General features: G+C 37.3%; 1 protein-coding gene across 1 annotated transcript; it reads right to left on the bottom strand.

Annotated features, from left to right (window-relative positions):
• Positions 1-169,817: 169,817 nt before the first annotated feature.
• tmem47 (transmembrane protein 47) lies at positions 169,818-414,868 on the bottom strand. Its single transcript, XM_039745192.1, has 3 exons — positions 414,529-414,868; positions 312,947-313,087; positions 169,818-176,690 (listed from the first exon to the last, which is right to left on the bottom strand). The coding sequence occupies exons 1-3, from the start codon at positions 414,752-414,754 to the stop codon at positions 176,512-176,514; spliced, it is 546 nt and encodes a 181-aa protein (XP_039601126.1). The 5' UTR covers positions 414,755-414,868; the 3' UTR covers positions 169,818-176,511.
• Positions 414,869-576,716: the final 161,848 nt, after the last annotated feature.

Raw genomic sequence — 576,716 nt, 5'->3', positions numbered from 1 at the left:
GACCATCACAGTAAAGCATCCACTTTTTACTCCAGTGCTAGGGACTGATAAAATCAACAAGAGCATCTGTGTATAAAGAACAATAACTGCCAGAAACAAAACCAAATGATGGAGGTTTGAATACAGAATTCAGGAATCAGATACGTGAACAAGCAGTGGAAATGAGAGTAACTATCACAATTCCTGCAGAACCAGTCAAAAAAAGATTTTTGCAATCCAAGGTGTGTAGATATTATAAGTATGAAATATTCTCCCCTGCAAAAGATATTTACTTTATTTTGTCAGGAATTCATACCTTACTAGGAACAATTTCTATGGATGTTTTTTGTGAAAGTATTCATTAGTACGACTAAGTTTCTATTTAAATTTGAGTGACATGTTTACAGTATGTGCAGCTACTTCATCTACTTTTTATTCTTCTATCACTGAAACTAATGCACAGGTGTTTAGATTTGTAAACAAAAGCACTTCAGTTACAATCTGTAAAGAAATATAGTTTTCTTACACAAATAACATTATTCTTCACTATAGTTTTCACTATTATAATTACCAGCAGAAAAATAATGCCACAATTCCTTTTCTTCCTGCTAGGTAATTTTGGGTGACAATACATTAATGTGGAGTTTTTCAGAAATCATGCAAAACATTATTACTTTCATTAATAATTCAGATTACTTTGTTAGATTTATCTGATTAATGGTTAACATGTTTCAAAATATATATTTCTGCCTATGTTCAGGTTTATGCTATTAGTTAGAAAATAATTTTTATGAAGTATATGTATTTTTTCATAGGTTTATGCCAACATTAGCCTGTCAATATATTTATTTATCCTTACTGTAGGTCTTTGAATTTGTCATGGTGGTGCAAAGAATAGGGGTGATCTATATAGGGACACTCCAACCTAAAATAATGCCAAATAGACCAAAGTATTATAAATATTACAAGGAAAGCACACGGGATGAAAGAACAAACATGAATACATAAAAAGAAGAAAGAGTGTAAAGCAAACCTTGATGCCTCTGCACACCTATCAATCCAGGTCTAAGTACCTGTCTGCTAATCCTAGTATCCCTGGAGCAAATGTCAGACAGTCCTTGGGCCATAAGTGATTCTGGGGCTTGGCCATATGCAAAAATGGAATGTAGTTTAAAGCCATATTAACAAACGGTAACTGAATGTGACTTTTAGAGGTGAGTTTGGTCAACTTATTAAAAAATACATGTCAGAAGCTGAAAGAGAAACAGAGGAACTACAAGTGAGAAAAAGTGTTCTTGTGAAAGGTACTTTAAGACAGACAAGTTGGTGAGCCAACCTAATTAACAGTCCCGGTAGCAGCCTCTGGCATCCTTCGTCCCAGTGTATTCAGTTAGACATAAATGGCCAGGGGTCAAATTTATAAAACTTGTGTATGCAGAAAAAGTGGCTGCAAATTTGTGTATGCAACTCTCCATGCAAACATCGGGATTAATAAAGGAAAACTTGACAGGAGAACTTGTGCATATGTACAGCAACTCTAACTAATCCATATGCAACATTTCAGAGAAAGTGGAAAATGACACCCTTAATAAAGAAGGGAATACAGCCAACCAGCTAAATGATGACTCACACGTATAATAATGCATATTACTGGGCTGTTATTATAATGTGCATTGATATGACAAACATATTAAATCTCAAACTTGATGAATGTGATGTATAGATTTTAGTTGCCTTTTAATAGAGTGAATGCTGTGTTTTTGCAATTAAGAACTAGGTATTCCACAGGTTATATCAGCTACCTTTTGTCACTTCTCAGGATTAGAAACCAATACAATTACTTCTTGCCAATAACTGCATTAGGTTAAAGCACTGGTGTGATTCACTCCCTGTGTATAGAAATGTATAAATATCATGCTGTACATCCTATTTATAAACTAATAGTTTAACTGGGCTTGTTTGGCAGTACTTGAAGAGTATGCAAATGGTCATATATGAAGTGAACAAGCTTTTTGGGCCCGGCAGGATTTTTTTTTTTGCCCAATATGATGACTTACTTATGAGCCGATTTAGCCTTCCAAGAGCCTTTAGCCTTGGCATTAGAAAGACAGGCTGCCCAAAATCAGGCTATACCTGTTCATATCCAGGCTTTAGCAATGGCTGGCTTTCTTGAAACAGGCAACTAATAGAAGGAACTTGCCAGTAGATCAGGAATATTTCCACCAAGCTTCAGCTCCATCATGTGTGCTCTGCTGTAAGCTATTAACCGACTCAAAAAGCACTGCAATCACTTTCTGTATGGTGAGGGTGTACATGTCAGTATCTAAAGGCAATTTGCAGCAGTGTCTAGTTTTCCAAATGTAATCGGGGCAATTGGCTACACTCATATTGCAATTAGAAAAGCTACTTTAATTAATCATAAGCACATACACTCCATTAAGTCATCAGTGATGCCAAGATGAGACTGACACATATCATGGTCAGCCATTGATTCATTTATTTTGAGGTAAAGGTGTTAGAAGACTCGCTGATGGTGCCATACATGATGGCTGAAACCTCAGTTTTTCAAATGACCTAGTATTTATTGTAACAGCAGTCATGTCATTAAATGTACAAGGTGATAATGTCTGCCGACTCAGACACTGCTAACTTATGTCTCTCCCCAACCTCTAAAACACAGCGAAGCGTTGTTGCTGTCGTGAGAATGGTCTTGTGTGCTCAGTTGTGGAGCGCACCACAGGACTCCTCAAACACAAGATATCATTGTCTGGATGCATCAGGTGGGAGGCTACTCTACCAGCCAATGACGGTCTGTAGCATTGTTATTTATTGTATGCACAGGGCTACATAACGTGACACATTATAATAATCTTCACTGATAAGGATCCAGATGACCCCACACCCTACCCAAGTACTGACAACTGTATATATTGAACTAGTGTAGTTTTTTTACTCAAAGACATATGTTAACTGTTTTACCTGGTTCTTCTGCAGCTGTCTTACCTGTCACATCTGTATGCTCTGGCACAATGTCACATACTATATTAATGCATCTCCATTTTTTCTCCTTCCTGTTGCACTCAGACTCTGCTGGTGATAAGTGATCTGCTTCTTCAACTGAGGTTGAACCTTTTTTTTTTATTTCCAGCTTGGTGTGGCTGGTAGTTCTCATAGCATTGACATCAGCAGTAACATGTTGCCATTCAACATATTTTCACTTGTTGGTGACACCTGCACTTAAGCCACCAAATTAAGAATCTTTGTGTACCTCTACTTCAGAGAGGAGAACCACTACGTTGCAGTCTTAGGGTGGCTACTGGACAGGGTTTGTGGCACTTTCACATATGCATATTTACATGATGATTTGCAAAAGGTGAATTGTATATAATTGTTCGTACACCCAGTTTTATAAATCAGATTTTTTTTTTTTTTTTTGCTGTACACAACCTTCATGTTCTAATCCATACAAAGTTTTATAACTAAGACTCCTAACATCTAAAGCATCAGACATTCTTTCTGTACTACATAAAAGACAATATACTCCCTTTTGGTATCATGTTGCAAACTCTAACGTCACCTTCCTGGCTTCTCTCTCTTTTAGTAAGCCAAAAATCTCTGGAAAATGCAAGGTTGCCTTCCCTGTAGTGTCCTGGAGGAACACTGAATATTTTCCTCTAGTCTGGGTCTTTCAGTCATGTGAACTAATGCCCCAAAATGTTATCTTTAAGGGGCATCAGCCATTAGCAGGGCTTATTTCTTTTTGACTATTAGAGTCTTGTAAGGCACTGCCATCATCTCATACCCCCTTTTTCTCCCTACAGTCCTTACCCAAATCATGTCTAAGATTTTTGCTATATGATTTATAAGGATGAATGCTATTTACAAATCTTTTTCAGATAAGCAACAGGATGCAAAAAAACTAATGTAGCTGCTACATTTAAATTGCAAATGTTTTGTTAACATTGTATACAACACTTTATCTCAAATGATTATTTGTTTCAGTAAGTTACTGTAAGCTGTGACAGCAGGAGATAATTTATTGTGTCCATTTTCTTTTAAAATATGGCATGGTTGATGTGACATGCTAACTGTTCATAGCTCTCTTCCTTGTTTTCTGTTTTCTTTGTTATTTTATCACTATTTGACCAAACTATGCTATGAAATTTAATAAGAAATCATCAATCTGCACACAAGTGTAAAATGTTGAAACAATGCTCAGTAGGGATAAACAAAATATATATCTATAGATTTAGGATTTTAAAATTGACATTTTTCTGTTACAAAATTTGAAGATATTCATGAATTCAGTCTACAATATAGCATCAAATATTAAGTAGCAGAGGAATTATGCCTTCTTCCAACATCTAATCAAGTGTAGGTTAAAGGTAGAAAAATAGCCTCAGAGCTGTTACGGTCCCAGCGGTAAATGCAGTTGTTATCCTTCAAGTCTTGCTTTTATCTACAGTTCACTTTGTGTCTGTCACATAAGCTGCTACAAAAATGACTTTGTCATGAGTTTAGCTTAAATATTGCATTTCCTGTCTATGTGTGAAATCAGTGTAGCCCAGCAGTCTGCCTTTTATTGATAAAACTTCATTGTTCTCTGATATTGATCACAAATACAACATTATCAATATGTAATATTTGTCACTGAAACACTTTATTACATAAACTCCTAAATGCTTTCTTTATATTGAAGGGCTGGTGCCAGGGAAAATTCTATTAGGGGCATCTGAAATTCTGAAGGATGCTATGATATTTTATTTAAAACAGATGTTACAACTACCCAAGTGAAATTACAGAATAATGCCAGAAATTAGCAGTGTTGTACAGTAACAAAGTAGAAATACCTTATTATTGTAGTTTATTATGTTTTGAGGATACTTTACTTCAGTATAACATTTTCTGTCTACATTTAAATTTGCATCACTATATTTTCAAGCAAAAATAGCTTCTTTAACTCAGATATATTTTACTAGACACATTTGTTACTATAATATTAAACAGAAAACATAACCAGAAAAACATCATTGATGAAATCTGTGGCCACATTAAAATTACCAATTACATATATGACATAGATGTTTTGTTTGTTAACACTGGGCATGCATGCATTGCAGGAAAAATCCTTGAAGAGGATAACACCACCCAGCCAGTGGAGTTACCGTAAAACTGTAGCACTCAAACTGTACAAAGCACAACTGAGAGGCATACAGGTAGGTAATAAGAACAAGTACCATGGAAAGCAGCTCTTCTAACCTGACTATGTGAGAATATGATTTTATTCTATGAGGAGTGACCAGTCAGGGAACAATGAGCAGGAGCTAAACAGGGAAGTGAATAATAAGTACTAACAAATCAGAACATTAGGACACTCTAGATGGGAACAGGCCATTCAGTCCAACAAAGCTCGTCAGTCCTATCCACTTATTTCTTCCAAAAAACATTGAGTCGAGTTTTGAAAGTCCCTACCATCTGATTGTTTAACACACTATTTGGAAGCTTATTTCAAGTGTCTGTGGTTCTTTGTGTAAAGAAAAACTTCCTAATGTTTTGCGAAATTTACCCTTAACAAGTTTCCAACTGTGTCCCCGTGTTCTTGATGAGCTCATTTTAAAATACAAGTCTCGATCCACTGTACTAATTCCCTTCATAATTTTAAACACTTCAATCATGTCACTTCTTAATCTTCTTTTGCTTAAACTGTAAAGGCTCAGCTCTTTTAATCTTTCCTCATAATTCAACTCCTGTAGCCCTGGAATCAGCCTAGTCGCTCTTCTCTGAATCTTTTCTAGCGTTGCTATGTCCTTTTTGTAGCCTGGAGACCAAAACTGCACACAGTACTCAAGATGAGGCCTCACCAGTGCATTATAAAGGTTGAGCATAACCTCCTTGGACTTGTACTCCACACATCATGCTATATAACCTAACATTCTGTTAGCCTTCTTAATGGCTTCTGAACACTGTTTGGAAGTTGATAGCTTAGAGTCCACTATGACTCCTAAATCCTTCTCATAAGGTGTACTCTCGATTTTCGACCGCCCATTGTGTATTCAAACCTAATATTTTTACTTCCTATGTGTAATACTTTACATTTACTGACATTAAATTTCATCTGCCACAAATCTGCCCAAGCCTGTATGCTATCCAAGTCCTTCTGTAATGATATAACGGATTCCAAATTATCTGCTAATCCACCTATCTTGGTATCATCTGCAAACTTAACCAGCTTGTTACTTATATTCCTATCTAAATCATTTATATATATTAAAAATAGCAGCGGCCCTAGCACTGACCCCTGTGGAACACCACTCTTAACATGGCCAGTTCTGATGAGGTTCCTCGCACCATCACCCTCTGCTTCCTGTGTCTGAGCCAATTCTGCACCCATCTAAAAACATCACCCTGAATTCCCACTTCTTTTAACTTGATGCCCAACCTCTCATGTGGCACCTTATCAAATGCTTTCTGAAAGTCCAGATAAATAATATCATAAGCTCCACTTTGATCGTATCCTTTTGTTGCCTCCTCATAGAATTCCAACATGTTAGTAAAACACGACCTCCCCTTCTGAACCCATGCTGACTGTTCAGAATAACTCCTGTCCTTGTCATGTGTTGCTCAATCTTATCCTTAATAATTCCTTCCATTAATTTTCCTGTGATGCTTGTTAAGCTTACTGGCCTATAGTTGCTTGGATCTGCCCTGTCACCCTTTTTATATAATGGGATGATATTTGCCATTTTCCAGTCCTTTGGAATCTCTCCAGTGCACAGTGACTTCCTAAAAATATGTGTCAAGGGTTTATATATGTACTCACTAGCCTCCTTAAGAACACGAGGATAAATATTATCTGGGCCTGGTGATTTGTTTGATTTCATCTTATTTAATCTGAGCAGCACTTCTCCCTCTACAATTTCCAAATCCCTCAGTACCTCCTTAGTAGTTTGTTTACCTCTGGCAGGTTATCCACTTGCTCACTTGTAAACACCTCAGAAAAATGTAAGTTTAGGGCATCTGCTATTTCATTGTCTGTATCTTTTAATTCCCTTTACTATTCCTGATGAACTTGACCTCCTCCTTAACTGTTCTTTTACTACTAAAATACTGAAAGAATCTCTTGGGGTCTTCTTTCGCCTTATCTGCTATATTCCTCTCCAACTGTCTTTTAGCCTCTCTGATATCCTTCTTAATGGTTGCCCTCATGTTCTCATACTCTACGGTTCTCTTTGCAGTCATTAGTCTTATATGCCTTATACAGCAGTTTTTCCTTTGCAACTTCTTTTTAAATCTTTATTAATCCATCGTGGAGTTTTTTAGTTTCCTATTACTTCCAAATTTAGGTATGTATCTGTCCTGCATTACATGTAAAACATTTTAAACCTGTTCCACTGCTCCTCGACTGTCTCCACATTTAAAAGCTTATCCCAGTCTATCCTACTTAGACTTTGTCGCATCTGCTCAAAATTAGCCCTACTAAAGTTCAACTTAACAATTTTAGTCTTTGCATCTGTACTCTTACAAAATACTGAGAATTGTATTACATTATGGTCACTTGACCCTAGTGGTTCAATCACCTCTACACCCTCAATTCTATCCTGATTATTACAGAATACTAAATCCAGATAGGCTTCACCCCTTGTTGGTGCTTTAACATGCTGTGTTAAAAACAGTCACGATTACTTCTAAAACTCCTGCTCTTGTGCTCCTCCATCTGTAAGGTTATCCCAGTTAATATTTGGATAATTAAAGTCCCCATGACTATAATATCCCCTGTAAACTTGCCTTTTGATATTACTAAAAGATGTGTGTTGAAATTACTGTCTGAATTGGGTGGTCTATAACACACTCCTAAAATGAGACCTTTTCCCTAATATTTTCCAGGCAAGCCACATGTCCTCACTAAGATGGGGCTCATCATCCAACTGAAGATGACTTACATTTAATTCCTGTTTGGCATAAACAGCAACCCCACCTCCTTTTCTGTTCTGTCTATCCTTCCTAATAATGTGTAACCCTCTATGTTACACTCATCCCCATCTTTGTTATTTAGCCAGGTTTCCGTTATTGCTATAATATCATAATTATGCTCTGCTACATACAACTCCAACTCACTTACCTTATTTTTGATACTTCTAGCATTAAGGCAAGCTATTTTTAATGTGTTAATCCTTCTATCTTTACGTGTTTGCTTAAAATTTACATTACTATGCATTTTTATTTCTACACCATTGTTTGTTCTTCCATGTATAGATCTAAATCTGGCCTGTCCTAAACTCCCTGCCCCCATTCCCTAGTTTAAACAATCCTCGACTAGCCTACACATACGCCTCCCCAATACATTGGTGCCCCTCCGTTCAGATGTAACCCGTCACACGAACAGGTCCCACCTGTTCCAAAAGGAGTCCCAATGCCCCATAAACCTATACCCTTCTACCCTGCACCAAGATTTAAGCCTTCTAATCTCCTCAATCTTACCTGGACTGGCGTGTGGCACAGGCAGAACTTTCGGAGAAGACTATCTTGTCAGTTCTGCTCCTCAGCTTGGTACCTAACTCTTTGAATTTGGATCGCAGAACTGACAGACTACCCTTATGTATGTCATTTGTTCCAACGTGGACAATGACAACTGGATCCACCCGCTCTGGCCAAGAGCCTATCCACCCTTCCAGGAGGTCTCCCACCTGTGCTCCCGGAAGGCAACACACGTGCACTCTCTCTCTCTGGAGCACACCTGCGCTTCAATCCCCCTAATGATTGAGTCCCCAACTATCACTACCTCTCTCTTTTTGGGAACTGGTTTTGAGGTGGCCCGTTGGGGCTCCTCAACCCTGCCTACCACCTCAGAATTATCAGAGTCACCGTCCAGCTCCGCCAGGACATGATAAGGTTAGACACTTCTAATTCTGGGGTTGATGCCCCGGACAGTGTGCACCCTTTACCTTACGCCTTGTGACCGTGACCCACCTATTCCTACCTGTCTGGTCTGGAATCTCCTCCGCCACCTTAGGGGTGCACACTATCTCTAAAGGACACCTGGGCCAAGTCCGCCAATTCTCTATTACAACGCAGGTCAGCCAACTCCTCCTCCAGTTCAGCGACCCTGAGCTCGAGGTGCTGGATCAGCTGGCATCTCTTGCAGATGTAGCCCTCATAGACAACTGGCTCTTCCAAACCATCATCTAAAAAGTCCAACATCCAACAGGACTTGCATTGCACTGGCCTCATTATTAAAATTTGATTTGGGATTACTAAGCTGCCTTAACTATATATTTTTTTTCTTAAAATTAAATTTATTCTTCTTTCGGTTGCTCCTTAACTTAAATGGTAACACTAAGATCTTCTACAGATATTTTACACCTTTTCCCCTTAAGCTCCTGTATTGTTCTCCCTCTCAGCTGCCTGCTATTTGTCTTTCTATGAGGTTAACTTTACTTTTCTCTGTCTCTTCTAACTTTGCGCTCTCTTACTTATAAGCTCTTCACTGCACTGTTTGTATTCCCCCGTATTAATGAACCAATACGCTGTCGCCCACTTAACTGTTCTGCCTCTGGACCGCTAAGGACTGTTTAATCTAAAATAAACAAATAAATAAAACTTTACTACCTTATTTGCTCCTACTGCTCCTTGTGCCTGATCGGTGTCTTAACGCAGGCCGCTTACCTGTGCACTACTGAGTTTCCACCTTTTACTGCTTTGAAGTCAGCCGCAGCCTTTTTTTCTTTTCCTTTAAACTAAGGAATCGCAGTTTTGCTTACAAATGCCGATATCAGTTTCTGCTGCTTTCTACCCTACCTCCTCGAAGCTAATTCAAATACAGATAACAAGAACAAGAACAGGTACAAGTACAAGTAACTTTTCCAAGCGCACCTCCAAACACCCAGCTACTTTTGCTCTTGTGCGATTTGAGTCTGTGTTTTTAAAAGTGTACGATTTCGCCAATCTACAATTAAGGCCGAGTGAATTTTTTCAAAAGTGTTGTATACGACTGTGAATAGCATTTTCAAAATCTCCATTTTTGGGGTTAGAAATGCCTGAGTATTTGTCTTCATTAAATCAAGTAACAATTTATCTTTTAAAACCTAAAAAAGGTTTTGAATGACTGGATCTAAGATCATCAAGGTCTCCAGTATGTTCATGATGTTCATGATGTGTTCACCAAAGCACATAGTCATCACTTCAAGATAACACTTTATAATTTTCAGAAAATAGCCTTTTATTGTACTCCTCAATGTCATGCTCATTTGGATAAAATGTTCCCTCAAGCATGCACTCCTTCAGGACCTTGAACTCCAGTAGCTTTTAGAAGCAGCATCTGTGCCTTGGCAGTTTGCCCACATTTTAGCAAATTCACCATTAATTACAATTACAATACAACCAGAATCAGTTTCAATTCAGCAAACAACAGTGATCAGAATAACTCATTCAGTTTGCAACAACTTATTGGGTGATTGTGGATCTATAAGACTTTATAAATCATACTGACAGAAAATTTAAAGTTTGGATGAGTAATTTCCTTGAGTACTCTTACAGCTTCAATTTTTACATCAGTGTTGTCACTTTTGGTGATTTAAGCTTCTGTCAAAGTATCAGTTAGTATGTTCAAAAATTTCAGTTCAGTGTCTAAGTGACCACTCCATCTTTGATCTAATAACTGTTTCAGAATTGCTCCAGTGTACTGTGCCCTCTTCTTGGTTATCAGTTGAATAGAATGGCACACCTCAAATGTAGTTCATCAGAGACAAGAAATTCAATACTGTGTATAGCTGATAACACATAAAGCCTGTTTTGAGCAAACTGTCCGCCATTAACTAATGCTGAAATTTGTCGCCTGTGGAAAACAGCATCTGTGATTTTTTCTAAAGATAATATACATATGATATTTTTTACGGTTAGCATGCATGCATAATCCTCTAACCTTGTCTGTAGCATGCATCCAATTAGAAAACCTAGTACTCTTGAAAATTGAATCATTCCAAATTTTCTACATGTAAAATAAAAACCTGCCTCTGCCTATGTATTAATATTTGTATTCTTCCATTACCTAATGTCCATATTTACAATGCTAACAAACTCAACACCATGATTAGTTACCTTGTGACCCCTTGAAGTACAACACACACTCAAATCAAGTAGGCCCACCCACCTGACATATTCCAGCCACCAACAAGGTTGTTACTTCTGGCTGAATTAGATGTTAGTGTTGATACCTAACAAATGAAAAAGTACAACTGTTTTCAGTGCAAATGTTCAGCAAGCGAATGTGTTAAAAACTCCTTTAACCCAAAGCTTAATAGGCAGCTCAGTTTAATTGGGCAGGTGACACTCTCATTTGCACCTCATGGTAGCAACCCTATTGTTTTATAAATCTTAAGGACAAAGTAAATTTAAGACTTTGCAACATTCATTTCTACATAAATGTATATTTTCATGGAGACAACTGTGTTCCCAAAGGTAGCTGCAGGAACACATTTAGAAACACTTGCAGTAAATATATCAAAGAGGCAAACCATTTCCTACCTTAAGCATTGAAATAAATTACCAACTAGAAAGATCAGAACTGTTTACATAGATTCATAAGATCAATCAAGAATATAAAATGTTGTCTAATCATATGATTTGCAAAAAAGGTTTTACTAAACAACAGATTTTATATGGCAAAGTTGCAGGTCTGCATGACTCTCCTGTTTTGAGTAGTTTTTTAGATTAGGCTTTGTTAATGCTTGTCAGTTTTGAGTAGTTTGGACAAGACAACATTTTACCAAAAACTCTGTGTCGGGTATTAATTACTGTCTTTCCTATGAAGAATAAAAACGTTCTCAAGCAGGCATTTTACAGACCAATTTTGTTACTTAACAATGATACTAAGATCATGGTGAAATTTTTAGCTAAAATTACTTAGGTAGTGCTCTCTTTCATAATATCACAATACCAAACTGAAATTGTTATACTGTATATAGGCACTGTTGAAGAGTATAATCTTAATTTCAGTATAAACTTTAACTTTAATTTTCATATTTCTGTACTTTTCTGTTAAATGATGTTATCTGTTAAACTAAGCTAAGTAGTAAGCAGCAGGAGAAGCACTGACCTTTGAAAAGGCAGATGACAATACTTGTAGATAAGAAGCTGGACCATTCTGGAACAAGGCAGATGATGGGCCTGATCAGAAAAAAAAACTATAAAACTCTTGTAGTCAGGATTCAGATATTAGGCATAATTAAAGTTATGTTCGAGTGTCTCAGTTCTTCCTTCAAAATTACAAATAATTCCTTATTTCTGTAAGACAAATTGTAACAGTTGTCATGTGTTTTTGCTGTCATTGTCTGGTTGTATCTATCCATCATTACTTTAAATGGCACAGAATATGAATAGACATTAGAAACTTGGGGATTACCTAGGAAGGAGCACCTGACTGAAAGGGGAGGGACTGAACAAACCTAAAAAGGTTCGAAGGTACAGTAGCAAGAAAAGAAAGAGAGAGGCAAAGAACAGATTCAGAAAGAAAGTTGTGGATATTACAGGGAAAACTGAAGGTGTCAGGTGAACATGGGTTCATTTTTGTAGAAGGCAGGGGGATTAGAAACATAAACGATCCTGCAGTGTTGGAATTTTGTAATTAGCTGATTTACTTTTGGATGTATTTTGCACTATAGTTAGAAAATCACCCAAAAAATCCCGGACCATCAAGAAGTGTGCGAACAGACGACATGAAGAATCGCCTTCGTGCTGAACTGGAATCATCCCAGCATAAATCAAAGTCATCCAGATGATCTGGATCTGCATAATTAGATCTGGACCACCCTGTATTTACAATAACAGTTTTATTTCCAGTCATACATTTTGCTTCTGATGGTGTGATGTATGCGTATTGTGTGGATAGTAGGAATGTAGTGTTTTTCACTTGTACCCCAGATCATTTAGTTATTTATTTTCATTTTACTGCCTCTTTAGCAATCAGTAGCTTATATTTTAATTGTGCCATCCCAGAGTGGGAAAAGGGTCTTAAGGTGTGGTACAAATAATTAAGCCTGTTGTTTTTCTTCAACAACACTTACTGTTTAGTCTTCAGCAACTGTTTTAAAAAGTACATGACACTACGATACATCAGTTAACAGATGTCTTGTTATTTCTGGATACAGAAAAGGTTTTGAGAGGTTGGAATGGTGATGTCTTATTACTGTACGACTTAAATTGGATGTGGACCTAATTTATCTGCATGGATAAAAATTCTATCTTTCAGCCAAGAAGCCTTTTCTTGTGAAAACAATATCTAGTCTGATTATTTCATATTAGGAAACAACATCAGACAGTGCTGTCCAATACCAACAACTGCAACTGCTTCAGAGCCCTTGTCTATCTATTGTTTGACATAGCAAGAGATATGGGGAAATTTAAGTGAAGGAACTAAACAAAAATTATGCTGATAATATGCTCCTCAATCATTGTTAATTGCATGAAATGTATTTGAAGAATTCCGCTGGATTCAAAATTAATCTGAATAAGAATGTATTTTTTTGCAGTCATCTCTCTTGCATGCCAGGTTTAACTAGATTAATTTTGTTAATTATCAAGAAAGCTCAGATTTGCATGAAATAATGTCACAAGAAAATATAAAGATACATTTAAAATTTTATTTCTGCATTACGATAGAAGGTATTAAGTAAGGCTATAATAGGTGTCTCTTTCAGAATATTAACAGATCTCATTTGTTCATTGGGAATATACTGTAAAAATGCTACCAATTACAAAGACAACTCTGGAAAGATATAAAACAAATGGTAAGATGACATTATGCAAAGAACTGCACCTGCATGGTTAGCTTTTGAAAATAAATTTTATTCAAGCTCACTTTTTATACAGACTACTTGTATTGTACACTACTGACTTAAAATATGGGACTGATTTAGGAAACACCTTAAGGCAAAGATTAATCATATATTTAATCCTGATGATAATATATTGCAGTCTTCTTACACAGTTTTGAAATAATGGAAGCCATTTGGTATTTGGACCTATAGAGACCTCCAGTGTGAGAATATCTTTACATCCTTTTACAAGACACAAGTCAAATGTAGACTTCCAAGAACACACAATTCTTGATGTACAATTTTTAACATCTAGCCATAAATATATATTTCCTAATAATTGCAAAGATATTGGCAGTATTTATCATGTAATTTCACCATACTGTATGCAATTTTAGGCAATGAAGGTAAAAGGACTTTCAATTAATGTCTCAGCTGAAAATAGAATTCTTTTACTAATGTTTGTATTTATAATATTCAGTCTTCTTCGTTTTGTGAAAAAAAACATGGAACAATGTCATCATGCTCTGGCTTCATTAGGCCATATTATTTGAGAATGTTTCACACCTTTTTGTGAAAAGTATTTCCTTATTTGTCAGATAGCGCTTGATTCAAAATTGCTCCTCATCCCCTAATAATAATATGTTGAGTAACAGCAGATGGGATAAAGTTTTCCAATGCTAAATATATTGTAATCTTACATATTATACTTTACTGTCTGTGTCAGTTTGTTTTGTTTAACTGAGAAAATCCAAAACCTCTTTCTGCATTTCAATGGGAAAAAATTGTATCTAACAATTATTTAAAACTTACAAATAGTCATTTTTTTCTTATGAGGAATTAGTGCAAAGCTTTTTCAGAAATAGCCAAGGATTAATTAATGTTGTTTTAAAATGGTCTCTTGTTCCTCTGTGTTTTTAATGTGTTGATGTCTTAATATACGTGAAGAATTATCATATAATAGGCATTTAATCTATATGGTCCTCCGTGAACTGGGTAGGGGTAAAGTATTAAAGTTTGACTGTAGTTTTAAGACTCTTTCATATGTACTGTGTACTCTTGATTGAATTGTGTTTTGCTTATAATATAACTTTAATATATATATATATATATATATATATATATATATATATATATATATATATATATATATATATTGTGAAGACGTAATGAGAGACAACACACTCATAAAGATTTGGGGTGTTAGCCCTGTGTAGTGTACAGTCCAAAGCAGCTTTTTACGAAAGATACATTCAGAAAGAATCGAACAGAGGACAATATTTCAGTAGGTGAATGGATTTTTATAGTGATGCTGGCAGGAAATTAGATTCAGAGGGAATGTCTGGAAAAGGGTCGGGCGGAAATGGAATATTAAAGCCAGAAGTGCAGTCATCAGGTGCGGTCAGAATTAATGGCTTGGTTATCGTTTGCGTGGAATCGTCTGCCAGTCTTCAAAACGATGTGTTCATTCTTCCGTTTTTCTGTTGAATGAGAAAGATATTATTGCCACGTACAAAACCTGCTTCCTTTGTGTTGTCATGCGTCATTGAGCCCGACAGCTGCTCCCTAAGCGTGCATGTCACAATATATATATATTTTTAAAGAGAAGTTATTATGTATTCCATTAGCATAGAAAGATCTCATGATTCTTTCACAAATAAATAAATGTGTTTTAAATGTTAAACCAGGTGTAACTACTAGGTTGTATTGTTTTGCATAGTGGGGCTGCTCACTCAACTCTGGAAAGGCTATGACCTATTTTGAAATTCTCATAACATTTGTTACAGAGTTATAAGATGCAAAGCGATGATGATGTTTTTCTTCTTTGCTTTTCTATCAGGGTGGTTGTTACCTTAGATACTGTGTAGAATTTGTTAACCTCCACCAGGGCAATTTGTAGTTGCTACTCAACCAACCATGCACATTCTGGAAAAAAAATTACATGTGGACACAAACAGAACATTGAAACCTTAAATAAAGATAGATATGGGTTTGGGAATTCAAACCCAAATACCTGAAATCTCCACACCATGCTTAACTATATAGAATGGCACTGTTTTGTGAAGGAATTTTTTTCAGTATATACTGTACCTGATGTTACACATTGTGTCTGAATCAAACTTTTATTTACCCTAACCTTTTTTTTGCCAAAATATTTATCAAATAATGTAATTAATCTAAACTGTGTAAAGTTTTAGATTTCTTCACATAATATTTGTGATATCAACCAACTTTGTGGTGTAAGTAGGAAATAATTTCTGCCGTTCATGGACATTTTAACTGTCTTGAAATTTTAACTCTTTTAAAATTAATATTCCCAATCTTCTTCTTATGAAACTGTTCAGTTTTAGGTAATAGGATAATGGAAACAGGAGTGGTTTACAGTATTTTACATTTCCTAATGATAAAATTGGCCCTGCACAATGGGATCTTCAATGATAATGAAATTATATATTTTTTTTCCTTTTGTGAGTTATTTTGACAGCTGCTTGATCTTCACAGTTTAATGATAAACGAGAGAGATATATTTATTGTAAATCAATTGGAGTACACAGACGGATGTCATCAAACTAATTGAGTGAATTTTTACTGTGATTCTCTGTACCTAAGATAAATTTGCTTTGCTGGAGCCAATGGGGATTTTTCTGGTTAACAGAAAACACGCAACATAAACCATGTTCTCCTTCACGGTCATTTACTGTCAGTGTCTCTAAGCTATGAAATGAATCACCTCTACATTCCTGTATTCAAACAGGCCCTTATGGATAAAGCTTCATGTCAGTCAAAATGTGCAATGTGAGAAAAGAGTGGTGGTACAGATGGCTTAGCTATCTGTTCTCCTCAGTTTCATGTTTTTATTATTTTAAGGACAGTGTTTTTGTATGAAAAAAGTATCATTTTCACAGATTCTCTACAATATATAATATAATGGTTGTATAGTTTGTTTACTTGCAACCTGTTGGTATTACTGCTGTTCTCATGGAGTATTTATATGACTTCTGAGTGTTGATAGCTTTTGATCACTCTTTATCCTCCATCTTATCAATCCCATACTTCAATCAAGTGCAGCAGACTTAAAGTATATGCATTTAATTGAAATTAAATTAAATTGTAAATACTGTAGAAACACTATTTGGTAGGTTTACTCTCAGCTGTAGTATCATCATCTACTTCACAAAATGCCACCATACATAGATACTTTGAAGAATACAATTATTAAACAGACTTATTGCTGAAATATGACATTTTATAAACAGAACTACCAAAAAGACAGCTCTAGTAATGAATTCAATATAAATAATTTTTTGCTGGTATCATGAAGCAGCAGGCATGTACAGTAAGTGTCGCTGAGACATCAACAATTTTATCGGTGACAGAGAGACAAAAAAAATAAGTGGAGTTGAAAAGCTAGCCAGTTATGAAGGTGTTATATTATTGCTCCAAGATTGCCTTACTAATTTTCAACCATACAGTCAGTGACAACCTGCCTACATTAAACAGTCCCAGTTTAAAACTTCAACAAGCTTAAGAAATGAAAAGAAAGCCGTTTATTCAGAAAGCAAAGCCTACAAAATTCCACATTTTTCCAGTTTTTCCAGATTCACTGAAAAACTGATTTGGCTCCTCATTGTGAATATCTGACACATCACAATTTAATCATAAATGTTCAGAGTTCATTCCCTATACTGGAAAGTTAAAGAGGGAAGTTTCAATTTGCATACAGTTTCATAAATTTGACGCTAAAATTAGTTTCTCTGGTGATTTTGCAATTGTGAAGAGTGAAATTTTTAGGTGTTTAAAGATTTTTTTGTAATTGAAAACATGGAATATCATTGGTTAAAGACTTATTTACATTTATTTGTTTACCTATGTTACTTTCAACAACAACGTAATGCAGGTAATCCCCTACACATCACTAAAATCAATTCTGCTTTATGCCTCTTATTCACATCATCATGGAAGTACAGTGTGTTTTATGAAAATGTAACATGCTGCATATTTTTCACACAAAGACACACCAAAAAGGAACATCCCCATGTTTTTCTTCCCACGGGAAAACTCATTATAAAGAAAGTCACTTGCCAACTCTCCTCCCGCCGTTACCTAGCAACCTCCTTTTCCTGTGTATTGATTCCATCAAATGAGAGTACACACGCTCCATGCGTCATGGGGAATTCAGTTTAATTATATCTGCAATGTATCTGTAGAATAGTGATCATCAAGGTTGTCATTATAATTAACAACCAGAAAACCACAACCCATACCTGATGGCTCAAGAATATAGTATGTCCACACATATTATTTGGAAACCAGTAACAGTGTACTACACGATAACGTGCAATGAATACACTTCACTTGAGCATTCCTAGTTTTCATACTCTTTCTCTATATGTTTAGCATTCCTAGGTTGATGCGCTTGCTGCTTCCTGAGCAGCTCTTCTTTTCTCCACCCTAGCGGCCCGCTGCTTCTCTTCTTTCGTCGGCATCTTTTCATGTTAAAACTGATTAAGTTAGTTTTTGTGTTGCTATTACTTAGTACGTTTTCTTTAATTTTTCACTTACTGGCACTTAGGTCTTCAATCTGCCTCAAGAATGATTAGCGAAGATGGTAGGGAATGAGAACGGCGCCCATACGCATGCGCCGCACAGCCACCCTGCTGCACACTGCCAAGAATTGATTCTAAAATAAAATAAAAAGAAAAATAATAATAAAAGTCATCACCCCAAAAGCGGATAGTAGACATCATGTAGTATACAGTATGTGTACCAAATTTCAAGTCAATAGGTGTTTTGCGAGGTACAGGTGATTTAAAATCCTGGACACGGTAGCATATTATATAAGAAGATGAGTCTGGTGATTTTTTTTTTTTTTTACTAGTGATTTTATTTAAATACCAAATTACAGGCTACGTCTAGATAGCAAATAAACTCTTTCTTGGGTTTAAACCATGAATTTTAGAAATGAAAAGTTGGAAGTGAAACATCATTTATTTTGTGAATCTTTTTTTTGTGAGGGAAAACAATAGAGATTACTGAGAATCCTCCAAAAGCACAGGGATTGGTTTGTCATTGGACATTTAAATATAAAACAAGGTTAGAATTTTTATTAAAAATAACATTTTTCCCCCCATTTATTAATTTTTAATGATGCCTTTGTAACAGCCGACCACTTACTCAGCCGGCAGCTACACCTCCAAGACCTGTGGCCTGGATAAATTACTGAGATTGAATCTTATATATCAAGCCGTACCTCTAACAAATAACAAAACATAATTTTCCCCACAATCAACAGATTAAATATAGGCACACAAAAGCAGATATGTAAAATTAAGTAATTAATTATATTAAATGAAATAACAAAAAATACAACTTTCACACATAAAAATATATATATATATATGCATATACCTCCACCAAAGCAACAACGTGACACCACCATATATTTACACAACAAACCCTCCCTTGCCCCTGTAACATATAACAAACCACAACGAATAATAATAATGAATTAACTATGGAATGAATGATCGTGAGTTCGAGTATAAAACTGTCCTGAATACGGAAGACTGTTCACCAGATAAGTGATGTGTTTGAATTTCCTGGGAAAAAAAAAATGGAGCAACCTCACCGTGAATCCCCGGCGTGGGGTGGACAATGTAGTTCAACCCCGGGGTCTCTGGGGATGATTGAAATGATGTAAGTCTGGCAGAATGAAAAACAAACAGGATCCCAAAGTGCGATGTAGAAAAATAGCAGGTACTGGTGGTTCATGGTAATGAATTGCGATCTCCGTCTTTCTCCTCTTTTTTCTCTGTTCCTTCCTGATTGCTCATATAGTGATGAGCTGGTTGTACTTGATTATGATTGAAAACAGGTGCTTTCCATCTTGGGGCTGTGATCTCTTTCCATCATCCATCTCCCCTGTATTTACGGAGATGACATTCACTGACTCACACAAACAGCAAACGGGATGATGGAAACAAAACACACTTAGTACTAACATTGACAACACTATACTCTGTGGCCCCGCTACGTTCCCCCCAACCTTTTACAAGGGAGGGCCGAAGTACGGCTTGATATTGGCCACATGAATAGTGTCAAGCTTGGAGTTAGTGCCGATACCCCCTTGAATTTGGAAATTAACTGGACCGGTCTGTTTCATGATTACTGTTGGACCTAACCATTTAGGTGCAAGTTTGGCGGAGAACCGCTTGCTGGCATCCGAGAGGTGGTGGGCTCTAGTCCAGACCAAGTCACCCGGCTTGAAGTGTGCTTCCTTCCGCCGGGCATTATATAACCGGGCATGTCTGGATGTCGATTCCACCAACTTCTATTGGATTCTCTGCCGAAATTCTTCTAGCTTCAAAGTGTTATTGTGGAGGGTGATTTGTGAACTAGGGGCTCCGGGTAAGAGTCGGTCGAACGGGCCCTTCAAGTGTCTGCCCAGCGCCACCAAAGCAGGCGTTTCACCTGTGGCTTCGTGCCCCACGGTGTTCAGGGCAAACCGGAGCTCAGGGAGAAATTTATTCTGGTCCTGATGGCGTTCACGCACATAAAAGGCAATCATGTGCTTCAGGGTCCGGTTCACTCATTCAGTTATGTTAGCCTGGGGATGGTATGCTGTAGTAAGATTTTTCTTCACTCCCCAGGCTGTATAGAGATCATGAAGGACTGAACTCGTAAACTGGGGACCCCCCAGCGGGTGAATATCTCATTCTTCAGGGTGGAGCTCACCTTACTGGCACAGGCATCTGTTAGTTCAAATAGCTCCACACACTTAGAGAAATAATCCACTACCACCATCAGGACAGCGTTTCGGGAACTGGTCATTGGGAATGGCTCCATCAAATCGACCCCCAAAGTCCTTCCTGGTCCAACTGCGATCGTCGACTGTTACATCCCTGATGGTTTACCAGGTGGGTTCTTCAGCTGTTGACATGTGTGGCAGTTCTTTACGTGGTGGCAAACATCTGTCCGGACTGATGGCCACCACGCCACCCCCAGAATCTTCAGGAGGGTTTTCATCCGACCAAGATGACCACCTAAAAGGCTGTCATGAAAAAAGTTCAAAAACTAGGGGAGGAGCGCCTCCGGGACCACAAGTTGATGGACCAAGGATGATGGAACAGATCTATAAATAACTCCCTGGAGGTCCACAAAGAGTATTCTGGTCGGTGCACTGGCTATCCAGCTCCTTCCGAAGATTTTGGCAGAAAGTGCTGGAAGCTTGTGCTTTGGCCAGATCGTAGAGAATACTAGGTAACGATGGAAATACCTTCTTTGCTTCTGCCAAGCACACCATCCCCGAGGACTCTGATGCCCTAGACAGAGCATCAGGCACGATGTTGCTACAGCTCTTTCACTATGACACCTTGAAGGTGAAATTCTGGAGGCGCAGTACCCACCCGGTCAGTCCGGAAGATGTCTTCGGGTGATTAAACACCCAGGTCAGAGCATGATGGTCTGTGTACACTTCAAAATCAACCCCTTCAAGAAAGTGCTTCCATTTTTCCAGGGCCCACACAACCGCCAGGCACTCCTTTTTGCTGTTGAGTAATTGAGGTCGGCGCCATGCAGCGGTCACGAAGCATATGCGATGACGGGCTCTTCCTTGTCCTTCTTTTGGATGAGCATGGCCCTGAGCTCCAGGTTGCTGCCGTCAGTGTGTACTTGAAAAGGGAGCCACGGATCGGGCTGGGTCAGGGCTAAATATTTTAGCAGTAAAACAACAGTCATTTAGTAAGTGAGGAGTATTAGTAACAGAGAAGAGGTAGAGAGAATGACTTTAGGGACCTTCAAACTTGACTTAAATTGTATTTTCGATAATCTAGATGAATAGGATTTGCTGAGCTTGTTGGATTGAATGACCTATTCTTTTAACAATTGTTGTAATATTGTGATGTTCCTATTTACATTTGTTCTTTTCTAAGTTTCATATAGGCCACTGTGACATTTTTTAAACTTTACCTAGAAATGTTACAGTTTTGTTCAAATATATGTAAACCTGATTAGTCACCAACTATTATTCTAGGTCTAAGACATATTACACTATCATAGGTTTTGGCACAATTGACTAAGCAATTTATTTTATATATGGATTTGAAAACTTTGATAATGTGTGAGGGTATTTCTCTTACATAATTCAGTTAAAACAATATCTAAAATGTTTTCAGATTTGCAGAAATGTGATGAAAGAACTTCATCATTACATTCTGATTATAAATAAAGCACTGGGATTGTTATTGTTTTCTCAATATCTTACATTTTCAATCTGAAAACATTACATTCATTTTTACTTACAATAAACAGATGGCACTTAGTTTTATTTATATACTGAACTGAATATATTGAGCCTTTAATTAATTACTTATATAAGTTGAAACTGTTAATGGTAAAAGCTGTATGTCTTTAAACACAGGAGCAAAGACATTACTTTCCAGCAATGCTGCAAACTAAATCAACGTGAGCTTAGGTATCACCTTTGACAGTAATCTATTACTTAGTGTTCACAGTACTGAGTCCTGAAGAATTCACTATTTTCAGCAAAGAAATATAAGGGAAATGTAGTTGTTTATAACAATAAATTTCAAGGAATTTACAATTGAATGATCTTAGGGAATCATTGGAAAAGGATCTGTCAAATGGGATTTCAGATAAAGAACGGACTTCTTCCGGGTAAGTCAAAAGTTATCTGCAATATATTTATAAATGAACATATCAGATTTCCTTCAGCATAATTTTTTCCTAGATTATTAACACATCTAGATGCCATTTTTCAAGAACCATTTCACAAGCACATTCAGCAGCATCAGCAGTAGTCACCATGGAGTAATCTGCTTGGTCAATGCTTAAGCTAAAGACTTCAAAATGTACGGTGTATTATTGTGGGATGTCCAGAAGGAAAGGACAGCCAGTTGGTTAAATTCAGCTAAACTCTAATTTGACTTGTCTGAAGGACTGTGAGGCCACTACAGATTTATCTCTTCCTGGAAGTGTTACGTACATTGTTTTTCTTTTTTCCCAAAGGTTAACTGTTTTTATCTCTTATTAATTAAAATTCTGACATAGATAGATAAATAGATAGATGGATAAATAGATAGATACTTTATTAATCCCAAGGGGAAATTTAGCAAAAAGATTAGGTTCACCGACAAAAGCCATATGAGCGCCGACAAAACTGCGATGGACAAATGAGCACCGACAAACTTGCTAACTTGGTTTTGATAAATGCGCGGCGACAAAATCACCACGACAAAATCGTGAGAGAGGCCAAGAGAGTGGGACGCGTACGTGCGCATTATGTACACATTATGTGCTAGGTTATAACTGTTATAACTGCTGATGGCATGCCGCGAACAAATAACTCAGTCGAGGGTTGGCATAACGCGTCGTATACAAAGAGGAATTACCAGCAGTCAGGCAGCCAGCAAGTCTAAATACGTTCAGCTATCAAGACGTCTTGCTGCAATTCTTCCTACATATGCAGGGCGTGATCTTAAGGACTATCTGCGTGCCGTGTCTCATAATATTGACTTCTAAAATAAACATTATTATATATGCTTTAAACTAGTAATTCATATTTAATGAAACTTTCGCGATTTTGTCGGGGCGATTTTGACGCCATGTTTTAATGGGCGCTATTTTGTCGGCGCTCATATGTCTATCGTGCAAATGTCGGGTCACTAAAGATTATGGGTACATTTTACTATGTTTTTATTTAAATACGGGTGCATATGTATTTAAATGTTGTTGTTATGTACTTTTCTTTTGATGTGTTGTATCTTTAATTCTGTTTAGGTGCTCTAAGCCTGTTGTCAGTGAAGAGTGCAATATAAGCATAAATAGAATTGCATTGCATCTAGGAAATTGTCAGGTTGAATTTTCTGTGATACTTGACTCCTGCTTTATTCCCCTGTGCTCTTGACTTGGCAATATACCAGTAAATTCCTTGGCTAGCCTCAACACATGAAAGCAACTGTTAAATTGTACACTGTAGCTGTATGTTGATGACATTATTTTAGTTTTAGGCAATGCTCCAATAAATCTTTCAAATATCCTGATTTTAGTTGAAATCTTTGAAGTTATTTTAGATTATAAAGTTAACTGTTCAGTCATTGTAAATTGCAACCATGTATGTAAATCTGCATATCTCCTTTTCTACTTGACTGTCAAAAATCAGTTCAGATATCTTAAAAGTTGATATTAATGATTTTCAAACATGGTCATGTTCTCAAACTATAACTATATTTCCAGCTTTTTCCTGATTTAGTTTAGTGAGTTAAAAAATATGTGGTACCACCCTGGGATAACACAGGGTGCTCTTGCTAACAGCACCAAGAAATGCCTGTTGAGGGCAACCGAGCCAGAGAAGCCCTGCCTCTTCTGGTGCACCCGGTGTAAAAGGAAGACTCCCTAGAAGATGGCATCTCATTTAGACCCGTGAGCTTGAATATCAGGAATTACTCTAGACCAGTGCTATCTAAGAATGCTACTAGACGGCTGTAGAAGGGTATAAGCCAACCATTTGTTGTAGCACCATAATGCACGTGTTTTCATTTCTTTTTGTTTGGTTTGAATTAAACAGTGTTTGCCTGGTTGGCACACCAACATTTTGGGACCCACTCTGCCTCATCACTCGCCCCACTGCAATATATATTGTCACACATGCACATCTGAGGATTACCTTACTGGCTTATATTTGGTAAGCAATACCACCCCGGGACAAGAGGGAGGCACTGTCGCTAATGGTATTGTATCATTCTGTTCCCAGAGCACATAGAAGACCCCCACTGAGGTTAACTCACTCCACCTCCTCTGGTTGAAGGACTATCTATATATTAGGGGAGTTTATGTGGACAAAAACTCAAATAGAGATGGAGCACAACTCCAGACCTGAAACCAGGGCAGAGAAAGCATTTTATTGTGCTTTTATTCATTAATTAGATGGGGCAACCCAGCTGGTGTGCCAACATTTATTTTGGATCCTGTGTTATACCTTGCACGACTACTATATATACAGTACTAGCAGAATACCCGCGCTTCGCAGCGGAGAAGTAGTGTGTTAAAGAAGCAATGAAAAAGAAAAGGAAACATTTTGAAAATAACGTAACATGATTGTCAATGTAATTGTTCTGTCACTGTTGTGAGTGATGAGTGTTGTTGTCATATATATATATATATATATATATATATATATAAATATATATATATATATTTTTACACACACATAAACATATATATATACATATCTATACATATACACATATATATACACACACACATATATACATACATATATATATATCTACATATATATATACATACATAAACATACACACATACATACATACATACACACACATATATACACACAAATACATATATATATATACATACATACACACACACATATTATATACAGTATACAGGGTGAGCCAAAAAGATGTACCACAATTCAAAAATTAGGTGCTCCTACACATTCAACAAAAATGCTACAAGATTAAATATATTTCATTACAACACAAGAAAGGGTATACAAAATAGATTTTTTTTACTGTGTTTTAAAAATTATGTCTTCAAGGTGGTGGCCATCATTAGCGATACACTCTTTGAGACGATTTCTGAATGCTCGCATGACTCGTTCGGCCAATGCAAGGGGAATAGCTGCAGTTTCATGGCGAATAGCATCCTTGAGGGATTCAAGGTTTTGAGGTTGGTGTGTGTAAACCTTCAACTTGAAATTGCCCCACAAGAAGAAATTGCATGAAGCAAGATCAGGCAAACATGAAGGTCACCCGACATCTCTGTGCAGGGAGATCAGCTTCCTCGGAAACATCTTCCACAAAACTTGCATGGATCTCCATGCCATATGAGCTGTTGCTCCTTCCTTTTGAAACCAGACATCCATCCCATCCATTTCTTCCAGCTGGGGCCACAAAATGTTTTCTAGCATTTCAATGTGACGTTTTGAAGTGACGGTGACCCCTTCCTCAAAAAAGTAAGGGCCTACAATGCAAAATTCTGCAATGGTGCACCAAATTTTAACACACTTCATTGTGCAGGGGTCTTTGATGAAGTTTCCAATGGTTGCTTTCAGCCCAATAGCGAAAGTTTTGCTTATTTATGCAACCATTCAAATGTAAGTGTGCTTTGTCACTGTACATGATGATGAAATCTCGATGAACGGTTTGCAGAATGTTCGCACACAACTCTCTACAGCTCTTCCAGTCTCTCTAAGTGAGTTCCTGCACTGCCATAAATTTGTATGGATGGAAATTATGGTCCTCATGCAAAATCCTCCTCAAAGACGTGTTGGAAATGCCTAAGGCATGTTTCCGCGCTGAATGTCTAGGACACTGCAAAATTGATGCCCTTACAGCTTGGATGTTTTCAGGCTTTCGTACAGTCTGAGGACAGCCTGGAGGTTTTCTGTTCTGTTGTACCTGTCTGTCTAAATTTAGCCACCCACTGAAGAATTGTTTTCTGATTTGGGACTTCACCGTTAGGAGGAATGCCGAATTGCCTTCGGATGGTACATTGCTTAGTGATAATGGATTTGTTGTTTTTGAAGAACGCTTTGGCAACGAAACCACTGCGCACCAGACCAAGGCACGTTGCCGACTGAAAACTACAAGGGATCACCTATCAAAGGACTGCCACCCCAACCTACTTGGCCCTGCGCAATGACCTTAAGAAATGTGGTACTTCATTTTGGCTCACCCATATATACACTCACCTAAAGGATTATTAGGAACACCATACTAATACGGTGTTTGACCACCTTTCGCCTTCAGAACTGCCTTAATTCTACGTGGCATTGATTCAACAAGGTGCTGAAAGCATTCTTTAGAAATGTTGGCCCATATTGATAGGATAGCATCTTGCAGTTGATGGAGATTTGTGGGATGCACATCCAGGGCACGAAGCTCCGTTCCACCACATCCCAAAGATGCTCTATTGGGTTGAGATCTGGTGACTGTGGTGGCCATTTTAGTACAGTGAACTCATTGTCATAATCAAGAAACCAATTTAAAATGATTCGAGCTTTGTGACATGGTGCATTATCCTGCTGGAAGTAGCCATCAGAGGATGGGTACATGGTGGCCATGAAGGGATGGACATGGTCAGAAACAATGCTCAGGTAGCCCGTGGCATTTAAACGATGCCCAATTGGCACTAAGGGGCCTAAAGTGTGCCAAGAAAACATCCCCCATACCATTACACCACCACCACCAGCCTGCACAGTGGTAACAAGGCATGATGGATCCATGTTCTCATTCTGTTTACGCCAAATTCTGACTCTACCATTTGAATGTCTCAACAGAAATCGAGACTCATCAGACCAGGCAACATTATTCAGTCTTCAACTGTCCAATTTTGGTGAGCTTGTGCAAATTGTAGCCTCTTTTTCTTATTTGTAGTGGAGATGATTGGTATCTGGTGGGGTCTTCTGCTGTTGTAGCCCATCCGCCTCAAGGTTGTGCGTGTTGTGGCTTCACAAATGCTTTGCTGCATACCTCGGTTGTAACGAGTGGTTATTTCAGTCAAAGTTGCTCTTCTATCAGCTTGAATCAGTCGGCCCATTCTCCTCTGACCTCTAGGATCAACAAGGCATTTTCGCCCAAAGGGCTGCCGCATACTGGATGTTTTTCCCTTTTCACACCATTCTTTGTAAACCCTAGAAATAGTTGTGTGTGAAAATCCCAGTAACTGAGCAGATTGTGAAATACTCAGACCGGCCCGTCTGGCACCAACAACCATACCACACTCAAAATTGCTTAAATCACCTTTCTTTCCCATTCAGACATTCAGTTTGGAGTTCAGGAGATTGTCTTGACCAGGACCACACCCCTGAATGCATTGAAGCAACTGCCATGTGATTGGTTGATTAGATAATTGCATTGATGAGAAATTGAACATGTGTTCCTAATAATCCTTTAGGTGAGTGTATATATGCACATACTGTATATGTCTTGCTACTTGTAAAAGGAAATTATATAGCTACCTCTTGGGCCAGACTATACATTACAGATTCTTGAGCACTCTGATACAGTATCTAGTCACATGTTTTCATACTTTTTGTAATTTTTTTTACTTTTCAACATCACTCCAACTTTCAATTTCAAATTATTGTTTAATATTTTTATGTAAAAAGTTGGCCCACCTAATCATATATTTGTCAACTCCATGGATCCTTTGTTTCACTGAATGGTTCCCTCAACCTTGCATTTTTCTTGAACTTCACAACCTCAATTATCCATCTTATTATTGAAAAAACAAGGATTCAAGGACTGTCTAAGTGTCTAAGCACTTTACATCATAAAAGCACATAAAATACAAAATATGAGATGACAAAACTGAATACAGAACGAAACTACATGAAGTAGAACAAGATACAGTATACAGTAAATGTATTCAATTAATTAATAAAAATAACTAAGCAGAATTAAAAACTTTTTCAAGTAAAAAAGCCACAAGTCTGGATCTGAAAATTGCTAAACCCTGCAGCTACATAATTCTGAAAAGAAATAAATTCCAAAGTTTAGGAGCATTACAGGTGTAGGCACAAGCACCAAAGGTTTTACCTATATTTTGAAACCACAAGAGGAGAATCAACAGAGTAAAGAGGTCTTTTTGGCACACTGTGGTTTATCAAAATTGATAAACATTATGGAGTTTAGCCTTGATGGTTAAAGGCAAAACTTTGAAATGAATGTACTTTTCAATTGGAAGTCATTTTACTTGGCACAAAACCAGTAATTCATCTTTATATGTGTCAAAAGACAACTTGCTAAATTCTGTATTTAAAGATTCTATGTGGATCGTTTTGACAGACTGCTAAATCAATCAGTAGAATAATCCAAACGAGAAAAGATAAAAGCATGAAGTAGTATTTTAGCAGCAGCAAAACATACGTATGGATGAATGTGTGTGATGTTCCTTAAATGGAAGTATGCAGATTTATAAGTGACTTTTATTTGTGCATTAAAACAGAGTTCAGAGGTGTTGGTGAAGCCATCAGGGGACACTATCTCCCAAAATGTGAGAGAGACAGGGGCACTGGGCTATAGAAACTGGTGCCATCTTTCAGATAAGACGTAAAAATGGAGATCTTGACTCTGTGGTCATAAAAGATATCTGGGCATCTTTTGAAAACAGTAAAGTGTTTTCCGATGTTCTGTCTAAATTAACCACCACAGCCTAACTATCTAACTGGTTAACTATCTTTCTCACCACCTAATAGCTAATGTATGGTGAGCATACTAGCTCAAAAATGTCTGCTGTTGCATCTATGTGTAGGAATATTTGATTGATTAATAATCAATAAGACAGCCACCCACAAGGACACCATAACAATGTAGGATTTGACAAAGAAATTTTAACATGGTCAATTAATTATTAGTTTTGCCTTCTACAATACAAGTAATTAATCCAATAATTCAACAAGGCTCCTACTTTATTTACCATGCCTTTCTCTGTTGTAGGAGGGGGTCTCCAGCCTTTAGACTTATATCAAGGTAACTAAGTCACACTAATTTTTAGAAACAGAATAATACAATTTATTGATAAACACAAGTACAGAAGTATGACAAACCCATATATAAATATATTGAAATATAAGACTGGATACATACAGATAAACAAATAACATATACTCTGGCTGTTTACTGGTTATTTAGAGTTCTACTTTACTTTTATCTTGGAACAGATAAATATTTTGATGATACCATGTTTTAATGTTGTGTGGAGTTGTTGCTTTGCTTTTGATTTTGTTCACATGTACGATTCTTCCTGCATTGGAGTGCACTCTTTGTCTTTGCTGCATGATCCTTATTAGTGCTGTGTTAATGCTTGCTTGCCCTCTTTGTTGTACCGTCTGCATTTTAGTGAAAAGCATTATTCTTTCTGGCACAAGAGTGTAGATGCTTAAGTTCCCCTCTTCAAGTGATGGCTGCTTTACTGTTTAGCTTGGCAAACTGGGTCTCAGGTTCATGTTCAGAAAGATTGGAGACTTTCACTTTTTCAGCTTCTCATGGAGAGGGAAGCTCATATGTTCTTAAGTTTCAGAAGGTCATTGTGCATATTTCCCCATTCCTAAGAAAATCTTACAGAGGTTGCCCCAAGATAATCCCCAGGTAGTTGAGTGACCGTCCAGCAAATATCCGTGAGAGGCCTTCTTCAGGATAGTGCAGAGAGTTTTAAAGGAAGGAGGAACCTTCTCCTGATTGGATTAAAGTCACATCCAGTTAAAAAAATCTTTTAATTGGTGGTGGGTTATTCTGTCCATCTTAGTTATCATCCCTTGAATTATAGGTCTTTGTTAGTGCTTGAGTCCATTTCGTGCCTTCAAGAGGTCCGCAAAAGGGCATCTGGAGAGCTGTCAGTGCTGATTTACATCTTTGTTATCAGATGAAGTCCAGTCAGATCGTGGTACAAGCTGGTTGTTCAGTCACTTAGCTTGGAATGCAAGTTGAAGTTTTGTGCAGCTCGATGCCTGCATCCTTGTTAAATCTGCTTTCTTAACAAGTGTGGTGTGCCATTAGAGCCTAGCAGAATGGGCAAAGTTCTACTCTGATGGATGCTACACATTGGTGATGGCTCCCCACTGTCTAAGTAAGCGTTCAGTAGGTTATAAAAGCATTATATAAATGTAATTAATAATAATAATAATAAATATCACACCCAGGTTATGCACAGACAAGCTAAAATTTTATTTTATTTTTGTCTAAAATTAAATCATTGTAACATAAAGTTTTCAGATTTTTAAATGATTCTACACATAAAACCTAAGCTTTGTCTGCATTTCCACAAAACAAAAAAACTTCAGCTTGCCCAAAAGTTTAATTTGATGGAAGCAATCTGAAAATATAGCGAAGTAACTTGAAGTGTCCTTATTGATTGCCATTTAAAGTTGAACATCGTTAACATAAATGTGGAATTGCAAACCTGCATCATGAATAATATTCCCTAAAGGAAGTATATATAGAAGAAACAAAATAAAAAATAAATATAATATTAAGCTTTTAGGAATCCCACAGCAAAATGGTACAGATGCAGATTTTTTCACAGCAATATACTGATCGTGATATGACAAATAAGACGATAACCATTATGGAACAGTACATGAGCATTCCTGCACATTTTGTCTAACTAATAAACAAAGGCACTAATGACTCTTAGTCTGAAGGGAAAGGGCACCTAGTGCTGGGGGACATCTATTTAGTGTCTTGATGTGTTAATACCTTAAGGGTCCTAGAACGTTTATCTTAGACTATGAAGAGTAGAGTTCTTTCATTGAGCTGAGGTAGACATATGTGTATTTGGATGATGTGATCAGTCAGTTAAGCAAGTGATGGCAATTGTAAAAGGGGTCAGCTCTGTTCTGAGACAAACTTCACGTGCTACACTTTTAGGAAATCCATCCATCACTTTTGAGCGTGAGAGAAACAATCTTATTCCTGTTATTTTGTTTTATACAAATATTACAAGACTATTTTGTTCAGGGATGGTATAATATTCTCTGCACATAGTGCCAGTGCTTTGTGACTTCTCATTTTTGAATTTAGAGTTTGATCAGAACTTGACACTTAGTCTGTTTGTAGCCCAATATAGTCCGTACAAGGACAGATCATTCATCTACAAACAAGTGGACTGCCAGAGTACGAAGATGATGGCAGAGTAATTCATTCTTGTCAATTTTAAGTCAGTGATTTGGGAGAATCAAGACACCTCAGGTTTAGTTCATGAAAGTAAAAAGCAAAACAGTGTTTTTAATATATATTGGTCCAAACATAATTTGACCAAAAAAATGAAATTACTGGTGTCACACACGTGCGCTTAGGAGGCAGTCAACAAGTCCGGAGGTGAGGAATTTATTGTCTGACGAAGGGTTGCATTATGGTACTGATATCTCTCTTTCCACCTTTTCAGAGCCAAGGAAGAAAAATAATCCACACTCACTAACAATAACTCCCATATCAGAAACTGGCTCCACAACAATATCCTCCTACAAATCAACCTCACTTCCGACTCCCGTCGATGACATCACTTCCGGTCCATTCTGATGACGTCACTTTTCTGGTCCCACAATGATGACGTCACTTCTGGCCCCGCAATAATGACTTCACTTCCGGCTCAGACTGATTATATTACTGCCGGCACAGACTGATGACGTCACTTCCTGCCAATTCATTTCCTTCAGTCATTTTTTGTCTCTATAAAAACGACCATTACAGCTCTGTTTTCTGTCTGTTGTGTGATTTTCAAATTGCATTTTGACTGATTTTGAACATCGATTATTATACGGGGCAATTCCCCAACTCTTTAAGATTGTTTTTGTGATCTTCATTTATCACACTGGTCAACCTAATGTTATGTTAAAATTTGCTTAATATTTAGAGCTCTGCATTGTTTTAAATTGCTCAACAGGAAACTTCAACATTGCAAGACATTCATATATCATTTCACCGTGAAACCTCATATTTCCCGTTACTCCATGCAGGTTCCAGACTCTATCAAGGCTGCCCGTGAGTTGAAGTCTTAGCAAGCAACTTTGCTGGAAAGAAAAACAGGATCCTCTGGAGAGAACTTCACTGAGGTGATCTTAAGATTTTTACTGGCTTCCATCTGACATACAAGTGCTTTCTGAAGATGCAGATAAGGTATCAGAAATGGCCCCACATTAAAGGGACTCTGCAGCCTCTGCCAGTTGAGTGTAGAGTCACAGGAAGAATAGAGATGAAGGCTCAGCTGGCAGCCTAGAAGGAGGTCAGGATGTTGATAGAAGTTTGTGAAAGGTAGAAAGGTGTCAAGATGACATTGGGGGTTATGCAAGTGCCATTTAGGGAACTATTGTGTACAGTAAGGCCCAGTTAATTCTATATGTTAATTCTATATTTAGTCAGCTTATTTTACCCTTCCTTATAAACAGCATTTAGAACAATAAATATTCTTTTTATTGGATTTCATTGCTTGAATATATATGTTTCAGGTACAAATAGTTACTCAGTAGCAATTCTGCATGGATGACAATTCTTATTTGTTAATTCTTCTCTGTTTTAAACCTTTGCTCTGTAACTTTCAAATGCTACTTTTACTATTGTAAAATTTGCCAGAAATTGTTTGGATATTTTTACTTTGATATTCAGTCCACAGTTCGGTCGAACTCTCTTTAAAATATGATTAAGATGATGTTTTAAACTCAAGGCTGTAAAGTAGGTGACTTTGTAAAATTTGTAAATGGACACTGTCTCTTGGACTGTACGTTCAAAGCTATTACACCCATGACATAATTTTATTATGGTAAAAAAATGGGCATAGCTTTGATTTAATCAACCCATCAAATACTTTATAGGGCAAAAAAGAGACAAGGCTTTCTGTCAAATAATTTAATTTTTCATGATTTTGTTTTGTGATGTTTATATTCATGAAATGTACTGTTCAAGGTCTGCAGTCCTGAATGTGCTGGGATTTCAGCTACATTAAAAGAAGCTGGATTTGCCACTTAACCTTGGACCAGGTTGCTAATCAGCATTTTGCATTCCTCTGGCAATTGATGAAGATCTTTTCTGTCCAGATGTATAGTATTTCTCATGAACATTACATTCTTATTGCTTCAGGCTATAGTCCACTGCTCTCATTAGTATATTTAATAAATGTTTTACTTCTGGCCTTTATGTTGCTTTTTCTTCTTGTGTAGGTTTTCTGTTTTAATATTTTTTACTTCAGCACCCAACATTTTGTACATAATATGCAGTGTAGGTAAGATCAAGTTAAAATAGTGATGTACTTCAGTGATTCAACATCTGATTATTAGAGTTCACATAATGGATACCAATGAAGTGCAAAATAGCCAGTCGTCTAAAACATTTTTCTATAAAATGATCTCATCAAAATAACTCTTTAATGTTATTTAAGATTAATATCAAACAGTTGTGTCACATATTCCTTTCTTATTTTATTTAGAAACCAGAAAATAAACCCCAATGAAATGCTGAAGTCATATCAAAACGTTATCATATCCTGCCACACTCATAGAAATATAATAACTGTGTTGGTTAGAAAACACGCAGAGGCAGTGGCCACCCTGTTTATTACACAGCCGCAACTGAAGGACAGTAGTGCGCTGATGATGTTACCTTCACAGGGGACTTTCCTAAAAAGTCAGTCAATATAATGTAAGTGGCTTAACCAGCATGCTTCCCTGAGTTGTCTGAATTCTGCATTTCTTGCACTCTGTCGAGTTGCATGCTTGTGTTGACTCCTGGGTCATTGTTGACTCTTGACAAAAATCTGAGAGTTCCATTCTGTTTAACACAGGGCAGGGGTTGCTCTCCAAGATGGTATTTTTACAGTAGGTGATCAGACCTGATAGCTGCAATGACTGATCTCTTTCTTGTTCTGTTGAAATGTGTTCCAGGAATAAACCACTTATGAACAGAACTATATCAATGCTTTCATGTAATCAATTTCCAAAATGTTTGACATAAGCCTAATTAAATTTAAACTCTATGGGAACAATTTGTCTTTGCAAGACAGTTTTCATTTCAGGTTGCCATGGATGCCTATTTTTATCATTTTGAGTAGTATAATTTAGAATTCTTGCATATTTCAAAATGTACATTATATTATGGGAGAATTTACACTTTTATTTTACTCTAATATTTATGATCTTTTTTTACTGGTTTAGATTTTAACTTTTGTCCCTTAAGTCAAGAGGACTGGCTCTACATGCTAGTCTAATTACTAACATTGCCAGTTAGAAAGGTGGTGTGACTGCTAAGTAGTTATAAGGTAATATCTTTTGAATGTTGCTTTTGTTGTGCTTCAGTTAGAGATGTGACTGCATAGACTCACTGGCTATGTTCACATTACTGGCTGAAGGGAGTCAAATCCAATTTTTTTACCTTATTGTGACACAAATCTGATGTTTTCAGGGATATGTGGACACAGAAATCCAATCTTTTCAAATCAGATTTAAGTCACTTTCATATGTAGATCCAGAATGCCGCAATTCATGTCCATGCGACATGAACGAGAATGGAATTCATGTGATTTGTTTGCCTATACACATGGGCTGAGCACTGCCATTATCAGCAGTGCAGCAAAAAAACAATGGAGGAGGACTACAGCTATGATCCCATCATTGCTGGCTACTTCTTCATATCCTTTGGTGTAGCAGTGCAGTGAAAACAGCAAATGCTACCTGGCTGGCTTTTTTTCCCCTTCACAACATAAAAATGTACTGCTGACAAACTGTTTGCTGTGCTCCAGAGTAAAATAAGATGCATACACTAGCTACTGGCGCGTTCAATGTGTTGGTTTTAATACCACAAGCCGTCTCACAAATATGAAGGATTTTGTTGTTGGTGACGCAGATGACTCGTGCACAGACGTATCAATGTGCACACGCGTGCCATCTCGGAGCACAAATGTGTTCACATTAAAGTTTAATACAGGTCACTCATATTTATGAATGTGAACCATCAAAATAGACAAATCCGATCCGAGAAAATAGAACAATGAGGTTTGTAATGCGAACGTAGACATTGTGAAAATGAGATTCAGATTGACTTTCCTTATTTTATTTAATGCACTGTGTTTCAGCTCCACTTTTGGACTGCTTTAGTGAAGCATAATGTATGGGCATGCTTTACCTTTATTTAGTTTGATTATGAAAATAAATAAAGGAATATTAATTAAAACTGGGTTTGCTGTAGCCCAATGTAAAAGAACAGCCTGGTAATAAAAATGGTTCTACGTGAATTATAAAGCTGAAGGACCTCATTTTGAACATAAAAGTCTAACATGAAGGATTCAAGAGTGAAATGAGACTAAACATGGTTTTAACATATATAACAGAATAGACTGATGAAAAGAAACAATGGAATAAAAGAAAATAACACATTTTAAGGTACCATGGCCTTAGCTTCATATTTCTATGTGAACGCTACTATCCATTGAGATGTCCAAGTGAAGTTTTCTCTCCTCCTGTTTTAAGTAGATCCCGCAGAGCTGCCAAAACATGAGTGTCCATTGATGTTAATAATAATAATAATAATAATAATACATTTTATTTATATAGCACTTCACAGAGTTTAGGAAGAACAGAAGGGTATACAGTATATAGCATTGTAGTAAACCAAATCAATAAATAAAGAAGAGTAAGGTAGTAAATTCAGAGAAAAGCCTAACAGACAACATAATTGATGGTCTACCACACACACATACAGGTTACATGAGCATCTTGACCTAGAGGTAAACTGAGAGAAGGGTAATAAAGTCAGGTAGAGCTGAAAGCCTTCCTGAACAGATGAGTTTTGAATTGTTTTTTAAAAGAATTCATGGAGTCAGCTGACCTGATTAAGTCTGGGCGCTATACAGCTGAAGGCCCTGTCACCTATGGAGTATAGATTAGTGTGGGGCACAACAAGATTGCCAGAATCAGAGAACCTTAGTGGACGGAGAGGCACATAGTGATGGAGAAGGTCACTGATGTAGTTTGGTGCAAGGTAGTTTAAGGCTTTGTAGTTAATTAGTAGAATTTTATATTCGATTCTGTAAGACACAGGGAGCCAGTGAAGGTGAAGCAGGATGGGTGTTATGTGCTTGCTGCTGCTGGTTTGAGTAAGGACTCTTGCTGCAGAGTTTTGAATAAGCTGGAGCTGTGATATAAGATTAGAAGGGGCACCTGCCAGCAGCGAGTTACAATAATCGATGCGGGTTGTGATAAAAGCATGGACAAGTTTCTCGGCATTGGAAAAGGAGATGAAGGAGTGAACACAGGGTATGTTACGGAGGTGAAAGTAAGAAAGATTCTTAATGTGATTTATGTGGGCGGAATAAGAAAAGGAGGAATCAAAAATGACACCAAGATTCTTGGCAGTAGAGGCAGGTCTGATGTGATCACCGCCAAGATTGACTGGGAAGGAGCTCATTTTATTAAGTTACACTTTAGTCCCAAATTGCAGGAGTTCAGTTTTGTTGCAATTTAATTTGATAGAGTTCTGCTCCATCCAGGTTTTATTTTCACTGAGTCAAGTTGTGAGCTGAGAAAGCTCTGAAGTTCCATTTTTAACATTGAAATAGAGTTGAGTATTGTCTGCATAAAAATGATAACACAGTCCAAAGCTTTGAATAATATGGCCAAGGGGAAGCATATAAATACGGAACAGAAGAGAGCAGAGGACAGAGCCCTGAGGCACTCCATGTATGACTGGTGCTGAGCTGGATCTGCTGTTGCCAAGGCTAACAAACTCTTGCCTATCAGTCAGATAGGACTTGGACCACTGGAGGGCAGTGCCAGAGATACCCAGCATGTTCTCCATTCTGGACAGTAGAACGTCATGTCTGACAGTGTCAAATGCTGCACTGAGGTCTAACAGAATTAATATGCTGGTTTGTCCAGAGTCTGCTGCCATAAGCAAATCATTGGTTACCCGTAGCAGAGCAGTTTCACAGATGTGCTGTGCCCTGAAACCAGATTGAAAGGGTTCCATCAAATTATTAGAAGTTAAGTAGTTGGTGAGTTGGAAAGCTACAGCACACTCAAGAACTTTTGACAGAAAAGGTAAGTGGGAAATAGGCCGAAAATTGTTAAGATTGTCAGCATCAAGGCCAGACTTTTTTTAACATTAGGGTTACAGAAGCACTTTTAAAAGTGAGTGTCAAGGGATGAGTATATTATTGTTGTAATAGTCGGGATTATGGCATGAAGGCAGGATTTAACCCCTTGTTGCCTAACTTTATTTACAATTATATAAAAAAGAAATGTGTGTTTTTGCTGTCAAGCAGATGCTAAATTATGAGGAGATTGTTAATTTGAATATAGCACACAAGTAAACAATAAGCTGGCATGTATTTTTATTTTAGTACAACTTTCCTCAAATTTGAACAATTTCTCGAAATTAGCTGCCAAAATCCACGTGCACAGCCACACCAACACTTCGCTTCCATCAGGTGGATTTAGTTTCCACTACGACTACTAGAGGGCGTGACCAGTGCTTCCAATACAATCCTTGGTACATACTGAATACATATCAATTGGCATTGACGGCATACATATGCCACCTCGGCTGCATTCAGGCTGGAAGCGGTTTGTAGCGATTTTGCGACAATCGCCTACAAGGGGTTAAGTAGTGTGGTGGGGATGGGGTCCAGTACACAAGTAGTCAGCCTCATCTTACAAAGCAGGTCATTAACAAAAGCAGATGTGACTGGTGAGAACTTAGAGATAAGATATAAACAGATGATGTATTTATGTTAGTTGAATTATTTAGATCTTTAATTTTGTTACAGAAAAAGTGGAGGAATTTCTCACAGACTTCAGTAGAAGAGGTAATTGGACCAGATGCAGGTTCGAGTAGTTTATTAACTACAGAGAACAAAACCTTTGGGTTGTCATGGCCACTTTCTATTATTCTGCCATAATAGGTGTTCTTGGCAGCAGTTAGTGCTTCTCTGCAAGCTCTTTGGTGGTCAGAGCCTGGATGTGCATGATGTGGCCAGTCTTACGTGACATTCACTCAAGGTGTCGGCCAGCTGCTTTCATAGATCACAATTCTAAATTATACCAAGGAGTTAAACACTTAAAGGAAACCTCCTTATGTTTTAAAGGAGCTGTTTTATCTAATGCTGAATGAAGAGCTGTGTTATAGTGGTCAACAAGACTATGTAGTGTTGACGGAATAGGTGCAGACAGTAAAAGATCAGAAATGGATCCAGAAAGAACAGAGGGAAAGATATTTTTAAGGTTTCTGTAAGAAATTTGTCATTTACAGGTAAGAGGAGGGAGAGGTAATGAGACAGTGAAACGTACTGCTTTATAATCAGAGAGTCCCAAATCAGTGCTGTAAATGTTGGCAACAGATAGTCCAGAAGTACAGATTAGATCCAATATATGACCATCGGAGTGGGTGGGAAAATCAACATGTTGTGTCAAGTCAAAACAGTCCAGTAAGGATAGGAATTCATTTCTCAGTTTAGATGTGGGGATTTCAGTATGGATGTTGAAATCACCAAGAAGGATGACTCTCTGGAAAAAGGAACTTAAGTGGGTTAATACTTCAGTCAGATCAGATAAGAAGGATGCATTGTATTTTGGAGGATGATAAAGAACAATGAGTGAGACAGGACCTAAATTTCATTATTAGTTTAAGAGCCAGACACTTGAAAGACAATGGACAATCAATTGGGATTCTTTTGATATTCTTTTGTTATTAAAATCTACTTTGACAATTAGTGCAAGTCCACTGCCTTGTCTTGAGCTACGAGGCTCTGTGAGGAAAGTGTAACCAGGAGGTGTCACCTCCGTGAGAGATGAAAATTCATTCGGTCTCCATTAAACACAGTATATTAAGTTTGATGTCAATGATGAATTCTGAAAGCACCAATGCTTTGCCATTAAGAGATCTTGAAATTTAACAATGCAGTATTAGTTAATGTGGCTTCTTTTTGCACAAAGCCGGGACCAGAGTTTTTCACATACTGTAAATTTGGCACATTGGCACTTCTATTTCCAGGGACATGAGTAGTTCCTGAGCAAATGCTGCCGGTGATCTTTTCATTAATTTCTCTTCCTGGGCAAGTAAAAGCTAAGAGCAACTCAAAATGCTATTGCTCACCCATCACATTACTTCTGTAATCATATGGCAGACATCCTAGCCTTGAAAAAAATATTTCATGGAGAGAGGAGCTGGGCAGCACTATAAGTGAAAAACTTGCAGCTATAAAACTAAATAATTCTCTTTTTATTTTTTAGACCAAGGGTATCAATGTCTGAGCAGAATGTTTTGGACTGTTCAAGGCCTTTTTTATCTTTAGTATTTTGTTTAAACTGAATAAGTGCTACAAGGAAATGAATCATTGGAGTTCACCAGACAAAAATATACACTGTCAATAGCAAAAAAGCATGGCTAGAAATGAACATCTTAAAGCCATTTTAGAGGCTTTGGCAGTTAGAACATACTGTAGCATTACAATGGATGGATTCTCTGTTCTTTACATGGTTTTTTTTAAGGTGGCTCTCTGTCCTTAAAAGGACTGTTCACATTTTGTTACACGAGTTGGTAAAAAGCATGCAACTTTGCAGGCTTGCCAATTATATAGGTGCCCCTACCAGTTGTGATATAACGGCAGCTCATACTTGGGTGACTCATCCCTCTCATATATATTGCCATGCCAGCATAAATGAAACAGATCTAAGTTGTACTGAGTGCCAAGGACAAGCAACAGAAGCACTAGGGGACTGGAGAGTGAGATGTGGTCTCATTATTCTATAGGTGACCCAGAAGACATTACAAAGACCCAGAAGACATTACAGAGTGTGACTCTTCTTATAGACGTATGAGGCTACAGCAGGCTGAACCTGGGATAAAGACGTGGCTCACTAGGGACAGCATGGAATTCCAAACTAGGAAATTGAGGACTGACAGTAAGATGGCAAGGAGGAGGAAGTGGCCTTTTTTGGTTAGCTAAAAGTTCCATAGTGCAGTACATAGTAGCTTGGTGTCCTTGTAACAAAAGTATGGTAGTAAATGACCCCAAAAGTGGATCTGTGGGACAATGTGTAAAGCTACTTTGATCTCAGAGATTCATTGAGTTTAGACCTGAGAGGGGAGATGGGGCAAGGGCTTAACATGCAGGAGGAAGAGAAGCCAACTTCCAGAGACTTGGTGAGAAAGAGACGAGCACTACATAACAGGTAAAGATTAAAACTTGTAGAGGCTGATGCAGAGAGGCTGCAGATTTGTTGTTTTGTTCATAATTTGGTGTCTTATCAAGTCAAATCAAATCAAAATGTATTTATAAAGCACAATTTTAAAACACCATAAGTGTAAACCAATGTGCTGTGCAATAAAATCAAAAAATATCAATAATAAATCAGTAAACAAACAAAGGACAAAAATTACATAAATACTAAAACAAATAAGTTAAATGAACCGATTAGAAGATAAACAATTTACAGAAAAACAATGGATATATAAAAATTAATAAATCATTAATAAAATTGATACCAGAGTTACTCATATACAGTTAAAAGCAATCGAAAACAAGTGTGCTTTAAGTCTTGATTTAAACATTTGAGTTGATGAAGCTAACCTAATTTCAATTGGCAGAGCATTCCATAACTTTGGTGCTAGAACTACAAAGGCACAATCACACGAGACACTCACAGAAGGCAGCATCTCATTCTGGACCCACAATCGAAACAGAAGGCGTGCCAAACTAGACCTGACTAGTCAGTGATTCCCTGCAGTGGGCAGTTTATGCTTTGTTATTGCACCATCGTTTGCTGTTTTAGTTTAAAACTTTAAAATTTCAATTTGCTATTAAATGAGGTGAATCAGTTGGCACCCCAAAATTTCTTCAGTCAAATTGTCACAACCAAAATTACCACAAATTAAATTGATTTAAAAATGTAGCTAAGACATAACTAATGTAGCTAGTGGCTATTTACTGTTTGAAATGATTGATTAATAATTTATTATTCACATTTGACTGCTAAGCCCCATTTTCAGTAGCCATTTTTCCAGCATCCTAATGGTAAACTCTCAAAGCTCATCTTTCATTAATCACATTTACATGCTAAGTGGTTATTAAAGAAACTTTTGCAATTGTGTTAGTATTGCAGATCCCTGTTATTATGTACACTAAGGAAAAGTAATTGTCTTACCTTGCATTCCTAGGAACTGGCATTCCTAAATTCAATTCTGGAATTTAAAATTGCCACAAGGACACAGCTCTCTTAAAATACACATCAGTCTATTGTTGTTCAGCAAAATGAAGGTTATTCCGTGCAATAGACTTCCAAGGAACTATGTGAATAGTAAATTATAAATCAGTTATTTCAATTATTAATAACCATTACTCACATTAGTAATGTCTTAGGTGTATTTTTAAATCAATTTAATGGTATCTTAATAAAAAATTATAATTTTCTATCAAAAATGTGAATCATTCTGTGTGATTCCAAACTTTTTAATGCTAGTGTATTTTTCCTACAATTTGCGAGATTAAATGATGAACATTTAATAATGGTGGGTACTGTACCAGCAACAATGTAGTTTAGAGCCTAGTATTTTAATTATTAGGTTACACAGCATATAAAAAGCAACAAAATCCTGTTTTTTATTTTAGTGAAAATGTTAATTTCCTAATATATATGTTTAGCTTGATTTACTGCTAAAAATGCAAACTTATTTGTTGCCATTTGCCAAAGGACATTTGTTCATACTCACATAGTGAAAAAAAAACTCTCTCAGCATGTGCAATTTAAAGCAATCAAGCTGTGCCTAAATATTATTTTTAATCAGAATCATAATAACCCTTTTATGATTACCTGTATCGAAGTAAAGTGCACTTTATACAAAAATTATTTTTAGGAGTTTGTCTATATGGGAATAATTTTTCTCCTATTTTTTTCTGCAATGAAAATACATCTTTTGCACTCATATAATAGTTACTTCAGCTTTTAGTTTAACTGTCACAGTAAAATGGGCTTACAGTTTTATGACTGCATTTTCATTTATAATCTTCATATTTATTAATTCAGTAATACCCTGTTGTATGGATAACTGTATTCTTTCATCTTTTAGCTAGTGATGTTATACATTTTTTTGACTAGTAGTGCCACTGTAATTGTTATATCCATAAACCTCTGTGCTTGTTTATTGTCCACTATCTGGGTTTTCTCTGGTTGTTCCTCAGATTTCCTTATTCTGTTTTTAATGTCTTTTGCCATTCATCATTTTTATTCACCCTGCCTCCATTTCAACATCCTGTTCAACCTCCATAGACAGATATGACCAATGGAGTATATAATTTGGGATTTACATGTTGTGCCACAGATGAGTTTGGTATTGAAGTAAAGATTTTAATGTCGTATTACCTTTCTGATCCCTACCAATTTTGGTCCCTTTCCACAATATGCACATGAAGAACGAGCTCTTTCTAATTCCAGATACAGGGTAATTACTAAAACATATCCATTAATAAAGAACATAAAATCAGTATCTACAAACTGTTCATAGTTTTATTTAAAAAGCATGATTTTAATTTATATTTTATTCTGAGAAAAATTGTTTGGTAGAAAAGTGGTGGTACATGTCCAAGAGCAGCCTCTTCTCATGTGCTACAAATACCTGTTGTCGTGGTGAAAAATTGTCACCAGAAGGCTTTTTAGTTGAAAATGAAGGCTATTAGGACTCAGGATTGGCAACCAGAGTTTTAAAGCTTTATTGCAATAAAACAACACAAAAAATAACACAGACTCAACTCAATATGGCCAAATTGAGCTGAGCCCCGTACAGTTCAGCAATCGAAGTTTATATAACAATTTCTTATCACTCCGACCTTGCTCAATTAGCTCCTTTGCTGTTTTTCTCTGACTCCCTTCTACACCTGTCCGGCCAATTTCTCGAGTTCTCATGGGAACCATCATTATCTCCTGACTTTCCCTGCAGCTGGCTTCTGTTATTTCACTGTGTATTGTCCAATTTTTAGTTTCTGTTTTTGCTTATTTCTTTCACTGGCCAAGCCCAGTACAGACGTTCTTCCTTTTATGGGCTTTCCTGTCATCACTTCCTCTTTCTCTGACTTGAGCCGGTTTGTCTGATGCCCAAAGCTAAGCTTTAATTAAAAAGAAATATGGCATGTGCCTTTGTTTAATTATTTGCTTGGCATGCTTGATTTGCTTTAATTTCTGCGCTAAAGTTAATTTCTAATATATTCTTCTATATTTATTTATGCTAGTGCCTGAATATACTAATTTTACTTTCATGCATTACACCATTTTGACCTTGTTTATAGCAAAAGCCTTTTGCTGTCTTTTTGCTGATTCACCAATCCAGCTGGTTTTTCACATGTCTACCAAGCCTACCTTGTTCTTAGCTTCCTATCTTGTCCACACAGGTGTCCGGGCAGTTTCTATGCGTCTTTCCTGTCCTGCTGTGTCCTTTCCCACACGCAATTCTGCCTCAAGCTTTAAAAAATAATGCTATATGACTATGTTTTTTTAGTTAACCATTTGCTTGACTTATCTTATTTGCTTGACATTCTAATTTATGCTTAATCTAATATTTAGAAGCTTTTAATTACATTTTATGGCTATTTATGCTAATATGCCATGTATGCTAATATATACATTTTTCTCTTCTATACTCTTTAACATAAATAACTAAAGGATTTAGGCCCCAGAATAATGGTAAGCAGATACACTTTATTCTATTCAGTTTTGTGTGGTTTTGTTCAGTTTCTCACTAGGATAGCAACTAGAACTGCATAAATGCAAAGTTTGACACATAGTGTTTTGAAAGCATATTAGATTAAATAAACTGACATCATTTCCCATCATTGTCTTTTTGCGGCTGTGTTAGTCTGTGGGAAGAAGGTAGTTTTACATGAGGTTAGTTAAAAAAAAAACACTAAATTATGTTCCTTGAGTACTGAGTCATAAATTTACCATTTTAAAGATCTTCCTAAAAATGTCTAGCCAATAGCAAATACAAATGAAAAATGTAAATTTTGCCAGATGCTATTTTTTTTTTATAAAGCCTGTTTGGAAAAATGCCATTGTCAATTCAATCATTTATTGATTTCTGCCATTTCTTATATGCATCATGTTAGTGACTCAGTCCGTATTTTTTTAAAATGTGTTCCCCAAAGCCATTAAGTAAGATGGAGTCCTCTTGGCTCTCATATATATCCTTAACAAACATCAACTCTATATGCACCTTATCAGAGAAGTAGAACCTGAGTAAATCCAGGCATTGCCTGCTTATAAAACTGAGGATTAACTGAATAAGACTTGCTTGAATTAACATAGTCTTACAATCAAGGCTCACTTGGTTTCACTAACACAGTGTTTACTGTTAATTCAAGATGGGTTTAAAGAACATTATTTCATTCTATTTCGGTTAAGGAAAAATTAATTTTACATAGTACTGTATCTTCAAAATGTCTCCTTGATTGCATGAATATCATGAAGTACCAGAAAGAAAAATCAAGAAATATTAATAAACCTCTTCAGCTCAAAGCAAACTCTATGAACTACCAACATATAGGTGCTTTTCCAAGACTCTGTGCATCACTAAGACTGTACAGAAATGCACTACACATAAAGAACACAAATGGATGCAAACTGTGCAACTCTCAAACATTTGCTGTGGTTGAGCTGACCTTACAATGTATGGCTTCAGGTAATTGTGTATAAAATTGGTGGATGCAAACCTCTCCTAGAGATTGTCATCAGGAAATAGATCTTGACCCAGGTGATGTAAAAGCCCAATGTGCAATCCAATCTCTCTTATCTATCAGATTTTAAATGAATGTGTAAGCTATGGATGATCTTCAGGGCCATGTGGAGTATACTGACTTTCTGTAAATTGAATCTAACTACAAGCATATTCACTGCATGCAGTTCATCAGTACAAGTACCCGAACGTAACTAGGAAATTTTGCAATGAGGGTTTCAATGTTAATAATAGATGATTACAGTAATTACAAAATATTTTGCCTTTTTAATATAGCGAAAAGAGAACAATATGGAGTATTCTAAAATTTTTAAAAACGTTGAATGCAATTAATTATTGAGGTGCATCAGATAAAATGTACTTGATACTGCCTACCTGTTTAACTAGGAAATCCTGACATTCGTATCAGTACATTTAGAAGATAGTCTTGTACAACATTTAATGTTATATTTTGTTTTCTGATAACAGTTTAAAAATAAGTCTTATTACTGTGAATTAGGTATTTACTTAATAGGTCTAAATAATTTGGGATTTTACATAATACTTGATGGCATAAGAGATGTTACTAGAATGTATCATTTATCTCTATTCTAATTGGAATCAATTCAAATATATTTAGATTTGTTATGTAAATCTACCTAAGTTGTAAGGCACTGCTTTGATAGTTTTAGTCAATCTTCCCTGTTACATTGAAGAAGAACACAGGGGGCTCCACCAGTTGGTGTGAACAAAGAAAATCCATTTTGAAGTTCATTTATAATGATGGGTCAAGACTCTTCTTTATCTACTAAAGATTCATTTTTATCTATCTAAGTATGTTCTGCAACAGGTGTGCAATGCAATCTATTTAATATACACATTTAAAAGTTCTAGAACTATAGCACGGTTTATTATTACACAATATACCTGCAAATATGTAATGACATACAAAAATGATAATGGTTTATGTTTAATCATTATTTGTGCTGGTGGTCAAAAAGCTTGCTGTAATACAATTTTCAAGAAAAGAAGGACACCATGGTTAATCCTAAACATCTTTTACTTGTACATTACATTAATAACATACCTTTTTATCACTATTTTATACATTTTTCTTTGACAAAATCACTTATCTATTATATATTACCTATTCACATCTGTCTATCTGGTCATTCCACATGCTTTCACGGTCCTCATCATAGTGCCAATGCACATCTTGGCCTGTCCTGTACCAGACCCACGGGACAAATCCAGCCTAAAATGTATTATACCCTTTCAACCATGCAGTCCCCTTATTCTTACCATAACTTGCCTTATAGATGTGGAAAGGAACAGGTAAACCTGCCACCCAAATTTTTATTTTATTTTATTCATTTTATTAAAATCATGCAACATTCCATACAAATAAATCAGATTTTGCAAACATAAGATCGAAAACAAATCAACCTCCACCCCTGAGAAAGAGAGCTAAGCCAGCGGAGTAAAACGTAAAGCTAGTAAAAATAAGTAAGTAGATTAATTAATAAGTGATAATGATAAATGGAGAAGAAAAAGAGGAGATAATCTGCTTCCTCAGTACTTTAAAAGCTTTTTCTAAAATGTTATTGATTAGATCCTGCCAGGTTTTGAAAAAGATCTGCAAGGATCCTCTAACTGAGAATTAGATTTTTTCCAGTTTCAGATAGTATATAACATCAGTTACCCACTGACTTAGAATAGGAGAGTTAGGATTCTTCTAGTTGAGCAAGATAAGTCTACGCGCCAATAGTGTAGTAAAGGCAATTACAAATTGTTCTTCTCCACTTTAAGCCATTCTGGGAGTACACCAAACACAGCTGTTAATGGATTAGGAGGGATTGTGACACCAAGGCTGTCTGATAGGCATTTAAAGATTTTGGTCCAAAATGATGTTTATTTGGTGCAGGTCCAGTGAGGCTGGAACTTGATTGCAACGTTCGCAAGTTGGATCTTGACCTAGAAACATTTTGGACAATTTCAGGTGAGACAGATGTGCTCGATATATAATTTTGAGTTGAATAATAGTATGCTTCACGCATATAGAGCTCGAGTGAATTCTCTGCATTGCTACCTTCCACTCCTTTTCTGAAATATTCAGTGAGAGATCCTTTTCCCATTGTCCTCTTGGATCTTTGAAAGGAAGGGACTGTAAAATGGTTTTTGGCCACCCATTTTTTATACTACACCTGTCTCTAAATTGCCAAATCCTCAGCCAACTTGCCCAGTTCCCCATTCTACCAAAACCCACACCATAATGTCTGCACCTCCATCTCCGTAATCTTCTTCTCAAAACTTTCTCAAGTCTTCTGTTATAATTTTTTTATAAATCCCAATTTTTGCATAGAAAGCTGCAAACACACATTTCAAGTGTCTTTTTGTGCATTTTATAAATCTGACACAATATATGTAGACAGACAGAAGAGGCCAATCTTATTCTCAAACTCTTACACATTCTTTCTTCTATCTTCTATCATGGTTCCCTTTTAGACCCACATTAGACTTTCACTCCTGAATCTTCCGTGGCTTTGTTCTCCCATCTTCCCCACCCATTTTCCAACCTGTATACCTGTAAATTAACTGCCAGAAATTGTTGTTTCACCATGGAACTAAATTGGATTTTCCCAAAAGCATTATTTGTTGAGCAGATCTTTATAATGAAATAAATGGATCTGTGTCTTGTTAAATGATCAAAGATGCAGGGTTTTAATTTTATTTATTTTTAGTTCCATCCACAAGGCTTACTGACATGTATTACCCCCCCTAAATGTTTCAGATGATCAATATATCTTTATTTTTTATAGCACTTACAACAGCAGGCACATTCAAAAAATACTTGTGGCAAGCGGCTGCGGGTGGTACCCAACCGGGATGCAAGGAAGGAGAGATTACACCTCTTCAGGACCACGATGGGGCGACCGCCCTGGTGGCTAAGGGGACCACAGGAAAGAAGCATGGAAGCTCAACTCTATAGGGGCCCGTGGTCACTGCCAGGGGGAGAACAGATGCCTGGAGAGCCTGGGTCCTCAGCACTTCTGCCACACCCGGAAGTGCTGTGGAGACAAAGACCAGGGACACCCAGAGTGCTTCCGGGTGCATGGCTAGCATTTCCGCCACACCAGGGAGTTCCGGCAGAAGCTCATTGGGAGGCACCTGGAGCACTTCCAGGTGAGGATAAAAGGGGCCGCCTCCCTCCATTCAGCAGCTGGAGCCGTGTGGAAGAGGACGAAGCCTGGAGGAGTGGAGGCGGTGAAGGAAAGGCATTGAGGAAGGCCTGGACTTGAGGGTGATTGATGCTGGGGCAGTGAGTTGTGTGCGTCATTGTAAATAGTGTATATAATTATGAATAAACGTGTGTTTGGGTGCCAACCAGTGGTGTCCGCCTGTCTGTGCCCAGGCCAGTTTCCACATACTTTACAAAAACACAATACAATGCATCACTAACTTCAGTCTCTCAGGTTTTATAATAACTACCCAATTCAAAATTTAAGCAAGTTTAATCCTTCCAAGTATTAAATTCTCCTGTAATCTACTTGAGTCTGGAATGTGAGCCAGGTTCTCTTTCTCATATCCAGTCGTTCCAAGCATATTTGTTTCCTGGATAACATGGGGTCATCTGTCACATCATTGACTTCCACTGTGAATGACTTGTAGAAACTGTCAACTTCATGATCCAAGTGCTGCTACTGAATAAATATCTGAGTCACTGTTGCTGTCACCAAATATCTTGTAAAGTTGTTAACTGCTTTCACAATGCTTTTGACAATGGTTGAGAACATAAGGAAGCAAGGTAAAAAAAAATAAGCACAGTCAAAATGCAATTGCTTCTGCAAATGAATTATTTATAAAAGTAAAAATAGGCTATTTTTTAGCCTCTTAATTACTCAAGTGTATAATGTCCATTGAATTGAACAGTGAATGCTTATGTTTGACCAAATGATAAGTATATTTCAACTAGATACTGTAAGTGCCATGGTGGATGGACTGTTGTCCTGGCTAGGATGGAAGGTGAATACTTGCCTGACTGGGAGGCTTAATGTAAGGATAACTTGAGAGGAGGCACATACCGGGCAAGATACAGTATTTATTGATTCCTATCCCAGTTGGGATAAAAGAATAATGGATTCTGAACAGTTCATCCCCCAGTATGAGAGGGGATAATGCTCCTTTGGTTTGGTATAACTCTGGACACCTGCAGGTTTGGCCTTGTAGACTAGTAGTATTGAAGGACGGCCTTGATTGGATTCTTGTGAGTCGCTAGGGGGTACTCTTGGGAATACACCTCCTTGGTTTGGAAGGTTTCCATAGGGCCCAGAAGTGCTTCTCTTATGCAAAGAAATGGCTGTGGAAGTACTTCCAAGTCTATCATAAAAGGATGCCATTACACTTCAAGGGTTGAGTCAGAGTTGGGTGGCAGAGGGCAGCACTCATCTGGAGGAGGGAAAAGTGTGATATTATCTATGGTTGTGGAAGTATCTTGCTAGCTTATGATGGTACTGTGTTTAATAAAGAGATCCTTGATTTGAATCCGGGACTGTGGTTGTTGTGTTGGTGTTTGCCATTTGTAGTGCAGCATCAACCTTAACTGGTCACAATACATATGAACATTTTACTCTATTATGTTTCTGTCAGAATACTAATCTACACAAACATCATTTAAACTGATGGTCCAGCTTTGTGGTTAGTGCCGATGCCTCTTAACTGTCCAACCATCAGAAGGTTTTCTCCTGTCCAAAGACCCATGATATTCTATATGGTGTTCCTCAAGGCTCTATCATGGGTCTGCTGCTCCTTTCGATTTACATGCTTCCGTTAAGTCAGATTATCTTGGGGCATAATGTGAGCTACCATAGCTATGTTGATGAGACACAACTGTACTTATCAATAGCGCCTGACGACCCTGACTCTCTTGATTCACTAACACAATGTTTTACTTGTGTTTCTGAATGGATGAGAAGTAATTTTCTCAAACTAAATAAAGAGAAAACAGAAATTTTAGTGATTGGCAATAATGGATATAATGAGGTTATTAGAAATAAACTTGATGCATTAGGATTAAAAGTCTAGACGAGGTAAAGAATGTAGGGGTAACTATTGACTCTGACCTGAATTTTAAATCACATATTAATCAGATTACTAGGACAGCATTTAAGAAAAGCACTTAAGAAATATAGCATATGTTAGACCTCTTATATCATTGAAAGATGCTGAGAAATTAATTCACGCTTTTGTTTTCAGTCAACTAGATTACTGTAACGCTCTCCTCTCAGGACTACCCAAAAAAGACATAAATCGATTGCAACTAGTGCAGAATGTAGCTGCTAGAATCTTAACTAGGAAAAGAAAATCCAAGCACATCTCTCCAGTTTTGATGTTACTACATTGGTTACCTGTGTCATTTGAAATTGACTTTAAAATCCTGCTTATGGTTTACAAAGCCTTAAATAATCTCGCTCTATGTTATATTTCGGAATGTCTTACACTCCAGATCGGAACCTTAGATCTTCAAATGAGTGTCTGCTTAGAATTCCAAGAGCTAAACTTAAAAGAAGTGGTGACGGCGGCTTTCTGCTGTTATGTACCTAAAATCTGGAATAGCTTGCCAATAGGAATTCGGCAGGCTAACACAGTGGAGTACTTTAAAAAACTGCTGAAAACACATTACTTTAACATGGCTTTCTCATAGCTTCATCTTAGTTTAATCCTGATGCTCTGTATATTCAATTAATTATCATTATTATTCATGATATTCATATTCAAAATCTGTACTAGCCTCTACTTCTCTTCTGTTCTTTTTTTCTTTTTCTGGGGTGGCGACCTGCACCACCACCACCTGATCAAAGCACCGTGATGTCCCTGCATTGATGGATTAAAGGCCAGAAGTCCACATGACCATCATCATCAAGTTCTTCCATGAGAACCCTGAATACAATGAGGACTGATCATTTATGTTAGGTAGAATGCCTACAGGGGGCTGGGTGGTCTTCTGGCCTGGAACCATTTTTTTTTTCTCCAACCGTCTGGAGTTTTTTTGTTTTTTCTGTCCTCCCTGGCCATTGGACCTTACTTTTATTCTATGTTAATTAGTGTTCCCTTATTTTAATTCTTATTTATTTTGTATTTTTTCTCTTTCTTCATCATGTAAAGCACTTTGAGCTGCATTATTTTTATGAAAATGTGGTATATAAATACATGTTGTTGTTGTTGTTTTGTCCATATTTAGTGTAGTGCTGCTGGACATCAAAACATAATTGAATGTAGAAAAATAGCTAGTTTGATTAATTGTGTATAAATTGTACTGTATATAATTTGCCTACATTGTGACATACAGTCACAGCCTAATCATTTTTTGAAATTAAACCTAGTTTAAACTAAAGGTAATGCATAAATTCACTAAGTGAAAAAATCTTTTATACAGTTTGCATTCATCTAGCCATCCATTTCCTTAAACCTCTGATTGTATCACAGTGAGCTAGTGCCTGTGCTGTAAATACCAGGGCAAATCAGGAATTAGCCCTGAATAGCAGGCCTGACAGTTGATGGGTACACTCAATATATTCTATATAGTTTTTCCTGTCTAATTCAAAGTTGCCAATTACCCAAACACACACATCTTTGGGATGTGGGAAATAAATCCACAGTTTACCTGAACAAAACCCACATTAAGATATGCAGAATGTTATAATTCCGCACAGAAAGCTCCTGCATGACTCATTTAGCAAGATTACTGTTTTTCGCCGATGTTTTTTAGTCTGACCCATAGACCTCTTCATCATACCGTGAATTGTATCTCTTCTAAGCCACTGTAAATTAACTCTTAATAATTCCGTGACACTTATAACCCATCTAAAAATAAATGGCATTTCAAATTACTATGGCTTTCAATCTTCTAGTATAAAAAATACCTTGAAACAAAAATCAGGTTGTTTAGTGTATTTAAGCCCAGTTTGCTAAAAAAAGGGCAAGAAAACTATTTGTAATTTTTTATAATCTTCTTATTCTAGTGTGAAGGGAGTGTGTAGTGAGGCTGAAATTGAGAGAGACTGTGGTGAAAGAGGACAACCATTGCTTTCATAAGCCTGATTCATCACTAGAAGGATGCAGGAGTTCTGCCTTAGTTTGACTGGCCAAGATGGTTGTACTCTGCCCTCTTCATCCAGCAGCCCAAGTTTGTGTCTGGTAGCTCCAAGTAAGATCTCACATCTGACAGTACAGGACATTTGGCTGGAGGCATTTTTAAATTACTTTGTTTCCTGATAAATAAGGAGCACCAGAGTCAGAAAAAACAGAGCTAAAAATTGGGTTTAAAGATTTTTAAAGGAAGCATCTCACCTAATTGTCAAACCTGTCTCATCCAATTCTGGGTCAGGGGAGGGGGGCTGGGGCCAGTCCTAACAGGAAAGGGTGCAAAGGAGGAAAATGTCCTAAACAGGGCATTGCAGGGCTATGTTCAGAATTTCATCACACCAATACACAGTTGTATTATTATTCTCATTTTATTTATTTGACTCAGTGTTCTCAAAATACATCTACATGTCTCTTTTCTCCCAGACTTCCTCTGTCGGCCTGCTGGATCCCCTTGATGAAGAAGACTTTGTGTTCATTAGAGCAGGAGTCGGGGCCAATGTGTCACATTTGACAGCAGTTCTCTGTGAGGCCATTCCACTTCTGTAAGAGACTTGTGTTTGTAACTGGCAGAACAGAAAAAAGAAAAAAGTTTCTACTTCTTGAACTCTCTTCAAGCTTGACAACATGTAGATTGAGGCTGCTTTCTTTTCACTTTATGTTCAGTACAGACAAGGAATTCCAGTAACCCCTTGCTGTTAAATAAGATGATGTTTGATACATTTTCAATTGCCATAGTGACAAGGCTGACAAGGAAAAGTGTCCTGGAATATACAGTTTGACATTATCGGCAAAGCAAAAAAAAAAAAATAATGAAAAATATAAATACAATATATAGCTTTAATTGCACAGTATTTAAAAATCAACTTAAACAAGGAGAATTTATTTTACTTTGAAGATGATAATGACAGGTAGCAATCAGGAAGTGCATAACTCATTCAATTTTTTGTAAAAAGACATTTTTAGAAGTTTTTTGAAACTTTTCAACTCATACATAAGAAACCACAAGAAGTTTAAAGAGAAGACCACTCAATCCATTAAGCTTAGTTTGTTATATAATACCCAAGTTGTATTACAGTCCAGACTATCATATTGTAAAAGGAATGTTGTTTATGACTACCATGTATTTTGTCTTCCAATGGTAACATAATTTGTGTAAATCCTTGTCTGGCTAGTGGTTGCAAGAGTCTCATGAACACATCTGAAGGTCTTGTAAAAATGGGTTCCCTGGTAGAGAAGGTGTGTTCTAAAAGTCTTCAGAGTTATGTCCATCAGAGCAGGAATAAAAAGAATCCAGTAAAGAAAACAAAGTACAACACAAACTTTATAAGTAAAAGGTATTGTGACATAGTGGTTTAGGTTTTGGACTTTAAAACCTGAAGTTGTTGGTTCAGATCCCACTACTGACACTTAGTGATGTTATTTCATCTGGCTGTGTTTCAACCATTTCAATCTCAAATGTTGTAAATCACCATGGATAAAGGCAGCAGCCAATATTTAAATAAATGTAAAGTGTTAGCTCTTGTGAGCGCTGAAGTCAAAAACAACGGAAGAACTTAAACCCAATTTAAGTAAAAATAATTTCTTTATTCTTAATTCTTGGTGAGTAGAAAGAATGTGAGACTGCCTCTTTCCAACTCAGTCAACTGATTTGGATTTTGGCAGAATATCTAAAGTAAACCTTTTCTCTCTTTTATATCCTAGAAAAGAAAAAAAAAAACCCTAGCAGTTCATTCTGAGGTTATACATAGCTTAGGTTAAATCTTAATTTATGATATACTGGAATGTTCTTAAACCTGAAACAAACAGCCATTTGCATTCCTAAGGAATACACCCTTCTAATTATACAAACTTAGAAGCAATTTAAACATTCTTATAGTCCATAAAGATCTTACATTCTTCACTGGGTCTTCTGATAGTATCAGAGGTCAGCCTTTCCTATAAATGATAAAAGTTAGTCCCTTAATGCTGTACACAAAGCCCGACTCCTTTTCTGCATAAATCAGCAACAAATCATATAGCTCTCTGCAGCATGATCAACTCAAAACAAAGTCCTTGATATCTGTGAGTTAAATAATGTTTTCTCTTCCTCACTCTCAAACTAACACATTTGGTGATGCTGTACTTGGATGCAGAAAGTTCATGTATTTTCACTAAGATGATATCCTGGTCTGATGAGGGATTACAACATCATATTAATCTAACCTTCACACTAGGTGAAAGCAGGGAGCAAATGTCCTCTTGCCTTCAGCCTCATAGACATCAAGACAAAGAAGGAACACCTATGTCTTAGAAGACACGCTCCTTGTCCTAACTTTACCTTTAAAACAAAGTTCCATGGTGTGCTCCTTAATTTTACTTCAGTCTCATAGCAGTAAGCATTTACTTCTTGGGTATGGTACAAATTAGTCTTAGAAGAAAACTTGGGCAGATTTGGCATAATTATATAAAATATTTATATGAATATCTGTCAGACAGTATTATTTCCAGATAAGAGCGCTATGGTAGATGCTTATTCTTAAACATTAGCTGTCCAGCAATTTTTAAGAAGATGGTTGGATGTTGAAATGAAAGAGGTAAATATTAACAGTCACAATATTTGGACCTCAGATTAAGTTTCTGTTCATATTTTTGCGTTTTGCATCATCTGGGGGCAAATGAAGAGGATTCTCGATGAAGAAATAATAGACTCAAACTCTCCATGAGAATCCCCTGAAGCAATGTCTTATACAATAGCTCATTTGCATTACTTTTGCTTGGGCTTGTGGGCTTAAAAATAATACCTTGCTATGGCTTTTACTATTACATTTCATTGCCTTGTGCAGGGCAAACTGGGGGATTGATGATATCATTGTCTTCTCCTTAACAGCAGAACAAGAAACGAAGAACACAACAGGCACAACTGACGCAAAACAGTTAAAGAAAAACATCTCTTTAGACAATACCAGTTCAACATCTTAGGGCATATGGTGTCAGGGCAAGGAGTGATCAACCAGAAGAATGAAGCCACCATAAGGCACTAACCCCAACTTCAAAATGTTTACAAAAATTCTAATTATTCCAATTATTTTTCAGTTGATACCAGACATTTATTCTTAAATCTGATGACATTACTTCTTCACTTTATCTGCTGTACAGTACTGAAATTGGATTACTTGAGTGCAAAGATGCCATGGATTAGATAAACATGTTTTTTCTGTCTCCTTCTGTCCTGGCACACCTGGATTTATATCAATTTTCTCACATTTATACTGATAACAGTAATAATAATCCCAGGAACATGTTAACCCAAATATTATTAAGGGAAGAAAATGTAGCCTGTGTATCTGCAGTTACATAGACTCCAAGATGAATTAATCTGATCCTGAGAATCAGTGTCTCGAGTAAGGGGCCCTCCTGGAAGGAGTCGAGTTTACAGTGTATACAAACCAAAGTGACTTTTCCAGGACTTAACTATCTTCACATTTGACCCAGTGGACGTTTTTCTTTCCAGCTTATACTGTCAAAGTTTTCTGAATAAAAGTGGTATGATAACAATGTCCTAGGTAGTTTTTCTAGGAATCCTATGGCACCATGGGCATGTGTGTGGCCTTAGCATAGTGTCAGTTGTCCTAAACTAGTGCAGTTTTTATACAAAAGAAAATCACTCAAGCTCAACCAAAATGTTCTTTAAGCCAAGGCTTTACAGATGACATTGAGTTTATACAAGATGAACAATTACAGTTTGTGGAAGTTCAGGGACTACCGTATAGTGGTACAGCATACCATTAAAATCAAAGTCAATATTTAGTACTTGTTCCAGTTGAATAAATCCTGATGATTCTTATAATATCATAACTGCCCTTTTTATGGGCACGTTTGGAAGCTGAAGACACTTCTCTGTATACTGGAAGTAGTTTGTTTGTCCACTGCCAGTATATTATCATGAAATTTGTGTGACTTATCAGGAATGTTTATTGGGTTCACCTACTCTTGCCCTTGAAGATTAACACACATACAGAGATACACACACACATAGCGTTCCTATCCAGACAAAGTCTCAAGTGGTGCCAATTGCCATGTTTGACTTCAGAACTATCCGTGTCATCTCCTGATTCCATTTTCTCTCTCTCAAAACTGCTGCCACCCTGTTTCAGTCTCTCAAGTGCCTTTGCCGTTGCTTTCTCATTAGCCTTCTCGCTTTTCTTTATATCTTGCCTTAGCTCAGCGAGCAACACTTTCAGTTCAGATAGCTGAAATGTGCCTTCTTGTGCCGTAGATGAAGCAGCAGACTCTGCTGAAGCCGGTGTCCCCGCTGCTCCAGTCCCGCGTAATTGCGTAACTGAAGCCGCTGGACCTCCCGCCTTTCCAGTTTCAGGTAATCCTCTCCAATCGGCGAGCTATCCACATCTGCACTCACGATCGCACTCGCTCCCTTTTCGCCTCAGCCGGCGGCGATGTAGCGGACCGTGGTCCCGAGGAGTCTGTACTTTCGCCCATCTGATCCAGGTCTGTCTCTGAGAGGCCGTATCTCGAACTAGGGCTTGCTGATCGCAGCTTGGATGTAGCTTTCGTCTCTCGATTCTTTCGACCCCCTTCTTGTTGGCCATGTTTATATGTGTTTACATATACTGTAGCGGTCCCTCTCGGGTTGAATAAATACAGGATATCTCTGAATAATAAGCAAATAATATGAAAAATAGCACCACTGCTAGCGGAGCTCCACTTCAGACGTCCATCTCTCGCATCGGACGAGACCAACAAGGAATTAAAACAGGAAATCCAACAGGCAAATGAAAGGCTGCGCCAAGAGGTACAACTAGAACTTCGACAGGTGCTGGGTAAAATCGAAGAGCGCATTGAGAAAAACTCGATTAAACTGAGCACGCTTGCTGATCGATTGGAGCATCTTAGTGAGACATTCACGAATCGGATCGAAATAGCCGAACATCTAGCTGCCTGTGCCGAGGAAAGAGCAGTAAATGTCAGTTCAGAATGTAAAAAACTCGGAGAAAAACTTGGAGACAGACTGGCTGCTTTAGAAGATGGGAATAGAAGGTATAATGTCAGAATTGAAGGCCTGCCGGAGAATCGAGAAAGTTTAAACCCGGTGAAATTCGCAACTGAACTTTTTTCTAAAATAATCGGGGGCGACTTTAAAGCAGAATCTGAGATAGCAGCGGCTTACAGCGTCGCTGATCAAACACCGTCAGACCCCGACCAAGATCTTTTATAGTTCGTTTTGAACGATTATCATTTAAGTTAGAGGTGATGGAACTCCTCAGGAAAAAAAGGAAGATATTATATATGAAGATTGCCACATTCGCGTCTTCCCTGACTTCTCTCCAGCAACAGCTATCAAACGCGCCGCCTTCTATAATATTAAACAGCGGCTACGGCAAGCCAATGTCAAATACGGCCTCCTGTATCCGGCAAAACTGAAAGTGGAATGGCAGGGTCATTTCTATGTTTTCGCTAGCAAGGAGGAGGCAGAAAATGAGTTAAGAAAGCTGATCCCGGACTATTCTGATACATAATTGTGAGTCATGGCGGTAAATGATAAAGCTAGGATTAATAATCTACTGTCTGATCTATTTGTTTTAAAATACGGGTTTTTATCAGCATATATTCTCATATTCTTATATTATTATTACTTACTTATTACTTATCATTACTTAGTATTACTAGGGCTAAATGTTTATGTTTTATTGTGCTTAATTACGTTTTCCTCCTCTTTTTTTTTCTTTTCTAATTATTTCATGTGTACCCTAAATGAGACTGTTCAATATCATACCCTTGGTTTGCTGTTATTGCTATTACTGCATTAAGACTTGTTATGCTTGTTTTGGACACATCTTTAACACCATCACCTGGGTTTATTATCTGGGGATATCATCTTAATGCACTAAAATTGATGAAGATTATATGTATATGTGTATGTATGTATATATATATATGTATATATGTATGTATATGTGTATATATATATATGTATATATATTAAGTGCAAAATTCTTTTTTTTTTTTTTTCTTTTTCCTCTTTTAAAGACTATATTGGTAACAGATATCTCTATCTTTTAACCTTAAAGCCACTGCATGGGGGCTTGATGTGCTTTGGACGTGCTCTGTCTCTGGGTATGTCAGAGGACTGGGACTGCATGAAGTGGGTTTTAGCCTCACCTGGGGAGGCAAAAAGGGAGGGTGGGGGTTAAGGGGAAGAGAAAGAGAGCAGGCTTGATCTATATCTAATCTATCATCTCAATCTTTATAATTATAACTATCAACGTAATAATAAGCTGCATGGCAACAACTCTTGGGGGAATAGGAAATTAAGACCTAAACTATTTCACTTCCAGTTAAGACTATAATATGACACCAAAAACTCAGAATCAGTGTCTCCATGATGGGACAGTTAACTTCGTAAGCTGGAATGTTAAAGGCCTGAATCACGAATTAAAGAGAAAGAAAGTACTTTCTCACCTAACAGGTCTAAATGCTAAAATAGTATTTTTACAGGAAACCCACTTACTAAGTAAGGATCAGTTCCGGCTGCAAAAGACTGGACTGGCCAAATGTTCCATTCTAGTTTTACAAAGAAAACTAGAGGGGTGGGAATTCTCATACATAGAACAGTACCATTTGTAGCATCAGATGTAGTATTGGATCCTGAAGGGAGATATGTGATGGTCATGGGAGACTTATCTAACTGTAAAATGATTTTGATAAATGTTTATGCACCTAATGTTGATGATAAGGAATTTATACAAAATTTATTTGCATCCATTCCCAATCTGAACACTCATAAACTTATAATGGCTGGGGACTTTAATTGTGTTCTAAATCCACTTTTAGATAAGACTTCCTCCACAGGGGGAACGGCAACTAACACCGCAAAGATAATTACAAAGTTTATAACTGATCACAACTTATCAGATCCCTGGAGGTTTTTAAACCCAAATTCAAGAACATATTCTTTCTACTCACCAGTACATCATTGCTACTCAAGGATTGATTACTTCTTTATAGATAATAACTTCTTGCCTAAGATTAAATCTTGTAAATACGATGCTATTGTTATTTCAGACCATGCTCCGATGATCTTGGAGCTGAAATTACTAAGCCCCATACACTCACCCCAGATGGCGTCTCAATCCGCTTCTATTAGCTGACGAGAATTGTACTGAATTTATATCCAAACAAATTGAATTCTTTCTAGAGACAAATACATCCCCTGAGATCTCTGCAGGAATACTCTGGGAAACTCTTAAGGCCTTCTTAAGAGGACAGATTATCTCATATCTTTCCCACAGAAATAAATCCGAAGCGAAGAAAGTAGCAGAGATAAAAAGCGAAATTACTAAAATAGATGAAGAACATGCCAGACTACCAAGCGAGACTCTACATAAGAGGAGGCAGGCTCTACATTCAGAATTAAACCTCTTGACAACTAAAGAAACCGAACAACTAATTTACAAATCCAGACATCATTATTATGAACATGGAGAGAAAGCTAATAAGCTTTTAGCGCAACAAATTCACAAGCAAGATATGCAACGCAATCTCGTAATTACTAACACGAATGGAGATAAAATCATCGAACACAAAAATATAATGTACACTTTTAGAGACTACTATAAATCCCTATATACTACTGAGTTTAAAGAAGACAATATACAATCTAATGCATTTCTGGATAAATTACAGATACCACAAATTGACGCTATTAGTGTGGAGGAGCTCGATAAACCTCTGTCATTATCAGAATTACTGGATGCTATAAAGTCACTCCAAGGTGGAAAAGCAGCAGGCCCTGATGGCTACCCTGCAGAGTTTTACAAGAAATTCTCCGCTCAGCTAGCTCCCTCCTATTAGCAACATTTACAGAAGCCAGAGATAACCAATCTCTTCCACAAACCTTTCGCCAAGCACTAATCACTGTCTTTCCAAAACAAAATAAGGACTTATTACAATGTGCATCATACAGACCAATTTCACTTCTGAATAACGACGTTAAAATACTCTCTAAAATCATAGCTAGAAGGATGGAGAAAGTGCTCCCTCAGTAATATCACAAGACCAAACTGGATTTATTAGGGGCCGACACTTATCTTCAAATCTTCGACGCCTGTTTAATGTAATATACTCACCAACTAAATCAAACACCCCAGAAATATTATTATCATTGGATGCAGAAAAAGCATTCGACATGATTGAATGGAAATACCTTTTACTATTTTGGAGAAGTTTGGGTTTGGCCCAACATTTGTGCATGGATTAAATTACTGTATACTAACCCAGAAGCTTCAGTTTGCATCAATAACATTTGCTCAGACTACTTTAAACTAGAACGTGGCACAAGACAAGGATGCCCTTTGTCACCACTGCTGTTTGCAATTGCCATTGAACCACTGGCAATACATTGTCGAAATACTGATCAGATAAAGGGGATTAGCAGAGAAGGACTGGAACAGAAAATCTCATTATATGCAGATGACATGGTACTGTATATATCGGACCCAGAAAATTCTGTGCCTGCAGTCTTAGCAGCACTCACAGAATTTCAAAAGCTCTCTGGTCTCAGAATTAATCTGAATAAAAGTGTACTCTTTCCGTGAATTCAGCATATAATATTAGATTAGACACCCTTCCTTTTATCATTGCAGAACAGTTTAAATACCTCGGGGTAAACATCACAAGTAAACATAAAGCTCTTTATCAACAAAATTTCGTCGTCTGCATGGAAAAAATTAAACAAGACTTGCATAGATGGTCAACCCTTCATCTCACACTAGCTGGAAGAATTAACACTGTTAAGATGAATATTCTTCCTAAGCTCCTTTTTATTTCAAAACATACCAATATACATTAATAAATCGTTTTTAAGCAATTAGATTCAACAATAACCTCATTTATTTGGAATTCTAAACATCCACGCATCAAAAGAGCGACCCTACAAAGACAAAAGGCAGAAGGCGGCATGGCTCTACCTAACTTCCAGTTTTATTACTGGGGCAAATATACAGTCGATAAGAACCTGGACACAAATAGAAGAACATACACAGGCATGGACCGCAATAGAAGTAAAATCCTGCAGTACTTCTTTGTATTCCTTGCTTTGTGCTCCAATAAACACACGTTATCGGCAATACACTAATAACCCAATTGTGCTCCACTCACTTAGAATCTGGAACCAATGTAGAAAGCATTTTAAGACGGAGAAGCTTCTTTCTGTGGCACCCTGCAAAAGAACCACCTCTTTCAACCCTCACAAACATATGCAGTTTTAATATCTGGAAAAATTTGGAATTAACTTGCTTAGAGATCTTTATATAGACAACGTCTTTGCATCCTATGAACAATTACATTCCAAATTTAACATTCCAGCTACAAATTTCTTTCACTATCTTCAAATCAGGAACTTTGTTAAACAGAACCTTCCAGATTTTCCTCATCTTGCACCCTCATCCACGCTGGAAAAATTATTGCTCAATTTCAAGGAGTTAGACTCCATCTCTACAATATATAAAATCCTTTTACAATCCCTTCCTTTCAAAGATCCAAGAGGACACTGGGAAAATGACCTCTCAATTAATATATCAGAAAAGGAGTGGAAAGTAGCAATGCAGAGAATTCACTCAAGCTCCATATGCAAAGCATACAATTATACAACTCAAAATTATATATCGAGCACATCTGTCTCGACTAAAACTCTCAAAATGTTTCCAGGGCATGATCCAACCTGTGAACGCTGCAAAAGCCCCAGCCTCACTAGGTCACATGTTCTGGGCCTGCTCCAAATTAACATTATTCTGGACAAAAATTTTAATTACCTCTCAGACAGTCTTGGACTCACAATCCCTCCTAACCCATTAACAGCTGTGTTTGGGGTTCTTCCAGAGGGTCTTAAAGTGGAGAAAGACAAACAAATTGTGATTGCATTCACTACACTTTTGGCACGCAGACTTATTCTGATAAACTGGAAGAACCCAAACTCTCCTCTTTAAGTCAGTGGGAAACTGATGTGTTATATTATTTAAAATTGGAAAAAATCAAATACTCAGTTAGAGGATCTGTGCAGACTTTTTCAAAACATGGCAGGATCTAATCAGTAATATTTTGAAATGATTTTATAAAGCACAGAGAATTTGTTGATTTAGGTATTTTTAAAAGCCTTAAATTTTACACCGTTTGGCTTGCTCTCTCTCTCAAGGGTGGGGATCGATCTGTTCTTAGCATAATTCTTTTTTTTTTTTTTTGTAAAAACTTGATTGCTATGTATTGATTGTAATAAAATTAATAAAAAAAAAAAAAAACTGCTGCCACCCTGTGCAAGCAGTACACTACCCAAACTTTGATTTACTATGCGTTTTGCAGTTCATGAGAGCACAGATGTTACTCTGGTTTTACTAGCCTTAGGCATCCAGATAAAAATGTCCTTTAAAAACTTTCTGTGAAGTAAGCTCAACTCCTCAATATCTAATCAATTAAAGATTGATTTGGAGAAGGCTTATGACAGAGTGACATGTCAAGAGGAGTAGAGGTGAATGAGTGAAAAAGGAGTACCAGAGAAATATGTGAGGATCATCTAGGATATGTATGAGGGAGTGAGGGTTCGGGTTAAAAGCTGACAAGACTAATTCTTCTGGTACATGCTTTTTGCTGATAACATTGTGTTGTTTAGCACCAGAAAAGAGCAAGTGGAGAGGAAGTTGGAAGAATGGTGAAGGGCCTTGGAAGACAGAAGGATGAAGATAAATAGGAAAAAGCCAGAATATATGAGGTTTAACACTAGAATTACAAGAGCCTACAAGAAAGCTCGTAAATCGGGCCCACCTTAAATCCATTCTCACCTCTCCGTCAGAGTCTTTTGTCCTGTAAATGTGTCGATTAACAGCTAGCAGGCTGGTATCCCATTCTCCCTGCGAGGGGGGGTGGGATCCTGAATGCAGCTGAGAGAATAAAACTGAATAAAAAAAAGAAAAAAAGCTAACCTTTACAAGTATCATAAACTACACCGGCTGTTATAGACTGGAATCAAATGTATGTTTTTATTCTAAAACAGTAAGAATACGTGCAGCTCACTTCTCAAAATGGACTCTCCAGGGATCGAGCCCGTGAAGTGTGGATTATCTGTTAACAGCTGATACCGTTGCACTACCAAAGCACTTGTAGCAAACACATGTCAATGTCTCACCCTAACATGTGTTTTTTTCTGCAGTTATATTTTTGAATTAAACCACATTTGTTCTGTTATATTTGTACCCTTTGTGAAAGTGTTTCTTTGATACTTGGACTTCAGGCTTCACAAACTATAAACTTCATTTTACATTTTGTCAATTAATACTAAAACGTGAAAAGCGTTTCTTTTTTAACGATGTGTTTAAATAGATCATTGTAGACAGGGAACACACATGAAATGCATGTGTTCCATATAACGATACAGTATTTATAAAAGGTGTCATTTTGCTTGACTTCTCACTCTATACAACTCCAAGCAACTGACACGCAGGTAAACAGACTTGAGCTGAGAAAACTGTGTGCCAGTGGGGGATGTGATAGCAGGCTGCTTGCTGTTTGCTGCTTATCAACACATTTAAAGGACAAAAGACGCTGATGGAGAAGTGCGAAGCGTTTTAAGGTGGGACGTATCTACGAGTTTTTTCAAAGGCTCTGGTACTTCTAGTGTTAATGATGATCAGAATTTAGACATTACCCTGCAGAGAAAGCTACTGAAAAACATTGATAAATTTTAATATTTAGGATCAGTGGTAGCCTGAGATTGAAAACTAGATGCAGAGATAACCCATAGAATGCAGTAGGATGGAACTATGGGAAGAAGGTATTAGGAGTATTGTTTGATCAAAAGGCAAATGTTACAAGTAAGGTTTGTAATTAGTCATAAGACCAGCATTGATGTTTGGAGCTTAGACATGGGCAGTAAAGGGAGCATAGCAGAAGTAGTTAGATGTGGCAGAAATGAGAATGCTGAGATGTTACAAAAAAGACAGAATAAGAAATGAGACAATTAGTGGTACAGGAAAGTAGGCTGAAATGGTATGGAAGTGGTATGAAGATGTGATGAGTAGAAACAATGACTATGTTGGCAAAAGAGTGATGGGAATGGAAATAATAATATAGGAGAAGAGAAAGCAAGGGAGGCCAAAGTGGAGGTGGATGGATGAAGTAAAATAAGACTACCCTGCAGCCACTTAACATTCCTTTCACTGTAAAAATCACAGTTCATAAGAAGTGCATTTGTTTGTAAAGACTAATGTCTACTGTAATATGGGTGTGGATTGAGGGGGGTTAATGGAGGAATCAAAAGTACATGGCTGCAGATACTGACAGCTGTTTTTAATAATTAATCTTGCATGGCATCAGGTTTCCTTTCATTTATAAATTCTTTCATCTTTTTATTATATGTAAACATTTTATTGAACAAAGTCAGTCTTCATGAATTTACAGTATGAGAATTTTCATTGAAAGTCCACCTTGTAATATATATTATTTTCATGACCTTTATACAATGCATATTACTCCAATCCACCCACTACTAAATGGTTTCAGGCAAATTTCATTTAATTGTACGTATCTAATCAAATTTGGGTTTGTATAAAAAAAAGTTTTTCAAAATTACGTTTAAGTGCATCCTAAAATCTGTAAACAAAAGAATTAAATTTGCTTGTCATAAACCATTATGTTGTTTTTCTGTAATTACATCAATCAAGATAAAACATATTTTAAAAAAGCAATTAAAAATGCATTAATTTGCTATTTTAAAATAACTGGTTCTTCTTAAAGGCATGGTTTATCGATTTTTTAAGGGAATACTGTATTTTGACTTACATAAACATTGTGGACAGAGTTAATTGTATATTCGATTATGAGGATCATAAGACAGTGAAAATGGTTTTTAAATGTAATCTTGCTATTATTGCTTCATACTTTAGATTTTTATCTAGGAAAGAAAACATGAACATAAAGTGACAATAATGGCATCTGACTTGTACTGAAAATGTGTTTCCCTTACATTCACAAAGAAAGCCTTTTCAAGCTAAAGGTCGATCCTTTCTGTTCTTCAGACATGTACTGCAGGAGTGCAGAAAGTTCAACAAGATAGAATAAATATGACAAATACATATGTACATGGTAGCACACACCTTGTTGGCTATAGCTTGCTTACTGAAAATCAGAACAGAAAATGACATGGCTCCTAGATTTTAATTGGCCAGAGATTTCCTAAATACACATTTCAGTAAACTTATAAATAACTAGAATCTTATTGTAATTTATTTCACATCTAGCAAGCCAGGATGATAAGACCTAGAGAATTGGCTTTCCTATTACAAGTCTGATTCTATAAACTGTCAATTTAAATTTTGATGGTTTGCCGTGCTCAATGCTGGCACACTCACTGTTTGTATATTTTTTTTATGTTTTCCCAGTGTGTGCGTGTGTATGTTTTCTGTCTTGGTTCAATGTTTTTCTCACATGCCAAAGAGCACAGATATTAGGTCAACTGAAGACTTTGGCATGGCTTTGTGATGTTGGGAGGGTCATTAAAATACACAGAGGGAATGGTTGTTGATTTGCTCCTGTGACAATTGGAGGATGCACACTGTAAGAAAACGTGAGTGAGTAAATAGTTTTTGGAGTTTGGAGAAGCAACTGGTCTCATGTGTTTTTTCCGTAGCAGACACAACAATTTTGGCGAACGAGGATGGCAGACTTTTCATTACCACCCCCAGCACCTTTTCTTGCCCTGCCTGGTGACCCTCCCCTCCTTGTTCCATGGAGGGCTTGGAAACAAAGTTTTGAAACATATTTGAAGGCGTTGGACCTCGGGGAGATCTCTGACGCACGCAGACGGGCTCTGCTGCTCCACTGCTTGGGCGTAGAAGGTCAACACGTCTTCGCTACACTCAGCTCAAACACCACCTACACGGAAGAGGTTGCCACTTTAGATGCTCATTTTTTGGAGTCATGCAGCATCCTTCTGTGCCGACTGATCTTTCGTCAACGTGCACAGTTACCTGGTGAGTCAGTCTTGCAGTATGTCACAAACCTTCGCGGTTTAGCTGGGCAGTGCAGATTCAGCAATTTACAAGATGAGATGATCCGAGATCTATTGATCGAAAAAACTAGTAACCCTCGGATTCAGGACAAACTACTGCTGGAGGTGGACGACCTCGCATTAAATCGTGCAGTTGACATAGCAGTTCAAGTTGAAAATGCAGAGCGCTGCAGCACCAGCATTCGCGAAGCTGGAGTAAACAATCCTCTGGCCAAATCGCCGTCATTGAACATGCAAGCGGGATCTCCTGACCTTGATGTCATTTTCCCAGTCCAGTACATGCGGCCGGCAGGAAATAATACACAGTCTAGTTGTGGTAAATGTGGTGCAAATACACATACGACAAGAGCGCCTGCCTGTCCAGCACGAGGTCAGAGGTGTAGAAAATGTCAGAAAATGAACCACTTCTACAAAAGCTGCCATTCTGCATCTGCATCACAGCAAACAGTCCAGCATGCTTAGTCTTCATCCAGTTAGCCTTCTACAGTAATCCACACAGTCAACTGCAAACAGAATAATTTCAAAGTATGCCATGTTTATTTGGAAGACACCTGCCTGCCTTTGCTAATTGACACTGGTGCTAAAGTTTCTTTATTGAACCGGGATATGTCAGACCTTTTTTTCACATCTTTCTCTTCAGCCACCAACCATGCCACTCCGAGGATATGGGAACACTGATATTGTAATTCGTGAAATTCTTCATTTGACTGTACACTATGGCACTAAGTCCCTCGCCTCTTTTCCATTTCACATCTCTGCTTCAGGTTCCAACCTTATGGGTCTGGATTTATTTTTGGGCCTTGATTTTTCACTTGTTGACAGCAGAGGCACTGACATTCTGTTGGTCTCTCCATCCTGGGCACAAAAATGGCCTGCTGTTTTTAATGGCCTTGGCTATCTGTTCTCCTTTACGCACCAGCCACTGATTAATCCCTCTGTTCCTCCTGTTATACAGCCACTGCGCAGGGTGCCTTTAGCACTTCGTGGGGATGTGCTTACAGAACTGAAGCAAATGTTGGAGACAGGCATAATAGAACCTATGGATGCATCTCCATGGGTCTCAAATCTGGTCATTGCAAAAAAGAAATCTGGTGGCCTTTGTATCTGTGTGGATCTTTGAGCTGTAAACAAAGCTGTTGTGCCAGATAAATATCTGTTGCCAACTACAGAGGAACTTACTACAGTTTTTAACGGTTCTACAGTGTTTTCCAAGCTTGATTTACGTCAAGACTACCTACAGATATCTCTGCATCCAGACAGCAGGAATTTAACTGCTTTTGTGACCCAAATGGGCGTTTTCCGTTATACAAGGATGCCTTTTGGACTCTCTTCAGTGCCTAGCTGTTTTCAAAAAATCATGCACACCATCTTGCAAAACATCCCTGGTGTTGTAGTGTACCTGGATGACATATCAGTGCATGGCTCAGATAGTGCAACTCATGATAGACACCTCAATTTAGTGTTTGCTGCTCTGGCCCTGAATGGACTCACTGTGAATGCAGAAAAGTGCCTTTTTGCTGCCTCACAGATAGACTTTGTTGGTTTTCGCCTGTCAGCACATGGAATCTCACCATTACAGTCAAACTTAAATGCTATCTATACACAATATGCCTGAACCATCCACTGCATCCGAGTTAGCTTCATTCCTGGGAATGACGGCATACTACCTCAGTTTTTTGCCCAACTACTCTTCAACAACTGTGCCACTATGACAACTGCTGCAGAAAGGTACACCATGGGCCTGGTCCCCTTCCTGCCACCAAACAGTTCATTCACTTAAGCAACAACTTACATCACCCCCAGTGCTGGCACACTTCTATATCAACAACCCCACCTTTGTGACTTGTGATGCCTCTTCTTCCGCTGTTTATTTGTATGGCAGGCACTTCACACTTTGTACTGACCATCAGGCTCTCACAACTTTGCTGGCCACCGTCCTTTGCGGATTTTTCAATGGGCAGATTGCCTGCGCCATTTTCACTTCACTCTACAGTTTACCCCAGGAAGAGAAAATGCAGTCGCTGACATGCTGTCACGCACAATGACTGTGCAAACAGCTGTAGAACTACACCAAGACATAGAGGCAGATCTAGTACAGCTACTGCACTCTCCCCTTCAAGATATTGTGTCCTTTCAGGAACTTCAAGAAATCTCCAAAAATGATACCCTTTTCACAACCCTTCATGCCTACATCAGTAATGGATGGCCATCCAGAGTGTCTTCTGAACTGGAGCCTTACTTTAGAGTGAAAAATGAGTTGTCTATTTTGAATGATCACTGTATTGCAAGAGGAAACATTGCTGTTATTCCAGAACCACTCCGGGGCCGTGTCTTGTCAATGGCACATGAGGGTCATCATAGCATTGTCAAAGTAAAACAGCGATGTCGCGAACAGGTATGGTGGCCAGGTATTGATTGGACATTGAAGCTCTTGTCCGTTACTGTGAAGCCTGCCTTTTAAGTGGTAAGGCAGGTTTGCCACCCACCCCTCCTCTTCAGCCTTTGGTTTGGCCTTCTCATCCATGGGAACATCTCCAGCTTGACATTTGTGGAGAACTGCATGATGTTCCACATCACCAGAGGTTTCTGATTGTGGTCTATGATTTACATTCAAAGTGGCCTGAAGTTTTTCCTGTGGGCTCCATTACATCAAAAGTTGTAATAGACATTCTATGTAATTTGTTTGCTCAATGGGGACTGCCTCGTGTTATAACTACAGACAATGGCTCACAGTTTACCTCACATGAGCTCCAATCATTCCTATCGGAAAGAGGACTGAAACATATTTGTTCTGCTTTCTATCACCCACAGTTGAATGGTGGCGTAGAAAGCTTCAATCAGACTTTAAAAGATGGTATTCGTGAACTCCTGACTCAGGGGTTTCCCTTCCACACAGCACTACTGGAAACTCCTCTTCATTATCGAGCAACACAACATTCTACCACAGGTGTTTCCCCAGCTTTCCTGATGCTAGGACGGGAGCTGCAGCTTCATTTGGACATATTGAGCCCTTGCAGCATGACCAAACTTTCCTCACCTCTACAAGCCTCAGTTAACAGTAAACAAGCCACAATGAAACAGAGAGTGGATAAAACTCGCTGTGCCCATTCTCAACACATACAACTGCATGACAGTGTACGTGTTAGAAAACCCTAACGACATAATAAGTTGTTGCCCTTTTGGTCGGCACCAATTCGTGTTATGCGCTGTTTAGGCCCTTCAAGTTTTTTACTAGAGGATGGTTCCAGATGGCATGCTAGCTGCCTCAGAAAGTTGTTTCGCCCATGCCACCATCATCACAAACAGCTGTTTCAACTTTTCAGCCATGTCTGGAGGATAGAAATATGATTACTCAAAATCCAAATCTACCCGAGTCTCAGAACCCAAGCCTTCCTGTACCATCCCCCTCTCCTGTTTTTGCTCCTACTTCACCTGGAAGGCCTTGTCCAGCTCCAGCTGACCTGCCAACACACTCAGACGAGAGTCTTGCTGCAGCCGCTCGGATTCCTAGGGCCCGACAACGACCAGCCTAATTGCAAGACTATGTGACTACCTTTAGTACATAGATCATTTTGTTTTTTTTTCTTCTTCTCTTTTGGGGGGTGGGGAATGTGATGTTGGGAGGGTCATTAAAATACACAGAGGGGATTGGTTGTTGATTTGCTCCTGTGACAATTGGAGGATGCGCACTGGATGAAAATGTGAGTGAGTAAAGAGTTTTTGGAGTTTGGAGAAGCAACTGGTCTCGTGTGTTTTTCCTGTACCAGACACAACAGGCTGATGTGTGTGATTGCATCCTTTTATTTACTGGCACCTCCTCCCTTCCACCTGATGATGCCAAAGTAGAATCCAGGTCTAAATGATCACAATAACTGGCTTACGTGGTGTCACACATGCACGCCAGAGGGTCACCTTCCAGATCTCCTAAGGTATGTGGTGCAACCTTGGGACGAGAGATGGCACTGTCGCTAACAGTCTTGTCTCTCTTTTTCCTTACATCATCAAGAAACTGTCCCTTGAGGGCATCAAAGCCAATGAAGCTCTGTCTGTCTGAGACATTCCTGGAAGGTGGCAGCTCATTTGGATCTGACAATGCTAGACAGAAAGAACAGCACCAGATCAACTTTGGAGGCATCAAGCCAGCAACTGTTGTTGTGCCATCAAGTGTATATTTTTGATCTTTTTGTTTATATCATCCGCTGAACAGCTAAATCCTCAAACGTAGAAGGGAAGGGAAAAAAAGGAACAGCATATGGCTAAAACATGTCAGGAATTAAGTGATTTTGCTAGTTTGTTTTTTGTTTATATATGAAGGATTTCATCAATGTCTATCTTGTGTTTAGTTGAAAGTACTTCTGAAAATTTTCATTTTTTAAAGGGCACACTGGGTTATTTTCCTTGCAGTAGATTTATATGGCTGAATAGGTGACAGCCTAAAAGTTTGTATTTTTTTTTTTCCCAAAAGACAAACACAATATCTGTAAATCCTCGTGTTCGTGACTGGATTGTTTCAGTACCCTTTCATATTTTATATATATATATATATATATATTGTGCATTTTTCATTGACCTCACAGATTTGGAGGCTCTTCACTGCCTACTCTGGGCACTCTTGGTCTTGAATTATTAGTAAGACAAGGATGATTATTTTGTTGACATGTATATGTATGACATACAATCTTTTGCCAGTAAATGGCTGTATTGAAATTTATGTTAAAGAAAATTTGTTTCCAATAGATCTCAGTCTTCTCTGTGTGTGTCTTTGTGATTGTAAATCAAAAGAAAGAAACTGAAGAATGGCAGGTACCTCAGCCAAACCAAACTCATTCATATCAGTCCACAAAGGTGTACTGTACTTACTGGTAAGTGCTGTGAAATATTAACAAACAAAATAATACATAAAAAATAGTGAAGATCAAACAGAGGTGCAGAAAATGGGAACAAATTGAGATAGCGCAAGCACTGTAATGGTCCTCCTACAGTCTGACACATACAATTAACCCCGAATTCTTTCACTAACACTGCTTTTAGTAATGCTGAACCAGCTGCTTGAACAGTTATAAATTGTTATAAATCCACTGATCCATTTTCTGAGGTGGTCAGAGACTATCTAGGCAGCACTGGTCACTGGCATCTACCCTTAACAGGATATGGGTATACTGTAGGCAATACATACATTTTAACCCTTTCTCCTTAATAATGGACCAATTTGAATATGCAAATCAACATAACAAGCATGTCTTTGGGATGCCGGCAAAAATAGATTAATGGATAGTGGGAGATGGTACACTTGCTCCTATTATTCAAAAATGTTTCATATTTATTCTTGATGAAATTATACACTTTGAGAAGGAGTGAGAAAGTGTTTCCTTCGGTAATATTACAAGACCAAACCGGATTTATTAAAGCCAGACACTTAGCTTCCAATCTTCAATGCCTGTTTAATGTAATATATTCACAGATAAATTGTAACACACAACAGATATTATTATCTTTGGATGCAGAAAAAGCATGTGATATTGTTCAATGGGACTACCTACAGTATTCACCACATTGCATAAATTTGAGTTTGGCCTATTGTATACCAGTTCAGAAGCTTCAGTTTGTATTAACAATATTATTTCAAACTACTTCAAACTAGAATATGGTACTAGACAAGGATGCCCCCTATCGCTACTGCTCTTTGCAATCTCCTTTGAGCCATTGGCTGTTCACTTTTGAAATGCATCTGAGATAAAGGGGATTATCAGAGAAGAAGTTGAACAGAAAATATAACTATATGCAGATAATATGGTACTGTCTATATCAGGCCCATAAAAGTGTCTGCAGCCCTAATTACACTAGCAAAATTTCAAAAGATATCTGGACTCAAAATTTATTTGAATAACAGTATGCTTTTTCCAGTGAACTGTCTAGCACACAACATAAGGTTTTATCATCACAGATCAGTTTAAATACCTAGGGGTAAACATAAAGCTCTTTTTCAACCGAATTTTGCTATCTGCATGGAAAGATTTTAACAAGACATAAACAGATGGACCACCCTCCATCTCACTTTAGCAGGAAGGATCAACACTGTCAAGATGAATATCCCTGCGGTGGGCTGGCGCCCTTCCCAGGGTTTGTTTCCTGCCTTGCACCCTGTGTTGACTGTGATTGGCTCCAGCAAACCCCTGTGACCCTTTAGTTAGGATAGAGCAGGTTGGATAATTGATGGATGGATGGAAGATGAATATACTTCCTAAGCTTTTTTTCTGTACCAAAGCATCCCCATATACATTAACAAATCATGTTTTAAGATAGTAGATTCAATCATTACCTCATTTATTTGGAATTAAAAACATCCATGCATGCAAAGGGTGACCCCACAAAGACCTAAAGCAGAAGGTGACATGACACTACCTAACTTTCAATTTTATTACTGGGTCTCAAATATACAAGCTATAAAAATCTAGACATTAATACAGATAGATGAATAAACTCTAGCTTGGTCCACAATAGAAATTAAATCCTGCAGTACTTCTTTACATTCCTTGCTTTATATCCCAGTAAATACAAGTTATTGTCAATATATTAAGAACCCAATTAGCCTTCATTCACTCAGAATATGAAACCAATGTAGGAAGGACTTTGAGATAGAGAAGTTTTTACCTTTTGCACCTCTACACAATAACCACCTTTTTCCACCCTCTCAAACTTACACAGTTTTTAATGTTTGGAAAAACATACGGGATTAAATCACTTAGAGATCTGTATATAGATTATATTTGTATATTATATTATATATTATATTATATATTGTATATTATATTATATATCTGCATCCTACAAACAATTACACTTCAAATTTAACTTCCCAACAACACAAGTTTCCCAGTACTTTCATATTAGAAACTTTGCTAAATGAAATCTGTCCAATTTTCCTCACCATCCCCCTTTTTCAATTCCAGAAAAAATATTGAACATTCTTGAAGACTCAGACAGCATTTCTGTAATATATAAAACATTTTAAAGTCCCTTCCTTTCAAAGATCCCAGAGTACAGTGGGAAAAGGATCTCATACTCAACATTTCAGAGGAGTGGAAGGCAGCCATGCACAGAATTCACTCTATCTCCAACGTGCAAAGTATACAATTGTTCAACTTAAAAACTTTTATCAAGCACATCTATCTCATTTAAAATTGCCTAAAATGTTTCCACGGCGAGATCCAACCGGTGAACATTGCAATTGAGACCCAGCTTCAATTGGACAACATATTTTCGGTGAACATCAAATTAACAACATTCTGGACCAAACTTTTTAATTGCCTCTCAGACAGTCTTGGTGTGACAATCCCTCCTAATCCTCTAACAGCTGTGTTTGGTATACTTCCAGATGGGCTTAAAGTGCAGAAGGACAAACAAACTGTAATTGCCTTTACTTCACTATTGTCATGTAGACTTAACTTGCTCAATTGGAAGAATCCTAGCCCACCTCTTTTATGTCAGTGGGTAACTGATGTTCCATACTATCTGAAATTGGAAAAAATCCAATTCTCACTTAGAGGATCTTTTCAAAACCTTTTTAAAACCTGGCAGAATCTGATCGATAACATTTTAGAATAAGCATTTATACTCGGGGAAAATAATTCTCTTCCCTCTTTTCTGCTCTTAAACGTTTTACTCTGGCTGTTGGCCTTCCTCTCTTTCTCTCAGGTGGGGGTTGAATTCAGTTCTGTTAAGCTTGATTTGATTGTATGGAATGTTAATTTCTTTTAATAAAATCAATAAATTAAAAAAAAGGAGACGAGAAACTTTATATATGAAAACAGATGATCATTTTGCTTCTTTTTAATTGTAAACTATTCATCACACTTCAATGTTTATACCATAGATGCTTAAACTGTGGTCATTGTCTCCTTCTTCTTTCACTATTGTATACTATTCATTGTTATTTTTATTTAGTACTGCTTACAGTGTAACACTTTATTCAATAAGCCTTTTAACTGATTGCCCTGAAGGTATTTTGCTTACAATGTTTATAAAAAATTTACATAATTCCTAATTTTTGCACATTTTTCAGCTTTTTAATTTCAAATGTCACATCTCTGCTAAGAAATATGTCAAGTCTGTGATATTCTGAATGACTTTTCTCTAAAGAGCTATGCCCAACCTTGACCATTTTCCAATTTCATCTTACTCATTTTTTTTTATCTTTTTGTGCCCAAGGACCAAGTGAGATGAGTGTGTGTACAGAACAGCATGTGAAGATAACTCAAGGATGAGACTGAAAGTTTAATGAAGAGTAAGTATTTAGCCTTGATTTTCCAAAGATGCATTGGTCAGCTTTAAATAGCCTAACATGCATAACAGCACAAGGTTAATGTTTCTGTTTTATGAGAGCAGTTAATGCACTAATGTAAAGCTGACAAAGTATGAACCTTACCGCAGTCTTTTTTTACAAAAGCCAATAACCATGAAAAGCTAACAATGCTATCCATACATGTAATTTTTTTTCTAAACTTAAATTGCCTTTTGTGTGCAGTCAGTGTTTGGCAAGCATGTTGTTAGACAGTAGGAATCATTTGTCTACAGGGTTTATATTGAAATGAGGATAATATTTCTTTGCATGTATATAGCGCTTTTTCACACTACTCAAAGTGCTCAGTAATTGCAGGTAAAGGGCCTTGTTAAAGCACCCAATAGAGCAGAGTTCCTTTTTTGGCATTTATGGGATTCGAACCGGCAACCATCCGATTGCCAGTGCAGATCCCTAGCCTCAGAACCTCCACTCTGAGGATAAGTGTGGTAACTGAACTCACAAATTCAATGTGTGTGACAGCTTTATTGAAATAGTATTAATATAACAATATCAATGACTTGGGGATATAGCATAAAAAGCATGTGTACAAAAATAAAGGTGCCAGAGTGGTTCTTCAGAGTTATGCCATAGGGGCAGCATCTTTGGTTCCCTAAAGACCCATCCACATGAAGGTTCCAGAAAGAACCATTTGTTTATTTAGATCTGTAACAGGCTCCACACAACAAATAACTATGAATAGATGGTAATAGATTTGTTCAATACCCAATGCTTAACTTTCTTCTGCCATCAAATTCTCTCACTCCTGTCGCTCCACTGGTATGGATCGGGGGACAGGTATTCTTATATCAAAGTGCTGGAAATTCACCCCTCTGGGTAATGTATTCCATGCTTTTACTGTATCCTCTCTAATTAACAGGTCCATTGTTGTTGTTTATCGCCCTACAGGTTTGCTTGAGATCTTCCTTGATGAGCTGGATCTACTGATGTCTTCCCACCCAGATGATGGCAGCCCACGTCTAATTCTTGGGGACATGAACATCCACCTGGGCAGCCCTCCTGCTGCTGACTTTCTTGCTTTTGTTTCCTATTAAGCATCACAAAGCTCCACACCCCAGCCACTCACAGGGCTGGCAATCTGCTTGACCTTGTTCTGTCACACAACTACACTCCCACTAATGCAACTGTCGCTCCTCTACACACGTCTGTCCACTTTTTCATTCAGTTCTCTCTGCTGCTTCCCTCTTCTCAGTCTGCTTCTCCCCCAATTTATCATCCCACTGACAACTCTGCTCTCTTTCTCTTACCCATTTATCTTCCATAGTCTCCTCTGCTTTCCCTCCTCTTGACCACTTCTCCTCCCTTAACACCAACACTGCCATAGACAACGTATGCTTGACTCTGTCTTCCTGTCTTGAACAATGTCTGTCCTATCTCTTCCAGACCTGCATGTGAAAGACCCGTCTGTTTCTGGCTTTCCAAAGCACTCTGTAATCAATGGACCAAGCTCACGACAGCTGAAAGGAAATGGAGGAATTCCAAAGCTCAGGCAGACCTGGCTAAGTATCAGTCCCTTTTTGCATCCTTTTCTTCTGCCACCATCAATGCTAAGGTAGGTTCTATCAGACTAGACATAACAGCACCAATGACATAAGCTGTCTGTTCTCTGCTTTGACTTCTCTTCTTAACCCTCCTCCACCAACCTCCATGTCTGCTGATACAGGATAGAGTGGCTGCCATCAGCAGTCAGTTCTCACCCTCGCTGCCTGCTATTATGCCTCTTTCCAAGCAACACCCAACATTCTCCACATTCTCTCCACTGTTTGCCACTGATTTTTCCAACCATCTCGCCAATAATCCCACTACCTATCCACTTGATCCTATTCCCTCACATCTCCTTCAGGCCATCTCACCCACACTCATTCCTGCAATTAAACATATCATTACCACCTCAGTCAGCCCAGAAACATTCCCTAACATCTACAAACATGCTCTGAAAACCCCGCTTCTCAAAAAATCAACACTCGATCCATCCAAAGTTAACAACTACAGGCCTGTCTCTCTCTCTCCTGTCCTTTCTTTCCAAAACACTTGAATGTGCTGTTTCTAATGAGATCTTTTCCTTCCTTGTACAGAATGAACAGCTTGATACCCACCCATCGGGCTTCAAGTGGCACCACTCGACTGAGACAGCTCTACTGACTGTGTTCAACCAGCTACGCAGTGCTAGAGCTAACAACATGTCATCAGTCCTGATTCTGCTATATCTCTCTTCTGCCTTTAACACGGTTAACCACAACATCTTTCTTGCCACCCTCTCTGACCTTGGCATCACTGAGGCTGCTCTCAGATGGTTTTAGTCCTACATTTTGAGCAGATTCTACAGTGTGTCCTGGCAAGGGGAGTTGTCAAAGGCACACCAGTCATTCACTGGTGTACCTCAAGGATCACAGCTGGGTCCTCTACTCTTCTCTCTGTACACCACCTCACTGGGTTCCATCATCTAATCTCATGGGTTGTCTTATCAGTGCTATGCTGATGATATACAACTATACCCATCTATCCCTTCGAAGGACAATATGGTATCAGCTAGATTCTCTGCACGTCTTACTGATATCTCTCGTGGATGAAGGACCACCACCTATAGTTCAACCTGGCAAAAACCAAGCTTCTTGTGATCTCAGCCAGCCATTCTGTTCAATTCTCTATCTCTGTACAGCGTGGCTTACTTTCACTAACACTAACCAGGTCCGTTTGCCACCTTAGGGTGGTGATTGATGAGCAGCTATTTTTTTCTGACCACATTTCTACTGTTTCTTGTTCATGTAGGTTTGTGCTGTACAACATCTGCAAGATCAGACCTTTTCTGACAGAGTATGCAGCACAATTTCTTGTCCATGCTTTGGTCTTGTTGCATCTGTACAATTGCAACTCGCTTCTAGAAGGAGTACCCGCATGTGCTATCAAGCCGCTGCAGATGATCCAAAATCAGCTGAGATGGGCACATGTCAGTCCTCTCTTTAGGTCACTACATTGGCGCCCTGTAGCAGCCCACATTAAGTTCAAATCCCTGATGCTTTCCTTCAGAATAGTCAATGGTTCAGCACTTGAGTATATGGAGACACTGGCTGTCCTTCTCGCCCACTTAGGTCTGCCAGGGAACAGCATGTGGTGATGCCACCGCTATGTGGCATCAAATCTTAATCCAGACTCTTTTCATGTGTGGTTTTGAGTTGGTGGAACAGGCTGCCCACCTCCATCCATACTGACACCCTCAATGTATTTAACAAGCAATTGAAGACCCAACTGTTCTGTGAATATTTGTCTAATTGAAAAGAAGAAAAAAAAATTGGTGAGGAAGGCAGGTTCTATTGTAGTCACAAAGCTGGACAGTTTGACATCAGTGGCGGAGCTGAGCAGGCTTCTGTCAATCAGGGAGAATCCACTGCATCCACTGAACAGTATCATCTCCAGACTGAGGAGCAGCTTCAGTGACAGACTGCTGTCACTGTCGTGCTCCACCCTTCATTCTGGGAAGGCTTCTTTGCATGTGAAGTAGTTTTTTGGGCTTGGAAAGATTCCTAATATGTGGAGAAAGCAGACATTTTCAATATATAATAGATCATCTGACAATATTCTAACAGATCAAGAAAACCTGGACATGGACACAAATAGATGAACACACACAGGCTGGGTCCGCAATAGAAGTACTTCTTTATATTCCTTGCTTTATACCCCAATAAGTACAAGTCATCGTTCCTCCCCCACACTATGCGACTCTTCAATTCCACCCTGGGGGGTAAACGTTAACATTATACAATGTTATTGACTGTTATACCTGCCTTGCACTCTCCACCTTGCATTTTTTAACTTGCACTGCATTTTTATTTAAATAATATTGTTTTTATCAGTATGCTGCTGCTGCTGGAGTATGTGAATTTCCCCTTGGGGATTAATAAAGTGTCTATCTATCTATGCAAAGAACCATTCTAAGAATGAAGTGGTGCTTTTTGAAGCAATGGTTCTACAAGGAACCACATAACCCATTAAAGAACCAGTATTTTGAAGAGTATGGGTGGGTCATTCCTGGTCTGGCAATTGCTTTACTTGTGCATGTTGTTTGCAGATTGTACGGTACTGTACGGATCTCTTGAGAATACAGGATGGTCTGCTGTACATGGCCTAAAATAGTTCTACCTTTTGCAACACGTTTCTTTAAATTTTTAACAGAAGCAGTAGACAAATTAAATGAACTTGCTACATAACTCAAACTCAGTCAATTTGTGTTTTCCATTCTATAAAAAAAAATATTATGGCAGCGAAAAGTGAAAATATGCTGCATGTTGATTTGACATTCAAGTAAGAATTCCAGTGTACTCTGTACACATGACAATTGGCACACTCTTAAAAAAAAGGGTGCTGCAGTGGTTGTTTAGAGTGATTCCTCCATACAGGAACCATCAACATGAAGGTTACACAAAGAACCTTTACTTATTTAGATCCAAAACACGTTTCATAAATAATTCCGAATAGGTGAATATTTGTGAAATGCCAGTTGGTTCCTGATCTTAAAAGGATATGCATGCAATAACTCAGGGTAAGGTCAGTATAAAAGCTAGCCCTGACACAGACAGACGTAGGACACAAGTTCAAAGCACACAGGACTTTTATTTTCTTTTATACCTTGTGGGCAACACCTTCCCCTTTTCCACAAGCTCAACAGAGTCCAGCACAAGCATAATACAATACAATACAATAAGACGTCTTACTTTTATCTTTATTGCTCCTCCACTCTCCCTTCAGCAAGCTTTGTCTTCCTCCTCCCAACTCTGGCTCCTGGAATAGTGACTGCTGGCTCCTTTTATAGCATCCCCGGAAGTACTCCAGGTGCTCGTTGACCTACTTCCAGCAGCACTTCCAGGGGTGGTGGAAAAAAAATGCCCAAGAGAGCTCAGCAGCTGTTGCAGCACCCCCTGGCAGCACCCTCAGATCCCAACCGGGCCCTAACCAAATCCAACTCCCATAACGCCCTGTGGGAGTCCCAGGCACTGCTGCCATCTAGCGTTCCGAGAAAGATACTCTCCTGACTAGGCTTGCTACCCCGGTCCATACAATGGAGAGGAAGGTGAGGGTCCTGGCCGTTGGCCGCATCAGGTTTTCTTTCTTTTTTGTTGCATTGTATTGATTTTTATTAAAATCAAATAAAATTCCATACAAGCATTCTAGTGTAACAATAACAAATCAACCCCCACCCATGAGAAAGAGAGTAAATCCAGCAGAGTAAAACTTTAAACTATAAAAAATATGTAAATAAATTAATAAATTAATAAAAATAAATAGAATAAGAAAGAGGGGAGAGAATCTGCTTCCTCAGTTTAAATTCTTATTCTAAAATGTTATTGTTTAAATCCTGGTAGGTTTTGAAAAGGTTTTGTACAGATCCTCTAAGTGAGAATTTGATTTGTTCCAATTTCAAATAGTATACAACATTAGTTACCCACTGACTAAAAATAGTTGGTTTAGGATTCTTCCAGTTGAGCAAGATAAGTCTATGTGCCAATAAAAAGTAAAGGCAATTGTAGTTTGTTTGTCCTTCTTCACTTTAAGCGCATCTGGAAGAACCCCAAACACAGCTGGTAGTGGGTTAAGAGGGATTGTGACTGTCTGATAGGCATTTAAACGTTTTGGTCCAGAATGGTGTTAATTTGGTGCAGGTCCAGAACATGTGGCCTAGTGAGGCTGGAACTTGATTGCAACATTCACAAGTTGGATCTTGCCCTGGAAACATTTTGGACAATTTTAAACTGGACAGATGTGCTTGATATATAATTTTAGAGTTGAATAATTCTATAATTCTGTGCATGGCTGCCTTTCATTCCTTTTCTGAGATGCTGAGTGAGAGATCATTTTCCCACTGTCCTCTGGGATCTTTGAAAGGGAGGGACTGTAAAATGTTTTGATATATTGTGGAGATGCTGTCCGAGACCTCAAGACTGATCAATATTTTTTCTGGCATAGAAGTAGGTGGAAGGTGAGGAAAATTGGGCAGGTTTAGTTTCTAATCTGAAGGTAATGAAAGAAATGTCTCCCTGGAAAGTTAAATTTGGAGTGTAATTGTTCATTGGATGCAAAGATGTTGTCTATGTACAGATCTCTAAGTGATCTAATCCTGAATGTTTTCCAGACATTAAAAGCTGTGTACGTTTTAGAGGGTGGATAAAGGTGGTTGTCGTGCAGAGGTGCCAGAAATAAAAGCTTCTTAAAATACTTCCTACATTTGTTCAAAATTCTTGGTGAGTGAAGCACAGTTGGGTTGTTAGTATATTGGCGATGACTTGTACTTATTGGGGTACAAAGCAAGGAATATAAAGAAGTACTTCTATTGTGGACCAAGCCTGTGTGTGTTCATCTATTTGTGTCCATGTCCAGGTTTTCTTGATCTGTTAGAATACTGTCAGATGATCCATTATACATTGAAGATGTCTGCTTTGTCCATATATTAGGAATCTTTCCAAGCCCAAAAAAACTACTTCATATGCAAAGAAGCCTTCCCAGAATGAAGCACTTCTTTGTCAAGCAATGTTTCTAAAAGAAACCACACAACCCAGTAAGATGCCACTTTAGACGCTCTGTATTTCTCGCTGTTTTTCTTTATCCCTAAACTTAATTAAGTTCAATCTATTAATCTAGAACCATTATTTTTAAGAATTTAGAAACCTGAACACAAACTGTGCTCATCACTGGGTTGCCACTTCTGGTACAGCAATATGTATAAATTTTTTGGCGGCCACTAGGAGGAGTAAAGAGTCAAAATTGAAATATGCAGTACATAAAAGTCTGAGCACTGTAGGAATGAAAAAGGCCAGGAGTGTCCTTGTACCCCATAAACCACCAGATTGAGCAGGTTTGACAATGTTATGTCAGGTATGAAGGCCTCATAGTATAGCAGATGCTTTGAAAAACACCAGGGAAAAAGTACTGAGCATACTTGCTGTTATATGACAAAGGGAGCCGCCTCAAGTTTTATTTATCTTAAATAATGTGAGACTCTGGGATGTCATTTAATCTGGATTTCAATGTTTTTGAAAATGGCATAAACAAAAAAAAGTTATAGACGAAGGAAATTTTTGGAGAGATATTGTGGTTGCCTGAGTGTTGCTATGTGTTAGGAAAAGAGAAAAAAATATATAATAAAGTAATTAACCTTGTTGTTACATCTATAGTTGTCACTAATTTGGCAAATTGCTGCCTCAGCCTATTATAGAAATATTGGCTAAACTGAAATAATGATTTTAAATGGGTTTTAGAAGTACTAACATGTTAAATAATAACCAAGTTGGTCAAACTCTCATAGGGTTATCATACACTTGAGGTTTTATTAGAGTACAGTTTCTTTCCATTTACAGTACAAAGTCTAATTTATTTTAGTTTTATGACAAAGTTATCTGTTACAAGTAAACACTGGATATTTAGCAGCAAATAATGCTTTTATTCTTGTTCTATGTTGCCATTATTTTTAACTATTTTACATACAAGTGAATATCAAACCGGCAGTCATTCGGGTGGGTTTATTCTTATTTTTAAGCTGACCAGTTAAACCGTTGAGGCTTGTTTGTTTTTTTGTTGTTAAAAATGCAGAAAAATGCATGAAAAACAAGCAGAGTCTCACTCAAAAGCTGCATGCATACTTACAATTACAAAAGTTTACTAAGTATTTTATAATAATATTATAAAGCCAAACACCAGAACAATCACCAGAGGCCTCATGTATAACGCCGTGCGTAGAACTCGCACTATAACATGGCGTAAGCACAAAAGCCGAAATGTGCTTACGCACAGAAAAATCCAGATGCAGGAATCTGTGCGTACTCCAACTTCCACATTCTTCCGCTACATAAATCCCGATCAGCGTGAAAACTAACGCTCGTGCACGCAGCATTATGTAACACCCCAAATCCTCCCAGAATTACGCCTATTTGAATATGCAAATCAATATAAATCACCCTTAAGCGCAGCCTTCTGTGAAAAGACAATGGGAAAAGCACGGGGGGAAACATAAGAATTTCAGCGAATACCAAGTGGAGGCAAAGGAAAAACATACTATTTGTTCAAATAAGCCGTGGTATAATCAACAAAAGGAAGTTGATCGAGTAGCATAGCGTGTTGGAGAAACATGAAAGCTCACATCCACAAAATCGCACAGTGCCGGAAATAAAAAAGAAGTCACATATCAAAGTCGCCGTGGAAAGCCGAGTTGTAAGCCCACTGTCTGAGTGTCATATGAAAGCTTATTAGGGCACAGAGAAAAAAGCATGAAATGTCAACTTCAATCTCGACATTTCCACTTTAATCACGTAGTTTATTTTGTCATTAAAGTAGAACATCATAAAATTTATCTTAAAATTGTTTAATTAACCAGTTTCTCAAATCACATTGTAATTAAAGTAGCACGTTAAATGCTTTGTTTTGTATTTGATCTTCTATGTGCTCTATGTGTGTGAATCACTACTTGTTTCTTAAACCGGCTCTCTTCCTCCAACTGGACACAGAATCCATTACATTCGTGATATTACAGCTCTCTGAATAACTAAAATACTGAGATGTATACGTGATGTCATTTTCATGATGATAGGAGTTAAAGCACGTTATTAAACATGTTTCACTTCGATGAAATAATTTATTGCAGCAGTACTGTCAGGGGCGGCTCTAAGCTTGTGGTGGCACTGGGCAGAGGAAGAATCGGTGGCTCCTTCGCCTGCCAATGTCATGCACGGTGGATGGCCATGTATGTTGCAGACACTAGCCGCCTCGTGCTCATGACACAAGCATTTAACTTTTGTCGAAATTTGTCGCTGCATTTTTAGCTGTGTTGTTATTTTCTCTTTCTGTTTTATATTCAATATATATTGGCGTAGCCGTCACTGCAGTCAGTGCTTTTCTTTCCCCAAGTAAACGATGCCATACAATCAGCTCTGTAATAGACGTTAAGCCATCTGTAAGCTTAGCGCCGATTCTTCAAAGCGTGTGAAGAACATTGAAATATCTTCGTAGTACATGTTTAATTATTCTATCCTTAAAGACACTCCCAGTGAAGAATATAGATTATTTAAATGAAGTTAAAGTTTTATCTGTATAATTTAACAAACATATTTTGCTGCATTTCACCTTAAAAATGATTTTGCCATCATATGTAAATACGCTTTATAAAGTGGCTCAGGTTGTGCGATATTATAACTGTAGTGCAAGTTTACAGTGGGGTGATTGTACTTATAAGTACAAACAGTTCTACAAGGAGCACTTGATTGGCTGCATTTAAAGTTCTTGGGATTAAACTGTTTTGAACCGCGAGGTCCGTACAGGAAAGGCTTTGAAACATTTTGCCGTGGCAGAGACAGCGTGTGCTTAATGCCGTATACCGATAATTCTCTTTCTGATCAGCTGCTGCTGTGATTCACACTCAGATACAGTGATATAAATACTCCGAGTGGTGCAGTGAGAGAAATGTGGAAAAAGATGATCCGCTGTGGCAACTCCTAACGGGAGGAGCTGAAAGAAGAAGAAGAAGAAGGAGAAGTGAGAGTAGCAACGCTAAAGCAGTTATGGCATTTGGAATACTATGGCTGTTCCCTGAACCATTATATTGTTACGAGTTAATTACAATCAGATGCATTACACTAATAAACAATATGCGGTTAGTTTCTGTGTATTTATAAAGCCGCGTCATGAAAATAATTAGCAATCACACAAGAACAGTACCATTGCTTTGACGCTGGGTGCCGCCAGTTTGCAAAACCGAGCGGAGAACTTGCGTACGACAAGGTATGAGGTACCGTGGAAAAGTGCGTGGCTTTACGCCAAGTGTAGGTTTTATACATCACGATTTGAACGTGGAAAAGTTCTTACGCAACATTTCTGTGCGTACGCACCGTTTATACATGAGGCCCCAGATGCTTTAAATAACACCTAATGCATTTAGCTGCTCCACCACACATCGGTAATAATTAGGCAAAGAAAGACCTCACTTTGGGTGGCGTAGGGTATTGCTGCTGCCTCACAGTTAGGAGACCTGGGATCACTTCCCAGGTCCTCTCTGTGTGGAGTTTTCATGGTGTTTGCGTGGGTTTCCTCTCACAGTCCAAAGACATGCAGGTTAGGTGCATTGGCGATCCTAAATTGTCTCTAGTGTATGTGTGCCCTGTGGTGGGCTGGCGCCCTGCCCGGGGTTTGTTTCCTGTCTTGTGCCCTGTGTTGGCTGGGATTGGCTCCAGCAGACCCCTGTGACCCTGTAGTTAGGATATAGTGGGTTGGATAATGGATGGATGGAAGACCTCACTCTTATGCTTACAAAAATGACTGCACAGCAAGTGAAATTATGTCACAATTTGTGGCTTATAAGAGATTCTTTTTATTAGTTTTACACATTTCTTAAGCGATTAAACACTGATGAAGCATGTCAGTTTACTATGTCCTATATCCAGAGATAACTTCAAGCAATGATCAGATAAGATTTGTAGGGATTAGCTACCTGAGAGTTTGTTCACCCCAGACTCCAATTAGCAGCCAGTCACAAGCCTGTATAAATGAATGAGGGTTGGCATCAGGAAAGAAGTCTAGTCAAAAAAAATAGTGACCCCATATAAAGATGGGAAAAGCTGCGGAAGAAGAAGATGGAAAAGAAGTGACTTGAGAGTGTGGTTATATGACGTATGACACAGGATCACAAATAAATGTAGGGGCACAGCTGGGTCTCCTCATTTAAAACTTCAAAAAAGCAGCTCATGATTGAGCATATACAATAAAGCATAATAGAGCGTGGTAATTGCTTCTCATGATTCTCATGCTGATGGTTGAGTTCTGGCTCTACCAAGTGTCAGTCTACAATGAGATGCCACTTTCCGGGAGCACTTTGAATATATAGTCCTCCAACTGGAAGGGGTGGAGTTAGCTGCCATCTTCTCCGTGCTGTAGGAACAGAAAGAAACAAAACTGGCAGTGACAGTGCTCCCTTTCGCCCTAGGGTAGTATTGCTTACCAAGGATGAGCCAGAACGGTGATCCTCAGGCACGCACGTGACATGAGTAAAATACTTTAAACCATTACCTTAGATAGCTGAAGCTTGCACAATAATGTGTTTATAAATCAAAATGTGTGGAGATATTTTATAGTACTTACAAAACTGGACAATATGGTGACATACCTTGTCTGTTACCTCAAGGTTGCACATTGATGCATTTAAAAAAGTTGAACTTCATGGAGGAATAAATAATAGGCAATGTTATATTAAGAGGATAATGTGGCTTTTAGCAGTAACATCTGTATTCATTTTACAAAATGTAAGCCAATTCTCCTTTTATGGCACTTAAAAGAACTGATCACATTTTGCTTATTTGTCAAGGTCATTTTGTTCAGACAATTTTCTTTTTTCGCTGTAGTGTTGAATAAAACAAAATTACCTGAAAAGCCTGATCTTCCCCACTAATGTGCTTTTTACTACTAAATGTAGTGCAGCCTGTAACCAACCACCAGAGATGTTACAATCCACTTAGCCCACTGTGCAGGGGCAGCTCACACATCAACATCATCCTCTGCCTGACTCTTCATTGTCCAGATCAGAAGATGTAAATTTAGTAGAACTCATTGGAATTTGAGGTGTTTTGAGGAGACTGTTGCTATAAATTGTAGATGTGTCTATCCAAGAGAAAACTTTGGACGGTCGTGACTGTCATGCAACTGTCAAACATAATCGAAGTGAAAGTAGCTGAATGTAGCGGAGTAATGATGGAAAAAGTCAATGAATACAGCGTGTCAATTCAATTGTTCTCCCACATTTGACCTTTTTTCGTTTGTCCAGTCACACTCTGACAAACCTTATTTGTCTCACATGTGACATACAGTGTTGTATATATTTCACTGCCTGGCATGCTTTAGTTTCATTTTGCCAGACTTTGGTTGGGCTTCCTGTAATATAAAATGTGTTTGTGTTAGCATATTTTATAGAAATAGAGGTTTGATGGAATTTATTTTGGACAAGAGTTTAAAATCACTGACCTAAATTATTTACGGACACAAAGAAATTGCATGTTCCTTTGACTGATGGTTAAGGTCATTTTGTAAAGACCCCAAAGCTATTGTCTTTGTTTCATCTTGCGATCTGCATTACTAATACACCTAATGCCAGATATACACTTTTATGTGAGAGTTATCTAAATCAATCAGATCACAGTGATAGCCAGAGCCCAAAGCTCTTTGTAATGGCTTGACTTGAATTATGCATTTCTCCATAGGAGTTCAGTTTTGCAAGGTCATTCAGTGAGTAAATGCCTTAAGTAGGCATTTGAACAGAATATACAAAAAAAAAAAAAAGATTTAATTTAAACATGATTATTTGAATCATGGCTCTGTAAAATTTTATTGTGATAACTAAAATATTAAGGGAGGGATGTCTAGCATTATTATTTTTTTGAATTATTACATATGATAATACTGAATTGTTAAGCTTATTTTTGAGGGTAAAATTAACAGCAGTAATGGCAGGATGATTCGGTTCACTCTCTGCCTCAGGTTTAAGCTATCAATGTAGTGTGTTCTCCATTCAGGTGAGCAGCAGCAAGTAAATATGTTCTCTCATACTGTAATGAAAAGTGCTCTACATGAAAAGTAAATTACATATTGTTAGTACAGACCTAAATTGTAATCATTTTGAATGGCAAGTTACATAGCATGTAAGCATCTTGCATCTGTGTTTCAATATCATAGACTTGTCATCTCCTTCCTTACTGAATTATAACATTCAGAAGATTATTCTAAGTTATTCATTAGTAATATCTTTTGTCTTCCAGCTACAAATGGCAGAAATTTATGGTGGGTGCAGAACTGAAATAATCACAGAAAACAATAGCCTTTATTCAGAATTAATTAAGGTCAAAAGTATTTTGCTATACTGGACCACCGTATTTTTTTTTCATTTATATTATGTTTAAAGTAAATGGCAGTTTGGATGATCAGAGGTAAGTATTGCTGCTTTGCTCAATCATGGTCTGTCTAGAGTTTCCATATTCTTCACAGGTCTGCTTTTTTCTAGGTGCTCAGTAATTTCCTCCACATCCAACAAAACATTGGTTGACTGCATTACTAAATGCAGTCATAAATTCATTGCTATTGATATTAGGAGAAATTGAACCAGTCAGTTGGAATTTTCTTATTTTTCATCATTACTACCTATTTTAAGCCTAGGCATACACAATAAGGAAAGTAAAAACACTGAAGATCAAAAGTCTACACGCGATAATTAAGTAGAATCCAGTGTTGGCAATGAAGAGAGCTTTAAATACATTCCACACAATAACATTGATAGTGTGTAATGAACGACTTTAAAATGTATTCATGAAAACAGTGCTTTAATATATACACTCTTTCCTTGTTAATGTAACGTTGTCAGATTTAATTTAGCAATGATGATTTTGCTGTGCACCTCTAATGTCGACCAGATAATAGTATTAAACTATGACATTACATTTCACTTAAATTTTCTTTGGTTTGAGAGGAACTTCCTTTTCCAAAGTCTTGTTCACATGCAGATTGAAGTTATTTTTAAGCCGAACCTTTTAAACAGGTTACATTTTGAATATAATTTCAGTGTTCATTGAAAGTGGTTAAACAATTAAATGAGGCCTCAGCTATAAGAATGGTGTCTGTATCTCTAAATCGGGATCAAAATAGCTATTAGATTTGTTGCTGAACAAAACATCTTAAGATTTCACATATTGCAAACAGTGAGTATAACTATGTGATACATGCAAATACATATTACATACATTGTATGTTAACCCGTTATTTTCTAACCAACTTAGACCTGAACAGTGTTGGAAGTGTCTAGTAGAGCCAATCCCAGTGAGCCTAGTACACAAGGCAAGGAACAAACTTTGGACAGGGTGGCAGATAAATTATATATTAAATAAAATAAATAAATATATATATATATATATATATATATATATATATATATATATATATATACTGCTCAAAGGAATTAAAGGAACACTTTTTAATCAGAGTATAGCATAAAGTCAATGAAACTTATGGGATATTAATCTGGTCAGTTAAGTAGCAGAGGGGTTGTTAATCAGTTTCAGCTGCTGTGGTGTTAATGAAATTAACAACAGATGCACTAGAGGGGCAACAATGAGATGACCCCCAAAACAGGAATGGTTTAACAGGTGGAGGCCACTGACATTTTTCCCTCCTCATCTTTTCTGACTGTTTCTTCACTAGTTTTGCATTTGGCTACAGTCAGTGTCACTACTGTTAGCATGAGGCGATACCTGGACCCTACAGAGGCTGCACAGGTAGTCCAACTTCTCCAGGATGGCACATCAATACGTGTCATTGCCAGAAGGTTTGCTGTGTCTCCCTGCACAGTCTCAAGGGCATGGAGGAGATTCTAGGAGACAAGCAGTTACTCTAGGAGAGCTGGAGAGGGCCATAGATGGTCCATAACCCATCAGCAGGACCAGTATCTGCTCCTTTGGGCAAGGAGGAACAGGATGAGCACTGCCAGAGCCCTACAAAATGACCTCCAGCAGGCCACTGGTGTGAATGTCTCTGACCAAACAATCAGAAACAGACTTCATGAGGGTTGCCTGAGGGCCCAAATGTCTACTGCGCCCTGTGCTCACTGCAAAGCACCGGGGAGCTCAATTGGCATTTGCCATAGAATACCAGAATTGGCAGGTCCACCACTGGCGTCCTGTGCTTTTCACAGATGAGAGCAGGTTCACCCTGAGTATATGTGAAAGACGTGAAAGGGTCAGGAGAAGCCGTGGAGAATATTATGCTGCCTGTAACATAGTTTAGCATGACTGGTTTGGTGGTGGGTCAGTGATGATCTTGGAGGCATATCCATGGAGCGTCTCACAGACCTCTACAGGCTAGACAACGGCATCTTGACTGCCATTAGGTATCAGGATGAAATCCTTGGACCCATTGTCAGACCCTACGCTGGTGCAGTAGGTCCTGGTTTCCTCCTAATGCACAACAATGCCCGGCCTCATGTGGCAAGAGTATGCAGGCAGTACCTGGAGGATGAAGGAATTGAAACAATTGAATGGCCTTCACGATCCCCTGACTTAAACCCAATAGAACATCTGTGGGACATTATGTTTCGGTCCATTAGGCGCCGCCAGGTTGCTCCTCAGACTGTACAACAGCTCAGGGATGCCCTCATACAGATCTGGGAGGAAATGCCACAAGACACCATCCGTCGTCTCATTAGGAGCATGCCCCGGCGTTGTCAAGCATGCATACAAGCTCGTGGGGGCCACACAAGATACTGAAAAGCATTTTGAGTAGCAGAAATTAAGTTTTTGAAAAATGGACTAGCCTGCCACATCTTCATTTCACTCTGATTTTAGGGTGTCTACACAATTGAGCCCTCTGTAGGCAGAAAACTTTTATTTCCATTAAAAGACTGGGCATCCTTTTGTTCCTAAGACATTGCCCTGTCGTTATTTGTATAGATATCCAACTTCTTATAACTTATATTGAGATCTGATGTATCTAAAGTGTTTCTTTAAAGTGTTCCTTTAATTTTTGTGAGCAGTGTATATATATATATATATATATATATATATATTCAATAAAATCAATAATAAAAAATACACTTACATATATACTGTATATAAAGTACACTTCATTTCTTTATCTGTTTATGTGTTTTATATTGCACTTTTGGTATGATACAACATACTTGGCTTGACTAAAATAATGTCATTAAAAATGCTGATGTCCTTGTGGGTCATTTGAGTCATTTGTGTACCAAACCTTTAGTTTTATTACCCTCTTCCTAATGGCTCAAACTCTTTTTCACGTATAGCTTGTAATCCTCTAGAGCCTGAGGTAGATAAGATTTCAGGTAAGTAAAATGTGAATGGGAAAAGGTCACTTGGTTTGTTTATGACTGTACTTATTTGAAATGAGTCTGTTTCTTGAGAGTACAGGTTGTCTGTCCACTTAGGTCATTATAGTTTGGTCTGTCTGTCCTAGAAATATTATAAAGGTGAATGCAAGGGTACTTCCGGAACTCTTTTAGGAGCCAAATAGTCTGAGAGGTGCTTCATATTTTAATGAGACTTTGGAGAACTCATTTTATATTGATGGGTGAATAACTTATTAGATGACAATTTCTGAAGGAATTCTTCGCTGTGTATCAAGTATCTGGTTCTGCTGCCAGCCAAATATACTTCATTTTCATGTACTTTCAGTTTGGCTATGATTACTTATTCTGTGTAAAAGTCTGTTTACCATTACAACAGCCTCTCAGAAATGGCATATCATGACATTCATAGATAATGAAAAGAATCAGTTCAAATTTATAATTTAAACATATTCATTAGCATCAATTTCAACATTTTTCCTACTTATCATTTGAAAATTCACTATAAAGAATCAAGTTCTAATAACAGTTTAATGTCCTAATAATTATTCATGAAGTATTTAATGGCCCATTAGGCACATCATTACAAAACAGATTTCATTTTTTTAATTAGATTTCATTCTAGGCTGTGTATACTACAGACTTTTGGCTTCTGTGTGTAGAAACTGACAATTCAGTAATGTTTAGGGAGTTGAATCTTGCAGATAATGCTTCCGGATTTCTGATTATGCATATATTAAGAACATGTCTTTCCCTTCCGATTTTTCATAATTTTAGAAGATGAAGATATCAAGGCTTTATCAGAAAATATAAAATTCAAACTCAAGGGAAAAGCACACAAGGGAAATTTGTATATCATGCTTAATTCTTTTGATAAAGATCAGCATGTTCAAGTCAAATGAGCATTGTGGTGTGATCAAAATATCTAATACTTATACAATTAGAAACACTGACCTAGGAAAACCATCTAATATTTCACAAAATTAAATGTATTGAAGCGATTGTTTAAAATATCAAACCACTTCTTATGCACCACAGTTATACATTATGTAAGGAATATAATCCAAACAAAAAAGGTCTGGATAGCTGTAGTTTAATATAATGTATAGCCAATGTTGATTAATTCAGAAGCAAAACAGAAAGGATTTCATAGATAGATAGATAGATAGATAGATAGATAGATAGATAGATAGATAGATAGATAGATAGACACTATTGGCATAATATATTGAATTTGTAAATAAGACAAAAGGGCTCATAAAGAATTGGGTCCCTATGTAGGAAAACCTTATTTAATTGCCCTCGGGTAAAGGCTGGGAAAAAGGAATTCTCAGTAGTAAGTAATAATATTTGGTGTGTCTCTCAATGCATTACTTCTATAGCTGATGTTGGCATCCTGTTTTCCCCATATTTTTACAAGGTGGTAAAGAAAAAGATGAGTTGAAGGAAAAGTGAAAGTAACGTCCTTAGTTATTTTCTTTCTTTGAGTCTAAGGACAGGAGAGAAAAACGGGTCACTGAACATGCAACATCAATTCTTTTCCCTTATGCATCCATGAAATTGTTCCCTATAAGACACTCGCCAGGCATGTCACAAAGGTATTTTTGAAAACTACAATGAGTGGTCAGACCTTTGGCATAATATTTAGGGATCCTGCTCCTCTACCTTGTATATCTGTGAATGTTAATAGCATATGGAAATTGTCAGGTATATATGAACAAGCTAATCTCAGTATATTCCTGGAGTGGCTAGGAACAGAATTTCCCAAGTCACATATACGGTATGAAAGGGGTCAAGTCTCTTCTGTAAGGTTTTCTAATACCCATATTTAAAAACAAATTGGTGCTATAATTGATTGATTTTAATAATAGATCCCATGTCTAAACCATAGTTAAAATCCCACCATCAATCTACTAAATAAAAAATGGCTTTACGCCATTTATGCAGAGAAGACTAGACACATTATGTGAAAGTTTTTCTCCCAGTACTATGATGTATCTTTGACCTCCCAAAGATGTGTATATTATGTTTCAAGTACCTAAAGAATACACAATGGGTACCAACTAAAATACAGTTTCAATATTCATTGTAAGAGCCAATCCTAAAAAAAATTAATGTTGTTAAAATTCCCGCTTAAGTGGATAGAATACTAATAACATATAGCTATGCAGAACACGAAAGATTCTTTAAACCCCACTAATGGTGCATTCTTAGCCATTTTATTTGTAATAAAATTGCAGAAAGAGTTCAAAATGTGTTCTTAGACAGATTAGATTGTTTACAAACAAATAGATAGATAAAAAGACATACAGTTTTATGACTGGACATGGTATGTTTCTGATAATATATAGAAACTTAAAGAAACATAATGCAGATATGCAAGCCTTAAAGAGAAACATCATAGACAAGATGTTTTCTTTTTTGTGTGTATTAATTTTTCTCTTTATTTTGTGTGAACTGTTTTTGCTTTGAATTTCACAAAAAGTTTTAATATTAAGAACGGAGAACGGACTGTGTGAGTTTTGGAATATGTGTCACACTCAATGACTGAAACTTTCTGTGTAGACGAAGCTGCAGAATTTTAGAAACCCTGGGCAATTGCATTTAGAATCATTAAGTGAAAACTTTACTGTTTTCCAATAATCATTAAAAAAAAAGAATAAAAATGGATTTCAATTTGTAAATAAAGAGTGTGGTTCAAGATAACACTTCTGTACTTACTTGTAGCAAGTTTAAGTTTTTAGTTAAGGTAGTTCTAATCAGTAACACTGGCATTGGAGACTGGCGACATGCTGAATGTGGATTGGCACATGCAAGGTTGTATTCATAAAAGATGTGAAAGTTAAACAAAGTTTAAAAAAGAGCAGGACTAGGATGAAACATTCTCCTTTTAAAAACGACAACAATGGCCTTGTCAGATATGATTGTAAAACACTGATTTTAAAACATATTGAACAAAATGTAATTTGGTGCTTTAGCAATGGCCCCAGTGTTCAGTTCTTATGCTGTTTTACTATCTGGCCTTCACACAAAAAACAGAATGATCAGAATCACATAGTTACATTTGAGTGATATCAAATAATACAATGCATGCAAAATATTTTACAGATTCAATGGTAATTCCTATCGTTCAGTGTAAATAACATTTACATTTATTTAGGAAAACATGATAACAGTAGTTGAAAGATTTAAAGAAATCTACTTTGGTAGATGTTCAAATATACTACAGTGTTAAATAAATTTTAATTCTGAACTAACTTAATGTCTTCAAAAGATGCAAACATGGTAATGATACTCAGCAGATCACAGAAATGCTAGTAGGTATAATCTGCACAGCTTGTTATAAAATATAATGCATTTAAAGAGCCCTGATTTTTCATGCCTTAAGAGCTCAAAACAGCTCCTATTCCACCAGGAGGAATGTTTGTTTACTTGAATAGTATTATGCGAATGCCTGTACTTTATATAAACACACTCGGGTCTACACATTTTTTATGTTTTCACCGAATGCAGAAACCCTTCTGCAGCTTAAGTACTTGGGAACATTGCAATGGAAGTAAAATGACTGCCCTCATACTTGCTACTAATCTAACTCTCTTCAATAAACTCTTGTTAGGAAATGATTGGAAATCAGTTTCTGTTTGAGTCAAAACTGATAAAATGTACACATACAGTTGGCTTGTTTTATCCATGTTTTATCTGAAATTGAGTCTTATTTTCATTGGCTGATAAGACCTGCTGAAAATATTATATACATACAATATATAATATTGTATATATTATACCGTTGACCCCATTAGTATTCCTGGAAGGTTGGAGTTTAAATGGAAAGACAGACAAAGGTGATTTTTGTGGTGCTAATATAAATTTTACTACATCCTGTTTGCACCATATCCATGCAGCACACCAACAGTGTCAGTCAGTTCATACAAGTAATACAAGATAAATCACCACAAAAAAGAATATGTAATAGGATTTATTTATTTTTGAAACACTGCAGAAAATTGCCAGTGTTATTAAGTTAGTCAGTTTATACCCACATTTGAAAAAGATTACCCTGTTGGCACATTGCCTTAAGGAAACAATATGCAAAGCACCTTTTAGCATTAGCACTAAGCCGTGTGTTTCTACAACACATTCACCCTTCAAACTGACTTCCTGTAAAATTAGACCACTTTCGGTTCTAATTAGTTGCACAAATATTTGAGTGACTAAAAGATATTTTTTTAACTTGTAGACTGGTAGGATTCAATTAGAAAAAAAAAACATTCTTATCTCAAGTGAAATGAAGTATACACAAATAATCTTGCAAATTGGGCAAAACTCCATTACTTTAAATACCATCAACAACAAATCACAACTAAAGCAGTAACAGTTTTTATGTGCACTCCACGTCACGTTTATATGTTGTTACAAAGCACTGCAAACTGGTGAAATTGCTAGCAGTTGTTAAAATGGTTAAGATTGTTAAGACATGCCATTAAAACATCCTTATTTTTTTCCTTTGTCTGTAGGGGTTATTTCTCACGAGAACTTTATTTATCAGTTCATCCTATACTACACACTTGTATCATTTATTTGAACTCTTTCATTGTTATTCTATATTCTAAGCATATTTAATCCATACATTTTTCAAAGCATACATTCAGTATTTTTCAAGTTGAGGTTACTTCCTTTGCAATTATAGTATATTTTAATTTTCCACATGAAATTGTGTTCTTAAGTAAAGCATTTTTTAAATAACTAGGTTGTATTTGCATTTAAAAATGAAGTTGAAGAAGGATGAAACCAGACATCAAAAAAGCCTTAAAACATATCATATACTGTACTTTCACTATGAAACGGAAATAATTTTGATTTGAGAAATTGTGCTTTCTGCTTTTCTGAAGTAACCTTCTGACAACAAAAGTAAACTGGAGATAATAAATATTATCACAGATGCTTGGTACTGTTTTCCTGAGGTAAGAATATGTTTCCAGTTGGCTTATCTGCTCGCAGAGGCCTTTCTGGGTTGAATTTTTAATTTTCCACAGGCTCACCTCACATTCATCAATTTTTGGCTACCTTGCTATAGCTTCAGACTGTATATTATCACCATTTACGTCTCTATAATTCCATTTTTTGTTATGCCATGGCTTATAACAAATGACGCAATGCACAAAAATGAGCCAAATGTCTGATACAGCAGTAGAATTGTCAGTGTGCCCTCAAATATTCTGATTTGAATATGCATCTGCTGACAAATTATTGTGCCTCAACTTGATTCAAAACTCACATTATATTAATCATTATGTCATATGTGCTCAAATCATATTTTTTATATACAATGATGGTGCACAAACTGAAACAAATACAAATACAGTGGTTCAACAACAGATGCACACTGAAATCATTTTTATTTTCTCCCTAAATGGCCGCTCATATACCTCCATGCTAAATGTTGCATTGGCCCTTCCAGCTACAGCCATTGTGCAATCTCGGATGCGTGTCAGCTACAGACAAAGAAGACTATTTACTGTCACATTTGTGTACATTGTTGGGTTTGCAATGAGCCTGCCATTTTCCAGAATTTTACTCTTCCGCAGTTGCTTGAAGCAAGAGTAGACATCTAGTGGTAGGGACTCTTTTTCAGTTATGTTGATATATTTTACATAGGCCATGGAATGGAATTCATGCCAAGTGGCAGCGTGGTGCGTGTAGTCGAAAAATGCATGTTAAGTGTTTTTATTGTACTTTGTACACATAGCAGTAAGTTTAACAGTAGAATTCCTATGAAAAAAAATTAATTCTCCCAGCCCACCTTAAATCCCTTCACACCTCTACCATCAGCGTCTTTTGGCAGACTCATTCCTTACAGGTTACTTACAAAAGTTAAGCAGGTTTCATTTAGAAATTCTACGCATAACGGTCATAACGGTCGACAATGTCCACCATGTTAAATTTTCTCATTTATGGCCCCATCTTCACGAAATTTGGTAGGCGGCTTCCCTGCGCTAACCTAAACCGATGTACGTACTTATTTCGGTGGTATGACGCCACTGTCGGCCGCCATATTGAACTTTCCAATGGTCTTTGTTGCCCTCACTGACTCACTCATCACTAATTCTCCAACTTCCCGTGTAGGTAGAAGGCTGAAATTTGACAGGCTCATTCCTTACAGCTTATTTACAAAAGTTAAGCAGGTTTCATTTTGAAATTCTACGTGTAGCGGTCATAACGGTCGACAACGTCCTCCATGTTAAACTTTCTTATTTATGGCTCCATCTTCACGAAATTTGGTAGGCGGCTTCCCTGCGCTAACCAAAAGCAATGTACGTACTTATTTCGGTGGTATGACGCCACTGTTGGCCGCCATATTGAACTTTCCAATGGTCTTTATTACTTATGGGCACATCTTCAAGAAATTTGGTACGTGGGTTCCAAACGCTAACTGAATCCTACTTATGTACATATATACGTCCATAGCCTGCAGCTCGGTCGCCGTGTGAAGCAGCACTGAGTCCCCCATCTCCACGCCTCCCACGTTGTTGGCTGCCTGCCTATATAAGGCCGTCCATCGTTCCGGTCTCTTCATTCCCTTCCTTGCTTCGCCACGGTATTCACGTCTCTCTGCTGATAACTGCAGCCTTTTTATTTAATCCATTGTTTTATTGTTCGTTTATTATGATTATAGTTATTGTATAGGTATTTTAGATTTACATTGTTCAGGTACCCATTTCCTTTATCATTCCAACCGTACCCCCATTATCATGTCTATCGAGGTGATCACCATCGATCAAAGAACTATCATGTACCAAGTGGTTTCCATGCCCGGAGATGGCGCCTGCCTTTTCCATTCTCTGTGTTACATATTGCACGGCCATATCAGGCTCACTCTTGATATCCGGAGGAACATTGTGACTTATGTATTGAACGACTGGGACAGGTTCAAGGTGTGGACTGATGACGGTACAGGAGATAATTATACTACACAGGAGCACTATAAGAGTGAAATGCTTAAGCCCTTCACCTATGCTTCTGCATGTAAGTTGATGGCTGCCGAAATGCCCAAATATTTTACACCTTTGGACAACCGCCAATGCCTTTTAAACATCTTAGATTCACAGGTGATGATTTGAGTAGTGGACACTTTGATGTTTATGAATGTTTAAACTCTCAAAAGCTGGATGCGAAATTATCAATGAAACCGGATTTGAGGCAAGATTGCTTTTTTTGGAATATATGCAAATTTTACACCAGCTTGTACAGACTGAAACCAAAGGCTTCTTCTATTTGGGCGCATACACCGTCAGCACGGCGCTGTCAAATCTAAACACTAGCGTGGCGAATTGCTCACGTACTGAAGTGACTTTAGCTGCAGGTGGAAGTCCCATTTAACTTATGGTGCCAACCAGAGTTGTGTTGCGTTACAGCAGTCTATTAGCTGGCGAAAGAGCTGTGAAGAAGCTGTCTGTTGCTACAGTCCTGCCTTTGTCCTGTCTGATAGCGATTACGGGACATTGTGTCTTTGATTACCGCTACAAGAAACATTTCTGACCAGGCATCAGCCTCAGTGCTACTCTTATAAAAAGAATGGAGATAAATGCCATCAACTCAAAGAGGGAGAGGCAAGTTTGTTGTACCACATGAACGTCACGGAGAGAATAAAACTGAATAATAAAAAAAACAAGCACTAACTTTTACAAGTAGCCAAGATTTACACAGGTTGTTACAGATTCAAATCAAATGTATGTTTTTATTATTTTATTTATTATATAGAAATAATAACAGCTCACTACTCAAAACATTCCTCTACACCATTCAAGAATAGTTGTAAACTCCCTGTCGATTGACATTTGAGCTTGAGTTTTTAACTCGTTGACAGCCACATGTAAATCAAATATGTGTATTTGATATTTGGACTAAAGTCTTCACACATTATACACTTTTCGTCATTATTACTATAACATGGAAAAAGTTTCTGCTCTAGATATGTGTTCAGCATTTCTTGCATTTCTCGCATTTCCTTTCATCTTACACTTACTCAGATTTTTGTAGACACAGAACACACATGAAATGCATCTATTCCAAATAACGATATACCATATTATTCACCGTATACAACTCCAGGAACCCCACACACAGATAAGGAGCCTTGGCTTGAGCTGGGAGAACGTTTTGCCCTTGAGCTGAGATCCGTCAAGGCAGGGGATGGGACAAAACAGGATGATCGAGAGGTGCAAATGGATTTAAGGTGGGCTGGGATTATGAGTTTTCTCGTAGGCTTCAGGATTTCCAGTGTTAAACTGAAAATTACAGCACTTATGCACTTTCTGTGGTATGTTGTGTACGCACAAGACAAAAATAAAATACTGAGAAATGAAAAGGGCAGATTATACAATATAGCCAAACCATGATGAAGCAGATTGACGCACCATAAACCAACTTTCAAATTTTGTTGTGCATGCCGAGTCGCTAATCCTGAGAATATTGTAATAAAAGAATAGCTGAGGACAGTGTTTTGGGTTAGTACAAGTAATTAGAAACTGACTGTGATTTATAAATATTTTTCAATGAACTCTGAATTATTTTTATCACACATAGTAAAAGACAGAAATTATAAATGTGGCTTTTTTTAATGATTATTGTCTAGTTGTCTGTACAAAAGAGTCAGCAATTCACAACTGGGCATCAGTCATTTGTAACAGCAGCAAGAAAGGTGTTTGAGGTGAAAAGGACAAACTAGAGGAAAACATGCACTTGGGGCAGAAAAGTTGCCATGGAGGGAGACAAGAAGAATCACACACCCAGCCACCATTTAAAAAGGCTGAATCTCACTTTTTTCCTTCCTGAAACGATAAGGATACTCTGTTTTACAATATGTATACAACCTCAATGTGCAGATCAATGCCCTGTAACACTCTTATCATTTATCAGTCTGAAAAAATGGACATTTTAGTTGCGTGCTCCATCATCTTCATTTTAAAATTTAGGAAAAGATAAGGCATTTTTTAAAATTTATAATTTTTTTTTCACTTTAGAATACAATTTCATGTGGCAAATGATTGTTGAAGATTTGTTTACTTCCTAGCTTCTTCTGGTGCCTTTAACTGTTGCATACTTTATGTTTATCTGTTGCTTTTGATTGTTATTGTTCTAAGTAAAGTGTCTACTGCTGCAATGTAATATTGTATCAGCTATAAAGCTTCTAATGATGATGCATGATAGCAAAGCCTTAAAATTTGTGAAGACTAACCAATTGATTGCTAAATATATGCACAGATCTGTGCTGATGATCAGTTTTGAGCTACATGCCAGGACTGCACATTGGTTTTGGTCTGATTACAACTCTTAACATTTCCATGCACTTCCGAAATCCAATAAGCAATGCTGAAGTTACCCATCTCTCACAAGTGTTTGATGAGCTGAATAGCTTGACATCAGTATGCAATGTCAGCAAACAAAAGTACTGGACTTGTAAGGGAAAAAATCTAAAGATTCACTGAAGTGAGACATTAGAATGAATGGTTGAAAAATGAAAGCTGTGCTCTCATGTTTATCAGACTTCAATGATGGAGAGACCCAAGCAGTAGACATTTCTCTGAAAATAATTTAATTAAACTTTACTTATGGGCTATTTCAGTTGGCATTTTGAAGGAATATAAACTGGCTTGAAAAGTGGATTAGACAAATTCCTGCAAAATATGATTCAGTTTAAATGTGGCAGAGGAGAACAAACTAATCAGCTGTCTGACACTTATTTTATTTTATTTGTGTCTGCATCAGATTTACCAGTTCTGTAACAATTAAACAATTAAACATTAAAAATTGTGTTACCATTTGAAAAAAACATGCATATACAAGTATAGATTTTTCAGCTTGGGCATCCATGAAAACAAACCAATGTTTGACATTAATGGTGAAAATATTGCTGGCGAAGATCCCACCCACTGAACTGACAATCAAATGAAAAGCAATTATGAACATATTATGATTCACTCAATTTATTTTTAACTCAATGTTTCAGCATTGAAGGGGGCCATAGAATATCCCAACAGTATTAGTTACATGGCAGTATGCGAGCAATGGTATCAAAAATGCAGTCAGAATTGTTCTTTTTGGGCACATACACTGTCAGCATGGCACTGCCAGATGTAAACACTAGAATGTAGCGTTGCTCACGTACTGAAATGTCTATAGCTGCAGGTGGAAGCTGCCATCGCACTTTACGTAACTGATCTTTTCCTAAATAAGGAGTGGCATTGCAAATATACTTTGTCAGCACACCTATGTCGATCAAACACAGGAAGCTCTGCAGTCTACCTTGACTTTATGCTGTAGGAATATAAGATACAAGATACAAGAAGTTTTATTGTCATATACACAGTAAAAACACGCTAAAACCATATAATGAAATTCTTATTCTTCTTAATGCTTGCTCACCTTCACATACAAAGAAAGACAAATGAAGTACAAAAACAAATAGCAATTACAATTATAAGAATACAAAATAAGGTGCACCGTGTCTGATGCATACCGCAGCAGTCAGTACCATTTATGGTCAATCTTGTGGTGCGTGATTTCACACTCCTATAGCGCCTCCCTGAGGGAACCATCGTGAACAGTGTGTGTTGAGGATGAGTATTGTCTTGAATTATGTTGAGCGCCCTCCTGATGACCCTATTAATGTAGATGTCCTGTAGGGAGGGAAAGGTTGCTCCAGAGATGTGCTGTGCAGCTTTAATTACACGCTGGAGTGCCTTCTTTTCCTGCAAGGAGCAGTGACCATGCCATAAAATAATAGAGCAGGTGACAACACTCTCTATTGCACCCCTGTAGAAACTGGTGAGAAGTTTGGTTGGCATGCCAAATTTCTTCAACTTCCTCAGAAAGAACAGTCTTTTGTGTGCTCAGTTAATGAGTTTTTGTGTATTTTAAAACCAAGTTAGGTCCTTGCTGAAGTGGGTTCCAAGGAATTTGAAGATTTTTACTCTCTCCACCTCAGCCTCAGGGGAGTGTGCTGCAGCTTCCTCTTCCTTGGGTCGATAATCATCTCCTTGGTTTTATCTGTATTCAGGGAGAGGTGGTTTTCCTGACACTAGGCCACGAGTTCTGCCACCTCTGTCCTATATTTTGCCTCCACCCCCCCAGTAATCAACCCTATGACTGTAGTGTCATCAGCAAATTTAATGATGCTGGTGTTGTTCTAAGAGGCCACACAGTCATAGGTAAACAGGGTGTAGAGCAGTAGACTTAGCACACAGCCTTGGGGTCAGCCAGTGCTGATGGTTCTTCTGCCTGATGTTTGGTTTCCCAGACTGACTGGGGTCTGTCTGTAAGGAAATTTAGCACCCATCTGCAGAGGGATGATGTCAGTCCAATGGAGACAAGTTTATTGCACAGTTTCCATGGGACAACTGTATTGAATACTGAGCTATAGTCAACAAACAGCATTCTTTCATATGTGTCCCTTTTCTCCAGGTCTGTGAGGATTGTGTGAATGGTAGCATTGACTGCATCTTTAGTGGACCGATTTTGGTGGTAAGCATAATGTAGGGGGTCGAAGGTTGCTGGAATTGACTTCTGAATGTGTGCCACGACTAGTTTCTCAAAGCATTTCATCACAATAGAGGTGAGTGCAATGGGACAATATGACAAAAATATCGTCAAAATATGACAAAAATATGCAATGGGACAATATATGCAATGGAATAATATACTGTATATATATAAAAATATGCAATGGGACAATATATATATAATAGGACAAAATATGACAAAAATATACAATGGGATACAAAATATGCAATGGGACAATATAAAATATGCAATGGGACAATACTTTAGCTGCCTCCCATGCGCATGTGTGACAAGGCCCCCTTAGCCCAGACCCCGGGTCGGGCGACCTAACCGAGAGGTCGTGAACCCGAGAAAGAGCATCAGCGTTGGCATGGGAGCACCCGACGATGAACGAAGCGAAAACTTGTAACGGCTGCAGGTCAAGAAACCACCGGGTGACCCGGGATTCGACTCCCTGTGCAGGGCCATCCACTGTAGAGGTGCATGGTCCGTGACAAGAGTGAACTCCGGCCCAACAGGTAGTACCTCAGCTGAGTAATCGCCCATTTAATCGCCAGAGCCTCCCCTCCACCGCTGCATACCTGGTTTCCCGGTCCAACAGTTTCCGGCTTAGGAACATGATGGGGTGTTCCACACCATCGACACTTTGGCTCAGCACGGCGCCCAGGCCTGTGTCCGGCGTCCGCCTGGAGGATGAAAGGCAAAGAAAGTTAGGTGCCATCAAAATAGGTGCGGACGTAAGGGCCTGTTTCAAGTCACTAAATGCAGTGCCTGTGTTCTCAGTCCATACCACAATGTTGGGGCCCTCTTCTTTGTTAAATCAGTCAAAGGCGCCTTTCTCCGAGAACCGGGTACAAACCGGGCGGTAGTACCCGCTAACCGAAAGGCTTGGACCTGCCGCTTGGTTCATGGACGGGCCATTTCAAAATGGCATCAACTTTGGAGCACTGTGGCCTCACGGTACCCGACCCACCAGGTAGCCTAAATATTTGGCTTCACTTAACCCAAAGAAGCATTTCTTGGGATTAATCCGAGCCCGCCTCACCAAGTGTCCGTAATACCGCCGGACCTGCTGTAGGTGTTCTGTCCATGTGCTGGAATAGATGACCACGCCATCCAGGTAGGCAGCACTGTATGAGTTATGAGGCCGAGCACTTTGTCCACCAGACGCTGGAAGGTTGCTGCGCCCGTGTAACCCAAATGGAAGGACACGATACTGCCAGTGTCCGCTAGGGGTACTAAACGCGTTTTTTTCCTTCGTGGTGTCCGTTAAAGGAACCTGCCAGTACCCTTTTGTCATGTCAAGTGTGGTCAAGTACCGAGCCTGTCCAAGCCTCTCGAGGAGGTCGCCCACTCGAGGCATTGGATAAGCATCAAATTGGGAGACTTGATTGCCGACGGAAGTCATTGCAAAACCTCCAACTCCGCCAGGCTTACCGACGAGCACAATTGGGCTGGACCAGGGACTATAACTTTCCTCAATCACACCTAGCTCCAGCATGCGCTTGATCTCAAGCTCCACTTCAGCCCTTTTGCCTCGGGAAGACGATACGGGCGTTCTCGACAACAACCCCGGCTCTGTCACAATGTTGTGCTCAACCAGAGAGGTCCTTCCGGGTTCACTGACTACCTCCCGGACGGTCCGGATAACTGTTTCCAGCTCCTGCCGCTGTCTGGGACTTAAGTCCGCACGGGTTAAGGCGTGTGTGTGAGCGAAGAGTGAGCGGGCTGGCCGGAGGAGGGATCGGGTCCCTGTCCTTCCACGGTTTCAGCAAGTTCACATGATAAACCCGCTCCTTTGGCCGACGATTGGGTTGACTCACCAAATAGTGACCAGCCCCTTCCTCTCCTTAACTTCAGAGGGGCCCTGCCAATGGGCAAGCAGCTTAGAGTGGGAGGTAGGCACTAGGACCATGACCCGATCTCCGGTGGAACTCCCAAGAGACGTGCGCGGTTGTAATAAGGGCCTGTGCTGCTTGTGCTTCTTCCATGTGACTTTTAAGGACAGGCGAATCTTTCCCAATCTATCGCATAACTGCGCCGATATACTCTTAATATGTTTGTAGAGGGAAGAGCCTCTTCTTCCCATCCTTCTTTTAGAATGTCTAATATGCCCCGAATTTGTCGCCCATACAGTAATTCAAAAGGGGAGAACCCCGTGGAGGCTTGTGGGACTTCCGATAAGCAAAAGGACGAGGGGAGGAGCTGATCCCAGTTCCTTCCATCCTCGCTGACCACCTTACGAGCATTTGCTTGAGAGTCTGATTAAACCTCTCTACTAACCCGTCGGTTTGAGGATGATACACCGCGGTCTTTAAATGCTTTATTTTCAGCAACTTGGCAGTCTCCTTGAACGTCTCCGAGGTGAAAGGTGTCCCCTGGTCTGTCAAGACTTCCTTGGGAACACCCACACGCGAAAGACCCTAGTAATTCCCGCGCGATAGCTTTGGATGTAGCTGAGCGCAGCGGAACAGCTTCGGGGTATCGTGTAGCGTAATCCACGAGGACTAAAATGTACTTGTGTCCTCGGCTGAGGGCTCTAGGGTCCAACCAAATCGACCCATTCTTTGGAAGGGAACATCAATCAGGGGAATAGGGACAAGAGGAGCACGGTCCCTCCTGGGAATTTGTCGCAGTTGACACTGCGGGCAGGAAGTGCAAAAGCGATTTAACCTCCTCATTGACTCCCGGCCAGTAGAAACGGAGCTTGATCCGCTCCAGAGTTTTTTCGGTGCCCAAGTGGCCACCTAGGAGGTGGGCGTGTGCTAGCAGCCGCTTTCTCTCCTGCCCATCATGCATTGCTACACGATAAAGAAGGTCGTTGTCTAATACAAAGTGAGGGCCCTGTGGTATCGACTGATCAGTGCGCTGGCCATTTACAAGGACCACTGCATTTTTTGCAAATTTCAGGGAGTCGTCATTCCATTGCTCCCTTCTGAAAGAAGCCGGCGTCTCTTTAAATTAAAACCACAATACAGAGAGAGGGTCAGCGTTGACCTCAAGGGGCGTGGCCTCCTCCCGTTCCGTCTCGGCTTCAGTGGATGACGTACCACCACGCGACGGCCCGAGGGTAACCACGTCACTCAGGGAAGCCGCTTCGTCTCTCTCTGCCGGCTGATTACACGGCGTGGAAGCAGCCTGAGACGGCTCATGCCCATCTATAACAAGGCCCAAAGTATTCCCGGGAGTGGTATGTGTCTCACCGCTTTTAATTTCAGGTCAGTTCTGCCCCAGTATCACCAGGTGTGGAGGATCAGGAAGGATTGCCACAGTTAATTTCCGAACCGATCCCCCGTAACTGATGACACACGTGGCGGCCTTGTACCAGCGGGTTTCCCCGTGGACACAGGTTATACTGACCTTATACGTTAACCACTGTTGCGGTAGCACAAAACGGCGGGCAACAATGGTAGTGTTGCTGCCGGTGTCTAACAGAGCAGACGCTTTGTACCCGTTGACGACCACCGTGCCTGTGTGTGGAACCGCCAACGGGTTTATTGGAGCACACCAACCCCTCCTCCCCCTCCACCTGTATTCCGCCTCATTCCCAAGCAGTTTGAGCGCCCGCGGCCCCGGGGACGCCGGCACAAGCTCTGGATTGCGCAGGGGGGGGCTAGGTGTTGGGACATACCCCGGTTGAGTTTGGCTAAAGGACGGTTCAGCTCCCTCAGATTGCGAGGCCGTCCTTTGTTTTTCTACGAGCTCTATGAGCTCTGCCATGTTTGTAAATTCTCTACCCCAGACCGGCTGGGTGAAGCCACGGTTTAGTGTGTCCAGAAGCAGGTAGCAAGCCACCCGCTCTATGACTTGAAAGGGCTTAAGTGTCTGTGGCCGCAGCCACTGCCCTACTTTAACCCATAGGGACCAACCTTGCTGTGGGGTTGGCCGCTCTGGGTCAAACCTCCAGTTTTTCAGGTTACTCACCTGCCAGTCTGGGGCACCCCTAGGTGGAAATCGGGGCTCTGGCTTCACAGGGAGGCAGGCACTCTCCTCGAGAGAGCACAAACAGCCCTCTCGCCTCCCTCTTCCGGCAGCCCAAGTCTGTGAGCCCCTCCCAACACCCTGGCCTGTCTAGATTGCCTAGTTGAGCATGCCGGAGCAGAGCCTGTACCGGGCCACTCAAACACGGCCACACTCCCGCCTGAAAAACTCGCCCCCGATGCATCCCACCTGGACGTGTTGCAGGTCCTGTCCCTTCTCTTCCAGGACTTCTCCATCCTGCCGGCTACGCCAATGTCACAAAGCTGAGACATACTCAAAGAAAGGTTTGGGGCAGCCACCCGTATAATCTGGAAACCTGGCTGCAAAATTGTTCTTTTCATAGAAATACAGCACTGATGTGCATACAACGAGTCCAAGACAAGACTGAGGAAAAGGGGAAAAAGGGCAGGCTTTTAAAGGGGAAGACAGGAAGTGAGGTGATGGGAATTGGGCACGTGTTCGTCACTCATTGAATCAGGCCCGGACGTGACATCAGGGGGGCCGGCGCCGGTTAGTTCTGTCTCCATTGGTTCGGTCCCGGAAGTGATGTCATGAGAGCCAGGTGGAGTCTCCCAGGGATGGTCTACAGGGAAGTGAGAAAAAGAGTCAGTGCACTCTGCCACAGCCCGGCTGTCTCAGAACTGCCGTCACTCAAGCCCTTTAGCTGCCTCCCATGCGCACGTGTGTGACAATATATATAATAGGACAAAATATGACAGAAATATGCAATGGGACGATATGACAAAAATGAGTGCAATGGGACAATTTAGACAGCTCACCTCGGATTTCTTTGGAAGGGGCACGATGGTAGTGGTCTTGAAGCAGGAGGGCATGGATGCCAATGCTAGGGACAGATTGAATATGTCCGTGAGGACCCCGGTCAATTCCGATGAGCAGGCCCTGAGTGTACGCCCCGGGATGGAGTCAGGGCCTGCTGACTTACAGGGACTAATTCGACTCAGAACCTGACACACCTCCGCTGGTGTTACTGACAACGGTGCATCATACATGCCTCCAGTGACTGGTGGCCCCCCATGGCAAAGGGTGTTAAGCTCCTCGAAACGAGCATAGAACTCGTTAAGCTCATCTGGTAGTGTGGCCTGGCTTGCTGTAGCCCACAGTGTCCTCTGTTTATAGTCAGTAATATGCTGCAATCTTTGCCACATGTGCCGGGAATCTGAGGTGATGTAATAATCCTCCAGCTTCAGTCTGTACTGTCTCTTGGCTTGTTTGATAGATTTATACAAGTCATATCTGCTCCTTTTATAGTTATCTTCATCACCAGAGACAAATGCAGCTGTGCAGGCATGCAGCATAGACCGCACCTCCCCATTAATCCACGGCTTATTATTAGGATAGAGCCTACAGCATTTTGTGAGAACGATGATGTCAGTACATGTGCTGATATACCCAGCATACTCCTCCAAGTCAACTGTGGAGTCTCCCATCAGAGAGGCAGTTCTAAAAACACCCCAGTTAGTACTCTCAAAGCAGTCCTGAAGAGTTTGCTCAATATCTTCATTCCATATCCTGATTGTTTTATTTACTGGTGGAGCTCTCTTGAGGAGTTGTCTGTAGGCTGGATACAGGAACACTGACAGACGGTCTGATTGGGGGCGTGAAATGGGGGTGTGGCACTGCTCTGTAGGCATCCTTCATGTTGCTGTAAACTTGGTCAAGAATGTTACACTCCCTTGTTGGAAAAGATACATACATTTGGGTGGGACGTTCCTCAGGTTGCAGTAATTGAAATCACCGGCCACAATGAAAACAGCATCAGGGTGGAGCGATTCATGTCTGCTGATGACATCAAGCAACGCCCCTAGTGCAGTTACGCAAACCGCCCGCAGTGGAATGTAAACAGACAGCAGGTACACAGCACTGAACTCCCTCTGTAGGTAAAAAGGTCTGCATTTCGCCATTAACAGTTCAATATCAGCAAAACAGATGTACTACCTGCACATCCACACACCATCTGCTGTTCACATACAAGCAAACGCCTCCTCCTTTGTTCTTCCCCGAGTCTGATGTACGGTCTCTACGGTGCAAGTAATATGTGTGCAGCTGCAGTGCCGAGTCCGCTGTATAGTCCAAGAGCCAGGTTTCCGTGAACATAAGAGAACAACAATCCCTTATCTCTCGCTGGGTGGTTACTCTGGTTCTCAGCTCATCCATCTTGTTTACAAGTGAGCGGATATTAGCTAGTAACAGGCTAGGCAGCGGTGGTTTTGTCAGCTATGCCGCTTATGTGAGGACGAAGCTGCTGTCTCTTCCTGGCTCATGTTAGTTAGTCCAGCCGCAGGAAGGAATCCAAATCCAGGAAGTTGATTTTTCGCACAATGTGGGTTCTACGAATGTCCAGAAGTTCCCCATGATTGTATCGCAATACTGCACAAACTAGTTGTAAGATTAAAAGGTACAATATCACAAACACAAAAATAAAAAACGCTGAAGTCAGGAGAGCAAAACAAATACGTCAGCCACGGTGGGCACCATATTGATTGAATAAATACTTATAGGTAAACAACATTTGATGAGGCTTTAATGTAAGTAACATATAAATGTTTTTTTTTTATATAAAGACCATCAAAAAACATAATCACAAACAGACCTTTGCATGATATCTTGGTGAGCTCTGTAGGCCCTGATGTTTTGTTGAAGGACATTTGTGGGGCAGATTCATTGGCAGGATGACACCCAACCTGTTGCTGCATCTAAATGGTTCCATCTTTCGCCTTTACGCCTGGTGTTGCTGCATTTTTCTTGTATATGAGTGGACGTTTCTTGCGGTGAGGGCTTCTGCTTTCTTTCACCAATGAAGAACTCTCATCTTCATCTGAGCTCACCTCTGTTATAGCACATCTTTATTTGAAAAGAGCAGTGTCAGATTGGGGGGAGTGTGAACATTACTGAGAGAATAAAACTGAATAAAACAAAAGCATTCACTTTTACAAGTACCATAAATTTAGACTGCAACAGACTCAAATCAAATGTAAGTTTTTATTCTATAATAGTAACAATAAGAGCAGCACTATTCAAAACAGTAAATCTAGGATGGAGCTGGAATCGAACCCGCAACCTCTTGATTATGAGTCAGCAGTTTGTACCTCTGTACCAGCCAAGTGGCTGGTCAGCATCATACCCTAACCTGATTTCTTTTTCTTCAGTTAGATTTTTGAATAAAAGCACATTTGTTTTGTTATACTTGTACCTTTTGTAAAAGTGTTTATTTGATATTTGGACTTGTCAAAAACTCATGTCATTAGTACTATAACAAGAAAAAAGTTTCCGTTTTAGCTATGTGTTCAACATTTCTTGCCTCACATTTCCTGTCATCCTACATTTACCAAGATCATTGTAAACATTGAACACACACGAAATGCATGAGTTCCAAATAACGATATAATATATATCCTATACAACTCCAGGCATCTCACACCCAGATAAACAGACTTGAGCTGGCTGAACTTTTTGTCTGGCATGAGCTGTGACTGTGGGGGATGGGATAGCAGGCTGCTTGCTGCTTGTGCTGATCGACACATTTGCAAAACAAAGACGCCAATGGAGAGGTGCAAAGGAATTTAAGGTGGCCAAGGATTACGACTTTTCTTGTAGGCTTCAGGGATTTTAGCGTTAACTAGAGACATTTTGAGTAACTAATAAGTCTGTGTGACACCTGAAACTACACATCAGCATTTATCAGGTTGTATGGTTGCCAATATTCAAATGTACTTTGCTTATTGTTATTATTTTATGAATATTATCAATAATACATTGTTTAAAGTTATAACTTAACTCCTGCTTGTCTTTTACTCTATGTAATTGCCTGAGGTTATAGATGTAGAAAGAAAGGTGAGGAGAAGTTATAAAGTAAAATATCTTATAAACAGTGGTAAGTCTTTGGGATTTGAGGCATTCTGACAAAGGCTACACAATAAAGAATACAAAAGGTATAGAACTCTACCAAGACAAATAGTGATTTAAAAATATAAACAGAAAAAAGAGCCAGTACTTCAAAATATAATGAAGAAAGTGAGGCTAGCAATTCAAAAATGCAATATTGAAATTAAGGAAAATATGTAAATTTAGAATAAAATACCTGAAGTACAGAATTCAAAAATGACAAAATGCAAAAGGCCAAGCAAAACTCTAGAAGAAAGTCAAACTTTAGGTAAAAAATCCAGTAGACTCCAGCAGCTGACCTCTAGAGCTCAACTCTTTTGAAGAAGTTGTCAGACATATAACACCTGGAGCCTCATGTATAAACGGTATAAAATGTTGCATACTCCCGTTTCCACACTCAAATCATGATGTATAAAACCTAAACTTGGTGTAAAGCCACACACATTTTCACGCTAGCTCAAACCCTGGCGTACTCAAGTTCTCCGCTTGGTTTTGCAAACTGGCGGCACCCAGCGTCAAAGCAGTGCTTTTGTTCCAGTATGGTTTCCCTTTCTTTTTTAGATCCACATCTTTGACACTGCTTTATCATATACACCAGTGTTTCTCAAATAGTGGGGCGCGCCCCCGGGGCGCGTTTGACCTCGGGGAACATGCTTTTTTATTTTCTTTTAAATTTTTTTAATTTAGAATGCACTTTAAATCTTTTCTGTTACATTTAATAAAGCTATTCTTTGTTGTAAATTGGTCTATATTTCATTTTTTATTCTCTTATACGTTAATAAGGATACAGTGTTATGCAGAGGTGTACTTATAACAATTTTATAGACAAATGATACTATTTATAGTTGCGCGGGGGGCACAAGATGTTTTCTTCTTCCTGGGGGGGCATGACAGAAAATAATTGAGAAGCACTGATATACACTGAAATTAATATTGTTTATTAGTTTAAGGAATCTGATTGTAATGGTCCATGGAATGGCTAATGGTCCATGGAATGGCCAAACTATTCCAAATACCATAGCTGCTTTAGCATTGTTACTCTCACTGTACCTTCTTCTTCTTTCAGCTGCTCCCATTAGGGGTTGCCACAGTGGATCATCTTTTTCCATATTACTCTTACTGCACCACTCAGAGTATTTATATCGCTGTATCTGTGTGGAATCACAGCTCTACAGCAGCTGATCGGAAAGAGAATTATTGGTATACAGCATCAAGCATACGCTTTCTCAGCCATACTATCTATTGAACTGCATCCAAACGGCAAATGCTTCAGAGCCTTTACTGTAATGACCCTGTGGTTCAGAAACAGTTTCATCCCAAGAACTATAAACTCAATCAATCAGTCCATCAAGTGCTCCTTGTAGAACTGTTTGTACTTACAAGTACAATTACCTCACTGTAAACTTGCGATACAGTTATAATATTGCGCAACCTGCACCACTTTATAAAATGCATATATACATATGATGACAATATCATTTTTAAGATGAAATGCAGCAAAATATAAAATGTTAACATCATTTAAATAATCTATATTTTTAATAATTAAACATGTGAGGCCACGGTGTCACAGCATTAGCAAGGAACTGGCGCCCCATTCAGGGATTGTTCCTGCCTGCGCTGTATTCTTGCTGGGGCTGGCGCGATACTGGAAGGATAGATGGATTGAATAATTAAACATGTACTACGAAGATATTTCAATGTTCCTTAAACGTTTTGAAGAATCGGCGTTCTAAACTTACAGATGGCTTAGTGTCTATTACTGAGCTGATTGTGTGGCGATTGGGTACTTGGAGAAAAAAAACGAAGGACAGGAATTGGGGGTTAGTACATTTAAAAGAGACAGTACTGCTGCAATAAATTATTTCATCAAAGGTCGCGCACGGCACAGCAAGCATCTTGCGTGAGGCAGGAACAATCTCTGGATGGGGTGCCAGTTCGTCACTATCACTGCGCCACCGTGTTCCCATGTTTAATACATGCTTTAATTGATATATGAATACTAAAATGATATTCAGTATACATTTTAGTATTTAAATTATTCAGAGAAGTGTAATATCAGGAATTCAATGGATTCTATGCCCTGTCGGTGGAAGAGAAAGCCTGTTTAAGAAGCAGGTAGTGATTCACACACATAGAGCACATGGAAGAATACATACAAAACAAAGCATTTAACGTGCTACTTTAGTTACGATGGGATTTGAGAAACTAGTAAATTAAACAATTTTAAGATTAAGTTTATGATGTTCTACTTTAATGATAAAATAAACTACTGCAACTGATATCTGACAACTTCTGTTTTATTTTGGGCACTGGGCGACTTTGTGAACTTGAGCTTTCAAGTTTCTCAAACACTCTGTGTCAAACTTCCTTTTGTTGTTTATATCACTGTTTAAACCAACAAATAGTATGCTTTTCTTTGCTCCACTTGGTATTCGCTGAAATTCTTCTATTTACCCCTGTGCTTTTGCCATTGCCTTTTCACAGAACTCTGAGCTTAAGAGCTATTTATATTGATTTGCATATTCAAAGAGGCATAATTCTCGGAGGAGTTGAGAGTGGCAGTAGGCGCGTGCATGTATGTTACTTTTCACGCTGCCCGGAATTTATGAAGCGGAAGAACATGGAAGTTGGCGTTCACACAGGTATATGCATCTGGATTTGTTTGTGCATACGAACATTTCTGCTATTGTCCATACACCATGTTTTAGTATGAATTCTATGCATAGCATTATGCATGAGGCCCCTGGTTACACTATCATTAAGATTAGGGTTGGAGGAGGGTTAACTGACTCAAGTCAAGTAAGCCAGGTGACAAAAACCTGCAATCCTATTGGTGGTTCAGTGGAGCTACCGAATTGCAGAGCTGAGAAGGTTTGCAGCTGGACCCATCTTGATTAATTTGATGTAAGACAGGAACAGGGCCACCAAAGATAAAAAGAAAGTCAATGCCCCAGCAGTTATCTTGGGCCCTGTTGAACACTTAAATAGGGCAGCTTCACATGGAAGCCCTTTCAGATGAACACATTCAAAATAGGTAGGTCCCACCATTTGGGGTCTGCTTAAAAAGGAGAATGCAAGAAGTGAAACAACATGAACCATTACAAAACATTTTAAAGAAAATCAGAAAATAATTAAAAGAAAGGTGAAAACTAAATAAACAAAGAAAGATGCAGTTAATTTTTGTACAAAAAAATGACATAACTAAATAAAACTTGTTATATTTACAGTTATTTTATTACAAATTTTTAGGTTTCCATGGATGTATTTAAATGAGGTATACCTGTATGTCTAATTACATTTTTTTAGGTAATAGAATCCAAGTGTGTCTTCAGTTTTCTGTTTAAGAGTATTACTAAAACAAATTACATTTATTATAATTTCATCACAATCCCATGTTTAATTTGCTATTGGTGCCATCATTGAACCCTGGAAACGGTAATGTACATAACATCTCTGATGCAACCATATTTAGATTTGCACAGGGATTGCTTCTGTATCTAAGATGTTTTACGATAAAACTCTGAATACTTGTCACCCAGTATTTTGAACTTAGCTTCTGACTTTTGGTTTATGAGCCTGATTAGCAGTTTCATTTTTCACGATCTGATCAGCTGCTTTTCTGGCTTTGAACTTTGTTTTGACTACATTCTTCTCCTGGTTCTTACATCGAATCCTCACTGCCTCAATATAGAAATAACCTGAACTATGGAGTTCCAGCAAAACCATGACACATTAAACTTGAATACTGCCACATTGTTATGCAAAAGCATGCACAATTATTACTCAGGTGTTTTCACTTTGCTCATACGTTTTTAGAAGAAAGTGGCACAAAATCCCCAGAATACAAGTATTTGAATCAAAATATAACTGCCCTTTTGTGTAGCATTGTCAGGAAAAGCAATGTAGCTTTTGTGAAGTATTTCTGCTTGTTATTTTCATCTTCAAGTTTTGCTTCTTGTTTTACATTTGCTGCTCAGTATTATTGATTCTGTGGGTGAACAAATTGAAATTGAAATTCAAAATAGATGATTCCCAATATAAAGAAAAGGACTAGGAATACAGGATTAAAACAAACACAATAATTATAGTATTCTCAAAAAATTGTTTCTAAAAAGTAAAGGTGAATCAAAGAAATATTACAGAGCAAGAAGGGCAATATCAGGTACACCTAATGTATATAGAAAAGAGGAACAGTCCCAAGTAGGAAATTGCGTACATTGATATTTTGTCTTGGTAGAGTAATATTTTACTCTACTTTCCCCTATTTTATTATTAACTAGCAAAATACCCGCGTTTCGCAGCGGAGAAGTAGTGTGTTAAAGAAGCAATGAAAAAGAAAAGGAAACATTTTGAAAATAACGTAACATGATTGTCAATGTAATTGTTTTGTCACTGTTGTGAGTGATGAGTGTTGTTGTCATATATATATATATATATATATATATATATACACACACACATACATACATACACACATACATATATACACACATATATACACACAAATACATATATATATATATACATACACACACACATATATAAACATATATATACATATACATACATATCTACATATATACACACACAGCTATTTCAGTATCAGTGCAATACGCTGCTTGTTAAAACGGATGACTCCCGCTCTTACGTGCAAGTCTGCGTGGATATTATGAACTATCGTATTTGTTCAAGTTCTATTTAAATTTTAAATAGAAGGAATTTTTATTTAGTCGACAGAAATATCTTTGGTAGGAATGGTAAAACAGACAGGAATATTATTCTGAATAAATCAACTCAAACCTTAAACAACTTATAATATTTTGCTCTCCATAAAATATATCCTGTCTAAATTATACAAGTTAGAAATAAAGTAAGCGTTAAAAGAACAAACATTCAAATTTCTTTACTCTTATGTAATTTTATATAAAAATAAACTTAGATTTTAAATATCCCAAAAGATTTTGCTCTCCATAAAAATATATCCTGTCAAAATTATACAAATTCAAATATGAACATGCTGCATAACAAAACCTGGAAATATAAATAAAATGTGTTCCTTTCAGCAATAACAAATCAAATCATTCAGTTGTCTTTGCTCATATGTCATTTTAGAGCTGGACGCCTGGCATCTTTTTGGCCACAGGTTCGTTTCTGTTTGGTGTGAGGTTCTGTGTTGTGGAGATTCTCAGGATGGATTGCAGGTGCTCATCAGTGAGGCGACTCCTGTGTGCTGTTTTGTTAGTCTTTATCACTGAGAAGAGCTTCTCACACAGATATGTGCTACCAAACATGCACAAGGTTCGAGCCGCATGTAGACGGACTTTTTGTTCTTCAAAGTCACCAAAGCGCCGTGCAAACTCAGTGCGCTCAGTTTATCAGCAAAGTGCGATTTGGGAACACCGTAGTGACGACTTGGTTTAACATTACTTGGCAACAGGGAAAGTGGGGCAAGGTGCACTGGTGCATTTGTGTCTCCCATAAAAGCAGCTTCACTTGAAATCACTTTGTGATTGTGCACGGGTAAAACGTCCGCTGAAGTGTCAGATTCTTATTTAATTATTCTGCTTTCTGTATCTTCTGCATTGCATTCAGGTTACCCTGATGTTTTGTCTCATAGTGCCGTCTTAGATTAAATTCTGTAATTACAGCCACATTAGCTCCACAAATGAGACACACGGGTTCAGTAAACATATACTCAGCCTCCCATCGGTTTTAAAGGCTCTATTTTCAGAATCAACTTTTCTCTTCAGCATCGTGTGAGCTAGCCGCAATAACTTGCAGCATCATAAGGTAGACTTGATTAACGCGGTAAGTGTTAGGCAAGGCAGCTGAAGCGCTGCATTATGGGATCTGTAGTTTATTGTGTTACCAGCGCTTCATATACCCGGCTTTAATAACAATAATACAGTATATAAAATGATCTCGGGCGGATATAATTACACCCGGGCGGATGTGGCCCCTGCCCTTGAGTTTGACACATATGGACTAAATAGAACTTGAAAAGATATATTTTTCAAATGTGATCGCAATTCAGATAGAGTTGACGCGCACTACAGCCTGCATGCCTCAATAAGTCATCCTCCCTCGCTCTTACTTTTTACCGTTCATCTAATGAATACACTGAGTATGGCTTTACCAAAACAATCATTGATGGCGAATAAAGTATCCATTATTCGAGTATGTAGATCGGGATATATATATATACATATATATATATACCAGCGTATCGCAGCGAGAAGTAGTGTGTTAAAAAGCTAGAAAAGAAAAGGGAACATTTTAAAAATAACGTAACATGACTGTCAATATACAGTATTTGTTTTGTGAGTGTTACTGAGTGTTGCTGTCATCAAGGATTTGATTATCATTATTTCTTTCAATCAGGTTCGTATTTGTAGGATGTGTTGTGTTCAAGTTACATTCCGTGTTTGTCAATCGTTGTAAAGATGACAGGTTTCATTCATCGATTCGTTTCTTACTGCATCAATAAACAGCTCGTCTTCTTCTTTATCTGAGACCTGACACACTGCATGCACGGGTTTTTTTTACACTGTCTTCCTTTAGCGGGACATCGACTTTTTCCAACGTGTGCTTTGTTTCCGCAGTAGTTGGATTTATGAATATGCTTGTATGTATCAGACGCTTCATATTTTTGCTGCCTTTTCAATTGTGTAATTCGGTTTTGTTCAGCTCTTTGGAACTGTTGCTTTTATCTGTGCACTGCGCCAGTTCACGTGAGAGCTTCGGTGTACATGCATCGAAGGTTCCCAGCTGTGCTGGTGCCATCTCGTGCTATGTCCATGGCTGTATTTAATGTTACCTTAGTCCTGGCACTTAAAACTTTCTCTCGCAGTTTCGCTGAGTTTGTGTCAAACACCACCCTGACCATCTCATCTTCCTCTCCATAAGCACAGTCCTTCACCCGTGAATATTTAGTGGCAGTTTGCTATTGGATTGCCGCTGACGGACGGCCTTATATGGGCAGGCACTAAATTACAAACGCCAGCGCAGCCTGTATATGAACTTAATTTAAAGTGTAGGTTTACATCGTGCTTTGTTTCCGAAGTAGCAGAACTCATGAATATGGTTGTATATGTCACTCGCTCGCTTCTTATTGTTTCGCTGCCTTCTCAATTATATAATGCATGTTTTCTTCAGCGATTTTTTGAGGTCTTCCTGGTTTTCTATGTACTGCGTGATTACGTGGGCGGCGTGATGATGTCACATGAAACTCCGCCCACGGCGTTGAAGCTCATCTCCATTACAGTAAATGGAGAAAAACTGCTTCCAGTTATGACCATTACGCGTAGAATTTCGATATAAAACCTGCCCAACTTTTGTAAGGAAGCTGTAAGGAATGAACCTGCCAAATTTCAGCCTTCCACCCACACGGGAAGTTGGAGAATTAGTGATGAGTCAGTGAGTGAGTGAGTGAGTGAGTGAGTGAGTGAGTGAGTGAGTGAGGGCTTTGCCTTTTATTAGTATAGATATATAGTTTTTATCAGAATGCCTCAGATCTCACAGACTTACCTCTGCTTATAAGGTATTATAGTATATAGCTTCCCCACTTTCTCCCCAACATCAGGCAATTAGATGTAGTAAAAGACAAGCAGGAGTTAAGTTACAATTTAAGCAATGTATTATTGATAATATTCATAAATAATACCAATATGCAAAGTACATTTGTATATTGGTAACCATACAACCTGATTAAATGGTGATGTGTAGTTTCAGGCGGCACACAGACTTGTTAGTTACTAAAAAATGTCTCTAGTTAAGGCATCATTTGTGGTCATCTTTCTTCAGAACAGGCTGCATGCCTGTATCAATATGGCTGCCGAGCTGTGCTCTCCATTGTGTTGTCCTTTCTGTTCATAAGTTTGGTAAGAGAGAGATGCTCCTTCATCAGATATTAGTAAGAAAAAATGTGAGGTTAAGCAAGTAGATTTATAGATGTTCTGTCCAACCCCTATAGCCAATAGGACATTGTGGTACTTAAAGGCTTCTGATACAAGCCAGTTCTAAACAGCCATACTTCAGACCAATGGGGGAACAGAAAACATCTTAACATCTGCCATCCCCTAAAACCATATGTTAAGGTAAAGCTTGGCAATTAGGCAGCCTGGCTTTCTTACGGCGGTTGAGAGACTTTTGCAGAGAAACACTTGCCAAACTGGTTTCAGGCACTTCCCCCAAATCCTGTCGTAAAATTCAAAGAGACTCAGCTCCAAAAGGCAGGGGCTAACATGAATGCTTCTCACTAATGTAACACCAATATCACATTACTTTGCCTAAATTACAAATAAAGACATACAACATATTTATCAACTTGTATGCAAAATCTCACATCACAACAATTGACAATAACAATGCCAGGATATGTTTTCTCACTTAGGGGAAAAGGAGGGCAATTTTCACAAACTATAATTCTGTGGCACATGGAATTCACCTACTGGACCCAAGATAAGCTCATCAAGGTCTCATTTTTATGGCACAGTACTGATTGTTAACACAAATGGCATCAAAACTGCATTTCATTCACTGGCTGGCTAATACAAATCTACTATCCTGCAAAATAATACTCTTACAAATATGGACTATTGAGTCAACTTCAGGAGTGGCTTCTTCCTATATTCACTTAATACATGATTACTTTGTTCTGTGGTGTTTGCTTTGTGTTGTGTACAGAAAATTTATTGCTGTTGTCATTTCTGAATTATATATTTATCTTTGTGTTACCAAATTTGTATTGAATCACTGTTTGTTTTTATTTTATTTTCAAGAAGTGAACTGCTTAAAGCGGGAGTGCACAGTGGGGAGCTTTGTGGGGGATAATGGCCTTTGTGTAATTTCATCATCCTACACATTAGAAAGGTAAAAGGTAGTGATCAACCCAAGTTCATTGTTTGGCCTCAGTTTGTTACAAATTTTAACTGAGAAACAAAATGAATGAAAAATGAATATGAATAGAATATAATATCATTTGTGTAAGGCTGTGGGATATGGCCGGCCATTCATCTCAGCCAATACCCCCAGGCTGCCAGATGGAGCTCTCCCTGAAACATGGAGATGCCCTGAATTTAGCATGGCCTCATGGACATTGGAGTTTTAATGCACAGCCCTGCTGGATACCATGGGGGCCACCAGGGGTTGCTGCAGGGAGGCCCTGGAACTGCTATTTGCCTTATAACCCTGAAGTACGTCTTAGTCACAGCGACAAAGGAAATGACATACTTCTGGGATGAAGAAAAGAAGTTTTCACCTGACCCGGAAGTGTTAAGAATCACATGGACTGAGGGATCAGAAACACTTCCGGGTCAAGCACTGTGGGAAATCCCAGCAGTGAGCTGAGTCAGGAGGAAGGGTGGCAACGCGTTTGGGGGAGTGGAGGATTGTATTACTGATTATTGATTGTTTATTTATGAGTATTGTGGAGAGGAGGGTGCTTTGTGCACATTATTGTAATAATAAAGTCAACTTTTGGACTTTTATCTGGTGTCTGGCGTCTGATCTGAGGGTTCAAGGGGATGACAGCGCCCCCTATCTGTCACAGGCATTATATAATATTCATCTATTACAATCATTAAATAATATATTTTAATGTACTGTACAAGGGTTCATCTTACACTTACACTGACAAATATTTTCTGTTGGTTAAAGCAAGAGAATAAATCTGCTGAGAAACAAAAAAATAATAATAATAAACATAATTTAAAAAAACCAAAAGGTGTCACACACCAAAACTGAATGAAACTCTAACATACTTTATGACAGAAAGTACAATATTTAATGTATTTATATTCAAAATAAAACAGGCTAAGCTCTCTACCAGATTATTCCTTTAAATGCTGTCAGGAAACCTCTTACTGGGAAACAAAATTAGAAAAAGTAGTGAAAATTTTATTGAAAATAGAATAGAATCTCAAACCAAAAAATACTGGAATTTGTTCAAAATTAATAAATATTTAAGAAAGTTAATTATATATACACAGGTTCACCTCACACCTTTAAATATTTTCTTACAAAGCCACATGAAATAATAAAAAGCAATCAAAACATGAGTCCAAAGATAACGGCAGGTAGTGCCCAAGGCCATTTGACACCATTTTGATGTTTAAAAATCTCTGCAGGGAGCTGATTATAGTAATTATCTGCTCTAGGATTTATTTGACTATTTCAGGGATTCTAAATTTAAATTAGACATTATGTAGGGCACATTCACCAAAACTGGCAGTAATCACGTTTTGCTGAATATATGATTTAGTTCTTTTCCAATATACTGTATATTGTCAGACCATCCAAAGTATCTTTTCTTATATACAGAACAAGACAGAATTCAAACAGCCCACTTAGCTTTACAATCTATAATATGTGATCATACTTTTCTTGCATATACATTGATAAAGCAGATGCTTCAAACACCTGTAGAGTCCAAATATGAGACATCAAACTAAAACAAAAGGGGCTTTAAATTAAAAGAAGTCAGAGTTTAGGATGTTGTATGTAGATGTGTGCAAAATTGGATAAAACATGGGGAGCAGAAGGTTATAGTGTGAGGAACCTTATCTGAAATTGGGGGTAGTTTGGTTAGTGCTAATATACGTAAATCCGTAGAAGAGCAACTAGGTTGATTCCAGGACTGCAGAGGATGAATTATTAGGATAGATTAAAGTAGTTAAGACTTTTCAGTAGAAGCAAAATGAAATTAAGAGGCAACATGGTGATGCTTCAGAAGACTTCAGTAAGAACACAAGCACACAGTTGGAAACTGTGGAAAGTTAAGGGTAAATATTGCACAAACATTAGGATTTTCTTCTATGCACAGAGAAGCAGACACATGGGATAAGTTGCCAAGCAGTGTGGTAGATAGTAGGACTTTATGTACTTTCAAAAAATTTCTTGATGCTTTTTTGGAAGATTTAAGTGGATGGGTCCGGTGAGCTTTGTTGGGCTGAATTGCTTGTTCTTCTCCATATTGTTTTAATTAAGTGGTAGGTCAGCATGTCTAATTAGCCTTGTTGTGCTATGTGAGAGACTGAGCTAAACTCATGGATCAGTGATATATATTCGGTGACACTACACATAATATTCCAATTATGGCCAGCTAATGTACCTCTCAAATGAAAATACTGCAAGTTCTGTGTCTTTTTTTAAAATGCGTGCAGAGTGCAAATCGGTTAGAATGGGTCTTGATATCACTCATGTTCAAAGCAGATCAGGCAGCAATCTTGCAGTATCCATTCATGAAAGCTGTGCACATAGCTGCTATAGCTCTATGAAGTCATACTGGCCTCACAAAACATCATGGGACCCTGGAAAAAAAATATCTTTCCCAGAACAATCTAAAATTCCTTACATTTCCTTTGAGTAAGAGTCTGTGTAAATTTGTTAGTTGTAAAAGTTAATGCTAAAGGACAAATTATGCCTCTGTGCCATTGTAATGAACTTGATGTCATATAAGCGTGATTGTTACAAAAGTAAAAACTCACATTCCAGCAGTTATTTATTTGATATAATAAACAAATACATTTGCTTTGTGTCTACAAGACCTAACATTTCTTATTATATTATACATTGTGGAACGAACCCCGGACACAGACAGGAAGACATGTTTAAAGTCACCACCACAAATTTATTAACCCTAATATTTACAATGTCCAAGTGCACCACAAACTCCAATCTTCCCCAAAGTCCAGGCTAAACCACACTGCCACTTCTTCAGACTGCCTCCTTCTCTCTCTTCAATGACCTCGTCCGTCTTCCACCTGACTCCAGCTCCGAATGAAGGGATGCGGCCCCTTTAAATAAGCACCCGGATGTGCTCCAGGTGTGATCCCGGCAATCTCCCACCGACATGCCCCAATTTGGCGGAAGTGCCGGCTGCGTACCCGGAAGCACCATGGGCCCCTACAGGGTTGAGCTTTTCAGCTCTGTACCCTTGGCCCCCAAAGGAACCAGGGCGGTGGCCCCCTCGTGGTCTGGAGGAGGCCTGAGCCCTCCTCCTGTCTTCCTGGGCATCCTGGCTGGGTGCCACCCCCAGCCGCATGCCAACATTTACACAGAATATCATAGACATGAACACACATGAAATGTATGTATTCCATATAATGATACATCTTTACCTACTGTATATAATTCATTAAAACTCATTGCTAGATAAAATCTTCAATGCAGACTTGAGCTGAAAGGGAAAATTCTGATGGGCACTGATAAATAGAATTAGTGTCAGGAAAAGCATTATGCTGGCTGAATGGTGTTTAACTGCAGGCTATTGGTGCAGCGATAAGGATGTACAAGGTTCCTTGCGTGTATTTAGGAATAGTAGGGTGTTCGGGGAATACCATTTTTCGCAGGCTTTTAGGGAATCTAGTGATTTATTGAAAAGAAATTGCCATTTGAAAGGTGACATATGTAAGATGTTTTACTAATGATTTCTGAAAATTCAGCTAGTGGGAGCGAGGAACTACAGTTGGAGTTAAATGCGCTTATGAAATATTGTAAATAATGTTCCAATTCCTAATTTGTTTCTTCAGGTGGACTATTTTCATGTGGGTAAAAAATTAACTGAAATGCAGATTGTTGCACTAATTTTTGCATACTTTTTCTAATGTTATAAGGTTTATTATAGACCCTAATCAAAATTTTTCTTTTGACTGCCAAAATCCACAGTTTTATTTATAAAAAGCATCACTAAATCCTTAGATCTAGACAGTTTTTGTAGAAGAATAAATTGAGCTGTGAGAAAATATCTACTACCACCAATAATACTGTTTTTCCTTGAGAGTGTAGTAATTCAGGTACGAAGTCCGTAGAAACAGATTCCCATGTTGCGTGGTTGGGGGTATGGGTTGAAATTAATCAAATGATTTAGTAGTAATAGATTTGGATAAAATGCAATGTCCAGATTCATAATCAGCCAGTTATCCTGCACAAAAAAATATATATTCCTGTATTTCTTAGATATCCAGCTAATAAGGGGGAACACTCCTCAATTCATCAAGTTATTTCTAATACATGGAGGGACAAAAAGTATGACCAGGAGGCACACCCTTTTCAACTATTTCAGACAATTCTTTCATTTTTGACGTTCTTTCATCAGGTTCTTCAATTTGTCAACAGTAAAAAACAATTTGTCAGGTAAAATATTGTCTAGTTCTATATTTTTTTTTACTAGTATCATACTATCTTGGACATATTATTGTCTTAGATTCTTTTCCACAGGCCAATACATTATAAGAAAATAAAAAAACAAAAAACAGTGCCCTGCAAACTTGGTGCACATTGAATCATTTTGCTGTCTGCGGGCAAGTTAAATTTTTTGTGATCAGTAAAAATTGTAAAAGGTGAACTAGTTTTTTTTTTGCAAACATATCCATTAATCACATGCTAATGTAATAGCTAGTAGTTCTTGATCACCTACATCATAGTTATGTTCTGTTTGTTAATTTTTTGGAGAGCAGCCTTCAGAGGGATGTCATTTTCCAGAATATGAAAACTGTTCAGATACCACAGGCAGCCTCAGTTTCCAGAGTTCAAACAAATATTTTTATGGGGTTTTTTTTTGGCTAAATTAGTAATTTATATAATCACTGAACTAAAGTTCTTTATGAATTGTCAATAGTGATTTCCAAATCCTACAAATCCTATCTTTAAAGGTGGAGTTGTGGCTGATTCATTATAGCATTTATTTTTGCCAGATCAATTTCCAAGCCAGTACTGTAAATTAAATATTCTAAACACAAAATGGTGCTGTGATGAAATTCACATTTCTTGAGGTTACAATAAAAATGTTTTTTTAAACGAGATAGTACTGATGAAACATGATTAACATGGGTTACTGGACCAGGTGAAAACATAAGAATTTCATCTATGAAAACTAACGTGAACTTTCCCAAAATTCCCAGTCAATATCATTTATGAACTTTTGAACCCCTTGTAGTATCTTGTATGTTGTGTTAAGGGCAGTGTTCTACTCATCTCCTTTAAATATTTGAATCAAATTATATTCACTGCAATGATGTACATTACTTATGATGTTGGAGCCTTTTATTTGATTAAGTCAGGATGAAACCAAAAGTAACGTGTAAACACTGTAACGTTAATTGAATCTCTAAAATCTAAAGAGAGTTGTACAGTATGTTTTGTGTTCTTGGAAAAACAATACGGCTGCTAAAAAACTATAAGAAAGTCAAGTAATATTATTTACAAATTTTCATTCATGTAATTATGCACAGCACAAGTCCCTGGACCTAACAATTGATAGCACTTTCCCATAGGCACAGGCACTCCAGGAAGCAAGTCAATAAGGCAGTGATAGGGAGTAAAACTTGAAAAAATGTACCAAATACATCAATAATATAGTGTTTTTTTATTTTATTTTATTTTTTCACCCAAGAGGTGTCAAGCAAATGTTATCCACAAGAAACTAACTTGTTTTTCCACCCCATGACTGTACTGTATTGTGAACTTGAGGTTGTAGGATGTTTGCAACTCTGTAAGAAAAATATATTTCACAACGTAACAGATACAGTTCTAAAGAGGGAGGACTGCAAAAAATACAACCTTTACCAATGGCACCACCATCTATCATTAAAGGCCCAGATTTATATGCAATATTTCATGGGGAAAGGATAATTGATGTACTACACAAGATTTAGTTGCAATGACATCATTTTATTTACAGAAAAACCTTTAAAGAAAATGTAGTATTCTGGACAAAGGTCTATAAATGGTTAAAATAGGGAGATCTAGCCTCACTATTAAGGAGTGTTTGATTCCCTCTAAGCAAGATCTGTGCCAGTACTGTAAGAATGCAAACATTTATAACATTTTATTGAATAAGTTGAGCACTAACCATGAAGTAAACATTGATTTGAAACTGACTGACAATTAATGAAAATACAAGAGTCAAAGTTAGACTCCTTCAGTACATGGATGACTTATAGATTGAGTACAGAAACAACTAAACCAGGATGAATGAAGGGAAAGAAGAATTAATTGTGTGTTTGATGAAAGAAGCAATGTCAAAAGAAAAATTTAAAACAAAGAACAACCATAATCACTCAATCCCTTGGGTGGTACACCATACTGTATATTCCTGCAAAATACGTCTTGATTTGATAGCCCTCAAAGTCCTGGTAAGAGCCCTCCATGCCTTGCCAGCCTTGTCATTAAATTGACCCAATGTATTTTGCTTTGCAACCGATGTACCTAGAGTTTTCTACTACTCTGACATGGAATAAACAGTTATTGGAAAATGGATGGATGTACATTTTTATATTTTTCCCACACAATAATTGCAGCTGTTGACCATCATAGATCATTAGCAGTGCCAAAATAATTCAATTTTCATTATGTTTATGGAAAGGTGCCATCTTACATACGCTTAATTAAAAATTGTCTTTCTTGAGACTTTATGTAAACGTATAGTAATGTAACAATTAACCAGATAGTGGACCTATGTCATTTGTAAGTCTATAATTAAGAGACAGCTTTATGAACCAAATAGGAGTGCATCAATTAGTTATATAAAGATATTCATAGAAGAAAGCTGCAAAAACATACACCAGTGTATTTTCCACTTCTTTTTCCTACAGTATGTAGTTGTTGAATAAAGTAATATAATCACCTCTGTGGTTTCAATACTCTGTTTCATTTCGTGTCCTATAATTATCTCGCCCCTGAATTCATTTTGACATCTGTGACTAATTAGAGCTGCACTGAGTAAGATGAAGCAAACTATTTTAATAAAGTCTGCTGATGATTAGGAATGTCATTTTAAAAATAAACTAAATTGATGACAACTTTTCTTAGGATATGGCTGAATTGTAGTGTTGAGTACATATTTAACTTTTTCTTTATGGAACACTGGTGAAAGATATGAGTAAGAGAGTATTAGGAGTTTTTATAAGCAACTACAATAGCTTTATCACGTGAAACATCTCCCTGTTTAAATTTATATTTACAGTGTCATTTTCGGCAGGAACATTCTCATGAGACCATATGGAACTGAGAGAGAGAGAGAAGCTGTCATAAGGGGTAAGTCATCCTGAGAAGCCATGCAGAGTGTGTGTGTAAGTAAGTAAGTACGTAAGTGATGGACAGGCAATCAAGCATTCAAAGATCATAATTTATAAGACTTATTGTTCTACCTGACCTGGGTACATGGCCACCAGTGATCTCAGGCAGGATCCTGACTTGGATCGGCTCACGGAGCTGGGGGCAGTGAATGCAGATGACAGTGCTTCTGAGCCCAAGTAAGCAGTGAGAAGGGGAGCTGGCAGTATGAAAGTGCAGGCAGGAGACACAGAAGAAATAAAGATCATTAGAGTTGTGTGGAAGGAGCCATTGAAGATCAGTCATACGATAGAGAGACACTGAGTTTCACAATGTAAAGGTAGTCCCCAAGTTATGGACATCTGACATATGACTTATGAACGGGGCCGCAGCTGCTCCTTCATCTGTCTGCGGGATGTGACACAGGCTCCTCAGTAACTGCTACTCCGTCATCTTCGGCCTGGGGACACTGCAAGCGGTGGCTGGAGGGGGCTATTTTGCTGCTCTCGCAGTGTAGTGTCCATCGAGCAGATCCGGTTGATGAATAGGGCGATGGGAGTCGCACCCAATTCATTCTCAGTGGGTGGCTGAGTGTGTGGCAAGCGGTGACCTGGGGTCCATAGTCGCTAGGGCCACAGCCACCACTCATGTGCAGGACGGAGGCTTGATGGGGCGGTTCGCTGCCTGCCCACGGCGCCACCGCAGCTACTGATCCTGATTGCCCCATTTGTTCTCAGTGGGTGGCTGGTGATGCTACAAGTGGTGACCCGGTTGTGGCTGAACAGAGGCCATTGAGGGTGAATTGGGCGGCGGGGGGCAGCATTGTATAGTGTTTCTCAGGTGTTGAATGGGAGCGGTGGTGGGCGATTCACTACCTGACTTTGGCCGCACCCTATTCGTTCTCAGTGGGCAGACGCTGCAGACAGCATACTGTATGCAAGTGGAGGTGACTATGTGGTGGGCAAATGGTGAATTGCCCCTCGCCGCCCCCATTCATTCTCAATAGCAAGCATGCTTGTACTGTTACGTACATAGCAGGAAGTTGTCTCTTGTCACTACATCAGATGTGTTGACGACTGGTGCCTTCCTGCTATGATAGCGTGTACGGTGCTGTGCAGAAGAGCTCATCTTAACCTTTTGTCTTCACCCTTCAAGAATGTCTCTGAAACACAAATCTGATGCAAGTGCTGGTGATACAGTGAAGAAGAGAAAAACCATCACCATGGAAAATAAAGTAGAAATAATAAAAAGGTCAGAGAGAGGTGAAACTCCATCATTCATTGGCAGAGCACTTGGTTACAGTTGGTCAACAATAGCATTTATTAAAATAATATACTTGTTCCGACTTACATACAAATTCAACATAAGAACAAACCTACAGTCCCTATCTCGTACGTAACCCGGGGACTGCCTGTATTGGGCTACTACTACCAGTCATTATGCACTGTCAAATCGATAATGCTATAAAACAGGTTACACAAAATGAACATCTTACCAACATATTGTCCCACAGTACAATCAACAAAGGACTGTTGAATTAAAGATAGTTCAACATCAATATCAAATACTTATAATAGTAAGGAGGATTGTCAAAGAATATTTATAAATTTCCCATTTTTGTTCATTGGGAAAAGTGCTAAATCTAATTGTATGCAAGTAGTCAATATAGTTCATAATAATGATGACAACTACAACAAGTTAGCAAGATAGATAGATAGATAGATAGATACTTTATTAATCCCAAGGGGAAATTCACATAATCCAGCAGCAGTATACTGATACAAAGAAACAATATTAAATTAAATAGTAATAAAAATGAAAAAAATTAAAATACAAAAGCAGACAATAACTTTGAGTAAAGTTAGCATTTACTCCCCCGGGTGGAATTGAAGAGTCGCATAGTGTGGGGGAGGAACGATCTCCTCAGTCTGTCAGTGGAGCAGGACAGTGACAAAAGTCTGTCACTGAAGCTACTCCTCTGTCTGGAGATGACACTGTTAAGTGGATGCAGTGGATTATTCATGATTGACAGGAGTTTGCTTAGTGCCCGTCGCTCTGCTACAGATGTTAAACTGTCCAGCTTTATTCCTACAATAGAGCCTGCCTTCTTAACAAGTTTGTCCACAACCGTCTGGTAGAACATCTGCAGCATCTTATTGCAGATGTTGAAGGATGCCAAACTTCTCAGAAAGTATAGTCGGCTCCGGCCTTTCTTACATAGAGCATCAGTATTGGCAGTCCAGTCCAATTTGTCATCCAGCTGCACTCCCAGATATTTATAGTTCTGCACCCTCTGCACATAGTCACCTCTGATGATCACAGGGTCCATCAGGGGCCTGGACCTCCTAAAATCCACCACCAGTTTCTTGGTCTTGCTGGTGTTTAGGTGTAAGTGGTTTGAGTCGCACCATTTAACAAAGTCCTTGATTAGTTTCCTATACTCCTCCTCCTGCCCACTCCTGATGCAGCCCACAATAGCAGTGTCGTCAGCGAACTTTTGCACGTGGCAGGACTCCGAGTCATATTGGAAGTCTGATGTATATAGATTGAACCGGACCGGAGAAAGTACAGTCCCCTGTGGCGCCCCTGTATTGCTGAACACAATGTCAGACCTGCAGTTCCCAAGACGCACATATTGAGGTCTGTCTGTAAGATAGTCCACAATCCATGCCACCAGGTGTGAATCTACTCCCATCTCTGTCAGCTTGTCTCTAAGGAGCAGAGGTTGGATGGTGTTGAAGGCACTAGAGAAGTCCAAAAACATAATTCTTACAGCACCACTGCCTCTGTCCAAGTGGGAGAGGGATCGATGTAGCATATAGATGATGGCATCCTCCGCTCCCACCTTTTCCTGGTGTACAGGTTCATGACACAAGATGTACAAGTTCATGACACTTTAAATTATGTCACAAATAATCAACTAATGGGTTGCTTAAAAGACCTCTAGCCTTCATGCTCCATGGCAGAACTTAAAAACTGAGGCTGCACATGAGCCCACCTGAGCAAAAGTATGCCAAGAATACTTCAGGCTAGTGGCACCAAGCACAAAGTCAATTTCAGGCACTCCAAAAAGAAATATTTTTGTAGACAAAAATTTGCATTTATTGTATCATGGAAAACTGAAAAGAATTGATGAGTTAGTTGTGTTTTCCATAAACATTTTAACAAAATAATTTATTTTGGTAGAAGACGAGGAAGCAGTGCCCCACTTGCTCAGAATGAAGACATGCCACTGGTCATAAATAATGAATTAGATCTGTAGAAGTACCTCTCTGGTTTTAGCAAACTCATTCTTTGATGCTGCTGAAAAACCATACCAGATTTCCTTTGTGATTTCTCCTAAGTATTTTCAGTCTGTAGATGGAGTAGGAGTAGATGGAAAGTGACATTGCACATTAAATGAAGACTGTGAAAGACAAACTTAAGAGGAAACTTTGAAACTGAGGAAATATAGATTTCTTAGAGAACTGATCATGATTAAAAATGCAGTCCTTGTCAAGTGGCTCATGCAACCTTGTTTCAGAGTGTTGATTAAATGACAGATGATTCTTCCTATATAATACATACAGAAAGATAATCCTTAGTCCAACCCAGGAAAAATATGACATATTCTGGTGTAAGTATAAGTACAGGAACAATACTAGAAACACAGTTAACTGTTTTAGAGACTACTTTTCCACAGACAAATGGCTGTAGCAGTTAATGATTCAACAAAGAATAAAATCCAATTCAAAAAGTCAAACCCACTTGTCCAGAGTTATCTATTTGTATGATGGTTTCCAAAAATCTCCAGGTTTACTTTTCAAATGTGATTGAACAAGAACCAGATAACATCTACTCCAAACAATCTGGAGATATATGTGTGCTTTTGAGTCAATAGGTGTAAAAAAACAATATCACTTGGAAGAGGGAACATAGTAGTAACATGAAGACCAAGAAAAGGTTATATATGAGAGTCTAAAATTGTAGAGGTTTATGTTATAAAAAGGAGGTGAGTACACACTGTAATGAGCCTCCTACATATGTCATCGTGATCTGTCTTTGTAGCCAAATACTGACATCATAAATTTTCTCTCTTCTTCAGCAGATACAATCTTTTTTGTTCTTCAACCAAAAACAAAAGCTAATTTCTCATTAGGAATCCAAAAATCAGAATTATAAATTAGCCTCTAGCTACCTATAGGATTGATTCCTTCTTTTCATTATCCAGCTATATCCTAACTACAGGGTCACAGGAGCCAATCCCAGCCAACATAGGGTGCAAGGCAGGAAACAAACCCTGGGCAGGGCACACACACGGGACAATTTAGGATTGCCAATGCACCTAACCTGCATGTCTTTGGACTGTGGGAGGAAACCAACACAAGCATGGGGAGAAAATGCAAACTCCATGCAGGGAGGACCTGGGAAGTGAACCCGGGTCTCCTAACTGTGAGGCAGCAGCGCTACCCACTGCGCCACCATGCAGCCGATTTTCTTATATACTATTACATATACAGATAATTCATGCATGTTCCTAATGAAGTTCTTTGATTCATTACTTGAGAATATTATTTGTTAATTTAGTAAATATTATTTAGACAGTGGGTTTAAACATGTATTGTCATGCGAAGGTGCCTACCAGAGTTGTGTTAGTGTCTAGAGGCAGATAAGAAACAGAACTTTACATATAATTCGATGTCCACTTCTTTGGTCAAATTTGTTTTTCTGAGGGTGATTCCTCAATATAAAATATACATTTTTGTATAGCATTTTTACGTGAGTTTAAATGTGAGGATTAACATAAATCATGGCCTTTATCTTTATCTGGTTCTACTTTCACAATAAGCAATTGGTTACAGCTATTATTAATCACCTTTTCAATAAGCCAGAGGTTCTCCACAAAAGAGGATGCAGTATGAGTATACTGCTCATTGCAGGAGTGGAAGATGTCTTACTCAACAATTTGTAGTCACATATGGATGTATCACTAACAGTAATAATCAAACAGAAGGAGGCGTTTGTTAATGAGTTTCACTCAAAAGTCACAGAACTAATTGAAAATACAGTATATTTCTGTAACATTCAAATATGTGCTTCCTATGATTGTAGTGACATTGCTATTGCTTTCCCTGACTTCTTACTCTAAAAGGTATGTGACGCATTAAATAATGTTGAGTAGCAGGATGATGCAAGCAGTGTTTCTTACAAATCATATAAAAACATCTTTTAGCTGCAAAAATTAGGTGGACAACCAAATCTCCCTCCCATTAATCCCATTGTTGCATTTGGTCCACAACTGCCCCTGGCCTCTTGCCCTGTTACTAGCAAGTAATGAAAGTATACCAAGTGCAATGATTTCAGTTTCAATGCATATGCTCATTGAATTTTTATGTTGGGTAGACGGTTACGAGAGTTCAAGGGACACAGATGTTTGAATTTATAGGTTGGGTAGACAATTGTGAAACTATAAGGGGGACCATCCCTCCCGGCAATCTTCAACTTTTATTTTCTAAGTAATTCGGTTAAGACTGCTCATGAAAATCAACTTAGACTCTAATCTCTGTAAATCCTAATGATGCCCTGGTCCATCCTTCCACTTTACAAACGAGTTTAAGATTGCTGACAGCACAAATGCATAGGCCACAAACCATTTTAAAGAAGGTTCCAGATCTTCATAGGGTGCATTTTATGCACACATCCACACTCTCCCGTACTTGGTCAGGTTGGATACATCAGTTAACATATCAGATACAGTTTTGACATATCGTACAGTAGATCTCTGACCATAGCATCAGAGCTATTGTTATAATCATTAGATACCTGAAAAATGAGTTATCAATTTAATCCAAATTTAAGGACTATGCAATTTCTGGTACTTATCTGTATTATGTAAGTTTGTATTTATTAATTTTTGCTGTTATTTATTACTTTTTGCATTTAGGTTTATTCAATTGTTTATCCTTTGCAATTGTAATTTTTCTCTTAACTGCTCATGAAGTGAGCTACATATCTTATAAGGAAATGTCCTATAGAAATAAATGTTGTTGATATAGTTTGGGATGTAGTAGGAAAGCCACAGTAGCTGAAGGATAACCCACACAAATAAATAAAAAAGAACATGAAAAGTCTGCATAGTCAGTGCTTCAGCTGTGATTCTGACATAGGAATTACATATTTACTCCAGCCAAAAACAAAAATGGCACTCAAGTTGTATTGAAGAACAATTCTACACCACAGTACCTCACCTTCAATTATCATTACTCATTATTCTATAAATGTTCTGAATTTGAAGGTTGCATGAACTCCAGAATGTATTTTGACAAGATGTAGAAATGGAGAGGGCCCCGGGGCATCCCTGATTATCCTAGGTATTGTTGAGGGTGGTCTTTGAAAGTACATTTTTAAAATATGCTATGATATTATAAATCACTTGTGCCCATTACTAATTTTGTGAGAAAATATTGCAGCATCTGGCAGACAACTCATCACAGGCTGAGTAGGGCACAACTAAATGGCGAAGTGGGGCTAAATGGTTAAGTGGCAGCAACACACTGGCAAAGAATTAAAGTGTATCCTTTCAGTGAAAAGGACTTCAGTTTCTGGCAGTTAGCAGGAATGCACAGAGGCTGAAGGGAAGGAGGTCTTAATTAGCATGTATCTTAAAGGGAGCCAAGGATCAGAGGAAAATAATGGAAACAGAGCTGAAGCAGTCTTTTACACATAGTGTCAAAGTGCACACCTGTCACAAAAAGTTCTGGCTAGTGCTGCTTAGATGTACAAAGTGGTCTGGCTTTTGTCTGCAAATTATGTATCCATTTATAATGTAGTTCATCTTAAGATATGTGTATCTGATAGTGATAGTATTCTTTACCATTAGTTTATTGTATTCCAGAGTACTGAATAATATTTTAGTATTTAGCCAACACTGGAGCTCTAACTGGACCCCCTAATTATCACTGTTAACAATACTGGATACAAAACAGTAGAGTTCTGAAAGGCACACCAGCAAATCATGTGCAATATTCATGTATATATATATATATATATATATATATATATATATATATATATATATATATATATATATATATATATATATATATATATATATATATATATATATATATATATATATATATATATAAACTGCTCAAAAATTAAAGGAACACTTTGAAAACACATCAGATCTCAATGGGAAAAGAAATCCTCCTGGATATCTATACTGATATAGACTGGGTAATGTGTTAGGAACGAAAGGATGCCACATCATTTGATGGAAATGAAAATGATCAACCTAAAGAGCCCTGAATTCAAAGACGCCCCAAAAATCAGAGTGAAAAAATTGTGGCTGGCTAGTCCATTTTGCCAAAACTTAATTGCAGCAACTCAAAATTGTACGCAGCACTTTGTATGGCCCCTGTGTTCTTGTATACATGCCTGACAACATCGGTGCATGCTTCTAATGAGATGACAGATGGTGTTGTGGGGATCTCCTCCCAGATCTGGACCAGGGCATCACTGAGCTCCTGGACAGTCTGAGGTGCAACCTGGTGGCATTGGATGAACCAAAACATAATGTCCCAGAGGTGTTCTATTGGATTTAGGTCAGGAAAGAGTGGTGGCCAGTCAATGGTATCAATTCCTTCATCCTCCAGGAACTGCCTGCATTCTCTCACCACATTAGGCCAGGAATTGTCGTGCACCAGGAGCCACTGTACCAGCATAGGGTCTGACAATGGGTCCAAGGATTTAATCCTGATACCTAATGGCAGCCAAGGTGCCTTTGTCAAGCCTGTAGCGGTCTGTGTGACCCTCCATGGATATGCCTCCCCAGACAATCATTAACCCACCACCAAACTGCTCATGCTGAATGATGTTACAGGCAGCATAATGTTCTCCATGGCTTCTCCAGACCCTTTCACTTCTGTCACGTGCTCAGGGTGAACCTGCTCTCATCTGTAAAAAGCACAGGGCACCAGTGGTGCATCTGCCAATTCTGGTATTCTATGGCGAATGCCAATCGAGCTGCATGTTGCTGGGCAGTGAGCTCAAGGCCCATTAGAGGACAAGGGGCCCTTGGGTCACCCTCATGAAGTCTTTCTGGTTGTTTGGTCAGAGACATTCACACCAGTGGCCTGCTGGAGGTCATTTTGTAGGGCTCTGGCAGTGCTCATCCTGTTCCTCCTTGCCCAAAGGAGCAGATACTGGTCCTGCTGATGGGTTATGGACCTTCTATGGCCCTCTCCAGCTCTCCTAGAGTGACTGCTTGTCTCCTAGAATCTCCTCCATGCCCTTGAGACTGTGCAGGGAGACACAGCAAACCTTCTGGCAATGACACGTATTGATGTGCCATCCTGAAGAAGTTGGACTACCTGTGCAGCCTCTGTAGGGTCCAGGTATCGCCTCATGCTACCAGTAGTGACACTGACTGTAGCCAAATGCAAAACTAGTGAAGAAACAGTCAGAAAAGATGAGGAGGGAAAAATGTCAGTGGCCTCCACCTGTTAAACCATTCCTGTTTTGGGGGTCATCTCATTGTTGCCCCTCTAGTGCATCTGTTGTTAATTTCATTAACACCACAGCAGCTGAAACTGATTAAGAACCCCCTCTGCTACTTAACTGACCAGATTAATATCCCATAAGTTTCATTGACTTTATGCTATACTCTGATTAAAAAGTGTTCCTTTAATATATATACAGTACACATACATTATGACAGTTTTAGAATTGTAAATTACCCAAATATGCATATTTTTTGGTTGAGAATGAGTACATAGAATGAAATTCAGAATGTGCAAACTGTACACAGCAATTCTCAACATTCTTTAGCCTAAAAATGAAATGAATAGAATCCCATTGTCTATACTTTCATCTTAAGTGTAAGCTAGGTATAGTGAATTCTAAAGCACTGTTATGTGATACAGTTAAGATTTTCACACTGGTGTAATAATTAATCACCTTATTTTATCGTTCCAATGCAGTCTGGTGTAGTGGCTAAGACTTTAGACTTCAAACCTTGAAGTTGTGGGTTCAAACCCTGCTATTGACAATGTATAACCATAAGCAAGTCAAATTGATCTGCGTCTACTCCAATTGGAAAACCAAAAGAAATGCAAACAATGGTATCATAAATATTGTAAGTTGACTTGGATAAAGGTGCCTGCTAAAAATGTAAATATATTTAAAAACTTTATAGTCATTTTATATTTTATCTAGCCTGGTAGGGTGTAGTACCCAAATCTAACAATATAAAATAACCAATAAACAATCAAAGATACAGGTTTAGCAAAGCATAGACCAGGAAGTAAAAACACAAACATGCTGCCTCCCTAGGCCTAACTATACAATGTCAACCTATCTTGTTGGTATGGTGGAAGACCCTCTTACCTACCTCTTTGTTCTTCCTGATTACTCTTTGGACCTCTGCCTTTCTTCATTTTTTGGCCTTTCTTCCTTACCAGGTATGTTCTTGTTAACATCATTTTTCCTGATTCTAAGCTCTTCTGAACAAAGATTGAAAAGGACATTTAAGCATCCCATGGGTAATCCTTGGAAGGCAGGTTAATGGAGCAATTTGGGTTCAGACAATTTTCTGAAAATTCCCAGAGTGATTTGGATAGAGCTGCATCTAGCAGGCCGTGTTATGTTTCTGCACTTCTGACTCTCACACCTTATTTAAAGAACCAGACCACCTCAGGGTTGCATGTCACAAGAATATGTCAACTGGTGGTCATAGGTAGGCTGTTGGGCCTCTCTGTTGCCCCCTGTCTACCTGGGAAGCTTCACTCTCCACTAACAATGTGTTACACTGCAGTGATCAGCTTTTAGGTGATTACATGGGACATAGCACCTCCAACTGGTAGTCTGCTAAGCTCATCAGGGCATCTTACAACCCCCTCACTGTGGCTGCAAGGCTGATCTCTGCCAATCCCCATTTACAGTTACAATGTTGGCATCTATGTCACGATTTAGATTTCACCTATGAAAATGCCTAAAAACTTGAAAACTTCTTATATTACATTTTGCAGAGATTTAATTTTGGTAGTTAAATTATTAAATTGGGCTGATCGAAATAAACTTCATGTATGTGTTCAAAAGATTGCTCTTTGGAGCAGGTTAAAGCTCAAAATTGCATTTTCAGAAAATGCTATACTGTACTGTATATTGTTTTTGCCTGAAGTAGGCAATTCGTGAAAAATGATACATTCATTGGTTGTAGAATTATTATGCTGGACAGCTGGAAAAATATGGACATAACTTAAACAGAAAACAAAAGAGTGACTTATCCCATTAGTGTATAGTGCCATATGATTTATTATAATGATTACTTATGCATTATTTTTATATTTATTGTCCACTTACAGTTTAAAGATGTTAGCTGACACATCTATCAAAATGCCATAAGGGTGATCCATCTTTCTAAAAAATTAAGTTACTACAACAAAAATAAAAAATAAGATTTCTCCCTTGTGTCTCTCCTCCTCACATGCCTTGAAGTGTAAAAGGACTGAAGAAAATTTTAGGAGTAAGTCATCGTGATGACTCCCGTTGCAGTAAGATTAATAATAATTAATAATAATTAAAGTAATGGGAATAATAGTTACAATGCAGTCGTTAATTATTCAAAAAAGGAATTATTATTTATATAGGGTATTTAATTGAACATAAAGCTTTTTTTTGCCTAGGAATGTTATTTTTTACAGATCTTAGAAGAAGTTTATATTTGTCACTTTTGCTGGATCTCTACTCGTCTTTTGGGCTTGTTGTTTTCAAGACGCCTCCCTTCGTGTTCTATATGGGTATCAATGAATTTTATCCTCTAGGAAAGACTTTTGCACGACAGATTGGATGAGATGAGCAGGGGTTGCTGCTGTGACATGTTGCTTTCATTTTTTTTTATTGTAATTTTTTGACTTCCATAATTTTTCATATTTGTTGCTTGCTTATTTAACTTATTTTATATGTTGACTTTTCCTTTCCACTCCCATCTCATCCACTCTCTATATAAATAATAACCCTATAACCCTAGATTTTCTTCTCACTAGTACCCATATCAAGACCTTTTAGAACAGTGGTTCCCAAAGTAGGGGTCCCGACCCTCTGGGGGGTCGTGAGATATTGGGGGTTTGAGATGATTTCCAAAAAATCAAATACTTTTTTAAAACTTTTTAGAAATTAATTACATTTTTTAGAAATAACATTTTATCCATAACTAACAAAAGATAAAAACTAGTAGTTAATAGTTACATTTTAAAAAAACATGCAAATTAAAAAGCCATCAGCCTTTCAAATTTCTTTCCGTTCGATCGCGACCCCTGAGGTGATTACGACAGTTTAACGACACATCAATGGCGTCAGTTGCAGCAAATCAATTTAGAGCACCATGTTAAACATTCCGACATGTGCACGTAACGTGTAGGTAATTTTCATCGCTTTATGCTTAGGATATTATTTTTGCTGAAATGAAACGTTGGTTAATATCGACCAATGACAATGCAGATAGGCCAGCGGAGGAAAGCGGAGAAGCACCACCGTCAGAAAGCCCGTCATCTTTAGGTACGGAAAGACACCGGAGTGTGCATAAAGAGGACATCCATAAACAGTCGGCTCAGCCTTACTCCAAGAGTCGAAATAGCTGGGCAGGATCCGCAGCTATCCGCCAAAAAAAAATGTGTATATATATATATATATATATATATATATATATATATATAATAATAAAAGGCAAAGCCCTCACTCACTCACTCACTCACTCACTCATCACTAATTCTCCAACTTCTCATGTAGGTAGAAAGCTGAAATTTGGCAGGCCCATTCCTTACAGCTTACTTACAAAAGTTAAGCAGGTTTCATTTCGAAATTCTACACGTAATGGTCATAACGGTCGATAACGTTCGACAACGTCCGCCATGTTGAACTTTCTTATTTATGGCCCCATCTTCACGAAATTTGGTAGGCGGCTTCTCTGCACTAACCGAAACCGATGTACTTACTTATTTCAATGGTATGACGCCACTGTCGGCCACCATATTGAACTTTCCAACGTCACTAATTTTCAAACTTCCCGTGTAGGTAGAAGGCTGACCCCATCTTCACGAAATTTGGTAGGTGGCTTCCCTGCGCTAACCAACACTGATATACATACTTATTTCGGTGGTAAGACACCACTGTCGGCTGCCATATTGAATTTTCCAAACGTCACTAATTCTCCAACTTCCCGTGTAGGTAGAAGGCTGAAATTTGGCAGGCCCATTCCTTACAGCTTACTTACAAAAGTTAAGCAGGTTTCATTTCGAAATTCTACGCGTAACTGTCATAACGGTCAACAACGTCCGCCATATTGAACTTTCTTATTCATGGCCCCATCTTCACGAAATTTGGTAGACGGCTTCCGTGCGCTAACCGAAACCAATGTACATACTTATTTCGGTGGTATGACGCCACTGTTGGCCGCCATATTGAACTTTTAACGGAAACCGATGTCCGTACTTATTTCGTTAGTATGACACCACTGTCGGCCGCCATATTGAACTTTCCAACGTCACTAATTCTCCAACTTCCCGTGTAGGTAGAAGGATGAAATTTGGCAGGCTCATTCCTTACAGCTTACTTACAACAGATAAGCAGGTTTCATTTCAAAATTCTACACGTAACGGTCATAACGGTCAACAACGTCCGCCATGTTGAACTTTCTTATTTATGGCCCCATCTTCACGAAATTTGGTAGGTGGCTTCCCTGAGCTAACCGAAGCCAATGTACGTACTTATTTTGGTGGTATGACGCCACTGTCAGCCGCCATATTGAACTTTCCAACATCACTAATTCTCCAACTTCCCATGTAGGTAGAAGGCTGAAATTTGGCAGGCTCATTCCTTACAGCTTACTTACAAAAGTTAAGCAGGTTTCATTTCGAAATTCTATAAGTAATGGTCATAACGGTGAACAACGTCCGCCATGTTGAACTTTCTTATTTATGGCCCCATCTTCTCGAAATTTGGTAGGCGGCTTCCCTGCACTAACCGGAACCAATGTACGTACTTATTTCGGTGGTATGATGTCACTGTCGGCCGCCATATTGAACTTTTCAACAGTCTTTGTTACTTATGGGCCCATCTTCAAGAAATTTGGTACACGGGTTCCCAACACTAACTGAATCCTGCTTACGTACATATATACGTCCATAGCCTGCATCTCGGTCACCGTGTGAGGTGGCGTTGTGTCCCCCATCCCAACGCCTCCCACGTTGTTGGCTGCCTGCCTATATAAGACCATCCGTCGCTCTGGTCTCTACATTCCCTTCCTTGGTTCGCCACGGGATTCACGTCTCCCTACTGATAACTACAGCCTTTTTGTTTAATCCACGGCTTCTCCGCTGTTTTATTGTTTGTTTATTACAATTATAGTTATTGTATAGGTATTTTACACTTACTTTACATTGCTCAGGTACCCATTTCCTTTATCATTCCAACCCCCATTACCATGTCTATCGAGATGATCACTACCGATCAAAGAACTGTCACTTACTGAGTGGTTTCCATGCTCGGAGATACCACCTTCCTTTTTCATTCTCTTTGTTACATATTGCACGGCCATATCGGGCTCACTCTTGACATCTGGAGGATGATTCTGTCTTATGTATTGAATGACTGGGACAGGTTCAAGGTGTGGACTGATGACGGTACAGGAGATAATTATACTACACAGGAGCACTAGAAGAGTGAAATGCTTAAGCCCTTCACCTATGGTTCTGCATGTGAGTTGATGGCTGCCGCTGAATTGTTCGGTTGTCGCTTTCAAGTGTACCGAAATGGCCAAATATTTTACACCTTTCGACAACCGCCAGTGCCTCTTAAACATCTTAGATTCACAGGTGACGATTTCAGTAGTGGACACTTTGATGTTTATGAATGTTTAAACTCTCAAAAGCTGGATGTTATTTTATCAATGAAACCGGTTGTGTGCTTACAACGCTTGACAGATGCCAAATGTCACTTCAACACAATAAATCCTGCAAATACTGTCGTAATTGAAACAAACCATGAAACTCAAAACAATTATGACAGCAGCAATCCAAGCTGTGACATTTGAGACAAGATTAATGTTCACATAGCCAACTGCAAGTTACATGCTCAAGAGTAAGCTCAGCGCACAGCTTGGTCATGTTACAACCGGAAGGCCGAACTGACAACATGGTATACAAAGAGATCCTTAACAGATAATTATTGGCATATTTTCCCTCAGTTTAAAAAGGTTTAATTTTCTTCTTAATAAAAATTTTAAAGCAGTACTTGCACTGTAAGCTGGTATTTTAGTATATATATATATATATATATATATATATATATATATATATATATATATATATATATATATATATATATATATATGTCGCCAACCCCCATGTTTGGTTTTCCGGACACACTTTAAAATTTTTTTTTCTTTGAATTGTTGCTATTTCATTAGTTTAACTTTTATTTCAGAACTTCTGTAAAAACAATATTTAGAATTTTTCGAGTCCAAATATGCTGAATCTTTTAAATGAGGTCAGTGAGACATGTATTTAATGACTTTGTCAGGTTAGAGATAATGAAAACTGGAATTCAAAAGACCCCAAAAAAACATAGGCCCGAAACACATGCAGAGCAAGATACAGAATAAGAAAGAAGCAAAAAAATGAAAGTGTCCAAAAAAAACTAAACTTCATATTAGCGCAAAAAACAGAAATTATTACTCGTAGAAATAGCTAAAAGACGAATAGAGATTAAATATATGGACATAGGTGATATGTCAAAAGTATGTAAATATTGTAAGGCTTTGAAGTTAAAGTCAGAGAATTTCAAAAACGTGTTTTGCCTCACATGCATTTATTGGTTACTTTGCTTAAAAAATGATTAACTGCTGATGATGTAGATCACTTTGTCTGTGCTGAAATTCCAAAACAGAGAAACCTATCCTGAATTATCTCTAACCTGATCTGCTGGTGTTTGGCCCTTTTGTTTTTTAACCTCTTTATGACTTTTCACTTTGTTTTCTACTCTGTCTTTTATCTCTGACCTCGCTTTGTCCTGCTTTTTTTTCAATGACACCTGGTCCGTGGTGATTATCTTCCCTTTTTCGAGTATTAATTTCCGTTTGTTTGCGCTACTGCGATCTTTACTTTCTTTTTTATACATTCTAATTTTCCTACTTTTATATTATTTAACTTTCTCCATAATTTGAATCGTGCATACATCTTGGTTTTTTTTGAGCCTTTTGAATGCTCTGCTTTCATAATCTGCTCTGCAGGTGTATAGTGCCAACGTTTGTGAACATATTTATGAAGTTTTACTTTGTCTTTTACTCTGTGTTTTAATTCTGAGCCCAATTGGATGTGCTTTGTTTCATTTCCACTTGTTATGGGCTGATAATTACTTGCCTTATTTTCTGAATTTGCACCTAGATTATTTTTTCTTTTTCCTTTCCAATGCTTTTGAGTCTCTTTTCTCCACGCTGATTTCTTCTTTGCTTATTCGTCGATGTTTCATTTATAACGTATGTCCTTATACCCTTTATATGTGCTGAGACTCTGGATCTGTCTGTGCTCTAATCCTTCACAAGACTGAATGTTTTGCTGCCCCGTTGTCCTTTTTGATAGATTGTAAGTAGGGCGTGTCTTGCAAGAATCTCATGTTCTACATCATCGTGAGACGGTCCTGGGTCAATCTCTTGGCACAATGTCTCATGTTTACGGTCCTCGCGAGACGCACAGTGGCAAGTCTCTTTGGTCTCGCGGGTCTTTTAAATGTCTTCCGTGAAGATCACGTATTGTAGCCTTGCTTTTGCTTTCCAGGACAGGATTTCTTTTTATAATAGAGAGATATGCATACATATATATACATACATAAAATCCTCAGCCTAAAAGTGCAAAGATTTTGTGCAATGATTTCACTTTTTTGTCACGCTTTAAATCGGCTTATTTTAAAACCTACATATTTATATATATCTTTTCAGAATTTGTTGAACTTTAATGTGATGTTGTTAGATTTTCAGATTCTTGTTCCGTTTTTAAATTATAAACTAAAAAATATCAAGCCCTGCGAGACAAGACTTTGTGCCAAGAGATTTAATCACACACGGGCCCAGAAATAAAAAACAAAGAGTAGGACAGCAGTTGTCAGTGGCGTAGCGTAGTTGGGGCAGCAGGGACGGCTCGCCCCGGGCAGCACTTTTAGGGGGCGGCAAAGAATTACTGTATATTTTAGTCTTTTAAATTGAAATACCTAAATAAAGGGGCAGCGAAATTTTCCTCCGCCCTGGGCGGCTGACACCCACGCTACGCCACTGGCTGCTGTACAGACTTTAAAATGTTTGAAGTTCCGCGAGGAGGAGGAGGAGAAGGGGCAGCAGCAGCAGCTGTTGATCGAGCAAAGAGGAGGTAAAAAAAAAAAGCTGTATTTGTTTCCTATTGTATTACCATTTTAGTGGGGGTTTCAGAGGAGCGACCGCATCTCCTTGGGGTGCATTCAGCCCCCATCTTCACAACACGAGCAGCAGAGACGTGAAGTGGCTGGCGCGTAGCGCAGGCCAGAGGGGCAAACCCCGTAGTGAATATATATATGTAGTAAAAAAGAGACCAGAGAGACAGATTAAGGGTTGGGGAACCGTCCCCATGTACTCTAGGTGAACCAAAATATTTGTTTTTTGTACAGCAATGCAAGGGTGAGCACATACTTTCGCCATTAATACTGAAAAGGCGGCTGTTGTTATGGCAGATGGACTGGAAATTTGTGCGGAGGTGAGATGACGTGAACGGGATGTGTTGGAGATAATGTGATCTGAGGACGACTGGGTTGAAGTCATCACATGGGGACGGCTGGAATGCAGAAGTTCTTCCAAGTACATGCTCGTGTTTTAGCGGAGACTTCACATATTGGGATTTGTCTGGTCTCCAGTCTTTCTGATGAAAAAAAATAGAGAAGCATTAGTATGCCATCTTATATCCCCGTCCAGTGAGTTTTTGAGCTCCATTAGTCCTTCTGATTGCCCATCGCGCGTGTGTGACTATATATATATATATATATATATATATATATTGTCACGCTTGGGTCAGAGATTTGCACTGACACACGAGGTCGTGGAAACAAGAAGGATTTTTATTCAAACACTGCAAACAAACATTTCTCTCTTCAAACTTGCTCCTTGACAGAGATGACAGTTTCGTCTATCATTTAAATGGTAGCGTAAGTTTCTTCATCTTCAGATGAATAAGCGTCAGGAACAGAAGCAGTCTGAGAGAGAAAGAAATCAAAACAAATCAATACCAAAAATGACAGGCGCTGTGCTAGGCTTTTAAGTTGGCGGAGTACCGCGCGAGGCTTGTATTTTGCATTATAGTACAAGGATAAGGAGCAATGTGAGGGTAGTGTTTCAGGGGTTGTGGTTTTCCTAGGGGCATCTGTCTCTTCTTGGGGTATGATCAGCCCTCCAGCTCACTATATATATATATATATATAGTGGACTATGGCCGGCCAGTCATCCTGGCCAATACACCCAGGCTGCCAGGTGGAGCCCTCCCTGCAGCATTGAGGTGCCCCGAATGCCAGCAGGGAATGATGGACATTGGAGTTTTCATCCACAGCCCTGCTAGATACCACAGGGGCCCCTAGAAGGCACTGCAGAAAGGAGGCAGCGAGACTTTGCCTACAACCCAGAAGTGCATCCTAGTCACATGGACAGAGGAAATGACGTGCTTCCGGGTTGAAATAATGGAGTTTTGAAGGATTAGAAGCACTTCCGGGTCATGAACTATATAAAGGACTATGGGAGATCCCAGGAGTGAGCTGAGCTGGGAGGAAGGTTGGCAACGCATCTGGGAGAGTGGAGGATTTGTTTATTGATCATTGTGGATTATTATATGAGTACTGTGGACAGGATGGTGCTTTGTGCACATATTAATTATAATAAAGTCAACATTTGGACTTTCATCTGGTGTCTGGCGTCTGATCGGAGGATTCAAGGGGACGACAGCACCCCCTATCTGTCACTATATATATATATATATATATATATATATATATACACACTCACCTAAAGGATTATTAGGAACACCATACTAATACGGTGTTTGACCCCCTTTCGCCTTCAGAACTGCCTTAATTCTACGTGGCATTGATTCAACAAGGTGCTGAAAGCATTCTTTAGAAATGTTGGCCCATATTGATAGGATAGCATCTTGCAGTTGATGGAGATTTGTGGGATGCACATCCAGGGCACGAAGCTCCCGTTCCACCACATCCCAAAGATGCTCTATTAGGTTGAGATCTGGTGACTGTGGGGGCCATTTTAGTACAGTGAACTCATTGTCATGTTCAAGAAACCAATTTGAAATGATTCGAGCTTTGTGACATGGTGCCTTATCCTGCTGGAAGTAGCCATCAGAGGATGGGTACATGGTGGTCATGAAGGGATGGACATGGTCAGAAACAATGCTCAGGTAGCCCGTGGCATTTAAACGATGCCCAATTGGCACTAAGGGGCCTAAAGTGTGCCAAGAAAACATCCCCCACACCATTACACCACCACCACCAGCCTGCGCAGTGGTAACAAGGCATGATGGATCCATGCTCTCATTCTGTTTACGCCAAATTCTGACTCTACCATTTGAATGTCTCAACAGAAATCAAGACTCATCAGACCAGGCGACATTTTTCCAGTCTTCAACTGTCCAATTTTGGTGAGCTCGTGCAAATTGTAGCCTCTTTTTCCTATTTGTAGTGGAGATGAGTGGTACCCGGTGGGGTCTTCTGCTGTTGTAGCCCATCTGCCTCAAGGTTATGCGTGTTGTGGCTTCACAAATGCTTTGCTGCATACCTCGGTTGTAACGAGTGGTTATTTCAGTCAAAGTTGCTCTTCTATCAGCTTGAATCAGTCGGCCCATTCTCCTCTAACCTCTAGCATCAACAAGGCATTTTCGCCCACAGGACTGCCGCATACTGGATATTTTTCCCTTTTCACACCATTCTTTGTAAACCCTAGAAATGGTTGTGCGTGAAAATCCCAGTAACTGAGCAGATTGTGAAATACTCAGACCGGCCTGTCTGGCACCAACCACCATGCCATACTCAAAATTGCTTAAATCACCTTTCTTTCCCATTCTGACATTCAGTTTGGAGTTCAGGAGATTGTCTTGACCAGGACCACACCCCTAAATGCATTGAAGCAACTGCCATGTGATTGGTTGATTAGATAAATTGCATTAATGAGAAATTGAACAGGTGTTCCTAATAATCCTTTAGGTGAGTGTATATATATATATATATATACACAAATAAAACACTTGTACTATCAGCTTAGAAATCTACTTGAATATGTATTTGTATGATTCATTTTTATTATGTATAAATAATAGAAATATGACCTAAAAAAGAACAAATTTGATACATTAGACTACATTTATACAGAAAAGGATACATTTACCCACATTCTCTTTTCATTATATATTATAACTGAGCCTCAGATGTAAAATTCCTATTTTACTAAGCTAGAATACATAGCCCTTTTTTGTTTCCAGGCTTAAGTCAGCATACAGAAACAGCCGTAATCATTTTTAGCAGGTTTGCTTAAATGAAAAATTAAAAAAATGATGAAATGAGCTTTACACATTACAGGACATTTAGTGCTGGACAGTTTTCAATTTTGTGTGGGCAAGAGGCTATTGAGCCAAGACTGAAGAGTTTTTTTTACATCTTTTCAGCAAGTAACATGATTATAGATTTTATATGTCATTAAATATTAGGACATGCTGTACAGAGAATTATAAAGCTATTTTCTTTATACTATAGCATATGTTTAAAATTGAATGTGAATATGTATTTCCTTATTCATCTCAGTTTTGTGACAAAACAAGGGCAATTATTGGTCATAATTAGTTGAAAATATATAGAATAACCACTAGAAGGCAGTGGCCCTATTATTTTATTTCTAGGATTTATATGGAAGTGAGACATGGGCAGTAAAGGGCACAGCAAAATAAGTTAAGTGTGGCAGAAATGAGAATGTTGAGATGGATGTGTGGAGTTACAAAAAAGGACAGATTAAGAAATGAAACAATCAGAGGTATAGCAAAAGTATGAGATATATCTATGAAAGTACATGAAAGCAGATTGAAGTGGTACGAACATGTGATGAGGAAAGACAATGAATATGTCATTAGGCAAAGGAGTGATGGGAATGGAAGTACAGGGGAAGAGAACGTGAGGGAGGCCAAAGTTGAGGTGGATGGATAAAGTAAGAGAAGATCTGAAGGAAAAGGGCCAGAGTAGGGAGGAAGGTGAAGGACTAAGCTGTATGGAGATGGTAGATTAACAACCTCGACCCCTCAAAAAAAATGGGAAAATATGAAGAGGAAGAAGAAGATATAAAGCAGCCGTACCTACTTTTTGTTCTTGTCTCAACATTGTAGCACTCAATATACCATCTTAATTAAGCAGCATAGCATATATTACAGCATTTAGTTTAACTGCCCCTGTGGACAGAAAGAAACACATGTTAATTAGAGAAGATATAAATCAGCACCATGTACTGTATGAGTGCTTGCAAATAAAGGTTAATAATACTATAACATGTCCGCTTTACTATTTGTCAGATTATACTGCATGGTGCAGGGTATGGTCAAGCAAAGAATAAAGCAAAATTTAGACTTAAGATTGGAAATCTTATCCCAAAGATAAGCAAATCTTAGCAGGAGATCTGTGTAAGGGGACTTTAAAATGTGAATGTTTCAAGAGAGAACAGTTAGACATTTAGTAATTAAAAAAAGTTAAGTGACTAGAAAATAAATCTATACACTGAAAATAAAAGTAGCAATTCATTTGAAAAGGGTAAGTGCCAGCAGATACAGATGTTTAATTCTAAATGCATGGCTCTGGTCTCAGTAATATATGGTATTCTAAGTTTGAAAGAAAGGAAATGATATGGAAAATGCATGCAAACATTACCAAAGGTGAAAGTTGGTTAATTATGTTAAAGAATGTCTGGATAACTACAGTATGCAAAAAAAAAACCTCATTCCTAATATTTACTTTAAAAATAAGAATGTAAACGAACCCACCAGAAGTAAAAATAATAATAATGTAGTATGGCGTGCCGTATAGTAGAAGTAGCAGTAGTAATATTGTCCAGTGTATACATGGTATTAATGTAGCAAAAATGGAAAATTCAAACTTCCTTTTAGAATAACAGGAAAGTGTAACAAAAATCATACAGATTTACTGTATCTACTAGTATGTCACAGGAGAATCAAAAATTAAAATTAGAGGAGCATCTGAGTTGGCAGGTACTTCAATTTATATCATTTGAGTTCTCCTAGCTTCTTATGGATATCTTATTATCTGTTACTGGATTCATTTCATATTGAGTTTTATCTGCCTGTACTTCCTACAATGCCGAAATGAGAAGCTTACCTAATAGTGATTAATGCTTTCTTCATTTCTTTTATACTACTAAGTTATTATTTTTCTTTCAATAGGGCAATGTTAAGGTCAAACGTTGAGGGCTGATTATACAAAACACATTTTATTTGGCTGCAGTCATTTCAACACTAAATCATTTACAGTTTTAGATAGTGGAATTTCGAACAGACTGAAGCAGCACAGAGTACCTTTAATTAGCAGCAAGAGCCATGATATTAATGCATTAATTTTAGAAATTAGATTTAGTTTTTGTCAATAAGGATAGAAAGCTGTCAAACTTGTATAGCCTCTGAAGTCAATTAGCAAAGTAGTATTTGCAAATTTTCCACTCTTGTAAGTTAAAACACTTTTGAATAGTGTATGTATCCACATGATTAGATGTGGCAATAACTGACTTTAAAGATTTAATAGCAGCCTTGCTCAGATAAGGGAGCACATTAACCAACTGCTGACTTACCTCATCTTGGATTTCAATACATGAGCCCTAATTCATTATTTTTTCTGCATTTTGTATAACGTTTTTAGTGTGGTTTCTGTAAATGTCATTTCTATCAGCATATTTGTGACATTTTCACTTTTAATGGATATACAGAACTAAACCTGCCTATCATCTGATTGTCATTATTTGCAGTAGTGTAAGTCTTTTACTTTCTGTGCTCTTCATCCACTTTTTAAAATTTATTTCAGTTGACTTTATCATCAGAAGCAATATTGCTTCCACCAGAGTATGCAATTTTTTAATGTTACTCATATTTTGCAAATCTTCTAAAATAGGTATAATCAATTTTTGCAATTTTAGTTACATGTTATAATGAAGAATAATATATTCTTCTGTGGTCATTACTATCAATATTATTATTATTATTATTGTTGTTTTTAAATCTTTCCTGCTTTTTTCCAGTCGGCTTTTTTCTTCAGTGATTTGTAGCTGCTAACAAAGATGAAGTAAACAGGAGAGCCTGGGATTAGCTCTTCTAACTTATTTTGTGTACTGAGGAGGGCAGTTTTCCTTCGTGGGATAATCTGCTTATGAGCTGCTCTATGGGAGACAGCCCTATGGACTCCTTGACATACTGAAAGAAGACTGGGAATCTGAAACTGTTCCTTCTGTTAATTTAATTGAATATATCACCCAGTTGCACGAACGTTTCTCAAAGATACAACCCACGATGAAGAAAAATTTAGAGCATGTAAAATGGAATGTATAATCTGGGAGCTGCTCTGTGCAAATTACAGCCGAAGAAAAGGATGATGATATTGGTTACAATTACACATTCCAAATTGTGGATCCACTGGTAGGATCCTTATAAAATCACAGAATGACAAGGTATGGCAGACAATCTTGCGCATCAACTGAACTGGCGACCTAAAGTGTGAGACTACCATGAAAAATGTATTAAAGCAGTGGAAAGAACGGGATTAAGCTCCATCAGACTTCATCTTAATTTGAGAACTGATGTAAACTCCTTGCAAAATAAGCAGTTGGAATTAGCCATCTTTTCTATAAATGACATTGTTCATATAAGTAAATCCTGAGCTGACTTCACTCATAGTGCATAACTTTGTGATGAAGTCAGGGTTCATAGTTCAAGAACAGCCATCCCACCTGCTAGAGGCAAAAAAGGCATTAGTAGACCTGGAAGTAAAATTTCTGCACAAAAGTATGACATATTGAGCAGATTGTGTTAGTACCAAACCCTACGGTAGTTGACACTTCAGTAACAGATTGAGTCTGCGTTTTTGATGCTTATCCAATGCTGTGCGTGGATGATCTCCTTGAACAATTTGGGAGGGCTTAATATTTGACTACTCTGAATATGACTAAAGGCAATTGGCAAACTCTCTTAACAGAATATGCCAAGGAAAAGACTGCATTTAGTACCCCCTGTGGATACCATGCCTGCACAGGATGCTGTTGACTCCCCAGCATCTGGTGAGTATGTGCTGAGACCCCATAATACCTATTAGTGCTGCCCACCTAGATTATGTTATCTATTCCAGCACCTGGGAGGATCACATGAGCCATGTTTCGGGCATGCTCAAATCCATTTATAGTGCCAGTCTCCACATTTATCCTGTAAAATGGTATTTGAAGTTGATACCAAATAATTAGGCTATGTCACTGGTAGGAACATGTTCAAACCACAATGCTTCAAGACTGCAGCCATTTGGAACTGGTCCTGGCCTCAAATTCAAAGGCAGATTCAAGCCTTTCTTGGACTTGCAGGTTGCTATTGGTGTTTTGTATCTCGCTTTCTTCTTAAACGGTCATGGCTTTAAGAGAACTTACTCAGAAACAGTAGTAGTATTGAAGTAAAACCCTGAGACAGCTTTCCTTGACCTAAAAAAGGCCCTGATGTCAGCACCCATTTTGATAGTACCTGACTTTTTTCTTTTTTTTTTTCCTCCAGACATGGCCTGGGGGCAGTGCTTAAATCAGACACTTGATGCTGCTAAACATCCCATATGTGCCTCCCACTAAATCTGTTGGACTATAAGAGAGAAGGTATTCAGTGATTGAGCTGGAGACCCCAGCCATTAAGTGGATGGTCTCACAGCTAAAGTATTACCTTCTTGAATAGGAGTTTACTTTGGCTAAGGATCATGCATCTCTACAATGGCTGGAGACTCATAAGGTGGCTAATCCTATGGTCACTCAGTGATTTTTGGGCCTCCAACCATACAGATTTAAGGTATTTCACCACTGAGGGCCACTCTACGCTAATGCAAATGCTGTCTTATATCCATAACTTCTCTGTTACCCATCCAACTATGGACAATCCGGTTTTAGCAGTGTCAAGCACGCATGCTTAATGAACATCTTCTGCGGTCCAAAAAGGTAAGCACCCTGAGCTGAGAGGGGGGCTCTGTTACTAACTACTTTGCTTTTTCCATCTGCAGTTCTGATACTAGCCATCCGGACAACGTATAACTCCTCTTTCACCTTGAAACTCCCGCCTCATCTGGGATAGCACTATAGATACCTCAGAGTTATCAGAAGCAGCTGTTCCTTTTAGAACTATCCACATAGGTAGTAGGATTAATCTCTCAAAAATGTGGTTGACTGGGTGAATGCTAACCTATTTTGCACCTTTGTTTGCCATTTATTTTGCCTTTTTTTGTTCCCTTCTTTAAATAGGGCTTACTGGCTGGGACCCCAACCCTTTTTACATTTCTTGCTTCTTTATTTTAGATCACAACATATTGTGTTTGAATGGTTGTAAACCCTTTCAAGATGAAATGTTGGGACACAGTTTAATTCTATCTGCAAAATAAAACAAAATAACCAAATGATGGAGCTGCAGAGCTAAAATATAGGCTATAGCCTTCTCTCGATTGAGCAGGTCTTCACTCCTTTTTGTGCACTGCCGTATGCTTTGGCTCAACTCAAAGTGAGACACCTCCTTCCAGGAATGCCAGTTACACTCACTGGGCATCTTCTCTGTGCTTTGGAGGTGGAAAGATGTGCACGTTTAGCAATAGCAGCCCCTCTTGTTTTGGAGTGGTGTTACATATGGTATTACATGTGTCATTTTATATATTGTGGAGGACTGCCGGCTTCTCATGCCGGTCCTAACCCCCAGGCCGCCAGGAAGAGCTCTCCCGACAGCAGGATAGTGCCCCGAGGTTTAGCAGCGCCTTATGGACTTTATAGTATTTATACGCAGCCCTGTTGGATACCTTGGGGACCACCTGGAGTCGCTGTGGGTGGGCTTATGGGCTCTATGGTGCCTTATGACCCGGGAGTACGTCACGGTCACGTGACGGTAAGGAATGTCGTGCTCCCGGGTTAAAGTAATGGATTGATGGCCCTGACCTGGAAGGAGTAAGGAACTGTGGACTGCTGGGACAGGAACACCTCTGGGTCAGGGGCTATAAAAGGACAAAGACTCAGTCCAGACGGTGAGCTGTGCTGGGAGGGAGAGGAGCAAAGTGTCTGGGCGAGGAGGAGTGATTAGTGTGCTATTTGATTATTGTTTATGCACATTGGTGCTAAAAAATAAAAGTCTTGGGCTTTTACCTGGTGTTTGGAGTCATCCCTGAGGGTTCAAGGGAGCACTAGCGCCCCCTACTGCCACTATATATATATATATATATATATATATATATATATATATATATATATATATATATATATAATATATACTGTTTATAATATATACTGTATACATATATATACACTGTAGTACTAGGGTGTTGTACCGTGTTAGTCATTATGATTTTCTCATAATTTTAATCATTTTCTCTATATCAACTGTATATATACTGCTATTTATTTTAACCATAATATGCCTAAGTTATCATCAGTTTTGTGCAAAATAAGGTAATTTTGTTATCAAGAATAATAAACATTGCTTTAGACTGAAGGATTTCTGCTGTTAAAATTCATATTTATGAAAAAATATCATTCATTCTCCTATATATGTATTATATAATTAAATTTAGATATATAGATGTATCATTACCAGAGTTGGAAAATGACAGGGAATGTCTCAGGCTGCAGTTTATTTAATGATTAGAGGAACAAAAATATTATATGAATTGGCATTAGCTTTGGGCTAAGATGGCAGGCTAAGCATGTAGTAAAATATACAGATTTTGCAAGATAGCACCGTGATATCTTTATGACATAGATAAGGTTCTACACCTTATTAGAAATGTTCTGTTTGTTAGTTGGGGTTGGGACTCCAGAGTAATCCATTAGGGCCCAGGACATGATGCCTCTCTACACCTCTGTTCTTGTAGATTATCCAGAATGTTAATAACCAGGCAATAGTAGCATATTCCAAATCTTTTAAAGTATTTTTTTAGGTAAACTTTTGGTATAATAGCATAGCAGTGCATTGGTTAACTCTTGTATCTGACAGATTCAGGAAAAGTGTTCTCTCAACAAAGTTGCTGTCTTTGTGGGTCTTTTGCTTGTCCACCTCATATTTGTGTTGCTTTATTTCTCGGTATTGCAAGTTGAATGAAGTATAAATAGGTCTATTTGTCATAAGCTGTAAGCAGGGCTGGATTTACACATTTCTACGCCCTAGGACAAAGCACATAATTCTGTGCCCCCTCCCCCCCTCAAAAAGTTGATTTATAATTTTCAATTTAATATGTAATAGTTTATTTCTGAAACATATAAGCAATTAATACAATCTTTATAATCTTTGAGCCACATTATATTTTTAATTCAAAACTACACTACTACACTACTTATGAAATTGCATAACCTTAACACAAAAAAAAACTTTGCATCGAATTTCTTCAAGTCATCTTAAATACCTACTAGAATTTCTTCCTTTGCGCTTTAGTCCATAAAAAGGCTTCAATTGTTTCATTGAAGTCGAGTCCGGCTTTCGGGCTTACGACCCTGAGTAAACTAAACAGTATATAAAAGTGGTAACAATATAATTTACGTACCTACTATTAGTAGATATGCAGAAGCCAAGCAACATAAGCGTAATGAATCACTTGGAATCACTATTGTAATGCCAAATCTGGAATTTTTCTTTAACACGTGGTTTACGCCGAGTGTGTGAGAGAGAAATAGCAAATGCTTTTTGCCTGTGACTGAGTAACACAGCGCAAGCTGTAGATATGGGCAACGTAAATGTACTGCTCAATTTATTTAATGTATATGGAAGTAAATTTAAAAAACAGAATTTTATATGGCCTTTTCAAAATAAAACTAAAAAAACTGTAAATATTTGGTTGTTGTTTCTTCTGTATATACACCCCCCTGACTGCTGTGCCCTAGGCCATGGCCTAGGTTGGCCTTATGGGAAATCCGACCCTGGCTCTAAGTGTAAGGGAAATTTTAAGGTGTGTAGAGTAAAGAAAGCAATATCAACAGAAAAAAAAAATGTTTAATTTAATGTCTTTAATGTTTTAAAAATATTTTTTTCCTTCTTTGTTTTCAGTTAAGGTGGCATGTGCAGCACATGTTAGAACTGCAGGATTACAACTCCAAAGTCTGGAGTTTGAATCCTGGCCAGACCACAGTCTCTTTGGAATATGATTACAAAATCCATCCATCCATCCATCATCCATCGTCTAACCGCTGAAGCCGAACACAGGGTCACGGGGGTCTGCTGGAGTGATTACAAAATCTTGAAGAAAATATTATTATTTGCAAAAAAATATATAAAAGAGCTGTAGATGTTTAGAATTGTGGATCATGAAACTTCATTTTGGAAAGATCTGCTAAAGGTCAAAACTGCCAGTAGGAAACCCAGGTTAGTTTTGGGCAATATTTCAAAAGATTATACTGTATAAGACAGATGACTGTAAAACAAGTCATCAAGGTCTCCATCCTACATTTCAATGTAGGAAGCAGGTTGATTGTTGGCAGCTTAAGTGTAGAACAACGGATTTTGTCTTCCTTGAGTGGGCTTTTTTAAAAACTTCACTAATATGAAGAATGAATAGATTTCATTTGTTATCAGTATGCATATGTAGCAAATGGAATGTTTCAAGAATAGAAAAGAAATGTATAAATATAAGGGTCTGCCTTCTCATCATTGTGTCAAGGTTCATTTAAATGTTTATTTAATAGTGTATTAAATTTGCAGTTCTAAATTATGCCAACCTATCCTGGCATTGTGCTAAGACTCTCTCTGCTTCTCACTATGACCAAATTAGACTTGGCCATGACTGATGACAGTTAAGTACAACCAGACAGAAGTTAATGAACTTGTGTTTCCCACATTCAAAAGCCAATTAAATATCTGCCTCTTTTTAAAAACAAAACATCTACAAGTATATTTTTCTTGTTCGAACTAGAGCAAGATGTTTTTAGCTGCTGGATATCTGACAAAAAAAAATAAAAAGTAATACGCTATTTAGAACAACTGACAAGCGTATCAGTCTTTTTGATGATAAAGCATCTTGGACTCATTTTCTTAAAATAACGAGATTCGTCTACAGTGAAAGGTTTTGATAGCTGTTTTGGCTGGTAATTTTTTTCTTTTGATTAATATATAAAGTAAATCTTGATCCTCTGCTTTTTTGATAAATTACTTGAAAGGGAAATGGGAAATAAGGGAAATACATTCCAACGGTCATTTACAGAAAGCGTTTATTAACTTGCTAAGAATGATGAACTATGGCCAGATTTTCCTCAATGCCATTTTTCTAGCATTTTCTTTGTTGCTTTAACTTTATGTACTATGCAAAATAATGACTTGTAGCGTAGTCATTATTTTATATGGTGCCTCTATCATACAGTGAAAAAGCAAATTAAAAGACCTGCTAAAGGACAGCAAAAAGGTGTAGGATTTGAGCATATGACCTTATAGGTTCTGTTTCACGTCATTAGATATTATGCCACAAATTATTTAAACTTTTGTGACTACCAAAGCATCAGAAACACAGCTATTGCCATTACTGGTGTCATTTTATTTTAATAGTTAAATAAAATAAATAATAGACTAATAATCATTGATTAACAAATTGGAAAAATAATACTTGTCTAACAGCTGTCATATCATTTGCAATTCATGCTCATCATCTGTTTCTACCTTTGTGTGTTTTTGATAAATGTTAAAAGAGAGTCTACATACTGTAGGTCTATAAAGACTTCATTGAAAGGAGCAGATGGAATTCATAAAAACGTACTGTGTTTCGAGTGTGACAATATATGTTTACCAAAAAACTGGAGAAAAAAAACTTAGTTTTATAGCCCCCAGCATAAATACATTTCTATACAGTGTGATGGGCGGCCACGGCCTCTACCAGGCTGGGACGCCAACAGAGTGGAAGGACCTGGGGAGAGGGCATTGGTGAGGCAATACCTCCCCTGGGACACTAGATGGCAGCCCTTCTGGGCGGCTGTGACTCCACGGATTCCCGCAGGGCCTGTCGGGAGCTAGAGTTTGGTGAAGCCCTCTTGGGTTCCTTGGGGGCCACCAGGGGGAGCTGCAGAGGCCTATAGAGGACCTCCAGTGCACCTGAGAGTGATTCCAGGTAATACTGATAAGTCGCCTGGAACACTCCCGGGAACTGAATAAGAGGAGCCGCCTCACTCCATTGAATGGCCAGAGTCGGAAAGAAGACAAAGCCTGAGGAGGAGTGGAGGCGGATGGACTGGTGGCAAGAAGGGACTGTATATTGGTGTGTTGGTGTTTTGTACACACCTGTGTGTGTCTGGGTTAGGGCTGCTATAAGCCCCCTGATGGCTTCACAACAATTTACCCTTTATAAATTACAAAATATATATATATATAAATTACAGTAAGCTTGTAGATGTGCGTTTGTCTATGCACTTCAAACCCAACCCGTTTCCACCCTAAATCAACCATGCCAACCAATCTCATACATTTAGAGTCATGATGTTGCTTATCTCTAACTTAGAGACACGCAAAAAAAACGTTATTTGGTGGCCCAAGCGCAGGTGATAGCAACAAGCGCAAATATGCTGAATGCCAACATGTTACTGCTACTGTAAATGTAGTGAGCTCTAGCCACACACTGCCAGAAATAAATGAAAAAAAGGTCCAATCTCTGGTGACATAGTGGATTATTTGTCATTGGCAGAGTGTGTGTGTGTGTGTGTGTAATGGGAGGAAGCAATAAACACATCTATGGTGTCTGGTCTCAGTCTGCGAGTGGCATCTATAGTTGGAGATTCTGTTTTATGTACCATTATGCCAGAGCAGTCCTGACAAATGTTAGTCTTATCTTGGCATCACAGATGACTGTCATGTTAACAGAATTTTACTGCTAACAGTTAACAAAAGCAGCTCCATTCTCGCTAGGTGCCCTTACTGCAATATGAGTGCATTAAAGTGCTACGATTAGGAAAGTGGACACTGTGGCAAATTGCCTTATATGTATATGTATCCACACTGTATGAAAATTGGATGTGCAGCACTTTGTTGGTTGTTTAATGGGCTTCCAGCACAGCGGATATGATAAAGTCAAGCTTGGCTGAGATATTCCTGACCTGATGGCCCTGACGATAGGCAGTTTAAACTGACAAAAAAAATATACAGCAGTCCGCTTAAAAGGAAACTAAAACACAGTCTTTGCATGATATTCATCACATTTGAGCTTTAATATGTTTGTCATGTCAATGCACAATATAATAACAGCTTGTGATATGAATTATTATGTGTGCGAGTAGTCATTCATCTAATATGGCTGCTTTACCCAAATTGATCAAGGTTGTTGATTTTCCAGTTCCTCCAAATTTTGCGTGCACATGGGTCTAAGTTATCGTAAATATTTGTATGCTCACTCATCATGTTTTTTTTTAATAAATCCAGATGTTTGTGTGGGAAGTTGCATACACACATTTCAAGCCTCTGTTTGTGCATATGTGAGCTTTATAAATGAGGCCCCTGATGTTTCAGAAGGGCAGTTAGAAGTGAAAGAACACGGGACTGATTAGGGAAAAAATGGAAGAAAGTCAGTTAGACCTTCGAAGAATCAAAAGAGACTACCTTACTTGCAGGATGTCAACAAGTGTAGCTGGATTTAACGACAGTAAAAAATAACACAAACAAGTCACAAACAGTGCCCTGAACTGATTAACTTTTGCTTTTTTTGTCTTCTGTGGTGAGTTTCAGAGACAGCTTTATTGATCAGAACAATGTTAGAAGATAAGATTTCTCTTGAACTTTAAGAATAAGCTGTTATTGCCTGATGATCTCTTCAATTCAGCAGAACAAATTACAAATGAAGTTATAATACATGTTTTTCCTTTTTACAAATTCACTGTATAATTAGTGTAAGTGCATTATTATTTAAAGTAAATTTTCTTGCTTCGTGATTGTGTGTGGGAAGGTGAGCTGCCGTGAATGATTTTTGTACTGTGGTTTTCCAATTGTCGTTTCCATTCTCTCCACTACTTCTGCTGTGTTCTTGTACTTGTGTCAGTGGCAAACAGAAAAGTAGTTTTGAGCACTTGCATTTGCAGAATACTTATCTTTCTTTTTGATGTCACCACATGGTTTCACTTACCTAAGATCGTGCTGGTTTTGGGTGGAAATAGTGAATTGGAATACATTATGCAGGGAAGTAAATAACTGCATAATTTCAGTAAGGTAACTGAAAAAGAAGGAAAGCTATTTTTTTAAGCCTGTCGAATGGCTTACTTTTATGAAGCAGAGGTCAAGTACCTAAGTGCTAGATGCAATCATTTTCCAAATCAATGGAGCAGCCCTTACCAGGAAATCTTACAGGGAATTTATTTCAAGAAGAGTGCATCTAAAATTAAGGGAGAGTAGAAAAGTCAAAATCATAAACCCATACTAGAGAACAAGATGTCCTATTCGGGGCTGACAACAAAGAATCAAGAACAGAGATGTGATAAAGTCAATACTGGAAAAAGCCATTGCAGCACCAGTCTGACCTGTTGCACAAACTAGATAGCTGCTGCTAGGACGACAAGCAGATGTAAAGTCCCACAACAATTGTCTTTTTGGTAGGAGTGTCCAGGTAAGCTGAAAATAGGAACTAGGAACTAGTTTTTGTGGGAGACAGCTGCAAAACAAGACAAGAACAAATGAATGCCATCTTTAAGGATAAGGACTGGCCAGCTGGGCAAAACTACAAAACTTATCAGCTGCTGGTTGACATAGGAAAAGTGAGCTGCACAATCAAGATGAAGCAAACTGTTGTAGACAATGTGTTCTCTAACATCCTGTTTTGTCTTTGTAGAGTAATATATTGCTGTACTTTCCCCTATTGTACTATTAAGATGTAGCCTTTGTCAGAATGCCTAATCCCACAGATTTACCACTGTTTATAAGGTATTATTGTATATAACTTATCCCCACCTTCCCTTCTACAGCATATCTATAACCTCAGGCAATTATGATGTAGTAAAAAGACAAGCAGGAGTTAAGTTACACATAAAATAATGTATTATTGATAATATTCATAAATAATAACAATATGCAAAGTACATTTGAATATTGGCAATTATACAACCTGATTAAATGGTGATGTGTAGTTTCAGGCGGCACACAGACTTGTTTGTTACTTGATGTCTCTAGTTAAGGCATCATTGGTGCTCAGCTTTCTTCAGAACAGGCCGCATGCCTGGTCAATATAACTGCTGAGCTGTGCTCTTCATTGTGTTTTCTTCATCATCAGAGGTTAGCAAGAGATGCTTCTTTCAGATGTTAATAAGAGATAGAATGTGGTTGATCAAGCAGATTTATAGATTCTCTGTCCAACCCCTAGAGCCAATAGGACATTGTGGTACTTAAAGGCCTCTGAGACAAGCCAATTTCAAACAGCCATACCTCAGACCAATGGGGGAAACAGAACATCTTAACACCTGCCACCCCCCCAAGACCATATGTTAAGGTAACCTGGCTACCTTGCGGGGGTTGAAAGACTTTAGCAAAGAAACACTTGGCAAACTAGTTTAAGGCACATCTCCCAAATCCTGTCATAAAATTCAAAGAGACCCATTCCTAAATTGGCAAACACTGCTTTGCCTAAATTACAAATAAAGACATACAAAATATTTATCAATTTATATGCAAAATCTTACATCACAACACACCCAGAAGAAACAACAGAGAATTATTGTGATAACTTTACTTTATACTGCAGACTAAAACTCAAAATGACCAAGTGCTTATGAAATAATATTTCAAACAGTACTGACAAACATGTTTATTAATTTTGCCTATATTAATTGTTTCTTTATGAGTTTCGATATAACATAGCCTCAGTGTCTCAAGAACTATTTACTCATTGATAGTTTTCTATTATAGAATCTTCACATAATTTAGAGTACATTACATGTGAACTATATCAATGTATTTATTTGATTTGATTTGTACTATTACATATTATATAGTTCAGCAATTTTCTGTTCCGTGCAGATTTTCAATATATTAATTCCAGTATTCTAAGAAACAAACAAAATGAAGGCCTAAACCCCATCAATCTGGGTATTTTAGTGCCGACAAACTGGACAATTTAAAAGTGTCTACTTCTTCATATGCTTCCTTGTCAAGATGAAAGAGGGCATTTCATTCTTTAGTTCTTTACAGTAAATTTTTTGCTTAAATCTTACTGAATATTTACCACCTTCTGAGTAGTTTGCTCTTGAGTTAGTCACCGTCACTTTCTTAAATTGGCTGCATTCTTAAAATTAAGCTTGAAATGAATCAGCAAACTAATTCAAAGGGTAGGCTCAGTTATGGGATGGACTCTGGACCCTCTTTGAGTGGTAGAAAAGGAGAGAATTAAAACAAAACTGAGTGCCATTATGAGAAACTGCTGCACACCCTCTCACTGACACACCAACACTGAGAACTTTCAGCCAACAAATTATTCAGTGAAGTGTGTCAAGAAACTCTACTGGGACATTTCACTTCTGGACACATTTATGATTAAATAGTTACACATGCTGACTACAAAAAATGAAAAAAAAAAACAAAAATACAATTAGTATTATGCTGCAGGTGTGTTTATTTTTGCAGTTTATTGTCAGACAGTAACTGCTGCATAATGAAATATTTCTTAGCTGCAAGCAAACCTAATTTTTCCTAATATTTTTTTAGTTTCTCAATAATCATAACATAAGAGTTTCAGAGTTTGAAAAGGATATTGCTAGTTGCCATGAAAAACAGAAGTAAAAAAGAAAAATCCAAAAATGTGTGTTGCATGTTGATTAGACATGGTAGTAGCAATTTCACTGGAATATGTACAGTTGCAATGCCACTACTACTTAATCTACACCTTTGTTTTTGGCCATCCTATCTCTTGTAGAATTCAAGATGGCTATTATATTGGTGCACAAAGTGGTGGGCCCAAACTGTGTTTCAGCCCATGATGCCACACTGTGGCCATTTTGCCTATAATAGCTTGCCTGCTGAGACATCAAGATTGTCAGCTCTTGTGATTTCTATTGTTATAACCAGGCTGAATCATTTTAGTATTTTTAATATTCAAAATTGATTTTGTTCGCTAAAACATTTTTTGTAATCTTTTGTTTGCACGTTTTATTCCTTTTAATATCACATAGTAGTGTTTACTGTGTGTGTTACCGGCCTCAGGCCTAGAGGAACCTGGGCCAGGTACAAGCCACTGTTGCTACAGGGTGTAGCCACAGAGATATGCTGAAAAAGCATAAAAGAAGCAGACAGCAGTCATGAGTCTCAGACCATACTTCTCTGTTCTACTTTATTCTCATTTACCCAGAAATATATACAGTGGAACCTGGGTGTGCGAGCATAATTCATTCCGGAAACATGCCTGTAATCCAAAGCACGCGTATATCAATGCAAATTTCCGCATAAGAAATAATGTAAACTCAGATAATTCGTTTCAAAACCCACAAATATTTATTTAAAAATGATGAATACAAAATCTTCACTCTAACTAACGGAATCACTGCTATCTGTTGGCTCACTGGAATCTTTTTCTTTTTTTGCGACTTTAACAAGGAAACCTATCCAATGACAGTTGCTTTTGCCTGAAGAGTCACTATACTTGGACAGAAAATGAAAACAAATGCTTTACGCACTGTAAGGATTCTAAACTCTTTTGGGATTCCACCCAATGGGACAACATGCAAGCGTCCTGAAGCAAGCAACCGCAGGCTCCCAGCCCTGTAGCAGTTTGCCGTAAAAGAGAATCAGAAAAGATTGCGGTCAAGCTTTAAGTGCCTGCCATTGGTGGGTGATGCAAGGAACATTATAGATGCAAGAGCACAGTAATACTTGGCCACTAACCTGGTCACGACCCTGCCTGATTGCTGTGTCTCTGTATAGGAGAGCGGTAGATCGTGCTACAATAAATAACCACGCTATTCCTGTTTCATGCTGAATAAAGCTGGTCTTGCTAAAGTACTGAGACTTAGCCTCATGTTTTGGGGTGCATGACAGGGACTCGCATGTTACAGCACACACACATGTGGTCACCATGCTATAGTAAACAGTATACGCTCATAAGGGTGTGGCATGCTATCTGAGAACGAGCATAGGAGATGATTAACCACAATCCCCATGTGACGCTCAGCAGACAAAGCGTATATGTACCACTCATATTGCAAGACCTTGCTCATTTATCATGTTAAAATTTATTAAAAATTTTAGCTTGTCTTGCAAAACACTTGCAAATGAAGTTACTCGCAATCCAAGGTTTCACTGTAAATGCTTCAATTTCTCCATAGATCAACATGACGATGAGTTAAACAATGGTGCATGCCAACTTCCTCTACGGAAGAAACACATTTAGTTTGGTTTACAATAGTAATGTTGTCAGCTAACAAGAAGTACCTGATTAGAAACAAATGTCCCCAGAACCCGTTAATTTTCAAATGAAGCCAGCAGTTCTGTATCACCATATTGTATGTGGATAAGATACTTATTAAAGCAGTCTGTTTTTGCAAAACAGGTACATATTTATGTCCTGTAGATAGCCATGAATAATAACCTGTAGCAGAATTTTCCAGGAAATTAGCCTTTTCTTTAAAACACTGAATTCTAGCCTATTACATGTCCTCACTAGGAACTAGCTGGTTGAGGCAGGTTCTCACTTCTAGTCATATAGAGCAAGGTAAGTGAAGCAAGCCCCGGCAGTCTCATTAATTAAAACTGAGCTACTTCTTTAGGATAATAGATAGGGCCTATTATATTTTTCTCTCAGTTCCTCTACTAATGTTGTTTTTTTGCCTTCAGAATATTGCTAATGTGCTGAGTTGTGTTTTAGACTTAATTCATGTTTTTTTTCTTTTTTAGTAAATTCTGCTATGTATTTTATTTCAGTATGGAGAGCCTGGTCACACTAATATAACCAGTTCTTCTGAATTTGATAGGAAGGCCAGATTTTTTGATTTTTTTTTTTTTGTCTACCAAGTTTCTGCAGGCTTATGGATTTAGTACATTATCTTTAGAAATAATACACTACCGTGGCTGTTTGTTTGTTTGTCCAGGATTTTAAATCACCTGTAGCTCGCAAACCACTTGACCTATCGACCTAAAATTTGGTACACATATACTATGTGACGTCTATTTTCCACTTTCAGGGTGATGGTTGACCTCCAAGATTATTCCTCTTTTTATTTTTATTAAATTGTATTGTCGAATCAACTCTCGGCAACGGCCAGCAGGGCGGCCATACAGCACATGCATACGTGCCCCATTCTTATCCCTACCACCTTTGCCGTCGCTTCCCCTACCTCTTCATATCTTAAATCATACGTGAGGCAGATTAAAGACTTAAGTGCCAGCTTATGTGAGAAACTAAACAAAACATACTAAGTAATTAAAACACAAACACTGAATTAATCAGTTTTAATGCGAAAAGATGCTAAAGAAGAGAAGAGGCGGACCACTAGGGTGGAGAAAAGAAGAGCTGCTCAGAAAGCAGCAAGCACATAACGAATGCTAAACATGCAGAGAAAGAGTATGAAAACTATGAATGCTCAAGTCAAGTGTATTCACTGCATGTTATCATGCAGTGCGCCGTTACCATTTTAAAATATTAATTTTACATTTATATATGTGAGCTAGATGAGTGGAAGATGGCATTTAATATTAGTACTAGACATTTTGAATACCAGGCCGTGACATATTATATCTACTACACTCGAAAGTATTTCCATCATTCATTAACAAGATTTACTTTATGAAATTTGGAGCATTTGTCATTTTTTTGATTTTTAGCACTTTTGTAAAAGATTAAACAGCAGATTTATATTAATAAAAGTAGAGAAAAACTGAATTTTATTAAGCTCCACTTTTCCTTGGTTATGAGTTTTTCAATACATTTTTGGTGCTAAATAAATTTCAGTCTATTTTGAAAAGGCCAGATCCATATGCAGTGAAGCAAGTCTACAAGTGTGTGGCTTGATGAACTACTGCAGTAGTTTTGTTAAAATATTAGTTATCATTACAGATCACTGAAAAAAAATACAACACATTTCAATGGACCACAAGAGGCAGTTTTGCTGCAGAAGACGTTGCTTATTTCTGCTGCCATCGTGAGACACTCTGACATGTCAATGAATACAGCCATTTTACTTGTTTGTGTTGTTTTATCCAAAATTTGTAAATTCCAAAATACACATCCATCCACATTTTTCTTTTGGAGGTTTTCATTGAGAAGAATTATGATACTGGTATTTGGTTTGAAATTGCTTGTGTATCATATGAGAGTTTCCATGGACCTAACATACTTAAATCCAAGGTAAATTAAGTGGGTACCATATTTTATAAATTCAGCTTTACTGTTTTTTGTATCTAAATGACAAACTGCTTAAGCAGACATCAATTTAACAACGCAATTAATGAAAACAATCCTGTAAATATTCTCCAATAAAAAAGTTTTTTGGCTTCACTTATTCTTTTCAATTTGAATGTAACTAATCTTGTTCAACAATAAACTGTTCCATATGGTTAAGCAATTACGGTAGATACTCGTGTATAAGTCGAAAAATTTATGCCTTAAAATTCATTCAAAAAAACAGTGTCAACTTATCCGCGGGGCAACACAATTTTCCATAGAATTTGGGTAATGGCACAGTGCACAGTGCTTTTATTTAAAACAGTCAATCAAAATCAGTGTTCAAAGTAAACAGTGCAGTGATTCAAAAGAACTCTTCATTAAAAAAATAATCCATAAAGCAAGCGTGGAGGTTTAAAAATCAATAAAATAGAAAAACAATCTTTCTCTCTCTCTCTCTTGCTTTCTCCAGCCCTATCCGTCTTTTTTTTTTTTTACTCCGTTTTTCCTTCCTGTCTAACTGACTCGTGCTTCTCTTTATATGCAGAGAGGACATAGCAGCTGCAGCACATTAGAAACAGGAACAATCACGGATGTGGGCAATCCCTCACCTGTGCACTAGGTGAGAAACGCCCACAATGCAGATCGCCCTGCGGTTCGCTAAGTCGCGAGCGCGGTGATTATTTATTTAAAAACTAAAACGGCCTTTGCTAAGAGATCTGTGGACCCATAACACCACATAAGCCTTTGTTGGAATTTCAAGCATCGGCTGGCAGGTGTATGCGGTTTATGAACAGATATGGGCTGTGCCTTTGTCAGCGAACAAAAATCGGGCAGAAGCTGCCGAAAGATCTAGAAGAAAAGGTCAGTTTCTTTCATAAATTTATTATCAAAGGCATGACTTTGATCTCAGTAACATTGGTAACATGGATGAAACGCCAATGACATTTGATATGCCGGGGAATTGAACTGTAGCAGGTATCGGTGAGAAGACCGTACTCATTAAGACAACAGGCCATGAAAAAACCCAAGTTTTACCCTCGACTTATACGCCGTTCATAACAAATTTCGTAATTTTCGGCTTAAAAAATACACTCGACTTATCTGCAAGATCGACTAATACTCAAGTATCTACGGTAGTTACTGTAATACAGAAGGAATGAAATGGTGGCATGATTAAATTCAGGACTAAAATATTGGTCATGTTATTTTGATGGTCCACTGTTAATTTTGACAGTGAGAAGTTATCAAGTGCTTGCACACAGTGTAACAGATGTAAGACAGTTAAACCCTGACCTCAAGATTCACTGTGTCGTCTGCATGTCCAGAGACCTCCATGGACTCACTTGTCATGCTAATACTTAAGCTGCCTGTTTTTTTTTTCTGATTTTATTGTATCTGTTATTTGACCTTTATGTTTTAATCATACTTTTGGGAAGGTTTTTTAAATCAAGATGGGATTTTAATTATTTTGACATCAGATTATCAACTTAAAGTTAATGGCGAAACCAAAAAGTGAACATAAAGTTTAGAGCTATTTTGAAATTGTCCCATGTCAGAGTGTTAGATTGACTAGCGATGGTTTTTATCTTGGCAAAACACTTGAGGAAAATACTTAAAACAGAAATACTGGCATGGTGCCACATTTCTAGTGTTATCAGTAACCACGCAGGCATTTTTAGTACAAATGGCAATCAATTCAAGCGTAATCTACAAATCAGGAAAGCTAGAGTTCACACCAGTCTGAAAAATGCCACTAAAAGCTGTAACAATATTACAGTCAGCAACAAATAAGCATGGTTTCACATTAAAAAAAATCTTGCATTGTCCACCATTGTATAAACATCTTATATCTGCTTTTAATATGCACAAGAATAATTATGATTTATATGACTTAGGACTTTATTTATAATTCATTTACTTTACAAAAGTAAAGCACTACCTTGACCCTTTGAAATAATAAACACATACGGTATGTTAAGAGCATAATTGTTATGGTTAGTCACGGGTCTCGCACTGGAGTTTTGTTTTTGCTTCCTTTGCATTTAGCTTTTTTTCTAAAATGTTCTGGTTTAGGTTTGTCTTTATTTATTTTTTAGGGGAGTCACATATAATGTAAGAAGCACTTATTGCAATAGCCATGTCTGTCTGTCTGCATGAACCAACTTGCCCACCATGGACTGATTAAGTTGAAATTTGGTACACTTAATCTTCAAAGAAACTGGTCATGGCACAAAAAATTTTGCTGGGATATCTTGAACAGGCCAAGCTGTACAACATTTTGACATTTCAAAATCTCTCCTTGAAAAGCATTCTATCTTAAAACAGAGAAACTATAAATTAATTTACTGTTTCAATTCTACTTTGACAGTGGTCACACCCATTTGTATATTTTTCTCTTTTGCTCAACCACCATCCACTGGGATCCCTAGTACAATGCCAGAGGAAAAAACCTCTTACAGCAGCACCCATCTCCTGCTATTTTAAGTAAGTTAAAAAAAAGCAAGTTCTCTGGAAATGAATGGAATATGTAATTATGTGTACATATACTGTATAAGACTGAATTGATATTATCTGTAAATTATTATTATACAGAACGAACATTATCAGCCTGTACCTAAATGCTGTTTGAAATAATTAGACAGGTAAGGAGCAGCTCCCATAAATGATTAAAGCTAGTTTATAAAGGGAACTGCAGGGACAGAAAAACAGGCATGCAACAAGGACTGTGGTGTGTTATACAGTTATTGCTGTGCACGAAGGAGGCTAATTATGCCACACTTACAAGGACAGGGACAAAATTACAGTTGATGCATGCTGAAAGAGTCACTTTGTCGTATACAAGAGACTAATCTGGGATTATGATTTATCTGTACCCAAACAGTCACTTTTGCTTCAGTGTTTTCTTAGACTGGAATTCAAATCTTTGGCATTCATGTTTTAAAATAAATCAGTTGCTTTTCAAATTTAGGTATTTAAAAGCTATTGCTGAATTACTGGGTTTTAACTAATATTAATAGCTAGATGGGAAACTTGTTTTATTTGCTTTTCTCTTTTCATAGGGAAATATTGATAGTGATTTTCAGTTAGGGCGGCACGGTGGTGCAGTGGTAGTGCTGCTGCCTCGCAGTTAGGAGACCCAGGTTCGCTTCCTGGGTCCTCCCTGCGTGGAGTTTGCATGTTCTCCGTGGGTTTGCTCCGGTTTCCTCCCACAGTCCAAAGACATGCAGGTGAGGTGGATTGGCGATTCTAAATTGGCCCTAGTGTGTGTTTGTGTGTGCCCTGTGGTGGGTTGGCACCCTGCCCAGGGTTGGTTCCTGACTTGTGCCCTGTGTTGGCTGGGATTGGTTCCAGCAGACCCCCGTGATCCTGTGTTCGGATTCAGCGGGGTGGAAAATGGATGGATGGATTTTCAGTTACAGACCCTCCCCCACTCATACACATAAATCAATGCCATTTTTGCATCACTCGAATCAGAATCTATAATGTATGAAAACTATTGAGCCACCACACGTTTATTTAGGCTACATTTTAAAAATGCTTAAACAAAAATTAGATAATTAACTTTTGAATGAAGTAATTAAACAATTGTGAAATGCTCAGACTTTCCTATCAGCTAACCCAGTCCCCAGATGCACCTAAATGATGCACCGTGCATGCATTTCTTACGTTGTTTGTAATTGTTAGTTTTCTTCTTTGTGTTATTTCTTTTCATTAATTTATTTTTCACTGAGTTGTGTTAAATATGTTAACCCTCACACCGCCACATACTTGGAGGTTAATGCACCCCTGGACGGCAAATACTTTTTTGCTGAACTTTTTAAGTAAATGTCACATTTCACAAAGAAAATGTGACATTTTTTTCATGCAACCTTGATCCTTTTACACACTGCCAATGAACTGTAAAAACTTTAAAAAAAAAAACTGCTGCAACAATCAATTATTATATGTACAAGGTGCAACTGACACCATTGATGAAATTCAGTAAATCACTAAGCCAACTGCGCTTGAACTGGCTGTACGCAAGCACACAGAGACCAACCCTGATGCTGGCAGGCAGGTCTAGTGCAGCGGCTGAATCACAGTGACAGTGAGCCTGCAGTGCTGCATGCGGCATCAGTTGTCATGAGGTGGCTGCTCAACGAATATACAGCACTGACTGATCAGCTCCGGTGTGCTGGCAAATTGCTCTGTGAAGCGACTATAGCTGGTTGTGGTGTTCAATTAATGTACGTCGCCAAATATACTTGGCCCATGCATGCTGGCAAATTGCAATGAGACATGACTATAGCCGGTTGCAGCACACAACGAATATACATCGGCAAATACACTCGGCTCCGGTGTGCTGGCAAATTGCACTGAGAAACAACTTTAGCCCATTGCGGAGTTCAGTGAATGTAAGTCGCTGAATGTATGTCGCCGCATATACTTGGCTTCGGCGTGCTTCAAAATTGCACTGGAAACCGACTATAGCCGGTTCTGGTTTTGGGGTTAATAGTATTATTCTTATCAGTGAAGAGGGTTCCTGATTAAATGGGTGGCTTCAGGTGTTTGAACTGGTTTTGCTGCTGCACATGGAGTTCTAGTTAAAGATCTTTCAGGCTCTGCATCTTTGCAGTGGCATTAGCTAAGTTACTTTCTACTCAATTCTGCTTTTTGAAAATGTGTTTGTGGTCTTATGGTCTTTTAGGTTTTGGACAGTTAACTTTTGGTGTTTTAACAAGTAGGATATTTGCGATTTAGTGTTTTTGACTTTTTCACCAGGTTCTTTTATTTATTTTTGTGCTTTTCTTCAATTCTTCATTTCCTGTATACTTTTTATTTTTGTTTTAGAATTTCACATAATTTGGTTATTGTTTATGAATTTTAATTACTATTATATTAAATACTTAAAAATTACATTACTGAGGCCAGAGTTTTCAATGGTTTCCCTCTGACTTAAATATTAATTTGGATGATAATTACAACAGCAACACATCTTGATGGAAAAGCACCCCTAAATGATATAAAATTTTGATCTCACCTTTTGTTTTGCTTACTTAGTTTTAATGTAAAAATGATACAGAATCTGGTCAAACATTAGGACGGTTTCATAGTTTTTTTTTGCTAAAATACTCTTCACACTGTAATTCATTCCTCTCCCCCCAAAAAACAACCATTTTGTTAATTGTTATTAATTTCAAAAAAGTCAACCAGAAGCTGTGGAATTTCGATTAACATGTATTATTTTCATTAATAAAACAATAGTCACAACTAGTAATAAGTAATATTCCATAAGCATATGTTACTCATGTAAAGGGTTCAATTCCTTTGTTGAGCTTGCAGATAATAAACTGTTCCTCCTCTATCATCCATCGCCCCGCAGTTCAAATTCTCTTTGAAAGATGATGCTGTAAAAAAATAGATATTAGGTTGTGATAAAATTCCTTCTATAGTGAGGATTCAATAAGATGCAATAGTCTTGTCTTGGGTTCCAACAACCCCAAGGTAAAGGATATTAATATTCTGTGACAGAGGCTACCAACCCATAACATCTTAAACTTATAGTTGGCTTGTTTGTATTAGGGCCCTATGATTGCTTTAAATCGAACATGGAGTATGCTGCAACAAACGGAGGTTGAGTTACCACTTGGTCGATAGTCTGATCCATGGCCTAATCCCCCTTCTGGAGATGGAACCTTTCAACAGTGAGATCCATGGACTCAGTTTGGTCTCCCTTCAAGTTTCTGCATGACTTTAGCAGTTAGAAGTACCTGGGATGGCTTGTTTCTCCATTGAGTCAGACAGTTCCTTTGTTTGCAGATTTTCATTACAGCACAATCTGCAGGTTCAAATTCATGTGATTTTTACCGTGCAGCTTTTACCTGCAGATACAAAGACTTAAGAGTTATTATTAGTCAGTACTGCAGTGCATCATGTGTTTATTATTATTTTTTTAATAATCTTTGGAAAGCACCTTGAGTTGCATGTAAGTGTATGATAAGGTGCTATATAAATAAAATTACTATTATTATTATGATATGTTAGTGCTGAAAGTTACTTACGGATCCCACAGAGAAGGAGAAGATGCCAGCTATTCTACTGGTTCTTCTATTTAAAAATGTTTCATTAGAGTGCCGTTAAAGCAAATCTAAATGATTTCAGTAAGAAAGCTAACTTGTAATCAGCTCAAACATTCACATTTACATATCATTTTGATTTATGCTACGGCTATTTTTTCACCAATTTTAGATATAACAAACTTGAAAACCGGAGACAAATATAGTTGTGCCAACAATATATCAATTTATTATTTGACTAAATGGTAATTTTTCTTTAAACAACATCATTACTTTAAAAGGCAAAACTCTGAAAACAAATTTACTAAATTGATCAACATTGGTACATTAATTGAGTTTTGTCCAAAAGCGTATGGTACCATTTAATGTTTAAAAGGACAGAAGAAAAAAATGCATTCTTGTACAAAATCAAGCATGGCAGCTTCAAATATAAATGTATAATATGCTGAACATTCGTTTTGTAGAACTGTATTATTAAATGTAATTAAAATAGTTCCTTTTCCATTTGCATCGATGAGGGTTTACTACTATGCAATATATTACCATGTAATATTTTATGTATACAGTAATACTTTATATAGAGTATTATTGTGATTTTTGTGCCACTTTGTACTTTTCTTCAGCCTTTATGCTCATTACAGTGCTTTATTATGTCGCTTTCTTATTAAGCAAGCACCTGGAAATCATTTTCTTTATTTGAAAGTTACTCATTGTCTAGAGGTTTTTACGATATATATTAATGTTAATATGCAGTATTTCTGTTCCCAAAGGACCAATGGTGAGCTAAAAAGTGAAACAGTCTGACTTAAGAGAAGCAGTATCACCTATAAAGCTGTGATAATCAATTCCTTTGTCTTCTTTATTTGTTAAGCTAACAGAAACACTCCACACAGAGCTGTGAAAAAATCTTTTCCTTAGATAAGAGATAACAGTTATTTATGCTTCCTGCGTTATAGGTTTAATTAACACACATCCTAGCTCTGTTGCCTAAAGTTTATAAGAAAGTAATAAAACTTTACTTAAACTTAGAACAACAGCGCCTGGCTGTGCTTCGCACTCTGAGCTATAACTGACTGAAATGAACAGGTTTTTTAAGAACACATTCAGCAAACTGGTCTGAATACCTATTTGTGACACCAGCTGAAAGGTTAAAGCTTTCAAACCAGTGGATCTCTTTTTTTATATAAAGCATGTGTTGTGGAAAACATATGGTCAGAGACTTCACACGCAGTTGACACAGAGAGTATGAGCACACAAGAAGACAGCTCTTGTTTGGCCATGCTTCTCAAACTACTTTTATACTCTAGCAAACAGAGGTGTCTGTGAGATTCTACTGTAGCTGCCGCTGTAGTTTGTGTCAGAAGCTTTATTCTCAGAGTGAAGAGCTGGTTAAAGGGAAGTCTGTGGTTTGCTAGGGAATTTCACAGAAGTAACAAGCTGATAAAAACTGTTTCTTAGATGGCATACAAGTAAAAGGGCATTGCAGTCTCTATTGACAAGCTTCATTTTGTACACTAGTTGTCTTGTGCTAAATATCATATAGTGCATATATAATAGTTCGAGTATCTCATAATGCTCTGTAATACACTCACACAGGCAATTTCCAAAGAAAGAGATATAAGTACTATGCTAAGTAAAAATACAACACTGGTGCAATAATAATAATGCTGTTTCTAAAAAATAACACTGTACAGTATACATAAAACATTAAAATATGTTGCATAGTAATAACCATCCTTAACAGTTTTGTATTAAATGTGGGCTTGGTTTAAAATCAATAAAAACAAAATAGGGAAATGTAATGCCATTATAATTGTTCATTCATTGAATATAACAGCTTAAACATTTGTGCACAGTATAAACTAGGTAAATATGAATTTTAGCCATGATGTCTGGATGGATGTTGATCACGATGAACAAACAGGGCTGCACAGAAATTATAGTGTATCTTGGTCATAACTTCAGGTATATGTCTCCTTCATCTCTGCATTTATTCAATAAATGCAAAGATGTTTGTAAACTAACAAACAACTAGAATACCTTAAACAAGTTTGTTATTCATTTAGAGAAGAAAAAATAATAAGTTGAAAATAGCAATCTGTGTCAAAGACATAGCTAAAAAAATAATCAGTACACTACAACTGTAATTTAACTTTAACCAATACATAAGGAAAATTGAAACCTGCAGTAAAAAAAGAAAAAAAAAAACATTTAAAAATTCTAGGCACAGTCCGAGGCAATATCAAAGACACAGAGGCAAGAGGTTAGTGTGCACAATTCAGTACAAAAAATACAGGCGATCTGAATAAATAACATTGCCGACCATACAGTTAGACCTCATATACCGATCTAATTGTTGCTTCTTTGACAATGTACAGCAACGTGCTAATCCATAGTATTGCAATTATATTAAAAGACAACAATCACACAGAGATACAGTATATATATATATAGATTTTTTTTTTCTTTTAGAGCTTGTCACCATTTAAATTTAAATATATTCCAATATTAATGACAAAGGTGGATCTGAAATATTTCATGATAATATCTCAGTGGGGTTAAAACAAAAATATGTGGAAGAGAACTGAAAACATGTGGAATCAACAGCATTACACATCCTCACGTGCCTTTAAATAAAAATAAAAACATACATACACAAGAAGAGAAACAGAACTATTGTAAATAAAAATGTTAGCCTAAAAAACCTTATGGAACTCTCATAGAGTAAGCGACAATAGTAAAGGCACTGATGCATGAACATCTCAACGTTATACAATATGAACTGACATAGTTCCTAATTTACAAAGCTGCTAGTCTTATCTGAAAATGCAGAGAATGTTGCTGCTATGAAGCTGTATTTCAAGAATACATTTCTCCTATTGTAACTGGCTGATTTAAGAACATAAGAATCAAACAAATTAAAAGGGGACCATTCACTCCATCAAGCTTGTTTGGTTATCTAATAGCTAAGTTTTCCTAATATTTCATTCAGTTACATTTTTAAAGTTATGAACCTTTCTTCTTCAACTACGTGACTTGATCATTTGTTCTGCATTCCCATGACTCTTTGTGTTGCAAAGTGGGCCCTTGTTTCTGTCTTAAATGGATTTTAGCTACAGAAACATAATAAAAAGCTATTCAATCAGCCTAGTATGTAGAACAGATGCCATAAAAATTAAGATTCCTATGAGTTTCTCCTAACTTGAAACACAAGTAAAATAAAATTGAAACAAAATCTGCAGCCATTACAGTGCCCAGTAATACTGCACTATGTTAGTGAAAAGCTTTTTTTCCTTCTAATTCACTGACACCTAATTTGAACGGCAGTATGTTTGTGACATAAAAATATATATGTTTTGATAATGTATAATGTTAAAAAATAATGTTTAATACCAAAACAATGCATTGATTACTATAAGTACAATAATAAAGTAACATGCAGCAGACAGAATTCACAAGTTAGGTGTAGGTGGTTCTTTGTAGAATTTGTATTTGTTTAAAGGATATTTTTCAAAGTCTTCTAACATACTATAAATAGATGATGTAAAATTAAAAGCACTTAAATCTAACAAGAGTAAGTATATTTGAGAAGTCAAAAATAAACAAAGTCACTTTGAAAAAACTTTACCCACAGTAAAGGATTACGTGAAATTTGTCAACCACAAGTTTTAAATATCCATCAAGTACTATAAATGTAATTCTGTACACAATAAATGTGTTTGTGTATATAGTGTGAAAAAAGTAAATAGTGTTTTAAATACAGATGTCCTAGTTGTGACTTAATGTAATTTCAAATTAATTAATGGCCATGTAAAAAAATGCTGAATGACTATTATGGTGCTTTTGTCATGAGTAATTCTTAAATACACTGCTCCACTGCACTTTCCATGAGTTCATGTACTGTGCAATGCAAAAACACAGACAGGAAAAAAAATTTGAAGGCTAATAGTAAATAGAGGCACATACAGTAATCAGAGACACAACATCAGTGTTTCCATCCAAAATAATTTCTAAAACAGATTTGTAATAACCTACCTATTGAGTATAAAATGCTATATGTGTTAATTTGTTTTCCCCAGTGTATCCTGTTCAAACTTCAACATAATGCAAGAGTTGTTTAGTTTTATAGAAAAATGGGACCTTAGAACTTTGTTTCTTTGAAGCCTACATATTATTCTGAAAGTCCAAGAGGGCTTATGCCGGCTTAAATAGAGAGAAAGAAATGATCACATTACATGTGTGGAAGGATGACTGAAGCAGAGAAAAGTGTCTTATGTGCACCATTTGGGATGGTAAGAAATTTGATATTGGTGAATTCAGGATTTTGTGTATATTGTGTTGACACAGATCCCTCTCATTTTTGGAAAACAAAAAAACATAAGAAAACTTAATGGGGCTTTTTCTGATTCCAAAGTAAAGTGTTTATTGTGTAATTATTCTTAAAATTTGAAAAGTTGTCTCTTTATTATATATAAAGCTTTAGTTGGGTTGGACTTGACCACAGATAATCCCGGAGGTTCATCTTTCATATTATTTAATCTCGTGTACACTGCTAAAGGCTTAGGAAAGCCAAGTGATAGCAGGATTTCCTTTTTGTTGAAGGAGCCATCTATTACCAGTTAGATTATAGGTATCATCCCCCATCTTAATACTGTAGTCAATAATTAAAATGTAATCCAGCCTAACCTCACCTAAAAATATAAGTTCGTCCAAAACAGAGCACGATTCTCTTTGTCTGTGCACATACTCTGACGACAGTCAACCTGATGTACGCCTTTAAAAAAAAACTTAAGTCACTCCAAGAACCCTACACAATCTTGAAAAGAACATACAAATGCCAGTAGAATGTAATCCATGTACCACCACTTCCAACACCCACACAACAATACGTTTGTTCAAAAACAGTTGCCCTAGACCTCCAAAGATTAAAATACCATATTTAGTCTGTGGTATTTAAACAGTTCATCACACACAGCAATTGAAGTTTTAATATTCAGTGATGAAAATCGTAAAGCAAAATGATTACTTAGTATTTTATAATACATTCAGACAAACGTCTTCCAACAGGTCATTAATTAATAAGTGTACACACTTGATTTCAGGACACTTTCTGATCATGTGCTTTGGTACACTCACTTTCTTTTAATCCAAGCCTAACATTAAATAGTAAATAATGTTCCCCATTGAATACGTTCACAAAACTTTTGTTACATTTTATCTGTCTTCTCACCCATTGTATGACTGTACTTGGGCCCTCATCTGGCATCCTGAGTTGGTTTGTCATGTGGAGGATATGGAAATGCGTTGTATTGGCGCGTGTTCCTAACCTCCCTCTCTCTCTCTACTGAAGGACTTCACAGGGGTTTGTCCTATAATGAGGACAGAATAAAAGCTACTCGTCACATTACTACCTGGAAGAAGCCAAACAAAGGTCTTTGTCACCACTAAGCCTTGTGAGTCTCAGAAAGCCAGCCTAAGGGTCTACTTGAGGCTCCATTCATAACTAAAACAAAACTTACAATAACAGAGTGGCTACTGCAATCCAAAAAGGATTTTGAATTGTGAGAAATATCAAGACGCTAGAGATGGTATGGTTCACCCATTTAACAGTCTTTGTGTTCGTTTGTCAAGGATGCTACAATGTATATAAGTTTTTTCTCTTTTATTTTGAATGTTTTAAACATTTTAACTGACATAATATCCACTTACTACGCATAGCTTGAAAACAACAAACTGATTACTATTATTGTTTGAACTGTGTAATAAAATCATCATATTGGGGGACTATAAACTAAATATTGTAAAATATCTGAGAATTGTGCATTTCAATTTAACATTGTAGAGATCACATTTACTATAATGTAAACCCAATGTTATTAAAATTACATATGGTCTAGTTTGTGAATTGGTTGAACCATTCTGTGCATTTAAGGGATACAGAGGCATACTTAAAACAAAAGACATGGTGTTTTTTCATACTTCTAAGGAGATCCCCCTTCCATCCCAGAATAAAATAAAATAAAATTTCTTTTAATTGTAATATTTTCTTTAATTTTTACCTACATAAAATGTCACTAAATTAAATAATAAAATACACCTCAGAAAGCCAAGCCTTCATATATGAGTTTACAAGCAGTACATTGTTTGCCTTCATAAAATATGATACAGACTGAACCTTCCAAACCTGCTCCATGCACCTCACGCTAGAGGGTACATCAGGTTCTTTCTTCAGAATAAGATGGATTAGTTCCAATGAAATTTCCACAAAGTGGATAACTATACCACACCATTTTATGATAACCACTAATTTCATAATTTTAGATGAATTTCTCTTCTGTTTAGATGAATTCAACTATGAAGTGTTTTATTTAGCAGACACTGAATCATTTAGGAAAGAAAAAAACAGAATATCTTCCAAAGTTTTGCCACCATTAATGTTTTAAAATTGGAGTTTGAAAACTCTTACATTGGTAAAATACCTTTGACAGCATATAAGCAAAATCCACATCTTTGTCTCTATGTCATAGTGTGATTAAAAAATATGCTATGAAATAATTCTGTTATCACAGTAATGAAAATGAGAAAACACTTAGGACCATTCTTGTTTTCCTCAGTTAGTTTATCCCTGTCATCTTAAAAAGTGATCAATTTTGTCTTTTTCAGTAGTTCAGACAGCTAAACTCTAAAAGGAAAAATAAAAAGTTTTTTTTTTATTTAAGGTTTGCTTGCAGGTTTCTTCTTCACTACTCAAGTGTCATTGTTAGATACTGTATTGTTTGTAGCCAAAGGCAAAAAAGGTCAGGTGAGCAGCTTTAACTCCTGATATAGAACAGAGTGTTATAAAAATAAGATTCTTCATAATCCTCCTTGTGGTTGAAGCTGGGCGGAAAGACATTTCTAGTAATAGTCTTCATAATTCTTGGGATTCAAGCAGTAGAGAATGGCACCACCAAATGAAAAAATGGTAGCCCCCCAGGCAAGCCCATAGCCCCAGTTAAACTCATGGTATATTTTCAAGATGACAGATTCGATGAACTTGATGGGATAGAGGACAAGACTGCATACCTGGAGGACCACTGAAAGAAAAAAAAAAAAATCACTTGTTAGTAAACTGCACAAAAAAAGGATACTCAAATCTATTTACATATATATATATATATATATATATATATATATATATATATATATATATATATGAATCTATTTAAATGCAACATATATTACTCAGTGATGGCTTTTAATTGGCTATGTGTGTGTTTGACTGTGTCCCACTGGTTTCTGCCTTGTGTATAATGCTACTAGGATAAGGTACAGGCCCCAGTATCCCTGAATTGGATTATCCTGGTTGGAAAACAGATGAATGAATTATATATTTAGTTTAATTCCCAAGATATTTATTTCTTATTTTCCTACCATTATAATGGTACGATAAAAAAAGTCAATGTGGCTAGAACATCTAATTCATTTTCATTTACCCTGGTGCATGAAAAGCAGATGTTGTCTTCTTGCTTGGATATGCGTCTTAAGAAATTTATGCTGGCACTGGACACAGTTAAATATAGAAATGGACATTTAAACACCATATGACAATACTTTCGTAGTTTTTATATGTGAATGCACAGTTTCGCTCTGTCTTCACACCCACGATCACCAATCCACATGCAGACAACAACATTATGGAAAGTTAAAAGAAATAATACGTTTTCTAATACAGGAAACTGAATGTAACATTCTATAATTAAAGTTGGGAGCATACGCTGATAGTGTGTTACTGTACCCACCACACAACGAAAGGTTTTGGCTAAAGTTTTACAGCCGGATGCCCTTCCTGACATTAACCCTCTATATGTTAAGGTTTGCTAATGACAGAGTGCCATGTCAAGAAGTCTGGGGGTCCATGGGAGAGAAAAGAGTATCAGAGTAGTATGTGAGGATTGTCCAGGATACAGTGGTGTGAAAAACTATTTGCCCCCTTCCTGATTTCTTATTCTTTTGCATGTGTGTCACACAAAATGTTTCTGATCATCAAACACATTTAACCATTAGTCAAATATAACACAAGTAAACACAAAATGCAGTTTTTAAATGATGGTTTTTATTATTTAGGGAGAAAAAAAAATCCAAACCTACATGGCCCTGTGTGAAAAGTAATTGCCCCTTGTTAAAAAATAACCTAACTGTGGTGTATCACACCTGAGTTCAATTTCCGTAGCCACCCCCAGGCCTGATTACTGCCACACCTGTTTCAATCAAGAAATCAGTTAAATAGGAGCTGCCTGACACAGAGAAGTAGACCAAAAGCACCTCAAAAGCTAGACATCATGCCAAGATCCAAAGAAATTCAGGATCAAATGAGAACAGAAGTAATTGAGATCTATCAGTCTGGTAAAGGTTATAAAGCCATTTCTAAAGCTTTGGGACTCCAGGGAACCACAGTGAGAGCCATTATCCACAAATGGCAAAAACATGGAACAGTGGTGAACCTTCCCAGAAGTGGCCGGCCGACCAACCAAAATTACCCCAAGAGCGCAGAGACGACTCATGTGAGAGGTCACAAAAGACCCCAGGACAACGTCTAAAGAACTGCAGGCCTCACTTGCCTCAATTAAGGTCAGTGTTCACGACTCCACCATAAGAGAGAGACTGGGCAAAAACGGCCTGCATGGCAGATTTCCAAGACGCAAACCACTGTTAAGTAAAAAGAACATTAGGGCTCGTCTCAATTTTGCTAAGAAACATCTCAATGATTGCCAAGACTTTTGGGAAAATACCTTGTGGACTGATGAGACAAAAGTTGAACTTTTTGGAAGGCAAATGTCCCGTTACATCTGGCGTAAAAGGAACACAGCATTTCAGTAAAATATGGTGGTGGTAGTGTGATGGTCTGGGGTTGTTTTGCTGCTTCAGGACCTGGAAGGCTTGCTGTGATAGATGGAACCATGAATTCTACTGTCTACCAAAAAATCCTGAAGGAGAATGTCTGGTCATCTGTTCGTCAACTCAAGCTGAAGCGATCTTGGGTGCTGCAACAGGACAATGACCCAAAACATACCAGCAAATCCATCTCTGAATGGCTGAAGAAAAACAAAATGAATGAAGACTTTTTTTGAAGCCAGTTATTAGGTTCAGGGGGCAATTACTTTTTCACATAGGGCCATGTAGGTTTGGATTTTTTCTCCCTAAATAATAAAACCATCATTTAAAAACTGCATTTTGTGTTTACTTGTGTTATATTTGACTGATGGTTAAATGTGTTTGATGATCAGAAACATTTTGTGTGACAAGCATGCAAAAGAATAAGAAATCAGGAAGGGGGCAAACAGTTTTTCACACCACTGTATATGTGGAAGTTAGAATTTAGGTTAAAAGTAATTTTGGATCCTTTTCCTCTTTGATCTGGTTATGGATGTATTGAGTAATGGGATGAAAGACCAATTCCCTTAGTAAATGCATTTTGCAGATGACCTGTATTGTGTACACCACAAAAGTGGAAGTGGAGGGAATTTGTAAGAATGTGTGGAAAAGTGAGGTCCGCAGCAGATTGGCAGTTTAAATAAATAATCGCTGCACTCACTTATTTGTAGGGAGGGTACGTGATAGCGTGGCGAGAGCAGTTCCGGTGTACGATATGGGCGTGGGTGGTCCTGCATGGTGCGCAGGTGTAGAATTGTCCGTGACACTAATAGATGCCGGGAGCTGATGGTTGCCGTGGCTGTGCCATGTCCCCATTTAAAAAGGCACGAGTGTTAGTGGGGAGGACAAAAAGGAACAGAAAGAGAGAGAGAAAGGGCAGAACGAAGGTCAGATCGGAGGTTAAAGGATGGAGAGGAGGTGCTTAGGAGAGAAACAGGTGGACGAGAATAGTGCCTAACGAGTAGCATATAGCCAGTGCTCAGGAGGGGAGCACGAGGATTACTCCTGCTGAGCATCCAGGAAGCAGAAGGGATCGTTGTTCTCAGGAGGATCCTGTCGGTAGGTGGAACCTGTAACAGGCAGTGGTGGGAGGATGGCATGCTTTTGCTGGGTGGAGCCTGGGTTGGCAGCAGTGGGTGTGGAAGCAGGGTCCAGTGGCTCCCCATGGAAAGCCGTGGATCGGGCAGCGGGGACACAGGCCAAGACTGACGGGTGTCTGCACCTGTTGATAGACATCTTTCCATGCTGTGAAGTCCTAGAAGGATAAGCAGGAGAGGCATCAGGTTGTTAAAGGGAAGCACCGGGGAATGACCATTTTAAAGAAGACTCCGGTCTAAATTTTAACCTCATTTTTAACTGATTGTTTTTCTAGTTATTGATTTTGACCTCCACCATTTAAATGTTTTATGGATTATTTATATATTGAACTTTTTTGAGCTCTGCATTTTTTGGACACCATTTGGATTTGTTTTTCTTTTAAAAAAAATGCACTTGCACTTTTCATCATCCCCATGCTTGGTGTGTTTTGCCTTCATCAGCACAGCTCATCCGGTTACGTTATCAATGGTGTCAGGTTCAAGAGGCTCCCAGTATGGAAGAGGAAGCAAGGAGACCATCACAGAATGGAGAATGACTTTGGAAGATGGAGGACTAAATAAGGAAACAGAATATATGAGGTTTAATGACGGGTCAGGATTCAGAAGTTAGCCTGCAGTGAGAGCTATTAAAAAGAGTGGATAAATTTAAATATCTAGGATCAGCGGTAGACCAACATGGAAAACTAGATGCACAAAAACCCATAGAGTACAGTGTGAAAAGAACAATTGAAAGAAGGTATCAGGAGTATTGTATGGTCGAAAAATTGAGGTGAAGGTTAAAGGTAAGGTTTTTAAGACAGTGGTAAGACCAGCAATGATGTATGGAGCTGAGATATGTCCAGTAAAGGGAGAACAGTAGTAAAAGTCAGATGTGGCAGAAATGCTGAGATGGACGTGTGGAGTTGCAAAAAAGACAGAATAAGAAATGAGACAATCAGAGGTACAACAAAAGTGGGAGAGAGATCCAAGAAAGTACAGGAAAGTAGGTTGAAGTATGGTATGGACATATGATGAGGAGAGACAATGAACATGCGGGCAAAAGAGTGATGGGAATGAAAGTATGGGGGAAGTGAAAGCGAGGGAGGCCAAAGTGGAGGTGGATGGATAAAGTAAAAGAAAATCTGAAGGAAATGGGCCTGACTAGCATGAAGGTTCAGGACTGTGCTGTTTAGAGAAGGTTGACCAAGCACATTGATTCCACGTAGAAGTGGGAAAAGATGATGAGAAAGAAAAGGAAGAAGAATGATGTGACATTCTAATCCTTGATGAAATCAGTTTTTAAATTTTAATATTACATTTCACAAATTGAATATAGCTAAGGCAATAATGTTTTAGTAATCCCTTCATCTATGATAGTACAACATTCTATACCTAAATAATATGGTAGTGTTCACAATTAAAAAAAGTTACTTCTTTTGATTGTACTGTAGGGAGGAATGGGAATACTAGACTCAAAGGACAGGCTACTCCCATTTAGAAGTTACCATATTACTGTGGCTGAGTACACACAATACATTATGCATGTTCAGTAATTTTAACATTCATATTCCTTGTATGAAATTTTAAGTTTCCTTACAAGTAAATTATCAAAATAAACATTCTCCAGAATTATATATTAATTCAAGAAATTCTGTTATGTTTAGTTATTTACAGTACCTCCGAATAAGAAGTAAGTAGACATTGTATGAGCTACACGTATTTCAAATGCCTGGACGTTTTACAAATTTATTGCAAACAGCACTCCGTAAAATATTAAACAACCAAAAAATGTTAAGGGCATCCTGGTGTATTTTTAATCACTAGTGAATGTCTACTATATCTATTTGTGATTTTTGTACACAATAAAATATAATAGGAAACCAACTGCATTCATCACTTTACTTTTTTGACAAAACTTTTATTTTGAGTCACCATATATATGATTTGTTTTAAAACTGAAAGTGATGACTATTACAATTTTAAGAGTTCAGCTTTCAAACTGCTTAAGGCCAGACAATACATCTATCCGTCAGGATAAATAGAATGGCATGGGGCTTGCTCAGCTTCAGCCACCCACGCAGCAATGATGGATGCCATTTTAAGAGCAGATGCTATATGCAAAATCCAACTATAACTATGTAAGTATATTGTAACAAGCTAAATAAATGCAGATATACAGACAACTAATACATGCTTACAAAATAATGAAACCCATACAGTATTTTAATAGTTTTGCATGATAAACCATGTTTAATTTGCATAATGAACTAAATCTCAAGGCCAGAGCAGCATGAAATTAAGTGATCTCTGTAGAAATGAAATTCACAGATACAGTTGGTTTCTAAATGACCAAACCATCTCCAGTGCAGCCTTCTGGTATTTCTACATTCACCCAAGCATTAATGTTGAGATGCATGATTTGATCAGTCACTGATGCTTTAGTTAAAGAGGTCTGGCAAAGATTTTAAATGTCCTGAAATCTACAAAAAGCACTGAGCTATAAAAAAAGACATTTTATTTCCACTTTTACAATTATGATATTTTCTAAAAAAAGGATTAGCAAATTAAAAGAAAGTGTGCTCATTCACTATTTAATAAATTCACAGTTTTATTTCAAATCTACAATATGACTATGAAACAAGTAACAGAAAATTGTCTTAAAATATGTAGCTTTGACATTATGTATGACCTTTTTATACATTTTTAATTCAAATAATGAAATCATGCATTCATGTATAATGCCTGTCATTTACAATGATCAATATTGTTTTCCATCCTAAGTTGCCATTTGTGCTCTAATTGTTGGTATTTAATTTAATCAAGACATTGTTTTTCTTCTTAAGAAAGGCCATTACATGCTAAACCAAAATCCAGGCAGAATCTGAGAGTCGTGCTTTACATTCATGCTGCTCATGTACTGACTCACCTACATAGTAGGAGGCTAGCTCGTTCTGTTGCTGTTTCTTGCTAAGTCATGCAGTGTGATTTATCAGACACATTATTTATACTTTTGTAAGGGTTTTTTAAACTAAGAATTTTGTGTAAATAAACAAGTTTTTGTAAACTCACATGAAGTTCAAGGAAATGATTACTGAATAAACTCTTTTTCAACTCTCAAACAATTTTTAATTCATAAAGAACAGAATCCAAGCATTTTAAAGTATGACTCATGACCTATTCAATTTTCTAAACTTTTGTAATACCTCATCTAAATTACAAAAAGTATAAGCCAAACTAATTTTTATGCAGCTAAATAAGTCTAATTTTCTCCATAATATTTACAATTCTCTTACTCTGCAGAATCTCCATCAAACAAATAGAGTTTATTAGATCGTCGATTGTCGAAATGCTGTCTATTCTTTAGGGAAGCCAAAAACTGACACAAAAGCAATAGGAGCAAGGTAGGGGCTTATCTTGGGCAGATTTTCCAACCAGTCACCGGTGAATAAATTTAATGGACAATTCTCACTGTAAATCTGCGCTGACTTCACAATGTTGTTTTCAAATGGACGGTGTACTCTGGCATTCAAAACATGGAGTAACGGCTGCTGTAAATTTGGCTTTGCAGTCATCTTATATATAAATGTCTTGGCACAGAAGTGTGTGTGGCACTCTGGCCCAGAAGAAAGGTGGTGTCAGGGTAAGGGCTCCGCCTCCGAGGAAACAGACAACTCGTTTAGCCACTAATAACACAAGCGGGCCAGCACGTCAGTAAAACAAAACCTCAGAAGAAAGACAAATTTGCTTAGCTGCTAACATCGGCAAAACGGTATCCATTTTACTTTTCCTCCTACCGCTAATACGCCAGCGAGGCGAGCACGTCTGCAAAATGAAACCTCCAAAGAAAGACAGTCGCTTAGCCACTAATGCACAAAAGATGCAAGCATGTTGGCAAAATGAAACCTCTTAGGAGAGAGATGCACAGAGTAGTTCCTTTCAATTACCTGACATCTCTACATTTCAATTTTATTTCTGACTAGCAGAATACCCGCGCTTCGCAGCGGAGAAGTAGTGTGTTAAAGAAGTTATGAAAAAGAAAAGCAAACATTTTAAAAATAACGTAAGATGATTGTTAATGTAATTGTTTTGTCATTGATATGAGTGTTGTTGTCATATCTATCTATTTATATATATATATATATATATATATATATATATATATATATATATATATATAGCAAAATACCTGCGATTGGCAGCGGAGAAGTAAAAAGAAAAGGAAACATTTTAATAATAACGTAACATGATTGACAATGTAATTGTTTTGTCATTGTCATGAGTGTTGCTGGCATATATATATATATATATATATACACACACAGACACATATATAAACATATATATACATATAAACATATATATATATATAAACATATATATAAATATATATATATATACACATCTATACACATATATATATACAGTTATATATATATACATATACACACATACATATATACATAGACATATATACACATACTGTATATATACACACACACATATATACATACTGTATATACAACATATACATATCTACATATATACTGTATATACACATATATATACAAATCTACATATATATATCTACATATATATACATTAGGGGTGGGACTCGATTAAAAAAATTAATCCAATTAATTAGAGGCTGTGTAAGAATTAATCTTGATTAATCGTATGTAATCGCACACGTAAATTTGCCCCAAATCGCAAATGTTTTTTTTTAATTTAAAACGGTTTTAGTGGGCTTACAGAATCAAATAATAGACATGGACATGAATATTGTAAACTGAAGCTGTTTTAATTTCTGAAAAAAAAGCTTTAAACTGCATTTGAATTCAAAACAGAAACAAAGATATCATCCCTGGTTAAAATTGGGCAGACTTAAAAATAAAGTGGTAGTTTAAGTACTTTAAGTACATTTTCAGAATAGTATTGTCTTTAAATAATAATAACCAAAATTTCAACATAAAGTGCAGTTTTCTTCTTAAAAAAATAAGTCAGAAACATAAAAGGTAATTTGACCAGCTTACTCTTTAAACTCTGAGTAACATTAGCCAAAATTATTTTGTACATTAGACTAAAACAGTGTGATCATTGAACATTTTGTAATTAGATGTATTTAGAATTACTAACGGTCACGGAAGTCCAATGATCCTCAGTAAGAGCCACAAAGTCCGCTTTCTGTAATGCATCTAATTTTGCTTGCTTTTCAGTGTGCACAAAACCATGCTTTTATCAAGGCTTTGCTCGGGTAGTCGAAATGATCAGTCGTAGGAACGCGCTTTATTCCGACTCTAACATTTTTGTAGCTGTGATGTGTGCATCAGTGTAATGGATGTACCAGGAAATCATGCATTGACAAAAGTTCCCGTTTGCTTGGAATTGAAAGTGTGATTAAATGCGTTATTTTTAAACGTTATGGAGTACATGCATCGAAGCTTCTCAGCTGTGCTTGTGCTAATAAAGGGAAAATTTTAAAAATAACGTAACATGATTCTGCGTTAACCTAATATTTTTTCATACGTCCAAAACCAAGGAGATGCGAAGGTAAAATGAATCAGGTAGCGCGTACATAGTCAGTACACCCTCTCGAATCGAACCTCGAATGTCGGCGTTAGAGGCTTAAGACTCTACAATTAGCCACAGCGTGTGGCTTGTCTATGCTAAAGTATGTATTGTAGATCGGGTATATATATACATTTATATATATACCCGTGTATCGCAGTGGAGAAGTAGAAGTTATGAAAAAGAAAAGGGAACATTTTAAAAATAACGTAACATGATTGTCAATATACAGTAATTGTTTTGTGAGTGTTATTGAATGTTGCTGTCATCAAGGATTTGATTATCATTATTTCTTTCAATCAGGTTCGTATTTGTAGGATGTGTTCAAGTTACATTCCGTGTTTGTCAATCGTTGTAAAGATAAGAGGTTTCATTCATCGATTAGTTCCTTACTGCATCAATAAACAGCTCGTCTTCCTTTTATCTGTGATGTGACAAACTGCATGCACAGGTTTTTTTTTTACACTGTCTTCCTTTAGCAGGGCATTCACTTTTTCCACCGTGTGCTTTGTTTCCGCAGTAGCTGCACTTATGAATATGACTGTATGTATAGGACGCTTCATATTTTTTTGCTGCCTTCTCAATTGTGTAATTCGGTTTTTGTTCAGCACTCTTTGGAACTGTTGCTTTTTGTCTGCGCATTGCGCAGTTCACGTGAGCCGCTTGCTGTTCTTGCATCGAAGGTTCCCAGCTGTACTGGTGCCATCTCGTGTAATGTCAGCTAAGACCCGGCACTTAAAAGTTTCTCTCGCAGTTTCAATGAGTTTGTGCCAAACACCACCCTGACCATCTCATCTTCCTCTGCATAAGCACAGTCCTTCACCCGTGAACATTTACCGGCAGTGTTTGTATTGGATTGCCGCTGATGGACGGCCTTATATGGGCAGGCACTAAATTACAAACGCTAGTGGCAGCCTGTCTATGAACTTAATTTAATATAAACTTACGGTTCACGCCGTGCTTTGTTTCCGCAGTTGCTGTACTTATGAATATGCTTGTATGCATCATTTGCTTCATAATGTTTTTCTGCCTTCTCAATTGTGAAATGGCGTTTTGTGCTCATCGCTGTTTGGAGTTCTTCCTTGTTCTCTACGTACTTACGTAGGAGGCGTGATGATGTCACACGAAACTCCCCCCACGGCCATCTCCAACTCAAGACTCCATTACATTATATGGGGAAAAATAGCTTCCAGTTATGACCCTTATGCGTAGAATTTCGAAATGAAACCTGCCCAACTTTTGTAAGTAAGCTGTAAGGAATAAGCCTGCCAAATTTCAGCCTTCTACCTACACGGGAAGTTGGAGAATTAGTGATGAGTCAGTGAGTGAGTGAGTGAGTGAGTGAGGGCTTTGCCTTTTATTAGTATAGATGATTTCAATATTTTCTAGGACCCCATGCTTTTTACAGCACGGGATTACACAGCTAGAATGTAAATAAAAATCACAAAATTGGCCCTGACACGCTGAGATGGGCTGATCGCTACCACTCACCTTCCTAACTGGAAGGCAGCTGAAAAAAAAGGATAGGCCAATATTGCATATTGCAGAGCCCTGCCCTACGTCCACCTCTTGAAATGTTCAGTTCATACAGACGAATGAAATATATACAGTATAAAAAAAACAGCTAAAAGGCAACATCTGTAAGCAATGAAAAATATACAAAAAACAAGGTCAAGAAGATGAAAAACAGTCACTATCCCATTCCTGCCCGCACCCAACCCAAAATAACCCCTGTACATTCAAATAAAAAATATACACAATGGGAAAATCACACCCCAACCCTTGCGAAATTCACTTACAAGTCCAAATCCTGGAAACTGTTAACAGCAAGCGAATAAAGTGTAGAATACCGGCCAACCCGGTAACTGAAAAAAGGTCTTCGGTCTTCGTGAGCCCCCCCCCCTGAAATCTACTAGTGATGATAACGGAATGCAACTTTCGTTCTCCAGCATTGAAACGCTGACCTTCTCCTACTCGACAGTTCATTTTGTTGCTGCAGAAGCTTTTCCCATGGCCTAGGCCAGGGGTCCCCAACTCCGGTCCTGGAGGGCCCCAGTAGCTGGAGGTTTTCACTTCAACACTTTTGTTAATTAGTGACCCTTTTCTGCTGCTAATTAACTTCTTTTGAATTAATTTTAATTTACTTGCTTTTTAAGATGTACTCCCCTGAATTTGTTCACCATTCCTCTGAAATGCTTAATTACTTTCCTTAAATGGCACCCAAACAGAAATGAAATGTGAAGTGAGTGGGCCAACAGAAGACCAACAAAGTCAGGGCCTCAAACTCCAAACAATTTCACTCCAACTATTTGGTTAATTAGGTGTTGATTCTTGTTGTTAATTAAACCCGTTCTTTAATTCCATGGCTTGTTGCTGCTCTTCTTGTGCAATAGCAAACATTTCTAAACTGCTGATTTTCTCTTTTCTAAGAGAACCATTAAAATGTTTTATGGACCTGAGCAGATCAGCATTCCTGAGACCTTTCTTTATTTTCAGATACTGTATGATCGACAATGTTGGTCATGATTTGATGGTCATATTTTGGCTCATTTTGTATCTCATTATTGTTTGCTAATTAAGGAAAAGGAAAAAAATTAACTGGTCTGAGTCCTCAAGAGCAAGGTAAATAAAATTATTTGTAAAAAAATTAATTAGGAGTAAAAACAAGTCACTGATTACGGAAATGGTTAGAATGAAAACCTGCAGCCACTGGGGACCTCCAGGACTGGAGTTGAGGACCCCTGGCATAGGCAGATGCTGATCTGTTTAGTTAGATCTTTGCCATATTATCTCCTCTCGATAGTTGTCCTCCTTCCTTTTGAAAAATTGTGTGGTTTATGCAAATTTCTCTAGAAAAAAGAAACCGGATGTCCCACCTTTCAGTGCGCCACTGTCTATTACCATCTATGGGCTATCCTAATACCCTTACAAGAGAACTAGACAGACAGCAGAAAATACTTAACATCTTTTGATGTTGCAGCACTACTCCTTGATAAAAAAAATGATCATATTCTATAAAAAAACAGGTGTTTCCAAATTTTTGAATATGTGTCTATATATTATTTAATTGTACAAACTATAAACCAGTGGTCCTTTTAAACCACTTATGGTAAGAGTGGGCTAGGGGAGGTCACATGATATTTACATTTGTATTGTACAAGAAAAAAACCTTTTAATATTGTTAAGTCACAACATAGTGGCCAAAAGATTAATTTATAAACAAAAAATGATTGTATAGTTCAGCAGGTAGTGGGCTCACTGTGAAATCATTTTTTTTCTTTAAATAACATTTATTAAGTTTATTAAGTATAAATGCTGCAGTGTGACAAGGTGGAGCCACCACAGCTGACAGTGAAGAACATACCCTCCCAAAGTCAGGTGTCACAGGATCTCATAATGGTCAAAGGTATGCCAACTTTTCACACAAAGCAGATGGCACAAACACATTTTAGAGTATTCTGATATTTTAAATTTTGTGTAAGACTAGTGTAGTTCTTATCAAAACTATTCTTCAAGTGTTCAACTGCTCGAGGCTACCCAAACCCTCTATGGGCACTGCAATGTAATGAGATTCTTGTTTTCTCAAGATTAATCATTACCTTTCAAAAAGAAAAGGTTTATATTTACTGACAGAGGTACTATTTATGGGGGAAATATGTACTGTATGCAAGTGGAAACAAAATTAGATAAATAAGATTCCCTTATAAATCCACCCACCCATTCATATTCTGACTTGTTTATGCTAGTGAAGGGCCACCACCTATCCAAGTAATAGAGTTTAAAGTAAGTGAATCAGAAGCTTTGTTATCTCAGTAAATGAGGTTATGTGGGTTATGCTGAAATAATTGAGTATCACTTTAAGCAATCATCGAGCCAATCACCAAGACAAAGCACGAAAGACTTTCAAATATGTAAATATACGCAGCATATTCAGTTTGATATTACTCATGCAAATTAATGTATTAAACCATGTCAGTCTAAAAAGTCTTCAGAATATCTCAGATAGAGTGCTGCACCAGCATCTAAAGATGCTTATAAAACCATATTGAATATTTGGATTTCATAATTTTATTGTAGCAAACCCAGTTAAAAATGTAAAATATTTAAGGCTACAGTACTCTGCATTGTTGCTGATGTTGTGATGGTTTGTGTTGGCTCCACAGACCTTGGCAGGTTGAACACAGAGGTGTTGATAATGAAACCAAGGGTGAGCTGGACAAATGAGGTCACACATAGTAAGCAAGAGTAGGTGTGAGTACTCAGGGGCTTTTATTTAAAATAACCCATGTACAAAAGTGTAGTGCCTGAATAAATAAATAATCCATAAAAAATAAGGTACAATGCAATAAACAATAAATTATCCTTTAAAGCGAGGTTAAAATACAGGCATGTCTTCTTTAAAAAAAACACGAGTCCCAGTGCCTTTTTCTAAAATAACATCTTCTCTATTGACCCAATAAGGGTCTTGCAGCATGAGGAGATGCCTGTTGACAGGTGCAGTCAACCATTAAAATCCAGCTCTTGTCCCTCGCTGCCATTCTCCGGCCTTACATGGACAACACTGCGAGCCCTGCTCTTACTCCTGCCATCATTCCCCAACGTCTGCAGTAGCCTACTCTGAGTGCATAGGTCTCTCCTGAACCGTGAGGTGATCAGCAGGAATGACACTCTTCAGCCCAGTTGAGCACTGGCCACACGTTTCCCTTGCTGGGACTTGCACCTGACCACCTACCTTGATCTTAAACTTTTTTCATTTCGTCCCTCCCACATTTGGCGTGCAAGCTCCCTTTTATACACCAATTGAGTGCAGGTGCTACAATCACCTGTTGTGAGGTGTGAATGAAGCACTTGACAGATCCACCCACATGATCAGCCAAGCACTCCAAACCACCTGCACCTACCTGAAGCCTGCACACTCTGGGAATCCTAATTATTCATTCAAAAAGCACAGCACCATGAACCTCACTTGTAACAGTTATCCATTAACATACTCACACAAAGCAACACTAAAGCTGATTTAGGGATTTCAAAGGTGTTATATATCAACATCTTAGGATCTCCAAACTTCGCTGTTTTGCTGATGTCTATGGACATCTGTTGAAAAGAGCAGACCTTTAATTGTAATATTTAAAAAGTGGACTTTACGAAGAAACTTTATTCCTTTTCTAAGCTGAAACAGCATGTTATGCTAAAACAGGTTGTTACCTGACTAATGAAAATTTTACCTTATCTGTTATTACATTAACATTTTTAAAACTAGTTTAAGTAGAAAGTGTAATATACTCTGTGGCATTCCAAGTCTAAGCTATCCCTTTTTCTTTTTTAAATCAAGTATATAATGCCGAACTGTTACAACAATGTAACTTTGGTTTCATAAGTCATTTCTAATTTATACAGGCATGGCGTGATGCTGGCTTCCATTTATGATGTCAGAAGTGTGAGCTAAAACAGCTAATTTTGGAAACATAAATTTAGTTTTGTGAACTTTGGATAATGGCAAATATCTTTATAAGATCAGTAAAAGATCTGATCAGAAAGAGAAGAAGAAATAAAAGACAGGAAATGAAAAGAGAGAAAGTCGATTCAAGAATGCTCAGAGTTACTGCTGACACTGCAAGCAATGCAAGAAATAAGCCACCTGGAAAAACTAAACACCTAGCAGTAACAGGTTGAATGCTGTATGTTGCCACACTTTGCTTTAATTTATAGCACTAATAATTGAATAATAGTTTAAGATTAAAATGTATTAAATCTACATTTGGTCTGTTTTACTGCCTAGGGCTGTATACCAAGTTTCTTTCTGAGTTAGGACAATCAGGGATGAGGAAGAGAGAACACTCTTAATAGGAAGGCTACAGTGACAGGTAAACCTGGGTAAAGTCTGATGGAACCGCTGACAGTAAGGTGGTGGACTGTACAGTAGTCCTAGTTGCAAGTGCATTGCAAATCTGAACTGCATATTCCCACAGGTTGGTAATTGTAAGAAAAGGCAAATCAAAGTACTGAGAATTTAAATATTATATTGTGGATCCATGTTAAAAAGAAACTGTGCATTTAAATCAGTGTTTATGTGTTAAGGAGAGGCAACCCCACATGCCTTACCAAGATAAAACATGGTATCTTTGATAAAAATGACGCAATATGATTAAAACCAGAAGTTACAGAAATGTAGCCAGGTGAAAAATTGTGTTTCAGAATCAATGTCAGTCTTACTGGATGCGCCATCTATTCATCCACCCATGTTCTAATAAGGTGATTCATCCTTTAGAGCTTTGGAAAAATGCTAATGTATTGTGAGACTAAAACAACTTTAAATCCACTACCACAAATAAAATTGATCTTTCTGATTATAACAACAAACACCACGTTTAGAATAAAGACCTATTGAAATAAATTGAAAGATGAATTACAAATTTAGTGTCACACTAAAATATCTTGCATTAGAACATCAAGTCACCTGTCTGTTAGTTGTGCTGAAATATCATTATAATGATGTTAAACATTCCAACAAACAAAACAAAGAATGGCTTAACTGGAGGAATTTGTATCTTATACAAAGGCAAAGTAGAAAACCTACAGTAGATATTGTGCAAATATAGATGGTGGAAAAAGTACTAAAAACAGCTGTTCATTTAGGTGAATAGACAACAGTTAGTTAGTAAAAGATATTAAGATTATGTTGGGGCTGTCGTAGGATGTAAATAGGGACAATTGCTAATAAAATGCAAACAACATGTAAACGTCCATGAAAAAAAATTCATGATACTTGTGCCACATAATCCAGCTGTCAGGTATTGAGTCATATGTTCCAAACATGTATGTTTATCTAAAAATAAACCACATTAGTCACACCACTGGATACCAGACATGAATTATGTGACAGCAGCAACTTGTGACTTTTTTCAGGAGCCTTTTCATTTAGTTTGTTGTTGCTTAACATTGGTTCCTTTGTCATCCAATTTACTGAGAATTGTGTTATGTCCTTTTCCCATGAAAACATCAAATTTTTTTCTCAGCTGTAACTACAGCACATAGCCATGACAGAGAGACAAGACAGACAAAATTGGGACATGAATGCTGCCGTGTAGTGGGTGATGCCTCAGCACCACACCAGTTCCAATCCCCAACAAGTCTGACTCTGTCGGCTCTCTGATGGTTTTGACTCTTCCAGGGATGGGGCTCCTCAGGGCTTTCCCCATCCCCTTCATAATGTGAGCAGCCTTCTTATGGGCAGCTGCAGCAGAGCTACTTCCACAAAGAGTAGAAAGGAGTCCTATCTGCCATCTCAGAGCTGTGCAAAGTTTTTTTTTTACTGGAATGCCAATCCTGCCACCAACCCCTTAATTTGAGATACCGTTTAGACTAGGTTTTTTATTTCATGACATTGTAAGGTACTGTTAAAAAGCACATATTCAATGTAGTCTGCCAACTTATGTAATTGCATTTTATTACAATTACAGTGATCCCTCGCTATATCGTGCTTCGACTTTCACGGCTTCACTCCATCGCAGATTTTAAATCTAAGCATATCTAAATATACATCACGGTTTTTCTCTGGTTCACGGATTTCTGCAGACAATGGGTCTTTTAATTTATGGTACATGCTACCTCAGTTTGCCCAGTTGATTTCATACAAGGGACACTATTGGCGGATGGCTTAGAAGCTACCCAATCAGAGCATATATTACATATTAACTAAAACTCCTCAATGATATACGATATGCTTCCCGCGTGGTGCTTGATTGTTGGCTTTTCTCTGTCTCTCTCACTCTCACTCTGACATTTTCTGTGCCTGATGGAGGGGGTGTGAGCAGAGGGGCTGTTTGCGCATCTAAAAAATGCCGCTTTATCGCGGTGGTTCGGCATACTTAAAAGCCCAAAAGCACGTATTGATTTTTTGATTGTTTGCTTTTCTCTTGCGCTCTCTCTCTCTGACATTCTCTGCTCCTGACACACATTCCTTTGAAAAGATATATTTGCATTCTTTTAATTGTGAGAAAGAACTGTCATCTCTGTCTTGTCATGGAACACAGTTTAAATTTTTGACTAAAGGGTGTTATTTCAAGTCTAGAGGGCTCTAATAATGTTAACAGTGTGGGAAAGTTTATAAGTTTAAAATATATAAAAAATAACCATACAAACATATGATTTCTACTTCGCAGATTTTTATCTATCGCAGGGGGTTCTGGAATGCAACCCCCGCGATCGAGGAGGGATTACTGTATTATTTTTGAATATGACTCACCATTACAAAAATATTTAATGAACAAAAACATGATAACTGACTCTTTGATGATGTAGCTGAAACATGTAAATGCTACAAATTTCAGATTAGTTAACAAAGTCCCTAAATACAACTGAACCTGCATAAATTTTGTAAATTGTTAATTCCTATTTTGCCTTTAAAAAAGTAGTTTGAATTTTTTAAGGCAAACCTACACTGTATTTGCTAAATAATCTCTGCATCATTTAAGAAACAATTAAAATGACATCTAGCAAGCATCTAGTAACACTGTATTCTTTCACTAATTATTAGTTCTACAACATTCTCAAAGTAATCATTGTCAAAGAAGTAAATAAAAGTGCTATTCGATTTCACTTGTCAGCATTTAGTTTTATTTATAAGAAGGGCTTAAAATGACAGATGAAATACACAAATCCTTTTAAAAGAATCAAGTGAGTGACACACCATATCCCTTGTAAGTTCAACTGGGCACATTAATTTGTGCTTCTCTGCAAATTCAGTATAACTGAGATTTGATTTAAAAAGAAGATAAAAGAAGTTCAATTTCAAATCTGTCATCCATTCGCTGTATTTTCTCATTTGAGATTAAAGGTTATGTTTACAATAATTGTGTTGCACCACCCAAAGGAAATTCACTTGCAGATATTATCAAATGCCACGCATGTGGAGCATTGTCATCAACAGGACAGATGCTTTAAACAAGCCCACTGAAGTGTCTTTTAGAAAATAACTTGGCATATTCAATTCACTTCTACCAAAAGCCAATAACACAGGGACAAAGGTTTTATAAGCTCCATTACACAGAAACAAAGGTATTCAAGACCCAACACAGTAAAAAGTGTAAAAGAAAAAATGCAACCTGAGCTAATTAGTTGAACTCAGATAGCGCAGTGAGTAAATTATATCTGAAAACCCAGGAACTTTTATTAAAGTTTTACACTGCACAAAACAGGTAAGGGTTATTTAACAATAATGAGTGTGCAATGGTGTAAACACCAAAGCATTATCTTCCAATATTCAAGTTTTCCTTTGTTGTTTTTTTCTTAACTAAAATTTACTCTTGCTTTTCCTTTATTTTGTCCCACCAAGCCTTTTTTTCTTTGTATCATTTCCCCATAAACACTTTTTATTTCCAATACAAACTTGCCATTGAAGCCTGAACTTTGAACCATATCGTCAAGAGCCTGCATTATTAGATAATATGTAGATTATATTTGGAAAATATCGTTGCTGATTTGTCAGTTTTAAATTCACAATTACTCCAACCACTCTATTTGTATCATTTGGAGTAACTCTGGGGACAAAATTCTCTCACAGAAACCTATTGTGGTATATTTATACAGCAGTATGTTGCTTGTTCGTTGTCTTGCTCGGCTAGAAGACTCCTAAAGTGCCCTCCATAACTCAGTGTGAAAAGGACATCTTATTTTACAAAATATAAGAAAAACATACTTTCCAAAGTTTTTCAGAATTTGGCAAGAACATATTAATACTAGTTTAAATCAACAATCTGAGCCTCTGTTAACCTTTCTGATTCCTTAATATATATGAGGCCCTGTTTCATATTGGATTCTTTGTTCACACTTCTATAAAATGGCTAGGAGTACTGTATTTGATAAGAAGGTACAGGATGCCCTACTGATTGCATTTTAAATATATATCTTTCTGATTGTAACATACATAATCAGTACAGGAGAAGAATGTGTGTACAGACTGTTGAAAACTTTAAAGGAACCTCCTTCAAGGTTTTAGAAAGAAGGTGAGCTAGTAGATGACAGAAGGACCCAGGCCTCTAATAAAATGTTATATATGACAGAATCCATGGGGGGATAGCAAATAGCTAGAGGACTTCCCAAATGACAGGTGGAGGTTATACAGCCCTGAAAACCTGGTGCTTGTACAAATATGCTTATGAAAATGACTGGATCGCAGATTTATTTATTTTAAGGTAGCAAGAGAATTAATCTTTAAAGTTAAATTAGAATTTGGTTTTGCAATACAGTACTTCTAAAATTAATAAACTGTTAATTTCTAAAAAAACAATCTCTTAATGAAATGTCTACAACAATTAGCACTGGCTAAACCAAAAGCCATGGCTAAGTATTCATGACTCATAATGTCTAGGTATTGTAGATATTGTATCGAATGCTGTCTTTCACTTGCCCCTCCTCTGACCCATATTAAACTAAAGGCGCTGTTTAATGTAAATCAGAGTTCATTTTCATTTTGTTTTTAATGTTTTGTTTCAGTTCCTTTGAATATTATTAATTTATTTTTTTTGTTTTGGCCAGCTTATTTTTTTGTTTTGGTATGTTCGACACCACTTTGTGTCGCTTTTCACATGTCTGTGAAGAGAAAACAGTTGTTTAATTTAGTGTTGCTGCTCCAGTTGTTACCAGTCACATGACACCAAAGTGACTCGACACATTCTTGCACTACACTTCACATATATAAGACAGCGTAGCAAAGCTTCTACCATCCTAGCCTTGAACTTCAACTCAAAAATCAATCTTTGTTAGTGGTAGTTATGGGCAAATAGAAGTCAGTATTAAGTTCTTTATGCTATATATTTTTCAGCATCAGCTTTGGTTTAGCTTTCCTTTTATTTTTGACCCATGCCTATCAATATGGTAGGGCTGACAATTGAATGTAACTATTTGAATGTAATTCAAATTTGTGTGAAAAAATCTTATTCAAAGGTAAAAGCTGACAGTGTAATATTAAACAAAAAAACAAAACAGTTGTTTGTTTTACCTTGCACTAATTATGGCATTGTGTTACTCCATGCACTCTACGCAGTGATTTAGTATCCGATCGGTTTTTGCACATCACTTCCCCAATTAGCATTTTTTGTAATTTTGAAGGGTTGCTTTTTGTCTTCATTAGTAAAACGTACAGTCACTTCCCTTTACAATGCAATTTGGAACAATACCTTCTGTTCTTTCTTTGGCCTGCATTTGTACTCAAAGCAGATTTGTAAATTCCACTCTGGCACTGCATTTGATTCACTCTTAAACCTAATAATAATAATAATAATAATAATAATAATAATAATAATAATAATGTTTTATTTATGTAGCACCTTTAATACACTCAAGGAACTTTATAATTCAATAAACACATTAACAAGACAGTAGAAATTACATACAAGAAAATTAATAATACTGAAGAGATGTGTTTTTAAGAGGATTTTGAAACGAGTAATAGATTTTTCCTCGCGAAGGCTGAGGAAACTAACCCTAAGATCCTTGACTGTTGTTTAATGCTAAGACGATTTATTAAGGCAAATAAAAAATACAGTAACTATTTCTGGTTTTACTTTTATTATTTTAACACTTGATTTCAAATTAAGCCACCTCAACCAACACATGATGTCACACATACAGTAGTTCCTGTCTTACGTGGCTGTTAGCTTGATACATAAAGCCTAAAATAACATGGTGTGTTTAAAAATATTCAAGTCGTCTTTATTACATTTTTGCTGCACCAGTAAAGGAGAAAAAGACCTTTTTTATTTTTCTCCCATCTGTTATTCTTTGATGGCTAGCTCCTGCCTGAAGCACTCAAATGGCATCCTGTGGTGCAAACTTATCAAGTTGTGTCCGCATATCTCTGTCTATTTTGCACCAACTGAGTATTTTTGTTTATGATTTACATTCTATGCCCTTTGTAATTTGCTTTAAACTTTAACTTTTTATTGTTGCATAACTTAGTAGTTTTATGGTAAACACTCAAACTCATTTTACAGTATTTATAAATTATAAAAATAAAATAAAAATCTCTGATAACATAAATATCATAATGAGGACTAAATATCATTCATTACACTGCAACATTAAATATGTGCAGTCACTTTATTTGTGAGATGCAAATTGACTTACAGTGCCTCAATTTATATAAAAGAGAGATGGAATGTGACTTCTTGTCTTCTGGCCTTAAGGACCAAAAAGCTGTTTAGCTGAGGAAAAATAAAGAAAAATAGCATTTGGTGTACTTAAGCAGTCATGGGCTTTATGTGAACATTACAGATGGTGTGGAGTGTTTCCGGTTGTATTTTCTTTTTGCTCAAGTGTAATGGAGAATAATATCTAGCCTATCTTACAATATTAATGTTTAAACTGGCAGAGAAGGTAATGTCTAATCATACAGTATCTAATTTTATAATTTAAGGAAGCTGAATAAACCACTTGTTGCCCGGCACATTTATGACTCTAATAGATCTGAAAACAATTTCTTTTAAGGGCTTTGGCCATCTGTAATGGAGAGCGGGAGAGTTGACCAGAGAGTTATATATCAGAGGCATTATTTTAGTTTGTATGAAGTTACAAGCCCATACCCCAAGGAAGAAAGCCTACATTGGAAGGTAAGTTTGAGAAGGCATTTTACGACTTAATTGTCTGTATATCCTTTCTTTCTCGTTTTCCCAAAACTACATTTTTGTGTCCTTTGAAAATGGAGAAAATGCTGAAGGAATGTTGTGCCCAAGCTGTTTCACTGGTGAGTCGTGGGCTGCACAGCCACAATAAGATGATGCTTGTATGCTGCTCTGTCTGTAATTTTCCATCCTAAGGAGAACAAATCTCTCAGTGGCCATTATCAGCCGGGCCATTGGTCACTCCATTCAAAGGCCTTGTGGGAACACGATACCAAAGCTTAATCAATATAAGAGAGCCACCTGTTAGTAAGCATATGGGGCACCCTAGGACCCTTCAACAACAAAACATCATGTCAATTTGTACACAAAGAGAATCACTTTTTTGTAAATGGCTGTGTTTTCAATCATCACCTTTAATTTGATGGCTGATGTTATCACTCATCAGTGCACGAGTCACTTGTTTTGCAGGCTCAATACAAATAAAAAACTAAAATTCTTAACAATGTTACGAAGTGCGATGTCAGCATGAGTGTTCTGCAGACAGGAATATGGCAATATGGTTGTGACCTCCAAAATACCCATATAGCAAGTCAGGACCTTCAATGGCTTACCCAGAAGAGACTCACCACAAGGCAGAAAATTCTCCAGGCTCCTACATACAGGCTTCTGCCTACAAAGGCCTAACAGTGGGGAGCTCAGTTCACAGAGATGTCAGTTCTAGACTGAAAACAAGATGGCTGTGCAGACGATCCCCCTTTATGCCCTAGCACAGGATGGCTCTTATATTGACACAAGTTTGCCTAAGTACCCATATAATTTTTTCTGATTAGAGCAGAATTATGATGAAGGCTGGCTGACATTAAAAAAACATATAGAGAGAAACAGAGATGGCAGTATTATTTTGTTCACAATTTCTAGGGTTATCTTGTTTTATATGTATTTTTTTTGTTTGACCCCTATTTATATGTTTTATAGTAAACACAATATATATTTGTTAGAATTATTGAGGCTCCTTTACCTTATTCAAGGTTAGAAGAGATGCTATGAGGGTGCCCTTTCCTATTGCAATGTACATATTTTTCAAGTGCAGCACAGGCAGGTCAAGTGACTTTGCTAGAATCAATCAACAGGACAAAGATATGCACTTAACCTGCAGCTATGTATAGCAGTTTAAAATCTAATATCCATGTCACTAAGTCACAGCGCCTGCATCTTTAACAGCTATTGTTTTTTTAAACACATAAACCAGCAGGTACAGAAATAAGTCTCTTTTTTAATTCATTAGGCAATGGAACACCGCTTACAATTAAACTTGTTATAATTTGTTCTTCTAAATTCTCTTTCATACCATTCTTACTCCCATTTTCTATGAAATTTGATCCATCACACATTGTGCATTACATCTACATGAAAATTTTCATGCAATGTGTCTTCATAAAGAAAGAACCATTCTACAAAAGTAATTATTTATTTGCTGCTTAAAGAAATATGTTACATTTGTAGTACTTGATTTTAAGACACCAAATTATTCAGAGCTAGCCAGGGGTACTGGACCTACCTTGTCTGGGGTCACCGACTAGCAAACAAAGTATAGGCTACGGTCTTCTCCTGGTGTGGATTTGCATGCCAGACAAACACAAATACACATTAAGCTTTATATGTTAGAATTTGAATAATAGATGGTTACTGTTTCAGATACTGTTTTTTTTATTTTGCACTTTCAAAAGATTTTCCTGAAAAACTCTAAGTTACCTAAGTTAGTTTGATTAGATGCTTATACCTGTCATTTCATTTTCACTTTCAAAGTTACTGGGGAGATGAGTGTTATTTAGTAATGACTGCAGTGTTATTGAACTAGATGTACTTTTTGACATGGCTGATTGGATTGTGGATAATAAAGATTCTACTGTAAAGGTTGATAAATGGAAACTTCTACATTACCCAGATTCATAACAAATATACTATATATAATTATCCTTGTACACTACCAGCATCAGCTGAGCTACACATAACTAATTTGGAATGCTCCTATTAAAGACCCATTACATCGTTAGAAGGCTGCAAGATTTTCTGATGATAACAGCTGCATACATTTGTATTGTTCAATATCTCTTATCTGTACTATATCAAATTATGGTACCTCATGTACAGTATTAAGTTTGTATTATGTTTCAAGCATCCCTAATAAGCTTAATTACTGCACTTTACTGTGAATGCAGAAAGAGGTGGGAAAAGCCAGAGAAAAATGTGAGTATAGGTTTTGCTGCAGTAGCCTAGTAGGTGCCGGAGTGAGGACCTAACTTAAGGTAATTTGTCCAAGACTCAGAGATAGATAGATTCTTTATTTGCCTTTTGTACAGAAGTACATTGGAAATCTTACTCAAACTACTCGAACCGTCTACTGTGGTACATGAAATATACCACAGGTCATCCTTATAAAATCTGACATAACAATTACAAGACAGTATAAACACAAATTACAAATTGCATTACTAGGTAGCATTTTATTAAATGTTTAATTGTGCAGTTTACTTATTCTAAATATAACTCAAATTATCGAGAAGATGGACAGCAGAGGGGTAGAAACTGATCTTGAACAGAGAGTTGCCAGCTTTCATACTAGCCTACCTCAGTTTGGAAAACACACTCTGCCCAGATGCATAAGTCCTATTTTTGCAGCATTTGGTGTATTGGACTCTTTGTAGTGAAATCTTTCCTGGGCTGTGGTGTTCCCATACCAAACTGTGATCCTTCCTGTCAGGACACTCTCAATATTGCTGTGGTAGACGTTCACCAATATTCGTTTGCATGTATTACATTTTCTTATGGAAAAAGATGATCCGCTGTCGCAACCCCTAACGGGAGCAGCCAAAAGAAGAAAAAGAAGATGTATTACATTTTCTCAAGCCCCTGAGCCAATGAAGATATTGCTATGCTTTTTTAACGATGACAGTGGTGTTTTGTGACTAGTTTCTCTGAGATGAGGAGATCAAAAAAATATCAAACTATCCATTCTCTACACAACTGCCCCATTAGTGCAGACTGGAGAGTGTTTCACATGTCCCCTCCTGAAATCCAGAATAATTTATTTAGTTTTGTTTATGTCCACGGTGAGGTTGCCAATGTGACACCAGTTAGACAAACTGTTAATCTCCAGGAGGTATGCAGTCTTGTTGTTTGGAATGGAAATGATAACTTTTGTGTCGCTGGCAAATTTAATGATATGATTAGTGTCAGATCTGGCAGTACAATCATAACTGAAGGATTGATAAAGACCAGCTCCATATCAAAGACACATATTTGCTGAATGGTATTAAGAAAATATATGGAGAAGGCAAATACACACAATGAATTAAATTACCTACTTGTTACTTTGCTGTCTATATTAAAAGCCTACAGCCTGTTAATAAAACATATTGTGTCTGCATGGATAGCTTTTTTGGTTTTTCCACCCCACTTTAGATTACACTAGAGAGTGATTGTATACTGTTTCTGCATTAGTACAATAGATGTGTGAGTGAGTTTTCCCAACAAAAGTTTTCGTCTGACGTCTAATGACAGACTTACACACTTTGATCAACAACAGTGACAAAAGCTAATTATAGGCCCCTTCATGCAATTCTGGGATTTTTAACAGATTTCTTACAACACCCTGCATTCTGCTCATCTTGTGTTCTGCTGTCAGGATGAACTTCCATGAGCAGCCTGGCCTGGAGAAGCTGTGTGACATCTTCTGTACTTATATATGATCTTACAGACAATATAATGGTTTATTTCAAATTGTTTTTAAAACAATTCCCAGATTTATAGGCATTTATAACCTTCCTTCTGAAAGCCTCAGAGAGCTCTTTTCATCTAGGCATGGTGACAACAGACATTTCAACAACAAAGAGCAAACCAAACTAAATGTCTAAATATTAAATAAGACTGGTTCCTCCAAGATCCTCTTCAATGATCATTTGCACCTAATCTGGTGTACCTGTTTCAAATTTTAGATATGTTAGATAGTGATATATGTAGGGGTGTACAGTACTTACTTTTTCCATGGGTAAATATATATGAATGTAAACACAGAGTTGCTTTATGAGAGGACAAATAAATAAACATACTGTATTGTTCATAAGCTTCTGCCACCCTAACTCCCTTCTCGTATGTGTCTATAAGCTCAAACCTACCTCTCAAGGACAAGATGTTCCTAGCACGCTTCATTACATCTTTCTCAATGAAATCGATTAGAAATAATTGAGAGTGCTAAGAGTGCTACTAAATTTGTGCAGGTAAAAGAAGGGTCTGCTTTGCAAACTTTGGGAGAGAGTGAGAGGAATTGTGCCTGCATCAAGTGCTAGACTTATTTTGATTGGCTGATGTATAATTCGAGCTTTGTCAGATCAGCATGTATTACCTGCTCTGCAAGCAGGTTTTACAACGGTTCTTGCGTTCCAATGCGCCTATGTCCGTTTGCATGCATTGATGTATGTAAACATTTTTCAGTGACTATTTTGGGTGTTTTTTGTTATTTAGACTACTTTTTTCTTCATATATATTTTATTTTGTACTGTGTTTTGAAGTCTGTTGCTTCAGGGATGCACTGTAGCTATGATGAACAAAGAACCCTAATGGCAGTGCAACTGACTGGTTGGTTACCACTGCAATACAGTACCAATTTTAGATATTATAGTTTAAACTAAATATCTGTCAACCTTAAAGGGAAAATCTTGTATATTTCAGTTTTCATCCACAGTTCAGAGGCACCACTTGTGTCATGTTAGTTCTGAACAATGAAAGGTGATTTTGTTCCATATAAGAGTCATTCAGTGGTCATAATTGCCGATTCCATAGTGCGGAATGTTAGAATTCCAAACTATGTTAAACCAGCAGTTAATGTTAAATGCCTCGCGGGGCCAAGATTTCTGACATAGAGGCCGCATTGGACCGTGTCACAGACAATGAAGTATCTACCTCATTGCTGCATGTCAGCACTAATGATATTTATTTACAGTAATCTGAGATATTAAAGAGGAACTTTATCTCTCTATGCACCAAAGTTAAAAAAAAAAATGTCGGAATTTAGTTGTATCTGGCCCCATAGCAAGATTATATAGAGGGGATGTGATTTTTAGCAGATTGCATTCTCTTCCCTGCTGGCTAGAAACCTGGTGTGCAAATAAAAGCATAGCGTTTGTGAACAATTGGGATGATTTTTGTGAATGGACTGGATTTTTCAAAAGAGAATCTTATTCTAACATCTTATGTATTATCCCAAAATATGGCAGCAAAACTGCCTAGTTGACTGATTAGAGCAGCATCCAGGCAGCAGTCATGTGATCTTAAATCACAGGCTGTTGTTTGTCCCACCTGTTACTATCCTGAAGTTGTTACCCATAATCCCTGTTGTGGGGCATCCAGTAAATTTAGTCTTGATGCAAACCTTAAATTACTTGATAACCAAAAAATAAGGTGTATAATTAGACCAAGGGATAAAACCAGACCCTCCACCAGGGGCATCTGTAATAAAAATTTACTTCAAATTAAAACAAAAAATATATCACCAGTTCAGAAAGAACCATGCAGTTTTAAATGCTGCTTATTGAACATTTGCTGTTTTGGCAGTAAAGCTGTTTTGGTAAATGATATTACATTAAGTACAAAATCTGATCCGTGCCTTATCACTGAAACCTGGCTTAGTAAATGTGACACTGTTCCCCTAGCTAAGGCGTCACCAGATAGATACTCGTTCCTTCATAAGTCTACGAGATTCTGGTTGAGGATGATGCCTTGGAATAATTAATTGTAACAAAATGCAAATCACGTCTAAAAATCTAGGCGACTTTGCATCCTTTGAGGCATTCATTTTAAATATTAAAACAGATTCCAACACAATTATAGTGCTAGTCTACAGACCACCAGGGCCATATTCATTGTTCATGACTGAATTTAGCAACCTTTTATCTGATTTGACTATAAATTATGATCACATAGTACTGATAGGGGATTTTAAGGTACACATTGATGTGGAAACTGACACTTTTAGCAAATGTTTTACTTATTTGGTTATGATTATGAGTTGGACCTTTAACATTCTGACAAAATCCTACTAAACTTAACAAACATTAGATTTAATTATAACTTACAAAGTTGAAATTCCAAATTTAAATATTACTCCATTAAATGAAGTTATTTCTGATCACTACTTAATTACATTTGATTTAGTCCTGTCCTTGCCAACGCACTCACAGATTAAAACAAAGACAGTGCGACATCTAGATTGTAATTCTGCTTCAAAATTTATAGATACTTTGAGCAAGTCGAGTGTAATTGTGGAAAACAATTTAGATCAGCTAACATCACATTATAATGTGACCTTGAGAGATGCTCTGGACACAGTGGCTCCCCTTAAAACAAAAGTGATCAAAGCACATAGAAACTCTCCCTGGTTTAATGAAAACACTTGAGCTCTTAAATTAGAGTATCAAAAACTGGAGCGCAGATGGAGAACAACAAAGCTACATGTCTTTCAAATTGCATAGACAGAGAGTGTTAAAAAATATAAAAAAAGCTCTCTTTAAAGCTCACTATTCTACAATAATAGATAGCAATAATAAAAATCCTCGGGTACTGTTTAGAACAATTGCTAAATTAACAAATCAGATCTACAGTGCAAAATACCAACAGATATTATCAGTACAGACTTTATGAACTTCTTCAATGAGAAAATTTAAAATATAAGATCCCAGATCTCAGCATCACAGTACAAACCAAATACTAGCTTAGCAGACCCTGTCTCACATTGCATTCAGCACTTTAGTAATTTTAATCCTGTAACTGAGCAGGAAGTCTTAACTTTAATTTCTAAAATGAAGCCCACTACTTGTTCCCTAGATCCAGTGCCAACAAAACTAGTAAAAAGTGCAATGAATGTTCTTGCAGCACCTATTCTAACCATTATCAATAGTTCATTATTACATGGCACAGTACCTGATGCACTAAAAGTGTCAGTCATTAAACCATTACTTAAAAAGTCAGACAAAGACCACACATACTAAATATTTATAGGCCTATATCAAATTTACCCTTTCTCTCTAAAATACTAGAAAACTGTGCCAATCAGCTTCAGTCACACTTACGCATTACAATTTATTTGAGAAATTCCAGTCTGGTTTCCGCACTGGTCATAGTACAGAAACAGCACTAACGCGGTTTGTAAACGACATTCTGATATCCTCTGATGAAGGAAACTCCACTGTAATTATGTTGTTAGACTTAAGTGCAGCATTTGATACCATTGACCATTCTATTTTACTGGACAGGCTAGAAAATGATGTTGGGCTTATAGGCACTGTGGTTTAGTTCTTATTTATCAAATCGATTCCAATATGTACAGAAATGTGCTGACAGTACTCCATCATTATACACAGAAGTGAGATATGGTGTCCCACAGGGCTCAGTACTGGGACCTTTACTATTCTCAATTTACATGCTTCCACTGGGATCTATCATTAGGAAACATAATGTTAATTTTCACTGTATGCAGATGACACCCAGTTATACCTTTCATTTAGATCAAATGAAGTTTCTCAGATGTTGTCTTTAATTAGTTGTGTTAGTGAATTAAAGGAGTGGATGGATGAGAACTACTTGTCTTTAAACACAGATAAAACAGAGATGTTAATTGTTGAAGGGAATGACGCTGATCACAACAATATTCTGTCATCATTTAACTCAGTTGGAATCACCATTAATTTTACTGAATCAGCCTGCAATCTAGGAGTTATCTTTGACTCTAGCATGTCATTTAAAGCACATATTACAAAGATGTCCAAATCATGTTTCTTCCATCTTAAAAACAGGATTCTGAGAAATTAATTGAAGCATTTATTTCTAGCAGGATTGACTACTGCAATGCAGTGTTCACTGGATGTTCAAACTGTTCTTTATACAGCCTCCAGTTAATCCAAAATGCTGCTGCAAGAATTATTACAAGAACAAGAAAATATAAACACATAACTCCGGTTCTTAAATCCTTACACTGGCTCCCGGTTAAGTTTAGGACAGATTTCAAGATCCTTCTTTTAACATATAAAGCATTAAATGGCCAAGGTCCAGCTTACTTGTCTGAACTTATAATGACTTACAAACCAAAGCGCACATTAAGATCTCAAGATGACGGTCTGCTTATGATTCCAAGGATTAATACAATAACAGTGGGAGGTCGAGCTTTTAGTTAAAGGGCCCCTAAACTGAGGAATGGTCTGCCTGCTACTATAAGAGATGCCCCTTCGATCTCAGCTTTTAAATCCCAGCTGAAGACTCACTACTTCAGTTTAGCATATCCTGACTAGAGCTGCTGATTAACTGTACAGACTGCATCTCTGTTGTTAGTCATTAGCACTAAAACATAAGTAACATGATAGTTATAATTGGATACTAACCCTCACCTATTCTGTTTCTCTTCTCGGTACTCAAATGTGGTACTTGGCGCCACTGCCCACCTGCCAAGTTATTTTGTCTGCCTAAGGTAAAGTCACCCTGATGGAGGATTGCAGGAATTGTGGGAAAGAGGGGTCCTTTCATCGGATTAGTGCTATTTCAGCTGTGGAATGGCCGAATGGGGGAGGCAGCTTGATAGATGAGATCTCCAGGACTCTAAACAAATCCAAATCAAATTATGTGATATAATCGACTGTTAAATTCTACTCCGTACTTCTAAAATTTAAATTTTTATACTGTATTGAGGATTTGTTCTGTTCTGTGTATTGTACTGTATTGTATTGACACCTTTTTTTTGACACCCACTGCACGCCCAACCTACATGAAAAGGGATCAGTCTTTGAACTGCCTTTCCCAAAGTTTCTTCCATTTTTTCCTTACAAGGGTTTTTTGGGGAGTTTTTTCTTGTCTTCTTAGAGAGTCAAGGCTGTGGGGCTGTCAAGAGGCAGGGCATGTTAAAGCCCATTGCGGTACTTCTTTTGTGATTTTGGGCTATGTAAAAAATACATTGTATTGTATTGTATTGTATTACCACAAAATTACTCTGTGTTGTGTGCTCTTCTGAGCTGATTGTTAATACTATTACCAGTTTATATTACATACTGCAAAAGCACTAAAAAGAAAAATGTTCATCAAAGCAGTAAAATTTAGTAAAAGAGTAAAGGAAATAATAATAGTAAAAGAGTAAAGGCAACTGCTTAATGAAATTAATAAATTCTGTTTTTCTGTTGTATCATACTATTACTTCCCAAGTTAACATACCAGAGAAACATTACAACTATACCACACAACACCCTTAGAACAAAGGAATACATAGTAAAGCAAAATTAAGTAGAATGTCTCAACTCATTGGACAGCATTTATCTTCATATTTAGCTTAAACATCATGTAAATCTTGTTACTCCAGAGTAAATTGCATGTCTTCTTTTAAACTGGTGATTCATCTGAAAAAGGCATTTATTGGCAGTATAATGAAGTGCATGCCCTACAGTGTTATTTTCTACAGCTGACCTTGAAAAAGTTTAGCTCTTCACAATGGCATTAACATCTCATTATCTGCACTCTCATATTATTTTGTGTGTTAGGTATTTTATTTAAAATCACTGCCTACATTTAGTAACGGCAAGAACACACACCACTTAATAATAAATAATGTCTTCTGTCTTTACATTTACACATTTGTCTTTCTTTATACTAAATGTTAATCAAATTTCTTAGATTTTAACATTCCTAATTAGGAGTTTAACAACTTACACCCCACTGCTGATAAACACAAAATGTTATAAAAATGTACCCTTAACTTGATTTAATGTAATAGTGAATAAGCTTAGCATTAACAGAATAAATCCAAAGTCTCTTGAGACGATTAACAAAACAAGCAAGGAGTTTAATAGTTTCCTTTGTGATGTAATTGTTTTCACTGTTCAGCATTCAACCTGCTACACAGCCTGTTAGAATGCCAATGACATTTTCTAGACACATCTACACAACAAATGTTTACATAAAATAATTGTGCTCGCAGACCAAAGCAATGCACCAAACACTGCACTCACGACCTGCCACAAGTGGCCATCTTCATGGGCTAAAGCGATACATCAGACATCGACTGCTACAAAATATCTATCTATACACAAATGTTCGATGCACACACTTACTGAAACTGCAGTTTATGTTGAGGTAAAAAGGGTGATCAAAACAAATCATAATAAATTTTCTCAATTTTATACCTTTTCAATTTAATTTTCCACTTTATATCTCTCTATTATAAAAAAAATCCTGGAGAGAAACACTAGGGCGTTGAGACATGATCTTCACGTGAAGATCACGGAAGACATTTAAAAGAAACTGCAAGATGAAAGAGACTGGCCACAGAGCGTCTCGCTGGAACCTTAAACATGAGACTTTGAGCCAAGAGATTGACCCAGGACCGTCTCGCGATGATGTAGAACATGAGATTCTTCCAAGACATGTCCTACTTACAATCAATATCAAATAAGCCCAGAGGCAGCAAAACACTCAGTCGTGTAAAGTAGGCTTTGAGCACACACAGATCCAAGGCTCTCAGCGCATATAAAGTGTGTAACGACAATACGTTATAAATGAAACGTAGATGACAAAGCGAAGAAGAAAGCAGCGCGGAGAAAAGAGACACAAAAGTGTTGTAGAGAAAAAAAAAGAAAAAGAAGAATCTAGGTGCAAAGTCAGAAAATAAGGAAAGTAATTATCAGCCCGGAACTATTGGAATTAAAAAAAAAGGACATCCAATCCAGCTCAGAATTAAAAGACAGAGAGTAGAACTTGGCAAAGTAAAACTTCATAAACATGTTCACAAACGTTGCCGTTATACACATGCAGAGCAGGTTAGAGATTATGAAAGCAGTGGAATTCAAAAGGCTCAAAAAAAAAAAGTTGGTACAATACACATGTGGAGAAAGTTAAAGAATATGAAAATAGGGAAATTAGAAAGTATAAAAAAAGAAAGTAAAGATCGCAGTAGCACAAACAAACGGAAATTATTACTCGAAAAAGGGAAAATAATCACCGCGGACCAGGTTTCATTGAAGAAAAAGCAGGACAAAGCGAAGTCTGAAATAAAAGACAGAGTAGAAAACAAAGTAAAACGTTATAAAGAGGTTAAAAAACAAGGGGCCAAAACATGCAGAACAGGTTAGAGATAATGAAAACTGGAATTCAAAAGACTCAAAAAAAATGTAGGCTCGAAACACATGCACAGCAAGGTACAGAATATGAAAGCAGAAAAAAATGACAGTGTCAAAACAAAGAAAGTAAACAACACATTAATGCAAAGAAAGAGAAATTATTACTCGGAGAAATAACGAAAAGGCGAACAGAGATCAAATATATGGACATAGGTGATATGTCTGAAGTATGTAAATATTGTAAGGCTTTGAAGTTTAAGTCAGAGAATTTCAAAAACGGAGTTTACCTCTCATGCATTTATTGGTTACTTTGCAAAAAAAAAAAAAAAAGATTAATTGCTGATGATGTAGATCGTTTTGTCTGTGCTGAAATTCCAAACAGAGAAAGCTATCCTGAATTATGGTACAAAGTCATTAAACACGTCTCACGGAGCTCATTCAAAAGATTCAGAACGTTGGGACTCGAAAGATTCCAAATATTGCTTTTACAGAATTTCTGACTAGATCCCAGAATACAGGCCGACCCGGTATATTAGCCGAATCCCTTCTCTACCTACTAAATTACATGTATTTGCCGATGACCGGTATTTAAGCCGACCCCCTTCTCCAAGCAAAATTTTCTAAATTTCCTTAAAAGTGTCTCTTCGGGTATATTTATAATGTTTATCGGTGAGAATTTGAGACTGCCGGCATTTTTGATATATAATATAATGTGCATAATTTACCAAAACAAAAATTTTTCTAATGTACTAACCAAAAAGTTATAAAAAGTGCCTAGCCTACTTCGATTAAGCTAGGAGCATGGCGGCACTCATGGTCACAGCGGCTCAGAGCTCTCCTTTTCAGTGCACTTTTTTTTTGTTTTTGTACTTTTTTTGTCCTTGTTTGTGCACGATCGGTTCGGCGAACATCCGCTACACCATTCAGAACCTTATAGACATCGATGTCCAGAACCAGACATCTGTTTCGAGCGTTTTTCATCACACGCACAACATCCCAGACAACATAGCGAGACCAGCGGGCTCTCCGTGGATTGTGGATACATATGTAAAGACTGGGATTTGATAGTAATCAGGACTACAACAAAATATATTAAAACAAATATCAAGTATAAACAAAGAAAATTGTCTTTTTTTTAACCTGTTTACACCGTTGGTTTACAAAAGGCAATGAGTGTGGTAAGATCTCAATCATAAAATGGATATATTTTAAACATTTAATGAAAATGAGCATTGTAAATATTTTTCTTATTGCTTTTTATAAAACTGTTGCCAGGGTCAAAAGGATACCTAACATTGTTTAATCAGGCCATAACAGCAGTTTACAGTGGCTTGAAAATCCTGCAATGTATTAGTTCCCTTGAAACTGCTCAAAAAGAGACTAAAATCCAAATATTAGAAATTGCAAAACATTAGTCTCTCCCTGAAGCTGTGAGATAATCGGTGATCCCTGTGAATAAAATATTTAATAAACCTTACAATGTACAAGCCAAATCCGTATTTAAGGATAGCTATAGCTGCCTGTCAGGGAATATCTGCTTTCTCTAATAAGTCTTTTTGACCTATAGACTTGACAATTTATTCTTGTTTTCCTTACTGACACAAAAGTAGATTAATTCCCTGAAAGGTAACTAAAATCTACACCAACTCACTCAAGGTCATGAAATGAGTCAGTGCTGTGAACAGGACCAGCTACCTTACGGTTTACAGTTCAATGCCTAACCACTCGTTGACACAGGCTGCTGCTACCTTGCACCCTTCTTCTTCTCACTCCCTTTAAAAGCACCACACTCAGATCATCTAACACAGATTATAATCCTTGCTTTGCCTTTCACACATGTCAAATGACTGGCCAATAAGAGCCACTTAAACGTTGTACACAACTGGCTTCCTTGATGCTATTTTCTCTCACAGTTGAAATGGCCTTTCTGTCTCTTAAATGACTCAAAAGCCTTTTTCCAAGAGATACAAAGTAATACTGTTTGGTGCAATTTGTGGTAATTAGAAGGAATAACCCTTGCAAGAATTTGAAAAAAAATGCTGCAAGCCACTGAAACCTGCATTAACTTAAATATATAAAAACAAAGTTTAACTGAATGCCTGAGTGATGCTCACAATAAAGAGTACACAGTTGGAGAGAAAACTTTTTGTTTTAGTTGTAGTGGGATATGTGAAGAAAGAAAAAGAAAATGCAGTCTCTGTCTTGGCTTTTCTGTTTAAAAAAAGTAACTGACTGTGCATTATATCCTGTGGGTATAGAAATGCTATGGAATTTAATATCATATAACCTACTGTACCTGTAGAATATTGTCAGTGAGGTGATCCTAAGTCTTTCTTGACTCAACAAACATGTTAAACGGTCTAAATTTTTTATGACCAAATTAACTTGAATAAAGTAATTACCCACTGTGATCGTAACTGGAGTTGACAGTTTATTTATCTGTAATTGCTTTCTATTGCTGAAAGATCAATTTAGCTGAAGCATGCCTGTTATAAAATTTTAAAGCCAGTAAGTTTATACTTTTGCCTAAAAAAATAATTTGTCTGAACAGCTACTGTTTGCCAAAATTCATCTACCAAAAACTGCTGTTATAAGTGTAAATGTTTTTTTTTTATCATGGCAAATTCTCAATTCATCCATATTATGGCCCTGCTATATTTATTATAGGACTGATGTCCATGCCAGCAACTTCAGGCACAAGACACACTCAGTCATATCTCTGCATATGCAGAGACACATGCTTTTTGCCCAAGATAATGAGTGTGTTTTCATTCACTAACAGTCATATATTTTTGCATTTTAATGTGCTATTCATGCATGTTTCTGCCTGACATATGATTATTGTAGCCGCCTTTGCATAAGGTGAAGTCAGGCACGGGTAAAACGCGTATTAAAGAAATCTCTCAGTCCAAAAGTTTGTTTTAAAAATATTTAGTGAAAGTTAAAGGCAAATAATCCATACAAGAATAAAAAGAAAAATAGTTACACACAAAGAATAAAGGCAAAAAAACGGGAAAAATGTATCTTCTATAAACTTAGTTTTTCCTATGAAGCTTTGGTTACTTCTGTACTTAAAAGTTATTTATTTCTTGTTCTGTATGCTTTAAACATACGGTTCAAACTTAGATCTTTTAATTTACAAGTTACTTCACACTCAAAAGACCCTTAGGCCATTGGCACTTAGATATGCGCCAGGCTCAGTGACGTGCATAAGCACAACAGGAGCACAAAAAAGAATTATTTCAAGGACACGGTTAAAAAACCGTATGCCTCTGTACCTTACACAAGGCAAGGCTAAACACTTACTAAAGAACATTGTTTACTCAAAAACTGTTAAGAAATGACAGGAAAATACCAACTCAATTCTATTCACTGGGGTTTTAGGAACCTCCCATATTTTATGCATTATCATCTAGCAAATATTCATACATTTTATAGAACTAGGAAAATGGCTCTTACACATCCGGCCCCTAATTGTTTATGCTAGGGCAGAAATCAATTACTTAACTTTACTTAATAAGAGCCTTCATTACTTTACCAAACTTAAAACAAACCTTAAGAAGCTTAACTTAGTTTCTACTATAAAAACACAAATATTAAACTTAGGAAACTTTATAGCTTAAACTCTAATGCATAAACACAAGCATTAAATTTAAAAAAGGCTTTAAAATTAGGCATGCAAAAAGAAAATGAGTCATTTTAATTATTTGACGCCTGGAGCAGGCACAGTTTGTTCACAAGTCTGTCCAGTGTGCTGGGATCTGCACACAAACTCTTCTGACTGCTCCTTTTGCAATTGGCATTGTCCTTACCCAGGAGTTTCAGGCTGTAGCATCTTGTAATTACACCCACAATGTCCAATTTCTTTATGAACGTTGCATAATGAGAGTGGCGATATGTGAATTCTTCTGAATGGTTGCAGGGTGGTTTGCCTCTTCTGGCACTGCTGATTTGCTGAGCCTCAATACACTTTTGATTTCCGTCTCTAGTAGACAAATCCACCTCATCCGGTCTCTTAGGCCATTCTCTGAATGTTTTCACAGCATAAAGTCTTTCATCTTCATTATGTGTGATTTGCCATGGTTTCATGACTTTGCGGGCATTTGTACTTAACAACAACAATATTAATAACAGGATCGTAATTCCTATATTATTGCTTTGGTCAGCATTTATCTGGGGTTAATACACGTCTTTTTGATTAGACAATTTCTTGACATCTTTTTCTTCAGGGATGTCCTCCCTTTTCACTGGTACAGAGTTCAGTGTGTACACTTCTGGTGTATCAAAAAATGTATTTTCTTCTATCCCACAGACTTGTAACTTCGTTAGGGCTGTACACTTTACTAATTTCGGACTATTTACTGAGTCTCTTTCTACAGCTCTGATGTAGATGTGAGACTTTCCTCCAGAAAGATTTAACTGCTTTTGCAGACTTTCAGTGCAAAATGTAGCTGAACTGTCAGAGTCTTTTAGAGCAGATGTTTCTACACATTTTTCACTCGTTTCGGACTTAACTTGAACTGGGGCCTCATGTATAAACGGTGCGTACGCACAGAAATGTTGCGTAAGAACTTTTCCACGTTCAAATCGCGATGTATAAAACCTACACTTGGCGTAAAGCCACGCACTTTTCCACGGTACCTCATGCCTTGTCGTACGCAAGTTCTCCGCTCGGTTTTGCAGACTGGCGGCACCCAGCGTCAAAGCAGTGCTACTGTTCCTGTGTGGTTACTCCTTATTTTCAATAAAAAATACACTTTATAAATACACCGAAACTAACTGCATATTGTTTATTAGTGTAACGCATCTGATTGTAATTAACTTCTAACAATATAATGGTCCAGGGAACAGCCATAGTATTCCAAATACCATAACTGATTTAGCGTTGTTACTCTCACTGCACCTTCCTCTTCTTATTTTCCTTCTTCTTCTTTCAGCTCCTCCCGTTAGGAGTTGCCACAGCTGATCATCTTTTTCCATATTACTCCCACTGCACGACTCGGAGTATTTATATCACTGTATCTGAGTGTGAATCACAGCAGCAGCTCATCAGAAAGAGAATTATATACAGCTTCATGGACACGCTGTCTCAGCCACTGCAGAACGTTTTAAAGCAATTCCTGTACGGACCTCGCGGTTCAGAAACAGTCTCATCCCAAGAACTTTAAATGCACTCAATCAATTGCACCTTGTGGAACTGTTTGTACTTATAAATACAATCACCCCACTGTTAACTTGCACTAATTATAATATCGCACAACCTGAGCCACTTTATAAAGCGCATATTTACATATGATGACAATATCATTTTTAAGATGAAATGCAGCAAAATATGTTTATTAAATTATACAGATAAAACTTTAACTTCATTTAAATAATCTATATTCTTCACTGGGAGTGTCATTAAGGATAGAATAATTAAACATGTACTACAAAGATATTTCAATGTTCTTCACACGTTTTGAAGAATCGGCGCTAAGCTTACAGATGGCTTAACGTCTATTACAGAGCTGATTGTATGGTGATCAGTTACTTTTGGAAAGAAAAGCACTGACTGCAGTGACGGCTACGCCAATATATATTGAATATAAATCAGAAAGAGAAAATAACAACACAGCTAAAAACGCAGCAACAAATTTCGGCAAAAGTTAAATGCTTGTGTCATGAGCACGAGGCGGCTAAGCAGTGTCTGCAACGGACATGGCCATCCACCGTGCATAAGCTACCTTACTGACGGGCGGGCGAAGGAGCCACCGATTCTTCCTCTGCCCAGTGCCTCCACAAGCCTAGAGCCGCCCCTGAGTACTGCTGCAATAAATTATTTCATCGAAGTGAAACACATGTTTAATAACGTGCTTTAACTCCTATCATCATGAAAATGATATCACATATACATCTCAGTGTTTGAGTTATTCAGAGAGCTGTAATATCACGAATGTAATTGATTCTGTGTCCAGTTGGAGGAAGAGAGCCGGTTTAAGAAGCAAGTAGTGATTCCCACACATAGGCACATAGAAGATCAAATACAAAACAAAGCATTTAACGTGCTACTTTAATTACGATGTGATTTGAGAAACTGGTTAATTAAACGATTTTAAGATGAAGTTTATGATGTTCTACTTTAATGACAAAATAAACTACGTGATTAAAGTGGAAATGTCGAGATTGAAGTTGACATTTCGTGCTTTTTCCCCACTGTGTGCCTTTTTTCTCTGTTCCATATGACACTCAGACAGTGGGCTACAACTCGGCTTTTCACGGCGACTTTGATATGTGACTTCTTTTTTATTTCCGGCACTGTGCGATTTTGTGAATGTGAGCTTTCAACTTTCTCCAACACGCTAAGTCACTCGATCAACTTCCTTTTGTTGATTATACTACGGTTTATTTGAACAAATAGTATGCTTTTCCTTTGCCTCCACTTGGTATTCGCTGAAATTCTTATATTTTCCCCGTGCTTTTCCTATTGTCTTTTCACAGAAGGCTGCGCTTAAGGGCGATTTATATTGATTTGCATATTCAAAGAGGCGTAATTCTGGGAGGAGTAGGGGCGTTACATAAAGCGCGTACACGAACATTAGTTTTCACGCTGATCGGGATTTATGTAGCGGAAGAACGTGGAGGTTGGAGTATGCACAGATTCCTGCATCTGAATTTTTCTGTGCGTAAGCACATTTCGGCTTTTGTGCTTACGCCATGTTATAGTGCGAGTTCTACGCACGGCGTTATACATGAGGCCCCTGGAGTCACAGCTGAGTCACACTCTTTACCGGCCCCGGTATCAGAACAAGTCTCTAACGGTTCAACAGAAATTTGGGCAGAAGAAATGTTTTTCTCTTCCGACATAACGTTTTCCTATTTAGGAGGTGTGGCTTTATAGTTGGTGCTTTTTTGCTTATTCATATGCAGAATTACTGGATGTAACTGAGAGCATATTTGCCATTTAATCTTTTCTTCACATTCTTTACTAAAATGTTCTTGTTTAAGGCACTTAAAGCATAAGTCTTTAGATTTCAAAAAGTCAATTTTACTTTCATAAGTTAATGTCTGAATTGCACTGCATTCGTTAAGATCGTGATTTTCATTGCAAAAAAGACAGTGCTTACCGCTTGTACATCCAGCCGTTTTGACTGAGGTGTCTGTATCCATTTTTCGTCCGCTGCAGAAAAGTTTGTAACAAAGCTGCTTTCTCTCAGGATGTCTTTCAAAAGATTCTTCTCTTGGTCATTTTTGTCCTTTTCCTTCTTGAAGGTATGGCTTTGTGGAGCTGAGCTGTATGCGGGATCTAAAGCTGATGTTGGCTGTTCGTTAACAAAGTTCACTGGATCGGCGAGAGGTGTTCGCCTGCTCTCCGTACTTTCAATACTCTGTACTTTGCATTGCCACGGTGCTAGTAGGTCTTGAGGAGGGTTGGAGACTTTAGTAGGAAGGTTATCCTTACTTTCAAATTGTTGTCCGCTTTGTAAGTTGGGCATAATATTTATTCATTCGCCAAGATAGTTTGCATCTGGTTTCTCGCTCAGTCTATTTGGACTGCGATTGCGCCCTTTAAGTGCTTTTAATTTCGCTTCTGATTCTGCAATAGCTGCCTCCAAGGCCAATTGATCTCTTTTAGCTTTCAGTTGAGATTCTTCAGCTTTTCTCTGCATTTCCTCAGCTTTTCTCTTAGCTTTTAACTGCATTTCTTCCAAATCTAGAGCTTGTTGCTTTCTTTGGTTTTCCGCTTTAGCCAACAGCACAGCGTGTGCTGCCTCTTGAGATCTGATGGCGCTTCTAGAAGTAGTCAATGTGCTTGTGCGACTTTTAGTTTTTGCAGAGGTTTGGGAATCTTTAACTGCAGGGGAAATGTCTTCTTTCTTTTTATAATCCTTAAATTGGTAACTGGAAAAGTCAGGTTGTTGTTCGATGCTTTTTATTATGACGTACTTCAAAAACCCAATTCAATGTACATCCTATAAAATTATTGCAAATTTCCATTTTAGCATCAAAGTCCTTTTGTAGCATTTTCCGTATATCTTCGTTACTCTGGAGGGATAAGAGTTTGTCGTTTAACCTTTTATATTCCATTCTCAGGTTAAGGAACGAGTTCTCGATGATCGATTTTATAGATTCACAATTAAATTAATTTTTTTTAATTCCTTTACAGTCTTCATCGTATTAGATAATTGTTTGTATTTGTAGTCCATTTCAGACTGAAGTTTAGATGTTGATGAATTGGACGGCTTTATGTTGTCTTGGAGACGGTCCTTTGTGACATCATATTCAAAGCGATTTTCATTCACACCACGCCACCGTTCGTTCTGGCTTCCGGATTGAAACGCCATGATGATCCCACATGGTACTGTACTTAAAATCCTTTGTAATTGATAGTCTCTCGAAGAGCACTAACAACTTTCAAATATGTCCAACTCCGATCAAAGACAAAGATTAAAGATACCTGTTGAATCTTTTTTAAGTCGTCGTTTTCTTTCGTCGCAGTCGATCTCAGACATTGAAAATGCAGGCTTGCTTTCTTTTAAGATCCAAAGCAATTTTAAAATTTCAGTCCTAGGCAGGTTCAGATCTTAAGCAGGTTTCAAAACTTCAGGCAGGTTCTTTAACTTTAGTGTAGCCGCCTTTGCATAAGGTGAAGTCAGGCACGGGTAAGACGCGTGTCAAAGAAATCTCTCAGTCCAAAAGTTCGTTTTAAAAATATTTAGTGAAAGTTAAAGGCAAATAATCCATACAAGAATAAAAAGAAAAATAGTTACACACAAAGAATAAAGGCAAAAAAAGGGAAAAAATGTATCTATACTAATAAAAGGCAAAGCCCTCACTCACTCACTCACTCACTCACTCATCACTAATTCTCCAACTTCCCGTGTGGGTAGAAGGCTGAAATTTGGCAGGCTCATTCCTTACAGCTTACTTACAAAAGTTGGGCAGGTTTTATTTCGAAATTCTACACCTAATGGTCATAACTGGAAGGTATTTTTCTCCATTAACTGTAATGGAGTTGAGCTGGAATGACGTGGGGGGTGGAGTTTGTGTGACATCATCACGCCTCCCACGTAATCACGTTAACTGACCGTCAACGCAGTGCGTAGAAAACCAGGAAGACCTCCAAAAAGCGCTTAAGAAAACATGCATTTTATAATTGAGAAGGCAGCGAAACAATAAGAAGTGAGCGAGTGACATATACTACCATATTCATGAGTGCTGCCAGCTCGGAAAGAAAGCAAGGTGTAAACCTAAACTTTAAATTAAGTTCATAGACAGGCTACCGCTGGCGTTTCACATGCCCACAGGTAATGCGGGATACAAGTTTAATGAGAAGGCGCGAGGATATAAACGAGTTTTGATCACTTTGTAACTAAGTTAAAATTGTAGGTGAAGGGGTGTGCTTATGCAAATTCCGAGACTGTGTTTGTGGGGATTGACAGTTAAAGGCGGGTGGGGAGTCACGTCATCATCTCCCTCCCACCTCATTTTGCTCTGAGCTGAGCTCAGCTAACGCTGTCTTCGAAGCAACCGTCAGACTGCCACCAAATACTCACAGAAAAATCCACAAGTTAATACACACGCTGTCTCTAGAGTTTCTACACACTGAATCCTCCAGGCACTACTTACAAAAGGTCACATTGACAATCGTGTTACGTTATTTTTAAAATCTTTCCTTTTCTTAGCACAAGCACAGCTGAGAAGCTTCGATGCATGTGCTCCATAAGCGTTAAAAATAATGCATTTAATCACACTTTGCATTACAAGCAAAGGGAGCTTTTGTCAATGCATGATTTCCTGGTACACGGATTACATTGATCAGCGCATCCGATTCATTTTACCCTCGCACCACCTTAGTTTGAGAAGAAGTATGAAAAATATGAGGTTAACACAGAAAACAGATCACCAATTCAAGCTTTATGAATAATCGATTCGCCATCAATAATTGTTTTGGTAAAGCCATCCTCCTTCCATTTTATAATTTTTCCGCCACTAGCCATGATTAAATGAACGGTAAAAAAGTAAGAGCAAAGCGAGGGTGACTTATTTAGGCAGGCATATATATGACAGCAACACTCATGACAATGTCAATCATGTTACGTTATTATTAAAATGTTTCCTTTTCTTTTCATTACTTCTTTAACACACTACTCTCCGCTCCAGTAGCGGGTATTTTGCTATATATATATATGAATGACCTCCAAAGAGCGCTGAGACTTTTGATATCATGAACGTGTCTGCAAAACTGGGGTCTCCTGCCCAGCAAAAGTCGAGCAGCCAGCGCGTGCATAGCTGTGCCAGACTTTGAGACGCTGACTGCGCTTCTGCCTTAAGTCAAAGTGAGCACTTTTAATTTTTTTCATCCTCCTCCTGCACTATAGCCCAGACAAGTGCAAACACGGGACCCCTTTTCTACACCACGGCAAAATAATATTAAGGCGATTCACACTTTCTTTTGCACGTAAACGATTATCAGGTCCTCACCTCGAATGATGAAGACACGCACACGAGTGGAGGACTGACAGTGCCATCACAGCCGATTAATGGCGGGGACGTCTCACCAGTCTACACAAGACCCACCGCGACTGTCCCCAAAAGGCGATCATAACGTCAGCGAACACATCTCTCTATACTATATAAAAGAAAAGGCAACTTTCCTTTCTTTACACCTTTTTCCTTTTATCCCAAACCAAAGCCTTTCTCTCTTAACACTGCAGAGGACACAAAACTAATTTTCTTTAAATGCCGGTAAGGCACATTACCAGAGGCACAAATTTGAACGTTCACATAGAAAATGTAATTTCAATGTACCTGTACTTCTTAAAACGTTAATGTTTTACTGTTTAATAACTTATAGACTATAATTTATTATTTTTCCCTTGCACTCAGTGACCAAACCTATACACACACATATAGACACATACAAACATACACACAAGTATATGTATGTGTATATATATACACACACACACACACACACACACATACATACATACATACATACACACATATATATAATTTGTGTGTGTGTATGTATGTATGTGTGTGTATATATGATGTAAATAGGTATATGTATATATATATATATATATATATATATATATATATATATATATATATATATATATATATTGTAATGGATGGCGGCCATTTATCCCGGCCAATACCCCTAAGCGCCAGGTGGGCCCTCCTTGCAGTGAGGAGGTCCCCAGAAGACCAGCAGGGCATCATGGACATTGGAGTTTTTATGCAAAGCCCTGCTGGATGCCGTGGGGGCCACAGGAGGGAGCTGCAGGGAGGACCGAGGGCTTCTTCGTGCCCTGTGACCCGGAGGTTCGTCACAGGAAGAGCGACGGACTTCCGGGTTGAAGAAAGGGACGATTTACCCTGACCCGGAAGGGAAAAGGACTTGTGGACTATTGGGCAGAAACACTTCTGGGTCAGGGATTATAAAAGGACTGTGGGAACTCACAGACAATGAGCTGAGCTGGGTGGAAGGGTGGCAACGCGTCTGGGAGCTGGAGGATTGGTTTATTGTGTATTATTGTGATTTATTGGTGATTTATGAGTATTGTGGAGGAGAGTGTGCTTTGTACACTGTGGCAAGAAAATAAAGTCAACATTTGGACTTTTACCTGGTGTCTGGAGTCATGGACAGGGGTTCAAGGGAGCGAGGGCGCCCCCTATCGTTCACAATATGTATGTATGTATGTATGTATGTATGCATGTGTGTGTGTGTGTGTGTGTATGTGTGTGTGTATATATACGACAGCAGCAATCCAAGCTGTGAGAAAACAGTAAAAAGGAGGCGTGTCAGACGTTGTGGTACATTTTCTGATGCAGCTGCGAAAACAACTTTGTGACGCTGCCGCCAAATACACAAAACAATTACTTTGACAATCATGTTACATTATTTTTAAAATGTTTCCTTTTCTTTTTCATAACTTCTTTAACACATGACATCGCTGTGAAGTACGGGTATTTTGCTATCTATACTAATAAAAGGCAAAGCCCTCACTCACTCACTCACTGACTCACTGACTCACTCACTCACTCACTCACTTACTCACTCACTGACTCACTCACTCACTTACTGACTCATCACTAATTCTCCAACTTCCCGTGTGGGTGGAAGGCTGAAATTTGGCAGGTTCATTCCTTACAGCTTCCTTACAAAAGTTGGGCAGGTTTTATATCGAAATTCTACGCGTAATGGTCATAACTGGAAGCAGTTTTTCTCCATTTACTGTAATGGAGATGAGCTTCAACGCCGTGGGGGCATCAGTTTGACATCATCACGCCTCCCACGTAATCACGCAGTACATAGAAAACCAGGAAGACCTCAAAAAAGCGCTGAAGAAAACATGCATTATATAATTGAGAAGGCAGCGAAACAATAAGAAGCGAGCGAGTGACATATACAACCATATTCATGAGTTCTGCAACCGAAACAAAGCACGATGTAAACCTACACTTTAAATTAAGTTCATAGAGAGGCTGCCGCTGGCGTTTGTAATTTAGTGCCTGCCCATATAAGGCCGTCCGTCAGCGGCAATCCAATAGCAAGCTGCCACGGGTAAATATTCACGGGTGAAGGACTGTGCTTATGGATAGGAAGATGAGATGGTCAGGGTGGTGTTTGACACAAACTCAGCGAAACTGCGAGAGAAAGTTTTAAGTGCCAGGACTAAGGTAACATTAAATACAGCCATGGACATAGCACGAGATGGCACCAGCACAGCTGGGAACCTTCGATGCATGTACACCGAGCGGCTCACGTGAACTGACGCAGTGCACAGATAAAGGCAACAGTTCCAAAGAGCGCTGAACAAAAACCGAATTACACAATTGAAAAGGCAGCAAAAAATATGAAGCGTCTGATAAGCATATTCATAAATCCAGCTACTGCGGAAACAAAGCACACGGTGGAAAAAGTCAATGTCCCGCTAAAGGAAGACAGTGTAAAAACCCGTGCATGCAGTGTGTCAGGTCTCAGATAAAGAAGAAGACGAGCTGTTTATTGATGCAGTAAGAAACGAATCGTCGAAACCTGTCATCTTTACAACGATTGACAAACACGGAATGTAACTTGAACACAACACATCCTACAAATACGAGCCTGATTGAAAGAAATAATGATAATCAAATCCTTGATGACAGCAACACTCAGTAACACTCACAAAACAAATACTGTATATTGACAGTCATGTTACGTTATTTTTAAAATGTTCCCTTTTCTTTTTCTAGCTTTTTTAACACACTACTTCTCCGCTGCGATACGCGGGTATATATATATGTATACATACTCGAATAATGGATACTTTATTCGCCATCAATGATTGTTTTGGTAAAGCCATACTCAGTGTATTCATTAGATGAACGGTAAAAAGTAAGAGCGAGGGGAGGATGACTCATTGAGGCATGCAGGCTGTAGTCTTGCGTCAACTCTATCTATCTGATCACATTTGAAAAATATATCTTTTCAAGTTCTATTTAGTCCATATGTGTCAAACTCAAGGGCCGGGCCACATCCGCTCGGCGTGTAATTATATCCGCCCCAAGATCATTTTATATACTGTATTATTGTTATTATTGGCCCGGGTATATGAAGCGCTGGTAACACAATAAACTACAGATCCCATAATGCAGCGCTTCAGCTGCCTTGCCGAACATTTACCGCGTTAATCAAGTCTACCTTATGATGCTGCAAGTTATTGCGAAGCTAGAGTTATTAGCACTGAGTTTGCACGGCGCTTTGGTGACTTTGAAGAACAAAAAAAGTCCGTGTACATGCGGCTCGAACCTTGTGCATGTTTGGTAGCACATATCTGTGTGAGAAGCTCTTCTCAGTGATAAAGACTAACAAAACAGCACACAGGAGTCGCCTCACTGATGAGTACCTGCAATCCATCCTGAGAATCTCCACAACACAGAACCTCACACCAAACAGAAACGAACTTGTGGCCAAAAAAAGATGCCAGGCGTCCAGCTCTAAAATGACATATGAGCAAAGACAACTGAATGATTTGATTTGTTATTGCACGTCAACCGTTTTAACAAACAGCGTATTGCACTGATACGAAATAGCTGTGTGTGTATATATGTAGATATGTATGTATATGTATATATATATGTTTATATATGTGTGTGTGTATGTATGTATATATATATATATGTATTTGTGTGTATATATGTGTGTGTATGTATGTATATGTGTGTATATATATATATGACAACAACACTCATCACTCACAACAGTGACAAAACAATTACATTGACAATCAGGTTACGTTATTTTCAAAATGTTTCCTTTTCTTTTCTTTCTTTCTTTAACACACTACTTCTCCAGCTGTATTTTGCGGGTATATATATATATACAGTGGTGTGAAAAACTATTGCCCTTCCTGATTTCTTATTCTTTTGCAAGTTTGTCACACAAAATGTTTCTGATCATCAAACACATTTAATCATTAGTCAAATATAACACAAGTAAACACAAAATGCAGTTTTTAAATGATGGTTTTATTATTTAGGGAGAAAAAATCCAAACCTACATGGCCCTGTGTGAAAAAGTAATTGCCCCTGAACCTAATAACTGGTTGGGCCAACCTTAGCAGCAATAACTGCAATCAAGCGTTTGCGATAACTTGCAATGAGTCTTTTACAGCTCTGGAGGAATTTTGGCCCACTCATCTTTGCAGAATTGTTGTAATTCAGCTTTATTTGAGGTTTTCTAGCATGAACCGCCTTTTTAAGGTCATGCCATAGCATCTCAATTGGATTCAGGTCAGGACTTTGACTAGGCCACTCCAAAGTCTTCATTTTGTTTTTCTTCAGCCATTCAGAGGTGGATTTGCTGGTGTGTTTTGGGTCATTGTCCTGTTGCAGCACCCAAGATCGCTTCAGCTTGAGTTGTGAATAGATGGCGGACATTCTCCTCCTTTTGCATTTTTGGTAGACAGTAGAATTCATAGAATTCATGGTTCCATCTATCACAGCAAGCCTTTCAGGTCCTGAAGCAGCAAAACAACCCCAGACCATCACACTACCACCACCATATTTTACTGTTGGTATGATGTTCTTTTTCTGAAATGCTGTGTTCCTTTTACGCCAGATGTAATGGGACATTTGCCTTCCAAAAGTTCAACTTTTGTCTCATCAGTCCCCAAGGTAATTTCCCAAAGTCTTGGCAATCATTGAGATGTTTCTTAGCAAAATTGAGACAAGCCCTAATGTTCTTTTGCTTAACAGTGGTTTGCTTTTGGAAATCTGCCATGCAGGCCGTTTTGCCCAGTCTCTTTCTTATGGTGGAGTCGTGAACACTGACCTTAATTGAGGCAAGTGAGGTCTGCAGTTCTTTAGACGTTGTCCTGGGGGCGTTTGGGACCTCTCGGATAAGTCGTCTCTGCGCTCTTGGGGTAATTTTGGTCGGCCGGCCACTCCTGGGAAGGTTCACCACTGTTCCATGTTTTTGCCATTTGTGGATAATGGCTCTCATTGTGGTTCGCTGGAGTCCCAAAGCTTTAGAAATGACTTTATAACCTTTACCAGACTGATAGATCTCAGTTACTTCTGTTCTCATTTGTTCCTGAATTTCTTTGGATCTTGGCATGATATCTAGCTTTTGAGGTGCTCCTATTTAAGTAATTTCTTGATGGAAACAGGTGTGGCAGTAATCAGGCCTGGGGTGGCTACGAAATTGAAATCAGGTGTGATACACCACAGTTAGGTTATTTTTTAACAAGGGGCAATTACTTTTCACACAGGGCCATGTAGGTTTGGATTTTTTCTCCCTAAATAATAAAACCATCATTTAAAAACTGCATTTTGTGTTTACTTGTGTTATATTTGACTAATGGTTAAAATGTGTTCGATGATCAGAAACATTTTCTGTGACAAACATGCAAAAGAATAAGAAATCAGGAAAGGGGCAAATAGTTTTTCACACCACTGTATATAGATAGATATATATATATATAGATAGATATGAGAACAACATATATATATATATAGATACATAGATATATATATATATATATATATATATATAGATAGATATGAGAACAACACTCATATCAATGACAAAACAATTACATTAACAACCATGTTACGTTATTTTTAAAATTTTTCCTTTTCTTTTTCGTACCTTCTTTAACACACTACTTCTCCGCTGCGAAGCGCGGGTATTCTGCTAGTCTTCTATAAACTTAGTTTTTCTTATGAAGCTTTGGTTACTTCTGTACTTAAAGGTTATTTATTTCTTCTTTTGTATGCTTTAAACATACGGTTCAAACTTAGATCTTTTAATTTACGAGTTACTTCACACTCAAAAGACCCTTAGGCCGTTGGCACTTAGATATGCGCCAGGCTCAGTGACGTGTGTAAGCACGAACGCGAACACAAAAAAGAATTCTTTCAACGACAAAAAAAAAACCATATGCCTCTGTACATTACACAAGGCAAGGCTAAACACTTACTAAAGAACATTGTTTACTCAAAAACTGTTAAGAAATGACAGGAAAATACCAACTCAATTCTATTCACGGGGGTTTTAGGAACCTCCCATATTTTATGCATTATCATCTAGTAAATATTCATACATTTTATAGAACTAGGAAAATGGCTCTTACAATTATCATTTGTGTTAGGAAATAAAGTTCTGGAAGGAATAGAAAATGGTGTCTTGTCATGAGCATGAATTTTGTTGAGGACTGTGGGGTGTGTTGAGGCATAGGTGTTCTGCTACTACAATGACTGCTTTGCCAATTGTTATGGTAATCATGGCAATTGCAGACCATATGCATCAAAGATGTGTCAAAGACAAACATATTTATATAAAATGGTCACATAAATCGAAACACATATGGATACAAATTTCAATTGTTGGATTATGAAAGCTCATGTCCTTGCTTACTTGTTCAAGGGGAGAGCATAAAGAAAACAGCTACTGTTTCAGTGGACAACTCATTCTCAGAAGACACAGGGCTGGACTTACTTCCATTATGTCAATGAGTGTGCATATGCTTATCCTAATTTGTTGGAAATAGGAAAGGGAGGGTACTCGATCACAGCAAGATGGAGGCGTCATGTGTGGTGTAAATTTCAACAACAACAAAAATAAATGCTAAGATGCACTATGTTATTCTGCTAAGATAAAGAATTAGGAAGCTAAAAATGACATGCTTTTGAAATTCAAAGCCAATATCAATTTTGGTGAGGTCAGTATTATAATTCATCTAAGTCAAAATACTAAACTGAACCTTTGTTGGATTTCAGAGCAAATGATTGGTAACCAAAAACACTAAACCAGTAACACACACAGGAAAAGTTGTTCATACTGGCAATCTCAGATGACCAGAAAGTTAATACATAGCAATGCTGTAGCAACAATCTACAAAATGTTGGTGCCTATACCAAATCAACATGGCACCACGAAATACACAAAAATAATAATAATAGTATTCCAGATTTAAAGAGAAAGCAAAAATTAGTCTCAGAACTGGATTCCACAATAATCAAAACCTCAAAAAGGATAAAAAAAAAATAAAAAGAAAGAAATGAGATTTTGAAAAATATGAAAAAATGGATCGTAACAGGTGTGTTTTTGCATGTGTAGATTAATTTCAATTGTCTACTTTATGTATGGATGCACAGAAAATACCCAACATGTCACTTTTTATTTAAATACACTTCACTCTGTCAAAGTCATATGAATGGAGGCATTTCAATATAATTGATTTTACTGGAGTGCTGCAGATTCTTTGAGGTATGTGGACATCACACACTCGCCCACACAAAGTCATTGACGTTCAGAAATAAACTTTACATTTACATCTTTCAGAGGTTAAGGACATGCACACAGAACATGTAAACTCCATACTTAAAGCAGCTAATGCAGATTCTTGAAGTTGTCAGATAAGACTGCACCACATTAATTTCTACTCATACTAACCCCTGTAGTGCCATACTCAAACTAGACTGCAAACGTTTAAAGACATAAAGAGGTAGCCACACAGACTAAGAGAATACTACAGTATGTTATCTTGTGCTACTGGCCTATCCTGCACCGCAAGCAATTGTACACTTTCAAACACTTTCAGAAATGTGTATACCATAGCTTGAAAATCCAGCAGATGGAGTAGTGAAAGTCTGACATAGTGTGTATCTGAAATGCACCTGCATTTATTCTTGATCAAGGTTAGCTTATCAACACTCTTTTCTTAAATTACGAAATTTAAGCTGAACTCCATTTAGACTTTTATTTATTTTGAACTATTATTATTCTGCAGTATTACTCTGCAGCATGTGAACATGATGTGCCCTTCAAAGGCTTACGGGAAAATTCAAAATAAATTTTATTTGTACAGAATGCAAATGGCAATGATAATACAGTACATTTTATTTAATTCTGCCTTTCAAGCCATTCAAGGGCACAAGATAAAGCATTAAAATGATATCAACACTATAGATAAACATTCTATGAAATTTTGAATTCTTTCCATTTGTAACATGTATTGTGGTTTCAATGAAAGTTTTGCTGTGTAGCTGCTAGTGTAACTACATAAAAGAGTCTGCATTCTGCTTGATACTAGAAATAGGTTTCGAATGTCCATCCATCCATCCATCCATCCATTATCCAACACGCTATATCTTAACTATGGGGTGGGCTGGCACCCTGCCCGGGACAGACACCCACACCCACACCCACACACCAAGCACACACTAGGGACAATTTAGAATTGCCAATGCACCAAACCTGCATATCTTTCAACAGTGGGAGGAAACCAGAGTACCTGGAGGAAACCCAAGCAGACACGGGGAGAACATGCAAACTCCACGCTAGGGTTTTGAATGTGCTGGACTTAAATGGTTCCAAAAAATGGATGGGTAGATTAAAAAAATACTTGTTGAAAATATTTGTAATTATCAGAATTTCAATATTGACTTCAAAATCAATAATGTACACAAGGACCAACTTGTTGTAAATGGCTGGGGGTGGGTGGGAATGGTACGAAAAAATTAGAGGCTACAACATAAATAATGAAACAATAGCAACAACAACAACAGTAATAATCCTCAGACTGGTGTAACATGGTAGGCACATGCATAGAAAAATAGCATTCAACAATCAACATGGCAAAAGAATTTGAGATGTAGTCTTTGACTGCATTGCTAAAGGCATATTTAATTCAATTATATACTATGAAATTGTTCATTGATTGGATGGAAAAACTGCCTTATTTGCATACCTTTGTGAGATGCAGCAAACAGTAATCACAGGTAAATATTTAACACATCATTATACTTCGATTTCATATTATTTTAGAGTAATTTACTCTTTGTGGAGCAGAAAACCGAGATCCTCTCTGCCAGTCACTGGCCCAGTCCAAAGAAGCAGGCACTACTTCAAGAAGGGAACTTCAGCATTTAAACTCTTGTGCCAGAAAGAATAATGCTTTTCCTTATAATGCTGCTGACAACACAGAAAAGGACCTCACTGAGGAAAGCACAGAACACCATGAACAAAGGACCACAAGACAACCGGAAAGAGTGCACTCCAATGCAAGAACAATCCTTTATGAATAAATTGTTTTATTCTGTTTCTTAAAGCAAGTGTGCTTCAGTGAACTTGTCATAAGTCTAATGCCCGGAGACCACCTCCTACAATGGAGAGAGGTAACAAAAATAAAGTAGGCGACTTACCAAATTATTTAATTAATTGCTGGCATTTCAGAAGGAAAAATGTATAACTAATTAACTAAATTAATACTAATTGCTCGCTATCCCTGTGGTTGGGTAAGTTAAAAGTTCTCTTTTTCTTCCTACAACAGCTTTTGTTTGCTTTTTGTTTCTTATGAATGTAGCAAGCCGTGGACTCATTTATGCCATATTTACAGCCACCAAGATGTGAAAGAATGTCCTGCTTTTATCATATCCAGAAATGAAACTTAGTCTTTCTGTCTGCAGGGTCACTAGCACTAGAATTTTAAACAGGTCTAATGAACTGCAGACACTACAGAAACTTAGAAGTGTGCTGTGCATACAACTAGTGATTTTGCATATTTTGAGTAAACAATGTGCAGTTCCAACCTGTTGTCAATTAGTATCATATTTGTTTCTTTAGATTTCTTTAGGGTTCTGCTATGATAACAAATACAAGTATTCAGAGATACTGTAAAACATACCTTTCTATAAGAAAGCATATAAACTCAATCTTATCAGAACATATACTTCAAAATGTTTTATAGAACAGCAAGATACCAATAGTAGTTGCTATAAAAATTCATAATAAGTGGAATTAAATGGTCAAAATAAATGAAGCAATTGTATCAACAACAAACGATGCATCACAAGCACCATCTTTTGGTCATTCTTGCTGGCCCGGTTCATAATAAGTCACTTCACTTGCAACAAACTGCAAGCAAAGGCTGTACTGTTCCCTTTTTCATCTGGCACTGTACAAAGTTTGTCACTAATAGAAAAAAATGTAAATATCATCAATTATCAGGCCCATTATAATTATATCATCCTGAGAGAGAAGCTCTGAAAGTGCTGTTTGTAAAACAAAGGTTTATTTCACCAGCTTAAAGAAAATGTTCATTTGTCATGGTGTCAAATGAATAGCATCATGTTGTAGACGTGTCTAGCACTGCTAAATATAAAGTAGTTAATTTTCAAAAAGACAAAACACATGGTGCTTAAGCTTTTTTCACATTAGTATTTTAATTGTAATTCTAGACCACTTACTGACATCTCTAGTACTGTTGTGAGAAATACAGCATTACACCAGTGTAGAGGGCCCGTTTAAAAGCCCACATTTACATGCCTCTAACTAATATTCAAATTAGCTTCAAGAGTTAGTATTGTGAACTTGATAAAAAGTGTGTTTATTTATTTGAATACAGCCGTGATCAGCCTATTTGAAAAGAGACTAAAGTTATATTTTAAATATACTGTACAAATGATAAGTACAATTCTCTTAACTGCCCTCCTATTTTCTCCAAGCAATCTCTTCATTTTCATTTTTTCTTCTGTGGGTCACTAGCTAAAAGGTCATTTTCTTGCTTGTCCTAAGTCATTACTGACATGTCATTATCCATCAGAAATTTTTATTGCTTTGGCCCCAATCTTTGTTTTCTCGCCTTCACTTTTAGCTGCCTCCTAGAATACACCATTTGTTCCATTTAAATTGGGCTACACTGTCTATCTTGTCATTTTCCATTTTTCTGCTTCTATTTGTTAGTGCTTAAAATGACTTTTGGCCTCCAGCATCACTTCTTTCACAAGAATTCCATGAGGTGAATTTAACAGACAAGCAGAGTGATAACAGCCCTGCATGTTTCCACTTTGGAACTTCACCCTTCTCCTCATCTCCATCTCATGTATTTATTTTTTTAATTCAAAATCATTTCTGTTTTTGACCTACAGATGTGGTGTTATATATACATAGTTAGCATCCTGTGCTTCTGCTTCATTTCTTTATAATACTAAAGTTTACTTATTCATTATATACATTTTTAATACTGAGCAATTGCTAAGTGATTACATTTCTTTCTCACCTTCTGAACTTGTTGCATTCTATCACCCATACTGCCAGACAGTTGTACACATTATACAGCATGTCACTGCAATACATTTAAACTCTTTAAATCATTCTTTTTTTAATTTTTAAACTCATTTGACACTAGTTCCTCAGATGCATCTGTACCAAACTAACTGCTGGTCTGTTTTATTCCAAACAAGCCATTTGAATCTATACTAATAAAAGGCAAAGCCCTCACTGACTGACTCACTCACTCACTCACTGACTGACTCACTCATCACTAATTCTCCAACTTCCCGAGTAGGTAGAAGGCTGAAATTTGGCAGGCTCATTCCTTACAGCTTACTTATTCTATTACGAAATTCTACGCGTAATGGTCATAACTGGAACCTATTTTTATCCATATACTGTAATAGACTGCAGCTCGATGGCTGTGGGAGACGGAGTTGTGTCTCATTTCATCACGCCTCCCACGTAATCACGTGAACTGACTGTGAACGCAGTACGTAGAAAACAAGGAAGAGCTCCAAAGAGCGATGAAGAAAAAATGCATTACACAATTGAGAAGGCAACGAAAGAATATGAAGCGAGTGATGCATACAAGCATATTCATAAGTGCAGCTACTGCGGAAACAAAGCATGGTGTAAACTGTAAGTTTAAATTAAGTTTATAAACACGCTCCCGCTGCAGTTTGTCATGCCTACGACGAATACTATATTCGCGAGATACAAGTTTAATGAGAAGACACGAGGTATAAACGAGACTTTGGATCACTTTGTAACGGAGTTAAAATTGCTGTAGCGAAAAACTTTTAGCATTAGCTAACATTAAATAAAGCCGTGGACATCGCAAGATCACACAAGAGAGCGGCTCACGTGAACTGACTGAACGCAGTACGAGTGATCACTTCGATGAATCAAACCTGTTCAAAAAACCCATTACACAATGTAGAAGGTAGGAAAAGAATATGAAGCGAGTGACGCATACAAGCATATTCATGAGTGCAGCTACTTCGGAAACAAAGCACGGTGTAAACCTAAAGTTTAATTTAAGTTCATAGACAGGCTGCCGCGTTTCTCATGCTCATGACTAATACGATATTCGTGAGATACAAGTTTAATGAGAAGACGCAGGGTATAAACAACAGTTTTGATCACTTTGTAACTAAGTTAAAATTGCTTGTGAAGGACTGTGCTTATGCAAATTCCGAGAGACTGTGTTTGTGGAGGGACTGACAGTTAAGGCGGGTGGGGGAGTCACGTTATTATCTCCCCTCCCATTCACCTCATTTCATTCACTTCATTTCGCTCCAAGCTGAGCTCCGCACCTGACGCGGTCTTGCCGTTTTTTTTCATTAGTATTTAGTCCTCTCTCCTTTACTGATTTATATAAAGAAAAGTTGAGATCCGAGAGACTGTGTTTGTGGAGAGATTGAGAGTTAAGGCGGGTGAGGGAGTCACGTCATCATCTCCCCTTCTATTCACCTCATTTCATTCACTTCATTTCGCTCCGAGCTGAGCTCCACAGCTAACGCGGTCTTGCGGAAGCAACTTTGCCACCAAATACTCACAGAAAAATCCACAGGTTAATACACACGCTGTCTCTAGAGTTTCTCCACACTCTGAATGTATTCCTCGTATCACCATTATACCCTCTGATCTCCCAATTCAATTCAAATGCCTCCAATTTCCAGTAAGGCTCTGCTTCGCGATGACAATTAATAAGTCTCAGGGACAGACCCTACAAAAGGTTGCCATTGATTTGAGGCAAGATTGCTTTTCTCCTGGACAACTATATGTTGCATTCTCAAGAGTAAGCTTGCACAGCTTGGTCATATTACAACCGGAGTGCTGAACTGACAACGTGGTATACAAAGATATCCTTAACAAGCAGTTATTGGTATATTTTCCCTCAGTTTAAAAAAGGTTTTCTTTTCTTGTTAATAAAAATTTAAAAGCAGTACTTTGCCGCTGGGAAGGGCAGGGATTTTGCTATATACAGTATATATATATGTAGATATGTATATATATATATATGTGAATGTATGTATGTATGTATGTATGTATGTGTATATATATATTGTGGAGGACTGCCGGCTTTCCATGCCGGTCAGCACCCCCAGGCCGCCAGGAGGAGCTCTCCCGACAGCAGGATCGTGCCCCGAGGTCCAGCAGGGCCTTATGGACCTTGTAGGATACCTTGGGGGCCACCAGGAGTCGCTGTGGGGGGGCTTATGGGCTCTTTTGTGCCCTATGACCCGAGTACGTCATGGTCACGTGATAGGAAGGAACGACGTGCTCCCGGGTTGAAGAAAAGGACTGTTTGCCCTGACCCGGAAAGAATAAGGAACTGTGGACTGTTGGGACAGGAACACCTCCGGGTCAGGGGCTATAAAAGGACAGTGCCTCAGTCCAGACGCTGAGCTGTGCTGGGAGGTAGAGGAGCAAAGTGTCTGGGCGAGGAGGAGTGGTTATTGTATTAGTTTATTGATTTATTGAATGAGTAGTGTGGAGGGTGCTTGGTGCACTGTGTTAAAAGAAAATAAAAAGGTCGTAGACTTTTACCTGGTGTCTGGAGTTGTACCTGAGGGTTCAAGGGTGCACTACTGCCCCCTACTGCCACAATATGTAGATATGTATATATATATATATGTGTATATATATGTAGATATGTATATATATGTAGATATATGTGTCTGTGTATATATATATGTGTGTATGTATGTATTTGTGTATATATATATGTATGTGTATGTAGATGAATATATGTATATATGTGTATATGTAGATATGTGTATATGTAAATATGTATATGTATATATATGTTTATATGTGTGTGTGTGTGTGTATACAGTAATCCCTCCTCGATCGTGGGGGTTGCGTTCCAGAACCTCCCGCGATAGATGAAAATCTGCGAAGTAGAAACCATATGTTTGTGTAGTTATTTTTATATATTTTAAGCCCTTATAAACTTTCCCACACTGTTAACATTATTAGAGTCCTCTAGACATGAAATAACACCCTTTAGTCAAAAGTTTAAACTGTGCTCCATGACAAGACAGAGATGACAGCTCTTTCTCACAATTAAAAGAATGCAAATAGATCTTCTTCTCTTCAGGAGCAGAGAATTTCAGAGAGAAAGAGAGCGCTCTCAAAGAAAAGCAAACAATCAAAAAATCAATACGTGTGCTTTTAAGTTTGCCGCGGCATTTTTTAAGAGGAGCGGCAGTATCTTCTAAGCAAACAGCCTCTGTGCAAACAGCCCCTCTGCTCACAAGAGAACGGCAGAGAGAGAGAGAGAGAGAGAGAGAGAGATTAAAGCAAACCATCAAAAAATCAATAAGTGTGCTTTTGAAAGCACCGCGATAAAGCGACATTTCTTAGAGGTGCGTCCGTATCCACTAGGCAAACAGCTTCTGTGCATACAGCACCTCAGTCTGCTCACAGCCCCTCCATCAGGCGCAGAGAATGTCAGAGAGGGTGAGATAGAGGCAGAGACAAGCAAACAATCAAGCTCCGCGCGGGATGCATATCTTATAGCATTGAGGAGTTTTAGTTAATATGTAATACATGCTCTGATTGGGTAGCTTCTAAGCCATCCGCCAATAGCGTCCCTTGTATGAAATCAACAGGGCAAACAAACTGAGGAAGCATGTACTATAAATTAAAAGACCCATTGTCTGCAGAAATCTGCAAACCAGCGAAAAATCCGTGATATATATTTAGATGTGCTTACATTTAAAATCCACGATAGAGTGAAGCCGCGAAAGTCGAAGCGCGATATAGCGAGGGATTACTGTATATATACTGTATAGCAACACTTATAACAGTGACAAAACAATTACATTGACAATCATGTTACGTTATTTTTAAAATGTTTCTTTTTCTTTTTCATAACTTCTTTAACACACTACTTCTCCGCTGCGAAGCACGGGTATTTTGCTAGTGTTATATATAGGGTGGTCCAGATCTAATTATGCAATTTGCAATTTTCATTACTCTATAACTTATTAAGTTTATTACATAGAGGATCACCCGAAGAATCCCGGACCACTGAGAAGTGTGCGAACTGACGACATGAAGAGTCGTCTTTACACCTAACTGGAATTGTCCCTGCATAAATCAAAGTCATTCAGATGATCTGGATCTGCATAATTAGATCTGGATATATATTATTGTTTTGGATAGAGTTTCCAATGTTTGTCTATCTTTTTCCTTCCATAAACAATGGAATAGGCGTAACACAGTTGCAGATGTGAACTTGAAATTATCAAAACTGGAACTCAACATAAAGAGCCTCAGTAGCTTGAAAGAGAGTCAGCTTGCACATTCACTTGTAAGCATTTACTATGTAGTTTTCTTTTAATTTTTTTGTTATGAATTCGTATGTAACTACATCATTTTGGTAAATTAATGAAAATTGTTGGCTTCCTAATTTTCATTCCATATCAAACCACACTACTGTTCTTGCATTAAAAATAATTAATTAAAAGGCATTTGGTGTACACAAGAAAATTTAAAAGACCCGCACATACATACATAATACTGGCTGTAATACTCTATTAAAATTTCCAACAAGCAGGTTGGTGGACAAAGAATTATCACCTTTAGTTTTGGGCAGCATGGTGGTGTAGTGGTAGTACTACTGCCTTGCCTTCTCCAAGTCTGCTTGAGTTGCATCCAGGTGCTCTGATTTCCTCCCACAGTCAAAAGACATGCAAGTTATGTGAATCGGCTGCATTAAATTGATCCTAGTGTGTGTCTGGTGTGTGGTGGGTTGTATGTGTTCACCCTGCGATGGAATGGCACCCTGTTCTGGGTTTGTTCCTGCCTTGTGGGATGGGCTCCTGCACCCCCTGTGACCCTAGTCTGGATTAAGTGGGCCAGAAAATTACATGGCCTTTAGTTTTACCAAATGAGAGTCCAGTACTTAACAATTTAGATGGAAATACAGTATTTCTTTGAAATAGTTCAATTCCTAGTGGTGGTGCACTAAGTACAAAGACAGAGGACCACTTGATTGTACAGGTCAAGAAAATAGACAGATAAAGTTATACGTGAATAGTAAGATATTAAAAAAAGTGTCCCTACCCTATACATTGAAAGGAGAACTACAATGTTTTTGCAAGTTAATATTGCTTATTTTTCTTTATGTAATACTTAGTTAATCCTTTAATCCACTTTTATCTTCCTGTGAATACTTGGTGAACATAAATCAACATGTTTCAATATATTGATGGAAGCATGTGTACTGGACTTTGAATTCCACATATTCAAAGTGTATCCCCTCAGGACCAATATCACATTAACTTGCCAGACAAAGTATAGTCCCCAAGGACTTGAATCCTTTTAACAAGGTGTATAGAGAGCTCATTGTGATTAATTACTATAACAAAATACTATGCCATTTAGCTTCAAAAAACATCATGTTACAGTAAAGCAAATGAATTCAGGTGTTTTTTTCACATGTCTGGTCATGAAATCATTCAGCGTAGCTGTAATTAATTAAAGAACTCACTAACCATGCTAACAATGCCCATGGCATCAAAGCAAAACATAGTATGATAGTTTAATGTAAAATGTACATAATTGAAAATGAAATTAATAACAGAGAAAATGACACAAAGTGCTTATTTTACTTTAAGGATTATTTAAATATATTTTTAAGGTACTGATAAATCAAGACACCGTAACTCTGGTTTGTATTAATGCGGTCTGCGATTGCTTACTGAATGCTGTGTAAAATTGCTTGTATTCATCTGATGTTATGCATTATTGCTTTTTATTCACGCTGAAGTCAGTCAAATACTTTTTTGGTTGTAGTAGTACATAGAGAGGAATCAACAACAAAAAAGACATTAAATTTTGATGTTTCATTTATTTGCTTCTTATATAAGATAATCACTCATTTATTCTTCAGGTTCATGATCCCCCCTAACCCAATCCAATCAAACCGTTTCAGTGTTTTGAAACAAGTCTGACTGAAGTTAGCCTTAACTTAAACAGTTATGTTGAAATGTAAACATGTTCTTTTTAATTCAGTTATGAAGACTTAACTAACAACCATCTAGTTTTCCAAAAAACATGAATAAACTGAAGCTGTAAGGAACATTGAGCCAAAATCCCACCAATATTAGAGGCTGATAAGAACATACTGTTCATTTCAGGTCCTGGCACAGAATCCCTATCAGGTTTAGGCCTGGAGTTTGGATTGGCCTGATCAAAGCATCAATTTTGCTTCGTTTCAGCCATTCTGATGCAAACTTGGTTTTGTGTTTTGGATTGCTGTCTTCCTGTATGACCCAACTACTCAGTTTCAGTTCATAAAAAGATAAAAAAAACAGGTCAGAAAAGAAGTCATTGTTGCTTTAGTCATGGCAAGTTATTCCAATTCTAAGGTAGTAAAGTTTTGCTACACTATTGCATTACCACCTTTGTATTTGACTATTGGTATGATGTTCTTATTGTGGAATGCTCTGTTTGCTTTATACTAGGCTGTCCATGTCACTCAGAATGTTCCATGTTTGTCTCATTTGACAAAAGAACATCTCCCAAAAGGCTTGGAGATCACCAAAGCATTTCCTAGCAAATGAGAGACCAATAAATATAAAAATCTGCTCCATTGATCATGACATTGTGTGCTTATTAAATCTTTTGTGCTGGCAGCTTGACTAAGTGAGGTTTATAATAAGCAGATATATATAAGATATCAAGGCTGAATCATCCATGCATCCATTATCCAACCCACTATATCCTAACTACAGGGTCATGGGGGTCTGCTGGAGCCAATCCCAGCCAACACAGAGCACAAGGCAGGAAACAAACCCTGGCCAGGGCACACACACACATCCAGCACACACTAGGGACAATTTAGAATCGGCAGTGCACCTAACCTACATGTCTTTGGACTGTGGGAGGAAACTAGAGCACCCGGAGGAAACCCACACAGACATGGGGAGAACATACAAACTCCATGCAGGGAGGACGGGAAGCGAACCCGGGTATCCTAATTGCGAGGCAGCAGTGCTACCCACTATGCCACCATGCCACCCTTTGCCGAATCAGCTGGTTAATATTATCTGTTTAATTGAATTGATTAAACTAGTAGGAAATTACTTTTTCACACAGTGCTAATTGGCATTGAATACATTTGTTTATAAATAAATGACATAAGGTAATAGAAGATGTGTTATTTGTCCACTCAGTGTACTCTTTATCTAATATTAGGTATTGCCTTAACATTCAATAGCAAAGATTTGCAATAACAGTGGAATTCAGGGTAGTAACAGTGGGATTCAGGATAGTTTTTTTTTACTGCACTGTATATAAAGAAGGGAGTACTTACTGTACTTTATAGTGTGACTATATAAATCTAACTTGTCAGTATATAGTATGTAGATATACTAGCCATCCCCCGCGGCTTTGCCCGTGTATTAGTGAAACAGGACAGTGAGGAGGGCCCCAACCAGCTCTGTACTCCTGACATCACTTTTCCCCCTCCCCTCAGACCGCAGCCTCTGTCTCAGATTAGTGTGAATATATTTCTTCTGCAAGCGAACTATGATTCTTAGCGCAATGACAGAAGTTAAAAAATCAACCAGAATGTTCAAACAAATTATAGAAAAAAAAAATCTAAATCCGTTAAGTAGTTTTCTCATTTGCTAACTAAGTCGAGTTAAGGTTATGCCCCGAGGTAGACGCATGAATGAAGAGGGCCCCACCCCTAATCTCCACAGCTCAATGAGTCTCTCTTGGATTTGTGCTAATAAATCGGTACTACAAGCAAACTATGATACTTAGCGCGATGAGACAGTCACAAAATCAATAGAATGTTCAAGTAAATTATAGAAAAAAACCCAATCTAAATCTCTCGTGAAAAACGGACAGACATACAAACGGGTCTAAAAAACTATGAGAAATTTCACACTTGGACCATGAAACTTTTAAATCTGTTTCTTAAGGATGCACCTATGGGCCAAGGGTAATATACATTCCAAATTTCGAGTCCCAAGTCCTCAAGGTTCAGGAGATTTCATGATGAGTGAGTCAGTGGTACTTGGCTTCTATATATATAGATATCACACAAAACAAAATCTGAGAATACTTTCAGAAACAAGTTGTAATACCCCTCTGTCTGTAAAGGTTGTTAAATCATTTCTAAGTCTCTTTTTCCATTGAAGTACAGCCAAATGTACAAATAAGAAAAGGCTTGTGACCAAAATCAAATCTTTTGGATTTTGGAGATTACAGGTTGAGCATGCACTAACTGAAATGTAGGGTTTATAGACACAGCATCTCCAAGCTTTCTTGAAGAGAAAATGCAAAATGTGACCTGAAAATAAATTCATTGCCAGTATCTACAGTGGCTCACAAAAGCCTGTTAAAGTCACTTAAATGTTAACATTTGACACAGTACATAATGCAACTGCTAACTGTAAGTGCATGCAGCTAAAAAATAAAAGTATCAACTGAAACATCATAGCACATCTATAGCTCATTGTCATGTCCCTAGAAACTAGAGTGTTGATAGTTTCACATACATTTACTGTAGAAGCATTGCTCACTTTTTTCATGAAAAAAATCCTGTTTTGAGTACTGAAAATAATTTATTTCAATAATTCTTTTAAAATGGGGATATCAATACTAATATGCTTGCCCATTTTTCTCATGTCCTGTACATATTATGTTCTTTTTGTGGTATGGTGGTTAGCATTGTTGCCTCACATATTCAGGATTCAAATCCCAGTCGTTTTCTGAAGTTTGTACATACCTTGTGTGTCCGTATTGATTTTCTTCTGAAAGATCCAATGCCTTTCCCCAAAGATGTGCTTGATAACTCAGTTAAATATTTAAAACTGGCCAAGTCAAAGTGTAGTCTTGACGTTAAGTAAGCCCTATAATATTCAATGCTCTTCAGTTGTGCTCTGAGCTGCTGGAACTGGCATAAGCACCCAATGAACCTGAATTTGGTTAAAAGAGTTTGATAGACAGATTGAACTTTATTTGTTCCTGGGGGGATTTGGTGTTTTACAAAAACTCTTTAAATAAATAAATACATAAACAAATAAAACACATACAGTACACACTATAATCTGAATATACACTAAAATGACTAAAAAAGACAAAAATATAAGAAAGAAACAAAGTTTCTGACTTGGCAGTCACAGTCACAGTGAGGCATTAATCAGACATATTGCTGTTGGTATAAACAAGCTCCAGTACCGTTTCCTGATACACGTCTGCTATATAATTCGTTGGCTAAATACTCAGAGAGAGGATGTGTAGCTATGTTCATAATGGCACTCAGTTTTGTTTTCATTTTCTTCTTCACTACTACCTCCAGGGAGCCCAGAGAGTGTCCCAAAACTGACCCTGTCCTTTTAATTAGCTTGTTGAATCAGTAGGCCTCTCTTGAAGTGTTGTAACCAGATCAGCCCAGTGTAGAAAATTGCACTGGCCATTACAGAGTTGTAGAAGATGTGAAGGATGTCACTTCCCATGTTAACGTTATGCAGTCTTCTAAGAAGAAACAGCCCGCTCTGTACTTTCTTATATAGTACCTCTGTGTTGCTCACACACATATCAGAAACATACTATAGTCCTTGAGTCTCATAACCTGTGGTCTGCCAGAGAAATAGTCCATTATCCAGGACACCATAGGCTCATCCTCCTGCCTATCTCTGACTTTTACCCCTTTACAGGGATAGCTTGATGGTACTGAAGGCAATGGAAAAAAGTAAAATACATAATCCTCACAGTACTGTTAGCTTTGTCCAGGCGAGAATAACCCTTGTGGAGCAGTTAGATAACTGCATCCTCCACTGTAATCTTTATTCAATAGGTAAACTGCAGTGGATCCAGGTGGTCTAACACAAGAGAAATCATATAGCCTAGGACCAGTCCCTCAAAGTTCTTCATGATGTGAAGCATAAGTGCCACTGGTCTGTAGTCACTAGGTGAAGTCATGCTTGCTTTTTTTGAAAAAGGAATAATGAAGGATGTTTTCCGCAACAGCAGCACTTTCTGGGGCCTTTGGGGTAGACAGAACAGGTGACAGTCTTAAAATGTTAAATAATTTTATGTAATGCTACAGTTTGCTATTGTTCTTGCAATATACTGTAACTCTTGTTGCACCAAGTGAACCTTATTACATTTATTTTCTAAAGTAATGTGCATACTGAAAGTAAATGGAAAATACAATATGTCAAGATGCTAGATACAACTCTTTATTTAGCTAACTCTTTGTTCAGCTAAATTTCCCTGTAATTTACAAGACCTATACATCTTCTGCAGGAGTGCCAAAAGAAAGTAAGAATCTGATATAAGAACACTTAAGTTTTCATCATTTTTACTCTTGCTGGAAGATAGGCAGTAATCTGTGAAATTTAAATAGATTTTAACACAGCATTGACTTGGACCTATCATCACTTAGACAACTTCTTATAAGTTTGACAATTGTTTAAAGAATTGTATAAGGAGAACTAATGGCAAGAAAAAACACAGAAGAAAATACTACCAGAAAGTTATCTTGCTGTATAAACTGAAAACACATTCCTCAGTTAGAGATCCTTGTAAGCCTGCACTTCAGCACCTGTCCATTCAGTCTTATAGAACTGGTATATAAGAGCTGCCCTTTTGAATCCACAAAAAAAACCATGCTTGGCTAATATTTATTTCCTGGCAACACATCTCCAAAGACTATACTGCATCCAAAGAAAGAGGCATTGTCTTTTGCATGCAACAAAATAGAAGCTGAAGGAAGTGCACATCTCCAATGAACTGTACAACAAAGGTCTACTTCTATTTTCCATGTCACTGGGATAATTTGAACTGATAACTAACCAGCATGGATTGTTATGTCTCAAGGCTTAGACTAACAAGTTTTTGCAATTATTCTCTGTAAACGTACAGAAAGGTTTTGAAATAGAAATAGAAGAATGTGATTTTCTTTATATGGTAATTATGTAATCTACAATATACTAGAAAACAACTGCCATAAAATAAGAGTGTGCTCTTTAGTGAGTGCAACATTTATGCAGTGAAAAGAGATTATGTTACTAAAGGTTATACTGTATGTGAAAATGCTAAAAGATGAATCAAATGTAAATAAAATTATTTCTGGACAAATTGGCAGAGTTATGAATTCAGTTGTCTTTCACCCTGAAACTGAAGAAACTATGAACATAATGATAATAGAAAGAGTTTTATTTTACTATGTTAAAATGGTACAATAAACATTCCTCAATGTCATTGGAAGATTTTTTACAGTCAAACTATTTAACACTGAGTTATAGTTTTCTTTGATAAAATGTGTTAATAATTCATTACATTTACCTGAATATAGCACATTTCTCAGTACTCAAAGCACTATCCACACAGGGAGGAACCAGGAAGTGAACCCACAATCTTCCACAGTCTCCTTACTGCAAAGCAGCAGCACTACCACTGTGCCACCTGTTAGTGTGTTTTGTAGAATAAATAATATGTAAACACAAGTGTTGGTATTCTATCATGTCATTTAATAAGCTGTTATGTAGATTAGAATAAAACTCAAATGCTATAAAAGGGGTAACTTTTAGACAAAAATTGAAACTGTGAAAATGTATAATATTCTTAAACCCACTTAATCCAATTCACGCTTGCTGATGGAAATTATTATTAAGTTAAGCATTACTTGTTTATACTTTATATTACTTGTTAAAGATGATGCATTAAATCACTTTAGAAAATGGATGGATGGCTGATCACTGTATTCCGAGGGCAAGAAAAGTCTTGCAACTGTGAAATGGGTTTGGGACAAGATAAAGACAGTAAATTGAATACCTTTATAAACATAATTTGTAATGGGCTATAGAATGAGTAGTTTCTAGAGTATAAACAATAGCAAGGCATTTGCAGTGCTGTATACTTTAAATTAAGCAACAACAAAATTTCAAACATACACACAAGTTAAAACTATAAATAGGGTAGATTGAGAGTAATATTTATATACTGTATATTAGTTATGTATTTATTATATGCATCATGTATCATGTATACTATATATATATTGTGATAGACGGGATGCCCTTTTGAGGAGAGGACTGGGGGAGTGGACATATCACCAGCAGTACCTCCCCCGGGACATGGGAGGGCAGCCCCTCTGGTTTACATCAGGGCCACGGGACTGGAGCTTAACAGCTCCACCCTGCACGAGCCCTTAGCCACCACCAGGGGGCGCCTGGACAGTTTCGGATCCATGGTCTACAGCATTTCCACCACACCCAGAAGTGCTACTGAAACTTGATCAAGAAGCACCTGGAGCACTTGTGAGTGTGGTATAAAAGAGGCTGTCTCACTCCAGCAAGCGAGTCGGAGTCAGCAGGAGTAAGACGGAGCTTGCGAGTGAGGTGTGGAGGTGGCAGAAGAAAGGACTGAGTTTAATGGGGTTTATGCATTGTGTTGTGCCAAGAACAAATAAACGTGTGTGTTCTGGACATTGTTTGTCTGTGTGTCTGTTTGTATATAAGTTATTTTTATTTAATCCTACATTAATATTGTTGAAATACACTGCTTTGTTTTCAGCTAGGGTCAGAATATGAGCAGGTTGCAAACACTGTGAATGGCAAGACTGAAATATTACATGAATTATATCGTTTGCTTCAAATGCAACACAGTAGTTTTGTATATGTCTATAAAATATAACTTTACCTTTCTGCATCTTGCATTAATTCTCTGTTGCACATGCACACAAGGAGACACAGATATACACAAAACATATTAAATCTGTATATTTAAAATAAAGTGTGCAGAGTGGAGAACACAACAAAGCAAAATAACAGAAGTTAAGTAAAACATGCTCAACACACTTATGTCTGCCATATAAGTTGATGATCTCCTTTCAACCAGTGTTCGTTACTCACAAGATATCCCAACTCCAGACATAATTATACTTCTGATATAAGCAAGCTTTAAACTAATTGTCAGGATGAGGTGCTCTCTTTCCTTGGCACTGCTAGGATATAACTTACACACCTCTTAAAGGTACAGTCTCTACAGGACAGCATTTTATATGTTGGACTACAGAACTGCTCTTGTCTTAAATGTTATTTGTCTACTGCCACTGTTGACCAAAATTTTCTATGGATTCTTACCAGATCTCCATAATCTCTCTTTTACTCTTAGAAGAGGGTGAAAACATTCATGACAACTTATGTCCTTTGGAATTCTGGAGGAAGAATATCAGAAAACATCATGTTTTTGGCTCTGTTGCCCCTGACTACTGAGTTTCAAAGGTTTGTGCCTACTGGTCAACAGCAAACCCTGCTTTCTGAGAAAGATCAAAACAAATATTTCCTTTCACCAGTGTAATATTCTATCATTCTTGAAAACGTTGTATGAACTTTGTCCTTACTTGTGCTTCCCTAATGGTGCCCAAGCCACTGGCAATGTTTTGTCAGCTGGGGCACTCTCACTGTGTAATATTGAATCTTCTTTCTGAGTTATATTTACTGTAGATAGATAAACAAAACACTGGTGACAGATATAAAAATCAATGCATATCTCAGATGGCTAATATTGCAAAAATACACCTACCGATGGAAAACCAAATTGCAGCAACATTAGTGAACATACCAGTAATTATTTAAGAAAATGGTGCATATTATCATTAATATTGAAACTGTCAATATTTATTTTTAACATACTTAATTTAAAATCAAGCTCCTTAAATGGGTAACTGCTTCTTTAATCAAAGTGGCTTTGATATTCTTGCTTATAGAACATGCTTGCTTTATCTAGGTAAGGCCCTTTACACATTTATGTACAAGGTAAGAATATGTTTTTATTTAGCTTTTTTCCATTGATTTTTAATGCTGTTTGTTGATGAGATGGCCTATGATAATAATTCATAAATTCATTCACTAACCCATTTAATCCAGTTCAGGATTATGGGGAAAGTAATGTTCCCAGCATCAAGACAGTACAAAAACTAGATGATTGTGCCAATCAATCATGGGGTACACTCATGCATATTCTGTCAAATCAATCATTCAAAGAAAATGTACTTAATATACATATCTTTGAGAAGAAAACCACAATATCCAAACAACGCAGACAGAACAGGCAAACTCCACACTGAGAATGCCACTAAACCTTGTGTCACCTCTGCACTTAATATACTGAAGATCAGTCTTAGCAATAGTTCTCCGTCTTTGTTTACAGAGTAGTCTGGTCAACAAGATAAGTGGACTGCACAAGAAATCCTTGAACATGACACAAAATATTAGGATTACACATAAAACAAAACATACATCTTTACCTGTTAATGACACCACTATTTGTTTAACAGTTTTTGAGATCAAGTCTTTACACAAACATCAACAAAGCACCGAACAAAAAGAAGAACATAAGAGGATAAAAGCTAAGTTGTTCAATATTGTGGGAAATCGTTCACTGAGATGTCTGAAAGTGGCGATTGCCTGCCCCAGTGTCAGCAAACTGAATTGACATATTTTACATATACAGTACAAACCTACTTTGCACACAGCTCACTTCATCTTTTAAATTTCTGACTTTCAACTTTATACTGCACCATCTCTTGATTGCCATAACCCCTCCTAGTTTGCATGCTGTACATTCTAATTGTCCACTATTTCTAAGTAATGGAATGTAAGGGAAAAACGCAAAACTAGTACTAGTGAAGCATCATAAAATGTTCTAATAAACGAAATACTATATGAGAGGAATACAAGCCTTTACACAAAATGTTGGTGTTAAGCACTCACTAAACATAAATATGAAGTGTAATGAGGAATTCTTGTGATTTTTTTGTCAGTAACCTCCACGATCTTGTTCAGGACCGCATGTTCAAATGAGGTGGGCCGCAGGTTGAGAATCTTTTGTTTATAGGTTTATATGTGTTTCCTATACATGTAAGTAAATTCTTTTAATATTTTAATACATTTTTTGATGTTTGCCTTTATTTAAGGATCAACAAATCATAGGAAAGCTATACTGTAAGTTGATATCTCATTAAACCCATTGACACTGAGCTACAGACCATGTAATTTCATTTTATACATTTCAATGTCTGTGTAATTAGAAAAGAAATCAATGGTATTGTTAAGAATTGGAAAATCATAAGAAATTAGTGAGGACATTTACTGTATAAACAAAACCTTTGTTTCATTTATTCATGTTTGTTATGTATTTTTCTTGAATGATACTGTAACAATCACCATGATCAGGACATTACTAATCCCTTCTAAATTCTAATTTCCTTATCTCTGTCCTACTGTGGCATTTGAAATCAGTGCCACATTTACCAAGCTACTACTCTTAATTACAAAATGAGACTTCAAAATATTTAGTAACGTTTAGCAGATCATAGATGCACCATCATTACATATACTGTACTTTAATTGTTTACATAAACTGTAGTTAACTAATTAATAATTAATTAATTAATTGTAATTAACTGAAAGACAAATTGGACTGGAGTGCCAATACTGATGCTCTATGTAAGAAAGGTCAGAGCCGACTATACTTTCTGAGAAGGTTGGCATCCTTCAACATCTGCAATAAGATGCTGCAGATGTTCTATCAGACGGTTGTGGCGAGTGCCCTCTTCTACGCGGTGGTGTGCTGGGAAGGCAGCATAAAGATGAAAGACGCCTCACGCCTGGACAAACTTGTTAAGAAGGCAGGCTCTATTGTAGGAGTAAAGTTGGAGAGTTTAACATCTGTGGCAGAGCGACGGGCACTAAGCAAACTCCTGTCAATCATGAAGAATCCACTGCATCCATTGAACAGTGTCATCTCCAGGCAGAGGAGTAGCTTCAGTGACAGACATTTGTCACTGTCTTGCTCCACTGACAGACTGAGGAGATTGTTCCTCCCCCACACTATGCGACTCTTCAATTCCACCCGGGGAATTAAATGCTAATATTACTCAAAGTTATTGTCTGCTTTTACATGCATTTTTATTACTATTTAATTTAATATTGTTTTTTGTATCAGTATACTGCTGCTGGATTATGTGAATCTCCCCTTGGGATTAATAAAGTATCTATCTATCTATCTATCTATCTATCTATCTATCTATCTATCTATCTATCTATCTATCTATCTATCTATCTATCTATCTATCTAATTACATTATGTATTTATCAAACCAGTATTTTTCCTGAAACAACCATAACCTAGTTCAAAACTATTCATGAATATGTCCAATTATTTCATCACTGTAATGCTTATTGATATGACTAATTCCAATGATGCATTCTTTTTTGACAGAACAACAAAACAAATGTATTTAATGAAAAACAAATGCATATGATTCTACCATCAATCCTGCTTAATTCAGCTAAGGGGCACAGGGTTAGGGCAAACACTAGCAACATCAGTCACAAGGCAGGAACCAACCGCGAACAGGGTGCCAATCCAAGCAAATATATATACAGTATGTAATTTATCAACTAATTTGAAAGGTTTTTACTCACAGCCCTCATTTGACAAAGAAGTTAAAGTGGCTGACAAGCACACAGGGAATTAAGTGCCTAACTTGCAACAATGCAACTAAGTACTCATGATACAGAAACTAATCAAAAAGAGGAAGTCACACATGTGCTGGCTTTAAATTTGATCCTTTGTGCTTAGGTATCTATATGTGGATGTTCCCTAATAGAATATTCATAAAAATGAGAGCAACTTACAACTGCATGCAATGTTTCCTAGAAGTCTTAGAACTAAGCAGAAATTAAAAATGCAAAATACATACTGTAAATTCATACAACCTTAAACAACTTAGCTTAATTCAGCATTATGGAGATCCACAGACCTTGAAATTAGTGAATATTACACAAAGAAGATTTTTCACATATGAAATACTAAGTTACACAAAAGAGTGTATGTTGTGTATGCTGTTTGCAGTGTTTGTAATAATATGCAAGACTAACTTTAATAAATTCAAATTAGCAAACTACCAAAGCCCAAGTGTATGAATACAATAACAATTGCTTTTATGTTTTAATATATGCCTTGCTGGCCTTAGGGCTTCTACTATGAAAAAATGAGTCAGTAATATTGTAACCAGGCTGGTGGAGCACACGTAATGCTGAGAGGTGAAGAAAAATAACCATGAGGATTATAAGAGACCAGGAGGCAAAGCAGTTCAAGTGGGTCAGTGTTGTGCTGCAAGCTGAAATAACAGCTAGATACACCTAATGAAATCTCGAAAGAGCTGTTTAGCAATCCAATGGGAAGCCTCTTCTATGTTTCAGGAATAAAAGACATAGAAAACTGGCATGACCAAAGCAACTGAATGGTATCACTTACAAATAATGTAAAGGTAACACAATAAATATAATTTATTGTGACTGTGACTTTAAAATGCAAAAACGAAAGCAAAAAGACTTAAAAGGAGTTGTGCACAACACTTTCTGTACATGATATGGAAGACAAATCATATAGTGGTGCCATTATTATAAAAGGCCACAATTACATACTACCTGGATGTTTCAAATGTAAAATATTAAAATCTTGATTTATACAAAAGACATAAATTAATTCTGAATATTGATGAGATAAATGGTTTTCTGCATTAAGACTGTCAGCTTGTGGAATCCACTTTTGCAATCAGCATGTAAGAGAAAAAAACAATTCTTTTTAAGAAGAGAGTGGACTTAGGAATCTTCCTTTCCAAAAAGAATGTCAATTGGTTTGTCATGGACTGCAGGAGAGCTTTTTCTACACAAATAGTGAGGAATACTTTCAGTCTCTTGAAATTTAAATGTTTTAAAATACTACATAAAGAATGACTAATGTACTGTAGTGATAGGGATGCGTGTTGGCATAGTGAGTGGCACTGCTCCCTCTAAATACTTGGATTCCAGTTTGATTTCCAGTTTTGGTACCCCTCTACATGGAGTTTGCAGGTGTTTGTGCACTTTCTCCTCTGGTGTTGATTTTTCCACCCATAGTCCAAAGATGTGCAGTTAGGTTAATGGAACCAAACTTTAACAACTATGAATGTGTTTTGACACTGCTCTGGGTTGAAGTGGCATCCCAGTTAGGGTTGATTTGTACACTAATTGTTAGATTCAGCTCTAGCAGTTACAATCCCAGAGCTGAAAGCAATGCTTCTTAGATTTTTGTAAATAAGAAATTTTTCATGATTATTTAAATATAATGAAAACACATGAATAATCATTATCCTTTTTTTTGTTTACTGCACATCTTATAAACATATTCGGTGACAAAAAGGATCATCAACAAACAGAAATTCCACCCTGGCAAAGCAGAGGAAAGGTCAAAACCTTTCAAAATATATCTATACTAACACAGATGTATTTTAATTTGCTGTTTTATTGTGTGCTTAGACAATTTATGACATTAAGCACACCACTAATAAGAAGGCAAGAAAGGAAAAAATTCAATGGCTAAGTAAATGGCTGAAAACTACACTTGTCACGTCTAGATTAACAAGGGAACAATTAACCAGGCTAACACATACAATGAATCACAAAGCCTTAATGTTTATAATTTCACTGAGCTTAATGGTTTCTAGGAATAGCTGGATAACGCTGTTTGAACAAATGTATCATACTACTGTGAGCATGGCAGTAATACAGTCACTGCTTTGCAGCAGCTGAAAAATAACAAAAAATTGCTTTAATAAATAGTTCAAAATGCACTTATGCTGTACTAATTATAAAATTAGACCATTAATTCCTACATGTTTCACTCAGTTTTTGCATAAATAAATAAATATGCTCAATATTCAGATTATATTTTATCTGGATTATTTCAATTTAGTAAATCAAATATAGAAATGTTATGTGAGGTGTGCATGGAATTTTTTAAGTATATGTTAAAGAACAACTATTCTAAAAACTATATTCCTTCCCAAAAGCATTCTACAATTATATGGTCTGACTTTTTGGCCTTTGCAAGCAATTAAAGAATATGTATTAATTAGCGGAGGGAACAAATTATACTTCCATGTATCCATTTTCTAAATGGTTTCAATTCAATTTGGGTTGTAAACAGATATAAAAATGCAAAATATAGCTCAAAACTGGAAAAGGCACTAATCCATTACAGAGGACTATAACATACACACACAGATCTATTACAAGTGAGTAGTTAACCTAACTTATATGTTTTTGGGCACAAAAACTAGAGAACCACAAGAAAATGCCCAAAAAATATGGGAAGAGCATACAACCTTTACATAAACAGTGACTACGGTGATATTCACACCATCCCAGGAACTACTATGCGCACATCTAAAACTGTTAATAAATATTAAAACTTAATTCAGCTATTTATAATTTATTTTTGCAACTAACATTTTAGTAAGCAAAGAATAAAATAAAAGAAAAGAAAAGAAGAAAATGGAAAAGAAGAAGAAAAGAAGAGAAAAGAAAAGTCTGAATTAGAACAAGCCAGCCTAATTCTGGGTGTTCATAAAAAATATGACTAACTTCATGAGGCAAAAGTACATAATAATAAAGGAAAGTTGTGTTAAATATTGAAATATTAAAATGTGTGATTAAAGTCTGAATAATCTCAACTGTACCGGTAATTGAAATTTGACGCTTTTCACCCTCTGATAGAGGTTAATATAAGGCTACATCCCTAGTAAAGGATCAAAAATAAAAAATAATATATTTGTAATTACTGACCTTGAAATAATCTAAAATTATACCCACATGCTTATGTTTGAAATTTATAGGCTGAAAAAGAATCACAATATCAAACATATCAAATTCATGTGTAGCTACTTCAAAATAGAAAAATATTTTTTCAAAATAGAATATAACAAGACCCCACATGCCTATATTGCCAATCTTCATTTTTTCAAAGTTTTATGAAAAGGAGTTACTTTGACCCTCGTACCCCATTAGTGGGTGAACCCCTGTGGTCAGTTGATGTGGCACGTAAGATTACATGTCCTTCTAATCACTAATTACTTTTGCCGAAGACACCTACTGGTTTACTTTTTATCGTCTTATTACCTACATAAAATATGGTCCACAAATGGCATAAAAATGAGGAGAATTTGAATCTAATGGGTGAAAAATAGGTGGGAACCCCAAAAATCTCAACATTTTGCAGAGAAAAGCCAAGCAAAATGACACCTTTTATTGGCTAACTAAAAAGATTACAGTATGCAAGCTTTCGGGGCAACTCAGGCCCCTTCTTCAGGCAAGATGTAATACAGAAACTGGAATTCCCTGTGTTTATATACACTCTAGGACAAGAAACAACACTGGCAAATCTTTAAATGAGAAATCTTAAATGTAAAAAATTAATAGATTCATTCAGCCTATGGTTAATTTAACAAGAGAGAGAAGAACAATGTATGGTCAAGATCTTTGGAAAAGATAACTGTCCAACAAAGTCTTTTGAAGTTTGTAATGAGTTTTTCAAGACAATGTGGATCTGTAGACAGGTTGTCTGTGTCATTCTGGGAAATGTACACAAATCTCATATCTGGCCATAAAAATCTTGTCTTTATTCAAGCCATGTTGTAATGTATTAAATTTTAGCACAAATTTAACTTCCCATTCTTTTCTCTCTTGCTGTGTTTTGAAGTTGCCCATAAACATTTTGCATAAATGGTGTCACACATGTAGTATATCTAGGAGACACCTGAAGGAATCTGTAGAAGTAAGCCTTACATCCAACGGACGTGTGTGTGGGGGGTAGTGCTGATGCCAATGACCTCTCATCTTTTCACCCACAGCTGTAATGCTCTCATGACAGACAAATCCTAACTCGATGCCCAAATTAAGACACACCCCTTCTGGGTGCAGGTGTACAAAGCAAGACAAATGGCTGGAAGAAGGCTGTCTTTTGACCTAGGCTGAAAAGACAGAGCTCCTTGAATTTAATTGAAGGACCAGGAGCAATGCTGTAGTCAGCAAAGTTTTATTTAGTGCATGTACTCCTTTTTATTTTACCTCCGTTTTAATCTATGAATAAATTGAGATCACTGTGCTAGTTCCATTCTCTGCCATTTACATCAGACATCAAGACAAATTGAATGGCATATCTTAAGTGGGGGTTTTTTCAAACTGGTAAGTCAAGACAAAAAAATTGAATTTTTTTCAGGGCATTAAGTAATTCTTTTGAACTCAATATAATTTGCATATCAGTCATAATGCAGTTGTAGTTTATTGTTTTTTTATTTAGTATATAATGTATTGCTAAATACAGTACCAAATGTGTAATTGAGTGGAAGTTCCAGTTAGAAATAACATTCTAAAATCTGCTTACGGTATATGATTACATTTTGACGAGTCAAAATATATCTGAAATGGAAATGTTAATAGTTTGACGTGTACTCCCAGATATTTCTGTAGCTGTCCTGAAAAATAAGATGTATCAAAGCAGATCAGACAAACTTTTTTTCCCAGTGCCCCATGATATATCACAGAGTTGGAGCAGCCAATGGTGGATGGGACAGCCACCCACAGATATAATGCTGATCCTAGTAGAGGGCTACCAGAAAATTTGCAAATACATTTAAACACAAAACACACACATACAAGGAAACTGAAAATGTGCCACTATATTTGTGTCTTAAAGGTAATGTCTTTTTGTATGGACTTGCACGAGATCTGTGTGTAATTGAGCTTTCTCCTTTAATAGTATTACAAATAGTAATAAATAATAGTACATGTATTGGAAATATAAATAAATGAAGAATTAACATGCTTTAGTGTTGCTCTTATTTGGTAGCAACAGCAGTGAATGAGCAGAATTTAATGGTAAACAAAAACACAACTTTTCGATTCAAGAGAGTTGAGTAGCTGCTATAGAGTCTGTGGGGGCCAGGCCTCAGTGAATTAATGCTTTCTGATCCTGTTGCCACTGCTTTCAAGAATGTTGTACTCTTCTGACATTTACTTTTATTAATTTTATCACTGGTAGGCATGGTGGCACTATAGTTGGCACTGCTGCCTCACGTCTTAGGTCACATTTTTGGCCACAGTAATTGGTCCAGCATAGTTGGCAAACACTTTCCTAGCTCTCAGAGACAAGTAAAAGACCACTGATTCATTATAATCCACTGAAAACTAGCTAAGGTTCTCCTTCCCCATTGATTTATATTAGGTTAGATTATGGTTTATTTGTGAAGATCGGCTGTTTCAGAACATTTCTATGATTTCACTGAAGTTCCAGAATATTTCTGTGATTTCACCAAATTCAAGGAAAAGCAAATTCAGTGGTTTTTATTCATCACTAGAACTGCATCAGTGTGTTGCAACCACAACAGAGGCTTCTTTAAAGACACTGTGCAATTATTAGGTAAAACAAAACATTCACAGAAAATGAGCAGGTAAAAGCTTGCAAGCAAGAGAAGAGATGGAAACTTACTACTAGCAGGTGATTTGTGAAAAGTACCTGCTGAAGAAGATTATACAGAATAATAAATAAGTGTGCTACATTACAAACCATGGCAAAAACTATATGAACAAACCACAAACCTCAGCAGCTATGCTGCAATTTTTTTTCTGCTGTCTACTTTATCATGCTACCTAACAAACTGAACTACCTCTCTAAGGAGAACTATATAGAGAGTTTACAATAAGAAAAGTGCTCACAATGAACTAAAGTAGTAGCTCAATAGTAATGCCAAAATCACTAGCCAAATGTGGAAGTATTACAGCTTTGGACAAAGTGAACTACTGCTAATTTTTACCCTGCTTTAATTTACAACACTTTCAGTTAAATTCTAGCCACTCTGTTCTTGATTTGTAGGACCACAAGCATGTGACTTAATCACAAATGTATATGTACAGTACAGTATATGTACAGTACAGTACAGTATGTACTGCAATTCTTTACTAATAGAATTCTTCAGAGTGACATTTTATAGGAGCATAGGATCATTGCTGCCACATGTGCACAGCAGAGTGAAATTCTTACTAGAATGTGCTATTCAACAGGCAACAATGTAATGTATGCTATGCTACACTTTAAAAAGAGACTGCATATAAAAAAGGGTAATCATTTGGTTGGTAGTTGAACCAGAAACATTAGCAGCAGATACACAATATGTCAGCACTAGGACTATGAACATTATCATCGTTAGTTATTCAGCATTCAACTTCACTCAAGGCAATTTATAAGATCAGGTTACATTACAAATGAAACACAAAATGGTTATGAGATTTTCCCAGGATCACATATTAAGAAGATGTAATTGAATTGGCAACCTTGTGGTTTAAAGTCCTGTGTACTAATCATTACACTATGCAACGATATCTGAAAAATTCATGGTGAAGAAATCTAGGATACACATTCACAGGCAGATTTGTTTTCATATTATCTGAAACCTTCAAGAGTGTGGACCACCCAGCTAATTAGACACCAAACAAACATAATTCAGTAATTACTACTTCCATGCAGCTATCATCCACATCAAATAAAAAAAGAAATAAATAAATGAAATCAGTATGAGCATGCCTCAAGCCCCTAACTGCTATGAGAGCAAAATGCCCAATATACAGTAGTCTTTCCGGTATGCTGAAACATCATAAAGATTAACAGAAGTCCAGGTGGTTTATTTTAGTATTACATTACTATTTTTGTATAACATTAATTTTAGGCAAATTCTTAAAAAAATGTAAAAACTTTGGCCCATTCTTGGCAGAGGAAATGTGTTCTTTTCTAATTGTTAATAAAATATGAATTAACTTTTGTAACTCTTTCATTTGCGTATGATAAGATAAGATTAGGAAAGCATGAAGTGTGGTGTAAAATATCACAACAGAGTTTTCTGTATAGAATGTTATTCTGTTACTATTAGATTTGGAATAATTATACAAGCCTAGCTCAGCAAGAAATTTTAGTCAAGGAGGATGAGTGTGATGTATAATTTTTAACTGGACTACAACATGCTTTGTACAATTTGATGAAGAGTACAGGTATATCTTGCTTGTGGTTGATGTCATTCTGAGCTTATAATTGAAATGGTTAATTTCTAATATTGCTTTAGCTCATCTAGGGCTACACTCTTTGAAGCTGGTAATGTCTGGAATTCCTGCTTTTACCTCCATCAGTGGTATATATTCAGCTATTGACATTGATGTAAGAATAGCAAAGTCTGGCAGTTCCTTTAATAAAATTTTATTTGAAGAGTACTTATTTAAAGGATAAACATACTGACAATACAGAGGTGTCTAAAGGAATGGATGTCAAGTAATTTTGATACGTTAAACACTATATACTAATAGGTTATTGAGAGACATAATAAATGATTATTGTGCACAGGTGTAACTGACAATATTATCTTGGCTTGTAAAGTGTTTCCACCAATGGGTCCACACTTTGAGTGAATAGTACACCACAACCTTTTCTGGTAAATTCTTGATAATTAATAAGTTCAATAACACAAAGGAAAGCATGATTAACTAAGCAAGTACAGTATTGCTATTTTCTTTTTTGCCAACCCACCCAGTATTGGAAATTAGGTAGTGTCACGACCCAACCTCATGCCTAAACAATCAATTAGTTCTTTGCAATTTTTTATATAACCCTTTTCTCTGTTTAAATAATATTTTACAAATTTTGAAAGGGTATCTTTTCTGCATGATTTTCATGCCTAACACTAGTCTTTTTAATCTTTATTAATTCTGCTCCCTTTTGCACATTTTTCTCTTTAATTTTTAATATTTACTTTTCTTAAGTATTTTTCTGTTTTTAAATCTTTTGTGATGTTGTTGTCATTTTCAGTAATGTGTACTTAATTGGTTATTGTTCTTGTCAGTTATATGTTGAACTGAAGAGAGTGGGCCCTTTAACAATGCAGCTTTGCAAACCAACCTCTACCTCTATAAAAGTCTGTGAGGCCTCTGCTTAGTGCTTAGGTAATATCTTTCCTGCTCACTTTGGATTTCTTTATTTTGTAAGTTTTTTCTTTTATGAATTTCTGATTGTTTGAAATTTTCCTTTTGTCTTTGCTTATCAATATTCTTGATCTTGAACTTGATACTGTTCGTCATTGGACAGCCCTTAGTTGCTCCACATTACATATACTTTGACCATTCTGGATTGTTATTCTTGGATATTACTTTTTTCAAACCTACTTTTAAATAAACGTTAATTATTTTAAAAAGAGGGGCGGCACAGTGGTAGCGCTGCTGCCTCTCAGTTAGGAGACCTGGGTTCGCTTTGTGGAGTTTGCATGTTCTCCCCGTGTCTGCGTGGGTTTCCTCCGGGTGCAGATTAGGCAAATTGGCGATCCTAAATTGTCCCTAGTGTGTGTTTGGTATGTGGGTGTGTGTGTGCACTGCCAAGGGTTTGTTTCCTGCCTTGCGCCCCGTGTTGGCTGGGAATGGCTCTAGCAGACCCCCGTGATCCTGTAGTTAGAATATAGCGGGTTGGATAATGGATGGATGGATTTTAAGAAGCTTCTTTTTTGTTGTTCTTCTTAGGCTAGGGTTGTTGCTGTCCTCCTTTCCCATTTTTTTGTGAACAATAGGCTTAGGGCCTTTTAGTCTGTGTAGACCACAGTGCCTCCTTCTTGAGTTTTGGGAGTCAGGCTTATCTTGTACCTACTTGATGTTTTCAGGCCTGTCTGGGTACTCTGTAAATTGGAAAGTGGTCCAGCATAATCTGCAAAACTATGAACTGGAAACAGGGGTTCAATCACAGTTGTAAAAAACACTGATGATAATGAAGAACATTTATAATTTTTTTTAAATAATAACTACAATGCTTAATTGCATTTTTCTATTATCTGTGAAATCAAGATGAAGCATTATTTGAATATCTCTGTTTCTATTTATATTGCGCCTATAACATTTTTTCCACTTCAAATAAATCTCTGCTCTTACATATAATGATAAAGACAGAAATATCATTTATTTAAAGCTGCAACGTATAATATGATTTGGTTGTAATGACTTCTTATATATTTACATTAAGTACATTCTAGGTAATTTCTATGTCATTTACATGATGAAAATCATCACCTAAAGATAATTTTGTAGATTTCTGACCAATGTATGTTATAGTCAATCTCTTTACTTGAAGTAAAAATTTTATTTAGAACATGTTATCCTGCTTGCTTTCCTGACTAATTCAGTAGCTGGGGCAGTAACATCTTAAAGAGAAGTTACTCTAAACAAACAAGCTCCTTTGTTCTTTTCCTACAACACAGAATATAAGCATGACCTAAAAGAAAAATACAGTATAAATAGAAAATGAGGTGTAGTGCAGGTGAAAAATGTATAACACTTCAAAGTTTTCTTTATCTGGAAAGTGCAGCTAATGGTAAAAAGCATCGTGTTACTTACTTAATATACACTGCTAAGCAAAGTGAATTTGCATGTTCCAGGTTGCCACTTTTGTTATCAGCATCATGTATTAGACTGATGCTCAGTGACTGTGAGTACAAAAAAATGAGCAAACGTTTTCCCAATATGGTATGTACATGTCATTTACAATTTTATTTTGCATTTAAACCAATCAACTTTTGTTTCAGATATTCCTGAAGCTTGCATTTAGGTAAATTATACGTATGCATAAAAACCTTATATTTTATATTTAAAAAGGTACTGTTTGTGGGTGAGGCTGATTTACTGACACAATCAACAAAACATATAAAAAAAGGCAAAAGCACTGACACACCTCAAGTTTGGGAGTAGTGCTCCAGACTTTCCCGCTTTTACACCAAAGAATACACCTCTAAACCAATATGTTGATTATATTGATTTTTGTGGTGATGCACATTATGGCTCATAAGTGCAGGCAGGTTTTTATATAAAAATGGTGCAGCTCAGGCTCCAAGGGTGTGTGTGTATGTAATGGGGGAGATTGGGGCTGATTGCATTTGTACCTCACTAACTAACCGCAGTTGAAATTAGGTCAGTGTGTCCACAAAGGTATAAAGGTAAGCCTGAGCAAGAAACAAGAGGAGAATAACAGATTCATTAAAAGGGAAATCGAAGGGGAAAAGTCTAAAGAGAAAGAAAAGTAAATGGAGAGTCTGGATCAGGGAGAGTAGGTGCAAGAGAGTGCAGGCGAAGTGGGAAGTGGTCCCAAGCAGACTGTTGGTGGCACTCAAGGAGTGGAGTCGCTCCTGCAACTGTTTCAAGTAGTCTCCCACTGGGAGCTGTGCAGTGGATGGTGAGGTGGGTGTCAGAGCAGAGCTCGTGGGGGCTCTGCAAACGATGAGGGATGGTGGCGAAGGACATGAGTCGAGCTTAGGGCTCCCAAAGTGGTGACCGAATGAGGTAGCTGTGGTGCGAGCCCATGTGAGAATTAACTGCACTTGTCGGTGGCCATCTCTGTAGACTGAGAAAACCTGAAAGGGTGAGTGAGATGCTGAGATCTCATTTTTAGAAAGAAGCACCAAGTCTCGTAATGGATTTTAAAGAGTAAGTCCTGACTGTATTTTAACCTAGCTTTAATCCCTGTTTTGGATGTATTTATTTATTGCTGCTTTTAACAGCCACATTGAAGGAGCACTGCACCTTTTACACTGTTTGTGCTTGAAAAAAAGCAGCTAAGTACTTTCACTCCACCACTTGCTGTGTTATGTGTTCATATTGCTCAGCTCATCTCAGACATGACTATTGACTGTCCTGGGTTTAAGGGACCATCACATTCCTCTGGCACAGCCTTATCAGTGAACACTGTACCTCTAAAGAGATGTAGGCCCTTTACAAAAATGAAATGGTGAATATCCATTACAGTTGGCTATGAATGCAGTGACATCAAAAAATCTTGATGATGATGAATTTCTTGCACACGTTGGATGTGCCCTGTCACGTGTGCAACAATTATATTGAAAAAGGATCCTTACTTTATGCGTATTGATCTGTATGAGTTTATTACATTAAAGGAAGCCATTCAAACCGGAAGATTCCATAAAAGAGGATCTGGCATAGTGGACATTCACCTAAGTGGCTGTGTGTGGCTCCTGCTAAATGTGGCACAGTTTTTATGTGTTAAGGAGAATTTAGGAAATGGAAAATATAAAAAATGGGACAATATGTGGCCAATGAAGACAGAGGCAAAGCCAGTAAAAATCAACCTATCCACTGACTCCTGATTTGTGCTCCATCCTCCTGAGCACAACCTCCTCTGCTCTGTTGGGCCCTTGAGCAAGGCCCTTAACCTGCAATTGCTCCATCCTGGGTATGATGTTATTCTGCATCCATCCCTGCATGTAGGCCCTCAAACCTGCAGGGAAAAACCTGGGGGTTGATGGCAGAACTGGTACTCCAGCCACCATAGAAAACCTGACACTGTTCCACTCCATCTGAACTAGTGTGGTGCTGAGGTGTCACCAGTTACATGGCTGCACTCGGGTCCTAATCTGGAATCCTGTAGTTGGTTTGTCGTGTGATTGGTGTGGCAATGCAATGTATAAGTGTGTGCTCCTAACCTTTCTCTCTCTCCTGAGCAAGGTTCATACACACCTGTATTGGACTAAATAGAGAGTACATTTTGTAAGAAGGGTTTTGGAAATACAGTGTACTAGAATGCATACAAAAATAAAAATCTAGTAGGCAGTTGTGATAATGTAAATAGCATATTTTGTTGATTACAAATTGTGTCACATAATCACTGGATTACACTTTAGAGGTCAGAGTTTGTTTACAAATTGATTTCAGAATTATTAGAAGGATTCACTGAATTTGTAGGTTGGAGATGAGCTGTTACTTTACAATCATTTTTTCAATAAGAACACAGGGGTGCAAGTGGACCTATCTTATGTACAAGTTTTTGCACAGATGTTAGGAGATATATTCAGTGTCCAATTTATTATGTATATTTACGAAGATGTAGTGCTAGGTTGGAAACTGACTCTGCCCCCAGAATAGCCTAAACTATGTGAAGCATGTATTAAAAAATGTGTTAGAAATATTTTTCAGGGATCTTTGTCCATCCAGATTCAAAAGTGTCATCCAATCTGGTATATTTTTGGCCATAAATTCACACTGGGCACTTCCAGTGCCATCCCATGCTGAAAATGTTCTATTAGACTGGGCAGGCCATGTTTTGTGATGGTATAATATCCTGATAAAATTATCCATTTGTACTAAGAAAACAGTCCCATTATTATACTGGAAACACCACTGCTACCTCAACGCAGGGTGCAATCATGGTTTCATGCTGTTTACTACAAATTCTGATCCAGCCATCTACATTTACTTGGAACAGAAGAAACCTGCCCATCAGTCATGGTCTAAATTTTTAACATTCTTTATTTATCCAGTTTTAGTGATCACATGACTGCTCTGGTTTAATCTTCCTGCTTGTATCAGACAGCAGTGGAATCAGGCATCATCTTCCACTGCTGTAGCCCATCTGCGTCAAAGTAATTTAAATTATGTGTTTAGATATACACTTCTGCACACAACCACCAGCTGCTGTTGCTTGAGTATTTTTGGCCTTTAATCAAGTTTGAATTTATCCGTCCATTCTCCCCTGACCTCTCTCTTCTCCAAGGTGTTTTTGCAAAAGAAGCACCATCCTAATTAATAAATGTTAGTTAAACAGGAGATGACAGCCTATTTTGGGCTGAATGACTAGTTTAAATTAAAACCTTTTTATAGTATGTGGTTATCATTCACAGTTGCAGTGTATGTCAAAAATGCAGAAATAAAGGAGACCTGCTCTGTGTGTTTTACCACCATCACCAGCATTATCTTGTGTAGTCCCAGCTACAATACATAAAAGACAGCAGGTAGCAGCTCATTCCTTATTTATTCTACAGTTGTAAGGTGCTCAGTGTGATGCTGAAAAGTAAACCCTTGATGGTGTGACAATGTTGTAAATGGCTTTCTTTTCAGCTGCCTACACCAGGCATCTCTGTCTGGTTGCTTATTAACTACTGTCAGGGGACTCATTCACTTGGCTCTTAGTGTGTCAAATGACAGTAGAGCACAAAGCAACAAAAAGCAATACACACAGATGACAACTCCGCCGTCTTCTGTGCTCTCTTATTTCCATTTAAGTATAGCAAGATCAGCTTGAGCTTCTTCATTAAGAAGACACTGAGCTAAAAGAATGTAGTACAAATTAAATAAAATTGTTTCAAACTTAATGCTGACTGAGAATATTCAGGACCTCCAAGTATACAGAATAAGATTTTCTTGAAGAAACACATTGGATGCTGGCAAAAGAAAAATCATTTTCATAAAATCTAAATAAGGCTAAATTGTGACACAAAAAAACGGTGCCTAATTTACCAGAAAGTTAATTCCCTACAATAGTTATCATGTTTATTATCACTATGATAATATCACTTTATTTTATAACTGTTCATGGAATTAGTATGTGACTAAGCACGCTCTGTCATTTCCACAGCATCTTGTAACCTTTAGCCTTAACTTAAGCAAGTTCACCCTGAAATGAAGCTATGTTCTTCAACTTAACCATTTATAAATCTTATGCTTTTATATTTGTTTTACTAAACGGTGATAACTGTGGTGGGCTGGCACCCTGCCCGGGGTTTGTTTCCTGCCTTGCGCCCTGTGTTGGCTGGGATTGGCTCTAACAGACGCCTGTGACCCTGTAGTTAGGATATAGCGGGTTGGATAATGGATGGATGGATAAACGGTGATAAGAGAACATTGTGTGATGTGACCCTGAAATTAATTAAGCATGATTTAGACTGACTGTATGTAAAGAGAACTTACTTTGTAAATTTTGTTAAATACTACAGAAAGCTAATACCTTCCATCCTTGACATAACACTTAGAAATTTAGTTTTACTGAACATTATATCAAGCTTCCATGAGAGGCATTAATTCAATACATGTGTAGAAACTGTCTGGGAACTAATAATGACAAAGTAGGCTATAGGTGGCATTTTGATAAGAGCCTTCTTTTCTTTCTGTCATATTGTCCTAATCAGCCACAAATATATTAGTATTACGTAGGCAGGGTTGTCTCACGGCATTCTGAATTAGTAAACTCTAAGTAAAGCAAGAAATGCTATGTGCTTTCTTTTACTCTGTTAGATCTTTTAAAATGTATAGCATATGTAAATTATAAAGAAAGAGTCACAGTTGGATAAGGGTACTCAATTTAAGGGTTACTAATTTATTCTTAATTCTTTTAAATATTAGGTAAAATGGAGTACTTATAGTAAATTACAACCAGAACAATAAGGTGTAAACATACTAATAGCAACATACCATAACTCACATTCAAATCAGAGTAGCTAAAGAATATTGCAGGGGCAATGTAGTGTTTGTTTTTATAAAGGGAGAAAACTCAGTACTGATTTTATCTGTGTGGACAGCCGCCCCAACCTGGCACAGACAGACGCAGAGGCACAACTCCAAGCATACAGGACGTTTTACTTTCTTTTCCCATGTGGGCAACGCCTTCCATGTTCCCCACAAGTATAAAACAGTTCCAAAGCACAAGCACAACACAATGCAATTTAGTTATTATCTTCTCTCTTTCTTTCTCTTTCTTTTCTCTCCTTTATTCCACCAGTCGAGTGTCGTCTCCCTCCTCCCAACTCTGGCTTCCAGAGTAATGGCTGCTGCCTCCTTTAATAAAACACCCAGAAGTACTCCAGGTGCTTGATGACCTATTTTCAGCAGCACTTCCGGGTGTAGCGGAAGAGCTGCTCTGTAGGGCTCAGCAGCAGCTACAATAACCATCTAGCGCTCTGGGGGAGGTAACACTCTGGATAGGCTGGCTCTGGTGGTCCTCCCAGCATGGAGGCGTCACATCCAGGCAAGGGCCCTGGCCATCCGCCACATCTGTTACAGCAAACAAAGTCAAAAAATATCCCAGATTAACATACTGCATAATCAATTATCAGGTATTAAATGATATGCAAGTCACAATATTCCAAACAGCATTGTGCCTACATAACTGTCAAATAAATCACTTCCAGAAAAAAATTCTCATGCACAAGAGAGAAGCAAATGCCTTTGAATTGAAGATCTGCCCCCCCACCCCCTCATTCATTGGTCATTAAGCCACAGCTATAGTACCTCTTGAATTTTCATTAGCAGCTCATGAAATTTTACTGGTAAATGGGACTTCTGCTTGTTGATACACTTCTTTATCTTTTAGTCTATTAAATGTACACCACTCTCCGGCCAAGGGACAAGGACATTACTGTTTGTTGACTAATCTATACTAATAAAAGGCAAAGCCCTCACTGACTCACTCACTCACTCACTCACTCACTCACTCACTCATCACTAATTCTCCAACTTCCCGTGTAGGTAGAAGGCTGAAATTTGGCAGGCTCATTCCTTACAGCTTACTTACAAAAGTTGGGCAGGTTTCATTTTGAAATTCTACGCGTAATGGTCATAACTGGAGCCTATTTTTCTCCTTATACTGTAATGGACGTTAGCTCGATGGCCGTGGGGGGCGGAGCTGCGTGTGACATCATCACGCCTCCCACGTAATCACATAAACTGACTGTGACCGCAGTACGTAGAAAAGAAGGAAGAGCTCCCAAAGAGCGCTGAAGAAAAACGCTGAATACTTTATTCGCGTACAAGTTTAATGAGAAGACACGAGGTATAAATGAGACTTTGGATCACTTTGTAACAGAGTTAAAATTGCTGTAGCAAGAAACTTTTAAGTGCCTGGTCTTAGCTAACATTAAATAAAGCCGTGGACATCGCAACATCACACAAGAGAGCAGCTCACGTGAACTGTCTCTAGAGTTTCTCCACACTCAATGTATTCCTCGCATCCCCTTTATACCCTCTGATCTCCCATTTCAATTCAGATGCCTCCAATTTCCAGTAAGGCTCTGCTGCGCGATGACAAGTAATAAGTCTCAGGGACAGACCCTACAAAACGATATAATTGATTTCAGGCAAGATTGCTTTTCTCTTGGACAACTATACGTTGCATTCTCAAGAGTGAGCTCGCGCAGCTTCATCTTATTACAACCGGAGTGCAGCCAGAAACTTTTAAGTGCCGGGTCTTAGCTAACATTAAATAAAGCCGTGGACATCGCAACATCACACAAGAGAGCAGCTCACGTGAACTGACTGAACGCAGTACGAGTGATCACTTCCATGCATCAAACCTGTTCAAAAAACGCATTACACAGTTGACAAGGTGATGGCTTTATATGTGGTTCGTTTATAAAACAGCGGAGAAACTGTTTAAAGGCTGTTTAACAAAAAACCAGCGGAGCGTCTTATATGAGCAGGCAGTCAGCTAAAGAAGGGAATCAATAAATATCTATAATCGTAATAAACGAACAAAACATAACGTACAAGCCGCGGATTAAATAAAGGAAATGGGTACCTGAACAGTAAAGTAAGTTTCGAATAGCTACACAATAACTATAAGAATCATAATAAACGAACAATAAAACAGTACAGAACTGCGAAGAAGGAGAAACGATGGCCTTATATGCCGTTCGTTTATAAAGCAGCAGAGAAACTGTGTGAAGGCAGCTACACAAAAAAAACAGCAGAGCGCCACACTCTGAATGTATTCCTGGCATCACCGTTATACCCTCTGATCTCCCATTTCAATTCAAATGCCTCCAATTTCCAGTAAGGCTCTGCTTCGCGATGACAATTAATAAGTCTCAGGGACACACCCTACAATTTGCCTGCCATTGATTCGAGGCAACATTGCTTTCCTCATGGACAAAACCATACGTTGCATTCTCAAAAGTAATCTCAGTGCACAGCTTGGTCATATTACAACCGGACTGCTGAACTGACAACGTGGTATACACAGAGATCCTTAACAGATAGTTATTGGTATATTTTCCCTCAGTTTAAAAAGGTTTTCTTTTCTTCTTAATAAAAATTTAAAAGCAGTTCTTCGTCGCTGTGAAGCGCGGGGATTTTGCTATATACAATATATATATATGTAGATATATATGTTTGTAGGTATGTATGTATGTTTATATACTGTATATATATATGTAGAAATGTATATATATGTGGATATGTATATATATATATATATATGTGTGTGTATATATATGTATATATATGTATATGTGTATATGTATATATATATATATAAATATGTGTATGTGTAGATATGTGTATATGTAGATATGTTTATACAGTATGTATATATGTATATGTATATATGTTTATATGTGTGTGTGTCTGTGTGTGTGTGTGTTTATGTATATATATATGACAGCAACACTCATAACAGTGACAAAACAATTACATTGAAAATCATAATATGTTATTTTTAAAATGTTTCCTTTTCTTTTTCATAACTTCTTTAACACACTACTTCTCTGCTGCGAAGCGTGGGTATTTTGCTAGTTATATTATAAAAGAGGCAGGCAGGAAAGCTAGATGGCAGTTCTACAGATCTAGGTTGGATAGAAACAGGGATAGAGCAAAAACAAACATAAGAAAACCAAGTGGGCAGGGGAAAAAACTGGCTTATTTTTGTAAGACTAATACTTTTTAGGATATGTGCTGTACCACTAGAACAGGGGTCTTCAATCACGGTCCTGGAGAGCCGCAGTGGCTGCAGGTTTTTGCTCCAACCCAGTTGCTTAATAAAAAGCACTTCTGCTTCACTTTAGTGATTTTGAGCCCTTTTGTCTTAAACAGCTATTTTAATTGCTCCTTATTATCAATAACATGCAAATGACAAGAGAGAGCAACATTTCTCCATTTAGCTTATTTACATTTACACCTGTGTGTATTTATCTGCACTATTGGGTTTAATTAAATACTTGGAAGAAAAATGAAGAGAAAAAAGTGAAGGACTGAGAATTACTCGTCCATTTTAGCCTTCAAATCATTTGCATGATAGAAAGGGAAAGAAAATCTAGGATATGAAAATGACTTGACATAGCAGAGTTAATTTAATTTCATAGCTCGTTAGTGTTTTATTGGCAAGAATTGCTTTCTAATTAAGTAACCAGGTCAGAACAAAAACCTGCAGCCACTGCGGCTCTCCAGGACTGGGATTAAGGACCCCTGTACTAGAAGAAAGCAGAGCAGTAGACTAGCTACCTGAATTTGTGCCTACATTCTAAAATGTGACTGTGAATCTATACTAATAAAAGGCAAAGCCCTCACTGACTGACTAACTCACTCATCATTAATTCTCCAACTTCCCGTGTAGGTGGAAGGCTGAAATTTGGCAGGCTCATTCCTTACAGCTTACTTACAAAAGTTGGGCAGGTTTCATTTCGAAATTCTACGCGTAATGGTCATAACTGGAACCTATTTTTCTGCATATACAGTAATGGAGTTCAGCTCGATGGCCGTGGGGGCGGAGTTTTGTGTGACATCATCACACCTCCCACGTAATCATGTGAACTGACTGTGAGCTCAGTACGTAGAAAACAAGGAGGAGCTCCAAAAAGCGCTGAAGAAAACATGCATTGTACAATTGAGAAGGCAGCAAAACAATGAGAAGCGAGCGAGTGACACATACAAGCATATTCATAAGTGCAGCTACTGCGGAAACAAAGCACGGTGTAAACCGTAAGTTTAAGTTAAGTTTATAGACACGCTCCCACTGCTGTTTGTCATGCACAGTGATGCATACAAGCATATTCATGACTGCAGCTACTTTGGAAACAAAGCACGGTGTTAACCTAAAGTTTAAATTAAGTTCATAGACAGGCTGCCGCTGGTGTTTGTCATGCCCACGACTAATGCGGGATACAAGTTTAATGAGAGGACGCAGGGTATGTGTTTGTAACTAAGTTAAAATTGCTGGTGAAGGGCTGTGCTTATGCAAATTCCGAGAGACTGTGTTTGTGGGGGGATTGACAGTTGAGGCGGGTGGGGGAGTGACATCATCATCTCCCCTCCCATTTACCTCATTTCGCTCTGAGTTGAGCTCTGCAGCTAACGTGGTCTTGCGGAAGCAACTTTGTGATGCTGCCACCAAATGCTCACAGAAAAATCCACAAGTTAATACACACGCTGTCTCTAGAGTTTCTCCACACTCTGAATCCTCCAGGCACTACTTACAAAAGGTTACATTGACAATCATGTTATGTTATTTTTAAACGATTACATTGATTCACACATCAGAGCTACAAAAATGTAAGAGTCGGAAGAAAGCGCGTTGCTAGGACTGATTGGAGGAAAATTTCATTTCAAAAGACTACCCGACGGAAGCCTTGATAAAAGCGTGGTTTTGTGCAAACTGTGCAAAAAGGAGTTTGCATAACACCGAAGCACTTCAACCTTACGGTACCATCCAAATGCAAAACATGTTACAGCAAACACAGAAACTGTGTATGCTGTTAGCACTAGCAGTACGAGTTTGAGTACCAACAAAAGGTGTCGGCAGCCCAAAACTGATGAAATGACTGGCTTCAGGATCAAAATTAGAAAGTCAACATCGGTCAAACTTACAAATTCTCTCGCAAAATGGATTGCTTTGGACTGTAGACCACTAACAGTGGTGGAGATAGGGGGTTAGAAAATGTGCTATAGTTAGAGTCAGGTAATCCAACTTTTCAACTGATGTGCCGAGAGACTATTTCAAGTAAAATTCAACAGCTTTATGACACTGAAAAGCAAGCAAAATTAGATGCATTACAGAAAGCGGACTTTGTGGCTCTTATTGGGGATCATTGGACTTCCGTGACCATTAGTAATTTTAATTACATCTAATTACAAAATGTTCAATGATCACACTGTACAGAGTAATTGAACTGTTTTGGAGGAAAGATAGGAGGATGGATTTTGTTTACAAATAATCAGAGTTTTTGGTGAGTAAAATGTTGCGATTTTCTTAAATAATATTGCAAGTTTATGAGTTATTATTGATGTTTTTTTATGTGTGTCGCGGGTGTAGCTGCAGTAGAAAGGAACTTGTTCACCCCTGGTTTGTCTATTCAATAAAGGTATTTATTGTGGCTACAGGAGTTATCTATCTGCGATGCAGCAGCTCTTTATACTGTATTTCTGCATATTAAGATGGTTTTTATAACCATAAATTAGTTTTTGAGGGGCAGGTTGATTCAGACGAAGCACTACTGAACGCCTAGGTGTGAAATGCACGGTCTGCCACTGGACCAGATGATACGTAAATTTGATGAACATTACAACCCAAAAATAAACGAAAATGTAGAGAGGTTCAGATTATACTCCCTGTGCGTCTCCCTAAATCCTCTGTGCGGGAACATTATCATAAGGCTTAACAATCTTATTGTTACACCTTCTACGTGCAACAAATCATCCTTATTACGAAGCCTTCCTTGCTTTACCGCTGGCTGCTTCTTTCCATTCACCTTCCTAGCTCTTTATTTAAACAGTTTTCCTTCTCACTTTTCCGCTCCTTCGCTGTCTTCTCCCTTGTCGTTCAAAATACGCGCCTCCTTGCCTTTTTACAGTCAGCTCCCCTTACATCACACCATTGTACGTTTAGCACAAGTTAATACCGGGAATGCCTGTTAAACATCTTACATTCACGAGTAGCGAGTTGCGTAGTGAACACTTCAATGAATGAAACCTGTTATCTTTACAACGGTTGACAAACACGGAATGTAACTTCAAAACAACACGTCCTCCAAATACAAACCTGGCGGAATTTCCCACATTTGCTCTGCAGGGGGATAAGAGAAAGGATTAATGTGCTCTGCAATCCCCTGGTCTGACGATGGAATTACCTTCTTTTGAGCCCTTCAGCTGCCTTCCATGTGCACGTGTGTAACACAGTCTATCTATCTATCTATCTATCTATCTATCTATCTATCTATCTATCTATCTATCTATCTATCTATCTATCTATCTATCTATCTATCAAGAAGTATAGTGTAAAACTTTCAATACTGCATATGTGGATAATTATATCTTCAAGAACATTTTTACTGTTTGTTATGTATTTTTAGTGAGCTAATTAGAATAGATGTGACATTAATGACTAAGAATAATCATGAACATATTCCCTTTGTGAGGTTCAAGTAAAATAAATAGCTGACATTTTGGAACATTTCTTTACTAGCTGTTTAGTTGATTTTATTTAACCTTGTGACCACAACCTCAGTTAAGCCATTATCATATTCATTTTCGGAAGCTTAATTAATGAAAAATAAAAATAGCTTTCTATGTTTATATCATCTTATGGAGATTATTTTTTTTCTTGAAATGCACAACTATGTACAGTATGGCTTAGTGGGCTGCTGCAAGAAAAAATATGAATGATAAAATACTATATTTCCCAAGTGGATTCATTCTATGAGGCATTTTTTATGCATTAGAACTACGTAGCACTGTACATTAGAACCAGCCACAGGGAGTAGAGTGTTGCTTATATAAATGAAGCTATCTATTTATTTGAATGAAAAACTAGCAAATGTAAAATCTGTAATTAAAATTAAGATCATACAAGAAAGACAGGGAATATCAGTTTCCCTAACAGAAAAACCTAAAGCTTTGACAGTCAAAGGCCTCCTGTGTGGAGGCAAGGGATACATGAAGATAAAATGACACTTTGTGCAAACATAATCCTTTTTATCACATTTTTCTGCATATTTTGGGAAATGCTTCATTTAAGATTCACTGTATGGTATCATAATCCCCAAACTAGCAAGGAAAGAAATGTGAGAAATGGATCTTGTTTCCTCTGCTTTTCTTTGCTTTTATTAGTGCACATGACAAGTAATAGACTTTCTGGTATCTTAGCAAGTTTCGAATCATTGATATATTTTTACAGCTTTTCAGAATAATTTAAAAAGGCAAGCAGGCAGACACTGCCAAAGATTTGACATTAAGGTGACAAGAAAATGCAGCTCCACTTCTTGTCTATGCATTTGATTGCTCCAACTGGTTAGTTTTTATACAAAAAGAGGTTTTGTTTTTGTCAGTAATTGTTTGGTACCTACTACAGGAAATTAATTTCAGTCTACCATACTTTAGCAGAATTGTGAAATGACGGTCTATACGTGACCCATGTGCTTTAGCTTCCACTCCATTCTAGACTTACTTTTATATTTATTTACTTTATTATTATTATTATAACTATTATTATATATTATTAAAATGTATAGTAATTGTGAACAATTTAACAATCATTGACTGGAAAGTCCTTAATCTGATGCATCTTCTTGTAAACTGTGACTTTCCAGGCAAGGAAGACAGAAGTTTCAAGGTAAGGCTGTTATGCTCACTAATCAGAAAGCCACAGAGTGGCAACATGTTTCATGCTAATTAGCACATACAAGTACGACATATGACAACATATATGACACTAATGACCCAATACACCTATAATCTCATAAGCATTACAGCACTGAAAGCTGTATAAGACAACAATTATTTTATATTAAACTGTCCTGTGAATGTAACTATTACTTTCAAATGTTAAGTGTGTGTGTTTTGTCATTATTTGAGTACTTCTGCTTTGTGAGTGATACAAGTAAGCTGGACTTCATTGCTTGTGCAAGTAACAATTATGATTTGTATTATTGTTATTTCTTAATGTTGAGTTTAGCAAATGTCATCTTTTTGTAGTGTGGTTTTTTGCAGTGACTACTGTCAGTCATAAGATTCTCCATCGTGAAGATGAGTGACTTATCCATGATGTGGTTATTTATGATAGTGGGGATCAATAGCTGCTACTCTATCTTTGAGAAAAAGAAAAACAGTACAAATTCTTTGAAGGCTTTTTAGGAAAAGCATCTTAAGCCTAAAGTTTAAAAGCTTTTTCCATTTCATTTTTGACATTCTTTTATTTATCGTTTAATGACAATTGAACAGAGATACTATAGTAGTATCATTATAAAACTGAAGCGATAACATAAACTGCTCATTTGACTCTTAATATTAGATGGACTTGCAAAATAAACCAAAAGATTAGCTATTAAGAAAGGCAAAAAAGTAAACAAATTCAAACATTTCATTATAAACAAACACAGGATGGCAGAGATGCATAGTTTTTCCAATGCAGCCTTATGGTTCCAGGATCCATGGTTTGAATCCCAAGCCTGCACTTGGCCCATGTGCAGTTTTCATAATGCACTGTTTTCTACAACCACAAACATCATACAAGTCAGGTTAACTTACAATTTCAAATCAGTCTTAAGTACACTAGTGGACTCTCTGCAAAGAACTAGTAGCCTACACAGGGTTGTTTGCTACCAGAATAGGTTCTGGCTGTCACATCCCTAAACTGGAATAAGTGGCAAACTTTAAGGCAAAAAAAAATCAACAGATTTGCGTTTACAATAAAAAAAAATTTTTGTTCACAGAACTAAGCATCTAGAACTTAGAACATTTTAAAATAAATGAATCCTACTCTCATTGCCAAAGAAATATTACTGCTTTCAAAAAAGTATTTTGCAACAATATGTAATATATCACTGAAGTATCCCCTGTAAAATGGAAAACATACAACGGAACGAGACTGCAGTTACGGTAGCAATAAAAAAGTTAAAATACTTTTAGCATACTTTTAACAAAATTTAAAGAATGGCAGTTTATAGACTGCACTGGGATGACTTTTTGGAGTATATGAAACATTCTTTTTTAATCTTCATGAGTTAACAGATTCAAGTATGTAAATTGTATAGGAGGAAAATCAGAAATTAATCATGTTTAAAACAAAAACTTTTCAATAATTACATTTGCTTTAAACTAAAAAATGGCTACTGTTTTTCATATAGGTGGCAGGGTGATAAAAGTAATTCTTAAAAAAATCTAGGTATGATACAGAGAACAAGGTAACTGTTCCAAAATAAATATAAAGAATTTCTGTCATTATTTAGTAGTGACATACATTTATTCCAATACTCTGGGAGCCTTAAACCCAGTCTCTGTGTCAGATAAATAAGTCTATCTTGCATAAAATACTGCCACATTTTAATATATCTATAGAAAGCTGCAGTAAAACACTAGTGGATGTGAAGTTAACTTTCCAACATCATATATGAAAAAGGCACTGGTGTACTTTTTTGTGGAAGAACAAATGTGACATGGCTTACATTTCATTCATTAAAATAAAAATTCCAACTTGCTCAAAAACTGCACTGAGCCAACAGCATTAGTGCTGAGTGTTACTCGGGAAACAGTATGGCCATGTCTTGCATAAGCATTAAGACGGAGCATTACCTGGGCAATGATGTAGACATGTCTTCTCCTAGCCTCATAATGGCATCTCATAAGAAACGCCTCTCATCAGCAGTGATGAAAAAGTTCATCTGGCTTCAGGGACTGAAAATGAAATGGTCCCTGAACCAAAAGCGATTCTCGCAATTCGAAAGTGACATTTGCATCACCTACACATGTCCAATGTGCTTTTCATAAAATTAATCATTATTATTATTTGTATCATTGTTATACTTTTTACAGTTCTGACTTTGTACTTTTAGTGTTTTGCATATTTTACAGTAGAAAGACAAAATTTAATAAAATTGTCATTCTTCAAACCAAATAATGCAATGCTTTTTGCATGTTTTTTTGAGAAAAAAATGTAACGCTAAGAAGGCTACATTGTGAGCACAAAAATAAATAAATGTATATTTTATATCACTAGAGATCTGTAAACCATATGTTTCTGGACATTAGTAAGGAAAATGTTATACAGTGTTCAGATGTGAATGTTTATATTTTAGACTGGTTGAGCATTAGCCCAGTTTAGATTTGCCAATTACAGTAGATTACCAGAGTAAACCAGAGTAAATGGAGGTAGGCTCAATCTGATTATGGAAGAACATGTAAAGTCCACATGTACAACAACTACATATGGGATTGAAATCCAATATGCTGGATCTATGAGACAGCAACACTAACTACACGTCTACCACCCTGGCCATATCACAACACTATATTCACATTTACTCTCAGACCTTCAGCAATACAAAAAATACAGTTTTTCATTCTAGAATCTGATCTTAAAACACCACAAACGTTAAAAAATTTATAGAATTCAATTTGGTTTTAGTTCCAGTAATAGTAGAAAGCCAGAATTAACTAGAATTGTCTTTGATGGAATTGCACCTTGTCTGGGTGTTTTTACTGCCTTTTTCCATATAATGGCTGGGATAGGCTCCAGATGCCCTGCCCTGGATGAATGAGTTAGGAAGACAGATGGATGGAAGTCCTGTTGTTAATGACAATCTAATGCACAATCTGATACACAGAAAGCTACAGTTATTACTGCATATTTTTATATTAAAGGGCAGTTTCTGAATTACTAGCAACATTGTTCCATTAAAAAGGCTTAAAATTTACATGTATTTGTTGGGGACTGATTTTAAATGTTCAGTTTATCAAATTCTTTTCAACATCTGCAGAAATATAATGAAAGTGCTAAGTCATTAAGGTGAATCTTGGATCTAAAAGCCGCATACTGTATTTAGATGCTACTATTAGGATATATAGTTAAAATGTAATAGTTGATCTATACTAATGAAAGGCAAAGCCCTCACTGGCTGACTGACTGACTGACTGACTGACTGACTCACTCACTCATCACTAATTCTCCAACTTCCCTTGTAGGTAGAAGGCTGAAATTTGGCAGACTCATTCCTTACAGCTTACTTACAAAAGTTGGGCAAGTTTCATTTTGAAATTCTACGCGTAATGGTCATAACTGGAACATATTTTCGTCCATATACTGTAATATGGACAGGAAGGGGAGGGTGCTCAGAGCTGAGAGTCACGTGTGCTTTGTGCTGACGTGTGCTTTGCAAACGCTAGAGTCTGTTGAGAGTGTTGGTTTGTTCTGTGGTGTGAGATTTACATTAAAAAAATACATTTTGCTCTTAAAAACTTGGGTTTTGGTTGCCTCTAAGGAACCGTGTGGGAATTTTAAAGCTTTTTTCCCTTTAGAAGGGTTTTTTTTTGCTTTTTTTCGCCCGCACAAGAGCAAAAGTAGCTGGGTGTTTGGAAGTGCGCTTGGAAAAGTTATTTGTACTTGTTCTTTTTCTTGTTATCTGTATTTGAATTAGCATCGAGGCGGCAGGGTAGAAAGCAGCAGTAACTGATATCGGCATTTGTAAATAAATAACCGCGTCGTCGTAACAGCGATTCCTTAGTTTAAAGGAAAAGAAAAAAAGGCCGCGGCTGACTTCAAAGCAGTAAAAGGTGGAAACTCAGTAGTGCGCAGGTAAGCGGCCTGCGTTAAGACACCGTTCAGGCACAAGGAGCAAATAAGGTAGTAAAGTTTTATTTATTTGTTTATTTTAGATTAAACAGTCCTTAGCGTCCAGAGGCAGAACAGTTAAGTGGGCGACAGCGTATTGGTTCATTAATACGGGGGAATACAAACAGTGCGAGTGAAGAGCTTATAAGTAAGAAGAGCAAAGCTAGAAGAGACAGAGAAAAGTAAAGTTAACCTCATAGAAAGGCAAACAGCAGGCAGCTGAGAGGGAGAACAGTACAGGAGCTTAAGGGGAAAAGGTGTAAAATATCTGTAGCAGATCTTAGTGTTACCATTTAAGTTAAGAAGAAATTTAATTTTAAGAAAAAAAAAATATATAGTTAAGGCAGCTTAGTAATCCCAAATCAAATTTTAATAATGAGGCCAGTGCAATGCAAGTCCTGTTGGATGTTGGACTTTTAGATGATGGTTTGGAAGAGCCAGTTGTCTATGAGGGCTACATCTGCAAGAGATGCCAGCTGATCCAGCACCTCGAGCTCAGGGTCGCTGAACTGGAGGAGGAGTTGGCTGACCTGCGTTGTAATAGAGAATTGGCGGACTTGGCCCAGGTGTCCTTTAGAGATAGTGTGCACCCCTAAGGTGGCGCGGAGGAGATTCCAGACCAGACAGGTAGGAATAGGTGGGTCACGGTCGCAAGGCGTAAGGTAAAGGGTGCACACTGTCCGGGGGCATCAACCCCAGAATTAGAAGTGTCTAACCGTTATCATGTCCTGGCGGAGCTGGACGGTGACTCTGATAATTCTGAGGTGGTAGGCAGGGTTGAGGAGCCCCAACGGGCCACCTCAAAACCAGTTCCCAAAAAGAGAGAGGTAGTGATAGTTGGGGACTCAATCATTAGGGGGATTGAAGCGCAGGTGTGCTCCAGAGAGAGAGAGTCTCAGACGGTGTGTTGCCTTCCGGGAGCACAGGTGGGAGACCTCCTGGAAGGGTGGATAGGCTCTTGGCCAGAGCGGGTGGATCCAGTTGTCATTGTCCACGTTGGAACAAATGACATACATAAGGGTAGTCTGTCAGTTCTGCGATCCAAATTCAAAGAGTTAGGTACCAAGCTGAGGAGCAGAACTGACAAGGTAGTCTTCTCCGAAGTTCTGCCTGTGCCACGCGCCAGTCCAGGTAAGATTGAGGAGATTAGAAGGCTTAACGCGTGGCTCAAATCTTGGTGCAGGGTAGAAGGGTATAGGTTTATGGGGCATTGGGACTCCTTTTGGAACAGATGGGACCTGTTCCGCGGACGGGTTACATCTGAACCGGAGGGGCACCAATGTATTGGGGAGGCGTATGTGTAGGCTAGTCGAGGATTGTTTAAACTAGGGAATGGGGGCAGGGAGTTTAGGACAGGCCAGATTTAGATCTATACATGGAAGAACAAACAATGGTGTAGAAATAAAAATGCATAGTAATGTAAATTTTAAGCAAACACGTAAAGATAGAAGGATTAACACATTAAAAATAGCTTGCCTTAATGCTAGAAGTATCAAAAATAAGGTAAGTGAGTTGGAGTTGTATGTAGCAGAGCACAATTATGATATTATAGCAATAACGGAAACCTGGCTAAATAACAAAGATGGGGATGAGTGTAACATAGAGGGATACACATTATTAGGAAGGATAGACAGAACAGAAAAGGAGGTGGGGTTGCTGTTTATGCCAAACAGGAATTAAATGTAAGTCATCTTCAGTTGGATGATGAGCCCCATCTTAGTGAGGACATGTGGCTTCGCCTGGAAAATATTAGGGAAAAAGGTCTCATTTTAGGAGTGTGTTATAGACCACCCAATTCAGACAGTAATTTCAACACACATCTTTTAGTAATATCAAAAGGCAAGTTTACAGGGGATATTATAGTCATGGGGACTTTAATTATCCAAATATTAACTGGGATAACCTTACAGATGGAGGAGCACAAGAGCAGGAGTTTTAGAAGTAATCGCGACTGTTTTTAACACAGCATGTTAAAGCACCAACAAGGGGTGAAGCCTATCTGGATTTAGTATTCTGTAATAATCAGGATAGAATTGAGGGTGTAGAGGTGATTGAACCACTAGGGTCAAGTGACCATAATGTAATACAATTCTCAGTATTTTGTAAGAGTACAATGCAAAGACTAAAATTGTTAAGTTGAACTTTAGTAGGGCTAATTTTGAGCAGATGCGACAAAGTCTAAGTAGGATAGACTGGGATAAGCTTTTAAATGTGGAGACAGTCGAGGAGCAGTGGAACAGGTTTAAAATGTTTTACATGTAATGCAGGACAGATACATACCTAAATTTGGAAGTAATAGGAAACTAAAAAAATCTCCACGATGGATTAATAAAGATTTAAAAAAGAAGTTGCAAAGGAAAAAACTGCTGTATAAGGCATATAAGACTAATGACTGCAAAGAGAACCGTAGCGCGTATGAGAAAATGAGGGCAACCATTAAGAAGGATATCAGAGAGGCTAAAAGACAGTTGGAGAGGAATATAGCAGATAAGGCGAAAGAAGACCCCAAGAGATTCTTTCAGTATTTTAGTAGTAAAAGAACAGTTAAGGAGGAGGTCAAGTTCATCAGGAATAGTAAAGGGAATTAAAAGATACAGACAATGAAATAGCAGATGCCCTAAACTTACATTTTTCTGAGGTGTTTACAAGTGAGCAAGTGGATAACCTGCCAGAGGTAAACACAACTACTAAGGAGGTACTGAGGGATTTGGAAATTGTAGAGGGAGAAGTGCTGCTCAGATTAAATAAGATGAAATCAAACAAATCACCAGGCCCAGATAATATTTATCCTCGTGTTCTTAAGGAGGCTAGTGAGTACATATATAAACCCTTGACACATATTTTTAGGAAGTCACTGTGCACTGGAGAGATTCCAAAGGACTGGAAAATGGCAAATATCATCCCATTATATAAAAAGGGTGACAGGGCAGATCCAAGCAACTATAGGCCAGTAAGCTTAACAAGCATCACAGGAAAATTAATGGAAGGAATTATTAAGGATAAGATTGAGCAACACATGACAAGGACAGGAGTTATTCTGAACAGTCAGCATGGGTTCAGAAGGGGGAGGTCGTGTTTTACTAACATGTTGGAATTCTATGAGGAGGCAACAAAAGGATACGATCAAAGTGGAGCTTATGATATTATTTATCTGGACTTTCAGAAAGCATTTGATAAGGTGCCACATGAGAGGTTGGGCATCAAGTTAAAAGAAGTGGGAATTCAGGGTGATGTTTTTAGATGGGTGCAGAATTGGCTCAGACACAGGAAGCAGAGGGTGATGGTGCGAGGAACCTCATCAGAACTGGCGATGTTAAGAGTGGTGTTCCACAGGGGTCAGTGCTAGGGCCGCTGCTATTTTTAATATATATAAATGATTTAGATAGGAATATAAGTAACAAGCTGGTTAAGTTTGCAGATGATACCAAGATAGGTGGATTAGCAGATAATTTGGAATCCGTTATATCATTACAGAAGGACTTGGATAGCATACAGGCTTGGGCAGATTTGTGGCAGATGAAATTTAATGTCAGTAAATGTAAAGTATTACACATAGGAAGTAAAAATATTAGGTTTGAATACACAATGGGCGGTCGAAAAATCGAGAGTACACCTTATGAGAAGGATTTAGGAGTCATAGTGGACTCCAAGCTATCAACTTCCAAACAGTGTTCAGAAGCCATTAAGAAGGCTAACAGAATGTTAGGTTATATAGCACGATCTGTGGAGTACAAGTCCAAGGAGGTTATGCTCAACCTTTATAATGCACTGGTGAGGCCTCATCTTGAGTACTGTGTGCAGTTTTGGTCTCCAGGCTACAAAAAGGACATAGCAGCACTAGAAAAGGTCCAGAGAAGAGCGACTAGGCTGATTCCAGGTCTACAGGGGTTGAATTATGAGGAAAGATTAAAAGAGCTGGGCCTTTACAGTTTAAGCAAAAGAAGATTAAGAGGTGACATGATTGAAGTGTTTAAAATTATGAAGGGAATTAGTACAGTGGATCGAGACTTGTATTTTAAAATGAGCTCATCAAGAACACGGGGACACAGTTGGAAACTTGTTAAGGGTAAATTTCGCACAAACATTAGGAAGTTTTTCTTTACACAAAGAACGATAGACACTTGGAATAAGTTACCAAGTAGTGTGGTAGACAGTAAGACGTTAGGGACTTTCAAAACTCGACTTGATGTTTTCTTGGAGGAAGCAAGTGGATAGGACTGGCGAGCTTTGTTGGGCTGAATGGCCTGTTCTCGTCTAGATTGTTCTAATTCTAATTCTAATAGACTGCAGCTCGATAACCGTGGGAGGCGGAGTTTCGTATTAAAGCATTTAACCATTTACATTTCAGCCATCATTTGTTGCCAGGCAGAGAGAATAGACTTCAGCTCGATAGCCGTGGGAGGCAGAGTTTCGTATTAAAGCATTTAACCAATCACATTTCAGCCGTCATTTTTTGCCAGGCAGAGAGGCTTTCACAATCCGTTGTGCAGGCACTCTAACACAGAATAAATGTCGATTAACCTGTTGCTTCAACCAATCAGATTTTGAGTTGCTGTCAGTAGGGCCCTCTAGCAGTTGTACGGCAACGTCACCATATTCAGACCCATTGATTGGATAGATGCCGATAAGAGGACCTCTGCGAGGCCACTGAACGCAGCGCAAACGCTCCGAGCGAAAGATCGTCGCGCGCACTACGGCCAACTCCATGGCAGGATTCTGGACAATATTATTTGCCAGACACAAACCAGATTTCAAGACCACGAAAACCTGATGTTTGTCACGCTCCTCGAGCCCCAGAAGTTTTGGGAATAAAAGAAAAATTTCATGCATGCTGCCTTCACCAGTTTAACACAAGAGCCAAGGAGCGCTTTTTGATTTGTCTTGGCTAAAAACAGAAATGACTGTAATGTATGCCATGGATGATTTTGCAGGAAAATCTCCCACTGATCTCCTTGACTTCCTTCATCAGAAAAATCTGAATGAGAGAATGGGGCAGCTGTTCACATTGATATATTTGGCGGTGAGCATTCCCGTGTACACTGCTTCAGTCGAGTGGACATTTTCAGCCCTAAAGCGAATTCAAACTTATGCCAGAAATGCCATAGGGCGAGTTCACGGATAATCCGTACGACAGAGTAATTGAACTGTTTTTGAGGAAAGAGAGGAGGATGGATTTTGTTTACAAATAATCCGAATTTTTGGTGAGTAAAATGTTGCGATTTTGCTAATATTGCAAGTTTATGAGTTATTATTGATGTTTTTTATGAGTGTCACGGCTGTGGCTGCAGGAGTTAATATATATATATATATATATATATATATATATATATATATATATATATATACTAATAAAAGGCAAAGCCTTCAATCACTTACTCACTCATCACTAATTCTCCAACTTCCCGTGTGGGTGGAAGGCTGAAATTTGGCAGGCTCATTCCTTACATCTTACTTACAAAAGTTGGGTAGGTTTCATTTTGAAATTCTACGCGTAATGGTCATAACTGGAACCTATTTTTCTCCATATAGTGTAATGGAGTTCAGCTCGATGGCTGTGGGGGGCGGAGTTTCGTGTGACATCATCACACCTCCCACGTAATCAAGTGAACTGACTGTGAGCGCAGTATGTAGAAAACAAGGAAGAGCTCCAAAAAGCGCTGAAGAAAACATGCATTATACAATTGAGAAGGCAGCGAAACAATAAGAAGTGAGCGAGTGACACATACTGTACAAGCATATTCATGACTGCAGCTACTTCGGAAACAAAGCACGGTGTAAACCTAAAGTTTAAATTAAGTTCCTAGACAAGCTGCTGCTGGCGTTTGTCATGCCCACGACTAATGCGGGATACAAGTTTAATGAGAGGACGCAGGGTATAAACGAGAGTTTTGACCACTTTGTAACTAAGTTAAAATTGCTGGTGAAGGGCTGTGCTTATGCAAATTCTGAGAGACTGTGTTTGTGGGGGGACTGACAGTTGAGGTGGGTGGGGGAGTGACGTCATCCTCTCCCCTCCCATTCACCTCATTTCACTCTGAGCTGAGCTCCGCAGCTAACGCGGTCTTGTGGAAGCAACTTTGTCATGCTGCCACCAAATACTCACAGAAAAATCCACAAGTTAATACACACGCTGTCTCTAGAGTTTCTCCACACTCTGAAACCTCCAGGCACTACTTACAAAAGGTTACATTGACAATCGTGTTACGTTATTTTTAAAATGTTTCCTTTTCTTAGCACAAGCACAGCTGAGAAGCTTCGATGCATGTGCTCCATAACGCGTTAAAAAATAACGCATTTAATCACACTTTGCATTCCAAACAAAGGGGAAGTTCTCTCATTGCATGATTTCCTGGTACACCGATTACATTGATGCACACATCAGAGCTACAAAAATGTTAGAGTCGGAAGAAAGCACGTTGCTAGGACTGATTTGAGGAAAATTTCTTTTCAAAAGACTACCCTACGGAAGCCTTGATAAAAGCGTGGTTTTGTGCAAACTGTGCAAAAACGATTTTCCATACCACCCAAGCACTTCAACCTTACGGTACCATGTAAATGCAAAACATGTTACAGCGATCACACAAACTGTGTATGCTGTTAGCACTAGCAGTAGCAGTTCGAGTACCAACAAAAGGTGTCGGCAGCCCAAACCTGATGAAATGACTGGCTTCAGGACCAAAATTAGTACGTCAACATCGGTCAAACACATACAAGCATATTCATGAGTGCAGCTACTTCGAAAACAAAGCACGGTGTAAACCTGAAGTTTGAATTAAGTTCATAGACAGGCTGCCGCTGGCGTTTGTCATGCCCACGGCTAATGCGGGATACAAGTTTAATGAGAGGACGCAGGATATAAATGAGAGTTTTGATCACTTTGTAACTAAGTTAAAATTGATGGTGAAGGGCTGTGTTTATGCAAATTCCAAGAGACTGTCTTAGTTGGGGGATTGACAGTTAAGGCGGGTGGGGGAGTCACGTCATCATCTCCTCCCATTCACCTCATTTCGCTCTAAGTTGAGCTCCGCAGCTAACGCTGTCTTGCGGAAGCAACTTTGTGATGCTGCCACCAAATACTCACAGAAAAATCCACAAGTTAATACACACGCTGTCTCTAGAGTTTCTCCACACTCTGAATCCTCCAGGCACTTCTTACAAAAGGTTACATTGACAATCGTATTATGTTATTTTTAAAATGTTTCCTTCTTAGCACAAGCACAGCTGAGAAGCTTCGGTGCATGTGCTCCATAACGCGGCTAAAAATAACGCATTTAATCACACTTTGCATTCCAAGCAAAGGGGAACTTCTGTCAATGCATGATTTCCTGGTACACCGATTACATTGATTCACACATCAGAGCTACAATAATGTAACAGTCAGAAGAAAGCACGTTGCTACGACTGATTGGAGGAAAATTTCATTTCAAAAGACTGCCCGACGGAAGCATTGATAAAAGCGTGGTTTTGTGCACATATATATGCAAACACGGGATCCCTTTTCTACAACGCGGCAAACTAATATTAAGGCGCTTCGCACTTTCTTTTGCACGTATACGATTATGAGGTCGTCAGCTCGGATTATGAAGACATGCACAGGAGTGGAGGACCAACAGTAATTAATGGCAGGGACGTCTCACCAGTCTACACAAGACCCACTGCGACTGTCCCCAAAAGGCGCCATATCGCCAGCGAAGACATCTCTACACTATATAAAAAGAAAAAGGCAACTTTCCTTTCTTTACACCTTTTTTCCTTTTATCCCAAACCAAACCCTTTCTCTCTTAACACTGCAGAGGGCACAAAACTAATTTTCTTTAATTGCTGGTAATGCCGGTAAGGCACATTACCAGAGGCAGAAATTTGGACATTCACATAGAAAATGTAATTTCTATACCACAGCTGTCGTGTAGCGCCTTTCAAAAGGGATCTACTACCAGAGATCATCCATATACATTTTAGCTGCTGTTAGTACTACTTACCTGTTGTGTTATACCGTCTTTAAAATGTAGTTTACCAGAAACCACTCCACTAATACTCAATGTAGCTTTACTTCTTAAAACGTTAATGTTTTACTGTTTAATAACTTGTAGACTACATTTTATTATTTTCCCTTGCACTCAGTGACCAAAGCTATACACACACATATAGACACATACATATATATACACATATATATACCTGTGTGTATGTATGTATGTATGTGTATGTATATATATATATATATATATATATATATATATATATATATATATACACACACACACACACCTACCTATCTACATAATATATATACACACACATACATACATACATACATAAACACACACACATAAATATATTTGTGTGTGTGTATGTATGTATATATGTGTGTGTATATATGATGTAGATAGGTATGTATATATATATGTGTATATGTAGATATGTATGCGTATATATGTTTGTATATATGTATGTATGTATATATACAGTATATATATATAAATAATATATATATATAATATATATATATACTGTATATATATATATATATATATGTAGACTCAAACCGATTACAACAGCAGCAATCCAAGCTGTGAGAAAACACTAAAAAGGAGGCGTGTCAGATGTCGTGGTACATTTTCTGATGCAGCTAGACGAAAACAACTTCGTGATGCTGCAGCCAAATACACAAAACAATTACTTTAACAATCATGTTATGTTATTTTCAAAATGTTTCCTTTTCTTTTTCTTTACCTCTTTAACACACTACTTCTCCGCTGCGAAGCGCGGGTATTTTGCTATTATACTAATAAAAGGCAAAGCTCTCACTCACTCACTCATCACTAATTCTCCAACTTCCCATGTAGGTAGAAGGCTGAAATCTGGCAGCCTTATTCCTTACAGCTTACTTACAAAAGTTAAGCAGGTTTCATTTCGAAATTCTACACGTAACGGTCATAACGGTTGACAACGTCTGCCATATTGAACTTTCTTATTTATGGCCACATCTTCACGAAATTTGGTAGGCGGCTTCCCTGCACTAACCGAAACCGATGTACGTACTTATATCAGTAGTATGACTCCACTGTCGGCTGCCATATTGAACTTTCCAACGTCACTACTTCTCCAACTTCCCATGTAGGTAGAAGGCTGAAATTTGGCAGGCTCATTCCTTACAGCTTACTTACAAAAGTTAAGCAGGTTTCATTTCGAAAATCTACGCGTAACGGTCGACAACGTCCACCATGTTGAACTTTCTTATTTATGGCCCCATCTTCATGAAATTTGGTAGGCGGCTTCCCTGCGCTAACTGAAACCGATGTACGTACTTATTTCGGTGGTATGACGCCACTGTCGGTCTCCATATTGAACTTTCTAATGGTCTTTGTTACTTATGGGCCCATCTTCAAGAAATTTGGTACACAGGTTCCCAACATTAACTGAATCCTATTTACGTACATATATACGTCCATAGCCTGCAGCTCTTTTGCCGTGTGAGGCGGCATTTGGTCCCCCATCCCAACGCCTCCCACGTTGTTGGCTGCCTGCCTCTATAAGGCCGTCCATCTCTCTGGTCTCTACATTCCCTTCCTGGCTTCGCGACGGGATTCACGTCTCCCTGCTGATAACTACAGCCTTTTTATTTAATCCACGGATTCTCTGCAGTTTTATTGTTCGTTTATTGTGATTATAGTTATTGTCTAGGTATTTTAGACTTACTTTACATTGTTCAGTTACCCATTTCCTTTATCATTCCAACCGTACCCCCATTAACATGTCTATCGAGGTGATCACCATCGATCAAAGAACTGTCACTTACCGAGTGTTTTCCATGCCCAGAGATGGCACCTGCCTTTTCCATTCTCCTTGTTACATATTGCACGGCCATATCAGGCTCACTCTTGATATCCGGAGGAATATTGTGTCTTATGTATTGAATGCCTGGGACAGGTTCAAGGTGTGGACTGATGATGGTACAGGAGATAATTATACTACATAGGAGCACTATAAGAGTGAAATGCTTAAGCCCTTCACCTATGGTTCTGCATGTGAGTTGATGGCTGCCGCTGAATTGTTTGGTTGTCGCTTTCAAGTGTACCAAAATGGCCAAATATTTTACACCTTTTGACAACCGCCAATGTCTCTTAAACATCTTAGATTCACAGGTGACGATCTGAGTAGTGGACACTTTGATGTTTATGAATGTTTAAACTCTCAAAAGCTGGATGCGAAGTTATCGATGAAACCGGTTGTATGCTTACAACACTTGACAGATGCCGAATGTCACTTCAACACAAGTCCTGCAAATACTAATGTAATTAAAACAAACCATGAAACTCAAACTGATTATGACAGCAGTAATCCAAGCTGTGAGATTTTGGACAAGATTACTTTTCACATGGCCAACTGTACATTGCATGCTCAAGAGTAAGCTCAGCGCACAGCTTGGTCATATTACAATTGGAGGGTCGAACTGACAATGTGGTATACAAAGAGATCCTTAACAAATAATTATTGGTATATTTTCCCTCAGTTTAAAAAGATTTAATTTTCTTCTTAATAAACATTTTAAGGCAGTACTTCACCACTATATATATATATATATATATATATATATATATATATATATATATATATATATATATATATACACTCACCTAAAAGATTATTAGGAACACCATACTAATACGGTGTTTGACCCCCTTTCGCCTTCAGAACTGCCTTAATTCTACGTGGCATTGATTCAACAAGGTGCTGAAAGCATTCTTTAGAAATGTTGGCCCATATTGATAGGATAGCATCTTGCAGTTGATGGAGATTTGTGGGACGCACATCCAGGGCACGGCTCCCGTTCCACCACATCCCAAAGATGCTGTATTGGGTTGAGATCTGGTGACTGTGGGGGCCATTTTAGTACAGTGAACTCATTGTCATGTTTAAGAAACCAATTTGAAATTATTCGAGCTTTGTGACATGGTGCATTATCCTGCTGGAAGTAGCCATCAGAGGATGGGTACATGGTGGTCATGAAGGGATGGACATGGTCAGAAACAATGCTCAGGTAGCCTGTGGCATTTAAACGATGCCCAATTGGCACTAAGGGGCCTAAAGTGTGCCAAGAAAACATCCCCACACCATTACACCACCACCACCAGCCTGCACAGTGGTAACAAGGCATGATGGATCCATGTTCTCATTCTGTTTACGCCAAATTCTGACTCTACCATTTGAATGTCTCAACAGAAATCGAGACTCCTCAGACCAGGCAACATTTTTCCAGTTTTCAACTGTCCAATTTTGGTGAGCTTGTGCAAATTGTAGCCTCTTTTTCCTATTTGTAGTGGAGATGAGTGATACCCAGTGGGGTCTTCTGCTGTTGTAGCCCATCCGCCTCAAGGTTGTGCGTGTTGTGGCTTCACAAATGCTTTGCTACATACCTCGGTTGTAACGAGTGGTTATTTCAGTCAAAGTTGCTCTACTATCAGCTTGAATCAGTCGGCCCATTCTCCTCTGACCTCTAGGATCAACAAGGCATTTTCGCCCAAAGGGCTGCCGCATACTGGATGTTTTTCCCTTTTCACACCATTCTTTGTAAACCCTAGAAATGGTTGTGTGTGAAAATCCCAGTAACTGAGCAGATTGTGAAACACTCAGACCGGCCTGTCTGGCACCAACAACCATGCCACGCTCAAAATTGCTTAAATCACCTTTCTTTCCCATTCTGACATTCATTTTGGAGTTCAGGAGATTGTCTTGACCAGAACCACACCCCCAAATACATTGAAGCAACTGCCATGTGATTGGTTGATTAGATACAGTGGAACCTCGGTTCACGAACGTCCCGGTTCACGTACAACTCGGTTCACGACCAAAAAGATCGCCAAACTTTTGCCTCGGTTCACAACCACACACTCGGTATACGAACAAGCCAGGTTCCCTTGCCTGCCTGCAAGCTGAGCTGAAAGAGAGAGAGAGAGAGAGAGAAAGGGCGAGCGAGCACGTGCCTGCTGGGAAGGGGGAGGAGGAGATTGCTGCACGTGTTTGCCTGCCTATCTGTAGGCTGTAGTGCAAGTGAAAACATCCCCCTCCCCCCACAGGCAGCCTGAGAGAGAAAGAGAGCGGCCATGCTTTTTCATTTAAGCAAAGCCGCTCCTTGTTCATTGTTTTCAATAAGACGTGCACTCTCTTTGTGCTCTACAGTATTTCGTGTGCTTTTGCAGTTAACTATGGCTTCTAAGCAAGTGGAGAGTGGTCAGAAGAAAGTTTTGAAGAAAATTGAAATCGAAAGAAATTACAAAAGGTGGAAAAAATGTTTACCAGTTTACTCATTTACCAATCGGAGAACCCTCGTGCTTTCAAGCAGCATAATGTAAACAAAGCCAGACTGCCAGTACTGTGGGGGGTCACAAGAACGTTCTTTTTGGAATGGCTGCATGAGGCTTTCACTCCCACCAGCTAAACAGCTAAAAGCACCAGAAACCCAAGAAATCACAAGAGAGAAAACACCTGAAGGAAAACACTTCATGCCAGAACTCGTTTCATGCAAGGTTAGTTTTCTTGGTAGTTTTGTATTATGGATTTTTCAAAAGTAATTTTTTAGTTCATAATGCGATTTGTTGCAATGTTATTTTTCTCTTTTTCAAATGTTCGCTTTTTTCCTTGTGCTTAAAACTCATGAAAGGTTTACAGATGGAGTTTTTCATAGCGATTAGGTGCGATGTTACATTTCTCTTTTCAAATGTTCGCTTTTTTCCTTGTGCTTAAAACTCATTAAAAATTGTTTACATGGAGGACTTCATCGTGTGATTTGTTGCAATGTTACTTTTTGGTTGCTTGCAGTTGGTTTTAAATGAAGTTCGGATTTGTGCGATGTTTTTTTCTGCTGTGCTTAAAACTCATTTTAAAAACAGTGTTTACAGCGATCAGGCTTTAGGTTTAATAGCGTGATCTCCTGCAATCTCACTTTTTTGTTTGCTTGTGAGTTGGTTTTTGCAAGCGCTCGATTTTTTTTCTGCTGTGCTTAAAGTCATTTAAAAAAAAATGCTGCGCGAGCATGTGCTACAGAGAGATTAGAGAGCCGGGCAGCTGACAGGGAAGGGATTGGGGGGACGGATAGGTGTGTGTGTGTGTGTTTGTGTGCTCGCGCTACACAGAGAGAGAGCGCGTGAGCGAGCTAGCTCCTGTAGCTGATCAGGGAGCCTGGGTGTTTTGTGTCAGTGTTATTCAATGTTTTACATTAGTTTACTATTACACTGTGGATTCTATGGTGTAATTAACTATATTTGTGCTTAATCTTTACATATTTTTACATATTTACATACAGTTTATACGGTCTGGAACGGATAAATTGTATTTACATACAATCCTATGGGGAAACTGCTTCGTTCACGACCAACTCGGTTTACGACCAAAGTTCTGGAACGAATTATGGTCGTGAACCGAGGTTCCACTGTAATTGCATTAATGAGAAATTGAACAGGTGTTCCTAATAATCCTTTAGTTGAGTATATATATATATATATATATATATATATATATATATATATATATATATATATATATATATATATATATATATATATATATATATATATATATATATATATATAGGGTGGCGCAGTGGTAGCGCTGCTGCCTCGCAGTTAGGAGACCCGGGTTCGCTTCCCGGATCCTCCCTGCGTGGAGTTTGCATGTTCTCCCGTGTCTGCGGGTTTCCTCCGGCGCCGGTTTCCTCCCACAATCCAAAGACATGCAGGTTAGGTGGATTGGCGATTCTAAATTGGCCCTAGTGTGTGCTTGGTGTGTGGGTGTGTTTGTGTGTGTCCTGTGGTGGGTTGGCACCCTGCCCAGGATTGGTTCCTGCCTTGTGCCCTGTGTTGGCTGGGATTGGCTCCAGCAGACCCCCGTGACCCTGTATTCGGATTCAGCGGGTTAGAAAATGGATGGATGGAGATATATATATATATATACTGTATACCCCAATCTACATACTGTCAAACGAACCACACGCCGTGGCGCAACACGAGAGGCTTCGCCTCTAGTGCTGACGTCCGAGGTTCGATTCCCGAGAGGGGGTGCGGTGAGTGTGTACACCTAATGTGCCCAGAATTAGGACGAAACACGTGCCGCGTACTGTTTACATTATTTGACAGTAAAACTATTTCAATATATTCAATATATATATATCAGTGCTTCCCGATTCATTTTACCCTCGCACCCCGTTGGTTTGAGAAGAAGTATGAAAAAATATGAGGTTAACGCAGAAAAACAGATTACCAATTGAAGCTTTATGAATAATGGATACTTTATTCGCCATCAATAATTGTTTTGGTAAAGGCATACTCAGTGTAATCCTCCTTCCATTTTCTAATTTTTTTGTGACAAGCCATGATTAAATGAACAGTAAAAAAGTAAGAGCAAAGCGAGGGTCACTCATTGAGGCATGCAGGCGACAGCTCAATAGCTCGCGGGCTCGATGTAGTGCGCGTCAAGTCGATCTAAAATATGCGATCAGATTCGAAAAAATATATCTTTTCAAGTTTTTTGGATATAAGTAGGTTCTATTTAGTCGACAGAAATATCTTTGGTAGTAATGTAAGTTGAATTTAGTCTTTAAATTTCTATGGTGAAGAAAAATTTATGCAATGATGACTAAATTTAACTTACATTCCTACCAAACATATTTATGTCGACTAAATAAAAATTACTTATATTTAAAATTTAAATAGAACTTGAACAGATACGATAGTTCATAATACCCACGCATCACTAAGTGCACGTAAGAGCAGGAGTCATCCGTTTTAACAAGCAGCGTATTGCACTGATACGAAATAGCCTGCCCATTTAATTAATTAGGAATGGATAGGTAAATTAAGATTTTGTACAAATGTTTTTCATTTTTGTTCCTCAATGGATTCCGGCACCCCCAGCAACAGCTGCTCGCGCCCCAAAGGGTATATATATATATATATTGTGAACGCTTGCCCCGGCACAGACAGACATCATATTTTGCACCCACACACCGTTTATTTACACTATATACAAATATTCAAAGTCACGTGCACTCACAACCCCAGTGCCTCTTGCACCGAATTCCCCCAAAGTCCAGGGCCCACAGTCTCTGTGCCTTTGTTCCTGGCTGCCTCCTGTCCTCTCTCAATCTCCGTCCTTCTGCCTCCCGACTTCCACCAATGACTGGAGGGAGGCGGCCCCTTTTATGGGAACCCAGATGGGCTCCAGCTGCTTCCCGGCACTTAACGTTGGCCACACCCCTGTGTGGCAGAAGTGCCAGCTGCGCACCCGAAAGCTGTCCGTGTGTCCCCTTTCGTCTTCCCCCCGGCACTTCCTGGTGTGGCGGAAGTGCCGGGCTCCCGGGATCAATAGGCACTGGGGCGCTGCCTGGCGGTGGCCACGGGTCCCTACAGGGCTGGGCTTTCAAGCCTTGTACCCGTGGCCCCCTGCATAACCAGGACGGACGCCCCCTCTCAGTCTGGAGGAGGCACACGCCCTCCTCTGGTCCTCCAAGCGCCCCGCCGGGCTCCATCCCCGGCCAAAGACCACACGGGGTAAACCGGCATCGGGGCGCCGCCTGGCGGTGACCACGGTCCCTACAGGGCTGGGCTTCCAAGCCTTGTACCCGTGGCCCCCAACAGGACCAGGACGGACGCCCCCTCGCGGTCTGGAGGAGGCAAAAGCAAAACTGTATATATATATATGTGTGTGTATATGTATGTGTGTATATATGTAGATATGTATGTATATGTATATATATATGTATATATATATATATATATATATATATATATGTATATATATATATATATATATATATATATATATATATATATATATATAAAATATATCACAGCAACACTCATAACAGTGACAAAACAACTACATTGACAATCATGTTACATTATTTTCAAAATGTTTGCTTTTCTTTTTCATTACTTCTTTAACACACTACTTCTCCGCTGCGAAGCGCGGGTATTTTGCTAGTTCATTTATAAATGGATAGATTAAACTTTCTGACATCTTTAATATTGGATTTTTATTGAATCGCTTTAATGAGTTAAAACATTGGAATTTATAAATACATACATTCTTGAGGAATCACTATGTTTGCAAAATGCAGGTCTTCCAAGAATATTAATGACCAATAAAAGGCCTGCCTTCACCTATAGGCTCCCAGAATATGAAGTGATCTGATTGTTTGTAAAAGGTTTACTTTTTCCTTCTCCCCCAGTGACTTAAATTGTATTTGCTTATATTTTATTTTGCATTTTTAGATTTTTTTTTACTGTTCCTTTACCTTTAATTATATTCTTTTTCAGGGATGGGGCCTTAATATGAATTAAAACAGTTAGGTGCTGCAGTCACCTGAGAGTCCTACAAAAGTCTTCTATTAAACTACTGTAGCAATAATGAAAACTCTTTTTTTGCTTTATCTCTGGCCTCTATGTTGTTCTTAAAAGGTCCATATTAAATTCTAAAATCTCTCTGTTGGTTTAGGTTTCTTGAAATGTTTGATCACTGCTTGTTTATAGATTTACTAGCAACTGGGAGCCCAATCGAATCAGGCTACAAATTCAATGTTTGTGAAATCCATACTTTCTCTGCAAAGAATTATTTGTTTTGTTAAGTCCTTAAAATGATTTTGTTATCTTAGCACTGATTTTTGGTTAAAATAGACCTTTTCCGCCGCACGGCACAGGCTGCTCGATTTCTTTCAACCCATGCTGCATTTGCGGCTGCTCGAGCATTAAAAGAATTCTGTAGTGCATGTTCTTCATCTGTCCTTTGTGTCCAATTTGCACGATTTCTTTCAGTGTTAGTAGCATTTGTAGCTGTATGCTGCTCATCCATTTGTTGTGCTCGTTGTGTACGTGTGGTCGCATTAGCAAGTCTCGTGTCAGTCATTTGACTTCGTTTCCTACGAACCCGAACCCTTCCCGTGGCTGTTGCTCTTGTGGCTGCTCGAGATATTGCTCCGAACACCATACATACGGATAGTATCAAATTATATATAAGGATGACTGGTAATAATGAATAGTGTTACTGACCCTTTCCCAATTTTTATTTATTTTTTTCTCAGTTTACTACTTTCCACTTAGTACCACTTCTGCTTTGTCCAAGCTACTATGGAATGAGTTTTTAGAGTGATTAGGAACCTCAGGGATCTGCAATTACTGACATGCACTAGCCTATTATACTCTACTACAGCTTTGTAGTTAAGCCTATCAATCAAAAAAATCAGTATTTACTTTACAAAGCACAATTCTGACATTATACAATGACATGATGCTTTATAATGCAGAACCCTCAGAGTTTTACTTTCTCCAGGGATTCTCTTAAACACAGTTTTTCTTGTTCCCTCTGCCTATAGAAGATTGTATAATAAGAATAAACTGAATTGGGTTAAACATGCATATAAAAACTATGCTTAGTGGAAAATAGTGAAAAAGTAGAAGAACTGCAGTTTTCCTGACTGAACAATTAACCAATTAATTAATTACTTCTCAGGAAAGTGAATTCAAACCCTAGGTAAAAAGCACTATTAAATTTCTGTCTATGCATTTTTTTGAAACTGCAAACATTATGTAAAACCCATCTAGTGTCTGGTCATATAGTAGTGCCTTGTTCAGGACTGGTTCCTACCTTACAACCAAAAATAAATAACTGGTTCCCGTATGACTCTGTATTGGAACATGTGGATAAAAAAATGATTGAAAGGAACAGGACTAAATGAGACATTCCATTTTCTGGTGCCCTTGATAACGGCACTTCCAGTCCCGATCAAGTATCTTCCGGCTATGGCACCTTGGATGATGTCACTTCCGGTCCCTCCCCCTGGATGACGTCACTTCCACTATGGGCCTTTAAAGCCGCCATCTTACTTCCAGTTAATCAGTTCTGTTTTGGACTCAGTCTTGTGAACAACTCTGTTCTAAATCTCAACCTTTTGCAGCCAGGGCATATTATACGGGTGGCTTCCCCAAACCTTTATAATGTCTGGCGTTCATTCTTATCACAGTGGATATTCTTACCTGAGTTTCAACAGCTGAAAAATATACAGGTAGTCCCCAAGTCACGGACATCTGACCTAAGACTTACGAATTGGGCCGCAGCTGCGACGCATGCACCTCAGTAACTGCCGATCCGTCATCTTCAGCCTGGGGATGCTGAAAGCAGTGGCTGGACAGAGGTTGGAGGAGGGCTATTTCGTTGCTTGCCCAGTGTAGTGTCCCTTGGACGGCTTCCAGCAGCAAGCGGTTACCCGTGGTCCACAGTCACGGGGGCCACAGCTATCACTCATGTGCAGGACGGAGGCTTGATGGGGCGGTGGGGGGCATTTCACTGCTTGCTCACCACACACGGCTGCCCCGTTCGTTCTCGGAGGGCGGCTGGGGATGTTGCATGCGGTGACCCGGTTGTGACTAAATGGAGGCCATTGAGGGTAAACGGGGAGGCGGGGGGTTGCATTGTAGTGTGCCTCGGGTGGCTGCCTGTTGAATGGGGGTGGTGGTGGGTGATTCATTACCCGCCTCTGGCCGCACCATGTTTGTTCTCGGTGGATGGACGCTGCAGGCAGCATACTGTAATGGAGCTGACTGTGTGGTGGGCTGGTGGTGAACCGCCCCTCCCTGCCCCCATTCATTCTCAATAGCAAGCCTGCTTGTACTGTTACGCACATAGCAGGAAGGTGTCTCTTGTCAGTACATCAGACGTGTTGACGATGGATGCCTTCCTGTTGTAACAGCGTGTACAGTGCTGTGCAGAAGAGCTCATCTTAACCTTTTGTCTTCACCCTTCAAGAATGTCTCTAACACAAATCTGATGCAAGTGCTGGTGATACAGTAAAGAAGAGAAAAACCATCAACATTGAAAATAAAGTATAAATAATAAAAAGGTCAGAGAGTGGTGAAACTCCATCATTCATTGGCAGAGCACTTGGTTACAGTCGGTCAACAATAGCATTTATTAAAATAATGTACCTGTTCCGACTTACATACTGTACAAATTCAACTTAAGTACAAACCTACAATCCCTATCTCGTATGTGTACTCTCATGACAATAACCAGAGCTCACTTATCCTAAAAGATGTGTGTATGTGTTCTTTGTGATGGATCAAAGTGTCATCATCTCTGTTGATAGTGTAGGGTTTGTTTATCTGTGATAGTAACTGATAACAGAAGTTAAAAATGGACGGTTTGATGAACATCTAGAATTTTTCAGCATTGTCAGTCTGCTTCACCTGACTTACAGTATATATGGATAGAATTTGTCAATCTCAAAACAATCAAATTCATGTACTGTAACTACAATGAGCACTATACTAACCTTATTGCCTACTGCTTTTGTATTATTGATCAATACTTTTGCATCTGTTAAAATCATCATAGGCTACAAATGAATTTCTTGATTAATTAAGCTTTTATAAAGTAATGACTTTATTAATGGAAGTTCATCTTTTAGTCTCTAAAATCTTGTTCAACAGATATTAATCATTCAAAAAGAAATCTTCTACAGTATTCATACAGTAACATTTTACCACAATTTGTTAACATTTATGCATTTTCAAATTGTGGCACATCTTATTTTGGATATAAGCATAATAAGGCATGTTTCTTTGGACCTTACTCAAAAGGATTCTTAAGATCATGCAGATTTATAACTATATGATCTATTCTACTACTTGTTCTTTATTACCGAATATCATTAATGTTAAAATTGGATTTAATACCTAAAACTGGCATTATTATTTTATACAGTCTTCTTCAATTTACTTTAAATTAGAAGTAGTTTGATATATAATTTCAATTTCTAATTTGCTAAATTTAATATATTCATAAAATGTTGCACTGAATCTGGGTGCCTGCAGTATTGATTCTGCATGTTTGCACTTGTGACTGCATCCCTTTGTTGAGTCATACTACTGTACTTGCAGTTTAAAAGCATGATGTTAGGATGAAAAAATATAGTTATAAACAAGTCCAGTGTGGGGCTGTGTGCAATAGTATTTTAGTAAAATGGACACAGAAGAGAAAAGAATACATCCATTGCAGATCCATGTCTCCATCATATGGCTGCTTAATTCAGTTACTTATTGCTTTCACTGCCACAAAGTTTCAAAATCAGTTATCACAATACAACGTTTGTGAGCAGAGTTATTGTAATTACATGTTATATTTTAAAGAGCACGTTTGTTATTGATTTTTCTTGCCCTTTGCCAACATTATGTAATTTTACGGTCAGTCTGATTGTTTTCTTGGAACACAGTATTTAAAAGTCATTGTTCTTCCTACCCCATTTCTTGCTTTTATGAACAAACTAGCTGAATTTCATGTTGCCAGGGGGAGAAAGTGCAAAGGTAAAAAAGTAAATACAAATTATAAATTACCAAACATTATTACCCTTAAACATGTTGTACTGTAAGAACCGGAAACCTGATTTATATACAATATTCTTGTTGTTTAATTCTGCAAAGAACCTCAAATTGTAATAAATAACTATAAATAAATAACAGTATAGCCCCACCCAGGGTGAACTAGGGCCATGAAAAAACAATGAGGTAAATGCTTAACTAAAGGTTCAGGTAAATGTAATAGGAGTAGTATAAACAATCATACCACCATCACCTGAATGGTGCCATTTCTCTCTCAACAGATCACAGTGTTGCATTTCTTGCCTTGAATTATTTGGAACTGTACCTCCGTTTCCAAGCCTCACTGTAAATATAAAGTGGAAAAAAGTATTGTATCTACACTAAGTATGATTGGTAATACCAATTAGTTATGAGATTTGAGTTAGCTGTGGAGTTGCAATCACTTACTTGAATAACATGCATCCCCCTTCACGTTCTGGGAGGTAAGGCCAAATGTAATATGTCAAAACCCTTAATAATGCAGGTTCATATATGATTGGTAAATAGAGCTGGGCAGGTTGTTCTGATTGTGTAATGGTTACAGATAAGTTGATAGCAAGCGGCAAAATAAAAGCATGCTAACAATCCACTCAGACTTTATAACATGTGTGATGCTGTTTGCTTGTCAGTAGAACACATGGCAGTATTTCTTGACATTTGCTTTGAACTGGACCACCATCACTTCCTACCATGGAAGATGGCTGAACAGTATCTGTCAAAAAATAGACTTGTGGTGAGAAGCACCTGTGTATGAAATACAAATTCTCTGTACCAATAGAGAAATACTTCATATATATGGAAATATTACTGACAAAGGTAAAGCTTACTAATTTCTTTAGATTTACTATATATATATTTGAATTTGCCTTTGAATTTGAAATTCATATAGAAAAATCATAACAGCCAGAGCTGACACACCATTCCATGATACTGTCCAAGGGCAACTGTTAATAGTGTCAAAAGTGGAAACTGAACCACAATATATATTTTTTTATGTTCTTTATTTTGCCTTATAAAATGTCTTGTACTAGGAAGTTGTTAGTTTTCGCATACCCTTCAGGGTCAGAGCACAGAGTCAGCCATTGTATTGTGACCCTGGAGCAATTGCAGGTTAAGGGTCTTACTTAAGGGCCCAGCAGAGTAGGATCTTTTTTGGCAGTAACAGGGATACAAATCAGTAACCTTCCAGATCCTTAACTTCAGAGTTACCACTCCACACTTATTTATGGTATAAAGTCCAATTCCTTAGCCACAATGCCACAAGAAAATCCCTGTCATTGTCTGTATCACTAGGTACTCCACGCTCTTTTAGTTCTTTACAGCCTAATTGTAGAATCTGAAGCTGACATGGCACAAATGTTTCTGGGTATGCGTGTAAATGATAGTGCCTAGGATGAGCTGACACGGTCTCGTGGCCTCGGAACGACTGCAGATTTTATTTTTTTCTCCAGCTGTCTAGAGTTTTTTTTTTTTTGTTTGTTTTTTCTGTCCTCCCTAGCCATTGGACCTTACTTTTATTCTATGTTAATTAGTATTGCCTAATTTTATTTTTTATATATTTGTCTTTTTTCTCTTTCTTCATTCTGTAAAGCACTTTGAACTACACCATTTGCATGAAAATGTGCTATATAAATAAAAGTTGTTGTTGTTGACACTCTGAGAGTGCAATTCACTTTATGCATGTGTTCTGCCTCAAAATAACCTTAAGATATGAAGTACAAGGATTCCATAAAAAGATGGATTGATACCTGCAATTATATGTAAAATTTAACTCTCATAAAGAAAATATTTTTTGTGGAGAAGTTGTGGAGTTAAATAAATTAAAATTACAGAAAAGTGTTATTGCATATATTTGCATGACTGTAAAAAGTGACATTATACATTTTATTTTCATTGCAGAATTTAGATAATACTATACCATAACTATTTATCTGCTAAAGCAGCCATGTCATTTTAAAGTGAGTCGTTTTTATATTGATTCTTTTAATGAATGAATTTTAATGCATCCAATACATTTTGCACTGGATGTATTTTGCAATTGTCTGGGTTATTCCATTACCTTGCATAACTGTTTCTAGCCGCAGTATGTTTGGTAACTTTGATCTGTGAAAGGTATAGCATTAATGTTTTGTGCTGTACCTTCCCTGGATGAGAAGAATTGCTTATTGTAGCATTCCTTTTATTATTTTCTGACCCAACTTTTTCCTCGTCCAGTATGGCAGACAGCTGGAACTTAACCTAAATAATGGTAAAAAGGCACAGAGTAACTGTAATGGTATTTTAGTCCTTTACAAAGTACCCACGTTTATTTCAAAACTTACTATATTGTGTCAGAATGCAGTTAATGGAACAATAAATCTTGGAACTCTTGACAGAAATAAACTCAAACATAAGATGCTCTTGCATTAATAAAGTTCTGAACTTTTCTTGGTTAAGTTGTGCTGAATGCCACCGTTGCTCTCCATTTTCCAAAATGATTGTTGAAAATATTGCATAGTAGTTGAAGTACTTATAGCCAAAATGTTAGCAAAACTATTTTAAACACTGAATGAAACAGACAGATTAATGTAAACTTGTAAAAATCTACATAAACTAAATAAAATTATCTTTTCCTGATATACCTACTTCTGCATTACAATGCTTATGTTATTACATTCTACAATGAACTTTAAAGCCTAGCATAATAGATATGGATTTTGATCTTTTTTTCTTTTTTTCTAGCTACACCAGAACCATTATGAATAAGCCAGGAAAATGTGCCAGAACTGATCTTATATTAAAGCTTGTAACAAGATAAAATTATTTCCATATAAATGCTGTGTGCTCCACTAAAATGCTTGCTAAAACTGTAATTTTGAATAATTATGTGTTCATGGGTTCTGAGTTGGAAATTTTTAGCTTCAGCTCTTAATTAAGCAGAGTAGACATGCTATAAACAATTCCATAAAATAAGTTCAACATTTTAGTTTAAAGATTGCCGAAAAGTGAATCCAATTTCTTAAATATGACTTTGCATTCCTGTTTTATAGTTAATGAAACTTTAAGCTAGCACAATGTGGTTTATTTATTTAGTATACGGAAAACTGTATCTGCCAATAACACACTTCAAAATCTCCCCATTACAGGCTAAGTGTGCAATTCATATATGTGCAGCTCCTTAACAGGATGTCATCTGAGCGCACACAAGTGTTGTGCTCCTCTCAGAAATGTCAAGGAATTTACATTTACATTACAATGAGTGTATATCTTAACTGCTCTCAAATAATAAAACCCAACAACAATTCCACTGAAAAGTCACCTCCACCTATTGTAGTATTGTAGTATAGCTGTGACAATGGGATGGCTTATATTGTTTTTTATATATATATATATATATATATATATATATATATATATATATTATATATATATATATATATATATATATATATATATATATATATATATATATATATATATATATATATATTTGCAGTAACTATCTGCTGCTTATTTCAATATGCACATGACACTACTTAATATTCAGACACTAGAAAATCAGAATTCATAAAGTAAAATCTTTATACATGAGCATGAATTGCATTAAACAGATTTATCTTCTACCAAGTTGTATATCAGTTTGCATCTTTGCCCTTTTCCCATGTTTTCCTGGAATCTCACAATTAAAAATGAACATTGTTACTTTCAGAACTATAAATCAACATTTATTTCTCTATGCAAAGTATACGCCACCATATCATTATATTAAACTGACCACATTAAATGCAATTATTTTACATTATAAATATAATTTTAGGAATTTAAAGTCAGGCAAGTCTTGGGATTAATTAAGAGCCAGAACTGAGGATCAGCAGGTTGTTTGGGAGAAGATTATACATAGAAACTACATACAAGATGCAGCCCTGGTATTAATGTATGATATCAACTTTTAAGCAAACACCTAAGATACTGCAAGGAAATATTTGTTTTGGTGACATATACATTTTTAATTAGGAGCTAAGTCTTGTTAGGTGACCTGCTTGTGGTCACAGAATAAGTCAGTGGTAGGAACTTTGAGGTTTAACATTAAGTGCCTTGGATTTCCTATCATTATGTGCATTCTATTTTTATGAATGTTTGCATTTTTAATTTGATACCACAATGATCCTGTAGTGGATTCAAGTGGGTTAGTGGGTAAATGGTTGGATTGAGATAGCAGTAAAATACTCCATCAATGATTAATAATAATTACTCAGTTATTAGCATTTATTAGAATAATTATTTGATAAAAATTCAAGCAAGCATAAAATAAAGAAAACAAAACAAACATAACAATAACTAGCCTGTGCACTAAACCTAATGGCTACTTGATTTACTCTACGCTGACAACACACAATAAAATCTCCAGGTAGAGACAGTATGTTAACAAGTTATCTTTTGTGGTAAGACAAGACAGTATGTTACCTTCCCTTATTGTTTTAGGGGTAGTCTACATGTATCATTTTCCTCCAGACATAGTTGAGCAGTGAGGAGGAGTTGTTAAACATAGAGCACTCTCTTCTAACTTAAATAACTTGTATGTTTATTTTAATGCACTGAACAATATAAAAACGAAAGCACTTTCCAGAGTCTTGATAGCTGATATTAGGGACAAGTGTCTTATAAATTCCATTTTTACATTCTTGGTACAAATGTACATTAAAACACTTAAGAAAATGTTTAACACTAGAATTACCAGAGCCTACGAAAAAACTCGTAATTCCTTCCCACCTTAAATCGCTTCTTAAATCCCTTCACACCTCCCCGCCAGTGTCCTTTGCCCTCTACATGTGCTGATAAAGAGAAGCTAGAAGCAGCCGGCTATTCCATCCCCCCACCAATTTAGAACGTGCACGAACTTCACCCAGCTCATGCCTTGATTGAGTATCTGGGAGTGAAGTGGAGTTTTAGAGTGTAGCGTTGTATGGATTGATTCTGAACACGACTGAGGGAATGAAAAGTGAATAAAAAAAAAAAAAAAAGCTAATCTTTACAAGGATCATAAATTGCAGCGGCTGTTACAGACCGAAATCAAATGTATGCTTTTATTCTAAAATAGTAAGACAAAGAGCAGTTTACTTCTCAAAATAGAGTGGTGCAGGATCGAACCCGCGACCTTTTGATTCCCAGGCGGGAACTGATTCTATTGAGCCACAAAGGAAGTTACAATAAACAGCTGTCAATGTCGCATGTTAAGGCGGCTTTTTGTTTCTGTAGTTATATTTTTGAATAAAAGAGCAATTGTTGTGTTATTTTTGTGAAAATGTTTCTTTGATATTTGGACTTCAGGCTTCATACATTATATAGTTTATGCCTACATTTTGTCATCTACTACTAGAATATAAAAAACATTTCTGTTTTAACAATGTGTTTACACAGATTACTGTAGAAACGGAACAGACATGAAATGTGTGTGTTCCAAATAACGATCTATTATTTCCACTCTAAAACTCCACTTCACTCCCAGATACTCAATCAAGGCATGAGCTGAGAGAAGTTCGTTCACGTTCTAAATTGGTGGGGGGATGGAATAGCCGGCTGCTTGTAGTTTCTCTTTATCAGCACATTTAGAGGACAAAGGACACTGGCAGAGAGGTGTGAAGGGATTTAAGAAGCGATTTAAGGTGGGACGGAATTACGAGTTTTTTCGTAGGCTCTGGTAATTCTAGTGTTAAAAATGTTTAAAGATTATTGCAAAATTATGTTCAACATTTTTTTTGAGACTACATAAACAAAATGGCTCATGTGTTTTCCTGGTCTGATAAGCACAACACAAAGCTTAATCTATGTTTAATTTAACAGTTAGGATTAGTAATAGACAGAGAAAAGAACCCCACAGAAAGTACAGATAACTTCCTCTACACTCTAATGGTCCTGAAACTGACAAGAAAACTGAGGAGTTCTGCATACTATATATACTAGTAACGTAAGGTAAAATAATTATATTGTAAAAGGTCTGATGACAAATGCAGTGAGTTGTGTACTGGCTCAGAGCATTTTCTACTTTTTTTTTTCTTTTGACATTTATTTCTTTGTTATCACTTTAAATGCAGCTTTGAACAGTGGTAAGATTGCTGACCTTTCTGGAATCCACCAGGATGTCTTTTTTTGACCACAATATTTGAGGCACTTTTTAATTTTTGTAGATTAGACCAGATGAAGCATTAGTTTATTAAGCTAGTGTTAGAGTGTATTTGGGTCTTTACACCACAAAAACTCTCCCTATGATTCCTAGAAGCCAGTAGCACATAAAGTGCATTTCATTTTATTGACTATATATACTTATATAGAATTTTTTTACATGTCTGTTGTTCTGTCAATGGAGAACAATCGATGTTTGTTGTATGTGTTCCAAGATTATTTACCTCCTTTACATCATTTGGTCTTATCTGCTGCTGCCTCTACTGCTTAAGGAAGCTGATCCTTTTTAATGCGAGTCCTTCTATTATGTCACTCTTCTATAAATCTTGTATTGAGTCTGTCTTTACTTATGCTCTGCTGGCTAGGTTTTTAAATCTTAGTGTCAGCAACAAAAACACTGTAAATCAAATTGTAAAATTGAGCAGTAAAATAACAAGGTCTCATACAGTCAAATCTTACAGACCTGTATAACAAGCAAGTATTACGGAAAGCAGAGTATCTTATCTCACAGAAGACTCATCCACTATATTCTCCATTTCAGTTGTTTCCATTAGTCACAATTTCGAAGTTTCAAGGATAAAAAGCAACAGGATTAAATATTCTTTCATTCCAACTGCTATTAATGCTCATTTTTTAATAAACAGCCACAAGTGTAAATCATAGCAATATTATTTGCATCAATTATTAGTCAAGTCTATATGGTGGTTTAATTTCTATGTCTAATAAGTTTGATCTAATGTTCTAACCCCATAAGTATTATGCTCACTGCCATAATACATTCATTTGTATTGTTTCTGTTTAATGGCTGTGTTCTTTGTGATGTGTTTTTAATGTTAAGTAGTTGTCTCTTCTGTAAAACCTGAGAAACCAAATTTCCTTTGTGAGACAATAAAACTGAATTGAATTGAATTGATAAGTGTATTAAATGAAAACTTTTTTGTTACTTTTTATTGTGGCTTTAAATAGCGCTGCTTACAGTTTCACTTTTGTTTTGTTTTGGATTTACACTTTTATTTTGTTATTATTATTTTAATCTATTGCACTGTCATTTTATTTTTCCTGGGTGCACCATCTTGGGGTTAGTGGCTACGATGCTTATATTCGGCACCAGTAATGTGCTCTCTGAAGGTTGTGTCATTTGATGTTAACAATTCAATTATATATAAGCTGACATCATATGAAGTACTGTATTCTCTAAAATCTTTTTGTGATTGTTCATTCAAAATATTCTTGTTATAAACTTCAGGCTATGTTATTCAGATTTTTGGTTATCATTTTAGGCTCTGTTACACAAACATCTGACTTCCCGGTTTGGATTGTGTCTTGCCTGTGTGACTTGTCAATTACTTTTTTTGTCTGGCAGAACACTCAAGGAATGTATCACTCATCGATGCACTGTAAAGAAACACTACCCAGAAGTATTGTACATTGCTGGAAATGAGACAAACCTCTTACTGTACATAAAAGAAATTCTGAAAAAACTTTCGCAACAGAACTTACCACAAAGACACATAGTCTCTACAGCTATTCAGACTAGATGCAGAGTTAATAGAATATGGTAAACAGTGCATAATGTGAAATTATTAGACTTATATCAACTATTTTTCACCCATTCAATTTATGCTTATTTCATTACAGAGTTGTGCTACTCTGCAGCATATCCTGGCAGTATCAGATGCAAGGCAGGAACCAACTTGAATGTAAAGTCTGTACATTTTAAGTAACATACATTCAAAAACTCAGAGGCAGCCTTAAATGCACGTTTTTAGCATGTGTAAACTGTACAAACTGTGGAATATCCACATATATACTGTACATGAAAACAAATACTATTCTTATAGTGACTACACTGTCATTTGAAACAAAGTCCCTGGAAATGTCGAATACCAGTGTTAAGTACTACATCACCATATTCCTGAATCAGCAATGCAGCAGAACAAGATTATATCACTAAAATAATATTGCCCAGAAACAGCAAAAGAATACAACAGGTCCAATAGGTCCACACATAGAACTCTAAGAAGCATTATGAGTAATTGTTAAATCAGAGACAAGATTACAAATAGTGACTTGAAAGTTTCTTTTGGTGAAATATGAGCAAAACCCTTTCAAGATGTTCCTGAAGTACTAATCCTATCTAATCCTAATCCTATATTCTACATATAGAAAATAATGAGTAACAGTGTCAAAACATTACCAAGATACAAGAAATAGTTTTTAATGGCTTGGAGATGTTCAAAAATGAAGCAAGTAGTCCAGCTATGCGTCTAAAGAAGCCATTAGTAATGATGGTCCTAAGGGACATGAAGAGGGATTAACCAGTAAAAGATTGTCTATTAAAATTGATTCCGAACATTTTAACACATCAATAGACTTAAAATAGTGTAAAAAAAAAAACAAGTGGTGTATAGTCTATTACTCATTTTCAATAAAAAATAATCAAAATTTGTCACATTCCACAATAGCAATGTTAAAAAAGAATGAAGGGAATCTTTCAATTTGTCGATAATATTACAGAAATTATGCATATTCAAAACAATCAAATTAGAGATATATTTAACTTTTTAATGTTTAATGGACTTTTTTAACTCAAGCAAATTCTCTTTTAACAGTACTTTCAACCAAAACATAATATAAATTACATTCTCAACTTCAGGATCACTATAAATAAAATATAAATCAGTTCAGAATTAGGCAACACAATTCAAAACTTAAATATGATGATAAACATATAGCTGGCGTGGTGCATTTTCAAATTTAAGAAAGGAAAATAGCATAGTAACAACAGGACAGAAAACACTGCCAAATATGTAAGAGTTACAAGGTTATTTGTACCTAGCTGTTCTACATGTCCAAGATGGGTTGAATTCTAAATTGTTAACATAGACCTCATATTTTTTCATTGGATATATGGGTTGTCTGTTTGGTCTGGCAGAATAATATGCAACCTTTCCCTTTCCCTATCTACAACATTAGATAGAGTAGTCTATTTTTACCACTTCCTCTAGGCACCACTCATCCAACTGACCACTCTCAGCGCCAAAGTGTTTTGCTTGGAAAATGCGGCAGTAGATGCTACCACATTGCCTGCTTTACTGATCTAGTCTAGTCATGTTGGCGACACAGCAACCAGACTATCACACAAACACACACATAGACACTTGTCCTTTTATTAAGGTGGATGTGTGATTCAAAAATGAGCATGCAATGGAGATGAAAAGTGTTGTAAAGTGAATTTTATGAGACACAATTCTAAACAATCACCTGCAAGTGAAAAGAATGCATCTTTGTCTCCATACAATCATCATTAAGTGGGAATATATATAAATTGTTTGGCCTTCAAAAAATATTACACTTAGTAGTGATGGAATTTGAATGCAAATTAAAATGTTCCTTAACTTCAATGAGATTCTATATAAAAAAGCTGAATCTCACATCAAGTCAAGTCAACTCAAGTGGTTTTATTGTCATATCATCCAAACACAGTTTTACAACATACAGTGGAATAAAATAACGTTCCCCAAGACTAACATACACATATGTTACAGGACATCTGTAAGACAGGTAAAGAACCATACTATTAATAGATATATAGATAGATAAACAATAAATAATCAGGTAGGTAAATAGACAGTAATACAGTTAAATAAATTTTAAAACAAACAAAAAAAACAACTGTAGTAATAAGTGTAACAAATGTACTGCATATAAATAAGCTACTAGGAGCAGTGCTCTAATGGCAAAATATCAAAGTGTATTGCAAACAATACAGAATGTCCTATCTTTCTAGGACAAATAATTACAATTGATGAAATACAAGTTATATTGATTGTTTCCATAATAATGTAAAGCCCTTTATCTCTAAAAGAGCCGGATTTTAAATAATAAGAACAAAACATATGCACTTTGTTTCGGATTGATAAAAAAGATAACATAAAATGGAGATGTCATTGTTTAGGAACTGGTCAGAGTCTTGTCCCTCTCTGTTTCACATGCTGACATGGATACGTTGGCCACAATATGTCAGAAGTGGACACTTCTCCAGTTTTGCTAAAGGGACTGTCCCCTGCTCAGCTGAGCAAGCATATTGATTTGTAATGCAATGAGAATGGTATCAATACAGAAAGGGAGGCTCTCTCTCTCTCACCTTTTCTGTGCCCTTCCTACAAAAGTCTATCCAAAAATCAATCTGAATTAAGCAGCATTTTGACCTATCGACTAAGAGCAAAAGGAATGAGAAAAATTTGCACTGTATAAGGACCTTTACTGCTCAAAGACTAAAGCAATAATAGGCAATCTTTAGATGTAAACTTGATACAAGAAGGAAAATATATCATTGTCTGCATTGCATGGCATCTCTGCAGTACAGGTATATATAGCCTTTTCTTTTTTAAATGATCACACTGTCCGTGGCATCTTAAATACTTATATGTTTGCTTTATTGGCATTTTTGTTCCTAATGGAAATAATATAAGTAGAATTATTACTGCAATTTTATTTTCTGCACAAAGTATCAGAAGTAGTCTTGTCTCACACTAAATGTGATTATCATATTACTCTTTAGCTGTTTATAAATAGATATACTTCTGTACCATACAGAAAGATCACAAAACCCGTGTTACTTATTACGTAAAGTTTGAATTGCAGCACAGTGGTATCAGTACTAGTACCTAGTAGACAATTGAAATCTTCTGATATTGGCTTTATCTCAAAGTCTTTCTCACTAGTCTGCCCTGTTTAAATTTCTCTCATTGGATCTAATGATTGAATCCATATTGGATGTAATGTTCAATTTAGACTGAAGTGACACATTTTCATTCTATCATCTCAGAATTGCAATTCTTGCATTTTTGGCTCTATTAATGCTGACTCTGCTGTACATTGTTGATGCTGACTTTACTTTACTGTCTATCAAATGATACTGTCAATTGACTCTTACATCAATTTAGTGCATTGCATGCTAGAAAATATGTATCTCCCTCAATAATTTTGTAACAAATCATGTTCTAATTATTTTCTGCTGTTTTTCTTTACTTATTACATCACTACCTTATTATCTTGTCAGCTGTACTTGACTGCAATGTTATTTACTTTATAAAGTGTCTTATGATGGTAATTTGAATTTGTTTTTGTTATCCAGTTCAAATTGGTTATTGAAAATTCTATTACTGCTTTATAAAAAGCCTGGTATTAAAACAATTAGTTTCTTTTAAATATTTAATTGTGTCTATAACATAAAAATTACTTTTAATTGGGGATTTTCAATTAGCTCTGTGTGAGTGATCGTGGGTGCATGCATGAGTATGCACAGTGAAAGACTGAAGCCTTGCGTAAGACTGTTTCCTGCATTGTCCCTAGTGCTTTCTGAATGGACGATAGCCACCATGACAATGAATTGGACAAGAGAGGTTGAGAATTTCTGAATGAACGGATGAATGGATTGATAAAAAGAGTTTTTGTTTCTGAAGACATCATGAAAACCTGATTGCACATATTTTACAAAACATTAAATCTGCATAGTAAAGGGAAAGGAACATTTTCTGTGAAATGCACCTTATCAACCTTTCTGTTTCAGGATTCACATTTTCTGTCTAACACCAAAATATATAAACAGGTCTAAAAACTGTAGATGCTAAATAAGTATCTTACAACAATAAATAAACTGAATCAAATCCTGGATGCTAATCAAGCTGTATATGTTAATTTGCTTTCATGAAAAATTTACATTGAAAGCAGATGAAGCCTATGAAACATCGCTATCTGAAAACTACGTAAGTTGACTTATGTCACTGATTCACAAATGCACTGTAAATATCACCTCTATCTAATTTGATGTCTACCTACTTAATACACCAAAGACATTAGCTTGATGTTTGAAATTAGTATTATTTTTAGTTTGCATATTGAGTGTGAAAAATATTTCAAAAGATTTACATAATATGGGTTTTAAATAACCGTAACTTAAGAACATCTTTGGCACTGTAAATGTGGTGTAAGCGGTAGATAAGAACATAAAGCGAAAGTCTGAAATTTTAAGCAACTGCTGCATTGTGTTTACATACCTAAGTACCAGTGAGCAAATGTTGTTAAAACTAATTTGATGCTTTAACTTTTGATAAGAACAAAGAATGAATAAATTATAATTAACAAATGCTTATAGAATAGTGCAGTCTCTTGGGTCAATTTTTACTCACAACAGAGACAAATGTTTCACAATTGGTCTAACATGTGAACCATATATTCAAAAGGGCTATTAAGTTAATTTTTCTAATAATATGAATATTTTAAATAATTACACTTAGAATATTATAAAACATGATGTAAAGGTAATGAACAAGGTATTCAAAACCACTTTATTTGCTACATCTACCCAACCCAAGTTTTGATTGGTCAGTCTATGGCAGTATGTTATAAACATCAATTGCTGTACAGAAGCAGGCAGGCATCAAAAGACTGTACATGCGTACAGTTTACACTGTGGAAGGGAAAGACAAAAGCTTTAAGTTTCTTTAAATGTACTGGAACAAGTACATCAGGAATAGCAATCCTGTTTTTTTTCACACAACAGCTTTTCTTGAATCTAAAAATTTAGCACTGAACATGTCCAGTTATGGTAGGGCCAAAAAACTGCTCAATGTCCTTACCTAAGAGCAGAAACATGAACAACATAAACAAGAGCACAGTAATAAGAACAGCATTAACAATCAAAAAAAAAAACAATCCAAAAAACTCTCATCCCACTCTACAACACTTACAAAACCTGCAATAAAGTCTTTGTTCAAATATATCTGGACTCACAGATCATCATGGAAAATGATCTTCATAGCTTATAAGTCATGGCTGGTAATGATAAAGATTTCTGCTGCATTTTCACTCTAATCACATAAATTAACTTATACTTAGTAAGAGCATAGTGTTATAATAATTAAGGTTTTTTGCAAAAGAAATAACATGATATAGGTAATGTTACCCTTACTTAATATATTTCAATATTATTAAAGCTGTTTAGTGCTAAATGGTAAAAGAAAAAATATATAAAAATAATCCAAAATAAATAGCAATGTTTTGGAAATGGTGAAATAAGCATATAATTTAAATTTCAGGATCTTTATTGAAAACTAGAACTAGTTAACATTACCCAAGAATAATCAAAAGGGTCTTGAAATGAAAGGGCTAACATGCCTGCTATTTGCTTATATCACTTCTAGTTATTTAAATGAGATTTTCTGCATGAAACTACATTATATTTGCATTTTTTCCTGTTCTTATACTGTAGATGAGAGAGCAAAAATGTGAAATGACTGCAAAGCTGGGCATATATAATAATGCAAGAAATTTTAAACAAGGAACTACATTTTCAAAATTTTCTGTTGTCACGCTGCTTTTAGGTTTAATTCTGTGTTTTGTACTCATAGGTAGGGAATACACATTTATCATATTAAGTATTAAGAAGTTGTTTTAATTAGATTTAACATTTCTTTTAAAAGCAATTGTTTTAATTTGAAGCTGCTAATGATACTGGTAATTATACGGCTGACATTCAGTTTTTTGCACATGGCAGCATAACTGAATAGAAAGTGTCAATCAACAATTACAACCACTACCTAGACTTTTTTAAAGGAACACTGTTATATTAAACATAATTTTTTAGTTTTCTGTATACTCATCTGCTTATTATTAGGATAATTTAACAATTGGAAGTGTTCAGTGAGCAGATACAAGTCATCAGGGGCGCTTCCAAGTTCTTCAGATTGTCTTTGAAATAAAGAAGATATGTAATGGACAAATGGTCACGGACAACTTTTAACACTGGGAGAGCAAATACTGCCAATCAAAGCACAAGTTATTCAACAGACTCTTTAAACAATTAAGACTGTTTAATTATAAAGACATTGTAGAAAACATTCATTGGGGTGGAGTGTTGTGATGTGAGATTTTACATATAACTTGATAAATATTTTGTACGCCTTTATTTGTAATTTAGGCAAAGCAATGTAATTTAGTGTTTAAATCCCCTTATGACTGAGTCTCTTTGTATTTTACGACAGAGTTGGGAGAGGATGTATCTTAAACCAGTTTGGCAAGTATTTCTCTGCTAAAGTCTTTCAACCCCTGTAAGGAAGCCAGGATGTTTAACATATGGCTTGGGGGCAGGTGTTAAGATGTTCTATTTCCCCCACTGGTCTGAGGTATGGCTGTTTGGAATTGGCTTGTCTCAGAGGCCTTTAAGTACCATGATGTCCTATTGGCTGTAGGGGTTGGACAGAAAACCCATAAATTTGCTTGCTCAACCACATTCTCACTCTCTTACTAACAAATGATGAAGACCATCACACCATGAACTGACAAGAACAGCACAATGGAGTGCACAGCTCAGCTTCAGCCATATTGACCTGGCTTAAGGCCTGTTCTGAAGAAAGCTGAGCCCCAATGATGCCTTAACTAGAAACATTTTAAGTAACTACAAGTCTGTGTGCCACCTCAGCTACACATCATCATTTAATTAGGTTGTATGGTTGCCAATATTTAAATGTACTTTGCATTTTGTTATTATTTATGAATATTATCAGTAATACATTATTTTGTGTGTAACTTAACTCCTGCTTGTCTTTTTACTACATCTAATTGCCTGAGGTTATAGATATAGAAGGGAAGGTGGGGATAAGTTATATACAATAATACCTTATAAACAGTGGTAAGTCTGTGAGATTAGGCATTCTATGGCTACATATTAATAATACAATAGGGGAAAGTAGAGCAATATATATTACTCTACCAAGATAAAACAGTGCCTGTATAATAAATATAAAATAAAAATACCTTCAGTAATACTGATGGTTTCCTCATTATGATTATGTAACATTACTTTTATTCATTATTTATTTTATTTATGTTAATTTATTTTATTTCTAATTATGGTATTCATATTAATTGTATGTTTTTCTTTTATTCTATTATTGTAAAGCACTTTGGCCACAGCATTCATATGTTGTTTTAAATGTGCTATATATATAAATTGACATTGACTTTTTGAAAAATTAAATAGACCCTATGCAAGATGCATATGTAATTATACCAGTAAGTAGGTGATTCAGCTAGAATCATTGTAACAGTAATTTTTAACAATCCATTTTTCAGATGATTCATTCTTTACAAATTTTGATTTGATAACAACTGTTTTATAAGACTTCCATTTTTGCACTGGAGATTTAACAGAGATAACACTCAGTTACTAAGAGCCTAGGTGGCACAACATAGTTAAAGTCTGTCCAACTGAAACAATCAAATGAATGTTATTAATGATTTATTTTGGAGACTATTATACACCTTTCACATTCAAAATCTTAATTTTTGTTAAATAATTCAGGAGCAAGCAGGTTTAAAATATAGCATATTATGTATATCTTGCCTTTCTTTCAATTTCTTCATCCAAGAAGCACTGAACACCAAGTATTTCATGAATGACAATATTTTACTTACAATATTAAACTCCTTAATATGACAAAATAAGATACTGGACATGATTGTATGATTATTTTTATGGTCTGAAAACAAAACAAATAATACTGTGCTAAATATAAACTTATTTTTTTGCTGAGAACAGTATACCACTAGCATGATGAGTGACCTACTTCAACCACAAATCCTTTTTATTAACTCATTTAGTCTAATTCAGGATTCAATTCATTACGTTTTAGATTTTGTGAGGAATAACTAAACATAAAAATGTTTATGTGTGTGTGTTTGTAATACCAGAAGAACATAAACATATTTACAAATGATAGGAACCTTTCTGCTAAACCCATTTGGTTAGCTGATTTGTCCCACAATCTCAACCAAACTCTTCCTAAAAGAAAGCACGATATACACACAAATACTCCAGATGTACAGTAATGCTGTTGTCTTCAGCTGCTTGCATATGTTAAACTTAAATGCCTAGCTAGAGTAATTGGTTGTTTGCTTTCAAGTATAAACTGTTTGAATACTGGATAGACAATCCAACAACAACACAGACAAAATATGCAATTTTCTAAAAAGCAGTATTCAAGAATATAATTGGAAATTTTCTAATTTAAAATAACAGTGGTATATGAGTACCTCAACCCATATTTGATCTATTTATAGGCACATTACTATATAAGAAAAATATGTTACAGCATGATTTCAGTCAAATTATTCAAATGAAGCTGAACTGAAGTCTCAACAGTGAAATATGTTTGAAACCTTAGCCATTTAACTTTCTGCAGTTAATGTATATCTATAAATAATGTTCACTAGAAAACATTGAAAGGGTTAATCCAAAAGAATCCTCCTTTTCTTTTACATTTACTGTCTTGCTTACACAAAATGCCCATATTATCTCCTTTTCCTTCATAAATAAGGATTTGAATGTTCTATCTTCTACATTTTCTGATCACATAAAGCATCTTTGTTTTGTAATATAAAAAATGTACTTGCTACTTTATGTAAAGAGGCAGACTGCTTGAAATGCAACCACTTCACAGTAATATGTATTTACATTTTTATTGTAACATTTTAACAAATTATGGTAGCATCCTAAGTGTTCATCTATCTATATAAGACCTCTTGGAGTTGCAATTCCTTCTTCATCTGATCTATGAAAGTATTTGTCTCTTGCTAGAAAGTGTTAGGTTCCCTTAAACCCACTTTAAAAATACCCACATCATTATCCTTCACACAGCCTCTATATAAGACAGGGATGCCCTGCAAAACTCATCAGCTAACATCTGAAAGTGGTCTCTTGTTGACCCTAAAATGTTGTATGCATCTTTATAGAGAACTAGTACATTCTTATGATGCTAACCTCTCATAATAGGCACTTAAGACCATTTACAAAACTTTAACAAGTGTTTTGACTTTCATGGCCTCTCTTCGTCTAACTAATGTCAATGGAGTATGAGTTTCTACAACACATTGGGACCACTGTCTAGCCCACTGTTCAGTGACAGGGATGTATAGAATTGTGTTCCGACTGTCAGTGTGATTGTCTGCCCTATATCTTGTGCACCTTTAGCCCTTGTTAGGCATGCATCATGCAATACAATACAATACAATATTCTTTTTTGGTTCATATTATCAAAAGAAAAATGAAACTAGCATAACATCAATGATAAGACACTCTGTGTATGATGCATGTCGACTTTGGAGGACAGCAAGGTAAATATAGTACAACTAGCATGGAGTCTACCATGCACGGTAATCACCTTTCCAGGAAAACTGTGAAAAACTGGACAGACAACTAACACTGCTGGTAGGTAGGTAGCCATGCTCAGTCTATAAATGATTAGTCTACTGACTCCTACAATAATAATAGTTATAGGGCAGCGTAGTGGATATTGATACTTCCTCATAATTCAGAGAAGGTTTAAATCTAAGTCTAGTCGCTTTCTATAATATTATAATATATATGAAATTTTGGGGCAATGTGTTGTTAGTAATGCTGCCAAATATCTTAAAAATATATTTAAATCCCACTTTAGCTCTTCCTAGTATAGTGTCAATACAAATGATAATAGCAATTAGCCAGTTCCATGGCACAGTGGACAGTAACGCCTGGTTTCATTAATAAAAAACAATAATAACAAAGGAAACAGTATCATGGTACAGGGTATACCAATGCATCCTCACAAAGTAAGCAAATAAGAAGGAAGCAAACTAATTCTCGATGGTAGTCACTGTTCACTTCTAAGCTTATATTATATGATACTTTTTTTTTCTGGATTGTCTGATTATGCTGTAAGAATGCTATAACTGAGAAAGATCAAACCACTAAGAATATCTTCTCACTTGTGATTTTTTACCATAATATATGCATTTGCTTTTATATTTTATTACCTATAATTATTAATTTGAGTGTCATAATCTTATCTAATGTAGCAGCCTGACTGAAAAATACACCAAACATCAGTCTGCCATATTAGCGAATGGAGTTAAGTTTATGTTGAAAATGCTGTTCCTTAGAGTAGAGATTGCCAGCATGCAAACAAGCTCCAAAATGCCAGGAGTGTGATTTAGCCTAAAGAATTCAATAGGAGATTGTAGAAAACCCCTCAGGAAAGTGTAGAGAGCACCAATTTAAAATCCCCAGAATATGTTATGGACAATGTAGGAGGTAATTGTACTTTCTTTGCCAACATAGTTTGTAACATTAAGGCTTTGATGAAGCCAAGACAGCATTTTATCAGTTATAACACAAAAAACAGCAAGCAATTTAATGACAAAGAAAAACAAACAACTTTGTTTATCTGTAAAAGGATAAAATAAGGCCAAAAGAAAGGCTGCTATGTTTTCACAAATTAACTTAAAATATAATGACTGGTTGGATAATGGATGGATGGATATAATGACTGGGTCACTCCAGCTGTACTACTGATAAAAGAAAGACTGTTTGTTTATGTGTTTGTAACATATGTGATATAATGAATAGAACTGCAATTTATCTTCCTGGACTTGTGAAAGTGTGGCAACTTGAGCAATTAAAAACATAATAGACAAGCAAAATCTCACTGGTCAGAAGTTTTATCAGGCTCAAAATAAAAAAGTGAAAAAGGCAAATTGGTTCATTAAATGTAACTCAACACATTATAACACTGTTGCTTTTTTATGCTACACAATTTTGTTCTCTGTGAATTTATAACCAATGTCAAGATACAGAAATTAAACACAAATGTGCCTTCTCTTTGGGAAATCTCTCATAGTGCAAGATTCACATAAATCAAACCAGCAGGGTATCCCTTTTCCTAAAGCTGCATACGCTGCAGCAGCAAAACGTTCCACTTGCATTTTCAAATTAAACTAGAAGAGATGACCTCATGCAGGTTTAATGAGCTTTTCTGAAAGTCACATATCTGTTTACCTGCAGCGAAAAGCATGACAGCAACTGGTCTGTAGAACCGCCTCCGGGATCCTACGCAGACAGAAATCAGACCCACCAGGAAGGCAATGAGAATGATGGCTGCACCACCAAGGAGCAAAGCTAGGGTAGCAATTTGCCAATCTGTGGGGAAACAAGGTGATAAAAGAATTAAAAACAAAACACAGCAAATGTTTCTTTTGCTGGAAGCCAAAAATAAAAAGGAGGAAGGTAGGAAAATTAAAGGGAAAGTACAGTCAGATAAATCTGAAAGCTTGCACATGCAAGAAAAAACATTCAATCAATAATGTATTTTCATATAGCCACATAGAACCTGCCTTTGCTCAAAATGTGAAGCTTGAACATCTAATATAAGTACTAATATTATTTTCATTTGTTGTCAGTGTCTTTCATTACAGATAATTAGGTATCTTTAAAGCAAACTTCAGTTTTTTCCTTAGTGATACAAGATGGGTACAGTAGTATTAGGGAGGTCCAGCAAAGGAACAGCAGACTCTGTCCACAGCTACCTAGTATCTGTTTCACAAACAGGGAATGACGGAACATTTACAATTTAGTGTTAGAATATACTGAAACCAGAAGAAAATGTTTCAACACTATGAGTCAAATAATGCAACTGACATTAACAGCTCTAGTAAAATGCATTCTTTATCAATATAAGAGAAGCTCAAGAACAATTTTGATAATCACAAAGATGCTGTTCTAGACAACAGCTTGTTTTTTACTAAATGAAAGTGGCAGGGTTGTATTTTGAAGGATAACACAGTATATAACATTCAACTTGTGGCTTTATGAGCACAAGCTGTTAAAATGCAGTGGAACCTTTCTTCTCTGTATAACAGTGGATTTATGAAGTTTGATTGTGGATTAAGGGTAATATATCAGTGGGGCTTATTTCTTTCTATGTGATGACATAAATACGGCGCAACAACATTTTGCCAGCAAACCAACAGGTGACAGTGATGTCTGACAATTTTGACAATAATACTATGATACCTTGAAACAGAAAGGCTTAAATACTTTAAAGCCTATAGAGGGCAGCACTTAGTCTCAAGGATGATATACTGGGAAAAGCCCATTTTAAATTAATGGGTAGCAGAAGCACTGCCTGGAAGATATGAAAATTTAGAGGAAACTAAAGGCTCAAAAGTGCAAGTCACACCAGGGGCAGCAACAGTGAACTGAAGAAGTAGCCTTGCAAACCTTTTGCAAAAGTAACATCATCCATTGTTTAGCTTGGTCTTTCGAGACCCTAGAATGAGTTTTATAGCAGTGTCAAATACTGGAAGCTTGTACAGGTAAAAGCAGGAACCTAAATTGGACAAAGTTTTAATACTGTGAGGTAGGTAAATGGGTGAGGCACCTTAGCTGTCTGGCAGGTTGACTTGGTAAGCTCAGAGAGGCGGCACATTTATTAATTTGCTGTTTATTTGATCCTTTTTTTTTTCCTTGTGTTAAGTTATAAAAAGTTATATTTTATGTTCTGGCTTCCTTTGCCCCAAGACTGTCCCCCTTTTTGAGATAGTATCTCTAAAGTTATAAGTACACATTGACATTTATTGCAACAGTTTTGTAATAAACTAGCTGTTCAACCTGTGTAAGAAGGGTTAAAATCTAAGTAATCAACGTAGACCTCAGCATTAACGTTTTCAGTGTACCATGCAATACATATGTCTCTGTTACATGTCATTTGGTATGGGATTCGTATAAGCAGCATTAATGTGTGATGCGTCATCTGTTGGAATGACACGTGAAATGCATTTTATTAGTAAAAATGTTTGTAATGTGCCATCATTTGGAATGACAGAGACATAGTAACCAGAAAATCACAGAGACAGACACACAAACACGCATCCTTTTATTAAGGTGGATTTTTCAGAAAAGTAAGGCTTATGTAATAATACTGTATTTAATATATTGTATTTAACTTAATTTCTATCTTCATAATGCAAACATGCTTTTAATGTCTCTAAAAAGGAAGATGTTCCTTTATGTTTTGAAGTGACTATTACTGTAAATGATTATCATAAAGAATGAAACACATGCCAGCTTAATGGGTACTGGTAACAATAATAAACAATACCAGCTTCTAACACAGCAATGACTATGAGTCAGACAAGGAGGAAATACAGACTTGCATGCTGCAAATTAAAAACCTGTTCTAATGCACATGGAAATGAATCACTTCCAAATTTACCAGGATAGATAAACCAGAGTGAGGTAGCTATGCTTTGCTAATTACAACCAATCAAAGGAACTATGGCTCCTTTAATTGCTCTGTTGTGTCTTTGCCTCTCAAAGTGCACAGCAGTAGCCAAAACATTTGATTCAAAAAGCTACTGTCTCTTTCTGACTACACAGGTGGGAAAAAAAGCCCTGTCAAGATTAGCAGCCGTCACCATGAAAAGAAGAAGAAAAATCCTTGACTAGAGCATCTGCATTTTCATGCTGATTACACAGTGAAAGATGAAAGACTCCACCTTTGTATGCTTTCTAACATGGCTTTTGCAAAGCTGCCATTCTTAAGAAAATTTAGTTGTGGGGGTGTGCAGAGCTGAGAAAGAAATATATTCTGTGCCAAAGGAAAAGTGAGCCTTTGTGAGAGACGGCCTACTTCCAGTGACTGGTATGGTATGGGAATATATCCTTAAAAGAAAAAAAGACTCCCTGTATGGAGCTGAGCAGAGTCCACTGGGATGCAAATTTCAGACTCACAATTGGTCATAGAAGGAATGTAGACACTGTACATGAAGAAAGAAATTTCAAAGCAGAAAATGAAGCAAAAAAAAAAAAACTATATGTGCAGTATTAGCATGCTAAACAGATAGATAAGTATAAACCCATGCTCTTGACAAGGCTGAAGTGTTACATCTGCAAGCTAAATTATGTTCTATTAATCCCTCCTCTCAAATGCTGATGAAAGATGAGGAATATAAATTACTGGAATTAGTTACTGATGTTGGGCCTTTGGTCTGGCCCCTATTTATGTACATCAATTTAGAAGCCAAGGATACAAACAAATGAGCAACTGTACATAATCTGAAATTAAATAGGGCACTTCATCTTCACACCTGCATACATCATTCGTGCCACTTCTCAATAGTGAATTCGGCAACAGCAGCAAATCCTGAACACAGACTGCATCTTCCTTCACAGACTCATTAATAAAACACATGTTGAGAGATGGAAAGAGAAAAGCACATTTTCTTCTGCATTTTGCCCAAAATACTCTTTAAAAGCTCCAGCTGTCTTGTAGATTAACACATCCTTGTTTGAGATGCACTATCCAGAGTCTGAATTTGTTGAGAATATAAGAAGTGGTCTGTTACTGACAGCAAAATAAGATCCTTATATTTTGATGGAAAATAATAAAGTGGTATTCCACTTCTGCTCCCTTCACAAAAACAACTTTACATGTCTTTATTCATTATTAACCCTTAATGAATTTGAAGGTCTGTGTAATATATAAAGGGTCTCTCTGTTGTCCGTGTACTTTAAAAGGCTCCAGCATTCAACAATATAACATTGAATTCATCCAGTTTTGGGATTTTATTTTATAATAGTTTAAAATTTGAGTATGAATCATTTTATACATCTTTTTTTTACTGTTCTTATTAAAGCCAGAGCCTGTGTCAGCAAAAACAAGCAGGGGGCACAAACCAGTCTGGAACAGATGCCAGTTGATTACAAGGCACCTACATTCAGGCAACCTCTATGACACATTCTGATATACTACTTCTCATAAAATGAGAATAAACAGAGTAAATACAAAAACACAAAATACAAGTCCTTCTATGTGGCTAATAGAAACTGTAATTTGTAAATAGCATGGCTTCAAAATGCAGAATAATTAAACATTACTCCATCTGTTTTGAACCCCAGTTCCTACTAAAAGGCAGAAACCTAATCCTAGCAGGGTTCCAGATTGATAGTAAAAAGGTAGTAAGACTATTTACATAATTCAATATTAGTCTGTGTTATAACATGTAATTTATACTTTAATAACACAAACATTTTGAGCAATTACATGAACTATATATCATTATCAAAGAAAACTATCTGGATATTTGCAGTGCTTTATCAAAGGGTGATGATTCTTATGGTTTTATGGTTGTTCGGTTAGTTAAAAGATAATGTTGTTTAGTAGATTTTACCACTTTTTTAAGTATTGTCACACACGTGTGCATGGGAAGCAGCTGAAGGGCTTAGACAATACTGTTTATACATCTGCCCCGGGGGAATGAAGAATGAGGTCACTTCCGGTTCCGGCCCAGAGGACGACATCATTTCTGCCCTCTGTGCTATAAAGCTCACTGCCTTTGCTTAGGCAGGCAGTTCTGTTTTGGACTCTGTTGTTGTAACAACTGTTAAAATGCCTCAAAGACTTTTGCAGCCAGGAAACCAAATTAAACGGGTGGCTGCCCCAAACCTTTCCACGTCTCTGGTCTCCGCTTATTACAGTGGCGTAGTCAGCAGGATGGTGTTCCCGATGAACCTGGGACACGAACTTTCACGGAACCAGGTGGGTGAGTACCGGGCCGAAGTTTCGGGCAGGAGTGCCGGAGGGTCAGGAAGGACGCGGTGCAGGCTCTGCACCCATCTCATGGATAAGGTAGAGGGGACCCACAGGCGTGGGCTGGCTTCTGGGGAACAAACACGAGTGGCTCAGTATGCTCTCCTTGGCAGGAAAGCCGAGCTGCCCATCGGGACCAAGGTCCCTGTTAACGATGGGTTGTCCCCAGGCCGGCAGGTGAAGGAAATAATAAACTGGGAGTTTAACCCAAGCAAAGGGCTGTCAGAGCAGGCTATGGCTCTCTGGCAACAGGTGGGTGAGTGGCTACGGCCATTCGAGTTGACCCCCTTACAAATAGTGCAGCAAGTGGCCTGTTTTTTGCTGCTAAAAAGGCTACCCCAGGATTTTGCCCAGCCGGCCTGGGGCGAATTCCATTCTATGGACGAGCTGCTACAGCTCTTGCAAACCCAGAGGCAGGCTGTGAAACCTGGGAGGGCAGAACAGCCGCCTGTGAACTACCCGGAGCTATGTCCTACTAAAGCAGTCCCTTCCACGCAATCCAGAGCCTGTTCCGAAGTCGCCGGGCCGTCTGGCTTGCGACCTGTCGGGGAACAAGGTGGACCGTAGGGGGCAATGGCGGGGTTGTTTGTGTGCCCTTAGCAATCCCCTGGCGGATAAACATATGGGGGAGCTTCTTATTAATGGACATAAAATAACAGCGCTGTTCGATTCCGGCAGTAACGTGTCTGTCGTTGCTCGCCGTTTTATTCTACCGCAACAATGGATCAAGAAAAAGACCAGTCTAAAATGTATACACGGAGATATCCACACGTATAATACCGCCCGGTGTTACGTATGTCTCGGAGGAACCCTTCGACAGCTTACCGTAGAAGGGGCATCCGGATCCTCCGTTTCCCGTAATCCTCGGGCGAGACTGGTCTAATAGTGACAGCGGTAGCTTAGAAAGCATTCCCCGAAAAACTTATGGCCTCGTTATAGATGACAACGATTCATCTCAAGCTGCTTCCACACCGTGTAATCAGCCGACAGGGAGTGGGGCGGTAGGCCAAGAGAATGACGAAGACACTCCCGGACCGTCGCGGGCTACTACGTCATCCACTAGCGCCCGGCAGTGAGGGAGGAATCTCCGCCCCTTGAGGTCAGACCGGACCCTCTCTCTGAATTGTTCGTTCAGTTTAGAGCAACACCGGCTTCTTTCAAGAGAGAACAGTGGAATGACGACTCTCTGAAACACATAAAGAATGCAGTGGTTCTCGTTAACGGCCAACGCACGCATTTCCCCATGCCACAGGGACCTCACTTTGCTAGTCCCGTGGACCTACCTGCGGCAGGTTTGCGAGTTAGCACACTCCCACCTTCTTGGAGGCCATCTCGGCTCCGATAAGACATTAGAGAGAATTAAGCTCCGTTTTTTCAGGCCGGGAATTAACGAGGAGGTTCGCCGCTTTTGCATTTCCTGTCCGGAGTGTCAACTGCGGCAAATTCCTAGGAGGGACCGTGCTCCTCTGGTTCCCCTTCCCCTTATTGACGTTCCCTTTGACAGGATTGGGGTTGATATAGTAGGACCCTAGAACCCTCAGCCGAGGATATAAATATATACTCGTCCTCGTGGATTATGCTACCCGATTCCCTGAAGCCGTTCCGTTGCTCGGCTACCACTAAAAATATTGCACGGGAACTAGTAGGAGTCTTTTCGCGGGTAGGCATTCCCAGAGAAGTCCTGACGGACCAAGGAACGCCTTTACCTCGGAAACGTTCAAGGAGACTGCCAAGTTACTGAAAATAAAGCATTTAAAAACCTCGGTGTATCATCCTCAAACCGATGGGCTAGTGGAGAGATTTAATCAAACTCTCAAGCAAATGCTACGTAAGGTAGTCAGCAAGGATGGGAGGAATTGGGACCAACTCCTCCCCCTTGTCCTCTTTGCCTACCGGGAAGTTCCTCAAGCCTCTACGGGGTTCTCTCCCTTTGAATTATTGTACGGAAGACAACCCCGGGGTTTATTAGATATTTTAAAAGAGGGCTGGGAAGGGGAGGCACAGCCCTCCACTAATATTTTGGAATATATCGCCCAATTTGCGCGATAGATTTGATGCAATAAGACCGATTCTAAAAAGTCATATAGAGGAGGCGCAATCAGCACAGGCCCGCCTTTATGACCATGGCACGAGTTCCAACCGGGGGATCGCGTCATGGTATTGGTACCAACTTCTCACTCTAAACTGCTCGCATTGGCTAGGCCCCTCTGAAATTAAGGAGAGGAAGGGATTGGTTGACTATTTGGTGAAACAGCCCAATCGCCGACCAGCTGGCGAATATATCATGTAAACCTGCTGAAACCGTGGAAGGAGAGGGATCCCGATCCCTCCTCCGGACAGCCCTGCTCTCTCTTGCGAAGTAAGTTCCCTTAATTCGGCGAGCAGCTATCCCCCAGACAGAAACAAGAGCTCGAAGCAGCTATCCGCTCTGTCCCAGAGGTGGTCAGTGAACAACCAGGTCGGACCTCTCTGACATATTGACTGACCCGGGGGTGATCGTCCGTGAGCGACCCTACAGACTCCCGGAGGCAAAGAAAGTAGAAGTGGAACTGGAAATCAAGCGAATGCTGGCACTAGGAGTAATCGAGGAAAGTAGTAGTCCCTGGTCCAGTCCCATCGTCTTGATTGCTAAGCCTGGCGGCAGTTGGAGGTTTTGCAATGACTTCCGTCGGCTCAACCAAGTTTCCGATTTGATGCTTATCCCATGCCTCGCGTGGATGACCTCCTCGAGACTGGGACCAGCCAAATTCTTGACTACACTTGACATGACAAAGGGGTACTGGCAGGTTCCTTTAACGGAGTCCCCGAAGGAAAAAACCGCGTTTAGCACTCCTAGCGGACACTGGCAGTATCGTGTCCTTCCATTCGGTTACAGGGGCCTGCGACTTTTCAGCGTCTGGTGGACAAAGTGCTCCGGCCCCATAACTCGTTCTGTGCTGCCTATCTGGATGGCGCGTCATCTATTCCAGCACCTGGAAGGAACACATACAGCAGGTCACAGCAGTATTACGGACACTGGGGAGGCGGGCTCGAATCAACCCCAAGAAATGTTTCTTTGGATTGAGAGAAGCCAAATATTTGGGCTACCTAGTGGGCCGGGGTACTGTGAGGCCACAGTGTTCCAAGTTGCAAGCCATAATGGCCTGGCCCGTCCCAAACCAAGCGGCAAGTCCAATCCTTTCTCGGTTTGGCGGGTACTACCGCCCGGTTTGTGCCTCGCTTCTCCGAGAGCGGCGCCCTTGACCGACTTGACAAAGAAAAGAGCTCCTAATACGGTGGTATGGTCTGATAAAGCGGGGCTGCATTCAGTGACTTAAAAGGGCTCTGACTTCAGCACCTATCTTAATCTCCCCTAACTTCTCTCTCCCTTTTATCCTCCAGGCGGACGCCGGACACAGGCTTGGGTGCGTGTTGAGCCAAAGCGTCGGCGGTGTTGAACACCCGTTATGTACCTGAGCGGAAACTGTTGGACAGGGAGACCAGGTGCGGCGGTGGAGAAAGAGGCTCTGGCGATCAAATGGGCGTGACTCAGCTGCGGTACTACCTCTTGGGTCGCGTGTTCACTCTGGTGACGGATCATGCACCTCTGAAGTGGATGGCCCTTCACAGGGAGTCGAATCCACGGGTCACGAGGTGGTTTCTTGACCTGCAGCAGTACAAGTATACGCTCATTCATCGACAGGGGTCTCTTCATGCCAACGCCGATGCCCTCTCCGGGCCCACGACCTCTTGGTGCAGGTCGCCGACCCGACGGGTCTGGGCTGAGGGGAGTCTTGTCACCTGCGTGTGCATGGGAAGCAGCTGAAGGGCTTAGACAATACTGTTTATACACCTGCCCAGGGGGGGGTGCACTGGCGCTCTTTCTGAGTTCTCTGCAGGTCTTACCGGAAATCCCACCAGGAGCCGCCATTTCCAGGAAGGACACATCACTTCCGGCTCCGGCCCCAAGAATGAGGTCACTTCCGGTTCCGGCCCCAAGGATGATGTCACTTCCAGTTCCGGCCCAGAGGACGACATCATTTCCGCCCTCTGTGCTATAAAGCTCACTGCCTTTGCTTAGGCAGGCAGTTCTGTTTTGGACTCTGTTGTTGTAACAACTGTTAAAATGCCTCAAAGACTTTTGCAGCCGGGAAACCGAATTAAACGGGTGGCTGCCCCAAACCTTTCCACGTCTCTGGTCTCCGCTTATTACAGTATATGGTTTACTGTTGTGAGGCGGTTCTCTGTACGTTCCAGTAAGTGATACTCAACAGTGCAGTTTTATAAAAGGATGTGAATTGCTTGTAGTTCTTCTTTGAACTAAAAGTAATTCTATACAATAAAAATAAAATAGTTTTGTTCAGAGAATACTGAAGTTTGCTTCTTTTTCACTGCAGAATTTTTTTTATTCCTCATTCATTTTGAAATTCTGAATGGAATTAAAATTTCGGTTAATGTGTGTATATCTCCACCGATCATATTTATCTGGATGGCCCATAGCTAGCTTATCCAACCATGAAACTGAGACATCGAAAGTTATGAAACCAAGATAGACAAGGAAATGACACAAACAGCAAGAGAGAGTGCAAAGTGCTTAGTGCATTTAATTTCAAACCATACAGTGTCTCAAAACAACATGCAGTACAGTTTCTTCAGTATATAAGTTAATAAATTATTAATAAAAACAGTGTTTAAATGAAGGTTAAAATCAATCAATCCATAAACAGTTAAAAAAATTCATGGTTAAAATAAAAGTCAGGGTCTGCCAATAAAACCATAACAAGCCTAGGTGAATCCGTTTAAAATCACGCCCCTGATACTCACCAAGATGATCTGCCTGCCGACAAGTTCAGCCAACCATCTAATGGGTTCATGCCCCTGAATGCCATCCCTTGGCATCAGACCAATCAGATCCACTGCAGGGACTGCTGGGAGTTGCAGTTTCAAATTCTATTGGCTACTTTCACCATCTCTCTACAGTACAGTATTGCCATGAAAAAAGGCAAAAAAATTTTGGAGGATATTTGCGTTTTTCCGCTAACAATTATTAGTTAAGTCCGCGAATGACTGAGGCTGCGAACTCTGAACCGTGACTTTGCAGGGGTCTACTGTATTGCAAGCTTAGCGCTGGCGGTCTAGTAGACTGAACTTGGAAATACTGAATGAATTTTGCTCTCTTCTGATCCTTCTGTCTTTGCCATTCATTAGTTAAGAACAGTCACCTAGGGATGCATGGTAAAATGTTGGGAAAAGCTCTTGACAATTTTCTGCTGTAGCCATTGCAAACCATGCTGGAAAGATTTTAGTAGGTTTATTTGTTTAAAAAATCCTTTAGTTCCCTATTTTATATATATTTTGCCCCAGTGGAAAAAAAATCAAATGCATTCTGAAAAAAAGGTTAATTATACTGGTGTAACTATGCTAATTTGTCTTACGTTAGAAAATAGAATGTATTGTAAACACAGTGGCATTTTGTGAACAACAATCTCTGAGCCAGAAGATGAGTCTGTGTTCTGTAAATGTCAGCGTTAAGTGTTAGCCTCAGCCTGCCACTGGTGCAAAGTATCAATCAATGCTTTGAAAACACATAAAATGACTAAATGCAGGCAGTAAAGCAATGCCACTATAGCAGCAGGAAAAAGGCAAGACAGATATTGACATGGATATCCGAGAACAAGAAATTGTGAGTGCAGTAGATTGACATGACAGGTTGAGAATGTCAGCCATGGAATGCATTACAGAGAGCCGAGCCTGGAGTGAAAGAACCTCAAGTGCAGTACAGACACAGAGTACATAGTGATTCTGTTTTATTAGAGGGTGGCATTGGTTGCTGCCTGTGGAGAGTTAGGGGTACCCTTTTAGAGACCTGATGCCAATAAATAATTCAAAAATAGTGGCAAAAAAATGTCAACAATGTTAAGAACATCTTTTTAAAACCAAAATTAATATATACAAATGTTTACTTAAATCACATTCACAAAACACATTCTCAGAAAAAAGATATACAAATCATATTTTCTAACTTTTTATAATAAGTAGGAGGTCAGAACACTATTATTTGCTTTGCATTGTAAGTTAAATTATTGAAAGAGAATGACAATTACAGAAATGCCATTTGCTTCTGAGGGCAAAGGGGGTCATGTTATTGCCCAATGTTAGATTTATGTCTCAAAACTACTTGCAACAAGTTTTACATTGAAAACATGTCACCTTAAAGGACAACCACTCCTCAGTCACTGGAGATGTCACTACAAGCTAATTGCAGTACTCAACTAAATACAAGATTATTTTCCATACAGTGCAAGGTGAGTGCCATTTCAGCAGGATTTCGATTTAAATAAAACTGTAATATGGACAGTTCTGTTGCATGAATATAAACAAATCACAGCAATCTATTCTATCAGTTTGCTTGAAGATTGGAAGCCACAATACCTTTACTTCTCCCTCCCTGTGGAGAAAGGGGGTATGGAGATTCTGGATTGCTGGGCAGATGATCGAGATTACTAGGGTCTTAGTCTGCCCACTAATTTCCGTATTAAGGGAATCACTGAAGTAAGTGCCACTAAGATGAAAGAATAAATTGCCAGGTGGAGCCCTCCCTGCAGCATGGAGGTGCCCCAAATGCCAGCAGGGAATTATGGAACTTGGAGTTTTTATCCACAGCCCTGCTGGATACCACAGGGGCCGTTAGAAGGCTCTGCAGGGAGGAACATGGAAGGGTTTCCCTACAACCCGGAAGTGCGTCCGAGTCACATGGACAAAGGGAATGACGTGCTTCTGGGCTGAAGAACAGAAGTTTTTATCTGACCCGGAAGGACTATAAAAGGACAATGGGAAATCCCAGACATCGAGCTTAGCTGGGTGGAAGGGTGACAATGTCTCTGGGAGTAGTGGAGTGATTATTGAGTATTGATTGTTTATGAGAATTGTGAAGAGGAGGGTGCTTTGTGCACTGTTATTAATAAAAAGTCAACCTGAGGGTTCAAGAGGACGATAGCACCCTCTATCTGTCACTATATATATATATATATATATACTAGCAAAATACACATGCTTTGCAGCGGAGAAGTAGTGTGTTAAAGAAGTTATGGAAAAAAAAAAGAAACATTTTAAAAATAACGTAACATAATTGTCAATGTAATTGTTTTGTCACTGTTATGAGTGTTGCTGTCATCAAGGATTTGATTATCATTGTTTCTTTCAATCAGGTTCGTATTTGGAGGATGTGTTGTGTTCAAGTTATATTCTGTGTTTGTCAACCGTTGTAAAGATAACAGGTTTCATTCATCAAAGTGTTCACTACCCAAATCGGTACTCGTGAATCTAAGATGTTTAACAGGCATTCCCGGTATTAAGTTGTGGATTTGCCTGCGAATATTTAGCGGTAGCATGTCTATGAACTTAATTTAACCTTTCCCAGTCCTGCAAAGTCAGTTCACATGAGCCGCTCGGAGAACATGCATCGAAACTTCTCAGCTGTGCTTGTGCTATCTCATGCAATCTCTCGATGTCCACGGCTTTATTTAATGTTAGCTCAGGCCTAGCATACCAGCAGTTTAAACTCCGTTACAGCAATTTTAACTCTGTTACAAAGTCATCAAAAGTCTCGTTTAAACCCTGCGTCTTCTCATTAAACTTGTATCTCGCAAATATTGTATTCGTCGTGGGCATGACAAAAGTCAGCGGCAGCCTGTCTATGAACTTAATTTAAACATTAGGTTTACACCGTGCTTTGTTTCCGAAGTAGCTGCACTCATGAATATGTTTGTATGTGTCACTCGCTTCATATTCTTTTGCTGCCTTCTTAATTGTGTAATGCGTTTTTTGAACAGGTTTCATTCATCGAAGTGATCACTACCCAAATCGGTACTTGTGAATCTAAGATGTTTAACAGGCATTCCCGGTATTAAGTTGTGGATCTGCCTGCGAATATTTAGCGGCAGCGTGTCTATGAACGTAATTTAAACTTAAGCTTTACACCTTGCTTTCCTATTGATATGTGTACAAAGGCTTGTTCAGCGTCAGAGGGTTTCCGCAGTAGCTACACTTATGAATATGCTAAGCACAGTCCTTCATCCGTGAATATTTACCTTATATGGGCAGGCACTCAATTACGTGGGAGGCGTGATGATGCGGGACGCAACTCTGCCTCACACGGCGACTGAGCTGCAGGCTATGGCCGTATACAGTATATGGACGAAAGTAGGTTCCAATTAAGACCGTTACGCGTAGAATTTCGAAATGAAACCTGCTTAACATTTGTAAGTAAGCTGTAAGGAATGAGCCTGCCAAATTTCAGCCTTCCACCTACATGGGAAGTTGGAGAATTAGTGATGAGTCAGTGAGTGAGTGAGTAAGTGAGTCAGTCAGTCAGTCAGTCAGTCAGTCAGGGCTTTGCCTTTATATATATATATATATATATATATATATATATATATATATATATATATATATATATATATATATATATATATATATATATATATATATATATATATATATATATATATATTTACTCACCTTAGTTTCATTTTCAAACCACTTATTGGAATACTAAAGGCTGCCTCAGCAAAGCAAATCTACTTTGTCCACTTTGGGGCACACTTACTCACGCAGAGACAATTTAGAGACAACGATCAACATAGCATCCTTGCCTTTTTTTAGATTTTTGAAGAATGCATAATACATAAGGAAAATAGTCATTAATCTCAGGAGACAATGTGCAAGCTCAATGGTGCTGTGTTTGGGGTATTGTACTAATTCCTTTCATTAATTTAAAACCTTCTATCATATCACCTCTTTATATCTGTTTACATAAACTGAAAAGGTTCCATTATAATCTTTCCTCACTCATCTCTGGACTTTTTTAAACACTGTCACATCTTTTTCTTTTTTAAGCTTGAAGACCAAAATTGCATAAAGTACTCCGGGTGAGGCCTCACCAGTGCATTATAACATTAAATCATAACCTCCTTTAACTTGTACTCTACACATTGTGCTATACAGTATAAACAACACTCTGTTAGTCTTCTTAGTGGCTTCTGCATGCTGTCCAGCTGTTCAGTAGATATTGATGAGTCCACTATAACTACTGGATCCCTTTCATATGGGATATGTTCATATTTCTGACCTCCCACATATTATACATTACACCAAAAGACACCCTTTTTTTTAACTGAATTGCTATGTAAACTCAGTGCCTTATAACCTATAATACATTTACAGCAATTTTTATCTCTCTAGTCGTGTGGCATGGTGATAAAGTTGTTAGTGCTGCTTTTTCATACCTGAAGGGACCAATCTCAGCTTGATCACCTTCATGTGAGGTAGACAAGTTCTCCTACTACACAATTAATATATATGTCGAGACATTAGATTCACCCAGTGTGTGTGAGTATGTGTGGTCATGATAAACTGGCATGCCATCTGTTGTGATGTGAAATGTTGCATGCAAGTTTTGTATTTTATTTGTAACTTAGACAAAGCAATGTAATATTAGTGTTACATTATTGATAATAACAGCAATGATATAAGAACCCCTTTCCCCCATTTAGCAATAAGTCTTTTTGTAATTTTATGACAGGGTTGGGGGAAGTGCCTCAAACAAGTTTGACCAATATTTCTCTGCTAAAGTCTCTCTCAAGCCCCACAGGAAAGCCAGACTGCCTAACTGACAAGCTTCACAGGGATAGGTATGAAGGTGTTCTCTGCCCCATTGGTCTGAAGTATGGCTGTTTATAACTGCCTTGTATCAGAAGCTTTTAAGTACCGTGACGCCCTATTGGCTCTAGGGATTGGACAGAGTCTATAGATTTGCTTGCTTTACCTCACTCTCTTTCTCTTACCAAACTGATGAAAGATCAACTCACACCATGAACTGAAAAGGACAACACAATGAAGAGAACAGCTTGGCAAGCTGACTACAAAATGATGCCTTAACTAGAGACATTTTAAGTAACTAACAAGTCTGTGTGCCACCTGAAACTACACATCAACACGTATCAGGTTGTATGGTTGCCAATATTCAAATGTACTTTGAATATTGTTATTATTTATGAATATTATCAATAATACATCATTTGAAGTGCAACTTAACTCCTGCTTTTCTTTTACTACACCTAATTGCCTGAGGTTATAAATGTAGAAGGGGAGGTGGGGCGAAGTTATATGGTACAATACCTTATAAACAGTGGTAGGTCTGTGGGATCTGAGGCATTCTGACAAAGGCTACATATTAATAATACAAAAGGGGAAAGCTGACCAATATAATACTCTTCCAAGACAAAATACCATCCTACTTTAAATGGTGTGGCCTTGTAATAAAATGTACAGACCTGTAAAACAAACAACACATTTTTCTCATGCTGCTTACCAATCCAAACACAACATATTGTACTCTCCAAGCATCCTATTGCAACATTAAACAGTTGCTGGCTTTTTTGATACATACGAGTATCTCCAAATGTTTTCAAGAATCATTTGTAAGGTGCACATTTAACTTTGAAAGAAGACATAGTGATAACATTGTTCACTTAAAGCTACCAGAGGCTCAACCTGAACCCTGGACTGGTCTCTCTCTGTGGTGCTTGCACATTCTTTACAGTTTTCATACATTCTCCTCTCACATCTCAAAGGCATGAGTGGAAACTCTTGACTGGAAGGGTGTGATTCAACGTGATTGAGCACACACATGAACTTAAGATTTGTGAGGGGCTGTGCAGGTTTACCCCCTTCTGTGAAGCTGAAATTGATAAAAAGCATTTAGTAAGAGTTAAGACGATAGGTGGATGGGTTTCTTGAACTTAATCTGGCTCTTCTGAGTGGACTATAAATCATTCAACAGAAAGTTAACCTATTCTTTTTCAAGTACTATAATGAGGCCAATGATAATAAGAGATTTTACTACAAAATGCAACAAAGCAGAATTTATAGTATTCTGGTAAGAGTATTTAAATAGCTCCATAGAAAATTAAGTCAGTCAGTCATTTTCCAACCCACTATATCCTAACACAGGGTCATGAGGGTCCGCTGGAGCCAATCCCAGCCAGCACAGGGTGCAAGGCAGGAACAAATTCCGGGCAGGGCACCAGCCCATCGCGGGGCACACACTCACACTCCAAGCACACATTAGGGACAATTTAGGATCGCCAATGCACCTAACCTGCATGTCTTTTGACTATGGTAGGAAACTGGAGCACCCGGAGGAAACTCACGCAGACACGGGGAGAACATGCAAACTCCACGCAGGGAGAACCAGGGAAGAGAACCCAGATCTCCTTACTGCGAGGCAGCAGTGCTACCACTGCACCATCGTGCTGCCCATAGAAAATTAGGTAAAAGAAAATATAAAGGACCTTTTGCTCAAAAGGAATGAGAACCATATATGAATCAAGAAAGACAACACTTTTTCACATTTTTCTTCTTTTTTGTAAACCTTCGTCCAACATCCACCACTGACTCTGCAGCACCACCAGCCTCTTGAATATAGTATGAGAATTCTAACTGCCCCAATCTTTACACTTTGATCATATCCAAAATGGTCATCTGTCAAGGCTTTAAGCACTACATTTATAAGTAGTTTTCTTTATCAGCTGTATAGATGTCCAAACTACTAAACAAAATAGTCACGTCTCCTGTAGCAGTGTGGCTGCAACATGGTTTCAACAAAAGTCATTACTCTGTACTAAGAAAAGACTTTATTCAAGTTGTTATTCCCTAGTCAATGTTCTTCCATATCTCCTGTTCTTCTTGAACTTTAGACAGTAACCACTCCTCTTTTGTCACTTCCCTCCATAAACATGAGATTATGGTTTCCACTTTAGACTTTTTCAAGTCTTACATTTTTGATGGGCCATTTTGAATACAATGACATGACTCACTATCCTCCCCTTATAAGTCCTCTACAGGTGTGCACAGAACCAACGGCCCTGCTCCTTTTTTCTGTATTAGCTGTCTAGGTTTATACTTTTTTCACAGCTTCTCAAATAACCACTATGAAGACAGATCTAGGTCCAGTCATTTTCTCCTAGGTTTCAAACCAGGGCCCGTATTTATTAGGCATCTCAACATTACTCCTAGGAATTGCACTAAAAATTTGACTTAGATAAGAAGTTGTCCCAGTCCCAGAGAGAAGATGGAGGCCACATTCTGAGAATGAATGATGCTGTGATTTTACATCTCTTCTGCTGCAAAATAACATCCGTAATGGTGTAGTAAAGTGATTAATGCTTTGTGGGTTGCTTTCAGAGTTTGTGGGTTCAAATCTTGTTACTGACATTGGTGACCATGAGCAAGTCACTTCACCTGCCTATGCTCCAATTGGAAAAAACTAAAGAAATGTAACCAGCTGTATCTCTGTAATTTGTAAGTCACTTTGGATAAGGGTGTCAGTCAAATAAGTAAATGCAAAGTGCATCTCACTATTTCAAAGTCTCTCATCTTGCCATATGTCCTTCAAAGAAGTTTCTGCTTTGTCCTGCTTACTAATTCTGTTTGGTTCTTTTGGAGATGTCCCTCCATTCTTCCTCCAAACTCTGGAATGACCTTCCCACAATTATCCTAACTACTTTGAGAGTATCAGGACTCTTGCGCCCCCTGAAGAGCCAACTCTTCATAAATACTTTGGGACTGTTGTGTGCTATACTGCAGATAGCTAAAGCTCTCAACACTAAATAACTGTACTTTTTTTAATTACACAGCTAGCCTACCATCTAGAACTAACTAACGCTAATTGTCTTGTTTCTCTGTGTAAAACTTAGTTCTCGGTTGTCTGTTCATTTTGTACCTTTATGCTAATCACACAAATTTATTATAAATACCTTAATTTGGCTAAGTAACCTTGGTAAAAAATATCTAGTAAAGAAAAAATAATATATAAAAGCATAACCTCTAAACTTAATCTAACTCATAAAACAGAACAAAAAAAACTACATAAATACATCTTAATGTGTATTATTAATGTACTGAAACTTTATGCTTAAACATACCTGTATAACTCATGAATACTCAACAGCTGAAACACTGTGGCTCTAAACTTCTTTTAACAATGTAGGAGGTTTTTTTTTCTTGCTTATTTCTTCTTTTATAGATGCATGCTGATACAGTCCTTCTCTAGCTCCTTCTGCATACATAATAGAAATATACATAATGTATATTGTGATTTAACTTTTAAATGGCATAAAAATAGACAGCTGTTCCCCTCATATAATAATTTGTTTACTGGAAAAGCTGTTCATGTGGCACTAGTAAATCGTTCTAGCTGGTCTAAAGCCACGGAAATTCATTTCATGGCTAGTAGCTGAGGATGTTAGTGGCATTCCTCAGTATTACCAGGTGCTACACAGGGGCAGTCGACTACAGTATGAGCTTCTAATAATGGCAAGAATCCCAGTAGGAGTCAAGAAAACCAAAATCATTTTTACTCTTACATTTCACAAATAAATGAAGGTGACAAGTCAGGCACCACTTTAGTACAGCTCCCACTGTGCAGTAAAACATTCTTCGAGTTCTACCTTAGCAATATATAGGGAAATGCAAAAAAAAAGGTTTACTAAATAAAACTCAAAGAATATGAGACTAGAAATATTGAACAGGTTTAAAAAAAATAACCAAGTTACTATAATGCACATTATTGTACCTCCTGGGTATGAGAAAGAAAATATAAGATAATATATTAGTTTGTCACTTCAGATAAAGAATGCAATGCAATTTTTCTTTCTGTCAATGTGGCACAGAGTTTTAGTATGAAGGAAACAAGACTTCTTCTTTTACCCTCATTGCCTCTGCCCAAAAGCTGACTAAGCATAGTCTCACTGGGCTCAGTGTACTGAAGTTAAACAATTAGTAAAACTACCCAGACATTGTAAAAAACCCTTTGAAAATTAGTAATTATGAAAGCTTTCACACTGCAAGAAGCTTCTACTGCTCCAGATAAATCTTTGATATTTAATGCTGAGTAACAATTTAAAATTAATTTCTGTACATTCTTTGCTTTATATGTAAGATGTGAGCTCTTTTTGCTTTGTCCAGCTTATGTGAGTCACATACAGTATTAATCCATCCATCTATCCATCCATTCACCCATCTATCCATCGCATCATTCAGGTTAGGGTCGTGGGCACACAAGGCACTAAACAAGACCTGCAAAGTGAATCAGTCCATGAAATGGAACATTTCCATCCTCCCACACTGACTCATTCAGGGCCAATTTAGAGTCACCAATTAACTTAAAACGCACATCTCTAAAATGTGTGGGGATAATCCACACAAACAGGCAAATGTCATACAGACACTTCTAAGCCTATAATATGAAACTGGTACTCTAGAACTGGTTAAGTGTTAAAATTATAATACCAATAAATATTACACTAACAATACTGCAATAAAAAATGCATTTTAAAAAATGCAGTTTCATTTTACAAGCAGATAAAGAGTATGGCTACCTTTTATAAAACAAATCAGATTTAAGAGTATAAATAAAATGCAGCACTGGTGACGAGACAATGCAGCTAGGTTAAATTTTTATCTAATGGGACTTGGATCTCTGTAGGCTAGGATGCATTTACTATTTAGCCTTCTTCCTGTTCTTATGCTTGCGCTAATTTTATCTGGTGTTACTGTGCAATCCAATTTTAATCTAATGACAGATTAATATTCATCCAGGAAAGATTCTTCATAATGTCCATTCTTTTCATGACTAACTCTTGATCACTCTTGAATTTTGATTCAAATGATGAAAAGGAATGAAAAATTCCAAAATCTTTTTGACCATAACAATAATGGCAGGTGACAGAGGATTATTAATTTAGCAGACACCTTCATCCCATGCAATTTGCAAACAAAGCCTTTAATTCTAATTCATAAATGCAAAGCAGTTTCAATACAGTCTTTTACTGTGGCTATAATTTTGCATTTTAAATAAACTGAGCAAAAATGACTTTCAGTAGTATGTCACATAATAAGTATGTTCTGAGATTTTTTAGATAAGGAGGACAGAAGATTCAAAGTAAGATATGTATACTCACTAATCATGGAGCTGCAGAGTAATGACGTGTTACATGCCAATTAACAAATGCTAGTAAGAATGTCACTGCACACTGCATATGTGACAATAATGTCCATATAATCATATACACTATACACACATATATAAAGGAAAGGCTCTGAAGTATTTGCCGTACTGCATGGGAGGGGTTCAAATAGACTGAGCGCATGGCTGAGGCAGCGTGTGCTAGATGCTGTATCCCGATAATCCTGTCACCTGCTGTAGAGCTGTGATTCCACACTCAGATACAGTAGGTTACATACTTAATGGTACACTTTGAGTAACAGTGCTAATGCAGCTATATTATTTGGAATAGTTTGGCCATTCTGTGCACCATTATATGGTTACGGGTTAATTACAATCATATGCCTTAAACTAATAAATGATATGCGGTTAATTTTAGTCTATTAGATAAAGCCGCGTCAGGTATGTGAATCTAAAAAATAAAGTGAAACTACACAGGAAAAGTAGCACTGCTTTGACGCTGGGTGTGGCCAGTTTGCAAAACCGAGCGGAGAACTTACATGCGCAATGGACTGAGCTGGTGTGAGAATGTGTGTGGCTTTACACCATGTTTAGTTTTTATACATCGCGATGTGAGCATGGAAACAGGCGTACGCACCATTTATAAATGAGGCCCCTGGTCTATATCAGACATGATTATTACTCATTCCCAAGCATAATTCACTTTAACCATTAAAGACAACTGACAGCTATTCCTCTCCACTCAGCCTGTTTGAGGCATCACTGCAGGGTTGTGTGGTGGTAATGAATAATGAGTGGCAGGGGAATATGTGACTACAGACATGCTTCAGGAGGACAACTGCATACAGTATAACTCAAATTAACATTTTTGGTGTAACAGTTGCACTGATGCACGCTTCTATGGCCATTTGTGCTGCCATACCCTGCCTTGATGGGTTCTATATGTCTGGGCTATTCAAAACCATGTCTCTGGCTGATATTTATCTTCTCTTCATATTGTAGCCAATAACAATGCACTACAGATACTTCACATTCAATCCATTCCACAGTTTGATGGAAGGACCAGTCTGCTTCATTAAGGGCCAGTATATGACCCTACTAAATCTCCATCAACAGCTCAAATGCTGCACCATGACGTCTACCAGACATAAAGAACACTTCACAGAGTAGTGTACAGCATGTGGTAGCACAAAGAATTGCTTCTTTAAAACTGTGAGAACCACCTATTAAAGCAGTAGTGTGACTTTCACTGTATTCTGAATCACCATGGGGTGGTCCCCTAACCTTAAGACCATGGTCACAACTTCACCTTCCCCTTTACCTTTCCTATATTGTATTATAGTGTTCAAACTGGACACTTTTAGGAGTGTTCCTTTTTACTAACATCTATCTTTAAACCTATTTTTATTGGATTGCTTGTTGGTAACAGGAAGCATACGTGCAGGAACTCTCTCAGGAATGAAATATCAGTCTGTCAGATTGTTGCAATTTATAACCACCATTCAACTTAATTGCATGTCTGCGGAATACTGGAGGTAATCCATATGAATTTGAAGAGGATATGAAACCTGGACAGACTAGGAGGAGCACTAATTTGACCACTGGAAAATCTAATGAGACCATCAGAATGAGAGACAAGCCACAGATACCTGGAGGAAAGCCAACTGAAATCTTCCATTCCAGCAAAGGTTTCCAATTGAAACTAGGCAGACCTTGCTATTTTTTAAGAGGGCATTGATTTTGTAAGTTGCTTTTATTGCCCTTTTTATGAGTTAAGGAAACTAGGAGTGTGAGGACACCAGGAGCTATCACTTAGAACTTACGCAAGATCGACTGTTTATTTTCTAGACATATTCCCATATAATTCCAAAGATTGTTTCAGATGTAGTACCTGGAGAAGAATTTAAAGGCCACTACCCTAGAGTTTAGAGTCAGGTACTAAATTGTTACACCAGCCCGACTGGTGGACGGGAAGTCTAATCACAGATTTAGACAGAGTAAAAGAGTGGGATTACAGAATGTTTGTGGAATTGTACTAAGCTTTCTTGTAAAGGAAGGTGGTGAGCCACCTCAAACAGAAAGGGGGAGAAAGGGAAAGGCATTGCATTAGAAAAACTCAGTGATGTAGTAGGATTTGCTTTCAATGTAATTATTTGTCACTTTGAATTGCTTAATTTTGATTAGCTATTCCTTTTAATCTTATAAAATACCAGCCAAGCTACCTGTCAATGACAGGTAGTAGAATAGCTAAAAAAATTTGATGTCTCTTGCCTTATGCCCACCTTCAGGGGCTTTCCTCTGTATTCGCAGGTGTGGAATGTCTCATCCCTAGGTCTCCCGATCTTAAACACGTTTCTGTAAAGCCTGCTTCTCAGACTCTGTCATTATTTTTTGACCGGTTTTATTCTCTTCGTTTTTTAAAGTGACTCTTTCAACAAGCACCTTTACTCTCACACTCACACTTCCTCTTAGGTTGTGTCACCAAAGCCAAACTGACCATCACTCCAAAGCCAAATTGAACAATTAGATTGATCTGAAGGACTGGATACCTTAATATTTTATTATATAGTAGATTCTACTAATTGCATATAGTTTGGAAATATAATATATATTAGATTATGTCTCAACATGTTAAGATGAGAAAATAGCTGAGAAAAAGATATTATCCTTGACATTTAAAACTCACTTGTGTATTCAGTAAAAGTAAATCAAATGTATTCATATACAATACTAGATGTAAATTATTTTAGAATGTCACAATGTGATTAAGTTTTTTTAATGTGCAATATACTATTTTCTGAATTTCTGCATTATCAGAGTGCACACCAATGTAAAATATTCATTCTTAACACTGATATGGCATGATATAACTAGCATCACGATTTGTAAATGCAGAAGGAATTTCCACAAAATTTTTGTACACTTCTTTAGTTCAAAGAAGATATCCAGCACCAATATTTAATACCCAATTGTTAAACTTTCACTTTCAGTTCTACTGTTGCTAGAGATGGATTTGCTAATATGGCAAAGATAATGACAAATACACGATTCTGAGTGAGCCATTGTACTTTGCTGGCAAACCAAACTAATGCAAAAGAGCCAAGGAAGATTGAAGAATCAACAAGAGTAAATTATTGAACATGACATAAAAGAGCAAACAGATTTGGTGAAGTTGAATGAGTAGTAATAAAATGATAACGAGACATGCATCTCTAAGCCTAAGCACCACAAAAGCAGCTTCACTTAACCAGTAGTCACTCTGGAATTACTATGAATTAATTCTGACACTGAGTTGTGTATGAGCTTTTATTTTTGTCTGTAGAATAAATGAAAGAATGAACAATAGCTGTATGAGAAATAACTTCTGTACACTCACTTTTTGCCTTACAAAATCACTCCAGGTGAAACGCAGAAAGGGTATAGTTAAACTGCACAGTTGCATCCCTTATTTGTATTGTTTTGGCTCAAGCATCCTTTATATACTTCTTTGCTGTTACTCCTTTCATATTATTTGTCGTGACCACAGTAGATTGTGGCCCTGGCATCTCCTGACAGTACCAGATTTTATTCATTTCTACTGCACATGAAAGATGAAGCAATATACATTTCTGTACTGCTAATTTCTTGAAACACAAGTAGATTGGAACATAACATATGATGTAATGTTCCATACTGTAACTTTGCCAAATCTGCTTAATAGTCTTGTGGGGGTTACGACCTAATTTTGCACAATTTTGGCACAATTCATAAAGCTGCCACAGACAATGAGTCCACTCGTTGCAGGGCTAGCTCACACATAGGACCAATTAACCTAACATGTACATCACTAGGGAAGTGGGAGGTAAACTGGAGTACATGGAGAAAATTTACATAAACCTAGAAACATGTGCAAACTCTACACAGATAATGACTGGGTTAGGTAGTCAACCCCAGGACTCTAAATCAATGAGGCAGGAGCACTAACCACATCATCACGGAGTGGTGATAGACTTGAACATGACACATTAATTTCGTGCAAAGCATAATGGCAGAGCTATACATTCATAAAAACTGTGGTCTCTAAGATTACATTAGTAGGAAAGCTTAAGCGGTATAACTCTAATGTAAATTTTTTGTAAAAACTGGTGATGTCACCCCTGCATATCATCAACTCTCAATCCAGATGCTTTTCATGTGTAGCTCCTGGCTGGTGGAACAAGCTGCCCGTCTCCATTTATAATTCTGACTGCCTCAATGTATTTAGGAAGTGCTTAAATAAATTCTTGTTTGGTGAAATTCTTCCTAACTGATATTAGGTTTTTGTAACCTACATGTTTAACTAGTGTGACGGACAGCCGGGTCCCATGCCTGGCCGGGATGCCTCTGATGCATACGACCCGGGGGAGCCATCATGGACTTTGCAATACCTCCCTCGGGGCGCGTGGGGGCAGTCTCCCTGGCAGTGGATTCCTCCTCAATCTCCCCCGTGGCTCCATGGGACATGGAGTCCACCACAGCAGCCCGGTTGGGAGATGGGGTGGCCGCTAGGGGGTGCTGCAGAGAGCCAGCCACCACACTGGACGTTTTATGCCCCATGGGGTATAAAACGGCCTGCCTCCCAGTAATCGAGGCCAGAATCGGGAGAAAGAGGACGAGGTTGCCTGGGAGGAGTGGTGGAGCAGGAAAGTGTGGGTTTGTGTTGGTTTGGTGCTTGGGACTGTGTTGGGCCGGTAGGACACGGGGAAGACGTGTGCCCATGGCTGAAGAGCAACAAAATAAATACCTGTGAGTGTGAACACGTGCCTCTGCGTATTCTGTGCCGGGTCGGGCGCTATATAGCGCCTTTATCACACTAGATAATTTTTGTTTTGAGCCTTTCACTTACAGTCATCTACTTTGTAACCCTGTTCTGTAAATTTTGTTCCTATACAGTCCTCCAGACTGATGCGTACTCTATTGCATTGATCTCTTTTGGATGTTTTGTAAATTTTGCTAAGTAAAAGCCATAAATGTAACTGTAAAATGAAACACTGCAGAAATGTTCCATCAGTTTCTCTGTCATTGTATTTTAACTTTTTTTTTCATCATAGGACTGGCTTATTCCTAAGTGAATGCAGAGCACATGTACGCACAGACTCAGTCATATAACTTAAGGTGACATGAAACTGAAGAACTGTTAGGAAACAAATATAAGGGAGAATGTGCTGGGATTCCAGCTCAGTTCCCTGGAGATGGGAGACAATACCATGAATGACACAGACATGCTGTCCATTTTAGAAAACCCATTAAATCAAAATTTAAAAAAGAAAACACAACATATTTATTTTTTCCCCTTTCTTGTGAAATGGGTTCTTTCATATATATGATGAGAAAGAGAACCCTTATATTTTTTATTTAAGGATCATAACAAATATCAAAACATTAATTGAAACTGCTTCTTTTCTTCTTCTTCTTTTGCCTGTTTTCATTTAGGGATTTCCACAGCAGATCATCTTGTTCCATATCTTCCTGTCCTCTACATCTTCCTCTGTCACACCCATCACATTTAAAAGCTGCCAACTGACACTTTATGAACATGGCAATGCATAATGTGTACTGTGAAAAGGGAGCTACATCATATCTATTTTAGCACATTAAGTGAATTGGCTAGCTAAGTAAAACATAAACCATACAGCTTTAAGTGTGTGATCGGGATTTGGTGCACTGATGTAATGGTTGTTTTAAATAATTAATTGGGAGTCAATTATCTTTAAATTTTATGTAATAGGTTGTGACGATGTGGGTTCTGGCTCCACACTCCCTTTGCTGTTGGAAGCACATGAACCCAACACCGTCGATAATGTTACCGAGTGAGCTAGTCAGTGGAGGCAAATAAACACTTGAGCAAGGGGTGGTGCAAAAATGAGTAGTGCTTTTATTTAAAACCAACAACAACAGGGTTCAAATAAATAGTGCAGTTCTTCACAGTTCTTCATTAAATAAATAATCCATAAAAAGAACACGTGGAGGTTAAAAAAATCAATAAATAGAAAAAAAACACATCCTTAAAAACGAGAGGTTAAAATCTTCTTTTAGGAAGCAGTCTTAAAAACCAACAACAAATCCGGTGCTCCTCTGTTAGCGTCTCACCTGCTTATCCCGTTTGGGCCAAGCAGCAGGCAAGACGCTCTCTGCAGCTGCCCTCCTACAACACACCCGAGACTGGAGACCTCCCGATCCCTGGCTTCGGTCTGGCACTCATCCCAGTCCCCGAGACTTGATTACCCCAATAGCCAGGACGCTCACATTGGGGACTCCACCACCAAGCCTCCCGACTTCCGCTGCCTTTCCACGGCCTTCTGCGGCTCGTCGCTTTCCTCTAGGCACTCCCGCTACCTGCTCACTCAGCGGGAGCAACCTCAACTCAAACGTCTAGGTGTTGGCCTAACACCCAGCTTCCATACAGCTGCCCACGAGCGCTCAATCGCGCGCTCACCAGACGCACACACCGCCTGTCCGTCTCTCTTGCACCGCATGCTTCCTCGCTCCCTGTAACCTCCGTCCTCTTTCCTCATCTCCTTTCTCCTCTCTCCATTTTTTACCATGACGTTTCTTTCCCCGACTCGCTTCTTTTTAAAACGTATGGGGCCATTACAGCTGTAGCATTAGCCACGGGAGCAATCACGAATGTGGGCAGTTCCTCACCTGTGCACACGGTGAGAAACGCCCACATCGACGACTGCCCCGCGGCTCGCTACAACAACGCCCCCCTCACGAAGCCACCTCGGGTGCGGTGATTATTTAATTAAAATGAATGGCCTTTTCTCAACGAGCTGTGGACCCATAACACCACATAGGTCCATAGTCTGTTTTTCCTCAGACAGATTACCTGAACACTAAAGGTGACGGCCTGGGAAATAATGACTTGGTCATTTATTTATTTGCATCATGGTGTAATGAGAGCAGAGGAATGAAGCCATAGAAAGAGTATATGTGGTTACACACTGACATTTACTGGTTTCTTGAACCTTGGCAGTGGGCAGCCTTTAGTATGATGTGCATTCCAGATGTACTTAATTTAACCTCTAAGAGTTCTTGCAAAATGTGTATTAAGGGCATGTGGACAATGAAAAAGGAGGTGGGACTTTCACAGTGCAGTAAATGAATGGGTGCATAGATAGGCAAAGGGCCACATAAGGCTCCTCTCCAGTAAGGGGACCAATTGTATATTAAGCTAATGGCCTTGACCATACCAGGCAGCACTGTATCTCTGAATTCACAGTTAATGTAGATTTTCTTATCTTTTATGCTTTGTACATTACAATATCATGAGCTGTATGGTAAGGATAATCAGATATTTGTACTTTCTGAAACTCTATGACTCATATTCAAAGTTGCTTTCAGCTTTCAATTCTTTTTTTGAGAACCCATTAATAAGATATGTAAGATTCCAAAAGCAGACAGCAAATGATAAAAAAGCAAGCAAATAAAACTTAATTGATTCACACAACTGCACATGCAGGTAGAATTAATGTAAGACTTAATAACTAATTAACAAAGATGCTTAAAATATCCTAATTTATGCAAAACCCACTTACATAAAATCAAACCAACCCTTGCAGAGAACAACTGATTACTAATTATAGGCTGTTATCTTGTGAACAAATAAATGAGGCAATAACATAATATATACTTCTAATGAAAACTGCACATAAATTACAAAGGTTGTAGAAAAGATTTTCATTAAATACCATTTACACAAGAAACAGCTGTATTCAATTAAAAAAATGACATTTCAGTAAGATCTATTATTTATAATATTAGGACTGGGTGAACTTTTGTCTGTGTAACCAGAGGTTTCCAGGGGAGTATGTGGGCATAAGTGGTTCACAGTAGCAAAGGACTAGGAATGTCCTGCAGAAAACCTCTGCGGGGCTACTAGTATATTTATCTAATATATAAAACAGAGTCGATGTGTGTATGCATGTTTGTTAGTCCGTCATACAAATTGGCGTCCAATCGGCACCAAACTGGGGATGGGGCTCCTTTGTGACCAGGAGAAGGTCATGGGGTATGTTTGGTTGGGAAAAATGTTCGTTGTGAACCACAGGGCACCTTTTCACCAACACAACATTCGGCACACGTCCCCATACTTATCATTGACAAGATGGCCGCACATTGCAACAGACATTCACTGCGGCGCCATCTAGCGGCAGCTTTGGTCTCTGTGAGTCACTCTTTACCCATGTTTCTTTAAATTGCCAAGAGAAGGCGGAAGTGTCCAAGTATGAGAAGGCCGACTGCTTTGATCAGGTGAAGGGGAACTGCCGTAAGGATGTAAAACGTGAATGACCCAGTGCGCGTGACCGGCTGACACACCCGCGTTTCCGCACGTCACACTCCCACACACACTCATAGTGGTGAATTTAATTCACCAACATCCGCTATATGCAAGCAAGTTTGAAAAGAGACTCGCCTTAAAAAGACAGCATCCTTCCCCCACCATTTTTCCCAAATGCAGCATTCCAACGTATTGTAAATAATGTAAATTCATCTCACTGTGGTGCATATTCCATACGTAATACCATGTAACACATTATAATTGTCCTGCTTTTCGCTAATATACCCATGCCACCAAAAAAAAAGACACAGAATTGGAAGGTCCACTTCAGATGCCACAAGAAAGTCTATTTCAAGGGCGTCTGAAATGCCAGAGCAGACAGAATCCAGAGTGGAGGAACTTACAATAAAATGTCAATCAGAAAACTATTTGTTCTTTTTCTATGATCTGTTTCTTTCATTTGGGAAATTCACCGGTTATAGATTCCCGGGCAATGCCGGGTACTCCTGCTAGTTCTTTATAAAATAGACAGAGTGGGCTATAGTTTAGGATATGTGTTTGTGTTTTATTTTCTTTGAACTCTTTGTATTATTTCTGGTGTGAGGAGGCACTAAAGTCCACTTTCACAAAAAAAATATAATTGGATGCAATAGCAACTAATTTCATATTGATGATTATGACATCTGATCTAGTAACAGAATGTCAGTGAAAGTGCACTTTCATTTCTTATTTTTACAAGAAATATCTTAGAGTTCATGTTTCCCTGAATCTAATCTTTAGCTTAACAAAATAACTCCAGTGGTTGGGTTTTACAGAATGCTGGTCAGGTTTCTCCTTAGGAAACACGACATCTAAAACATGTTTTACCTATACAGTTATTGCAACATTACTTATTCAGAAAGGTGTCAGACTACAGCTAAAGTAGAAATGGGCAACACTGTAATAAAATACAATTGCACTTGTTATACTATTAGGTTTAAGCTAGACAAAAGGTGTAAATTGTACTCATCTACTGGATAGCTTTACTGGAATGACAGTCTTTGAATGCATGCTGATAAAATAAACATAATGTACACAAATGAATCAAACATCCAATAAAATATGGTTGCTTTGGGTTGCATAGCTAAACAGTAAAGGCTTTTACAACAGAAAATCCTAAGCCAGAAGCCAATATTGTAGTCAGTTTGCAAAATATACTGCAGAAGTACAGCTGCTCTTTAAAAGGCAAATGAGAAAAGCTAAGAAATAGTGCTCACTAGATAGTATGGTTGTCTAAACTTTTTTACCAAATGAATTTTCCAGAGATACACAATAATGTTTTTTTTTAAAATATGATAATGAAGGTAGAAGTATTTCAAAGTTTCTGATGGCATGTGGTCTTCTGTTAACATGCTGCTCTACATTCCATTTATCACCGTACTGTGCTAGATTCCACACTTTATTTTGGAGCTTTTTCTAGTTGGCTGCTTTTCCTACAGATGTCTCTGCTGCCAGTACAGAATCGGTTTTATAATAAGCAGAAAATGATGACTGTCATTTTGGCTATATCTGAACTAGGTGTCACAGGGAGATTTAATAATATGTTACTTAGCTCTAGAAACAGGAATATTTAAACGTAAAATCATATTTCTTTAGTAGTTCATAACAAGACCTGTTGATTTACAAAATATGAAAGAAACATTTCAGCATGGAATTAAGCTGATGTTGCTACTAAAATGTCAGGAAAAATATCTGTCATTCTACATTTTCTATATGTCCTTGTTATACTTTACAGTCTGAAACTAGATACCTATGTTTTATTTTATTTATTATTAAATGCTGAATACAGAACAAAAATACAGATTAAACCTGTTATTTTGCACTGTAATAGTAAGTGTTAGTTAAAAAATAAAATTGGACTAATGCACACATTTTATTTTTTTAGTTTAATTTATTGGGAAAAAAAGGGGAAACCCGGCATGATTTGATTTTAAAACATACTACAAGCCCAGAGCAGACATACATTTAATATTTCTTTCAGTATTTGTAAGCCTGTTTAATTCATTGGCATAGCTTTGCACTTATTCTGAAAAGGACGTACATGATTTTCAAGCAAATAATTTTATATCTTTCTTTTCAAAAGTATAATTTGTATTATTTCAGGAATTAAATCAAACATGTGTATCTTCTATTCCAACCCTATTACTAGACTACACATAACAGAAATTCTCTGCCAACAGGAATGAAGAAAGAGTATATTTGCATGACATCTCCTGGATTGCTAGAATAGAATTGAACATAATATAATAGATGCTTCAAGCTAATTTCTTGCATATATTTTCTGATCACATAACCTTTCATTTTAAAGTATAAATTTTCAATGAACATGAGGTTGGTGGAAAATTAAGGATAATTTTGATGTTTTGAGGAAAGCTATAGCACATTTATAGTACATGACCTACTTTGCTAATTTAGCAGTCAATGTAATACTTTTCACTGTCTCCACCTTATTCTAGTAAAAACAAGTGATAAATGCTTTATATTTTGTATGAATATTCATGTTTCACTATTGAGGACCATCCTTTATTAAACTAGTATAACACAGTTAAGGGCCATAGGAGCCAAAGACTATGTGTAATGACAGGAGCCTGCCTCAGCTGGGATGCCAATCAAATTAATGGGCACACTTCACGTATGTAAGAGGAAAACTGTACTACCCATCACCTACACTGATAATGGATAGATGGCTTTATTGACTATGATGTGTGTGTATATATAGACATACTGTATATAAACATCATTATTGTGTTTTAATTGCATATTTTAAGACTGTGAATTTAAAATGAAAACTTTTACTTTGCCCAAATTAGATTTAGGTTTGTCAACAATAATTTAAACATTTTTAAAATTATTTTTAAAATGTCATTGTTTACCACTAAATACAAAAGAAAACAAAGTGTATTAATTGAATTTATTTACAGAAAAGGTCACAGAATAAGAACATTCTTAAGCAAACTAAACAATACTCTTCCTATGGTGTGCCAAAACCATGTTATTGCCATAAAACATTTTGACAAAAGTACCTACTTGACTAATTTAAGACTTTAAATAATAATGAGTTTCTGATTTTCAGCCTCATGTGTCTTAAATGAATAGCAGGATATAATGAGGAAGTGCTATGGCAACAAAATATACAGCTTCCTTTTTTCCTTCCTAACAATACCCAAAAATTTTATTGTAGGAAATGCTATAAGATTATATCACATATCCAGTTTAGTACAAGAAGGTGCAGCTCACTGACACACTGTGGACATTCATTAAGCTTTGTTAGTACCTCAATCTCAAACTCACTCACTTTTGTAAAGCATGGGTATGGATCCTGAAATCACAATATCAGATGGGGAACTGAAGACCTCCAGATATTCTGATAATCATTTACAAATGCACAGAAGTATGGAAAGCTAAGCGCATGGAGCATTTTGTCAGTTACTGTACTTTCTTTCCTCCTATTATATTTCTGAGAATACTCCCCGTGCACTCACTATTAACCATGATTTTACAAGTTCTAAATTTATGCATTCCATATTTTAACATGACATTTTGTATCAAAAGGTATGAGATTGTATTATATTAGTGTACCCAAAAGAGGTTGACTACCGTACCCTGTCATTAGGTTTAGGCTACTATACAAGACTATTTGTCTATGAATTCTAATAATATTTCATAATGAGTAATTATTATTATTATTATTATTATTAGTAGTAGTAGTAGTAGTAGTAGTAATAGTAGTAGTACATTTTATTTTATTCATGCTTGAATTCCCCAGCCTTTTCATTATGTGTTTTATTAATAATAACTGAATTGTAACAGTAAACAAAGATTTAACATGCACAACACTTTAATTAGTATCACTTAATTTATATATTGAATGTCTGTTTCTGAACATCACAAAGTACTGCAATTTGTTCACATGGAAAACACTTTCAAAAGACAGTTTAAACTTTAAATAATCAGTTTAATTATGATACTTTAGTCATGAAGCCTCAGTTTGTTCTAGTAATGCAATCCTTTGTCTACTGGCTCTAGAATGTTGCATTTGATCACGATACACTCTGTTTATTCTTTTCTCAGTTTAGCCACTTGTGATTAACGATATTTGAGGAATTTCAATAGTGTGACTTGAAGAGAAAATATGCCTTCATACCAACAACACAGCGCTCTATAAATCTGAAATTAAAACAGCACTTCACCATATTCTATGTATAATGGATGAGTTCCCTAACATTTTTTAATAAAAGTTTCCTCATTGATTCTTCTGCATATATAGTTAGGTCCATAAATATTTGGACAGAGAAAACTTTTTTCTAATTTTGGTTTGTGCATTACCACAATAAATTTTAAATAAAACAACTCAGATGCAATTGAAGTGCAGACTTTCAGATTTAATTAAGTTGGGTGAACAAAAAGATTGCATAAAAATGTGAGGCAACTAAAGCATTTTTTAACACAATCCCTTCATTTCAGGGGCTCAAAAGTAATTGGACAATTGACTCAAAGGCTATTTCATGGGCAGCTGTGGGCAAGTCTGTCGTTATGTCATTATTAATCAAGCAGATAAAAGGCCTGGAGTTGATTTGAGGTGTGGTGCTTGCATGTGGAAGATTTTGCTGTGAACAGACAACAAAGGAGCTCTCCATGCAGGTGAAAGAAGATTACCTTAAGATGCGAAAACAGAAAAAACCCATCTGAGAAATTGCTACAATATTACGAGTGGCAAAATCTACAGTTTGGTACATCCTGAGAAAGAAAGCAAGCACTGGTGAACTAAGCAACGCAAAAAGACCTGGACGTCCACGGAAGACAACAGTGGTGGATGATCGCAGAATCATTTCCATGGTGAAAAGAAACCCCTTCACAACGGCCAACCAGGTGAACAACACTCTCCAGGGGGTAGGCGTATCAATATCCAAGTCTACCATAAAGAAAAGACTGCATGAAAGTAAATACAGAGGGTGCACTGCAAGGTGCATGCCACTCATAAGCCTCACGAATAGAAAGGCTAGACTGGACTTTGCTAAAGAACATCTAAAAAAAACCAGCACAGTTCTGGAAAAACATTCTTTGGACAGATGAAACCAAGATCAACCTCTACCAGAATGATGGAGAGAAAAAAGTATGGAGAAGGCGTGGAACAGCTCATTATCCAAAGCATACCACATCATCTGTAAAACACGGTGGAGGCAGTGTGATGGCTTGGGCATGCATGGCTGCCAGTGGCACTGAGACACTAGTGTTTATTGATGATGTGACGCAGGACAGAAGCTGCCGAATGAATTCTGAGGTGTTAAGAGACATACTGTCTGCTCAAATCCAGCTAAATGCAGTTAAATTAATTGGGCGGCGTTTCATGATACAGATGGACAATGACCCAAAACATACAGCCAAAGCAACCCAGGAGTTTATTAAAGCAAAGAAGTGGAAAATTCTTGAATGGGCAAGTCAGTCACCTGATCTTAACCCAATGGAGCATGCATTTCACTTGTTGAAGACTAAACTCTGGACGGAAAGGCCTACAAACAACTGAAAGCTGTTGCAGTAAAGGCCTGGCAGAGCATTAAAAAGGAGGAAACCCAGCATCTGATGATGTCCATGAGTTCAAGACTTCAGGCTGTCATTGTCAGCAAATGGTTTTCAAGCAAATATTAGAAATGAACATTTTATTTCCAGTTATTTAATTTGTCCAATTACTTTTGAGCCTCTGAAATAAAGGGATTATGTTAAAAATGCTTTAGTTGCATTTGTCTTTTTGTTCAACCCACTGAATTAAAGCTGAACGTTTGCACTGCAACTGCATCTGAGTTGTTTCATTTAAAATTCATTGTGGTAATGTACAGAACCAAAATTAGAAAAAAGTTGTCTCTGTCCAAATATTTATGGACCTAATTGTGCATCTAAATCTTTTCTTTTGCTTGACAAATTCCCCTTGGGAAAGAACAAAGTATATCAAATCATATTCACATCTGTAGTAAACACAATAAAATCTGTTGGTTTGAATTTAATTGAGAATTTACTGTTATATTACTGGTAATCACACCTTTATAAACCAACCAACAAATTTCCATAATCCCAAAAATATTCAGCATTCAGTGGTACTTAGTGACTTGTATAATGATATTTGTGTTGCATTTTTCTAATACCTCTAAGTAAATATGGAATCATGAGGTCATGGTTTTATTTAGCAGGCAAAGACCGATACCAGGAAAACAATAATCTAATAAACAAACTCACAGTCAATTAACCAAAGAAACTGTTGTCAAAAATAAATAGAAAAACTGAAAAGAATGGCAAGTCTTTTCTTTGTTGTATTCACAAGTCTGAAGAAACAATAAGTACATGATGCTTTACACCATCGGCCCAGTGATGTCATGTGCTGCAATTCTCTGATTGAACTTACCTCTGCATAGCATAGTAACCATCAAGAGAAAGGTAAAAAAAAATGGTGGTACCCGTGAGATAAACAACATGGTGTCACTGGAGGAAGCATAATATTTTAAACATTGTGAAAAATGTATCGAAACAAAAAAACTTACACGTAACAACTGGATTCCTTTTCATCCAAAAACCCAAAATTGATATTAAAAACAAAAGCTAGAACATGACACTAGTTTGCTAAAAGCTACATAAATCAAATCTCTACATTTGTTATATGTCTACTACTACTACACTTTGCTAAAAAAAAAACTTTACCATACACTCTTACATGCTCTGAAATAGTGTTTGAAAATTAGAGTATGCAAAATTCTCAGACAATGAAAACATGTTGATCTTTCAAAGAATACAATCTTTCACAAATTGTGCTAGAAGTGAACATTCTTCTACTTTTATTTCATTACCATCTAGCCAACTTGCTTTACTCAAATGGAAAATTTTCATTTCACCATCTGTCAATAAATGGGAGATTTAGTGTACCATCTAAATTGATTCAGCAAAATAAAAATAATTCAGTCAACAAACAAATTAAAGAATTCTTCAGAAAATGAGCGCTTCTTTAGCAACTGTTCTTTACCTGAACTTTTATAGCTAATGAGAGATCATATTTAGAAGCTTTGCACTTTCCAACTGTTAATCGTACTGCCTGTTTGCTACTCTGATTTCTTGTTTTGGTGTTATCCTTGTTAACTTAGCTATTTTATAACAGCAGTATTTGACATGTTGCATCTACACGTGGTTTTTAAAATGGTGACCTCAACATCAGCACCATTTTGCAATATTTTTTTTTAATTTGAGTGTCACTGTTTTGCATTTTTGTTTGCATTGATTACTCCATTTTTGTACTTCTGCTTTTTATGGACTCTGCCATTTTGAACGTCTAGTTACTGTGATGCTGCCTGATTGTTTGGAACATAAGGCATGTGCTGTGTGACTCGTGGGCAATATTATATAAGATGGAAGTAAACTTAAAGCAGTGTCGGAAGGCTTGCTGAAAAATAAAAGATCAAATTAGCAAAAGGCATTATGCATTTAGCTATTTCTCATTGAATCCTAGCTTTGACTTTATTTTAACATGATATTAGTATAATATTAGCAAAATCCCTCAAAGTTAGAAGAACAATCTTGTTTATTTGTGTGGTGTAATGTGTAATTTAATAACAATAGCCATCTGACTATTCTTCAGGAAATTGTACTGAGTTGAGGCAGGCAATATAGATTTGATGAAAATGACCAAGATATACACTTAGGAACAGGCATGAGTCAGAACAGAGAGACAAGTCACTTTTTCACCAAGACCTAATCACAAGTCAAGAAATCAAAAATTGAATACAAATGGTAATGCAGTAAAAAACCAATGAACATGATCAAAAAGCTTTAAATCAAATAAGTATGAAATTTGAAATCCTTGGACACTAAAACCCCTAAATTATGTAAAAATTATATATATCTTCAGGCCACAAGAATGACATAAAAAATTTAAAAAGTATTCTGATCACAACGGAAAATTTCCCTAAAATCTCTGCCTGGACCATGTTTTGTTAGTTCTTGATAGCTTTTGATTTACCAATATTACCTCAAAATGGGGCGGCACGGTGGCATGGTGGATAGCGCTGCTGCCTCACAGTTAGGAGACCCGGGTTCGCTCCCTGCATGGAGTTTACATGTTCTCCCCGTGTCTGCATGGGTTTCCTCCCAAAGACATGCAAGTTAGGTGCATTGGCAATTCTAAATTTTCCCAAGTGTGTGCCCACCAGTGGGCTGGCTCCCTGTCCAGGGTTTATTTCCTGCCTTGTGCCCTGTGTTAGCTGGGCTCCAGCAGACCCCCGTGACCCTGATGTTAGGATTTTGCGGTTTGGATAATAGATGGATACCTCAAAATGGTACCAAGGGAAATGATGGATAACTTCTCCCACCCCGAACAGCTGCTTCATTCCTCCTGCCTGCTCACTGCTCTGTTTCACAATCACGTGCCTCCCTTACACGCTGGACTTAGTAAAGCAATTGGTTGGGACTTTGTGGGAGGAACTCCTCCTTGGTGATTCAAACTAGTTGTAATACATATATTAAAAAGATGTTACCTATTTGGAGTTTCAACTTAACTACCTAGCAAATAAATGACTGAGCTTGAGGTGCCTGAGAACTAACAATTATTTTCTGTACCGAAATCAACAAAATGCATTTTAAAAAAAAAAAAGTTTTTGTTTGTTTGTTTTCAGTACCAGTATACCACGCAACCCTAGCCTGCCCTTAATGGATATACCAGAGTTGCAAAGGGTTAATGCTTCCTTCACTGCCATCAATGCATACATTTCTGCTAACGTTCTACAAAAAAGCAAAAATAAGATCATGAAAACAAACTTAATGAGCTTAATATAGTTCAACAGACTTTACTAGGCTGAGTTCTCAAGATCTCAAAAGTGCTTCTATCTTCCATTCTGCTTTGTAATAATTTTTTACACAGCTTTGGTTTTGTGACTGATAAATAAAATTAGAATGTGTGCAAATTTTACCTTATCCATCTTCTATCTGTGCCCACACAAAACAGTTTTTGTTGCATCTCCTGCTCAAAGCTTTCTTGCTTCTTGTCAACCGTCACCAGAGATAGGAGACATAACACCAGACTCTGACTCTTTAAAATTGGAACTCTTCACCAATCAAAATATTTTTTACACCTAGGAAAAACCTATCATCACCTACTCTGAAGCTGAAATTCTGTATCATCCTTTGTCAGTTAAATTACAGCAATTCACCTTTCCTCTTCTAATGGTCCTTTTGAATCAAGTATCAGAAAAAACTACAAGCAGTTCAAATGTTATTGGCATCATTATAAAGGTACAGTATCTATCCTATTTAATACAATATTTAACTCTGTAATAGAAAGCCTTTTCAAAATATTATATAACTCTAAAAAAAAGTCCATCCATCCATCCATTATCCAACCGTCTATATCCTAACCACAGTGTCACTAGGGGTCTTCTGGAACCAATCCCAGCCAACATAGGGCACAAGGCAGGAAACAAACCCCGTGCAGGGCTCTAGCCCACCGCAGTTTAAGAAAAAGTGAAAAACGCAAATATAAGCAAACATATTACCAAATTCAAGAATAGTGAAGGCTCATTTTATGGCAAAAATTAAAAACACTTTGAACATCAGGGCTGCGGAACTTTAGGTGCTGTTCCCAGATCACCTCTACCTCAGAAACTGCACCCATCATGGATAAATTTTATTGGCCCAGAAAATTAAAAGGTTCGTTATTTGTAAGTGTGAACATGTGAATACAACTAAATGCAAGTTATTTCAGTAATGGACTCGGTATGAATAGAGATATTTTGCTTAGAAAGAAAAACTCATGAGAAAAGATTTCATGTATTGTTTTTGAATTAAAAGAACAACACTCCTCTTTCACTTCAAGTAAAATAAGCCAGTAGACTTCGAATAGCTTATTTCCAAAAACTGCTTTAAAGTTTTTGATTGAATATATAAAAATATTTATTTTTTGCAAAGAAAAGTGAGGCATCATAGTAGTACAATGTGTTCTATGAAAAACACAGTGCCAAGAAGAAAACAGTGGAGACAAATACCCTCAGTCAGAATGCATGAGTAGTACAAATGAATCTGTTACAGGAAAGGACTATAATCTCAATCATTTAAAAATAAAAATGTCACAATAATAATCAAATCATATTTAAAAACAAAAGGAAAAAATTTTTCAAATAAAAAAATAATGAAGCAAAATGTAGGATATTGAAACAAAATGTGTATTTCTCATTAGCTATATTTTACTTATGAGGCACTTTAAATGGTGCACTGCAAACATTAACACTGAGGTCTACATTGATTACTCAGATTTCAACCCATCTTAGATGGGGAGCACAGCTAGTATATACGACAGTAAGTCAAAAATTATCGCCACTCTGGCTGTAGAATTTATTCTAATCAACTTTCAGAAAAGACAAATATGTGATTTTTTTACATAATCTCCCTGCTTTTCAATACACTTTGTCCATTTGTCAACATGCTTTCGTATTTCTTCATTAAAAAATGTTTTAGACTAAGCTGTAATCCATGAATGCACCGCTGTCTTCACCTCTTTATCATATGTGAATCTTTGCCCTCGTAGGGCTTCTTTCAGGGGACAAAACAGGTGATAGTCTGATGGGGCAAGATCAGAACTATAGTGAGGATGCTGTAACACCTCAAAACAAAGTTTATGTAGAGTGTCAATAGTGCAGGCAGCAGTGTGCAGATGTGCAGTGTCGTGCAAAAACACAATGACCTTGGATAAAAGTCCTTTGCGTTTTGTCCAAAGTTTAGGCTTTAGCTCTTTAGTGAGCAACTCACAGTAATGAGCACTGTTGATTGCTGAACGTTTTTTCCTGATAATGTTCCATTATTGGCCCTTGAGAATCCCAGAAAACTATAAAGCATCAATTTTCCAGCTGATAGTTGCCTTTTGAACTTTTTCTTGTTCAGTGATCGAGGATGTTTCCATTCTATACTTTGCCGTTTACTCTCAGGCTCATAGGGATGAATCCATGTTTCGTTAAAAGTAATGATTCTTTTTAAGAAACTTCCACTTACTTTAGAGTATCCAGCCAAATTTTGTTTGCAGATATCCAAATGCTTCTGTTTATACTCTTCTGTGAGTTGTTTCGGTACCCATCCTGCACAAACTTTTCAAAAGCCAAGTCTGTTGTGGATTATTGCATAGGCACAGCCATGGCTGATTTGCAAATGATTCACCAGCTCATTTACTGTCACGGTCTACTTTCTGTTCAACAGAATCATTTCATGTGCAGTGAAATCAGTGACTGGGGAGACAGGGACCTCGTACAGTAAGCGCTAATAAGACAGTGCTGCCAATAGAGATTTTAATATAACCGAAATGTGGATAATTTTTGACTTACCCTCGTACATATTTGCAGTATTCTGGAATACTCCAAAGGACCTAATCCCCCTCAATTATAAAGATGACACTGACACACAATCTTGCACATACAATGGATTCATAAAGTATTCAGACCCTTTACTCAGCACTTAATTGAATCACCTTCATAGGGATTACAGTCTTGAGTCTTCTTGGGTGTGATGAAACAAGCTTATAAACCTGGATTTGAGGATTTTCTGACATTCTACTCTTCTCTGCAGATTCTCTCAAGCTCTACCAGATTGGATGGAGATCGTCAGTGGATAGCTATTTTCAGGTCTCTGTAAAGATGTTCGATTGAATTCAAAGTTGACTTTGGCTGGGAAATTCTAGGACATTCCCTTATCCCTAAGGCACTCCTGTGTTTTCTTTGTATTGTATTTAAATCCATTGCCTGGCTAGAAGGAGAACCTTTGGCCCAGTCTGAGGTCTAGAGTGCTCTGGAGTAGATTTTCATTAGGATATCTCTGTATTTTGCTCTGTTCAGCTTTCCCTCAACCCATTTAGTCTCCCAGACTCTGCTTCTGAAAAACAACTCTACAAAATGATGCTGTCCTCACCATGTTTCACTAAATATGACACTAATGTTGGTTTCATCAAATCAGAAAATCTAGTTTCTCACAGTATATGAGTCCTTTAGGTGTCTTTTTGTATATTTGAAGTGTGCTTCCATGTGCCTTTTACTGAAGAAAGGCTTCTGTCTTGCCGCTCTGTCTTCTACAGAAGGAGGAAAAAGGTACTTTATTTGAGTCTGACTTCTCTTCATTATCAAAAATCACTTTTAATAGACAAGAAAATATAAGGTACTGGATTGTTTAGATGCTAGCAGACATGTCTCCCTGGCCTTGATGGATTTTCAGCATCTACGCCATTATAAAATGACAATTGTAGTATCTGCATATTACTTTATGTGGCATTCAAAAATTAATCTATAATGTACTTAACCTCCAAAATAAGTTCCCCTGAGAAAAAAAAATAGTCATACAGTCTATATTTTTCTCCTCACATGGTAAAAATTTATCTGCAGTTCTAGAATGTTGATTGGTACATTATGACATTCCTGAATAAGTAAAATGAGACTGTAACCACTTGATCAAAAATGTCTCCTATATTATTACAGTTTGTTGTATTCTCCTTGCTATCCTGTTTAATTTGTCTTGCAAGCTTCTTCCCTTTTCTTTTCATATCTTATCTATGAAAGACATCACACATTGTTTAACTGTAGAAATCCCTCCATAGTTATAATGATTGCTTTTAATCAGTGGATATACACAAGACCTATTAACAATATTTTATCTATTCAAGCAGAATAGGAACACATCAGGTTTGTTTCTCTTTTCAGATCCACTGCTTGTTACTTAATGGGATATGTAGGCATTTTGGAGTTATTGAAACCTCATAAGAGTAATTCTCAGGCAAATTAGAGTGTTTTTTAATATTAAACGTAATTTATAAAGGAGCTAGTAATAGAGATAATGTTCTGAACTGATTAACTTTTTACAATAAAATATTGCAAGTATTTGAAGTATTATTGGATTGTTAATGTAAATAAAGCAATTACTTCCTGCTTTTTGCACATTATGGGAACTAAATCAGTAAAAGGTTTAAATGTGTAATTCAGAGCAAAAATAAGTATTTAAGTGGTCTTAAAAGAGGTATAATAATCAGTGCCAGACACAATAGCCATTAGTATATCAGGAAAAGCAAAACTTGAAGTTTCTACACATGATAGCTCCATGGGCGTATCAAGAATTGCCCACAACCTAAAAAACAAACATTTCACCAACATTGGTCATGTAGTCTAAAACAGAAAAATGATAAAAAGAGGTTAAAGGAAATGGAAACAATGTGTGCTAAGTAAAAAAGGCAGGCTTCATTTAGAAAATTAACAGTGAAGTAGAATGTTGTAACCAAATGAGACTTGCTGGAATGTGCGGTTAATCTTGCCTTGCCACAGAAGGAGTATGCGTGCCAACAAACCAACTGCACTCCCTGTGATGCACATTCAACTCTTTATTTAGATTAATTGATGAATTCAGGGTGTTTCACTGGGACATCATGAGAAATCAATTTCTACGAACATCATAAAGGTCTAGGTGAACTTAATAAAATTAACAATCATTGTGCATTATTTAATTTTAATGCTACAAGATACATTCTCATTTCCAAAGTACATCTAGGCTCAGTCAAACATTTCATTTGTTATAAATTATTTTACTGCCAAAAATACCATCCATTCATCCATCCATCCAATCCATTTTCTACACAACCACAAGATAGAAACCAAGCTTATGAAAGAAACTGGTAAAAGGTGCAAAGATAGACAGTCAGTCTTACAACATGTCTTGGCAAATATGGGACAAAAATTCAAGCTCCACACAGACGGGAAATCTAACTGGGGTGAATGCTCTGTGAGTTGGCAATGATACCACTCTGCCAATGTGCCACTTGCAAAACACATAATTTTTAAATTATTGCATGCATCAGTAAAATAAGCATTCAAGTTTTTTTAATGCATTTCTTTAGTAAAATTGGTTCAATTTCTTTCTGAACTTACTTTCTGAAGCACTAGATCGAACACGCTTTTATCTCACTGCAGTCTCACTGCTAAGCACTTTATTGATCTGCCTTAATGACAGTTTGGAGTGTCTTATTTATAAACTAAATATGGCTAATCAATACATTAAGTTTCTGAAAACTAAACCCTCCAGGGAAAAAAAAACATACTTCCCAGCCTTCTTAGTTAAATATATTTTTCTAATGATGCATTAGTATATTTCATTTTTCCATTAATTTGAATATAGTTATTAATGCATATTCTTTTCTAAACATTGTTTAGGGATTACAGATATTGTAAAACTATGTTCTGAAAAGGTACAAATAATTGTCTGTTATATAAACCCAAACATGCTTAATTGCAAATCAGGCTCCAGAAGACACAGAGTTTAACATTCTATATATGATCACACCTTTAGCTACACTTCAGAGCTAGTAATAATAATCAGTGCTGCTTATCAATTGCAACTACTTTGCAGTCCATTTTTGAACATTTTTGTTAATATTTAAACTAGTTCATTGTATTCATTCTAAACTCAGTGAATCAATTCATACTTTCTCTAGTTTTGAGTTCTTCCTCTTGTGTTCATATGCAGAACAGCTAATAACACTTATGATCTGTTTGCCACTGGCTTGCTTAATATATGCCTTCTGATCTTTTTGGTTTATAGAACTTGCCTTTGCCTTCACCATTTGTGTGTAATGTGACAGATTATCTTTAGGTCCTGAGTGAGTATGTGGTATAGTAAATAAATAAATGTGCCATAAAATTTAGAGATTATTTCACTTTGTATATAATGTATGTGAGCAACATTAACTTTCCAAGAGGGTTGGAATATATTTTTTTTAATACCTACACATATACTGGAGTTCTCTTGTCACTTGGATTAACTAAGCAGGCTAAAAATGTGGATGGATGTGTATTTTTCCTATGTAACTGCCAATACGTGATAAATTTAGTATTTTGAGCACTAATACATCTTATATATCTCTGAATTTTTTTTTTGTTTTAAAACTCTTAAGCATTGAAAATCTATACAAGAAACACGTTGCTTATCCCATTGTATCTATAAATATGATATTGACATTAACACTCTACATTACACCTGTTACTACTAATTCAAGATAAGCAATAAATGATCCCCAAAACCAGTATTTATGCTTAATATGTGAACAGTGAGTTATAATTGAAAATATGCAGGAGAGATACCAGTATTTATGAACACTACCAACAATATACATTTTCAATATTTGTTTAATTTATTATATATGACACACTGATAAATATAAATACTCTAGGAACATCTAAAAGTCTAATTATTTAGCTAATCCCTTTATCCCAGGCAACATACAACATTTGAGATACACTTTTAATTACATTTCTTTTATCCAATTAGAGTACAGGCTGGTGAAGTGACATGCTCATGGTCACAGAGTGTCAGTAGTGAGATTTCAACCCACAACCTCGTGGCTTGAAGTCCAAAGCCTTAACCACTATGCCACACAAATTATAGATGTGCATACATTTATTCATATTTTGAGTAATTGAAATTGTTGTGCCACTGCTATTTTGCAACTCACCATTACATATTTAATATATTGTATATACTAGCACAGTGATAAGCATGTTTATTAAAATGGGCACAATAGTACAACAGTAAGTCTGTTTGTTATGCTAGCCCTTATGCACGTCTTTCTTTGAGTGTCTTGTTGTCTTTGTTCATCAGACATTCTAGCCCATACATTCCTCTTTCTTTGTGCTTCTCACTGCCTTTGTTCATCAAACTTTCTTGTTGACACCAGATGTTTTGCCTTTTTTATATATATATACACTACATACATACACTGCCAGTCAAAAGTTTTAGAACACTCAGTTTTTATGGAAATGCGCATGGTTTAATGTCATAATGTTTCATGAAATTAAGGCATAGAAAAAATAAAAAAATAAGTCAAGCAATCATTAAATGTACACAATTTTATTCAGGTTTTTAATTGATCAAAGTAGTTTTGCTGATATAACAGCCAATAACCCTTTTGATTCAGAATGCCAGTCACTCTGTGCAAGTGAATAGCTCTGCCTCCAGGAAAAGAACACCAGACCATCACACTTCGTCATCCACATTTGACAGCTGGTGTCACACACTGAGAAACCATCCTTTTACAAACTCAATGGCATACAAACACCCTGCACGATGAACCAAACATTTCAAATTTTGATTCATCGGTCCATAAGACTTTCTTCCAGTCTGCAGTAGTCCACATACAGTATTTCAAGGCCCTGTTTTGTCATTTAAGGGACGGCTTTCTTACTGCCACTCGCCCTGTGAAACCTACAGGACAAAATCTCGTCTTCACAGTAGAAAACAAGACTTGCTTTTTTCAACCACTGTTAAGCTGTCCTTGAAGCTGTTGTGCTGTGAGGCGCCTATCACACAAGCTGATGACCCTCAGAAACTTGACTTCTAATTGGGTTGTGACTTTGGGAAAGCCAGATCTCTTCCTTTTAGAGTTTCTTTTAGTTCCCAATTACCTTTGGTTTGTGTAGGACACCATACTCACTGACACTTTTTTTTTTTTTACAATTTCTCTAAATAAAAGGCCTGCACTTCTAAGGGTAATAATGCTCTCTGTCATTACATTTGTTAATTGCTTTTTTCTTACCATTATCACTGGAATTTAAAACTTTCTACAGTTTAATATTGTCCAAGTAATACTTCAGAAGGTGTAGTAACACAGTCTGTTCCAACTCTGCTTTAAGACAAAGAGTTTTTAACACTAGAATCCCTGAACCCTGCGAAAAAAGTCGTAATGCTGGGACACCTTAAATTCCTTCACACCTTTTCACCAGCATCTTTGTTTTGCAAATGTATCAATCAGTACTGGCAACAAGCAGCCTGCTATCCCATCCCCCACCAATACAGCTGAAGTGAGACACAAAATTTTCACAAGTCTGTTTATCTGGTTGTGCCTCAAGTTGTATAGAGTATATAATATAATGTTATTTGGATTACATACATTTCATGTGTGTTCCAGTTCTACAATAATCTGGATAAATGTTTGATGGGAAAAAGTAGGGTACTACTTCAATTGGCAGGTGATAGTGAAAAGTTTGCAGTTTGTGAAAACTGCAAAGCATAAATGATTTAGCCCTCAATCACAAAATGTCTAAGGCTACTATACTAAGAAATAATGAATTTGAAATATCTCTAACATGCTTAAAATGAAAGATAGTTCAACAATCAAGTGTGGAAACCTAAAGAACCCTTTACACTGTACATACATCCATGAATGTGCAGCCTACTATTGTCCCAATCACATCATCAAATTTACTGATGTCAGCACTGAGACTGGGAAAATTAGGTGGCAAAGACGAGAGAACCGTAAGGACAAATATGGCTGATCTGACAAAATGAGAATATCACCAAGACCAAGAAAAAATCTCAATGGGGACTTTGTACAGACAGCCAGACTCATCATCAGAACTAATTCCGCAGCAGTGCCGCAGCAGTGTCAGCGGCTTTAGAATTCTCAAGTCACAAATACTGCATAATCCTGACTTCAAACTTATCATGGCATCACAAAAAGTGGAGTTGTCCTAACCAGTGGCATCACTTTGTTGTCGCATTACAAAACCGTTGCACAAAACAGACCCTCCATAGGGTTGCAATAAAGGTACAAAAATCATAGGATGTTACCTAAAATAAATTGTACACATTTATATAGCATTCCGCCAAGACTGCCAATTAAAAATATTTGACAAACACCAGAAAAAAGCGGCTCGCCACTCTGTTAGGCAGGTGCTTTTTTACATGTCATAATTTGTGCATAAACAATTATTTTATTTTGGGGCTGTCAAGTATCACATATTTTTATACCTTTTTGCACTAATTAAAAAATATTAACTAACAAATTCATCTAGTTTAAGATGGCAGGAAGATGCAGCCTCCTATGAAGGGCACATTTACACATACTCACAGAGTCAGTATAGAATCACTTGTTAAACTAACCTGAAAGTCTTGGGGATATGAGGAGAAAACCTGTGTACCTGGACAAAAACCAGGGCAGAAATGCAGTACTGAATTTTCAGTGGTAATATAGATACATTAAGCAAACTGACAGCACACGTCAGAAAGGGGAATCATGACTACAAGAAAATATTGGGGAAGATAATGCAAGGTAGAAATTGGCCAAAAAATAAGTTTCTTTTACAGATTAGAAGCCGAAAATAATAAAAATCAATTTTGTTTACATTCTGTACTTTTTTCACAAGTAAAATTTTTCATTAAAAATGTTTCTTAGTTTTGGATCATAAATGAAAATATTTTAGTAAGATATTGACAAATATTTGACACAAATTTTAACTACTATCAGTAATGGATGGACAAGCTTAATATTATTTTAAGATATGTGTTAACCTTGAAAATTCATTTGCATCACAAGGAGCTTTGCTTTAACCTTGAAACTGCATTTATGTGCCAGTGTTGTGATGAAAATAAAAATCCTCTCATGTGAAACTGTCTGTTCTTTGTGTTATACAGTCTGTGAGCTGTAGGGCTCCAGCCACAACACTGATGCATAAATTGTTCTCAACTGTATAAAGCAAAGCAAAAACAGATTTCACAACACATACTGTTTCTGCCAATTTTGGAATGAGATCTTTTGGAAAAAACATTCTTATGAAATAATGCTCCAACTATAATCAATGACTATATAGTATCTGCACCACAGTTAGAAGAATGATATGTATGTTACCTGCCTTGGCTCACTATTTAACATATCTACATATAAAGAACAAAGCAATACAATATTTGCGCAGGACTGAAGACTGGTGAAATGTTAAAATGGAAATGGAGGTGCATGAGAGAGAAATGAATACCAGGAGAGTGTGTGAGGATTGGCCAGGATATGTATGAGGGAGTGAGGACTCAGGTTAATAGCAGTGTTAGGGTAACAGACAAGATATCAGTTAGAGTAGGGCTGCACCAAGGATCTTCTTTAAGTTCTTACCATCTTTCATCTGGTTATGGATGTGTTGAGTCATGGGATAAAAGACCATTCTCCCCGGGTGCATGATTTTTGCTGATGACATTGTGTAGTGTAGCACCAGAAATGAGGAAGTGGAGAGGAAATTGGAAGAATGAGCTGTGGAAAACAGTGGGTTAGAAGCAGAGACAACCCATTGAGTATAGTGTGTATGGAACAATTGGAAGAAAGTAAGAGGTGTATTATTTGATCAAAGAATTAAGGCGAAGGTTAAAGGTAAGGTTTTTAAAACAGTCGTAGGACCAGAAATAATGTATGGAGCTGAAAGAGAAAAAGAGCAGGAGGAAAAGTTGGATGTGGCATAAATAAAAATGTTGAGATGGATGTGTGGAGTTAATAAAAAAAAAAGGACAGAAAAAAATGAGATAATCAGAGGTACAACCAAAGTGGGAGAGATATCTAAGAGAGTATAGGAAAGAAGAAGTGGTATGGACATATGTTGAGGAGAGACAATGACTATGTGGGCAAAAGAGTGATGGGAATGTAGGTAAAGGGGAAGAGTAAATGAGGGAGGCCAAAGTGGAGGTAGGTGGAGAAAGTAAAAGAAGATCTGAAGGAAAAGGGCTTGACTGGTGAGGAGGTGCAGGACCAAGCTGTTTGGAGAACGTTGTTCGACCCCACATAGAAGTGGGAAAAGATTAAGAGGAAGAAGATTTACCTGTACATACCCCAAAGTTGTTGGGGTATGACATGGGGTATGACACAAAGAAAACAAAAGCTAATAGAGGGTAAAAGAAATTTTTATAATGTCAATAATATCAAAGTATTCATAAGTAGTACTTATGGACACAATAAAAATATTATGGAAAAGTTTGTCTAAGCTTCAAGTAATAAAGAATATGCCACAATATTGAAAAGTAGCAGTAAACCAAGTTTTATTTTATATGGCATCTTCCATACCATTATCAGACTTATTCGAAGCAGTAAAAAGGAAAAAGGAAAATATAAGTGAATGTTAATTTTCTGATGAAATATATCAACTATGTAACTTTAGCAGTTGTAGCAAAAATAACCTTTCTGATTATAATAACTTTCCCCTGTTTTTAATATATACATACTATAAGTATGTAATTTTGGACTTGTGGACAGATTTTCATGCTGTTACATGGTTATATCATATAAAAATATACAACAATAACTACTTGAATTGTCACAAAAGGAGAATTCACCAGACTTTCTGGGTTAATATAAATAATGTATGGATCTGAAATAATTTTAAGCACCATGAATTACAACTTAAACTCTTTTGCAGATTGGCTTTATCACCTTATCCTGAAAAGCTAGTTTATGCACAAATGTGGAACAAAACATGGCATGAAGAAAAACTAATATGTCTGCCATCAGTGGCCTTTGTTGTGTTAAAATCTATAAGCAATGTTACATTTATAATTCTGCTAATAACACTAGACATGTTATTGATAGCCTTTGGAATCTTTTTCTGTTCTGTACACAATTTTGTCTCTCTTCCTTGGACGGCAAGAATTTTAATTATTAAAAAAGTGAAGCAAACTTTTAAATAAAAAATTAGGTTTTCAAGACCTGTTTTAACACTAACATCAAACAAGTCATGTTTCCTGTGACATATTTAGTTGCTTCATACTTTAGTGTAATTGAGCAGTATACTGTGTCAAATTAGTAATCAGTTTCATTGGTCTTGAAGTTAAAATGATAGTTTTCATTATCAAGAAATCCTTTGATTTTGCTGTGTCTATAAAATGTTACAAACATTGGAAAGAGATACATCACTTCTCAATGCAGGTAATGTTTTATGTGCCTTGTGAACATGTACTATTATGTTTTCAGAAAAGTGATGAGACCAAAGTGTAACAATTTGTTAAAAAACAAATGATTCGTTCAATGAATTCTTAGATAAATGACTGATTATATTAAAACTAAATATGCTGCCACACACAGTTTTTATTGTAGGATTATATTACTATAATCATTGTATCTTCCTGGGGGTCTCCTGGGAGAGAAGTATCTGTATACATAGTCTATTGACCATTCTGGCTCCATCAGTACAGAAGTCAATTTATTGCTACTGTGTGTTACTGAGTTCTCAGAAACGGAAATCTAATTCTTCAAATGTTCACTTTGCCTGTGACCTCTGTTTGAATATGACCTTTACCTGTCATCAGTTATACAAAGGATGCGCTTAGGTGAATTATCTTATTTTATGAAACAACTGTTGAATATTCTGACTGTTTATTATTTCATATTCATTATTTCTCATGCACAGGGTATTGTTTTGTTTTCCCACACTGTTTTATTATACTGTCGTTTCGTGTATGTAAAGTTTCACATTACGTTTTTGTAAACCTCACATATAATTGTAAATTTTGTCATGACCTGTTAATTACACTCCCTTTGAGGTACTTTAGCATTTGTTCATTTTGATGATTACCAGCACTTTTACCCAAGCTTATTTTATACGCTAATATTCCTTAAAAAACTGTACAACATAAGGTACACTTTGAAAAACATTTTAAAACAACTGTAGATATTGTCTATGCATATAATTATGAAAAAGAAATCTAATTAATTGCTTTAAGAAAAGTGTTAAGATTATACCTATATATGCAGTATAAACAGTATATTTGATGATAAATTTATACTCATTTATGAGTACTCCATGTTCACAGTAAAAATAATGTAATCAAAAATCAGACTTAATCATTTCCTTTTTTTTCTTTTTTTAACTTAATACATGAGCTATCAGATGTAATTGCACAGCTCTAGTGAATATATCCAGCAGTGTCATTTCCTGAGATGGCTGTGAATGGAACAGACAGAAAAGTAAAAAAAATGTTAGGGTCTCAGCAGGAATTCTGCATTTAATAAGCAAACGCTGAACAGAAAAAAAAATAAACAAGGTGTTGCAAAAATGTAAGGAGAATGCCCTCTGCATATAAAAGAGTGACAGCAATGCTTCCTTTAGCATCTTTTGGTTAAATAACACTGGACTTCTTGTGTTGGGGTGCTTTGGGGATGTGTTGGGGAAGGGGAGGAGTTTGATGTGATGTCAAGTTTCCTAGAGTGGGATTTCCTCTGGACTCAAAACATTATTGGAAACATGAGTATGGCAGAAGTGCAACATTGTTTTCCAACTCTGTTCTGTCCCTCGAAACTGATCTCATTAAAGAGCTCACCAAACTCATATGTTTAACTGAACATTTCACCTTACAACTTTTTTAGAAGGATAATTAAACAATAAAAACAGTAAAGAGAAAACAACCTCAGTTGTGTATCAATATCATGCCATCATTTATTCACAATATACTATAGATGATACACTGTAAACACCAAAGAAAAATGTTTGGAATATATTTTTTTAAAGGTCAGCATTTAAAACATTTGCATTCCACTTACTACCAACATTTTGTTTGAATTTGTCTTTTAAAATACACTGTTCAACTTGGCCATGACAGGAAGTACACCATTCTCAAACTCATTTCAGTCTAATTTAAATGTCATCTGAGTTAATATAAACCACTGTTTTGATTTAATAAATATCTGATTACAAATAAATAAATAAAAACTGCTGATTTAAAAAAATTTAAAGACATATGTACCCATACTTAATGACAATTTGGGTTGACATTATTATTATTTTATACTCAAGAAAATATGCAAGCTCGATCACTGAAACTGTGTCTGAACAAAATGTTCTTACAAATAATTTGTATTTGAAAAAATTGCGGAAGAACTGATAAACTTGTAAAGCATTGCATTTGTTATCAATCATGCAGTGCTTACCTAAGAGACAGAGTACAAATGGATTTTGGCCATTGGCTGCGTAGACTTGTGTAGACTGTGCATGTACTTCTCGGGTCAGAGAATGTTTTTTTTTTTTCTCAGTTGCTCTGATTTTCCTACCATAGCTGTACATGTTAGGTTAAACAGCACCTTGAACTTGGTGTAGTGTACCCAGTTATGGATTGAAATCCTGTCCAGAATTATTTTTGTCTTGGTCCAGATGCTGCATGGATAATCAGCTGCTCCTAAAACCCTGCATATAATTTAAACATTTTAACAATGATGGATGGATTTCAAAAACAGACACATAAATCAATATGTTTATTCAACAACTTTGATGTTTTTTAAGTAAAAGTTATTTTTTCACAATCATATATTAATTTGGCAAGGAAAATTTCATCTGTGAAATGCCTTTCATAAGTTTAAAAAAATCATTTGGCTGTTTAGATTAGTGTCTGTGGAGAACTGGTCCAAACATCAACAGCCCCTTAAAAGTTACTGAATACATCCATTTTTATGTGGCAAAGGTTTAAATTTCAGAAAATATGCCTTCTGCATTTCTAAAGTATGTTAATGAAATCATAAGGAAACTGAAAATAATACATTTCACCACAGATTCTTGGCCCTATTTTCCATAAATACATTCCTATTCACTTCTATGTTCAAAGTGAATATCATGTGTCAAGCTTTCACATAAATAAGAAGTATCAAAAAAACGTGTATGTTTATGAAGCTGGTTAGTGTGACATTACCTTAGAAAATACAAAATAAAATGAAAAAATGAAGTGTTTGTAGTTTCCAATCGATGTCCTTAAGATAATCGCAATATGTTCAAGTTATCTAGTCCAGAGCCTCACTATACCTTCAGGCCGAACATTTTCCAACTTTTGTCTCTCAAATTCTGTCTCCATTTTTTCTCTTAATTTCAGCAGTATATTCTAGCTAAAATAAACCAAACAGGACAGAAAAAAACTGAAATCAAAAAAGTCAGGTAGAGTCCTTATACAGTGCTGCCATGGAGCAAAACAGGCTATGAAATGAAGAGCAGAGCCAAACTTCTCTAAAACAACACAATCTCTCAAAAATATATGCATATTTTTCAAAATAAATAATGCTGTTTTAGAAAATGTGTGCAATCACAATAATTAGGAATTCTTGAATTGAAAATGAATGTATTTGGTAAGTTTTAAGGCTTTTCTTTCAAGTTTAGACCATTGACCTGTAGACTCAATTTTAAACTCCAAGAATATTTTTAAAATTTAAAATAAATGCTTTCTTTAAAAACACAATTCCCTGTGGCAAATGCATGTATACCATGATTATGAAACAATAACTTTGACTTGATAAATACCAAACTTTATCCTTGAACAAAACACACATAAAAGCTAAAAGTAGTATTACCCACAGTAAGCCTTTTTCTATAATCTTTAGCATTGACTTTACTTTCTGAGGAGGCTAAAGAAAGCCTGCCAGTCTCCCAGAATCTGTTGAACTTTTACTGGTGCACTGTTGAGAGCATATTGAAGAACTGCATTACGGTGCGGTATGGCAACTGCTCAATAGATGACAGGAAGGCCCTGCAACGGGTAGTGAAAACTACCCAACACATTATCAATGTCACACTTCTGACTATTGCAGTGTCTGCGACAGGCTCACAGCATCATCAAGGATTCTTCACACCCCATTCAGTGAGGAACTACAGGAGCCTTCGGTCCCGGAGCAGCAGGCTCAGGAACAGTTTCTTTCATAACGCCATCAACTTTTAACCCTTACCACTCAATAACCTCAGACTGTACTCTATGTATACTGTATGTGCATACATTTGTTCTACACATAAAACATATTTCATATATGTTCATTTCGGATTTATTATTATATTGTATGTGTAATTGCTGATCAATATTCCTATCAATTTACTGTTCCTTATATATACTACTACTTGTAAATTCAAATATGACAAAGATAGATATTCTTATTTGTACAATATACAGTACTGCTTTATTGCACCTTACTGTCTATTGCACTTTAATGTACTATTTGCACCTACTGTCTACTGCACCTTATTCTACTATTTGCACTTTCTGGTTAGATGCTAAACTGCATTTTGTTGTACCTGTACAATGGCATTAAAGTCGAATCTAATCTAATCTAATCTAATCTGATCAAATCTTTAGTTGTGATCTATTATTTAAAAAATACAACTCCCAAAAAACACTCTTTCATAAAAGTCTGAAGGCTGTTAACCATAACTCACTAGGCAAAGTGGATTTTCAGAATCTTGTGATTAACACTGATCCTAGTAAGGAACATCTTAAAATTTTATTCAACTACATTTCTGTTTTCACTTTCAACATTTATCATTTTAAATTTAATAGTTATATATTTATTGCCTTTTTAATTATCATTATCCATCCATCCATCCATTTTCTAACCCGCTGAATCCGAATACAGGGTCACGGGGGTCTGCTGGAGCCAATCCCAGCCAACATAGGGCACAAGGCAGGAACCAATCCTGAGCAGGGTGCCAACCCACCGCAGGACACACACAAACACACCCACATACCAAGCACACACTATGGCCAATTTAGAATCGCCAATCCACCTAACCTGCATGTCTTTGGATTGTGGGAGGAAACCGGAGCGCCCGGAGGAAACCCACACAGACACGGGGAGAACATGCAAACTCCATTATCATTATTCAGTTTGTTAAAATATTTTACATTAAAACTGAACATTAAATTAATGCAGAGCAAACCAGTTGCATACAGAACTGCCATAATAATTTTAAATCTAATTCTCAAAATCACAAGATGTGGAGTGGGTAAAGGGAGATTGTGGAGGGGTGGATTTTGCAACTACCTAATTATCCATTCAATCTATCCAAAAGTCTAAATATCCAAATTTTGAGGAGAAATTAAAAAGAAAATTAAATAATATTTTAGTGTTACAAATTACAAATTATACAGGTTATGAGAAAATAGTGCAGCAGCCACTAGGCAACTCTGCACTGGCAGGAAGCACTTCGGAGTTATGGTAATAGATAGATTCTTGAGTACAACAGCCTTTCCAGCAAGGAAGGGAAACATTTCCTTTGACAAGCCTTGAGAAAATTTGGGAAAGAGGGCAAGACTTTTCAAGTAAAGTATAAACTGGAGTCCCATATGGCCATTAGTGCTTGCCTTGGTCTCATTGGTACTAAAGAATGTGATGGTGGATGGTCAAAAGTGACAGACCCTTACTGAATCTTACATTTGCTTACATTTCAGGGGAACACTAGTTTACCCTTGATAATGACATGCCTCTGCCTTCAGCTGATGCACTGGTTTGTCACAGGATGGCAAACTGGCTCACAGCATATAATACCTTACTACACATGGTGAAATAGTCATTTTAGATTTGTATACCCAGCTTCTAAGGCTTAAGTTCCATTTTCCTGGTGATGAAGGTCAGAAGCACAAGGTGTTGGTGAATTTTCTTGCAAATTGCATATGATGTGATCTGTCTACTATAGATATACATATTTTAAATAACATTCTCCACAGCTAATTTATTGTATATTCTGTAGTACCAGAGTAGGATTGCAGTGTTCCATCAACACCGGGACAGGAACAGGAACCCCTTAATAGCAAGCACAAGACAGAAACAAGGCCTGGACAGGAAATGAGTCCATCCTTCCGAGGGCCTAGCCACTCACTTCCACATTCACACTCTCACAGAGCTAAACTGGATTTGGCAAATAACCTACCCACATGTCTTTAAAGTATGTGAGGGTAAAGGTGGAATATTCAGAGAAAGGCCCATGCAGAAAACTTGGCTTGATCCAACTGGCATTATGGATTAAAACCCAGGATGCCAGATTCATGCTACAATACAGGTTAGAAGCACAAAGTAGAAACAATACATAACTGAAATGGTGTTGCACTGCTGAAAATAACATGCATCATCTTGTTGTATTGCATCCTCTAATATAGCAAGCTGTATAATAATAATAACTACTAATTCATTTCTTTTTAAGTGGCATGGACCCTGTTCTTAGTTTCTACAGTTTTAATGTTTATTTCTAGTATCTTTGTTTGGACAATTTTATAAAGATGCACAATTCAGGCTTTTTTATAGCCTTTTCAAATCGCCAATTATCATCTACCAAAACTGTTAATCTTAATATGCATGCCAGTTTCAGAACACCTTCTATTTGCAAGTATCAGCAGGATGATTTTATGTCTTATCTCATTTTAGTACAATTTATAATGGAAAATACAACGTTCATTTTTATGGTTTAGAAAATAACACATTTGAAATGGCATTATGTTTCATCGAGCATACACTGCAGTGCATCAATGAATGTGTTTTACTAAGCTACAGTATGTAAACCTTGAATTCTTGTAATGAAAAAGAATTGGTCATCTAATACAATGTGAAACTTTGTGTGTAAAAAACATACTCTTGTTATCTCTGTGAACTGCACCACTCCCTCTTCTGACAGTAGCTGAACTTCTTTCATACTTAACTCTTTGATTGCAATTGAAGATGGGCTGGAAGTGTGTTAGAAAATAGGTACACAAACATTCACAAAGTTCCTCAAACCAATTGATGCAGTGCTTAGACCAAATAGAAGTGGTTTGCTAATATTCCATATATACGCTGTTATAGCATGTAACCTGGAGACCTGCTGTGGATGCTCATACAATATATATGTGTTAAGATGTCAACACAGTGTCTTAATTGTATAACATCATATTGACAAGCGTAGTCATACTTTCAGCAACATAAAACCATTGTGGGTACTTCAGGCTGAGAGAGTATTGATGGTTTTAGTGTTTTCAGTGCATTTCACATAAACAGCACTTTCTCGCTCTGTTATTTGTTGTCTCAAGCTGGGAAATAATCCAAGTTCAGTTACCCCACAACATCTTAGAGTTTTTGCATTTGATTTCACTAAAAGTACATTTTATTTAATCTGTTCAGTATAAACCTTTATGGCTTTTCCTGCTTTACTCCAAAGTTAAAAAAAAGTTAAATATCCCATTAGCTTCTTAAAAACTTTTACCTTCCCATGTCTATCTGGACAGTTTGATCCAACATTGAATTTCAGGGAGGGTTTCAGCTACATTTATAGGAGTTTGCTTGTTCACCACCTATAAAAAGTCCCAAAAGTATTTTTTTTAGCTCAGAAATGTGAAGGCTTTTAGTCAAGTGGCCTAACTTTACAAAAACCAAAAAATGTTTCAGAATGACAGAATGATCTGTCTCAATGATAATTCATAGTGTGGTATTTCTTGATTATGCTGCCCTTCTGTCAGTTTTGACACATCACATATTTTGATGGATTTCAGTTTTTATTTAGGGTGCTTAATTGTTCACAACCTATTCAGACTTCCTACACAGCATCTTTTCATCTAAGAAATGTAAACGGATTTAGTAAAGTGACCTAACTTTACAAAAAGCAAAACATTTTCCACATGTATTTTTCTACAGCTGACACTTGAACACTGCTATGTCCTTTGGGTCAGTGTTGACCACATTTTGACTTTAATTTATTGTCCACTGGATTTGCTTTTTTGGTTCACAGCCTATACAAACATCCAAAATGAAACTTGCTCTAAAAGTGAGGATCAATGTTACTACTACAAGTTAAGATGATCAATCACTACAAAACAGGTTTATGGTGAAAGATTTGACGTTCAAGTCAAACAAGACCCAGAACGTACTTAAATTGATTGTCAGGGTTAAAAAGCAGCTCTGTCTATCTCATCAGTTGGCAATGACAAAATAATGCTTGATAGCTTACACTTTCTTAAAGTACTTTTTGTTAGGAAGGTAAAAAATGTAATACTAATTTTTAAATAGAACTCGTCATACATATTTTCATTTTGCCATTTCAAGGAAATGCTATAAACCTAAAGCGTATAGGAAATGCAATTTGCTTGAAAGAGGCTAAAGATTTCCATTTGTAGGCAAAAAACTTGCACTGTTTTATGCTGCAGCCCCTGTGAGACAGTATGTAAACCTGGACAGCTTCTGACAGCTTTAACCAGATGGGATTTCCCCATGTGACAAGGTTTTCCAACCATTTCTGGCAGCAATGTAAGGTTTTAAGCCTGTGTAAAAGAATAGACTTAACCAGTATTAAATGCCATGTAGTTCAGATGCCATAATATGCAGTGAAATCAATGCTGAAACGGTAACAAAACCCATTTATTCATTATTTCAGTCAGCCCACATTTCCAGAGAAGCTAGCACTTATCATAGCCATTTACTGTTATTATAGGATTAGTAGAATGTTTAGGCAAAAATGTTAAATATTGACTCTGTAACTAAAGGATTGTTAGACTGCAGTAGGGTATATATGTTAACTGGAATGAAAAATTCCTCATATAATTAATGTACCTAAACAGTTAGCAAAAAATGCTGTGAATATTTCTAAGACTGATATGTATTGAAACAGGTTGGAATGTACTTTTTGAGAAAAAACATATACACATAAGGCTGAGCTGTCAGCAAGGTAAGGACTTCAACTGTGTTCAAAAGACACCCCTCTGTAGACTAAATACCAGTTTAAAATGGCAGCAACCCCCTCTCCCCCAACAAATAGCCATGCACACAAAATGTACAATATGCAGATATTTACAAATAGTACAGTGTAATTAAACAGGTAAATACTGCAGACAATTAGTCATAAGATGTGCACGAAAAAATTGTTGGTGTCTGGGAAAAATATATATAAAAAGTAACAATATGTAGCCTATTAAAGTCTTGAGTAGCATTTGAAAAAGCTGTTCAGAAAAATTCAAAAATAGTTTGCATTAATGTAAGAGAAATAAAGTTTATTGAGCAGCACTGCTGCCATGCTTCTGACCAACATAAACTATAAACACATGATTATTATATAACATATTTTTCTAATAGAAAATTCTTTTTTTATGTTATTTAAAAAATAGTACACTATGTGTGAATGAACGGAAACATGCAATATACTGCCAGAACTGTTGCACATTTAATTAACAAAATATTCATGGGCCAACAAGAACAAATGTATTAGTTTGCTGGTTATTTTTGTATTACAAATATTATTCCCATTAACTTGGGACAAAATGCAGGATGGATCAATGAATATTTATTATTTGAATTTCTATTGGACCGACATGCATCTACCGGAAGCACCATTGCTGTTTATTATTCCCGTTCTCAAAAAATCTTTTTGTTTCTTTTTCCATTCAGAATATTGATTGTATGTAGCAAGAGCTGTATAGATGCTGCAAGACCATTGAATTACTGTTCAAATGTACAGCTTGCTTACATTTCCTTGACCTAAAATGGCATTTCTACAGAAGCATATATTGACGAAAGCACTTTCATGAAGAAATTGGCATTAGCTGATAAGAAAATGAAAAAAAAAAAACTCTTAAATGTCATGGGGCTTGTCAATTGTTTGGACTAGACCTGTCAACTCCAATATCAAAAAACATGCAAGGTACGAGACTATTCTCTGCTGAGGCAGAGCTAAAGAACATTTAAAGAAAAAATTAACACTTAAAATGTTTGCTCTTGTTTGCTGAACTTTTGACAGCTAAAACTGTAAATCTTTATTTCTGCAAAAAGTCATGATTTTATGATCCAAAGATGAGAAGAAATGGGTAGCTGACTCACTAAGAAAATGGATAACTTTGGGGAAGGAAAACAAGAATGCATCACAAGAGTATTTTTATGCTGAGCCAGTCAAACTGTATTAAGGTAAAATCAAATTTAAAAAAAAATCTTACTAATTAAATATATAGTTAAACAACAACACTACATTTTGGAGGAATCAAATTACAACATCTTTGGTGTGCTTTTTCTATTTTCAACCTGGTAAATTCAGCTAACTAACTTCTACTGTATTCCATTGATTAAACTCTCAATACTATTTATACTTTTCATTGTTGAATTTGGGACATTAAAATCATTCTGAGTTGTTTAATTCACCCCTAAAAAGATTTAACTCCTAACAGAGCTCAAAAGACAAAACTTTCCAAGTGTGAAGCCTTGAAAAATGCAATCTTTGAAAATACTTCTCTGTTCAGTACCAACATGCAGGTATATTTCACAGACCTTCAAGTAGAAATATCCATATTAAATCCAACATACAGAAGCTAATATTCAGAAAGGCAAGAATATACCATACTTACAATATTTAAATATTGAAAAAACAAGTCATAACTTCAAGAAGTAAAGTTTCTAATCAAGATGTTTGTTTAAGAAGGAACAATATTTGCCAGAGAATGTTGAACAAGACAATCCAACTGACTTCTTGACTTGTTCATTAGCATAAGGGTTTAGTTTGTGTGGCTTGGTGAAATCTGAAGTAATGAGAGTTCACATGATCTGCAATTCAAAAACAGTTCTTTTCAAGTAATAGTACAGTATATTTAAATAATAGTGTAATTAATTATTAGCTATACCACCAGATTATAAATCCAGAAGGCTGCACTATATTTCCCAAATTCTGCATAAAGGCTAACAAACTACTTTTCTTCCCAGACTGCATTACAGTAACAGGTCAGAAGAGGGAAAACCATGAACTCAAAAATTAAAAAGATGAAAGATGCAAGCCTACAAATTCACATAATTTTTCATGCACCCATGCTGATAAAGGCAGAAGCTACCCACCTATTTATGACTGCCCTGTGGCTGCTTTAGAGGTGTCACTTTGTGATCACTGGTAAACTACTAAAATATATTCTGAATAACTAACACAACCGTAACTAATACATTTCACAACCTGTGTATCTGTGCAGTGTTAGTTTATAAATTTCTGAAAACAGTATTTGGATTTAATAGGTGCAGCTGTGGCAGGGGGCATGTGGGACGCGAGGAGGCTGAGTGTTTGTGAAGGAGGACTCTGGTTGCTTATAATGCGACTATGTTTCCATGTGGGCAGCTTCCAAGGCAGTCTTTTAGGTGCCTTTTACTGTGTTTTTGGGAAGTGTACTTTTTTTTTCCAAATTTTTGTATCTTTTAGCGGATCGATAAAGGAAGGAGATTCAGGTAGTGAATGTGGTTTGGCACAATGGACATGGGGTGTGGTGGTTATGCAGGGAAGTGGGTTTGAAGAAAAATCAACAAGTAGCCCATCACAGGAATGTTTGGGATGTTTCATAATGCTTGACTGGAGACATAAATTGCAGATGGGGCCATGTCAGAGTTTAATTCTGTTGTTTTTATGTACAGTGATCCCACGCTATATCGCGCTTCGACTTTCACGGCTTCACTCCATCGCGGATTTTAAATGTAAGCATATCTAAATATATATCACAGATTTTTCGCTGGTTCGCAGATTTCTGCGGACAATGGGTCCTTTAATTTATATTACATGCTTCCTAAGTTTGTTTGCCCAGCTGATTTCATACAAGGGACGCTATTGGCGGATTGCTTAGAAGCTACCCAATCAGAGCATGTATTACGTATTAAATAAAACTCCTCAATGATATACGATGTGCTTCCCGAGCAGTGCTTGATTGTTTCCTTTTCTCTGTCTCTCACTCTCTCTGACATGCTCTGCACCTAACGGAGGGGGTGTGAGCAGAGGGGCTGTTTGCACAGAGGCTATTTGCTTAGAAGATACGGACGCTACTCTAAAAAATGCTGAAAGACTACCTTTGCACTGCTCCCTTCTTTGCGGCTGCTTTATCACGGTGCGCATACTTAAAAGCCCACCAGCACGTATTGATTTTTTGATTGTTTGCTTTTCTGTCACGGTCTCTCTCTCTCTCTCTGACATTCTCTGCTCCTGACGGCGCTCCTTTGAAGAGAAGATATGTTTGCATTCTTTTAATTGTGAGAAAGAACTGTCATCTCTGTCTTGTCATGGAGCACAGTTTAAACTTTTAACTAAAGGGTGTTATTTCATGTCCAGAGGGCTCTAATAATGTTAACAGTGTGAGAGAGTTTATAAGGGCTTAAAATATATAAAAATAACCATACAAACATATGGTTTCTACTTCGCGGATTTTCACATATTGCGGGGGGTTCTGGAACGCAACCCCCCCGATCGAGGAGGGATTACTGTACTTTGCTTGATCTACTCTATTAACTTTGTATCTTGAGTGATCTTGTGATTAACTCCTGTAGCAGTTGTGATCTAAACTTGCCGATTGACTTACGGTATACATAGGATGGGTTACTGATCTGGCTTGAATTTTGGAAAGTAAACTGAAAACCAATAATGTAGCAAATGATAGGCATTACTGAGTCATTTCATTATCCTCTATCAAGAGCAAGACTTATGAATTGTTAATCTTAGTGAAGTGTAAGCTTCACCTGAAATTCCTTAATGTACAGTAAATGAAGATGATTAAGGGAAGTATTTTTTTCCAGCTGAAATTGAAGTTAGTAAATCTGTGTTTAATTATATTTATGCCTCTCATCCCTTTTAGAATACTTTCTACCATAAAACTAAGCAACTAACCAGATTTATAGAAGATAACATAAATATAAGAATGACACAAATGTTTTAAAAGGCCCACTGTAAGATCGTTAGCTGTTGAGATCAGCAGCCAAACTGTCCTTATCCACATTGTTGCTACACAAGTTCTGGGGGTCATGAATCCACCAGCAAAAAAATATTCCTTTCATTCTAAAATGCATAAGATGCACTATAAAACAGATTTTATACATGACTACACGCTAGTGATAGTGACTGGTGATAGTAATAGCTATTACTATCATAAATGCTGTCTTACTATACTCTGTGTCCTACCACATCTAATCTTTGCAGTAAAATGCATCTGAATACCATGTTACTACATAACCACTGCTATTTTTAACAATTTAGTGCTGAACTAAATGAGTTTTTATCTTTTAATGTAGGTGGTACCATGGTTTCAACTGTGATCTGGGGTGAGAATAAAGGATTTGCAAGAAGTGTTGCACATACAGCACTTTGCAATTGAACTAGAAAATTGAACCAGAAATTGTCAGAATATATCTTTCATACTGTGTTCAGACGCCATGTAGTGTATCGTAATGTTAAGCTGGAGTCTTGAAACAGGGGTTAAGACTGCTGCTTATCCTCTGTAAAATGCTTGCAGAATTCTATAACCCACTGGCTTTTACCGGTATGTGTGATGTGTTTTCCAAATTAAAATAAAATATAAAGCATCCTTTTTACTAGTCAGAGTTTAATTGTGTCTTGAGTTATACAGAGTAGATAGGTCGTAAAGTAGACTGTATTCTTCGAACGGCTGGTGACAGATGTGTACTGCATCTAGGAAAATAACATCTTTATAGCAACTATAGAGGATTTTATTTCAAAACTTACTGGTGTGATGTTTAATATATGAACCTGACCATGTTCTGTGATATTACTTAGTCCCACTTATATTTTCCACTATACCTTAAAGTGCATATCAAAAATTAATTTAAGTCACTGATTCAAATTTAGCTAGATAAAATATAATCTTCATACAAATACTACACTTATGCTTTTAATCAAACTAATATCTTCCTCTAGAGTGGCTATGTAAATAATCTACTACAAAGATGGACTTTTTTGCTATAAATTAATACACATCAAAGCACCCTAAGATGTTGTCTATAAACATTCTTTTTTTAGTAAATAAATATGTCCTTGGTAATTACATTATCTCAAGTGCACTCTATGACATCTGCTTTATAACTGAAACACACATTTTTTTCCTAGTTAAGTCCTTGCTTGATACTTTTTAATGGCATTATAAGCCAAGGAGAAGTTTTCACTTTCTTAAATGATAAACTTCACATGTAGTATCTAAAGAATTCCAGATGATCATTCTCATTTGAATTGATAAATCAAGTACAGTTACACTATACAATTATAGACAACCAAACCACATTTTTCAATCTTTAAGTTTACTAGACTTTGATTTGCATTAAGTTATAAATTATGATAAAGTAATCTGAATGGCATAGATACTGGTCATTTCAGCAAATGCTTTCTATGATATCCAGTCTTTTTCATAATCATATAAAGTACAAGACACTAGTAGTACTCTTATTATTCAAAACATAATTATCTTACTGAAATGATTTCAGATCATTAAATGATTATTTTCTCATTCTTTCATTGCCCTTGATGATCCAAGCACAAATGAGAACAGAACTATTATACATCTAAATAATAAGAGTAATTCCAGAACACCTAATGTCACAAGACACATAAATTTATGCCATGAGACTAATATACATCACCTTTAAAATAAATATAGCTTACAGTACATGGGAAAAAGATTTAAAAGGTTTTTAAATAGAACAGTTTCACTCAGAATAAAGTTTAGAGGGATTGGCAAAGGTTTATTAAAACGCATTTTCATTTAAACTGTACTACCAAGGTGATAAAAAATGGAATAAATAATAATAAATAAGAAAAGGTTGCCTGAATCAAAATAGTCCAATATGTAAACCAAAGCTCTTTGCCAAAAAAATCCCTAAAAAGTTATTTTAAATAGCTACAATTGCAACAAGGTTTTTCCCCAAACCATCCAATCTTGGACACATGGACTACTCTACTGCTATCTTGCACAGGCAGAGCATAATGATATCACATGACACATGACTTTCTAGTCACAAGATGAGCAAAGGTGTAATCTTATTTGGTATGGAAAAAGGAAAAATTAATACTGTTGTACCAACATCACCAAGCTCCTAAACCTGGGATTTAGTGTCACCATCTGCTGACTGTATGGTCTTAACCTGTAACTTGTGTGTGATAGACATACAAGCATGTATTTCATTATACTTTATACAGGAGAAGGTAAGGTATACTAGACATGTTCAGCTGTATTGACTGTTCAGCTTGACTATCATTTTCCAGGGATGCTGGTATGATTTGTGCATCTGCCAAAAACATTGCAAACATTTGTATACATTTCCAGCTATTTTCATATTTCATATATGGAGGAAATTCTTCGTGACAAAAACTGATTCTGGATTTTCAAAAGAAAAACGCTTTCTGATATCCTTAGAGCATGTTTTGATCATTTTTGAAAAGATGTGCATTTGCTTATGTATTTATATGTTTAAGGCAAACGTTTTATTGGCTCTGAAAGAAATACATCAAGATTTGACATATGTACTTAGGACTTGGAACAAAAAGCTTTTGTGAATCTTGAGTTAAACCCAGAATTTAATGTTTAAAGTTCACAATTTTCATACTCAGTAGACACAGAAACTAAACTCTGAGTGCAAAGAAACTTTGATTACATTTTAGGACTTTATTAAATTACCAAGTAAGATATTCCTTTAAAGTGGATGAAAATGTGAAAAATAAACTTCAATTTGATACACTCACACTGAAATTCATACTAATGAGGTAAATATGGAGGATGTCATGTGCTGGCTACATCAGATTCGTTTACTATAGTTGCAAACAGCAAATGGAAACTAACTGCATGCCACTCTATCCGGACCTGCACTACATCACTTTAAAATGATTCATTAACAGTTTAGTTATTTATAAAAAAAAGTTAGTTTAGTGCAACAGGTGCACAATATTCAAACTTTATTGGCTCATTTTAAAACTGCATTTACAACAGTGACAGTGTCAAGTGAAATGATAAATGCACTGTAACACAAAGGTGAAGATAAACCACTACATCCAACATCTTCTGTAGAAAGTTTAAAACATCTGATTTCTGAATGTTTCAGAAACGCAAACCGAGTATTGTGACTTTTCTTCAAAAGCAGGTGAAACTATTGTGGGGAAAAACGAATTTATAAATATTTTGTACCTTTTGAAGAAACAGTCTGAGAAAACAAGGTACTGTACAAGTCAGAAAGAAAACTACAAGAAAATAATTTATAAAAGTGTACTTTGACACATACTGAATATGTCCACATTGTATGCAACAGAAAAAGAAAATGAGAAAGAGTTCAAACAGTTAGAAATAAAGTTCATTGTGGTTTACATGTTTGCTCATGAAGAGTTGCATTCACTAAATTTAGTTTTCAAGTGTACTAATAAAAAAGTAAGGCTTTAATTTATTAAAGACATCTGACAATTAGAGAGTCTAGTATTTTAGAAACAGTACAGGTGATTTTAAAGGAAACATACTGAAAGAGGCACAGAACGGCAATCAAATTGTTATGATAACATTCTGCAGTACAGCCATGCTACGAGGACAGAATGCCATTGCCTGTAGCACGTGCAGCATTATACTACGTCATATGTTTTGCTGACCTAAAGTATAACAGTGCAGAGGATCCATGGGAAAAAATCAGACATTTACTCTGCAGTACTGACTGTTTAATTCTAAGTTTGTGGAATAATAAAATAAGCCCTTTAGGTGCAAATAAGACTAGAGTAAGCTTTAGTTTAAGTGAAAGTATAGGTGCACTTTTAAGAAATGAAATTGGTGAACACAGACTTTCAATACATTGTTTGGCCAACAGTGAATATCAAGGTGTATGACTAATTGACCTTCCACAGATGATATGGAATATATTTCATTTTAGTAAGAATGAGTTGAAAGCAACTAGCTTGACTATACGTAATGGTTTCCATCAGTTGTTAGGACTCAAAATAATGTTTGAAGGGAAAAGTTGACACTCAAGGGTTACAGAGCGGTTCTTTTTCTTATCCAACCTAATTCTGGTCTGATGTTACACTAAATGCACTATGGAACGCTGCAGTATTTCAATTATAATAATAATAATAATAATACATTTTATTTGAAAGCGCCTTTCAAAACACTCAAGGACACTGTACACCGTAAAAAATAATAATAAAAGTAAGAAAATAAAAAGCAGGCAAAAGAGCAGGTAATTTACAAAATCACAAAACATAAAACAATTCCAAGATAGGAAAATGGAGAAAGTTATGTGGGATAAGCTATTTTGAATAGGTGAGTTTTTAGTCTAGATGCTTGTGTGCCTCATACATAATCAAATTTCATGTGATTCTGTCCCATTCACACTTAACTTGAGATCCCTGACTGTTGTTTAGTGCTAAGACCTTCTAATTAAAGAAAATGTAAAATAACTGTCAGAATTACAATTTTCCTTTTATTAGAACACTTTAAAACCCCAACTTTAAAGAGCCTTGTCAGCCAACACACCATGTCCCACAATTAGTCTCCAACTTATGGCTGCTGGATTGACAAATAATGCCTAAAACAATGAGCTGTAATAAAAAATATTAAGGCCACCTTTATTAAAATATTGCTCCATCTCTAAAGGAGGCAAAAAGTAGACAGCTTGTACTAGATACTGTGACAATCTTGGTTTTCCAGGTGGGCCCACTAGTACTTTATTCTGAATTCCATGGTATATATACATGGTACCTTGCCACTCCCCATTAGACACTCTTCAAAATAATAAAACAAGTCTGCCTTCATCCCACCTGTCTCTTGTCAGCTTTTTGACTTTAATTCACCCTGTCGCTCTTAATAACTAACCCATACTCCTCCTGAACTTAAACTGTGCCCGTTTGGCACATCACAATATATTTGCAGTGCAAGTAAAAAAGTAAAAATATCTATAATAATGTTGTATTACTTGTAACAATAATGTAGCTAAATGTGGTGCCAGCGAGTGTGGCTTGTAAGGAATACAGCTCCTTTGGTTGGCTGCTTTTATGGCTCACTGTCCCAAAAAGGACTTCCAAACCCAGCAGTCAGTACTAGAATGTAAAAATGATAGTGCTGAAGATGCTTGGGATCTTGATGGGTCTTATATTTAAATGACAGTTTGTTTTTTTTGCTGTTGGTGTTCTTGCAATGGCCACCACTGCAGCTATTACGATAATAATAAAGTATAAAAAAAGCATGCAGAAATGTACAAATAACATCCAGAATCATTAAATTATGGTGTATGAATAATTACTTATTTTTTATTTGATTTTTATTTTTTGGCTAATTTGAAAGCCCTACAATGCATATTGGGTATTATCTGCATCCATTTAAATGAATAATTCAACAAGGCAGGAGCAATACATGGCTGTGTGTTACCATATGGAGAACCTTGCAGCCACATCTAAAAATATGAAACAGCCAGGCTAAATGTGCAGCAAATGAAATGCCTTTGTTTTGTAGTTTTATATCATTTTTTGAATTATCACTTTAATTGTAATGCTTAGTCTTGTTCTCCTGAAGAATTCATTGATTGTATTTTAAGCCATTGGAATTATCGGGAGGTGCGTCTCAAATTTTAGGAGTTTAAAAGAGAAACGACGTGAAGATGGGATCTGCAGTAATTTCTGATGTATTCTGCCCTTTATTTATATACTGGAGTTTGAAGAAGAAAAACATATTTTATAAACAACATGATGAGAGTCAAAAAACAAGCTATTCTGGCACTGCATTCCAAAACATCAAGCTACACAAACTAATAAGGCTTTCAGAAATGGTAAGGAACAGATACAATATCTTCTGAAAATGAGCTGCATTAGTATATCGCACAAACTACATCTCTCTAACTTGACAGCACTGTCCAGTAGTCATGGAGTGAGCTCACAAAAAAAGCTTATGTCCAAGAAGCAGAGTAGGTGTTTAAATTCACCTACATTACTACTGTCAAACACAAAAGTTACTTTTTTGGGAGCTGATATCAAAGATAGAGAAAGATCTGGTTGAGACACACCTACACCACAACAGATGGTAAGGACCCAGATGATGATACTTGACCACACCTCCAGTCCCAACTCTGACTCTGTCCCATCCACTCTTACACCATAAAGCTGGCCAAATAGGAAAGAGGCATTCACTTCTGAACCAGAAGCCTACTGATAAACATATAAAAGCTACAAATCTCTTCTTGTTGGCACATTGTTTTCAGCCTTACCACTTTTAAATGGGGATTCAATTCTGGTTCCCAGGTTCTTTTCTTTTTGTTTCTTTATTTATACTACATATAAAACTGATGGCCTCTCTCTGATATACTATTATTAAGTACTATCACCCAACAAATTACTCAACAGAATTGTGCTCCTTCATATATATGTCAAAACACCTTTATAATGTCTCACTGTGACTCCTCTCTTATCTTTAGCTAAGTAAAGCTTTGTGTGCATTTGAGAGTTTGTTTTTTTTGTTTGTGTAACAGGGAATAATATGTAGTATATAGGCTGATAATGTATTTTTAATGAATATCAAACAAAATCTAATTTTAAAATGTGATAAAGCTGTATTTGTCAGTGTTAGCATAGAGGCATTTATCACGTAAGACTTTTGCATGGAGTTGTTTAGCCCCTAGCTATAATAACAAAGCAGGGGCTACCTCGCAGTTGGACTCAGTGGTTGAAGGCTTAGCATCAATTTACTTGCAACTGGATTCTTAAGGGTGCCTTGCCGTATGAACTCTTGTATCAGAGATGGGGACGCTTTAGATCTTATGAACCCTTCCACCAAAAAGAAAGACTGGAATGGAAGGAATAGGTAAAGTCTATAAGCCCCCAAAAGGAGGACATGTTTTAGAAACAATTAGCACGTCTTTCAAGAAGGCAATCTGGAGGAATACAGGTTGCCAAGAGGAAAGGACCTGAACATGCTGGCAGCTGGTCGCCTTGCTTGTCTGCCTATGCTGAGTCACTGGGATCTACACATCCACTAGTACAAGAGGTGTGTGAAGAAGTCACAGGATTTGTTTAAATTAAACCTTATCTCTCAGCCACCCCACTGATGAAGGTGGCCATTCTGTCTGTTTCCACTACTCTACCCAAGGGCCATGCCAGACCACTACAGATACTAAGACAGAGAGCCACCTGTTAGCCCATTATCCAGGTTACATTACTTTACTTTGCGAACACTCACATTTGTACTCTGCCTATATTTTGGGCATACTGTCTATAGTACATTAATAAATTTGTTTTAAGTTTTTCTCCTGCCTGTTTTGGTACTTTAATTGCCCAGGGTTATCAACCACAGTAGTAATCAATCCTGACAATGACCAGCACCTATTGGAGGCATTCTGTTAAAGTCTATGTAGTAAAGAGTCTAAAAGGAAAAATAGGTCACCCTAGGATCCTACAATGACAAGTTTGTTATAATATTTTTTGAGCTTCTGTATAAAGCTAACTTTCTATTTTGGGCCAAATAAAGAATTATCTATCTATCTATCTATCTATCTATCTATCTATCTATCTATCTATCTATCTATCTATCTATCTATCTACCAAGTTGTTCCATATAAATACACTTCTCTATGTTTAGCTTTATACTTTACTGTCCCTAGACTGATCTATTTTCTGACACCTGACCTTTAAATGAAAAAAAAAGAAAAAGTTAAATTATAGCAGTAAATGTGTTCTGTGTAATTCCTAGGGCCCAGCCCTAACTAAAATTCATTTTAAAATTAGGATTTAGCACTGGGAATAAAAAAGCATTCTTAATTCTATGGCTCGTTATTAGTTTTGAGAATCTAGGCCCTGCACCGGGATAAACACATATGAAAACTGGCCTCTGCCTGACAAAATTGTTGTTTTTTCATTACCAACCTATCTATAATAAAGCTCAGTGACAGTAGACTGCTGCTAGAAAATAATCTCATCACAAACTTATTTACTCATTGCAGGTAAAGCTAATCTTTTTTCTTAATGCTAAGATTAGTTAACAAATATATGAATTCAATGCAAGAAGGAGTTCAATAAATTACTATGAAATAATTATATTAGTATGAGCTACATACAGCAAAATAATTCTTATAAAAACCACAGCATCTGTCCCTTTGTTCTGATTTTGTCCATGTTCAGTTTGAAGGCATACAGTATATACTGTCACTAACTGTTGTTTTGATATTTATAATATCAACCATTCCCCCACGCTGTTTTTGTATGCTTGTGCATAGAAGGGAGGGAAGTGATTATTTAAAGTCCAAAAATATGTAATTTATCTTACAGGTGTTTTGGTAGTCAAAAATAACTATGATGTCACTAAAAAATGTCCTCAACAATTAAACCATGGTTATTGATAGTCTCCAAGACACTAAAAGCAACTATTTTCTGCTGTTGTGTTTTGCAGAATATTTACATGCTCAGGGCATCTTGCTGGGAAAAAACAAGAACAATGTTCAATTCATGGCTGAAAGAATATATTTTATAACTTAACTTTTAAAACTTTCAGGTGCTTGCTATAGTCTCTCCACTTCATCCACTATCATCTGACTTGCTTTGATCGAGATGTGTAGTCCATTTCTTCTTTTGTTTTCTGTGCTTTCTTTTAGCCAGCTTTAAATTCATTAGGGTTGGGAGTAAGGGTAAGTGAATTTCTTTTGTTTTCTTTTTGATACTTCTAGTTTTCATGTTTAATTATTTTCCATTTTACTTTAAAATTAATAAAACAATTATAAAAATTAGCATATAGTGTCCTTGTTGAACCTACAGAATGGCAATCAACTATATATAGGATATACAAAAAAGGAAACACATAGTAAAGATTGAGTGATCTGGTAAAGAACATACAGCAAAAAATACATACTGTACATACATACATAAATAAGACTCAAACTTACCATGGTAGAATCCAAAAACAAAATGTCAATCTATTTCTCACCTAAAATGCTGCCTTTTCTGAAGCAGTATATTCCACCCCTCTCTTTACATGTCATGAAAATTTGTGAATGTCTAGATTAGAGGTGTGTGGTATACCGGTATGATGAATACTGGTGTGACGTGCTACAATCTAAATTTTGCCGTATTCTTGGGACCAGGATACTGGGATAAGCCCTGAAATGGTGAGATCTCTCTGCACGGATTTCCTCCTGGTCCTCCAATTTACTCCCACAGTCCAAAGACATGCAGGTTAGGTGCATTGGTAATCCTAAATTGTTCCTAGTTTGTGTGTGTGCCCTGCAGTGGGCTGGCTCCCTGCCTGGGATTTGTTCCTGCCTTGGACCCTGTGTTGGCTGGGATTGGCTCCAGCAGACCCCCGTGACCATGTGTTAGGATATAGTGGGTTGGACAATGACTGAGTGACTGACAATTATATATATATATATATATATATATATATATATATATATATATATATATATAAGCCACTGGGGTTCTGTTTTTGACATGGTATCAAAAGATTTTGAGTATAATAATTATATAATATATAATTTTCACTGCTATTGGTATTGAATAAAAAAATCTGTGACATCTCTACTAGCACCAATTAATACATTTAAAGTATAATTGATATCTTTTCTTCTATGTGTACCTTTAGCACTTACTGTATATCTGCATCCTTGTGTGTCTGAACCCTACTTAACCCCCTCTCCCTCTGTCAAGTGCCTTCCTGTAAAACCTGTTTTTTAGACTCTGCCATTATTTTAGGGGCATCTTGCCCACCTGCTTCCCATCTGTGAAGGCAACTTTCATGTCTTCTACATCTTCACTCCTGCTAGAGTGTCCCATATTTGCATTTCCTTCGTTGGATGCATCAAAAAAGCCAAGCAGACCATTCAGCTTGCTTTGAGGGTCTAGACATACACACACAAACACACACACACACACACGCACACACACAGACCTTAGTAGTTATTATATTGGACATATCTGAATTACATTCTATCAGTGTGCTACTGAATTGTTTATGTTGAAAACTTTAAATAAGATATTAAGTGTATTTATATTAGTTTAGTAATATATTTTATTTCCCTATCCTAATTCTTAAAACACCACATCAAATGATCTTCCACTCATTTCAGCTTTCTATACTCAGATTACAAGTCTCAGCTGGTACAGTGGCTCTTTGCATAAAGGTTAAATATTAAGCAATATCTGATGCTGAGATGATAATACATTTTTCATGTAGCCATGTTTTCTCACTTCCATACAGTAAGAGAAATGTGCTTTTGCTATCCAGGCTGCTTTACCTGTTGCATAGTTCCTGCCAAATAAGAGAAAAAAAAATGGGAAATGGGCTGGGTCATAAAGCAATGTGTGTGATACAATTTAAACCTTTTCTGGCTATGCTATATTGTTTTATTGGTACTACTGATTATTTGAACTTCTTAAACAGAGCACAAATTGCTCTGTTTTCACTTGTAACCTTTTTCAGAAACTAAGTAGTAGCATTTCTTCCCTTGTACTGTAAAATCTTTCCACTTCTAATAAAGAAGTATTGGTCATAACTTCAGAAATCCCAACCCCAGGCCCTTGCCTTCTTTGCTGCTGATGCTGCCATGATAGGCCCTGTCTTATGCTGCTCCTCAATAATGATACTGTATCAGAATATTAATTGGAAAATGAATGATGATTTACTGCTTGCTCCTGCTTTTTATAATCAACTCAGCCTCATACATTATTGCCACACAGTGAATTAAATTCATTGTAATAAACTATAGGATCATAGCAGTTATATTTCTCCTTTCCTTAACTAAAGTAATAAAAAGAATATCATGCGTATATTGGATTTTCTGGGAGAAAGAAATATGGTCTAATATGAAAAGTAAGAAGATTAATTGTCCTTTCTTTCCTTTAACAGATATTGTTAAGTTTAATATACACATTAAAAGTACATTATATGAGAATGGCAGTTGTGAATTATGACAGAATGAAGGAAATGGTTAAGTACATTTACATAAAAGTACAAAACCTTTCCAAAAAAATGTGCTGAACTGCCAAATAACACAACAAAATATCATAGCATATATAACTTTTGCAAACCCACTTATTCAATTTCAGATTTGCAGAGGCCTAAAGCCTACAACACTACCTACAATATTCAAAAACATCCCAACAATACTAACTGAGAGAAAAGAAGCAGCCCTAGATAGAGAGCCACTCCATTATAGGACACACTCATACCCACAAGAAGCCAATTTAGAATTTCCAAGATAGTCTTTGGGGATGTGGGAGGAAAACTGAAGTACCCCACACAGACATGGAGAGAAACTGCAAACTCCTTACTGATTAAGACTGAGCATGGGGTATCAAACTCGGACAATGGATCAGCCACACTGAAATTATTTTTGGATATTCAGGGATAAAGTAATCTGGTAACATAAGCTACAGTAAAACAAGGTTTCTTTCTGCTTTCTGTTTAAATGATACCTTAAAGTTTTCTTAGGAATTCTGTACAAAATCATCCAAGCATCCATACAACATGATACTTAATATGGAGCTATGGAATCTACAGTGTAACTGTGATTTTTCCATGAAAATGTATATTGTCCAGAGTAAAGTAGGCCTCAGTACAACAAGGAATCTATGAAAGACCTGCCATGCCAAAAGTTTTTACCCAAACATTTTTCTAGTGCATCATCTAATGACATTGTGCATTTGTTAAATATGCAAGTAATAATTTCACTTTATTCTGTGCATCTGATACAACTGCTACTTCTATAGCACATGATAACTGTGATCTAACTTACACTTTAATATTCCTTTGCATCCCTAATCGCCATTAAGTATTTAATTTAGCCCTGACCACTTAGGGAAATAACCAGAGACAGTATTTATCTATTCCTTCACCCTACTCATGAGTTATTTTTCTAGTGTTACTTCATTTGACCATCCATATGCTCAATTACAGTTCCATGTTCTCTTAATTGTGCCTTGGCAATTATCCATGAAGCACATGTGCTTCATAAGAGTAAGTGTTTCCTATGTTTCCTTGTTTATTTCTCAAGTACCACATTTATAAATCACAGATAATTATGACACAAAAGGTTATATTTTTATACATATGTACAGTTTTAAACAACATTGTATTACTGTAAACCAAATGTTATTTTCAAATGCTTTCCCTAAGATTAAGTAAAAAAGATAAAAAGTAAATTGTAAAATATGACAGTTGATATAAACCAGATGTTGCTTTCTTTAAAAATAATGTAGGCCTTTAAGTGCTACTATTCTTGTCATATGCTTTTTGAAAAAAAAAATATATATATTCTTAATAACCAATTTAAAACCTAACTAAATAAATAAAACGTAGCTCTGAACAATAAATGATGTATCTGAGTGAAGGCATATTTATCAGTATAGTAGGTATATGGAACACCTTGTCTACCAAAATGAAATAAATAAAATGCCACATAAAATAAATACTTCCATGCAAAAGTATTGTGATATATAATGAGTTACAAAATGCATAATTAAATAAATGTCATCTAATTGTTGTGAAAAGTCATCAAATTATTATGAAATATAATGTCATCATTTTATTTTGGCTCAAAATATATATATATATATATATATATATATATATATATATATATATATATATATATATATATATATAACTTAAGATTAATTGCACTTTCTTTCCTTTAATAGATATTGTTAAGTTTAAGATACACATTAAAAGTACATTTTATATGAAAATACAAACTGGGAATAGTAACAGGTTGAAGGAAATGTTTATGTACATTTATATAAAATTACAAAACCTTTCCAAAAAATGTGTAGAACCGCCAAATAACATAACAAAACATCACAGCATATGTAACTTTTGCAAACCCACTACATGCAAAAGTATTGTGCTATGTAATTACTCAAAACATTGTTAAAAAATGCATAATTAAATAAATGTCATCTAATTATTATTAAAAGTCATCTAATTATTATGAAATATAATGTCATCATTTTATTTTGACTCAAAATTGTATATATATTTGTTTTAATTGTTTGAGGTTTTACTTCAAATTGGCCTTATTTGTAAAGTCAGTTTTTGCAGCTTAGACTAGACAACTAGACCTGTTTATTTTTGATAGCCCATTTTCATGATTTTGTCACTTGTCAATCAAGATATTTAACACAGAGATGCTAGGTCCACCGTTTTCCTGGCCAATTGTGCTATTTTGAAGACAAAATCGTGGTAACAAAAATAGAAGGTCATGGAGTGAGGGTTTTTTTGGTCAACTTAAAAATGTTCTGTGGCTGCAAACTGCGGGGGAAAAGATGTATTTAGTTATCATATGGATGTTTGTGGCTCCTAATGCTGAACAGACTGATAGAGAGAGAGATGGCATCAAAAGGTAGAGAGAGAATGTGTCACTCCACTTGACGTCATTTGTAGGGCACATCGCTTGACCTGAGTCATGAGTGCCAATTTCTACACATTTTTCAATTTAGCTCCAGATAGTACTCGGCTGTAGCATTTTGCACACACAAAAAAGAGATAAAAGGAAGAAAACATGTAGAGAGACAGACAGACAGACAGACAGACAGAAGGATAAATGAAAGACAGGGAGGTAAAGCTACAAACGTTATAAGGTAAAGGAAAGGAAAAAGTACCACAAGGGCTGAAATGATTTAATGGAGTGGATCAGAAGTGTTACAATTGATGGTGGTAAAGCATACTGCAAGTAGTGTAAATCAGAAATAAGGGTGCATCACAATGATCTGGTTACCCATGCTACAACAGAAAAGCACCTTTCTCAAATGCCTGAACTGTATTTGACAGAGGTAGTTCATTTACTGGAATGAAGGTTGCTATGAAGAAGGCAGAGTTTCAGCTTGCTGCTGATCATTTTTGATGTCTAATGGGAGAAATTTCCAAGAAAGGGATAAATTTACACAGAACAAACTACACAAAGCTAATCAATTTGGTAATAAGGCCTGTGACGTGTGAAAATCTTCAAGAAGACATAGGCAATGGGCCATATTCTCTTATTATAGATGTGAGCAATGATATGCCAAACCAAAACGCAGCTCTTTATAGTCAGTAAATAAGATACTCCAGCAAGAAACACTTACAAGTCATTAGCACTTTTGCTGAATTAATACATATTACAACATGGATTCATGACCATATCAAATGCATTATTCAGATTCTTGGATGATAACAAGCTGTCATTACAAATATGCACTGCTCTTGCAACTGATGCCTGCAATACAATGTGTAGATCACATAATATATTACATACATCAAATATGTATACCATTCCCTTCAGCTATGTGCATCTAAAGCAGTCAATGTTCTACCCTGAAATGTGGAATACACAGTTTCTCATACATACAGTTGGTTTTCGGATGCCAAGCAGCATCTTTATAAATCTGTAGAGTTATATGACAATAAATGCAGGTGAAAACTCCCTATAGATACTGCATTTAATTAACATTAGGTGGCTTGCAACCAGTGAGTGCATAAACTGTATCCTTACACAGTACGAGGGGCTAAAGGTGTACTTCCAGTTGACAAAAGACAGCGAAAGGAACTATGCAGCTGAATTACTCAACCAAATGTACAGTGACAATATAAATTAGATATACCTCAAATTTCTCCAACCCATTGTGTCAAAATTAAGCAGGTTTAATAAACTTTTCCAACTTGAGACATCCAACCCAAAAACTTCTTGTAAAAATCATCACGCTCTTTCAGTCTCTTCTTGAGTGCATAGCTTTGCCAAAGACATTCCCAAGCTAGCATGACATCATGAAATTTATTTTGTTTTATGAACATTTTCTGTCTTTTGACACTGTAGATTTTGGGGTGCTTTTATGTCTTGCTTTGCATGCATCAAGAGGGCCAATCTGGTGTACGAATTACACATTTCTGTCACCTTGCCATGCTCTGTGTGCAACTAAGCCAAGGACAGATAGTCTCCCTTTCTTTTTCTGTTAAAACAATATCTAGGAATAGCAGAGCAACTCTAAATTGGAAAAATAAAGAAGACAGCAAAAATGAAGACTTCCTGATGGAAGTTGCAATGCACACAGATGCTGCAGACGATAGAGTTTTTAAGGAACTTAGTAACTTTGCCCTATCTTCTCGCTTTGCTGTTCAGCAATGCTGCTGTTGAATGCTAATTTTCTCAGATGACTCTCATGAAGAATAAGCTGAGAAACAGGTTGGAGCAGACATCTCTGTCAAATAAAATGAGGACCCATGCTTACATGCAAAAGAACTAAATCTGCTGCCATAAATTCAAACCATCCATAAGGATGTTCTCACTCTTCACTACAGATATCTTCTCAGCTCCAGCTGAGAAAGATGAGGAAGAGAGCACTGGTCTGAAAAGAAGACCACATTCCAACTATATGTAGTTCTTGATCAAAACAGGAGGGGGCAATGGAAAACTTTTGTAAAGATGCAACTAAAGAGATCAATACAAAAAATACAGTGCAATCGAGAACAAATAGAAAGGTGAGAACAAATAGAAATGAATGATCAGAAAGCCGGTAAACCTGAAATTATATATAAATCTTGGAAACAAAAGAAAACATAAGGAAATCTGAAAGTCAAATTGTTAAAACATTTGAAGAGATGAGAGGAGCACTTGAACAAAAAGACAATGTGAGTAGTAATATGACATCTGTCCTGTAAGCATATATATTTTAATATTATATCCTTGGTAATTTTTTTATGATTTGCATTACAATGTAGGTTAATTGTGTGACGGGTGCTTGCATGTAGATAAAGGCCAATGAGGAGAGACAAGGACACAATGTAAGAATAATCAGGAGAAAAAAGTAAAGAAAGTTAAACATATTGCAACTGTACCAAGCACTGGGTGTGTTTATTAGTTGATAATAAACTGTATTTTAAAATCCTAACTACCTTAAGCATTCTAACTGTAAACACCTGGTAAAGAGGACACACTGCTAGGCTTACACTTGTCCCCTCCTTAATGTAATGCTGCTATTATATCTTATCGCCCCTTCACAATGTCATTCTCTCTCTTTCACTTTCCTGATTCCCCCAGAATAACCTTCATCTACTGCCTGGAGCTATTTATCCTCTCTCCTGCATTTTCTACCTATCGCCTTGAAAGTTCTCGATTGTTGTAGAATGCAGTTCCCATCTAATGGGTCACATCACTCAAACATTTATCCCTGTTAATCTGAAGAGCAGTCTGTCAGCCACATTATGATGCTGTTTAAGACAAATAGACAATACATTGGCAATGCTCGGATGGTTAAGAGCCATTCAAAATTTTCATGTCAGAGTTTCTCAGTAGTATAAGTGGGGTGTCCACACAGAAGGTCTGCACGAGCATTTTCTATGTGGTCAGTCAGTCTTAAACTACTAATAATGTCTTCCCAACAACAACATTTTAAAGAATGGTTAAGTATTTCCATAACATCATCAATTTTTCTCAGAATATGTTAAATGAGCTTTTTCCATTCAAACTAACTGACCTAACTTTTGACTGCCTCTGTGCATTTGCCGGTTGGAATACAAGTAATGCTAAAGATCTTTGGCAGAGTACCACCTATGATCAGGGAAAAGTAATTGGCAACAAAGGATTAAGCAATAATGATGGCTCAGCCAGACGGTTTCTGTATTGATTGACAAGTTACAAAATGGTCATGAAAAGAAGCATTCTGAAATAAATTGTGCTTGTGTTAAAAGACCCATTTGGAAAAGGTGCACTGTTAAGTAAAACATTCTTTAAAAATTAGGCCATTTTGAAGTACACCCTGCAATAATAATAAAATGATGACACTGGGTTTCATAATAATTAGGTGACCTTTCAAAATAACTAGATTACTTTTATTTAATTTTGCTTTATTCACAACTTATTGACTGTTTCATATATATGTTATACTTAGAGAACAAGAATGTTATATCATTTCCTCACAACTAAACAGGAGGTTACAGTGTTTCTTTACTGTCCATTTTACACTGCAACATATCATTGTTTTGTTACAATATTCTCTTCTCAACTATCCCTTGTTCACAAAATTAGCAGGATGCGGCAGCTAATTCCTTCTCTTCTGACTGCCTTCTCCAAAATGACTTCGGATTATCAACAATCCTAATTTAAACCACAGGAATGTGAACCTTTTACTTTTGTTCAAAGAGATCTTTAAATTCTACACATTCTCTGAATAAAAAGCTGTATCATAATAGCATAGCATTGTATCATTGTATAAAATATTTAAATGTGCTACTGAGTTCGTTTTGATATTTTTCCTGAGCTTAAGAAAGGCTTCCTCCCACCATTCAACTGAATGTCTTTTGTGACTCTAAATTGCCTTACTAGTTAATAAATTGACTAGAACTAGACACTGTTGCACTCCAGGGATCGAGTATGAGACTCCTTATCTAGACAGTTGACATTGAATGCAACAATAAATATTTCATCAAATCTTAAAAAGAGCAATGTTAGGGGACATTTATTAACAGATACGTGCATTATTAAAACATCCCAAATATTTTGGCACTTTCAATTCTACGGTAGAATGTCTTCCGAGTTATTCAGTCATTGTGGTTCTTCTATGGGAGGTATTTTCTATGAAAATGAAAATGAAAAAATGAAAATGCAATCGCTCTTTGGCAATTTCATTTTCAAAGTCTGCTTGCAAAAATGTTGCAAAATTAAAATTAAAATTAAACAACCCCATTTGCAATTAAATTTTCAGCCTGAACTGCAATGAAACTGCAAAAATAAAAAGTAAAATGTAAGTAAACACTGGCGCCACCTGCTGCTCATTGAATTGTAATTTTACACTTTGCATTTTCAAGTTCTCAACATTTAAATAGCGAGGGTCAATGGGTGGGGCTTGGCAATTTTCCACAATTTTTTGTGCTTCATAGCTGTAAAGCCACTTCGATCGATAGAATACTTCTCACTTTGACTTTGTTTAATTCATGTTATTTTGATATTTTCACCCCGCCCCGGTAATGCGAGCTTCACAACAAAACTGTCTTACAAAATCTGAAGACCACACATAATTGTAGTTCTGAAGAAATTAATGTGCAATTTAATTACAATATTTAAAATGACAGAAATTAGCCTTCATTAAATCATAGTTTACATTTATTTACACTGAAGTGGAACCGAGATGCTTTGTATTTTTGTAGTATTATATTGTAGCGTCAGCACTGAGTACTGCAATGGCTGGATTCTCTGCTCTTTACATGACTCTTTGAGGTGGCTTGCTATCCTTAAAAGGACTGCTTGCCTTTTGCTGCATTAGCTTGAAAAGCCTGTGCAATTGTGCAAAGTTGCCGTTTTTATAGGTGTTGTTCCTAATGATGATACAATGCCAGCTCAGACTTTTGGTGACTCATCAAAGTGGCTCTACAGCTACGAAGCACAAAGAATTATGGGAAACTGAAGTAGAAAATGCCGCCCATTGACCAACGGTATTTGCATGTTGAGAACTTGAAAATGAAAATGCAAAGTGGAAAATTAAAATTCAATGAGCAGCAGGTGCTGCCAGTGTTTACTTGCATTTTACTTTTTATTTTTGCAGCTTTATTGCTGTTCAGGCTGAAAATGAAATTGCAAATTTTGGTTATTTCATTTTTATTTTAATTTTTGCAGGATTTTTGGGTGCAGACTTGTAAAAAGAGATTTCATTTTCATTTTAGAATTAAAATTTTCATTTTTATCGTTGCAGAAAATACCTCCCATACCCCTTCAGGTGTTGCTAATGCAGTGTATTTTAAAATTCAGTTAAAAGTAGGACTATGCCAAGGTAAACAGTTGAAGTTATTTTAGATCCTGTAACACAGCAGTGCTCAATGAAAACTAGAAGTGCAGCAAAAGGGAACTACCACAAGATAAGGGCAGAACGTTTTCAGGTCTTGAAAATTAATGGAAAATGTTTTTGCAATATTGAAGCATATTGTCAGACCAGAGCAGGGGGAGGAATAATGTTGGTGTGATAGTCACTATAATATTAGTGAATGTTTCAGGAGCAGTTACTCTAGTGGAATAAACACAACAGAAGAAGGCCTGATTTGTGTGACCCCCTGCTACCTATTATGGTGGGATATAGAGGGGTTGCCTACTCCCTTAATAATGCTCTAGGGCTGGGGGTTGCAGGAGATTAAAGGGGTCTTTTGTGGCCAGCCTTCTAGTAAATTTGAAGTTAGTATCTGGATAAGAGCATGTGTCGGAATGACATGAGGAAGAGAGGCTTGGAAAGAAGGAGTTGAGGATATTGTGAGAAGTTCTTCTGCGATACGTAGTTGAACAAGATGGCAACCCAACAGGTAGAAGAGAGCTTAACCTGCTGGCTAAGCCTAGAAACAGCTGTTTTTCTTTCACTTTGATTTGTATAGTGTTTTTGTTTATTCCTCTCTCTTTCTTACAATATTTTACAATAAACATTTCATTTTTGTCCCCTCTAAATTATTTTGCTTTTGCAAATTTCTTAAGAACGCTGCCTGTTGACTGCTGCTACATACATCTTACATGTTAATGAAGTTACTTAAATAACTTCTCTGATGATTGCATTTATAGGTCTAAGTAAACAAACCCAGCACAACCATTTGCAGTATAGCACTAACCTGCAAAATACTCTCTAAGCACAATCTAAAATTAGCGTTATCCCCCTGAAGCTATCACCACTGCATAATCACCTAACTTAAAAGTAATTCCTTGACCTCTCATACAATCTCTCTTTTTGAAATATAGCATCAAATATAAAGCATATCAACTTGTTAGTCTAAAAGATACACTAAAAAAAACAGGTGAGTTATGCATTAATGTGCACTATAGTATCTGGTAATAAGTTGCATCTCATATCAAAGGCAAATTTAAAATTAACAGAGTCTGTCCCAAAACATTTGTCATAAGGGATGCAGTATTAACTTGTTTCTACAACATGAAACTGAAGCTACAACCTTAGAGCTTCTGCCAGAACACTGGTCAGCAAACCCTTTAGTGGTTATTTTTAAAAATCCCCAGAGATAAATTCAAGTAGATTGACAGCTAACTGAGCTACTAATGCAGTTGCTGCAGCACAGTAAAATGTGGAAAGCTACAGTCACAAAAATTACAGTGAGATTAACAGTATAATATTAAAATGAATGTCAAATAATTTTCCATTTATTCCTCAACGGTATTTTTGGGTATGTGCCAAAAATAAGAGTAATATTTGACAAAAAAAGTAAAAAGTGTCACCAGTCTATTTAGCAAAAGATTAACAAATTGAAAATATCAGCTCCATACTGAAACCGAAAGCAGTTTGAACACCTGGAAAAATGCAATATTATAATATGTAGAATATGTAGAATATGAGGTAGTCTATAACATAATCTCTACATATACTGCCTGATTGTGGTAAAAGATACTGAATTTTTCCAATCATTGTTATGGCTGCTCATAGTATGCCAGATATCGGAAACCTAAGCTGACTTAAAAGGTTTCTAAAACCGGGCTGAGGTACCATAATATGTTACGACTTCTACAGCAAAATAAATACTTTTTTGGTTCAAACAGTTTCATGAATAGAAAAATATTTCAGTCCTTCAATAAATATTATCAGGCATTCCCTTTATTAATTTAACATATATGGACTCAGATATTTGCTGAACTCTAATCATGAAAAACAACAGATGACTACTGATCACCATCTGACGTAGGGTCAAACACATCTTCATCAGTTTTCTTAATGCTAAGAAAGAAAAAGTAATCTTCATCAAATTAACAAACTTCTCAAGCTATATCAAGCAAAAAATGATGCCTTCACCATCAGATAAATTCAGGATATGGATGTTCAAGGTGCCTCAACTGCAATATTTTATATATTGTGTAAATAAGACATGTGACCCTGAGACTACTCTTTTACCTAATCTGTTAGGCATTGTCAGTCAAATGTGAACACTGGCACTTCATAACAAAATGTCATGTTTTGAGGAACCTGTAACGAAATGCCCATCTCCAATAATGCCTTTTCATGTCTAAAATTCCAGGTTTGACTGGGCCCATCGCTACATTATAAATCTGTTAAATCTGTATATCCTATCTCTATATACTGTACGTGGATATATCTCTCTACAGTACATTTGAAAGTACATTTTCCATGGCAATCTGTTATATTGTAACTGTATTATTTATGCCAATGTGTGCAGCACTCTGAATCTGTACAATTAAATGATGGATAAGCTCTATACAAGAATAAATGAAAAAAATAGATTGCTATAAATGAGTGATGGTTGGATATGCTACAGTATATCTACTGTATATATTCGCCTTAGTCAGATTCCATTTCCAAAAAGTTTTGTACCTAAGTTCTTACTTATTTAGTTTGCCAGGATATTCTTTGTGTTTCTTTATCATAATTCTTTACAGCAACATCCATTAACATACCTATTTTACTCTTCAAGCTGTCATTTACAAAAGTTAGTCCCAACCAGTAACAAAATGAGGTGCAAGTCTATATAAAATACCTTTCCCAACTTACTAAACTGTGCATTCAAATCTTCTCCTTCTTTAACAATACCCAGAAAGCAAGTTAATTCAAACAGATACTTGTTAATATGTGTTCCCAAATTGAAGTCTGCAAGGCAAAGCAAATATCTGCTGTATTTAAAATGTCTTGGTTGGTGTATGTCACACCTTCATCATTTTCTGTTTTTCAGATGCTCAGACTGCATTTGAATATCTTTACCCTGAACTAACGGATGAATATTTTTCATCATCTTATCTAAGAATTATTGATAAAGAAGTAAATGGCTTCATAAATACTGTTTTGCTTACTTATTTAATTACACAATCGCATGACACTTCAGCAACTGTCCAGTATTCTCCTACCTTTAGCTTCAATTTACTATGGCATGTCATAGACCAAGCTACTTAACTGAATCATATGCACTATTTCTGCTTCCAAGCTAAATAACATACTATAGGACATGCTGTAATGCAGATATTTTTTATAAATAAAAAGTAAATTCAACATTCTATTATAAAAATTATTTACATATGCAAATATCAATTCTAATTTATATTCTCATTTTTAAGAGAGCTCTACCTGTATAGTGCTTTAACCTATTTCATACATTTGTAAGAAGCAGCATGCAGTGTGGGTCAAAGCTATTGTAATTAGTTATGTTGACACAAAGCTCCCAAGTACAAGCTTCAAATATAAGCCTGGTCACTTCCTTCATGTGGTTTGTGCTTTTTCACAGTGTATGAATGGTGTTAACTGGGTAATCCAGTTTCCTAAAATATTCCCAAAGCATGCTAGGTTAATGTGTAACTCTAATTTGGCTTGGTATGGGTGGGTTTGAATGCATGAGTGAACCTGACCTGTATATCCTTAGTTCTTGCCTTGAGTCTAATGCTGCAAAAACATTGTTATATTCCATTCTTGAAGTAACAGTGACTCCAAAGCTTCCCAAAATTTACAAAACATTAATACTACAATATAATTTAAAGTGTGGAATTACATAAACAAACACACATTGTAAAATAAAAAGTATCTAATCGATAAACTGGGGCTAAATTGGGGAACAACTTACCCATTTAGCAAGTAAATAAAGTAGAATTAAACAGAATTAAAACAGCTTTCCTGAAGGCTATAAACCCTTGGAAGCGTCCATTGACTTTGCCAATAAGAAAAATCATAATTATGTTGACTTAAACCAAATGGTCGAACTCCTCACTTTCCACCTTTCTGTACAAAGGAGCAAGAAAGCAGGAAACAAGTACTTCTGCAAACGTAGAAACTTATATTCATGAATTATATTGTGTGAATAATGCAAAGAATTTTAAAATATATTAGGAGAAAAAAAGTATCTGTTACAGAATTAGCAACTCAGAGAGGTCTAACTTTCCACACTACAAAGATGTAAACGTGTTCTTACTTTCTAAAGAAAACACTAATACTTGGCAGAGCTTTACTGATTGTTTGATCATAATTAATTTATATCATTTTTAACATAATATTAATTATTGCATTAATTATGCCAATAATTCTGTCTGAAACATCTTAAGTTTCTGATATGTTTGTGACTCATAAACAAACTAACCATATCTTTCCTAAGCACTCACTCCAGAAGATAATAAAAATTTTTATTTCTTCTTTCCTAACGCAAATTCTGTAGACTAATGATACAGTGAAAGTCACATTAAGGTAACCAGTAAATTGTTACAAACATGTCTTTCTTCCTGTAATGTATAGCATTGTAGAGCATGAAAGTGCAAGTTTATTACTGATGCAAGAGATATTTTAACTGTGATGAACTGTACCAGACTGCAGGTTAATGGCTCACTTATTCATTTTCAAGCATCCTGCCATTTAGATTTGCCTAAAAAGCCAGAGCAGATTTAATTACTAGAGTTTCCACAAAGGCAGGTTTCCAAAAAAGTTAGAACCTTCGTACATAAAATATATTTTACTGTAATTGATACACCATTTTACTTGTAAAACATAAACCACGTTGTACATAATTATTATACTGTACAGTGTTTTTCTTTTGCTTATTTTTTCTTTTTTTTTCCATTATTTTATTATATTATTGTATATCAACTTTTAGAATGATTAATGGTCAAAAGGCAGACCATTTCTTTTTTTAATTTACATAGAATACTGTATTTTAGAACAATACAATAATGCACTGCAGATTACTACATATTAGTTATATTACAGTTTATTGCATATTTTAAATATTTTGTTCACATGACGCATTTGTTTACAAGGAAAACTTTCATTTGCTTTAACATTTCTTCGCACAGGGATCTGCCACTCCTGCTAATCTGTTTTGGAAACCAGTGGCCTACAAGAAGAAATTTAGGAGCAGTTGCTGAAGTCTGTATAAAGATCATTGGAACCATTTAAGGCAGGAATATTGTGACAAACACAAAATGTTATTATTACTGGGAAATATCCAAAAAATGGCCTGGCAAGCAAAGCCTTTTTCTTAAATATTTTTAGAAATATTGAGTGACCATACTGTAACTTTCTTTCTTTCTTTCTTTCTTGTATTTATATCAATTGTAATAAATATTTTTTATTCCAAATAAAGTGAATTATATCATAGAATTGATTGCAAAATGCTCAATAATGTCATACATGCATTCATATATTTGATGTTTAAATACAATCCCCTAGTTTTTATTCCTGCTATACAAAAAAGACATTTAAATTAATGATGTCCAATTTAACAAATCTTCTTAGTACATTAAGTGGAAATGCTAAACATATTTTCATTTAACACAATTCACATTCTTTCTATAGTTCTTGCCACCCTAAACATGCAATCTGTGACTTACATGATGTATAACCTGAACTGACTGAGCTATTACAACTCAGATCCACAATCTTGTCAGCCTGAGCATGAAATGTGGTGTCAAAATCTACTTACAAAATTTGTACATGGTAGCCTTATGTGGTAAGTGTCTGAGCAAGTAAATGAAATCTCAAAAATGCTGAAAATAATCAGGACCATAGGGCATACTGTGTAAGGTTGCAGCTGTGCTTAATCAAAGTATTATTACCCAAACCAGTATACACAGCAATCAAAATTAAACTTATTTTCTGATTTATGTGTTTATTTTCAGAACATTTTTGCTGCTTATTGTTATGCAGATATGATATTTATCCACAGTATTATAATTTCCAATCAACATACTTTAAGAATAATCTTACTGTGTAGATTATGTGGTATATAAAGTTGAAAAAGATTTTAATCACAGTAAATTGGCTGACCAGGTAGTATAAACTGTCTCATTATATGATATGCTACTTTTAAAATAATTATTTTAGAACAAAAATGCCTGAACCATGCAGAATACATGATAGAATCAAAGACAGTACTGTAATGGCAAGCTTCTAATTAGTGGCCTGCACAGTTTAATTTAATCATTAAGAGTTTGTATTATTTAGTGAATCTGCACAGTTTAATGTGGCTTGTGGCATTTTGAAGTAAGACTACAGTATAATTTTGTTAAGAAAATAAACATGGGTAATAAATAAATTTTTGAGTAGCCTTGATGCATTTATGACTACATTGATATGATTAAACAAAAAATTGCAAAAAAGGGTTATTTTGGAAAAACAATGCAAAGGAATAAAATATAAAGATAAACAATAAACTAAAAAGTATTAAAAATTCACAGGAATCAAAACCATATAGTTTAGGCCTAGCACATTTACAAAAAAGCAAGCTATTGATGCTGAATGTCAGCCTATTATTAAAGACATGAATCTTAGAAATGGAAGATTAAGTATGAAAGTGGTAAATTATGTGCCAGTGAATGCCCACTGTGCATTGCCTAGTTATTAAACTTAAGTACCTCAGTCACTGATATTTCTGCATTGCTCTTTTTCTTCACAGCTTGAATTCTAAATTGAAATTGTACCTGGTGCTGTTTGACTACTTGAAATTCCATAGTGGATAAAGGAAAAAGTATATCCACAATTTGACAGGTTTACTATCATTAAAAAAATCTGTTTAGAATTTTTACTCTCTACAGTTTGTTCATTATAATGGCATTCTTCACTATCATTGTAACTCTTTATTTAATGCAGAAGAGTTTCAGTCACAACTATCATGCCACAGAGCCAAGGTCATCTGAAACCAATTGTAATTTAATTATCATTACTAGTATATACTAGTAATGATAGCATTTCAGAAACTGACCAGTCAGATAACCTGGGGGAATACAGGGTGAAAGGGACATTTGGCAGGGGATGGAATGGGACTGAGTCGTGCTGACGCATGGACTGTTATAAAGCAAGGAGTTAGCTCAACCAATTGGTCCAGGAGGACTACGCTGTGGTTGAATATACTTATTATTATATTGGTCCAGAGGTACATCAAGGAAAATCAAGGAAACTGGATTAAGACAATAAGAGGGGGTTTGAAAAGTCACACAGTATTCCTCTCTCTCTCTCTCTCTGCAATTATTCATCCATGAATGAGGATTTCAGGCCATCACTGTCTCCATTCAAATGCCATATAAGACCAAAGACCAAGCCAGACTAGAACATAGCCAGAGAGCCACCTGGTAGCAGGCTTCTACTTAGGAGGTAATGATATTTTTATCACACCCATTTTACTTTGTTTATCATTTTGGAAATATTATCTATTAAAAAAACATGCATAAATGTGTGCGTTTTTCTCTCTAGCCCATTCTGGTACTCAATCTAATTGCCTGGTTACAAATATAAAAGAAAGGGGAAAGTGCTGAACTATACAGTATCTTACAGTGTGGTTAGAGTATAGGATCTGAGGCATTTTTTGTCAGATCTAAATGATAAAGTGTATAAAGATGAACAGGGTCAATCTAGGACAAAACACTAATAGGAGATGTGTTACCTAAATGCCCCTTTTAGAAGTAACTTCATTTGGAATCATAATTTTAAATTTTAAAGGCCAACTAGTGTTTTTTAATTTGGTTTAAAATATAGCTTTAAAATTCAGCAACCTATTTTTTCCATTTAGACAAGGAAGCTCACTATATAGGATTCTTTGTGTGTTAGAAGCAAACACTGCCAACCTAACCAGCTTTTGAATGTTGCTTTCTTGGTACACAATGCCCACCATGCCAAAAAAAAGCTTGACTCAAAAGGAGCATTTCACAGGTTCAGGAAGTCTTACTTTGTTTCTGAAAACTATGTGAATTAATAGACCATTGTGAAGTTCTCCAAAAACAAAAACTGCAAACAATAATTTTTACAAAAACCAGGATTTCAACTTCCACCTCTGGCAATCTTTAAAAAGATCCCATTTAATTAAAAATAACTGCAATATGTTTAAACAACTTCAGCAATGTAACAGGATTTTGCCTGTGATACATTTAAAGATCAGTTAAGCTGCAGCATTCTATTATTCCTCTGTTATTAAAATACAGTATGATAAAATAAACTATTCAAAATGTTTGAATTAACAACATAAACAAAATCTCAAACAGATTTTAAGAAACAAAAAAAAAATATTAATGTTTGACAATAAGTAGGAATACCTTTGGTTGCTAACTACCTAACAGAGTCAATAGAAAGTTTTCTTCTTTAATACTACCAATGGAGATTGCATATTAAAGTAATTGTTTCTTTATCTTAATTTTAACTCACTTAATTTAATTTATATAGCCCTATTCACTTTAGGAAGCCCAAAGAGTTAATTACAGAGATATGTGTTCCTGTACATACTTTCTTGCAAAACAAATTCTCAATAACAGCTTAGAGAAACGATTCAGTGCTTGCTCCTGAGAAAACCACAGCTGAGTCGACACTTTCTTGATGTTTGAAAAGGCCTGCTCAATTTGTTTATAAATCAATTACCCTTTAAAAAAGATGGCATGGTTTCTAATTTGGAGGCTTGTGCAAAGTAGAATGTTTTTACCCACACATCCATTCAAGTTGTAGCCTTTTACATAGAGAACATGAACCTATTCCTGCAGAACATAAGAAAAACTAGCCCTATACAGTATGTGTCTGTTTTCCTCCATAGGGTAATGTCTACAAATTAATTCAAACTTCATAAATTTACATTTTTATGAATAAATATACTACTGCTAACTTCACTATAGGTTACACTGAGAAACCTTCATTTTAACTGAATCTAATACTTTCCATGGTTTGGTAAACATGATACTCTGTTGTGAAAAAAATAAAAATTGGCCAAGCCAAAAATTCCATGAAATTTAGTTTATCATAGTTTTAACAACATATAAATGATTGGGAAATTATCAAAAATTAAACAAATATATAAAATAACAGTATGGGAATGCATTTCCCTTAGATCTCCTTAAACACCGAAGCCTTTAGGTAAACATGCAATAGATGTTTTTTTTTTACAGAAAGAAGAGTAAATAGGTAGATAGATAGATAGATAGATAGATAGATAGATAGATAGATAGATAGATAGATAGATAGATAGATAGATACTTTATTAATCCCAAGGGGAAATTCACATACTCCAGCAGCAGCATACTGATAAAAACAGTATTACATTAAAGAGTGATAAAAATGCAGGAATAACAGACAATGACTTTGTATAATGTTAACGTTTAACCTGGGTGGAATGGAAGAGTTGCATAGTGTGGGGGATGAACGATCTCCTCAGTCTGTCAGTGGAGCAGGACAGTGACAGCAGTCTATCGCTGAAGCTGCTCCTCTGTCTGGGGATGATACTGTTCAGTGGATGTAGTGGATTCTCCATGATTGACAGGAGACTGCTCAGCGCCCGTCGCTCTGCCACGGAAGTCAAACTGTCCTGCTCCATGTCTACAATAGAGCCTGCCTTCCTCACCAGTTTGTCCAGGCGTGTGGCGTCCCTCTTGTTTATGCTGCCTCCCCAGCACATCACCGCATAGAAGAGGGCACTCACCACAACGGTCTAACAGAACATCTGCAGCATCTTATTGCAGATGTTGAAAGACGCCAGACTTCTAAGGAAGTATAGTCGGCTCTGTCCTCTCTTGCACAGAGCATCAGTATTGGCAGTCCAGTCCAATTTACCATCCATATAAACAAATATTGTTCCACTCAGTTTTTGATGACTTCAAACAGTTTACCAGTAGTGGAAAATTATTTCCCAGATAACATGCATTTAATATGAAGCAAAATAGGTGCACTCTGACCAGGTCAAAACATGAGACTGATGAACATGTTCTCAAGTCACTTTTGGGTGTTTTTTTTCATTGTGGGCAGGAGCTTTGCCATTTTGAAAAATAACAAATCCTCAATTTTGAGACTGCAAATATTCTTCTCTACTCAGTAGCATTAATCAACTTTTCACAGTGGTCTTGCTCATCAGTACCAGCAGCTGAAAAGGATCCCCACACTATGACAACTCTTTTTCAATGTTTAATTGTAGTTGACAAGAATTCACTATTATATTTCACATCACATCTTTGAAGACATCCCACTGCAGCATCACTATACAGTATACAGTAATTCGAACCATGATTCATCACTCAACATTTACTCTGATGAACCGCTCTGCATCAAACCTTCCATGTAAACAACCAAATTCTGTCCTTCAAGTTCTTCTAAGACAGCAGTGGCTTTTTTAACAAATCGTCCAGGCAAAACAACAACAAGATGCAGCTTTCTTGTAATTGTCCTGAATTCTGTAGGTTAAGAGCCTTGAATTCTTTTGACACATTTTGAATGTTTTTTTCTCTATCTTTCAAGACCATTCATTACAGGCAGCGGGCTAGACACCCTTGCATGAGGTGGGTTTGGGTCTTCCAGATTATTTACTACTAGCAACATCACTTGTTATTTCAAAATGCCAACCTATTCTCTTAATAACTGAAAGAGAACTAGGAGATTTCATAAAGTTCAGAACAGCTATAGCTAGCCTTATGAATTATATCTCCATTATATCTGACAACTTCTGCATTATATTTTGCTTTTCTGGAGCAGCTTTTCTCAGTCCTTCTCTTTGGGACACACAATAATAATAATAATAATTCTTTCCATTTATATAGCACTTTTCTCACAACTCAAAGCACAACACTACAGGTTGTAGTTCTTTCCCTGTTCTATAATAGTATTCCATTTACATATCAGATTGAGGAATTCTCTGACTTAATGTCAATTTTAATTACTAATTATGACAAACTCCTAATAGTTGGCGACTTTAATTTTCATATAGATAATCAGTGTGATCTAAAAGTAAAAGAATTTATGAACCTCCTGGATTCTTTTGATTTGAGACAACTCATAAATCAGCCTACACATAAAGCAGGTCATACATTAGACTTAGTGATTACTAAAGGACTGAAAGTTGATATAAAACAGATCATTGATATTGGTCTATCAGACCATTTTCTTCTACTTTTTAATATAGAAATAATGATAAAAAACACTCATGAGAAGCATATTGTTAAAAAACGCTTCTTTGATTCGGCAGCAGCTTTAAAACTTACAAACATTTTAAGCAATCAGTCCGTTTATAGTGCCAGCTATAATAGCGAGGACAATGTAAATAGTAAGGTGGAAAGATTTAATTCTAAAGTGAGAGCTGCTGTTGACATAGTTGCACCTGAAAAGACAGTGAAAAAATCTTCTAGCATTGTTATACCATGGAAGACCCAAAGAGTGTCTGATTTAAAGAGAACATGTCGTAGAGCTGAGCGTCAATGGAGGAAGACTAAACTTACTATCCACCACGAAATATTAAAAGTCAAAATAACAGAATACAATAACACTGTCCGTCTTGAGAGACGCTGCTATTTCTCTAATATTATAAATAACAATGCTAGTAATCCTAGAGTCTTATTTTCAACAATTGATCACCTACTAAACCCAGGTAGCTCAAAGGAATGCCTCCTAAGTGCTTCCAGTGAAACCTGTGAGGCTGTCGCTGTATTCTTCAATCAAAAATTAATGATATTAGAAATAACATAGTATATCTCCCCAACACTAAGGATCCCCTAAACCCCAACATCCTGTTATAAACAAATTAAACTCTTTCACTAGGATAGATTTACCTGATTTACAAAAATAATCTCTCAATTAAAACCCTCCACCTCGTCCTTGACCCGATACCAACAAGGTTTTTCAAAGAAGTATCAGGGTGCTAATTGATAATGTTCTTGACATAGTAAATTGTCACTAGATACTGGGGTCTTCCCAGACTGTCTTAAGACTGCTGTAGTTAAACCCCTACTTAAGAAACATAATCTTGACCCTCGCTCTTGAAAATTTTAGACCCATCTCTAACTTGCCCTTCTTAAGTAAAGTTCTAGAGAAGGCAGTCATTATGCAGTTAAATGACCACCTAAATAAACATGCTATTCTTGATAAATTTCAGTCAGGTTTTAGAACAAATCACAGCACAGAAACTGCACTCGTTAAAGTAGTAAATGACTTGCGGGTAAATGCAGACAGAGGCCATTTATCTGTTCTCATCCTCTTAGATCTGAGTGCTGCATTTGACACCATTGATCACAACATTCTTAGAAATCGCCTTAGTCAATGGGTGGGCCTCTCTGGCAGTGTCTTAAATTGGTTTGAATCCTACCTGACAGGGAGAAAATATTTTGTTAGTTGTGGGAATTACAACTCAAGACACATGATATCCAATATGGTGTTCCACAAGGCTCTATCCTGGGTCCGCTGTTATTCTCAATCTACATGCTTCCGTTAGGTCAGATTATCTCAGGGCACAACGTGAGCTACCACAGCTATGCTGATGACACACAGCTGTACTTATCAATAGCACCTGATGACCCGATTCTATTGATTCACTAACACAATGTCTGACTAGTATCTCAGAATGGATGAATAGTAATTTTCTCAAGTTAAATAAAGAGAAAACTGAAATTTTAGTGATCAGCAATAATGGATACAATGAGGCTATTAGAAATAAACTGGATACATTAGGATTAAAAGTCAAGACGGAGGTAAAAAGCTTAGGGGTGATTGTTGACTGTAATCTGAATTTTAAATCACATATTAATCAGATCATTAGGACAGCATTTTTCACTTAAGAAACATAAGTAAAGTTAGACCTCTTTATCACTGAAAGATGCTGAGAAATTAGTTCACGCGTTTGTTTTCAGTCGACTAGATTACTGTAACGCACTCCTCTCAGGACTACCCAAAAAGATATAAATCGTTTGCAACTAGTGCAGAATGCAGCTGCTAGAATCCTAACTAGGAAAAGAAAATCAGAACACATTACTCCAGTTTTGATGTCACTACACTGGTTACCTGTGTCATTCAGAATTGACTTTAAAATTCTGCTTATGGTTTATAAAGCCTTAAATAATCTCGCCCCATCTTATATATCGGAATGTCTGACACCTTATATTCCAAATCGTAACCTCAGATCCTCAAATGAGTGTCTCCTTAGAATTCCAAGAACAAAACTTAAAAGAAGTGGTGAGGCGGCCTTCTGCTGCTATGCACCTAAAATCTGGAATAGCCTGCCAATAGGAATTCGCCAGGCTGATACAGTAGAGCACTTTAAAACACTGCTGAAAACACATTACTTTAACATGGCCTTTTATAACTTCATTTTAATCGTAATTTAACTTAATCCTGATACTCTGTATGTTCAATTCATCATAACAACTATTCATGGTGGCTCTAAAATCGGTACTGACCCCTACTCTCTTTTCTGTTTCTTTTCCGGTTTCTTTGTGGTGGTGGCCTGCGCCACCTCCACCTACTCAAAGCTTCATGATGCTCCAACAATGATGGACGGATTAAAAGGAAGAAGTCTACGTGACCATCATCATCATCAAGCCCTTCCGTGAGAACCCTAAATCCAAAGAGGACTGTTTCATTTATGTTAGGTAGAATGCCCAGAGGGGACTGGGCGGTATCATGGTCTGGAATCCCTACAGATTTTATTTTTCTCCAGCCGTCTGGAGTTTTTGTTTTTCTGTCCCCTGGCCATTGAACCTTACTCTTATTCGATGTTAATGTTGATTTATTTTTTATAATTATGTCTTTCATTTTTCTATTCTTTAATATGTAAAGCACTTTGAGCTAGTTTGTATGAAAATGTGCTATAGAAATAAATGTTGTTGTTGTTGTATTGTTAATAAACCTTTGATGACTACATTGGATGTGGCTTATCACTAAATATATTTATTTTTAGACAAAAAAAAAATACATAAGTTATTTTGGAAATATGTATATATCTAGACATGTGCTGGCCTAGATTTTACATTAAATATTCTAATCATTATCCTGATTTTACTTTAGTGTACAAGCAGATTATACTGGTGAAATCACCTGTACCCAACTTGTCTGACAATACTTCACAAATATTAATAAACAAATGATGGTACTGAGGGTACAGTAGATATATTATTGTGTGATATTTCCTCACATTACAGAATTGGCCAGGAGTACATTTATTGAAAAAAATACTATGACCTTTTTTTTTTTGCCCCGCAGTGCAACAAAGGAAGCGAGCAAACTGAACACTTTCCTACATAAAAGCTTTGACACATTTTTTCAATGCTTCAGTGAGTGACAAATGACAGTGCACAACTGTCAAAGTACGTCTCTAAAAGCAGAATTTATGCTATGCACATGACTGAACATCATGAGCAATTTAATGATCATTTTAATTCTACTCATCCATCCATTTTGAAACTGACTTAATCCAATTTAAGATCACATGGGAACAGACCCTGTATGAGCAGTATCTACCACAAGGCAGGTAGGACCAATTGAGGGGAAATCTATCTTTAATTGGACACAGATAACAGGCACAAACTCACAACCTAACCTCTATGTCTCTGGTATATGGGAAGAAAGCAAAAGTACCCAAGTAAAGCCCAAGCAGCCACAGCATAGGCCTCTTCAGTGAATCACTAGCAGCACTATGCATAACATCAGTGAAGCGGTCTCCAGCCTAGCATTTGGAAATTGAAATTTTTGAATGTCAAAGTAATATTTATCTTTATTAATTATATTTATAATATATTTAATTATATTAACACATAAAAAGGTTTGTATAAATTTATCATAGTTGCCCTCACTCTGACACATGTCCAATGTTTGAACAAAGATTATTTCATGTCTATGAAAATGTTAATATACATAACTGTTTTGTATTTATAAGTATTATCAATAAAATTATTCTTTATTTCAAGGAGCTCAACATAAACAAATGAGCTTCACAAAGTGGATAAACTTAAAACTCAATACAACTCACAAGACAACAAGAAGGCTAGCAGTAATGCACTCTGGCCAAATTGAAATCAGTCAACACTACAAAAATATGATTCTATCTTCAAAACCCCCAATGGCTAACTCTGCTTTTTATTACAATATGCCAGATCATACCCTATCAGCACTAGACATAATATAGGTAAGGAAGCTCCAAAGAACTAGATCCATATCCTGACTGTATGAATGTTGAGGATCTCATATGCTCCAGCTGATTTCATCAAGCATTTCTGGTGACAATTCTCCTCCAAGAAATGCATTTTAAGCTGGCAGAGTGTATACTGGCACAGTATAAGTAAGGTTGGATATGTTAATATTCTCTTTGAAATCATAGTTTTCAATTTTAAACTAAATCACCTCTGTTTTAGTGTGCTTCTTAATAATTATTAAGCATCTAACAGAGTAAAATTTAGGAAATACCTGTATGAAAGAGTACATTTTCACAAGTATTTTCTAACCTGTAAAAATCTGACAGCAACTACCATGCTTTCATGGATTAAATCACAATTTAAAAAATTTTTTGTTTTATTTTTATTTTGTGCCATATAAGGAAGTTGTACCCTAACAATATTAATATTACATTATTTTGTGTTTTTAATATTTATAGATCTTTGTCAAATTTACTTTCAATATTCTGTAGTATAGTGTAGGAAAGTTAAGTTTGCTCAAACAAAAACATTCTTTTACATTCTTTAAAACATGCTTCACTTTCATGTACTACTCTCATTTTCAAGAAGCATTTATTTAACAATATTTTAGCAAAAAATACAGTGTGCTTTGAACATTGTAAGCATACGACTAAATAACTGATATGTGGATTATGCATTAAGAGCATCCTGAGGTTTTTACCTTAATGTTTTAACATGGTTAGCTCTTGTTCAGTGTTGCACCGGATCGCTGGATGGCACCTTACCTTCCCACAGGGCATACTGGGATTTGGAGTTTGGTGGCTCAGCCCTGTTGGGTGTTCCAGGGGTGCCACCAGATGGTGCTGCAGGATCTCCTAAGCCCTATTCCATTGACCTCCTACCATACCCGGAAGTGATTCCAGATCAATCCTATGGGACACCAGAAGTACTCCCGGGGATTACATAAAAGGAGCCAGCTGCCACTTCTCCAAGAGCCAGAGTCGAAAGGCAGAAGATGAAACTTGCTGGAGGAAGCGAAAGAGAGAAACAGGGAAACCAAGAACAAATCATTGCAGTGTGCTTTATTTTGCTTATACTGTGCTTTCTGGTGGGAAATGATTAAGTAAATGTTTCCCACAAATAAAATCCTGTGTGCTGTGCAAAACTTGTGTCCACATCTGAGTTGGGTTTGGGGAGCTGGAGCACCCCCTCCAGGTCATATATATAAACTAAAAAATTGAAAAATAAAAAGGTAGAATTAGTTTTTAAAGTACAATTTAAAATAATTATTTTCTTTTTCCTACATAAACACAAGTCTCTGCTACCAAGAAGAACCTAAATCAAAATATACCAAGCAAATATAAAATTTCCAACAATGTCCAGGATTTGTTCCTGCCGTGCGCCTATGCTAGCATGGACTGGCTCCAGCAGACCACCATGAACCTGTTCAGGACTAAATGGGTGAGAAATGATTGATTGATAGTTCTATCAAGCAAAGTAATATTAAAAAAGGGTTAATCTGCACCAACCCTAATAAGTAAGGACAGATCACTTCCATTGTGTTGTACTCTAATGCCATATAAGGGAAGTTCATTTAGAACATTACAAGATTCTGTATTGGCCATTTGGCAGAGATGAAGAAATATAAATACAGCAGACATAAATCACACTAATATGCTGTTTATGAAATAAAGCAAGTCAGGCTACAATCTCATATTTTACAGACATCAAAATATGTCTGCTTAGATGTCCCTAAATGGCAAAACCATCCCGATAATACATTCTAGATATACTGTATACACTTCATGGAAGATGAAAAAGCACATATTCTTCATGTACCATATAATCCTAACTCAATATTATAATAATAGTAAATAAAAAATCTATGCAATTACTAAAGCTTATTGAGAAACAAAACAAAGGGAATTTTGAAAGATTTAGTGAAAACAAAAAGTTTTAAACAACTCTCTTATAAAGAGTTAACATCCATCCATCCATTATCCAACCCACTACATCCTAACTACAGGGTCACAGGGGTCTGCTGGAGCCAATCCCAGCCAACACAGGGCACAAGGCAGGAAACAAACCCCAGGCAGGGCGCTAGCCCACCACGGGGCGTGCACACACACAGACACCAAGCACACACTAGGGACAATTTAGGATCGCCATTTAACAATTATAGGAAAAAATAGCAATAAACAAAGCTGATTGCCAATTCATGAGAAATGGGGGCAGTTTTTTTTGAGTTTGATAGCTTTGTTTTATTTAGCAATTAGTGTTGAGTGCAAGATTTTTCTTACTGTGTGCCAAAAACGTTTATAATTACTTGTTATTGTCAAGCCCAAATCAATATTTAGTCTTTCTGCATGGAGAGCAGTAGGTGATGGAGTCCTCAATGGAAAAGTCAAGATATGTGAAGGCACTTCAATGGAAGATTCACCCTTGAATACCAATAAAGTAATAACTCAAATGTTATTTTCAGCTATTATAATCTCACTGTTTTAAGGATTACATAGAGTACTGCGAGACACAAAATTAGTTTGCTGGCAAGCTGCTGCATATTTTCGAGGTAATATAGTTGGAAGAGGTGTCTAATCAGTGCTGGGAACTGCATAATGAGTGTAACAATGAAACATCACTGCTGATTTTATTTTAAAAACAGCAGTTAAAGATTTTCAGTTGTTTGGTGAAGTCAGTACAGCTCACAGTAAAAGTCATATGAAACATACAATGACTGCAAGATAAAAAGTTGAAAAGTTGAAGTTGAAAAAAATTTGAAATATGTTAACAGGTTTTAAGAATATTGCATAAATAGTCTAGCAGAAGCACAGACAGAGTGATAATAAGTCATTGATATAAGGCTCTGTTCTTTATACTGTACATCTATTTATCAATAGTGAAAACAGTCTGAATTTGAATATAGAACTTTCATTTCATGAAAACTAAATTGTTGCTCAAATTATGGGGTGTAGTGTGCCATAAATATAACCATTCAGTAGAACATCACCTGAATCGGATTTTAAAGAATATACAGTATATTTGATTTTTTTGTTATATTTAGATATAGAGTTCCCTTTAATATACACACATATGCTGTACTGTATATAAATATTTTAAGTTTTAACTGGAATATGAGACTCTATATGAACAGTGAAACAAGACTCTTTTGAAATATAATCATAGAGAGACAATCTACAAAACAAAATTAGGTAAACAACCTTTTGTATAAGCTCTTGCTAGAGTCTGTCTGGTTACAGAAGAAAGGAGGGAGAACTGTATTATTGCTTTTTAAGTATTATTCTGAGTGATTTCTGTAAATTATATTTGATTAGGATAATAAGAGAGCTCACTGCTACTAGTGTACATCTCACTCACTCATGGACCATGTATTTACCACAATAGCTTGTACTCTGCTGTAAGTGCTGTCATGATGGAAGTTATTGAAGCATCCAGACTTTGAAAGAGGCCAAATGAATACAGCTGGAGAGACAAAACCTAAGTCTTAGACAAGAAACTTGACTTCTCCATGTGGTACCAGAGTGTCTTGTCTCATGTTATTCTTATGATGCCTTCACAGTTGTTTGTTCCAAAAAGTTCAGGCAACATTGCTAAGCTAACTTATCTTTAATTATCAAACGTTTATTCCTCTGCCACCAGTTTTGAGGTGTGTGTGTGTGTGTATGTGCACTCTTAAAAATAATACTAACTGGGCAACTAGCACTAGCTGGGCAACATTAAAAATGCCTTACAGTTTTCTAATGAAAGGAATGCCTTTGGTTACAGGATTTTGCAAAAGTTAAGCATACCGTGGAAGTCTTCCTCAAGATAAAGAAAAACATAACTGCCTTGTGCAGGAAACCCATGAGGGTATACACCCCTCTAACTTATTTTGAGACTGTATCTCTTTGGAGCACCACAACAAAATGACCTATCAATAGTATTTCACAATAGTTGGTTGTAATATTTTTATAACAAGTTATATGGCTAATTTATGAAATTATGTTCAGTCTGTATTACTAATGTATTGTGTTAATTATTATAGTAATATCAATTCTTAGGCAAACCATTATTGTTATGGGTTCATTTATTTTCTGTATACAGTGTTCAATACCACAACAAATTAAAATAGGACTCACAGCCCTTACCAGATACCACTAGTAAACCAAATTCAATTACACATTAATGTTATCTCGGTTATTCATACACACTTCAGAACATGATATGCAATTCCCTTACGCTGTTAAATATTAAATTATATCTCTGCCTTTACAATGCCTGGTGTAGCTAATCAGGGAAGCTCTTGTAAATGAAAGTTTATCAGCTGACTTGCTGTGGCTTAATGGCATTTAAAAGAGAAATATAGTAGCCTGAAAGGCTCACTTCAGATTGACCGAAAAGAACAAATATGTGTAAACTTACTCTGGGAAATAACATTGGCATGGGCTTTCTGTTACATTCATGTTACTGCAACTGACATTGTAAAGCAAGGAAGCTATTTTTTTCCAGACTTTGGCAAATGGGAAGGCTCTTTCTTTGGAGACAGTTATTGACATCTACTCAGGGAGAAAATATTAAACTATCTCTGAATAACATCTTTAATATTTTAAATATCAGATAAAATGATTTTCTAAATGAGAACATTTCTTTATATAGTCCTTGCTATTAGTGAAGAGTGCATTTACAATTATAATTTATCTTCCATATATATATATATATATATATATATATATATATATATATATATATATATATATATATATATCAAGCAATCAGCGAACGTTCCATCGCTTACTGCAATAAGCTCACACGATCCTTAGTTAACAAATGCTTACTAAATTTAAGAAAACGTTAACAACCTAGATGACGTCCCTTTTAATCAAGGGACTCCCAAGACAAATATAAACAGAGCTCAGAAAAGATTTAACCGTTTGTCGCACTACAGTAACAATAAATAAACAAACATTGGTAATAAAATGCAAATTAATAAAAAAAAAAAAACAATTGATCACACTTTCTGCCAAATATCAAGCGCACTGTATAACATAAAATGGAAACGAACAACATAGGCAGCAGTGCTTAAAAAAGTTGCAAGATATTGGCAGTTTGAATCTTGCATAACCTAAGCACAACTATAATAAACTTTTTTAAGAGAAACGCACATACGGTATAATTTAATATCAGATTTAATTAAGGGAAGTAAATAACTAAACACCAATAAAGGATAAAATAAGGATGAAGCCTTAACAAGAATGTGAAGAGAAACGCATCGCTTCAGACCTTCCTGTGTATACTAAGTAATGTTAATTACTAATGTGCAATTAAGAATTGCCCCGTTAAAAATATCCCAGCTCTTCAGGCAGACGTCTTTCAAGTAAAACAGTGCACTGTTTCTTAAATTGTCCCTCAAGCTTGCCAGTCCTCATACTGACGTTTAAAACAAAATAATCTCTCATAAATTAGGCAAATATGAAACAGTCCCCTTAAATGATAGCATTAATATTCCTGTTTGGCAAGACCGTAGGTACTGAAACTAAAAAAAAGCATAAATCAGGAGTGCTTCAATGGCAAAAAAGCTGTCATGGGAAACTTTTAACGTAATTTCTTTCCCTTTTATAGAAATTGGAAACTAAGGAGATTTGATGCAATTTCAATTAAAGATTTGCCAAAAAAACAGCATTACCACTCTCCCTAGTCATCTTTATATTTGCATTTTTTATTCTCAACTGTTTATCATTTCACTGGTTGCGAATAAATTTACTTTACGTAAACTAACAACTATAAGAGCGACATCTGATGCCACTAGTTTCAAATACGAATAACAACAGGGGATTCTGTTTTCCACCCACTCAAAAATGTTTTTTTTCCGTTTCGAACAGGTGCCCAGCTAACCACTTTGCCGACAAATTGCGTTTAGCTTGTATGTGTTGCTCTTCACAAACTAATTACGAAACTGAAGAAAAATTAATTGCCTACGACATATAAAATATAATCCCTTAAAAACATTTAGCCCCGTATATAACACACACATAAATGCCAGCTTCAAGTTGTCTTGTCTGAGAGCCGCGGACTACAGGAATCTCAGTCATACAGTTGCAGCACCACTGAAAGCGCCCGTAGTACAGTCTGAGACTTTGTAAAACAATTTTACTTCCAGAAACAAAGAAACGCCTTTTGGATCTGGAAAATGTATTGTGGTCTCAAGGGAGCTGAACTATAAAACTGGACCATGGAGGAAACTGAACATGCTGTACTTTCACTTAATTTTATTACATTGTTTCCTTCTTATAAAGAAGTCACTTTCGAATCAAGCGAAAACGCGCATTCGCTTAGGAAAAAAGTAAAAAAAAAACAGACCCTTACGGAATAAGATAGAAAGAAAGAAAGAAAGAAAGAAAGAGTTCGCGTCGCTTTTGTTAGCTGCTAAGTACAGATCTGCATCTCAAAGCCTTCAAAAGAATGCGTCAAGACTTAAAGAATTGGCTTTGTAAGAACTTGCAACAGCGGATAACCAATTCACCTCAATGTCCAAGCTCTAAATCATAATTAGACTTTTAAAAATAAACTGTATTTTTCCACCGTTATTAAACTCTTCTCTCACCATTTCCAAGCGTGGAGTTGCACTGCCAGATTTCAGAGTTCGTGGATTTTGTGCAGGATTCCCATAACGAAAGATAATAGTTATTGTCTGCGGTGACCCAAGCAGGACTCAAAACAGCACCAATATCCAGACAGAGAGCCAAAAATATGCACACCAAGCCCACCAATTTTAACGGGGTTAGCACTGAAACACGAACTTCTTCCACTCCACTACCAGCCGATGCCATCACTGGTGTCTCTGTAGATTTGCTCGCTTCTTTCCTCCACGGCTTACAAAGTCAAAACAAGCACCCTGTCTGTGATGCTACTCCGCTCCTCTGACCAACTGTAGCCCCGCTGCGCTAAAACTGAGAGCTCATCTCGATCAATGACGTCATGGCAGAGCTTCGCGTTTCTTAGTCGCCCCAGGGTCCTAATGACTGATAAATCCAGACAAGGCTATGGATTCATTACGTGATAATACGCCCCGATGGGTGACAACAACGTTTTCAGATGCTATGTTTTGACTGGATCGCGTTCAGGATGCTGATTTGCTGGATGTTTTGTTTGTGTGGACTAGAAATAATGAAGAAAATCTTACTATATCTGCCTTTACAAAAAAATGAAATCGTTCACTGTTACATGTAGATGGTTATTCTAATTATTGATATGATTTTTATACACTATAGACAGGATTCCAGCAAGACTGCTTCGATTGTTAAAATGTAGGCAGCAGAAAGAAAACTAACAATATGAAAAAAGTAATAATATGAGTATGAGTTGATAAAATCAAATAATATTTTGAGATGTATAAAGCCACCAGTGTATATTAGATTAGATGTTGCAACAATATTGATTTATTAGTTATTTATTTGTTTGATTTTTTTAAGTAGTTAAAAAGACAAATGTGAACTATGATTTAATCATTCTCCTGTTCTTTAATTCAACCCAGTTTGTCGTGGGGATAGAACCTGCAGCCTAGAAGGTAACACTGTAACAATTCACCCAATGGAAACTTCTTTTGATTAATGTCTCTCGTTTAGATAACATGTCTCAGTAGAATTGTGTTAATACGGAGACCAAACTGTACACAGTACTTGAGAAGAGGCCTCACTAGTGCATTACATAACAAGTGTAAACTCCCTTGACTTGTACTTCAGACTTGTACTTTTATGCACCATCTTGATGTAGATAGTCATGAGCCCACTATGATTTCTAGCTCTTTCTCATGCTAATTAATTTCAAGGGTTAGATTGCTTGCTTGAATCTAACATTTCTACTTCCTATGTGTAATACTTTACATTAAATGAAATAAACTTTCATTTGCTATAGCCTGTTTGTTGTCGATGTCCATAATAATCTAGCAGATTTTACATTATCTGCCCTCCCACTTAGTTCTGCATCATTTGCAAGCTTAACTCAATTTCTTTTATATATTCGTGTAAACAGCAAGCCAGCTAAGCTTGAAAAGGTTACTAAAGATTGTGGCAAGAAGCTCTCTTCCAGAATAAGGCCATCAGTTTCAAACTTTGCAATTCTATTAGGTTCTGCTGTGATTAAATATGTCTGGGACACATATTTGTTTGCTGTCAGCTTGGATTCATTGTTCTTTTCCTTTCACAGAGGTATCAATTCACTCACATCTAGTATAGTTAAGCCTTCATTTGCCTGTGGTATGATAAGTTCATTGGTTAGATTTCCAGACTTACTTTTTCCTGCCTACATCATTTTCCCTTATTTCTGCAGTTGGACCCTCTGATACAGATGCAGTGCTGCTTCCCCTTGACAAAAGGTGCAGCTTCATGCACTGTTACAGAAATTTACCGTCACGTATTAGCCTCTCTCCCTATATCATTAGCAGCCAGCTGTCTTCTCCTCCTTTATCATAATGTCATGCTTTGGTGTCTCAGCATATTTTGCTTCTCAACACTAAGTATCTGCTTCATGACTTCTGCCTGTCTGATTGCCATTCATGTAAAAGGGAGTGTCTGTGCAGCCATTAGATCCCATCAGACTTTAACACTGTTCGTGCCATCATACCTTGCAGCATTCCTTAAATAAAACAAAATGAAAAGAATGTTAAAGGCACATTTCAGCTACATAGCTTTCATCAGGGGCAATTAATCATGTATGTTCAGATTCTTTTCCTTGTGTAATTGTCTTACTTGTAGATGCTTTGAACATAAGATGTAACAACAACAACGTATTTATAGCACAATTTCATACAAGCAATGTAGCTCAAAGTATTTCACAAGATGACAAAAAGATAGTTAAATTAATCCATCCATCCATTTACTAACCCGCTGAATCCGAATACAGGGTCACGGGGTCTGCTGGAGCCAATCCCAGCCAACACAGGGCACAAGGCAGGAACCAATCCTGGGCAGGGTGCCAACCCACCGCAGGACACACACAAACACACCAAGCACACACTAGGGCCAATTTAGAAGCGCCAATCCACCTAACCTGCATGTCTTTGGATTGTGGGAGGAAACCGGAGCGCCGGAGGAAACCCACACAGACACGGGGAGAACATGCAAACTCCACGCAGGGAGGACCCGGGAAGCGAACCCGGGTCTCCTAACTGCGAGGCAGCAGCGCTACCACTGCGCCACCGTGCCGCCTAGTTAAATTAAATGAAAAAAAATTATTTGCCAATGATATTTAAAAAAAAGTAACAAAGGCTGGAGAAAAAAGTAAAATCTGCAGGGGTTCCAATGCCAAAAAGACCACCCAGCCCCACTGGGCATTCTACCAAACATAAATGGTGTTTTCAAGCTTCACATAATAGTATCTGATGATGATGGTATTGTGACCTTCATTCTATCATCACAGATGGTTGCATGGTGACTTGATTAGGTGTTGCCAACACAGAAGAAAATATAGCAGAGAATAGTAGAGATTAGTATAGATTGTGGATCCCTGAAGAATATGACAATTCTATGCACATACAGCCTAACAGGAAATACAACTAAAATGTAGCTACAAAAAAGGCATACATAAAATAATGAGTTTTTAGCAGTTTTGATTTTATTGATCTACATTACTAGCCTGGTGAATTTCAATCAGTAAGGTATTCCAGATTTTGGGTGCATAACAGCAAAAGGCTACCTCCCCAATTCATTTAAATTTGGTTCTTGGAATTATAGGCAGACCTCCATATGAACATCTAATGTTACGACTTGGAGTTTAGAGGGACAGGCATTACAAAATATAGGACAGAACATAGTTGTTTAAGGCTTTATAAACCATTAGTAATATTTTAAAGTCAGTTCTGAATGACTCAGTAACCAATACAACGATTCTAAAACTGGAGAGATGTACTCAAATTTTCTTCAGCATTCAGCACTAGATGCAGCTGACTGATGTCTTTCTTAAGTAGTCCTGTTAAGGAATGCATTATAGTAATCTAATCAGCTAAAAACAAAAGAATGAACTAATTTTTCAGCATCTTGTAAAGTTATAGGTCTAACTTTTGCTATATTCCTTAAGTGAAAAAATGCAGAATTAGTAATCTAGTTAATATGAGATTTAAAGTTTGGGTCAGAATCAATAATTACCCCTAAATTCCTCACTTTTATGCCTAAGGGATCAAGTTTTTTTGTAATACCCTCCCTATATCCATGTTTGTCAATCACTAAGATTTCTGTTTTCTCCCTATTTAGTTGGAGAATGTTACTACCCATCCAATTGGAAAGACATTTGATCAGAGAGTCAAGGTCATTAGGCGCTATTGATAAATACAGTTGTGTGTCATCAGCATAGTTGTGGTAGCTCACCTTGTGCTTTGAGATAAGCTGATGTAATAGAAGCATGTAGATTGAAAAAAGCAGGGATCCAGAATAGATCTTTGTGGTATACCATATATAATATTATAGGTCTTCAAAGTAGAATCATCACAACTATCAAAGAATCATCTATCTGTTAAATGAGGCTAAAACCAATTTAAGACACTGCCAGAGACGCCCACCCATTGTCTAAGGCAATTTATAAGAACATTGTAGTCTATGGCAGCAAATGATGCCCTCCTGTCTGAGAGAACAAGAACAGCCTGTCTACATTAACCAACAAATCATTTGCTACTTTAACCAGTGTTGTTTCTGTACTATGATTTGCTGTAAAACCTGATCGAAACCTGTCAAGAATAGAATGTTGAATCAAGTAATCATTTAGCTGCGTAAATACTGCCTTTTCTAGAATTTTACTTAAGAAAGGCAGGTTAGATATTGGTCTAAAGTTATCAAAAACAGAGAAGTCAACATTAATTTTCTTGAGCAGAGGTTTAACAACTCAACTGCAGTCTTAAGACACTGAGGGAAGACCCCCATATCTAATGTTGAGTTCATTATGTCAAGTATACTATCAATTAGCACATCGGAGTCTTCTTCATTAAAGCCTGTTGGTTTTGATTCAAGGGTGCAGTCTGATAGTTTCAGTAGGGAAATTATTCTATGTAGTTTGGGTAGATCTATTCTAATGAAATAATTTAACTCATTTAAAAGGGTATGCTGGAATGCAATCAGATTAACCTTGTACTTTATTATTTCTAATATAATTTACATTTGTTTTATTTAGTGTTATATTGTGGTATATTTGACCTAATTTTGTGCCAATCCTGCCAATTAGACAATATTTCTATCTGTTCCCAAGTTATTATGGAGTAACCAAAACATTTGAACAGCATTCTGTAAACTTGGGGTGGGTGAGGAATTACAGTACTTTATACATACATACTTACATGTCCACATTCTTCACAATTCACTCCACTGGTATTTTATTTTTCACAGTTTTACCCTGCTAAGTTTTCATGAGTTTATTTCTTATGTATATATTTTGATGTTTTGATGACTCTTTCAAGCCATATTTAAATTTTTCCTTTTCATGTTTGCAGGTTCCTGTCAAGAATTTGCATAAAGAAGGAACTAGTGGTGTTCAGTTTTTTGCAGTTTGCTTGTTTGAAGCATTTCTTACACTACCATCGGGCCACATATGAATGAACACAACTAAAAGGAAGGACATAATCATATATTTTGGAGAGAGACAACTATACTTAAATCATCAGGAAAAATGTGCTCTTCTTTTTACTATAGATTAGAAAATTTGATATGGAAAGCACTTTATTATGGAGGAAGTTATTGATGGTGCTGTGCAAAATAAGCATGGACTAAAACTCAGAAATTACTGAATTTTTAGTGTGATTCATAATTAGTGCAAAATATAGCCAGTGCTTTCTCCTCGCAACAGACAGAGGGACATTTGACAAATAATTTGTGGTTAATAAACCTATATTTGCAATAAGCTTTGTGTAACTATAGTGGGCTACATTTCAGTTTTTATTGTACTATCCAGTTCTCTTTTCTTTAGTAAGTTACTGAGAGTCCCGCTACAATGATCTCCTAATGAAAACCATAGATGAACTGCTGTTTGTTCATAATTCTCCTATTGTCTAAACCATAACTTATGCCAAGTGCCAGGTTCATAGAATTTTTCAGCTGTGTCAACGTGTGCCTCCCTGTCTAATTTCAGGTCATCATCAAGACCTTACTAGCAACTTTCAAATACCTAAAAAACAGAACCTCTGAATACTTGGTTGTTCTGGTGACTCTCTGTGATCCAATATGACAGCTGAAACAGTCAGCTGCATGTCTTCAAGCTGTTCTGAGGTCAAGGTGGTCCACAATCTTTAAGAGGCTCATTCAGATTTGTAGCTTGTCTTTCCTGGACTCTCTTTCTGCACCTGTTCTCAAGATGTCATCAATCCTTCTCTCACTCTCAGCCTCTTTCTATTTTTGTCACCAAAAAGACATCAATGATATACCATGCATTATTTGTTAAATCTTTATCGCCTGAACTGTCATACTCAAATACAAATCTAGTAGGTTAATTTCTAGTAACATTCTAGCTTGTCTTTTTACAGATTTATATGGATTACTGCAGCTGCCTGATCTGTGGGTATTTTGTGTTTGCAGTAAAATGATTCATTTGTTGTTATGATTAAATGTTAAACATTGTATAAGGAATACATTTTAAGTCCTTTTCCTCAATACATTTACATTTGTTAGTTTACACTTTATTCAAATTAACTTACAAACATGCATTTTTAATTGTCTTCATTTTTCCAGAAAACAAAGCCCATGCAGGTAAATACATTATAATATTGTCATTCTTCCATTCATTCAATCATTGGTTTCACACCTACAGATAGATCCTTGTCATGAATTGCCAACTCCAACTTGTTCTGTATTACACCTTTCTTTTCATACTCTGGTATGCTACATTCTCTGTAGCTGTATCCAGTTTCAACATCTTCACTTCTTCATGCTTTTTACCCCCTCAGATTTCCATTCAGCCTTATCTGTTTGCAGCCTGTCATGCCTAAGGACTTGTCCCAATCATCTTCTCTATTATGATCAATGCCCTTTCCTCTCCTGCTCTACTAATAACCACTTCAATACTCACTCTTTCTCTCCAGCTTATTCACTTTATGCTTCTCCAAAACCACAACTCTCATGCTTGTAAAATTTATTATCTCTTTCCTTAGTATCCAGGTTTCTGCTGCATAAAGTAAAAACAGTAGGGTGTTAAATATTTGCTTTTTCAGTTCTCTATTCAATCTGCTGCTCAGAACTTTGCTTTCTCAATTTAACTTCTTTCTAACTATAACCATCTTTGCCGATATTTAAACAGACACATTTGTTTGAATAGTCAGTCAGTCATTTTTCAACCCGCTATATCCTAACACAGGTTTCACAGGGTCTGCTGGAGCCAGTCCCAGCCAGCACAGGGCGCAAGACAGGAACAAACCCCGGGCAGGGCGCCAACTTGTTTAAAAATGTTTCTATTAATTCTTATGCACAATCCATCTATTTGTTATTTCTAGTATTCATAACTTTTGTCTTTTTTTATGGTAATTCTCATTCAGAATATCTCTGCTGTGGTATTGAGTCCAACAAAGTTTACAGAGCATTTCTTGTACTTTCTATTATACTTGATCATCTAAAAATGGATTAGTCTATTCATATACATTTTAAGGCCTTCATCAGTTTGATCCAATTTAATCTGTGCAGTTTTAGGAATGTGAACAAGAACTGTTTAAGCAATTAGCCTTTCAGGAAAAAAATGATAGTACTTTAGTTCCAGTCCCTCTAACTCCAACACCATCTGCCACCTTCCCTCACCAATCACAAATTGCTTACCAAAAAAACAAGTTTTCATTATAGCTTCCTTGTCATGCTGCATATTGATCCAAAACTTCAAATTTACACAACTAAGTCAAATCAAGTAGTATAAGAAATAAACCTCTTACAGGGATATGGAGCACTTTCTTACTGGACCTCATCATTTTGCATGCTCTGATGATATGCACAATGCTAATTTATACATAACATACCATAAGTGGTTTCATACTAATAATAATAATAGTTCTTTACACTAGAAACCTTTTCTAACACTGTCATGGAAGCAGCAGCAAAGTTTTAGTCAAATAATGTTCAAACAAACTACTGTACAGTGAAATGTCCAAAATGCTGGAATTGGCACAATCCTGGAGTATGGGCCCAATGAGGAAAGAATTGTAAGAATTTTGTTGGTTTCCAGATATAATAAATAAATAAAATCCACATCTCCCCATGGGTTCACCACCTATGGGAGGGGCCAAGGAGGTTGGGTGCAGTGTGAGTTGGGTGGTGGCCGAAGGCGGGGACCTTGGTGGTTTGATCCTCGGCTACAGAAACTGGCTCTTGGGGCGTGGAATGTCACCTCTCTGAAGGGGAAGGAGCCTGAGCTAGTGCGCGAGGTTGAAAGGTTCCAGCTAGATATAGTCGGACTCGCCTCGATGCGCAGCTTGAACTCTGGAACCAATCTCCTTGAGAGGGGCTGGACTGTCTACCACTCTGGAGTTGCCCCCAGTGAGAGGCGCCGAGCAGGTGTGGGCATACTTATTGCCCCCCTACTTGGAGCTTGTGTGTTGGGGTTTACCCTGGGGTGGACGAGAGGGTGGCCTCCCTCCGCCTTCGGGTGGGGGGAAGGGTCCTGACTGTTGTTTGTACTTATGCACCAAACGGCAGTTTGGAGTATCCACCCTTTTTGGAGTCCCTGGAGGGGTGCTAGAGGGCGTACCTTCTGGGGACTCCCTCATTCTGCTGGGAGACTTCATTGCTCACGTGGGCAATGACAGTGAGACCTGGAAGGGCGTGATTGGGAGGAATGGTCCACCCGATCTGAACCCGAGCGGTGTTTTGTTATTGGACTTCTGTGCTCGTCACGGATTGTCCATAACGAACACCATGTTCAAGCATAGGGGTGTTCATATGTGCACTTGGCACCAGGACACCCTAGGCCTCAGTTCAATGATCGACTTTGTGGTCGTGTCATCGGACTTGCGGCCACATGTCTTGGACACTCGGGTGAAGAGAGGGGCAGAGCCGTCAAATGATCACCACCTGGTGGTGAGTTGGCCGATGGTGGGGAAGATGCGGTCAGACCTGGTAGGCCCAAGCGTTGTGAGGGTCTGCTGGGAATGGCTGGCAGAGTCCCCTGTCAGAAGTAGTGTCAACTCCCACCTTCGGCAGAATTTCAACCACATCCCGAGGGAGGTGGGGAACATTGAGTTCAAATAGGCCATGTTCCTTGCCTCTATTGTTGAGGCGGCTGACCAGAGCTGTGGCCGCAAGGTGGTCGGTGCCTTTCGTGGCGGCAATCCCTGAACCCGTTGGTGGACACCGGTGAGGGATGCCGTCAAGCTGAAGAAGGAGTCCTATAGGACTTTTTGTCCTGTGGGTCTCTGGAGGCAGCTGATAGGTAATGGCAGGCCAAGCGGAATGCGGCTTCTGTGGTTGCTGAGGCAAAAACTTGTGCATGGGAGGAGTTTGGGGAGGCCATGGAGAACGACTTTCGGACGGCTTCGAGGAGATTCTGGTCCATCATCTCAGGAGGGGGAAACAGTGCAGTGTCAACACCGTATATGGTGGGGATGGTGCGCTGCTGACCTCGACTCGGGACGTTGTGGGTCGGTGGGGAGTACTTCGAAGACCTCCTCAATCCCACTAACATGCCTTCCAATGAGGAAGCAGAGCCTGGGACTCTGAGGTGGGCTCTCCCATCTCTGGGACTGAAGTCACAGAGGTGGTCAAAAACTCCTTGGTGGCAGGGCCCGGGGTGGATGAGATCGCCCGAGTTCCTTAAGGCTCTGGATGTTGTAGGACTGTCTTGGTTGACACGTCTCTGCAACATCGCATGGACATCGGGACAGTGCCTCTGGATTGGCAGACCGGGTGGTGGTCCCCTCTTTAAAAGGGGACGGCGGGTGTGTTCCAACTATAGAGGGATCACACTCCTCAGCCTCCCTGGAAAAGTCTATTCAGGGGTTCTGGAGAGGAGAGTCCGTCGGATAGTTCAATCTTGGATTCAGAGGAACAGTGTGGTTTTCATCCTGGTCGCGGAACAGTGGACCAGCTCTTCACCCTTAGCAGAATCCTGGAGGGTGCATGGGAGTTTTCCCAACCAGTCTACATGTGTTTTGTGGACTTGGAAAAGGCATTCGACCGTGTCCTCGGGAATCCTGTGGGGGTGCTCGGGAGTATGGGGTACGGACCCCTGATAAGAGCTGTTCGGTCTCTGTACAACGGTGTCAGAGCTTGGTCCGCATTGCCGCAGTAAGTCGAGCCCGCTTCCAGTGAGAGTTGGACTCCACCAGGGCTGCCCTTTGTCACCGATTCTGTTCATAATTTTATGCACAGAATTTCTAGATGCAGCCAGGGTGTTGAAGGGTCCGGTTTGGTGGACTCAGGATTGGGTCACTGCTGTTTGCAGATGATGTTGTCCTGTTTGCTTCATCAGGCCGTGATCTTTAGCTCTCTCTTGATCGGTTCGCAGCTGAGTGTCAAGCGGCTGGGATGAGAATCAGCACCTCCAAATCCGAGACCATGGTCCTCAGCCGGAAAAGGGTGGAGTGCCCTCTCAGGGTTGGGGGAGAGATCCTGCCCAAAGTGGAGGAGTTCAAGTATCTTGGGGTCTTGTTCACGAGTGAGGGAAGAATGGAGCGTGAGATCGACAGGCGGATCGGTGCGGCATCCGCAGTGATGCGGGCTCTGCATCGGTCTGTCGTGGTGAAAAAAGAGCTGAGCCGTAAGGCGAAGCTCTCAATTTACCAGTCGATCTACGTTCCTACCCTCACCTATGGTCATGAGCTATGTGTAGTGACCGAAAGAACGAGATCGTGAATATAAGCGGCTTAAATGAGTTTCCTCCGCCAGGTGTCTGGGCTTTCCTTTAAAGATAGGGTGAGAAGCTTAGTCATCTGGGAGGGGCTCAGAGTAGAGCCGCTGCTCCTCCGCACCGCACCTGGTGAGGTGTTCCGGGAACCTCCAACTGGGAGGAGGCCCCGGGGAAGACCCAGGATACGCTGGAGGAACTATGTCTCCCGGCTGGCCTGGGAGCACCTTGGGATTCTTCCGGAAGAGCTGGAGGAAGTGGCCGGGGAGAGGAAAGTCTGGGCTTCTCTGCTTAAGCTGCTGCCCCTGCGACCCGACCCCGGATAAGCGGAAGAGGATGGATGGATAAAATCCAAATAATATTATGTGATATCATCTACTGTTAAATTCTGCTCTGCACTAATATTTTTATTTTACTATTATACTGTATTAAGGATTACTTCTGTTTTGTTCTGTGCATTGTATTGTATTGAACCCCTTTTTTGACACCCACTGCACGCCCAACTTACCTGGAAAGGGGACTCTCTTTGAAATGCCTATCCCAAGATTTCTTCCATTTTTTCCCTACAAGGTTTTTTAAGCAATGTTTATTATCACATATAACAAATGTTGATGTCAGAGCTCTTTCTGCTGTCACCAGTGCTTGGAATCCAAATTATTGGCTGTACCATGGGTGCTCACAAAAATGTTTACACGATGTGGGGGGTAAAATTTTCTTCAAGCGACAAAGATAAGAAATGTTCATTGAGAGCAACAGAATTAAAAAGAAAGAGCTGAAGAGTTTATTTGTTTAATATTAAACAGCAATATTAGAAAATAATTCAAAATAGCATTTACTTTCTTGAATTTAAAAAACATTTTTTACAATAAACAATTCAGTTAGTGATATTATATTCCAATAAACTTGTAAAGTCTAAAATTGAGTGGTGGAATAAAAAAGATTATTATTTGCATGTGTAACTAGCGTTCACTGCATGCACTGTAGCACCCTGTTCTGTTTTTTTATTATTGGCATATATGATGTTCATAATTTTTGAGTAATATGCTTGTGTCTTTGGTGAAGGCAGTGGGGTTGGAGTCTTAATACCGCTTTGATTATATGAAAGATTAATCATTGTTGCTTAAACAGCAGATGTAGTCACTACTTGTTTTGCCTGAACCATTTCATAACTTTGAGAGTTCATTCTTATGCTGAAGAATATTAGTTAGGTGAACACATACATGCACATATAAACTTGCATCTAACCTATTTTCCTTAGCCAAGTTTTTACATGTGTCACTGTCCAAAAATCCCATCACTAGGCTGGCAAAATCCCATCACCACCTCCTCGCGGTGCCGGCTGGAAACAACGACCCCATGGGAAGTTGGCCAACGGTGAGGGTCGTCGACGTCAGGCGGAGCGCGCGCCGATCGACGGACCCCTCCTCAGTCGCATCATATGCAACAACGGCTCAACATTTGGACGATGATGCTAGGGCGCCCCTGCAGGCGCAGCGCCCGCCTCGCCTGAGCGACGTGAGAAGTGGACGAAGGCTACCTGCCCAAGGACGGGACAGGCTAAAGAAGCAAGTCCGACCACGACTACGATTACGGTGTGGGACCCTCAACATCGGCACCATGACCGGAAGAAGCGCGAGTTGGCGGCGCACTCAAGACCCGTCGTGTCGACATCGCCTGTATTCAAGAGACGAAATGGAAAGGATCAAAAGCCAGAGACATCGGCGAAGGCTTCAAACTGTATTACAACGGCGCACAAGCACAAAACGGCGTGGGAATCGTGATCTGCCAGAAGCTACAAGACAACGTCGTAGAAGTCAGCCGAGTCTCAGACCGCCTCATGTCACTCAAGATCGACACTGGCTCAGCCGTGCTCCGAGTTGTATCGTGCTACGCGCCCCAAACCAATTGCCCCGACGACGAGAAAGACCGATTCTGGGAAAGCCTCGACGCCCACCTACGATCATTTGCCCCCGAAGAACACGTAGCTGTCGGTGGCGACCTCAACGGCCACGTGGGTCAAGAGCGAACCGGATACGAACGGGTCCATGGGGCCAAGGATGAGGAGCCCGTAACGACGATGGCACACGCGCTGGACTGCGAGAGGCCCATGATTTCGCCATAGTCAACACTTTCTTCAAAAAGAAGCAAATGCATCAGATAACATACTCCAGCGCGCGAGACACCCAGATCGACTACTGGCTCTTTCGAGGTGTCACTTCAACTTGGTCCGTGGCGTAAAAGTGATCCCATCAACAAACGTCACCCCCCAACACCGGCTGCTAGTCATGGACCTACACCTAGACCTTGGCCAGCGTCGAATGGGACGAACAACAACGCCGAAAAGATCAAATGGTGGAGACTCGCGAGTGGAAGCAAGAGCTTACAAAAGAGCTCGCCCGCATGGACGTGGACCCTGACCAGCCAGTAGCGGACACCTGGGATACCATCTCCAGCCAGATCTCGAAGCTGCGTCTGCAACCCTTGGACGGACGAAACCGGGAAGAAAATTCATCGATAAACAAACATGGTGGTGGAACGAAGAAGTGCAAGAACCCATCAAAGCGAAGAAGAAAGCCCTGAAGAAGTGGCTCCAGTCCAGAGACGATGAAGACTACCAACAATATAGAACATCCAAGTTGGTGGCGAAGAGTGCTGTCGCAAAAGCGAAAGCGGCTCACTATAGCAAGCTCTACGAGGAGTTGGACACGCCTGGAGGGGCGAACAAGATCTATCGCCTTGCCAATATGCGCCATCGTCACCCAGGATATCGGCCAGGTCAAGCATATCAAGGACGACCAACACCAAGTCTTACGGACCCGCCCGCCATCCTCCAGCGTTGGAGCGATTACTACTCCAGAGTGAGCAGCGAAGAATTCCCACACCGCCGATCAGCAGTGCCGACCCGTCTCTGGCCCCGTCCGCCAATTACCATCGCAGAAGTCACAACTGCTGTCAAGAAGATGAAGAACGGAAGGCGACCGGACCTGATGACATTCCTGCTGAAGTGTGGAAGCTGCTTGGGCAACGTGGAGCCGCGACGCTATGCGACCTCTTCAACCAAATCGTCAGAGAAGGCGAAGTCCCCAAGGCCTGGACCACCAGCATAACAGTGCCCATTTGGAAAGGCAAAGGCGACGTGGCCGAGTGCTCCAACTATCGCCCAATCCGCCTCCTATGCCACACAATGAAGATATTCGAGCGGATCTTGGACGCCCGCCTCCGCCATATTGTCACCATCACGCCAAATCAATGCGGCTTTGTCAAAGGCTGTGGAACAACCGATGCAATCCATGCCGCCCGCCTTCTACTGGAGAAACATCGAGAAAAGAACAAAGGTGTCCATATGGCCTTCCTGGACCTGGAGAAAGCGTTTGATAGAGTGCCTCATGACCTCATCTGGCATGCGCTACGAGCGCACGGTGTACCAGAAGCATACGTCAACTGGGTCAAGCTCCTGTACCGCAACGTCACCAGCATGGTCAGGTGCCCAGTGGGAACATCACCGCCCTTCGCCATCAATGTGGGCGTGCACCAGGGATCAGCGCTATCGCCGCTCCTGTTCATTTTGTGTATGGACACAGCAACGGGACCTCAGACCCCCACCCATGGACGCTGCTGTATGCGGACGACGTCTTCCTCTCGGACGAGACACGCGAAGCCCTACAGCAACAGGCCCAACGGTGGAAGGACCGGTTAGACACCAACGGCATGAAGTTGAATATTAAAAAGACCGAATACATGGAATGTGGCCTGCAAACCGATGGTACCATCAAGATCGGGGAGGAAGACCTGAAGAAGACTACGAATTCAAGTACCTTGGCGCTGTCATCAGCCACGACGGTGACCTGTCACCCGACGTCCGCGCAAGAATCAACGCCGCATGGGCCAAGTGGCGCCAAGTCACTGGCGTGCTCTGCGACCGCCGCATGCCGGACAGCCTGAAGTCAAAAATCTACAAATCAGTGGTCCGCCCAGTTGCCCTATATGGATCAGAGTGCTGGCCAGCCTCTGCGAAGCACGAACAAGCCCTAAGCACCATGGAGATGCGTATGCTTCGCTGGAGCCTGGGCCTAACAAGATGGGACTGTATCATGAACGCCGACATCCGAAGGCGAATGGGCATAGCGCCAATTGTAGAAAAGATGCGAGAGGCAAGGCTGCGGTGGTACGGGCATGTCACCCGGTGACCAGAACTCGTGGCGCTGAACGGCAATGCGGCTCGACCCGCAGGCGGCGACCACGAGGAAGACCAAAGAAGCGGTGGATGGACCGGATCAGCGAAGACATGAAAATCGCCAATGTCACCCCAGAAGACGCTTTAGACCGAGCCAAATGGAGACGATGTTGCAAGAGAGCGGACCCTGCGATCAAGCGGGACACAACGCCAGGATGAAGAAGACTGTCCAAAATGACTTTTCAACTCTGCAAGCAATTACATAAAATATAGCAATGCTAATCGTTTGCTGAATACAAGGAAAAGTCATTATTTACTTTAGTAAATCCAAAGTCTAATATTTATATGTCAAAAAGTGGTCTAAAGCAAGGGTTCTCAACACCGGTCCTGGGTACCCTGTAGCTGCAGGTTTTTGCTCCAACCTGCTTCAGTTTTTAATAGGAATCTTGGGCTAATTAAGTGAACTGTTATTGCCCAGATTCTGTGTTTTGGAAGCAATATAGAAATTAGAAAACTAAATTTGGTAAAAAATATATATATATATATATATATATATATATATATATATATATATATATATATATATATATATATATATATATATATATATATATATATATTAAAATGCAGTGATATGGAAATAATGTATTTTTTTTTTCTTAACAATACTTTCATCTTGATGTTCATTCTATTTTTCTGGGTGTTCTAATTGTTTAATTAACCAATTCTTTTCTAATTAGTGGATCTAATGCTAAAGCAGTTGTAGCCTTTCTTGATTCAATGTCGTTTGCCTGGGTGTCTGCTCTCCTTGTTTTTAATTGTCATTAGTAAGATAAAATGAAGGGCGCAGACTGCACAGAGAAAGGGTAAAATATGTTGAAAGCAACAAAGATGAGTTAAGCATTTAAATCTATAGCAAAAGCAGAAATATTTCTAAATCTATACTAATAAAAGGCAAAGCCCTCACTGACTCACTCACTCACTCACTCACTCACTGACTCATCACTAATTCTCCAACTTCCTGTGCAGGTAGAAGGCTGCAATTTGGCAGGCTTATTCCTTACAGCTTACTTACAAAAGTTAAGCAGGTTTCGTTTCGAAATTCTACACGTAACGGTCATAACGGTCGATAACGGTCGACAACATCCGCCATGTTGAACTTTCTTATTTATGGCCCCATCTTCACGAAATTTGGTAGGCGGCTTCCCTGCACTAACTGAAACCGATGTACTTACTTATTTCAATGGTATGACGCCACTGTCGGCCACCATATTGAATTTTCTAAATGTCACTAATTCTCCAACTTCCCGTGTAGTTAGAAGGTTGAAATTTGGCAGGCTCATTCCTTACAGCTTACTTACAAAAGTTAAGCAGGTTTCATTTCGAAATTCTACACGTAACGGTCATAACGGTCAACAACGTCTGCCATATTGAACTTTCTTATTCATGGCACCATCTTCACGAAATTTGGTAGATGGCTTCCCTGCACTAACCAAAACAAATGTACATACTTATTTCAGTGGTATGACGCCACTGTCAGCCACCATATTGAACTTTCCAACGTCACTAATTCTCCAACTTCCCATGTAGGTAGAAGGCTGAAATTTGGTACTTATTTCGGTGGTATGATGCCACTGTTGGCCGCCATATTGAACTTTTCAACGGTCTTTGTTACTTATGGGCGCATCTTCAAGAAATTTGGTACGCTAACTGAATCCTACTTACGTACATATATACGTCCATAGCCTGCAGCTCAGTCACCGTGTGAGGCGGCGTTGGGTCCCCCATCCCAAAGCCTCCCACGTTGTTGGCTGCCTGCCTATATAAGGCCGTCTGTCGCTCCAGTCTCTACATTCCCTTCCTTGCTTCGCCACGGGATTCACGTCTCCCTGCTGATAACTACAGCCTTTTTATTTAATCCACGGCTTCTCCGCTGTTTTATTGTTCATTTATTACGATTATAGTTATTGTGTAGGTATTTTTGACTTACTTTACATTGTTCAGGTACCCATTTTCTTTATCATTCCAACCATAACCCCATTAACATGTCTATCGAGGTGATCACCATCGATCAAAGAACTGTCACTTACTGAGTGGATTCCATGCCCGGAGATGGCACCTGCCTTTTCCATTCTCTTTGTTACATATTGCACGGCCATATCAGGCTCACTCTTGATATCCGGAGGAACATTGTGTCTTATGTATTGAATGACTGGGACAGGTTCAAGGTGTGGACTGATGACGGTACTGGAGATAATTATACTATACAGGAGCACTAGAAGAGGGAAATGCTTAAGCTCTTCACCTATGGATCTGCATGTGACTTGATGGCTGCCGCTGAATTATTCGGTTGTCGCTTTCAAGTGTACCGAAATGGCCAAATATTTTACATCTTTCGACAACCGCCAATGCCTCTTAAACATCTTAGATTCACAGGTGACGATTTCAGTAGTGGACACTTTGATGTTTATGAATGTTTAAACTCTCAAAAGCTGGATGTGAAGTTATCGATGAAACCGGTTGTATACTTACAACGCTTGACAGATGCCGAATGTCGCTTCAACACAAGTCCTGCAAATACTGTCGTAACTGAAACAAACCATGAAACTCAAACTGATTATGACAGCAGCAATCCAAGCTGTGAGATTTGAAACAGCATTACTGTTCACATGGCCAACTGTACGTTGCATGCTTAAGAGTAAGCTCAGCACACAGTTTGGTCATGTTACAACCGGAGGAACGAAATCACAATGTGGTATACAAAGACATCCTTAATAAATAATTACTGGTATATTTTCCCTCAGTTTAAAAAGGGTTTAATTTTCTTCTTAATAAAAATTTTAAGGCAGTACTTTGCCGCTGCGAAGCAGGGTATTTTGCTAGTATATATATATATAGATAGATAGATAGATAGATAGATAGATAGATAGATAGATAGATAGATAGATAGATAGATAGATAGATAGATAGATAGATAGATAGATAGATATAGAGATATATATATGTATATATAGAGATATATATATATATATATATATAGATACTAGCAAAATACCCGCGCTTCGCAGCGGAGAAGTAGTGTGTTAAAGAAGCAATGAAAAGAAAAGGAAACATTTTGAAAATAACGTAACATGATTGTCAATGTTATTGTTTTGTCACTGTTGTGAGTGATGAGTGTTGTTGTCATATATATATATATATATATATATATATATATATATAAATATATATATATATATATATATTTACACACACACAAACATATATATATACATATCTATACATATACACATACATATACATACACACACATATATACACACAAATACATATATATATATATACATACACACACACATATATAAACACTAGCAAAATACCCGCGCTTCGCAGCGGCAAAGTACTGCCTTAAAATTTTTATTAAGAAGAAAATTAAACCTTTTTAAACTGAGGGAAAATATACCAATAATTATTTGTTAAGGATCTCTTTGTATGCCCCATTGTTAGTTCGGCCCTCCGGTTGTAATATGACCAAGCTGTGCACTGAGCTTACTCTTGAGTATGCAACGTACAGTTGGCCATGTGAACAGTAATCTTGTCTGAAATCTCACAGCTTGGATTGCTGCTGTTATAATCGGTTTGTGTTTCATGGTTTGTTTCAATTACGACAGTATTTGCAGGACTTGTGTTGAAGTGACATTCGGCATCTGTCAAGCGTTGTAAGCATACAACCGGTTTCATCGATAACTTCACATCCAGCTTTTGAGAGTTTAAACATTCATAAACATCAAAGTGTCCACTACTGAAATCGTCACCTGTGAAGCTAAGATGTTTAAGAGGCATTGGCGGTTATCGAAAGGTGTAAAATATTTGGCCATTTCGGTACACTTGAAAGCGACAACCGAACAATTCAGGGGCGGCCATCAACTCACATGTTGAACCATAGGTGAAGGGCTTAAGCATTTCACTCTTATAGTGCTCCTGTGTAGTATAATTATCCCCTGTACCATCATCAGTCCACACCTTGAACCTGTCCCAGTCAATCAATACATAAGAGCCTGATATGGCCGTGCAATATGTAACAAAGAGAATGGAAAAGGCAGGTGCCATCTCCGGGCATGGAAACCACTCGGTAAGTGACAGTTCTTTGATCGATGGTAATCACCTCGATAGACATGTTAATGGGGGTACGGTTGGAATGATAAAGGAAATGGGTACCTGAACAATGTAAAGTAAGTCTAAAATACCTACACAATAACTATAATCGTAATAAATGAACAATAAAACAGAGGAGAAACCATGGATTAAATAAAAAGGCTGTAATTATCAGCAGGGAGATGTGAATCCCATGGCGAAGTAAGGAAGGGAATGTAGAGACCGGAGCGACGGACGGCCTTATATAGGCAGGCAGCCAACAAAGTGGGAGGCGTTGGGATGGGGGACTCAACGCCGCCTCACACGGTGACCGAGCTGCAGGCTATGGACGTATATATGTACGTAAGTAGGATTCAGTTAGCGTTGGGAACCCGTGTACCAAATTTCTTGAAGATGGGCCCATAAGTAACAAAGACCGTTGAAAAGTTCAATATGGCGGCCGACAGTGGCATCTTACCACCGAAATAAGTACGTACATTGGTTTCAGTTAGCGCAGGGAAGCCACCTACCAAATTTCGTGAAGATGGGGCCATAAATAAGAAAGTTCAACATGGCGGACGTTGTCGACAGTTATGACCGTTACGCGTAGAATTTCAAAATGAAACCTGCTTAACTTTTGTAAGTAAGCTGTAAGGAATGAGCCTGCCAAATTTCAGCCTTCTACCTACACAGGAAGTTAGAGAATTAGTGACGTTGGAAAGTTCAATATGGCGGCCAACAGTGGTGCCATACCACCGAAATAAGTATGTACATTGGTTTCGGTTAGTGCAGGGAAGCTGCTTACCAAATTTCGGGAAGATGAGGCCATAAATAAGAAAGTTCAACATGGCGGACGTTGTCGACCGTTATGACCATTACGCATAGAATTTCGAAATGAAACCTGCTTAACTGTTGTAAGTAAGCTATAAGGAATGAGCCTGCCAAATTTCAGTCTTCTACCTACCCGGGAAGTTGGAGAATTAGTGACGTTGGAAAGTTCAATATGGCGGCCGACAGTGGCGTCATACCACCGAAATAAATGTTACAGAAATCCCTCCTCGATCGCGGGGGTTTGCGTTCCAGGCCACCCCGCGATAGGTGAAAATCAGCAAGTAGAAACCATATGTTTGTGTGGTTATTTTTATATATTTTAAGCCCTTATAAACTCTCCCACCCTGTTAACATTATTAGAGCCCTCTAGACATGAAATAACACCCTTTAGTCAAACGTTTAAACTGTGCTCCATGACAAGATAGAGATGACAGTTCTTTCTCACAATTAAAAGAAAGCAAACATATCTTATCTTCAAAGGAGCGTCATAAAGGAGCGTCAGGAGCAGAGAATGTCAGAGAGAGCGCAGAAAGAAAAGCAAATAATCCAAAATCAATACATGCTTTTAAGTATACAGAAGCACCGCGATAAAGCGGCATTTTGTAGAGGAGCGTCCGTGTCCTCTGTGCAAACAGCCCTCTGCTCACACCCTCCGTCAGGCAGAGAGAGCGAGAAAGATAGAGAGAAGCAAACAAGCACAGCGCGGGAAGCATATCTTATAGCATTGAGGAGTTTTAGTTAATATGCAATACATGCTCTGATTGGGTAGCTTCTAAGCCATCCGCCAATAGCGTCCCTTGTATGAAATCAACTGGGCAATCAAACTGAGGAAGCATGTAACCTAAATTAAAAGACCCATTATCCGCAGAAAGCGGCGAACCAGCGAAAAATCTGTGATATATGTTTAGATGTGCTTACATTTAAAATCCGCGATAGAGTGAAACCGTGAAAGTCAAAGCGCGATATACTGTACATCAGTTTCGGTTAACGCAGGGAAGCCGCCTACCAAATTTTGTGAAGATGGGGTCAGCCTTCTACCTACACGGGAAGTTGGAGAATTAGTGAAGTTTGGAAGTTCAATATGGCGGCCGATAGTGGCATCATACCACCGAGAAAAGTACGTACATCGGTTTCGGTTAGCGCAGGGAAGCCGCCTACCAAATTTCGTGAAGATGGGGCCATAAATGAGAAAGTTCAAAATGGCAGACGTTGTCGACCGTTATGACCGTTACATGTAGAATTTCGAAATGAAACCTGCTTAACTTTTGTAAGTAAGCTGTAAGGAATAAGCCTGCCAAATTTCAGCCTTCTACCTACACGGGAAGTTGGAGAATTAGTGATGAGTGAGTGAGTGAGTGAGTGAGTGAGTGAGTGAGTGAGTGAGTGAGTGGGTGAGGGCTTTGCCTTTTATTAGTATAGATATATATAGAGAGAGATATATACTGTATATATAGAGAGATAGATATATATATATAGAGATAGAGATATATATATAGATAGAGATAGATATATATAGAGATATAGATATGTATATGTATATATGTTTATATGTGTGTGTATGTATGTATGTATGTATGTATGTATGTATGTATGTATATATATATATATATATATGACAGCAACACTCATAACAGTGACAAAACAATTACATTGAAATCATGTTACGTTATTTTTAAAATGTTTCATTTTCTTTTTCTTAACTTCTTTAACACACTACTTCTCCGCTGCGAAGCGTGGGTATTTTGCTAGTGTCTTATAAATGTTAAAATCATGCTGCTGTACTTTCGTAATGTAGAATAAAAGAAGAGAAAAAAATTCCAGTTAATTAATTGAGATCAATGTTATAAGTTGTCACTAACTATGAATCTGGTTGAAGCCACAGTGGGCCCCAGGACAGACTTTGAGAACCCCTGGTCTAAAGCCACTGAAGACTATTGTCATGCTTTCATTTTGTTTGAATTAACTTCAAGAAAGTTCTGAGCCATTGGAGGGGGATCAGAGCATTGTGTGTACTATACTGTGACATAAGCCACTGGTCAATTCTGTGCTAGAACTGCTGCTGTGGAATTGAAAGTCAATTATTGACCAGGTTAATAAAATGTCCACACACTCGGAAGCACCTGTATGTACAGTCCAACAGGGAGGCTTCCTCAAAATATCCATCCATCCATCCATTATCCACCGCTTATCCGAGGTCAGGTCGCAGGGGCAGCAGCCTAAGCAGGGAATCCCAAACCTCTCTCTGCCCGGCCACTTCCTCCAGCTCCTCTGGGAGGACCCTGAGGTGTTCCCAGGCCAGCCAGGAGATATAATCCCTCCAGCATGTCCTGGGTCTGCGCCATGGCCTTCTCCCAGTGGGGCATGCCCAGAATACGCCCCAGGGAGGCGTCCAGGGGGCATCCTAACCAGATGCCCGAACCACCTCAACTGACTCCTCTTAATGCAGTGGAGCAGCGACTTTATTCCGAATCTCTCCCGGATATCTGAACTCCTCACCCTATAAGGGAAAGTCCAGCCACCCTGTGGAGAAAACTCATTTCAGAAAAGTCATGTATCCGTAATCTTGCTCTTTCAGTCACTACCCAAAGCTCATGGCCATAGGTGAGGGTAGGAATGTAGATTGATTGGTATATCAACAGCCTCGTCTTTTGGCTCAGATCTCTTTTCACCACGATGGACCGTTGCAGAGCCTGCATTAATGCGGATGCCGCACCAATCTGTCTGGCAACCTCCCGCTCCATTCTTCCCTCACTCGTGAACAAGACCCTGATATACTTGAACTCCTCCACTTGAGGCAGTAATGTGTTCCCAACCCAGAGAGAGCATTCAACCCTTTTCTGACTGAAAACCATGGCCTCAATTTAGAGAGTGAGAGCTGGTGGTCACCGTCCGATGAAACCAACAGAACCACGTTATCCGCAAATAGCAGAGACGAGATTCAGACCCCCTCCACTCCTTGGCTGTGCGTAGATATTCTGTCCATATAACTTATGCACAGGATCGGTGACAAAGGGCAGCCCTGTCGGAGTCTAACCTCAACAGGTAATGAGTCTGGCTTATTACCGGCAATGCGGACCAAGCTTCTGCTCCTCCTGTACAGGGACTGAATGGCTCGTAATAACGAGCCTTGTACCCCTTACTCTTGGAGCACACCCCACAGGATGCTTCAAGGGACATGGTTGATTGCCTTCTCCAAATCCACAAAAGACATGTGGACTGGTTGGGCAAACTCCCATGCCCCCACCAGGATCCTGGCCAGGGTGTAGAGCTGGTCCAGTGTTCCACGGCCGGGACGCAATCCGCATTGTTCCTCTTGAATCTGAGATTCGACCATCAATTGAACTCTCTTCTCCAGCACACCTGAATAGATCTTACCGGGGAGGCTGAGGAGTGTGATCCCCTATAATTGGAGCACATCCTCCGGTCACCCTTCTTCACCCCGGTTTGCCAATCCAGAGGCACTGCCCCCGATGTCCATGCAATGCAATATTGCAGAGACATGTCAACCAGGACAGCCCCACAACATCCAGAGCCTTGAGGAACCCAGGGTTAACCTTGTCCACCCCAGGGGCCCCGTCACCTCTGAGGTTTTTAACTACCTCGGTGACCTCAGCTCCTGTTATTCCTCATAATATAAAGCATCTAAAATACTAATTACATATAACTATGCATGTGACAAATAAAGAATCTTGAATCTTGAACATGCTTGTTCAACACTTTATAGACTCGATAGTGTGTATGTTTAGATTAGATTAGATTAGATTAAATTAGATTAGATTAGATAAACTTTATTAATTCCAAGGGGAAATTTAGATGCTCACAGCTGCAGAAGCATAAAAAATAAGGCGACAGACTACAGCACAAAGGTCTATACAACAATTTCATTACCTTTCTGAAGCCATTTACATTTAATTCTACACTGGAATGGGCATGTACTGATATAAAGAAACATTTCAAACCCAAAATGAATAGTTATAACAGACAACAAAGTAAAAAAAGGAAATTTTAAAAGAACAGATACCTATTAACTGAAAAGCTAAACTGTATTTGGGTGGCAACAGGATGGTATTTTGGAGGCATTGTTACTCTTCTTGTCCACTTTCTTTGTAAAAAAAAATTATTTAATAATGATCCAAAAATAACAATGAAAAATCACTATTAAACAGAAACAGCCTCAAAATGCAACCCTGTGACCAGACTCCTTATGGCACACTCTTCATCTTTCTGGATGGGTGAATAATTTAAAATTTTCTCTGCAACGCATGCAGTTTTTAATTTTTGCAGATTCAAAATATAATAATTTTAATGTGGATAGTGAATTTTTGATGCAGCAATTTTTGAAGAGAATGACAGAAAGTACTGAAGCCCTGATGAACAGTTAAGTAGTTAAAGCCCATAATGCAAAGTAAAAGTTGAAAGCACAATATAATTAATTGTTTTGCCACAGTAATTACATTTCAAATCCATTAACATGAAGACAGCAATACTGAAAAAAATATATCACTTGGCTTTCTGGGGGGGTCACCTGCCCCTCCTTGTCCTTGGCACTAATGAGTGGTACTCATGTTGATACAATTACGTTCAATTGGAGAGCAGTTTTTCGAAATATGGGGTGCTGTGAAACCTTGGGCACTGTTGGTATCCTAATAAAAAAGCTGGTTGTCTAAGTAGAAATTGGAAGATATGACTGTAAATAATGGCCCACTTTAGGCACTGGCCTTCACCATTGTAAACACAGATGGTGTAGCGTGTTGCTGCACTGTGTTGGTAGGCGGGTGGTGTAAAGAATAGTATGTTTTTCACCCTTTTAGATTTTATTAATGAAAACCATGTAAGATTTTACAATATTTTGTCTTCAACCAAAGCCAAAATGCTCTTACTTCTCTCTTTGTTCATACTAAAGCAGTGACCAAGTGTTCAACTGTAAGCAGGAAGGAGCCTGTGAGTACTTTTAGTGCTAATATGTAGAGTAATTTTAATTTGCACTTTCATATTTTATTGACTAATGTCAAAACCTCCTCATTCGTGTTTGGATCCCGATGTCACTGCTATTTTGGAAAGTAGGAGAGACCCTCCATTTCCGAGTGTTAAGAATCCCTCACTGGAAACAAATGTCAGGAGCTTTTGTTGAAGAAGTCATTCCTGTCCTTTCCCAAATAATGCATTAGATTGAAATAGTTATCTGTGTTAGCATCTTCCTCCAATGGTACTTTAGAATAATATCAATGAGGAGCAACCTATCCTACTAAAAAAACAAAAAAAAAAACATTTGCTATTGCAAGTGGGTGGTGGGAAGGAGACTTAGCAATTTAATAAAAGCATATTAATGGAGAGGTTTTGTGTTTGTTTCCCCTACTTTTGTGGGTTTACTTTTTCTGAGATTGTGTGCTTGTGTTCACATATGAAATAAACTTCTAGTACACAAGCATTTGAGATATTTGTTTAAGGTGGGCCAATTACCTCATGATGATTACTGTAATTCACGTTCCTGTAAACTAGGAATTGGAGTACTCTGAACTGCATAAATAAATCTAATCTAGTTTAATCAGGATTGTCCTAAATCACAATTCAAATTCCTTTTTATAATATTCCGTTTTTCACAAACTGAAATGACTTTAAAGGTCTAAGAAATCAAATGCTTCAGAGCTTCAGTTACCTCTTATTGCAACATTTCTGATCCTAACTGATCTCTGTGAAGTTCTTCATTATTTTTTTAAAAGGAGTTCTTGAGGATTATGCAATTTCTATAAAATTATTTGATATATAATTGCAATTTAATATTTTCAGTTTCCGTCACAAATATTGCTTTGCTATTTCCTATTTCTAGTCTTTATTTTACTTAACTTTTTCTGTCATTTTCCTGACTTTTTGGTGCACAGCATCCATTTTTCTAGCTCCATTTAATTTTAAATGTTTTGTGCTCCAGTGTTTCCACCTCCAGTCTTTTGCCTCATCTTTCTCTCTCCTCAATTCCTTGTTCAGCTTCCTATGCTTCTGTTATACTACATTTTTCTTTATGTCACAATATCTGGACAATACTGTTATGAGTTTTATTCACATGTGCATGTTAACTGTGGCACACAGGGGCTCAGCAGTTAGAATTGCTAGCCAAGCATTGGAGTAGATAGCCAAAGACAACTGGAGGCTTGTATAGTCAGCTTAAACACAGGTTAGGGTATTTCTGTCCTCTATCAGCACAAATCTTCTTTCCTTATTGGGAGAATGAGAATCGGCATGTAAGCACTATGATATTTCTGTATTTTGTGGGGGAGGAATTCAGCCCTTGTTTGGGGACGGAGACGACCAGCAAGTGAAGCAAGAACCATATAAAAGGTCTGGACAGTGGCCAGACCCTTCGAGGCTGTGTCGACACAAAGTTGTTGAAAAACCTCCCAGCGTGGGGACGGAGAAAATGGCTGACTGTGTTGATCCAGATTCCCACCTGGATAAGAGTCTGTCCATATGCCTCCCCGTCTGTAACCGCGTAAAACGTCAGTAAATGTAAGCTAAAAGATATTTTGTCTCATGTGATTCTTGTACCGCCGTAATCACTATGGGAGGGATATCGCCTTTTCTGGTATATTATGATATTGTTTAATTATTTAATAAGCCACAATATTAAAAGAACACATTTCCAAGAGAGCTAATGCCTCTGAAGGAAACAGCTTCTTTGTCCCTTTTCTGTCCTTTGGTTTTACCACTTTCTACCATTATTTATTTTTCTTAACATTGAATCTGTGAGCCAAGGTTTCTTCACTGCCTTTTTCTACTCTCTTCAGAAATTTTCTCCTGCATTTTCCAGGACTGCTTCTTTTAGATTAAAACACTGTTGGGTTTTTAAAAATGATGCAGAAGCAAAGGAAGAAATAAAGTAAAGAGTCAATTTTCTTGAAATTTCTGAGAAAACATTATTTTTTTAGCACATATTAAAGCTAACGGATGAAGCTCAGCAGTCTGTTTAATTCAACTAATTTTCTAACTGAAACTTTGAAAACAAAAAACTAACCTATCCTATTACTCCCTTAGGCTTTTAAAGTCATACATCCACCATAAGCTTTTCTTTCCTGTAGAAGTTTTTCACTGATGGGGTTCTAACAGTAGGAGTATGCCAACTACCCTACGCACTCATGTATGGCCTGTTTCCACATTTAAACATCCCCTTATATATCATAATGTAGAATCTTCTAAAGCATTTTCATGCAAATTAATGCAGTGAAAACCTATTAACATGATAGTGCCTTAAAGAAAACTAGGTCAGTGGTCGGCAGTTCTTCACCCTTCAATATACACGGTCTTTTTTGTTCTATTAATGCCCTTCATCTATGAATAATAAGTGAAATTAAAATGATAATTAATTGCATTGGGTGGCACAGTGGAGCAAAGTTCCATTAGACCGAGTTTGAATCTTAGGTTGGCTGCTAAATGTGGGGGATTTTCTCAGGCTGTTTGGGTTTTCTGTCCACATCCCAAAAGCTTGAAAGTTAGGTTGATTAATGACTCTAAATTGGGCGATAATGAATCAGTGTTGTGTGTGAGTTAATGCGTCTTCCTGTGAACTGGTGACCTGTCCAGGGTTAGTTATTGCAATTGACCATGGCTGTTGGGAAAGCGCACTGTCCATCTCACCTTAAAGTTACCTTAAGTGGGTTTCGAAAATGTATTGATGAATTGTCAGCTTTATTTCAGTTGCGTAGTGCTATTGATGTATATGCACCCCAACATACTATGTGACAGTAGGCGTACTATTTCTAAATCTTTACTCTGTTCACATAATGTATCAACCTTTTACTTGTTCATTAATTTAAGTTGTATTTCAACAAAAATATTGCTTGTCCTAATTCATAAAATAGTTATTCATTAATTCTGCCCATTTCCTGATCAAGCATGGGGAAAACTTAATTAGAATTTTAAAATGCCAAATACCATTAAATTACTGTTGCTATATGATATCCATAACAAATTTTGCAAGTAGTAGAGTATATTGCCAAATCTCAAAAATATTTTAAATAATAAGCAGCAAAATCTGTTTAATCAGTAAATCCATTCATTTCTTGAACCTGCTAATTCTATTACATGGTCACAAGGAACTAGAGCCTAATCTAGCTGGAACTTACATGTACACACTATTTCTCTTCTCACAGACACAAATTAACCTAATACAAATGTTTCTAGGATAATGTAGAGAACTGAGAGGCCAGGAGTAAACAAATGCAAATAGACAGAGTTCATGCTTATTTTATATAGTGTCATGTGTGTGCGCAAAGGGGATAGTTTTAGGACTCTGATGATGGTAATTCTCTGCCTTTCCAGTGGTTTTCACTCGTGATAATGCCTATTCTTTTCCTCCCTCTGCAGACTGGAAGATTGATGGCTTTTCCATCACCTATATCACTTCTGGTGTATGTCCGCCTGGTTCAGACTCTTCCTGCCAGAAACCATTATACCAGGAAGAGCTGCCATCTTGAGTAGTCAGAACCAAACTGAAAAGACATTTTCTTTACCTCTATTTACTCATGTTTTTTTCTTTGAAATTTCAGTTACATAAGGTTTGCCTACAGGTGCCCTAACACTCCTTATCATCTCTGCTTTGTTATTACAATAGACAATAACTATCACTGGAAGCATACCCTGTAAATTTTAGGCAGCGGTACCTATCATTGTACCATTATGATGCGCTTACATGATCACTCAAAGGCATTTTATCTTTATCAATGTAAGCATGCATTTATCTTTCTGTATTAAATTTGTCTTCTGAAATATTTCAGCTGTAAAAACAAGGCTGCAGAAATCTTCGCAACTTCAATAATTTTGACATTCAGATATTTCTTTGCACAAGAAAAACTGCCTTTCACATGTGAATTCTGAACATATATTAAACTTTGATGATGACAGATCTGGCAATAGATGGCAAATAACAAAATACTCAAACAGTAAAAAGTACTGTAGCATTTAGCTTGGCTTTTGTATTCATAAGAATTAATTACAAATATGAATGCTTTGAAATCATTTCAATTTTTTTTGGTCTGCAACCTCCTAAGTCACCTGTACAAGAAAAGCCCCACATATGATGTACCATTTGACTCATCAAGACGTTGACTTTTTCGCAGTTCTCCCCTATATTTTGCAATCTAGACCCGAAAACTCATTTTTATGACATTTTTAGACCATGTTTTGAGCAGAAAATTACACCCTTATGATAAGGAATAAATCGATAGGTGTCATAAGCAAAAATGATCAGAAGGACTTGAAGATGTCAAGGGTTTCATCCCCCTGCCCCCAATGGGATACAAGGGGTCAAAGTTTTTCCTTTCACAAAAGTACAAGAAATGAGGACAAGTAATATATACATATGGAGTGTCATTTTATGAAATTTTGAGGTTGCTGATTATGAATATATTTGTTTATATTTGATTCTTTACTAGTGAGCCTAACCCTCTAAGAGCCACTATCATAAGTTTAAAAAAGACAATTTTTAAACATAAGCATGTGGGGTATCATTTCAGGCTATTTCAAGGTCAGTGATTATGAATATGATGTTATTTTTGATTTTCAATCCTTTACTAGGGATCTAAGCATTGTATGGACCTTGATTAAAGGATAGAAATGACACATTTCTATTAAAATTTAAAATATTTAGACTTAAAACATTTAAATTCAGGCACACATTTTATTATTTCAAATATCTGATGCAACTTATTCTTGTTTGTTCTGTACTGCCACCTCATGAAGCAAATCATTACATTTCTTCAGAACACTCCAAATTAGGGTGGATTACACACATTCAGAGTTTTTAATGCTGATTTACCTTCTTCAAATAAAGAGAAATTAAAGCACAGGAAGGCAGATTATGATAAGAAGAAATGGCTGTAGTACAATAGGATCAGGGGACAAGTTTCATATTAAATGCTGCGTTTTTGGCTCTCCAACTATGTCCAAGTGTCTTGGTTCAGAGAAACAGTTCAAAAACTGTACGGTTCAATGAATTTGAACAGGGCATCACTCATATGTCATGGGATAAAGGAAATCCATGAACAAGCTGGCATGTAGTCGAGCCTGGTGTGGTGGCTGCTGTATTTTGTATATATCTTACACAAATATTACTTTAAAAAAGTGGCCAATTTTTCACATTGTAACCAAAATATTTTCATAGGTTTTCCAACTTATAAGTATGTTCGTGGTTGATCTCTAAAATTTTTTTTAATATATCTCTAAATATATACATTTGAAAGAGTTTTTGTTTCACAGCTCACACAGTATCTAATATTCCTAGGGACAAGCTTTAATATTTTTGCATGTGTGGCTAGGCACAAGCTAAATATAGATATAAATGCATAAATGTAACACAAAAAAATCACATACGTAAGTCTGCATAGCTCTTTAAAATATCAATCACAAATACTGATTGATTATATTTTCTACATATGACTAACTGGTCAAATGGTGTAGTCTTAAAAGTCTGGATGTAAATATTCAAAACAACAAATGAAGTGGTGGTAGACACATCATAAGACCACTCCAGTTTTGTATGTCAATGGCCAAAATAAAGAAGTAATTGACTGACAACTTCAAGTTCTTGTGCACCACTATTTCCAGCACTCTTAACATGGGAAGTCAACAAATCTGTTATAATAATGGAAGCTTACCAGAGTCTGTTCCTTCTGAGACAACTAAAGGAGGCAGTGATCATTTCCTACAGCTCAGGTATCAAAAATATATTAACCGTCTCCTCGGGCAAGCACAAGAAGCATCTAGACATAGTGGTCGGCATTAACTTCTAATAAAACTTTTTACCATTTCCCACTGTGGATTCAATCTAGTTTTGCAGATGGAAATATTATACCACTGAGACCTGTTCTGACCCATCCACTCATCTACCCTCTGTTCACTTTAAATCTGGACTCCCAGATTTTTTACAGGTACTTATATAAAAGCTTTTAGCTGGATTAATGTAGCATCTTGATTTTAACGGCCATCTGCAATAATTTGATGAATATGTCTAAGTGCCTTTGTGTTAAATTGGATTCTTGCTTGCTGATGAGGAAAAATAATTACTACTGTCTTTAGGTTAAATGTTTATATTGATGTTTTATTTGTAGCTTCACAAAATTATATTCCTTACAATAAACATTGATACATCAATAAAGTATTTGCTTAATTTACTTTAAAGTACAGCTCAACGGGAAAAAAAAGAGAAAAAGGAGGAGTGCTGTTAAGGAGTATCACATGACTCTTTCCTTGTATGAAGTTTTGATCATTTTCTGTCAGTATGTAAAGCCTGATGAGAAAAGAGTATACAATTCTGATATATTCTTCAGTAAAACTGAACATACTATGCTCTCTCAATTTCAAGCACTATAGTTGGGACTGGTGACACAGCAAAGAAATGATAGTTTCGTTTGTCTTTTTTAATCATTGTCAATAGCCTCACTTTATCACATCTCTTCCATAGTATGAACTGGCTGTCTTGAAACTGCCTGCTCAGTGATTGCTTTAAGCAACTTTTTTTTTTTTTCCAAAAAAGATAAGTGGTTTAAAATGACTTCAGAAAGGCATCAATCCAACACAACCACAAACCACAATATCAGAGCAGTGTTTCAAAGAAGGGGAAAGTTAATCAGTTGGACAGAAAAGAGATGCTATAGAAGAGTATGTGATAAGAGGTAACATGAGGAAAAAGGCAGAGTGTACCATAATACCTTTGGAACGACAGAAGAGATTTTTTTTTTTTTTTAATTTTGCTACAGGCATCTCCTGTGGTCTGCATCAATGTTCGTGTGATAATAGTGTACAAAGCATAGCAATAAAAAAGGAAGAGTGCCCCAAAGAGGGACTGAATGCATAAAAAAAGAAACACCAAAGCATTAGAAAGGAGATCTGTAGATAATAAAGGGGATCTGTGGGTAATAAAAAAGGTAATACCAGACTGACAACTTACACCGAGGAAGGACTGTTATTAAGAGACTTTTTGAGGTGTATTTCTCCAAGCTATGTTACATACTGTACACTGTACAGCTCAAGAGCACAAACAAAGCAATAAAAATGAGTCACTTAATGGTGTGATATATTAGTATATAAATAAATCACCTGTTGTAATTCAAAGTTCAGTCTTTATTAAAAGAAAAATCCAGAAAAATATGACAGATTAGTCTTTTCTCTTTGCCAGGGTTATTAATCCACTTTTTTGAAAGATTTATTATGAAAAAATGCTAAGTACTTCTCATACCTTCCACTTTAAATATTGGGATTCCCAACATACATCCCCAGCCAGCAATAGGTGTCTAGCACTGAAAAAGGTATTGCTTTACATTAAGCCCACAGTTCCTAAGATGTATGTGATGGTTTATCTTTTTGAGCTACCTGCTGTGCTCACATCATCTTGGAACATTAACTTCTTTAACTGTTTATTATTGTGAACAATTATCAATTATGAACCTGTCAAACCACATGGGTATAGCTTAAAGAATAAGAAGAGAAAAACAAATCTTTTAAATTCTGTATGGTATTATCTCTCTCATCCAGTTTAATATCTATTTTCAGCGTTAACCATGTTGGCTGGTGGTCTCCTCAATGGTCATATATGGGAGTAAAAACGTTCATGGCAGAACACCTTTACAAACATTAGACAAGCAAGATGGACAGAGACCTTTTACTAATCCCAGATCACACACTGTGGGTGCCTATTATGTCCCTGTTAATTCATTAGCAATTTTTTTTTTTCAAATAAAGTGCTAGCGTAATCTATGCACATTCTTGACAAATGATGCTGAAGCCCATTCCAAAAGATTCACAGGGGTTGCAGGTATTGCATTTTATCTGCTGCTATAGTTCATGTTTCTCAGGTTAAAGATCTTTCAAAGCATAGCGGAACAACAATCCAGTATCTTTATTCATGTACTGGATGGTATTCAGCTATATTTTTTCTAAAATTATTAAATGTGTCCTTGGTCACCAAACAGCTTTTCAGTATTGAAAATTCTTGATTAGAGAAACAAAGCAATTTTGTTTCACATTCATCCTAAACCATATGCTAGCCATTATGTGTTATGAATATTTTGTTGGTTCGTGATGTTTATTAAATTAGTTAGATTGTGATCAGAATTAAAAAAGGAGATAAATTAGACAAAGGAGTCTGACTGAATCACACTTGATAAAGCAGCAAAAGTCAGGACTAGGAACATTGTTTAAACTATACACCTAAAATACTGCAAAATACCTTTTCTAATTTGTTTTATTATTTTTTTAACAAGCTGTAGAAAGGCATGCATGCTGCCATCTTAAATAGTCAGAGGGTTCTAAGACATAACGTGTCACATGACTGACAATGTACTTAACAACCATAAACAACCATGGCCATGGGAATGCAAAGTAAGCTACAAATTATTGATGATAGAAATACAAAATGGTGTCAACAAAATGAATAAATAGCACAAAATACATGTGCAAATATTCCAGAAAAAGAAAAAGAGTGATACTAATGGCGCTAAAATGTGGATTCACTATATTATACACAGGAAGTGAACTTCAAAACCATCGGACTTTAACAGTGCCTATCAAGGAATTCCTGTCTTCAGAAGATGTAAATTACAGGTGAACTCATAGGTGACCAAAATATATTAGCTCAAGTAAGTTCAAAAGAATCTATATGAAAATAACATAGTTTTGCATTCTATACAAATATAAATGCAAAATTAGTAAGGTGGAAGATTTCAGAAAGACAAAGACAGTTACAAATCATTACAAATATTTAGCCAAAAATACTTAATTTTGATTTAATTGGTTTAGTAACCAATTTTTAATTTACCAATTCCATTACAATAATGAAGCATAGGCTAAGTAATAAAAAAAAGAAGAAGAAAGGAATTTTCACACTGTTTGCTTTTTGCAAATCTGGAGATAATTATTTACAGTACTTCGTTTCAGTCTCAAAATACATTGTAATTTGGTTGCATTTCACAAAGCAATTTTTCAAGTGAACCAGAATGTAACAATAAACTTACTATAGGAGGGCCTGTGATGGCCCAAGCCAGTGGTCCTTGCCATAATTCCTTGAAGGAGAATTTAGTAGTTCATAAACCAAGGATAGACCAGTAGCAACTGAGGGGACAAAAAGGTATAAAATGCAAAAAAGTGTAGTGTTTATAAAAAAAAATAAAAAAACAAAAAGAATCAAAGTGTTCCTAGTTCATGAAATACATATTCTATGTCCAGGATGAATAAATAAATAGCTAAGAATATTCCATTAAAACACAGGATTTATCTGTGTATTTTTTTCATCGTTACACTGGTTATTCATGTGTTTGAAATTTTATTTTAAAATTCTACTAATAGTATATAAAGGTTAAAATAATCTTGCTCCGTCCTGCGGTGGGTTGGCGTCCTGCCCGGGATTGGTTCCTGCCTTGCGCCCTTTGTTGGCTGGGATTGGCTCCAGCAGACCCCTGTGACCCTGTGTTCAGATTCAACGGGTTGGAAAATGGATGGATGGATGATCTTGCTCCTTGCTACATTTTGGAATTTCTGTCTAATAATTGTCATCTTTTTATTCCCCGACCTAAACATAAAAGAAGTGGTAAGGTGGCCTTTTGCTGTTATACACCTAAAATCTGGAATACTTTACCAAAAGAAATATGCCAGGCTAATACAGTATAAAAGTTTAAAAAGCTCCTAAAACTCACTTTTTGATTTTTGACATTTTTGTAGCTAAAAATTAATTGATTATATAGGCATAAAGTATTATATTCTTCAAGGATTTGCAAACCTTTCTAACCTGTAATTTTCTCTATTTTCACTTCATGTTCTTCAGTGGTGGTGTTTTGCACCACCACCACCACCTAATTGAGGTACTATGCAGCCATTTCTGACGAATGTCCCAGCTGTCCATTTGACCCACTGCACCAAATCGTCTGGGACAAAACCTGGAACTAATGAGGAATGATGTAAGTCCATTTATTTTAGGTATAATGCCTACCTGGGTGGTCTTTTGGCCTTGGAACCCCTGCAGATTTAGTTTTTTTCACCAGTTTAACTAGATATACAGTATAATCATATTCATCTGTAGAGACTTAAACAATATGATATTGTATATAAGGACACTACTTTGTATACACATATTAATTATATGCTATGTAACCTCTGTCACAAAAACAACCAAAAGACATCAGAAAGGTTTGGGGCAGCCACTGCATAATATGCCCTAGCTGCAAAAGGGTAATAGTTATGAGATGTTCACAAGCAAAACAGAACTGATTTGAGTTCGAAAGTATGGACAGGAAGTGACATCATCGGGCTCAGAAATGGAAGTGATGTCATCCATAGTGCCTGACTGGGAAGTGACGTCTTCAGGGCCGGAAGTGATATCATCAGTAGCTCCCGTACTGGACTTGATGTCTTCCATGGCATCAGTACTGAAAGTGACATCATCAATGGCACCGGAATCTCGCAGTATTTCCTGTGGATGGTGTGCAGAGGATTAAGAAAATCAGTGCAGCTCACCACCCCTTGGTCTGGCGTGATACTACTATTATTCAGGCCCTTTAGCTGCCTCCCAATCGCATGTGTGTGACACCTCATATATATTTATTTATTTTGTTACTTCTTCATTATTACTCTTACCTAATTTAATTTGTTTTCTTTTCTTATAACTATTTTATTTGACATGTTGTAAAGGATTTTGAGTTACATTCTTTTTATGAAAATTTGCTACAGAAATAAGTGTTACTGTTGTTGTGAGCCTTCTAAAACCAGACAGTCACAAAGACATTGAGATTATTTAAAATCAGTGTGTTAAAATAATGATAAAAAGAATAAAGGATCCTCCAGTCATCTTGGGAGCATAAGTGGTACTGGCCCCAGATCACATTCACACCTCACAAAAACCATTCCAAGGTTCAATCCAGGTACCACTCTAAGACCACCATTTCTGAAGGGTCTTAGTCTAGTTTTCTTGGTACACACCAGAGTATTATTGGCACATTCCTGTCTACCTAAACTAACTGGACTATGGAGGAAATCAATCCAGAGTTGGAAAAAAGTGCTCCATATAAACTAGTTGCGAAAAGTCAGTTCATTTAGTGTACAATAGAGAATGAAATACCAAATAGTTTTAAAATGCAATTAAGACGAACAGGCCAGCCAATTCAAAAGGAAAATAAAGATGAAAAGACTTACAAATGTTTAAATGCCAGTGAGCTAAAAATTACAAAAGTCTAGGAGTTCAAAATGCCAAATGGTGAAATACTACAGCCCAAGAATTACAAATTCTGAAAATACAAATGTGCCAAGAATTTAGAAAGTTAAAATAATCAAAAGGCCAAAAAATGCAAAAGCTCAAATTAAAACAAAACAAAAAACAAGGATGACTTAATTCTTAAATATAAAAATTACAATATAAAAATACTAAAGGCCAGGAATTCTTTAAGATAAAATACAAAAGAACAAAAGGTAAAACTAACCTGAACGTAGAGAGAAATGAGCATCAAAGATTCAGAGAACCTTATTCAAAATCTACTACATTGCTATTCTGTTACATTTGCATTGTCTGAAAATCGAACATCAGCTGTGAATTACAAAAATGCTGACTTTTGTAGGAAGAAGTGATTAATTAATTTTGCAGTTTTGCTCCCTTTTCATTATACATGTGTAGTACATTTGTATTGTTCTATAAATGACAATGAAGCTATAAAGGTTTGTATACTGCGTGTAAAATATCACATATAGTTAATACATTTTGATATAAGCTACTAAAGTACTCTTCCCTGGGGCAGAACTGTCTTAATGTATGGGCACAGTCATCACTGGCATAGAGGCCCACGATATTTCTGATGCCTATGTATGTTTCTGTTTTGCTACCAAAACAGGACCCCCAGTCTACCCCTTTGTTAGGGGTCCTATGATGCTGTTAAGATGACTGCCCAGAGGGGCAGAACTCAGTCTCCTCCTAATAGAAGCAATAGCTAATACTTCTTTTTCAAGCTGTTAATATTTGTTTGCTGGAATAAAAAAGCATCATGCATAAGAGGTTAATATATAAAAACCTGTTAACACTGTGTACTCCTAAATAGTCTCCACAGCACAACGTAATGCATCACTGCATCCACTGAATAGTGTCATCAGAGGAGCAGCTTCAGCAACAGACTGCTGTCACTATCCTGCTCCACTGACAGACTGAGGAGATTGTTCCTCCCCCACACTATGCGACTCTTCAATTCTACCTTTGGGTAAATGTTAACATTATACAAAGTTATTGTCTGTTTTACCTGCATTTTTATCACTCTTTAATTTAATATATATATATATTTTTATCAGTATGCTTCTGCTGGAGTATGTGAATTTCCCCTTGGAATTAATAAAGTATCTATCTATCTATCTATCTATCTATCTATCTATCTATCTATCTATCTATCTATCTATCTATCTATCTATCTAAGTAATTATAAGGCCTAAAACTACAATTCTCCTTTTCTGATTTATTTTTTCAACTCAGCTTCTGCCAATTTTATTCTAAAAAGCTTTCCTTTGTTTTTTGTTTTGTTATTTTTATATTTTAGATCAGTGATACCCATGTAAATTCTGCTTTCTAATTAACTTATACATTTGTTGTACTGATACTGACACTAACAATTTAACTTTACATACAGTAAATTCACTTTTTTTTTTTAGTTTCATTGACCTTTCCGACAAAGTTAATTTCCCTGGGATTGAATAAATAAATGCCTTATAAAATGGACTACATAAAAGGAAGACTGATGAATCAACTTTAGGTGTGACCTTCATATTGGAACTGTGGTTAGTGTTGCTACACCACAGATCCAAAAATCCTGGGTTCAATATTTACTTCAGGCATAGTCTTAGTTGTGTATACACATTTTCCAATTTCAGGTAAACTAATTTTCTCTCATATTTATGACATACATTTAAGGTTAATTAGTGTTTCAAATTTTTCCCAGTGAAGTAAATTTGTAAGTATGCCATGTGATGGAGTGACATCCCTTCCAGGTTATTTCCTCAGATACAGTCAGGTGCCTCATGATCCTTTATTGTATTTGTCAGATTAAAAATTAATAAATGTATGTCCTGCGATCTATTGCCACCAGTTCTGTTTATATATTATACTGTATATTCTTCCTCAGACTTTTCCATTGTTAGTGTATTATTGTGATAAGCATAGACTAAATCTTATTAGAGAGGTTCTTATTTATGGAAAAACTCTGTAAGTAAATTCACCCTCAAATACAGAATCATGGCATGAACAGAAACTGGAATTTTTTTTCAGATCTTGACAGCAAAATTGGCAGTATTATTTTCAGCAGGATGATCAGAATTTAAAGAATTGTAATTTGTGAATAAAATCTGAGGTATTCATTCAAATGATTACTTGAAAGAGTATTTTATTTTCATGTATTGGAAACTCATATTGTTCTGACATTACATACCAGTAACAGATGTTACTCACTCTAATTTTGATAGATATCAATTCTTAACCTGACATCATCCTATCTCATCTCATATCACAGCTCCTTTGAAATTATTTTGTTAGTGTCTATCTAATAGACCATTAATCTACTTGATGAGAGCTGCCATTACTGCAAATTTAACAAGTAATAACAATGTGTATTGCATTAACAACAACAGCGTAAATTTCAGTAATGTGTACATTTTGAAATGCTTTTAAAACAAATACACTATATTGCTTATAGTTTTCGCATAATAATTATTTTCTTAAATATGGCAAATTCTAGAAACTCTGAGAGAGAGAAACTCCCAAGCACACATATGTGAATATATAAATGCAGAGCTCAAAAAATTAAAGGAACACTTAAAGCACACATTGGACCTTGATGAACAAAATATTGCAGCAACAGTCAATGGAATCCAAAATCACCAACCCATTGAGGACTGGATTCAACATCACACATAAAATCAAAGTAAAAAAATTTACATCACAGATTAATTCAACTTGCATGAACTTCAGCATGGCAACTCATAATTACTTTTGTCACTGTCCTGCTCCACTGACAGACTGAGGAGATCGTTCCTCCCCCACACTATGTGACTCTTCAATTCCACCCGGGGGAGTAAATGCTAACATTAATTTTATTTTAATTTTTCTCATTTTTATTACTATTTAATTTAATATTGTTTCTTTGTATCAGGGTACTGCTGCTGGATTATGTGAATTTCCCCTTGGGATTAATAAAGTATCTATCTATCTATCTATCTATCTATCTATCTATCTATCTATCTATCTATCTATCTATCTATCTAATGTGACTCAGTTTTGTGCTTGTGTCCCAAATGCTAGTATGCACTCCTGACAATGTCTTGGCTTGCTCCCAATGAGACAGTGGATGGTGTCCTGGGGATTCTCCTCCCAAACCTGAATTAGGATCAGTGAGCTCCTGGACAGTCTGTGCCACTACTTGGCGGCATCAGATGCAATGATACATAACGTCCCAGAGGTTCTCAACTGGATTCAGGTCTGGGGAATGTGCAGGCCAGTCAATGGCATCAACACCTTCGTCATCCAAGAACTGTTTACACACTCTGGCCACATGAGCCCATGAATCCATGGCACACTGCACCAGTGTAAGGTCTGACAATGGCTCTGAGGATTTCATCCTGGTAGTTAAAAGCAGTCAGGGTACCGTAGTTTAGCATGTTGAGGTCTGTGTGACCCTCCAAGGATATGTCTCCCCAAACCATCACTGACTGACCCACTGCCAAACCGGTCATACTGGATAATGTTGCAGGCTGTATAATGTTCATCAGGGCATCTCCAGACTCTTTCAAGTATGTCAAATGTGTTCAGTGTGAACCTGTTCTTATCTCGGGAAAAGAGAACGGGGCACCAATTTTGGAACTGTCAATTGTGTATTCTCTGGCGAATGCCAATCAAGCTGCATTGTGATGGGCTGTGAGCACAGGTCCCACTAGAGGATGTCCGGCCCTCATGCCACCCTCATAGAATCTGGTTTGACAGTTTGGTCAGAAACATGCACACCAGTAGCCAACTGGAGGTCATTTTGTAGGGCTCTGGCAATGCTCCTTCTGTTTCTCCTCGTACAAAGGAGCAGATATCAGTCCTGCTGCTGGGTTGCTGCCCTTCTACAATCCTCTCCAGCTCTTCTTGTGTAACACCCTGTCTTTTGTTATCTCCTTAATGCTCTTGAAACTGTGCTGGGAGACACAGCAAACGTTCTTGTGATGTCATGAGTGTATTTGCCAACCTGGAGGAGCTGGACTACCTGTGCCACCTGAAATGACTGCAGCTACCACCTCATGCTACAAGTAGTGACAATGGCACTAGCAAAATGCAAAACTAGAGAAGAATCAGTCAGGAAGGATAAGGAGAGAGCAATTGTCTGTGGCCACCACCTGCCAAACTATTCCCTTTTTGAAGTTTATCTTACTATTATCTCTCCAGTGCACCTGCAATCACATTAATTTGCACCAAAGCAGGTTAAGTTGATTCAGAATTGCTTATGCTTCTTAATTGGACAGATTGATATCCCTGGCACTTAATTATATATATATACTGACCTGGTTCCATTACTGCTTGTTTGCTGTGTCTGTGTTTATTAAAGTGGTAGCTCCCGTTTGAATAAATACCCTGTTTTTTTTTTTTTTATTGGAATAAAGTTGGTTTTCTTGAAGCCTTTGAACTCAGCATCTTCTCTTGTGTGCAAGACAGTGACTCATGTGTCACTATATATATATATATATATTAATGAAAGGCATGAATGGGCAGAGATTTACCCTCTGTGTAATATGCAGTCGGCAAAAACACCCCACTAGATAGACCGGACTTTATCCCTCTTTGTTATCCTCCTTGGTGTCATTTTTGTTCTGCTACCCTGAAGTTAGAAGCACACAAGTAAAATATTGCTACAAGTAGTAGGAGATAAGAGAGAGAAACTATATTCTAAACATGTGAACCAGAAAACAAAAATACAAAAAAATTACCAATACGCAAACCAAAAGTCAAAAAAGCAGTGCAAAGTCCTGATGAAATCATCAAATGATTTTGATGCTAAAATGTAAAAACACAGTTTACATAATACAGAAATTTGGATGCAGATAATAGATGCTGGCAGATTGATGATGCTATGTGTTGCAAATTCCAGCCACCATGTAGCAGCAATGAGGCATAGCTGCCATCAAGAAGAAGATTGTGGCTGTCAGAGAATGAAAAAAATGGTTTGCTAAGGATCCAAAATGAATCCCATGAAACATTTACAAAACTATATGAAAAAATAGATTCAGCACATTCAAAATTATGAATCATAACACTTTTAGATTCGGAAAGCTGAAACATATGAACCTGTAGATATACAATTTTGTCTCCTTGTCAAAAATGTCTCCTTTTGGAGGAAAATGTCTACTTTTGGACATATTCTTGACTGATTCAAATTTGTATTCTTCTCATCTTTGTAAGCTGGGAAACAGAATAGTGGAAAGTGCATTAATATTTTCTTCTTGCAGTCTCAGACTGTGATGCAGTAGCTGAAATGAGGGAAGTCAGGCAGAAAGTCTAATTGCAGATCTTTAGTTATAGGCCCAGGGAGCTAGAAATTTGTCAACAAATCCAGATGGCTATTGCTTGATGTTGCTAATAACAGTGACGCTTAAGTGGAAGTCTTTTTCCGTTACCTTATAAAACAGGCAGCTGATAAGGAAGTCTAATGAACTATTTGACTAACTGTTAGAGACGGCTAAAGGTTTTTTGCCCTTGCTAGAGTACTAAGTGATTAATCTTCTGTAATTTGTGCTCTATGTTTACTTAGCCCTTTGTGTGCTTTTAATATGTACTGTATGTACTTACTTATTCTCATAATGTATGTGTTAAATTATGAGCAGACTAATTTCACTAGTCAAAGACAAGTTCTAAAATCCTTCTGAAAACTTATTCAGCTATAGGTTAATTTGGCTCTGAACTCACACTGAACTTAATGTAAGTGTTACAAGCCTACAATATAAAATGCATAATTACTTCTAGGTAAAAAGATACAGCAACTAAATTGCCATCTGTTTCCCAAAATGGAACAAATTAATAAGACCCACTGACTGGAGAGGATGACTCTGTGAGAGGGAGGAAGTCGTGCGAGAGCATCCAGACAAAAAAAAACAAAAAAGCAAACTAGTGGCAAGCACCCAATCATTATATAAATAAGGAACAATGTAACAATGAAAAATGATTGTTTAATTTGCTGCAGAAAAGAAAATCTGAAAGATATGGCATTTTCATAATTGATCTGGCAATTTAAATTTTTTATGCCCATATTCTGTTTTTCATTAGAATAACAGTATAATGTAAGTCAACAGTGTCAAGAAAAGAATAGACAGACTGAAATTATGAAGGTAAGCAAAACTATGATGTTAAAATAAGGTAGTTATTTCAGATAAAGAAGGCAGAAGGTAAGGAAGGCAGAAGGTTTGAGGTAACACAGTTTTAGGTCACTGATCACGGCACCAAAGAGGTTTGATGTGTTGCATGTTGAAATTATTGTGTCAGATGAGGTGTTTCACAGTTAAGCGACTATCAAGTAAACAGTAATTCAAAAGTATTCACAAATGAAGAACAGATAATTTTGCACATGCAAGTAAGAATTGTAATTTTACTGTTTATAAATACTGTATATGTATGTGTGTGTGTTCATATATTTACCAAGTATTTCAAGAAAATATATCAAATCTAAACTGTAATTATCCAATGGTCAGCTTTAATATAGTGAAACTAAATGGAAGGAAGTTTTTTGCATGGAAAAATCTGGACAGGATATCAGAAAAAAAGGAAGAAAGTTAATTAAATGGAAGATTATTAGAAACTCTTAATGGGTATTTAAGACTATTTCATTATTCAGCAATCTGCAAGTTGACAAACACATGTTAAAATGTGTCCTACACTGCTATGCAGATTACATATGGTTTCTTTTACAATATTCTTTTTTTTACTGACATATGCTGAATATTCCAGTGCTGTTGACATATAGGTAGAAAATTCACAATGTAAAAATAATTAATCGCCGAGCTCAGGTGTTCATTTGCAAAAGACATTTAAGCAGCTGTAGATGCTGTAAGATAAAGGAATCAGTGAGCATAAACTGTCCTGGTCTGCAGTGCCTCTTCTCATTATACATTTGCATACATTTTTTTCTTTCTTAAAAATATCCATCTAGTGCAAATCATGCGGATTTTGAAAAATAAACAACTTTAAACCCAGACACAATCAAAGCAAAAGCTGCTGTATGAAATGCAATTATTTTTCATCCCAACCTTTACAACAAGGCATTCAATTGCATATCACAAATGTCACTAACTAATGGATTTTGCTGCCATTCCCACACTTATCATCAAGTCATTTGTACAGCTGAGGCAATAGACATCAGTAATAAAGCCCTGCAAGGTTTTGGCTAACACGCTTCCTTTCCCACAAGAGAAAGCCGTAATCCTCAGCTGCTTCTCACTTTTAGGCATTGTGCCTCACTGCTCTGATCTCAGCCTTGTAAGCACCTCCTTGTAGCAAAAAACAACACTTTTTAGTTTTCATTCGTCTTTTTACTGAAACCATGTGGGTGAAACCAAAGGTATTGATGTATTTTATTAGCTAGAAAGCCACACACTTTTTGATTCCACTAAACAATCAGGGCTTTCTTTACCTTGTCAAAGTGCGTGGCTGGCTGCTCTCTTATTCACTGTCTGTTTTTCCATATTTAAGAGTAGCTATAGGTTTGCTGTTGCAGTCTACAGGTTAATATTTAATCTCTTTAGAAAGGACAGTTTCAACTCACCATCAGCAGTGCTCCTTATTCCTATAAAGACTCCTATGAATCTCCTCTTCTTTCTCTGCTATGCTCACGTGATATTCTTCCTGGGATGAATACAGGACATGTGGTGGATATTGGTGGAGAAAAGTGTTTGTGCTACAACATATTGTACAATAAGTTGCTTCTCTCCTCCATCAGTCTTGCCCCATAACCTAAAAAGCACTTTACAGAAGAAACATTAAAGCATCAACTGAACAAACAGATAAATAAAATCTACACAGCCAATACATATAAAATTATGAAATTTAATGATGACATCTAGAAGCATACCTGGTGAATCATGGCGTCAACAGGAGAAGTAAAAATCATGCACAGTCACAACATGAAATTTTCAAGAATGATGTATAGCAAAATACATTTTAAAAGTGGAATATGCTGTAATACATGTTAAGAGAGAAATTTCAGTACCAAAACCTGAAGTTAGCATACAACGCAGATGTACTGTCACTACCATAATATATAAGAGCTATTGATACTTGTATATGAAGAGATCTGAGAAATCTTCAGAGAACAGGTAAATGTTCATGCTGAATTTAAATGTGAATACAGTCAGAACATGTCAAAGAGATCTAAAAGGGAGTTCCAGGGAAAGGAGCCACAAGCCCAAATGAGAATTCTTCTACATTTATAATGTGGTCTTGGAAAAGTAACATTTTGTCAGGACTCTGGCAGGAAAATTCTAAATCGTTTGTAATACTTCATACAAGAAAACCATTAAAGCGAGATCTGAACTTGTCTAATCAAGAAGTGGTGCCTAAGTCAGACAATGTTTTGTTTGTGATAAAATTATTTTGGCAGATGAGGTGTTTCACAGTTAAGCTACTTTCAAGTAAACAGTCATTCAAAAGCATTCACAAATGAAGAACAGATAATTTTGCAGGAACTAGTCTGTACAGGGGTTCTGTCACTAACAGTGTGCTCTGCTCTGTCTGCATAGGAGGTTTTCTGTAAAACAGACTACAGGATTATTCCTTCTATACCAATTTCAAAATCCTAGCTACATCTAAATTGTAGGCATTACTGCAGCACTGAGTACCATCGATTACTGCAACACTGACTGTCATTCCAAATTAAACACCAAGATCATAAGGGAGAGGCAAATGATCCAAGATTCAAGAGAAGGGTAGTGTCAAAAGCTCATTTGTATGAACAGAAAAAGCCATATTCTTGAGAGAGAAGGATGTATGAAGGAAGTGTACACTAATGATACATAGGATATGAGCAAACAGGCGAGCCATCCCATGTTTTGTTTCCATTAACAGCTTGTTAGTACAATACTCTGTAATTTCTCTCTACATCTCTCCATTGTGTGTGCTTTATTTTAGGCAATACATTGTTGTGAGTCTGCAATGTTTAAAAATTAATTTCTTTGATTATTATTTTTTTTTATGAATTCTATACCTGGAAATTTTTGTTTTATGTTTCAAAGAACATCTCTACCTTTGTGTTACTGTTATTCTGGTTTTGTAAATTAAGCATAGTTTTTAGTAATTTTTATTCTTTTTGCCATTACTATGATGACATTTTTTCTTTGTTTATTCTTGAGCTCCAAAATTTCGTGGACTCCTAGTTATTGGGTGTGGGTGTTCTTCTGTGTTGTGGTGTCCGATGTCATATATGTGATGCTTTAAATACCAGCACAACACATAACTCAAAATTGGTAGTTTGGATAAACTAAAAAATACATTCATGAACATGTACCAAATACCAAAGCAATTCCTTCTCAACTCTGATTTTTGGTTAGCATTCAGATTTTTGAAGTGTCATATATGTGCTCTTAGGAGGCAACTTGAACACTCACCTAATTGTAATTCCACCCCGAACCAAGAGTTGGCACTGTCACATAATGCTTCTTCTCCTTTCCTTCCTACAGATCAGACAACCACCAGTCTAATTGACACCATTCCCGGTTTCCCAACTTTGGATCAGTCAAGTTCTGATTGCTGTCTGAAAAGACACTCTTCTTTTTGCCTTGCTTCTTTTTTCCTTTTGGTCATTATATATACAAGGTTCGCCCCTGAACTGCTCAAACCCTCATTAACTGCCTTTTTGATTTTGTTACAGGTGAAAAGATAACTTTTGTCATCTCAGTTACAAGCTTTTTTCCATCTTTGGCTTTGATTTAGTTCCTGTTTCTGTGTGTTAATTTTTTTTGTGTTGCTCAGTTTGCTGGAAAATACATACACACATCTATTTTTAATATCCTTTACTCTGGATGTGAGGGATGATAGAGTGCATATTTTGTATTGCTATAATGGAGACCATTGAAGGTTTTTAGAAAAGCTGCTTTCGCAAGCTATAATGTACATTTGCGTAAGAAGAGTAATGCACTAGCAGAAAATCTTTTATGGAGCTCAAACTGAAATATTTCATGTGCACCTCGCATGTATAAATAAAGGTGCTGTTAGGTAAGTTGGAATTGGCACCAACAAAGACATACAAAAAGAGGAAATTGTACAGTATGTAATGCCTAAAACCCTAACAGGTGCAGTAGGTTACTATTCTTGCTACTATTAAGGTAGGAACACACTTGGAGACAGTCAAAGATTTTAAAAAAAGCTGACCGCCTTGCTTATTATCTAGATGTATATAAGACAAAATAGCACATGGAGAGGTGCCTTGCTGACCATATTTGTAGGTGCCTTGAACATGTGAAAGGTGCTATATAAATAAAATGTATGATTTTTATTATTATTATTATTAGATAGCACAAATGAATCTATATAGTAAACAGTTAGGATGTATAAAAATACATACAGTATGAATGTAAGGAATCTTAGTTTCATGAAACTGTTGAACTTAGAATGTTATTTTCATCTTTTTAATTTATTTTTAATTGATTTATGCTTAGTTGTGTATTAGAATCACATGGGTTAGAGCCATCCATCTATCATCCAACCTGCTATATCCTCATTACAGGGTTACGGGGATTTGCCGGAGCCAATTCCAGCCAACACAGGGTGCAAGGCAGGAAACAAACCCCAGGCAGGGCGCCAGCCCACCACAGAGCACGCACATACCAAGCACAATTTAGAAAGGCCAATGCACCTAACCTGCATGTCTTTGGACTGTGAGAGGAAACCAGAGCACCTAGAAGAAACCCACGCCGACATGGGGAGAACATGCAAAATCCACGCAGGGAGGACCTGGGTCTCCTAACTGTGAGGCAGCAGCACTACCCACTGCGCCACCATGCCGCCCCAGGTTAGAGCCATGGAATCCAAAAAAGGTAGCAAATCATATGTGATGCATAACACTCTTATCAGGTCCTAATTTTAGCCTGTAAAACAAGTTAAAATGGTAGCCTTGAGATATGCTTGCAAGAGTTTGTTTGACCCTCAGACTCTATGCAGCCATCGCAGGCATCTGCTTAAAATAATTAACACTTAGAGGTTAAAACATCATAGTACTATAACTAAAAAACAACTGCTTCATAGTAAATCAAATCAAATCACTGAAATTATATGATAATGCATGTAGTGCCTTGAGACTATTGCATGGTGGTCACCTTGAGATGTAAGACAGACATGCTGCAGTATAGCACATTAAATAATGATGCAGAATTAACCAACAACAAAAATACACACAAAGCAGTACAAAATACACCCAAATTATATCAATATCTGATAATACACAGCAGATTGGTTAGACCTGAGGTCCTTTTCTTTACCTTTCTGTCTCTGTCAATGGGTTCCTTTTAAATGAAGCACATAGAGTGTGGGTAATCCTACAAGGTATTTCTTTTACTAAGGAGAAAAAAGGCTATAGCAAAAACCTTTTGAGCACACCCACCACATATTATACATTACCATCACCATTACCTTGACTTGAGCATTCCTAGTTTTCATACTCTCTGTACATTTAGCATTTGTTTGCTCAAACTTTGATGTGCTTGCTGCTTTCTGAGCAGCTCTTCTTTTTTCCACCCTAGCGGCCTGCTTCTTCTCTTCTTTCATCAGCATCTTTTCTCAATAAAACTCATTAAGTCAGTGTTTGCGTTGCAATTAATTAGTACGTTTTCTTTAATTTTTCACTTAAGCTGGCACTTAAGTATTCAATTTGCCTCAGGAATGATTGAAGATATGAAGAAATAGATAGATAGATAGATAGATAGATAGATAGATAGATAGATAGATAGATAGATAGATAGATAGATAGATAGATAGATACTTTATTAATCCCAAGGGGAAATTCACATAATCCAGCAGCAGTATACTAATACAAAGAAACACTATTAAATTAAATAGTAATAAAAATGAAAAAATGAAAAAAATAAAAATAAAATTAATGTTAGCATTTACTCCCCTGGGTGGAATTGAAGAGTCGCATAGTGTGGGGGAGGAACGATCTCCTCAGTCTGTCAGTGGAGCAGGACATTGACAAAAGTCTGTCACTGAAGCTACTCCTCTGTCTGGAGATGACACTGTTCAGTGGATGCAGTGGATTTTTCATGATTGACAGGAGTTTGCTTAATGCCCTTCGCTCTGCCACAGATGTTAAACTGTCCAACTTTACTCCTACAATAGAGCCTGCCTTCTTAACAAGTTTGTCCAGGAGTGAGTCGCCTTTCATCTTTATGCTGCCTCCCCAGCACACCACCGCGTAGAAGAGGTCGGCGAAGTGACAGCGAAGGTGGTAAGGATGAAAACAGCACCTATACACATGTGCCGCACAGCAACTCGGCTGCTGCCAAGAGTTGACTCTAACATAAAATAAAATAAAAATAAAAACAGGAATAACCTTGAAGTTCAATCATCACCCTGAAAGCAGGTAGTAGATGTCATGTAGTATATGTATAGCAAATTTCAGGTCAACTAGGCTAAACAGTTTGCGAGTTACAGGTCATTTAAAATCCTGGGCAGACAAACAAACAGTCAAGGTAGCATATTATGTATAAAGAAATAGATTATCACAGTTTTCCACACCTCCTTGACAGGCAAGAGCAAGGACCATAGGTAAAACCACCAGGAAAGGATGAGGAACTCCAATTGCCTCAGAGCATGGTCCTCTCATTTTGAAGTGATGACCTGGATTGTCTAGCGGAGGAAAGTCTCAGAATTGAAGCTGAGGTCCAGGACAGTTTGGATAACTTAGCAATGTATCAAAAAAAGTGGTGGTCCAACCCCTTTGATCAGGCGATCAGGGGACTGGTCCTTACTCCACATAGGTGTGTCCAAACCTGAAACTGAAAGCTTGTAAGTAGGAACCTTATGCTGTAAATTAGGGAACAAGCAACTATAGAGACTGGGAAAAAGAAAAAATACTAACAAATAGACAATTTTTCTAGAGCTGGGAAGAGACAGACCCATATCTTTGCCTGAGTTTTTGAGAATTCACCTTTGATTTTTTTGCTTAGGAATGGATGCTGTGGAGAAGTTAGACAATGCTAAATTTCTTTGTGTGACTATCACTGACAAAATAAAGTGGGTACAACTCATGTCATTTCTTGTCAGAAAGGCTCACCGAGACCTCTACTGTCTCAGATATCTGTAGGCAGCTTACATTTATTCATCTATTCTCATGAACTTCTACAGGTAAAGTGGAGTCATTATAACTGGTTGTATAACATCATGGCACAACACCGGCTTGTCTCAATAACATAAAGCACTCCAGAAGGTGGTGAAGTTGGCAGAGAATATTACCAGCACTCAGCTGCCTTCTGTTCAGGACATATACAATACTCACTGCCTTAGAAAGCCAAATAGGATAATTAAACAACTCATCAATCCTGCACAGTCATCTTTCTTTCTCTTTCCATCTTGTAAACAGCAAAGGACAACTGGCACTAGTACCTTTAGGGATAATTTCTACGTTGTATTGTTGCTGAACAGCCTATCAGAATACAAAGAATTAACAAATTTTAACAAGAGTAATTAATCACATCATTGCATGTAATTTATTGCGATTAATCGTATCTAACATTAAAATATGTAATCATAAAATAAGTGCGTAAATCATGAAGTAAATACATACTGAATCATAATGTAATACAAAAGAATTTAAAAAAAAATTAATGCCATAGCTTAAACTTAAGCAATGACCTTAAACCTGAACATTTTAACAAAATACTAATTGAGCAAGTACAATATGAAAACCAGGTCAATGTACTATAAGCACTTACAAAAATAACAACAAAAAATCTTGTGTTAATTCTCAAATTGGCATAGTATATAAAACACATATATGTCAAAGTAAACTTAAAAGATCGAAACAACTGTAGATTTTGAATGCACTTTAATTGAAAGTATAAACATCTCCTAAATATGCATGCATTAAAATTGTGTTAGAACTGTGCAGATACTATCCTCAATTGTTTATCATCATCACCAGCTTGATAATTATATTCTACGTAAGTGATTTTCAACTGGTTTGTCCCTGGGTCCTGACCTGAAAGAACCACACTCCTCAGGTTGCCGAGACCTGCCTGAGAAGGACAGGACTACCTGGAGAAGCCAACGTGAAAGCAGCACCATGATCACCGTTTTGCAGATACAGCACTTACAGTGCACTGTATCAGCCAGGAGATGTGTCAGGGTTCTAGCTGCCAGTGTGCATGTTCAACTGTGACTCTCACTGAGCAGAGGGACAGTTGGCATATGAGTGCTCACTAAGTGCTGTGTCTGTGAAGGCCATTCTCCAAACTGATTTCTTTGATGGCGTTTCCGGTAGTTATGACCTTTTGGACAGTTTAGCACGTGTGTGACATTTAATGCTTTTGTGGCTGATAGAATTGTGATGTGCCTTGGGATTTTTTGGGTTACAAAAAGTGTGCCACTGCAGAAAATAGGTTGAAAAACACTGCTGTACACCTTTGTTCCTGGCACACAAAAAGATCTGCTAGAGAGTTGTTATCTTGCTTAAAAACTGACACTGTGCATTACTTGGATGGTTATATTGTGTTCTTTGCATAAATTAGCCAATATACTGCAAACTGGAATAATGGATTGGGATAGAGATATTAGAGACTTATTGTAGTTTCAGTGCCACTCAAAGATAATTTTTTCCACTTAAGTTGTATGACACTGATTCAATCCTTTTACAGAAACGTGAAATGGAAAAAAAATAAAGAGCACAATTTTTATCTTTGAGACTTTACTCTAGTATTGCACCAGCTGCTCAAATGAACAGCAGTACGAGGCGATTGACTGCCTGCTCTGGATGCAACAATATTTTTCAATGCGTTAAACTGGCCACGTTAATCTCAAAAATTAACATGTTAACTTTCCCAAGCCTAATTTTAACATAGCAAACTGTGTAAAAATATACAATACTTGCTGTGAAATTAATGAAACAAGAGATGAGAAAGTGTTGGGGTCCTGAAGGATACTGTATTTTAATGTCTGAAAGGAAAAGGAAAAAATTGAGATATGAAGCACAAATTATAAGCAATTTCAGCGCATCTCTGGCAAAGTTCAAGCTACTACCTCCCTGTCCTGCTTCTAGACTGAATGTCAGCTTCTGATCAACTTGCCAGCTGTATGGCTGTGCAGATGGAAGAAACAGAGCCACAAGTGTTCTCCTGGAACTGATGTTAGCTGTATTCCTATGTGTATTTTTCCAGTCAAAAGAAGGAAACACTAGAGTGGCTAGTTTCTGTGTCATACCCTTATTTATCACCCTGTGTTTCTTCAGGAGAGATTAGACACGCCCGATGTCCACCCGCTTATCATTGCAAATACATATTGTATACATTGCCTATATTTGTTGCATGCTAAGTATACTTTTTATTTATTTGTTGATTTAGAGGTATTTATTTTGTATTGTATTCTTGTCAGCTGCTCTGAGGACACACGCAAGTACAAATTTCACTATACTATAGATAGATAGATAGATAGATAGATAGATAGATAGATAGATAGATAGATAGATAGATAGATAGATAGATAGATGCTATTCTTGGTTTGATTTCATCTATTTAATGACAGAAGACAGACATTCATCTGATTGTAGTTAGAAGCCAGGAGCTGAAGTGGGTTGATGAAGAGATACCTATCAGTAGTTTGCTTTTGATATAACAAGGCCTGTTGTTTATTGATTACAAATCTCTGCGGCCTGTCTGCTTTGAAACAAAACAACAGAATTTTAAAAAGTATCCTTACATCCAGTACTAGAAGGAACCCTAAACACAAAACAATTTTAAGCTACTGATCGGTACATGACACATGCATACAAATCTTAGATATAATGTCTCACATCTTGTTGTCAATAACTGTAGCAGTATTAGATCTACAGTATCAGCAGCTACAGCATTGGGAACTGCAATCATTTTTCATTATTGAGTCAAAATAATTTCTGCATCCTGCATGTACAAAACCTATAATCTGTATTCTTACATTTTGGTCACTGTTTCATACATGGCACAGCATACATTTATTTGTTCTGTGGAAATTACTAGACTTATAAACTTCATCTCACTAAAAGAGATAGACAGTACTCTGAAAATAGGGTTTAAGAGTTTCTATTTCACAGGTTACATTTGGTTCATCTTTTAAATTCTACATTCTATTTTTTGCCTGTCGATTAAATTTCAGATCTCTTATTCAGGGTTATTCAGAGACATAGGTGAAGCTAGCTAGCTCTGATAGAAACAAGCACAAAGCACAATTGCACTATTCATGCGATAGCAGTTCATTTCATTCATCTATTCACCCATGCATTTTCTAAAGCCGATTTTCCAGTACAGGGTCAGGCGTTTATCTAAGAAGCCACCAGCACAATGCAGCAACCGACCACAGAGGGGGATACTAGTTTTATCAGACATACACCATTGCTCACCCAACTAATTTAGTAGTGAGAGTCAAACAATGATGCTGTCTCTGGATATATGAACACAGAGAGAACAAGGAAACTGCACACAAAGTTTCATATAGAGGAATACCATTTAGATTTTATTTTCATTACCGAAATGTAACAACAGTAACAGCAATGTCAAACGGCTATTTCAAAACAAGATCAGTTGTGCATCAGTTTTGGAATGTAATGCTCATTAATGGTTGTTGCTGGTTTTTGTCATAGCACCTTTTCACCTTTCATAGCATTATTTATTATTGTTGCTGTAATGATAATGCCATTTGAATGACTGCTTCACACTTCATCTGGGTAACTGAACAAAAAAAATCTTTTGAAAGCTTTGGATTATTTTAAAATATTTCTCCAAACTCTTTTCCTAAAAAGATATATGGCAAACACAGTATAGCATTAATTTTGTTATCAACAACGTTTCTGGACTTAATAATATTCGAATCAAGTGTAGCATATTTTCACACTTGTCTCCTCTGGATTTTATTCATATTCTTATCGCCTACTGGACTTGAATGTGCTCCATAATGGCACTGGCATTCCATGTGGGTTTACTTCCTGCCTTGTAACCAGTATTGTAGGCAATGGCTGCATTTCCCTCCTGCAACCTGGTAATGAGACAACTTGGTGGGTAATTGGATCTTTCACACTTCACCATTAATAGTAATAATAATAATAAAAAAATAAAATAATAATAATAATATTGTTTGCTAAACTAGTTCTTGTGCTAAAATATTTATAGATGTTAGAAATCTTTATAGCTGCAATCCTCACTAGGAAAGTTCAGATGTTCAGCAGTTTAGAAGATGAAATGAGAAATCTTTGTATTAACCGAAATCTTTAAGATTTTCTACATTAAGATAATTCAATGTCATCTTTGATAATTACTTTACTATTCTATGTAAAAAGAACAGTTTAGTTCATCCATCAGGTTGTGATACAAGTGATTTTAAAAACGTATTTCCCTTTAACTAACTTTTTCTCTTCACTTCTGTTAATGGTGTCAGGAGTTTTTTTTTCACAATGAGGAATTATGTGGTGCTGTCAGTTACCTCTTGAGAGGTATATATCGAAAGAAAAATTTTATTTCATAATCCACTGCATCACTATTTTATTTTCTTACTAGCAACTGGGAGCCCGATTGAATCGGGCTACAAATTCTACATTTGTGAAAACCATACTTTCTCTGCAAAGAATTATTTGTTTTTTTAAGTCCTTGAAATGATTTAGTTATCATGGCACTGATTTGTGGTTAAAATAGACCTTTTCGGCTGCCGCAAGGCACGGGCTGCCCGATTTCTTTTAACCCGTGCTGCATTTGCGGCTGCTTGAGTTTCTTCAGTCGCTTGTGCATGGCTGGCACGATTTCTGTAAGCATTAAAAGCATTCTGTAGCACATGTTCTTCATCTGTCCTTTGTGTACGATTTGCACGATTTCTGTCAGTGTAGTAGCATTCTGTGGCGCATGTTCTGCATCTGTTGTTTGTGTCTGATTTGTGCAATTTCTTTCAGCATTAGTAACATTTGTAGCCGTATGCTGCTCATCCGTTTGTTGTGCTCGTTGTGTAGATGCGGTCGCATTAGCAAGTCTATGTTCGCATCAGTCATGTCACTTCGTTTCCTACGCATCCTCCCAGTGGCCACTGCTTTTGCAGCTGCTCGAGGTATTGCTGTGAACACTATACATACGGATAGTATCAAATTATATATAAGGATGGGCACTGCCATTTTGTGCTCCTGTAGGCATGACGCAAGTTCTAGGTGGGTGTGCGAGGTTGCACCAGAGACAAAATGGCATAAAAGCTCTCATCTAATCATCACTGACATCCATAATTTGCATAATAAGTGTTTTATAAAGAACTTTTGCTTTTAGAACCTCTGCTTTGTTTTTTGAATTTGATTTTTGTCATGTTATTTTGTTTGGTTACTAGCCCTCTTTTCTTTTTGGATTTTTTTTTATGTTTTTGCTATAACATTGTACTTGACAATTGGTTTTTGCAATTAGGATCAAATACTACAGTTAATGCTACAAATAAGATAGATTGCTCCATGTATTAAAATTCCTACACTTCTGGTTTTATTTGTACAGCTAGAGTGATAAATCTGGCCAATCCAATCCCTTTGCATCTCTTTGGTCATTAAGTGAGTCTCCAGTATAAATACCTAACAGAGGTTTAGGTGGGAGCATACTTCTTTCTCTACTGATTATGACTGAGACCTTTGACATTCCAACAAAGTTCAGTGTTCATGCTTCTTCAGGAGAACTAAAGATATGAAACTGGCCATCAGCTGCTACTTTCTGTTTAGCTTCCTGTTTAGCAGACTATGTCTGATTTCAGCTTTACGCAAATGCTGTTTAATGCTGTAGAATGCAGCTCACTTGGCATCTGTTGAGGTGAGAAAACTTGACAAATATGAATACAGCTGTTTTCAAGTATAATCTGTTCTTTCTGTGTGAGGATCAACTTCAAATTTTCTTTAATCCGTTGTTTGTGTCATTTGACAATCAGGCTTCTAGCCTTTCAGACATTCAATATACATATGCAATAAGCATCTGAGATCTCAGTTTGAGATTTAAAGGAGTTTCATCTTGTCCAATGCGAGGAATGAATGTGTGAGACAATGCTCTGCTGGCAGCAGTGTTAATTTTTTTTAAATCTGTTTGAGATATCCTGTATTTAATTAACTTGAGAGGAACCAATTACAAGTATATTAAAAACAAGAGCGGAAAACCAAGGGGTCAGAATGAGAAAAAAATGGTAGCAAAAGTTTCCTCAAAGTCTAAGCTGGTTTTGAGTTCACAATACGACCTGCCACATACTGAGCTGGAAGAGACAGGAGAAGGAATGGATCAACCAGGACTCATGATGCAGTGTCCACTCTAGTCAACATTGAATGTGTGAATGTAATAAGGAGTGAAGTGAGCAATGAAATTTTGCCACTTTCAAGTGGGATATATGAACCGAGCAGGGCCTCTTTATCCCCACTGTCAACACACCCTGTGAATCAACAGCATGAACTCCAATGGAATACAAAACTCTGCCTTCTGTGCATGAATAACATGGAGACAAAGTTGAGCCGTCTGAGTTGAAGGTATTGAATATTGATATAAAGAATGATATAAAGTATATAATGAAGGATATAGAGGGAACACACAGCAGAACTAATACGCTGAATCTGGATATAAAAGAACAGGAGGTACATTTAAACAATAACTTTGAGGTAAAGCTAAAAGAAAATCTAGCAAAAACTGATGGGAAAAATACAGGAAAATATGATAAAAACTGAGTATAAAATCAGAGTACTTGGTGCTCACCTGGAAGAAGTTAAGCAAACTTTCACAATTCGCATTGAAGAAGCAGAACAATTGACATCTGCCACCAAAAAGGCAACTACTGTAGAATCTAAATGCAAAGTGCTTTGTGTTAAATTTGCATCATTTGAAGATATTATTATTATTGTAGATATAGAAGGAACAACATCAGAATCAAAGCACTTACTGAAAACCTTGAAAGTCCAAACCCAGTGAAATTTAGGGCTGAATTACTTTTCAAAATAATTTGAGTAGTCTTTCTCATTTTTGACCCCAGGTTATTTCTTTTGACTACATTCCTCTCCTGGCCCTATTCTTACCTTGTTAGCTTTCTTACATGCCACTTTCAGAAGTTCATTCAATGAATCTGGTTTTTCAATTTTTCTTAAGTTATTTTAAAATAATACAAGTATTTGGTTACCAGTTTTGTTGTTGAATTTGCAGTAGATAAAGCCAATCATCACTTATGCCAATTTGTTTAAAGTCAGTGCTTGTAAGATATTCTATCCAAAGTGTGTGTGTGTGTTTTTACCTATTTATCATTCAGCATCATGTCATCCACTCTTTGACCATATTTAAAGAGACAATTATTTTTGCTCACTGTCTTAGCTTGATACAAATTCAGCATCAGTCGACATAAGGCAAGGGACATGAGTTCATGCATTCTGTCCAAAAAATGTTTTGTACCCTGCTTTTAATTAATTTCCTAAAACCTGACATTTTTTAAGTTTAATGATAAAAAAATGAAAATGTATACTGAATTTAACACCAAAGACACACCATAAAAACACATATTGTGTTCTCTATGGCATACTTTCTCAGGCACCATTGCCAAAGCAACACTAGAGGTATAGAGAGCTAACACTATCTGGCACAAAGCGTGAATATCATAGCAGAAAAATAATGTACTGCAATTCTCCCACGAGTCAAATTATTAAGGACCAAACCCTAGTGGAACAGGAGGAACCAAATATTATCCTCAACAGCCCCAGAGTCATCTGATTCAAATTAAAATTAACTACTTAAACTACAATTAAAACAGTCTGTGATATGACAAAAACCAGCAAGAACCATTAATGAGCATTAAATTGGATTCAATTTCTTAAAGTGTAGATTTGTATATCACAGACCTCAGTATTAATTGTTTTGAATGCTCTGATTCAAAATCCCATCAATGGTTAGTGGATCGCATTGTTCAAGACCAGCTCTGTCGTCTATCTGAGTGGGACACATTTGCAGCATAATGTACATGAGAAAACTTATGATTTTTGGACAGTTGGAGAGCACAAGGGCGGCACGGTGGTGCAGTGGTAGCGCTGCTGCCTCGCAGTTAGGAGACCAAGGTTCGCTCACCGGGTCCTTCCTGCGTGGAGTTTGCATGTTCTCCCCGTGTCTGCGTGGGTTTCTTCCGGGCGCTCCGGTTTCCTCCCGCAGTCCAAAGACATGCAGGTTAGGTGGATTGGCGATTGTAAATTGGCCCTAGTGTGTGGGTGTGTTTGTGTGTGTCCTGCAGTGGGTTGGCACCCTGCCCAGGACTGGTTCCTGCTTTGTGCCCTGTGTTGGCTGGGATTGGCTCCAGCAGACCCCCATGACCCTGTGTTCGGATTCAGCAGGATGGAAAATGAATGGAGAGCACAAAGTGCCCTTTCTCCTTTGTAAAGCAAATACTTCACTATTTTTTTTCTTTCTTTAATATTAAAAATTTAAACTGAAGTACTTGGTGTCCTCTGAGAAATGTATTGCTTTTTAAACAAGAGGCGAACAAAGGCTCATAACATGTGAATAAAGTTAATAGTCAATAAGGTGCAAAGTGATGAAGGCGTAATAGTATAAAATGGATGACAAAAGAAGCAGTCAAACAAGTTGTTTAGATTTTCTTTTTATTTTATCAGAAGAAACTTTTTCTTTCTTGAAAAGATTTCACCATTTTGGTTTTGCTTAGCATTTGTGTATTTATTATTATTATGTAACCTTGACCTTGTAACCTTGTTTTAGATAAAGGGAAACATCATCCAGACCTGCCATTTGATATGAAGCTCATGTCTCTAAGCTTCCAAATTTCATTTGAATCCATTTTTACAAATAAAGAGCACAATATCGTGGGAAGCCTGTTCTTGTGACAGCATGCTGAAATCTTCTTTGCTTATCATTATTTCTATACCTGTACCTTTAATAAACATGCAAAACATTATTTTGTTCATTTAGTTTAGTTTTTTTAGAGTAGCTTTATGAGGCTGCTCAATTGAGGTTATTTAATTGACTATACAATGGAAATTGTACTTGGTCTACCTTTCCTTGGAGTATTCAGTCAGGGCATTGAAAGCCTATACCAAAAATCATTATGGAAGCAGCATCTTAGCATTGGGTGACATTGACTTTGAGGAATCATTAAGCATGGGCAAGGCCTTAGACCCAGAGGATCATATTTTACCCTCATAGTAAACAATATTCAGTCTCTAAATCTTCTGAAATATTCAGGATCCTTCCACACAACAGGCTATCATTAATGCATGCCTGTGTTTGAGATCCCAGCAGCCCCTAAAGGAATGTGTTCTTGCTATCTTTAAATGATAAAACTATGACCTCCTGACTCTCAACAACTTTTCAGGACTACATGGGCCATGCTATTGACCTCTGCCTTCATTGTAACTATTGTCTGCTGCGGCACCACAGCTAAGCCGTTCAACATTCTTTGAGTGTCTTAGATAATTCAGCGTAGAATGTCTATGGTATGGTGACTACTGCCACAATGCAGAATTTTAACTCATTAAATGAAATTAGTTGGTTCTTTTGGTATGAAGTTTCAAAACCTGTCATTATTTATTATCAGCTATTCAAATAAACTCTTTGTTGCCACATGTATTGACTATAAATACAAGTTCTGATTGACAGTATTCTAATATTTATCCAAAGATTAATCTGTGGTGCAATGATTAACATTGAAAGAAAAATAAATATTATTGTATACAGTATACAGTTCAGCAGAATTGATGCACATTGGTTAACTTTTAAAATAAACTGAGAAAATGGGTAATTAAGGATTATGATTAGTGGCATGGCAAGACCCCCTGCCAACCACCTCCAAACCAAGGCTAAGATTAGTTTAGCAAAGATGGTACCAAAACAGAATAATTTCCAATGGACAGAAATCAATTTAAGAGAATCGAGGTCCAGAAGAAGAAATATATAAAGCAAAAGGGGAATATCAACAGAGAAAATATTTTTAAGCATTTGGAAGCAATCATTCAAAATGCAGAATCTGGAGAACAGACACAAAACATATGGAGAAAAGTGGCAAAGACATTTAAAGGATACAGATGATGGATGGGGTCAGCAGACAAACGCATAGCATACAGTTTTCAAGGGGTGAGGTACAGGCAATGTACAAATGTAAACTGCATATGCTGTTAATTGGAGTGTTTGGAGGATGTTGAGATATTGTTAAGGATGGCTTTCCACAAGATGTCAGGAGAAAAAAAGAGGTCTTGGTGCCATGGTAGATGTCAAGCAAATGCCTTATGCAGACTTTCGCACAGAGATGACACTGGTGCAAAGTTTGGCGATAATAAGACCAAAAAGTTATAAAGAGGGTGGCAAGAAAGTGCAGAGGATATTGTGATCTCATTTGCCTTTAAGTCATGTCTGATCTGAAGATGATCATGATCTCTGCAGTTTGCGTACCAGGAGAAGATGGGAGCGGAGGATGCCATCATCTGTATGCTACACCGATCCCTCTCCCACCTGGACAGAGGAAGTGGTGCTGTAAGAATTATGTTTTTGGACTTCTCTAGTGCCTTCAACACCATCCAACCTCTGCTCCTTAGGGACAAGCTGAATGAGATGGGAGTAGACTCATACCTGGTGGCATGGATCATGGACTATCTTACAGACAGACCTCAGTATGTACGTCTTGGGAACTGCAGGTCTGACATTGTGGTCAGCAACACAGGAGTGCCGCAGGGAACTGTACTTTCTCCGGTCCTGTTCAGCCTATATACATCAGACTTCCAATACGACTCGGAGTCCTGCCACATGCAAAAGTTCGCTGAAGACACTGCTATTGTGGGCTGCATCAGGAGTGGGCAGGAGGAGGAGTACAGGAAGCTAATCAAAGACTTTGTTAAATGGTGTGACGTAAACCACTTACACCTGAACACCAGCAAGACCAAGGAACTGGTGGTGGATTTTAGGAGGCCCAGGCCCCTCATGGACCCTGTGATCATCAGAGGAGACTGTGTGCAGAGGGTACAGACCTATAAATACCTGGGAGTGCAGTTGGATGAAAAATTGGACTGGACTGCCGATACTGATGCTCTGTGTAAGAAAGGTCAGAGCTGACTATACTTTCTTAGAAGGTTGGCGTCCTTCAACATCTGCAATAAGGTGCTGCAGATGTTCTACCAGACGGTTGTGGCGAGTGCCTTCTTCTACACAGTGGTGTGCTGGGGAGGCAGCATAAAGAAGAAGGACGTCTCTGTAGCAGAGTGACGGGCACTAAGCAAACTCCTGTCAATCATGAAAAATTCATTGCATCCACTGAACAGTGTCGTCTCCAGGAAGAGGCGTAGCTTCAGTGACAGACTGAAGAGATCGTTCCTCCCCTACACTATGCGACTCTTCAATTCCACCCAGGGGAGTAAATACTAACATTATTCAAAGTTATTGTCTGTTTTTACATGCATTTTTATTACTCTTTAATTTAATTTAATTTTTTTTTTTTTTTATCAGTATGATGCTGCTGGATTATATGAATTTCCCCTTGGGATTAATAAAGTATCTAAGATAGAAAAAGAAAGAAGAAGAAGGAGGAACAGAAAACCTGGTCCTGAGTTATTGAAACCTTCTGAGTCCACAGTAATTATAAATGTCACCAAGAGTTTTAAAATCCACCCATGGCCAAAACACAATAAGTCTGCCACTAATACAAAGGGCAGGATTCTGAAAGATGGAAATATGACTATGCCTAGCATGAACTGTGCCAAGATGTTTATCCACTTTCCACTAAATATGGAGAGCATACAGGACTAATTTACTTAAAGTAGGAAAGTGTCACTTTAGCTTTAAGGCTATAAAGGGAAGAACAGATAGAAATCTAAGAAACACCATGATGGATTCAATATGGAACCAGGATGGTACATTTGTGGGAGTTTTTGACCAGTTTCATATTGGTCGAAGGGTAAACACCCAATGGTATAACTTTAGATCTGGCAAAACACCCCAATCTAAGACTTGTCTTGAAAGTGGAGCACTTAATGGATAGTCTCTTACTGTTCAATAGGAAGGCAGACAAAAGAGATTTAACTACTGACCAATACTTTATGGAGGTAGAGTGAGTATGGCTGTAACGAGGTTAAAGTGAGGGACTATATTAATTTTAATAATTGCCCATCTATAACCAAAGATATTGAAAGAATGGACCGCAAATAAAGGGATTCCTTAGTGCTTTTAATTAGATGCTATAATGCCCTGAAGAAATGGAGAAATTGTGTTGCCCAAATATTTCAATGAATTAGCCATAAGAACATACGATGGAAAAACGGACTTGCGGCATAGGGAGTTCAACGGAAGGAGAGCAAACTTTGCCCAGTTAATTTTACAGCCAGGCAGGGTTTCTAATGTACTAAGTAAATCAAGGATGTGAGGCAAATCTGTAAGAGCGTTACCAAGAATAAGCAAAATATCATCAACATATAAAGAGATTTTATGGTACGAGCCATTAGGTTCAATGAAGTGATCAACTCCAGTCTGCAAACAGCAGTAGTAAGGTTCTCAATAGAAATATTAAAATGTAGAGGAGATAATGTACAGCCTTGTCTGGAACCCTTCTGAATCTTAAATTGTTGAGGGATTGTGGAGTTGGTGAGAACTAAAGCCATGGGGGTGGAGTGTAAAGTCTTGATCAAGATGATATACTGTAGCTTTCTCCAAAACCCACTGTTTGTTATGCCTTCCACAGAAAATCCCAAGTCAAAGGCCTTATCCAGAGCCGGCAAAACTGCAGGTTGGGATAGTGTGGGAGTTACATCTATAATATGTAGAAGGCAACACATGCTATCTATTCCCTGACAGGTGTGGATAAAGTCAGTTTGATTCTGGTTAATTCATTTATGAAAAATCCTCGACAAATGCAGTGGAAGGAGCATTGTTGTGTTGTGAAATAGGTTCTGGCATTTTATCTAACAGAAGACTCATAAAGGTGTTTGCATCTATCCTGACAATTATATCAAAACCCGTCAAATTCAGGATCTTGACAGTTATATGCTTAAAGAATGCAGACTCGTATGGTATTAATGAATAAATGTAACACATGGCTATCATACTACCACCCAATTCAAACAGCACAAAGCAGAATCTCACGGCATCATTTGAACACCAGCTGAATATTGTTGATTGCAAGTTGTGGTGAAAGAGAATAATTATGCCACAATTAGTATTACCTGATGCAGATGCTGGCACATAGAAGCATTTGTTTGAAAATATGGGCACTTCCTTGGCCAATAGCTTAGATTCTTGAATTAATGCCACATCCAGTCTCTTTCACCATAAGAAATCAAGAACACCAAGACACTTAGCACCCAAACTAAGTCCTTGGATGTTCCAAGAGGCAAAAAAAAAGATTACTGTTATCACAGTACAGAAGAAAAACTAATGGATGCTTATCATTACTGATGATGTCAAACTATTGATTTGGTTTAATGGTGTTGAAGAAGCTTGAAAAGTAAGAGATTCAGAATATTGATTTGCTTATGGTATGAAGTGTTCTTTGTTACTATTTCATGTTAATTTTCATGAATTTATATAACTCCTGTTAAGGGTTTTTGAGGGCCAGAAATTAAATTCCCACATCTGTTTTTTGCTACACTAGATTTTTTAGTAAGAATAAATTTGATTTTCCTCACCATTTTATTATAACACCATTTTGTCTACTCATCATTAGGACATGTCCTACTGTTGTTAGGGGTGGGTCCTCAGAGGTCATGACCCTGGCAGTATGATGCAACAGTTTAAAAAGTCAATAGTTGATGCATTACCCAATGTGAATTAGCTAATACAAAACAACTATTTTATGTTTTTCTCTCTTGCATAAAAAATACATATTTTTCAAAAAGTTTCCTCTGGTTTAGAACATTTTGCTTTGTACTCAAGAGAGAATTTATGGTTCTCATTACAGTTTAGTTGACAGCTCTCTTGATCCTTCAATTCTGACGTTGCTATTGTTTTGAACATATTTTTGTTCTGGTCTCACTCTTTGCTGAATTTATTTAAGCTTTCTTTTTACCTTAACCCTAATCCACAAAGTATCAATATAAATACATGTTGCTTATCTGTAGTAAATATAAGGATACAGGCTACACTGCTACCAATGATTTTAGGAGGCTTCGTTTTTTTGTCCAAAAAGTGGAAAGACATAATTTTAGCTACAGGCTACTTAAGTCACATCAAAAATGTATTTTAGAGATGTTCAATGCATGCTAGTATAATTAGAAAAGTACACAGCTGCTAAATAGGGATTAGTAGTAGAGGAAACAGAGTGAGTAGTGAACAAGAACCAACTATTTCAAGGCTCTGACATCAGGAGGAAGCCAGACAAGAATGATACAAATCACATTTCCAGAAGAAGGTGGTGGCAGGGAGATCATTTTCAACTCAGGTAGGTCCTTGCTGTACTGAGTGATGAACGGGCTACAAAGGAGCTCTGTAGTCGTTTAATTACAATCTGAGTTGCAGGCCACCATAAATTGCTGGGGCTGCTAGATGGAGCTGTTTTAATGACTATATTGTAATCCTCGGGTGGAGTTCAGGTGAACTTGGTGTGGATAAGTGAACAAGGCTACAAGAAAAAAGCAAAAGAGTCAGAGAAAGAGGTATATAAAATGAAAGACAGAAGTGTTTTGAGTGGTACTAAGGGCGATAATGGACTAGCCATTCAACCAAATAAACAGCAGGCAACTTTGTAGAGGAATGTCTCAAAAGAAATCAGAAACAATAATGCATTCTTTGCATTTGCTAAATTAAAAGGGCACTAAATTCCACATGGGACTGATATCAACATTACACCTCCAACCCCTGACTTTTTTCAAATTAGTATTTTGATAACAACTTCAACAATCTATCATAAAAATAAACTATAAAAGGTATCAAAACTTCTATTAATATTAATTTTTACATTGGAATATAATTAGATGTGTCCCTGTGGGAAAGACCATTATGATTTATGTAAGCTTTGCTTTATGTACTTTTTGACATTTCTTGTGTCTACACTATGCAAATCAAAAAGTATCTGCATTTCTGTAACTTTCATGGTATTTTTATACAGTTGGACAATATGATAGTGTCATGTTTCTGCATCCAGCCCTAAAGGAAATTTTTCAGTGTCAAAGACTGAGATAAATGGGATGGAACAAAACGAAGGGCTATTTGTGTAAGGTTTTTAATCAGAAAACAACTGGAGGCATAGTGGAAGCTCCAGACCATTACATTCAAGAGGACTCTTCCATCAGATAATTGGAGACAGACTCTGAATATTTATATTGGCCCTCCAGGTGCTTGTTTTCCACAAGAGATCTCCTCTCATCTTGATAACTGGCAATAAGATAACTTGTTTTTGGAAATAATATGTAGCAGTAAACACTTTCAACATGTCTAATGTTAAACACTATGGAGAAATTTTGCATCATAGTTCACTGAACATCACATACCAGTCACACCAAAAAGTTCAGAACTTCTGAGTTGCAGTAACTGCCAACTTTCTAATGTAATTTCTAATAATACATGCTATGCAAATTATCATTCATTACTGTACATATATGTCTGAAACAAAATCTGAAGTTTATTTGCCCTTAAGCTTCAGTTCTATTGATTATTTTCAACAGTATATACAGTGTAGTGCATCTTTAACAGTACATTCCATCTCAAAATAGCTCACCAAAATGTTACAATACACTTTGGAATGCTACCACTTTTTAATGATGAGATTGCAGGCTTGTTCTGTAAAGCATATTTAACCACTGAGAATCTTTTGACCTTGGGTTATACAGAAATTTGAAATATTTTTGATTGTGATAAGCACCACATAACATACAAGCAAAATATTCATAAAATCCATGTTGGCAACAAAAACAGTTGCAACAAAATTTGGGGTGAATGTTTAAGAATGTAGTCCCTTAGGTTTTGCTGCTGTTAAGATGCAGACAATTCTTCTTGTACCAAGAAGCAAAGTTCCCTATCAATAGACCCTTAAGTGCAGAGTCATCTGTGAATTTCTGCAAGTGATGTGACCTGGTTTTCTATTTATAGTCAGGAGTGTACAGAGAGAAGAGAAAAGGAGACAGGACTGTTCATTGTGATGCTAGAGTGTTGCTCACATCCTAACAGAACACAGTCGTTGAATCTCAGAAACTGTGGTCTGTCTGTAGTCTATTATCCAGGACACCATAGGCTATGCTAGTCCATTATACTATGACACCAAGATAGAATTTCTCTTAGTTTCTTCTTTTCCTGTACCCCTGAGTCTTTAAATGGATTGACTTTCTGGATGTTGATCTTAAGAAGACATCATTGCCCCAGTTCTTCTAAATAGGAGCTCTATGCTGCCATCTAATGGGTTACTGGATAATGTCTGGCTTACTGACATGTTACCCGGACAATGTAAATGGACAGTAAGCTTTGTCTTTTGTCAGGAAATATTACTATCCAAGCATTATAAAGCAGGACACTTAATTCCAGAGTGCCCACTACAGTTACAAGATATGTAACCCTTTTTTTGCCCCTTCTTCTGTACTGATATATTCATTTAATCTTCATTGTCAGTGCAAGTTACCTTTACTTATTCTTAGTGTTACTCTGGGTTCTGTGCATTTCTTGTAACATGCTTTTGTAACTCATTGCCAACTAAGCAAACCATCAGGGTCTATAAAACCATCCCTCCATCTACTAATTCAATTTTGGGTCACAGAGAGCTAGGGCCTATAGCAGCATCAGGTGCACATACCCATACTCACTCATCAGGGGCCAATTTAGAGTTGTCAAATAATCTAACGTATAATATGTCTCTGGGAAGTGGTGGGAGATCCATTTACTCAGACAAATATACAGACACTGTCAGAACTTGCACACTTTACATGAGTACCATTGCTATCTATCAAAAAGAAGTGCAAAAATGGTTCTGGAATACTTTATAAAAAGCCATGTGGTACTAATCTTTATAAGCTAATTAGAAATTAGTACATTTGTTAAATGGTTGGTAGGTATAACTGTAAACATATCATAATATAAAGATTCAGATTTCACCTAACAGTACACACTACGCATATGCATATCACTTTGACATGCTAAGGAACATTTACCAGAGCTGCCAAGGAATATAATGAAATGCCAATTAACAGAACATTCTCCGACACCTATGAATCATAAAAAATCCACCCCCATGTTCGCTCAGTAAAACAGTCTCACATCTGCTAGAATTAACACCTTTTCACATAAATCTCACATTTGTGACTTTTTTGAAATAAAGCATCTTTTCTTATGAAATAGGATTGACATTTATTAAGAAATCTAAGCATATTACTTTCTAATTTTTACAACAGATCTACATATGTGAGAAAATCAAAACATTCAATAATAATAGTTATTATTACAACTGCTAAATTTGTAGAAAATGCAAATTTTGCACAAATGATCTAAAAGGTTCAAGAAGGAATGATAATCTGTGCATTCATGCAAGAAACTAACTGAAAGTGATATGGCATTCAGTTTCGCGGCTGTTCACTTTTTAACTTTTTTGAAAGATTATATATTTACAGTATATATATAAACTTCATATATACTATGGTGTGAAAAACTATTTGCCCCCTTCCTGATTTCTTATTCTTTTGCATGTTTGTCACACAAAATGTTTCTGATCATCAAACACATTTAACCATTAGACAAATATAACACAGGTAAACACAAAATGCAGTTTTTAAATGATGGTTTTTATTATTTAGGGAGAAAAAAAAAATCCAAACCTACATGGCCCTGTGTGAAAAAGTAATTGCCCCCTTGTTAAAAAATAACCTAACTGTGGTGTATCACACCTGAGTTCATTTTCCGTAGCCACCCCCAGGCCTGATTACTGCCACACCTGTTTCAATCAAGAAATCACTTAAATAGGAGCTGCCTGACACAGAGAAGTAGACCAAAAGCACCTCAAAAGCTAGACATCATGCCAAGATCCAAAGAAATTCAGGAACAAATGAGAACTGAAGTAATTGAGATCTATCAGTCTGGTAAAGGTTATAAAGCCATTTCTAAAGCTTTGGGACTCCAGCGAACCACAGTGAGAGCCATTATCCACAAATGGCAAAAACACGGAACAGTGGTGAACCTTCCCAGGAGTGGCCGGCCGACCAAAATTACCCCAAGAGTGCAGAGACGACTCATCCAAGAGGTCACAAAAGACCCCAGGACAACGTCTAAAGAACTGCAGGCCTCACTTGCCTCAATTAAAGTCAGTGTTCACGACTCCACCATAAGAAAGAGACTGGGCAAAAACGGCCTGCATGGCAGATTTCCAAGACGAAACCACTGTTAAGCAAAAAGAACATTAGGGCCCGTCTCAATTTTGCTAAGAAACATCTCAATGATTGCCAAGACTTTTGGGAAAATACCTTGTGGACTGATGAAACAAAAGTTGAACTTTTTGGAAGGCAAATGTCCCGTTACATCTGGCATAAAAGGAATACAGCATTTCAGAAAAAGAACATCATACCAACAGTAAAATATGGTGGTGGTAGTGTGATGGTCTGGGGTTGTTTTGCTGCTTCAGGACCTGGAAGGCTGGCTGTGATAGATGGAACCATAAATTCTACTGTCTACCAAAAAATCCTGAAGGAGAATGTCTGGCTATCTGTTCGTCAACTCAAGCTGAAGCGATCTTGGATGCTGCAACAGAGCAATGACCCAAAACACACCAGCAAATCCACCTCTGAATGGCTGAAGTAAAACAAAATGAAGACTTTGGAGTGGCCTATTTAAAGTCCTGACCTGAATCCAATTGAGATGCTATGGCATGACCTTAAAAAGGCGGTTCATGCTAGAAAACCCTCAAATAAAGCTGAATTACAACAATTCTGCAAAGATGAGTGGGCCAAAATTCCTCCAGAGCGCTGTAAAAGACTCATTGCAAGTTATCGCAAACGCTTGATTGCAGTTATTGCTGCTAAGGGTGGCCCAACCAGTTATTAGGTTCAGGGGGCAATTTCTTTTTCACACAGGGCCATGTAGGTTTGGATTTTTTTTTCTCCCTAAATAATAAAAGCCATCATTTAAAAACTGCATTTTGTGTTTACTTGTGTTATATTTGACTAATGGTTAAATGTGTTTGATGATCAGAAACATTTTGTGATAAACATGCAAAAGAGTAAGAAATCAGGAAGGGGGCAAATAGTTTTTCACACCACTGTATATACTGTATATATACTGCTCAGAAAATTAAAGGAACACTTTTTAATCAGAGTATAGCATCAAGTCAGTTAAACTTCTGGGATATTGATCTGGACAGTTAAGTAACAGAGGGGGTTGTTAATCAGTTTTGGCTGTTAATGAAATTAACAACAGATGCACTAGAGGGGCAACAATGAGATGACCCCCAAAACAGGAATGGTTTAACAGGTGGAGGCCACTGACATTTTTCCCTCCTCATCTGTTTCTTCACTAGTTTTGCATTTGGCTACAGTCAGTGTCACTACTGGTAGCATGAGGCAATACCTGGACCCTACAGAGATTGCACAGGTAGTCCAACTTCTCCAGGATGGCACATCAATACGTGTCATTGCCAGAAGGTTTGCTGTGTCTCCCTGCACAGTCTCAAGGGCATGGAGGAGATTCTAGGAGACAAGCAGTTACTCTAGGAGAGCTGGAGAGGGCCATAGAAGGTCCATAACCCATCAGCAGGACCAGTATCTGCTCCTTTGGGCAAGGAGGAACAGGATGAGCACTGCCAGAGCCCTACAAAATGACCTCCAGCAGGCCACTGGTGTGAATGTCTCTGACCAAACAACCAGAAAGACTTCATGAGGGTGACCCAAGGGTCCCATGTCCTCTAATGGGCCCTGAGCTCACTGCCCAGCAGCATGCAGCTCGATTGGCATTCGCCATAGAATACCAGAATTGGCAGATGCACCACTGGTGCCCTGTGCTTTTTACAGATGAGAGCAGGTTCACCCTGAGCACGTGACAGAAGTGAAAGGGTCTGGAGAAGCCATGGAGAACATTATGCTGCCTGTAACATCATTCAGCATGAGCAGTTTGGTGGTGGGTTAATGATTGTCTGGGGAGGCATATCCATGGAGGGTCACACAGACCGCTACAGGCTTGACAAAGGCACCTTGGCTGCCATTAGGTATCAGGATGAAATCCTTGGACCCACTGACAGACCCTATGCTGGTACAGTGGCTCCTGGTGCACGACAATTCCTGGCCTCATGTGGTGAGAGTATGCAGGCAGTTCCTGGAGGATGAAGGAATTGATACCATTGACTGGCCACCACACTTTCTTGACCTAAATCCCATAGAACACCTCTGGGACATTATGTTTTGGTCCATCCAATGCCACCAGGTTGCACCTCAGACTGTCCAGGAGCTCAGTGATGCCCTGGTCCAGATCTGGGAGGAGATCCCCCACAACACCATCTGTCATCTCATTAGAAGCATGCACCGATGTTGTCAGGCATGTATACAAGAACACAGGGGCCATACAAAGTGCTGCGTACAATTTTGAGTTGCTGCAATTAAATTTTGGCAAAATGGACTAGCCTGCCACATAATTTTTTCACTCTGATTTTTGGGGCGTCTTTGAATTCAGGGCTCTGTAGGTTGATCATTTTCATTTCCATCAAACGATGTGGCATCCTTTCGTTCCTAACACATTACCCAGTCTATATCAGTATAGATATCCAGGAGGATTTCTTTTTCCCATTGAGATCTGATGTGTTTTCAAAGTGTTCCTTTAATTTTTAAAGGAACACTTTAATTCATTCTAAAAGAAATTTTGTTTTTAATACAAAAGGACTTAACAAGAACAATAAAAGTTTTGCCTTAACATTTTCCCATTTTCCTTCAAACAGGCCAGTCCCTTCTTTGCAGCTGCCCATTGGAATCAAACTGAGTGAGTGTCACTTTTTCAGCACAGGCAGGGTGTCAAAATTCTTTCAAACTCATATGTAAACAGCGCACTCATATTCAAGTAAGTATTTTACATGCCATCTCCCACCACTTGTGTGCCATTAATCCTGCTGAGCAGAAGACAGTTCCTCTCCATCAAAATGTTAAGGCCAAAGCAATCCTCTCACCCTTTGTCATCAAAGTATCTGTTGAATGAAATGTTTATTTGGATTTCTAGAAAATGCTTTATTAATTCAAACTAGAGCTGGCTAATAAGCAAAATTGTAATACTGTATTTTTAAGATGTACCTATCTTAATTTTTAGTTGTTAAAAGCTAAGCAACGTGCACAGGAACAAGTATAGGAAGGAGCCAAATCTTGAAGTAACATCAACATTCACACAGTAGGTAAGTTTACAATTGTATTTAATCTAAATATTTGAGTTGTTAAGGAAAACCTAAGTTCCTCCTGAGAAATTAACATAATGAGATTGGACATCCTACATAGTGACAGTTACTAAAATAGGCATTAACATCTCTAAGTCAGTCAAATGGCCTATTGCTGCACTAGACTGAAGTGGTCATTATTCGGAGATCATATGTCAATTGTCAGCTCACTTACATACTTACCAAAGGCTTTACATAATAAAGTAGTAGGTTAATGCAATTCCAGGTAGAACTTTCTTTGCTTAGCCCCATATGATTGAAAATATCCTTTTGTGTGAACCACTGTTATATTATGTCATATCTTCTTAGATGACCAAATCCATAGTATAAAGTGTGGATCCACTACCTTTTAAGTTGTTTTCCTGGGATCAAAGTGGAAATTTCACACCATTTTCACCTCACCCAGGCAATTAGCAACTTTTTACAAGAGCCTGCATCATTCCTAAAGGAAGTGAGCAAAGTCACAGGCATGTGGTAAAAAACACAAACCTGACAAAATGATGTTCATTTGCATTCTTAAAATTCTCATATGAGACCACAGCTTGCAAAGCAGTTAGGATGAGAGACAAAAAAAAAGATTTTTGCAAACTTTTGCTCTGTAAAATTGTAAAGTAGGATAAAGACATATATACAATTATATAGGTTGTTTGGGGTGGGCAAAAGTAGGTTTACAGTTGTGAGTACAAGAAACAGAGTTTATTCTGCTATTGTAATTTATTAATTATTGTACTGTATTATTTGTTTTCTTCTTTATATTATTATTGTTATTATTTTGTATCCTTACTTAGCAAGTAGACTACATGAATGTATAAGTAATGAAGGCTGGCAATCTGAGCACTTACAAGATTGTACCTAAGTACACTGTGCCATTTTGCCATTCTTTTGAGTTAATACAGTTAATAAACAATCAACTGTAAATCTACTTTTGCCACCTGTTTGTAAATTCAAACAACATCCCCCTCAAACACACATCAAATAGCTACTGCTGTTAGTAATTGTACCACAGGTTTTAATTTAAAGTCAATAAGCAATTGAATAGAGTAGCTCCAGTCTGTGCTGTCCATGAATGGAACAAGCTGATAGATGTTTGTTTCCTTATTTGAATTTACTAAAATTCAGAATGATTCATCATTAATATATCAATAGCAGAGTAATTTCTGTTGCTGACTTAGCCAGAATGATATAAGGTATAGTATCTCACTGAGCATTAACAATGACAAATTTAGCATGCATTTCAAAGTCTAGATAACACATTTGATTTCAGTTGTACTGTGCTGCAGTTTTCATCATTGCTCATTCACTTAAATGTCCTTCTCCAGCTTTTTCTACTCTCTCTGATTAAACCTATCTAGTATCAAAAGAGTATCTGACAATTCTCCACAGTACCCAAAATGTAAGCATAGGGCAAACCCTGGAACACTGGAAACGGTTGTTGAAAAGAGTACAGGTATGGTAGCTAAATTGGATGCTATCATCCCCTACATTCCTTCAATGAGGCACTCTTTCAGAGCACTCTAAGCCTTAGAATCATTCCACCATGATTTGCAAAGAGGTGCCTTTGGGGGTCTATTCTACCCACTGCTATCAGGTAACTGGGAAAAACACATAGGTCCTGCCTCCACTCTGCACAGCACTCACAGTACCAGTGTACAGGCCGGCCATGATATCCAGCAACCTTGAGGGGATCCCGCAAACCCTCAGGATGATCGAAAAGGCAGCTCGATCAACTGAGTCGAACGCTTTGTGAAAATTGACAAAGGCTGAAAAGAAACTCTGCCGATATTCGCGTTTGCGCTCCATGAGAACCCGCAGTGCCAGGATGTGGTTGATAGTAGACTTCTTAGGTGTAAAACCAGACTGTTTCAGTCACTGGTAGGGGAGCAAGTGATCACGGATCCTATTGAGGACGACCCTAGCAAGGACCTTACCTGCCACCGAGAGCAGTTTTATCCCCCTGTAGTTGCTGCAATCAGGTTGTCTGAAGTGAGGCCTGTTTTTGAGGCTGACCAGTGAAATCATGGTCAGGTCTTTTGGTATTTTGAGGTCTGCCCCAATTTTCTCAATTTTTTTGGTGTCTCCACCTCATAACAAGTACATATAGAATTCAACTCCCAGAATTCTTAGCAACACCATACTCTGGGAACATATTACTCCAACACTTCAAGATCTCATTTGGCTTCTAGTTAAATTTTAGACATAGTCTAAGATATTTCACATATTTTTAAACCCTTCTTATCTTTGTAGTAAATGTTAGGTTTGAAGATGGAAATCAGGAAGATGGTTTTTATTCATTATATGTGTATGTAGTATACGGTATTGATCTTAAATATTGTTTGAACTACTTATTTTTTAATAATCTAATTGAGATCTTGAATTGATATCAGAATATCTTTTATTATATCTTTTATGACAGAAACTAACTTTTTCCAGTATAGGATTAAAAGGGGCATGGAGCTTACTTATCTTGCCATCATTATGTGTAAGAGAGGAACTAAACTTGGACCATCACTCAATCACAGACCACACTTATAACTCTTTCAACTACAATTTTGAATAACCAAATACTCTAATGTAGATGACTTTGGGATTTGCCCAGAAACTTGTAAAACGAGAAAAGAACCCATACAGACATGGAGATATTGAAATATTAACACCTACTGATGGGTTAAATCACAAACAGTAAACCATTGTTTTATGTTACATAAACTAATATCAGTTTTAAAAAAAGACAATAGTCATTATGTGTATCTATATGTCCGTCTGGTTGCTATGTCTTTGTTATATGCCATTTGGCATGGGATTCATAAATGTAGAACTATTTTGTATGCTATACCATCTGTTGAAATAAAAATTGCAATTAATTTCATTACTACCTGTATTACAAAATGCATTCTAATAGATGATGTACTGCAAATATTAACAATGAAAACTGCCGGATGGTCAGAAATTAGCTTATCCACCTTAGTTTAAGGACAAATGTTTGTATTGTGGGTGTGTGTGAATGTGTGTCTGTGTATCTGCATGTCTATCCAGATGTGGTGTAAGGGAAAGTAATTTTAAAATAGGCAAAACATGTGGAAAGGTCAAGAAAATTAAAAATTATAAAAAATACCAAATGAGGGTCTAAAAATAAGAAAATCTAACTTATCTGCTTGTTCTATTATCTGATCTTATAAGCCAGCAGTAGCAGCTTGGTAGAGAATGAGGTTTATACCTCTAATGCTAATGACTGATCATGATGGACAATGAATAAAAATAATGATAAATCAATTTGCACATTGGGAAAAAAGCCCAGACATGACTTGGCTACAGTTCCTAATTGAGGCTATTTTTCCAGCAAAACTAAGAGTGGCCAGTTCAGCAAGTAACGCTGAGAGAAAATGATGAAAATTAGAGGTTCTATGTTAAGTGATATGGCACTATATGTAGAGTGCAAGTCCAAGGAGGTTATGCTCAACCTTTATTATGCACTGGTGAGGCCACATCTGCAGTACTGTATGTAGGTTTGGTCTCCAGGCTACAACAAGGACATAGCAGCACTAGAAAAGGTCCAGAGAAGAGCGACTTGGCTGATTCCAGGGCAACAGGGGATGAATTATGAAGAAAGATTAAAATATGTGTTGTGTGTTCAAGGAAGTACAGTATACAGTATTTGCCCTTAATGCATGGGAAAAATGTCAAAATGTCTCAAAAAAGACAGCTGCCTTTTATTTGGAAATTATTTATTATAACCAACTGCTAAAAATACTTCATCATGCAACTAATATACCTTAGAATGAAAAATTAAGAAACACCCTGAAAGTTTATTCCATGTAACAGACTACTATGAACCTGAAACTGAAACTGGCATTGTGCATATACTATTTAAGGAAGCAGCCGACTGAAGACCTGTTAGGTGTCTGTTTCTGCAAACCCTTGTGTACTTACTTTTTATAATCTCAATTTAACTTAATTTAACTTAATTCTGATACTCTGTATGTTCAATTTCCTCATAATAACTACTCATGGTGGCTCTAAAATCTGTACTGACCCCTACTCTCTTTTTCTGTTTCTTTTTCCGGTTTCTTTGTGGTGGCGGCCTGCGCCACCTCCACCTACTCAAAGCTTCATGATGCTCCAACAATGATGGATGGATTAAAAGGCAGAAGTCTACGTGACCATCATCATCAAGCCCTTCTGTGAGAACCCTAAATCCAAAGAGGACTGTTTCATTTATGTTAGGTAGAATGCCCAGAGGGGACTGGGCGATCTCATGGTCTGGAATCCCTGCAGATTTTATTTTTTTCACCAGCCAAAGGTTTGTTTTGTTTTTTCTGTCCCCCCTGGCCATTGAACCTTACTCTTATTCGATGTTAATTAATGTTGATTTATTTTGTTTTCTTATTGTGTCTTTTATTTTTCTATTCTTTATTATGTAAAGCACTTTGAGCTACTGTTTGTATGAAAATGTGCTATATAAATAAATGTTGTTGTTTATCCTCTTATGCAGTTGTTCATCTGGACTCTTCAGAGTTTTTATTTTTTTTCAATCTTGGTTTAATCCAGTTTCATCTCTTCTATCAAGACCTTTATATAAAATTTTCCATTTCTTGGTAATCTGTCACATGGAATAACCAATGACAGACTAACATGTTTATGGAGAGGAGTTGTTGGGAGGAGGAGTTAAAACACATTGATCTGCCAGGAAAGACAACATGTCTCTACTCCCAGATCTGTTAGTGGTGGCTTTTTGTGCCACCATTATGTCTTTTCCAACTCTATGAGGTACTGTATCATTTTCAAAAACTTAAAGATTTAAATACCTTGTGACAATCAGGGAGTGCTGCACTTCCTCAAACTCCCTAAACAAACACACCAACACAGGTTTTCCAAAGAAACAAAGTTTTTTTGTGTGTGAAACTATTAAACAATAAAGCATTTTTCACCCCCCCAATACAATTTTCACTCTCTTCACATCTTTGCCTGACTCCACTGCTGGCTCTGACTCATCTGGATGTGGCAGAGCAGCTCCTTTTATCTTGGACCCAGGAGTACTTCCAGTGCCACTCATAGCTAGTTGGAGCTATTTCCAGGTCAATTGAAAGTCTTACAAAGTAGGGATAATGAATCCCAACAGTCCCCCAGGCGGCCCCCACTGAACCCAAATGGGCTTCCCCAAAGGACTTCAACTCCCATTATGCCCCACAGGTATCCCTATGGCAATCCTGGGGCCTCACGTATAACGGTGCGTATGCACAGAAATGTTGCGTAAGAACGTTTCCACGTTCAAATCACGATGTACGATGTGGCATAAAGCCACGCACATTTCCATGGTACCTCATACCCTGTCGTACGCAAGTTGTCCGCTCGGTTTTGCAGACTGGCGGCACCCAGCGTCAAAGCAGTATTACTGTTCCTGTACGGTTATCCTTTCTTTTCCTGATGCGGCTTTATAAATACACTGAAATTAAACGCATATTGTTTATTAGTTTAATGCATCCGATTTTAATTAACCAATAACAATATAATGGTCCACGGAAGGCACCTACTTCTTCTTCTTCTTTCAGCTGCTCCCGTTAGTGGCTGCCACAGCGGATTATCTTTTTCCATATTACTCTCACTGTACTACTCGGAGCAGCTAATTGGAAAGAGAATGATCAGTATAAAGCATCAAGCACACACTGCCTCAGCCATGCTTCCTATTTGAATTGCTTCTCATATGACAAACGCTTCAAACCTTTCCTTTACGGACCTCGCGGTTCAGAAACAGTTTCATCCCAAGAACTCTAAACGCACTCAATCAGTCCATCAAGTGCTCCTTGTAGAACTGTTAGTACTTATTAGTACAGTTACCTCACTGTAAACTTGCAGTACAGTTATAATATTGCACAACCTGAGCCACTTTATAAAGAGTGTATTTACATATGATGATGATATAATTTTTAAGATGAAATTCAGCAAAATATGTTTATTATATTATACAGATAAAACTTTAACTTCATTTAAATAATCTGTATTGTTAGTAATTAAAGGACACGGTGTCACTATGCTAGCAAGGATTTGGCGCTCTGCTCCGCTCGTACAGTTTACTTCATTGGGACTGGTGTGAAGGACAGGATAATTAAACATGTACTATGAAGATATTTCAATGTTCCTTAAAAGTTTTGAAGAATCAGATGGCGTAACATCTATTACAGAGCTGATTGTGTGGCGATCGGTTACTTGGAGAAAGAAAAGGAAGTACATGAATTGGAGGTTAGTATGTTTGAAAGAGACAGTACTGCAGGAGCTGCCTTAGGCATGTGCAAACTGTGCACCTGCACAGGGCCGCCAAATCCCAGGGGCCGCCACACCAATATATCTATACTAATAAAAGGCAAAGCCCTCACTCACTCACTCACTCACTCACTCACTCACTCATCACTAATTCTCCAACTTCCCGTGTAGGTAGAAGGCTGAAATTTGGCAGGCTTATTCCTTACAGCTTACTTACAAAAGTTAAGCAGGTTTCATTTCGAAATTCTACACGTAACGGTCATAACGGTCGATAACGGTCGACAATGACCGCCATGTTGAACTTTCTTATTTATGGCCCCATCTTCACGAAATTTGGTAGGCAGCTTCCCTGCGCTAACCGAAACCGATGTACGTACTTATTTCGATGGTATGACGCCACTGTCGGCCGCCATATTGAACTTTCCAACGTCACTAATTTTCCAACTTCCCGTGTAGGTAGAAGGCTGACCCCATCTTCACGAAATTTGGTAGGTGGCTTCCCTGCGCTAACCAAAACCGATGTGCGTACTTATTTCGGTGGTATGACGCCACTGTCGGCTGCCATATTGAACTTTCCAACGTCACTAATTCTCCAACTTCCCGTGTAGGTAGAAAGCTGAAATTTGGCAGGCTCATTCCTTACAGCTTACTTACAAAAGTTAAGCAGGTTTCGTTTCGAAATTCTGCGCTTAATGGTCATAACGGTCAACAACGTCCACCATGTTGAACTTTCTTATTCATGGCCCCATCTTCACGAAATTTGGTAGGCGGCTTCCCTGCGCTAACCGTAACCAATGTACATACTTATTTCGGTGGTATTACGCCACTGTCAGCCGCCATATTGAACTTTCCAACGTCACTAATTCTCCAACTTTCCGTAGGTAGAAGGCTGAAATTTGGTACTTATTTCGGTGGTATGATGCCACTGTTGGCCGCCATATTGAACTTTTCAATGGTCTTTGTTACTTATGGGCCCATCTTCAAAAATTTGGTACGCGGGTTCCCAACGCTAACTGAATCCTACTTACGTATATATATACAGTACATCCATAGCCTGCAGCTCAGTCACTATGTGAGGCAGCGATTGGGTCCCCATCCCAAAATGTTGTTGGCTGCCTGTCTATATAAGGCCGCCTGTCGCACTGGTCTCTATATTTCCTTCCTTGCTTTGCCACGGGATTCACATCTCCCTGCTGATAACTACAGCCTTTTTATTTAATCCATGGTTTCTCCGCTGTTTTATTGTTCGTTTATTACGATTATAGTTATTGTACTATAGTACATATTTCCTTTATCATTCCAGGCCTGATTACTGCCATTAACATGTCTATCGAGGTGATCACCATCGATCAAAGAACTGTCACTTAGAAGTGGTTTCCATGCCTGGAGATGGCACCTGCCTTTTCCATTTCAGGAACAAATGAGAACAGAGTGGCGGCCGACCAAAATGACCCCAAGAGTGCAGAGGCGACTCATCCGAGAGGTCACAAAGACCCCAGGACAACGTCTAAAGAACTGCAGGCCTCACTTGCCTCAATTAAGGTCAGTGTTCACGACTCCACCATAAGAAAGAGACTGGGCAAAAACGGCCTGCATGGCAGATTTCCAAGACGCAAACCACTGTTAAGTAAAAAGAACATTAGGGCTTGTCTCAAATTTGCTAAGAAACATCTCAATGATTGCCAAGACTTTTGGGAAAATACCTTGTGGACCGATGACACAAAAGTTGAACTTTTTGGAAGGCAAATGTCCCGTTACATCTGGCGTAAAAGGAACACAGCATTTCAGAAAAAGAACATCATACCAACAGTAAAATATGGTGGTGGTAGTGTGATGGTCTGGGGTTGTTTTGCTGCTTCAGGACCTGGAAGGCTTGCTGTGATAGATGGAACCATGAATTCTACTGTCTACCAAAAATCCTGAAGGAGAATGTCCGCCATCTGTTCGTCAACTCAAGCTGAAGCGATCTTGGGTGCTGCAACAGGACAATGACCCAAAACACACCAGCAAATCCACCTCTGAATGGCTGAAGAAAAACAAAATGAAGACTTTGGAGTGGCCTAGTCAAAGTCCTGACCTGAATCCAATTGAGATGCTATGGCATGACCTTAAAAAGGCGCTTCATGCTAGAAAACCCTCAAATAAAGCTGAATTACAACAATTCTGCAAAGATGAGTGGGCCAAAATTCCTCCAGAGCGCTGTAAAAGACTCATTGCAAGTTATCGCAAACGCTTGATTGCAGTTATTGCTGCTAAGGGTGGCCCAACCAGTTATTAGGTTCAGGGGCAATTACTTTTTCACACAGGGCCATGTAGGTTTGGATTTTTTTTCTCCCTAAATAATAATAAACATCATTTAAAAGCTGCATTTTGTGTTTACTTGTGTTATATTTGACTAATAGTTAAATGTGTTTGATGATCAGAAACATTTTGTGTGACAATTTGTTACATATTGCAGGCTCACTCTTGATATCCGGAGGAACTTTGTGTCTTATGTATTGAATGACTGGGACAGGTTCAAGGTGTGGACTGATGACGGTACAGGAGATAATTATACTACACAGGAGCACTAAAAGAGTGAAATGCTTAAGCCCTTCACCTATGGTTCTGCATGTGAGTTGATGGCTGCCGCTGAATTGTTTGGTTGTCGCTTTCAAGTGTACCGAAATGGCCAAATATTTTACACTTTTCGAAACCGGCATTGCCTCTTAAACATCTTAGATTCACAGGTGACGATTTCAGTAGTGGACACTTTGATGTTTATGAATGTTTAAACTCTCAAAAGCTGGATGTGAAGTTATCGATAAAACTGGTTGTATGCTTACAATGCTTGACAGATGCCGAATGTCACTTCAATACAAGTCCTGCAAATACTGTCGTAATTGAAACAAACCATGAAACTCAAACCGATTATGACAGCAGCAATCCAAGCTGTGAGATTTCAGACAAGATTACTTTTCACATGGCCAACTGTACGTTGCATGCTCAAGAGTAAGCTCAGCGCACAGCTTGGTCATATTACAACTGGAGAGCAGAACTAACAATGTGGTATACAAAGAGATCCTTAACTAATAATTATTGCCATATTTTCCCTCAGTGTAAAAAGGTTTAATTTTCTTCTTAAAAATTTTAAGGCAGTACTTCGCCGCTGCGAAGCACGGGTATTTTGCTAGTTGAATATAAAACAGAAAGAGAAAATAACGACACAGCTAAAAACGCAGTGCCAAATTTCTGCAAAAGTTAAACGCTTGTGTCATGAGCACGAGGCGGCTATGCAGTGTCTGCAATGGACATGGCCATCTGCCGTGCATAAGATACCATATTGACATTGGGAAAATGAGTCACCAATTCTTCCTCTGCCCAGGGTCTCCACGAGCCTAGAGCTGCCCCTGAGTACTGCTGCAATAAATTATTTCATCGAAGGTCGCGCACAATCACTGCAGCCCCATGAAACCCATGTTTAACAACGTGCTTTAACTCCTATCATCATGAAAATGACATCACGTATACATCTCAGTATTTTATTCAGAGAGCTGTAATTTCACGAACATAATGTATTCTGTGTCCTGTCAGAGGTAGAGAAAGCTGGTTTAAGACGCACTAGTGATTCACACACATAGAGCACATAGAAGAACACATAGAAAGCAAAGCATTTAACGTGCTACTTTACTTACGATGTGATTTGAGAAACTAGTTAATAAACGATTTTAAGATGAAGTTTATGATTTATGACAAAATAAAAGTACGTGATTAAAGTGGATATTTTGAGATTGAAGTTGCCATTTCCTGCTTTTTTCACTGTGTGCCTATTTTTTCTCTGTACCCTAATAAGCTTTCATATGAAACTCAGATGGTGGGCTACGACTCACCTTTTCACTGCGACTTTGATATCTGACAACTTCTTTTTTATTTAGGGCACCGTGCGACTTTGTGAACTTGAGCTTTCGAGTTTCTCCGACACGCTATGTCAGTCTATCAACTTCCTTTTGTTATTTATACCACAGTTTAAACCAACAAATAGTATGTTTTTCCTTGACTCCAGTTGGTATTCGCAGAAATTCTTCCATTTTCCCTCTTGCTTTTTCCATTGTCTTTTCACAGCTGAGCTTAAGGGCTATTTATATTAATTTGCATATTCAAAGAGGCGTAATTCTGGGAGGAGTTGGGGTGGGACAGCACGCGTGTGCACGAGATTTACTTTTCATGCTGACCAGGATTTATGTAGCGGAAGAACGTGGAAGTTGGCGAACGCACAGATTTCCGCATCTCGATTTTTCTGTGCGTCAGCACATTTCAGCTTTTGTGCTTACGTCATGTTATAGCGTGAGTACTACGCACGGTGTTATGCATGAGGCCCCTGGTCTGTTTGTTCTGCCATTTGGCATATGGTGGAAGCCACTGGTCTGAATATAATGTTTCTGCTGATTCCTTAATTAAGTTGGTCTTCCAACTAGATAATGAATCATGTCCCATCCTGGTCAGGACATCAGCACATGCCTGTCATCCATTACAAACCATAATCCATTTTTGCTTAAAATTTTGTGTTTTGTGATTTAATGTTATTTTATTAGTAGGTTTGAAACAATGTTTCTGTAAAATACGTAATAATGAATTATGCATTTTTGAAAATATTTTCATTAATGGACATTGTAACTTCTGACATTAATACAAAATTAGGCTACAAACATCATCAGGAACAGAATTTATTCTAATTTTAAAGGGAACTTTTATTCAATTTTTGTTTTTATCTTATGTGTGTCATGTTTTCCACTCTGTCAAATTTCATTGTGTCATTTTTTACTTTTATTTCTAACTTTGTTTTACTTTCTAGCCCAAGCTTATCTAGTACATTTATTTTGATTATTTGACTTTTTGACCTATGTGAATCAACCCAAGTTCTATCCAGGGGATTCTTACTACTTACTCATAAAATGACCTCTGTCTGACCAAATCTATTACAACAGGCCATTATATTGGCAAGGGCTTATAAAGGCAAACTCTAAGCTGCAATTCATTTATTTTCAAACCCAATTATCCAGATCAGAGTCACAAAGACCTCTAACCTGAGCGGAATGCAGGGTAGGAGCCAAATTTGGATGGGGTTCAAGTCCTTTTAAGGGTAGACTCATACACAGACCCAAAGTTGTTCATATTAGAATGGGAAAGTAATTCTTCTCCAAATATCTCAGAAGTGATCAAGCAGCTGACTCCTTTTCTGCTATGTAAGACATCCACAGATAAATACATGATGCTAATCCTTCATTAAATCATTGACACATTCCTGTCATTAGTTTTTGTATCATCAGTTTCTCTGACTTTATACACTGTGCATTCAAATGTTTCATATACTTATGGCCAATAATCCTTTTATGCTTTCTATTTTACTTAAAAAACATATTTTATTATTCATGCTGCAGTAATATGGAGTCTCAAACAAAAGGATGTGAGGCTTCCTAAGAGGACCATAAAAAAAAGGTAAACAATTTAACTAGCCTGCCTGAAGAGGCTAGCACTAAATCCAGCTAGATTCATGACTGCTATCTACAGGCTTCCAAACTAGCAGGCCCAACAAAGACATGTCACAATAGGTATAAAGATCCAAGAATATAGCCAAAGCCCCACAAGGAAGAGGATGAACGTAAACCCCATGACTGAGAGTCAAATCCTTGTTTCATATCCTTCCAGATATTTTTTCCATTGTTCGTGTTAATGTAACTTTTTTTAATTATTACATTATTCCTTGTTATTGATTTTTGTCTTTAAGCCTTTCTTAAGTTCCTTTTGTTTTATGGATGGTTTCCCCAAGAGGCAGGGCCACATATCCATCACTGCAAGGGAATGCCCTGAGCCCTCTAAAGGGGAGTGTTTCCAACAGTTCTTTGAAGTTCATTTGAATTTACTATCAAGTCAGTGAGTTTATTTGCATTTTTGCTGTGCCTGTGGTTTTGTGAATTTCTGGATTGTTTGACCCTCTACTCTGTTTTTGACCAATCTCTGGATTACTGTATTTGGACTTGGTAACTTTTGGATTCGCCTTTGCTGACACTGTTTGCCTTTTGTACTGTTCGGAGCTTTACGGTGTAAAAGAGAATTTTTGTGAAGTAAATGTTTCATTTTATAAAGATCCTGTGTTTTCCCTGATCTCTAGCCAGGGTTTGATGATAAATCCCTCTCTGGTGAATATTTTTGGAAGTGCTTTTGGAACTCTTTAGTGTTTCGCGATATTCTGTACATAAAATAACACAACAAACAAAAAATCTTTAAAAATTAGGATTTCCTAACAAAAATAGCTCATTAGACCAAACATAGGTAAAATGAGATGCCTAAAAGGGAATCCCACAGTTAATAATTCCCAATACACAAACAGCAATCATAATTCTTAAAACAGATTCAAGAAAACCAGAAAAAAATACAAAGAAAACAGCAATATTCACAGAATTCTAACTAACACAATGATTTTCTGATTTTAGATTAGTTTGCACTGGCCTTAAATAGCCAGAGAAAGGGCTCAGAAGTAGTGATGTCAAGGTGGCCCCACCTCCTAGGGATCCAACCACAAAACACAAGGAAAGTACATAATAATAGACAAAACAGAAAATACATTAAGGTAGCACAAATAATTCTAAAATAACAATAAAACAGATAAATACAGAGTGCTACATAATAATTACTTTGGGACTTGCTTTCTAAAGAAGAAGATTTTGGTGGTATGTTCACTTGTACAGCTTTAGCAACTGTCCTATGCTTACAGCCACTCAAATTGCATTACTGCAATTCCCTTTAATTCAGCACATCGCCAAAGCCTAAATTTAAAAAAACAATCTAGGTTGCATTCAATTAATTCATGAGGCAGTCATTACAAGAAACAGAGCACATGCTGAGAAAAGAATCTAAGAATCCCAAATCCTATCCCAAGTGCAGAAACTAAAATTAATAAGCCTATATTAAGCATGCCAGTTGTAATTTACCCAAAAAATCTGTGTGGTCAGAAAGAGAACCTCTTCACTCACAATAACCCTTCATAAAAACAGCGCTGAACTAAAATAACAAATGTTAAATCAGCTCATATAACTGACAGCCAACAAGTTCCAATTTTATTTTGAAGATAGAAAGGTCCGTCTGTAAATCACTCCCTAAAGTACAATAACAATAGTGATGATTGTAAAGTCTGACACAGACAGACTACATGCACAGACACAATCAGATGGCAAACATTATACATCAGAAACTGGCCATACCAAACACACACAGCTTACAAAATACACACACAAATAAAAGGCTGAAGTGCAAAGAACTGAACAAGATGATAATTGTGGCAATTATTTTCTTCACCACTAGTGTCTCCCCACATACACTACAAAAATGGTTACAGAGATTACATATAAACCAATATGCATACTTAACATAAAACTACAGAAGGCAGCTATTTTGAATGCATGCCACATAGTAAAGAAATTCTTCAACACAGACACAATCCACTAAATTATATCTACTGTATGTATACACACCACATAAAACTGATGTATGTCTTGGCCTAGGCCTGATATAGGTGTTGGCATACTTTGAATAATAATAATAATAAATGTTAAATGCATTTTGCATATGAAAACATTGACACAACAAATCAAATCAAATAAAATAAAAACAACATAAAATATTAGATAGATAGATAGATAGATAGATAGATAGATAGATAGATAGATAGATAGATAGATAGATAGATAGATAGATACTTTATTAATCCCAAGGGGAAATTCACATAATCCAGCAGCAGTATACTGAAACAAAAAAACAACATTAAATTAAATAGTAATAAAAATAAAAAATGAAAAAAATAAAAATAAAAAAGCAGACAATAACTTTGAGTAATGTTAGCATTTACTCCCCCGGGTGAAATTGAAGAGTCGCATAGTGTGGGGGAGAAATGATCTCCACAGTCTGTCAGTGGAGCAGGACAGTGACAAAAGTCTGTCACTGAAGCTACTCCTCTGCCTGGAGATGACACTGTTCAGTGGATGCAGTGGATTCTTCATGATTGACAGGAGTTTGCTTAATGCCCGTCGCTCTGCCACAGATGTTAAACTGTCCAAATTTACTCCTATAATAGAGCCTGCCTTCTTAACAAGTTTGTCCAGGCGTGAGGCGTCTTTCATCTTTATGCTGCCTCCCCAGCACACCACTGTGTAGAAGAGGGCACTCGCCACAACCATCTGGTAGAACATCTGCAGCATCTTATTGCAGATATTGAAGGATGCCAACCTTCTCAGAAAGTATAGTCGGCTCTAACCTTTCTTACATAGAGCATCAGTATTGGCAGTCCAGTCCAATTTGTCATCCAGCTGCACTCCCAGATATTTATAGGGAAGTATAAAAGTATAATAAGACCATATAAAAATACAAAAGCAAAGAAAAGGAAAACAATAGTAGTAAATAAGCTATTAAATTACTGAGAGTAAGACAGTTCTTAACAGAAATCAAAATTAGACCACTTTTTGAGTGATATTAAGTTAGACTCTTGATAGAGTCATACAGAGCCTTACAAACTAATAAAGAATCCTAACATCAGTTCTAAAATTTATGAGATGAGAACGAAATTTGTCAAGAAAATGGGAAATACATTTTTACTGTCATATTTCAGCCAGCCCAACCACAGTCTGGGTTTTAGTTTCTTTTTTATATGTTTTTTGTGCATTTTTAGTTCATTTGTTTATGTTGATATTGTGGTTCATGTTTATATTTGCATAATTATGTTGTATTTGTATATATTGTTAATTATTTAGTTTCTATATGTTTATGTACAAGTATTCTTCTATTTTGTTCCATTTGTCTGTTGGGTGGTTCCTCAAGAGGCGGAGCCACCTGCCTATCACCATCAGTGGACTACCCTCAGGGCTATAAAGACTGAGAAAGCAAAAAGCCCTTTGAGGTTCATTTAAATTTGCGTGGTGTTTTTTTATCTTTTAAATTAGAGATTTATTTTTGCCCTTTTGTGCTTTTCCAAATGTGTGAATTTAATGATCTGTTTTTTGACAATTCTTTCAGGCAACTCCTCCTGTGCCTTTTGAGCTCCTTGGAGCTTTTTGACAAAAAGAGCATTTTTTTTTTTAGTGAAATAAGTATTTTTTTTTTTTAGAAAGAATCTTCGTCTACCCTTTATGTATACCTATATGGATATGAAATATCCTTCGTCTTTTGGGGGCTTTTGGCACAGTTCGTCAAGACTTTATGCTAATGTTCCCTCAAGTTCATGACAGCTATTAAATGAGCAGCTGCATTCTGAATCATGTGGAAACGTTATATCAGTTTATTAGTATGAAAAACATTGCATTAATTATTACATGTGACCTTTGCTTTGTTTTGTAAATGAACAAATGCAGTCATATTCAAATTGAGTATAAAGCTCAAGTCAGAATCGACTCCTACATTATCTTCTTGATGTCAAATGTTGCCTATTGAAACCAATTTACTATCTATTTATCCATCTATCTACTGTATCTATCATCCTAATTTCTTGCTTCAATAAGTGGCAGTGATGAGTATCGCTGTCATTACGTTTTACACAGTTGCATGCCATTCAATGCCTGATATCAGTTATAGTTCATTAAAACTGAAAGACATAGTGCTGACATAAGCTTGTACTGTATACAATCAGTATGGAAATACACTATGCCTCTTAGTTACTCTCTGAAGGGGTAGTAAATAGACAAGAGAAAAGGCCCTAGAACAGAACCCAAGAGTGCATCCCAGCTCATGAATCTGGAGTCTCTAGAGTCTAACCTATAATAACTTAATATTGATCTTCAGAGAAAGGTAATATTTACACTATGATAGCGCTGTGTCACAAATTTGTATCCATTCTTTTAAGGCAGTTTACTAAAATAGGATTGAAAAAGTGCTTCCTTCAGTAATATCACAAGACAAAACTGGATTTATTAAAGCCAGACACTTAGCTTCCAATTTTCAATATTTGTTTAATGTAATATATTCACCCACAAGATCTAACACCCCGGATGTATTATTATCATTGGATGCAGAAAAAGCATTTGATATGGCTGAATGGAACTACCTCTTTACTATATTGGAGAAGTTTGGGTTTAGCCGGAACATACAATATGTGAATGGATCAAACTACTGTACACTAGTCCAAAAGGTTCAGTTTGTATTAACAACATAATTTCAGACTACTTAAAACTAGAACGTGGTACTTGATAAGGATGCCCCTTGTCACCACCGCTTTTTGCAATCGCCATTGAGCTATTGGCAGTTCACTTTCAAGATGCTTATGAGATAAAGGGGATTATAAGAGAAGGACTTGAACAGAAAATGTCACTATTTGCAGATATGGTACTGTATATATCAGACCCACAAAATACTGTGCTTGCAGTCTTAACAGCACTAATAGAATTTCAAAAGATTTCCCATCTCAGAATTAATTTGAATAAAAGTGTGCTCTTTCCAGTGAATTCTCAAACACACAAAATTAGATCGGATACCTTCCCTTTTATCATCGCAGATCAGTTTAAATACCTAGGGGTAAACATTACAAGTAAATATAAAGCTCTTTATCAGCAAAATGTTTCTGTCTGCATGGAAAAACTTAAGCAAGACTTGCATAGGTGGTCTGCCCTTCATCTCACTTTAGCTGGAAGAATTGCATATCCTTCCTAAGCTTCTTTTTCTATTTCTAAGCATTCCAATATACATCAATACTTATAATATATAATTTAAGAAGTTAGATTCAATTATGTCCTCATTTATTTGGAATTCAAAACATCTGCGCATCCAAAGGGCAGCCCTACAAAGACATAAGGCAGAAGGTGGCATGGCTCTACCTAACTTTTAGTTTTATTACTTCTATATATACAAGCTATAAAAACATACACAGGCTTGGGCCACAATAGAAATAAAATCCTTCAGTACTTCCTTGCTATGTACCCCAGTAAATACAAGTTATCGCCAATAGACTAACAACTCAATTGTACATCATTCATTCAGAATATAAAAACTAATGCAGGAAGTACTTCAAGATAGAGAATCTTTTATCTGTGGCACCCCTGCATGACAACCACCTTTTTCTACCCTCTCAAAAGTATGTAGTTTTTAATGTCTGGAAATCATTCGGGATTAAATCACTTAAGATATCTGTACATAGACATCTTCTTCGCATCCTACGAACAATTACACTTCAAATTTAACTTTCCAGGAACACATTTCTTTCACTACCTCCAAATTAGAAACTTTGCTAAAAAAATCTCCCCAATTTTCCTCACCTCCCACCTATTTCAGAAAAAATATTGATCAGTCTTGAGGACTCAGACAGCATTTCTGTAATATACAAAAACATTTTAAAGTCTCTTCCTTTCAAAGATCCCAGAGTACTGTGGGAAAAGTATTTCCCAATCAACATTTCGGAAAAGGAGTGTAAGGCAGCAATGCACAGAATTCACTCGAGCTCCATATGCGCAAACCATACAATTATTCAACTTAAAATTATATATCGAGCACGTCTCTCTCATTTAAAATGGTCCAAAACTTGCTTCCAGGGCAAGAATCAACCTGCGAATGTTGCAATCAGGTCCCAGCCTCATTGGGCCTGCATGAAATTAACATAATTTTGGACAGAAATCTTTAAATGCCTTTCAGACAGCCTGGGCATCACAGTCCCTCCTAATCCATTAACAGCTGTGTTTGGGATACTCCCAGATGGGCTTAAAATGGAGAAGGACAAACAAACTGTAATTGCCTTTACTACACTTTTGGCATGTAGACTTGTCTTGCTAAACTGGAATAATCCTAACTCTCCTCTTTTAAGCCAGTGGGTAACTGATGTTATATAGTATTTGAAATTGGAAAAAATCTAATTCTCAAATAGAGGATCTGTGCAAAACCTTTTCAAAACTTGGCAGGATGTAATCAATAACATTTTAAAATAAACATTTAAATTGAGGAAACAGATTCTCTCCCCGCTTTTTCATTCTAGTTATTTTTATTCATTTATTTTACTCTGCCAACATAGCTCTCTTTCTCATGGGTGGGGGTTGATTTGATTTGAACTTAGTTCTATAAAATTTGACTTGCTTGTATGGAATGTTATTCGATTTTAACAAATCCAATAAACTGTTTTATAAAAAAATAAATACTATCATCAACAGCATCCGATTTAGATGAAAAAAATATATCACTCTTTTATGTCTGCCTTCAAATAAAACATTCACTATCTATAATCTGACTGCTTTCCTAAACAAACTAAATGCCTGGAGTGTGCAAATGTTCACCAATTCAGCATATACAAAACTAAATATACTTCACATAAGATCCCCTAGACGACTTCAGGAGCCTGACCCATTCTCATTAAACTCTCTTTTTAGACTCTTTTAAAATTAGCCTTATTCCTCTGTAAGCCACAGTGGACTCATAAGATTATTTTACAATACCTTTGAAACTCATAGATCTGCTGCTATCAAAACTTAATTTTATTATCTTTAAAACACAACCAGGCCTGCCTCTCTAGATTAAGTGCTAAATTACTTTCCTGTACTTTTATCGCCTTTCATTTACAGAATTGCAGTTTTCTTTCTTGCTTTTCCTGTGAGGAGTATCAACAGGTCACAGTAGGCTCAGAATGTTTCTCCCTTCACCTTTGTCTTTTCAATCCTGTGGAAACGCAACATTCAAGCTTAAATGGACATAATTTCTGTTCTCTCTGAGTTTTTAATTGATGTTTCTTCATTTGTATGTTTCTATGGTTCCTCCTGTTCAATATGACTATACAAGCATTACTCAAATGTACACCGTTAATTCAAGCTATTAGACATGAATGCATTATTGAAGATTTTCTGTTTTGCCCTGTTGTTGTATTTCTATAAAGTAGCTGAGCTTGATCTGTGTATTTCTTTTAGTTGTTTCATTTTTCTTTCTCGTTATCATAATAGCCATCCTGGATTTGTTGAGTTACTATTGATACAAGTTGTTTAAAATTGCATACTTTCAAAATCCTCCTGGTGACACATTTACTGTGCTTCCAATAGTTTTTCTTGCAGTGTTCAATTGTTAATATTTGATATGGAATTGTCATCTTGTAATTTTCCTGTGTTTTTCATTATATTTTTAAATTGCTAAAGCGCCTTGTGTAAATTGTTAATGCTGCAGTTGTTCTCAGTTGCTTAGGCTCATTTCTTGTAACAACGTTAATCAGGATCATAGCTCCAGGTACATTTGTCAAAACAGTGTATATGGTATGGCACAACATCATGGTCCAGCTGAAAAAAACAAATTTTTCACCCAAAACACTTAACTCATGCTTCAAAATTAAATGATTGTGTCAATGAATAAGTCAACACTCTCAAAATGAGAATTTCCTTTCACACTCTATAGAACCATGGTGGTTAAAATGTTTAGATGTTTTATCATGATGAGAGTGGACTCTGGAAATGTTTTCTTTTTCTTCTAATTCTAAACAGTATTATTGTACATTTTTCCAAACACACTGGATGTCTACTGTACCAAATTATATTATTCTAGTCCAATGGTTCCCAAACTCGGTCCTGAGGGCCCACTCCGGCTTCAGGTTTTTGTTCGGATCCGATTCACAATCAGAAATAATCGATCTCATTTATAGTAAATAGCTGGTCCTGTTCTCTTCTCTTATCCTACATTCAGAAACGCACAGCAGAATTTATAAGACATTTAGAAAAAAAATCCGTTTTACCATAAGTTAAAATGCTTACATTTTTTCCCTATTATTTTGCTATTTTTCCGTTAAGTTTACTCCATTCATTGTATCCCAATAATGACAATTACAGTAAAACCAAGCAGAGCAGTCACACCGGGCAAACAACACCGAATGGCAAAAGGCGGCAACTGCTTCTGCATCAGACCCACTAATTTATAAATAATGGATTAAATACCCAAAACACATGAAAAAGCAGAATGAAAATCAGGATGAAAATATTGTTAAAAAGTAAAAAAAAAAAAAACATTATCCCCATATAACGGCTTAGTCCATTTTAATAAAAATTTCTGAAACTTAGTTTTGTAATTTCTACATTGACCCCAAAGCACAAAAAATGGTAAATAACAGCTCACTTAATTAGGCTAGGAATCCTTATTAGTTTGGAAAATTCTTCTCCAATTATAGTCAAGTTTTGACGTTCGAAGTTCACTTTTTTAGATCTTTCTTTTGTAATGTCATATTCTAAAGCTTTTCACACAGTTGGTTTATTTCATGTTTCAGCTCACCAATTTTATTAAGCTAGTTGAAACTTGTATTATTGGATTATTATTGATCTTCATGTTCTCGTAGGTACTCAGGCTCACTCTTTATCTCCTTTAAAGTCAGACCCATATTTGTGTCCTCCACTAATCTTTTTGTCTGTCTCTCTCTCTGTTTTTATTTACAACAGCATTCTCCTTTTCAGGGGATATCACTTCTATATACATTTACAAGAAAAGAAAATTCAGTTAGAATCAAAGAGAACTGGACTAGATGTTTCACTTCCATCTACTGGATGGTCATCAGTAGAAGTCCACTATCTGCTCTTTTACTCTCTGGGAGTTCCGCTTGTTCCTGTGGAATGGAATCCAATTAAAAACAAAAGTTGGTTAGAATAATACCCTGCAGTCACAAGGGTTCCCCAGGACTGAATTTTTTTAAACCACTGTTCTAGTTATCATGTATCAAATGGAATACTAAAACTGTTTCCTGTGGAAAGTTTGAAAGATAGGGCAGCACGGTGGTACAGTGGTAGCACTGCTGCCTCGCAGTTAGGAGACCCGGGTTCGCTTCCTGGGTCCTCCCTGTGTGGAGTTTGCATGTTCTCCCCGTGTCTGTGTGGGTTTCCTCCCACAGTCCAAAGACATGCAGGTTAGGTGCATTGGCAATCCTAAAATCATCCCAAGTGTGTGCTTTGTGTGGGTGTGGCCTGCGGTGGGCTGGCACCCTCCCCAGGGTTTGTTTCCTGTCTTGCACGCTGGGATTGGCTCCAGCAGACCCCTGTGACCCTGTAGTTAGGATATAGCGGGTTGGATGATGGAAGACACTGTAGACTGGTTTAGATTCAAATGAGAAGCAACATAATCTATTTTGAGAATTTCTCACAGAGAAACACAATTGATAATTGTTCAAATACAGGACAATTGTGATTGTCATTTATTCAATGTACCAAAATATTTGTCATTTGTAAAAAAAAAAAAAGGATGTGCAACTACATGTTTTGGAGAAATTCACATGTTGTTTTGACAATGTCATAAGAGAGCTGGTGAAAGAAATTGAGAATAACTGTAATAGGGCAATACAGAATTAAGATTTACAGATTGAGCTTTATTCTTACTGTGAAAAGCAGGCTATGTCTTGCACATGAATTTCTGTATTTTCACCCTGTGTTGTCCACCATAATCCACCACAGTTCTACTCCTGACATTTAATACACAACATGTATAGAAAAAAATCCTTTGGTATTGAAAAACCGTACTGCATGGTTTTCTTTTTATTCTATCTTTCAAGTACACCTGAAAAAAAAAAAGTATAACCTGAATTACCTTCAGTCTTTGCACTTTCCCTCCCTTTCATCTTCATTTTACTCAGCCCTTTCATATTCAATCCTTGTCTTCCTTTCATGAATTACTTTTTAAAAATGTTTGTTCTTTATTCTTTTCTATGCGGCATCCTCTAGGGAATAAGTGTTGTCCTAACAAGGCACAGTTTGTTTGGTATTCTCTTCTGTCTCGCCGTGTTGCTTAAATTATACTTTAGACTTTGTAGCATATCAGTGTAGCAGGATGCTTTTTAAAATGAGGAATCACATTGACAAAAATAACAGGAGTGGAGTTGACCTTTATTACTGTTTATGTAGAAACGTCATGCTAATAAATCAATACTGACATGGCACAGAGAGAAGGATAGCTGAAAACAGTCTATTGCTACAGTTTCTACAAATAAAGAATGTAAAAAACTGAATAATTTGTGTTTTTTCCTCACTTATTTGAAAGGTGTGTACTGGCACCTGGTATAGAATTGGTTTGTCATTGTACATAATGCTACTGGGATAGAATCCAGCTTACTTCAACCCTGACCAGATAATGAAGTTTATGAATGGTTTGTTGACAGCACATGTTGTAAAAGCTTTCTCTGATGTAGCTTTAATTTACCAAGGAAATCCAAACAGAGGAACGATGTATATCACTTTATTACTACTACTTTTTATTTACAGTTACAATTGTAACAGGGCTCTTTATGAGAAAAATTTGAATGGGAAAACAAAATCTGTGATACCACCATTTATAAATCTCTATGTTTTCTTAAAAGTAGACACTCTTTGGGCCCAAAGCTTTCTATAACTGGTTCGAATGACCCCGGTGGTTTCCAAGAAAACTGACATTGATGAGAGAAGCAATAAACTCAGGAGAATGACCTGAAAAATTAGCACTTTTTTTTTTTTTTACAGTGAGTGTAGTACGGTCAGTGAAGCACCTCAAGACATATGCAGCACAGTTCTGGGATTTAATATAATACACGATGATGCCTTTATATAATTATACAAGAAGGGTTATTAAAAATGACATATAAACAAATACAATATAACTCTTCGAGACATCCATTAATATGTAAACACAAATGAAATTCTCAATGTGCATAAAAACCCCACAAACCTAACAAGAACTAGTGAAATCATAGTAAAACAAGGAAAAAACTATGCAGCCATAATGCATTGCAAATCAATCTAACAATATAGGGAAAAGAATAAAGGAAAACTTGGCAAGTCCCATTGTTTCTACAAAACAAATAATTTAAATAGTCAAAATAACCTTAAATATTAAAAATATATACATATGTACAACAATATTTCATATCCTCATAAAACACTAAAACCATTTGAATAATTAAAACTTACCATGAAAAAGTGAATAATTTGAGGCATGGATTTTACTTCCACTCTGCTCTAAAATCAAACACCCAGTTAGGCCTTGATCTCTTCACATAACTAACTCCTAACCTTTTCTATGCCATTTTATACAGATAGGTGAATTAGTCTCAAAGAGATGATACCCACCTTATTCACAAACCATGTGTTGCTATTTGGGCTATCCATCCATCCTACATATAGTACTCTTCATTTCCGCAACTATGCAATAAATGTGGAGCTACAGCGGACTATGAGTGATTTCCTATAATATGGCACAGAAAGACTCTGACAAGCTAGACTTCCAAAGAGTCTGAGTTCAGTGTTGTTGACAAAGTTAGAGCAGAGGAGACAAGAGGTCAACGGACAGGAACACAACATTATATTGCAAGAGAATGGAGTGGGTGGAACAAACACAGTCACTAATTTTTATTTGTCTGGTAAGCAGCGATGGCTGTGACAGGGCTCCATTTTTGGACTGAGTGCCTGAGATATTGTGGGATGAATTATTGTACACAGTCCATCAACTAAGCATCTGTTTCTCTTTTGTTTTACCATAATTGTTAGTTATTTATCTGTTTATGAATAGTTATTATCCTGTGCTCCTGAAGAATATTTCTTCAAGACTGTCTAGTTTGCACAGTGGCAATTGCACTATTTGCACTTTTTGACATCTCTAATGCTGTTGTTGTGTCTCTCACTTGTCGTTTGGCCCATCTCAGTTCAATGAACTACTAGGGGGGTCCACTCAACATCTAAGTGTTGGGCACGCCCTGGCACAGTGATCCCTGTGAGTTTGGACCCTGCTTGCACAGAGAACAGAACTACAACCTGAAACAAGCACTATTATTGTCTTTATGACCATCACACTGTACTTGTTTTGATGCTTGTTCTTTGTCTTGTCCTTTGGAGATCTGAGACATTAAATGGAGCATCCTTAGGGACCCGAAACTTCATTTGATTTTCAATCTTTATTATATACCTAACATACATGTCTTTGGGAATGTAGGAGGAAAACTGGTGTATCTGAAGAAAAAAATCTCACAGGAAAAACTGCAGTTTCATAAGACAATGACTGGGTATACAAAATCCAGACCAGTGGGACTGTGAACAGTTACCATTGCACCACCAAAGTACCTCTTTATGCATATCTAATACCTTCAATATACCACAAAAGGTGAACATCCTTCAAACATCTTTGCACACCCAGAAAAGTACCTAGGAATGTCAAATACAAAAGCTGGGGATTTATTTTAAAGAAAGCACTTAAGGGAGGAAAATCACACAAAGAATTCAGAATTATGATGGCACCCGATCAGTTCTTACTGTTTAACAGTCAAAACTGCCCATATCCTTCTAACAAACTGCCTTCCATCAGCTGTGAGTTATTGTGGCTTTTTATTGTGTCATTTCCAGGATCCTTAAAACATTAACAGGAAATATTGTCCCAAATAAATATTTTACTCCTGCATTGGCTTTTAGGCATAAATTTCCTCTGCCAGTGAAGGTCCCCTCCTCTTCCTGGTTTTCTGCCACCCATTTCTCCCTAGCAATTTCATGCCAATTGGACAAACTATGTAGTTACACATTTTGGCATAATCTGAAACCATCCATTATTATGTATATCCACCATTGACCTGTACAGAAATACAATTCCCTTCATCTTGGAATTTCTTTTCTCAACTTCTCTATAGTGACATAAAATGAGACTAACAATAACTAACTAACAACAACTAACAATAACTGACATTTAATTGTAGCATTTTTTTGTCCATTGTGGTCATGTGTACTATGACTGACTAAATTATTTATACCGCAGTGCCTAACATTTCTTTTGTTGTGCATGTTGAGGTCATGGTCATGCAGTTAATCACATGTCCCTAATACTATCATTCATTTCTGATGTTTTATCATTCATTTTTTGTAGTTCTTTTTCTCTTGTATTGAGCAAGACTGGATTAATTTCCTGTTATTCTTTAGCCAGTTGTGATTGATGTTAACTTGGCCAGGTGTGATTTCTTTCTTTTTTTTTTTTGTTTCACTGCATTTCATTGCATTTATTTACATCTATTGTGACCATTGTAGCTGGACAGGCATCCTGGCCAGGAGAGGGAGCAGACCTGGAAGGAAGGACTAGAAAGGGTGGACGGACAGCCCATTAAAAAGAAATCACTGGGGTTTTTTTATTCCCCCAGCACACTAGATGGTAGCAGCCCTGGTTATCGGTGCCCAGTGGGAAGTCAGCAGGGCATGCTGGGAAATTTAGTCTGGCAGGGCAGCCCTGCTGGGGTCACGGTGTACAAGATGGCGCCTTAGGGAGACAAGCTCCTTCTTGTGATGGACTTCCATGTGACCCAGAAGTATTTTGATCAGGCGATCACCCTGGCACCAGGTCTGTAATAAAAAGGACCACACTCCTTTATCCAGGCGAGTCGGAGCTGGGAGGTAGAGAGGCAATACTTGACTGGAGGAGGGCAGTGCCGTGTTGAGAAAATTATTGTGAGGAGAAAAAACTTGTGTTTTCATGCTTATTGTGATATATTTGAGAGGAGTTAGTTAATAAATTAACCTTTATTTGAACCCGGGACAGTGCTTGTGAGTTCGTGTTGGGGTTTGGGCTTGCTGAAACCCGGGTTTCCTTCACACCATGCATTTGCATCAAAAATCTACTTAAGTTTATATAATTGAAGTAAAAAATGGAAATACTTTCAAATATTTGTTACATAATGTTGAAATGTTTTATGTAGAAAATGTTTTTCCTAAACATTATTTAAATTGCCCTTTGCATTTCAAATATTTCCATTTGTGGTTTCTTTTAAGATTACATGGTGATCAAGTTATTGTTGAAGCAAGCAAACATTATGACTTTAAAGCTCATTTATGTGAATAGAAATGTTTGAATGCATGAACAGATTAGTTTAATCATTAATGTCTTTTATATTTAGTCTAGTTAATAAAATTCTTCAATTAGCCAGAGTTCTCTGTTTCCTTGACATGAGATTTTTCTTGGATTTCAGTTTTTCCACCCTGCAATTTCAGGACATATATTTAATTTGGATGGACCCTTTAAAATATATGGTGCTATACCCTGTGATGTCCCATAGATGGATGTTTCCTACATTCTAGACACTGTTATCTTCACCTTATTGTGTCAAAAATTCTAGTTAGTTTAGCATTTTTCATCTACTATATTTTCAGAGACATTTTATTTAAAATTGTTGAAGTAAATAATGAGATCCAAATAATTTTTTTTATAAATATCCTCTGTAGCAAAAGACAAAGAGAGATTGCAATGGTTGGGGCAACAGCGGTGATCCCTATATAACTGGTGGCAGAAAAATTTTAAAGCAATTTAATACTCATCAGAGTAACATCTTTTCAGATACGAGTCTACTGGTAGACTGACTCAAGATGGCAGCAGTGGTGCTGGTTATCAAGCAGGAAGGCAGAACGTGACGTGACGTCAGAGGCCTTCGAACTGTCAATCTTTGGATTTCTGGTTAGAGGAAAAGGAGAGGCATTAAAAGAAATATTAATGTGTACTGCAGAAAAATTTATGAATTTCTTTAAAATTAAGAGTTTATCCATCCATCCCTTAAGCACTTGATGCATCCAACCATTTATGAACACTCCTTATTCAGCAATAGGGAGACAGGGTCTGGACCTTCTCCCAGCAGCATTGGGCTTAAGGTACTAAAATCCCTGGACATATTGAAAGTCCACCGAAGGGCTCACTTAAGTATACCCACGTCCAATCTTATGGCACAAATTTAGGGAAGACAGTTAACCTTATTTGCATGTTTTATTGACATACTGATGTCAATCTAGATGTGGTGTTCACAGCTGTTTTATAATCCAACTGAGAGATGTTAGTTACAGTGCAGCAATGAGCAGTAGACACTTTTCGAGTTTGCTGTCAAGACAGAAGATAAAGTAACAAAAGGAATATAAAACATCCATCTCTTTGATGCTCTGTAAAGATGAAAAAGTGAAAATTAATTAATCTTTATCTAATACTAGCCGTGTAAGCCCATGCTGTAAAAAGCCCAGACTCCTAGAAACCGTGGATTCTGGCACTTCAATCAATCACATTGGTTGTGCATTATCGGCTAAGCTAAGTTCTCTTTCCTTGTGGGTTTCATTTTGCCGAAATGCTCGTCTCCATTGTCTATCAGAGGCTAAGCTAGTTTCACTTGCCTCAGAGGTTTCATTTTGCAGATGTGCTCACCTCGCTTGTGTATTAGCGGCTAAGCGAGTTTGAATTTTCTCGGCGGTTTCATTTTGGCAACAGAGTCAATTTCTTTGAGCTTCATGCTGTAGCCTCGTGCTTCCAGGTCAGCTCGCACTTCTGGGCCAGACAGACACACACTCAAACTTCCACAAGTAAATGTTTATTATTTAATTTTGTATATTTACAGCATTTTATATTATAGTATTTTAAAAGCAAAGACTATCACAAAAAGGATTAAAATATAATAAGAAATGCAACATATTTAAAAAATATATATATTACACAATGCAACAAGTAGATGCAGTTTGAAATGTAGGCTGGGTTTAGACACATTATAAAATATTATTGCATTTTTGAGAGCCTCAGTTCTGATGTTACATATTTTTTATTATGTTCCAAGTCAAATATCATGCATTCTTCATAATATAAAATTACAATATAAAGTAAATCTCACTTACATTAACAAATTAAAAACTTTGAAATTATGAAAAAGTACACAAGTAATGGTAATGATATTTAAATAACAAGAAACTTTATTTTTTGTTTCTTTTAATGTTGTAATTGTGGCAAAATATAAACTTTATTTTTTTTTAAATTAGACAATGTTAGAGAGGCGCATCATTGACGTATTGTGTTTACTGTTCTGAAAGCTGGAGCATTTTAAATTTTTTATTTACTTCATCAAATTGACAGATATCTTGATTTTATGTATTAACTCAATTATTTAATATTAATATAATTTATTAAATAATTCATTGTAACATTGATATATGTGACATACAATAAAGAGTTGCTTAGGCCACCGCGCTGCTGTTTGTACAGTCAGCATAGTCAAGTGTAGTCATGTGTAAACCACAGGCATCTGTGCACTTCCGTGTCAACACCTTGTACTAAATACCTGAGAATCTATTCCGGCCTTAGGGGCTACAGAGCTATGAGCAGACACCTGAATTGATTTTTTACTCAGAAGCCAACCTGGATTTAACCAAACAATACTAAAAACATATAATAATAAACACAGATACTGCAGCTATGCTTTATAATAATTACATACTTAACACCAGAATTGAGCATCAATAGGCAGATAAAACATGTAGAGAGTGTATAAGCCATACAAATACCATGGTGGGTGCAGAACACACATTCACGCAGCAAAGCAAAGAGAAAAGAAAATGATAACTTCCTGTGTGTGGAGCTCCCTCAACATTTTTTCAGTCTAACTGATTTAGGATTGTCTGTGCCCACTTTACTTAAAGTGAGCAAACTTGGCACTTGTGCTAGAAGGCCCAAGCAGAGTCAGACTAAATCTGTTCTTACCACTTCTTAGCTGCATTATGTGGCCAATACATGAGGTTTACACTAAAATAATGAATTGAGAGGTAGAATCTTTTCCGATCTTTTCAAAGTTATGGGGTGATTTTATGTCATTTTTAATATACATACTATAATTTTTGAAAAATGATAACTCTCTGCAATTATCAATGCTGTACAGACAGGCTTCCTCTTTACTTTACACTTAATTACTGCCAGTGCTGAAAAATCTGATTTGGACAAGAAATGTAATCAACGTTGGAGGTAGGAGGCCTGTGTTTTAAGAGAGAGTTGTTTAGGGCAGGATGGATGTGCAGTAATTATCATGTTCTTTGATTATAAACTTATTTAAATTAGCTCTAGGATTGAAAAAAAACTTTCATGATCTGAGTTTTATTTTAGGAATCTTGTGCATCCATGGTTTGTGTGTGGGGGTAGTTTAGGCCCACCTAGCCACCCCCAGATATTTATATAACTCTCAATGAGATTTTAAGATTATTCTGAGGAAATATTTTTAATGAGTTCATTGTTATTGAATGTTTCCAAAACATTTCATCTTTCCCTGAATCTGTGTGCTGTTCACTGCCTGAACACAATCTTCTGGCAGCTCCCAGGACAGCCCACAAGCTCTCAGAAATTTTGGTGAACATAGAAATATTTTCGTAATTTATTAATGATAAAATGCTTTCACTCCTACACCTAATAATATGACCATATTGGTGTGATCTTTGTCTACAGGTTTCTGTATTCAGATACAGCAATGATAACTGCTCTCAAAGCAAAAACATTTTCTCTTTGTTGCCATCATGAGTTGACATATTCATAAATGTCAAGTACTGAAATTATGTGAAGCAGAACAGCAATCAGCATCTGTCTAAACTGAACTTCTACTACATATCTTTTTTGAAACTTTTTATCTAATACATGCCCAATCTCATCATGCAAATCTACAAGAAAGAACAATGTAGTTATTGACTTTTGCTGCCCTAATAAACTTCAATGCCGGTCACTATTCACGGATTGGATGTGGAGGTGGTGAACAGCAAAAAGTACTTGGGGCTCTTAACAATCATAGGCCCGACTGACCTTGTTACACAGAGGAATGTTATAAGAATGGGCATAGCAAACTTTTTCTTAAAAGACTGTGCTCCTTTAATGTGGGAAGTGACATCTTTCACTTTCGTCTACAACTATGTGATGGCCAGTGTGATTCTTCTATGCTGTGGTGTGCAGGCCCACTGAAACAAAAATCTGATTATAAGGGCAGGATCAGTTGTGGGACAAACTTTCAACAACCTAGAGTTTGTAGCAAAGGAGACAGTTAAAACAAAACTGTGTGTCATTATCAACAATAGGTGTACATTTTCTGACACACTAACACTGAGTACTTTCAGCCACTGGATCATCCAGCAGAAGTATGTCACGAAATGCTACTGGGGCTCCTTTACTTACAGCAACAATCAACTTTTAAACATTTTACCTTTATAATTGCTCACTGTGCTTGTGACTTTCCTTTTACCATTAGCCAAATAAGAGTTGTTTTTTTAAATCATCCTGGTATGTACTGTATTTGTTGTTTTCCCGTAATATAATATTTATTTAGTTTCTCTAAAAAGTCCAATTTCCCCTGAAGAAAATTAAATTCTGTATTCCTACAGTATCGTTCTATTGATTGCTTTAAAACAGACATAGTCAGAGATTTGCTGGGGTCTCAGGTTGTACCATCCAATCTCCCTTTTTTAATTCCCCCTGCCCCTCCTATCTTTTGATGACTATACTCTTCATTTTGATTGCATTGTAAGAATCAAATAGAAGGAGCCATTGGCAAACAGCAAACATAAGAATGGGCTGGGGGTAGATGTATTTCTAGAAACCTACATAAACATTGCATATATTTAAAATGTTAGTTTAATATGTTAACTGAGCTCCTATTATCTACCATTTGAAACACCTCAGTAAAAAGAACTGCTGTGGGAAATTATTAAAAGAAGCTTCAGCCAACAAATAAACTGCCTCAGGGAAATTTTCAGTTTCAGTCTATTCATGCACTTCACTGACTACATGATAAGAACATTTGCACAAGTTTATAGATAAAATATAATAATAGAAAAAGCCTTCATCAGTTACACATGTTAATACAAGACAAAATCATGCAATACAACGACAATCCTTTGGGGGGTCCACAGTCAGATATAACAGATGAAGTGAAAGTTCTGGTGATCTGTTTCAAATTGGCTGCCTTCTGCCCCTCTCTTTAAACATTATTATAAGCAAACTACTAATATCTCTGGTATCATTTCTGATGTGCAGGAGTGGCAGTTTGGCAATACAGCAAGTTACCAAGAAGAGGATCAGATTAGAAGGGGATAATGGTGTCATGCCTAAATTTTGTGCAAATGACTTAACATGATACAAAACCTTAATTTGAAAATATCAAACCTATCCTTTAAGAGGCTTATAAGCATTTATAAGCTGGAGTGTGTGAATTTCCCCTTGGGATTAATAAAGTATCTATCTATCTATCTATCTATCTATCTATCTATCTATCTATCTATCTATCTATCTATCTATCTATCTATCTATCTATCTATCTATCATTAGACATTCTTTATATATCTGTCTATATAAGTCAAGTAAAGACATTTTTGTCACAGTCAATTTCTCAAATCACTGAGAAGTAAAGAAGAGGGAAAGAAAAGAGTTTGAAATGGAGAGTCAATTAATGTTTCCATATTTGAATTTTCCTGGACTTCCACTTGTGTTATGGCTTCTTTTGTATTTTAATCAGTGTTTTACTTATCTGGAAGTTTATCCATGGAAACTTACAATGCTTGAGATACATACTATGGGTTACATTTCTTTTGTTTTTGCCATTTGGAGCACAGGCATGGTCACAAGGTGTCAGTAGTGGGATTTTAACCAACAACTTCAGGGTTTGAAGTTCAAAGCCTTAATTATATCCCACACTATGCCTTAGTGTAAGAAACAATATTCAGAAAATGGCAGTGTTTTCTTACTTTCTTTTTATTACTTGATATCCAACTTGGTACTGTTAAAGCATTACCCAATAAAAACTATCTCAGCAAAGAAAAAAAAAAATGCCTAAAGCCACGTGTGCTTATTTGGAGAAAGAAAAACAAACCAAATTTAACAACATATAATGTTTATAGTCATAAAAATATTCCTGATTTTTTTTTTCACTTCCAGATTTACTGTTTGCTATAAACAAGCTACAAGTATTACTGGATATTCACTTGATGCAAAGAAGGAATGTCTGCTTCTTAAGTGCCTAACTAAAAATACCATCAACCTTCTTTCACATGGTAAAACTTAAGGAGGGAGTGGAAAAATATATGCCATAGACAGATGGATAACCATGCAAAAAAAGATCGCACTGCATTCCTCTGGCTAAGGAATGTGCATTAGGGTATCCTGTGTCAAACTGTCCCATTCAATTCTTATTTCAAGAGATGTCATCATATGCCAGATGCCGCTTCAATCATTTGCCCACTCTCACCATTAAATTATTTTTTTCTGTACATCATATATTTCAAAATAAATTTGGTTTCTCAGTGTGGAAAAAAACTCTAATATTTCTTCATTGGTCTTTATGTATTGTATTTTAATTTTCTACCATTTTCATTTAACAGTCAGAAGTGGGTTTGAGACTTTGCTTCAGATTGCTAACTTCAAGCATATGATTTAATGTAAAATTAAATCATATGCTTGAAGTTATTGGGGATATTATTATTGGGGATAAATACTGGTGAACACAAAGAATGAGCCTAACACTAGGAAAAGTTTGAAAATGTGCAGAAATTTCTTTTCTTTTGTGTAACATAATTTATTTCAAATGAATATTGCTCTAATAGACATACTTATACCGTATGCAATGACGACTTCAACTTTAAAATGGTAATTGTTAGAATAAACGGAGATGGAAAAAGTGTACTTTGGTTGAAGAGAAAATTCTACCTGTGAACCAATTGATTTCAGAAGTACCTGTCTTAAAACACTTTCTGAAGCCTTGTATTTTATAAATATCCCAGTGGAGAAACTTTGCCTCAGGCCTATATGTCATGCTACATGCAGCACAGATAAAAATCTTAGGTTGAAAGATTTTGAATCTGGAAAAAAATATCTGTTCACCTTACTTACAGAATTCTGGCGGCACTCTTGTCAATGTACTGTGTAACAAATCACAAAATATCACAAATGTTTTTCTGAAAAAAAAAAAAGATTGACTAGAGATCAGATGACTCCAATGGCCTTCCTTCACACTTAGAACAATGGTTTCCGATATTTTAATCTTTATTAATATGTTTCTGTTTAAATTTTGTTTGCTCCAAATATATAACATTTAAAACATGTGGTATGTAAATTCATCTTAAATATGCTACAAATTTATCTTTATCTTGCTCTCAGCAAATCCACATTAAGGAATTGTAACATACTAAAGGGACATTACAATAGAAGCCTGCTTTTTTCTTTCAGCATAAATGTAGATATTTTTTAGCTGTTAAGCCTTCTGTACTTTCTGGGCAGACTAAAAATTTCACTTCTTTGAATTGCACCTGTCATCAAGCAGCATTGCACTTAGACCATCCACATTTCTTTCTTGTATGTTTTTTTGTGTATTAAATTGTCAGATCAATGCAGATTGAGATCAGCTAACATCTCCAAGAGGCACAACACTCACAGTGTTCAGAGAGGGGCTCTGCACAGCTGACTAAAGGAGCTCTCTATTTAGTTAATTCTGCAAGGGGCACTTCTCTAAGTTGGAGACTACAAGTTCATGTGTCCCTGCTGACAGTTCACCGAGCAAATCTTCAAACTGAGACAATTGGTGACAATTGGATGGGATCTGTGATGTGGATGAGTAGAGTGTAGTGGCGACACTGCGCACAGACATTGGTGGCTGAAACCGACAGAGATCAGCTGACATCATCATAAGGAGCACTGCTTACGGACTTGGCTTACTAAAGGAGCTTTCCATTTAGTTCACACTGCATGGCACTTACTCTGAGCCGGAGATGCGGGTTCACCACAATTCACCACAGAACAGAAGGAACAGATGCATAGCAACTGTTTCTCTCTTAGAATAAATTGTAACCAAATGTGCTTAAGTGATGCACAGATCATTATTATTTCCTAAACTATAGGACAAACAAACAAAGTGCAAACAGAATAGAAGCCATGACAAAACAATCTCTGATAGCTTTTGTTTTGTGGAAGACTAAGCTCCAGAATTTCTAACAAGAGCCATACTGCCATTATATCATGTGGCGTTCAGGGGGAGCAGCCATAGACTTTGCAATACCTCCCCCTGGACGCTAGAAGGCAACTCCTCTGGGTTGGAGTGGTGCCTCGGTTTCCCGCAGGGCTCCACTGGGTGCAGCTGGGACTCCTGAGCCCTTGTGGGCAGTGTTTTCGCCACACCTGGAAGTGCAGCTGGAACTCAGAAATCAAGCACCTGGAGCACTTCCGGGTGGACTATAAAAGGGGCCAGCAGCTACCACTCCAGGAGCCTGAGTCTAGAGGAGGAGGACTACGCTTGCTGGGTAGAGTGGTGGTGCAAAGAGGAAGAGTGTTTGAGCTTTTGTTTACTTGGGAATGTGTTCTGCCTGTGGGGATCACAGGGAAGACGTGCCCCACAGGTGAAGAAAAATAAAAAATTTCTTGGTTTTATACGTGCCTCTGGTGTGAGTCTGTGTCGGGTCAGGCACCTATATAGTGGCTTTCTGTTACAATCTATAGTTTCCATAATGAACATAATCAATGCAAACTATGAAATTACTTGATCTATACTAATAAAAGGCAAAGCCCTCACTCACTCACTCACTCACTCACTCACTCACTCACTCACTCATCACTAATTCTCCAACTTCCCGTGTAGGTAGAAGGCTGAAATTTGGCAGGCTTATTCCTTACAGCTTACTTACAAAAGTTAAGCAGGTTTCATTTCGAAATTCTACATGTAACGGTCATAACGGTCGACAACGTCCGCCATGTTGAACTTTCTTATTTATGGCCCCATCTTCACGAAATTTGGTAGGCGGCTTCCCTGCGCTAACTGAAACCGATGTACGCATACTTTTTCGTGGTATGATGCCACTGTTGGCCGCCATATTGAACTTTCCAACGTCACTAATTTTCCAACTTCCCGTGTAGGTAGAAGGCTGAAATTTGGCAGGCTCATTCCTTACAGCTTACTTACAAAAGTTAAGCAGGTTTCATTTCGAAATTCTGCGCGTAACGGTCATAACGGTCAACAACGTCCACCATGTTGAACTTTCTTATTCATGGCCCCATCTTCACGAAATTTGGTAGGCGGCTTCCCTGCGCTAACCGTAACCAATGTACATACTTATTTCGGTGGTATTACGCCACTGTCAGCCGCCATATTGAACTTTCCAACGTCACTAATTCTCCAACTTCCCGTGTAGGTAGAAGGCTGAAATTTGGTACTTATTTCGGTGGTATGATGCCACTGTCGGCCGCCATATTGAACTTTTCAACGGTCTTTGTTACTTATGGGCCCATCTTCAAGAAATTTGGTACACGGGTTCCCAACGCTATTTGAATCCTACTTACGTACATATATACAGTACATCCATAGCCTGCAGCTCAGTCACCGTATGAGGCAGCGTTGGGTCCCCCATCCCAACGCCTCCCACGTTGTTGGCTGCCTGCCTATATAAGGCTGTCTGTCGCTCTGGTCTCTATATTTCCCTTCCTTGCTTCGCCACGGGATTCACATCTCCCTGCTGATAACTACAGCCTTTTTATTTAATCCATGGTTTCTCCACTGTTTTATTATTTGTTTATTACGATTATAGTTATTGTGTACTATAGTACCTATTTCCTTTATCATTCCAACCGTACCCCCATTAACATGTCTATCGAGGTGATCACCATCAATCAAAGAACTTTCACTTACCGAGTGGTTTCCATGCCTGGAGATGGCACCTGCCTTTTCCATTCTGTTTATTACATATTGCAGGCTCACTCTTGATATCTGGAGGAACTTTGTGTCTTATGTATTGAATGACTGGGACAGGTTCAAGGTGTGGACTGATGACGGTACAGGAGATAATTATACTACACAGGAGCACTATAAGAGTGAAATGCTTAAGCCCTTCACCTATGGTTCTGCATGTGAGTTGATGGCTGCCGCTGAATTGTTTGGTTGTCGCTTTCAAGTGTACCGAAATGGCCAAATATTTTACACTTTTCGAAACCGGCATTGCCTCTTAAACATCTTAGATTCACAGGTGACGATTTCAGTAGTGGACACTTTGATGTTTATGAATGTTTAAACTCTCAAAAGCTGGATGTGAAGTTATCGATAAAACTGGTTGTATGCTTACAATGCTTGACAGATGCCGAATGTCACTTCAATACAAGTCCTGCAAACACTGTCGTAATTGAAACAAACCATGAAACTCAAACCGATTATGACAGCAGCAATCCAAGCTGTGAGATTTCAGACAAGATTACTTTTCACATGGTCAACTGTACGTTGCATGCTCAAGAGTATGCTCAGCACACAGCTTGGTCATATTACAACTGGAGAGCCGAACTAACAATGTGGTATACAAAGAGATCCTTAACTAATAATTATTGCCATATTTCCCCTCAGTGTAAAAAGGTTTAATTTTCTTCTTAAAAATTTTAAGGCAGTACTTCGCCGCTGCGAAGCGCGGGTATTTTTCTAGTTGTGTATATTTTGGCTGGTGACTGATCAAAATTAAGTTAAGAAATAGAATTGCAAATTCAGTACAAGACATCAAGGTACATGGAAAAAATTAACAAAATCAAAATATTGCATGTAGGAAGTCAATACTACATTCTTGTGTGACAAGCATTCCCTTGTAACTGTGGTATATAAAAAATGCTGACAAAGCCTAAGAATTGGTAAAGACGCTGAGTGAAATTCTTAGAAGTCAAACATGAAAAAAAACACCAGCTAGATACAGAATTTGCAGTAAAAATGTAATGTTAAATAAACAACGTTCAAATATGACTCAAAGTCATGAAATAGAAACCATAAAAAAAAAATCTCATGTACCCATTGCTATCAGATAAGTACAGGGTACCAGTAACCCTGAATGGGATAAGCAGGCTGGAAAATGAGGGGATAGAATGAAATGTTAAAAAGGTTTAAAAAATTCAAATGAAACACAGAAAAACTGGATCTTATATAATGCAATAGCAAGAACCTTTTGATGCTTTTTTAATATTCAGGTTGATAATTGAAAATCTAAAGGAGTAAGATAAAAATGTGGACAAAGAAACAAGCATGAAAACTGTAATGGGTAAGTAAAGAAATTGTTTATGCCAAAATAAAAAGAGTCAAGAAAAAAAATAGTTCCATTAGAAAAAAAAAAAAAAAATATATATATATATATATATATATATATATATATATATATATATATATATATATATATATATATATATATACTGTATATATATATAGAGAGAGAGAGCGATGCTTCCTTATAAAGCTGTCAGGATCAAGAAGTGTATTTGAATAGGTTGTTTACCTTTTTATTTTATTTCTCATACATTTTTCTATTTCCATTTCTATTCTTTTTTTATGGAACAGTTTCAAAAAGTTAGTATGCTATTTTTTCTGTAAATAACCAATTTCTATAGATTGCTAATAAAGAATGTGTGTCAAAGCTGCAATTTGATGCAACAGTGGTCATTCAGTAAAATACATCAAAAATAAATCAAGATCCTTGACATATCTGAAAAAGCTGATTGGAGGTCATAGTTTGTGTCACACTCTGATTGGCCTATTTCACCTTCAAATTGTGCCACTTGTACAGTGTCAGAGTCTAAGTAGCAGAAGAAGCATTCAGATTATTAAACACTTAGATATCTGTTGTACAGAGAAAATGAAACAAAAATACAATGAAGAAAGTAAACATTGAGACCTCTCTGCTAAGGATATATAGCCTAGAACCACAGACATGAATGTAAATACTATAATTTTATTGACAGCCTGATCAAAAACTGGCTGAACTCAGTCTAGCTTGCCAAAAAGTAGATAATCACAAGGTAATACAGTGGCTAATATCAAACCGTCCTTAATTTTCTAAATTTCTTTCATCTTTTTCACTTAAGTATTAAGAAAGACATATGGCAATAGTATGTGACCAGTAGGGGGTGTTGCTGCACCCCAAATCGCATACATAACCGCACTACACAAGTCCCAGGTTCAAATAAAATCAGTGTATTAACCAAAGTACCTTACAACAAGGTTCTTATATGTTGGATCTCCACAAATGTTCTCTTCTCCTCTGTCTTACTGTCTCTCTCTTATTTCTCCATTCCTCCCAGGTGAGTGTTGTCCAGCTCCTGCCCCAACTCTGACTCACCTGGATGAGATCGAGTGGCTTCCTTTATCTTAGACCCAGGAGTTCTTCTGGTGTTAGGGCATAGCCTGATGGAACTACTTCTGTGTTGAGTGGAAGTCCCCGATAGTAGAGATCACAAACCCTCACAGCACCCACTGGTTGTACCCCCAGAATCCAACAAGGATGCTCCATTGAACTACAGTTCCTAGCATGCCTTGTGTGTGTCCAATCATTTAGTGCCGCCCAGGGATGTTGCCACCTAATGTATTGAAGGAGTATGTAGCCCTGACCAGTTGTCTCCCCTGGTTTTTCTATCACACTGGTCTCCCAGCCTGGAAATTTTCTGGGTCGCTAATTTGGATAAACATTATCTTGTGTGTGCCCTGAAGATTGGGACTGTTTGAGTGCAATGATTTTTTTTAAGTATTGCTAGTTTGTGCCTATTTGTTGCATTTTGTTGTGGTTACCCTTCTGTCTGCATCTTTTGTTGTTTTAGGTAGGGTGGCTTAGTTGGTAAGCAGTCCTGTTCACAGTTCAAGTCACACTTTTGGCCACAATTATCGTTCCAACATAATTGCCAGATTCTTCCCTATCCCTGAGGAACACTTAGAAGACCATTGTACCATTATGATCCACTCAAAACTAGTTCAGGTCTGCCATCCTCATTAACTTCAATGCATTTCGCATTGTTTGGTGAAGTTCCCAAACATTTTCACAATCTCACCGAACTCACAGCAAAGCAAATTAAGAGGGTTTTACTCATCATGGATCAGGCAAAAGGCAGGAACCAGCCATGCATGGGGCAACAGTCTATGTCAGGGCACAGTAATGCAGCCACCTATTCTCACTCATAGCAGTCAAGCTAATCTGTAAATCTTTGAGGGGTGGGAAGAAATCCAACATAAACAGCTAAAAATCTAAGCAAGTGTTAGGGATAAAATGCAAACTCCACCCAGGAGGTCTTTCTGATGTTTGTGAAGCATCAACACTAATTGCAATAACACATGTCACCTGCCTCCTTGATATCAAAGCTTTGTGGGTAAATAAGACTAGTTTAGCAATAGATCTCTGAATCTCTGAATTTTCCATTTATTGTTGTGAACTCATTAGATTTACTAGTATTCAATGAAAGGGCTGAAAAACAAAGCATCCAGAATACATGTATATTAATTCTAAAACTGTAAAGCATTTTCAGATCTCTTCCATCTTATCTGAGCATTTGGTATGTTACAGCAATTGATGTAAAAATGACATCAAACAACTTTACATTCATTAGGGCGTTAAATTGTAATATTTCTATTTAAAATTATTTTGAACTGACTTCATTTTCACACCTGGAAAAGATTTTGTAAGTAATTCATCGACCATGGTGACATAACTCCCTTAACAGTTCAAATGTCAATCTGAACCTGTTACATATGCAGTCTGGAGATTGACCTTGCCCTTCTGCACTTTCGAGCCTGCGATTAGTTTTGTGTCAAAAGTGCAGTGATTGCTGGAACACTCTGAGCCCTTAAAAATAATCCCTCAATAACCACCTCCCCAGGAGAGGGTGTAGGATAGGGCTATGCCACAAATGTTTAGTAACTTACAAGGAAAAAAGGCAATGACAGCTCACTTTGAGAATAGCCAGCATAAAACAGCATTACAGATAAGCAAGATAACAAGTAACTGCCATTTTGCATATAAACATACATGTCTGTCAAATACTGCTGGTAGAAGAACTACCACAATATATTTTAACTTATAAAAGTCAACTTTTTTCCATTATATATTTTAATCTACACATTGAGACAGCAGGTAGTTCTCTAGAGACTTGGGTTTGAATTTCATCTCTAATGCTGTCTGTACTGAAATTTTCCCTTAAATACATGACATTTCTCCAACTGTCCCAACATCCAAAATTCATATTGGGTTATTGATTCTCTTTGAATTATCCCAATATGAGAGATGACAGGCTTATGTGTGAGAGCATTCAGTAATGTCAGTAACTGACATTTCATCTTTACTTATGTTGATGCTGTCTCGTCAGCTTACTCTACACTGCTGATGCAAATGTTACAATGTCTACAATGAAGTAAATACAAATATTTATTTCATCAGCTTATATGTGCATTTGATACAGTATATGTTCTGGTATTTACATATACCATAATATGCAGGACAGTAAATATTTCTATGGTATTAAGAAGACTCAGATTTTAGGACTGGGAAATGTATTTCCTTAGAATAAAAATTTTAGCTGTTAAAATAGTAATAATTATAATAAAAAAAATATATATGCATGCTCCAAGGTGGAGAACTTTGTTTTTGTGGCACAAAGAGAATTGTCTGCATTTTAATATCAGCAAAACCATGGAACTGGTTATTGACTGTAGCTGCACCAATGACCCACTATTTCTGGTCACTATTCAAGGAGTCTAACAGAGGTGGTCCACTCCTACAAGTATTTGGTGGTCTGCATTAGGAACAGGTGGGACTGAGGAACTCAATAAGAAAGGGCAGAGAAGGCTGTTTTTACTTAGGAGACTGCATTCCTCTAATGTGGGACGTGACTTCTATACTGCTCACAAAAATTAAAGGAACACTTTTTTTATTGGGCCTGGCATGAAATCAATTAAACCTGTCTGATAATTTTCTGGTTGGTTAAGCAGCTGAGGTCATTGTTAATCACTTTCAGCTGTATTGGTGTTCATGGACTTTCTCCCTCTTGATCTTTTTTGGCTGGTTTTCCACTCGTGCTAGTTTTGGCTTGAGTAATCATCTCTACTGGCAGTATGAGGCGATTCCTTAACCCTACAGAAGTTGCACAGGTTGTCCAGCTTCTCCAGGATGGCACATCCACACGTGCTGCAGCAAGAAGGTTTAATGTGTCTCTCAGCACAATCTCCAGAACATGGAGGAGATTTCAGGAGACTGGCTGTTATTCTCGGAGAGCTGGACAGGGCCGTAGAAGGTCCTCAACCCATCAGCAGGACTGATACCTGCTTCTTTGTGCAAGGCGGAACAGGCTGAGCACTGCTCGTGCCCTACAGAATGACCTCCAGAGGGCCACTGGTGTGAATGTCTCTACCCAAACAATCAGGAACAGACTTCATGAAGATGGCCTGAGGGCCCGACGTCCTGTAGTGGGCCCTGTGCTCACTGCCCAGCACCGTGGAGCTCGACTGGCATTTGCTCAAGAACACCAGAATTGGCAAGTCCGCCACTGGCGCCCTGTACTTTTACAGACGAGAGCAGGTTCACCCTGAGCAGCTGTGATAGACGTGAAAGAGTCTGGAGAAGACAAGGAGAACGATATGCTGCCTGCAACGCGCTCAACATGGCAGGTTTGGTGGTGGGTCAGTGATGGTCTGGGGAGGCATATCCATGGAGGGACGCACAGACATCTACTGCGTAGGAAATGGTGCTCTGACTGCCATAAGGTATCGAGATGAAATCCTTGAACCCATTGTCAGACCCTACGCTGGTGCAGTAGGTCCTGGTTTCCTCCTAATGCACGACAATGCCCGGCCTCATGTGGCAAGAGTATGCAGGCAGTACCTGGAGGATGAAGGAATTGAAACAATTGAATGGCCTTCACGATCCCCTGACTTAAACCCAATAGAACATCTGTGGGACATTATGTTTCGGTCCATTAGGCGCCGCCAGGTTGCTCCTCAGACTGTACAACAGCTCAGGGATGCCCTCATACAGATCTGGGAGAAAATGCCACAAGACACCATCCGTCGTCTCATTAGGAGCATGCCCCGGCGTTGTCGAACATGCATACAAGCTCGTGGGGGCCACACAAGATACTGAAAAGCATTTTGAGTAGCAGAAATTAAGTTTTTGAAAAAATGGACTAGCCTGCCACATCTTCATTTCACTCTGATTTTAGGGTGTCTACACAATTGAGCCCTCTGTAGGCAGAAAACTTTTATTTCCATTAAAAGACTTGGCATCCTTTTGTTCCTAAGACATTGCCCTGTCGTTATTTGTATAGATATCCAACTTCATATTGAGATCTGATGTATCTAAAGTGTTTCTTTAAAGTGTTCCTTTAATTTTTGTGAGCAGTGTATAATTCTGTGATGGCCAGTGCATGTTTTCTATGCTGTGGTGTGCTTGGGCTGGTAACAGGCAAGCTCAGTTATGGGACGCACTCTGGACCCCATGGAGGTTGTAGCAAAGGGGAGAATTAAAACAAAACTGAGTGTCATTACGAGCAAGGCTGCACATCCACTCTCTGACACATTAACACTGAGAACTTTCAGCCAACGAATCATTCAGCAGATGTAAATGAAGAAACACTACTGGGGCTCCTTTATACCAACAGCAATATGTCTACATAATGCCTCAGAGGGGCTGCTAAATCAGAAGTTTTCTTTCTTTTGAAACTTTTCTTTTTTAGTCATTTTGGTGTGTGTTCAAACCAGAGTATGTGTTTGTGTATTTATCAATTTAAAGAGCTTCTGCATAAAGCTAAATTGCCCACTGAGGACAAATAAAGTTCTATCTATCTATATACAGTGCATCCGGAAAGTATTCACAGTGCATCACTTTTTCCACATTTTGTTATGTTACAGCCTTATTCCAAAATGTATTAATTTATTTTTTTTTTCCTCAGAATTCTACATACAACACCCCATAATGACAATGTGAAAAAAGTTTACTTTAGGTTTTTGCAGATTTATTAAAAATCAAAAAACTGAGAAATCACATGTACATAAGTATTCACAGCCTTTGCTCAACACTTTGTCGATGCACCTTTGGCAGCAATTACAGCCTCAAGTCTTTTTGAATATGATGCCCCAAGCTTGGCACACCTATCCTAGGCCAGTTTCACCCATTCCTCTTTGGGGATGGGAAGCGTCGGTGCACAGCCATTTTAAGATCTCTCCAGAAATGTTCAATCGGATTCAAGTCTTTGCTCTGGGTGGGCCACTCAAGGACATTCACAGAGTTGTCCTGAAGCCACTCCTTTGATATCTTGGCTGTGTGCTTAGGGTCGTTGTCCTGCTGAAAGATGAACCGTCGCCCCAGTCTGAGGTCAAGAGTGCTCTGGAGCAGGTTTTCATCCAGGATGTCTCTGTACATTGCTGCAGTCATCTTTCCCTTTATCCTGACTAGTCTCCCAGTTCCTGCCACTGAAAAACATCCCCACAGCATGATGCTGCCACCACCATGCTTCACTGTAGGGATGGTATTGGCCTGGTGATGAGCGGTGCCTGGTTTCCTCCAAATGTGACGCCTGGCATTCACACCAAAGAGTTCAATCTTTGTCTTATCAGACCAGAGAATTTTGTTTCTCATGGTCTGAGAGTCCTTCAGGTGCCTTTTGGCAAACTCCAGACGGGCTGCCATGTGCCTTTTACTAAGGAGTGGCTTCCATCTGGCCACTACCATACAGGCCTGATTAGTGGATTACTGCAGAGATGGTTGTCCTTCTGGAAGGTTCTCCTCTCTCCACAGAGGACCTCTGAAGCTCTGACAGAGTGACCATCGGGTTCTTGGTCACCTCCCTGTAACCTTCCCCAGATTTGTGCCTCGGGGCAATCCTGTCTAGGAGGTTTACAGACAATTCCTTTGACTTCATGCTTGGTTTGTGCTCTGACATAAACTGTCAACTTTGGGACCTTATATAGACAGGTGTGTGCCTTTCCAAATCATGTCCAATCAACTGAATTTACCACAGGTGGACTCCAATTAAGCTGCAGAAACATCTCAAGGATGATCAGGGGAAACAGGATGCACCTGAGCTCAATTTTGAGCTTCATGGCAAAGGCTGTGAATACTTATGTGTACTTACATGTGCTTTCTCAATTTTTTTATTTTTAATAAATTTGCAAAAATCTCAAGTAAACTTTTTTCATGTTGTCATTATGGGGTATTGTGTGTAGAATTCTGAGGAAAAAATGAATTTAATCCATTTTGGAATAAGGCTGTAACATAACAAAATGTGGAAAAAGTGATACGCTGTGAATACTTTCTACACTCTATCTATCTATCTATCTATCTATCTATCTATCTATCTATCTATCTATCTATCTATCTATCTATCTATCTATCTATTGAGTGTAAAATGTTCAAAAATTTGAGAGCCAATTTATGCATATTGTTAGAAGTAAACATTTAAGCTAAACATTTGAAAATATACTGGATATTTAAACACCTCATGATCACTTAGAAGCAGACTCTGAAATACCAAGGAATCACAGACACAGTGATGATTATGAATTTCAGTCTTTAAAATACTGAAAAGTAATCTTGTGCTTTTAACACACTGCATAAAAGGTTAATTGAAGCTAATTTCATAATGCTGAAGTCCTTAAGCTTTTTCCTAATGCAGTATGGCAGATGGGGTTTATGTACAGCAAAGTCTTTACAGTATAGATATTAGTTATCAGAAAGATGTTTTTTATTAACCCAAGCATTAAAAGCTGTACAATACAATTCTTTGACTTCTAGTTGTTTCCTTGATGTGAAGAACCAATTGTATTAGAACTGTGAGTAGAGGAGAGAGAAAGTAAAATGAGACAAATGACAAACAAGAAAAATGACAAATGAGATAAGAAATATAAGTTATGGTAGGATGGAGAAAAGACTCCAGAAAAAGGACTGATGTAAAAGTAGTACTTGAAAAAGAATAAAGGAATAGAAAGTACAGTGAGTGAGTTGACTGAGATATGGGCTATGAAGAAAACATCAGGGAAAAATGAAGAATAAAAGTGGAGCATTTCAAAAACGAACAGATTCCATGAAGCTGATAACAGACTAGACCTTTTCTTTTGTCAAAAAGTAGATTTAAAGAAAAGAAAAAATAAAGTTCCAGACAGAATCTCTGAGTGTGTGGTATCAGTATTAATGTTAATGTTTTTTTACAGTTTTTCACAAAAGAGAAAAAAAGGTCATTTTTTTAATACAAAGAAAGCAAGTGCACTTTAAATAGGACATTAGTCTATTCTATGCTGACTCATTGGCAATACTGTGGCATTTTCCTAAAAAATTGTATAACTGTAATGCATAATGAAACGGAGTGTCATATTTTCTCATATCTAAATCAATTCTTGTTTTGATAATGTCTGCTACTTTTAAGCCAGTACATTTTGTTTGAAGGCATTTACTCGGTTTCAGTTGTGTTTGGAGATTCCGCCATTTCCTTTTGAGACTCTTCTTGCACTTGCTATGTTAATCTTGTATGGATCACTGATGAAAGTGAGAACATATTTTGTTTCTTTCATTATTTACATTTATTTATTTGGCTGACACCTTTATTCAAGTTGACTTAAAATATTTATGATACAATTGGTTACATTTCTGTTGGTATTCCAGTTGGAGCACAGGCAGGTCACTGGATTTGAATCCAGATCTTCAGGGTTTGAAGTCCAAAGCCCTAAACCACTATGCCACACTGCCTATAATATTACAACGTAAAGGATATCAAAATTCTACATGACGGGGAATTAGTTTTGTTAGTAAGTATGTAGTAATGCTAATAACAAATGAGGTGAACTTAAAACAATCAACTTTTTTCTTGTATAGCCCAAAATTACACATGGAATGTCTCAAAGGACTTTAAAAGGCCAAGTTTTTTGGCAATCTCCCAGCCTTGATTTCTGAAGAAGACAAGAGAAAAACTCCATAAAAACCCTAGTTGGGAAACATGGAAGAAATACTGGGAAAAGCAATTTAGAGAGAGATCCCCTGTCAGATAAGCTGGGAGTGCAATTGGTGTCAAAAAAGAGGTAAATACAATACACAAAAAGGGGCCTGAAAGGGGCCTGTGTATGCCAATTTCCACATCAGTCATCCCAGAACAACCTCATCACAAGGCTTCCTAACTACGAAGAGCCTTCTAACAGGTAGATTCTTCTCTGCATCTGCTTAGAGAAGATATGATTTGCTGTAGAATGTACTGTCCAGTGCATTTATATTTCATGGAGTTACAGTATGATTGATCCAGGCCTAAGACATGACCATTTGGTTGCTGCTCCTCAAACCTTTCAATTCTACTAACATCTAAAGCAATCTCTGCAACATAGCTCCATGTAGTGTTTTTGCTATTCTCAGCTTTGCCTGTAGAGTAAGTAGGGCGAAATGAGACATCCCTTGAGACCTGTGCTGTTGATTTGTACTTTGTACAAAAACTAACATTCCAAGTATTAATATCATGAGATCACATTATTCAAGGCAAATGGCAATATATGTAAACATTTTTCAGGCCTCTGACCTCTTGACTGAGGCAGGTATTTGACTCACATCCTTTGTGTATTACCTTGAATACTTTTAATGTCCAACCACTTAACAACAACATTTAGTTTCCTCATGAGCTCACCGTGTTAACATCAAGGGTTTAACAATCTTTGGCAACAACCTGCGTACTCCCTTTAGGTTACAGTAGATTGAAAAGCCACAGTGCTGCAGCATTCTTAAGCAACATGTTGAGAGCCAAACCCACACTACTAAGCATATATTTGTTTGAACATTCGGTTATTTCTTTAGATTTACCAATTTGTCTCCACCTGTAGAACGCTAACTGCATAATGTCAGATGTATTTATAAAGATATCAGGAGTGATCATGTTCCACAATTCACAATTTTTAATTAAATTATTCACTTCCAAAGCTTTCCTTGGTAAGCATGAACCAGTTGAAACAAGCACTGTTTCGTTTTTTTGCTCAGCAACTTGATTTAATTTTGACATAACAATATCTACTGGAAGCATGCATGAAAGGCACTTTAAAAGGTCCAGCTTTGCAGCGCTAAACTGACCGTCAGAAAGCCAACTTTATAGCCTTAACAGAGACAACAACAATATTAATTACTCCAGGAACATTAACAATTACTGTCTAATTCAAGGTACTTGCTGTTTACAACAGTTTATATTTAAAAGCTTATATATTTGAAAGTGTGTCCTCCATCTTATATTCTATGGAAAAATGTTATATGGTTTTAAGACTTTTTTAGGTCTAAAGTGTCAAATGAAGTCCCAGATCTGCCAAACTATAATCTTATCATTTTAGTTAACTGAAACATCATTCCTCTTAAAGATTTTCAATAAATTTTGCTAATTTTGAGAATACAAGTGAAGTCATCTATTACATGAAAACATTGTCTTGTTCTTTGAGATCAATACATTTCTACATTTCAGCTGACAGCAGAGTAGTTTAAAATAAGTAAATTCTAGTCATTTCATACATTGGAAACCATCCCCCTCAATAGGCTGTGTTCTATCAGAACTTAAGGGAGCAGTCAAAATACCTAATTTTAAGAAACCCAATCTTGATTGTGAAGTCCTAACTAGTTAAGTGCTGAAATCTGCTTTTCCTTTCCAACATTTGGAAAGATCTCAGGGAAAACTACTGAAATGTAATCTAATCATCAATAAGATCTAAGAGAAATTTCAGTCGGAAATATTGACAGGTATGAAACAGCATTCATTAGAGTCACACATGATTTAGAGATGAATCACATCACCAATAGAATCTGAACACATAAACATAAGCTGGAGAAGCTAGAGAGTCTGTTAGACATCAATAATATTACTGTCAGGGAACGACCAGAACTTGGGGTCATAGAAAGCATGTGTCAAAACAAGACGTGTACATTATTAAGGATTAGAGTATACAGTCTAAATCAAAGTAAGCAGTGACCTAAACTGAAATACAACATATACACTATATATATATATATATATATATATATATATATATATATATATATATAAACAGTGTATATATATAAAACAGTCCTTTGTGGTTCATTGTGAATACACTGGTATTGGTGAGATTTCAGTTACTAATATCAAATTTTTTACATTTGCTCTATTTTTTAACATTCTTGGAATTTATGTGCTAGGAAATTTTTTACCTTGGATTGCATTTATTGTTTCAGGCAACTCCTTTGGCCTCCTCAGGTCTTATTTTTGTTCCACACAGTACTTATGAATAAGGATTCTTCATTTTATTGTCAGAATAACAACTGTAGAACTGTTAAACTGTCAGTGGGTCTCTGTTCAATGTATCTGCCAGTTTATATTCCACGATAGAAATAAATTGTGCACATCACTGTTAGCCCACTTTTTGCAATATGCCAAGAGACATGGATCTTGCTCTCTCTCTCTCTTTCTTTGTATATAAATATACGAAAATAAGTATTTGAACTTTCTGTATATCACATTAATATCAGGTACAGGTAGCTGTTATCACATCCTTGGGGTCTTTGTCTGGTGCAGCTCCAACAGCCCTTTTATCAGCTATATGGTCGCTTAGTGTCACTTCAGGATACTGTGAAGAGAAACAGAACAGAACAGTGTTAGTGTTGGTTCATAATTATTGTATTAATTATATTTTTATACATACTATTAACAAACATAGATACAATATACACAGCTAATCAGCAGCTCTAAACAGGGTATGCTAGACTAAATTAGTGAGTCGTTTGCCTGGAATTTAAAAAGCTGAGACCAAACGAGCATCTCTTATATAAGCAGGTAGATCCTTCCACTGCTCCAATGAACCATAGCTAAAAGCTTGACCTCCCAATGTTATTTTGTTAATCCTTGGAATATTTTGTAGGCTGGCATCTTGAGATCTTAATGCACACTTAGGTTTGTACATAATGTTAAGTTCAGATAAGCAAGCAGGGCATTGGCCATTCAAAGCTTTATATAGTATGCAAGAAAGAAGATTTTGGAATCATCCCTTAGCTTAACTTAATTTAAGGATTGTATCAGGGCTAGCTTTTCTCTCATCTACCTTTTCAGAAGTGGCCAAAAAAGACACATTTTATATCTGTTCATGGCTACGTCCATGGTATTTCTTCTAATAATACCTCCTTTCACATATACAGTATATTGCAAAAGTCTTTGGCTACTTTAATATTATGTTTAAGGCTGCCTGTTTGGCTGTAAATGTTTCATTTCTGGTGAAAGTACAATATTTTACATTTATTTGAATATACACAAATTAACTTTAATACAGGGGTAGCAATTGTGTAGCTGCTGGCTTGAAGTAAGGAGATCTGGATTCATGTCCCAGGTCCTCCCTTCTAGGAGTCTGTATGTTCTCTTCATGTCTGCGCGGGTTTCCTCCAGATACTCTAGTTTCCTCCCACTGTTCAAAGACATGCAGGTTTCGAGAACTGGCAGTGCAAAATTGGCCCAAATGTGTGATTGGTGTGTGGGAGGGTGTGTGTGTGTGTTTGCCCTGTGAATAACTGGCAACCTTTCCAGGTTTTGTTCCTCCTTTGCACACTATGCTAGGTGGGATAGGCTCCAGCTCCTACACATGTTAGAAAATGACATGACATTAATAAAATATAAGTAATAATTTTGTTTTACATATTCTTATATTGTGAGATGGCAAGAAAACAGCTTTGTGTCCCAAAACCCTTCCTAAGTCACCTTGGCCATTCCATGTATTTGTTAAATTTCATCACCTGATTCAAAAGAATGAGGTAGCGATTAGCCAAACTAAATGAGCTAGTGGTGCAGTTAGTAAAATAAATAATTTGGTGCACTCGAGGACAGATCTGGAATGGCTAAGCCAACACTCTTTGACAGACATGCAGTAAAATTATAGCTTTGTATCAATACACAATAGCACACCAAACCACATTGTCAAGCTGTCACAAAGAAATGTAAAGAGACTGGATGAGGTAAAGACAGAAAATGCAGGAAAAGGCACAAAAATCTGTCACCTAAAGTGACAAAAGGTTGTCACAAAACACTTTTATTAAAGGTCACTTCCTTAAGGGACAGAAAGAAATTCATCAAAGTGCTTAGCCTGCATTTGGCAGAATAATCTGGAACCAAACTGCACATTTAGATTGTGTGAAGAAGGCTTAAAAACACTTGAAGAGTGTGTTGCACTTAAGAAAGCATTCTTGAGGGAGAGCAAAAAGCCAAGGAGACTGCAATATGCGTAGCATATATAAGCATGGAGCAACAAACAATGGAAGAAAGTCTTATCAATCTGAGTACTAATTTTAAATTTGTGGCTCACAAAGATGCCAGTATACAAGAGGGAGAGTTAGAGAGAAGTAGATTGATGCCTTTCTACAGCCTTCTGTGAAGCACTGCAGTGACTTTGTTTTAGTAATTTCAGATTAATGGATTAGTGATGTGGTCACAATCAACAGAATAAAGACTGTTGAGAAATAAAAACAGATTTTGATTCATGCTTTACTTTCAGTAAAATAACTTATTGGCAAAAGTTTGCCTTTCAGTACAATAACAACCTCAGTTCAAGCACATTTAAGATGAACAGTACTGAATGAAAGTCTGCAGAAAGAAAGCAAACAGTATTAGACTGGCCACTTCAAATCCCTGACCTCAACATATCTGAAGCTGTGAAGGAATACTAGGTCAGAGAAAGGAACAAAAAGCTGTTAAAAAAGAAAAATGATGGCAAATACAACAAATAGGTTGGAAAATTTCACCACAGGACTGCTTGAAAAAATGATACTGTGGTGTACAAAGGCAAATTACTTCAGTTTCACATTCTAAGGGAGGCCACAGAGAATACTTATTTCTTTTAAAAAGACAAATCAGTCTTATTTTTAAATGTATCACTTAATGCCCCGATGACAGGCTTTAAAAATAATAATCTTTGGCGGCCTTAGACCTTTGCAAAATACAGTATATTGTGAATTTGCACAGTAACTTTGAACATGTCTGCCTTTATAATTAATTAAACTACATCTGCTACACTCTCATTAATTGCACTCTACACCCAATAGTATTGCTATCCAGTATAAATAACTGAACACTAATATTTTGCCTTCAGTAAGTTTACTGCCATCTCCATATAAATAAAAACTCTCTTTTTTGTTCACTTGTTTGTCATTTTATTTCCTACCCGTGGCTACCACTTCTCAAAAAACCAACACTCAATCCATCACAAGTTAACAACTACAAGCCTGTCGCTCTCCTTTCCTTTCTTTCCAAAACTCTTGCACATGCTGTTTCTAACCAGATTCCTTCCTTTCTTGTATAGAATGAGTTGTTCGATACCAACCAGTTTGGCTTCAAGAAGAACCACTTAATTGAGATGGCTGTACTGACTGTGGTTGACCAGCTGTGCTGAGCTATAGCTAGCAACATGTCATCAGTCCTGATTCTGCTAGATCTCTCTTCTATAGAGACATGCACAGGTGTACCTCAAGGATTGGTGCTGGGTCATCTGCTCTTCTCTCTGTACACCACCTGCCTGGGCTCCATCATCCAGTCTCATGGGTTCTCTTGTTAATGCTATGCCAATAATACACATCTTTACCTGTCGTGCCCTCTGGAGGACAATATGGTATTAGCTAAAGTCTCTGCATGTCTTACTGATATCTCAACCTGGATGAAGGACCACCATCTACAGCTTACCCTGGCAAAAACTGAGCTTCTTGTGATCCTGACAAGCCAGGCTGCTCATCCCCCCAACTTTGTACAGCTTAGTTCACTGTTGTTAATACCTGTGAAGTCAATATGGAACCTTGGGGTGGTAATTGATGAGCAGCTGTCTTCTTCTGACCACATTTGTACTGTTTCCCATTCATGCAGATTCATGATGTACAACATCTGCAAGATGAGACATTATCTGACAGAGTATGCAGAACAACTTCTGGTCCAGGCTTTTGTCTTGTTATGTTTAGACTACTGCATCTCACTTCTGGCATGAGTACCCGCATGTGCTATCGAGCCACTGCAGATGATCCAGAATGCAGCGGCCCGTCTTGTATTTAACCAGCCAAGACAGGCATATGTTACTCCTCTCTTCATGTCACTGAATTGCCTCCATGTAGCACACATTAAGTTCAAATCCCTGATGCTTGCCTACAGAATACTCAATGGGTCAGCACCTGAGTATATGGAGACACTGGTGAGGTGTCTTTCACTCTTTCTCACCCACTCAGGTCTGCCAGGAAACAGCATCTGGTGATGCTATCTCTATGTGGCATCAAGTCTCAATCCAGACTCTTTTCCTATGTAGTTCCTAGTTGGTGGAGTGGGCTGCCCACCTCCATCTGTACTGCTGTATATAAGAAGCAATTGAAGACCCATCTTTTCTGTGAATATCTGTTGAATCGATGAAGAAAAATAAAACCTGGTTAATTTGTTTAATTTTAATTGCATAAGTGATTGTAAATATATATGTTATTACATCTTTTCACTTGTGGCAATCAAATTTTGTTACCCATCCTATTAGACTTTTTGACGAAACAGGCCCTAGCCTAATGTTACTCAGTTGTTTACCTCTTTTGTAAGACACATTGGATTAAAGCGTCTGCCAAGCAAACAAGTGTAAATATAAATGTACTGTCACAAAATAAATTTGTGTTACCTTTTTCAATGTTACCCATATCCTTGACTAACAAATTATGACAGTGCCATTATCTTTTATCTACATATGTGTCTGATTACTTCAAAAGCCTCCTCTGTCTGAGCTACCTATTTCTTTAGAGACATTGTTGATTTTTCCAATTCACATAAAAAGATGTATGCTTGCCTTTTGTTATTCACTTATTCTTAAACCAGCTTAACCCAACTGCATCTCCCTCTTTAATTTTAATTGAATCCTTTTTGACTGTCTCTCACAAACCATTTGGTATTCATTATTCAAAAATATCCCTTAGAACTTATATACTTTACTTTGAACCATTTATGCTTTATGCCATAAACCATAATTACTAGGCTTTCGGCATTTTTTTTTTAATCATTTCACCTTTTTTCTTTGAAGCAAACCTTGCACTTAACCCTATTGATCATGACATGGCATTGAAAAACTTTGAAAATTGTTTTAATGAATATGATCTGTTTTCATTCCATGCAGCATTAAACTAAATGGTTCAGTTCAGTTATTGTTCTTTTTTCCTTTTTACAGTTCAGGTCCATTTTGCTTTGAAATTCTTATACCTATAAGGAAAAGCCTTTTTGTACTCTCTCAACAAGGGTCTTGTCTCTACTGCATATTTTCTATTTAATAGTTTCTTCCAAAATCCTTTACCACCTTGATCTGTGCTAATGATATATCCTACTGTAAAACATCCATATACTAGGACACTAGATTCTTCAACATACTAACATTTTACATGTTTTGGTATTATCCTAGCATCTCTAGTTTCTAGGGTGCATAACGGTTATTTTCTTTCTCTGTTAGGCAAATCTTTTGAGGCATTCCCTTAATCTGTTTGACGTCCTTGTCGGGGTATTACTGGAGATGGCCTTCAAGTAAAGTGGAAAAAACATGAAAACCCAACTCAAAAAATTTAGCATAGGTATGGACTAGAAAAAAAGGAAAACAGGGAAAATAGAACTACACAACGCTAAAGTTAGGCTTAATTTTATTTGGTAACAAGGCCATTGCAGAGCTGAGATGTAGTTCACATCATCAAAACCCCTGTAAATGGTATAGTCCTAAAGGGAAAAGGGGCACATGCATCTGGGCACGCTCTCAGTTCTATAATGGCTGCTCTAAGGTGATTTTTCTTTTGGCTTCTTATAGTGATTCAATTATTAATCATAATAATTCTGTCTATTATAATAAAAAAATCCTGGGAGGAGACGAGACTTTTTCAGAGAGATACCTTCTTGTCCCATGAGACGAGACGTGCCAAGAGATTTAACCACGCCCGGGGCTGGAAATAAAAGACAATTAGTAGAAGACAAAGCAGAACGCCATAAAGAATTCAAAAATAAGGTGAGATACACATGCAGAGAAGATTAGAGATAACGAAAGTACAAAAATTCGAAAGTCTCAAAAAAATTATAGTACAAAGATCGCATTAGCGTAAACAAATGGAAATTATTACTCGGTGAACTAACGGAACAGTAAAAACAGACTGAATATATTGTTCGGATTTAAACTTTAAGTTAGAGACTTGTAGATCATCTAATTCGTGTTGCCATCAGGGAAAAGTAGTGTTTCTTCCCAATGAAGAGCTGTATCCGCAAGAATTAAAAGATTTGTTGTTTGGTGAAACTGAAATCCACATACACGAGCAACAGAGACGCAAAGTGGCTGGTGCATAGCTCAGGCCAGGAGGTTGGCGAGCAAAGCGGGCAGGGGGCAAAGCCCCCTAGTATTTTAATATTTAAATTTAAATACCTTTTGTATTATAGGGACAGCAAGTAAAGAGACCTCATAAACATTTTGTATCACAGGTGTCTGCTATGTTTAATGTTTTATAATTTTATGAAAAAATGAAAACATTTTATAATGGCCGCTTTGAGGGTATACAGCTGATGAGACCCTGTAAAGAATGTGTATTACAGTGAAATAAAGAGTTATAGACATGTTGGATGAACCCCTTTTTTTGTGGCTTCTATCTGCACATAAACCAAAATGCAAAGAACAACCAGAGATGGAGGTTACACTAGAAATGCAGGTTTTTGGTCTTCAGGAGAAATATTCAACAAGGTCCAGATACAGTATTTCCAAAATACATAAAAAGAAAAAAAAACACCTTGTTTTCCTTCTAATTTTAAATTAAGGGAATAAATAGAAAATAATGTAGAAAAATATGTACTAAATATACATCATAGCATCCCTTAAAACCCAAAAAGCTAAGGGAAATTTAATAGACATAGTAAACTTATAGTGGGTTTACAGACCAATTGATCCTTCTGGTTGAGCATACTTACTGTGAATAAGGTATGTGATGCCTTCTTTTTATCTTCAAATGGTCTCTGGTCTAGTGTCTTTTGAAAGACTAAACTATTTTACCTAAGCAGTAACTTTACAACTTCATTTCAGAATGGATGAAATTAAAGTGTCTATAACACAAACCTAATCTTGAAGTATTTGTTTCTTCTTAGTAAAATGTTTCATTGTCCAACAATATTTCAAGACCCAAGATCATGCTTATATGCTTCTATCCCCCATTATACAACAATATTCCCTAAACCACTGTTTGATGGTATCATGCAGGAAATCCAGAGGATATCTTCCACTAACAAATATAAAAATGCACTGCAAAATCTGAGGCTCATTAGCACTTTAAACTTTACCTAGGAGAATGGTATTTTCACATAATAATTTCTGTGGTGCTATGATGTGATACAATTGTAAGGATGTTTAACAGAAAAAATATAAACAGAATTTTTACAACACAAAAAAAACAAAAGAGGTGAACAGGCCAGAATGGGATTTCATGGTGTACCTCAGAAACAGACCTCAAGACAGCTTGGCCCCAAGCTGAAAAGGCAGATTTCAAGGCCTGCACAAGCCTAAAATGGGGCTCAGGCATTTAGCAAAAATTTGCAAAAATACACCTCAAGAAAAATACAATATCGGGGTTCTTCCAGAAGGGTTTAAAGTTGAGAAAGACAAACAAATTGTGATTGCATCCACTACACTTTTGGCACTCAGACTTATTCTGATAAACTGGAAGAACCCAAACTCTCCTCTTTTAAGTCAGTGGGAAACAGATGTGTTATATTATTTAAAATTGGAACAAATCAAATACTCAGTTAGAGGATCCGTACAGACTTTTTTAAAAACATGGCAGGATCTAATCAGTAATGTTTTAAAATAAGCTCATAAAGCACAGAGAATTTATTAATTTAGGTATGTTTACAAGCCTTAAATTTCACGCCGTTTGGCTTGCTCTCTCTCTCAGGGGTGAGGATCGATCTGTTCTTAACTCAATTTTTCTTTTTGTAAAAACTTGATTGCTTTTTATGGATTGCAATAAAATTAATAAACAAAAAAAAAAAGAAAAGAAAAATACTGTATAAAACATAAACTCCTGGCTGAAATGAACAAATGGAAAAAATGTTCTAAAAATTCAAAATAATTTAATAAATAACAAAAGAAGAAACAAATATGTTTTAGCAAGGGAAAGACAAAATAAAAATTAAGCAAAATTGATTTGCGCTAAAGCAATCCTCGGCTAGCAATGCCAGTCCATAATTCAAAGATCAGAAATTTAATTACAAACTAAAAAATCCACCAAAACCCAAAAAAGTGATTACTCCAACAACTCAATGAACCTCTGAAGGACTTACTCACCGGGAAGAAATAAAAAGGCTGAGGGCGGTTCTATAGTAGTGATGTCATCGTGTCTCTTGGAGGTTCTAATCACAGAAAGTAAGGAGCTTATGAGAGAGAGAGGTACGGAGCACACGCTGATACAGCGCTGATACAGCACTCACCACACAACAAACCAACTCAGATTAGGACCCAAGTGCAGCCATGTAACAGGTGACACCTCAGCACCACACTAGTGCAAACAGCATAAATACACAATGCATAAATACTAAATAATAACAAACATAATTTTAACAAAATTAAATATATATATTGTCACACGCATGAGTAAGGAGTAGCTGACCGGCTCAATGGAGCATGATACTTTCCAGGAAGTGGGTTTGGAACAGAGCGCTAACACCTTTCTCTTTTATTCAGCAGGAAAACTGATGAACAAACAAACCCGCAAGAAGACACACACTCGAGTTCCCTTCCGTGTTTACAACAAGCGCAACCCTGTCCCGTTTTGATGACATCACTTCCGGCTCCACGTTTCAACATCACTCTGACGTCTCCTGGATTTTCCCATCAATCCTGTTGTACATAATTTCCTGTAGTAACCACAAATGTTTCAAAATTGTAACTTTGACTTTAATCTTATTTGAACCGGGAGATGTAATTAATGAGTGAAAATGATATAATCATAAAAGTAAAAGGGAAAAGTACACAAAAGTAAGAAAAGACAAAATCCGGGCAGAATTCACAGAAAATAACATTTCCCACATGAGCTACAGAAGCAAAAAGTTAAGCCACAAAGACATGGAGCAAAACCCAAAGTGGGCAATGCAGACTGTGGTAAATAATCAAGCCTTGACACACATAGAGGTTTGGGACAGCCTCCCGCATATTTAAGAGTTGGCTGCAAATGCGAAAAAGGTTGAAAAAATTATCTTTACAGACAAGAGTCCAAAACAGAACTGCACAGGTTAGTGACCACGGCAAATATATAGTTGAATGGCAGAAAAAGGAGGGATCTTGGGACCGGAACCAGAAATTAGGTCATTGGGCTGCAACTTCTTGGGAGGTGGAACTGCAGGTGATGTCTTCTTGGCCAGAGTCAAGCGAAATTTCACACATTTGGTCTGCAGGGAGATAAGAAAAGGATTAATACCTTCTTTTGAGCCCTTTAGCTGCCTCCCATGTGCACACAGAGCACACATGTAAGAGCATCCTTGACAAGCAGATAAAAATCAAAACAGATTTTATTAATGTCTGATTCAACAAAAACAGAGCAAGAGAGGATTGAAAAGCAAAGGGCAGGCTAGACGGTAAAGACATCAGAACCACTATACTTTGGAATAACACTAGAAAACAAGCTTTAATAAAGGCTGTTAAGCACAATTCATCAGTGATAAATGAAAGTGCAGCTCTCCCATTAAATTCTTTTCACCAGTCTTTTCACATGACTGCAACTTATTAATGCAGCCATGTAAAGGTTTCTAAAGGAATGGGCTGCACACAAGAAACAAGTTTTAGAAGGAGTCAGTGATGGAATCAAGATCTCATCTTAACTCTGTAAAAAATGCTCAATCTTGCTCTTTATTGTGGCACAGTGTACCTTACACTCCCAGACTTCTGAGTTTGATTAATGGTCAAGTCAATCTCAGTTTTGTGTGGGCTTCCTCTACGTACACCTTACTGCTACTACTGTCTATTGTAGTGGCTCACAACCTTATTTGGCTTGCATACCCACTTTTGAAAAATTGTTTTAACAAGGTAGCCCCCAATTTATGCAGCAAGTTCTTGTTTTCATTTAATAATTTATGTGTATTATACATATTTTAAAAACATAATTGAGTAAATATAAATATTTTGGCAGCTGGTTCTGCTTAGTCTAGTGAGAAACTTGGCCCTATTAATGCATCAATGTTCTTTTCCAGCCAAGCAAACAGATTAAGGTTTTTCAAACTGTGGTCTGTTTCTATGCTTTGGCTTAATTTCACCTTTGTTTGCTCTTCTAACATATGACAGACCATGTAGGATTTGTAATGACCTACAGCAAGTCAACTTATGATGGGCCAATGGGATTTTGCAACGATTTTAGATGACTCAACCATGTTTCCCAATTTAATTCTTATCCTTTTCCTAGGTTTGTCAATATTAATAACAGACTTGGTAATGTGTGATTCCTAGCCACCACTGAAATCACCAAAAGCCACAGGACAAGCAAAGGAATATACAATGTTTAGCAAACCCCAATGAACATTGGAAGTACCATGTCTTAAGTGGAGCTCCAGAAATATTTCAGCATATGATGAAAAGACTGCTTAAGCCTTACAATACCTATAGTACTGCCTACTTTGATAATATCATTATGTATTCTAGCTTTTGAAAGGAACACCTAAACCATCAGATGACTCTTCTGTTAAGTCTGAAAGACATTGGTCTCCACTTTAATCCTACGAAAATTTACTTCAGGTAAAAAACAGAGTTTTTGGTTTTTTAGCTATTTGGAGAACAGCTGAATCTCAGAGGAACCATAAATAAATGGTCCCAGCCTGAAACAAAAAGATTGTCAATAGAGAAGAATCCAGTGTAGTAACTCAGCCTTAGATTGTTGGACAGAGAGATGAGACACAAAGCAATGTTCAAAGAAGCACTTGCTAATAAATGGGCAATTGTACAATTAATTAACCTGCTGTGTATGGACTTTAGTCCCAGACCACAAATCTTTGCAATGCATGGCTGCACAAAAATAAGTAAATCCTCTACTGATAAGGTGATTTTGGAACTTACAGAAATTAAAATTCATGTGAAACCATCATAAAGGGACTCTTCACAACCTCATGGCCAGGTATGCTCTGATACCTACAATGAAACGTGTTGGGGAGAGGCATGTGAAAAACATGGTTATAGTTATAGGGACCAATTAAATGGGTGCATGGGGAAAGGATTTAGATATAACACAGTGTTTTGCATGTTACATGTTTCTCTTCTGCTCTTGGAACTGATTTCAGATTCAGCTTCCTTTTACTGTCATTGTAATTAGTACAACAAAATTGTAGAAATCCTAAAGGTGCAATCACCTATAATGGACATAGTTAAATTATAATACTATACAATATAATACAATGCAAAAGAATAACTGAATATTGCATTTGGGTATAACGCACATATGATTTGGTGCAATAATAGAAATAGATAAATATAACTTGCAAAGAATGTAAACATGTACTTGGTAGTGCAAGAGTGACTGTTATATTTGTCTTTGTCAATCATTATACAGTAAGTTGTTTTGGTAATATTCAGTTCTTTTCTGACTCTGGATGGACTCAAACTGCCTACCAGAGGTCTGCAACACAAACAGGTGATGTCCAGGGTTGGAAGGGTCTTTCATGATGTTAGCTGCTCCATTGAGGCAGTGAGAGTTGAAGAGTTCCTCCAAAGAGGGCAGTGTACAGCCAATAATTTTCTCTGCAAAGTTCATTATCTTTGAAGGGCTCTACTGTCTGCCAATAAGCTGCTGTCATACCATGTAGAAATTAAGTATGACAGCACACTCTCAATGGAGCAGCAGTAAAAGGACACCAACAGTTTCTCCTTCAGGTTGTTTTTTCTGAGGATCCTCAGGAAAGAAAATGCTCTGGTGTGCCTTCTTGACTGCCACAGTGGTGTTTATGGACCAGGTGAGATCTTCTGCAACATTTATACCCTTTGGGTTGTGGTTTGTGTTGTGCCTCCAGATGTTTATGTTATTTTGTTTTGGTAGAGTTCAGGGCACGGTTGTTCTCAGTGCACCATGCAGTCAGACTTTGGACCTCATCTGTATAGACTGTTTTGTCTCCTCCTGAAATTACTCCAATCACAGTCATGTCATCTGTGAACTTAATGAAGATGTTGGTGGAACAAGAGGGTACACAGTCATATATATAGGACGCATGTAGAAGAGGGCTCAACACACAGCCTTAAGGGGTGCAGGTGTAAAGTGTTAGGGTGGAGGAGGGGAAAGTGCCTCATCTAACCATCTGAGGGCAGCTGTTCAGAAAATCTTTCATCCAGTGCCAGACAGATTGTGAAAGTCCTAAGCCGGCAAATTTTGTGACCAGTCTATCTGTGTTAAAAGCCAAGCATCATCACATAGCTCCCCTGCTGCTCATGATGGGAGAGTGCAGTATGCAAGGCTGTGTAGATGTTATCTTCTGTGTTCTTGTTTGCTCTATAAGCATACTGGTGTCGATCCACGGTGACTGGGAGAGTGTCTTTGATGTGTCATACGATCAGTTGTTCAAATCACTTTATAGTGAGAAGTCAAGCAAAATGACACATTTTATTGGCTAACTAAAAATATTACAATATGCAAGCTTTTGAGGCAACTCAGGCCCCTTCTTCAGGCAAGATGTAATGGCAAAGATGTAATCTTACCTCAAGAAGCGACCAGAGTTGCCTCAAACACATAATGTAATCTTTTTAGTTAGCTAATAGAATGTGTCATTTTGCTTGACTTCTCATTACATCCATAATGGGTAACATGGTACAACACCCTAGTACTAAAAGCACTTCATAGTAACTATAGTGAGTACCACTGGGTGTTAGTTATTGAAACAGCTGATGACAGGTTTTTTTGGCAGCCAAGTGATTGTGGTAGACTTCAGGCAAGATGGAATGATGGACTTAGATAGGGAGAGATTGAAGATCTTTGTGAAGACCTGAGAAAGTTGATCCGTACATTCTTTCAGCATTGAATTGACTACTCTGAGCACCTGCCTCACATCATGTTCTTGCACTGTGAAGGTCTGGTTGTAGACTGTTTGGTATGGATGAGGTAAGGATGCTGAGGCCTATCTGCTGGAGCTTAGATGTGACTGTCACTGCTTTTTCCACCTCAAAATAATAAAAAGAAATAATTTGGTTTCTTAAACATTGAGGTGTCTGCATCAACAGCTATGAGGTTACTAGTTTTGTGGTTGGTGATGTGCTAGATGCCTTGCCAAAGTTGCTGTGGGTCACTTTTGGGCCCATTTTAAACTCTTTGATGGCTCTCTTTAGGTTGGCTCTGGCCATGTTGCAAAGGGCTTTGTTGCCAGACCTGAAGGCTGCTTACGGTGCTTAAGGAGAGATCTGACCTCCTTAATCATCCAGGGTTTCTGGATGGGGTACACACGAATATGTTTGCTGACTTTGTCAAAACAACTTTTAATGTAGCAGAGCATAGTTGCTGTGTACTCTTCCAAGTCCTGATCCTCAAAAAATGTCCCAGTTAGTCTTTTCAAAGCAATCCTGAAGCTGCAAAGATGCTCCTTCAGGTCATGTTTTAACAGTCTTTGTAGTGATTTGGCCTTTCTGTCTGTGGGAAGTATATGCTGGAGTTGAAAGTATACACAAACAATAGGACTGGCCTAAATGAGGCAACTGTTTTGTCCCATAACAATTCTTGATATTTCATTAAGCCATAATAATAATAATACATTTTATTTATATAGCGCCTTTCCCATGCTCAAGGCACTTACAGAATATAAGAAAGAACAGCAGGGTATACAGTATATAGCATTGTACAAACCAAATAAATAAATAATGAAGATTACGACAGTGAATTCAGAGAAAAAAAGAAGAAAAAAAGCCTAACAGACAACATAATTGATGGTTTATCACACACACATACAGGTTACATGAGCATCTTGACAAAGAGGTAAACTGAGAGAAGGGTAATAAAGTCAAGTAGAGCTAAAAGCCTTCCTGAACAGATGAGTTTTGAGTTGTTTTTTAAAAGAATTCATGGAGTCAGCTGATCTGATTAATTTCGGTAGGTCATTCCAGAGTCTGGGCGCTATACAGCTGAAGGCCCTGTCACCCATGGAGTGTAGATTAGTGTGGGGCACAACAAGATTGCCAGAATCAGAGGACCTTAGTGGGCGGGCAGGCACATAGTGATGGAGAAGGTCACTGATGTAGTTTGGTGCAAGGTTATTTAAGGCTTTGTAGGTTATTAGTAGGATTTTATATTCGATTCTGTAAGACACAGGGAGCCAGTGAAGACGGAGCAGGATGGGTTTGATGTGCTCGCTGTTGCTGGTTCAAGTGAGGACTCTTGCAGCTGAGTTTTGAATAAGCTGGAGCTGTGATATATAATTAGAAGGGGCACCTGCCAGCAGCGAGTTACAATAATGGATGCGGGATGTGATAAAAGCATGGACAAGTTTCTCAACGTTAGAAAAGGAGAGGAAGGAGTGAACACGGCATACTGTATGTTACGGTGGTGAAAGTAAGAAAGTTTCTTAATGTGATTTATGTGGGGGAATAAGAGAGGAGGAATCAAAATGACACCAAGATTCTTTGCAGTAGAGGCAGGTCTGATGAGATCACTGCCAAGATGGACTGGGAAGGAGCTCATTTTATTAAGTTGCATTTTAGTCCCAATTTGCAGGAGTTCAGTTTTGTTGCAATTTAATTTTAAAGAGTTCTGCTCCATCCAGGTTTTAATTTCACTGAGGCAGGTTGTGAGCTGAGAAAGCTCTGATGAAGTTCCACTTTTAACATTGAAATAGAGTTGAGTATCATCTGCATAAAAATGATAACCCAGTCCATAGCTATGGATAATATGGCTAAGGGGAAGCATATAAATACAGAAGAGAAGAGGGCCGAGGACAGAGCCCTGTGGAACTCCTTGTGTGACTGGCGCCATGCTGGGTCTGCTGTTGCCAAGACTAACAAACTCTTGCCTATCAGTCAGATAGGACTTAAACCACTGGAGGGCAGTGCCAGTGATACCCAGCATGTTCTCCATTCTAGACAGTAGAATGTCATGTCTGGCAGTGTCAAATGCTGCACTGAGGTCTAACAGATTTAATATGATGGTGTGTCCAGAGTCTGCTGCCATAAGCAAATCATTGGTTACCTGTAGCAGAGCAGTTTCACAGCTGTGCTGCGCCTTGAAACCAGATTGAAAGGGTTCCATCAAGTTATTGGTGGTTAAGTAATTGGTAAGCTGGAGGGCTACAACACGCGCAAGAACTTTTGACAGGAAAGGTAAATGGGAAATAGGCCGGAAATTATTAAGATTGTCAGCATCAAGACCAGACTTTTTTAGCATTAGGGTTACTTACAGAAGCGATTTTAAAAGTGAGCGGCACAGAGCCAGGGATTATGGCATGAAGGCAGGATTTAAGTAGTGTGGTGGGGATGGGGTCCAGTACACAAGTAGTTGGCCTCATCTTACAACAGCAAGTCATTAACAAAAGCAGATGTGACTGGTGAGAACTTAGAGAAGGAGTTGGATGGAGTGGGAAAACAGGGAAAGATATACACAGATGATGTATTTATGTCCAGTGTGTTTTTACTCCAGGTTGAACAATTGATGTGTTGATGAAGTTTAGAGAGAACTATTTTTAAGTCCATATGTTTGAAATCACCAGCTATAATATGAATGGTTTCAGGATAGGTGTTTTGCTGCAAATGAATGGAATTGAGCAAGTAGAGCTTTGTCAGAGCTCCAACTATAACAATGGTAAACTGCAGAAGTAAGTAAAAAGGCCTGCATTTGACTGTCAGACACTCCAAATCAGGAGAGCAGTGATAGCCTATGATTTTGTATGTGAATAGTAAAATGCAACAGTCAACAGTTTGTTCTCAGAGATTTGTAGATGTAATTCATCCATTTTGTTTTTGATGGATCTGGCGTTGGCGAGAAATACTGTATGCTGGGAAGTGGTGGTTTATGCAGATGTTTCCTTAGCTTTATGAATAGGCCTGATTGACATCTGAAATTTTACTTCCTATATCTTCTCCACCTTCATCAGTTACTTAAGCCGACAACAATCCATGGCGAACCCTGTGCAAAAATTCACCTGTAACACCTGGTTGTGCTGAAATCCAATTTTTATAAGGTCTGGGCAACTATACTAGAGAGTTGCCAGGCTGAACTTAACAGTGACAAACATACAGTACATATAAAGAAAAACACATATAACGAGTACCAAAAGGGACAACGTGGAGCCACTGCATCTGTGCGTGCCATCATTCTAGGATAGGATAACAATCTGGAAGTGGAACAGTGAACTGGCTTCAGATGTCACCTTTGTCCTCACTTCTTCTTACTCTTCAGTTTAATATTTTCTCTCAAGAGGACAGAGCCATCACTCTTAATCCAATTGTGGAGTAAAGTACATTTGTGTTGCCTGAATATGTCATTTTTTATTTTTATTTTTTTAATGACAAACCACATGCTATTAAATGAGGTTAATACTGGTACTCCAACTCATTTTATGTGTTGTTGCTATTGAAAAAAATCACAATTTCATGTGTATTTTGCATCTATATATAAAATTAACAAGCTTCCATTTGACTGCTCACTCCTTATGTATTTTTATCAGCTACTAATTTTCTATGTGAGAAACACACAGTGCAAGGGGTATAGAGAGCGTGGTTACTCTAAGTGTACAGGTTTGTTTAATTTCTCAGTATTTATTGTAAGATTTTACATTAAAAAAATGATGTGTTATTTAATTTGTATATTTTCCTTTGAGTTACACTGTTAAGAATTAGTAATGTAAAGTACTTTACCAACAGAAAACAAGGTCTATTTACATTAATCATTTTTAAATGTAATTTTAATACAAACATTACTGAGCATAATAATCTCTTACCTCAATACACATGCCACCACATTTTAAACTGCTACAGCACACTTTACAACTAATTAAACTTGAGGACCATGCTAAATATGCTGTCAGCATCGGCTAAGCACAATTTCATGGATATTTGCAGCTTTTCATTGGGGTACCTGAATATATTAAGAAAACCTCAAAAAAGATAATTATGTTTTTGGCTATTCTTACATTTAAATGTCATACTGGTATAACTAAGAAATGGTATAATCTGCACATTACTGTTAAATGTTCCTGTTCCCATCATTCGGTGTCTAAAAATACCATTAATGATTCATCAATTCCATATTCATGGTTTTTACAAAATCAGCTATTATTTATTTTGCATTATTTCTTCAGCAAACTACTGAATCTTACAGGGGTGTTTTAATGTATTGCCAACTAATAATACAATTAAATTGAAACACTGAATACAATTTGAATCATGTATCCATTAAACACAGTTCTATGAAGGTTTTAAAATACTTAGCAAATATCTATGGATCCATCTCATATGCAGTGTGCTCCTTAATGTTTGAGACAATGACAGAAGAGACCTCACTATGGTAAAGAAAAAGCCCTAAATGCCTGTACAACAGATCAGAAACAGTCTTTAGGAGGCCACACTGCAAGATCCAAACCACTAGTTAGTCCACAATATCAGGATGGCCAGATTACAATTTGCAAAAAAGTGCTTCCAGTAAAAGAGCCTGCAGACTTCCAGAAGAAGGTGTTGTGAATAGATGAGACAAAGATGGGTCTGTATCAGAGTGATGGCAAGAGCAAAATGTGGAGATGAACAGGAACTGCCCAAGATCCAAAGCATACCACCTCATCTGTTAAACGTGGCGGTGGGGTGGTATGGCAGCCACAGGTACTGGCACACTTATGTTCATTGATGATGTAACTGCTGACAGTAAATACCTCCAAACTCATTCATTCTACAAGTTAATGATCCCAAACATACAGCTAAGGTAACACAGGAGTTTTTCAAAGCTAACAGTCAGTCACAAATTGTCTTAGCTTTGCCTCAGTTGCTTCTCTGTACTCTGTTATTATCTTCTTGAAACGTTCATCAACTTGCAAAACAGTTAATCACTCAAGGTTTATCTTGTTCCTCCATAAACTTGGGTTTCAGTGGTTCTGCTTTTGACTGGTTCAGATTCTACCATTCTGATAGATCCTTCTCTTATTTTCTAACTCTCTTAATTCTCCTTTAAAACCTACCAGTTGACTTGACTTGTATGGGTGTAATCCTCAAGCCTGCTAACAATATGATACTGTGTTGATGAATGAAGAAGCAATATGACAGAATGATTTTCCTAGGAATTCTTCATGATAACAATAAAATACAACATGATGTGATGCAATATAATATATTATGACACAAAATAATGTGACAATGAAATACAACACATTTTCTTAACTGATCTGTTTTACTTAGTGTCTAAGCAAATACAATAATTGCATTAGCAGTGCATGCCAGATTTTAAACAATTCAAGGATTTTAAATGAATATCAAATAACATAAAACAGAAAAGGAAAAAAGCATTACTTCTTGCAGAGATAATGTTTAAAGAAGTAATAAAAAAACTGCACAGTTTAATTCTAAAATATATACCAATGAAGCAGAACAGTCTAAAATGCCGTTGCTTCTTCCTGTGTCATCAAAACAGCCCTGACCCACTGAGGCATGAACTCTACAACACTTCTGAAATTGTCCTGTGGTACCTGGCACCAGGATGTGAGCAACAAATTTTGTAACTCCTGTAACATAGAGCCGCTGTGGATAACAAACTGATGCTTAATTAGCAACGTGTGCAGTATAGCAGGGTGCATTGTCCTGATAAAAGGCGTCAGTTATTTCAGGGAATGTTGTTGTCTTTAATATGTGTGCCTGGTTGTTTGTTGAGATGGGTTGTGGGAGAGGGAAAGTTGCATGTGGCCGGCGTCTCATTGGTGGGAAAGGGAACAGTGCTGGGAACCAGCCTCAGTAATCACTTAAACGTATAAATCCAGAGTGCCAGGAGCTGGATGAAGTCTTTCTGCCTGCATTTGCTCGAGATACAGGCAGCAAGAGTTCAGTACTAGGAAAAAACCAAGACATATAGAGTGGGGAGTTCTCGGTTTGTAAATATTAAAATGTTTTTGCCTTGATGATGGATTTTTTTTTTTTTTGGATTTTTGGAAGAAGGATAAAAGCTCAATAAAATAGTTTGCTTTGTTGCTTTTTGGCCATTTTTTGTTCAACTTGGAATATCATCTAGACCTTGTGTTTTCATTCATTCTTATTTATTTATTTTTTGAATAACACAACATTAATGTGTGCAGCTGTACCGGATATAGTAACTGTTTGATTTTTGCAAATACTTGATCTTATGGTACACTCGGAATAAGTATGTTTAGCAGTTTTTGCATATTCCACAAAAATATGTAATTTTAATAACTTCTGAACAGATGTTGTGGAGCTTGTAAAAATAGGAAAGGCCGCCTATCAGTATGTTTTAGCTCAAAAGACAGAAGATTATAGTAGCAGAATTATTAATAGTCCCATTAAAAATATTATTGATTAATGGTCCAAGGAAAATGCAGGAAACATTCAAGACAATACCATTTTTTCCAGAGCATAAGCACAAGCTAAAGATCAGTTTAATTAAAGTTGCATGAAGACTGACTTAATGGCCCAGAAGGACTTTGCGGTTGAATATGTAGAGTATAAAGAGTATTAGACTGGCACACTTTATTGTAGTGCACTTTGCAGGTAGGATGTATTAGTCATCAGTTTTACTTAAAAGTTTTATTTATAGCATTCTCCAAAGTTTTTTTGACAACTGACTTAATTGTTCAGGAGAGGGTACATCTTGACCCATTTACAAAAACACGTAGATACTATGTGATCATTGAAAACAGCTCAAACAACACACAAAAACTTTCAAATATCAGATGATGCTTGACAAGTTTCAATGACATAGCCTGATCGTCCTGTTAATTATTATTCATCAAATATATGGTAGAAAGAAAAACACAAGATTAAAAAGAGGATACTACTTTCAGTAAAACAGCCTTCAAAACTCTTTTTATTTTTTAAATATGACCGGCTAAAATATATATTTTTTCTCATATGGCTTCAGAACCATATTGTCAGATTTTTTTACACTAATCTGAAATCTGTTATTTCTTGATTTTCTCTGTCTCCAAGTTCTGCTATCAATGCATCTAATAGGTCCGAATGATTTTGATCAGGGAACATTGTAACCTTGGAGTGTATTTGCTGTTGGTGACATAGATATAGACCAAGTTTCCAATTTCCTGTTTGATATCACAAGTTGACAGGCCACGGAGCTTAAAATAAAGTAGGGCAAAAGCTGAAAGCATTACTTTATTATTTATTGATTTTTGACTCTATAACTTTAGGAAAAATATCTATCATATTATGTCCTGCAAAATTAAAATAGAATGAAAAAAAAATCTTTGTTGATCCAGACGGATACTCTAATAAGATTTATGAGTAAAAACTAATATGTAGCATAGCCAACTGATAATAAGTATTAATTTAACAGACTAGATGGATGGTTTTAGAGTACAAACAAAATATTTTGTTCTGAAGTTTAGTGATTTTTCAGCTGAAAAACAATAAATCATGTAACTGCTATGTTTCTTATCTTATTTTGTGCCCTTTCACAATTGAATTAAAATGGACAAAAAGAACATTATTTTTTATTAATTAACACACCAAATGTTTGTAAAAATATATATAATGCAAAAAAAATATGGAACCCATTTTTCTCTATAATTTCTGATCAACTTTATATAGTTTTTATTTCTCATATTATATCCAAAACATGCACAATTCTAACACTGAATACTTTGCTAGTTTTAATAAACAGGTCTATAAATAAAAGAACAGTGCCAAAAACAATGTTCGATATTTTTTTTTTTTTACAATGGCTACTAAGCCTACATGCAGTATTGTTCTTTAATTGAAATAATTTAATCATAATGATGACGGAAATGTAACTGTTTACTCGTAATTGTGCTGTTACATGTCAGAATTTTTTGATGTTACATTGTTAGTTTACAAGTGCCCCTATCTAGTTTGGTAAAATCAAATTATTTTTTGTAAAAATGAATAAAGGCCCTTACAAGGACTGTGTGTAAAACAAAATCCTCCACTGTTTTTCTTTGCTATTGTTAGCACACATTGGTAATTTTTAGGTACTCTGCATTCATGCAAATATCTACTAATCACTTTCTTTTTTTAAGCAATGAAAGGTCTTCCTTTGTCTGTAACATGTTATTTTTTTGAATTTCCAATGCACAATTGTTAATTCACTTTTCATTGTCAAATTCTATGTTTACACACATACATTGGGAACGACAGCAGCATAAGGCAATGCTATTCATTTAAAAATCAAAAATGATTTCAAATCAATGGATGTATTAAATCTGAAAGCAAACAGTCCATAGTATGACCATATTGCAGAACCAGCAATACATGTGTAAAGATGTACATCCTGGCATTCCATGGTGCTATATTTTTAAAGGAACTTTCATATTTTAAGGGCAAATTTCTCAGTTACCTTCTTATTAAAATTGGATATACCTAGAGTTTCTTTTTGACCTTTCAGACCACCATAACAATGAAATTAAACCATGGTGTAGGAAGTCTGTGCCCCATTTTTGAGCTCACTTTGGGACCAAGGTGTCCCAGCATGCTTTGCATTTCCTTAAAAAATCCAGTTGTACATTTCAGCCACCTGTCCGGGACCGTGTTTATGAATTCAAGGTGGCTCAATGGATTCCACTGATATCTAAGCATTTTTCATGAACTCAAAGGCTTAGGAAATCCTCAATTATGTGTGTACTTCATCACATTTAATCAGCCCCAAGAAAACATTTATTGTGGATCAAAGAGACACACAGGAGAGTGTAATAACTAAGGATTCACTAACTGTGACGCTAACTATGTGACTACGGGATAATTTGGAAAAGCAAAATGACACAGGTTGCAAACTATCCTGATTTTTAGAGTTTTGTTTAACTAATAAAAAGAAGAACATATAACAGCAGCTAACATGACATAATGTTTGACTTGTATAAACAGTACAAATCTGTAATAAAACAAAAAGAAAATGCATCAGCTATTTAAAATAAAAAATGAGAGTCTGTTAATCAATATTCTATATGGAAGGCAGATTAAATGCCTAAGTACATTACAGATCTGAGTCTGCGTACTACATAACCGAATACTAAAAAGTTTGTTTTGATTCCCAGTTTGATGGTATACTGACCAGTTTAAGAATATCATACTTAAAGCACTTTCCGCATTTTGTAATCAGTAGCAGCATGAGTGGTGTGAAGCACACTTGGCAGTAAGTTAAATTCAAATACAAGAACATATTTCAGAATGACTAAAGTAAACATATATTGAGCTTTTAGCAACCAAAATGAAAGGAGCACTTGCTGATACTGGTGTAAAGTACCCCAATCTTGAACCTCACTCAGTTGTAGAGTTTGTCATGGGTAATAATAACTAATGACATGGTACAACTGAATATACATTTCACTATCATTTAAATAGGACTTACCAGTGTATTGATGCTATGACTATGTTTAGGCTACCTTAAATCATTCTAGCCACTAATGGACCTGCAAATGAGAGCATCTCTCAGCAACCTTAAAAACATTATTTAGTGTCACTTGGCTAAGGATAAATGTATTTTACATATTTTCACTTACTAGCAACTTCATAAAAGCTTCCTGGATTGCATGAATATTATGAAGGCCAGAAAATACCACAAGTGAATGTCTTGGTATATAGATGTCTTTCTAACATTCTCTGTATTGTCAGTACTGTAGGGAAATGCACCAGATGCAAAGAAGCGCAAACTGGTGAAAACTACACTTACTCACTGCAGTGAGTTAAATTGTCAATTTATGTCATCAACTAATTGCATATTATGAACAAAGGTGAAAGACAGATCATGAAGAGTTGGTGTTCTGAATAATTTTGACTTCAAAACTACCAAAATTATCCTTTAAATGGATACTATGGCAAAGAGGATGACACGTACAATGTAAAAAAACCCACATTAGCAATATCAGGTACCTCTTTACTACAGTCTATGCATACATGGGTCATCAGAGGCGGTGGCATAACTAAGGAACACCACATCCCCACCCCACTCCTCCATGGGAAAGTGTTGTGCTTCCTTCCATATTCAGGTTTACAACATTTTATTAAAAAAAAACATAAAAAAGAGATAGAAGTGCATGTGTTGAAGTGCTGATGCAATGTTGAAACAGAAGAATGGTTGAGAAATGTGCAGCCTAACCTTTACTTTTATACACTGGGAATGCCTTGTTGATGGTAATGTTGGTGGTCAGAGAAAATGTACTATGACTGTTCATTGCACTTTGTAAATTTTATAATTTGTGCTTGTTTTAAATTATGGGCCAGTGCTTGTAATATCATAAAATGTGTTTTCCAACAAATTAACGTAACATATTATTATACTGTGAAACTTCTGAACTTTGATCCTCCCCAATGGGACAACACACAGAAGTGTGATTGCCTCTTTTGAGACTCTCCCTAATTGGTCGATACACAGAAGCACGACTGTCACGTCTGTTGAAGGTTGCTTGTCCTTTGCCAAGGCAACCGCAAATTCGCAAGCTGACCACTGCCACATGCAAACAGTGGCGTAGCTAGGGTTTTCAGCGCCCGGGGACAACTGAAGATTTCACACCCACTCCTGTTTGCCAAAATGCAATGGGGAAGGGAAAAAAAATTTTTTTAAATGTATTTAAAATAATAGCATTTTAAGAAAAAATTTCATATTTTTTAATATTTTAAGTTTTTAAAGCACTCTTATGAGTATATTTTCAAAGTTTTGCTAAATTTATAAAGGTAGAACGAAGTAAAATAATTAAGACAACAATGGTAGTTCGAAAATATAATTATTCTAAAACATTATTCAAATATAACATTGCAAAAACTTAAACATTACATTGGATATATAGTGATCCCTCGCTATATCATGCTTCGACTTTCGTGGCTTCACTCCATCGCGTATTTTAAATGTAAGCATATCTAAATATATATCACGGATTTTTTGCTGGTTTGCGAATTTCTGAGGACAATGGGTCTTTTAATTTATGGTACATGCTTTCTCAGTTGGTTTGCCCAGTTCATTTCAAACAAAGGACGCTTTTGGCGGATGGCTGAGAAGCGACCCAATCAGAGCATGCATTACGTATTAAATAAAACTCCTCAATGCTTCAATGATATCCGATATGCTTCCCATGAGGTGCTACGCATACTTGAAAGCCCGAACAGCATGTATTGATTTTTGATTGTTTGCTTTTCTCTGTCTCTCTCTCTCTCTCTCTGACATTCGCGACTCCTGATGGAGGGGGTGTGAGCAGAGGGGCTGTTCGCACACTGGCCTAGAGGATACAGACGCTCCTCTAAAAAATGCTGAAAGACTACCTTCACATTGCTCCCTTCCTTGCAGCTGGTTTGTCTGATGGTGCTTCGCATACTTAAAAGCATACTTAAAAGATTGGACAGCCCTATTGATTTTTGATTGTTTGCTTTTCTCTCTCTCTGACATTCTCTGCTCCTGACACACACTCCTTTGAAGAAGAAGATATATGACGGAACTGTCATCTCTGTGTTATCATAGAGCACAGTTTAAACTTTTGACTAAAGGGTGTTATTTCATGTCCAGAGGGCTCTAATAATGTTAAAAAACGTATTTAGAAGGTCGTAAACAGGTTTTCTATGCTCTAACTGCGAAAATATTCGATTTATATATAAAGAATCCTACTTCGCAGAAATGCATTTATTGTGGTAGAGTCTGGAACGAATTAACCGTGATAAACAAGGGTTTACTGTAATAATATAATAACCTGAAAATGAAGTTAGTTTGATATATAATGCTTTAAATGTAATTATTAACTTCAAAGAGAAATTTTCATAGCCTTTGCTGCTGCAAATTTATCGATTAGTTCATCAAAATGTATGCTGTCGGTAACCTCCCGCTCCACACTCAGCAAAGCCAAGGCTGACAATCTTTCCTGTGCCATGGATGATCTCAGGTAGGACAAGATAAGTTTTAATTTACTGAAAGATCTTTCACAACTGGTGATGGAGGTTCCAACAGTCAGTAAAATCTGAAGACCAACTCTCAGATTTGGAAATACAACTTCCACATACTGTACAATAAAGCGAAATCAGAAAGAGACAAAAGACATAGGAAAAACATATCCTCATACTGATGGAGTGATGGACTGAGTATGCAAATGTTTTTTATTTACTTTTTAGTGAATTTAAGAATGGAAAACATTTCATTCTAAAATTTCGTAACATCAATTTGGTACCCCCTGGATGCTGCGCCCGGGGACAGATGTCCCCACTTGCCCCCCACTAGCTACGCCACTGCATGCAAAGCGCTGGTTGCCTGATGGGTGATGCAGGGAACATTATAACTTGTCCACCGACCTGGCCTTGACCCTGCCTGTTTGCTGTGTCTGTGTATAGTACTGTAGAATGGTAGATCCCACTACTGCTACAATAAATAAATTTCTTGTTTCGAGTTGAATAAAACTGGTTTTGCTGAAGTACTGAGACTCAGCCTCATCTTTGGGGTGCAAGAAACAGACTCACGCATCACAATGCATTCAATTGCATTTTAATTCCGGAATTTTCTCTTACACCTTACACCTTTTTGTCTTACACCTTATCACGTCTCATTAAGAAATTAGCACCTTCTCAAAGGGTGTGTGTCATAATGATTCTATTTACATCACTGATGGGGAAATAAGCTTTATTTCTACATAGGGTGAAGGGAGAGAATCATTTGGGGGTCTCCCTTCATTTTTCAGAGAAAGGTAGAGGAGTCTTGATTGGTGAGGGAAACATTACATTATTTTTAAAGCTCAATGAAAATATGGAGGAATATTTTGGACAAAATTAAATAAATAAATAAATGCGCAAATAAATAAAAGTTCTGTGAAATGTGAGCATAAATAAATGTGTCATGAAATGAGAGCATAAATAAATAAATGTGTCATGAAATATGTTTTTTGTTTCTTATTTATTTATTTAATTTTGTCCGTAACATTCAACCAAACCATCATGAAATACGACTTGAAATAAAACTGTCATTTTCACTCATCAAAGTTGGGAGAGTGGGCTCTAACATACCCTCTAGTTATTGATTGGTAAATCGATAGCACAAGAATTAATTAGAAAAATGCTTACTACTGCCGATGAAATAGATTCTGCCGAAGATATTACATATTTCAGAGAGAGAACTGAAGATATATCGGAAGAAATTACAATGTTGGCGGCCCTTTTAGACTCTGATATAGATTAAACTATTTTTGGAAATATCGAAGAACTGGTGGAACGGACTCGACTACACTCCAGTTCAGGTGACGCAGTTCCCTGCTCTGGACGTCCATCCTTTGACATTCCAACTGAATCAATAAAACACCTTCTGTTATATGGTTTAAAAGGACTACTGATCTCTATAAAATAGAAAATGTTAGCACATAGATGGTATAGAAGTTAAAGTAGCAAAATGAAACTTTCTGCTGTAAAAGGTTTATCTAGCAAGATAAAGATCAAAATCGTTAAATTTTCTGGACCAACCACGTGAGAAAAAGCAGATCTCTCAAACCATTGGATACCATTGTGTTTGCACACATCATGAATGGGTGCTGTTATTATTTGCCAGATTGGCATTAGACAGTGAGGTGGGCTAGGGGTGTTCACCTACACCCTGACAAGCTTTAAAAGATTATCACCTAAAACCAGGAAAAAGGATAAGCAAAAAGAACACAGTCATCAAGAAGACCCGTGCCATGAGCTGCAGCAATGTAACCTTAACAGACTTATTGCCACACACATATTTGGTATGTCTAATATTACTGCTCTAGAAATATCCAAATTGTATGGTTATTTACCACATTCATTTACTTTTTGCTTCTGTTTGTGGCACATTAAGAATATTTAAAGACTATAATGATTGAAAAAGTCCCAGTTGTCTCCTTCCTAGCCAGGTCAATACAAGGATGAAAGAAGGATGAAAGGATAAGAGACAGGTTAAGAGCATATCTGTTGATATACTTAACAAAGCGGCGATAGGGTCATCTAAGAATCCTTCCACAATAAAACAATCGTACAGAAGTAAACTCTGAGTGAGGTTTAAAGACCAGTTCTTTTTGACTTTTGGCTCAATAGGTAACCTAAAGATGCTGCAATATAAACAGTAGAAAAGAATTAAAAATTAAAAGAGATATGATCACTACATAATTCTTTAATAATCGAAAACAAACAAAGTTTCACATATTAGAACTGAGCAATGGTAGAAACCTTACATTTTTAGAAGTTGCATTTAGAAAGAAGAATAGAAGATTTGTGTCCCTAAACTAAAATTAGTACTGCCAAAAAGAAAGGGACAGTATTTGACACCCCTTTAAATCCCTAACAGACATTATCTTAATCAACACATTGGCCAAACAAAGTCAAATTCTTATAAACATATGCACAAAATGTAATCTTTAACCACTAAAATGACATATAGAAAACATGTCACAAATTGCTTTAAGGCAATTACAGATTTAAACTCTGTGTCATGACAGAGAAGAAAACATTGTTTAAAAAAAAAGCTGGCAGCAAAATATAGAGCACAGACTTAATGGATGCATTGTTAATGCAGATCACATTTCTACTGTTTAGATATTGTGACCTGTTTTAATATGAAGCTTTTTATTTTTTGAATTCTTTCCAGTGTTTCCCAGTAGTGATTTTATGAACCTCTCTCTCTGGAGATCAACTGAAATTTACTCACATCCTTCTGGCTTGTGATCATGAAAATACCCTTTAGATTTGTTTGCTATTTGTGCAGCGCCCCACTTGTCTTTAGGGCTGGTGTCAACAGTACCATCATTTTATATACTACCCCAAACAAACAACAGCTACATACCTCATTTGAGCTTTCAAACACCACTTGGCACTTTAGCAAGGAGAAATACACTTAAAGATTAATCATCATTATTACTGAAATTTAGATTTTTAATGTTAATAAAAATATATAGGCATGCATTTTGGAAGTCCATTATTATTTAGTGTCAAATACAGCATTATTAAAACTAGTTTCGTTAGTTACAGTAGTAAGGTTTTTTGCTTCCCATTTCACAAAGGCTACATTCCATTCCAAAATAAATATTTTTCAATAAAACAGAGCACTGTGTACTGTAACATAACATAACATATCATAATTTTCATTCATTCATTTTCAACTGCTTATGGCATCAGTCATAAGCAGTTGGCCCATATGTCCCTTTCCCCAGCCACATTTGCCAACTCATACTGTAAGATCCCAAGGTGTTCCCATGTCATCTGGAAGAAATAATTCTCCCACTGAGCTCTAAGTCTTCCCAAGGGTTTCCTAAAAGCGGGTCATGCCGTAAAACCCAGTAGGGAAGCATTTAGAAGGCATCTGTATCAGGTGCTCGAACCATCTCATTTTGCTCCTCTTGATGTGTAGGGTCAGTGTCTGCACTCCAGACCTCTCGGATGTCCGTGCTTCTCACCCCATCTCTAAAGAAGATCCCAGCCACCCTGCAGTACTTATACCTGCAATCTCATTCTTTCTTAACCAAAGCTTATGACCATAGGTTAAGTTAGGAACGTATATTAAGTGGTACATCAAGACCTTTGCCTTCTAGCTCAGCTCTTTCTTCACCACTACACAGCAGTATAGTCACCAGTGACTCACCACCCTGATCCATCTGTAGATCTCACCATCCCTTTTCCCCTCACTTATAAACAAGACCCCGAGGAAGTTAAACTCCTTCACTTGAGGCAATAACTCACCTCCTACTCAGAGATTACAGTCCACCTTTTTCCTTACTGTGGACTAAGACCTCAGATTAGTAAATGCTGATCCTCATCTTTGTTATTGTTAAAAGTGCTTAATCCAGTTAACGTTGTGGAAGTGCAGAAACTATTCTGGCAAAATTGGATGCAAGGTTTGAAATGGTCCTGTGCATTGTGGTAGTCCTTTACAGGGCATTAAAGTAATATTATGTAGTTAATTAAAAGTGATGGTTAAATAATCATAATTCTCATTGTTTTCTTACAAATATACTATTAATTCCTGTAATCAGTTAAATGGCAAATATCGGCAATTTAATTTATTGTTTAATATATATATATTACTTTACTTTCCATTTAATATTTTTCATCTTCCCAACTGTCTCTTCACTTGCCTTAACATTTTAAATTACTCCTTTCAAGGCATAATAAAGTGGATTAAGCTGTCTATAGTTTTAACACAATAGTACCAAATTGTAGTGACCACACAGCATAACTGGCATGCCAACAATAAACTCTTTGTGCGAAATCTTAATATGTATGTAACATTCTTTGGTGTGCTATCAGTAAAGTACAGATTGCCGGACGTTTTCAGTGTAGCCTTATTCTATGATTCCGTACTATGTCTTACTGAAAAGAAGGGAGCCAGGTGTTTGGCTGTTGGTGTTCGTCTGCTTCTGCAGATGCCTAATATCTCTAAAGCTTTCATTCAGTACTGTGGATAGTTTTTCAGAGAAGTAAAAGGGTTGCTTGTTTTTGGAGTGCTTTAACATTGGCCAAACCCATTTTGGTCTGGATGAACATAAAACAGTTGGATCTCATATGTTTATGCTACATAGACGGTGCCAGTTCAGAAGGAGGGCTTATAGAAACCGCAAATTAATGTGGAATGTGTTTTGCGTCCTTGAATAAAATGAGTTTTCAATGATTATAGGAGTTCATTTCAGTTCAACCTGGAGTACACCTAACATTGTGAAAATGTATGGTGGATTGGAAGAATAACTTCAGAGATCACGTAGACTGTTGGTTTCTCCTTTATTCTCTGGTTAAATATGTATATGTACTTTAATGTCATAGTTTATGTGGCTTGTATTGGTAATTTCCCAGTTTTTGGCGCTTTGGAGGTATGATTATGCAAATGTTCTATTTCAGTTAAAATATATATTTCAAACATGTGTTTTTGTCAATAATAATGTACGATTTTTAGATAGATTTTTTCAAATCCCTTATTAGTTTTTATTTCATTTTTTAAATATCCAGGAATAGAAAGTTGTTACTTGCATGAGAGAGAAAGTAAGCAAATCACTTTTTTTCATTGTGAACTAAGGAATTCAAAACATTTTTACTAAAAAAATAAATAATAAATTTGAATATTCTTCATCTCTTCCTTTACCTGTTTTTCTTACTTACACAAAGCGATACCACTGATGTGTTTTTTATTTATAGCTGAAAATTAAGAAGTAGATATACAGTAAACTGAAAACAGGTTCTCCTTTTAATCAACATTTTTACATGTCAGCTTGACTTAAAGTGAACATTTATGGATAAAAGTACTCAGCTGTTTGCCTTTGTATTTGGACATATTGTTTTGTAAGCAATAATTTGTTGAATGATATAATAAAGAATGAACACAGTGGGTTACACAATGTATTAGAACAATCAGTAGGACATAACTTTGCCTCTTTTTCCTGCTAAATGACAATACAATATTAGAAGAGAGACAACAATAACTGATCTTTTCCTGTGTTATTCCTGTCCTCATTAGCTGAATGCTAAATTCTCACATTCACAATGACTGAAAGACAGCAGTCTTCCAACGTCGACTGTAATGTTTAGTCCAGTGGATATTCAGGATGACTCAAATATTTCAAACTAAAGAAATCATTGTGTTTGCCTCACATAGGTACAGGCTGCTGGCAAGGAGTATGTGGATGCACTTTATTAACATTTTTAAAAGTAGAACCAGGCAATTTAAAATTATGCTAAATGCTAACTAGTTTGGAATTCCTAACAAAGTGTTAGGTTCACTGCTTTTCTTCCATTTTTTTATTGTTTTTATTAGTGTTATGTTATATTTAAGTATGCTGGCACACTGGTTAGTGATGCTGCCTCATATATTTAGCAAGGATATTTATTGTTTGGGTGGAATTTGCATTTTGTCTCCTGTGTCTACATGAGGTTTCCTCTGGGTCATCCAGTTTTCCTCACACATCTGTGAAGGCGTACATGTTAGTTTAACTAGAACTTGCACGAGGGAGCATTGGATAGACATTGCATTTCACATCAAATACTCAATACAGCGAGCAGAAACACAAAATAATATTAATCAATTTCCCATATTTTGTTCAGTGAGCAAAGTGCTAAATCGTACTGAGGATAAGTAATCAACATCATTCATGATAATGGTGATGACTACTCTAAAATAGCGAGATGTGCAAGTTTACACTCCCTTCAAATTGAATCATAAATAGTCAATCAATAATTTCATTACATGGCTGTGCCCTTCAGATCCTAGGAGGAACTGAAAAATTTAGGCTGTACCTGTGCACACCTGAGCAAAAATACAGTTAGGTCCATAAATATTTGGACAGAGACAACCTTTTTCTAATTTTGGTTCTGTACATTACCACAATGAATTTTAAATGAAACAACTCCAATGCAGTTGAAGTGCAGACTTTCAGCTTTAATTTAGTGGGTTGAATAAAAAGATTGCATAAAAATGTGAGGCAACTAAAACATTTTTTAACACAATCTCTTCATTTCAGGGGCTCAAAAGTAATTGGATAATTGACTCAAAGGCTATTTCATGGGCAGGTGTGGGCAAGTCCGTCGTTATGTCATTATTAATTAAGCAGATAAAAGGCCTGGAGTTGATTTGAGATGTGGTGCTTGCATGTGGAAGATTTTGCTGTGAACAGACAACATGCGGTCAAAGGAGCTCTCCATGCAGGTGAAAGAAGCCATCCTTAAACTGCGAAAACAGAAAAAAACCATCCGAGAAATTGGCACAATATTATGAGTGGCAAAATCTACAGTTTGGTACATCCTGAATAAGAAAGCAAGCACTGGTGAACTCAGCAACGCAAAAAGACTTGAAAGTTCACGGAAGACAACAGTGGTGGATGATCGCAGAATCATTTCCATGGTGAAGAGAAACCCCTTCACAACAGCCAACCAAGTGAACAACACTCTCCAGGGGTAGGCGTATCAATATCCAAGTCTACCATAAAGAGAAGACTGCATGAAAGTAAATACAGAGGGTGCACTGCAAGGTGCAAGCCACTCATAAGCCTCAAGAATAGAAAGGCTAGATTGGACTTTGCTAAAGAACATCTAAAAAAGCCAGCACAGTTCTGGAAAAACATTCTTTGGACAGATGATACCAAGATCAACCTCTACCAGAATGATGGCAAGAAAAAAGTATGGAGAAGGCGTGGAACAGCTCACTATCCAAAGCATACCACATCATCTGTAAAACACGGTGGAGGCAGTACGATGGCTTGGGCGTGCATGGCTGCCAGTGGCACTGGGACACTAGTGTTTATTGATGATGTGACACAGGACAGAAGCAGCCGAATGAATTCTGAGGTGTTCAGAGACATACTGTCTGCTCAAATCCAGCTAAATGCAGTCAAATTGATTGGGCGGCGTTTCATGATACAGATGGACAATGACCCAAAACATACAGCCAAAGCAACCCAGGAGTTTATTAAAGCAAAGAAGTGGAAAATTTTGAATGGCCAAGTCAGTCACCTGATCTTAACCCAATTGAGCATGCATTTCACTTGTTGAAGACTAAACTTGGACAGAAAGGCCAACAAACAAACAGCAACTGAAAGCCGCTGCAGTAAAGGCCTGGCAGAGCATTAAAAGGAGGAAACCCAGCATCTGGTGATGTCCATGAGTTCAAGACTTCAGGCTGTCATTGCCAGCAAAGGGTTTTCAACCAAGTATTAGAAATGAACATTTTATTTCCAGTTATTTAATTTGTCCAATTACTTTTGAGCCCCTGAAATAAGGGATTGTGTTAAAAAATGCTTTAGTTGCCTCACATTTTTATGCAATCTTTTGTTCAACCCACTGAATTAAAGCTGAAAGTCTGCACTTCAACTGCATCTGAGTTGTTTCATTTAAAATTCATTGTGGTAATGTACAGAACCAAAATTAGAAAAAGTTGTCTCTGTTCAAATATTTATGGACCTAACTGCATGCCACAGGGTTGAAAAGGCCAGCAAGCAACCCAGAAACTGGCTAGCTGCACCTGACACAAGAAAATTTCATATACTTCAAAACAAATGTTTTTCTAGTGTATTTACCGAAAATTGGAAAACTTTAATTACGATAGTTAAGCTGAGTTTGCTATAAAAATATATTAAATATTTTGAGGCACGTTTACTACTTATTCAATTTTTTTTACAACAGCACCATCTGCTGGTGACAGATAAGCAGTGCCCCACCTGCCCTTAATAAAACGATACCACTGGTTGTTGAATAAATAGGCTACCTTGAGGAAACATTGTCCAAAGTGCAGTAATTGCAAACAAAAGTATTGTACATATCATAAGTACTGCATTTATTTATAATTTTATGAAACTGTACAAAACATGAACATGCCAAACAGGTTGTATAAATTGACAGTTCTGTTTTAAATTAGGTACTTATAATGAATAATTTCTTAGTATGTTGTTAGCATTTATTTTTATTTTAACATATAAATACTGGGTGTGGTGATTGTATGCCATTATCACCTAAGTAAATATGGATAGTGAATTTTTTAATGTAAATATCATCACTTGTCTTCACGTCTATGATTAAGTACGGATTAGTATTCAAAACCCGTGTGCATCTTCCATGTGGCAGCCCTCATCTGGGTGATTCAGTGTTTTAATTAGTTTTGTAAATTGCATTTTGCAGAAGGCATGCAGCCAATCAGGGATCAATTAGCCCATATTAGTGATTCTGGTAAAAGTCTATCTCTTCACTTTTTCTGTAGTTCCAAATGGAAACTCCCAGAAGGATGCTCGATGGACCAGAGTGAAGTATGTCTGAGTCATATTGACTATGTGCTGCTACTGTTGCTGAGAACACATGCTCTGGAACAATCAAAAAATTGAATTTGGAAGACCTACTCAGCTGTGGAAGAAAGCAAATGAAAACTATTCTGCATTGTTAGCACAAGAAAATGTGAACTTCCATGAACATTGTTATGTTATTGTCCTTGGACAACTCCTGCAAAAGTTTAATAAAGTAAATCATCTGAGAATGTGGAATATACAGAAATAAAAGGAAAAAAGAAAATAAAATTGGAAAAAATTGAAAATATGAGAATTGGTAAAATGAAACTGTAAAAGAATATGATGGTTTTGAAAATGAGTAAAAAGTAAGATACTAAGAAAAAGTAAATTATTATTAGTTTAAAGTTTTGCAAATGAAGAAACTAGTAATAGCATGAAGAAAATGATAAAAAGAGTAGAAACTTAAATTATGCATTCTACAGTATATCCATCCATTTTCTAACCCGCTGAATCCGAACACAGGGTCACGGGGGTCTGCTGGAGCCAATCCCAGCCAACACAGGGCACAAGGCAGGAACCAATCCTGAGCAGGGTGCCAACCCACCGCAGGACACACACAAACACACCAAACACACACTAGGGCCAATTTTAGAATCACCAATCCAGCATGTCTTTGGATTGTGGGAGGAAACCGGAGCGCCCAGAGGAAACCCACGCAGACACGGGGAGAACATGCAAACTCCACGCAGGGAGGACCCGGGAAGCGAACCCAGGTCTCCTAACTGCGAGGCAGCAGCGCTAACACTGCGCCACCCCTACTGTATATCATATCGCCAATTTTGTATGTTTGTTTACAAATAAAGCTGTTAGTAATTATGGTAATTAATGTACAATGTTCTTAACTAGGTGAAATAAAATGACAAATATTAAGAGAATTTATTTAATTAACTAAAGTTCTTACATATTAATCTCTTTGGCATTAACCTGAAGCATGACCCTGGATCAGAATTCTATGTAAATACGTTTATACTTGAGATAGGCTTGGGTGATATGTAATGAACTGTTATACAGTGTTAAGCCCGAATAACTCTCAGAACAGCATTCTGCTATTATCTAGTGGGAGGAATAACATCATACTTAAAAGCAATTAATATTTGTATGTATTCTGCCACGTTATGGTAACTGTATGGAAAATATAAAATAATTTAAAACTGTTGGGGGGCCAATACACTGCCATTATCACTGTTTGAATTGGAAACCCAAGTATATCTCCATCAATACATTTCTTTATTTTTTTTTCTATTTTGAGACTTACTATTATGAAAGCTAAATTTACAAGCATGTGTGGGTTTTTATTTGTCTTCTCGTCTGATAAACATTTATATTTTTGTCTATTCTTAAGTGCGTGACAGCACTATTTTAGAATTTGTAAATAGGCTGTTAAAAAGCACTGTGCCTCCAAGACCACCTCCCAGTAGGCACCACAATACACATAATAAAGTCTTTCTTGTCTTTGGTTTCATTATGGTGCTCTTGTTAGTGGCTGTATTGATGATTACGAGGGGTGCCTTCCTGCTATGATAGCGTTTACAATGCTGTGCAGAAGAGCTCATCGTAATCTTTTGTCTTCACCTTTCAATAATGTCTCTGAAACCCAAATCTGATGCAAGTGCTGGTGAGACAGTAAAGAAGAGAAAAACCATCACCATGGAAAATAAAGTTGAAATAATAAAAAGGTCAGAGAGAGATGTGAAGCTCCATCATTCTTTGGCAGAGCACTTGGTGTCAAAATAATGTACCTGTTCCGACTTACATACAAATTCAACTTAAGAACAAACCTACAGTCCCTATCTTGTACGTAACCCGCAGACTACCTGTGTGTGGCAAAGTGGATTTGATTTTCTAATCCTGAATCGCGCCTTGCTCCCTCTCTCTCTATTATATACTCAGCAAAAAAAGAAACGTCCCTTTTTCAGGACTGTGTATTTCAACAATAATGTTTTAAAAATCCAAATAACTTTACAGATCTTCATTGTAAACGGTTTAAACAATGTTTTCCATGCATGTTCAATTAACAATAATCAATTAATTAACATGCACCTGTGGAATGGTCGTTAAGACCTTAACAGCTTACAGAAAGTAGGCATTTAAGGTCACAGTTCTAAAAACGCAGGACACTAAAGAAACTTGTCTACCGACTGTGAAAAACACCCAAAGAAAGATGCCCAGGGTCCCTGCTCATTGCGTGAACGTGCATTAGGCATGCTGCAGGGAGGCATGAGGACTGCTGATGTGGCTAGGGCAATAAATTGCCATGTCCGCACTGTGAGACGCCTAAGACAGCACTACAGGGAGACAGGAAGGACAGCTGATCGTCCTCGCAGTGGAAGAGCCCGGATCTCAATCCCATTGAGGGTGAGGGCTAGGGCCATTCCACCCAGAAATGTCCAGGAACTTGCAGGTGCCTTGGTGGAAGAGTGGGGTAACATCTCACAGCAAGAACTGACAAATCTGGTCCAGTCCATGAGGAAGAGATGCACTGCAGTACTTCAAGCAGCTGGTGGCCACACCAGATACTGACTGGTACTTTTGATTTTGAGCCTCCCTTCATTCAGGGACACATTGTGAAACATTTTTAGTTTATGTCTTATGGTGTTGACTCTTTTACTGTTCATACAAATATTTACACATTAAGTTTACTGAAAGTAAAAACAGTTGAAAGTCAGAGGACGTTTCTTTTTTTGCTGAGTATATATAGTTTACTGTCAAATAATGCAAAGAGTACGCGACACGTGTTTCGCCCTCATTTGGGCTCATTGATCGTACACAATACATTGCTCCCCTTGTGGGGATCGAATTTCGGATGTCAGCGTCAGAGACAAAGTCCCTTTACACTGCGGCACGGTGTGTAGTTTGTTTATTTAGGGCACTGTGGCGGATATTTGCTGAATGGCAGACCCACCACCTGCGTTACCTGGTAGGTAACCACCCACACAATTCAGGTCAGGACTCAGCCTACGAATGCAATATGTCTCCAAATCTGTCCCAATGTGATGCAAAGAAATCTACTGCCCTATGTCGTAGTGAGAGTGCATTGCCTTCATCAACCATTTGTGTCAAGAAATAATCCACTGATAGGAACAGGCAGTTGCCGGATCCCGGAATAGAGATGACATTGTACAAAAACCTGTCGACAGAGGAGATACTGTTGTTCATTTTATACCAAAGGCTTAGGAAACATCTGTCTCATTATAATGAAAATAGCAAGGAGTGAAACCAATGCCAATGGTCGAAAGAGTACCTTCCTATAGCAGGCTACTGAAAAGACTCCCAGGCACACACATGGCCGAAGTGAAAGGTCACATGGTCAGGCTAGATATAGGGCGGAGAGGAGCAGGGAACGTGGTAGTCCGAAGGAGGAATAGGAATCGAGAAAAGCGGCATGGGGGTGTATGGGAGGCTGCAGGCAGTGTGGGGAAGGGTTTGGAAGAGGAGGAATAGGAATCGAGAAATGCAGTGTTGGCTGCGTGTGGGGGTGACCGGTTTTGAAGAGGAAGCAGGACAAACCAATAGCAATCAAGAAATGCCGTGTGGGCTGTGTGTGGGGGGGACCAGTTTTGAAGAGGAAGTATGACGTACCAGAAGAGAAATATATATAAGAGATGTCATCTGTTTTTAGATAGAAACTGATAGTCTATTTAGAAACCAGTTTCTTCTACAGTACTTTCTTCAATCACCTGGACTGATGCTAAAACTTTTGCTTTCTCTCATTTTTTCAGCAGGCTGTTTTAAGAGGGTGAAATGGAAATTAAAATGCAGGCAAAAAGTGCATGTTGTGGTCTAGCCAAGCTGCTTTGAATGCTCGTGTCTGGCGTAACAGATCAGTAAAAGTACATCTGAAATGTCTCTCAGAAGTAACTCATACACCACTTCCTGGTAACTGTAACTGGTCCTGGTGAACCATCTTCTGTCAAAAGCAGTAACCTCAATTTAAAAGTAAATAACAACTTACTACAAGGATTATGGAAATCAAATTAGGGTTAGGGTTATTGAGTATTTTAGGCAGCTGATAGTGTTACCGAATTTGGTTTAATAGGAGTGAGGGTAAGGGTTGGAGAAACTGAACATCAGCAAAATATGCTTACATAATGGATGAAATAAATCCAAACAATACCACCTTCAGTATCAAAAACATAGAACCATTCAATGAAACGTATGGGTGGTTTAAATGAGTCTGACAGACAGAGGCAGATGAGAGATTGCTGACTAAAAATGTCTCCCTTAATTCAGAATAGCCAATTTCATAGAATATTGTGCACTTGACCTCAACTGACTGTGACATTTGATATATACTTTAGCCAGACTCGGTCAACAGTTGACATTGATGGAATGTGAATATGCCCTTCCACTTCTGATGTCATTGCTCTAGTAATAGTTTTGAAGTGTGGCACTGTAATCTATGAAGTTTATTTCAAAGTTGAAGCCACACACACCAGCTGACAGGGTGAAATTGACAAGGAAGATGGACAGAAACATGTAAAAGACAACCCAGGCAGGCTATTATAATATGCTGACTTTTGCTCAATCAATATATTACCAGAGTTACCAACAGCTACTGTCAACGGGAAGGTGTTATTTGAGCATAGTCCAAAAATAATATAGATGGCTCTGATGGCAGCTACCCATACCTGGTTTAATTCATAACAGATTCTATGAATATGTAAAAATGTGCGTGTTTATAAAGACGAGGATCCATCTCATAGCCAGAAACATGTCGCTGGATATTCCTGCCAGATGGACGTATCCATTGTCACCATTCCCCACTGACAAATTGGCAGTGATGACTGTACAGTTCCATTGGCTTCTCTCCGGCCTGGATATGTATGTATAAATACTATTTTTTGGGAGTGGAAGTTATCTTTTAAAGCAAGTTAAATAAATATAACTCTTTTTGTACCATATTTTTTTGTTTGATTATTTCCACCATGGTTACAAAAGGGATGGGTATGGCTCAAGTCTGTTCTACATCAATAAAGAACAAAATCCAAGGGAGCAAGCACCCCCTGTTGGATACAACTGCCACCTTAGGGAAAAAGAGTGACTTGCTTTCTGCACGTGTGTGTGTTGCATGGGTAGGTTGTGTAAAATAGACCAATATAAGGACATTATTTGAGAGTTATATGTGTTTGAGGGATTTATAAAACTGATAATGTAGGAGTTTATGAGAATGAGCAATGGATCAATGCCACATAAGCAGTATTACAGCTGTTGTAGACAGTCATTGACTGTGATTTTCAAACTGGGGGTCTTGAGAGGATGACATTCTTAAAAATATCAAGTCCAATTTAAAAGATTAATTTTTAACCCACATACTTTTTAAGTAATTATTGATCAAAATATTCATTCAATTGTTGCATAAAAATATTGAACAATATGTAGCTCTCAACCTACAGTATGTGCTATGTTGCCCAGTTTTCCTCAAACATTCTCACTGATGCCTGTGCTGGGTTAAACGGCGATACTAAATTGGTACTTATGTAAAAGTGAATGTGGCTGTGTCCTGTAATGGCCTAGCACTCCATCCAGGTTTGTTTTCTAACTTGTGTTCAATGGTGCCAGGATAGTCCCCAAACCCCTGCAACCCCTAACTGGATTAAATGAGTCTAAGAATGTCAGATTAACAGTAATAGTTCTCAAACAAAGGTAAACTATCTTTGTATGACTTTGCTTTAACCACCCAATCATTAGCCCTCAGTATTCTAACTGTTCACCATCTTAAATCAGAGCAGTAAAAGAATGCTGGCTTTAAAACTGAAATTTTCAGTGCTTGGATAAACATTGTCAAAGTTTTAAATACTTTCTGGACAGTGGCTGTTGAAATACACATCAACAAGCTGTTTAACTTAAAATGAATATTTGAATCCAAGAAAATACCTGGAAATGTTTGAAGTGATCTTAAAATACTTAAAAAATAGAATGGTACAGTGAAGATATATTTGCTATGTAAAATACATGACCTTACACTTGTGATGACAATGGAAATTTTGTATTTTTCCAGATTCAAACAAGCTACTGCAATGACAGCTATAATAACATTGATTAATCAATTCCTTTAAATAATAACTAGGGGGCTTTGCCCCCTGCTCACTTCACTCGCCAACCCCCGTGTTTGGTTTTCCAGATACACACTTTTAAGATTTTTTTAATCTTTGAATTGTTGCTATTTCATTAGTTTCACTTTTATTTCAGAACTTCTGTAAACACAATATTTGGAATCTTTTGTGTTCCAATATGCTGAATCTTTTAAATGAAGTCTGTGAGACTTGTGTTTAATGACTTTGTACCATAATTTAGGATAGGTTTCTCTGTATGGAATTTCAGCACAGACAAAACGATCCACATCATCAGCAGTTAATAATTTTTTTTGCAAAGTAACCAATAAATGCACGTGAGTTAAACACCGTATTTGAAATTCTCTGACTTAAACTCATTTCCTTTTGTTTGCATCAATGCGATCTGTACTATCTTTTTTTTGATACTGTAGGGACTGATGTAATAAAGTGTCACAAAAGTTCTACTTTAACAATCGCCGACTGCGTAACCCCAAGCACAACTTTCTAGCACCTTCTCCAACCCCTCCTCCCACGGGTCTCGCCTCCCCTTTCCCCCTTACTGCATCAATCAGCACCCAGCTATCAGTCTTCTTTGCTGTACTCTGCCATCCCTCGATCAGACCTAACAGTCACTTAAAACAAAAAAGGCTTCAGCTTGGCTGGGACACAACAATACTTTCAACTGTTACTGCTTTCATATTCTGTACCTTTCTATGCATATGTATAGCGCCTTGGGTCTCTTTTCTTTGTGCTGCTCTTTCTTCTTTGCTGAGACCACAGGAAATGTGTGTGCCACGTGACTTTACATGACTGAATGTTTTGCTGGCTGTCCGTGCTCTTATTTGATAAAAAGTCTTGCAAGAATCTTATGTTCCACGGCCCCGCGAGACGCTCCATTGTCAGTCTTTTTTGTCTCACAGGTCTTTAAAATGTCTTTCGAGAACTTCCGAGAAGATCACGTATCGTCACCTTGCTTTTACATTCCAAGATTTTTTTTATATACTGTATAGAGAGATATGCATCATGTACTGTCAAAAGAAATCAATAAATAATGTATACCGTACTAATATATATTGCATAGTTTACAGTATATATATGCATATTGTTGCTTGCTGCCTCAGTTTGACTTTCGGTTTGAATGTTTCCTGCATGGAGTTTAGTAATCCATTTTCTAAGACCTATTGTCCTCTTTATTGGCATCTCAGGCTTGCTGGCCTGGCTGGGTTTTTGGACATCATGAAATGGAACTGTATGTTATTCAATTCTCGTTCCTACTGTATATCGCTGACAGGATAGTCTGTGACTGCTCTCAATCAGAGGCTGAACTATGCAAGTAAGAAAATCTCCTTTTATTGTGTGTTCACTTGATTTTCTCAGTGTCTTGATGTCAACAGACTGAGCTAATCATATTAAACTTTCTTTACCCTACCAACTGTCTCTAGCTCCTTCTCTGAGATTCATTGGTACATTGGTACATGGAGCACTAAAACCCTATGTTGAGTATTTTTTTTAACTATTTAAAATCAGTACATCATTAACAACAACAACATTTATTTATATAGCACATTTTCATACAAACAGTAGTTTAAAGTGCTTTACATAATAAAAAAAAGGCTAAAATTAATAAATTAAGGCTAAAATACACAACAAATAAAAATCAAAGGTTTAGCTCACTATACTTGATATTATGATTGTGAAAAGTATTTATTTCACATTTAATTTTGCATTTACATTTGTTTATGGTCCATCTGGGAGTTTTAAATTATGCAAATTTCAATTCCTTCATTATTTTATATTTCCAGTTTTGTCTTGACTATTATTTTTCACTTCAGTGTTTTATTATGCCTTGCTGCCATGTTGTTGTTCCCAGACATCACCATTTTGATTAAATAGTTTTTTTAGGAAAATTATCCAAGTGTTAGCCTGGCTTATCTCTATTGGTAAAATATTCCAGATTTTTGGTGCATAACAGCAAAGAGTCAGCTCACCAGTTCATTTATGCTTAACTGTTGGAATAATAAACCACTTTTACAAGATTTAAGGCTATGACTTGGAGTGAAGGGGGACAAATATTCCAAAATGCACACCAAATACGCCAAATGAAATTCACAACAGCAGTCATGTTGTCTTCTGACACATTTGGCATGATAAGGGTAGCATCGACAGCCATTTTTCACCATTATAAAAGGAGATCTGGTAGCATAAGATTGTCAGCTCTTCTGGTATATTTGAAAAATGCCTTATGGTTAGGGTTGGTTTTAAAGTCCCCTTTTAATTAATTTTGTGCACTATTTTTGACACTTTTTTGTGCCTTATTTATTATTCTTGTTTTGTTGACAGCACTATGGTGTTTGTATGCATAAAGAGTAGTAAAATTAGGTAAGCGTCCACATGGACTCCACAGATCCAGAAGGAAAGGCAACCTCTTGCAAGCTCCACATGGGACTGCCATTTAACTTTCTTTACAGGTTAAAGTTAAAGATGATCAGGGCTTTTTAACGTGGCATGCTGTTTTCTTTGTTTACTCCCATGTTGCCTGAAAAATATTTGGTAATTCAGCACCATGTTTTATGCATACTAATCCTGGTCATCAGAAAACAGAGAAACTTGTAAAAATAAAATTTAGATTCATGATTGGCCCAAAATACCTCAACGCCAAACCTATGTCTGTTCATTCCATCTTGTAATTAACCTCTAAAACAGTTAAAAGGTAAGCAATATCCAAAGAAATACATTAGTATTCCTTAAGCCTACAATACTTTTCACCTCTCCATATGGATTATATAAAAGGAGAGACAAAATTTAGTTTTGCAGCTTTTTTGTCTGGATTAAATTTATATTCACTACTGAAGATGTAAATAATTAGAAAAATTTTAGTCAGTGCTATTAGAGAAAAAATGATTTGATAAAAGCTGCTGTTATTTAATGCATGCGAACATACAGCAAAAATGCTAATCACACAAAAGACATTGTCAGTGTTAAAAGTTCTTCCTAACAGGCACACTTAACAAATACAGTTGGTGTTAATGTGGTTTTCTGCAACAAAGTGAGATTGCGTGTTGAGAGAGGTTCAATCTCACAGATTTTTCATGCCTGATTATATGCAGTGACCCTTTGTCATTGTAAGACTCAGCTACTGTGCACGTTATGTTCTTGACACCATTATCTCTCACAGCAACCAGACATTTGGTATTATAACTTGAAAGAGAATTAAATTGAAACTGCCTATAGGAATATCATCCATATGAAATGTAAAAAATATTTCATGATTTCTATCAGCACAATGCTAGAATTTTACATAAATTGTTTGCAGTTAGGGAATATTTATGTACTTTTTAAGAAAAATATATGTGACATATTGTATTACAGATGATTGTTTTAGAAGGCAGTTCTTGGTGATACAAATGAAAAGCAAGGGTAAGTAAATGGAATATCTCACTACTTAGCCAAATCTGATTATTTTCAGTAAGGGTATGATATTGAAGAACAGAAGTTTAGCTTGTGTATTAATAATGATACAAGAGTTTGTTATATTTGTGATTTATCATCTAGGGCTTATCATCTTGCTAATAATGTAGTATAGAAATGTGTACCAACATAAGGGAAGATGAGACACTACACAGTATTAGCAGCTCATTTCTCTAAAAACAATATTTAATGTTTATACACAAGTGCACTCTTAATCCTACTGCACCTAAACCAATGTCCCTGCTGTTAGAGCCATGGAGACCACCTCAGAAACAATAAATAAACACCTTGACATAGGGTCAAGTTGCAGCTAACCTCACCATGTTCCACTTCACATGAACTTAAGATGATTGCTCATCCCTCTGTCATGTGGCTGAGTCTTCATCAGCTCCTCTTCAGCATACCGGTTCTCCTTTGGCATGTCAGACTTCCTGATCTTCTCAGTCCATAGCTCCCCTATTTTAATTACCCAAGGGATTTTCTGACTCCTTTACAATGAACCTGTGAACAATGAAGACTGTATTTTTTGAACGATTGTTGTTCCTCCAGGCTGCTTGTTCCAGTCTTAGCAGCCAGTCTGCAATCTCAGCAGCAATGCCAAAAATGTAAAATTTGGGAGGGCTAGGAAACAATTGGGTGGGAAGGCAATAAGATCTTTAGGGAGACTCAGTTCATTGATGATCAGTCTAAGGCCCAGGGGGAGGGGATGGTCCTCCTTAAAGTATGGAGCTGCATGGTTTATTCATAATTAATCCAAGGTCCTTGGGGTTTCATTGAAGTTTACACTGGCTCAGTTTATTGATATTTGTAGAAACTTAATGGAGGGGGTGTCTCTGTTTACTGTCAACCAGTCACTTAACCTATTGGGACCTCAGACTGAAAAAACATGAAAGAAACAAAAAAGACGATTAACATGTACTGTGCCTATTTCTTTTTTAACTTTTTCACATTTTTAAATCTCTAAAGTTTAGAGAACAGAAATTCTGACCATGTGAGTGAGTGTTACGAATGTGTCCTGTGGTGAAATTGTACCTCATTTAGTGATGTCTGCTTCATTCTGCCTGATTAACCTGAGAGCAGGTTCTGCTCTGTAAATTGAACTGGAATAACCAGGTTCATGAAACGGCTGGAGAAAACAGCAGATTTGACCATTATTCATCCCATTGATTAAAATAACCTTTAAAAAGGCTTATTTAGGTACCAAATGC

Source organism: Polypterus senegalus, chromosome 2, assembly GCF_016835505.1.
Source record: "Polypterus senegalus isolate Bchr_013 chromosome 2, ASM1683550v1, whole genome shotgun sequence".
Classification (NCBI taxonomy): Eukaryota; Metazoa; Chordata; class Cladistia; order Polypteriformes; family Polypteridae; genus Polypterus; species Polypterus senegalus.
This window is presented reverse-complemented; position numbering and strand designations above follow the sequence as displayed.

Excerpts from the sequence above, each read along its gene's own strand:
- tmem47 (XM_039745192.1), bottom strand. The coding sequence starts at position 414,754 with ATGGCATCGGCTGGTAGTGGAGTGGAAGAAGTTCGTGTTTCAGTGCTA. Across the intron at positions 313,088-414,528 it reads CAACTCCACGCTTGGAAATG|ATTGGCAAATTGCTACCCTA; the intron begins GTGAGAGAAGAG and ends GTTTCCCCACAG. Across the intron at positions 176,691-312,946 it reads TGTCATGCTTTTCGCTGCAG|TGGTCCTCCAGGTATGCAGT; the intron begins GTAAACAGATAT and ends TTTTTCTTTCAG.